General features: G+C 53.8%; 19 protein-coding genes, 2 non-coding genes and 2 pseudogenes across 47 annotated transcripts; 4 read left to right on the forward strand and 19 right to left on the reverse strand.

Annotated features, from left to right (window-relative positions):
• Positions 1 to 16,700: 16,700 nt before the first annotated feature.
• BLOC1S3 (biogenesis of lysosomal organelles complex 1 subunit 3) lies at positions 16,701 to 18,705 on the reverse strand. Its single transcript, XM_039467135.2, has 2 exons — positions 18,245 to 18,705; positions 16,701 to 17,790 (listed from the first exon to the last, which is right to left on the reverse strand). The coding sequence occupies exon 2, from the start codon at positions 17,779 to 17,781 to the stop codon at positions 17,179 to 17,181; it is 603 nt and encodes a 200-aa protein (XP_039323069.1). The 5' UTR covers positions 17,782 to 17,790; positions 18,245 to 18,705; the 3' UTR covers positions 16,701 to 17,178.
• Positions 18,706 to 18,746: 41 nt separating this feature from the next.
• Positions 18,747 to 30,138, forward strand: TRAPPC6A (trafficking protein particle complex subunit 6A). Of its 2 annotated transcripts, XM_003940238.4 has the most exons (6): positions 18,748 to 18,944; positions 27,831 to 27,898; positions 28,055 to 28,172; positions 28,765 to 28,848; positions 28,998 to 29,091; positions 29,818 to 30,138. In XM_003940238.4, the coding sequence occupies exons 1-6, from the start codon at positions 18,861 to 18,863 to the stop codon at positions 29,847 to 29,849; spliced, it is 480 nt and encodes a 159-aa protein (XP_003940287.2). In that variant the 5' UTR covers positions 18,748 to 18,860; the 3' UTR covers positions 29,850 to 30,138. The 2 variants fall into 2 exon arrangements, with proteins under 2 accessions (XP_010349253.3, XP_003940287.2); XM_010350951.3 differs by lacking the exon at positions 27,831 to 27,898 and having other exon boundaries at positions 18,747 to 18,944.
• An 84-nt stretch (positions 30,139 to 30,222) lies between these two features.
• Positions 30,223 to 41,831, forward strand: NKPD1 (NTPase KAP family P-loop domain containing 1). Of its 5 annotated transcripts, none has more exons than XM_039467127.2 (5): positions 30,223 to 30,591; positions 31,755 to 32,898; positions 33,771 to 34,199; positions 37,145 to 37,276; positions 39,301 to 41,831. In XM_039467127.2, the coding sequence occupies exons 2-5, from the start codon at positions 32,808 to 32,810 to the stop codon at positions 41,199 to 41,201; spliced, it is 2,553 nt and encodes an 850-aa protein (XP_039323061.1). In that variant the 5' UTR covers positions 30,223 to 30,591; positions 31,755 to 32,807; the 3' UTR covers positions 41,202 to 41,831. The 5 variants fall into 5 exon arrangements, with proteins under 5 accessions (XP_039323061.1, XP_074242287.1, XP_074242286.1 ...); XM_074386186.1 differs by lacking the exon at positions 30,223 to 30,591 and having other exon boundaries at positions 30,994 to 32,296; positions 32,774 to 32,898; XM_074386185.1 differs by lacking the exon at positions 30,223 to 30,591 and having other exon boundaries at positions 30,994 to 32,041; positions 32,146 to 32,898.
• A 4,167-nt stretch (positions 41,832 to 45,998) lies between these two features.
• Positions 45,999 to 100,630, reverse strand: PPP1R37 (protein phosphatase 1 regulatory subunit 37). The gene is made up of 13 exons (XM_039467126.2): positions 100,027 to 100,630; positions 54,180 to 54,277; positions 52,634 to 52,679; positions 52,309 to 52,409; positions 51,494 to 51,613; positions 50,802 to 50,952; positions 50,536 to 50,691; positions 49,451 to 49,563; positions 48,290 to 48,431; positions 48,027 to 48,193; positions 47,216 to 47,924; positions 46,789 to 46,879; positions 45,999 to 46,701 (listed from the first exon to the last, which is right to left on the reverse strand). Exons 1-12 carry the CDS (start codon positions 100,226 to 100,228, stop codon positions 46,797 to 46,799), a joined length of 2,088 nt encoding a protein of 695 aa, XP_039323060.1. The 5' UTR covers positions 100,229 to 100,630; the 3' UTR covers positions 45,999 to 46,701; positions 46,789 to 46,796.
• LOC101045749 (small ribosomal subunit protein uS13-like) lies at positions 54,287 to 63,316 on the reverse strand (annotated as a pseudogene).
• Positions 100,631 to 102,313: 1,683 nt separating the features above from the next.
• GEMIN7 (gem nuclear organelle associated protein 7) lies at positions 102,314 to 108,528 on the reverse strand. Of its 5 annotated transcripts, none has more exons than XM_039467123.2 (2): positions 108,443 to 108,528; positions 102,314 to 103,130 (listed from the first exon to the last, which is right to left on the reverse strand). In XM_039467123.2, exon 2 carries the CDS (start codon positions 103,120 to 103,122, stop codon positions 102,727 to 102,729), a length of 396 nt encoding a protein of 131 aa, XP_039323057.1. In that variant the 5' UTR covers positions 103,123 to 103,130; positions 108,443 to 108,528; the 3' UTR covers positions 102,314 to 102,726. The 5 variants fall into 5 exon arrangements, with proteins under 5 accessions (XP_039323057.1, XP_039323058.1, XP_074242290.1 ...); XM_039467124.2 differs by lacking the exon at positions 108,443 to 108,528 and adding an exon at positions 108,302 to 108,412; XM_074386189.1 differs by lacking the exon at positions 108,443 to 108,528 and adding an exon at positions 108,275 to 108,412.
• A 49-nt stretch (positions 108,529 to 108,577) lies between these two features.
• On the forward strand, positions 108,578 to 115,612 carry ZNF296 (zinc finger protein 296). The gene is made up of 3 exons (XM_003940236.4): positions 108,578 to 111,572; positions 111,805 to 111,954; positions 114,549 to 115,612. Exons 1-3 carry the CDS (start codon positions 111,275 to 111,277, stop codon positions 115,514 to 115,516), a joined length of 1,416 nt encoding a protein of 471 aa, XP_003940285.1. The 5' UTR covers positions 108,578 to 111,274; the 3' UTR covers positions 115,517 to 115,612.
• Positions 115,613 to 116,153: 541 nt separating this feature from the next.
• Positions 116,154 to 148,470, reverse strand: CLASRP (CLK4 associating serine/arginine rich protein). 4 transcript variants are annotated; one of them, XR_005578540.1, is made up of 21 exons: positions 148,407 to 148,470; positions 147,255 to 147,382; positions 135,328 to 135,425; positions 134,327 to 134,428; positions 134,038 to 134,117; positions 130,109 to 130,193; positions 128,760 to 128,908; positions 127,624 to 127,720; positions 126,494 to 126,572; positions 126,335 to 126,408; positions 124,491 to 124,532; positions 122,553 to 122,768; positions 122,153 to 122,437; positions 119,474 to 119,743; positions 119,011 to 119,054; positions 118,603 to 118,663; positions 117,938 to 117,996; positions 117,813 to 117,859; positions 116,980 to 117,062; positions 116,546 to 116,570; positions 116,154 to 116,308 (listed from the first exon to the last, which is right to left on the reverse strand). XR_005578540.1 is itself a non-coding variant. In XM_039466078.2 (21 exons), exons 2-21 carry the CDS (start codon positions 147,351 to 147,353, stop codon positions 116,266 to 116,268), a joined length of 2,034 nt encoding a protein of 677 aa, XP_039322012.1. In that variant the 5' UTR covers positions 147,354 to 147,382; positions 148,407 to 148,470; the 3' UTR covers positions 116,154 to 116,265. The 4 variants fall into 4 exon arrangements, 3 of the variants coding, with proteins under 3 accessions (XP_039322012.1, XP_039322010.1, XP_074242288.1); XM_039466078.2 differs by having other exon boundaries at positions 119,015 to 119,054; XM_039466076.2 differs by having other exon boundaries at positions 118,603 to 119,054; positions 148,407 to 148,464.
• LOC120362859 (U6 spliceosomal RNA) lies at positions 138,780 to 138,883 on the reverse strand. The gene has a single exon (XR_005578656.1). It is a non-coding gene; the product is annotated as a U6 spliceosomal RNA (small nuclear RNA).
• A 500-nt stretch (positions 148,471 to 148,970) lies between the features above and the next one.
• Positions 148,971 to 190,778, reverse strand: RELB (RELB proto-oncogene, NF-kB subunit). The gene is made up of 11 exons (XM_039467046.2): positions 190,522 to 190,778; positions 189,178 to 189,225; positions 177,255 to 177,595; positions 169,212 to 169,369; positions 167,809 to 167,900; positions 167,510 to 167,641; positions 161,246 to 161,350; positions 157,742 to 157,957; positions 155,778 to 155,846; positions 155,562 to 155,639; positions 148,971 to 149,767 (listed from the first exon to the last, which is right to left on the reverse strand). Exons 1-11 carry the CDS (start codon positions 190,625 to 190,627, stop codon positions 149,382 to 149,384), a joined length of 1,731 nt encoding a protein of 576 aa, XP_039322980.1. The 5' UTR covers positions 190,628 to 190,778; the 3' UTR covers positions 148,971 to 149,381.
• LOC120362839 (U6 spliceosomal RNA) lies at positions 160,275 to 160,381 on the reverse strand. Its single transcript, XR_005578640.1, has one exon. It is a non-coding gene; the product is annotated as a U6 spliceosomal RNA (small nuclear RNA).
• Positions 190,779 to 199,500: 8,722 nt separating the features above from the next.
• CLPTM1 (CLPTM1 regulator of GABA type A receptor forward trafficking) lies at positions 199,501 to 239,873 on the reverse strand. 3 transcript variants are annotated; one of them, XM_074386191.1, is made up of 14 exons: positions 239,857 to 239,873; positions 232,685 to 232,797; positions 221,018 to 221,141; positions 219,670 to 219,828; positions 215,709 to 215,826; positions 207,816 to 207,901; positions 206,497 to 206,617; positions 205,665 to 205,909; positions 204,905 to 204,998; positions 202,208 to 202,398; positions 201,843 to 201,938; positions 201,417 to 201,552; positions 200,419 to 200,586; positions 199,501 to 200,227 (listed from the first exon to the last, which is right to left on the reverse strand). In XM_074386191.1, the coding sequence occupies exons 3-14, from the start codon at positions 221,018 to 221,020 to the stop codon at positions 199,941 to 199,943; spliced, it is 1,704 nt and encodes a 567-aa protein (XP_074242292.1). In that variant the 5' UTR covers positions 221,021 to 221,141; positions 232,685 to 232,797; positions 239,857 to 239,873; the 3' UTR covers positions 199,501 to 199,940. The 3 variants fall into 3 exon arrangements, with proteins under 3 accessions (XP_074242292.1, XP_010349247.2, XP_010349248.1); XM_010350945.3 differs by lacking the exon at positions 239,857 to 239,873 and adding an exon at positions 239,572 to 239,673; XM_010350946.3 differs by lacking the exon at positions 239,857 to 239,873 and adding an exon at positions 239,199 to 239,218.
• A 6,968-nt stretch (positions 239,874 to 246,841) lies between these two features.
• Positions 246,842 to 250,249, reverse strand: APOC2 (apolipoprotein C2). Its single transcript, XM_039465399.2, has 4 exons — positions 250,146 to 250,249; positions 248,051 to 248,118; positions 247,730 to 247,889; positions 246,842 to 247,088 (listed from the first exon to the last, which is right to left on the reverse strand). Exons 1-4 carry the CDS (start codon positions 250,241 to 250,243, stop codon positions 246,998 to 247,000), a joined length of 417 nt encoding a protein of 138 aa, XP_039321333.2. The 5' UTR covers positions 250,244 to 250,249; the 3' UTR covers positions 246,842 to 246,997.
• A 625-nt stretch (positions 250,250 to 250,874) lies between these two features.
• APOC4 (apolipoprotein C4) lies at positions 250,875 to 254,628 on the reverse strand. The gene is made up of 3 exons (XM_039465400.2): positions 254,502 to 254,628; positions 251,457 to 251,598; positions 250,875 to 251,057 (listed from the first exon to the last, which is right to left on the reverse strand). Exons 1-3 carry the CDS (start codon positions 254,575 to 254,577, stop codon positions 250,898 to 250,900), a joined length of 378 nt encoding a protein of 125 aa, XP_039321334.1. The 5' UTR covers positions 254,578 to 254,628; the 3' UTR covers positions 250,875 to 250,897.
• A 13,732-nt stretch (positions 254,629 to 268,360) lies between these two features.
• APOC1 (apolipoprotein C1) lies at positions 268,361 to 271,769 on the reverse strand. The gene is made up of 4 exons (XM_039465541.2): positions 271,645 to 271,769; positions 271,427 to 271,504; positions 270,517 to 270,661; positions 268,361 to 268,533 (listed from the first exon to the last, which is right to left on the reverse strand). Exons 2-4 carry the CDS (start codon positions 271,482 to 271,484, stop codon positions 268,476 to 268,478), a joined length of 261 nt encoding a protein of 86 aa, XP_039321475.1. The 5' UTR covers positions 271,485 to 271,504; positions 271,645 to 271,769; the 3' UTR covers positions 268,361 to 268,475.
• A 6,110-nt stretch (positions 271,770 to 277,879) lies between these two features.
• On the reverse strand, positions 277,880 to 282,707 carry APOE (apolipoprotein E). Its single transcript, XM_010351143.3, has 4 exons — positions 282,604 to 282,707; positions 281,822 to 281,887; positions 279,307 to 279,505; positions 277,880 to 278,743 (listed from the first exon to the last, which is right to left on the reverse strand). Exons 2-4 carry the CDS (start codon positions 281,862 to 281,864, stop codon positions 278,023 to 278,025), a joined length of 963 nt encoding a protein of 320 aa, XP_010349445.2. The 5' UTR covers positions 281,865 to 281,887; positions 282,604 to 282,707; the 3' UTR covers positions 277,880 to 278,022.
• A 184-nt stretch (positions 282,708 to 282,891) lies between these two features.
• Positions 282,892 to 297,194, reverse strand: TOMM40 (translocase of outer mitochondrial membrane 40). Of its 2 annotated transcripts, XR_012513820.1 has the most exons (11): positions 297,090 to 297,194; positions 296,714 to 296,993; positions 295,941 to 296,008; positions 295,473 to 295,565; positions 294,194 to 294,295; positions 294,009 to 294,114; positions 288,673 to 288,795; positions 288,340 to 288,416; positions 288,134 to 288,236; positions 284,725 to 285,630; positions 283,645 to 284,207 (listed from the first exon to the last, which is right to left on the reverse strand). XR_012513820.1 is itself a non-coding variant. In XM_010350943.3 (10 exons), exons 2-10 carry the CDS (start codon positions 296,985 to 296,987, stop codon positions 285,491 to 285,493), a joined length of 1,086 nt encoding a protein of 361 aa, XP_010349245.2. In that variant the 5' UTR covers positions 296,988 to 296,993; positions 297,090 to 297,194; the 3' UTR covers positions 282,892 to 285,490. The 2 variants fall into 2 exon arrangements, 1 of the variants encoding a protein (XP_010349245.2); XM_010350943.3 differs by having other exon boundaries at positions 282,892 to 285,630.
• A 2,284-nt stretch (positions 297,195 to 299,478) lies between these two features.
• Positions 299,479 to 344,184, reverse strand: NECTIN2 (nectin cell adhesion molecule 2). 2 transcript variants are annotated; one of them, XM_010351142.3, is made up of 9 exons: positions 343,814 to 344,184; positions 321,681 to 322,070; positions 317,390 to 317,686; positions 315,755 to 315,872; positions 314,804 to 314,952; positions 305,830 to 305,983; positions 302,074 to 302,137; positions 301,855 to 301,941; positions 299,479 to 300,583 (listed from the first exon to the last, which is right to left on the reverse strand). In XM_010351142.3, exons 1-9 carry the CDS (start codon positions 343,902 to 343,904, stop codon positions 300,314 to 300,316), a joined length of 1,620 nt encoding a protein of 539 aa, XP_010349444.2. In that variant the 5' UTR covers positions 343,905 to 344,184; the 3' UTR covers positions 299,479 to 300,313. The 2 variants fall into 2 exon arrangements, with proteins under 2 accessions (XP_010349444.2, XP_039321474.1); XM_039465540.2 differs by lacking the exons at positions 299,479 to 300,583; positions 301,855 to 301,941; positions 302,074 to 302,137; positions 305,830 to 305,983 and adding an exon at positions 309,822 to 310,534.
• Positions 344,185 to 360,075: 15,891 nt separating this feature from the next.
• BCAM (basal cell adhesion molecule (Lutheran blood group)) lies at positions 360,076 to 374,941 on the reverse strand. Its single transcript, XM_039465539.2, has 15 exons — positions 374,803 to 374,941; positions 372,690 to 372,811; positions 371,274 to 371,508; positions 371,117 to 371,187; positions 370,022 to 370,118; positions 369,756 to 369,938; positions 369,086 to 369,222; positions 368,596 to 368,752; positions 363,237 to 363,352; positions 362,985 to 363,126; positions 362,680 to 362,816; positions 362,382 to 362,526; positions 362,147 to 362,291; positions 360,662 to 360,779; positions 360,076 to 360,567 (listed from the first exon to the last, which is right to left on the reverse strand). Exons 1-15 carry the CDS (start codon positions 374,873 to 374,875, stop codon positions 360,562 to 360,564), a joined length of 1,884 nt encoding a protein of 627 aa, XP_039321473.1. The 5' UTR covers positions 374,876 to 374,941; the 3' UTR covers positions 360,076 to 360,561.
• Positions 374,942 to 380,069: 5,128 nt separating this feature from the next.
• Positions 380,070 to 401,564, reverse strand: CBLC (Cbl proto-oncogene C). 4 transcript variants are annotated; one of them, XR_005578491.2, is made up of 12 exons: positions 399,766 to 401,564; positions 396,640 to 396,786; positions 396,353 to 396,509; positions 394,799 to 394,920; positions 392,901 to 393,038; positions 391,145 to 391,232; positions 387,959 to 388,090; positions 386,294 to 386,440; positions 385,861 to 385,938; positions 381,787 to 381,902; positions 381,617 to 381,684; positions 380,070 to 381,517 (listed from the first exon to the last, which is right to left on the reverse strand). XR_005578491.2 is itself a non-coding variant. In XM_039465537.2 (11 exons), exons 1-10 carry the CDS (start codon positions 400,116 to 400,118, stop codon positions 381,622 to 381,624), a joined length of 1,425 nt encoding a protein of 474 aa, XP_039321471.1. In that variant the 5' UTR covers positions 400,119 to 401,564; the 3' UTR covers positions 380,070 to 381,517; positions 381,617 to 381,621. The 4 variants fall into 4 exon arrangements, 2 of the variants coding, with proteins under 2 accessions (XP_039321471.1, XP_039321470.1); XR_005578492.2 differs by lacking the exon at positions 392,901 to 393,038; XM_039465537.2 differs by lacking the exon at positions 381,787 to 381,902.
• Positions 401,565 to 407,029: 5,465 nt separating this feature from the next.
• LOC104653274 (small ribosomal subunit protein uS5 pseudogene) lies at positions 407,030 to 407,870 on the forward strand (annotated as a pseudogene).
• A 7,306-nt stretch (positions 407,871 to 415,176) lies between these two features.
• BCL3 (BCL3 transcription coactivator) lies at positions 415,177 to 430,914 on the reverse strand. Of its 3 annotated transcripts, none has more exons than XM_010350942.3 (10): positions 430,736 to 430,914; positions 429,917 to 430,263; positions 427,550 to 427,703; positions 420,205 to 420,313; positions 419,578 to 419,782; positions 419,383 to 419,471; positions 418,860 to 418,937; positions 418,156 to 418,323; positions 417,725 to 417,842; positions 415,177 to 416,664 (listed from the first exon to the last, which is right to left on the reverse strand). In XM_010350942.3, exons 1-10 carry the CDS (start codon positions 430,822 to 430,824, stop codon positions 416,477 to 416,479), a joined length of 1,545 nt encoding a protein of 514 aa, XP_010349244.2. In that variant the 5' UTR covers positions 430,825 to 430,914; the 3' UTR covers positions 415,177 to 416,476. The 3 variants fall into 3 exon arrangements, with proteins under 3 accessions (XP_010349244.2, XP_074242293.1, XP_074242294.1); XM_074386192.1 differs by having other exon boundaries at positions 429,917 to 430,268; positions 430,736 to 430,889; XM_074386193.1 differs by lacking the exon at positions 430,736 to 430,914 and having other exon boundaries at positions 429,917 to 430,399.
• A 33,600-nt stretch (positions 430,915 to 464,514) lies between these two features.
• CEACAM16 (CEA cell adhesion molecule 16, tectorial membrane component) lies at positions 464,515 to 481,290 on the reverse strand. 6 transcript variants are annotated; one of them, XM_074386195.1, is made up of 9 exons: positions 479,898 to 481,290; positions 479,691 to 479,805; positions 477,658 to 477,747; positions 475,828 to 475,917; positions 473,040 to 475,623; positions 470,906 to 471,250; positions 470,307 to 470,585; positions 468,769 to 469,047; positions 464,515 to 466,820 (listed from the first exon to the last, which is right to left on the reverse strand). In XM_074386195.1, exons 5-9 carry the CDS (start codon positions 473,074 to 473,076, stop codon positions 466,363 to 466,365), a joined length of 1,398 nt encoding a protein of 465 aa, XP_074242296.1. In that variant the 5' UTR covers positions 473,077 to 475,623; positions 475,828 to 475,917; positions 477,658 to 477,747; positions 479,691 to 479,805; positions 479,898 to 481,290; the 3' UTR covers positions 464,515 to 466,362. The 6 variants fall into 6 exon arrangements, with proteins under 6 accessions (XP_074242296.1, XP_010349243.1, XP_074242295.1 ...); XM_010350941.3 differs by having other exon boundaries at positions 464,515 to 464,731; positions 466,494 to 466,820; positions 473,040 to 475,917; XM_074386194.1 differs by having other exon boundaries at positions 473,040 to 475,917.
• Between the last annotated feature and the right edge of the window lie 4,813 nt (positions 481,291 to 486,103).

Consider the following 486,103-nt stretch of genomic DNA (forward strand, 5'->3'; position numbering starts at 1 on the left):
GCAGGTGGATCACCTGAGGTTGGAAGTTCGAGAGCTGCCTGACCAACATGGGAAAACGCTGTCTCTACTAAAAATACAAAAAATTAGCTGGGTGTGGTGGCACGTGCCTGTAATCCCACCTACTTGGGAGGCTGCGGCAGGAGAATTGCTTGAACCCAGGAGGCAGAGGTTGTGGTGAGCAGAGATCGCACCACTGCACTACAGACTGGGCAACGAGTGAAACTCCGTCTCAAAATGAAAAAAAAGAAAGAAAGAAAAAGGCAAAGTGCGGAATGGTAGGCTTCTCTGTAAATTAAATCCATCTGTGGCTGGGCCTGGTGGCTCATTCCTGTTGTCCCAACACTTTGGGAGGCCAAGGTGGGCAGATCCCTTGAGTCCAGGGGTTCCAGACTAGCCTGGGCAACATGCCAAAACCCCATCTCTACTAAAAACATGAAAATTTGGGGCCGGTTGCAGTGGCTCAAGCCTGTAATCCCAGCACTTTGCGAGGCCAAGGCGGGTGGATCACGAGGTCAAGAGATCGAGACCATCCTGGTCAACATGGTGAAACCCCGTCTCTACTAAAAATACAAAAAGTTAGCTGGGCATGGTGGCGCGTGCCTGTAATCCCAGCTACTCAGGAGGCTGAGGCAGGAGAATTGCCTGAACCCAGGAGGCGGAGGTTGTGGTGAGCCGAGATCACGCCATTGCACTCCAGCCAGCCTGGGTAACAAGAGCGAAACTCCGTCTCAAAAAATATATATATATATGAAAATTTGCCAGCATGGTGGTGTGAACCTGTAGTCCCAGCTACTCAGGTGGCTGAGGTGGGAGGACTGCAGGAGCCCAGAGGTCCAGCCTACAGTTAGCCTGGGTGGAAGAGTGAGGCTCTATCTCAAAAAGAATAAAATATATATATATATATGCATCTGCATGCTTCCATATGTATAGAAAAAAATAATACCTACTACATGTTAAATTGGGGATCACTTTTGGGGAATGAGATTGGAGGGAGAAGGGAGATTTTCACCTTCATTTTATAAATTTCCCCCTCTGGAGTTTAGGATCTATAAATATTTTATAAAAGTATAACGCAAACAGCAAAGTGCACAAATTTTTTTTTTTTTTTTTTGAGATGGAGTCTCACTGTGTCACCCAGGCTGGAGTGCAGTAGTGTGATCTCAGTTCACTGCAAGCTCTGCCTCCCGGGCTCAAGCAATTCTCTGCTTCAGTCTCCTAAGTAGCTGGGATTCTGGGCACCTGCCACCACGCCTGGCTAATTTTTATATTTTTTTAGTAGAGACAGGGTTTCACCATCTTAGCCAGGCTGGTCTCGAACTCCTGACCTTATGATCCACCTGCCTCAGGCTCCTAGAGTGCTGGGATTATAGGCATGAGCCACCGCACCTGGCCCCAGAGTGCACACATCTTTAGTGTGAACATAAATCTGTAATTTCCACCCATATGAAGAAATACAACATCGACAGTGGCCCAGACACAGCCGCTCTTAGAGTCATTATCGCTGCCTCCTTCCCAGTTAACTACTGCCCTGACCTTCAACACCCCCTAGCATAGTTTTCTCTGGTTCTGGCTTGAGATACGTGGGATCATATAGTCTGTGCTCTGGCTCCATTGGCTGAACGTGATGCTTGTGAGCTACATCAATGTTGTGTGCAGCAGATGGTCATTTGTGTTCACTGCTATCAAGTCTGCTGTATGAATATAGCCCACTTTACTTATCCAGTCACCAACGGATTGACGCTTAGATGGTATCTAGTTTGAAGCTACAAACAATTTCTCTAAGAACACTGTGTTTTGGAACGCATACATACTCATCATAAACCAGAGGGCAGCCGGGCACAGTGGCTCACATCTGTAATCCGAGCACTTTGGGAGGCCGAGGCAGGTGGATCACAAGGTCAGGAGTTCGAGTTCACCTGACCAACATGGTGAAACCCTTAAATCTCTACTAAACCCCTAAATCTCTACTTTCAAAAAAATACAAAATTAGCCGGGCATGGTCGCACATGCCTGTAATTCCAGCTACTCGGGAGGCTGAGGCAGGAGAATTGCTTGAACCTGGGAAGTAGAGGTTGTGGTGAGCTGAGACCATGCCATTGCACTCCAGCCTGGGCAACAAGAGCAAAACTCAGTCTCAAAAAACAACAAAAAAAAGAAACTCTGTCTCTACTAAAAATACAAAAATTGGCTGGGGGTTGGTGGTAAGCACCTGTAATCCCAGCTACAAAGGAGGCTGAGGCAGGAGAATGGCTTGAACCCGGGAGGCAGAGGTTGCAGTGAGCTGAGATCATGCCACTGCACTCCCGCCTGTGGGACAGGGCAAGACTGCATCTAAAAAAAATTAAAAGTAAATGGAATAGAAACTTCAGTGACCATGCAGGCAAAGGAATACACATTTTGCAAAAACAGTTTAGAAAAGTCAAACAGACGGCTCTAGCCCTTGACAAGCAAAACCGAGCAATCTCCAAGGAAAGGGAGAATCCAATTTCAATAATTAACATAATACTCCAAAAGTCCAATTTTCAAAAATACTACAAAACATACCAAGAAACAGGCAAGTACGGCTTATTCACAGCAAACAAAAGTTCTTTTGACAGAGACCATCCCTGAGGAAGCCCAGACATGGGAATGACTACTCACAGACATGATCAACCTTCTTAAATGTGCTTTATGAGCTAAAGGAAACCATAGACAAAGAACGAACGGAAACCAGGATAATGATATAGAAACAGCACAGGAAAATCAATAAAGAGATAGTAATTACGAGGAGGCACAGCAAGATGGCTGGCTAGAGGCCTCCAGCAATCATCCCCTGTCGGAGGAACAGCCAATTAAACAACTATCCACACAAAAAAGCACTTCCTAAGAACCAAAATCAGGTGAGCGATCACAGTACCTGGTTTTAACTTCATATCGCTGAAAATGGCAACGAACTGGGTAGCAAAGATCGTCTTTTTTTTTTTTTCCCCGAGACGGAGTTTTGCTCTTGTTGCCCAGGCTGGAGTGCAATGGCGCGATCTCGGCTCACCACGACCTCCGCCTCCCAGGTTCAAGCAATTCTCCTGCCTCAGTCTCCTGAGCAGCTGGGACTACAGACACGTGCCACCACGCCCCGCTAATTTTGTATTTTAGTAGAGTTGATGCTTCACCATGTTGGTTAGACTGGTTCAAACTCCCAACCTCAGGTGATCCACCCGCCTCGGCCTCCCAGCGTGCTGGGATTACAGGCACGAGCCACCGCGCCCTGAGCAAAGATAGTCTTAAATTGCCAACACCATCCCTCCCCATGCCCCCCGGCAGCGGCCGCGTGTCGTGTAGGGAGAGTCTGTATGCTGTGCTTGAGGAGGAGAGAGCACAGTGATTGTGGGACTTTGCACTGGAACTCAGGGCCGCCCTGTCAAGGTAGAGAGCAACACTGGCTGAGATACTCAGCCAGCACCCATGGAGGCTGCATTTGGACCAGCCCTAGCCAGAGGGAAATTGCCCATCTCAGCTGTGGGATCCTGAGTTCCAGCAAGCCTTATACTACGGGCCGAAGTGCTCTGGGGATCTAAACACATTTGAAAAGCAGTCTAGACCACAGAGACTGCAAGTCCTGGTGCTACGCTGGTCTTGGAGCCAGGGGACTTGGTGGGGGGGCATGCGACCTGGTGAGACACCAGCCAGGGTGGCCGAGGTTTGCAACACCCCTCCCCCTACCTCACACAACACAGCTCAAAGTTCCAGGAGAAACGCTTTTTTTTTTTTTTTTTTTGAGATGGAGTTTCACTTTTGTTACCCAGGCTGGAGTGCCATGGTGCGATCTCAGCTCACCGCAACCTCTGCTTCCCAGGTTCACGTGATTCTCCTGCCTTATCCTCCCGAGTAACTGGGATTACAGGTGTGTGCCACCATGCCTGGCTAATTTTGTATTTTTATGTATTGATTTTTGAGACAGAATCTTGCTCTGTCGCCCAGGCAGGAGTGCAGTGGCACAATCTTGGCTCACTGCAGCCTCTGGCCCCTGGGTTCCAGCAGCTCTCCTGCCTCAGCCTCCTGGGTAGCTGGGATTATAGGTGCATGCCACTACGCCTGGCTTATTTTGGTATTTTTTAGTAGAGATGGGGTTTTCTCCATGTTGGCCAGGCTGGTCTTGAACTCCTGACCTCAGATGATCCGCCCTCCTCAGCCTCCCAAATTGCTGGGATTACAGGCGTGAGCCACCGTGCCTGGCCTGAAACGCCTTCTTTACACTGGAAGCGATCAGCCAGCGGGAAGAGTGAGGAGGACTTTGTTTGGCATCTTGGATGTCAGCTGAGCCACGGTAGGATAGAGCACCACGCAGAGTCCTGCGGCCCCGTTCCAGGCGCTAGCTTCAAGATGATTTCTAGAGGCCGGGCGCGGTAGCTCACGCCCGTATTCCCAGCACTTTGGGAGGCCGAGGCAGGTGGAGCACGAGGTCAAGATGATCTCTAGATACACCTGGGCCAGAAAGGCACCTGCTGCCTTGGAAGGCCCCAGTCCGGGCAGGAGTCACTGCCTCTGAATACTCCGCAGCAGAACCAGTCAGTACTTGCTGGGGGCCTTAAGTGAGACTCGGAGACAAACTGGTTTCAAATATGACCCAGCACTTTCCCTGATATGGTGGCTAAGGGAGAGGCTCCTGCTGCTTGAGGGGGGAGGAGGGAAGAGTAAAGGGGACCTTGTTTGCCGGGCGCGGTGGCTCACGCCTGTAATCCCAGCACTTTAGGAGGCTGAGGCAGGCAGATCACAAGGTCAGGAGATCGAGACCATCCTGGCTAATAACACAGTGAAACCCCGTCTCTACTAAAAATACAAAAAATTAGGCCGGGCACGATGGCACATGCCTGTAATCCCAGCACTTTGGGAGGCTGAGGCGGGCAGATCGCAAGGTCAATAGATCGAGACCATCCTGGCCAACATGGTGAAGTCCCATCTCTGCTAAAAGTATAAAAATTAGCCGGGCATAGTGGCACACACCTGGAATCCCAGCTACTCGGGAGGCTGAGGCAGGAGAATCGTTTGAACCCAGGAGACAGAAGTTGCAGTGAGCCGAGATTGCACCACTGCACCCCAGCCTGGGCAACAGAGCAAGACTCCGTCTCAAAAAAAAAAAAAAGGGCAGGGACTTTGTCTTGCAGCTTAGTGACCGGCTCGGCCACGGAGGAGTACAGCGCCAAGGAGTAGGCTCTTGAGGGTCCCCAATTCCAGGCTTGGCTGTTGGATGGCATTTCTGGACCTACGTTGGGCCAGAGGGGAGCCCACTGCCCTGAAGGGAAAAGCCTGGGCCGGCAGCCTTCACAAGCTGACTGACGAGACCTTGGTCATGAAATAGACAATGGCAGTAGCCAACCCGCAGCTGCGTGGTCCTGGGCCAGTGGTGGCCACAGGGGCAGGCTCCTCTGCTGGTGGGAAAGAGAGTGGGAAGGATTTTGTCTTGTGGCTTGGGTGCCAGCTCAGCCACAGCAGAACAGAGTACCAGGTAGATTCCTAAGCTTTCCAACTCCAGGTCCTGGGTTCCAGATGGCATCTCTGGACACACCTGGGATGGGGGCTCACACCACCCTGGAAGGATGAACCCCCGCCTGGCTGGGTTTGCCGCCTGCTGGCTATAGGGCCCTAGGTCCCTGAGTGAACACAGAGGGTAGCCAGGCAGTGCTTCCCACGGGCCTGGGGGAGACCCAGCACAGTCCCAGCAGTGGTGGTCACGGGTGCTTGCAGCTCCAGGCAGCTCAGCACAGAGAGACTCCATTTGTTTGAGAGAAAAGGAAGAAGAATCTCTGCCTGGTAATCCAGAGAATTCTTCCAGATCTTATCCAAGACCAGCAAGGCAGTGTGTCTGCAAGGCTGCAGGGGTCACAGCATTCCTGGGCTTGGGGTGCCCCCTAACGCAGGTGCAGCTGCAGTGACTGAAGACTTAGATCACAGCACACAGGTCTTTTCCAATACCCGGAAAGCCTTCCCGAGAAGGACGAGTACAAACAAGCCCAGACTGTGAAGACTACAGTAAATGCCTAACTCTTCAATACTCAGACATTCATGAACCGCCTCGGGTATCAAACCTATCCAGGAAAACTGGACCTTAATGTAGAAACTAAAGAAAGCACCAGGGACCAATCATGAGAGGCAGAGATATGTAACCTTTCAAACCGATTACTATTATTTATTTATTTATTTATTTAGAGACAGAGTCTCGCTCTGTTGCCCAGGCTGGAGTGCAGTGGCACAATCTTGACTCACTGCAACCTCTGCCTCCTGGGTTCAAGCGATTCTCCTGCCTCAGCCTCCGGAGTAGCTGCAACTACAGACGTGCCTCAACACGCCGGGCTGATTTTTGTATTTTTAGTAGAGACGGGGTTTTGCCATGTTGCCCAGGCTGGCCTCGAACTCCTGACCTCAAGTGATCCACACACCTCGGCCTCCCAAACTGCTGGGATTACAGGCATGAGCCACTGCGCCCGGCCATTCAGACAATTTTGAATAGCTGTTTTGGGGCTGAGTGCAGTGGCTGATGCCTATAATCCCAGCACTTTGGGAGGCTGAGGTGGGCAGCTCACTTACTTGAGCTCACGATTTCAAGACTAGCCTAGGCAATGTGGCAAAACCCCATTGAGACAAAAAATACAAAAATTAGCCAGGCATGGTGGTGTGCACCTGTGGTCCCAGCTATTTGAGACGACAAGGTGAGAGGATGGTTTACACCCGGAAGTAAAGGTTGCAGTGAGCTAAGATTGTGGCACTGCACTCCAGCCTGGGTGATAGAACCAGATCTTGTCTCAACCAACCAACAAACAGGCAAAAACTATATATATACACATATATGGGTGGGGGGGGGGGCTCTGTTTTGTTTTGTTTTGTTTTTTTGTCTTTTTGTTTTTGTTTTTGTTTTCCTTTTTGTGGAGAACGGGGTCTCGCTATATTGCCCAGGCAGGTCTCGAACTCCTGGGCTCAAGCTATCCTCCCGCCTCTGCCTCCCTAAGAGCTGGGATTACAGACATGAGCCACAGCGCCCGGCAAGGAAACTCAACAAAATTCAAGATAATACAGAGGTGGAATTCAGAATCCTATCAAATAATTTAAACAAAGAGATTGAAATAATTAAAAGAATCAAGCAGAAGTTCTGGAGTTGAAAAATTCAAATGATGAACTGAAGAATGCATCAGAGTCTCTCACCAACAGAATTAATCAAGCAGAAAAAAAAAATTAATGGCCGGGCCTGGTGACTCCTACCTGTAATCCCAGGACTCTGGGAGGCCAAGGTGCGGGGTGGGGGGGTCACTGGAGCCCAGGAGTTTGAGACCAGCCTAGGTTACATAGCAAGACTCCCTTCTCTATCTTAAAAAAAGAAGAAAAAGAAAAAAAAAAAAAGAATTAGCTCAAAGAAAGGCTATTTGAAAATACACAGAAGAGACAAAAGAATAAAGCATATCTACAAAATCTATCAAATAGCCTCAAAAGGACAAATCTAAGAATGACTGGCCTTAAAGGGGAGGTACAGAGATAGAGGTAGGTTTATCCAAAGGAATAACAGAGAACTTCCCAAACCTAGAGAAGACTCTCGTATTCAAATATAAGAAGGTTACAAGCTGGGCGCGGTGGCTCAAGCCTGTAATCCCAGCACTTTGGGAGGCTGAGGCGGGTGGATCACGAGGTCGAGAGATCGAGACATCCTGGTCAACATGGTGAAACCCCGTCTCTACTAAAAATACAAAACATTAGCTGGGCACGGTGGCGCGTGCCTGTAATCCCAGGTACTCAGGAGGCTGAGGCAGGAGAATTGCCCGAACCCAGGAGGCGGAGGTTGCGGTGAGCCGAGATGGCGCCATTGCACTCCAGTCTGGGTAACAAGAGTGAAACTCTGTCTCCAAAAAAAAAAAAAAAAAAGAAGGTTACAGACACCAAGCAGATTTAACCCAAACACTACCTCAAGGCCTATAATAATCAAACTCCCAAAGGTCAAGGATAAAAAAAAGAATCCTAAAAGCAGCAAGAGAGAAATAGCAAATAACATTCAATGCTGCTCCGGCCGGGTGCAGTGGCTCACACTTGTAATCCCACCACTTTGGGAGGCCAAAGCGGCAGATCACTTGAGGCCAGGAGTTCAAGACAAGCCTGGCCAAGGTGGTGAAACCTCATCTCTACTAAAAATACAAAACAGCCAGTGAGGTTGAGAGGGTGGCAGAGGAGGGAATGGTTAATGGGTAGAAAGAAAATAATTAGAATAGCTGGGCGTAGTGACTCATGCCTGTAATCCCAGTACTTGGGGAGCCCAAGGCAGGGGATTACCTGAGGTTGAGAGTTCGAGACCAGCCAGGCCAACATGGGGAAACCCTGTGTCTACTAAAAACACAAAAATTAGCTGGGCAGAGGCAGAGGTTGCAGTAAGCAGAGATCACGCCACTGCACTCCAGTCTGGACAACAGAGCAAGACTCTGTCTTAAAGTAATAATAATAGACTGGGGACATTGGCTTATGCCACTAATCCCAGCACTTTGGGAGGCTGAAGCAGGTGGATCACCTCAGATCAAGAGTTCAAGACCAGTGTGACCAACATGGTGAAACCCCATCTCTGTTAAACATGAAAAATTAGCTTGGCATGGTGGCGCATGCCTGTAATCCCAGCTACTTAGGAGGCTGAGGCAGGAGAATCACTTGAACCCAGGAGGTAGAGGTAGCAGTGAGCCAAGAATGCGCCATTGTACTCCAGCCTAGGCGACAAGAGCAAAACTCTATCTCAAAAAATAATAATAAATAATAATTATTAGAAAGAATGAATAAGACCTACTATTTGACAGCACATAAGGGTGACCAGTTGTACATTTTAAAGTAACTAAAAGCCAGGCGCAGTGGCTCATGCCTGTAATCCCAGCACTTTGGGAGGCCGAGGAAGGTGGATCACGAGGTCAAGAGATCAAGACCATCCCGGTCAACATGGTGAAACCCCGTCTCTACTAAAAATACCAAAAAAAATTAGCTGGGCATGGTGGCGCGTGCCTGTAATCCCAGCTACTCAGGAGGCTGAGGCAGGAGAATTGCCTGAACCCAGGAGGCGGAGGTTGCAGTGAGCCGAGATCACGCCATTGCACTCCAGCCTGGGTAACAAGAGCGAAACTCCACCTCTAAATAAATAAATAAATAAATAAATAAATAAATAAATAAAGTAACTAAAAGAGGCTGGGCTTATACCTATAATCCCATCACTTTGGGAGGCTGAGAGGAGGAATTGCTTGAGACCAGGAGTTCTAGACAAGCCTGGTCAACATGGCAGAGACCATCGCTATTAAAAATAAAAAAATAGCCGGGCGCGGTGGCTCAAGCCTGTAATCCCAGCACTTTCGGAGGCCGAGGTGGGTGGATCAAGAGGTCGAGAGTTCGGGACCATCCTGGTCGACATGGTGAAACCCCGTCTCTACTAAAAATACAAAAAATCAGCTGGGCATGGTGGCGTGTGCCTGTAATCCCAGCTACTCAGGAGGCTGAGGCAGGAGAATTGCCTGAACCCAGGAGGCGGAGGTTGCGGTGAGCCGAGATCGCGCCATTGCACTCCAGCCTGGGTAACAAGAGCAAAACTCCGTCTCAAAAAAAAAAAAAAGAAAGAAAAAAATAGATGGGGTGCGGTGGCTCATGCCTGTAATCCCAGCACTTTGGGAGGTCGAGGTGGGTGAATCAGGAGGTCAGGAGTTTGAGACCAGCCTGGCCAACACGGTGAAACCTCGTCTCTACTAAAAATACAAACATTAGCTGGGTATGGTGGCGGGAGCCTGTAATCCCAGCTACTCGGGAGGCTGAGGCAGGAGAAACGCTTGAACCCGGGAGGCGGAGGTTGCAGTGAGCCAAGACAGCAGCATTGCACTCCAGCCTGGGTGACAGAGTGAGACTCTGTCTCAAAAAATAAAAAAAAGTAAAAGTAACAAAAAGGGTATAATTGGCCAGACATGGTGGCTCATGCCTGTAATCCCAGCACTTTGGGAGGCCAAGGCAGGCAGATCACCTGAGGTCCAAAGTTTGAGAGGAGGCTGGCCAACATGGTGAAACCCCAACTTTACTAAAAATGCAAAAATTAGGTAGGCATAGTGGCACATGCCTGTAATTGCAGCTGCTCAGGAGGCTGAGGCGGGAGAATTGCTTGAACCCAGGAGGAGAAAGTTGCAGTAAACCGAGATTGCACCACTGCACTCCAGCCTGGGCAACAGAGTGAGGTTCCATCTCAAAATAAATAAAGCGTAATGAGATTGGTTGTAACATGAAGGGTAAATGTTTGAGGGGGTGGATACCCCATTATTACACATTGCATGCCTGTATCAAAACATCTCATGTACCCAATAAATATATACATCTACTATATACCCATGAAAAATTTAAAAATTAAAATAAAGTGCATGAGAGGTTGTACACAGGTTATGTGCAAACACAGGCCATTTTGTATTAGGGACCGCAGCATCAGCGGGGGTCCTGGGAACGGATCCCCCACCACCGAGTGAGGACTTTACCTTCGTGTATTATGCAGGTTTCCCAACAGAGGGCAGTAAAGAGTTGGAGGAAGAGGGGCCAGGCGAGCTAGGTAGGATTGGGTTTCACTCACTTTGGCCATGTTCTCACAGTCCAGAGGCTTCCTCAAGCATCCCTGCACATACAGAATGGCACATTGTTCACTGGGTGAGAGAGAACAGGCTGTGTCACCCCAACGGTCCCAGGGAGACCAGATGGGGCCAGAGGGAGGGCCACCAGAGAGGGCCCTGGGTCAGTGTGAGATGCCTGCCCCCTGGCGGGGCTGCCCCAAGCAGGCGTGGGGACATACCCAGCACCCCCATCTCTAGGCCCTGCAGCTCTGCCTCAATGGTCCTGAAGATCCCCAAACCTCCAGTGAAGACCACAGTGACTCCTGTGGTCCTGCTGTGAAACCGCTCTGGAAAGAGAGTGCAGGGGAGTCAGGCTCTTAACTGAGATCACCGCCAACTGTGCCCCCTCCTTAGCCCCTGGCCCTGTCCCTTCCCTGGCCCCAGCCCCCATCCCTGCCCCAGTCCTATCCCGGATTCTGCTCTTGGCTGGACATCAGCTCCTGCTGCAGCCCCTGAACCCCGCCCCTGTCCCCGTCCCCATCCTGGAATTCTCCCAGCCTGATCTTCCCAGCTTTGTCTTATCGCCTTTGCCTCCTGCTCCAACTAGCTCAGGTTTTTACTGATGAGGATGATGTTCAGACCCCTCCAGTGGAGCTTCGGGGGAATTCGTTCATTCATTCATTCATTAAGTCAACCGATAGTGACTGCATGCTGACTGCCTGTTGTACAGTGTTGCTACAGGCACTGCCAACACAGAGGTGAATGCAAGGGGAGGACAAAAGCCTGCCCTCGTGGAGCGTCTGAACGTATCCCAGGAGCCAGGAATGCACGTGCAAAGACCCTGTCTGGCAGGTTAGAGGGCAGTTTCTCAGTGAAGTGGCCAGCTGTCCATGAGCTCAGTGCGATGGACCCAGGACCAGATTACAGGGCCTGCAATGTCCCAGTAAAGACTGTGGCGTTGAGGCTGGGTGTGGTGGCTCATGCCTGTAATCCAGTACTTTTTTTGAGACAGAGTCTCACTCTGTCACCCAGGCTGGAGGGCAGCGGTGTGATCTTGGCTCACTGCAACCTCCGCCTCCTGGGTTCAAACAATTCTTCTACCTCAGCCTCCTAAGTAGCTGGGATTACAGAGGCATATGACCACATCCAGCTAATTTTTGTATTTTTAGTAGAGAGAGAGTTTCGCCATGTTGGCCAGGCTGGCTTCGAACTTCTGATCACCTCAGGTGATCTGCCACCATGCCCAGCCTGTAATCCCAGCACTTTGGGAGGCTGAGGCAGGAGGATTGCTTGAGCCCAGGAGTTCAAGAGCAGCCTGAGCAACATGAGACCCCATCCCTAAAATACTATGATTTTTGCTTTTATTCTCAGTGACAACAAAAGTCCAGTAATTCAAGTGTTTGTAACTTCCTTCATTCATCTCTTCATTCAAAATGTGTTTACTGAGCACCTGCTCTCTGCTAATGGTGCTGGGGACACAGAGCGACCAGGACAGACCCAGTCTCGTCCCCTCCCACGCACCCTCAGCAGCCAGAGGTCTATTTCTTTCTCTTTATTTCCTGTTTCCCTCTCTTTTTTTGAAATGGAGTCTCACTCTTCTGCCCAGGCTGGAGTACAGTGGCATGATCTCGGCTCACTGAAACCTCTGCCTCCTGGGTTTAAGCAATTCTCTTGCCTCAGCCTTCCAAGTAGCTGGGATTAGAACGGGATTAAAATGGCTTGAATGCCCTTCCCCTCGAAACGCCTTAGGAGGTATTAGTGGAGTGGGTGTTGGTCGGCATTTCGGTGCGTCTGAGCCTCTCATCCTGCATATCTGAGGGTGATGTGACATGGGACTGAGAGCCATCACCTCTGGAGGGAGGCAGTGCCTGAAGCTCTTGACAGCTCCATGCATCTGAGAGGCTGACGCTGTGACCGTGTGAAGACATTCACTCATCCACTTAACACACACTTTGCCCAGCATCTACTCACTCTGTGGTTGCTCTGGGTTAGCTGGCACTGGCCAAGACACCCTCAGCCCTGTCCTCATGGGACTCACAGTCCAGTGGTGGTGACAGACCAGTTCCCAGGCAGTGATGACCAGAGTGGTCATCACTACCCAGTGGCTTGCAACTAGCCACAAATAGCCTCTCTCACCCCAGCGCTGCCCTTCCCCTTGGGGGCCGTCTCCTCCTCCCTTCTTAGCTACTCCAGGACAATGATCTGGCTTGTCTCCCATCTTTCCCCTGTATCATGACTTCTCCCTCTTCTGAAATATTCCCATCAGCATACAAACCCATGATCCCTCCCATCTTCCCCACCCAAGTTCTCTCCCTCCCTGCTTCTCTGCTCTTTCTTCCTCCCTCCTTCACTCCCTTCCTTCCCTCCCTCCCTTTCTTTTTATTTAGAGACAAGGTCTCACTCCGCTGCGAACAGGTGGCATGGCACAATCATGGCTCACTGCAGCCTCGACCACCTGGGCTCAAGCAGTTCTCCCATCTCAGCCTCACACGTAGCATACACCATCACACTTGGCTACTTTTTATATTTTTTTGTCGAGATGGGGTCTCACTATGTTGTCCAGGCTGGTCTCAAACTCCTGGGCTCGATGGATGCTCTCACCTCAGCCTCCCAAAGTGCTGGGATTACAGGTGTAAGCCGCCATGCCCTGCCTCTTCCCCATTTCTTAACATCCCACCCGTTCGCTCGACATTGCAAAGAGGAAGGTCTTCTCTGGCTCTCCTTCCACACCCTCTTGTACCCTCTCCAGTCAGATTCCCATCCCTGCCACGCCGAGGTAGGAAGATCGATTGTGGCCAAGGGTTCGAGACCTGAGCAAAATGGTGAGACCTCACAGAAAGAAAAGAAAAAAGAAAAGGAAAGAGAAAGAGAAAAAAGGAAGGAAGGAGGGGAGGGAGGGAGAGAGAGAGAGAGGCCAAAAGCCAGGCCTGGCTAGTGTACTGGAGTTTAAGAAGTGAGGGAGACTGTGCTGTGGGTCTGGGACTGGAAGTCCACCACGGGGCCACCAAGCTGCCACTCTCCCAGGCACCTCCGCTCCTTGGGAACTCTCGCTAAACTCACTGAAAAGGGAGGTGCTGGTAGAGCCTCCTCTGAATTGTGATCCACTCACCCTAGGTGAGGAAGGGGAGCCGGAGGGAGTGCTGAGGAGGGAGGAGATGCTAGTTAACTTGCACCTTTTTTTTTTTTTTTTTTTTTTTTGAGACAGAGTCTTACTTTATCACCCAGGCTGGAATGCAGTGGCACGATCTCAGCTCACTGCAACTGCTGCCTCTGAGGTTCATGCGATTCTCCTGCTTCAGCCTCCTGAGTAGCTGCGATTACAGGGGTCTGCCACCATGCCCCATCAATTTCCATATTTTCGGCTGGACATGGTGGCTCACTCCTGTAATCCCAGCACTTTGGGAGGCCAAGGTGAGATCACCTGAGGTCGGGAGTTCAAGACCAGCCTGACCAGCATGGAGAAACCCCATCTCTACTAAAAATACAAAATTAGCTAGGCATGGTGGCACATGACTGTAATCCCAGCTACTTGGGCAGCTGCAGCAGGAGAATCGCTTGAACCCAGGAGGCGGAGGTTGCAGTGAGGTGAGATCACGTCATTGCACTCCAGCCTGGGCAACAAGAGTGAAACTCTGTCTCAAAGAAAAAAAAAAAAAATTAAACTATAAATTATGATTACTAGGCTGCGCTCGGTGGCTCACGCCTGTAATCCCAGCACTTTGGGAGGCCAAGGCAGACGGATCACAAGGTCAGAAGTTCAAGACCAGCCTGACTAACATGATGAAACCCTGTCTCTACTAAAAATACAAAAAACAGCTGGGCATAGTGGCATGCGACTGTAACCCTCGCTACTCAGGAGGCTGAGGCAGGAGAATCGTTTGAACCCAGAAGCTGGAGGTTGTGGTGAGCCGGTATCGCGCCACTGCACTCCAGCCCGGGCAAGAGCAAGACTCCATCTCAAAAAAATATGATTACTACAACTATCTGTGAGAACATCTCATCAGTTTCTCCCACTGGACTGTGGCCCATGTGAGGGCTATACCCCCAGCCTCAGCACAGGCCAGGTACCCAAAATGTGTGTGTTCAATTAATAAAATACAAGTAAATATAGAACCAGGGCAAAAATCGAGGGCCCCCGATTTCCCAACTACAGCTTCAGCTCCCACAGGGCCAGGCATGGAGGCCTTGGGACCCCCCATTCTCACAGAAATCAACCAACGCGCCCCCAGCTTGGTGGGCAGAGACGAGAGGAACTAACCATAAGGGTAAAGGCTCAGAGTTTTAATCAGTCTGCCATGAAAAGCTCCTGCCCATTCCCCATCCTGGGGCCTCAGAACTTGGCTTTGGATTGGGACAAGGGAGAGGGTAACAGGCTGGGAGAGGTGAGTCAGTCTGAACGCGGCTGAAGGACCAGAGCTGGGGCTGGAAGACAGGGCAGGTGCGAAGGAGCAGAAGACGGCTGCTAACCCCAGGTCCTGAGCCAAGTCAGAAATCCAAGGCCTTTTACAGCATCCAGGAGCCAATGTAGTGAAATCCACACGCGTCACATCATTCTTATCTGTAAAGCGCTGTCATCTGGCGCCCAAGGCACCAGGGCAGGACTGAATCGGGCCTAAAGGGTGTCACTTCAGGTCTGGGGCATCAGGAGAGGCCGCCACCTTGGCCTAGAGAGTTGAGAGCAAGCGTCACGTTGGCCTGGAGGGGGCCTGCAGGAAATGCCACCTTGGTCCAGAGTCGGGAGGAAGATCCCCTGCCTTGGATTAGGAGGGGCCGTCATTTTGGGCCTGCAGAAGGAGGGAAACCATAGGGAGTCCCCAGAGCCCAGGATCAGGGAGGTGTAAGCAGGATAGAGACAGCAATAGGAAGCAAAACCTATCCCACGGCACAGCTGGACTCGGGAAACAAAATCAGGCTGAGAGGGTGGAGCTGAGCTCAAGGAGAAGGAGGAGGCAAGAGACCAGAGAGCAAAAACTAGAAGCAGCCCATGGAACAAGGACCCAGCTGGTCGGGCACGGTGGCCCGCGCCTGTAATCCCAGCACTTTGGGAAGTGAGGTGGGCAGATCAGCTGAGGCCAGGAGTTCAAGGCCAGCCTGGCCAACATGGTGAAACCCCATCTCTACTAAAAATAAAAAAACGAGTCAGGCACGGGGGTACCCACCTGTTATCCCAGCTAGTTTTTTTTTTTTTTTTTTTTTTTGAGATGGAGTTTCGCTCTTGTTAACCCAGGCTGGAGTGCAATGGCGCGATCTGGGCTCACCGCAACCTCCGCCTCCTGGGTTCAGGCAATTCTCCTGCCTCAGCCTCCTGAGTAGCTGGGATTACAGGCACGCACCACCATGCCCAGCTAATTTTTTGTATTTTTAGTAGAGACGGGGTTTCACCATGTTGACCAGGCTGGTCTCGATCTCTCGACCTCGTGATCCACCCGCCTCGGCCTCCCAAAGTGCTGGGATTACAGGCTTGAGCCACCGCGCCCGGCTTATCCCAGCTAGTTTTAAGGCTGAGGCAGGAGAATCGCTGGAACCTGGGAGGTGGAGGTTGCAGTGAGCGGAGATCGTGCCGCTGCACTCCAGCCTGGGCAATGGAGACCCTGTCTCTAAACAAAGACCCAGACTAGGAGGAGGGAAGTTCTGGCGGTGGAGCCAGGATGGGAGAAGCAGCCAACAGAGTGAAGGAAGACAGCGGGGAAGCTGTGGCATATCCTGAGTTCCTGTGGGAAGAATGGGAACAAGCCCCCATACCATGAGCAGAAACCAAACTCAGAAAGGCAGAGCGCAGCCCAGTGTGCTGGCTCGCACCTGTAACCCCAGCACCTTGGGAAGCCAAGGTGGGAGGATCTCCTGAGCCCGGGAGTTTTAAGACAAGCCTGAGCAACATAATGAGACCTTCCCTCTTCAAAAGGTCAGAAGAAAAATTAACCAGGCAACTGGGTGTGGTGGCCTAGGTCTGCAGTCCCCAAACTCTGGGAGGCTGCGGTGGGAGGATCACTTGAGCCCGTGGTTGAGGCTGCAGTGAATGCTGACCCTGCCACTGCACTCTCGCCTGGGTGACAGAGACCCTACCTCAAAAAAAAAAAAAAAAAAAAAGGAGAGATAAAAAGAAAAGAAAGGCAGAAGAAAAAATATGACATGGTGAGCCCCTAGAGTGGAAACAGTTTAAGGAGCAACTATTTATCAAAGGCTGGAGCCAAGCCCCAGGGGAAGGCTCAGAACCAGGGAGCAGGGTCAGGATTAGCGGGGAGGAACCACGTCTAAGGGTAGTGGGGCCCTGGTCTCCACAGCAGGGATTGAACTATATCCAGTACAAGGCATTATCCAAGGGGACCGGATTAGCCCCCACCGGTGACACCAAGATGGGGGCGGGATACGGGGGTTGATAAAAGACACAAGGAGCCGGGCACGGTGGCTCACGCCTGTAATCCCAGCACTTTGGGAGGCCGAGGCGGGAGGATCACCTGAGGTCCGGAGTTCGAGACCAGCCTGGCCAACATGGTGAAACCCCGTCTTTAAAATAAAAAAATAAATAAAATAAAAAGGGACACAAGGGACAGAGTCAAGCTCCAGAGGCAGCAAGGCCTACCCCCAAACTGCAGAGCCAGGTAGAGAAGTAGAATCATGGCTAGGCCCGCGGCCCCGGGTCCTGCTCAGGCTCGGTACCCGGCACGCCGCGGATGTCCGGCAGCAGGCGGCAGCCAGCCACGATGTCCAGGCGCTCAGCCAGCGCGGAGAGGTCCCCGCGTGCCAGGCGCACGCTGTGGGCCGCCGCCAGCCCTGCCGCCTGGGCTGCCGCCAGCCTACTAGCCAGGGCGGCCACGTCGCGGCCCGCACGGCGGTACACACCGCTCACGGCGGCCGCCACGTCGTGGTCCAGCCGAGCCTGGCTCTCCGCCAGCCGAAGTTGCAGGAGCGAGCGCGCGGGGGCGGGCGCCGGGGCCTCCTCCGCGCCCCAGGCCTCCTCCGCCGATTCCCGCTGCACCACGAGCGGAGGCAGGTCCCTGGGCGCGGCCGTCGGCTCAGGCTCCGGGTCCGAGTCGGTCTCCGCGGCTTCCCCAGCCACCCGCAGCCCCGTGGGGCGGCCGCGCGTCGGGCCCGAAGGACCCAGGTACAACTCCTCCTCCTCGGACGAGGACGCAGAGGGCTCCGAATCTGTCTCGGTCGCTTCCCCCGGCACCACCGTCTCCAGCCTCCGCGGGTGCCTCCGCCGCCGACTCTGGGACGCCATGGCGCCGAGCTAGGGGAGAAGAGCGACGGGACTGCACGTGAGACGGACGCCGCGGTGGGTAAAAGGCGCAGGACCTGGATTCCCAGCCCCTTCGCTGATTCTCTTGAGGACTTGGGGTCAGCTGCTCCCCCTGTCTGGGCCTCAGTTTCCTCTTCTGTAAACTGGGTGATGATGAGGGTTACTGGACCCCAGGCTCTTCAGTGTACAGATGGGGAAACTGACCAGCTCGATCATGGCTCTGGGGCCCGAGTTCCCGGAGTCCCAAGCTGAGCTCTTTACGAATTTGCCTCTCAGTAGAGGCCACACCCTCCACCTGGTCCACCATGCCAGTCTTAGAGCCGGAAGCACTCGGGCCCGTGAGCTGCTCGGGACCAGTGCCAGAGTCTCAGAAAGGATGACAGCCCGACTCGACTCCGCAGGGGACACTCGTGGGATAGGAAAGCGCTATCGCCAAAGACCATACCCTGCAGCTGACGCTCAGAGCCTGCGGGATCTGCTTCCTAGCCGGAGTGCTGCGTCCTCACCTTGGCAGCTGAAGGGCTGTGATCTCGACCAATAGGGAAGCGGGTTGGGCGGGCAATAGCGGCCAAGTCACGTGAGCTCGCCCAGCTACCAATCAGAAAGCAAGCTCTCAGCATCAGCTTTGAGGGCGTGTGCAGAGGACGCACCTGAATGGAGGAACCGCCAATAGAGAAGCGGCTGGGCCGGCTCTTCCGGGGTTGTGCGGCGAGGAAAGTCTATAGCGGACAAATAGGGGTTTTAAAAGCCGAATATGTCACGTGTAAAACCAGTAATTCGGCCAATAGGAATGCTCGAGAACCCGGAAATAGGGAAGGGACGGAAGTAAGGGCAAAAGATGTCCCGTGTGGCCAATCAGATGCGGAGTAGGCCCGCCCCCTAGTGGCCCAGGCTCACGCGCGCACTACGTGAAGCTGAAGCGAGGAGGCGGGGCTAGCGTAAAACACCAATGGAAGCGGTGGTAGGAGGGCTCGCGCCCTGACGCGGAGGCGGGGCTTACCCAGCCTGGCCAATGAGAGCGGGAAGGGCTGGGCGCTTCTTTAGGCGCGCGAGGAGTGGGCATGGCGGATGCTGTGCTGTTCGAGTTTCTTCACATGGAGATGGTGGCGGAGTTGTGCGCTCACGACCCCGACCCCGGCCCGGGGGTGAGCGCCGAGCCCCGGGGGGAGGAACCGGGGGCCGCCTCGGGGAGCGTGGAGGGCGCGTCAGCTGTCCGGGTTCGAATCCCAGCCTAGCCCCTGCCTTGCAGGGCAACATCTGGCGCTGGCTTCTTCTTCCGGAAAGTTGTTGGGTTCGCGAGGCGGGGTTATTGCTAAATTGAGCGAGATGACTCAGGGTATAAAGCACTTAACTCGAGGCCTGAGTAAGCGGCTGGTAATCGCAGTAATGCTGCTATTGGGCGTGCGCCGAGGACTCGCCTCCGCCACTCACTAGGTGTGCGACCCAGTGACTTAATCTTTTTGTGTCCTAGTTTTCTCTTCCGTAAAGTGACCATCATAACGTACCTAAGCCTCAGAGTGGGACATTTACTCATTCGACACCCACTTAGTGAGCGCCTGTTGTATTCCAGGCACTCTCATACAGAATCCCTGTCCTCCTGAAGCTTACATTTCACTAGGGGAGTCAAATAATTAACAGAAATATGCCGCTGGGCCCGGTGGCTCACGCCTGTGATCCCAGCACTTTGGGAGGCCGAGGTGGGCCGATCACCTGAGGTCCGGAGTTCGACACCAGCCTGGCCAACATGGCGAAACCCCGCCTCTACTAAAAATACAAAAATTAGCCAGGTGTGGTGATGGGCGCCTGTAATCCGAGCTACCCAGAAGGCTGAGGCAGGAGAGTTGCTTGAACCCAGGAGGCGGAGGTCAGGAGTTCAAGACCAGCCTAGCCAATGGTCTTGAGGAAACTTGCAGAGATGGTGAAACCCTATCTCTACAAAAGTTAGCCAGGCATGATGGCAAGTGCCTGTAATTCCAGCTACAGGGGAGGCGGAGACAGAATGGCTTGAACCCAGGAGGCGGAGGTTGCAATGAGCCAAGGTCCCGCCATTGCACTCCTGCCTGGGCAATGGCAGGACCTCGGGACCAAAAAAAGAGATGAGTTTTGCTGTATTGCCCAGGCTGGTCTCGAACCCCTAGGCTCAAGTGATTCTCCCGCCTAAGCCTCTCAAAGTGCTAGGATTATAGGCGTGAACTACTGTGACCGGCCTAGGAGTGTGTGTGTGTATATGTATGTGTATGACAAGGTCCCTCTCTGTCACCCAGGCTGGCTGGAGTCATGGCTCATTGCTGCCTCAACCTCCTGGGCTCAAGTGACCATCCCACTCCTCAGCTTCCCAAGTAGCTGGGACCACAAGCGGGGCTGGCACCACCATGCCTGGCTAATTTTTGCATTTTTAGTAGAAATGGGGTTTTGCCATGTTGGCCAGGCTGGTCTCAGAACTCCCAACCCCAGGTGATCTGCATGCCTTGGCCTCCCAAAGTGCTAGGATTATAGGCGTGAGCTAAGGGGCTGGGCCTTGTTTTGTTTTGTTTTGTTTTTGAGATGGGGGCCTCACTCTCACCCAGGCTGGAATGCAGTGTCGCAGTGTTGGCTCATGGCAGCCTCCACCTTGAAGGCTCAAGCGATCCTCCCCACTCAGCCTCCTGAGTAGTTGGGACTATAGGTATGCTTCATCCCACCTGGCTAATTCTTCCTTTGTTTTTTATTTTTTTGAGTTAGAGTCTCACTCTGTCGCTCAGGCTGAAGTGCAGTGGCGTGATCTCGGCTTACTTCGACGTCTGCCTCCCAGGTTCAAGTGAGTCTCCTGCCTCAGCCTCCCGAGTAGCTGGGACTACAAGCACACGCCACCACACGCAGCTAATTTTTTGTACTTTTAGTAGAGATGGGGTTTCACCATGTTGGCCAGGATGACCTACTTTTTGTAGAGACAGGGTTTTGCCATGCTGACCAGACTGCTCTTGAGCTTCTGGACTCAAGCAATCTGCCTGCCTTGGCTTCCCAAAGTACTGGGATTACAGGCATGAGCTGCTGGGCCTGGCCTATATGTAAGACATTTTTACTGGCTCTGGTTTCCTTCCAGGAAGCCCCAGAGAGGATGTTGCTTGTTACCATCTCAGTGTACAGATGTAAACTATCATAAGTTGGAAACATCATAAATAAACAATACGTTTAGCTAGGTGTGGTGACTTACACATGTAATCCCAGCTACTCAGCAGGCAGAGGTGGGAGAATCACTTGAGGCCCAGCGTTCAAGACTAGCCTGGGCAGCATAGCAAGACCCCACCTCTAAAAGAAATTTTAAAAATTAGCTGGGTGTGATGACACGTGCATATACTACCAGCAACTCGAGAGGCTCAGGTGGGAGGATCGCCTGGGCCCAGGAGTTTAAGGCTGCAGTGAGCCATGATCATGCCACGGCACTCCAGCCTGGGCGATGGAGAGAGACCCCGTGTCTGAGAAAACATGGGGATTACTCATTGAACCATCAAAAATCTTTGCCCTCCTGGAGCTTCCTCATCGTTGGAGGAGACAGACAAGTCAATGAGTAAAGTATCTGGTACATTGTGTAACTGCTATGAGGAAGGCACAGCACGGCCCAGGGAGTGTGCATCAGCCTGGGGGCGGGTAGTCGTGTCTCAACTCTCCATATCCTTACTGGCTTTCAAACCAGAAGCCCCGGAGTCCCGACACCTGCCTTTTCTCCCTCACCTGCAGTCCTCCACCAGGCTCTGGCCAGCTGGCTGTCTAAATACCTTTCCTGTGTGGCCCCTTCTCTGCGCTTGTCCAGCGCTTTCTCCTCTGCTCCTGTAAAAGGAGACTGCTCCCTCCTCCCGGCTCATTCCACCTGTCACATCTTCATCGTGCTAACACCCGTTCCTCCTCCTGATCTCAGCTTAACTCTCCTTCCCCAGGGAAGCGTTCCCTGCTCCCGAGTTTGGATCTCCTTTATACGTTGTCTGGTCTCCCTCTCCCACTTTTTTCTTGGTAGGCTTTATCACACTCAATAAGGATGTATTTGATTTTTTTTTTTTTTTTTTTTTTTTTGAGACGGGGTCTCGCTCTGTTGCCCAGGCTGGAGTGCCGTGGCACGATCTTGGCTCACTGTAACCTCCACCTCGCGGATTCAAGCTATTCCCCTGCCTCAGCCTCCTGAGTAGTTGGGATTACAGGCATGCGTCACTTTGCCCAGCTAATTTTGTATTTTTAGTAGAGATGGGGTTTCTCCATGTTGGTCAGGCTGGTCTTGAACTCCCAACCTCAGGTGATCTGCATGCCTCGGTCTCCCAAAGTGCTGAGATGACAGGCATGAGCCACTGCCCCCGGGCTTGATTTACTCTTGAGAGTCTTGCTGTGTCACCCAAGCTGGAGTGCAGTGGCATGGTTGTAGTTCGCTGTAGCCTCACACTCCTCGGCTCAAGTGATCCTCCCATCTCAGCCTCCCAAGTAGCTAGGAGTGCAGGAGCGCACCACCATGCCCTGCGAATTTTTTATTTTTTGTAGAGATGTGTTCTCACTGTGTTACCCAGGCTGATCTTAAACTCCTTGGCTCAAGGAATCCTCTGGCCTCAGCCTCCCAAAAACTCATACCTGGAATTACAGATGTGAGCCACCACACCCTGCCAGGATGCTTCTGAATTGTGTATCTGTATGACCCTTTGATTCACATTCGTCTCCCCCTGCCACAATGCACTCTGTGTGGGATGGGCCTGGGTTTGTGTTGACCACCACCGTATGCCCTGGCCCGTAGTGGGTCCTCAGCATGGGGGTGTTGAGGAGGTGAATGCACGCCCTGTCCCATGGTGGGTGGGGAAGTGTGGGAGCTGGGGGTCATTTGGTTTATAAGCAGTGTGGCTGTTCCCTCCCTCCCCCAACGTGCGTGCTTCCTGTGCACGCTCATGGCTCTACAGTCTTGATGTTGTTTGATCTTCTGACGACCCGGAGAGGTCGGCATGGTCCTTCCGCTTTATAGATGAGGCGACGGAGGCTTTGATGGATGGAGTTCCCTGCAAGCGGCAGAGTCAGGAATGCGACCAGGCCTCCCACTTCCAAAGCTTGTGCTGTAAACTCTCACTTGCATTTCCCAGTATTTGCTCTGGGAGGGATTTTAATGGGTTTCTGTGGTCAAGTGAGTGTGGGAAACTGGCTTGCTCAGCTCACCGCCGGCCTTTCAGAGTACACGAATGCGCCTGGGACCTGGACAGGGGTTCCCTACCCAGCTGCCACTGAGCCTCAGGCCTCAGAAAGCTCCCAGGTGGCTCTCGGGTGCAGCCAGGGGCAAGAACTGCGTAATTTCCCCACCCTCCTTCCTTCTGGGGAGCCTCGTCTTTCAGGGGGCCTCACGAGAAATGGCTTCACTTCTCCTTTCTCTTCATTGGTCCCAACTCTTCTCTCCATTCCTTCTCTTTGGCCCAAAAGGGTTCCTCTGAGCCAAGCAGGCCTCCCGTTGTCTGCGGACGTCTGTCCAATACTGGCAGCGTTTCCTGGATGGTCATCAGAGCAGCCCTCCCGATCCACAGAGAAGGAACGGCGCGCTTGGGAGGCGAAGGGATTTCCCGAGGCCATGCAGCGAGAATCAAAGGCAGTCAGAACCCAGGCTTCTGGCCCCAGGGCTTCCGGGTAGCACAGGCCTGCCTTTCCCACCAGCTCCAGAGCTCCCTGAGGACAAAGATGGCGGCTCCTTCATGTCTGTCCCCAGCAGCACCGCTCCCGAGCCACAGCCAGCCTGTAGGGCTTTTGTGGCCCCCTGTCTTACAAATACGGTGGTTATTGGTGGCCGTTCTCCTGTGCTGTCACAGGATGTGAAGTGGGGACCGGCCAGAGGCGCTGGGGACCTTTGTTCCCAAAGCAGGAGGAGCCCTTGGAGGAAGCAGCCAGGGCTTTTCTACCTCAGAGGCTTTGAAGACAAGTGAAGCCTTTAGGCAAAGAGAGCATTCCTGAGTCTGGGTAGTGAAGAGCTGAGGCGCCGCCACCCGCTGTCCGAGGCCAGGCCTGAGATGCCCCCGAACAGCCTGCTGGGCCAGGCCTCCATCCACCATGCCCTTGGAGTGCACTTGGACAGCCCTTTAGGAGGGCGTGGGGCAGGCGGAGCGGTCATGGTCCCTGCCCGCAGCCCGGAATGCAACGGTGAGCCTGTGAGGCTGGGAGCCCCATCGAGGCCCTCCTGGGAACTGGGCTCCGTCCCGAAGGCGATGGGAGCCACGGCAGGGTTTAAACTGAGGTGCGTCTGGCTCAGATGTACATTCCAGAAGGGCCTCCCTGGCCACAGGAATGGACTGAATGGAGGGTGGCCTGGGAAGAGCCCCACCGCTGCAGGAGCTTACGGCAGAGGCTGTGGCGGGCTAAACCTGCAGGGCTGGGCGGGGACAGGATGGGACATCTGAGTGGGACGCCTTGCTGGACGAGGGAGGAGAGTTGGGGAGTCACGCCGGCTTCTCGCACCTACCCCTCACTCACCCGTGTGCCAGCACTTCTCTCTGTGCTCTTCTTAAGGCAGGAACCAGGGTTCCCCACCACACCCGGGGTCTCGCAGGCAGGGCCTCTGCAGGTGGAGGTTGAACAGGGTCAGCCTCCGCCCAGGAGCCGGCAGGTGCCTCTAAAACAGCCAAGGGGCAGGGCAGACGAGAGACTGGAAGGAGGCAGCACGTGGCCCCCGGCTCCCCGCCCAGCTTCAGGGCAGAATGTGCTTTTACTAAGCCTTGCTGCTCCTGAGGTCCCAGAGGTAGCTGCTGTTAATGTTACCCTCGTGTGAGCTGGGCGTGGTGGCTCATGCCTGTAGTCCCAGCTACTTGGGAGGCAGAGGTAAGAGGATCACCTGAACCCAGGAGGTGGAGGCTGCAGTGAGCCGAGATCCTGCCATCGCACTCCAGCCCGGGTGGCAGGGTGAGACCCTGTCTCAAACACAAAATGGCCCTCCGTTTACATATGAGGAAACTGAGGCACAGTCAGCCACTGGCCCAGGGCCCACACCCGGTAAGTGCTGGGGCAGATCTGGACCCGGGTGGGTGGCTCTATACCAGTGCTGGTGTGAAGGACCCAAGAGCAGAGGTCTCTTCCCACCCTGTCTCTCACACACCTGCCCATCTCCTGCAGTCATCAGACGCTTCCCTGAGCCCCTGCAGTGTGGCTGGCCCTGCTGTGCCTGAGGACACCAGAGGGAGCGCCAGCACAGCGCAACAGAAAGCTGTGTCGCTGTCACCCATGAGAGCGAGGCCTGCCAAAGGGGCCGGGCAGGGGAAGGGGCAACTTGGCTTGAGATACGGGCGACCTCTGCTCAGGCCTCCCATTCCTGGCAGTCCCCACCTCCGCTAGGCCACTAGCCATGACTGTCACCCCCAACACGCTCCTATCTGGACCTGCTGGGGTGTGAAAGACAGCCCTGTGCTCAGGGTGCCATGGATAGGTTCACAGTTTCCACCAGTGAAATACAGCCTCCTTGTGAGGCTGGAAAGGTGTAACGGCTATAGAAAACGCCTGGCACAGCGCAGCGGCTCACGCCTGTAATCCCAGCACTTAGGCTGAGGCGGTTGAATCACAAGGTCAAGAGTTTGAGACCAGCCTGGCCAACATGGAGAAACGCTGTCTCTACTAAAAATACAAAAAATTAGCCGGTGTGGTGGCGCATACCTGTAATCCCAGCTCCAGAGGCTGAGGCAGGAGAATCGCTGAACCCAGGAGGTGAGGTTGCAGTGAGCTGAGATTGTGCCGTTGGACTCCAGCCTGGGCGACAGAGCAAGATTCCTTCTCAAGAACAACCACAGAAAATGCCTGGCACACAGTACGCCGGTCCTGGAATAACATTTGTGTTGTGACGTTGATGAGAAAAGAATACCGATTCCGGGGGCCGCTGTCTGGCTGGTGTTTGCAGGCTCTCCCTCTGCTGGTGCAGGTTCCTCTGGGCAATCCTTGGGATGTGTCCACTGGGTGAGCTGTGGGGTCTCCGTGGGCCCAGCGTGAGTGTGGGCCTCTGTGCACCCTGTGACAGGACAGCATCCTCTCCAGGATCCGTCCCAGCTTTTGGCCCTGCTGGGATGGGCTTTGGCGGCCCCCCAGGACCCTGAGCTGGTAGAAGTGAGTAAACAATTGGGTTACTTGATTTTTGTTTTATTTTTGGGGACAGGTTCTCATTCTGTTGCCCAGGCTGGAGTGCAGTAGCTCACTGCAGCTGCGACTTCCTGGGCTCGGGCGATCCTCCCACCTCAGCTTCCCAAGTAGCTGGGACATGGGTACCTGCCACCACACCTAGCTAATTTTTGTATTGTTTTTTTGAGACAGAGTCTTGGTGCACTTTGTCTGGTCAGCCTGTCTGTTAAGTCCCACCCATATGGCAAGCCCTGTGTTGGCTGCAGGCCAGATGTGAGTTGGTCAGCCTGGGTCCCCGCCTTCACAGAGCTGCGTCCTCATCCAGTGACAGTGCGCAGTGGGCAGGGCTGGGGACGAAGGCTGGGAGGGAGGGTGGGAGGGAGGGAAGGGAGCCAGTAGAAAGGCCCAGAAGTCGGCTGGGCGCGGTGGCTCACGCCTGTAATCCAAGCACTTTGGAGGCCAAGGCGAGCAGATCACCTGAGGTCGGGAGTTCAAGACCAGCCTGGCCAACCCCTTCTTTAAAAAAAAGAAAAAAAGAAAGGCCCAGAAGTCTGAGCCTTCCTGACCAAGGAAAGCAAGTATTAGGGGACAGCAGAGAGGGTGATGAAGGCATGGAGGCAGCTGGGCGAGCAGCCTTCCTCAGACACCCTCTCCAGGGCTGGAGCCAAGCAGAGAATTCCTGTCCCCATTCAAATGGCTGCGGTGATGGTGCAGCCATTCCCGAGGGAAGGTGGTGGTTGAGGGCAGGAGAGGGAGGGCTGGAGGGCTCAGGCCTGGTGACTGCAGGCTCCTGAGAGCAGCTAGCAGAAGGGTGGGTTTCCTGCAGCTCACCGTTCCCACCTCTCCTCCGTTGCCCAACTTCTGATCTGCTGGGCTTTCTCTGAGAAATCTGGTACCTCATGCCTAAGCCGTCCTGGGGTTTCTGGTGCCCCCAGTCTGGGCCTCCTCCCTTCCTCTGCTTGCAGCAGATCACCTGAGGAAAAAGTAAAAAAAAAAAAAAAAAAAAAAAATCCATGGCCAGGTGCAGTGGCTCTCGCCTGTAATCCCAGCACTTTGGGAGGTCAAGGCGGGCCAATCATTTGAGGCCAGGAATTCAAGACCAGCCTGGCCAACATGGTGAAACCCCATCTCTACCCAAAATATGAAAATTGCTCACATGTGCTGATGCACAAGCCTGTAATCCCAGCTACTTGGGAGACTGAGGCAGGAGAATCGCTTGAACCCAGGAGGCAGAGGTTGCAGTGAGTCAAGATCGTGCCATTGCACTCCAGCCTGGGCAAAAGAACGAGTCAGTGTCTCCAAAAAAGAAAAACCCATGAGCACGTCTCCTCCAGCTGTGCTGTCCACACAGGCACATGGGCAGACAGCACGTGCAGCCCTCCTGCCATGCCTGCTGCCTGGGGCTTGCCTCTGCCAGCACAGTCCCCTCCCGTGTGGACCCTGGCCTGTCCTCCAGACACCATGTGGCCACCACTGCCCTTCCCAAGCACCCAAAGGAAGATCTGCCTGTCCTGAGCTTCCTTCCACGTGTCCCCGCAGGGATCTTGGCCAGTACTGTAAGGCATGACGATCAGGGTTACGTCCCAGAATGTTGTGAGGGTTCACACTCAAAGCACTCGCAGTGCATGACGTGTATTATCAGGAAGAGTTATACAGTGGGGAGGGGTTCTGGGGAAGACCCCCATTGTTCCTGAAGGAAGGAGCATCTGGTCCTTGGAGCCTGACAGTCGGGATCCAGAGAGCCTGCTAGGTCTGCAGAGGAGTGTAAGAGAGCCCTGGCACCCTAAAGGCCTGCCCCTGCCCTGCCAGGCTGTGCTAGAACCCGTCCCTGCTCACCCCTGAATTGACAGGCACCAGCAAGTTGGTCTTCGGGTCCCCTTGCAGGTGTCCCCCTGGGTGGCCCTGCGTTCGAGGTGGCCAACCTGAGCTTCTCTCCCCTGGCCCTCTAGGGACAGAATATGAACCTGTCAGTCCTGGAGAGTATGGGCTTCCGCGTGGGCCAGGCTCTAGGCGAGAGGTGAGAGCGGCCCCTCCTGCTCTCCCCCAGCCTGGCTGGCGGGGTTGGGCAGGCCCCGGGCGGGGAGGATTGCATTGCTCCATGTGGGAGTCAGGCCTGGCTTCCTCCCTCTTCCTGGCCTGGCCCCATGTCCTCAGTCTGGCACTGCCCCACCAGGCTACCCCGAGAGATGCTGGCCTTCAGGGAGGAGCTGGATGTCCTCAAGTTCTTGTGCAAAGACCTGTGGCTGGCCGCATTCCAGAAGCAGATGGACAGCCTGCGCACCAATCACCAGGTGGGAGCACCCAGGCCTGCCAACCCGCCCCACTCCCTCCCGAGGGCGTGGCCAGGAGAGTGGGAGGGGAAGCCCCGGGGCCTGCCCAGAGCTTTCCCACCGGCAGCCCCACAGCTCTTAGTGGGTCTCTGATCCTCTCAGGGAAGCCAGGAGGCTGCACTAGGGTATAGGGGGTGTTTCCAGAACCTCCCCAGCCCCGCCTACCAGGAGTGAGCCACACATGGGCAGAAAGCCCCTGGTGGCTACCTGCCCTCTCCCCAGTGCAATGCCAACTTGTCCCAAGCTGGTCCAGTCCCCCAGTGAACACCCACGCTGTGCTGCCCCTCTGCCACTTCCTGGGCTGGGTCCCCAGCTTTTCTGCACAAACCAGGGAGGTGGGGGCAGGACTCACACTCCCCAGGGCAGGGGTACCCAGCCCAAGTCAGGAAGCCCCATGTACAGAGCACTGGAGACCAAGGCCATGACTCTAGCAGTTCTCACGGAGGGGGCCTTCCCAGCCTCAGCCCAATTTAGGCCCTGGGTTGCCGCTTCCCCTCCCTGCACTTCAGATGTACAGGCCCCGCCCCCACCCATGGCCTCTCCTCTCCCTCAGGGGACCTATGTCCTGCACGACCACAGCTTCCCCCTCCTCCTCCCCATGGCTGCTGGCCTGCAGTATCTTGAGGAAGCGCCCAAGGTATGGGGGGGGCTGGGGCCTGTCCACACCGCCCTTCCTATGTACCCAGCCTCAACCCCATGTCAGGCCTCTCCCCAGGCCTAAGGGGTACCCCAGACCTCGGGTACCAGCCTCCCCTCTTCCCACACTGGTCTGTGTCCCCTTCCCAGTTCCTGGCCTTCACTTGCGGCCTCCTGCGTGGCGCCCTCTGTACCCTGGGCATCGAGAGCGTGGTCACCGCCTCCGTGGCAGCCCTGCCTGGCTGTGAGTCATGGCGGTGGGGGGGCGGGATTCCTCTCATCTCTGGAGTTGCTGGGGGCCTCGGAGCTCTGGCTTGCTCCTATGTTGGTGCCTGGGAGGCGGGCCCAGGCGTTAAGTCACCTGCTTAGCCACACAGCAGGGGCAGGCCCATCTGCGCCCCTGGCCCCATGACTTCCCCAGCGCTGCACAGAGAACTGTCTGGCACAGTTCTGGAACAGAGTCTGGAACACAGCGTCCTCCTGGGGAGCAGGCTGGGGGCTGGAGTGCAGTGTCTGTGGTTTGAACACCTCCCCCCAGCACAGGAGCCCAGGTGGACATAATAGAAGTCACCCTCGCTGATACTTTGGTGGCGGATGGCCAGGCACCTGGGAACTTGCAGCCTGCCTGATGGAGTCTTCTCTGTCAAACAAGCTGGAGCCCCATTCCTGCCTGGGGACAGCCTGCCCAACCACTTCCCCCAGTTATTTTCCCTCTGCCAGTTCCCCAGGCCCACTCATGGGGGGCCCCAGTGGGTAGGACTGAGGAGGCATACCACGGAAGCCCGTGCAGTGCCCTCATATTTCTGGTTACCCACGCAGGGATTCAGGCCACATGGGTGGGGGAAGGAAAAAGCCCCCGCCCAGCCACTGGGCTGTCAGTGTGGGACGGGTGAGCCCTGGAGAGCCATCCAGGTGTCCTCTGCCTCTCCCTCATCCCAGCCTCCAGCCTGAGCCAGTCCTTCTCTTCCAGGTAAGTTCCAGGTGGTGATTCGGAACGCCTGAGCCCCCCCCGAACCTGCTGAGCACACTGCTGCCCCCACCCTCACTGGCCTCAGGAGACGGTGGCTGCCTTGGGCCCTGGGCTGCTGCATTTGGGGGTGGTCTTGGGGCCGGTGCTAGGTATCCCAGGCTCTAGGGGTCACATATACTCAGGAAGTGGGTATCAAAGCGAGGTGGGGTGTCACAGGAGGCAAAGAGGTTCCAGCCGCAATCCGGACGGGGGTGGGACTCCTGCCTCAGCGGCGTCGCTGCCCAGCAGGTGTTCAATAAAGGCTGTGTGTGTGGAATCCGACTCGGAGCAGTGGGAAAGGATCGGCGGGGCGACCGTCACAGCTCCTGCAGGGGAGTGGGCACCCTCTCTGGCCCCCATGCCCTTCAGACCCTCCCCTGCCAGGCCCGCCTCCGCTCCCTCCCTCCCTGAACTCCTGGCAGAGGGATGCTGGCCCCCGGCACAGGCGGCCTTGTTAGCATCTCTGCCGAGTCGACAAGTCTGGGGCTGCCCTCTGCCCAGCAACGTATATGGAACAGAGCGTCTTCCTGGGGAGCAGGGCTGGGGGCCCCTGGAGTGCAGGCAGGGGTGGGCCGGGGGTGGGGGGAGGCAGGCACCCTCATGCACACATGTGGCTCCTACCCACTCCTGATGCCCGTCCTTGGGCAGAGTGGCCCTTACACTGCCCCCTCCTGCCGTGCTCCCATCTCTAGCATCTGGGGATACCTGGGCTTCGCCACCCACCGCCTCACATGGGTAAGTGCCCCGCCTCAGAGCTGCCAACTGAGGCTGGGGGTGAAACCCAAATGCAATGAGAAACGGTCCCCTTGCCGAAGACACTCCCCTGTAGAGTGGGGTCCAGTCACCCCATCAGCCCCTACTTGAGTCACCCCTTCCCAGCCTACCTGGCTGAGCGGGGTCCTGACTTGCATCTGCCACTGCAGTGCGGCCCCTGCCTGGCCTGCTCCCCAAACTCCGGCTCCCCCTAGTGTCTAGCAGCTTCCTGGCCGGGTGTCTCATTGTTACCTTGGGCCAGGCTTCGTGCTGGGGTGGGCAGTTGGGGCTTGACTTGGAAGCCCACCACAGACACCAGCCCCGCCCTCCTGGTGGGCCAGGGGGGACCTTCCCAGAGCAGCCAGTGTGAGGGGTGGGGGAAGAGACAGAGCCGGTCCCATCCCAGGTAGCAGGAAGGGCCCTGGTTCCGGCCATAGGGAGCAGAGTTTGCTCACCCGGGTAGAACCCAGGGCCAGGTGGGTTCCCTTTACCTTGTCCTGGGCACTGTTCCGGGGCTGCCTCCCCCATCCGCATCAGAGCGCCCTGGCTCTCAGGGAAGGGACTGTTGACCCCATCACACCAGCAGCCTCGGAGTCGGCCCCGGAGAGCCAAGGGGTCTCCAGGGCATCTCCTGCCAGGCTCTCTCTGGCCCTCACCTCTCAGAGGGCGTCTGTGGAGAGTCACTGGCCCCAAAGGCAGGAGACAGCTTAGCGAGCCTGGGAGTAGCAGCCACTGCCTGTTTCCAAACCCCCGCTCTGCCTTCGTGTGCCCTGGGCCCAAGGACTTCACTTCTCTGGGCCTCAGTGTCCTCATCTGGGAAGCGGGCATCACAGCTGGCCCCCTAGATGGTGGTGAGGAAGAGGCCTTGGTGTGTGTGCTGCTCCCTTTGTCCTGTGGACGTCGCTTTAGAGCAGCGCCAGGTGAATGGGTCAGCACGGCCCCGGTCAGGCGCACCAGGCCCTGAGCCCGCGACTCCCACCCGGTGCCTCCCTCCAGACAACCATGAGAGGCAGGTACCCACTCAGCAGTGAGGAAGCCGAGGTGCAGAGAGTGAAGTCACGTGCCCAGGGTCACATAGCTGGGCAACAGAGGAGCTGGCCTCTGAGCCGGACTCCGTCCCTATCCCAACTCCTCGTCCCCCGCAGCAGAAGCGCCCGGACCCGTGGCTGCCTTGAGGAGACTCAGCACTGCGGGCTGCATCTCATCCCCGACCAGGGACAGGGGCACAAGACGGAGTCCAGTCCGAGCCCCGTCCTCGAGAGCAGAGAACACTGGGACAGGCGGGCGCTACGGAAGGGGTGGGGACAGGCGGGCAAACCGGTCGGGCGGGCGCTGGGCTGGGGCTTCCCTCTGGATGGGCCTGCGCTGACAGTCCCAGCTGGCAGCAGCTCACGGGGCAGGCAGCTGGGGCCGTGAGGCCGCGGTGCATCAGGTACGAGGGGACCTGGGACGGGGGGTGGGGAGTGGCGAGCAGGTCCCCGACCCTCAGCACCCCAATTTCAACTGCCCCTCAGCCTGTCCCTGTCCCCCACCCAGCATCCTTCCCAGTCCTGCTTTTGGCTCTTCATGTTTGAAACTCCATACACCCATCGCGCTCGAGTTTGCTGAGCCTCTCCCCAAATTGGACCGCTGCAGTTTCACTGCTCCCCGACAATCCCCCCTCCACGGCATCCTTCAGTCCCCACAGGTACCCAGCTCTGTTTTCCTTTACCCTGCTTCTTAGCTGCTCCCCAGCTCACCGCACTTGCTCCGTGTCCCTCCAAAGCGTGCCAGCCTCCCACAGCGCCCTACACCTTAATCACCCCTGTGTCACTCAGCCACCACCCTGGACCCCCTATTTCCCCAGACCACCTCTGCTTAGCCCTCCCCAGTGTCCTGGCCTTAGAAACTCCCAGGGGCTCCCAGACGCGCAGCCTCAAATTAGCCCCTAGCTCCCCGAAGCTGTCCTCTGTCCCCTTCTCTGGCCGTCCTTCCTCATCCTGCCTCTCACTCTACCCTGAAGGCTACCTCTGTCGCCTCCTCTTAAGTGACCTAGGAACCCAGCACCCGGGACCTGGCCTATCCCCTGTCCACGCTGTCAGGCAGGCCAGGGACCCTGCCCTCAGCTCTCTGCTGTTGGTGCCCCAGAGGCTACGCTGAGCTTGGGCGCTCCCTCCTGCCCCAGAAGCAGGCCCCCAGCGCCCAGCTGCCCAGCCGCCATGCACAAGCATTACAAAGTTCACTTCGCCAAGGACGCCCAGACCCCTAGCGGGCACTACTTCTGGGACCCAGAGTTGGGGCACCAAAAAGGTACGGGCTCAGTTTGGGGGTGGGTGATGGCTGGCAGAGGCCTGTGAGGGAGCTGGAGTGGAGGAACAGAAGGGGGGCCACCAGCGCTCCCCCAAGAGGCATCTGCCTAGTGGAGTGGAGGTCAGGACCCAGGAGCGGGATCACAGGGCCTGGGGTCCCAAAGATAGGAGCCCGGGCTGGAGATGGAAGCTGGGGGCCGCTCGGCCTGCCCTTCCCTCCCCAAACCCCCAGGCCTATGTGGGCAGCCCCCAGCCTGGAGGGAGCCCCCACACTGAACCTGTCTGGATGAGGCTGGACCCAGTTTCTGGTGGCGGCCACAGGTGCTCTTGCTCAGGGCGGGGAGGGGGTAGCGCCCTTCCACTGGGGCTGATTCAGCCTCCTCAGGGCCGGAGCTTCCCAGGTCACCACCCTTCCTGCCACCCTGGCCTGAGCTGGGGACAAGGGACACCCCGCTTCCCAATCCCTGGCCTATCGCTCTCCACGGCCTCCACCCATCACCCTGGCCTTCCTGGGTCAGCCAGGCCAGCTCCCAGTGGATCCTCTCAGTTTCCCTGACCCCTGCACTGCGCGCACGCCCCAGGGATCCCGGAATCTGGAGTGGCTGGCACCCGCCTCCACCGAAGCGGAGCCTCAGGCGTCTCTCTGGCCCCTGACTGAAGCCCAAACCTGGCACCTTCCCCGCTCCCACCCATGGGACAGCACAGACCCCGGGCCCCTCCCCTGCCCGTATCTCCCCCTCATATGATCTGACTTTCTGAGGGGTCTCCGGGGCTCCCAAGAATACTCCGGCCCCCGGGTTCTACCTGAAGACTGGATCTGGCTCGTGCCGGTGCCCCCCGGAGGCCCAGTCACCCCCACTTCCTTCCTTCCAGGATGCTGTCATCCGCGGCGCCAGGACTCAGCAGCCCTCCGAGCCCACGGGCCCTGTCGGCCTTCCCCCCAGTCACACTGGCAGCTGGCCTACCACAGCCACCGAGCAGGTGGCAGTGGCTGGCGCCGGGGCCCCCCACCCTCCGTCCAGCAGAAGCAGTGGCAGCCCCAGCCCCCACCTCCCAGCCCCATGCGGCAGCGGCTCTGCCCCATTCACAGAGCCCAGAAGGGGCTGCCTGCAACCTCCACTGTCCCCAGGGGACCAGCCGGCGCCCCCCAGGCGCCCCCCTTAGCCACCACAGCACTCGCCACGGCCAGCAGCGGAACAGCCCTACGCTCCGCGGCCAGCGTCCTCCTGGAGCCCAGCGAGCCCACTGATGCCCGTCCCCTGCCCGCCCCGGCGGCCTGCGGCTCCTTCACCTACAGCTCCGGTGCTCACCCTGGCCTTCCTGGGGGCTCCGTGCCCGCTCCCCTTGCACCTGCCTTCTTCATCCACACCCTGGTCCCTGTCCGGGGGTGGTGCATCCCTGGCCCTGGGGCTCAGGCCGGCTGCCTCTGCTTTGCCTGTCGGGGTCTAAGGCTTCCAGGCCAGGCCTGTCCCGGCGCCTCCATCCTGGGCCAGGCAGCGAAGGCCTCCCTCTCATTCCCCCTCTCCCTCTGCTGACACCCTGGCTGTGCTCTGGTCTCTTCTCAGCCACCTCCTCTGGCCCAGCAGGCTACAGGGGACATGGGGCAGGGATGGCGAGCCCTGGCTTGTTGGCGGCTCTGGGGTGGGGGAGACAGAGCTAGGGAGTGGCCTGGGGAGCAAGAACAAAGGTCAGCAACAGGAGGACCCACTCCCTCATTCACGCCATGACTAGGTATCCAGCACCCTGAGCGTGCCAGGCCATTCTGGGGGCACAGTGGGGAGCAGGATCAACAGACATCTCTGTCTTAATGGGGCTCACATTGTATTGCAGCCGGGAGCGGGTACAGGAAAGATTAAGTTTAAAAGTGTGGCTGGGAGCCCAGGCACGGTGGCTCACGCCTGTAATCCCAGCACTTTGGGAGGACAAAGCAGGTGGATCGCTGGAGGTCAGAGGTTCGAGACCAGCCTGGGCAACATGGTACAACCTGTCCCTACTAAAAGAACAAAAATGGCCGGGCGCGGTGGCTCAAGCCTGTAATCCCAGCACTTTGGGAGGCCGAGGCGGGTGGATCACGAGGTCGAGAGATCGAGACCATCCTGGTCAACATGGTGAAACCCCATCTCTACTAAAAATACAAAAAATTAGCTGGGCATCGTGGCACGTGCCTGTAATCCCAGCTACTCAGGAGGCTGAGGCAGGAGAATTGCTTGAACCCAGGAGGCGGAGGTTGCGGTGAGCCGAGATCGCGCCATTGCACTCCAGCCTGGGTAACAAGAGCGAAACTCCATCTCAAAACAAAAAAAAAAAGAACAAAAATTAGCTGGGCATGGTGGTGGGTGCCTCTAGTCCCAGCTACTTAGGAGGCTGAGGCAGGAGAATCACTTGAACCTGGGAGTGATTCTGGAGGCTGCAGTGAACCAAGATCACACCACTGTACTCCAGCCTGGGCAACAGAGCGAGACTCCATCTCAAAAAAAAAAAAATAAGAAAAAGTGTGGTTGGGTGCACTGGCTGACACCTGTAATCCCAGTAGTTTGGGAGGCTGAGGCTGGAGGATCACTTGAGGCCAGGAGTTCCAGACCAGCCTGGGCAGCATAGTGAGGCCCTATCTCTATAAAAAATAAAATAAAAATTAGCCAGCGTAGTGGTGCATGGCTGTGGTCCCAGCCACATGGGTGGCTGAGGCAGGAGGATCCCTTGAGCCCAGGAGTTCAAGGCTGCAGTCAGCTATAATTGTGCCACTGCACTCCATCCTGGGTGACAGAGCAAGACCTTACCTCTAAAAATATGCCACCCAGTGACAACCACACTAGGAAAAAATAAAGCAAGGGGAGGAGATGGGGGAGGTCAGGTTTGCAGATTAAATAGGGTCGTCAGGGTGAGCCTCATCAAGGCAACGTTTGCGCAGAGGCCCTGGGGAGGCATGTTCCCACCCAGCAAGGAGCCAGCACTTGGGATTTCTCCCTAAAGGAGGCAGGAGCCACAGGAGGCCTTGGAGCTGAGGAGGCACGTGAGCTGATCCCCAGGAGAATGGGCTGGAGGAGGAGGAGATTATGAGAATCCAGGCCAGAGGCGCTGGCGGCCTGGCTGGGGCGGGGGCAGCAGAGATGGAGACACAGCTAGCTGGTTTCTAGGTCTGGCTTGAAAGTGGAGCAGGAGGGACTCAACAGGACTCTAGGTTGGGCAAGGCCTTGTCACCCGAGCCTCAGGGCTGTGATGTCCATTTCACACACAGGGAAACAGAGGCTGGATGAGGTGGGGCCGCCCAGTGATCTGGCAGAGCTGGAATCAGGCCCGCCCAGCACACACCTCAGGAGACCTACCCGAGTCTTCCTCTTGGCCTCCTGGCTCTGCTGCCAGGCGTGGCCCGTTTCCCATGGCCCCTCAGGCCTCTCTGAAAGTGGCCGTGTTGCCCTCACTGTGCACCGCAAGGCGGGCCCCATGTACCTCCCAAAACTGAACCCTATCTTTTTGAGACCCCATTTCCAGGTCTGAGAAGCAATACTCAGTCGGGACAGGGTACCCTCTGCAGAGTGGGTGCTATAGTGCCAGTGCCTGGTTCCCTACTGGAGACCACGGCATTGACCGAGGGCCTGGTGCCAGCCAGACCCCTTAGCATCCCCACTACCCGGCATCTCTGCCGCCCCACTCTTCAGAGGGAACTGAGCCTCTCAGAGGTGGCTCTCCCTGGAGTCTGCAGAAAAAGGCGATGGGGCCGGGACTGGAGCTTCAGTCTGGTCATCTCTCTCCCAAGCCTGGGGTCAGGTGGGATTAGTGTCTTGCGGGCATGGGGTCAGGTACGGGATGGACAGAAGCTGAGAGGAGCCGGCAGTCAGGGCCTCTCCATGCTGGGGCTGGGCCAGCAGAGCAGGCAGGAGTGGCCCGGGGTCCTGCTGACGGTGGAAACTGCTGTCTCAGCATCCCACGGCCTCAGATCCCAAATAAGGGCCTTTGGGGTTTTCTGGGTTGGGGGGTATCATAGGTGGGTGACCAAGCAAGCCTGGTCACCTGGGGCCGGGAAAGCTGACTTCCTGCAGCCTCAGCCTGGTGGGACCCAAAGGGGCATGTCTGGCTCTGGAGGTGGAGGCCGCTGGTGGCCACAGAACCCTCCACTGCAGGGTTTGACCTGAGTCCCCTTAGCATGGGGTGCCAGGGAGAGGCCAATGGTGGTGGCTGTGGAGGGCAGATGGGAGGAGGGTGATGCCTGGCCAGCCGCCTGACTCAGTGTCCCCACCCTCACCCACCAGACATCCTAACAGAGGATGACGTCTACTGCAGCTGCCTGGCCAAGACACTCTGCCACGTGCCCGTCCCTGTGACCGTGGGTTTCTACGCTCCCTTTGGCTGCCGCCTGCACATGATGCTGGACAAGATCACGGGTGAGGAGCTGTGTGTTCACTGTGGGGAGGATGAGAAACGGGGCCTCTGGTGCCCGCCCAGCTCCAGGCTTCTCCCACATCCCCCAATCCCTGTGGCCAGCCTGCCCCAGCCCAGGCCCTCCCCAAGCCCATGCCTGTACCCCAGGCTCTGCTCCCCTGGCCTCCCGACCACCTCCAAGTCTTACCCTTTCCTGCCTCCACCACCAAATCCACTCCAAAAACTCTAGACAGGTCTGGTACTGTCCCTCCTATGCTCAGCGCCTCCCATGCTCCCCAGCACGTGAGAGAGAAAGCCCAGAGTCTTTATTGAGGTCGCAGGCTCCTGCCAAGGCCCTTCCAGCCTCTGTGCCCCCCAGACCCATCTCCTAGGGCCTAGTGGTCACCTGACAGACAGATGCTAATTGAAGACACGAGCTGGAAACTGCAAGGTTCCCCAGCAGCTTTTTTTTTTTTTTTGAGACGGAGTCTCACTCTGTTGCCCAGGCTGGCCTCAGCCTCCTGAGTAGCTGGGATTACAGGCATGTGCCACCATACCTGGCTAATTTTTTTGTGTTTTTAGTAGAGATGCGGTTTCACCATGTCGGTCAGGCTGGTCTTGAACTCATGACCTTGTGATCTTCCCTCCTTGGCCTCCCAAAGTGCTGGGATTACAGGTGTGAGCCACCCAAACCGGACCAGTCTTTTTTTTTTTTTTTTCTTTGAGACAGAGTCTCGCTCTGTCATCCAGGCTGGGGTGCAGTAATGTAACCTTCACTCCCGGGTTCAAGCAATTCTGCCTCAGCCTCCCAAGTAGCTGGAACTACAGGTGCCTGCCACCACGCCTGGCTAATTTTTAGTAGAGATGGGGTTTCACCGTGTTGGGCAGGCTGGTCTTGAACTTCTAACCTCATGTGATCTGCCCACTTCAGCCTCCCCAAAAGTGTTGAGATTACAGGCAAGAACCACTGCACCCAGCCTCCCCAGCAGTTTTGATCTGGATCAGGCCTTGCTGGAGCTCAGACTTCATCCCCATGTGCAGCCAGAGAGGCCGAGTCTGGCGTTCCTCCTCCATGTGCCCAGCCCCGGTGCAGGCCCAACAGCCTTTCATTCCTGTGGTGCCCACTGAGAGCTCACTGTCCTGCCCCCTGTTGTCACAGAGGAACAAACAGGCTCCCAGGAGGAGAAAAGATGAGGCTATAAGGAGCAGAGAGCCAGCATGATGGAGTCCCTACTCCTGCGGGTGCCGCAGACACTCGGGTCCGGTCACTTCCTGACCTCAGATTTCTCAAGATCCATTGTTCAGGCATTCCCCCAGCTGGTGCCCAGGGTACAGAGTGGTGACCAAGACAGGCAGGACCCCACCCTTCCGGCTCACAGCAGCAGGGGAGAGAGACTTATCCTCAGACAGTGATGACCCAGAGTGGGAATGGCTGAGGGCCCCCGACCCAGCCTGGGGACCAGGGAGGGCTTCCTGGAGGAGCATCAGTAAGTCAGGAAGATAAGACCAAGGCTGTATCCTGCTGCCTAGCATAGCTGGTTCTCAGCATCTCATTCATTCATCCCTTAGACCGACCACTTATGCCCTACTTCACTCTCAGAACCTTCCTAGAGCCCTCCACACCCTCGATCCCTTGCCCAGCCCTGCCTCTTCCTCGTGTCCCTTTTTGCGCCCTCCCATCCTCTCTCCTTTGCCTGCTCTACCTCTGCCCATCCGGACCCCCAAGCCAGGCCTTCAAACCGCTTCCGGTCCAGGCCTGGCTCCAGGCCTCTCCACGCACCGCCTTGTGCACCCACTTCTAGCTCTTTAAGGAGTGGCCGCGGCTCCCTTCCTGCCCCTCGCCTCTCCAGGGGCGCCCTGCTCCGCCGGTGCTAGGCCCCTTCCCGGCCCCGCCCACCCCGGCGGGTCTGCGGCTCCCACGCGCTCCCTTCCAGCCCGGACCTCTGCTGGGCCCTCCCAGTCTATCCAGGAGCGCCCCGCCCCGTCTAGGCCCCGCCCGCCCCGGCGGGTCTGTGGCTCACGCTGCTCCCGGGCTCCCTTCCCGCAGCGCTGATGCAGCAGGAGGCGGCGCAACGCGAGAGCGAGGAGCTGCAGCACGTGCAGTGGCGACCGCGCGCCGTGAGCGGCTGGGGCGTCCCGCAGCTGCTGTGGTACCTGGTGTTCCTGCAGCCCATCATCACCGAGGTGCACCTGCGGCGCAGGAACGTGCAGTTCCTCTTCATCCGCTTTAGCGCCTGGCAGTACGCGGGCACCGACAAGCTGTGGGCCGGCCTGGTGACCACACTGTGCGAGGGCATCCGCCACCACTACGGCGCGCTGCCCTTCAGCGTGTACTCGGTGCTGGGCAACAAGCCGGCCACCAGGCAGGGGTGCTGCCACAATGAGTGGCACTGCCGGCGCCGCGTGTGCCTGGGGCTGCTGGTGCTGCTGGCGGCGCTGGGCCTGGGCGTGGGGCTGCTCTACCTGTCCCTGGGCGGCCACGCGCCGGGCCACGGCAGTCCGAGCGGCAGCCTGCTCAAGGTGTTCGGCGGCGCGGCCACCACGCTGTCGGGCTCGGGGCTGCTCATGGCCGTGTACTCGGTGGGCAAGCATCTGTTCGTGAGCCAGCGCAAGAAGATCGAGCGGCTGGTGTCGCGCGAGAAGTTCGGCAGCCAGCTGGGCTTCATGTGCGAGGTGAAGAAGGAGGTGGAGCTGCTCACCGACTTCCTGTCCTTCCTGGAAATCTACCAGCGGCGCCGGCTGCGCGTGGTGCTGGAGGTCACCGGGCTGGACACGTGCTACCCGGAGCGCGTGGTGGGCGTGCTCAACGCCATCAACACGCTGCTGTCCGACAGCCACGCGCCCTTCATCTTCATCCTGGTCGTGGACCCCAGCATCCTGGCCGCGTGCCTGGAGAGCGCGGGCAACATGAAGGGCACCGCCGACAACGGCTACCTCTTCCTCAACCGCACGGTCACGCTGCCCTTCTCCGTGCCCATCATGGGCCGCCGCACCAAGCTGCAGTTCCTGCACGACGCCGTGCAGAGCCGCGACGACCTGCTGTATCGCGAGATCACGCGCAAGCCGGGGGCCGCTGGGGGCGGCGGGGGCGAGAGTGCGCAGCTGCTGGCGGTGCAGACGCAGGTGGGGCCCGAGCGCGGACAGGGCCGCATCGACGCGGAGGCGGCGCGGCGCATCCAGGAGGCGCTCTTCTGCCTGCACGACGAGCGCGACTGCCTCTACGAGTACGTGCCCGACAACGTGGTGTCCATGCGGCGCATCGTCAACACCGTGCCCATCACCGTGCGCCTGCTGCAGCAGCAGCAGCAGCAGGGTGACTTCGGGGGCCCCACGCCGCGCCAGGCGGTGGCGTGGGTGGTGCTCGCCAACCAGTGGCCGTGCCGCCTGAGCTGGGCGCTGCAGTGCCTGGAGGACCGGCAGCAGACCGGGGGCGCGCCAGAAGGTCGCGCGCGCCTCTGGGACGTGTTCCGCGACAACAGCCGCGAGCTGCACACCATGACCAAGGCGTTGCAGAATGTGCTGGACCTGGACGGTGACCCCGAGCTCTTCGAGCGCTTCCTGGGCGCCGACTTCCCCTTCACCGTGGCCGAGGCGCAGAGCCTGCTGCGCTGCACGGTCAACCTGGACCACTCCATCCGCCGGCGCATGGGCCTCATCCGAGCCGTCAGCACGCTCAAGCCGCCCAGCCCGCCCAAATCCCCTGCCCGCGATGCCCCCCACGCTGCCCACCGGGCCAACAGCGCCTCTAGGGCGTCCCCATCGGGCCGTGCCGCAGGGCAAGCCGGCGAAGGCCACCACGCTGGGGACTTGGCCCATGCGGGACAAGCCATGGCCAGTGGCCTGAGCACCCTTCTGTCCAGGGGAGTCCAGGCCAGGTGTGCCCTGAATGGAGGACTTGTCAGGCAGCAGGAGACAAGGGCTTCTCCATCTGCCCAGATAGGGGAATAGGGGGCTGGACTGGGGCCACAGCCCAGGGTCCCAATGAGGCCTGTGAATCTGAGCCAGAGCCGTGGACATAGCTTCCAGGAGCGGGGCTGTGAGCCAGTGTCAGTGTGAGAGCGGGTGCAGAAGGACCAGTGAGGAACTCAGGGTATACGTGCAACAAATAGAGGCGTCGAGAGCCCTGAGTTGGTCGTTACATCCTGATCTGACCAGGGACCAGGCCTGCCCCATCCTGCCACCAGGACCTGCCCTGTCCTGCCAAGCCCACTTCCTCCTCTGAGCCACGCTGGCCGCCTCAGCTGGCATCTCTGTGGCAGGAGGGGCTGCGGGGGCGGTGGGCGAGGCGGGTGAAGCTGCAGAGCTGGGAGATGACAGGTAGATGGGCCGGGTTGACTAAGGCAACATGGAGCGCCCAGGCCTCAGGGAATCCCAGTCCTTGTCCCCATGCCCTAGCCTGCCCCTCTGTGAGCAGGGCAGGAGCTGGCATTTCCAAGGGTGACCTCAGTGAACTCAGCAGGCTGCTCCACCCCCAGGAAGGCTCCACCCTCAATGTAATGGGTTAATTAGATCTTATTGGCACCTCAGTTGACTGGGGTGGGTGGCACTAACCTCCCCCAGATAAATAACTGTCCACAAGATGCCTGCATTACAAGTCACTCCAGGGCCACCCAAGGGCCACTGGTTAGTCCCTGACACTACCGCACCAGCCCCTTGATGAGGATAGGGAAGTTGAGCAGAGATGAGGATACAGGGCCCAAGTCAGCCAGGCAGGAGGGCTTACACTAAGGCTTCCCACCTTCCCTCTGGGTAAAGCCCTGGGCTGGTGGGTGGCTGTCACTCCTCTGGGCAGTTCCTGACTCCTCATTGGTCCAATGTTCAGCCACATGCTCAAGACCTGGGGTGCCTGGCCCAGTCCCATGCATGTGCGGGCAGGGGCCGCAGGGACCAACACTGAACATAGCCCTGGGATGAGGCTGAGACTTCTGAGCCAGGGCCCTGAGGCTGGCAGAGGGAACAGTCCCTGAGGAACTCGAGCTCTGCAAAGGCACCCACCCTCCGGCCATGGGGCTGGGGTCACTGACCTCACAGTTCCTTAGCTCCAAGGCTGGCCACGGCATCCAGGTCTGGCTGCAGCACCGGAGTCCTCTGGGCACAGCAATGGTGTCACCAGTGCATGCAGGTCAGTGGGAGCCCACCGTGATCTTCCCTGGAGCTAAGCGAGCAGAGGTTTCTCATTCCTGGCCTGGCTAAGCTGGTAGGATATGCCTGGACCTCCTGGGAGCTGTTTCCCAGCAGTCAGGGAGCACTGCCCTCAGAGGGAGAGGCATGGGGCCTCGTGACATCGTTGAGTCTGTGTTTCTGTAGATGTGCGATTAGGGTCAATATATCCCTTTAGCCTCCCTTAAGCCAGTTTCTTTGGGATTGTTTCTTACCACCTGGAATCCAGGCTGAAAATAAATTTTCACTCCTGTTACCAGGAGTGGGTGCTGTGAGAGATGCTAATGTGCAGACTTGGGTGGAGGTGAGGACGGGACTGAGGCCCCCCATGACTCAGTAAAAAGCCGCACCAGCCTGGCCAACATGGTGAAACCCCATCACAAGACAATTAGCCGGGGGTGGTGGTGCGCACCTGTAATCCCAGCTACTCATGAGGCTGAGGCGGGAGGATCACTTCAAACCAGGAGGCAGAGGTCGCAGTGAGCAGAGATGGCGCCTGCACTCCAGCGTGGGTGACAGAGACTCTGTCTCAAAAAAACAGAACAAAGCTGCAGCTTCTGTTACGTGGTACCAAGCAGCGGCCAAACTGTTGCCCACAGTATCTTCACGTGGAGCTGCTGTGAGAACTGGAGCCTGCGTGGGCCATGGGAGCGGTTCTCACCAACAGAAAGGGAGCATGGCTTTCTCCGGGCAGTGTTACAGAGCACGCTTCCCTTCACTCCCCTCCCCCATCTGCCCACCTGGTGCTGGGACCCCTGAGGCCCCGAGGAGCGACAGCACCCTGAGCTTGGAAGGGATCTGGGTCCAGGAGTAACTTGGTGAACAGCTGTCTGCCACTCTGAACATCCACGTGTGACGATAGGCATCTCCCGTGTTAGGTCATGGAGATCCTCCATGAAACAGACCCCCTACATCTTCAGCAAAGGCTACCAAAACATGACAAGCTCGGGTGACACTTGGGTGGCTGAAGGGAAAGGGAAGACAAGACGGCAAGGGGGATCCTCTCAGCCTCCAGCCCTTGATCTGGGACCTTTGAGTCAGAAAATCAGGAGCACTGCAGGCTGGTGTGTCCTGATACAGCTGCAGTTCCTACAGCTGCTCTAACGCAGTCTGACAGACCACATGCCTTTGAAGAACAAACTATCATCTCTCGCTTCTGGAGGCTGCAAGTTCCAGATGAAGGGGGTCCCTCTGCCTGCTCCCCGCTCCTGGTGTGCTGCTGGCCATCTCTGCACTCCCTGGCTTGCAAATGCCATCACCCCGTCCTGTCTTCATCCTGTGGCAGTCTCCCTGTGCCCAAATGCCCCTTTTGGTAAGGACACCAGGGGCCGGGTACAGTGGCCGAGGATCACGAGGTCAAGAGATCGAGACCATCCCGGTCAACATGTTGAAACCCCATCTCTACTAAAATACAAAAAAACAAAAAACAAAAACAAACAAACAAACAAAAAAAACCTGCTGGGCATGGCCTGTAGTCCCAGCTACTCAGGAGGCTGAGACAGAATTGCTAGAACCCACAAGGCGGAGGTTGCAGTGAACCAAGATTGTGCCGTTGCACTCTAGCCTGGGCAAGAGTGACTCTATCCCAAGAAATAAAAACAAACAAATAAAAAAATAAAACAAATTAAAAAAAAAAACAAATAAAAAAATAAGGACATCAGGCAGACTGGAGCAGGGCCCACCCAAATGACCTTTTTTTTTTTTTTTGAGACGGAGTTTCGCTCTTGTTACCCAGGCTGGAGTGCAATGGCGCGATCTCGGCTCACCGCAACCTCCGCCTCCTGGGTTCAGGCAATTCTCCTGCCTCAGCCTCCTGAGTAGCTGGGATTACGGGCACGCAACACCATGCCCAGCTAACTTTTTGTATTTTTAGTAAAGACGGGGTTTCACCATGTTGACCGGGATGGTCTCGATCTCTTGACCTCGTGATCCACCTGCCTCGGCCTCCCAAAGTGCTGGGATTACAGGCGTGAGCCACCGCGCCCGGCAAAGACCCTATTTCTAAGTGAGCTCACATTCTGGGGTACTGGAGATAAGGACTTTTAACGTCTTTTTTTGTGGGAGACACAATTCAACCCCCAGCAGTAGGAAAGGCTCAGTTCCTCACTCCCAAGCTCAATTTGGTGAAAGCAAATGCAAGGATCAAGCGACAGGCTGGGAAGAGGACCCCTGTTCCTCCCCTAGCCCACCCCACCTGGAGTGGGAAGGCAGACGGCCAAGGGGCTTGTGAGACCCCAACACAACTGCCTCCATGGAGGCTGAGACCAGGAGCAAAGGCTAATATTGACCAAGGGCCTCCGAAGATCTTTGGGGCACTGTGCTGACCCCAACCAGGCAAAGGACGGCAGTCTCTCAGTACCTTGAAGCAAACACCTCACATGCCCCAGCCTCACCCAGAGGGGCTGGATCCACAGCCAGGAGGGGGCCCCTTCTTCCCCTTCACCTGCAGCCACATGGAACATTAGCAGAGCTGGGGACAGGCTGGCGGTACAGGGACAGAAGGGTGCTGCTGGCTGCTGTTCTGTGTAGCTGCCCTAAGTCCCTCGCCCAAATCAGTCTTGGTCGTAGCTGCCCTGGGGAGCAGTTAGGACACTCACAGCTGCATGGGACCAAACGGCAAACCAGCAACAGCTTCATGAGGTGTTCCGCACTAAGGCCAGGGCGGCTGGGCAGCGGACTCCTTGTGTGCCCAGAAGCTGAATGACACCAGGGTTCCAGCCAGCAATGCTTCCTGTGACCTCACCACATCACCTCATCCATGATAACCTCCCACATAGAAAAGAAGGGGGTGGGTGGCCTCATTTTCTTTTTTTGAGACAGAGTTTCACGCTGTCGCCCAGGCTGGAGTGCAGTCGTGTAATCATAAATCATAGCTCACTGCAGCCTCAACCTCCGGGGTTCAAGTGATCCTCCCAACTTAGCCTCCTGAGTAGCTGGGACTACAGGCGTGTGCCACCATGCCCAGCTAATTTTAGTATTTTCTGTGGAGATGGGGTTTCACCATGTTACCTAGGCTGGTCTCAAATTCCTGAGTTCAAGTGATCCCCCGACCTCGGCCTCCCAAAGTGGTGTTGGGATTACAGGTGTGGGCCACCATGTCCAGCCTGCTCTCTCATTTCCTAAAGGGAGAAAACAGACCTCCCAGAAACGCTCAACAGCCCCCCGTGGCACCCCAGGCCCGTGCTGGTGAAGGACAAGCTGCCCAACAGGCTCCTTGGTGCTGGCCTGGCCCTGGGCACACTCCAGCTGCATGACACCAGGGCGGGCAGGGACGACCTGAAATCTGTTCCCACTGAGGGACAGGTGGCTGGCAGAGCCCCACCATATCCAGCATCCTGCGATCTTGGACCTGAATCTGGGAGGAATTCGGGGCCCATCTCTCCGTGCAGAAGGGATGGGTGTCAACTGGCCTGGCTGTGAGGTGGCTGTATGAGACACCGGAGCATGGACACAGAGAAGAGGGGACTGTGGGGGAAGACACAGCAATGCCTGGTCAGCCTCCTGAGCCCTGCCAGACACTGTGACAGCCTCCACCCAGCCCACTGCAGCAGCCACCCCCAGGATCCCCATGAAGCAGACATCGGGCAAAGTGAACCCAGCCCCAGTTTATTAGAAAAGGTGTGAACAGAGTTGCACCGACGGGAGTAGCCCCAGCCCTCTGCCCACCCTCACCCATACCCATGCCGCCCGCCCCCCATGGGTTGTAGTGCCTCTCAGGGCGCAGCCTCCAGTGGCCTGGACAGCAGGGTCCCGGAGTGCCGGCTGCTCCCGCCCCAGCTCCCTGATAGATTTATTGCACTTGAGAAAAAGAAAGCTCTGATCCTCTGCCCCCATCCCCCCACCCTGCCCAGCCTGCACCATCTGGGGCTGTTCTGCGAATCTCAACCACCACCAGCACGCACCGACCCTCCCACACCAGCCCTGTGCCTGGGGCCACAGGGGACCATCCCACCACCACCCAGGAACCCTGCCCTCCGCAGGGCAAGCCTGGCCCCTCCAGAACAGGCGCCTGATGTCCTTGGAGACCTCCTCCTCCTCCTGCTCCCCCTCCTCCCATTCACCCCCCAGAGTCTTCCAGTGGTGGGCTCATGAATAGAAGTGCTTGAGTCGCATAGGGAGGGCCACTCCCTAGAGCTCCTGCACCCCTTGTAGTGTTGCTGTGGGCGGAGGGGGGCCCCAGAATGGCCCCCACCCCTGGCATCCTGGGCCTCAGGAAGGCTGGGGGGAAGGCGAGCAGATTCTCATGGCTCTGGCCTCAGCTCATCGCAGACCGACTGGAAAAAGGGAACTTGAGGAGAGATTGGGGTAGAGAGTGTCAGAGCCAGGGGTCCTCTCAGCCCCTCCCCAGCGCCCCGGGGCCCAGGCTTGCCCTCACCTAAAGTGTCACAGTGTCTCCTGTCCGGATTCCTGACTGGCTTCCAGAAGCAGCTCCTCGAGCTCCTTCTCGTTCTTGGAGCAGCTCAGCTCTGCGTGGGAGGACGGGCCAGCCCCCGTCAGCCGGGTGGGGCAGATACAACCTGTTCCCACAGCCCAGCCCCAGCCAGACACTTGGGGCCTGTGGAGATCCCGGGGCCCACTGAGCCAATGAGGCTCAAGGCAGCACACCTTACATGCCCACCCAGGGAGAGCGCCCAGGGTCCAAGGGAAGCAGGGTGGAGTCCGGGGACTAAGTCCCACTTGTCCTGGCCCCTGCAAGAACCCTTTGAGAGAGGGAGAAACGGAGGCCCACAACAGGCAGGGGCCTGCCTGGGGTCACACAGCACCCAGGGCCCCCTCGTCATCTGCCCCAGGGCCCCTCTCACCGTGCTCCAGGCCGCAGCTGCCCTGTTTGGCCTCAGGCCCCGGGGGCGGCTCTGGGGGCAGTGCCAGGGCGAACTCGGGCTTCAGTCCGTTGGGCAGCGCTGGCCCTGACTGAGGCGGCTCTGGTGGTGGCTGAGGCTCGGAGGACCCTGTGTTCCAGGTGTCAGTGGCCCCAGCTGGGGGTAGGGCAGGTGAAGTGGGTGGGGAGGGAGGGGGTGAAGGAGGAGGTGGGGGAGAGGGCAGGCCAGGGGACGCAGGGGGCTCTGCCCTCTCAGGTGGGCTCTCCACCCGGGTCACCACAAACACCTTGTGGCCCCGGCCCGGGCTGGACACAGAAATCCGCTGCTCAGTGGGCAGGGAGGGGCTGCCTGGGGGACTCCTGTCCCCAGAGCCCAGGGAGTCCATGGGGGGCACCAGGGCAGGACAGGGGGTCTCGCCCCTCTCCCTGTCCTCTTCCTCCTCATCCTCCCCATCCGAGTCCGAGTCTGAGTCCGAGTCCGGGCTGGGTCCGGGGCTGGGGGCCCCGTTCTGCACCCCGGCAGCGGGCTCGTCGTCAGGCTGGGGCTCGGTGGCGGTGGTCTCGGGCATGGAGGCCGACAGCTGCTGCGGCTGCTCCTTCTCCTCCCGCTCCCGCGCCAGCACCAAGTTGCGCTTGCAGCCGTTTTGGATCTCGGCCAGCAGCGCCTTCTGCGTCTCGATGAAGCTCTTCACCTGTGGTGGGAGCACGTGGCTAGGGATCTCAGGCCGCCCCGCCACCCAGCCTTCCACCCGCCCTCCTGCTCGCGCAGGGCCGCAGGGCAGGCCCCTGCTCACCGCCTCCTTCTTGGGCTCACGGTCGAGGTCCAGGCGCAGCAGTGAGTGGTTCACCTTGAGGGCCAACGACAGTGCCATGAGCCCGCCTGTCTTGATCTCGTTCTCCCGAAGGTCCAGTCTCAGGAGGCGGGGGCTCTCAGCGATGAACTCCGCCACCGCCACGGCGCCTGGGGGGGCACCGCAGGGACTGGCCATGGGCCCCACACCTGGCTGGCCGTCCCCCAAACCCACCAGCCCACACCCGTCCCGGCCCCGTGCCCTACCCTCGCACGTGAGCTTGGTGGAGGCCAGCCCCAGGCGCAGCACGCTGCGGTTGCTGATGAGCCCGTTCTTGAGGTGCCGCACACCCTCGTTCCCAATGGGGTTGTGGCCCAGGTTCAGCGTCTCCAGACTCTGAGTGTGCGGCTGGAGGGAGGGGGTGCAAGGGTGAAGAGGGGGCCTCGATGGCCCAGGAGGCCAAGTCAGGAAAGAGGCCAGGACGAGAGCCAGGCCAGGGCGTTCCTTCTCCTTGTTGCGCCGGCATGGGCAGTAGCACCCTCCTGAAGTCCCTCCTGTGCCTGCAGTCTCCCCAGGGGCCAGTCCCCTGCCCACTCCCAGCCCCCCCCCCAGGCACCCAGTCAGTCCCTATCCCCCCACAGCCTGAGCCCCTGGCCAGGGCCTGGACCTTGAGTGCCCTGAAGCCCCACAGGTGGGCGACTCTTACCAGCGGTTGGGCAGGAGGGCTTGCCTGCGTGGCCTGCTTTAAGCCCCGCACAATTAAAAATTGAAAAGAGCCAGGCATGGCAGCTCACATTCATAATCCCAATACTTTTTGAGGCTGAGGTGGGAGGATCACTTGAGGTCAGGAGTTCAAGACTAGCCTGGCCAGTATGATGAAACCCCATCTTGACTAAAAATACAAAAATTAGCTGGGCATGGTGGCGGGCACCTGTAGTCCAGGTTACTTGTGAGGCTCAGGCACGAGAATCGCTTGAACCCAGGAGGCGGAGGCTGAAGTGGCTGCAGCGAGCCTAGATGGGGTGACTGCACTCCAGCCTGGGTGGCATAGTGAGACTCGGTCTCAAAAAAAAAAAAAAAAAAAATAGGCCAGGCACGGTGGCTCATGCCTGTAATCCCAGTACTTTGGGAGGCTGAGGTGGGCGGATTACGAGGTAAAGAGATGAAGACCATCCTGGCTAACATGGTGAAACGCCATCTCAATTTAAAAAAAAAAAAAAAAAGAAAAAGAGAAAAAAAAAAGGAGACAACTAAAGAAGGGTTCCTCCTCAGGGAAATAGGACACAGAAGCTGAATGAGGAAGCAGGTGGGACTGAGTTTAAACTGGAACCTCCAGGATGGGAAGGACAGAGCTGTCCATTGGCGGGGACTGTGCTGAGAGCTGGGTGGGGACGGAGGCGCCTCCCTCCCCCGCCAGCCGAACTCACCAGTGTCATGCCCAGGAAGGCCATGCCCGTGTGTGTGAGCTGGTTGTTCCACAGCACCAGGGTCACCAGCCCCTTCCTCTGCTCCTTGAGACCCTCGCAGATGTAGGCCAGACCTGGGGGAGGCTGCCAGTCAGAACCCCGTCTGGGGTCTGGGTGCCTCCCCGGGGGTCACTGTGGGGTAGGAGTGGCCCCTCTGCTTAGGACCTCCATGGAGGCCCCACAGGCCCAGGCCCTGCCCTGCAGCCCTGCCTCAGCCTGGCACCCCTGAGCACGTCTGTGACCACTGGGCTTGGGTGCCCGGATGACAGCCTTCCCCAGATGCTTCCCATCTTTGCTCCAATGTGACCACCTCTGGCCCACCTCACCTCGCAGCCAGCTCACTCCCACCCACGGTCACCGCTGTTCAGTGCAGCTCCCACATCTGAGAGGCTAGAGATCTCATTCATCTTGTCTTTGTCTCTCTAGACTGGAGACAAGCTCCTGAGGGCAGAGCCCCATGTCTCCCTCTGGGCCGAGCCCAGAGGCTCACAGCCATGGCCCTCACAGGTGCTACGAAGAGCGGAGTCCGGGCCTGCCGCCTGGGGACACAGCGAACCCCCCATCAAACACCAGCGCTCCTGCCACCTCTGCACGCACTGCTCCTCCGTCTGGACCCTTTCCCAGGCTTCTCACATGGCTGGTTCTACTCCCAGCCTCCGGATGGAAGCCCAGAGGCTCTGCCCCACGGTGGTCTTCCTTCCTCCACCATCTGAAAGCAGCCTCCAGCTGACCCTGTAATCCCAGCAACACTGCCTCCTTTTCAGACTGTAATTATTCACTTCACCTCATCCTGCAGCTGTCCACTGAGCTGTCTCCTCCTCCAGGAAGCCCTCCCTGGCCCCCAGACTGATCAGACCCTGCCTCTGGGCTCCATCAGTCCAGCCCTGCTCACTCCGGGTTGTCACGGTCTAGGGCTTCCCTCTGGGAGCCCCAGCAGGACAGCGTTGTGGTGGTCTTGGCCACATCTGTGTCCCCAGCACCACCTAGCACAGGGCTGGGCAGAGTGGGTGCTGAGTGACGGGTGTGGGGTGGGCCACTGCACCCACCCGAGTCCAGAACGTGGTTGTTCCGGAGGTCCAGGATCTGCAGGGAGCAGTTGAACTTGAGCAGGTTACCCAGCTGGGCCGAGTCCTGCAGGCCATTGAGCTTGTTGTCCGCCAGGTACAGCTCCCGCAGGTTCATGTTCATCTTCAGGGCCGTGGCTGGGGGTGGAGGGGGGCACGGTGACTGGGTAGGCCCTGCCCAGACCCAGTCCACGGCCCCCGCCCTGCACAGGCCGCACGTTTCTCACCCTCCTGTGCCCGGGGCTCACCAAGCAGCATGAGGGGCCGCCCCGACAGGCTGGCATTCTCCAGGTGCAGCACCGCCAGGCTGCTTCGGATGCGCAGGGCACGGGCTACGAAGGGTGCAGAGTGGTCCAGCAGGGGCGTGTTGCGGGCATCCAGGTACTGCAGGCAGCTCGTCTGCAGGGGCGAGGGGGACAGGCGTGAGGCACTGGCTCAGGGACCTGCAGCCCTGCATCAGCAAGCAGTGAGGCCACAGCTGTCGTCTAGCAACGTCGTCCGGTTTTATGATGGGGAAACCGTGGATGGGGAGGGAAGGCTCAGCCTCTGGTCCCGGGGTGAGCAAGGCAGGGTTGGTGGCAGCCACAATCCCCAACTCCTGTGTGTCTGGGAGGTTCCCTGATAGCCCCATCCCCTTCCTGCACCCAGCCTTCGAGCATGAGTGAGGTGAGGGATGGCAACCATGGCCACCTCCAAGGGGATGATATTACAGAGGGATGACATTACAGAAGGGGGAAAGGGGGGGTCATGGAACGCCACACAAGGAGAGAAGGAGCCAGGGGGCCTGGGGGCCAGGACCCCTCTTGGCCCTGTTTTCCTCCTGGCCTGAGAGCCAGGCCCAGCATGTCCACGGCAGCCCACACCCCAAGACCTCATGCAGCCAGCGCCGACATTGCCCTGCGTGAGGCTGTGCCTCTTCCTGGAGGCAGGAGGGGCCCACCTTGCGCATCATGTGGGCGGCCGCCTGCCAGCCCCGGGTGCCGATGTGCTTGTTGAAGGAAATGTTGAGGTGCGTGGCCGACTCGTAGTACTCGATCATGTCGAAGAGGGCCGAGGCACCCTGCAGGTAGAGATTCGGGGCCCAGCCTCAGCTCAGGGCTGCTCTGGGGGAGAGGAGTGGGCCCTGACACCGGGTCCCACTGAGAGACGAGGGGTCCTGGGTCCAGAGAGAGCCTCACGGGAACAGAGGACAAGCACAGACAGGGCACCTTGGGCCACGGGGACAAACCCTTTCCCTTCTCTGCTGAAGCCAGTGTTTTCTGTCACTTGCCCTCCACAGTCCTTGACGGATGTGCTTAGTGACCAGGACAGGCCTGGGTGTTCCTGAGCCTGGGCCTCAGTTCTTCAGGGACCCTGCTTCTGGATCCTGACACCTGGGGAGCCTGGGGACTCCCAAGGCTGGGGAGGTGACGACGACCCTTGGGCCTTGATGGGAGACTGCTCTCAGAATGTTTCCCAAGCCCACCCCATAGAAACTGTTCCCTCCGGCGTGGTTCCTGAAAGGGCTGGGGGCCACACGCCTGCCCCTTCGCCCAACGCTCCAAGGCTCTCCTTGCTTATGAGGGTGCACAGGGGCCCCAGCCACTCTGGTCATACTGGATGTCTTCCTCTTGCCCTGCAAGAAGTCCCGCCCTTGTGCCACCCCTCAGCCTTTGTCTAGGGGAACCCCTCCTCCTGCAGTGTCCTCTCCCCACCCAAACCTCGAAGGGGCCCAGGAGCTCAGGAAGCCGAGTGGGTGGTGGCAGGGCCGCTCACATCTTCGTCCAAGTTTGTCTGCTCCAGGTCCACGACCTTGAACTGCAGCCTCTTGAAGACCTCTTCCAGGGCCTCACAGGTCTTGTAGTCAAGCTTCTCACCTGGGAGGAGACAGCGGCCATGTGTATGTCAGGGACTCGGGGCCAAGGGAGGCTGGAAGGGTCCTCTGCCCCCAACCTCCCACCCCCCACCAGGCCAAGCCCCTACCCTGGCTGAGCTCAGCTCCAGAAGCTGCTGACCCCCAGGCAGGTCCTCAGACCCACCTCTAGGAAGCCCCTGACCTGCCCATGACCCAAGAGCTCCCAGCCTCTGGACAGACACACACCTTTCAGGTCCAGACAGTCGAGGCGGTGCCTGAGGTCTGTGAATTCCTGAGAAAGCAGAGTGGATGGGGGTTAAGGCAGGAAGACACTTGAACCTGGGGGCAGCTGAGGCCCCCAATGGCTATAATGCCTGAGGTCAGGCAGGATTCCGGGGTGGGGTTTGGGTGAAGGCACTGAACAGAGGTTCAGAGGCCATCCACCAGCTGGAACCTGGGGTGCAGGGCCCTTAGACAGCAAGAGAGCTCTGCACCCACATGGCTGAGAACCAGGCAGGCCTGGGCAAAGCCCCTCTGCCCCAGCTGGACTGAGGGAGGGAGTGGGCCCAGCATCTCAAAGAGGGATGTCCCAGCAGAGGGAGAAGTCAGTGCAAAGGCTGTGAGGCAAGAAATGAGCCTGGGAAGCTGGCAGGACTGGGCTCAGGAGGCCTCCTGGTGAAGGCAGAGCCTGGGGCCCAGCGCCTAGTCACAGCCCACCTGCCCCGCGGACGCCAGCTCCAGCACTCTGGGCTTTACACGCATAACCTGTGAGGTGGGTGCTGCTGGTCTGAACCAGGCCGGTGGACTCCAAGGACCCACTCTCTCAGCCACCACACTAAACAGCCACCCTTCCTGGGACCTGGCAAACCCCTCTTCTGGAATCTTCCAAAGAACCGACCCTAACCGCAGTGAACAGTGGTAGACAATGAGCATGGCTGCTCCCAGCACAGGCAACCCTGGAACCCTGGACCAGTGGTGCTTCACTGACTCGACACCAGGCCAGACCCGCAAGAGAGGCACCAACGGGGCGGCAAGTGGAGAGTGACTCGGGGAAATGGAAAACCAGCAGGCACCTCGCAAATGCTGAGAAGGCAGGAAACGCTGAGTGGCCAACAATGGCGGCTCCCGAGGAGGGGCCTTGGGGCAGGAAATAAGAGGTGGATTTGGTTTTTCAGATCTGTAGTATTTTAGTTTTTTTAAAATCTGAGGATATGTATTACTTCTGTAATTCAGACTTTTAAGAATATACCAGGCTTGGTGGCTCACACCTGTAATCCTAGCACTTTAGGAGGCTGAGGTGGGCAAATCATCTGAGGTCAGGAGTTTGAGACCAACCTGGCCAACATGGAGAAACCCCGTCTCCATTAAAAATATTTTAAAAATTAGCTGGTGTGGTGGCTTGTGCCTGTAATCCCAGCTACTTGGGAGGCTGAAGCAGGAGAAAATTGCTTGAACCAGGGAGGCAGAGGTTGCACTGAGCCCAGATTTGAGCCACCACACTCCAGCCTGGGCAATAAAATCGAGACTCCATTTCAAAAAAATAAACAAATAACTAAATTTTGTAATCAGACTTACAGGAATCGTATACATGCCTTTTCCCCAGGGTTTCTTTTGGGGCTGATGGATACCTGAATTTTTTACTTGACGTAATTCTGTGTTCCTCATATTTATGAAGAACCTGATAGCTGTCAAGCTGAGCAGCAGGCTTTCAAAGATGTATTCACACAGGCCCTGGGCTAGGGCACCCCACACCCAGCCCTGACACGCCCCGCCCCGCCCCGCCCCGCCCTACCTGCAGCTGCCTGAGGAGCTTGGGGATCTGCCTGCAGTTGAGCTTCTGGCAGGCCTGCTTGTAGGCGCCGACGACCTCGTCCACAGTCACGTTCTGGGCTGCAGGCACAGGGGACCCAGGCCTGTGACTGTCCACAACCTGAGTCCCTGATGGGGATCCACCCACTCCCACCCCAAGGCCTCTGCCCACAGTGCCCCCTTCAGCCCTCCCCCAACCACAGGCTGCCTGAGCTCTATCCTCCCTTTCAGGCCCCCGCTGGCCCCTGCCCTAGGGAAGGTAGCTGGGGCACCCCCACCCCAAGTCAGCACCGGCCTCCACGCCTCATCTCAGCTACACGCACCTTCCCACAAATACACAGTGGACAGCACACCATCCTATGCATCGGCCGCCTCCCCTACTAGACTGGGAGCCCAGGAGAACAGGATTGGGGCTGTCTTGGTCACCGCCATGTCTCCAGCACTGTCTCGGCGTTTCGTTTTTGAGACAGTGTCTCACTGTCGCTCAGGCTGGAGTGCAGTGGTGAGGGCACAGCTCACTGCAGCCTTGACCTCCCAGGCTCAAGTGATTCTCCCCAGGAGCAGAGACCAAAGGCTTGCACTGTCACACCCAGACAATTTTATTTCCGGTAGAGATGGAGTATCACTGTGTTGCCCAGGCTGATCTCAAACTCCTGGGCGCCAGCAAGCTTTCTGCCGCAGCCTCCCAAAGTGCTGGGGTTACAGGTATAAGCCACTGTACTTGGCCCTTGGTTTTTTTGTGTTTTTGGATGAGAGAACGAATCTTCACTTCAACCCTATGAGGAAACCAAGCTCAGCAAGAGAAACAGCCTTGCCCAGGACCACACAGCTGGTATATATGGGAGCTGGGGTTTGAACTCAGCTCTTTTTTTTTTTTTTTTTTTGAGACGGAGTTTCGCTCTTGTTACCCAGGCTGGAGTGCAATGGCGCGATCTCGGCTCACCGCAACCTCCGCCTCCTGGGCTCAGGCAATTCTCCTGCCTCAGCCTCCTGAGTAGCTGGGATTACAGGCATGCACCACCACGCCCAGCTAGTTTTTTTGTATTTTTAGTAGAGACGGGGTTTCACCATGTTGACCAGGATGGTCTCGATCTTTCGACCTCGTGATCCACCCGCCTCGGCCTCCCAAAGTGCTGGGATTACAGGCTTGAGCCACCGCGCCCGGCCTGAACTCAGCTCTTAATACCACAAGCCTCTCAGAATCCCCACTCCCAAAACACCCTCAATAGCTAAACATCCCGGTAGAGCTGTTCAGGGCCAGGCCCCTTCACCCAGACACAGAAGCAGGAAGAGAAAGGCCTGGTCCCGGGTGTTCCCAGGGTAACAGGCAATGGCTCCCACAATGAATGAAGGGATGCAGCCCAAACCCAACAGCTGCAGCCCCCATCCTTGGGAGGCCCACAGCCACCACCACGCGGCAGGGAGGGCTGGGCTTTCCATCTGCACAGATTTGTCTTTTCTGGACATTTCGTTAAAATGGAACTGAAACTGTGTGGCCTCCTCCAGCTGGCTTCCCACACTGGGCAGAATGATCCCGTTTCAGGCCCTTTACACTGCTGCAGAGTAATTACAGGATGTGCTGAGTTTTGTTTGCCCATTCACCAGCTGACAGGAATTCGTAGTTTCCAGTTTTTGGCTATTAGAGCTTGAGTTTTACCCCAGAGTGACCAGGCGAGCGGGAAGGAAAGGCTGTGAACAGAGGAGGGAAGAGGTCAGGCCCGGCCATCAGAAAGATCTTCTTTGGGCCAGTAGATCTTGGGCATGGAGACGACAGGACGGGCAGAGAAGGGGCCAGGAAGAGGGCTTGCTGGCAGCTTCCTGAGGGCCCTCACCCTGCTGCTGGAGGCAGCAGGAGTCGAGAGAGCTTCCAGTCTAGTAATATATCCATGCGGACTCCTCCTCCTGCCACACTGGTAGGCCAGGGGCTCTGCACCCCTGGTCTCATCAAGCACTGCCCCATTTTCTAGGGGAAGAAACTGAGGTCCAGGTTAGGTATGGTGATTCCCTGGAACCAGGTGGCTGGTCCTGGGCGGAGTCTAACATCAGGCCTTCTCTTGGCCACTGTGCTGGGTGGCAGTGGATTGCTGAACTACAGTGCTGGAGGAAAGAAGCCAACAGAGACCAGCTGCCAGCCTCCCCAGAGGTCAGGCCTGGCCCCGCCTGAGCACTTCCTCCTCCTTGTGGGTGGAGGCCTGGGAGGAGCTGCAGGTAATCAGCACATAGCAAGTGCCCCTCCTGCAGACAGAGAGGGAGCCCACATGCTTGGTGACCCTGGAGCTCTAGGGAACAGGAGCTGGCCCTGCTCAGGAAGGCAGCCCCGAGGACTCCAGCAGCTACCCCATGCCATGGACAAGCCCATGCATGCCCCGATCTTAACCAGCCCCCAAAGGGTCCATGAACTTGAGAGGAGACACTCATCTCTTTATTTTCATGAGCAAATTTGAAATTTAGCATTTCCTTATTAACAGAGGCCAAAAACGAGAGAGAGAAAAGAAAGTGTTTAGCAGACCCTGAGCCTGTCATAAAAGAAAAAAAAAAAGACAGATCTTTTCACATTGCATTCGTTACTGCAGATTCTGAATGCCCAGCACTACTCGGAGCCTTAGCACAGCTGCTGCTACATCCTATCACTTCTCCTGTCAGTGAGGAAGAGCATTTAGCTAATGATATTCCAACTGGCATTCTTTGCAATCCTATTTAACGTTTTGCCTTAAAAATCATTCTGGGCCAGGCTCGGTGGCTCACACCCGTAATCCCAGCACTCTGGGAGGCTGAGGAGGGTGGATCATCTGGGGTCAGGAGTTTGAGACTATACTGGGCAAGATGGCGAAACCCAGCCTCTACTAAAAATACAAAAATCAGCCAGGCATGGTGGCACACTCCTGTAACCTCAGCTACTGGGGAGGCTGAGGCAGGAGAATTGCTTGAACCTGGGAGGTGGAGGCTGCAGTGAGCCGAGATTGCGCCACTGCACTCCAGCCTGGGAGGCAAGTGCCAAACTTCTTTTCAAAAAAAAAAAAAAAAAAAAAAAAAGGAATTGGAGGAACCATGGAAAGTCTAAGAATTTTCATGACACACAGAGCACTGCTGCCATGGACTTCGTGCCAGGTGCTTCATCCAGGAGCACATCGACTCTGTGAAGCAGGGAGCCAGGCCAGGCCAGGCCCACCCTCAGCTGTCCTGTGTGGTGGCCGAAGCCAGGGTTCAGGCCCTAGCCCCTGGCTCTGGAGCTCTGGAGCCACTCTCTCAGCTCCACATTTCAGCTTCCTCAAGCCTTAAATGGGGAAGAGGAGTGGCTGTTTTACAGGGTAGGTGAACTGACGGAACTAAATCATTTGTGGAGAAAGTCCGGCCCCAGGCCCAGCACTGCTAACATGTCACAGCATCGCGAGGGTCCAGGATCAGGCTGGGGGTGGGCCTGGCTGGGGCAAGGAGGTTGGCCCAGAGCTGGCTGTGGCATCAGGCTGGATAACACCGTAATCCCTGACACAATGGGTCTCATGCACATAAAGTGCTTGAGATGGTGCCTGTTTTTTTTTTTTTTTTTTTTGGTATATAATCTATTTATTAACAGACAAGGCCTACAGACTTACTTCTTCTTGGACACACCCACAGTGTGGCCATGGTGGCCAGTGGTCTTGGTGTGCTGGCTTCGGACACGAAGCCCCAGAAGTGGTGCAGCCCTCTATGAGCCCAAATCTTCTTTAGTCACTGCAGGTCTTCACAGGGCTTGTTGTCTAGACCTGGCTATATTTTCCATCCTTTACATCCTTCTGTCTGTTCAAGAACCAGTCTGGGATCCTGTACTGGCGTGGATTCTGCATAATGGTGATCACATGTTCCACCACATCCTCAGTGAATTCTCCCGCCCTCTTGGTGAGGTCAATGTCTGCTTTCCTCAATACCACATGAGCGTATCTTCGGCCCACACCCTTAATGGCAGGGATGGCAAAGGCTATTTTCCAGCGCCCATCAATGTTGGTGTTGAGTACTCACAAAACAGGCTGGAACTTTTCAGGGCACACTAGAGACACGGCGGTAGTACAAGCAGCTGCACGGAGGTCTCCTGTGGAAGAGCTGTTCTTTTTTTGAGACGGAGTCTTGCTCTGTTGCCCAGGCTGTAGTGCAGTGGTGTGATGGCTCACTGCAACCTCCGCCTACAAGTTGAATCAATCCTCCTGCCTCAGCCTCCCAAGCAGCTGGGATTAGAGGTATGTACCACCATATCCAGCTAACTTTTGTATTTTTAGTAGAGACAGGGTTTCACCATGTTGGCCAGGCTGGTCTTGAACTCCTGACCTCGTGATCCGCCTGCCTGGGCCTCCCAAGTGCTGCGATTACAGGTGTCAGCTACCACGCCTGGCCAAGATGGCACCTGTTTTTTTGTTCCAAGAGCCTCCAGGTGAGCTTGAGGCCCAGTTTCTAGGCTGGCAACCTTCACTCCCTACACAGTGATCAGACGGCACCTACAGGATCTGGAACCAGGCCCGGCCTTGCAGGAGTCACGACCAGAGGCAGAGCCTGAGGAAGTCGTATCTGCCCAAGTGCTTACAGAAGGGAGAACTGAGACCAGGGGATGGGAAGATTAGCCATCCCAGAGGAGGTTGGGGAGTGGGGCTCAAGGCCTCAGAGTGACTTGGTGATCCCAGAAACAAGAATGACAATTGCATCTTGTCAATTTCCTCTGAAGCCAAGATGCATCTTCGAGGTAGGAACAGACACAACAAAAGAACAAGAGCAGGGCTCAGGTTTAGTCTTCAGTGTCCCCACAGTGTCATTAGCAAGTTCCAAAGCTTAATTAAGATACACGAGGGAGGTTGGACGCAGTGGCTCACACCTGTAATCTCAGCACTTTGGGAGGCCAAGATGGGCAGATCATTTGAGCCCAGGAGTTCAATACCAGCCTGGCCAACATGGTGAAACCCCATCTCTACTAAAAATGCAAAAATTAGCTAGACATGGTAGTGTAGTTCCACCTACTCGGGAGGATGAGGCACTCTCAAGTAGAATTGCTTGAGCTTGGGAGGAGGGTGCAATGAGCTGAGATGGCAACACTGTACTCCAGCCTGGGTGACAGAGTGACTGTCTCAAAAAAAAAAAAAAAAAAAATTAGCACACCAAAACTAAGAGTTTACAAATACTATTGCTTAGAAATGAGACTACATGTATTCAAATAAAAAAGAAACCAATCTATTAATAGAAAAAAGAGAAAGAGCAGCATGGGCAGATCAAAGAACGCATCTCACTTACACAGCACTCACACCACACCAGGCCCATCCCAAGCACTTCCCATGCAAATACACAGCTACAATTCCCTGAACACTTCCAGGAAGGGAACATTAGTATCCTCCCACTTTAGAGAGGAGACTGGGCGAGGCTGATTCCTGCAATCCCAGCACGTTGTAAAGCCAAGGCAGGAGGACTGCTTGAGGCCAAGAGTTCGAGATCAGCCTTGCCAACAAAGCCAGTCTCTACAAAAAAATTTAAGAAAAAAAAAACGAGAGAGGAGAAATGTAGCAGAGGTGCCATGACTTGTCCAAGGCTGCATGATAAGCAACTGGCTGGCCCCAGCAAGGGCCCCTATACACACCTGCTCATTTTAAATGTTGTGAGGAGGTGGCTGAGAATGAAGAGAGTGGCAGCATGAGATAGTTCATGTGCAGCTGTGGGTCGAAATAACTGACTCTGGTGTACTGAGCACTAACCACATGAGATGCCACCCCAGGCATTTCACACCTCAGTATCTGCACTCAGCACGGACTCAGAAGAGAGGTAATGGGCCCACCAGGTCTGACTACAGGGCCAGCTTGGGAGGAGGGTGCAATGATCCACCAGACTACACCATGTCACAGCCCGTATGACCCCATGAGGGACGTGGAAAAGGTCACGTGATACCCAGCGCCTCATTTAAGAAGGCAGAAAGCAGGTGATCTTTGCCAGTCATGGTTTCTAGGCAAAGTAACTGAAATCTCATAAAGGGGTGGGTCCCCCAGGAACTGGATGGGCACAGCCACAGAACCCCCATTCTGCAGGCAGGCCCAAACAGCCACGGCAGGTCTACAGTTCTTGCAAAGGCTTTGGTGTGGGGCCCAGGCTGGAGCTCAGAGCCAGGTTCCAAAGGGAAGGGCTGTGCAGTGGTTACAGCTGTGGCCTTCAGGGATAGGGCTGGAATCTTTGCTGTCTCTCTTATACACTCAATGACCTTAGATGGGCTTCACAGCATCTCACAGTTCCCACATGAGATATGGGGTCTTGCAACATGGTTAAGAGCACACATTTTGGGGCGAGACTGCCTGGAGTCAAATCCTAGCTCCCAACTCAAACTCTTAAGCAAAACAATGTAACCTCTGGGCCTCAACTGTTTTATCCCTAAGATGGGGATAAGCGTAACTAACTCCCAGGATCATGTGGCAAGTGAGTTAGCAGGGTTCCTCCCTAGAACCAGTGCTTAGCACACACACATAAATGCTCACCTGGTCCAGGGGTGGTGGTTCACACCTGCAATCCCAGCACTTTGGGAAGCCAAGGCAGAGGTTCCTTTGAGCCCAGGAGTTCGAGACCAGCCTGAGCAACATAGGGAGACCTGCCTCTACAAAAAACTAAAAAATCAGTTGGGCATGGTGGTGTGTGCCTGTGAGTCCTAGCTACTTGGGAGGCTGAGGTAAGAAGATCACTTGAGGCCAGGAGTTTGAGACCAGCCTGGGTAAAATGATGATACCGTCTCTGCCAAAAATTTAAAAATTAGCCAGGCATGGTGGCGTATGTCTGTAATCCCAGCTACTCAGGAGGCTGAAGTAAGACGATCACTCAAAGCCAGGAGTTCAAGACCAGTGTAAGCAACAAAGTGAGACCCTGTCTCTACAAAACAAACAAACAAAAATAGAAAAATTAGCGCGTGTCTGTGGTCCCAGTGACTTGGGAGGCTGAGGTGGGTAGGTAGCTTGAGCCTGGGAGTTTGAGGCTGCAGTGAGCTGTGACTGCATCACTGTACTCCAGCCTAGGCAATAGACTGAGACTCTGTCTCTTAAAAAGAAAGAAAGAAAGAAAAATAAAAAATGCATAAGTGCTCCTTAGCTTTTACATTCCTGTTGTGTTTTACCCAGCATGCAGTCAATGCAAGATGATGCACTTGCTCAAGTCCGAGGCTCTAAAGGCCCATTAAGCAGGGGCCAGAATTCAAACGGCTGTCAGAGAGGAGGTGGAGAGGTATGTTCGGAATATGAGTGTTTATATTTTCTAAAAAGCAAGCCTGTGCGGAGGATGGGTCTGTGGAGGGAATGGCTTGGAATAAGAAGACCTGAGTTCCATCCTGGCCTGTTGAGGCTGTGATAAATGATCATAGCAACCCTCTTTCCCTCTCTCAAAGGGACGCCTGTGGGGTCGCAGACACCAAGGGACGTGAGTGCACCCATGAAGTAGGTGGCACCAATGTCACAGTGCTGCCTCAGTCAGCAGGAGAAACAAACAGAGAAAAAGACAATGATGGTGGTGGTGATACTGGCAGCCACTTCCCAGTATCAGAAACTTACTCTGTGGAATGTATAGTTTAAAAAAAAAAAAAAAAAAAAACAGAGTCGAGGTCTTGCTATGTTGCCCAGGCTGGTCTTGAACTCCTAGCCTCCAGCAATCCTCCCGCCTCAGCCTCCCAAAGCCCTGGAATTACAGGCATACGCTGCCTCGCCTACGTTCTAAGTACTTTCCATGCACAATTTCACTTAGCCAGCTCAGCACCCCTACGATGCTGGCATAACCAGATATCCATCTTATCAGGAAAGCAATCTTGGAGAGGGAAAGACACCTACTCAAGTCATGGAGCCAGGAAGGGGCAGCAGGGAACACATCCCAGGCCTGTCCTGCTCTGAAACCAGAGCTCAGCTTCCTTGTCTGGCCTGAGGAGGAGGAAGGGCCAGGGGTGGAGGCAGGGTGTGGGGAGCCCTGGGTGGAATGGTGAAAGGCATGAGCTCCAGGGAGATATGCTGCTGTGCAGCAGCCGGTGGGCAGGGACTTGCTGCTGCAGGGATGGGGCTCTGCTACTCGCCCAGCAGGTGGTGGCCAGCTCCCCAAGGAGAGGATGAAGGCCAAACAGAGCTTGCCTCCCCCGCCTCCCGCTGGGCTGTGGCCCTCACAAAGGGACAGACAGAAACCTGATGCCAGGCATCAGGTGACAGGCAGAGAGATGTTTGTCTGGCATTTGCACACAGGTGCAATGGTACCCACGAGATGCAAGGACAAGTTGGGCACCAGGGGGCGGTGATGACTCACACCATCCGTGCCAGCCTGGAGCAGGGCGGGGGAAACAGACACAGTCATCCAAGTGGGAGTCAAAACACCAGGAAGCAACACTATGTGGGGCAGGGGACATGGTGGGAGGGCGTCAGCTCTCAGAAGACGGATGGGGAGGGAGGATGTCCAGACGAGCCCAAAGGCAGGAATATTTAGGGTTGCTCCCTGACAACCATGCTGACATCTGGCTGGAGATGACCTTTTCGTGCCCAGTGCCCACCACATAAATCAGACATCTGTGAGCTGGGTTCACAGAGCACCAGAGTCAGGAGGTCCCAGCTAGAGCCCAGGAGCCCAGATTTTAACAGGCCCCCATGTGACTGTGATGGCAACCAGGCTCAAACAATCACGCTTTGCAATGCAGGTGTTATTTTGTTATTTTAGAATGAACAGAAATGAGCTGGAAGTAAGCTGGCCTTGAATCCCTTCTCCACAGCCGGACTTCTGCTCTACCTCCTTGCCAAGGTCTCCCTTCGGCAGATGAAGCTTCTCTCACACCTCCCTGCTGTCCTGGAGCAGTGATGGTACCCATCCTGGACGCCAATCAACATCATTCCTTTTGATATACAACATCATTCCTAGTGTATGTCCACTAGGATGTTCACACGACCATGAAATCCCCTACCAACGCAGTTTCTCAGAATGTATTGTCATTAAGTGATATAGGACCGCAGTACTACACAACTCACACATTAAGGTAAGAAAAACCACCACCACCACCATCATTTCACATTATAAGGCAACAGGCGTCATCTTTATATTCTTCCCAGTACAGATGTCAATACCAACCAGGTGGACCTTGGCGCGGCTGTGCTTGCCAGTCTTCAAAGTAGACATCTCGACGATCTTATAGGGCCAGATTTTGAGCACCAGGAAGCCATTGTTACATAATGCTGAGCACTGCATTGGGAAGGAGGTCGAGGCCCCTGCATCTCCTGTCTCAAAGTCCAAATCATCTTCCATTTTAAGAGGCCTAGATTCCAACTCTGGCAAACACACTGACTCAACCCCGTCTGCTTGCTGTGAACCCAACCGGTGCTTCTGAGCCTGCTGCTGCCACTGCTTCTACTGCCACTGCCTCTACCACCCTGTCTTGACTTTAGCAGGCATGGTCAGACTAGGCTCTGCAGCAACAACTCAACTCTGCCTTGTAGCATGAAGAGTAATAGATGGTATATAAACAAATGAGTCTGGACATGTGCAAATAAAACTTTATTTACAAACTCTGTCAAGTGGCCTGGGCTGTGGCTGCTGTGGACTGTTAGCTAAGCTCCATCAAAGATCTTCTGGGCCAGGCGCGGTGGCTCAAGCCTGTAATCCGAGCACTTTGGGAGGCCGAGGCGGGTGGATCACGAGGTCAAGAGATCGAGACCATCCTGGTCAACATGGTGAAACCCCGTCTCTACTAAAAATACTAAAAATTAGCTGGGCATGGTGGCGGGTGCCTGTAATCCCAGCTACTCAGGAGGCTGAGGCAGGAGAATTGCCTGAACCCAGGAGGCGGAGGTTGCGGTGAGCCGAGATCGCGCCATTGCACTCCAGCCTGGGTAACAAGAGCGAAACTCCGTCTCAAAAAAAAAAAAAGATCTTCTGGAAGGACATATAATAAACTAGACGGCTGCTTTCAGGAACAGGAGCTGGCAAAGCTGAAGGATGACAGGGAGGAAAATTTACTTCTCTCCGTATACCTTTTTAAAAATGTTTATTTAATTTTATTGAAAATTATTGTACATATTTATGGGGTACATGTGATATTTTGATAAATGCATACAAACTGAGTTAGGATAATCAGCATATCCATCACCACGAACACTGATCATTTCTTTATGTTGAATCTTTATCCAGCTTTTTGTATCTTTTGAATACTTTGGCATATACAGGTACAGTCATGAGCCACATAAAGACGCTTCAATGATGGACTGCCTATGTAACCAGTGGTCCCGTAAGATTCCCCCACTATATTTTTATTGTCTCTCTCTTTTTTTTTGAGACAGAGTTTTATTCTTGTCGCCCAGCCACAATCTTGGCTCACTGCAACCTTGACCTCCTGGATTCAAGCAATTCTCCTGCCTCAGCCTCCTGAGTAGCTGAAATTACAGGTGCCTGCCACCACACGTGGCTAATTTTTTGTTTTAGTAGACACAGAGTTTCACTATGTTGGCTGGGCTGGTCTAGAACTCCTGACCTCGTGATCTTCCCACCTTGGCCTCCCAAAGTGTTGGGATTAGAGGGATGAGTCACCGGGCCTGGCCCTTACTGTTGTCCCTTTTCTATGTCCATATACACAAACACTTACCACTGTGTTAGAGCTGCGGAGGGTACTCAGCGCAACCACGTGCTGTGAAGGTGTGTAGCCTGGGAGCATGAGGCTATTCCAGGCAGCCCAGGTGTGCAGTAGGCTATGCCACCTAGGTCTGTGTATGTCCACTAGGATGTTCACACGACCATGAAATCCCCTACCAACGCAGTTCTCAGAATGTATCGTCATTAAGTGATACAGGACCACAGTACTACACAACTCACACATTAAGGTAAGAAAAACCAACATCCCCAGCCCCTGTGCAGCCTGGCCCCAGGCCCTGCTCCTGGTGACTGTGCTCAGAAGGCTCCCATTCCTGAGGCTTCTGGTAGATAAAATCAACAGGACTTGGTCACCGCCACATGCACAGGGATGGGCAGGGTTGGGGGAGACGCTGGGAAGCATCTGGCTTCAAGCCTGGGTGACTGGATAGCTGATGGAGTCCCAAGCCAGAAAATACCACAACACATGGAAATGGACAGAGATGTCATCTTCCACTGACAGCATGGAGGCAAATATTATTTACATAATTTCAAAAGAGAGAAGAAACACTCATTGTGGTATTTTCCAGAATTCTCAAGCCGGGGAGGTAAGGCAAGGGTGCAGTAAAGTCACACCAGGAAACCAGGCCTGAGCTCTTATTCACGACAATAAATAACCATCAACATGGTAGAGTCCCATTCCCCCACAGCACGCATTCAGGGGGCTCAAAGCCAGGGGCCTGGGTTCCAATCCCCACTCTGTTGCCTAACAGCACAGAGTGGTGACCACCCTGCGCCCTCTTGCTGCGTCACCAGCACTTCCTCCAGGAGGGTGTGGTGAGGTCACCCAGCCTGGCACTCAGCACTGCAGGGCACACAGGAAGGGCCCCCTGTTCCTGCCCCCCAGAACTGTGTATTACAGTTGCTGCCACCACTCTGTGCCTGCCACATACACCTCTCCCACAAGGGGGCACCATCATCATCGTTCCACCTCACAGGTTTCACAGGCGTCTCAGCTGGAGTCTCATGGCAGGCGGGAGACCGACCCATGCGGGACAGCGTCTCCACGGAGCAGCCTGGAACCTGGTGCTGGGCCTCTCTGCAGGACTCTCCATGCTTGTCTGAACCTCTATGACTTGAGCACCCTCCTGCCCTATCCGGGCGGTTGACCTGCACAACTTCGGGCAAGAGCCTGGGGTGCAGGGGGTCTGGGCCACCTGCCCGGAAGCCCGTGCACCTGCAGCAGCCCGACGGGTAGAGATGTCAGGTCAGGTGAGACACTCATCCTACAGGGAGCTCTGCCTTGGTGTGGGGTCTGTGAAAGGACAAAGGGCCTGAGGCCAGAATGGCCCACTTCTCCTCCTGTCTCCTGCTGGGTGGACCAGCCTTGGTCACCCCATCTCTCTCACCTCAGGACCCTAGGCAGGCCTGTTCACGTTACCTTGACTCCCTGCTGTCCTCCTGAAAGGTTCTAGGAGTAGACAGGTGCCCTGTCCCACAACCTCTGATACACTGACCGGCCAGGGACAGGAAGATTACAGAGCCAGCCACAGCTGGTCCTAAGGCCTGAGACGGAACTCTCTTCCCACTGGGGTGGTTAAGACGGCACGCCATTTCTAAGCTACTGGCAGCCATCCCTGCACCCACCAGGTTGGAGCAGCCTCCCGAGAATGAAGCCCGCTCAGAGGAAAGCCAGGCTCAGAGATTAAAGAGACACTGTTTGAGACCCTGGATCCAGCCAGGCCTGACACCACACTATTCATGACCCTTCAGATCGATCAGACAACACATCTCCTCTTCTTGCTTCAACTGTTCTGTGTCAGGCTTCAACTATAGAAGACTTCCAGCTTAGGTACCATCTTTCCTCTCATCTGGTAAACATTTCCCAAAACCTGTTTTTTTTTGGGGGGAGGGTCCCCGTCTGTCACCCAAGCTGAAGTTCAGTGGCTCAATTATAGCTCACTGCAGCCTTGCACTCCTGGGCTCAAGTGATCCTCCCACCTCAACCTCCAGAGTAACTGGGACCACAGGCATGCCCCACCATGCTTGGCTAGTTTTTTCTTTTAAGTAGAGATGGGGTCTCACTATGTTATACAGATTGGTTTTGAACTCCTGGGCTCAAGTGATCCTCCTGCCCCAGCCTCCCAAAATGTTAGGATTACAGGTGTGAACCACCAAGCCCAGCCCCCAAAACCTACTCATGCCAAGCTCTGTGCTGGCACTGGGGAGACAAGGATGGCTCTGACCTGGTCCCTGCCCTCCAGGGGTTCTTGTCTGCTGTGGAAGGAGCACACAGATGATGTGTGAGAGCGAGGAGGGGCTGTGCATGCACTGGACTCAGTTAAGGCCAGGCAACAGGTACAGTCAGGTCTCAGGGGCCACCTTTCAGCCTTGTCAAAAAATCTGGACCTCTCATGGGAGGATTTCTAGAATCAGTGGGGGGAAAAAAAAAAAGAAACTAAAAGATCTGGACCTCTCCACTCACTGCGCAACCTGCTCTGGTCACACTCCAAATTCTTCCCTTTCCCAGAAGGGCCTGGTGCTTCCCAGCACCTCGCATTCTCCCTCCCCTTTACACATTACATGGTACATGCTCTCATTTCTTACTCCTTCTTCAATTCTCAGCTTAGGGGGGACCTTCTTCAGGAAGCCCTCCATGACCCCCACGGTAGGTCAGGCCCCACCCTGTAGGCTCCCGTCTCAGCCCTATCCCCTCTGAGCTGTCACCATCTGGGGATCTGTTTATCTCCCCCACTGGGGACCAGGCCTGACCTGGTCTCCTTCCTAGGACTATGAGCCCCAGGAAGACAGCATGGGGTGGACTGTGGTCCACACAGTTTCCCCAGCATTGCCCCGCACAGAGCCAGGCACAGAAAAAGGGCCAAGACAGGCACAAAGAAGGTGAATGAGTGGACAGAGGAGCAGCTCACGTCTGGCCACTGCAGTAGGCCCTGAACGTGAATGGGAGCATTCTGAGGAGGGACACAGTCCCCACACTTAGGAAGATTACTGAGGGGACTTGGAGGGAAGGCCCAGTGAACAAGGAAGCCTGCAGGCAGGGGAGAGGGATGCCAGGGCCTTGAAGCTGCACGAAGCTACTCAGGTAGTGAAACTTGCTCTAAAATTCTAAAACATGCCCTCAAGCGCTCCCTGCACAGAATGGCTCAAGCAGCTCTTTATTGAACCCCTTCCCTACCAGGCACTCTGCCAAACACTTGATTACTGCAGTTAATCTTCATCATAATCCTGCAGAGTAGGATTTCCAGCCTCCACCATGCTACAGAGGGGATGGTCTTCTGAGGCCACACCTCCGGGAGGGGCTGAGGGAGGCCTGAACCAGGGCTGTCTCTGCCCTGCATCAGTACGCTGAAGTCCTCCGGCCCCTGGCTTCAAACCAAATAGACAGGTTGTGGGGGCCTAGAAATGCAGCCTTCTCGAACCTCAAGACAGAGAGATTGCCAGAGAGACTTTCTCTGTTGGGTTTCCAGGATGTGGAGAACAGGTCCTGGCCCTCGGCAGGGCTGCCCTCCTAAGTTTCTTCCTGGTGCCTGTAGGAAGAACCAACCTCCAGAGGCCCTTTGCAGGTGCCAGTGCTGGGCGGGAGAGGTGTGGGCGCCTGGCCCAGCCTGGGGTGCACTCACCCCTGGGACAGCCCCCAAATGTCTCTAATAGGCAGTGGTCCCATCCCCCACAAGCTAGCTCTGTCCCAGAGCCTTCTGCACAGTCAGGGAGCCAAATCCAGGGGCAGTGGCAGAACAGCATCAGGTTATGAGAGAAAGAGGGAGGGAGGGGACATGAAGGCAGGGAGGAGGGCCAGGCTGGATGGGCTGCAGAGGGAGGCATCTGAAAAAGTCTCAGAGACGGCAAAGATGCAAAAGGCGTCCCCGGCAGAGGGAACTTTGTGAAGGACGTACAGGTGCAGGAGGCTGCCCGATACATCCAGCAGTGAGCTACGCAGATGGGGACCTGGAGTGTGAGACGAGAGGTGTCGGCGAGGAGGCTGGAGGGGCCAGGGTCCTCCTTAGGAAGCAGGGGAGGCAACATGCACTTGGGAGAGCTGCACAGCCAGACCTCGCCTGCGGGCACTGGGGAGGGGCTGCTTCAGTCACTGAGGTCCTGATTCTTGCCAGTGGCAGAGCCACCTGGACACAGTGCCTCAGGGCCTTGGCACCCCTCTTCCTTACATTCCCACAGCTCCCTCCCTCCCTGTCTGCAGGTCTCTACTCCCAAGTCACCTCCTCAAAGGCTTTCCCTGGTCACCCTCCGAAAAGTCAGCCCCTTTGTCACTATGAATCCCTGTTTCCTTCTCTAGCTGGCATTTCTCATGACCTAGCAGGAAGCATAGTAATCTTGTGCATTTATGCTATGATGAGGGAAGAACTCTTACCCCTTTTCCACAGAAATATCCTCAGAAGGGTCTTTACTGGGCACACAGTAAGTGCTCAATAAATATGTGTTGACTGAATGAACACGAAGGTGGGGCTGGGGTGGGTCTCTGAAGTCAGCACAAGTGCAAGCCCCCAACTCAGACAGGACCAGCTGGGTAAATTCAGGGACGGTCTCTTCTTGTCTATGGCAGGCTGCTGGGTGCCCTGCACTCAGACAGTGAAGGTGTACACATGATGAGGTCACGAATGGGTGTGCTCAACCCAGAGCCAGCCCGGAGCAAATGCCTTCTGCACACCTTCACTGGATGTCCAGTTCCTTCCTGCGCTCCCACAATGTCGTGGCCTGAGTTGGGAAGCAGGAGAGGGATAGTACCACACAAAGCCTCCTGGGGCCTGAAATAGGGAGGAGGAGGCAGAAGAGCACCCACAGAGCTTTCTGGGGGAGCCTCACACACCCGAGGCCTCACTACCTCTGCAGATGCGCTGCTGCATGGTCTCTGTCCCCGCAAAACCACACAGCTACAGCACCCATGTGCAGACTGTCCTCACTCTCACCTCCAAGCCCTTCCCCAGGCTGCTCCACACAGAATCAGAGTCTCATCAGTCACGTGAGGCTCAATGCAGCTGGCTTCCCAAGGCCAGGCATTTCTCATGGGAGTATCTTTACTAAAGGGGGTTCAGGGTAGGCTGATGTGTACTCAAACCCAGATCTCTAAGTCCAGTCCCAGAGCAACTGGAGAATGACACCCACGGAGGCCCCAGCTACGCCAGAGGTCCCTTGAGAGCAGGGCTCACACCAGCCACTCGCCTCTGGACTCCCTGTATACACTCCATGTGGCAGCCTACACACCTCTCAGGTCTTTGCGTGAGGACTCTGTATATTCACTGCATGGCACAGGTCAGGTTTCCTGGGTGGAGAAGGCTCTTCTTGCCTCTAGCCTTCTTCCTGTATTTGGGGAGCTCTCTACCTAGGGAATCCAGTGGCCTCACTCCCGCCCATCTGAGGGCCCAGGTGTCTACCTGCTGGTGACATCCTCCCCACACATTCCCTCGCTACGAACCCTGCAGGGGTCTGTTTCTGGACTTAAAAGCCACTGCTGACACACGCACTGCCTCTCACAGGGGGAGACAGATACCCTGAGGAGGAAAAGTCCCTCATCCCAGAGTGGCAGTGTGAATCCAGGTCTGTGCTTCTGACCCCCTCCTTCCAGCCACTGCCCCGGTATGTCCAAATACTGACCATCCCCACCCTCTCCCGCCACCCCCATAATCCCTGGAGGCACTCAGCAGAGAAGGATGGGGGAAGAGAACACACACTGCTTGGGGCCCTTCTGTGCTTCATCAGTGGAGCTGTAACTTTGCACCTAGTCCCAAGACTAAGTGACTGACACACTTGATCTCGTTTCCAGTTCCTAACAGCCTTGAGAAGTCAAAATTATCTCTGCAACTTTCCAGAGAAGGCTTGGAGATGAAAAAGGACCTGACCAAGGACATGGTTCCCTCGCAAAGCCAATGTGGCAAGACCAGTCAAAAGTACAAATGTGCCAGGCATGGTGGCTCACGTCTGTAATCTCAACACTTTGGGGGGCCGAGGCCGAGGCAGGCGGATTACCTGAGGTCAGGAGTTTGAGACCAGCCTGGTCAACACGGTGAAACCCTGTCTCTACTAAAAATACAAAAATTAGTTGGGTGTGGTGGCGCACACCTGTAATCCCAGCTACTCAGGAGGCTGAGGCAGGAGAACTGCCTGAACCTGGGAGATGGATGTTGTAATGAGATAGAGCCACTGCACTCCAGCCTGGGCAACAGAGTGAGACTCCATCTCAAAAAAAAAAAAAAAAAAAAAAAGCATATATCCTTTGATCCAGCAATTCCACACCTGGAGATTAATCCTACAGGTATACTTACAAAGATGCAAAATCATATACATGTAAAGATAGTCACTGCAGCAGTTTGCAAATGCAGAACTGAAAACGACCCCAATATCCACCAACAGGCACCAGCCAGTAACCCACAGTTCATCCACGCGGTGGAACGCTGCAGCCACAGAGAATGAGTGTGTGCTCTCTGAGCCAAGAGGGAACAGTTTTCCTTAAGACACAAATGAAAAAAGCAAGGTGCACAACAGTACACACCTTGTACACACCTTGTACACACCTCAAGTGTGCTCATGAATGCTACCTTTTATGCAAGAAAGAGGGAAAATAAAAAATCTGCGCTCATCATTTAAAAGCAAATGAACACAGAGATGGAGTAGCCAGTGAAGCAGCCCAGGAACCAGTGAACAAAGAAGGACCCGAGCCCCTTCTCCAGGCCTCTGGGGGACCCCCTGCTAGGGCAGTGGCCTCCTTTAACCAGGATGACTAATCAGGTGCTGGGGGTAGAGCTGGCTCTTCTCTGAGCGCCACACCCAGCAACCCCTCACGGGTTCAGAGCCACAAGAGAGCACAGCCTCTATCCAGCCACTTTCCCAGTGGTCTGATCCTGAGTCTGGGGCAGAAGACAGTGGAGGACAGAGGGTGCTGGCTTGGGCCCGAGTGTTCCCACTGTTTCAGAATGTGTAGGTAAAATGGTAGCTATTTTAGAAGTGCTGCAAAATAATGCGGGTGACAGTGGCATGGGGATAGACAGGGACAGACCAGCCACGTAGTCTCAATTCCGAAGCTGGAAAGTGGGTCGGTCCATCGGGCTCATTATACTTTCTTACGTCTGAAAATGTCCATCAAAAAACAGTTAAATGGGCCAGGCACGGTGGCTCATGCCTGTAATACCAGCACTCTGGGAGGCCGAGGCTGGCAGATCACCTGAGGTCAGGAGTTTGAGACCAGCCCGGCCAACATGGCAAAACCCCATCTCTACTAAAAATACAAAAATTAGCTCGGTGTGGTGACATATGCCTGTAATCCCAGCCACTCAGGAGGCTGAGGGAGGAGAACCTCTTGAACCTGGGAGGCAGAGGCTGCAGTGAGCTGAGATCATGCTACTACTGTACTCCAGCCTGGGTGACAGAGAGCAAGACTCCATCTCAAAAAAAAAAAAAAAAAAAAAATTAGCCGGGCATTGTAGTGTGTGCCTGGAATCCCAGCTACTCAGGAGGCTCAGGCAGGAGAACCGCTTGAACCCAGGAGGTGGAGGCTGCAGTGACCGAGATCATGCCACTGCATTCCAGCCTGAGTGACAGAGAATGAGACTCTGAAAAAACAACAACAAAAAACCAAAAAGTTAAATGAAAAAAAGAAAAGCAGCAGTTACTGCTGCTGGTGGCCCACAAGGAGCCGAGAGGCAGCAGGTGGGCTGGGAGGGAAGTCAGGCTCCAAGGAAAGTCTCTCCTGACAGCATTAGTTATACAGCCCAGCCCGGCCGTGGTGGCAGCCACCTGGGTGGCTCCCTGGGGCCTGGCCAGCAGGTGCTCAGTGAACATGGGCTGAAGGAAGGAAGGAACCCCCATGCCCACACCCTGAGGGACAGGACAGCCAGATGGAGGGTTGGCAAAGGAGAACTCTGAGGCACATGGTGAGGGGTGGCAGGAAGCTGGGGCTCCTGGCACAAGCCCGTAACTATGGTGTCCTAACGTTCAGCAGGAAGCCCACCGACAGCTGCCATTTACTATGCAGTGACCTCAGGCAACCCCCTTATGTGCCCAAGCTCACCAAAACCCTAGGACATCCCTGGGAAGGGGATACGATAGGGACCCACAACCCAAAACAAGGAAAAGGAGGGTCAGAGAGATCACATCCCTGAGTGACCACACAGGTCACACACTGTGAGGATCCTCCTCTTTCACTGCTGAGCCACTACGACCTTCAGAGTCAGCCTCCTAAAGGAGACTCCAAAGTCAGCTCTGTGGCTACTCAACCACCTTCCAAGAGCAACATCTTCAGACGCCCTGTGACACCGGTCACAGGCCCTGGGCTTCCCGCCCACCCTGCACCAGGGAACCCTCTCCCCTGATAGACTGGGAGCTTCCCCGGGCACTCTTGGGGATAGCGGCTGCGTACCAGGAGGCCTGGACACAGAAAGAGGCAGTGACACCAGCCAGCCTGAGGGGAGGGCTGCAGCTGCCTCTGCAGGCAGTCAGAGGCCCACGTGGGGACTTCTGGCCACTGAGCCTGTTTGGAAAAACCTCTGCCTGTGACTCCTTGGGAAAAATGAAGAGACGCCGGTGGTGAGTTCTTCTTCCCAGTGAACAACCATTGGGCAACCTCCACCCCCACCAACCTCTCAGTAACCCAGAGGCCTGCAAAATGCGGATCGCACAGGGGGCTGGAGCTGTAGGGCTGAAGAGCGCACATTCCCCAGCAGCCTCGGGCTCATCATCATCAACAATGCCCAGGACGGGCACTGGCTGACGGAGCCAGGCTCCTGCAGGTGCTGCTCTAGGACCACCTCCACGGCCTCACTCTTGCAGCCCGGTCTACGAGCTGCCCTAAGCCTTTGCTCAGGTGGCACTGGCCTGTCCCTGCCTAGGGCGGGATGGCTGAGACAATTTCTAGGTTGGGTTTCCTACCACCAGTCAGCACTTCAAAACTATATGCTTATGGCGGGCACAGAGGAGACCTGGTGGGGACTAGTATATAGGGAGACTCCCTGAGATCACCCCCTACTGTGGAAGGAAAACCCATGTCCTGTGCAGTTCCTGCCATTCAGATCTGAGAAAGGCACACCATCTGCTTAGGAAATGTGCTGAGGAGTGGGCAGGCTGCTGCCACAGGCTTTTACTCTGCACTGGGGGTAAAGCCTCAACTCCTCAGCCCAGGACAGGGCCCCCTGATCCAGCCCTCTGCCTGGGCTCATCATGGGCTCACGCACGCCTCCCAGCCACTCTGCGGGCTCTGTGGTTTGTTCCTGCCTCTGGGTCTGCAACTGCTCTTCCCTCCCCAGACAGCTTCCCTCCTCTCCTGAAGCTGATTTGTCATTCAGGTCTCAACTCAAAAGTCACCTCATGGCCAGGTGCAGGCGCTCACGCCTTTAGTTCCAGCACTTTGGGAGGCTGAGGCAGGCAGATCACTTGAGGTCAGGAGTTTGAAAACAGCCTGATCAATTTGGTGAAACCCTGTCTCTACTAAAAATAAAAAAATCAGCCAGGTGTGGTGGCAACCACCTGCAGTTCCAGCTACTAGGGAGGCTGAGACAGAAGAATTGCTTGAACCCAGGAGACGGAGGTTGTAGTGAGCCAAGATCATGCCACTGAACTCCAGTCTGGGCAAAAAGAACAAAACTCCAACTCAACTCAAAAGAAAAGAAAAGAAAAAAGTCTCCTCTGAGAAGCCTCTCCTGATCCCTTTCTATAGCAGCACTCCACCCCCATCCCACACGCACCCCCAAGATACACACACGCCCAGGCAACGCTCCACCTGCCCTGTCTCCTCACCAGACACATCCGAATCTCTAAGGATCTATTTGCTCATTCTCTGTCCTAGACCAAGGGCTCCCTGAGTCTAGGGACGTCACGTGGTGTCTGTCACTGTGAGTTTGTGAATGAATGAATGCACTGACTCACTCTGTGAAATGAAGACAACTTCCACCCTTCCCTTCTCCCCAGAAAACCACGGGCTGGAGGGGAGGGAGCTCGCAGTGTGTCCTGGAAAGTTAACCCACTCAGGAGAGGCTGGGACAGCTGGTCCTTCCCTCTCAGACCCCCATGCCCTCCTTAGGCCTGCTGAGGGGCCGTGAGTCCTGCAGCTTCCTGGGTGAGAAGTCCTTCCATGGAGGGAGGCACCACCACTCAGCCAGTGGGTGCCATGGCCACGTGCTGCAGGACGGCCAGCTGCAGGGGGCAGGCTGAGCTTACATAACCGACAAGTAGCCAGGCCTCCAGACCCCAGGCCTCAGGCAGGGACGTGGGCAGGGCCTGCCCACTCCAGTGAAGGGCGCAGATGGCAGGTGCCACAGGCCTGCCTTCCTTCCCCCTCATCCTGACCTTCCCAGCTGCCTGGCCCAGCTGAAGATCCTATTACAGAAACACATGCAGTCAGAACACACCCACGGCTTTCCAAGTCTCCTGTGATGGAAGGAACCAGGCAGATTGGGCACGACTTCCCTCATGCCAGAGTGCCTCACACACAGCAGGGGCGTGGTAAGGCCAGTGGCAGGCTTGGATGAAAGGGGAAGTCAAGGCCTTAATCCCTGGGTCCCCAGCCACACAGAGCGCGCTAAGCACCCAAGATCCCCCTGTGTGACATGCAACCTTTTTTTTTTCTTGGGAGACGGATTTTCACTCTGTTGCCAGGCTGGAGTGCAGTGGCGCAATCTTGGCTCACTGCAACTTCTGCCTCCTGAGTTCAAGCAATTCTCCTGCCTCAGCCTCCTGAGTAGCTGGGACTATAGGCGCGCACCACCACGTCCAGCTAATTTTTGTATTTTTAGTAGAGACAGGGTTTCACCATGTCGGCCAGGATGGTTTCTATCTCATGACCACATGATCCGCCCGGCTTAGCCTCTGAAAGTGCTGGGATTACAGACAGGTGTGAGCCACAGCCGGCCACAACTTTCAATAATAAATTAGTATTAGGAGCAATGCCAAGCACTTACACATATTACCTCATGTACTCTCTTCAACAACCCTAAGAGGTAGGGTTTATTATCACCATTTCAAATGGGGAAACTGAGGAACCTACCTAAGGCCACAGAACCAGTAAAAGTCAGAGCTGGGATTCAGCCTGAGCAGTCTATGGCTCCACAATCCTCATTCTTAGCCAAACACTTGACCTTTCTGTTCATACCACAGTTTGGGGTACAGCTATCCCTCTCCCACACTTTCCAAAGGGAGAAACTGAGGCACACAGAGATGAGCACAGGCCAAAGACACACAGTACAGGCAGGCCTAACTTTAAAGCCCTTTTCATCTGGCTGGGGGACCCCATGCCTCACTGGATAGTTTAGGGTGTCCAATATCCTGACCTAAGCCAGATACTACCCACCAGCCTCGCCACCGTCTCCTCTGTTCCAGCCTTGGTTTATTTCCTTCCAGACCCTTCTCTCAATCTGCAATGGAGCTGTTTGATGGTTGGCCAACTTATCTCCCACACCTCCCTCTCCCTGGACAGGGAGCCTGGAAGGCAGGGCTGGGTTTGTCTTGCCACTGCTGTGTCCTCAGTACAGGACTGGGCACTGAGCTCAATACTGGCTGCATGTGTGCCTAAGCCACTAAGAAAACACACCCAATCCTGTGTTGGAGACTAATGACACCCTCAGAACACAGCGCCCAAGACTGCCCCCTAGCCCAGGGCTTTCTGTTGGGATATGTGTGTGTGTTTGGGGGCAGGGGCACAGTTTGGGGATTCCTTTGTGGCTTCCATGAGCTCCCAGCTGGAGGGAGCCTCCCAAAGGGATGTACACAGCTGAGGACACTGGTGACTTTCTGCCTTGTGATGCAAATTCACCTTTATAAAATTTTATTTATTTTTGGTGGAGACAGGGTCTCATTTGTTGCCCAGGGTGGTCTTGAACTCCTGGCCTCAAGCAATCCCCTTGCCTCAGCCTCCCAAAGAGCTGGAATTTAGGGTGAGCCACTAAGCCCAGTCTGTGAATGCATCTTCTAAAACACATGAAACAGCAGCCTAGCGAGGACAAGGCCTTTGGAGTCAGACTTTGTACTTGGAGCTGTCTCTTTGGGGTGTCTGCAGAACCTCCTTCTCTAAAAACTTCCCCCCACCCCAACAAGGGTGGCTGGCCCTCTAGCACCCATTTGACAGGGAGAATGTGGGGTCCTAGCTAAGCCTGCATGAGCTGCCCGGGTCAGGGTGCTGGCCTGGGTGGTCCCAGGCCACCAGGAGGGCCGGGCTTGTGTGGCCCACAGCTAGCCCAGCGGAAGCAAAAGTTCTGAAGAGAGAAAGAGGAACAAGGAGTGCAGGTGGTCCAGAGAGCAGGTGCCAGACCTGGTTCCTGCCGGCTTTCAGGACCCCTGGGAACAGGCAGAGGCCTGGCCTCCATCCAGTGAACAATCTCATTCACCTCCTGTGGCCCAAAGTGGATTCTGGCCCTGATAACTCAACAGACCCCAAATGTGACAGGCAAAGGCTCTCCACCTTTCATGGCTGAGTCTCCGCATCTGCAAAATGGAGCCGATGAGACTGACAATGACACACAGACTTCTAAAAACAGCCACTGAGCTCCCTTGTGGAAAGGTCTAGCGTGGGGCTGGCGCTTGGCAAACGGAAGCCACTGTCACTGCAGGGCCTGATGCTTCAGCAGCACCCCGGAGAGTGGGTGCTGGATGAGCAAAGAGCAAGCAGAGCCGCCAGCTCAGCCAGGGGCCTGCCAATCACCACCACACCTGCTGCCTCCACCTGCCCCCGGGCTCCGAAACACTGGCCACACCCACTCCTGCCTGCCCTGTGACAAATATTTACCCAGGGCTGGGCACCTGAGGGTACAAAAGTGAAGATCTGGGGATAAATAAGCAGCAAGAGTGGCAAGGGGTGGGAGAGAACAACTCCCTGAGGGAGCTCACGGGTGGGTGTGGAAAGGAGCAGCAACTCAGGGACAAAGGGAGCCATGGCCCAGGGCTGACCCTGCCTCCCCAACTCAAAGGCGCCAATGGGGTCAAGTAACTCTGTTCCTCAGTCTACCCATCTGCAGATTTGCCACAAAGAGTCAAGAGGACAGGAGGCAAAGCACTCTGCATGGACAGCGCCCACAGACAGGCTCTGCTACCATTGTGCAAAGCAAGGGGCTGGGCTCTGGGGTCTGGCTGCCTAGGAGTGAAGTTCAGATTTGCCACTGACTAGCTGGATCTGTCTTTCATTAGTAAAATGGGGCAGCAATTCCATCTACCTCGTAGGATGCGGATCGGATAGAACCAGCTGATGCACAGAGGGCTCCATGCCATGCGTGGTACCTAATGGGAGTTCAGCCAACGCTAGCTATTAAGGATCCTGTTACGGATCTGAGGGCCCACGACGGCCCCCACACAGCCCTGACTGCTCTGGGACTGCATGAGAAGGCTGACCCTTTCCACTGTTTTTTTGCCCTTACCCACTTCAGAAAAGACATGCCAACACTTGAGCTCCAGAAGGCCAGGTGGGCCTCACATTTCTCTGTGAAGACTCTGTAGGTCGCACAGCCCCAGTCCCGCTCACTATGGAAGGGGTGTGTGGTTAGACAATGACTTTTCTCTAAGCTGCTGAGGGCAGGAGCCGTGACCCCTCCCTCTGCCACAGAGCCCAGTACAGGTAAAGGAATCTTCAATACTCACAGACTGGGGAAAGTACAAGGCTTTGGGTTCACATGGCCCTGGGGTCCAGCTCTTACACCAGAAAGTCCTGGATACTGGAATCCATTTCTTCCTCTTGATCCCAACTGCCCCAAGCGCAATAGTACCTGCTTCACCAAGCACCTGCTCTGTGCCCTAGGCAAGGTCATGCTGGAAACAGTGTCCAAGACAATCCTAACCCTGGTCCCTGTCCATACACGGGGCTCCTAGTCTAGTGGAGGAGGCAGACCCATCCCCAGACAGTGACAAGCCAGAGTAGGCAGAGCTGGGGCAAAGGGGACCCCCTAACCTGGTGCAGGGGTCGGGGTCGTCCTGAAAGAGGAACCACTGGAGGACAGGGACTATGAGTCTTGTGCACAGTGCCCAGCAGAACATAACTGCACCAGGCACACAGCAGGCGCTCCCTTAGGTACCTGCTAAAGGAAAGACAGCCAGGAAGGAGACTACTGGAGAATGTGCGGGAGTCAGGAGACCTACTTCAGAAAGACTGGCTTTACCTTGTGAAGCTGAACACACCCATCAACTATGAACAGCAATTCTGCTCCTAATTCCAGACTCTAGAGAAATTCTTGCTCATACCCCAGGTGAAATGTATCAGAAGGTTGCCAGGTGTGCACGTTAGTGATATAAAAACTGGAAACAAGCTGGGCACAGTGGCTCAGGCCTATAATCCCAGCACTTTTGGAGGCTGAGGCAGGCGGATCACTTGAGGTCAGGAGTTCGAGACCAGCCTGACCAACACGGTGAAACCCTATCTCTACTAAAAACACAAAAAAACTACCCAGGTATGGTGGCGGGCACTTGTAATTCCAGCTATTCGGGAGGCTGAGACAGGAGAATCGCTTGAATTCAAGATGCAGAGGTTGCGGTGAAACAAGATCGTGCCACTGCACTCCAGCCTGGGCAACAGAGGGAGACCCTGCCTCAAAAAATAAAAAATAAAAAAGGCAAGACCCAGGAATCTACTCACAACACAATACCACGTTTATGAAACTCAAAAACAGGCAGGCAGAACTAAACACCATGCTTTTCAGCATGCAGATGTGGTTGATCAAACTTGCAAAAGGCTACCTGATAACCCTTTCCCTTTTTATTAAAACTGACACACCTCTTCTACCCCTGAAAAAAATTAAAAACACAGAATGACAATGACAACAATCAGGATAGCAGATGCGAAGCTTTGGGCTCCCTCCACCCACCCAGAGGCAGAGGTGAGCTAATGGCAATGTTTTCACTCTGAAATTGGGAGGAAAGCTCACAGATCTTCAACATACTACACTTCAACAACTTGCATGTACATTACATACATATTCCATATGCCAAGAATAGAAATGGGCCAGGCAAGGTGGCTCATGCCTGTAGTCCCAGGACTTAGGGAGGCTAAAGCAGGTGGATCACCTGAGGACAGGAGTTTGAGACCAGCCTAGCCAACAAGGCAAAACCCAGCCTCTACTAAAAAAATACAAAAGTTAGACAGGCATGGTGGTGCGTGCCTGTAATCCCAGCTATTCAAGAGGCTCAGGCAGGAGAATCACTTGAACCCGGGAGGCGGAGGTTGCAGTGAGCCAAGATTACACAAATGCACTCCAACCTGGGCGACAAAGACTTTGAGACTCTGTCTCAAAAAATAATAATAATAATTAACAATAATTGGAGGCCAAGGTGGGTGGATCACAAGGTCAGGACTTCGAGACCATCCTGGCCAAGATGGTGAAACCCCATCTTTACTAAAAATACAAAAATTGCCAGGCGCGGTGGCTCAAGCCTGTAATCCCAGCACTTTGGGAGGCCGAGGCGGGTGGATCACGAGGTCAAGAGATCGAGACCATCCTGGTCAACATGGTGAAACCCCGTCTCTACTAAAAATACAAAAAATTAGCTGGACATGGTGGTGCGTGCCTGTAATCCCAGCTACTCGGGAGGCTGAGGCAGGAGAATTGCCTGAACCCAGGAGGCGGAGGTTGTGGTGAGCCGAGATCGCGCCATTGCACTCCAGCCTGGGCAACAAGAGCGAAACTCTGTCTCAAAAAAAAAAAAAAAAAAAAAATACAAAAATTAGCCAGGCACAGTGGCGGGTACCTGTAATTACAGCTACTCTGGAGGCTGAGGCAGGAGAATTGCTTGAACCCAAGAGACGGAGGTTGTAGTGAGCTGAGATTGCACCACTGCACTCTAGCCTGGGCGACAGAGCAAGACTCCCTCTCAAAATAATAATAATAATAATAATAATAATAATAATTATGATTAAAAAGCAGAAGGGAGGGAAAAGTGTTGCAACAGACAGAAGAGCACAAGCAAAAGCTCAGAGGAGACAGAGCTCTAGGAGCCTTGGGGAACTAAAGGTCATTGTCAGGGTCAAATGAGGCATACAGGCAAGACAATCCAGCAGAAGATTCAGCAGAGCTGGGGGCACCAAGGTGCTTGACAAAGGTGTGCTAAGTCATTTAGTGGCTCAATGCTTCCTAGCACTGCCACCCACCCAAGTCCTCAGTAGGTGACAGGGCCAGGCTTGGGAAAGGGGGCCTCTGAGGAAAGCCCAGTGCTCATCAGGAGACATTCAGTCCTGCCAGAACCAGGCAGGCTATTTCGGGCCACCTGCCTCAGGCTTCTGGTCACGGGTACCAGATGGCCATCTGAATTCAGAGGCTTTGGGGGTGTTTTAGTTTAGAATTTTAGAAACTATAAGCTGTTTACTGGTCCAGCAAAGGCTCAAGTGATGGAAGCCAAGTGCTTGGAATTTCTTACTGCTCACCCTCACTTTCCTCATCCATAACAAGAGGGTAATGCCACCAACACTCAGAGGTCTGTTTGAGAACTAATGAACACATTCATTCATTCATTCTTTATGCAATAACCTGGGCTAAGCAGACAGCAGTGAACAAAACAGGACTGGTCCCTGCCCTCAAGGACTGATTGTGAGGAACGCAAACAAATCACACAAAAATGTACCAGTTATAAGAAAAAATGTCTATTATAGGGAAAAACAGAGGGGATACAAATTCAGATTTGGAGAAAGAGTTAGGAAAGACCCATACGAGAAAGGAACATTTCAACTGAGACCTAAAAGATGAGTAAAAGTAAGACATTTGGCCAAGTGCGATGGCTCACGGCTATAATCCCAGCACTCTGGGAGGCCAAGGCAGGAGGAGCACTTGAGCCCAGGAATTTGAGACCAGCCTGGGCAACACTGGGAAACCCCATCTTTACAAAAAAAAAAAAAAAAAAAAAAGCCAAAAGTTAGCCAGGTGTAGTGGTATGTGCCCGTGGTCCCAGCTACTCAGAAGGGTGAGGTGGGAGGATCACTTGAGCCCAGGAGACCTAAGGTGCATTGAGCTATAACTGTGCCACTGCACTGCAACCTAGGAGACAGGGCAAGACTGTCTCTCCAAAAAAAAAAAAGACAGAAATCTATGAATTCCTTCAAATATTTATCTAGTGCCTCTTCTATGTCAGGTGCTATTCTAGGTGCCAGGCTACATAGGTGAACAAAACAGCCAGACATCTCATCTCAGGAAGTTTACACTGGAGGGGGCACGACGCCAACAGGAGTCACACAAAAGTCAAGGCCACCCCTGCAGACAGAGGGAAGAGTCAGTTCTGAGGAGCCTCCAACTGGGCAGCGGGGCAGCAGAGCTGAGGCTGCAGATATAGGTGGGTGACAGATTCTCAGGGCAAAGAACAGTATTCCTGAAGGGTCAGGAAGGTATGAGAAGGAAACAACACATGACACACGGGACCCTCATAGAGAGGGTGCTGACCACAGCTGCGGGAGACAAGGGAGTCCCAGCTCCTGCTGAAACCTGAGGCTCCTGGGACCTGCTGAGCCTCCATAGCTGTAGTGGGCTGGATGTGTCCAGGGACCCAGGCAGGGCTGCCCTGGCCTCTGCCATCTTCTGCAAAGGAGTGTGACCTCAGCAAGCGACCAATGACTCCAAGAAGCAGTTTCCTACAAAAATGAGGGACACCGCCCAGTTCACCAGGTCGCTTGGCCTGATGCTCAGCCAACGGGGCTGCAGTTGTGGTTAGAGGGGACCCTCTGTAATCTGTTATCCCTTTTCCCGGGCCAGGCCTCCACTAAAGCACCCTCTCTCCTACAGTGCACGGCCTTCAAGGCCTGGGCTGTCACTGCCTCCTCTGCCTTTTCTGAGGGCCCGAACCCTGTGTTCCTCCAACCCAAGCTGTTCATGCTGAGATGGGGCTTTGCTATGAAGACTTGGTGAAATAGCAAAGAAGACAGTGCTTCTTTTTAGTGTCCTATACCCCACCCCACACCTCTCCTGCAAGACAAATGATAAATGAGGACAAATATATCTGCACAATAAAATTCCATCTATCTTCAACACAGAAGGAGTCCTTACAAAAGGTCTCAAAATAAAAATAGGCAAAGGGCATGAAGAACCAATTCCCAAAACTATGTAACGTGTTCATAAACAGGTTAGGCCGGGCGCAGTGGCTCACACCTATATTCCCAGCACTTTGGGAGGCTGAGGCAGGCAGATCACCTGAGATCAGGAGTTTCAGATCAGCCTGGCCAACAGTGAAACCCCATCTATACTAAAAATATGATTAGCCAGGCATGGTAGCGTGTGCCCATAATCCCAGCTACTCAGGAGGCTGAGGCACCAGAATCGCTTGAACCTGGGAAGTGGAGGTGGTAGTGAGGCGAGATCACACCACTGCACTCCAGCCTGGGCAACAGATTGAGACCCTGTCTCTGGCCATGGTTTAAACCTAAGAAGAAAAAGAAAAAGAGAGACCAGACCTTCTCTCAGAAAAAAAATCTAAACCTACAGTGGTGACTATCACAACAGAACCCTAGCCCTCAAGACTCACTGTCCAATGTGGGCACTGCCAGCATCTAAGACTTCCAAGGTTTCTTCCCTTTGACCTGCTAAAATCACCTTCTAAGAATTTTTTCTGAGAAAGCTACCCATGTGATGAACGTGAAGATTCATGGACAAGGACAAACATCACTGCATTATTTATGCTACTGAAAACTGGAAAGGACCTAAACGCTCAGCAACGCGGAAATGGCTACAATGAATTACAACAGCCCAACGATGTGCTTTAAATCATGTTTTCTAAAAGAATGGGAAAATGAAGTGCAGAGGCAGGATATTCAACTGTATCTACACTATCCTCACAGCTTTATTTTTATCTAGCTGTGGCTGTGAATCTAGCCAGAGAGAAGAGATGGGAAGGAAATGCATTGGCATTACACACTGAAAACATCCCAGGTGGTATGAATCGCTCATCTGATAAGTCCTGTATCCGGAATACATATATATAGATCTCTTACAACTCAATAATAAAGGGACAAGCATTCATTTATTTTGTTTAATTCTTTTTTCTTTTTTTTTTTTTTTTTTGCGACAGTGTCTCACTCTGTCACCCAGGCTGGAGTGCAATGGCATGATCACAGCTCACTGCAGCCTCAACTTCCCAGGCTCAAGCAATCCTCCCACATCAGCCGCCCAGGTAGCTGGGACTACAAGCATGAGCCACTACACTTGGCTCACTTTTTAAAATTTTTTTATAGAGATGGGGTCTCACCATGTTGCCCAAACTGGTCTCAAACTCCTGGGCACAAATGATCTGCCCATCTTAGCCTCCCAGAGTGCTGGGATTACAAGTGTGAGCCACCACGTGTGCCCCCCCACCACTTTTTTAAGAGAGAGAGGGTCTCACTATGTTGCCCAGGTTGGTCTCAAACTCTTCAGCCTCCTAAAATGCTAGGATTGTGGGCATGAATCACTGTGCCTGGCCAGCTCAATTTAAAAATGAGCAAAAGAACTAAAAAGATATTTCTCCAAAGATACACAAATGTTCAGTAAGGACATAAAAAGATGCTGAACATCATCAGCCATAAGGAAATGCAAATCAAAAGTACAATGAAGCCTGCACGACACAGTGCAGCCCTGTCTCTACAAAAAAAGTAGAAACAAGAAAATCAACCAGGCATGGCAGCTTGTGCCTGTGGTTCTAGCTAATCTGGAGGCTGAGGCAAGAAGATCACTTGAGCCTGGGAAGTGGAGGCTGCAGTGAGCTATGATCTCACCACTGCACTCCAGCCTGGGGAACAGAACAAGACCTCAATCTCAAAACAAACAAACAGGCCGGGTGTGGTGGCTCACACCTGTAATCCCAGCACTTGGGGAGGCTAAAGCAAGCCGATCACCTGAGGTTAGGAGTTCAAGACCACCATAGCCAACCTGGCAAAACCCCGTCTCTACTGAAAATTACAAAAATCAGCCACGGGTGCATGTCTGTAATCCCAGCTACTCAGGAGGCTGAGGCAGGAGAATTGCTTGAACCTGGGAGGCAGAGGTTGCAGTGAGCCGAGATCACAATACTGCACCCCAGCCTGGGTGACAAGAGCAAAACTCCATTCCAAAAAACCCACAAACAACAATAACACCCCACCCAACCACAAAGAGATACCACTTCACACTCCCTAGGATAGCTATAATCAAAATAAGGGCATAAACATCGAGGAATGGGGACTCACCATATAACGCTGAAGGGAATGTCAAGTGGGGTGGTCACTCTGAAAAACAGTCTGGCAGTTTATCAAACAGTTAAACAAAGTCATCATATGCCCACCAATTTGATGCCTAGAGAAAGAAAAACACACATCCACACAAACACTGGCAAGTTAATGCCCATGGCAGCATTATTTGTAATAGCCAAAAAGAGAGGACAACCCGAGTGTCCACCACGAATGAACAGACAAAACATGGTCTAGTCCTAACGGAGCATCTCCCAGCAATACAGGGAATGAAGCACTGACACACACTACAACCTGGGTCAACACTGAGAACACAATGCTCAGTGAAAGAAGCTGCTCACAAACGGCCACATATTGCATGATTTTTTTTTTAAGATGGGGTCTTTGGGCATGGTGGCTCACGCCTGTAATCCCAGCACTTTGGGAGGCCGAGGCAGGCAGATCACCTGAGGTCAGGAGTTTGAGACCAGCCTGGCTTACAAGGTGAAACCCTGTCTCTATTTAAAAAATGCAAAAATCAGCCAGGCGTGACATCAGGCGCCTATAATTCCGGCTATTCGGGAGGCTGAGGCAGGAGAAGTGCTTGAACCCAAGAGGCAGAGGTTGCAGTGAGCCGAGATCTCGCCACTGCACTCCAGCCTGGGTTCAAGCCATCCTTCTGCCTTGGCCTCGAGTAGCTGGGATTATAGCAGCCTGAGCCACTGCACCAAGCTAAAATGTTCCGAATTTGCAGACAGAAAAGAAATTAGTGGTTGCTTAGGTATGAGGGAACAGGGATTGATGGCTAAGGGGTGTGTGGTTTCTTTCTGGGGTAACTAAAATATTCTCAAACTGATTGTGGTGATGGGCATGTAACTGTGAAACACAAACCCAATGAGTTGTGTACTTTTTGTTTTTTTAAGACACTCCTGTGTCACCCAGGTTGGAGTGCAATGGTACAATCTCGGCTCACCACAACCTTGACCTCCTGGGTTCAAGTGATTCTCCTTCTTCAGCCTCCCGAGCAGCGGGGACTACAGGCATGTGCCACCACATCAACTAATGTTTTTGTATTTTTAGTAGAGATGGGGTTTCATCATGTTAATCAAGCTGGCATCAAACTCCTAACTTCAAATGATCCCCCACCTCAGCCTCCCAAAGCTTGGGATTAGAGGCGTGAGCCACTGTGCCCAGCCGAGTTGTGCACTTTTTTTTTTTTTTTGAGACGGAGTTTCGCTCTTGTTACCCAGGCTGGAGTGCAATGGCGTAATCTCGGCTCACCGCAACTTCTGCCTCCTGGGTTCAGGCAATTCTCCTGCCTCAGCCTCCTGAGTAGCTGGGATTACAGGCACGCGCCACCATGCCCAGCTGAGTTTTTGTATTTTTAGTAGAGACGGGGTTTCACCATGTTGACGAGGATGGTCTCGATCTCTTGACCTCGTGATCCACCCGCCTCGGCCACCGCGCCCGACGAGTTGTGCACTTTTAATGGGTACGTTATAAGGCATGTGAATTTTATCTCAAAATAAAGCTGTTTTTTCTTTAATTCCAAAAAGTCTTCAAAATGGTCAATTAAAATTTTTCAGATGGCAAGATTAACAAGTGATTTTTATTTTCTTCTGTAGACTTTCCAACTTTCGTTTTTCCTACAATGAGTGGACTTCACCGGTGTGCTGCCAGGGAGCCACTGCCATCCCAGCTTTCAGTGTGGCTGCATACCCCCTCCCCAACCATGAGGGGCAGGAGGAGAAAACGGAGGTTCCTGCAACACAAGGTCACTCGACAATGTGCTGGGGCTGGAAACAGAACTCGAGCCCTCCCAGAGCCCCAGATCCTCACACTGTGAGTCTGAGAGTCGCAGCAGGGGACCCAGGTGTATTACAAGGCAGCTCTCCTCCCCTTCCCTGCCCAAGTACTCCCCTCAAAGCGGAGGAGTAGCTGAAGACAGCAGCAAGAGCCTGAACCCAAGGGCCAGGCCATCCTTGGGTAAGTGCCGCCCCTCTCTGTTACCTCTCCCCTGCCCCGTAAGATAAGAAAGTTGCCAGTGCCAGCCCTGGATTCTTTTGACTGGGCAGGAAGGTAGTTAAGTGCAAGCACCTGGACCTAACAGCGGGTAGCAGGACATTCAGTGAGATGGCCCAGCCTGCCGGTGCCTGCTCCACTCCAGGACCGGACAGGATCAGTCCTCTGTCAGACCTGGGCGCTCTAAGCAGGGCTCCTCAAGGGCGCTGTCCCTGGGTTCGGCCAGCACCAGCCCCAACTCCATTCTCATGGAACAACATTCACTGAACACCTCCTCTGTGTCTAGAGCTGTGCAGGGGACACGGCAGGGACTGAGACAGCCCAGCTGGCCTGCTGGGACTTATAGTATAGTGGGGAACACAGGTCCAGGCACAGCAAGGAAGGGGGTCCTCCAGGCAAATGGTGCACTGACTGGTCATTATGATCAAAGTAGGGAGAACTGGGCCAGGCAGCAAGGATCCCACGCGCAGGGCAGAAGAGGGTTACAGAGCATGGAGTGACAACAGTCATGGAGGCCTGGCTGGATGGCCAGTCGCTTCTGACTCCTGTGACATATGGGTCACAGGGAACGGGGAATTAGGTCACCCACCACAAAGGCAGAAGGCAGATCAGTTACCAGAACCTTGGCTGCCACCCCATGACAGGGAGGAGGTCCTGGGATCCAATCACTCCCCTAAGTGGTGTGGTGTCCTACCTGGAGAGATAGGAAACACTGACGCACAGTGGGAAAGGACCCAGGGCACCATCATGCTGCACAGAGAGGGCAAGTGTCCTGGCCTATGACACCCAGGAAGTCAGCAGCAAAGATGGGCCTGTGTTCCAGTCCTGCACTTCCATTCCCACCAGGCTGGCAGGGGGGACATTAAAGGCAGGCTTGGTACTCCCCTCCCTATAGCTCCTCCTCTGCCCATGTTCTTTTCTGGAGCAGGGGCTATGTGAAGGCAGGGACTGTCTGAGCTGCTTGTGGCAAGAACGAAGACACAACACTGCACGCCACTTCCTTCTCCACCTCCCATATTGTGCTCGTGCCAGAGCCGGGCCCAGTGCCACGTGGTCTGGGCACTGGGGACTACAGTGGCACCAAAATCCAACACGCCACTGCCTGGTGATGCTTACAGTCGGGGCCAAGAGTCTCGGCAGGCCCACAGATAAGCAGATCGCTGGCCACCTGACGGGGAGCCTATCTAGAGGGCCAGGAAGAAAGGGTTTGCTGGCACCTGAAAGATTAGCGAGAGCCAGCTGTGTGACTGGGGCCGGCCTTCCAGCAGAGGATGTGGGGAGCTGCCTGCATGTTCTAGGACTGAAAAGAAGCCATGATGGCTTGAACCTAGCGAGTGCATGGCAAGATGATCTCGATTGTGGCTGGAGATGGTGGCAGGAGAGGTTATACATGGGCTTCCTAACCTGTTGTAGGGACACTGGAATGAGGGAAAAGGCAGCAGGGAGGTCACAAAGCATGATGTGAAACAGGAATAGCAAAGTCTGCTTTTTCAAGAATGCTGTGGCTGCTAGGTGGGGAGCAGGCTGGAGAGGGAGCAGGAGAGCCGTCAGGAGGCCCCTCCACCTAGCACAAGGGGGACAGCAAAGTGGAGGCAAAACCGATGCTGGTTGGCAAGGAATGAAGGGATGAATGCAGGAAAAAATGACTCAGTGAACAAACTCTTCCTTCCCCACACCCCACGTTCCCTGACTGTCCTGAGCCCCAGTGCCTGGGTTACAAGGGCTCCAGGGTGCCTGGCCTGGGTGCTCATTAGCAGCCCCACTTTACCTAGAGTCCCTAAGGTTCCTGGAGGCGTTCAGTGGTTGGACTCCCCCAGGAGCCAGATGGACAGGCTGCAGCCCTCTGCAGCACTGATCTAGGGCAGGGAGGTGGGCCCGAACAAACAACAACAGAGCGAGGAGGCGCCACGGAACCCAAGCGAGGGGAGCAGGGCTTTGTCTAGGGATGAAAAAAGGCCTTACCCAGGAGGCAGTGCGGGAGGGGTAACAGGAGTTCATCAGGAAGGGCAGGGGACTAGCGAGGGGCGTGCTGGGCAGAGGGCACCTGCGTCTAGGGCCCAGAAGGAGGCTGGACGTTCTTTGGGAAAGGCCTCCCACACCAGGCCCAGGGGGGTGGACTTTGTCCTGGAATTACAGTGGAGCCCTGGGGGCTTTCTGAAACAGGACAGAGGATCAGAACCACTCAAGCTGCCAGGCTAGAACACAGCTCCTCCCTACTATCTGTGTGGCCTTGGCACCTCTGTGAGCACCAGTTCCCTTCTCTAAGATTAATGAGTAAATGTGTGTAAAGAGCTTAGCCCTGGAAAGTGCTCCATAAATGGGAGCTGTGAGTACCACCACCACCATGACCCCTGCACAGTCACTTCCCTGCAGTTCATTTGCACCTTCTGGTAGCCCTACTCTCCCAGCCTCCTCCCTGTTGCCCGGGGGAACCAAGCCAGTTCAGCTGTGACAGTGCTTTGCTTTGCAAAAAGGAAGACTGCACAGGACTCGAGCAGTTCTCTACTACATCGCTGACAGCAGCTGGTGACAGCCTCGGAGACCGTGGAGAGAGGGAGGGGTGGGTGTGAAGGTGGCACACGAGTCCGACCCCAGTGGGTCCCAAGCGCCAGCTTGCTAGAGAAGACCGCCCACCTAACCAGGGAACACATCCCAGCTAGAACCCAACCAGCCCTGAGGGGAGCATCCTACTGCAGGGCTCCTGACCCAGGCTTCCGCCAGGAAGGGAGATGAGCGCTGGGCAAGTCACATGAGCCACGCGGCTGTCAGCAGACACTTCCAAACCTCCACCCCCACCGTGAGGCAACCGCTCAGTGCCAGCTGCCTAGAGGAAGGGAAGGGGTGAGAACAACTTCTGAGTGCCTACTGTGTACCTCCATCCACCACCAATTCATCCAGTGTGAGAGCCTGCGGAGGGCCAGGCACCATGGAGGGTACTGCTGGTGTGCTAAGACACAGATGGGTCCTGCCTTCAAGGACCTTCCTACTTAATGCAGCAAACAGCCAAGCATGACAGATCTCTCGAATTCCTTTTGGCACCCAGCCTCTGAACTCCCTTCCTGCAGTTGGGGAAGCCCCTCCACATCTCCCACCTCCTCTAAGCTGAAACACCAGACCCCAGCCTCCTGCGTGGCTCCAGCTCAGGGGCCCAACGTGGGCTCAGCCCCGGAGAAGCTGCAACGGCTTCCTCCAGCTGATCTAACAGGAGCAGCATCAGCTCAGCACTGGATGCAGGGTGCGCTCCTGTTGGCGTGGGCCCCAGGCCTGGTTCTCTGGTCTTCCCAGAGAGTCTAAAAACTTTGAAAGAGACTTCTCTTCTGCCAAAATGGCTTCACAAATAGAGAAAGTGTTCCAGGGAGGTCAAGAGACTTGCCCAAGGCCACACAGTCCAAGTGTGGAAGAGCCGAAATTGCACTCAGGCACATAATCTTACCCCACTGGTCATCTGGCCCCACTTGCCTAACCCTACAGCCCGGGAGGCAGGAACCAGGTCAAGTTCAGGACAGTGACATCACTTCACTCAACTTTCCCATGTCCTCATGAGCACCTGCTACAGCCAGCTACAGTCCTAGCTGCTTTCCAAGTAGAGGCTACTTCTTTGCCTGTGGTCCCATTTGTACAGGGATTGAGGATTAAATTAGCTAGGACTGGCACCCAGGGGCTCCCACGCCACCTCTCAGGTTACTGCCATTTCACAGACACGGAACAAGGCCTGCTGCGGGCTCCAGAGTCTCCTCCCGGAACCCTTGGGCCACACGGGTTTTGGAATCAGAATGTTCTGGGTGTTGTAAGACTGAGAGGATAGCTGTATTGCATTAAGCCACCAGCGGGGTATGGGCTGGTCTGCAGAGCTTTCTGGATCTGGGTCCTGTGAGACCTAAAGAGGATGCGGAGGTGAAGTCACTGGAGAGGTCACCAGACTTCACAGCCCGCACGCCTCCCACAGCCCATGCAGAGGCAGGATGTCCCAGGCAGTCAAGGCTGCGGGAGCATGAGAGAAGGGGCTCAGAAATCCAAGGAGAGGGCCAGGCGCGGTGGCTCAAGCCTGTAATCCCAGCACTTTGGGAGGCCAAGGTGGGTGGATCACGAGGTCAAGAGATCGAGACCATCCTGGTCAACACGGTGAAACCCCGTCTTTACTAAAAATACAAAAAAGTAGCTGGGCATGGTGGCACATGCCTGTAATCCAAGCTACTCAGGAGGCTGAGGCAGGAGAATTGCCTGAACCCAGGAGGCGGAGGTTGCGGTGAGCCGAGATCGCGCCATTGCACTCCAGCCTGGGTAACAAGAGAGAAACTCCGTCTCAAAAAAAAAAAAAAAAAGAAAAGAAAAAAGAAATCCAAGGAGAGAAGGGAAGGGGGAAAACAGTCACCTTGGAGGTGTTACAGCAAACAGTGGCAATGCAAAACTGCTGTTGGCGGGGCTCGGTTTAGAGAAACCTGAGGAAGAAGTCAATGAAGTCAAGTGTCAGCTATTAGCCAATCTGAGACTATGCCAACCAAGCCTCCAGGCTCCTGGCTCATGGCCACCTCCATGGTCTCCCCGCCTCAGTCTCACCCCCTTCAAGTCACCCCCACCCAGGGTTCTGTTAAAAAACACCCATCATGCCCCTTTTTTATTTTTTCTGAGACAGGATCTCACTAGGCTGAAGAGCAGTGGTGTCATCACAGCTCACTAAAGTCTCGACCTCGTGGGCCCAAGTGATCCTCCCACCTTAGCCTCATGAGTAGCTGCAACTATAAGTGCATGCCACTATGCTGGGCTAATTTTCGTATCTTTTGTAGAGACAAGGTCTCACCATGTTGCCCAGGCCAGTCACCAATGGGGAAAGTGGTCCAGGGAAGTCAAGGGACTGGTCTTAAACTCCTGGGCTCAAGTGATCTTCCCACCTGGGCTTCCCAAAGTGCTGGGATGACAGGCTTGAGCACCCAGCCCGGCCCAGGCCCCTTCATAAGCCCACTGGGGCTCCCAGCTAGCACAGCCCATAAGGCCCCACCAGCAGTCTCTCCTGCCTCCTCCAGCCTCACCTCTGACACCTCTGTCTCCACTTCAACTAAGTCTGGCTTTTTTTCTGTTCTTCAGATGTACCAGGCTGGTTCTCTCTGCCTTCCATCCCTGGTGCACACCTCCCGCTGCTCCTCACCTGCCTAATTGCTGGATTTCCTTGTTGACATCCCTTCTAGGAAGCTGCCTCTGCCCTGCCCTCCTGCACACCCGTGAACCCTTCCTAATCTGAGTCCTCGGCACCCTGGCTTGCTGACTATGTCTCGCTCACTTAACTGTGACCCCCACAGAAGCCTGGACTGGGCCTGTCTTCTGCCCTAACTCGTAACACGTGGCACGGCCACACCACACTGAATGTATGACTGGTTACGGGTTCACCAAGTCACTCATGCAGCAAGAATATATTGAGTGCCTACCATGTACCAGACACTGTGTAGCACAGGAAGAACATGCCCCAGAGGCCAAGGGTCAGAGCAGCAGGCAATGCTGAGGACAGAGAAGCAGCACAAACCTCCCGGGACTCGAGCTGTCCACGAATTAGTGAACCCCCTCCAGCATGCCCACCAGGCTGGGCCCTTACCCCACCTGTTTCTGCTTCTCATCCCTGCCACAACCCTGCAAAGCCAGCACTGTCACCTCCATTTTATGGATGGTTCTGGGTTATAGATGAAGAAACTGTACCGGCACGTTGCACCGAATGCAGCCACTGGCCTGCACCCGCTCAGCCGACACACAGGGGTGACTCTGCGGGCTTCGGTGCCAGGCTGGCTGCCGGGGTCTGAATCCCAGCTCAACCACTTACTGGCTGTGTGACCCCGGGAAAATTACTTTACCTCTATGGGCCCCATTTCCTCGTCTACAAATTGGGGCAAATGGTACCTACCTCCCGGGGTGGCTGTGGTATCTAAATGCGATAATACAGGAAAGGCACTTAGACCAGTGCCTGGCACAGGCACATGAAAGGCAATGACTGGTGACGACAAAGGTCAGCCAGAGGGCAGGGATTTAACCTGCCCCGCCCCCATGCTCCACAGCAGCAGGCGGCCTTCCCAGCTTGAATTTCTGCAGTTACCTTAAGGCAGACATTTCTTTCTTTTTTTTTTTTTTTTTTTGAGACAGAGTCTCACTCTGTCACCAGATGCTAGGCTGGAGTGCAGTGGCACAATCTCGGCTCACTGCAACCTCTGCCTCCCGGGTTCAAGCAATTCTCCTGCCTCAGCCTCCCAAGTAGCTGGGACTACAGGCGCACACCACCATACCCAGCTAATTTTTGTATTTTTAGTAGAGACGGGGTTTCACCATGTTGGCCAGGACGGTCTTGATCTCTTGACCTCGTGGTCCGCCCGCCTCGGCCTCCCAAAGTGCTGGGATTACAGGCTTGAGCCACCGCGCCTGGCCCTAAGGCAGACATTTCAATGCTCACCTATTAATTTGCTCCAAAACAGGTCTTTGAGGTCAATGCCAGTCACCCCTGAACTGAGGTCTGAAGGCAGGCTTGGGACTGAGTGATGGATGGCGGAGCAGAGTACACAGACAGCCAAGCGAGGTTGTCGGAACCACCTGGGGAGCTTTTGTAAAAGCAGCTCTCTGGCCTCCATGCCCAGGGACTGATCCAGCTGCAGCCTGGCCAGCACAGGGCATGTGGCCCCACAGTTCTTAATCCTCTTGGAGCTAGATGCCTGCGAAGGTTCCCAGAGCCCAGTACCTCGCTCCCAGAAACAGGCACACACGCACTCCCGCTGATGCGCTCAACGCTGGTTACTGAGTGCCAGCGGGGGCCGGCTTCGGGTGCTCTTTCAGGACTCAGAATGGGCACTAAAGCCTGTCTGTAGGTCCCTGAGGAAGAGCCCTTGTCCTGGCCCCAATTGGATTAACTACCACAGAAAAGTTTCTCGTAAATACCACCATGGGGTGTGTGATCGGAGGAAAACACCCTATTCCTTCAGACATGTGTCCAGTGCCCGAGCCCTCCTGTCTGCTGGACTAGGGTCACAGAAGTGACTCACGCAGTCTTTGCCCTTGAACGGGAAAATATGATGCGAGCACAGATAATCACAGGCACAAAGAATCAGGCAGCCCACCTGCGTGTGCAGGCACTGAGAGTGGCGTGAGTCACAGTGTGCAAAGGGCCTGGGAGGGCAGAAGGCAGATGCCCACACAACAGTACCGCTAATCCAATCGTGCCTCAACAGGGTAGGGGTCGGGGTGGTAGAGCCCCTTCTCCAAAGGAGACGCAGGCTCAGGGAGGAGCTGCAACTCGTCCCAAGTCAGCAGCCTATGTAGGCAGAGGCTGGGACTAACACGTCCAGTGTGGAATCTTGGTGGCCCTGCTGCCTCTCCTGCTAGTGGGCTGAGACATGCTCATTTCACTCAGAGAGGTTGGGGAACTTGTCCATGCTCACATAGCTTGGCACAGACAGAGTCAGGCCTGGAGATCAGGGACTGCTGGAGCACTGAGCCTGGAGAACTGAGCCTCCAAGGAAAAGCAGGGATGCTGACGTGGGAGACCGTAGGGGGAAAAGGGAGTACAAACACACAACACAGGCAGGAAACAGAAACTAAACGTTAGGGCTCTAGATGGGGGCAGAGGAGCGGTGATGACAGGAATAACAAGGCAGGCATTTGCTGAGCATTTACTATGGATCAGGCACGGTGTTATCTCACTTAATCCTCCCAATCACCCTATGAGGACATACTTCTGTCAGCTGCATTTTAGACACAGAAAAATCGAGGCAGAGAGAACAATCACCAAAGTCACATGGCTGTTCAGTGGCAGGGTCTACTTGCCAACTCCAGCAGCAGGAGGTGGAGCTAGGCCCAGATGGAAACCTGAGCAGATGCATCAAAGCACCTCCCTGGGCCCCAATCCCTACTCCCAGCAGCTCCACCACAAACGCCCAAGCAAGCCACTTCCTCTAACCTAGGGCCTCTTTCCACCTCTGACAGGTACGCGTCTACCTGTCCTGCCTGTTTCAAGGACTAAATCTGCAGCACAGGTTTCCATAACAAACGGTGTGGCATTACCATGCCCTTGGATCCCCATTTAAGAACATTCTGCCCCCTCTGCTCCCTCCGCCCTCCAAATCTCAGGCGGCCAGAGACGGCAGCATGCTTGGGCCCCTCACCCTGCCCTGCAGACACCTTCACTTCCTGCAAGGAGCTTCCTGGTGGGCAAGCCCCCAGTGCACACACACTCGAGGACGGATGATCAGGGAGCAGAGAGTGAGTCACCGGCAAGACTGGAGGGAGGGGGAGACGAGTCTCCCAGACTGGCTGGTGTCATGTGCTCTTGATCACAAGTCCCTCTCACAAGCCTATCTTTCCAATCCCACAGAGTTCATCGGGGACTGGGAATATCAGCCAAGCCTCAGGTCATTCCTGCAGTTTGGCCTAAAGGGTTCCTTGTATAAGTCTGGCCTTGGCCTTCAGAAGAGCTGAAGGGTCTGCCACAACATGATGGGGTACAGTGCAGCCAGCTACCCCCGCTCCCCATGGGCAGGCACCCATACACCCAGCCTGGCAGTGCTGAAGCAGCCTCTTTCACTCACGATTCCCAGCCTGCCTCCTCCCGGAGCTTCCCGGCCCATCCATGCACACCTGGCTGTGGCTGCTGTGGGGACCTGTCCCAGCGGATTCACTCTATCCTCTGACACCCTGGTGGTCTGCAGGGCAGGGATCACTGGCCTTACTTTACAGGTGACGAAACACAATGCTCCTCAAGAGCCCATGCTTGCCGGAGGCCACAGGACACAATGCTGCCCGCTGGCTTCCCCACACCAGGCTGCTTGGGCCCCTGACACCACCAGGCCTCATAGGCCACAGGCACTCATTCAACAACTGAGTGTCCTTGAGGAAAGCAGAGAAGAGAATGGACTCAGTCTCTGCTCTCCCATTCCAGCAGGGAGAGAGACCACCACCAAGAAAACAAGCACGCAACAGAACATCAGATGGCCATTTGTGCAATAAGCAAACAGCAGCCCCAGCCTGCGGAACCCCACTGCTGGAGGTGGGGAGCCAGGAAGGTGGAGCCCGTGCAGGCTCAAGACCCTCCCTCACAATCCCCCTCCTCCAGATCACCTCATCTCCAGGAATCCCCATACCCCCAGCCCCTGCAGGGCGTGAGGGAGCTCTTGCCCTCAGACAGACACCCCCCACAGCTCCCAGCTGGGTCACCACTCCAGCCCCAGGGGCGAGGCTCCGCTGAAGGAGAACCCTGTGCTGCGGCACCTCCACTGCTGCTTTCTCCCCGCCTGGGGGCGCTCCTCCACCCCCAGCCTAGGCAGTGTTCCACCTCGAGCATGCCACAACAGCTTCCAGATGACTGAGTCTCCCCAATTCAAACCCGTCAGCTCTTCTGTCACCCCTTGGCCTTGGGGTCACGCCACCCTTCCACTAGGTCCACAGCTCAAATGACACCCCCATCCCTCCCCACAGCTTCCAAGACTGATGCCAATAAATCTCCCACCTCTGTTCTAAGACCAAGCAACTCCTCCCTGCAGTCCCCTAGCCCCAGATCCTCTGGCCTCTCACTTGGGCCACCCCTTAGACCCACTTTCTGTATCACGATTCCTCTTCCACACCCTGGCAAACCCTCCACCTCCCCCACCCCCACGGCCAGTGAACGACTCCGCTGTCCTCCCAAGCACAAGGCCTATCCCCTGCTCTTTGGTATTCCCAGACCCTTGGGTTTTCTGTCCTGCAAATCCCATTGTCCAGACATACCAACTTCACCGATGACCCCCTCCTCTGCCCAGGCCCAAGATCACCAACTCCCTACTGCCAAGCCAACTCCTCAAGCCCTCCCCCCAACCAAGAAGGACCAATTCTTCCAGTCCAGCCCATGTCATCACCTATGCAGCTCAGACCCATGGACTCCCTGGGAGTGTGAGTCCTGACCAGGCCTTACTGCCCCTCTCTAACCACTGTAATGAGAGACTCCCCGAGCCTGGAGAGTGTCACCCCCTCCACCCCTTACCCAGGACAGACCAACTGGCACTCCTCTAACTCCTCCCAGCCAGGCTCCAATTGCCCCTCTTTTCTTGACAGACAGCCTTCCGTGACCTCCAATGCCTTCACTGCCGCTTCAAGACTGCTCGTGAAAACAAACAAAAAATAAATCTGTCTGGATGATGGCTGCTATTTATGTGGCAGAAATCTATGAGGACTACCTTACTTCATCCTCACAACTACCCCATGGTAAAAATTAGCCCCTCCATTTGCAGAGAAAGAAACAGAGGCTTAGAGAGGAAAGTGGCTTACTGAACGAAAGCCAAAGCTTTTCTGGGAACTTGCGGACCAGAAACTTTACCCCCTCCCACCCTCCCCCCGTGCCCAATCTATGCCAAACTCTCTAGCTGCCCTTACCTCCGACCCTTCAGTCCACAAACTGGCCATCTTCCCCCCGCCTGCCCCCCATTCGCTCCAGGCCCACTCACTGCCACCTCCCTCCTCTCCCGGAAGCTCTGAGGCAGCCACATCCAGGCCCCACCCCACGCATGAGCTCCTCTACTCCAGTCCCGAAGATGACCAACACTGCCTTAACGACGACGACCGCCATCAAGAACGCTCACCCTAGCGGATTCCTTCCCATATGTAACTTCATCCAGTCCTCTCTTAAATCCCATGGTGAGAGTATTACCACCTCCTTTACAGATGGGAAGACTGAGGCTCAGGAGCTAGGGAACCAGCCTGAGGTCTCGAGGCTCTGACCTGGAGCCTCTGCTCTTGAACCACCCTGTTCTGACTCGCCAGGTCTTTCCCCTTCCTGCTCTGGACTGGATACCATGCTGTAGCCAGGAGCCATTCTGACTGTGCCCTAGTCCCAAACTAACCACCTATCCCTGGGGTGTAGAGCCCAAGGACTTAGCTGGCTCCCAGTGCCAAAAGTCTCTCTCTCTCTTTTTTTTTTTTTTTTTTTTTCTTGTTTTTAGGCAGGATCTCTGTCACCCAGGCTGGATTTCAGCGGCGCAATCATAGCTCACTGCACCATCAACCTCTTGAACTCAAGTCATCCTCCCTCTTCAGCCTCCCGAGTAGCTGGGACTACAGGCTTATGCCACCACACCCGGCTAATTTTTCTACTTTTTTTAGAGATGTGGTTTCACCTTGTTGCCCATGCTGGTCTTGAACTCCTGGGCACGGGTGATCTGCCCACCTTGGCCTGCCAAAGTGCTGGGGTAACAGGCATGAACCATGGCACCCAGCCCAAAAGTATTAATTTAACCACTGTCTCTTTAAGAATAACTAGCCAGCCAGATGTGATGGCTCACGCCTGTAATCCCAACACTTTGGGAGGCTGAGGCGGGCAGATCACCTGAGGTCAGGAGTTTGAGACTTGCCTAGCCAACATGGTGAAACCCTGTGTCTACTAAAAATACAAACACTTTTAGTTAGGTGTGGTGGCAGGCACTCACAATCCTAGATACTCAGGAGGCTGAGGCAGGAGAATTGCTGGAATCCAGGACGCGGAGGTTGCAGTGAGCTGAGATCATGCCACTGCACTCCAGCCTGGCGACAGAGGGAGACTCCATCTAAAACAATAATAAGAAGTAACCAAACTGTCATTCATGATGAACTCCCTGTGTGTTCAGTTTCCAGTTACTATGATTCCCACCCTCACATCAAAACCACCACTTCCTCCACTGTCCACAGACTGGAAAAGTTTCTCCCCTTACCCTGGGCCGGCAGATCAGCTTCTACAGAACCACAGCCAGTCCAATCCCTGACTTCACGGGCTGCACCCTAGCAGGACTGACAGACTTCTCCAGCACAAAACGGACTCAACACTGCCCTGAATCTCCCAAGCAACTTCCACCTTCCCAGCCCTATGGCTCCAATACACTCCTTTCAGCTCCAACACCGACCTGGCCCTCTCCAGTGGGCTTGCCCGCTCTCCCAACACCTCAAGTGGTCAAACTTCTTCAGTTCTCTCACCGGCTAATAGCCAGCAACTCTAGTTCCTGACTTGATAACATCCCCTCATTCTTCTTTTTCTTCGAGACAGAGTTTTGCTCTTGTCATCCAGGCTGAAGTGCAACGTTGTGATAGCTTACAGCAACCTCTGCCTCCCAGGTTTAAGCCATTCTCCCTGCCTCAGCCTCCCAAGTAGCTGGGATTACAAGGCCCACCATCATGCCCGGGCAATTTTTATATTTTGAGTAGAGACAGGGTTTCCCCATGTTGGCCAGGCTGCTTCCGAACTCCTGACCTCAAGTGATCAACCTGCCTCGGCCTCCCAAAGTGCTAGAATTACGAGCAGGAGCCAATGCGTCCAGCCACCCAATTCTTTCTCAGGAAGGAACAAGAAGACCCTTCCACAGCCATGCCCCAAACATCCTCTGCTCCTGAACGACTGACAGCCTTCCTTCTGCCGCGCTGGCTTTTCTTAACACCACACTGCAGCTGGAGGCAGTGGCTCACGCCTGTAATCTCAACATTCTGGGAGGCCAAGCGGGGAGGCTCGCTTGAATCCAGAAGTTCGAGACCAGCCTGGGCAACATAATGAGATATCGTCACAATAAAAAGAAAAAACGACACTGCCTCTGACTCCCTTACCTAACCGCAAATTGACCACCAGCCCTGCTCCTCTTCTGGGAGCTTACTTTATGACTCCCTTTTTACCAAGTCCTCCACAGCCACAGTCCAGGTTTATATTCTCCCTCTTTCCAGCCAAGAAAGTGACCAACACGATCACTCCTTTCCCCGAGGCTTGCAGACCAGCAGCTTAACCTCTTCGTAGCCTCACAGACCCAGCAAACTCTTACAACTGCCCTTTCAGGGCCAATGTTGACCCGCTCTTCCTCCCTTGGCCGCTCTTTCTCTCCTTTTCTGGTAGAACTACGAACGCAAAGGCTGCCACCCTCCCCATCTGACAAACCACCAAACTTTATTTAATGCTCATCGTTTTAAACCCTAAAACGATCACCTCCTTTGTCTCGGGTGGGTGGGGTGCGGCAGAAACCAGGTACTTTTCACCTTCCCAACTCCATGGCCACCCCCTCTCTAACAGCCTCCGACTCTAAACTGACGACTGTCCCCTTAATTAGCCATTACGTGCAATCTATTGAACGCCACCTCAGCCAGGCCCTGCACCGATCCCTCCCGACTCCCGGGTCCCCCTCGAGCCCGCCCCCGCTTCTCCCGCGGTAGCTACCATGTCTCCAGGGGTCTTTGGGCTCCACTGCTCCAGACACGATATCCTCGTCGGACGGGAACGTGACGCGCTTGGCTGCAGCCTTGAGGCGCCCATCCGCGGGGGGCGAAGCGGGGCTGGGACACCCGGCCTCGGCGGGGGCCTCTTCAACGTCGTCGTCTGCGCCCGGCCCGGGCGGCGCCTCCTGCGGCGGGATCTCCATAGCCGCCGCCGCCTCCTCACGGGGGCCCCGGGGACATGCCCCGGGCCCCGGACTTGTCTCTCCCGGCCCGCCCGCCGTCCTGGGGCATGGGCTCCGCCGCTGCTTCAGGCGCCGCCTCCGTCCGCTCTCCTCGTCGTCGTAGTCTTCGCCGCCGGGAGCCCAAGCGCGCCTCCGCCGAGCCCCGCGCGCGCCTGCCCGTTCGCAGTCACACTTTCGCTCGAGGCTGGAGAGCCCGTCGCTTACTAAAAGACGCAGAAAACCAATTTAAGCGACTTGCAGGTAGAGTTGTCCCGCGGGTGACATGAAGAGGGAAACAAAAGGCAGAAAGGGCCACGGAAAAAAGAAACGTGAGCAGCGAATCTGCAGAGCCGGAACTGCAGACTATGGGGGGCGGGGCGAAGAAGACGCCGTCTCCAAGAGCAGCGCGCAAGCGCGAAGCTGAGCCCACGCCTCCCCGCCTGAGTCCAGATAACGAATATCAGCTCCGGCACATTCGTCAAGAGCCCAGGGAATGGAGTGGAAGAAATGAAAACATCTGACGGTGCGCGGCGGCTCACGCCTATAATCCCGGCACTTTGGGAGGTTTAGGCAGGAGGATCGCTTGAGTCCAGGAGTTCGAGACCAGCCTCGGCAACATAGCGAGGCCCCGTCTACAAAAATATTTTAAAATTTGCAGGGTCTGGTGTTGGGCTCCTGTAGTTCCAGCTGCTTAGGAAGTGGGAGGATCGCTTGAGCCCAGGAAGTTGAGGCTGCACTGAGCTATGATCCCGCCCCTGCACTCCAGCCTGGGAGACAGAGCAAGACCCTGGAAAAGTCTCGCTCAACAAAAGGAAAGAAATAAAAACATGGAGGCTAGACTAACTGATGAAGAGTGGTAACGGCATGAAGAAATCGAAAAAAAAGGCAGATAGGAGCTGCATTCAGTATATAAGTACAGTTGATGGATGCTGACAGACAGGGATCCTCTGGAGACGAAGCCTCGGCCCCTTCGCTAGTCTCCAGTCTTCCATTTGCACACTGCAGTTAACATCAACAGCTCTCTGTGCCTAGACAGAGTTGCATAAAATACAACTTAAATTACAATGCTAAAATAAATATGAGCCCATGAGCAGCATCATAGGCCTGATTTTAAAAAACAAAACCTAGGAGAAGGTAGAAATTCCAAAAGCCAACCCAAATTCTGAGCGACAAGGCTGGTGGGTCACCGAGGCAAGAACGAACTAGGGCGAGCTCAAGCCACACCCTCCGGCTCAGGCCCAACGCTTGACATTCGCCGCCGCACTTTCGCCACGCTTTCCCTAGCTCACCCGGCAACCTGCGGAAGGCGGGGCTGAAACCATAAAAGGGGACCGGGGCGGAGCGAGCCGCGTCGTTGCCAAGGCAACTCGAGAGCTAGGTCCCGGCCTCTGCGGAGCCGGCGTCGCGAACCGACAGACGGCTGCTGAGGCTGCTCCCGGCGCGGTTCATCATCGGCCGCCGCACTTTCGCGACAGAGACGAAACGACCCTAACCTTTACTTAATGGAAGGCTTCGCTTACATCCTGAACTTAAAGTAACTGCAGAAGGGGGCAGAAACGGCTTTCTTTTTAAACAATGCACGGAAAGGTTACCAGTGACAGGGGCGGTTAGCAAAGCGCGTGATGTGAACGGCCACGCTACAAGGCTGGAGAGAAACGGGGAGGGGAAGAAGTTTCACCCCGACCGCGAACCCTCGGCCATTTCTCAGGAGGGCCGCTGCTCGGGGTCCGACCATTTGCCTCCAACGAGGGGACAGCGAATCGTACATTCCATAACAACCACAGCTGGGGCAACAGGAGGGGCGCTTGGGCAGGACCATGTGACCCAGCACGAGCCACCGCTCACCCGAAATGAAATCAAATCGGAATCTCCCAATCCCTGCATTCCGGTCACTCCAGCCTTTCCAGGAGACTTGTGGCTGTGCAGCCCCCACACCTTTATCTGGGCTTCTGTGCTACTTGGCCCAGCTCCACCGGATTCAGCCCTGGGATAATCACCTTACCATCCCCTAAAGATGACTCCATCCCGTGCGTATACTTAATTTAAAAAATAAAAACAGGAGCCGAATTTTCCTGGGGTAACTGGTTCTTTAGCAGGAGGGGAGCACTGGGGAAGAGTATCTTCAGGGTGGCTGAACTTTGCAATCTCTTTAATAAACAACGTCCCCTATGCAGTTTGTCTTCCTTTATCACCCCACCCCGATGCCCGGGTCTTCAGGAAATAGCATCAAGCCCATATTTCTGTAGAGTTCAGAGTTCTGTGAGGTACAGCATTCCTTCTAATGGGATCTTAGAATTCCTAGAGTTGCAGAATTTTACTGATTAGACCCAGGAGGTCTCAGGAGTCCGGACTTGCTTAAACCTTGGTTCAAAATTCCATGGGAACTCATAACTCCATGGGGCCCAGAGTTCCTGGCTCCAGAACATTGGAAGGCCTGGGATGCAGAGGCTTAGCCTCAAGCAGAAAGGTGAACAATGTCTTTATGGCTTAAAGGTATACGAAATAATGTCACTACATCGGAGCAGCGCCTCTGCTTGCACACCTATGGGCGTCTGCAGCTGTGACACGTAGAAGTTGGCCACGTCCAGATCGGTGGCTCCAAAGTGGGCGGCCACATGCACACCCTCGTGCAATGTGAAGCTCACCTGACGACCCACCATGGCCAGCAGGCTTCGGAGGTATCGCTCCCGAAGGGCGGCTCGGGCCCGCTGCTCCTGGGATTCCTGGGATTCTTGAGCTGTGGGGCACTCCTGGATTCGAGGAACCTCTGGCTTCAGGGCAGCTCTCCGTCCATCAGGGGCAAAGCCGCGGCTGAAGCCATCAGGGCCCCGGGGCAGCCGGAGCACAGGCACAGGAATGGTCACTGGAGCCTGCATTGTCTTGACTGTTGAGTGAAGAAAAGGGACAAGAAACTATTGAACGGTAAGCACGGGGCTTGGGGAGGAGGGAGGAGTGGAAGCAGAGGCTGGTCTAACAGGCAGCTCCATTTCACCTGTCCCAAACAGATCCCCCTCCTAAAATCTGTGCCAATGCCCCCCAGTGGCTTGGATCAAAGACAAAGTGCCACCTGCACAAAAACATGAGTCCCATGAAGGCAAGGACTTTTGACTACTTTTATAACAGCTTTATCTCAACTTCCAAGCAATAAATATTTGCCAAAAGATGAACCCAGCCAGGCATGGTGGCTCATGCCTGTAATCCCAACACTTTTGAGAGGCCAAGGCAGGAGGATTACTTGAAACCGGGAGTTTGAGACCAGCCTAGGCAATATAACAAGACCCCCATTTCTACCAAAAAAAAAAAAATTTTTTTTTGAGAAGGACTCTCCCTCTCGCCAGGGTGGAGTGCAGTACCCAATCTCGGCTCACTGCAACCTCCCACTTCTGGTTCAAGCGATTCTCCTGCCTCAGCCTCCAGAATAGCTGGGATTACAGGCACACGCTACCATGCCCAGCTAATTTTTGTATTTTTAGTAGAGATGGAGTTTCACCATGTTGGCCAGGATGGTCTCAATCTCCTGACCTCATGATTCACCTGCCTCAGCCTCCCAAAATTTTGGGATTATAGGCATGAGCCACTGTGCCCAGCCAAAAATGGAATTATTTGAACAATACAATAATGATAGTTACATATTATCACCCACTAGATAAAACAGAAATCCAGAATCCATAATGATAATAAATAAATGAATAAACAAGGAGGAGAAGGAAAACACATTCCTTATTGTAGACCAGCAAGTAAATAAATATAAAAGGAACAGACACAAAAATGTGTGGATAGGGCCGGTGTGGTGGCTCACACCTGTAATCTCAGCACTTTGGGAGGCTGAGGTTGGCCGAATCACTTGAGGTCAGGAGTTTGAGACCAGCCTGGCCAACGTGGCGAATCACTGTCTCCACCAAAAATACAAAAGTTAGCCAGGCATGGTGGCGTGCACCTGTAGTTCCAGCTACTCAGGAGGCTAAGGCAGGAGAATCATTTGAACCCAAAAGGCAAAGGTTGCAGTGAGGGAAGATGGCACTGCAGCCTGCATGACAGAGGGAGACTCTGTCCAAAAAAAAATTTTGTAGATGAGAGTTTGATGAAGTATAAGGTAGCTACATAGGCTCAACAGACTCACAAGATATTCATTCACTGTAAAGTGCAAACAGAAACTTATAGGGGAGAAACCGGATATATACCCGCTAACTTAGTGATTAAAGCCAACAGCTCCAGGAATGGGACACTAAGAAGGATGTACTGTACTGTTTCTTTTTTCTTTTTTTTTTTTAAATTTTAAAGAGATAGGGTCTCAGTTGCTAGGCTGCTCTCAACTCCTGGCCTCAAGTGATCTTCCAGCCTCTGGCTCCCAAAGTGCTGAAATTACAGGCATGAACCACCACGCCCAGCCTTTTGTGGTATTTCTGCCAAAAATAGATTACCTGGATATAATTATGAAGAAACTCAAACTGAAGGACATTCTACCAAACAAGGACAACAGGGATGGGTGTGGTGGCTAACGCCTATAATCCCAGCACTTTGGGAGGCCAAGGCAAGAGGATTCCTTGCATTCAGGTGCTCAAGACCAGCCTGGGCAACACAGTAAGACTTCGTGGTAGGATTACACACCTGTAATCCAAGCACTTTGGAGGCCAAGGCAGGCGGATCACCTGAGGTCGGAAGTTCAAGACCAGCCTAACCAACATGGTGAAACCTCGTCTTTAAAAAAAAAAAAAAAAACGAGAAAAAAGACTTCGTCTCTACTAAACATAAAAAACATTAGGGCTGGGCACGGTGGCTCAGGCCTGTAATCCCAGCACTGTTGCAAGCCAAGGTGGGCAGGTCACCTGAGGTCAAGAGTTTGAGACCAGCCTGGCCAACATGGCGAAACACCATCTCTACTAAAAATACAAAAATTAGCCGGGTATGGTGGGTGGCACCTGTAATCCCAGCTATTTGGGAGGCTGAAACAGGAGAATCACTTGAACCTGGGAGGCAGAGTTTGCAGTGAGCCGAGATCTTGCCATTGCACTCCAGCCTGGGGAACAAGAGTGAAACTCCTTCTCAAAAAAAAAAAAAAAAAAGCCAGGTAAACTGCAGTGAGCTATGATCATGCCACTGTACTCCAGCCTGGGCAAGAGTGACACCTTGTCTTAGGAAAAACAAAACAGGCCAGGCACGGTGGCTCATGCCTGCAATCCTAGCACTTTGGGAGACTGAGGTGGGTGGATCACAAGGCCAAGAGATCGAGACCATCCTGGCCAACATGGTGAAACCCCATCCCTGGCACGTGCCTGTAGTCACAGCTACTCAAGAGGCTGAGGCAGAAGAATCGCTTGAACCCCAGAGGCAGAGGTTGCAGTGAGCCGAGATCTTGCCACTGCACTCCAGCCTGGGCAACAGAGCGAGACTCCATCTCAAAAAGAAAAAAAAAAAAACAAAAACAGCACAACTAACCTGGACTCTTCAAAAATACTAAAGTCATAAAAAAGAAAGGCTGAGAAAAAAAAATTGTATAAGGCCAGGACCAGTGGCTCACACCTGTAATCCCAGCACTTTAGGAGGCAGAAGTGGGCAGATCACTTGAGATCAGGAGTTTGACACTGGCCTAGCCAACATGGTGAAACCCTGTCTCTACTAAAAATGTAAAAATTTGGCCAGGTGTGGTGGCTCACGCCTGTAATCCCAGCACTTTGGGAGGCCAAGGTGGGTAGATCACCTGAGGTCAGGAGTTTGAGACCAGCCTGACTAACAAGGTGAAACCCTGTCTCGAAAAAAGAAGAAAAGAAAAATACAAAAATTAGCCGGGTGTGGTGGCCCATGCCTGTATCCCAGCTACTCAAGGAGGCTGAGACAGGACAAGCTTGAACCTGGGAGCCGGAGGTTGTAGTGAGCCAAGATAGCATCACTGCCCTCCAGCCTGGCGACAGACTGAGACTGTCTCAAAGAAACAAAACAAAGCAAAACAAAATGTGTGTGTGTGTGTGTGTGTGTGTGTGTGTGTGTGTATATATATATATATTTTTTTTTTTTGAGACGGAGTTTCACTCTTGTTACCCAGGCTGGAGTGCAATGGCACGATCTCGGCTCACCGCAACCTCCGCCTCCTGGGTTCAGGCAATTCTCTTGCCTCAGCCTCCTGAGTAGCTGGGATTACAGGCACGCACCACCATGCCCAGCTATTTTTTTTGTATTTTTAGTAGAGACGGGGTTTCACCACGTTGACCAGGATGGTCTCGATCTCTCGACCTTGTGATCCACCCGCCTCGGCCTCCCAAAGTGCTGGGATTACAGGCTTGAGCCACCGCGCCCGGCCTATTTTTTTTTTAATTCACAGCCTCACATTTCTCACCTCCTTCACTGCCAGCATCCTGCTGCAGCCATGGACACTTCCTGTCTGGAGTACTGTAGTCAACTCCTCACTGGGTCCCCCAGCTTCCACCTTCACCCCCAACAGTCTGCAGCCCACACCCTGTTAACGCCTGAGTCAGATCACATCCCACCTCTGCTCAGAGCCCTCTTGTGGCTTCTGTCTTGCTCAGAGACAAAGCCAGAGTCCTCACCACAGCCCTCCTGACCTTGTGAGTTCTGGATCCTGCCAGCACCCTCGTGCTGTACCTCGCTTGCTCCACCCACCCCAGGCGCGATGCCTTCCTGGGCCCTTGCACTTTCGGTTCCCTGTATCTCCTCTCTGTGAGCTTCAAGGTGGCCACGGTGCTTTTCCACTGCTAGATGTCCAGCTCCCAGAACACTGCCTGCCACAGAGACCAATGAGAATTAATGAATGGGCTGGGCATGGTGGCTCATGCCTGTAATCCCAGCACTTTGGGAGGCTGAGGCTGGAGGATCACTTGAGGTCAGGAGTTCGAGACCAGTCTGGCCAACATGGGGAAACCCCATCTCTACTAAAAATATTTTAAAAATTAGCTGGACATGGTGGCCCACGCCTGTAATCTCAGCTACGCAGTAGACTGAAACAGGAGAATCGATTGAACCTGGGAGATGGAGGTTGCAGTGAGATCACGCCACTGCACTCCAGCCTGGATGACAGAGACTCTGTCTCAAATAAAAATAAAAATAAGTAATTTCCCTGGTGCAAGCTGGAGGGTGGAGAAAAGGAGAAAACTCAGGCCCTCACCCCTGCTCCACACAGAAAGACAGACTTTTTTTCCACCAGCCCAGGGAGCCCTTGGAAGTTGTGGCATCAAGGTGTGACCAGATAAGAAACTGGTTTAAGAAAGGTCACACAGGGTGTGCCCGGGAGGGCAAAGGCAGGCATTATCCTTTCTCCCTGGTGACCTGGCCCCAGAAGACTTGATCCTTTCAGTCTCCAAGGCAAGGATTTCTGATGGTTTCAGGAAAAAATTCCCAAGCCCATCCCCCACGGCTTGAGAAACTAGTCTGTTAGATTCAAGACCAACACTTAAAGGATCAATGGCAGAGGCCGGGGTTTCACGGACCTCCCTCCTGGTGGCCTAGGTGCCCCAGAGATGAGATCAGCTCAGTGGACAAACATTGGGCCAATGCTTCACAATTGCCAGAGTGGGGAACCAGCCGAGTTGTCCGGTACACAGAGAAGTCTCCAGACCTAATTACACAGACACACAGACGGGGACAGACAGACAGACAGACAGACACACACACACACACACACACACACACACACACACACACACCCCGTCTGCTGCTACATCTTGATGCAAATTAAATAGGGCCACCCCAGAGGTCAGAACCCCGAGCACAGAATCTCTCCCCTCCCTTTCTTCCCTGGGGCCGGTCAGTTTCCGTTCAATTCCGCCCTGACCACCCATTGCTATCCTTTTATTATACTAACGAGGTCCTCCCGACCCCCAGGCGTCCACTCCCCACTCCGCCCTGGGCGTTCGAACTGGACGTTCTTCCCACCTCCAGACTCAGACCAAGGTAAAGCGGGATGACTGCCACCGACGCTGCTTTATCGTGGCCATTTATTATTTTCCCGAGGGGGAGTTTTCCGCCTTCTCCCTTCTCCTCACCCCACCCGCGTGGGACATTCCCGCTGCCGGTTACCGGGACCAAAGAGTCCCTGATGCGGACCAAAGAACGTCCCTCCTGCCGGAGCTGCAGGCGCGGTCCTGCCTGTTCCCGTCACTCCGGCCGCTGCACCGGGGTGGGCGTCCAGACCTGGGGCCGGGGAAAGGGAACCTGCTGGCGACCCCCGCACCACTCTACACTCACCGAGGTACACCGCTACTGGCGCCCCCACTTCCGCCGGCGCCCCCGCTGCAGAGGCCCGGGCAGGCAGCGAGCCGCGGAGCCTGGGTTCCGCCCGCGCCGCCGTTACCGCCCCACGTGGTCACGGGCTGGCTCGCAGGCTTGGAAGCCAGCACAACTCGGGTCGCCACCCGGCCCGCGGCTTTGCGGGGCACTTTGGTCCGCTCTTCCTGCCTGCGAGTTGGGGGCATCTGGGATGCCCATTTTCGGCAGGAAGAAACTGAGGCTCAAGACAGGGGAAGACTTCCTCCCGGCCGGGTTAAGGGCAGAGCTCTGTCTTTGCATCCTCGTCCCCCTACACATAAGCACTCCTACCCCTCGCCTCCGCCGGGAACCCCCGCTCCTCTACAGGAAACCTGGAGATCATGGTCTCAGATGCCGCATACCAAGAAGGTAGCTGGGCTGGATCAAAGGCGGTCATTTTGTCCTCCAGCTCTCCCCGCAGTCCCATTTTGCAAAGGGGAAACCTGTGGCCTTGAGTGGGAAATATGAACCTCCCTACACCAAGCCCAGTCAGAATTCACTTTCTCCATGCGGGGTCCTACTTACGCAGAGATCCTGTGGGCCTCTGCTTTCCACTAGATCTCCAAGGCCTAGTGCCAGGTACACAATTTGGTAGTCTGCAAATGTCTGTTGAAAGAATACTGTCGGCCAGGCCCTGTGGCTCACGCCTGTAATCCTAGCACTTTGGGAGGCCGAGGTGGGTGGATCACCTGAGGTTGGGAGTTCAAGACCAGCCTGGCCATCATGGGGAAACCCCACCTCTATTTAAAAAAAAAAAAAAAGAAAGAAAGAAAGAATACTGTCAGGCACATAGCAGGTGCTCAATAAATATTTGTTGACTTAACTATGAACGAGCAGGGGCTGTATTTATGAACAAGACAGACTCCCATCCTGCCTCCTAGCACCTATATTCTAGTAGGGTAGAATGGAGAGAATAGGGTAAAACGAGCAAATACGTAAACAAGATCCTTCAGAGTTTGATCAAAGTGATATATAAAGAGTAAAATAGGCCAGGCACGGTGGCTCACGCCTGTAATCCCAGCACTTTGGGAGGTCGAGGCAAATAGATCACCTGAGGTCGGGAGTTTGAGTCCAGTCTGGCCAACATGGTGAAACCATTTCTACTAAAAATACAAAAATTAGCTGAGTGCCTGTCATCCCAGCTACTCTGGAGGCTGAGGGAGGAGAATTATTTGAACCCGGGAGGCAGAGGTGGCAGTGAGCTAAGATCGTGCCATTGCACACAGCCTGGGCAATAAGAGCGAGACTCCATTTCAGGAAAAAAAAAAAAAAAAAAAAAAAAATTAAATTTTTTTTTTAAAAAAAGGGTGATCAGAGGAGGTGGCATTGAAGAAGAAACCACCTCAGATCACCCTCTAGTTCCAACCTGCCCTACCTCCTTTGACAGATGGAGAAAGTGAGATCCAAGAGGGAACTGGGGACAGATGGAGGTCATGGAGTATAATTTGCAAGGCCTTCAGCAGGGTGGGGCTACTTTAGATACTGTTGGTCAGGGCCCTCTGCTCTCAGGAGGACAATGGAGCCCGGACTTGAATAACAATATGCAGAACTCCGAGAGATCAGCATCTGAAATCAGCATCTGGGCTGGGCACAGGTGGGGGAGGACAGATTCTGGCCCTGACCTCAGGGTGCTTGCGCTGGGTGGGGGAGAGGACAGTCCAAGAGCAGTTCCTGAGGTCAGTGCCCGGAAGAAAAGAATACTCATCGGGGACTGAGGGTGGGGCAGGGTGTCAATGCCACTTCAAACAATGAGCCGAGAGAACTGCTTAGGGGCGGGGAGCTCAAGGAGGCGGAGTGGAGGCAGGTGAGCTGCTTGGCTATTTGGTTTTAAGGGTGACTTCTGGTCTAGGGACAGAGTTGGTGTGTATGATTACAATTCTCCTCTGCTCAAAACTCTCCCAAGGCTCCGGTCTCAGGAAAACCAAAAGACTTTAAAGTGATCAAAAGATCACTTGGATCTGCTCCCATTTTTTTTACTGAACTCAATCCCTAGCCCACATTGCTCCTCCCTCCCTTTCCTTTTAATTCCTCAATGCCCAGGTCCAATGGCTGGCTTACTTACTTCCCTCCTGCCTCAGCTCCCCCATGCCCTTTCCCAGCAAAGGGGAGAAGATGGAATTCCTCAATCCCAGCAACCCGGTCCGCCTTTCCAGCTTTCTTTTGCTCCAGGGCACTGGTCATCATGAAGGGCCATCTATATTTTACATAATTATATTTATAGTGTCTTCCCCCCACCGTCTAAATTCCATGCAGGCAAAGATTATCGTCTGTTTTCTGCTGTATCAGTGCTTCATACAGCCTGGCGCACAGGGGGCACTCAGTGAATGCTTGCAAAATGAATTTTTATTGTAATGCATTTAATGAAATAGCCCAGATTACTATTGGGCATCTAATAAGAAACGTGACCGACTATTTTCTCCCTTGAGGGTGTGTGTGGGCATCCCGCCTCAGTTTCACCCGCCCTAAAATGGGATCAGGGATAGCTGTTTCAATGCCTTGTGGGAACTCGGTGTGATTAAATTTGGTCACTAAGCCAAACGCAAGGGGCACTGCCTAGATTGAGTTAGGCCGCGGGCAGGGCGGCTCGGTCCCCTCCCATCAGGCCCGCCCCGGTGGGCGGAGCCACGGGCCGGTCAGCACGTGTAAGAGTTCGCGGCGGGTCGCTGCAGTCACTCACCTGAGCGCGCACGGTCCGCGCGTCCTCCGCTCGTGCGTCCTCCGCCCGCCTGTCTGCCTGCCCGCCGCCCGCCAGCTTGCCCGGCCCCGCGACTCATGTCCCGCCGCAAGGCCGGCAGCGCGCCCCGCCGAGTAGACCCCGCGCCCGCCGCGAACCCAGACGACGAGATGGAAGTGCAGGACCTCGTCATCGAACTGAAGCCCGAGTCGGACGAGCCGCCCCGACAGGCACCAAGGCTGGGGCCCTTCTCCCTGAAGGAGGTGTCCCCGGCGGGGCTGTTCGGGGGCGAACCGCACCACTCCCCTGACCCCAAACCCGTCGGGGCCGCCCTCCTCGCCCTCTGCGCGCGGAACCCGTGGACCCTGCGGACGTCGCTGACCCCGAACCTTCCAGGTGAGGGCCCGGCACCCATGGCCCGGGCTCTGAGCCCAGCCTCCCTTACCTTTGACCCTCAGGTGGGACCCCTGCCTTTGGGCATGGGCCCCCTCGCCCTGCCTTCTCGCCTTCGCCCCGTCCTGTCCCCCAGGCTCCCTTCTGACCTTCGGTTTCCCCTCTTCCTCTGCACCCTCAGCCCCCCCCCCATCCTGGCCCCACCCCAGGCTCACCACTCGCTTCCTCCCTGCAGACCGCCGGCCCTGGACCGACAAACACCCAGATCTGTTGACCTGCGGCCGCTGCCTGCAGACCTTCCCGTTGGAGGCCATCACTGCCTTCATGGACCACAAGAAGCTGGGCTGTCAGCTCTTCAGAGGCCCCAGCCCCGGCCAGGGCTCAGGTGAGTAAAGCCGGGTGCAGTCCCCCTCTCAAGTTCAAGGGCTGGGCTTCCTGCTGGAGAGGGCTGGGCTGGACGGCAGGGCACTGAGCACTACTTCCCCTTTCTCGAGTCCCATCGGGTGCAGCTTAGGCGTGGCCAGGGCCTGCCCGTCGTAGGGCAGGGACTAGTGGTGGTGGGAGGGAGGGTGGGGGAGGCTGGGCAGGGAGGGACGGCAGCCTACAGGGTGTGGCCAGTCCCAGAAGACGAGCCTGGGGATTTGCCCCCCACACACACCCCCAACCTGGTTTCACTTCTCCTTCCCCTTGGCCAGAAATAACTGGCCAGGTGGCTGGACCAGGGTGGCAGTAGGGGGGGACCTCTGGGGAGGGCAGCGGCCGGGAGGGGGAGGGGGAGTGGAGGCCAGCTGGAATGGGGAGGTTGCCACCCCCTTCCGTCTGTCTGTCACTATTGATTGAGATGCTGGTACAGCTAGCTTTTTGGAGCCAGGGAAGGTGCTTCTGATGGAATCTCCCATCCCTGTGGCCTGGGAATCCCCTGGTTTGAGCGAGCTCCCAGGCGCTGGACACCTGGGTTCCTCCTCTTGGAAGGGAATTAAAATCCTTCACGTGGTGCTTGAGCTTTTGGTCAGTGTGGGCTGCAGGGCTTAATTCAAACCTAATTTCCAGCCCCCTGGCCCTTTTCCTCCTGGGACCTTTGAGAAGTGGAATTATTCAGGGTTGGGCCAGGGAGGGTCTTGGTGGTGAGAAAGAGAAGGAGGGGCTTGTATTGATTGAATCAGCTTTAGAGTTGGAGCAGGGAGAGTGGCCTGAAGGGGGAGACGGGCTGTGATGGAATTGCTGGAACAAAACTGCAGGGCTTGGAGAATTGTGGGCACCTTGGTTTCACAGGCGCTGCTGTTTGAGCGCTTATGTGGACTGATGCACTCATCCATTCCCCAAGGGAGGTCACAACCACCCTTGAAAGGGAGGGGACCTCCTAGGGTCCCTGAATTGGAGCAGCTGGGGCTCACAGAGAACTGTCTTGTCCAAGGTCACACAACTAGGGAGCAGAGAAGTCGGAATTTGAACAGAGGCCAGGCCTGTGCTCTTGGCGGAGGACTGGTGCAATCACGCACGTTGCCCCATCCAAGACTCTAGAATTTGAAGAATGGAAAGGCTAGTTTACCTGGGAAGTGTCCACTGATAGTACCCCCCAACCGAAGGTCCAGAGAAAAATCCAAATTCAGGTTTGGGGCTCTCAATTTGAGATCCATGCAGAGGATGGGGGGCCCAGGTCACTCCTACCTCTTAGTGACCGCTAAACCTCCGTAGCTATCTCCATTATTATTAATTTTTTTCTGAGGCAGAGTCGCACTCTGTCACCCAGGCTGGAGTGCTGTGGTGAAATCTCGGCTCGCTGCAACCTCCGCCTCCCAGGTTCAAGCAATTCTCCTGCTTCAGCCTTCCAAGTAGCTGGCATTACAGGCACATGCCACCATGGCCGGATAATTTTTTGCATTTTTGGTAGAGACAGGGTTTCACCATGTTGGCCAGGCTGGTCTCAAACTTCTGACCTGAGGTGATCCGCCTGCCTCCTGAAGTGCTGGGATTATAGGTGTGAGCCACCACACCCAGGCCTAAACCAAAAATCTTATTTGAAAGCCTCTGTTCCCAGCTGGACATGGTGGCTCACGCCTGTAATCCTAGCACTTTGAAGGGCTGAGGTGAAAGGATTACGTGAGGCCAGGAGTTCAAGAATAGCCTGGGCAACATAGCAGGACCCTGTCTCTTCAAAAAATACTAAATACTAAATTAAAAATTTAAAGCTAAAAAAAAAAAAGCAAGCCTCCGTTCTGCCCTCTCCCCCTCTGCCAGGAGTCTGGATTGGAATCACAGCTTTACCCCTTCCAAGCTCTGTGACCTGGGGGAAATGTCTCTCTGTACCTCAGTTTTCCTACCTGGAAAATGGAGATCTTACTTTCCTTTCCTAAGGGAAAGCTGGCCTATGAACCATTGCTCAGCACCTAGCATGTACGAATTGCTCACTCAATTAACATAACTTTGTAAAAGATTTTCAAACACATGGCCCAGTGCAGTGGCTCACACCTGTAATCCCACCACTTCAGGATGGGAGGTCGAGGCGGGTGGATCACTTGAGGCCAGGAGTTCGAGACCTGCCTGACTAACATAGTGAAACCCTGTCTCTGCTAAAAATGCAAAAATCAGCCAGGTGTGGTGGCGGGCTCCTGTAATCCCAGCTACTCAGGAGGCTGAGGCAGGAAAATCTCGAAGTGGGGAGGTGGAGGTCACAGTCAGCCAAGATCATGCCACTGCCCTCCAGGCTGGGCAACAGGGCAAGACTGTCTCAGAAAAGAAATGGTTTTCAAACACAAATCCTCAGGTACTCAGCACCCACTCCGCAGATTTTTCATTTCTGCCATCCTCTGAGCATCAGCTTCCTGGTCCTTCCAGGGTGTGTGTGTCTTGTTACTGCCAAGTCCTTGGCCCCTGCAGGAGTGCCTGTCCCACAGAAGGCGTCCAGCTGGCAGCTGTGAACTGCAACCCCTGTGACTCCTACCCCTTCAGCACTAACACTCTGCCTCTTTTTCTTGCCAGAACGAGAGGAGGTGAAGGCCTTGAGCTGCCTGCGCTGTGGCAGACAGTTCACCATGGCCTGGAAGCTGCTACGCCATGCCCAGTGGGACCACGGACTGTCCATCTACCAAACGGAATCAGAGGCCCCGGAGGCCCCGCTGCTCGGCCTGGCTGAGGTGGCCGCAGCCGTGTCGGCAGTGGTGGGGTCAGCAGCTGAGGCCAAGAGCCCCCGAGCAAGTGGGAACGGGCTCACCCGGCGGAGCCCCACCTGCCCCGTGTGCCAGAAGACCCTCAGCTCCTTCAGCAACCTCAAGGTGCACATGCGCTCACACACAGGCGAGCGGCCCTATGCGTGCGACCAGTGTCCCTACGCCTGCGCCCAGAGCAGCAAGCTCAACCGCCACAAGAAGACCCACCGCCAGGTGACGCCCCAGAGCCCCCTCATGGCCGACACCAACCAGGAGCAGGCCTCTGCGGCCCCTCCGGAGCCGGCTGCCCATGCCGCTGCCCCCGCCAGCACCCTCCCATGCAACAGTGGTGAGGGGGCTGGAGCCGCCGCCACAGCAGGTGTCCAGGAACCCGGGGCTCCCGGCAGTGGGGCTCAAGCCGGCCCCGGTGAAGACACCTGGGGAGCCATCACCACGGAACAGAGAATCAACCCTGCCAACAGCCAGAAGGCATCACCCAAAAAGATGCCCAAGTCAGCGGGCAAGAGCCGTGGGCCCGGAGGCAGCTGCGAGTTCTGCGGGAAGCATTTTACCAACAGCAGCAACCTGACGGTGCACCGGCGCTCACACACTGGGGAGCGCCCCTACACCTGTGAGCTCTGCAACTACGCCTGCGCCCAGAGCAGCAAGCTCAACCGCCACCGCCGCATGCACGGCATGACGCCTGGCAGCACCCGCTTCGAGTGTCCCCACTGCCGTGTGCCCTTCGGCCTGCGAGCCACACTGGACAAACACCTGCGGCAGAAGCACCCTGAGGCCTGAGCCCCGGAAAGCCTCCTACTGCTGTCACTGGTACTGCAGCAAGGTTGCCCTCTTTGTGTCTGCCCCGTCTCCAAGTAAATTTCCCCCTTTTATTTACACACCTTTGGACTCTGGCTTTCTTGGGGTGCCTGAGGTGGGGCGGGAGGCTTCCCCTCCTTGGGGTGGACGGCTGGACAGACCGGTTTGGAGTGAGGGGGTGAGGGAACGGCCAGCCCCCAGTGCCTCGGGCGCAGCAGGACTGGCACAGAAAGCCGCGCTCCCAGTTCCTGGTGTGGGTGAGGCCAGGGCAGGGGCCGAGGCGAGGGCGGGGAGAGGCCCGGACCTGTCGCCAGAGGCCCCGGGCAAAGGGGCCCATGTGGGACATGCTGGGCCGACACCCTGTGTCCACACCTGCGGGCAGGTCTGGGCCCTCTCGCTTGGGACTGTGCCCTGGCCTCCTGAGCAGGCCTCGCTGAGCCATGGCAGGTTCTGATGAACAGGGGCCTGCCACTTAGCCATCAGATGTGGGCAGGATGTCCCACGCAGGCAGCACTGGCACCTGGCCTGTACCCAAGTGCCCTCCCAGCTGGCTCTGCTGGCTGGTGGGCCCTGGCAGGGGAGAGCCCTGCACCAACCACATAGACAACCCTGAGGCAGGTGACGGGAATTAAATAATGTTTGGCTTTATTTCACTAGAGATAAAACCAGCAGCATCACAGCTTGAGCCCCTCACCCCACCCCCTTGTCCTCCCCACCTCCAACTCTTCTGCCTAATGTCGGTAATGGGGGCTTCGGGATCGGGACCTTGAGCGCCTGGAAAGAGAAAGGGAGGGACCGTGAGGATGAGGCATCCACACCAACACACGGAGGCTTCTGTGATCGGGGGACTTGTCTGCAGTGGGAGGGACACTCCCCGAAGGATGGGACCAACCCCTCCAGCTGGAGGTGGGCACAGGGTGAGGCCGGAGGAGTAAGAGCCAGGACCCCAGGCTCTCCCATCAAAGGACAAGTGTACCTTCCCAGGAAGTAGAAGGTCATGGGCGTCCTTACCTTCGAGAAGAGCTATATTCTCGACCTGGAAAGAAAAGAACAGGTGAAGACTGAGCAAACACCCAGCGCCGGAGCCTCTTCCCGGACCTGGGATGAGGCCCTCAAAGCTGAAGGTCAGGTGGTGTCTCCACATGAGGGGACAGCGTTTCCAGAGAGTCCAGTGGCTGCAATCTGTGCCCCTTACCAGCCTATGCTGGAATAAGCATTTCTTCTAATTCTTGCCATCACCTGTGACTGAAGCAATCACTCTGTGTGTGTGTGTGTGTGTGTGTGTGTGTGTGTGTGTGTGTGTGTACACGTGTGCATGTCTGAAGAGCTTTCATTTCTGGGAGGCTAATGTGGAACATGTACTATGTTTTTTTTGTAACCATGTTTGACATTTTGACACTTTTCTTTAAAGCCCCAGAGCCCTCCAGCCTGCTGGGGACACTCACTGTATCGGGGGGAGGGTGAGCGGCTCTGGCGGCTGTACTGGCGCTCCCACTCTTCTCTCTCCTTCTCTCGGCGTTCCCGCTCCCTGCAAAGACAAGGTGTGAGCATCTGGCACGGAACACTGGACACATTGAACTGGGAGGCAGGTGCTTCTGACACCTTACTCCAAGGAAGACAGTAAAACCAACAGGGCTGGTACTGCCACCAATCCTGGCTTGGAAAGGGAGCCCCAGGTTCAGAGGGACCCCAGCTGGCAGAGCCAACTGGAATTGCAGTGCCCCCCACTTCCTAGGAAAGCCTTGCTGAACAGGGGGAGGCTGGGCAGTCCCCTTTTTTTCTGCCTGGGGGAGCACCTGCACACACTGGGTGCCGAAATGGTCTCTGTCACAGTGGCTAGGCTTGGCATCTACCGGGTACCTTCTCTGTGCCTGGCCGTGATCATGTCAAATCCTCCCAACAGCCTGTGGGGGGCACAATGACTCCATCCCCACTTAGGAGATGAACAAACTGAGGCTCGAACAGGAGAAAGACTCATGGTGGCAGGTGGCTAATGGGGTATCGGGAACAGCTTGCCAGGCCAACAGAACAGCAAAGGTGACTGGCACTTGGAGTCTGGAGGAGCTGGGAGGAGGTCGCTGTGGCAGGAGGCAGGCCAAAACAGAGGAAGGAAATGGAGGGAGAGGAGCAAGAGAGGTGGCTGGGCACAGCCCCGAGGGCCAGGCAGGGCTTTGCCTTTCATCCACCCACAGGGGGCTGGGCAGGGCTCCTGGTGGGAAGGCCAGGAAGCCCAGGAGCAGGAGGTGTGGCCACGGGACAGGGAAGGGCATGGACTTACTTCATCCGGATCTTGCGGGCCATGGCTCGAAGCTCGTCTTCCCGCTCCTGCAGCAGACAGGGCCATGAGGGCATGGCCAGGCCCGCACAGGCCCGCCACCCCAGCCCGCCCTTCCCCCGCTTCACCTGCCGCTCGTGCTCCTGCTGGATCATCTTCTCCTGTGCCGCCTTCTTATCCGCCTTGACTGTAGAGAGGAAGAAACATGGTGACTGAGGGGTGCCCTTAAGAGCCCCTCTCTCGGCCGGGCGCAGCGGCTCACGCATATAATCCCAGCATTTTGGGAGGCTGAGACGGGTGGATCACAAGGTCAAGAGATCGAGACCATTCTGGTCAACATGGTGAAACCCCATCTCCAATAAAAATACAAAAACTAGCTGGGCATGGTGGCGCACGCCTGTAGTCCCAGCTACTCAGGAGGCTGAGGCAGGAGAATTGCTTGAACCCAGGAGGCGGAGGTTGCGGTGAGCCAAGATCTTGCCATTGCACTCCAGCCTGGGTAACAAGAGCAAAACTCCGTCTCAAAAAAAAAAAAAAAAAAAAAAAAAAAGAGCTCCTCTCTCTACAATGAGGAAGCTGAGGTCAGACCGGTCAACCTGACTGCAGAGGCCCCAGCATGGCAGCAGCAGAGCCAATGCCAACCCACTCCTTCCCAGAGCACCTGAGCACCTCTGCGCCTGTGCAGCCTCTCTAGGGAAGGTCCAGGCTTCCCGAGGTGGCGCTGGCTCTCCCTGCTCCCACTACCAAGGGGAAGAAGAGCTGGGGAACCCTGGAGGGACGGGGCAGGACATACACTGCCTGTTCAGCGCCTTCTGCATCCTCAGCTTCAGCTTCTCCTGCGGCGTCAGCTTGGGCTGGGGAGTGGGGAGAAGAGGCAGGAGAGGGGGTGGGTGTCCCAGAGCTCCCACAACCCACCTCAGCCAAGAGCCTGGGGCTTTGGGGAGGGGAGGGATAACACGGGGAGGAGGGGCAGGCTGTGGACAGCCCCCAGGCTCCCAGAGGCTCAGCGACAGGTGGAGCCCCAGTGTACAATGAGGAGGGGAGGGGGACATGGTTCTCATGGGGGCAGACCCTTCCCCTCCCCTCCCAGTCCCTGGGGCTGGATCTCCCAGCCCACCCGGGCCCCCCTGCAGGCCCACCGGGCCCAGCTCTCGGGCACTGCTGCTGACGGGAATTAGACGGGTGAGTTCCAAATTCTTACTGACTTTGGCAGCTCCTGTCTCTTTACCAGCGGCAGGTTCGGTCCTGAGTGGGGGCAGGACCAGAGGACACAGTTAGGAAGAGGAAAGAGCAGCTGCCACCTCTGACCCCAGCCTCAGCACTGCCCTCAGACCAGGCGGCCAAGGCATGGGCCTCAGAACCCCCCGGGTACGACCATGTCCCTTTCAGACCTCACGGCATCTGCGAGACAGGGCCCTGTCCCCCTCTGACCCTCACCCAGAAAAAGGTTCCTACTCTGCAGATCCTCCAACATTTGATGTATCCTCTTCAGACCCCCCAGGCCAGGGCTGTGACCCCCTGAAATCCACCCTCTCAGGCCAGGGCCATGCCCCGCCCCCTAGGCCTCCTGGGGTAGGAGTAAGATCCCCTAATAAAGAAAACGGTGACATTCACCCTCCCACCCGAGGTTGGCAGCCCTCTTCCTCCAGACCCGCCCTGCTCACTTTTTCAGCTTCTCGCCCACAGCAGGGGACGCCGCCGGCCTGGTCAGCTTCTCTCTTGCGGGTGATGGCGAGGGGCTCTGGCTGCGGCTCCGGCTGCGGCTGCGGCTTCGGCTCCGGCTCTGGCTGGGGCTGGGGCTGTGGCTGCGGCTGCGGGTCAGGCTGCGACTGCGGGACGGGCTGAGGGACCAGCTGCTGCGGCTGTGGCTACTGCTGTGGTGCCTGAGGCCCCGGCCGCCCCGCCTGTAGCGGTCCCCTGAGTGGGAGCGGCTCCTGCGGATGCAGCAGGGTGGGAGGAGGATGGTGAGACTCCAGGATTTCCAACTGCACTCTACCCTGGCTCCAGATCCAGTCCTCCTGCAAGGTCTGGGGTGACAGGCTTGACTCTCCTCTCCTGCTACTCTCCCTCAGAAAGCCCCAGCGCTGCACTCTGGCCTCCCTCCTGCTACAGAGACGGCGCTCTAGATACAACAGACCTAAGGGCAGTCCTGCCATCATGAGCCGTGCCTGGCGCGTGTCACCTCTCCCTCACCAGACACCCACTTGCCAACTTCCTGGGAGGTGAGCCCTGGGAGAGATGGCTGGCTCCCCTTTATGAGCCGTGTCCAGCTCAGGCACAACGGTGTTTCAGAGTGACCTTACCTACACCCTCACCCACCTCCTCATGCTGCTGGTGTCCAGGGTCTCGAAAGCAGTGGGGACCACCCCTTGTCCTCCACCAGTCTCAGCACAGACCCACAAGTTCCAGCCTGGGGATGTGGAATCCCGTCCCTTCCCTGCTCAGAACCCTGGTGGGACTCTCTAGCCAGCAGCACCCATTCTCAGGCTGGCCTTCAAGATATGCCCAGGCCCCACCGCCCCTCAAACCTTTCTCCTGTCATTGCTCTGGGTGTATTACAAGGAAATGTATGACCTGGAAGCCAATTTTCTGGGCCACACACCTGACTTTGCTTGGGTTCTCTTGAATTTTTTTTTTTTTTTTTTTGAGACGGAGTCTCTCTCTGATGCCCAGGCTGGAGTGCAGTGCAACCTCGGCTCACTGCAACCTCGGCCTCCTGGGTTCAAGCAATTCTCCTGCCTCAGCTTCCCGAGTAGCTGGGATTACAGATGTGCACCACCACACCAGGCTAATTTTTGTATTGTTTTGATTTGTTGTCATTATTAAGAAAACAAGGGCTGGGCGCCGTGGCTCACGCCTATAATCCCAGCACTTTGGGAGGCCAAGGCGGGCAGATCACAAGGTCAGGAGTTTGAGACCAGCCTAGCCAACACAGTAAAACCCCATCTCTACTAAAAATACAAAAATTAGCGAGTTGTGGTGGTGGGTGCCTGTAGTGCCAGCTCCCTGGGAAGCTGAGGCAGGAGAAAAGCTTGAACCTAGGAGGCAGAAGTTAGTTGCAATGAGCCAAGATCATGCCACTGCACTCCAGCCTGGGTGACACAGCAACACTATCTCAAAAAAAAAAAAAAAAAAAAAAAAAAGAGAAGAGAAGAGAAAAGAAAACAAGAGCTATCCTCTAAAAATTCAGACCCTCGACTTCTCTTGATAACTAGAAAGACTGGGTGACCCCACACCTGCTGCGGAGCAGTCACTGCCCCTCTGGAGGGAACACGGGCTTACCGGGTCAGCACGGTCTCTACCTGGCCCCTCGACTTGACCTGCAGAGACCATGCAGCAGCGGACACGGTGATCCCTGCTACCAGAACGCTGGCGATTATGCTGATGACATTAACAGCATTTAGCCAGCACCAGCCCTGTCCTAAGCACTTTACATGGGTTTACCTGTTGACCCTCTAACAGCCCAGAGAAGTGGATGCTATTATTGCAATTTTACAGAAGCAAAGAGACCCAGGGAGTCTACACTCAGGCAGGTGCCTCGGAGTCCATGCTCCCACCAACCTGGCCTTGCTGCTTTTCCCAGACCAGCCCTGACTTGCACAGGCAAGGGGACTGGAAGGGGATGGACTGGCCCGATCTTGGCTCACTGCAACCTCCGCTTCCAGGGTTCACATGATTCTCCTGCCTCAGCCTCCCACGTAGCTGGGAGTACCGGCGCGCACCACCATGCCTGGCTAACTTTTTCTATTTTAGTAGAGATGGGGTTTCACCATGTTGCCCAGGGTGGTCTTGAACCCCTGAGCTCAGGTGATCTGCCCGCCTTGACTTCCAAAGTGCCGGGATTACAGGCGTGAGCCACCTGGACCCGTCAATGAGCTGTCTTTATTTTTCCCACCTGCTTCCCCATCCACTCCTTGCCACACAGGAACGCCTCCCCACAGGGCTGCCTAGCCCTCAAGACCCAGGCCCCCACTGCAAGCTACAGAATAACCTGGAGCATCCATGCACTTCTACTTCCCTCAGGCCCGAACCCCTGACAGCAAAGACAGAATCTCCTCAAGAGAGAAAGGTGCAGTCTCCTCTCCATACCCTGTGCTGGAAAACAGTGCCTGGGCTCCACCTCCACGGCCACCGGGATGCGCATGCACAGAAGAGAACAGGCGCACCCATGCCTCCCTCCTTCCGCCCAAGGGCTTCCTGTAGAGAGCAGTGGCCTGTGCCTGTCCCCTCGGACCGGGTGTTTTCTGAGCTGGGTGGTCAGGTTTTCTTCCTCTGAGCACCTCTCCCCGAGATCGGAGCCTGTAGCCCCAGCCCCTCCCGCCTCCATGCCCAGCTGCACACACCTGCTTCTGCGACGGGGCCCATAACCACCACGCCGGGCGGGCGAGCGGGAGTAGCGGTGTCCATCTCGGGAGCCCCCCCCTGAATGCCGTCGGCCACGGCTGCGGGACCGGGAATAGCGGCGGGACCGGGAGCGGGACCGGGACCAGGAGCGGGACCGGGAGCGGGCGTGGCGGCCTGAACGGTAGTAGCCCCCGCCACGGCGCGAGCGAGAGCTGGAACGAGAGCTGGAGCGGGAGCTGGAGGTCCTCGAGGCGGAAGAGGAGGAGGAGGAGGAGGAGCGGCGGCTGCAGGCAGAGCACCGAGGGCCAGTCAGCGCAGGCCTGAGCCGCGGCCCCCCTCTGCCCCGTGTCCCCCCCATGGTGGCCAGGGCATAGGGCGGGCGGCGTGAGCGTTACCGACCGGGCGTTGGCATTACGTCCCGGGGTAGGGCCGCCAGGCTGGGGGGGTGCGGGGGGCTTCCCTGTGGCGACCCCTGATGCGGCTGCGGCAGCAGCGGCTGCGGCTGCCTCCTCATCGCTGCCCCCAAAACTGGTGATGAACGTGATCTTCTCCTCACGGCCGGGGGTGGGGGAGCGGGAGCGGGAGCGGGACTCCGAGCTGGACTCCGAGGGCGACCTATGGGCAGGGAGGAGGCGGCTGGCTCACCAAGGCTCCCTGAGCCCCTCAGTGAATAGCACGCACAGCAGAGCTACAGCAGCGCCAGCACGGGCCACAGCGACCCGGGAAGCCAAGCAGGCGGATGCAGCCTGAAGGGCAGTGGAGACCGAGCTCCGGACAGGGACTTGACTTACGACCAGGCAGCCTTGGCTAAATAACCAGGAATGACAATGACAGACAACTGTTCTTTTTTTTTTTTTTTTTTTTTTTGAGACGGAGTTTCACTCTTGTTACCCAGGCTGGAGTGCAATGGCGCGATCTCGGCTCACCGCCACCTCCGCCTCCTGGGTTCAGGCAATTCTCCTGCCTCAGCCTCCTGAGGAGCTGGGATTACAGGCACGCGCCACCATGCCCAGCTAATTTTTTGTATTTTTAGTAGAGACGGGGTTTCACCATGTTGACCAGGTTGGTCTCGATCTCTCGACCTTGTGATCCACCCACCTCGGCCTCCCAAAGTGCTGGGATTACAGGCTTGAGCCACCGCGCCCGGCCTGAGACAACTGTTCTTTATGTGGCTATGAAAAACGAATGAGCAGGTCGGGCATGGAGACTCACACCTATAATCCCAGCTCTCTGTGAGGCCAAGGCAGGCCAATAATTTGAGACCAGGAGTTCAAGACCAGCCTGGCCAAAACCCCCGTCTCGTGCCCTCAGAAAGCTGAGGGCACGAGAATTGCTTGAACCCAGGAGGCAGAAGTTGCAGTGAGCCCAGACTGCACCACTGCACTCCAGCCTGGGCAACAGGGCAAGATTCCATCTAAAAAAAAGCAGGTCTCTGTACTAAACACAGAAAAGTTTTATTCAAAAGATATATGGATAGTCTGGGAAGAAAAAGCAAGTTCTAAAATACTAAGTGTGGTACAATTCCATTTCAGTAAAAGAAGAAGAAAGTGGCCAGGCCTGGTGGCTCACGCCTGTAATCCCAGCACTTTGGGAGGAGGCCCAGGTGGGAGGACTGCTTGAGTCCAGGAGTTCAAAACCAACCTGGTCAACATAGTGAGACCCTATCTTAACTTTCTTAAAGAAAAAAAAAGTTTTTAATAAATAATATTTAAAAAATAGAAGGTACCTGATATCCCTGACACTCCCATATATGGAGTACTAACCTACACCTTTTATTTCACCAAAAGCCATTCACACCTTACCTCATCAAACCTCTGCCCACAGCCCCATCAGACAGATCCCACCCCCCACATTCTGAAGCGGGAACTGGGCTTCAGAGAGCTTCGGAGCTTGGATGAGGGGGACTGGGATCAAACGGAGCTTGGTCCCTCTCAAAATCCCTGCTCCAACCACTCGTTCACCCACGAGACAAGTACCTATGCTCAGCGGTGCTACTGAGTACCCGTTATTTCCCACGGGTCACTTCCAGAAATTAATATTAAAGTGATTTGATTTCTCAGTCATCCCATTTTGCCATGTTTGGACATTTTTACCACAAGACTGCATTGTATTTAAATCAGAAAAATAAAATAAGCTTCAACTATAAACAAAATTTTATTTAAAACTGGGAAAACAAGACAATGATCTGGAAAACACAAAAATGATTCAGACCCAGAACACATGCAGTCTGTGACCTTGGGGTAGCCTAGGTGGGTGAACCTCCCACCCTCCTCAGCGCCCCTGTCCCCCACCAGGGGGCTCCCTGGTTGCTACTCCCTGGTCCCCTGGAGGACTTACCGCTTATAGGGGTCATAGGTGGGGCTGTCTCGGCGGGCATAGCTACAGACAGAAGAATGGGGTGGGACAAGTTGGGGCTTAAGATCTCGGCAGGTATTTGGGATAAGCCTCTCAACCTGAAGACCCAATGCTAGGTACCTGGCACAGTGAGGGGGCTGCTGACCAGGTTGGAGGCCTTCCCTTGAGTCCTCCACCCACCCCCACCTCAGATCTGTCCAAAGCATGAACTTAGGCCCCGCCCCACAATGTCCCAGACCCATCATGACTCTGAGGAACTTGGACTTCAGCAGCCCTGGTTCTGTTTGGCCTCCCGACCCTAGAGTGAAAGCATCCCTCCTCCTGTTCCTCGTCTCTGGCTCTCACTGAGTCCGGACTTACTAATGATGATGAAGATGATGGTTAAGACTTAAACAGGCTGGGTACCGTGGCTCACGCCTGTAATCCCAGTACTACGGGAGGCTGAGGTGGGAGGATTACTTGAGCCCAGGAGTTTGAGACCAGCCTGGGCAACATGGCAAGATCCCGTCTCCACAAAGTACTTTTTATTTTAATTAGCTGGGTGTGGTGATGCATGCCAGTAGTCTCGGCTACTCTGGAGACCGAGGTGGGAGGGTCACCTGAGCCCGGGAGTTTGAGGTTGCAGTGAGTCGTGATCACACCACTGCCCTCCAGCTTGGGTTGTCACCCAAACAAAAAGACTATCAGCTGAGGAAACTGAGGCCCAGAGATGTGAAGTCACTTGTCCAGCATCACACAGCTCATAAATGAAGAAACCGGGATCCTAACCCAGGCCCTACAGGTACCCAGCCTGGGCTTTCCTGCCTACCCTATGTGTGCCTCTGTGCCAGCACTGACGGCAGCGACAATCAGTGGTACTCTTTAAGGGATGTTTCCCATGCCAGCCCCTGAACCTACAAGTCGTTTTAGCCTTACAAGAACTCTCAGGGCCGGGCGCGGTGGCTCACGCCTGTAATCCCAGCACTTTGGGGGGCCGAGACGGGTGGATCACGAGGTCAAGAGATCGAGACCATCCTGGTCAACATGGTGAAACCCCGTCTCTACTAAAAATACAAAAAATTAGCTGGGCATGGTGGCACGTGCCTATAATCCCAGCTACTCAGGAGGCTGAGGCAGGAGAATCGCCTGAACCCAGGAGGCGGAGGTTGCGGTGAGCCGGGATCACGCCATTGCACTCCAGCCTGGGTAACAAGAGCGAAACTCCGTCTCAAAAAAAAAAAAGAAAAAAAAGAACTCTCAATCCCTGTCCTTTAAGAGATGTGGCAAAAAGAGGCATGGCTTTGTGTGGGGCCTCTCCTCAAGGACTCCCAACCCAGGCTGGGCTCTCTGCTCCAAGCCAGACGACGTCGACCAAACCTATCCCAAGACCTCCCCATGGGGACTGCCCCAGCTCTCTCTCCTGGTAGGTGATAATGCCTCGTTTTCCAAAGAAAGAAAGTGAAGCTCAGAGTGTTCGGGAAATTACTGGTCCAAACCCCAACCCAGGAAGTGGCCAGGCAGCAGAACTGGTTGAGAGTCCAGGGCAAGGCCTGTGCCCTCTGCACTGCCCTCAGTTCCTCTGCCACCTGGAGATCACCTCATGCTGCCTGTGCATGGGCTCCTGGGAGTCTGGCAAGGGCCCCCAGTCCAGCAGGGTTGGGGGGGGGGCAAAGAAAGGAGTCCACGTGACCCTCCAGGTCGTCCCTACCTCTAAACCTTCACGCAGGCCACGTATCGCTCTGCTGGGAAGACTCCTTCACCTCCGTCCAAAGAGCATTCTCAGGCCCTAAGACCCTGCTCCCCACCCCCAGATGCCAGCAGGGTGGGGGTTGAGGGAGAAGCCCTACCTGGGTGGGCTGATCTTGCGACCCCTCAGCCGCTTCTCCCGAAACTCTCTCCGCTGGCGTCGAGAGCGGCGTCCCTGGAGTAGGGCAGGTGCCAGGCTGGTGGGGAGTGCCCTCCCTGAGACACACCCCTGTCCCCTTCCACTCCAGCCCAGCCCTCACCGAGTACATGGCCTTCTCCTCCTCAAGGGCCTTGGCATGCTTGATGGCCTCTGCCTCCTCTTTGTCTTTCCGGAGCATCCTATGGAGGGGTGAGAATCAGGGTGGAGGAGGGGCAGGCCACAAGGTAAGTACACAGGCTGACTCATCAAAAAAAGTGAGGGACCCAAGTCACCACACGCCAGCCTGAGGTGTCTTTCATTCAGCGCAACTTATCGAGCACCCTCTGGGTGCCAGGTGCTATTTTAGGTATCCAGAAATCAGAAGTGAATCAGCTAAAACTAGGTTCTTGGTACACGAAAAAAAAAAAAAATCAGAACTGAAAAAAAACAAATCCTCACCTGCACAGACTGACACTCTAGGGGGGAAGATCATGAGCAAGGGAATAAAATGCATGGTCCATGAGACGGTAAAGGCAGAGGAAGCTGCACTTTTCAAGAGGGAGCTCAGGGGAGCCACGCCGAACGGGGCATCTGGAGACAGACCTGGGAGAGCAAGCTGAAGACGCCTGAAGCGCACAGCAGCCAGAGTGGCCCAGGGGCCGGCCTGGGCCTCTGCACCTGAGGAGCAAGGAGGCCATGGAGGCTGGGCAGGGGGTTGGGGCGGTGAAGAGGACCAGATGGGTAAGACCTTCCAGCCGTGGTGAGGACACCAGATGCTCCTGAGGGAGGTGGGAGCCGCAAAGGGCTCTGGGCAGAGGGTGCCATGCTCAGGCTCGGTTTCCGGTTCACTGCCCAGTGAGCTGGGACCATCTGTGTGGTCTTGTGAGCTCAGAAAGAGGGCTGTGGCTCAGGGTAGAGGTACGACCAGCAACTGGGGGATGAATGACCAGAAAACAAAGCCTCTCCACTAGAGGTCGCTGTCCCCCAGCCTAGGAATCCCCTGAGCATCAAAGGGTCAGATTCACCCAGGCCCACTAGGTAGGGTAGGCTGGGTGATTTTGGGTGCAGCCTGTTTCTGCAGATGAAGTGGTCCCACGACCACCATAGGCTCATGGACCTGCACGTGTAAAGTCCTGGGCCCAGGGCCAGGCAGACAAGTGCTCACAACGAGTCTGGCTGTCAGTACTGAGGGTAACAGATGCCAGGGTGGGACCTACGAAGTGGGGAAGGGTGTCAGCAGGCAGGCCTCACCTGACGAAGTCGCCGTCAGCCATGCCGTAAGTAGTGGCCTGTTTGTTGAGATCTGCCACCTGCTCCTGGTTCAGTTCATCCACGTCCACCTCCACATCTGCACCAAGAGAAAGGCTGTCAGGAGCCACGGCCAGGCGAGAGGACAGGGGAGAAGGGGCAGCGCCCTGGGAGGTCGGGGTGGATGGGGCGCCTGCCAGACTGTAGGAATCTTCAGGGAGGGATGGCATCGGTTCTGGCTCATCTTGGCATCCCCTAGGCTGGCACAGGGCTTGGCCAGAGGTGAGCACAACACACGGGGGATAGAGGCAGCTGGGGACAGGGCTTGGAAGGGGCAGATGAACGGAGGGAGGGAAAGAGGGAAGCAGAGATGGATGGATGGGTGGAGGGACAGATGGAGGACAGGAGGGATGGGTGAAATGGAGGGAGGGAAGGTGGGAGAGAGGGATGGGTGGACGAAAGGAGGGAGGAATGGATGAGTGAGACGTGTGTGGCAGGGTTGACATGAGAGGGAGGAGTGGACGGGGGCAGACAGATGGCAGCTGAAGATCACCCAGCAGGCAGGGTGCGGGTCGCAGGCGTCTAGGAGCAGGGCACATGATTAGCAGGTGGAAGGAGGGCTGGGCAGAGGTCAATGTGCGGCTCTGCAGAGTGTGAATAAACAGCCGGCTGCTGCAGCAACAGCCAGGATGAGAAAAACTAAGACTGGGGGGTGATTTGATCAATGGGAATCCAGAGGGGAGGTGAGTGGCAGACAGGGTGAGGGATGGGCAAACAGATGCCCAAGGGATGAGGGATGACTCTCTAAGAGGATGACCACTTGTTTTCCAGAGGAGGGAAGAAAGCAGGAAAGAGAGGCAGAGGCCGGCCCAGGCGGAGGTGAACGGAGCCCACACCTAGGAGGGGAAAAAAGATCACAGAGACAGCGCCCTAGAAATGGGATGAGTGAGACAGAGGAAGGTGGGAACAGAGGAGCTCAGGAGTGGAGAGACACAGACGTGGCAGGAGACTGGGTGCCCTGGGGCTGGGGAGGGAGAGACAGGGCTTGTAAGCGCGGGGTGCCCCACAGAGGGTGACGGACGCGACACAAAAACGATGCCCAGGGACTGCAGGTGGGGAGGGCAGAGAGGGGACCCCACCGATGTCGGGGATGACCTCATCTTCGTCCGAGTTGCTCTCCTCCTCGGCCGGCGACTCCTCTTCCTCTGGCTTTTCTGCTGCCTTCTCTACCTCGGCCACCGTGCTGTCCTCGTAGGTGTAACCGATGGAAGCCTTCTTCTCTGCCAGCCTGGAATGGGAGAGCTGCTGAGCCAGGGCCCTGCCCAGCGGAGACGAGGGCCCCAGTCCGGCCCCACGTATGAGCCTCTCGAGTGCCACGGCCCTCTCCTCAGGCTCTCCCTCAGCCTAGGACCCTCTGCTCCTGCCCATACCCAGCTCCTCCCTCTTCCTCCACATCTGAGCTCCAGGGCCCCACCTGCCAAGAAGTCCTGGACTCGTACCCTAGGGTGGATGGGCACCAACCTGAGCTCCCCAGCCTTGCCTTCGTTGGGTCATCTCTGTTGGGGAACATCTGTCTCCCACCTATACCATGAGCCCCACGAGGGCACAGCCCAGAGTCCTCCTGAGCGGACAGGTGCCCCAGCTTTGCTCTGAACAGAGCAGGGCCCAAGAGGCCTGAGCAGGATCCCAAGCTGGGGTCGAGGACAAGGGTCGAAGTCTCTAAGAAGCTCCCAGTCCAGTCCCATGGGACCCCTCCCAGTGGAGGAAGGCAGCCAGTAGTCAGAGGGAAGCAGGAGGGAAGGCGTCACTGAGGGGGCCACCCAGCTCCGAGCAGGGCTCCAGGCTACTGTGCACCGATGCCAACAGCAGCTGGCCTGGAGGAGGGGCGCTAAGCCCCGCAGAGGAACAGTGTGTGTGAGGGCAGGGGGCCTGCACTCATCAGACCGAAGTGGAGGAGAGAGATGAGAGACTCAGAGGCAGCTGCTCCAGGATAAGGCCTGGTCTCCCCAGCCACTCCTTGAGGGACACAGCTTTGAGAAGCCTCTTTCCAGAGTGACATCAGCTAGGGCTGACTGCAAGCTCACTACACCGCTGGGACAGGTACTTCCCAAGCTGCGCCTCCTGCACGCCTCCCAACTCCAGGCAGTGGGGACTCCGGCCCACCCCACTTTACAGGGAAGCACGGCAAGGCTGAGAGGTTTCCACTCGGGGCCTCACAGGCAGGATTCAAATGCAGGACTGTCTCACCACAGGGCCTGCACCTCCCTGACTCCCCAAGCTGAGGATGCAAGGCAGAGCTCTCAGCAAGCCCTGGCCCCCTGGCAGGGCTTCCTCCTCTACACAGTTATTACTTGAGCACTGACTGTGTGCTGAACACCATCCTCGGTTCTGTGGAGACCCTGGTGGACAGGATGCAAGAGGCCAGGCCTGCCTGGGGCTAGCAACCCCACTGCCTCCCCAACCCCCTGCACCCCAGACCCCGACTCACTTCTTCTTCTCATCTTCACTGGGTCTCTGGAGGCCTCCGTACAACTCATCAATGTAGATCTGGTACAGGCACTGCTCCTCTGAGACTGCAGCAAACAAGAGGCCCCGGGTCAGAGTGGGTGGGGGACCCTAGGAATGCAGTGGGGAAACACAAGGGTGCAGTGGGGCAGGAGGACGGGTGAAACCCCCGTGCAGCTGGGGGCAGTCGCCACTTCCAGATCATCCAACTGTGCCTGGTAGGACACACGCAACTACAGCAGAGCCCTGGACACACCACTCACTGGACGCACGATCTTGGTTAAGTGACTGAACACATCTGTGCCTCGGACTCTTTTGAGCCCTGGACACACCACTCACTGGACGCACGATCTTGGTTAAGTGACTGAACACATCTGTGCCTCGGTCTCCTTTAAGCCCTGGACACACCACTCACTGGACACACAACCTTGAACAAGTGACTGAACACATCCGTGCCTCAGTTTCCTTTCTCATAAAATGGAACCACAGGCAGAGTGAGTGCCTGGTATGTGGGCACTCTACCACCATTCTCACCGTTTCTGGAGGCCTTGGGCTGGACCCCTCAGATGGAACCCAGTGCCACATGCCATTCTGACTGCACAGTTCACTCCACTGCGTGCCCCTCTGTGGCTCGGTTTAAGCTGAGTGCGAGCTGGGACGATCTGGGCTCTCCTGCATCCCCCAACACCCAGCCTGAGGGGCTCAACAATGTACCAGAGCCTCCCTGATCTTCCCTGCAGTGAGTCGCATGTCTCGGACTCGCTGCGGGACTCTAGGTGGGTCCCCTTCCTCCCCGCCTTCCTTTTTTTCCTCCCTCCCTCCCTTCCTGGGCCTCAGCTTTTCTATCTGGAACCAGAGGGAGGTAGGCTGGCAGGCCAGAAATGGATGCAGAATGGCCCTTCCTTGCTCTGGCAGACACCTCAATTTCTACTCATCATCTCCAAAGCCCAGGAGAGGCCCTGCTGACCCCGTCTCACACAAGCTCTCTGGCTCTCCCTGCTCTAGCCGCACGGACCTTTTCTCTACCCCTCCAGTGTGCCACAGTCCTGCCCCACACAGGGCTCTGCACAGGCTACTCCTGGCCTGGAATCCTGTGGCCTACCCGCACCTCCCAGGGAGCCACTATTCAGCCTCAGACCAGGACTTCTGTCCTGTTTCTCAGGGAATGGCACACTGTCTGTCACATCCCCTTGGTTTGCAGTCGTCGGCACTGAGAGTGAGTACGGAGTTGCTGCCCTCTCCCCTACCATGCCACTGATCCCAGAGTAGCACCACAGGTGCTCAATTACTGTGTGTGGAAGTGAATGAGTGAGTGAGTGAATGAATGAATGAATGAATGCAGACTGAGAAGAAACTAAGGGGAACCCTGGCTCTACCATTAAGAATCCACATGGCCTGAAATGATGGCAAAAATAGTATCAATAACAAATTCCCCTGATTCTAAGGCCTCCGTGATCGTTAGAATTTTAGCAACCTCTGATTTTAGAAAACAAAACAGCATCTATATCAGAAATAAACACATACTGGACTAGCAAACCGATATGGAGGGCTGTGCCAGGCAAACCCAGCTGTGCCAGGCTAACTGCTGTGATTGTATACACATCACCTCACTCAACTCTCACAACCACCCCTACAACAAAATCATCACCACCCTTTTCAAGGAGGAAACTGAGAGCCGCCAGGTCGTAAAGGACAAACCAAGCAGAGAACTCCATCCTTCCCTTAACTCTACAGGGAACCCCAAGTGAAGGAATCTCAAGTCCTTCTTGGTAGGTGAGTTAGGAGTTCTCCATCAGGAGAGAGCTGTGGTTAAAGGTACGTGGAAAATCCTAGCTCCTTGGAGAGGGTGTTCCCCCTCCATGTCCTTGTCTGTAAAACGGTGTAACAGCTGGGCACAGTGGCTCATGCCTGTAACCCAACACTCTGAGAGGCCGAGGCAGGCAGATCGCGAGCTCAGGAGTTCAAGACCAGCCTGGCCAAGATGATGAAAACCCATCTCTACTAAAACTACCAAAATTAGGCCGGGTGCGGTGGCTCAAGCCTGTAATCCCAGCACTTTGGGAGGCCGAGGCGGGTGGATCACGAGGTCAAGAGATCGAGACCATCCTCGTCAACATGGTGAAACCCCGTCTCTACTAAAAATACTAAAAATTAGCTGGGCATGGTGGTGTGTGCCTCTAATCCCAGCTACTCAGGAGGCTGAGGCAGGAGAATTGCCTGAATCCAGGAGGCAGAGGTTGCGGTGAGCCGAGATCGCGCCATTGCACTCCAGCCTGGGTAACAAGGGCGAAACTCCGTCTCAAAAAAAAAAACAAAAACAAAAAACAAAAAAAACTACCAAAATTAGCCAGGTGAAGTGGCAGGTGCCTGTAATCCCAGCTATTTGGGAGGCTGAGGCAGGAGAATTGCTTGAACCTGGGAGGCAGAGGTTGCAGTGAGCCGAGATTGCTCCACTGCACACTAGCCTGGGTGACAGTGTGAGATTCCATTTCAAAAAAACAAAACAAAACAAAACAAACAAAAATGGAGTATCACCCCCACCTCGATAGGTGGTTGTACAGATGAAATAAACTAATACAGACAAAAAAGCCCAGGTCTGTCGGGGTCCAAACCTCCCTGGGCAAGCCCAGAGCCGAGAGAAGTTTCCCTGAGCACCTGTTTTCTCATTTGGAAACGACAATGGTGATAAAGCTGGGAGAAAATTCCTGGACATACATGAACACTTGACAAATTGTCAAATGCTGTCAAATATTCGTTTAAATCAAGGAGAAATTTCCTCTTCAGAGCTCACGATTTGATCTGTGCAGGCAGAGGAAAATACACAAAGGTAAAAAATGTGTTCTTAGGCTGGGCAGGGTGGTTCAGCCTATAATCCCAGCACCTTGGAAGGCCAAGGCAGGCAGATCATGAGGTCAGGAGATCGAGACCATCCTGGCTAACACGGTGAAACTCCGTTTGTACTAAAAATACGAAAAAAAAATTAGCCAGACATGGTGGCATGTGCCTGTAGTCCCAGCTACTCAGAAGGCTGAAGCAGGAAAACTGCTTAAACCTGGGAGTCGGAGATTGCAATGAGCTGAGATCACACCACTGTACTCCAGCCTGGGCAACAGAGCAAGACTCCGTCTCAAAAAAAAAAAAAAAGAAAAATTGTGTTCTTGGCTGGGGATGGTGGTTCATGTCTATAATACCAGCACTTTTGGTGACCAAGGTGGACGACCACTTGAGCCCAGGAGTTCCAGACCAACCTGGACAATACAGTGAGACCCCATCTATATAAATGTTTTAAAAAATGTATTCTTGGGCCAGGCACGGTGGCTCACGGCTGTAATCCCAGCACTCTGGGAGGCCAAGGTGGGTGGATCACCTGAGGTCGGGAGTTCAAGACCAGCCTGACCAACATGAAGAAACCTCATCTCCACTAAAAAAATACAAAATTAGCTAGGTGTGCTGACAGACGCCTGTAATCTCAGTTACTTGGGAGGCGGAAGCAAGAGAATTGCTTGAACCTGGGAGGCTGAGGTTACAGCGAGCTGAGATCACACCACTGCACTCCACCCTGGGCCACAAAAGTGAAACACTGTCTCAAAAAAAAAAAAAAAAAGTATTCTTGCTATTTTTTTCTATTTTTTAAAGAAAAAAAGACCACAGAGTCAGAAGACATAGTACATGGAAGTGAACCTGCCAGGAACAACCACTTCGGCAGATGTCCCCTACACCAAATCCAGAGATGGAGGCCCCGAAGGGGAAAGAGATGCAGGCAAAGTGAGTCTGTCACAGAGCTGGAGCAGGAACCCAAGGCCCTTTAGCAGAAAGTACATGGATAAAACTTTTCTTCCCAAATTTATCCAGGTCTTCCAGGCTCCGGGGCCCCCAAGCCCCACATCCCATGTCCCCCTGCAGATCACTCACTGCCGGCAAAGTCGTTCTGCACCAGGCCTCGGTAGCGCTCGTAGTTACACTTCCGTTCGTCCGACTCCTGTTCTGGGGAGCTTTGGGGGAGGGCAAGACCTTGAAATCAGAGTGAACAGGTAGATCCCACCCTAAACCAGCAGGAAGGGAAATGAGGTGTCCCCCTCAGGCTGAGGGCGGTACCAAGTAGGAGGGGCTCCTAGGAAGGTGACAGGCAGGCTGGGAAAAGAACAGGGGCTTTTGGGTATGATGTGGTGCCGTGCCTGGCAACCCCCGGGAGGTGGCTTACATGGTGGTGAGCAGCGGCGGGGTGTAGTCGGGGATGTGATCCAGGTGGGCACGGACATCGAAGCGATCGATCATGTTGTTGGTGTCCCCCTGCCAGGGCATCCTGAAGTGGGAGGGGAGCAGGAGAGCAAGAACCTCAGGGTCCACACTGCCCAGGACCCAGGGCTTGCTCCCTGCCAGCTGAGACTTGGAAGCCTGGCCCTTAGCCCACTCTGGTCCCCGTGCCACAGCCCTCGCCTCATCCCCCAGCTCTCAGTCCCTCTGTTGCAAGCTTCCCTGACTCCACATTCAGGCTCTTGGGACCTGAAATAGGCCAGTCATCTGACTGCCCCTGGGGACACCAGGGCTCCATTTCTCAGAACCAACCAATAGTGGGGCACTTGAACCAGGTCCTAGTGGGTATGTGAGGGCCCTAGGCACCCTGAGGCAGCCCCCACTGGCAACCTACTCTCTGCTTCCTCTGGGCCTCTAGCCCTGGCTCCACCCATTTCTTTTTTTTTTTTTTTTTTTTGAGACAGAGTTTCGCTCTTGTTACCCAGGCTGGAGTGCAATGGCGCGATCTCGGCTCACCGCAACCTCCGCCTCCTGGGTTCAGGCAATTCTCTGCCTCAGCCTCCTGAGTAGCTGGGATTACAGGCACGCGCCACCATGCCCAGCTAGTTTTGTGTATTTTTAGCAGAGATGGGGTTTCACCATGTTGACCAGGATGGTCTCGATCTCTTGACCTCGTGATCTACCCGCCTCGGCCTCCCAAAGTGCTGGGATTACAGGCTTGAGCCACCGTGCCCGGCCCGGCTCCACCCACAACTGCTACTCTGGGGCCTCCATTGTTCTTACACCCTGTGACTATCACCTTCACATGCAGGTCACGCCTTCCCTGCCTGAGTCCCCAAACATCTGTCCATACTTCAGACTCTGCTCCAGACTCTACACCACCCCAGGTCCCTTATGACTCCCAACCTTCAGTCACAGACATTCCCCTGCTTCCCGTATCAGTCTTACATGTTAACAGGGCTCTCGGCGGCCAGGGCGACTGCAGAATCCAGGTGCACCTTGCAAGCTCGGCCATGTACCTGCAGGAACTGTGCCGGGTCCTTCTTCTGCAGCAGCAAACAGGACTGAGGTCACCATCCAAGAGCTCCAAACCCCACCCCCTCACACACACCTGAGCTTAGCAGCAAGCTCACTTCTGAGGTCAAGTGGGCCATACCTCCGAGGTGAACCAATCTGCTAACCTTTAGAAATAAGGGAATTAACCAAGCACGGTGGCTCACACCTGTAATCCCAGCACTTTGGGAGGCCAAGGCAGGCGGATCACCTGAGGTCAGGAGTTCGACACCAGCCTGGCCAACATGGCAAAACCCAGGCTCTGCTAAAAATACAAAAAAATAAGCTAGGTTCTGTCACCCAGGCTGGCATGCAGTGGCACAATCTCGGATTATTGTAACCTCCACCTCTCAGATTCAAGCAATTCTCCTGCCTCAGCCTCCCAAGCAGCTAGGACAGCCTGGGTGTCACCGTGTTGGCCAGGCTGATCTCAAAGTCCTTACCTCAAGAGATCCATTTGCTTAGCATCCCAAAGTGCTGGGATTATAGGCATGAGCCACTGTGCCTGGTCAGGGCTTCTTTCTGGGATAATGAAAATGTTCTAACATTTGATTGTGGTGATATCTGTACAATCTATCCTGAAAAGCACTAAATTACACCCTTCAATGAGTGAACTGTGTGAACTGTATCTCAATGAAGCTGTTTTTAAAAACAACAAAAAGGAAAAAAAAATCCAAAAAAAAAGGGCACTAAGTCCCTATCACTTTTATGCATGAACCAAAAAAAAAAAAAAGCTACTAAGACAGGGAAGACTGTCCCGAGTCGATAGCCCTCAGGTTTATGCCTTCATGCAGGGGTCACAAGTCCAAGTCATCATAACAGTGCCATGATAAGAAGAAAATCTGGCAGCTGCAGCTCCCAGCACTGAGCTTCCAGAGAGCTGGGCCCTGGCTGACCTCTTGCTAGGTGCTCCCAGAGGCGCCTACAAGAGCTGTAGGAGCAGCTGCTGTCCTGTCCATGAAATCTTGACCAAGCTCCCAGAGACACATCCCCGGAGTCCAGCCACTTCTCATCCCCACCCTCACGCTGGTCCAGCCAGCATCCCCTCTCACCTGGACCACTGGGCAGCATTGTCCCTCTCCTCCAGGGAATTTACTAAACTTGTCGGGCTGCCCCCCGCCCACCTCAGTCCTCACAGGCACTGGCCTGTCCCTCTCTGACTTCTCCCCTCCCCTCCCCTGCTCCAGGCACACTGGCCTTCACGCCATTCCTTGGGCATTCCAGACATGCCCCGCGCTTCTGCTCAGGAACTCTGCGCTTGCTGCTCCCCTGTTCCTTTCAGATCTCCTCCTAAAAGCCATCCTCAGTGACCCTATAATCAATCAAATAAATAGCTCCCCACTTACCAATCCCAGCTCCTACACTCTGTGGCTTTATTGAGATGTAATTCACATACCACACATTTCACTCACTTAACTTCACTTGTTTTCCTCTGAGCGCCTGCTGCCACCTGCCACTGTCCCTCATATTCATCCACCACCTGTCTCCCACGCTAGAACGTAACTCCCACGAGGCAGGGCTCTGTTTTGTTGGCCGCTGTATCCCTAGGGCCTAGAATTGGACCTGGCCCATGGCAGGAGCTCAGCAACACCCAGTGAAGGAAAGAGAGAAATAATCCTTACTAACAGATGAGGACTCTGAGCCCCTTCAGGAAAAAATATCAGCTCCAAGTTTCCAAGCTCCTGCACCCCCTCACTCTGCCTCCATCTCCCACCCTAGCCCTCGGCCAGCAGATAAGAATGCAGCCTGGGCTGTAAGGAACTGAGTCACTCACCAGGGACCACAGCTGATACCCTGCTAGTTTCAACCCTGCACTCACTACATGCCAGGTGCCAGGCACCCTCATTTCTCACCTTAAGAAACTGAGTCTGGGGAACGCTCAGACCACAGGCCCAGCGAGGTGGAACTGCTGGAGTCCAGCTCCCCCACCCTGCACCTCGCCTGCCTCCTTAGCTGATTCCTCAACTGGAGCCACACAGCTCACTCGGCTCCCCCTGCCCTGGGACAGGCCAGCCAAGTCCAAGGCCAAGATCCCATCATACGTCTGAGGCTGCTCCAGGCCAAATGCCGAGTTCCCACAGCCAGGACTCACGGGACACGGTAGGACAGAATTTGGCAGCTACGGGGAAGCTACTGGCAGGGTCAGCTTCACAGAAAGGAGAAAGCACTGAGCTGGGAGTAAACACCTAGAGTTCAGGGCCTGGCTCTGTTGGGAGTATCTGGAAAAGTCAGTGAACCCTACTAAAGACCAGCCACTGTTTTATGAGCACTCACTCGAACTTCCCAACCATGGGAGAAACGTACTATTTTTTTTTTTTTTTTTTTTTTGAGACAGTCTTGCTCTGTCACCCAGGCTGGAGTGCAATGGTGTGATCTCAGCTCACTGAAACCTCTGCCTCCCAAGTTAAAGTGATTCTCCTGCCTCTGCCTCCGGAGTAGCTGGGATTACAGGCATGAGCCACCATGCCTGGCTAATTTTTGGATTTTTAGTACAGACAGGGTTTTTACCATGTTGGGCAGGCTGGTCTCTAACTCCTGACCTCGTGATCTGCCTGACTCGGCCTCCCAAAGTGCTGGGATTAGAGGTGTGAGCCACTGTGCTCGGCCAAAAACTACCATTCTTATGCCCATGTTACAGATGAGCAAACTGAGGCTCGGAGCTGTGGGGCCCACCTGCCTAACACTAGGAATAAGCAGAAGTAGGATTTGGACCCCATGGGTCTGACTACAAAATCTGTTTCTTTTTAATTTTTACTTATTTATTTTTAATTTAAGAGTAATTTTTTGTTTGTTTGTTTTGAGACAGAGTTTTGCTCTTGTTGCCCAGGCTGGAGAGCAGTGGCATGATCTAGGCTCACTGCAACCTCCCCGTCCTGGGGAGTTCAAGCCTCCGGCCTCAGCCTCCCGAGTAGCCGGGATTACAGGCGTGTGCCACCACACCTGACTAATTTTTTGTATTTTTAGTAGAGACAGGATTTCCCCATGTTGGCCAGGCTGGTCTTAAACTCCTGACCTCAGGTCAGGATCTGAGGCAGGTCAGGATCTGCCTGCCTCAGCCTCCCAAAGTGCTGGGATTATAGGTGTGAGCCACCACACCTGGCCAAGAGTAATATTTTTTAATTGTAGTAAAAACATATTCCATAAAATTGACCATCTTCACATGTTTAAATGGACAGTACCGCAGTAGTAGCAATATACACCCTGAGGTGCAAAAGAGCTCTCGAACTTTTTCAATCTTGCAAAACTGAAACCAAATTGAACTCCCCTTTTCCTCCTCCCCCGGTCCCTGTCAACCACCACTGCATTTACTGAGGGTTTGACTTTTCTTTCAGTTTTTTTTATTTACCAAAAATATGGAAGGCTTTAAGAATTTTCGTGTCATCATTGTGCAGGGGCCGCACTAATCTATGTGTTGTTCCAATTTTAGTTTATGTGCTGCCGACGTGAGCACCTTTTCTTCTTCTTTTTTCTTTTCTTTTCTCTCTTTCCCTCCCTCCCTCCCTCCCTTCCTTTTTTTGAGATGGAGCCTCACTCTGTCACTCAGGTTGGAGTGAAGCAGTGTAATCATAACTCACTGCAGCCTGAAACTCCTGGGCTCAAGGAAGGTTCAATTAATTTATGTACTTGCAAGCGGAATCATACAATACTGTCTTTTTGTGGCTGGCTCATTTCACTTAGCATAGCATCCTGGATGTTATGGGTTCATCAATATTGTAGCATAGGGCAGACTCCCCACCCGCCAGACAGAGTCTTGCCCTGTTGCCCAGGCTGGAGTGCAATGGTGCAATCTTGGCTCACTGCAACCTCTACTTCCTGGGTTCAGGCAATTCTCCTGCCTCAGCCTCCTGAGTAGCTGGGATTACAGGCACCCGCCACCACACCCAGCTAATTTTGTATTCTTAGTAGAGATAGGGTTTCTTCATGTTGGTCAGGCTGTCTTCCAACCTGAGGTGATCCGCCTGCCTCAGCCTCCCAAAGTGTTGGGATTATAGGCATGAGCTACTGCACCCTGCCCAAAACCAATTCTTAACCACTGGATTATCCTGTCTCTAGGATCAGATGGGGTCAGAGGAGTTCATGAAGTTGCTCATTCATTCATTCATTCAACTGTTAAGCAGGCCCTGTGTTAGGGCATACCAGTAACTGAGACAGCCCTGGCCCTGCCCACATGCGGTCACGGTCCAGTGAGACAGACCTGTTTACTTCTCACTTCCATATCAACATGGAATTCTGATGCTGTTTTTTTATCCAAACCACTGTTCTTTTTTTTTTTTTTTTTAAGACGGAGTTTCGCTCTTGTTACCCAGGCTGGAGTGCAATGGCGCGATCTAGGTTCACTGCCACCTCTGCCTCCTGGGTTCAGGCAATTCTCCTGCCTCAGCCTCCTGAGTAGCTGGGATCACAGGCACGCGCCACCATGCCCAGCTAATTTTTTGTATTTTTAGTAGAGACGGGGTTTCACCATGTTGACCAGGATGGTCTCGATCTCTTGACCTTGTGATCCACCCACCTCAGCCTCCCAAAGTGCTGGGATTACAGGCGTGAGCCACCGCGCCCAGCCAAACCACTGTTTAAAAAGGAACGTTGACAAGGAGAGAAGCAATGACAGATGCGGAGTCCACCTGGGACTGAAGACAGGGAGAGGAAGCAGGCCCCAAGGACAAATCAGGAAGAGAGAAACCACCCGCGTCTGAGCCCGCTCACTCAGCCTGCCACAATCTACTGCAGCCTCAGTGACACTCGCCCCACAGCCTCTGCTCTCAGCCCAAGACTGCGATGAGAGCCTTCTCCTCAAAGCAGCCCTCGGCCACGGCCCGGCCATCGTCCACAGCCTGGCAGCCCAATCGGAATGCAGGTCCCGTTCACATACAGGGACAATGGCTGCTTGTACAGGCCTGCACCACAAAGCATCCACAGACACTTGTTCTTTGAGCGCTTCCCCATCATCCAGTGAGAGGGGCTGACTGTCACCACGGTCCTGAGGAGGAATACAATGCAGCAAGCTCCCCTGCTAACAAGGAGGGGGCCTGGAGTCCCAGCTCCCGCCTTTCCTCTGCCACATCCCTCCACCTGGATCCAAACTCCAGCTCTACCAGGAACAATAACGTCAATAACAAGAGCTAATATTTACTGAGCAATAGTGACGCTGGCCAGGCCGTCCTCAGCAGTCCGTGTGTCCAACACTCCTGTAACACTGAGGGGCGTGCTCTAGTCTCCACCACTTGTGGCAAACCATTAACTGGCAACTCACATCTATTTCCTTTCCTACAACAGTAATAGAACTCCAAATATATCTGCTCAGGGCAACCCAAAATAAAGTGTTCACCTCTTAGCCTTTCTCGCAGGTGTTCATGAGACTACTTCCTGGTCAGTAGGGGAGGAGTGGGAATGTCATGGGAAAACATCCGGAAATTTTTCTTTAAAGACAGGTTCTCGCTCTCTGGCTCAGGCTGGAGTGCAGTGGTGCGATCACAGCTCACTGCAGCCTCCACCTCCTGAGCTCAAGCAATCCTCCCACCTCAGGAGGAGCTGGGACCCACAGACGCACACCACCATGGCCACCTATTTTTGTATATTTTGGCATAGGCAGGGTTTCACTATGTTGTCCAGACTGGTCTTGATCTCCTAGGCTCAAGCAATCCTTCTGCTTCGGCCTCCCAAAGTGCTGGGATTACAGGTGTGAACCACTGCACCAGGCCTAGAAACTTTCTCAGCAAATGGCAGGAGCACTTTGCCCCTTTTCCTCCCTTCTTCCTCCCTACTGGGTGGAATGAAAACACGATGGCTAGAGCCTCTCAGACCTTGACACAACACTGGGAAGGGAAGCTGAGCACAGGAGAACCACAAAAAGCAGCAGCTGAGGTCCCCGAGCTGAGCTGGCTACCTCATGGCTTTTCTGTGACGAAGAAATAAACTTCTAGGCCGGGCGCGGTGGCTCAAGCCTGTAATCCCAGCACTTTGGGAGGCCGAGGCGGGTGGATCACGAGGGCAAGAGATCGAGACCATCCTGGTCAACATGGTGAAACCCCGTCTCCACTAAAAATACTAAAAAAATTAGCTGGGCATGGTGGCGTGTGCCTGTAATCCCAGCTACTCAGGAGGCTGAGGCAGGAGAATTGCTTGAACCCAGGAGGCGGAGGTTGCGGTGAGCCGAGAGCACGCCATTGCACTCTAGCCTGGGCAACAAGAGCGAAACTCCGTCTCAAAAAAAGAAATAAACTTCTATCTTGTCAAAGCCACTGATGGATGCTTTAGGTTTGTTACAGCCAAAGCTGATTGTTGATGTGACATCATTTCACATGTGGAAGAGGAGACGGGCTCAGAGAGACAGTTACTTGCCCATGTCACACTGTAGGTAAGCGGGATCACTAGAATTTTAACCCAGAGCCTCATGACTCCAAATTCTTTTTTTTTTTTTTTGTTTTTGTTTTTGTTTTTGAGACGGAGTTTCGCTCTTGTTACCCAGGCTGGAGTGCAATGGCGCAATCTCGGCTCACCGCAACCTCCGCCTCCTGGGTTCAAGCAATTCTCCTGCCTCAGCCTCCTGAGTAGCTGGGATTACAGGCACGTGCCACCACGCCCAGCTAATTTTTTGTATTTTTAGTAGAGACGGGGTTTCACCATGTATGGTCTCGATCTCTCGACCTCGTGATCCACCCGCCTCGGCCTCCCAAAGTGCTGGGATTACAGGCTTGAGCCACCGCGCCCGGCCTCATGACTCCAAATTCTAAGGACTAACCATGATGGTACCTCGCCTCCTGGCTGTGTTGCCTTGGGCAAGTTGCTTCACCTTTCTTGTTTTTTGAGGCAGGGTCTCACTCTGCCACCCAGGTTCCAGTGCAGTGGTACAATCACAGCTCACTGTAGCCCCACCCTCCCAAGCTCAAGAGATCCTCCTGTCTCATCCTGCCTCAGCCTCCCGAATAGCGGTGCCCACAGGTGCATGCCACCACACCTGGCTGATTTTTCTTTTTAACTATTTTTTGCAGAGATGGGGTCTTGCTATATGCCTCACCTTTTTGACCCTCATTTCTGCAGGATAAAGTGCAGGTGAAACGCTTGGAGAGGTTAAGGGTCAGAGACTGAGTTACAGTGCCAGCTCTGCCCGAGTGCTATGGGACTGCACCCATGCGTTTCTGAGCCCCAGTTTGCTCCTCTGTAAAATGGAAATAGTAAGAACCGGCCGGGCACGGTGGTTCACCACTGCAATCCCAGCACTTTGGGAGGCCGAGGTGGGTGGATCACAAGGTGAGATCGAGACCATCCTGGCTAACACGGTGAAACCCCATCTTTACTAAAAATACAAAAAATTAGCCAGGATTGTTGGCACGCACCTGTAGTTCCAGCTACTCAGGAGACTGAGGCAGGAGAATCGTTTGAACCCAGGAGGCGGAGGTTGCAGTGGGCCAAGATTGCGCCACTGCACTTCAGCGTGGGAGACAGAGTGAGATTCCATCTCAGAAAAAAAAGAACTACCTCCCAGTCTGGGGTGTGGTTTTGATGAAGCAGAGACACAGACAAGTAGCTAGTGTACTGGTTACCGGAGGACTGCTCAACACATTAGCTGTTACTGAAGCATCACCTTCAACACAGGCATGATCAGTACCCACCTCACAGGCCTGTGGAAAGGACTACTATGCCAAACTGATGGGCACTGGGTCTGGTACACCATGGGCCCTTAATAAATGGCAGCTATTCATTCCTGAGTGCTGTGCTCCTAGGCCACTGCTGGGGCCTCAACTATGACCAAGAGACCCAGGCCTTATCCTCATGGGTACATTGTTCTGATGCTATCAGAGATGAGCTCTCCCTTTAGCCCCGCGGTTCCGTCCTGGATGGCAGAGGCAAGAGAGAGCTCTTAGAGCAGGCTTCCCCAAACTTTTTACACAGGGGGCCAGTTCACTGTCCCTCAGACCACTGGAGGGCCGCCACATACTGTGCTCCTCTCACTGACCACCAATGAAAGAGGTGCCCCTTCCTGAAGTGCGGCGGGGGGCCGGATAAATGGCCTCAGGGGGCCGCAGGCGTGGGCCGTAGTTTGGGGACGCCTGTCTTAGAGCTTCCTCCTCTCTGCTGAGTGGCGGCGAGAGCCGTCTCTGTCTCATGGGTGACTGCGAGGATTCAAAAAAAATCCTGCATCGCCGGGCGCAGTGGCTCAAGCCTGTAATGCCAGCACTTTGGGAGGCCGAGACGGGTGGATCACAAGGTCAAGAGATTGAGATCGGCTGGGCGCGGTGGCTCAAGCCTGTAATCACAGCACTTTGGGAGGCCGAGGCGGGTGGATCACGAGGTCGAACGATCGAGACCATCCTGGTCAACATGGTGAAACCCCGTCTTTACTAAAATACAAAACAACTAGCTGGGCATGGTGGCGCGTGCCTGTAATCCCAGCTACTCAGGAGGCTGAGGCAGGAGAATTGCCTGAGCCCAGGAGGCGGAGGTTGCGGTGAGCCGAGATCGGGCCATTGCACTCCAGCCTGGGTAACGAGAGCGAAACTCAGTCTCAAAAAAAAAAAAAAAAATCCTGCATCTAAAGCCCTCTCACGTGGCCTGGGGATGCCTGCTAAGGATCAAACAAATGTTTAATTACTATTGTTAATATTGTTTCATTCACCTGCCCTTTCAAGCCATATTTGATGGGCTCAACCCGGATTACAAATATGATCTAAATACACCTAGTCCCCAGTCTCACATATTTATATATAAAATAAACATATGTTATTTATTCATACAAATTTGCATACACTCAGCTCGGCATATATGTCTACATATATATATTATACATATATACACACACAGACATACATACACACACATTAAGTATCCCTTGTCCAAAATGCTTGGGATCAGAAGTGTTTTGGATTTTTTCAGATTTTGGAATATTTGCCTGTTCGTAATGAGGTATCTTAGAGATGGTACCCAAGTCCAAAGACCAAATTCATTTATACTTTATAAGCACAGCCTGAAGGTAATTGTATACAATATTTTAAATAATTTTGTGCATGAAACAAAGTTTGTGTTAAGTACTTATGTGTCAAATTTTCCACTTGTGGAGGAGAATCATGTCAGTATGCAGAAAGTTTCAGATTTTGGAGCTAGCCAGGCATGGTGGCTCACGTCTAATCCCAGCACTTTGAGAGGCTGAGGAAAGCGAATTACCTGAAGTCAGGAATTAGCCTGACCAATATGAAAGAACCCCATCTCTATCAAAAATACAAACAGTCAGGTATAGCGGCACACATCTGCAATCCCAGCTACTCAGGAGGCTGAGTGAGGCAGGAGAATAGCTTGAACCCAGGAGGCGGAGGTTGCAGTGAGCTAAGATGGTGCCACTGCACTCCAGCCTGGGTGACTGAGCGAGATTGTCTCAAAATAGAAAAGATTTCGGATTTTTTAATTAGGGATGTTCAACCTGTGCATGTATGTACATCATCTTCTTTTTTTTTAGATGGAGTCTTGCTCTGTCACCAGGCTGGAGTGCAGTGGCGTGATCTCGGTTCACTGTAACCTCTGCCTCCTAGGTTGAAGTGATTCTCCTGCCTCAGCCTCCCGAGTAGCTGGAATTACAAGCGTCCACCACCACATCCTGCTTATTTTTGTATTTTTAGGAAAGATGAGGTTTCACTATGTTAGCCAGGCTGGTCTCAAACTTTTGACTTGAGGTGATCCACCTGCCTCGACCTCCCAAAAATGCTAGGATTACAGGCGTGAGCCACCGTGCCCGGCCCATGTATGTGTATCTTAAGTCTGTTAAATTCCACAGAGGGGAAGGAAGCAATGATGACGGCATTTTTAAAGGACACTTGACGGAGCCTGGGAAACAAGACTTCCCTGAAAACTGAGATCTGACAGACAGGCGGTAGTGAACCAGGTATGGAAAGAGGTCATACCCAAGTCCTGCGGCCGGGGCGTGCCTGGGTCGGCAGAATAATAGCAAGGAGGCCAAAATGACTTGCACAAATGAACAAGGCAGAGGGTGGGGCGGCGCTGAGTCTAGAGATGGGGCAATGGCCAAGCCATGCAGGGCCCAAATGCCAAAGTGAGGAGCCTGGGCTTTCTCTCAAGGGCACTTAGGAGCCATGGAGGTACTCTGAGCAAGGAAGGGACAAGGTCAGTTTTGTGCTTTTGAAAGGCCTCTCAGACCCTTCTGAGGAGGATAGATTGGAGGGGCCAGAACTGGCGGCCAGCAGAGCAGGGAGGAGACCGGGGCGGTAATCCAGGAGTAAATGGGGAGTGTCTATATAAATGTCATCTAACAGAACTGGAGCTAGTCAACAGTTGTCATTTCAAGCTGGAATACCAAGGATACACTGGAGGCTTTTGTTTGTTTGTCTGCTTGTTTTCTGAGACAGGAGTTTTGCTCTTGTTGCCCAGGCTGGAGTGCAGTGGCACGATCTTGGCTCACTGCAACCTCCACCTTCCGGTTTCAAGTGATTCTCCTGCCTCAGCCTCCTGAATAGGTGGGATTACAGGCGTGTACCACCACGCCCAGAGAAGTTTTTTGTATTTTTAGTAAAGACAGGGTTTCACTATGTTGGCCAGGTTGGTCTTGAACTCCTGACCTTGTGATCCACCTGCCTCAGCCTCCCAAAGTACTGGGATTACAGGCTCGAGCCACTAAGCCCAGCCTAGGATACACAGGAGTTAAACAGGTGAGGAGGGGGCATTTCAGGCCAAAGTCCTGTGGTGGCAGAAACAGAAGGCCAGTGGAGCTGTCCAAGGCTGAAGCTCAGTGGTGAGACCACAAGGGTCTTTTAGGCCAGGGATAGTTTGGCCTTCTCCCCAAAAGCAAGTGAAGCATCAAAGAGGAGAGAGAAGTGGTTAGATTTCACTTTATATTCACTCCTCTTTTTTTTTTGGAGACAATCTGGCTCTGTCACCCAGGCTAGAGTGCAGTGGCACAATCTCTGCACACTGCAGTCTCCTCCTCCCAGGTTCAAGCAATTCTCGTGCCTTAGCCTCCCGAGTAGCTGGGATTACATGCACACACCACCACGTCTGGCTAATTTTTCTATCTTTAGTAGAGATGGGGTTTCACCATTTTGGCCAGGCTGATCTCTAACTTGTGACCTCAGGTGATCCACCCACCTCAGCCTCCCAAAGTACCAGGATTACAGGTGTGAGCCACCACACCCGGCCAACTTAATACTCACTCCTGTTGCGTGCCAAGCCAAACCTCAAGAGTGGCTGAGGCCGGGCATGGTGGCTCAAGCCTGTAATCCCAGCACTTTGGGAGGCCGAGGCAGGTGGATCACGAGGTCAGGAGATCGAGATCATCCTGGTCAACGTGGTGAAACCCCGTCTCTACTAAAAATACAACATTAGCTGAGCATGGTGGCGCGTGCCTGTAATCCCAGCTACTCAAGAGGCTGAGGCAGGAGAATTGCCTGAACCTAGGAGGCGGAGGTTGCGGTGAGCCGAGATCGCGCCATTGCACTCCAGCCTGGGTAACAAGAGCGAAACTCCGTCTCAAAAAAAAAAAGAGTGGCTGAGCTCTTCCAGGCATGGGGGAGCCAGCAATAAGCAAAACAGACAACATTCTGGAGGGGGCCAGTCTAATGTCAGGACTGCTCTGAGCATTACAGAGACTTCCCTTCTTCTTGCTAACACCCGACTGGCACTGACCAAATGACACAGTATGCTACGACACACAGAAGCCCTTGGGATCTTATCAATGATTATGCTCAAGAAACAATTAACAAATATACTGAGGAAATGAAGCTCTTGTCCTGGCATACTTCCAAGCCCAGATTTTATCAGGATGACCAGCTTCGGCCCCCAGCCCATGGTCCTTCACCCCAGATGAAAGGCCAGTTACTCACGATCTTTTCATAATACTCCCGTCTCCGCTCTGCCCGCTTCTTGTAATCGACCATCATGCCTCGAAGCTTCCGCTCATGCTTCCTTGCCTCGTGCCACATTGTGGTGAGGCCAAGCCTGGGGCCTCAACCTGAAGGATGAAGGTACCAGGAGCGTCAGATAGGCTGTGAAAATTATATGGGCAGAATCAAAGTCATCTAACAAGTTGGTGACAGAGTCGACCTCAAACACCACATCTCTTAGGTTCAGGGAGCAGAAGTATGGCTTCAGAACGGTGTGCCAGACGTTCAAGACCATCTCTAACAACCGTCATTTGGCAGCCTGGGCAATCTGAAAAACCCTCAGGTGATTCTGAGGTGAGCATCCCTGGGAAAGGGGTATCCTAGATTCCACGCGCTGGAGTCAGGGATGAAAGGTTTTGAAACATTAGTAGTGTTTAAAGTCAAGTCGGAAGGCAAACCCTGAGCACCTAAGGCTGGATCTCAAGGGAAAGAGAAGAGCTGAAAAGGCTCCCCCATGCTAGATAAGGAGGATAAGGATGAAGGCAGGTGGAGGAAATCGGAGAAAGCCTTTAAGGGAGCAAACGCAGTTGTATGAAGGTGGAGGTCGAGGACAGGTGAAGGGTGTGGTGGAAAAATGAAGATGCTAGAGGGAGTGGGAACATGGGGAGGGGGTGTTGCAAGGAGACCAGAGTGAAGCTGAGGTCTAAAGAGGGGATCTAGATGTTATGGTGGAGAAAGTATCCAAGGAAAAAGAGGGTAGAGCCTGAGAGAGGCGGAGCTGGCTGGCGGGAGGGCGTGGGCTGAGCTTGGGGGCAGGGCTTGCGGGCGAGGGAAGAGACCGAGGGCTTGTGGATCGCGTCGCGGCCGGAGGATTTGGGCTAGGTTTTTTGTTTTATATTTTTTTGACAAGGGGGCGGGGCCTGTGACAGGCTGCTGGGCCGAAAGCCGGGAGAGACGCGGCGACTTCTGGCCCACAGCCGGGGCAAAGGCGCGGCCTTCAGCCCGTCAGGCCGAAGGGGGTGAGGAACAAGCGATCTCGGGGCCGGGACGCAGCAGAGGCCCACAGCAGCATGGGGAGAGCCCGAGGAAAGGAAAAAGCTGGGCTGACGCCTACCCAAAACCCGGAAGGTCGAGCCCGCCGCCTGCACTCACCGGCTGGTTGCAGCCTCCCACCGCTGCGCTAGCGCGCGGCCCGCACCGGAAACGGAAATGGAAGGCTACGGTACGGGGAGGGGGCGGAGTGAGGTGGAACGCCGCGCAGCGCACTTCCGCCGACGTGAGGGGCGGGTCCTAGAGTCGAGAGGGGCGGAGTCCAGAGGAAGAAGTGGGAGACCGAAGGGCAGAGCTCGGGTATTTTCGTTATGTTTTTAATTTTTGTTTATTTTTTGAGACAGGGCCTCGCACTGCCACCCAGGCTGGAGTGCAGTGGTGCGGTCTCGGCTCACTGCAACGTCCACCTCCCGGGCTCCAGCGATGCTCCCACCTCAGCCTCCGGAGTAGCTGGGATCACAGGCGCGCACCACTATGCCCGGCTAATTTTTGTATTTTTTGTTGAGACTGGGTTTCGTCATGTTGCCCAGGCTGGTCACAAGCGATCCTCCCGCTTTGCCTGCGAAAGAGCTGGGATTACAGGCGTGAGCCCCCAGCCTGAAGGCTTTCTTTGCTGCGTAAAGGACTGGGGCGTTTCCCAAGCGCAGAACAGACTTGAGACCCCCCGAGGCTCAAAAACTCATCTTTATTGGGAAGACTCTAGCAACCTACCCCCCACCTTCAAGTCTGGGGAGGGAGGGCCGTGATCTGCCCCCTCCTCTCATATGTACAATCTTTCCCGAAACCGACTGGAGAAGGTGCCCCCACACGTGGGGGCAAAGGCAGCTGTAACAAGCTAGTGCACGGGAGCCATACCCTTTCCTCTCCGGACTCAGTTTCCTCATCTGTAAAATGGGCTCAAGGGGAAACCTGTGCAACGGAGCTTCTCGCCAAGGCTGAATATGTCCGCTTCAGAAGCACGAGGAAGACCAACCCAAGGGTGGGCCAAGGGGATGGGGATGCTGGACATCCTGGTTGGGATTGCACGGCTCCTCCACCTCCCTCCCCACCCAGTGCTCCTCCTCTGGCACCACGGGGCTACGTGGCTTCAGGCCCAGGGGACAGGAGGCCGCCCCCAAAGGCTGCCTCGCGGTACTGATTGGGGAACATGTTGCTGCCCACGAGGCTGGCGGTGCCTCCGTCCCCGGGGCCCGGGCCCTGGTAGGAGTCCAGTGTCAGCGGCTCAGGGCCGGGGGGCTCCCCAACCACGGCCCCAGCACCCCCACTGCACACCACAGCGCTGGCGTGTGGCGGCGCCGGGGGCAGCAGGTCCAGCATGGTCAAGAGTGGGGTGGCCGTGGGGTCGTAGGCAAAGCCATCATCCAGGAGGTCAGGCCCGCCAGGGGGTTCCAGGCCAGGCAAGGACACGGTGCCAGAGAAGAAGTCGGGGTCTGGCAGCAGGGCTGACGGCGGGAGGAACGGCCCTATGAGGATGAAGAGAGAGAAGTACAGTGTGATTTAGGGCGAACTTCTAACCAGGCCCTAACTCAAATGCCCCATCCCTGCAAAATGTGGTATCAAGGTGGCCTCTTTTTTTTTAGATGGACTCTCATTCTGTTGCCAGGCTGGAGTGCAGTGGCATACTCTTGGCTCACTGCAACCTCTGCCTCCCCAGTTCAAGTGATTCCCCTGCCTCAGTCTCCCAAATAGCTGAAACTACAGGCAAGTGCCACGCCCAACTAATTTTTGTCTTTTTAATAGAAGCGGGGTTTCACCATGTTGGCCAGGCTGGCCTCAAACTCCTGACCTCAGGTGATCCACCTGCCTTGGCCTCCCAAAGTACGGGGATTACAGTTGTGAGCCACTGTGCCTGGCCTTAAGGTACCCTCTTAATCTCAAGGAGAATCCACATGGGACTATGACCATTCTCAGAGAATAAGTAAACTGAATGCCAAGCATGGTGGTTCACGCCTGTAATCCCAACACAACACAGCAAGACCCTGTCTCTACAAAAAAATTATGTAAAAGTTAGCTGGGTATGGTGGTGCACACCTGTAGTCCCAGCTACTTGGCAGGATGAGGCAGGAGGATCACCTGAGCCTCATTTGAGGCTGTAGTGAAGTATGATCACACCACTGCACTCCGGCCTGAGCAACAGAGCAAGACCTTATCTCTAAAAGTAGTGACAATAACAAGTAAACTAAGGCACCAAGGGAATGTAAGTGGAAAGCTCACACGGCTGTTGTGGAGCTAGGGTTGAAGCCATCCACCTACACGGCCGTGGACAGTTTTCCCCAAGAGAAAGGAGAAGATGTTCCAAAGCCCCCCAACATAGAGAGACAACCCAAAAAGTGACAGCTCCAGACCATGGGAGACGGAAGTTGGGAAGTCACCAGTCCCAAAATTATCAGAAAAAATAAGTGTCATTCTCAGGCATAATGGGGACTTAAGAAAAAATTAAAATCAAATAAAAAAGTTTCATTATAAGAGGGATTCTTGGGCCAGGCATGGTGGCTCACACCTGTAATCCCAGCACTTTGGGAGGCTAAGGTGGGCAGATCACCTGAGGTCAGGAGGTTTTTTTTTAGTGCAGTGGCGTGATCTTGGCTCACTGCAGTCTCCACCTTCTGGGTTCAAGCAATTCTCCTGCTTCAGCCTCCTGAGTAGCTCAGACTACAGGTGTGTGCCACTATGCCCAGCTAAATTTTTTGTATTTTTAGTAGAGACAGGGTTTCATCAAATTGGCTGGGATGGTCTCGATCTCCTGACCTCATGATCCACCCACCTCGGCCTCCCAAAGCGCTGGGATTACAGGCGTGAGCCACTGCGCCCAGCCAGTATTTTTTTTTTTTTTTTTTTTTTAAGACGGAGTCTTGCTCTGTCACCCAGGCCAGAGTGCAGTGGCACAATCTCGGCTCACTGCAATCTCCGCCTTCCAGGTTCAAGCAATTCTCCTGCCTCGGCCTGCTGAGTAGCTGGGATTACAGGCACCCACCACAACACCCTGCTAATTTTTGTATTTTTAGTAGAGACAGGGCTTCACCATGTTGACCAGACTGGTCTTGAACACCTGACTTCAGGCGATCCACCCACCTTGGCCTCCCAAAGTGCTGGGATTACAGACATGAGTCACCATGCCCAGCCTGTTTTTTGGTTTTTTTTTTTTGAGACTGAGTCTTGCTATGTTGCCCGGGCTGGAGTGCAATGGTGTGATCTCAGGTCGCCGCAAACCCTGCCTCCCAAGTTCAAGCGATTCTCCTGCCTCAGCCTCCTGAGTAGCTGGGACTACAGGCGAGTGCCACTACCCCCAGCTAATTTTTGTATTTTTAGTAGAGATGGGGTTTCACCATGTTGGCCAGGATAGTCTCAATCTCTTGACCTCGTGATCTGCTCACTTCAGCCTCCCAAAGTGTTGGGATTACAGGCATGAGCCACCGTGCCCAGCCTGGGTTGGATTTTTTTGAGAAAGGGTCTCGCTCTGTCACCCAGGCTGAAGTGCAGTGGTGCAATCTTGGTTCACTGAAACTTCCACTTTCTGGGTTCAAGTGATTCTCCTGGCTTAGCATCCCAAGTAGCTGGGACTACAGGTGTGCACCACCACACTTGGCTAATTTTTGTATTTTTAGTAGAAAGCATGTTTTACCATGGTGGCCAGGGTGGTCTCAAACTCCTGGCCTGAAGCAGTCCACCTGTCTTAGCCTCCCAAAGTGCTGAGACTATAGGCACGAGCCACAACACTCAGTCCCTATGGACTATTTATGTGAGACGAGAAATAACGTTCTATCCTGTTGAAGCTCCTGTTATTTTGGGGTTTGTTATAAATACAGTTAAATGAGATCATAGGCTGGATGAGGTGGCTCACGCCTGTAATCCCAACACTTTGGGAGGCCGAGGCAGGTGGATCACGAGGTCAGGAGTTCAGGACCAGCCTAGCCAACATGGTGAAATGCTGTCTCTACTACAAATACAAAAATGAGCCTGCACAGTGGCATGCGCCTGTAATCCCAGCTACTCAGGAGGCTGTGGCAGGAGAATCGCTTGAACTCGGGAGGCGGAGGTTGTGGTAAACTGAGATTGCACCATTGCAGTCCAGCGTGGGCAACAGAGCGAGACTCCGTCTCAAAAAAAAAAAAAAAAAAAAAAACGTGATCATAAAAAATGCAAGTTTCGGCCGGGCGCAGTGGCTCACGCCTGTAATCCCAGCACTTTGGGAGGCCGAGGCAGGTGGATCACGAGGTCAAGAGATCGAGACCATCCTGGTCAACATGGTGAAACGCCGTCTCTACTAAAAAAAATACAAAAAATTAGCTGGGCGTGGTGGCGCGTGCCTGTAATCCCAGCTGCTCAGGAGGCTGAGGCAGGAGAATTGCCTGAACCCAGGAGGTGGAGGTTGCGGTGAGCCGAGATCGCGCCATTGCACTCCAGCCTGGGTAACAAGAGCAGAACTCCGTCTCAAAAACAAAACAAAAAACAAAACAAAACAAAACAAAAATGCAAGTTCCTAATGGAGAAGCACAGACTGACCAGAAAGTCAAAGAAAAAAAGAAAAAGCAAGTTCCCAGTGTCTCCTGGACACTAACTCTGCGCCAACCACCATGATAAATACAACATCATCTCACTAAGTTCCAGAAAGGACCATGAGACAAGATCTCCATCTGACAGATGAGTAAACTACAGCTCACAAAGGTCACACAGCAGCTAAATCATGGGCTCAGAATTCAAACCCAGTCTGATCCCAGAGGCCATACTCCTAAACCATTACACTGCATTGCCACGGCAACATTGCTTCCAAGAGTGAGGGAGGGGTGCTTTAGACCCTGGAAAACTGGGATGCTGGGGAAGATGGATGAATAGGGAACTGGGCTTAGGACACTGGAGATCAAAGGTTGATGATGTGGGCGAGGATTGGTGGTTGCTGGGGGTGGAGCTGTTGGCAGTGGTTACCAGTTGCAGGGGATGGGGAAGACCAGGTGGAACTTCAAACCTCCAGGGTGGGACCAGGTGGAGGGGTCCAAGCTCAGCAGTCTGAGTGGTTGGTAGCTGGCTAGGAGCTGGGTACCCTAGCTTGGGTGTTGGGGGCTATGTTTTTAGAGTTGGTGGTGAATGGGTAGAGAGATTTTTGTCTTTTGAGACAAAGTCTCGCTTTTGTCTCCCAGCTGGAGTGCGATGGTGCAATCTTGGCTCACTGCAACCTCTGCCTCCCGGGTTCAAGCCATTCTCCTGCCTCAGACTCCCGAGTAGCTGGGATTACAGGCATGTGCCACCATGCCCAGCTAATTTTGTATTTTTAGTAGAGACGGGGTTTCTCCACGCTGGTCAGGCTACTCTCAAACTCCCAACCTGAGGTGAGCCACCCGCCTCAGCTTCCCAAAGTGCTGGGATTACAGGTGTGAGCCACCGTGCCCAGCTTCTTTTTTTGCTTGTCTTATTTTGAGACAGAGTCTCACTCTGTCATCCAGGCAGGAATGCAATGGCGCCATCTCGGCTCACTGCAATCTCCACCTCCCAGGTTGAAGCGATTCTCATGCCTCAGCCTCCCAAGTAGCTGGTACTACAGACACCCACCACCACACCCAGATAATTTTTATATTTTTAGTAGAGACGGGTTTCACCATGTCGGCCCGGCTGTTCTCAATCTCCTGACCTCAGGATCCACCCATCTCGGCCTCCCAAAGTGCTGGGATTACAGACGTGAGCCACTGTACCCAGCCATCTTTTCTTTTCTTGTTTCTTTTCCGTTCTCTTCTTTTTCTTTCATCTTTTTGAGACAGAGTCTTGCTCTGTTGCCTAGGCTGGAGTTCAATGGCAGGATCTCCGCTCAGCACAATCTTCGCCTCCTGGGTTCAAGCAATTCTCATGCCTCAGCCTCCTGAGCAGCTGGGACCACAGGCATGGGCCACCACGCCCGGCTAATTTTTGTATCTTTAGTAGAGACAGGGTTTCACCATGATAGCCAGGCTGGTCTCGAACTCCTGGCTGAGAGGTTTTTTCTGATGGCAGCCAGATAGGGTTGGGGGTCATGGGAGTTGGAGGCTGGCATGTGAGTTGAGATGGAGGCAAGGGTAGAACAGGCCAGAGACAGGCTCTGAATCTGAGGCTGGCCGGCTCCAACCACCGCCCCATTCATCCATGGTCAACTCCTTGCTACCTATGGCATATACATCACGACTCATCTACACGGATGCCCAGGGGCCACCTCCCGGCTCCACCAGAGACCTGCTACTGTGTGGCCTCAGGCAAGAGACTTCACCTCTCTGGGCCTCAGTTTCCTCACCCGTAAAACAGGGGAATGACAGCACATACTTCAAAGGTTAAGTGAATAAACTTACAGAAAGCACTTCGGTGCCTGTCATACAGAACCCGTAAGAAGAAATAGGTTAAGAGCCAGGTGTGTCTGGGTGCAGTGGCTCACGCCTGTAATCCCAGCACTTTGAGAAGCTGAGGCGGGCAGGTCACAAGGTCAGGAGTTTGAGACCAGACTGACCAACATGGTGAAACCCCTATCTCTACTAAAAATACAAAAAAAAAAAAAAAAAATCCGGGCCTGGTGGCACACGCCTGTAATCCCAGCTACTCAGGAGGCTGAGGCAGGCAAATCGCTTGAACCCAGGAGGTGGAGGTTGCAGTGAGCTGAGATTGTACCACTGCACTCCAGCCTGGGTGACAGAAAGAGAGACTCTGTCCCAAAAAAAAAAAAAAAAAAAAAGCCAGGCGCTGTGGCTCATGCCTGTAATCCCAGCACTTTGGGAGGCTAAGGTGGGAGGATGGCTTGGGCCCAGGAGTTCAAGACCAACAAAAAATACAAAAATTAGCCGAGCATGGTGATGCATGCCTGTAGTCCCAGCTACTCAGGAGGCTGAGATGGGAGGATCGCTTAAGCCCAGCAGGTCGAAGCTGCAATGAGCCATGAGTGTACCACTATACTCCAGTCTTGTTGACAGAGGAAGACTCAGTATCAAAAAAAAAAAAAAAAGGAAATAGATTAAATTTTAAAACACCACTGAGATAAGTATGTACTGAGCCTTTTCAAAGGAGTCCCTGAGGCTCTGGGAGGTACAGCCACTTAAGGAAGGTCACACAGCAAGGAAACGGCCCGAGGAGATCAGAACTTCCATTCTGTCTCCAGAACCCTTGCTTTCCACTCTCTGTTCCTGGCTAAGTGCTGAGGGACTCACCTTGTGGCTGCTCCTGGAGGGCCTGAAGAGGCCAGAAAAGCAGGGCTGCCACTTACCCTCTGCCCACCCAGGGGACACGGGTTTATGTGTAGCCGAGACCCACCTGAGCCGTGGCTGGGCAGGAAATGGTCCAGGAAGGCCGGCTTTTTCTTCCGCCGTTTGCTCTCGATGCCATGGGGGTCTGAGGGAAGGCAGAGATGAGGAATCCTGGACCCCGACAGCCCTTCCTCCCCAGCCGGGGGTGGGACAGGGCAGTGGGGTCAGCCATCCCCTCCCCAGAACCTGGGGATGCGGGTAGTCAGGGACAGAGGCCACACACCAGAGCTGTTCAGCTCCCCAAGGACGTCGGGCATCCCCCGTTTCCGCTTCTTGTCCACGCCATAGCTGTCTGTTGAGGAGATACCAGGGACACACAAGAAGTAACCCATCAGTAATAATTAATTCCTTTATTTATTTATTTTTTTATTTTAGAGACAGAGTCTTGCTCTGTTGACCAGGCTGGAGTGCAGTGCCACAGTCTGGCTCAATGCAATGTCCCCCTCTCTGGTTCAAGTGATTCTCCTGCCTCAGCTTCCCAAGTAGCTGGGATTATAGGAGTATGCCACCACATCTGGCTAATTTTTTTTTTTTTTTTTTTTTTTGAGACGGAGTTTCGCTCTTGTTACCCAGGCTGGAGTGCAATGGCGCGATCTTGGCTCACCGCAACCTCCGCCTCCTGGGCTCAGGCAATTCTCCTGCCTCAGCCTCCTGAGTAGCTGGGATTACAGGCACGCACCACCATGCCCAGCTAATGTTTTGTATTTTTAGTAGAGACGGGGTTTCACCATGTTGACCAGGATGGTCTCGATCTCTTGACCTCGTGATCCACCTGCCTCGGCCTCCCAAAGTGCTGGGATTACAGGCTTGAGCCACCGCACCCGGCTATCCGGCTAATTTTTGTGTTTTTCTTAGTAGAGATGGGGTTTCACTATATGTCAGCCAGGCTGGCCTTGAACTCCTGACCTCGAGTGATCCACCCACCTTGGCCTCCCAAAGTGCTGGGATTACAGGCGTAAGCCACTGAGCCTGGCCTGTTATTTTTTTAATGGAGTCTTGGCCGGGAGCAGTGGCTCACGCCTGCAATCAGAATGCTTTGGGAGACCAAGGCGGGCAGATCACCTGAGGTCGGGAGTTCGAGACCAGCCTGACCAACATGACAAAACCCGGTCTCTACTAAAAATACAAAAATTAGCTGGGTATGGTGGCAGGCACCCGTCGTCCCAGCTGCTCGGGAGGCTGAGGCAGGAGAATCACTTGAACTTGGGAGGCAGAGGTTGCAGTGAGCCAAGATCGTGCCTGGGTGACAGAATAAGACTCTGTCTCCAAAAAAAAATGGTGGAGTCCTGCCCAGGCTGGAGTGGCAGTGGCGCCATCTTGGCTCACCATAACCTCCACCTCCCGGGTTCAAGTGATTCTCTGTCTCAGCCTCACGACTAGCTGGGATTACTACATGTATGCGCCACCATGCCTGGCTAATTTTTGTAATTTTAGTAGAGCCAGGGTTTTGTCATGTTGGCCAGGCTGGTCTCGAACTTGTGACCTCAAGTAATCTGCCCGCATCGGCCGCCCAAAGTGCTGGGATTACAGGTGTGAGCCACCTCGCCCGGCCTACACACTGGCCTCTCTGTTGTTCCTGGAGCACCCCAGGCACAAACCAGCCTCAGGATCTTTGCACCTGCTGTTCCAGCTGTTTCAAACACTCCCTAAAGAACTTCCCTGCTTAGTCATCCTCCTGCCCTCAGCTCAGCTGTCCCCTCCTCCAGGAAGCCTTCCCTGACCCCCCACCCAGCTAGGTCAGGTGCCGTCTTTGGGCAATGCAAGCCCTTGAGCACTTCATTCCAGTCCTGCCCACTCTGATCACTATTGTGGGGGATCAGGCTGTCCCCCTTCTCAGGACTATACGCCTCATGAGGACACAGCTAGGGGCTGTGTTGGTCACCACTGTGTCTCTAGCACTACCGAGAAAAGGGTCAGGCGTGTGCAGGATGCTGAGAGGGTGAAAGATTAAACACTTTTCAAATGCCAGGGGACAGCTACTATTATTTCCATTTTGCACAGGAGAATGAGGCTTAGAGAGGCCAAGGCCACACAGCCAGTAAGCAGCAGAGCCGGGATCTGAACACTGTCTTTGTAGCTCTGAGCCTGCACTCTAGTTGTGGCCTCCTTCCCATCCCCACTGAGGCCACCCCAAGGCCGAAGACCTAGTCCCCGAGGTGGCGGGTCGCCCTGGGCTGCTGTAGTTACCATGGTCCCGAGGCAGGTACGTGAAAGGCAATGGCTCGCTGCAGACCCCATCGGTGAGCCGCTGCAGGAAGACGTTGACTGTCACTGGCTCGACAATCTCCAGGTCCTCGTAGGGCGGCGTCTTGAACACAATGGCGATCTGGCGGTGCACGTCGGCCTGGGAGAAGTCAGCCCGACCTTCCCAGGAGGCCGTGCTGAACACCACTGATATGTCCTCTGGCAGGAAATGGGGGACACCAGCTAAGCCAGGACATCTGGGCCACTGCGCTCCCAATCTGCCCAGCCTCCCCCAAAATCAAGACAAATGTTCCTTTTTTTTTTTTTTTTTTTGGATACAGAGTTTTGTTCTTGCCCAGGCTGGAGTGCAATGGCACAATCTCGGCTCAAGGAAATATTCACCTCCCAGGTTCAAGCGATTCTCCTGCCTCAGTCTCCAGACTAGCTGGGATTACAGTGCGTGCTATCATGCCTGGATAATTTTTGTTTCTTTAGTAAAGATGGGGTTTCACCATGTTGGCCAGGCTGGTCTCAAACTCCTGACCTCAGGTAATCTGCCCACCTTGGCCTCCAAAAGTACTGGGATTGCAGGTGTGAGCCACTGTGCCCGGCCTTCTTCTTCCTTTTTTTTTTTTTTTTTTTTAGACAAGGTCTCGCTCTGTTACCTAGGCTACAGTGCAATGGCATGATCTTGGCTCACTGCAATCTCTGCCTCTGGGGCTTGAGGTCTTCCTACCTCAGCCTCCCAGGCAGGACTACAGACATTCACCACTGCCGCCGGCTAATTTTTTGTGTGTTTTTTATAAAGACGGGGTTTTGCCATGTTGCCCAGGCTGGAATCAAACCACTGTGGCCTCTCAAAGTGCTGGGATTACAGGCATGAGCCACTGTGCCTGGCCTCTAATATTCCTAAAAATAAAACTAATCACCAGGCACAATGGCTCATGCCTGTAATCCCAGCACTTTGGGAGGCCGAGGCAAGTGGATCACTTGAGATCAGGAGTTTGAGACCAGCCTGACCAACATAGTGAAACCCTATCTCTACTAAAAATACAAAATTAGCTCGCCGTGGTAGCACATGCCTGCAATCCCAGCTACTTGGCAGGCTGAGGCAGGAGAATTGCTTGAACCAGGGAGATGGTGGTTGCAGTGAGCTGAGATCGCACAACTACACTCCAGGCTGGGCGACAAGATCAAAACTTCATCTCAGAAAAGACAAACAACAAAAAACAAAGCATAGTGGCAGCTAACTTTCTATGGAGCACCTATTATATGCGAGTCACTAAGTGTTTTACGTATTTTTATATATATTATTTAATTTAATCCTTATAACAACCTAGAGGTAAATAGAATTAATATCCCCTCACGTCCGGGGATCCTCAAGTTCACTCTCAGGTGTTTCAGTAAGAGGACTCACAGGACAGCATAGAGTCATACTCACAGCTATGATCTGTTACAGCAAAAAGGAACCAGGCACAGTGGCAGAGAAGAAAGGTGCCCAGCCAGGCGTAGTGGGCCACACCTGTAATCCCAGTATTTTGGGAGGCTGAGGCTGGCAGATCACTTGAGGCCAAAAGTTCAAGACCAGCCTGGCCAACACAGCAAGACTTTGTCTCTACAAGAAAATGCAAAAATTAGCTGGGCATGGTGGCACATGCCTGTGGTCACAGCTATTCAGGAGGCTGAGGTGAGAGGATCACTTGGGCCTGGGAAGTCAAGGTTACAGTGAGCCATGATTGCAGCACTTTACTCCAGTCAAAGTGACAGAGTGAAAGCCTGTTTCTAAAAAAAAAAAAAAAAAAAAAAAAAAAGCCAGGGGGAAACTGAGGCTTAAAGCATTGAGAATTCACACAGCTGGTGGCAGAAGAGTCAGGATTCACGATGCTTCTCTCCCTGCTGTTGATTTTCCTTGTCTTACTGCATTGCCTGTCAGCACAGTGACTCCATGTACTGAGGCTTTATATGTGTCAGATCCATACAGATTGCCTCTAAGTCATACAACAACCCTATGAAGAAGGTACCATTAGGTACCCTATTATATAAAGAAGAAAAAGGCACAGAGAGGTGAAGTGCCTTGTCCAAGGTCACACAGCCAGCAAGTGTTAGAGCCAAGATGGGAACCCAGGAAGGCTAGATCTCTTCACTGCTAACTCTGTTATAACTTAAGGAAGTTACTAGGTATCTCTGGAACCAGTTCCTGTATTGTATTGTATTGTATTGTATTTATTTATTTATTTTTTTTTTTGAGACAGAGTTTCACTCTTGTTACCCAGGCCGGAGTGCAATGGCGCAATCTCGGCTCACCGCAACCTCCGTCTCCTGGGTTCAGGCAATTCTCCTGCCTCAGCCTCCTGAGTAGCTGGGACTACAAGCATGCGCCACCATGCCCAGCTAATTTTTTGTATTTTTAGTAGAGACGGGGTTTCACCATGTTGACCAGGATGGTCTCGATCTCTTGACCTCATGATCCACCCACCTCGGCCTCCCAAAGTGCTGGGATTACAGGCTTCAGCCACCGCGCCCGGCTATTTATTTTTAAAATATGGAACGCTTCACAAATTTGTGTGTCATCCTTTCGCAGGGGCCGTGCTAATCTTCTCTGCATTGTTCCAATTTTAGTGTATGTGCTGCCGAAGCAGGCACTACTTTATTTATTTTTTGAGAGGGAGTCTCACTCTGTCACCCAGGCTGGGGTGCAGTGGCTCAATCTCGGCTCACTACAACCTCGGCCTCCCAGGTTCAAGCAATTCTCCTGCTTCAGCCTCTCGAGTAGCTGGGATTACAGACGTGTGCCACCACACCCAGCTAATTTTTGTGTTTTTTAGTAGAAATGAGGTTTTGCCATGTTGGCCAGGCTGGTCTTGAACTCCCAACCTCAGATGATCTGCCTGACTCGGCCTCCCAAAGTGCGGGGGTTACAGGCATGAGCTACTGTGCCTGGCCAATTTTTGTATTTTTAGTAGATACGGTGTTTCACCATGTTGCCCAGACTCAGCTCAAGTGATCTGCCCGCCTCAGCCTCCCAAAGGGCTAGGATTACAGTCATGAGCCACCGCACCTGAGCTGCTTTTAAGGAAGGGACATTTGAACAGATGTGAGTGAGCTGGAGCGGCTTCTCCCGTCCTCTGTTTTCTCCTGTCCTCTGTTCGCTTTACTCATAGCCTTTATCACAAGCATCATAAACCGTTTATTTACGCAATTCCACCCTTAACCTCACAGTCCTCTGGACATGTCGTGAGCTCTGTGATGGCACTGCCTAGCATGCAGCATGGGCCACCACAGACGAACTTCCACCTTCCTACACAGACGGGTGAGCAGGCCACTCAGGGAATGAATGAACCCATCAGCTAGGTCTGTTTGACTGCAAAGACAGAGTTCTGGACCCTTGCTCTCTGGTGCCTTACTTAACCTGCTCTTTCTCATCCTTTCACCCTCCCGGGCTCCCTGGCTACCCCTCCGAGCTGCCAGACCCCACTCTGCCCCAGCTTGCTGCCCCAGGCCCCTCACCTTTCTGCACCTTGTCACACAGCAAGTAGAGCTCCTCGCCACCTGTGCACGGTCCGCTCTCCTTGTTGATTCGGCAAATCCGCAGCTCTGACGTGTTTGTGGATTCTGGGAAGGAGCAAAAGGAAGAGGTGTATAAAAAAACCCTGAGACTGGGCGTGGTGGCTCACACCTGTAATCCCAGTACTTTGGGAGGCTGGAGGCGGATGGATCATAAGGTCAGGAGTTCGAGACCAGCCTCACCAATATGGTGAAACCCTGTCTCTACTGAAAATACAAAAATTAGGCCAGGCATGGTGGCTCATACCTATAATCTAAGCACTTCGGAAAGGCCAAGGCAGGCGTATCACCTGAGGTCAGGAGTTCGAGACCAGCCTGACCAACATGGAGAAACCCTGTCTCTACTAAAAATACAAAATTAGCGGCCGGGTGCGGTGGCTCAAGCCTGTAATCCCAGCACTTTGGGAGGCCGAGGCGGGTGGATCACGAGGTCGAGAGATCGAGACCATCCTGGTCAACATGGTGAAACCCCGTCTCTACTAAAAATACAAAAAAAAAATTAGCTGGGCATGGTGGTGCGTGCCTGTAATCCCAGCTACTCAGGAGGCTGAGGCAGGAGAATTGCCTGAACCCAGGAGGCGGAGGTTGCAGTGAGCCGAGATCGCGCCATTGCACTCCAGCCTGGGTAACAAAAGCGAAACTCCATCTCAAAAAAAAAAAAAAAAATACAAAATTAGCTGGGCATGGTAGTGCATGCCTATAATCCCAGCTACTCGGGAGGCTGAGGCAGGAGAATCACTTGAACCCAGGAGGAGAAGGTTGCGGTGAGCCGAGATTGCACCATTGCACTCTAGCTTGGGCAACAAGAGTGAAACTCCGTCTAAAAAAAAAATTAGCCGGGCATGGTGGCGTGTGCCTGTAATCCCAGCTACTCAGGAGACTGAGGCAGGAGAATTGCTTCACCTGGGAGGCAGAGGTTGCAGTGAGCCAAGATCGCACCACTGCACTCCAGCCTGGGTGACAGAGCAAGACTCCATCCCCAAAAAAAACAAGAATTCAGTCATCACCAAACCCTATCTGGGCACCGAATGGGTACCATCCCAGGGGCCTTAGAGAGGTGGGAAATCCAGAAGGCAGGGCATCTGATCTTCCTGGAACCACGGTCCAGGTGGAGAAAGAAGTTACTCAGACAGGAGGGGTTAACGGACAATTGCCAGCCCTGACACTGACATCCTGTGAGTGTTTGTCCCAGAGGAAAATCCTCTGCCAGGCATGGTGGCTCACACCTGTAATCACAGCACTTTGGGAGGCAGAGGCAGGTGGATCACTTGAGGCCAGGAGTTGGAGACAAGCCTAACGAACATAGTGAAACCCTGTCTCTACTGAAAGTACAAAAATTGGGCCGGGTGCAGTGGCTCATGCCTGTAATCCCAGCACTTTGGGAGGCTGAGGAAGGTGGATCACGAGGTCAAGAGTTCGAGACCAGCCTAGCCAAGATGGTGAAACACCATCTCTACTAAAAATACAAACATTAGCTGGGCGCGGTGGCAGGCGCCTGTAATCCCAGCTACTTGGGAGGCTGAGACAGGAGAATTTTTCGAACTCGGGAGTTTGAGGTTTCAGTGAGCTGTGCCACTGTGTTCTAGCCTGGGCAACAGAGTAAGACTCTGTCTCAAAAAGAAAAAAAAAATTACAAAAGTTAGCCAGTCATGGTCCCAGCTACTCGGAAGGCTGAGGCAGGAAAATGGCTTAAACCCGGGAGGTGGAGGTTGCAGTGAGTTGAGATCACACCACTGCACTCCATTGTGGGCAAGAGAGGAAGACTGTCTCATAAACAAAAAAAAACAAAACAAAAGAAGATCCTTTGCAAGGTGAAGTAGCTAACACCTTTAATCACAGCACTTTGAGGGGCCTAGGCAGGAAGATCACGTGAGGCCAGAAGTTCAAGACCAGCCCGGGCAACACAGCAAGACCCTGTCTCTCTCAAAGTAGCAAAAAAAATTAGCCAGGCCTGGTGGCTCACATTTGTAATGCCAGCACTTAAGAGAATAAGGAGGGAGGATCGTTTGAGCCCAGGAGTTCCAGACCAGCTTGGGCAACATGGTGAGACCCTAGCTCTACAAAAAAAAAATGTGTGTGTATATATATATATATATATATATATATATATATATATATATTTAACATATATATTATATATAATATATTTTAATATATATAATATATATTTTACATATACAAAATATATAATATGTAATATATATCATTTATTATATAATATATATAATATAAATATATATATAATATAAATATATATATATTTGTGTGTGCACGTGTGTGTGTGACAGAGTCTTGATCTGTCACCCTGGCTGGAGTGCAGTACCGGGATCTCAGCTCACTGCAACCTCCACCTCCCAGGTTTGAGCCATTCTCCTGCCTCAGCCTCCCAGCGTGCTGGGGTTACAGGCATGAGCCACTTGGGAGGCTGAACTGGGAGGATCACTTGCACACAGGAGTTCAGGCTGCAAGAGCCATGACTATACCTCTGAATGACTGCCTAGGTAACAGAGTGAGACCCTATCTCTAAAAAAATAATAATAAACAAATTTTTTAAAAAATATTTCAAAAAAATGTTTTTTTAATTTTTTTTTTTTTTTTGAGATGGAGTTTCACTCTTGTCGCCCAGGTTGGAGTGCGATGGCACAATCTCAATTCACCACAACCTCTGCCTCCTGGGTTGAAGCGATTCTCCTGCCTCAGCCACCAGGGTAGCTAGGATTACACTCATGCGCCATCAGGCCTGGCTAATTTTTTATATATTTAGTAGAGAGGGGGTTTCACCATGTTGGTCAGGATGGTCTCAAACGCTTGACCTTGTGATCCGCCCACCTTAATTATCTGTATTTTTAGTAGAGATGGGGTTTCACCATGTTGGTCAGGATGGTCTCGAACTCCTGACCTCATGATCCACCCTCCTTGGCCTCCCAAAGTGCTGGGATTACAGGCATGAGCCACTGTGCCCCTCCTGGAAAAAAATTTTTAAGGGAGACCCTTAGACCTCAGGAAGAGGGTCTTCCTTGAGGAGAAGCTTCCAGAGAAGCTTCCTTGAGGAGAGTTTGATAGACTGTAATCTTGTAGTGGATACCTGTTGGTTTGCCCATCTAGTAATCCTGGCCCCCAAGTTTCCCTCAAGAGACAACCCCTCGTCTTAGTAACTGGCATTGGGCAGGGCAGAGTCCACTACCTTAGCTCAGCAGTAATTGATCACGTGCCCCAGACCTGGCCAATCAGAGCAGTGCATCCCTCTGGCCAAAGCTGCAATTGGTCAGAAAGGAGCAAATGACCAAAACCAGGCCAATGAGAGATAGACCTGATAATTTAACTAAAGGTATTAGGTAAGAGAAGCTAAAAGCAGCTTTGGGAGTTGGGGAGAGGTGCCAGGCAGGTAGGATATAAGCCCGGAGTTATACACGGGCATGAGAGGGACCTGCCAAGGACTCTAAGGTGGAGGAAGAACAGCTGAGAGACAAAGACAGATCCCTAATGACATCACTGAGGTCCTGGATGCAGCCAGATCTGAAGCACTTCTGCAGTTTTCTCCTTAATAGAACAAATTCTTCTTTTCTTCCCACTTAAGCCTGTTTAAGTTGGGATTCTATCACTTGCATGCATGAATGCCCTGACTGAATCAATATCCCATTTGGATGCTTACAGCAGTCGCTACAGGTCGGCTAAAACCTACCAGTTATTCCCAGTCCCCTCCTCTATGCCTGTACCCCTCTACAGAGGTTGAAAAATCTAAGCACGTGCTTTCCCAGACCACCCTGCAACTAGGAGTGGCCATGGGACCAAGCTCTGGCCACTGAGAAGTAAGCAGAAGTCTACCAGGGTGATCTGTGGAACATAATGCATTCTCACAAAAAGGGAGGGAGATTATTACTCATGCTGCCTCTTCCCTTGGGCTGCCTGGTACAGTTGTTTATTCTACAACACTAGAAGATACTATTCGGGTTTGGGAGTTTTTTTCTTTTTTTTGAGATAGAGTCTCACTCTGTCGCACAGGCTGGAGTGCAGTGGTGCGATCTCGCCTCACTGCAACCTCCTCCTCCTGGGCAGCTGGGATGACTGGCGTGTGCCACCATGCCCAACTAATTTTTGCAGAGAGACAAGGTTTCACCATGGTGGCCAGGCTGGTCTCCTGACCTCAAGTGATCCACCTACCTTAGCCTCCTAAAGTGCTGGGATTAAAGTCTCGCTCTGTTGCCCAGGCTGGAGCGCAACAGCATGATCAGCTCATAGCAGCCTCCTCCTCCCAGGCTGTAGCAATCTTCCTACCTCAGCCTCCCAGGCAGCTGGGACTACAGATGCATGCCATTATGCCCAGTTAATTTTTTTTTCTGAGCCGGGCGCGGTGGCTCAAGCCTGTAATCCCAGCACTTTGGGAGGCTGAGGCGGGTGGATCACGAGGTCGAGAGATCGAGACCATCCTGGTCAACATGGTGAAACCCCGTCTCTACTAAAGATACAAAAAATTAGCTGGGCATGGTGGCACGTGCCTGTAATCCCAGCTACTCAGGAGGCTGAGGCAGGAGAATTGCCTGAGCCCAGGAGGCGGAGGTTGCGGTGAGCCGAGATCGCGCCATTGCACTCCAGCCTGGGTAACAAGAGCGAAACTCCGTCTCAAAAAAAAAAAAAAAAAAGAAAAAAAAAAATTTTTTTTCTGTGGGTAACCCGCCATCTGGGCACCAAGGAAGGAGAGCCAAGCAGATCCCCGGCACAATTTGTGCCTGAAAAAATCTTAGTTTACAGTGTCATTACTCAGTTACTTCTCTACATATATAATTATATCTTAGTTCATAGTCGGAGGAATGCCTAGAGCAGACACGGTACAGAACACGAATTAAGGAATAAGCAGCTTATAGTCAGAGGAACATCGAGAGCAGACATGGCGCAGAGCATGATTTAAGGGGAAAAACAGTTATACCAGGACAAGAATTTGCGGCCCAGGAGCAGCATTCAGTATTGTAAAGATACCCTCTGAGGGCCAGGTGTGGTGGCTCAAGCCTGTAATCCCAGCACTTTGGGAGGCCAAGGGGGGCGGATCACGAGGTCAAGAGATCGAGACCATCCTGGTCAACATGGTGAAACCCCGTCTCTACTAAAAATACAAAAAATTAGCTGGGCATGGTGGCGTGTGCCTGTAATCCCAGCTACTCAGGAGGCTGAGGCAGGAGAATTGCCTGAACCCAGGAGGCGGAGGTTGCGGTGAGCCGAGATCGCGCCATTGCACTCCAGCCTGGGTAACGAGAGTAAAACTCCTTCTCAAAAAAAAAAAAAAAAAAGAAAAAAGAAAAGATGACCTCACTCACTACCTAACCTATACACTCACTACCTAACCTTACTCACTATACCCAATAAATACAGACGCTCCTGGATGTTCGGGGCCTTGCCTGTCTGTGCTTATAGGTGGCATGCCCCACCCCCACCCCCGAGCCCAGCTACGCTTTTTTTGTCCTTCTGTGTCCTGTCTCTTTATTTCTCAGATCCTGCACCTCAGCACAGCGATAGGGGACACCCCACAACCCTGTAGAGCTTGACCCTACATTTTTCAAAACGAGTCTAGGCTGGGCATGGTGCCTCACGCCTGTAATCCAAGCACTTTGGAAGCCAAGGAGGGCAGATCACCTGAGGTCGGGAGTTCAAGACCAGCCTGACCAACATGGTGAAACCCCATCTTTAAACAAACAAACAAACAAAAAACGAATTTAACTCTAAGTCTGTTACTCAGGCTGGAGCGCAGTTGCACAATCTCAGCTCACTGCAACCTCCGCCTCCCGGTTCAAGCAATTCTCCTGACTCAGCCTCCTGAGTAGCTAGGATTACAGCCGCCTGCCACGGTGCCCAGCTAATTTTTGTATTTTCAACAGAGACGGGGTTTTGCTATGTTGGCCAGGCTGGTCTCAAACTCCTGACCTCTCAGGTGATCCGCCTGCCTCAGCCTCCCAAAGTGATGGGATTACAGGCATGCGCCACCACACCCAGCCACCCAGTTAATTTTTAAATTTTTTATAGAGAGCAGGGTTTTGCCAAGTTGCCCAGGCTGGTCTTGAACTCCTGGGCTCAAGCAATCCTCCCACCTCAACCTCCCAAAGTGCTGGGATTACAGGCGTGAGCCACCGTGCCTGAGCCGCTCATGCCACCGTAAGCAGGACATTCTCACGCCCGCAGCCAAGGACAATCCTGATGGCCACAGTGCTCTCAACTCACTCTTATCGTAGACTGGCTCGGAAAGCACAGGGTCCATGCGGCACACCTGTCCCTGTTGGTCCCGATATGAGGCCTGGAAGCAGATCCTCACCACATTCATGTCTACTTCCTGATGGTTCTTCAGGGACCCAGCTGTGGGGGGAGATACAGGGAGGCTGAGGGTGGGAGGTGGAGACCCTCTTTGGGGCACAGGGGAATGGGGAAGGGATGGGGCTGGAGCAGACGGTGGGGCCTGGAGTGAGCACAGAAGGCAAGGGGTTTGGGAGGACGGGATGGTCAGGTCATTGTAGGGGTCTCACCATTGTAGGGGTCAATGCCCAGCTGAATCTTCCGTTCAATGGCAGCCTCAATTTCCTTCTTCCTCACACACTGAATGCCCAGGTTGTTAAAACTGAGGGGTGATGGGGGAGGGAGAGGAGTGCTAAGCAGGCAGGTGTGGCCCTAACCTGCAGGAGGGCTCCGGCAGATGCTGCTGTGGGGCTCAGGCTCTCAGGGGCTGACGTCGCAGGCCCAGGGTCCCAGCATTAAAAGGGATCTGGGGTTTAAATCTCTCAGAATGCCGGCGCGGTGGCTCACACCTGTAATCCCAGCACTTTGGGAGGCCGAGGCAGGCAGACGACTTGAGGTCAGGAATTCGAGACCAGCCTGGTCAACAGGGTGAAACTCTGTCTCTACTAAAAATACAAAAACTAGCTGGCACCTGTAATCCCAGCTACTCAGGAGGCTGAGGCAGGAGAATCGCTTGAACCTGGGAGGCAGAGGTTGCAGTGAGCCGAGATCGTGCCACTGCACTCCACCTTGGGCAACAAAAGCAAAACTCCGCCTCAAAAAAAAAAAAAAAAAAAGATAAATTGCAAAGTAAGAGGGGGCCGGGCGCAGTGGCTCACGCCTATAATCCCAGCACTTTGGGAGGCTGAGATGGGTGGATCATAAGGTCAAGAGATCGAGACCATCCTGGTCAACATGGTGAAACCCCGTCTCTACTAAAAATACAAAAATTAGCTGGGCATGGTGGCGCACGCCTGTAGTCCCAGCTACTCAGGAGGCTGAGGCAGGAGAATTGCTTGAACCCAAGAGACGGAGGTTGCGCTGAGCCAAGATCGTGCCATTGCACTCCAGCCTGGGTAACAAGAGCGGAACTCCATCTCAAAAAAAAAAAAAAAAAAAAATTGTAAAGTAAGAGAAAGGGCCAGCCTTGCAGCTAAGTCAGGTCCGGGGTCACGTCCCAGCTCTGCTGAGAGGTTTAAACCCCAGATCCCATCAATTATCTGTGCTCCTTAGCCTCTCTGTGCCTCAGTTTCTTCCTCTACGAAATTGAGATAAGCAGAATGTACGTGAACATGTGTGTGTCAGGGCTCCAGGCCCAGGTGAGGCCGTCCATTGTCCCCAGGCCTGAGTTTCCCCACCTAGGAGAGGCAGTGGGGAGGGTTTACCTAAGCTGCCCTCTGCAGCTAAGGTTTCCCTGGGTGATCTCCAGCTGCTCAGAATCTCCACAATCAAGGATGAGAGGTCACTTTCCATGATCAAGGATGAGAGGTCAGGGGTCAGAATCTCCATGATCAAAGATGAGAGGTCGGGGGTCAGAATCTCCGTGATCAAGGATGAGAGGTCGGGGGTCAGAATCTCCGTGATCAAGGATGAGAGGTCGGGGGTCAGAATCTCTGTGATCAAGGATGAGAGGTGGGGGGTCGGGGGTGGGTACCTGTGCCGGGGGCTGACGTGGGGCCGGAGCCGCACCCTGCAGACGCCATCAGTGCAGTCTTTCCCCACGAGGCTGTGGGGGTGGACTCGGTGTGGCCAGTCCTTCCACACCAGGCAGGCAGTCACCTCCACCTCCCGCAGCCCTCCGCAATCCCGGAGCTGCAGGAAGAGAGGTGCTCTTTGAGGGTCCCATCGCAGACGGCTGCGCCCATCTGAACTCCTCGAGGCCTCACTTGGCAGCTCCCCAACCCTCTCTCCACGGAGGCCTCTGTTGGGAGCTCCCAACCTTCTCCCCTAACCAGGATGATGAAATGTGTCAGCTTAAGACCACTTTGGGCCGGGTGCAGTGGTTCACACCTGTAATCCCAGCATGTTGGAAGGTTGAGGCAGGCAGATCACCTGAGGTCGGGAGTGCCAGACCAGCCTGGCCAACATGGTGAAACCCTGTCTCTACTAAAAGTACAAAAATTAGCTGGGCGTGGTGACATGCACCTGTAATCCCAGCTACTAGGGAAGCTGAGGCAGGAGAATTGCCTGAACCTGAGAGGCGAAGGTTGCAGTAAGCTGAGATCATGCCACTGCACTCCAACTTGGGCGACAGGGTGACTCTGTCTCAAAAAATAAATAAATAGGCCGGGCGCGGTGGCTCAAGCCTGTAATCCCAGCACTTTGGGAGGCCGAGGCGGGTGGATCACGAGGTCAAGAGATCGAGACCATCCTGGTCAATATGGTGAAACCCCGTCTCTACTAAAAATACAAAAAAGTAGCTGGGCATGGTGGCACGTGCCTGTAATCCGAGCTACTCAGGAGGCTGAGGCAGGAGAATTGCCTGAACCCAGGAGGCGGAGGTTGTGGTGAGCCGAGATCACACCATTGCACTCCAGCCTGGGTAACAAGAGCGAAACTCCGTCTCAAAAAAAAAAAGAGTTCAAGACCAGGCTGGCCAAAATGGTGAAACCCTATTTCTACAAAAACACAAAAAAATAGCTGGGTGTGGTGGTGCACGCCTATCATCCCAAGCTACTCAAGAAGCTGAGGCAGGAGGATCGATTGAACTGGATGGCAGAGGTTGCAGTGAGTGGAGATCATGCCACTGTACTCCAGCCTGGGTGACAAAGCAAAACTCCATCTCAAAAAACAAATAAAATATAAAGAGAGAAGGAGAGAGACTAGTGAGCCATGACAACCGAATGCAACATGATCCTTGGTAACGTCCTGGACTGAGGAGGAAGAAACGATTACAAACACATTTTAGGGACAATTGGGAAACTGAAATATAGACTGTATATTACATGACTTTACGGAATTACTAATTTTCCTAGGGGTGACGAATGAGATTGTAGCTACAGGGGAGTTTATTAGTAGGAGGTGCATACTGAAGTATTTAGGGGTGAAGTAGCAGGATGGCTACAATTCATTTGTAAATGATTCATCAAAAAAAAGTGTGGGCTGGGCGTGGTGGCTCACGCCTGTAATCTCAGCACTTTGGGAGGCCGAGGCGGGTAGATCACCCGAGGTCGGGAGTTCAAGACCAGCCTGACCAACATGGTGAAACCCCGTATTTAAAAAAAAAAAAAAAACAAAACTAGACATGCCGGTGCAGTTCAACCCAAAGTCCACGGGCAGATTTGAAGCTTTGCTTGTCATTCAAACAGATGGAGGCAAGAGTATTGCTATTTGACTAATTGGTGAAGCTCTTGGAAAAAACTAACTGGAATACATTTTTGTGTAAAGTAAATTACGTAAGTTGTAATTTGGTAACTTTATCTTTCTACACTACAATTATGCTTTTGTATATATATTTTGTATGATAAATTGGATGTCTATAATTGTAAATTTTTTTGTTTTTACAAGCTAATACTGAAGACTTGACTGAAATATCATGTATCTAGCCTACAGTATTGTGCTTAACTTTTTTTTTTTTTTTTTTTTTGAGACAGAGTTTCGCTCTTGTTACCCAGGCTGGAGTGCAATGGCGCGATCTCGGCTCACCGCAACCTCCGCCTCCTGGGTTCAGGCAATTCTCCTGCCTCCGCCTCCCGAGAAGCTGGGACTACAGGCGTGCGCCACCATGCCCAGCTAATTTTTGTATTTTTAGTAGAGACGGGGTTTCACCATGTTGACCAGGATGGTCTCGATCTCTCGACCTCGTGATCCACCCGCCTCGGCCTCCCGAAGTGCTGGGATTACAGGCTTGAGCCACCGCGCCCGGCCTTGTGCTTAACTTTTACAGATGAGAAGAGAGTTCTGTGTTTGTATTGATTATGATATTCTGAATAAATATGGCATATATTTTTTAAAAAACTAGACAGAATAAAAACTAAAAATTTTTTCCAACTAAAAGATTAGGAAAAACTTGGAGCACACAATTAAAATTGTAAGACATCACATTATTTCAGATTTCCAGATTTCTCTTTTTCTCTTTTTGAGACAGATTCTCACTCTGTGGCCCAGGCTGGAGTGCAATGGTGTGATATGGGCCTCCCAGGCCTCGAACCCCTGACTCAGGTGATCCGCCCACCTTGGCCTCCCTAGATTTCTCTTTTTTAAAAAAGGAAGTTATAGCAACTGAAGCGAGAATTTTTGCTCAGCAGCTCCAGGCAGCGGCAAATAAAAGCCAGCCCCTTTAGACAGGCCCAGACCCACCTGGCATCTCTGGGTCACCGGCTCGGCCCTGCTGGTATCAAAGGCCCTCTGAAGCCTGCTCTAAACTTCCATAAAGCCCAAGCCTATAAAATACCATTAACCAGGCTGGGCGGTGTGGCTCACACCTGTAATCCCAGCACTTTGGGAGGCCAAGGCAGGTGGATCACAAGGTCAGGAGTTCAAGACCAACCTGGCCAACACAGTGAAACCCCATCTCTACTAAAAATACACACAAAAAATTAGCTGGGTGGGGTGGCAGGCACCTATAATCCCAGCTACTTGGGAGGCTGTGGCAGGAGAATCTCTTGAACCTGGGAGGCAGAGGTTGCAGTGAGCCAAGATCATGCCACTGTACTCCAGCCTGGGCGAGAGTGAAACTCCGTCTCAAAAACAAAACAAAACAAAACAAAACCCAAAAATCACTAACCGGGCCGGGCATGGTGGCTCATGCCTGTAATCCCAGGATTTTGGGAGGCCAAGGTGGGTGGATCACGAGGATAAGAGATTGAGACCATCCTGGTCAACATGGTGAAACCCCGTCTCTACTAAAAATACAAAAATTAGCTGTGCATGGTGGCGCGCACCTGTAGTCCCAGCTATTCGGTTGGCTGAGGCAGGAGAATCGCTTGAACTCAGGAGGTGGAGGTTGCAGTGAGCCAAGATTGCAACACTGCACTCCAGCCTGGCCACAGAGCAAGAGGGTCTTTTTTTTTTTTTTTTTTTTTTTTTTTTTTTTTTTGAGACAGAGTTTCGCTCTTGTTACCCAGGCTGGAGTGCAATGGCGCGATCTCGGCTCACCGCAACCTCCGCCTCCTGGGCTCAGGCAATTCTCCTGCCTCAGCTTCCTAAGTAGCTGGGATTACAGGCACGCGCCACCACGCCCAGCTAGTTTTTTGTATTTTTAGTAGAGACGGGGTTTCACCACGTTGACCAGGATGGTCTCGATCTCTCGACCTCGTGATCCACCCGCCTCGGCCTCCCAAAGTGCTGGGATTACAGGCTTGAGTCACCGCGCCCGGCCAGGGTCTTTTTTTTTTTTTTTTTTTTTTTTTGAGACGGAGTTTTCGCTCTTGTTACCCAGGCTGGAGTGCAATGGCGTGATCTCGGCTCACCGCAACCTCCGCGTCCTGGGTTCAGGCAATTCTCCTGCCTCAGCCTCCTGAGTAGCTGGGATTACAGGCACGTGCCACCATGCCCAGCTAATTTTTTGTATTTTTAGTAGAGACGGGGTTTCACCATGTTGACCAGGATGGTCTCGATCTCTCGACCTCGTGATCCACCCGCCTCGGCCTCCCAAAGTGCTGGGATTACAAGCTTGAGCCACCGCGCCCGGCCTTTTTTTTTTTTTTTTTTTTTTAATGAAGATGGGGTTTCACCATGTTGGTCAGGCTGGTCTTGAACTCCCGACCTCAGGTGATCTGCCCGCCTTGGCCTCCAAAGTGCTTGGATTACAGGCATGAGCCACCACGCCTAGCTAAGAGGGTCTTTTTTTTTTTTTTTTTTTTTTTTTTTTTGAGACGGAGTTCCGCTGTTGTTACCCAGACTGGAGTGCAATGACACAATCTCGGCTCACCGCAACCGCAACCTCCTGGGTTCAGGCAATTCTCCTGCCTCAGCCTCCCGAGTAGCTGGGACTACAGGCACGCACCACCATGCCCAGCTAATTTTTGTATTTTTAGTAGAGACGGGGTTTCACCACGTTGACCAGGATGGTCTCGATCTCTTGACCTTGTGATCCACCCGCCTCGGCCTCCCAAAGTGCTGGGATCACAGGTGTGAGCCACTGCGCCTGGCCGAGGGTCTTAAAAACAAAAAATTGGCCGGGCATGGTGGCTCAAGCCTGTAATCCCAGCACTTTGGGAGGCCGAGGCAGGTGGATCACGAGGTCAAGAGATCGAGACCATCCTGGTCAACGTGGTGAAACCCCATCTCTACTAAAAATACAAAAAATTAGCTGGGCATGGTGGCGCGTGCCTGTAGTTCCCAGCTACTCGGGAGGCTGAGGCAGGAGAATTGCCTGAACCCAGGAGGCGGAGGTTGCGGTGAGCCGAGATCGTGCCATTGCACTCCAGCCTGGGTAACAAGAGAGACACTCTGTCTCAAAAAAAAAAAAAAAAAAAAAAAATCATTAACCACTGGTCTCAATCTCAGTGGGGGAGTGCTGCCCCCTAGGGGAAAAATGGGATATTGGGGGTGGTTGGTTGACACTGTGATACAGACCCACCACAGGTAGACAGGACCAGAGAGCAGTTTATAATACCAGGGACAGTCCCACACACGCATACACATCCGGCAAGCCTTCTGAACATCCCGCCAATCATTCGAGTCAATAGTAAACTTGTTTAAAATGATCAGAGCCCAGAAACTTGCTCTGTTGTTGTTGACTGTGGTGTGTTTTGTGGTTTTTTTTTGGTGGGGGGGACAGGATCTCGTCCAGGCTGGAGTGCAGGGTCACGATCTCTGCTCACTGCAACCTCCGCCTCCCAGGCTCGAGCGATCCTGCCACCTCTGTCTCCCAGATTGCTGGGCTTACAGGCATCCATCACCACACCTGGCCCCTTGCCCTGTTTGACACCAATAATATTCTTTCCCATAATTGTTTTTATTTTTTTTTTTCCGAGATGAGGTCTAACTCTGTCACCCAGGCTGGAGTTTCCCATAACTGTAATATCCACTGAATTTTCAAGGACTGCAGCCAGCACATTAATTGTTTAGACCAAGAGTTGTTCGTCACTTGGGAAAATCCCCTCACTAACCGCAACCCTGCACGTGTGACATTTAAGTCACCAAGTCTGCGCAGCTGGGTCAGGCTGCATTTGTGGCCACTGCATGAACAAGAAGCCTATATATAGTCACAGACAACTGCCACCTTCCTCACATAGCCTGTGGGGCATTTATATATTGAAATAAAAGTGATTTTATACGTTGTATTAATTTCCTTTTATTTCTCTTTTATACTACAGTTTGGCATAAAATATGGAGTTCTGGCTGGGCACAGTGACTCATGCCTGTAATCCCAACACTGTGGGAGGCCAAGGCAGGCAGATCACATGAGGTCAGGAGTTCAAGACAACCTGGCCAACATGATGAAACCCCATCTCTACTAAAAATACAAAAATTAGCCAAGTCTGGTGGCAGACACCTGTAATCTCAGCTATTCGAGAGGCTGATGCAGGAGAATCGCTTGAACTCAGGAGGCAGAGGTTGTAGTGAGCTGAAATTATGCCACTGCACTCCAGCCTGGGTGACAGGGTGAGACTCTGTCTCAAAAAATAATAATAATAAATAAAATATGAAGTTTGGGTGTGACCGTGAGTAGAGGTAGGTAATATTGTCTACAAATCTCACTGGGCCAGATAGGGTTAAAACCATTTATTTAACCAGCTCCCCACTGTAATCTTAGGAGATTCTGAAAAGCTTAAAGTCAACAGTCTCAGGACTCACACAGGCTCCAGGGCTGAAAGCTTTTCATCCCTGAGATGTCAGTTGGGACTGTGGAAAAGACATTAGATTGCAGATTTCTTTTTTTTGAGACAACATCTTGCTGTGTCACCCAGGCTGGAGTACAGTGGTGTGATCATGACTCACTGCAGCCTCCACTTCCCTGGCTCAAGCAATCCTCCCCGCTCAGCCTCCCAAATAGCTGAGACCACAGGTGCATGCCACCACATCTGGCTAATTTTTTTTATTTTTGTAGAGATGGGCATCTGGCCATGTCACCTGGGCTGGTCTTGAACTCCTAGCCTCAAGTGATCCTCCTGCCTTAGCCTCCCAAGGTGCTGAGATTACCGGCATAAGCCACCGTGCCTGGTCCATTAGGGTTTAGAATAAGTCAGACCTGGCTGAGACTGCGCCATTGCACTCCAGCCTGGGCAACAAGAGTGAAACTCTGTCTCAAAAAAAAAAAAAAATTGTACCTGTACCTTATTAGTACATTAATACCCTGTCAAAAGTCACCTTTGCTTTTCCTTGTTTTTTTACTTCTAGTGATATATATATATATATGTTTGCATTTTTTTTTCTTTTTCTTTTCTTTTTTTTTTTTTTTTGAGATGGAGTTTTCACTCGTTACCCAGGCTGGAGTGCAATGGCGCGATCTCGGCTCACCGCAACCTCCGCCTCCTGGGCTCAGGCAATTCTCCCGCCTCAGCCTCCTGAGTAGCTGGGATTACAGGCACGTGCCACCATGCCCAGCTGGTTTTTTGTATTTTTAGTAGAGACGGGGTTTCACCATGTTGACCAGGATGGTCTCGATCTCTTGACCTCGTGATCCACCTGCCTCGGCCTCCCAAAGTGCTGGGATTACAGGCTTGAGCCACTGCGCCCGGCCTGTTTTTTTCTTTTAAATTGAGGCAGGGTCTTGCTTCGTTGCCCAGGCTGGAGTGCTGTGGTGCAATCTTGGCTCACTGTAGCCTTGAACTCCTAGGCTCAAGTGATCCTCCCACCTCAGCCTTACCAAGTAGCTAGGACTACAGGCATGTGCCACCACATCCAGCTAATTTTTGTATTTTTTTGTAGAGACAAGGTTTTGCTATCTTGCCCAGGCTTTTCTAGAACTCCTGAGCTCAAGTAATCCGCTTGCCTCAACCTCCCAAAGTGCTGGACTTACAAGCCTGAGCCACAGTGCTGCACCCCACCTTCATTTTCTTTTTGGGACAAGGTCTCACTCTGTCAGACTGCAGTGCAGTGGTGCAATCTCAGCCCACTGCAGCCTGCACCTTCCTGGCTCCCACCTTGGCTTCCTAAGTAGCTGGGATTGTTACAGATGTGTGCCACCACACCTGGCACCATGTTGGCCAGGCTGATCTCAAGGGATATGCCTGCCTCAGCCTCCCAAAGAACTGGGATTACAGGCATGAGTCACTGTGCCCAGCCAAATGCCAAACCCCCGCCCCCAGCTTTTTTGAACCATTTGGATTCCAGCCCAGGTGATAGTATAATTATTATCTTTTTTTTTTTTTTTTTTTTTTGAGACCAAGTTTCACTCTTGTCCCACAAGGTGAAGTGCAATGGCGCCATCTCGGCTCACTGCAACCTCCACCTCCCAGGTTCAAGCAATTCTCCTGCCTCAGCCTCCTGAGTATCTGGGATTACAGGCACGTGCCACCATTCCCGGCTATTTTGTATTTTTAGTATAGTCAGGGTTTCACCTTGTTGGTCAGGCTGGTCTCCAACTCCTGACCTCAAGTGATCCACCCGCCTTGGCCTCCCAAAGTGCTGGGATTACAGGCATGAGCCACCGCGTCAAGCCCAGTAGCATAATTATTAATATCTGGTTCAACAATAGCAACAACAGTAACAATAGCCACTATCAAATAAACGTATAGATGCATGCGGACGGCTTCCGGGTACAGGTGAAGCCCCAGCCCCTCCCGCCGGGTCCGCGCGCCGGACTCACCTCGATGGCAGGCAGCGTCTTGCTGGCCTCGGTGCTGCTCTCCCCGAGGATGCTGCCGGCCGAGCGGCCCTCGCACTCGTAGCGGAAGCGCATGCCGCGCTGCTTGGGCTGCTCCGTGATGACCAGGTGCGGCTGCGGGCCCGGGCCCGGCGCGGGGGGCACCAGCCGGCCCAGGGGGCAGCCCCAGGGGGGCGGCGTGGCTGGGGGCGCCACAGGCCCCAGGGTGACCGTGCTCAGCGAGGCCGCCCCACGAGACACCAGGCGCGGCAGCCCCTCGCCCGGGCCCGGCTGCGCCCGGTCCAGGCCAAAGCCGTTCTCCTTGATGTACTCATCGATGATCTCTGCGGGAGAAGAAGAAACACGTGGTGACGCCTATTCTTTAAAATAAATAAATTAAAAAGGCTTGATTACCCCTAAGACATTTTCCATCCCATTCATTTCAAACACACACACACACACACACACAGGTCAGGAAGACCAGGTGCAGTGGATCTCGCCTGTAATCCCAGCACTTTGGGAGGCCAAGGTGGGTGAATCACTTGAGGTCAGGAGTTCAAGACCAGCCTGGCCAACACAGTGAAACCCCGTCTCTACAAAAATTAGCCTCCACGGTCCCACACGCCTGTAGTCCCAGCTACTCAGGAGGCTGAGGCAGGAAAACCGCTTGAACCTGGGAAGTGGACGTGGCAGTGAGCCAAGATTGCACCACTGCACTCCAGCCTAGATGACAGAGCAAGGCTCCATTTAAAATAATAATAAGAAATAAATATTATTTTATTTTTATTTTTATTTGAGATGGAGTCTCACTCTGTCACCAGGCTGGAGTGCAGTGGCACAATCTCAGCTCACTACAACCTCCAATTCCCTGGTTCAAGTGATTCACCTGTCTCAGCCTCCCAAGTAGCTGGGATTACAGGCACAGGCCACCACTCAGCTTATTTTTGTATTTTTAGTAGAGATGCAGTTTCACTATGTTGGTCAGGATGGTCTCGATTTCCTGACCTCATGATCCACCTGCCTTGGGCAATATTAATATTATTGAGACAGGATCTTGCTCCGTTGCCCAGGCTTGAGTGCAGTGGTTTGATCATAGCTCACAGCCCGGACCTCCCTAGGCTCAGGGGATCCTCCCACCTCAGTCTCTCGAGTAGCTAGGAGGCTACCTTGCCTGGCCTCTTTTCTGTTTCTGGCTCCTACCATATCTGGCCCTCTTCAGGGTCTTGAACTTGCTGCAGGCTGGGCAGTGTGGCTCATGCCTGTAGTTTCAACACTTTGGGAGGCCAAGGCAGGAGGATCACTTGAGCCCAAGAGTTCGAGACCAGCCTGGGCAACATGGTGAGATACCATCTCTACAAAATATTGAAAAAAAAATTAGGCATCATAGTGCCTGTAGTTCCAACTACTAGAAAAGCTGATGCAGGAGGACTGCTTGAGCCCAGGAGTTCAAGGCTGCAGTGAGCCGTGATCATACCACTGCACTCCAGCCTGGGCAACAAAGCAAGATCCTACATTAAAAAATAGGTGGGGTGTGGTGGCTCATGCTTGTAATCCCAGAACTGTGGAAGGCTGAGGCAGGCGGATCATCTGAGGTCAGGAGTTTGAGATCTGCCTAGCCAACATGGTGAAATGCCTTCTCTACTAAAATACAGCCAGGAGTGGGGGCGAATGCCTGTAGTCCCAGCTACTAGGGAGGCTGAGGCAGGAGAATCTCTTGAACCCAGGAAGCGGAGGTTGCAGTGAGCCAAGATTGTGTCATTGCACTCCAGCCTGGGCAACAAGAGCAAAACCCCATCTCAAAATAAATAAATAAATACAAATAATACAAAAATTAGCCAGGCTTGGTCGCATATGCCTGTAGTTCCAGCTACTTGGGAGGCTGAGGCAGGAGACTCACTTGAACCAGGGAGGTGGAGGTTGCAGTGAGCTGCGATAGCGCCACTGCACTCCAGCCTGGGTGACAGAGCGAGACTCTGTCTCTTTTTATTTTTTTTTTATTTTTCTTTTTTAAGATGGAGTTTCACCATGATGACCAGGCTGGTTTTGAACTCCTGACCTCAGGTGATCCACCCACCTAGGCCTCCCAAAGTGCTAGGATTACAGGTGTGAGCCACCACACCCAGCCACACTGTGTCTCAAAAAATAAGTAACTTAAATGAATAAATAAATAAATAAATAAATAAGAAAGAAATTGCTCCTCCAACTGCCTCTTCACACGGTCCCCTATTCAACCCAGGCTGGCTCCTTCTCCTCCTGGTCCAAGCTGAAATGTTATCTCTTCAGAAAGGTCTTAGCTAATGTGTCTTCTCCAGGCCGTCTCTCCCTCGTCCTGTTTATTTCTTTCACAGCTCTTAGCCTACTCTAACATGATCTTACTCATCTATTCATTTTCCTCTGTCTCCCCCACCTGGCTATGAGCTCTGTGAGGGCAGGGTCTTAGTTTTGTTTCTGGCTGAACCCCCAGGGCCTAGAACAGTGTCTGTCTGTACTCACTAGGGGACGAATAACATTCTTTTATTTTAATTGGTTTTCTTTTTCTTTCTTTCTTTTTTTTTTAAAAAAAGGACTAGTTCTGGTCGGGCGCGCTGGCTCACGCCTGTAATCCCAGCACTTTGGGAGGCCGAGGGGGGCGGATCACAAGGTCAAGAGATCGAGACCATCCTGGTCAACATGGTGAAACCCCATCTCTACTAAAAATACAAAAAATTAGCTGGGCATGGTGGTGCGTGCCTGTAATCCCAGCTCCTCAGGAGGTTGAGGCAGGAGAATTGCCTGAACCCAGGAGGCAGAGGTTGCGGTGAGCCGAGATCGCGCCATTGCACTCCAGCCTGGGTACCAAGAGCGAAACTCCGTCTCAAAAAAAAAAAAAAAAAAAAAAAAAAAAGGACTAGTTCTATTTTTTTTTATTTAACAGACTGGGTCTCGCTATGTTGCCCAGGCTGCAGTGCAGAGGCTATTTACAGGCACGATCCCTCTACTGATCAGCAAGGGAGTTTTTACCTGCTTCATTTCCGACCTGGGCTGGTTCACCCCTCCTTAGGCAACCTGGTGGTCCCCGCTCCCCCGAGGTCACTATATTGATGCTGAACTTAGTGCGGACACCTGATTAGCATAGCGCACTACAGCTCAGAACTCCCCGGTTCAAGCGATCCTCCAGCCTCAGCCTTCCAAGTGGCTGGGACTACAGGCACAAACCACTGCGCCTGGCTTAATTGGTTTTCTTTTTGAGACAAGGTCTTGCTCTGCCACCCAGGCTGCAGTGCAGTGTTACAGTCATAGCTCACTGCAGCCTCGACCTCCCAGGCGACCTTCCAGGCTCAGGTGATCCTCCCACTTCAGCCTCCTGAGCAGCTGGGACTACAGGTGCACACCACAATGCTCAGCTAATTATAAAAAATTTTGTGTGGTCAGGTGCGGTGGCTCACACCTGTAATCCCGGCACTTTGGGAGGCCGAGGCAGGCAGACCATGAGGTCAGGAGATGGACACCATCCTGGCTAACGTGGTGAAACCCTGTCTCTACTAAAAATACAAAAATTAGGCCGGGGCCGGGCGCGGTGGCTCAAGCCTGTAATCCCAGCACTTTGGGAGGCCGAGGCGGGTGGATCACAAGGTCGAGAGATCGAGACCATCCTAGTCAACATGGTGAAACCCTGTTCTACTAAAAATACAAAAAATTAGCTGGGCATGGTGGCTCATGCCTGTAATCCCAGCTACTCAGGAGGCTGAGGCAGGAGAATTGCCTGAACCCAGGAGGCGGAGGTTGCGGTGAGCAGAGATCGCACCATTGCACTCCAGCCTGGGTAACAAGAGCAAAACTCCATTTCAAAAAAAAAATACAAAAATTAGCTGGGCATGGTGGCGCGTGCCTGTAATCCCAGTTACTTGGGAGGCTGAGGTAGGAGAATCACTTGAACCCCAGAGGCGGAGGTTGCGGTGAGCTGAGATCGCGCCATTGCATGCCAGCCTGGGTAACAAGAGCAAAAGTCCGTCTCAAAAAAAAAAAAAAAGAAAAGAAAGAGGTGGGTGTGGTGGCTCATGCCCATAACCCCAGCACTTTAGGAGGCTGAGGTGGGGGGGATCACCTGAGGTCAGGAGTTCGAGACCAGCCTGGCCAACATGGTGAAACCCCATCTCTACAAAAACACAAAAATTAGCTGGGCATGATGGCGGGTGTCCTTAATTCCAGCTACTTGGGAGGCTGAGGCAGGAGAATTGCTTGAACCCGGGAGACGGAGGTTGTAGTGAGCTGAGATCAAGCCACTGCACTCTAGCCTGGGCAACAGAGCAAGACTCCATCTCAAAAAAAGAATTTGTGTAGAGATGGGGGTCTCCTTATGTTACCCGGGCTAGTCCTGAACTCCTGGGCTCAAGCAACTCTCCTGCCTCTGCCTCCCAAAGTGCCAGGATTATAAGCATGAGCCCCCACAGCTCCCTGGCCTGCTGAGTGTTTCCAAGTGTCACTCACCGCTAAGTACCTTAGGACCATGACTTTATTCAAATCACTCCACAGACCTGGAAGTCACACAGTGACACCTCTGCCCCACCCCCACTGAACAAGGAAGGCCAAGACCCCCTTCTGCAGGCACTTGGGTCCCTCAGCCTCCCGCCAACCTGCCCTGTGATACTCACCCAATTCATCTGTGGAAGAAAGAGAAAGAGAAAGAGAAAGGTGAGGTCCAGAAAGTGGTCACAACTTTTCATCTTTTAAGACAGATTCCCCAACCCTGTCCCTTCTGTGACCCTGCCGTCTTCCTCCATCCTGGGAAACCCTGGGCTCTCACTTGCCGGGGCACTAAACCTGAAACCTCGTCTTCCCTGTCTGGGTTACCCTCCCTTTAACCTCTAATGCTGGGGTCCCAGCACCAGGGTATCCTCGAACTAAGCTAAACGCCTCCCAAACAACATTTAGACCAGGGATTACGAAGTCCTTTTGGGAACCCATGAGAAAGGGGTCTCTTCTCCAGGAAAAAGTGGATCCCCAAGATTCTAAACAAATTCTGGGTGTTTTCCCTCCCTGAAGTCCACCCCAGGCCCCTGGAGGTCATTGTCTGGTGTTTAAAGATAAAGAAGGTGGCTGGGCCCCGTGGCTCACACCTTGGATTACCCAGCACTTTGGGAGCCTGAGGTGGGCAGATCACTTGAGGTCAGGAGTTCAAGACCAGCCTGGCCAACATGGTGAAACTCTGTCTCTACTAAAAATACAAAAATTAGATGGGCGTGGTGGTGGGTGCCTGTAATCCCAGCTACGTCGGAGTCTAAGGCAGGAGAATCTCTTGAACTCGGGAGGCAGAGGTTGCAGTGAGCCGAGATCGCGCCACTGCACTGCAGCCTGGGTGACGGGGCAAGACGGTCTCAAAAACAAACAACTTCTGAACATGCCATAACAACAACAAAAACAAAAAAAGCAAAGAAGCCGACCTGAACCCCGGCAACCTTTTGCCCTGTACCCCAGCCCTATCCTCCCACAGTGCCCACCTGAAATCCCAGATTCACCCCTGCTTCCTGAGGGAGGAGGTACAGTGATGCCGGGTCCTCAGGGAAGCCCCTTTTCACCTCCCCAGGAAAGCTCAGCCCTTGACAGAAACCAACCTCCCATCACTCCAAAGACAGGACAAGGGGAAGCCCAGAGGCTACCAGCGAGCCTTAGGATCACACAGCAAAGGAAGGCGGCTGCAGCCAGGGGTCCCACCCAGGGCTGTGTGCACTGGGCTCGGGCTGGGGATTTATTGACGCGGACCTGCTCCACTGCCAGATCTGTCCTTCTCCTCTGCTCTCAGGGAGTGGCTCCTGGCAGCCCGACCTTTGCCCCTTGAAAGGCAGTTCTCCTGTACTCCTTATCTCATGAGATCTCTGAAGCCGGTAAGGTGCCAAGGTCTCCCTACTTGGCAGATCGGGACACTGAGGCTGGCAGAGAGGAAGGGTCATTGGCAGGCCAGCCTCAAGTCACTTCAACTGGAAAAATCCTTCTCAGGTATCTGTGCTAGATGAACCTGGGGACCCAAAGACAGAGTTAGCCTTGGACCCTCCAGAGGCTCCCGGCGGTAGGGGAGACTGAGTCCTGGTCAGATGTGGCTAGAGCTCTGGAGTCACCACCTCTGTTCAAATCCTGGCTCTGCAACTTGCTAGCTGTGTGACCTTAAGCCTGTTACTTCACCTGTTTGCTCCTTGGTTTCTTCATCTGTCAAATGGGCACAATAATCATGCCTAACTTGTTGGGCTAAAATCTTTTTTTTTTTTTTTTTTTTTGAGTCAGAGTCTCACTCAGTCGCCCAGGTTGGAGTGCAGTGGCATGCAGTGCATCTCAGCTCACGTCAACCTTCGCCTCCCAGGTTCAAGCAATTCTCCTGCCTCAGCCTCCCGAGTAGCTGGGATTACAGGCGCCCACCTGGCTAATTTTTTAATTTTTGGTAGAGATGGGTTTCGTCGTCTTGGCCAGGCTGGTCTTGAACTCCTGACTTCGTGATCCACCTACCTTGACCTCCCTAAGTGCTGGGATTACAGGCTTGAGCCACTGCACCCAGCCTTAAAGTAATTTTATTTAATATTTTATTTTGAGATGGAGTTTCGCTCTTGTTGCCCAGGCTGGAGTGCAATGGTGCAATCTCGGCTCACCAGAACCTTCACCTCCCGTGTTCAAGGGATTCTCCTGCCTCAGCCTCCTGAGTAGCTGGGATTACAGGCACACGCCACCACTCCCAGCTAATTTTGTATTTTTAGTAGAGACGGGGTTTTCGCCATGTTAGTCAGGTTGGTCTCAAACTCCCGACCTCAGGTGATCTGCCCACCTCGGCCTCCCAAAGTGCTCGGATTACAGGCGTGAGCCACCTCGCCCGGCCTTATTTTTTATTTTTTGAGACAGTCTTGCTCTGTTGCCTGGGCTGGAGTACAGTGGTGCAATCCTGGCTCACTGCAACCTCTGCCTCCCAGGTCAAGCAATTCTTGTGCTTTGGTCTCCGAGTAAAAGGAAGTACAGGCGCCTGCCACCATACCCAGCTAATTTCTTTTTGTTTTTTGTTTCTTTTTTTCTTTTTTTTTTTTTTTTTGAGACAGAGTGTCACTCTTCTTACCCAGGCTGGAGTGCAATGGCGCCATCTCGGCTCACCGCAACCTCCGCCTTCTGGGCTCAGGCAATTCTCCTGCCTCAGCCTCCTGAGTAGCTGGGATTACAGGCATGTGCCACCATGCCCAGCTAGTTTTTTGTATGTTTAGTAGAGACGGGGTTTCACCATGTTGACCAGGATGGTCTCGATCTCTCAACCTCGTGATCCGCCCGCCTCGGCCTCCCAAAGTGCTGGGATTACAGGCTTGAGCCACCGCGCCCGGCTTGTTTTTTGTTTCTTTAGTAGAGATGGGGTTTCACCATGTTGGCCAGGCTGGTCTTGAACTCCTGATCTCAAGTGATTCACCTGCCTTGACCTCTCAAAGTGCTTTAAAAATTAAAGAGCACATAGGAAGCATTTAGAATTGCCACATAGCTGGGCACAGTGGCTCATGCCTGTAATCCCAGCACTTTGGCAGGCCAAAGAGGGAGGATCACCTGAGGTCGGGAGTTCAAGACCAGCCTGACCAACATGGTGAAACCCCATCTCTACTAAAAGAACAAAAATTAGCCGGCGTGGTGGTACACGCCTGTAATCCCAGCTACTTGGGAGGCTGAGGCAGGACAATCTCTTGGACCCAGTTGGCGGAGGTTGTGGTGAGCCAAGAGATCATGCCATTGCACTCCAACCTGGGCAACAAGAGTGAAACTCCATCTCAAAAAAAAAAAAAAAAAAATTTATGAAAGAAAAACTGCCACAAAGTAGCGCTATGTAAATGCTGGCTGCTAGTGGAGATGGTATGGAAGACACTGTTTTATGTATGGACTTCAGTCCTAGAGAATCCTTCTCCTTTCCAGGACCCAGTTTGTCTGTCTGTAACATGGAGAAGTTGGCTAGCATGGTTTTATCTTATTTTACTTTTATTTTTTTTTTTTGAGACAGAGTCTCGCTCTGTTGCCCAGGCTGGAGTGCAATGGCACAATCTCAGCTCATCGCAACCTCCACGGCCCAGGCTCAAGCAATTCTCCTGCCTCACCTCCTGAGTAGCTGAGATTACAGGCATACCCCACCATGCCTGGCTAATTTTGTATTTTTACTTTTTTTTTCTTAATTTTTATTTTATTTTTATTTTTTGAGATGGAGTTTCGCTCTTGTTACCCAGGCTGGAGTGCAATGGCGCGATCTCGGCTCACTGCAACCTCTGCCTCCTGGGGTTCAGGCAATTCTCCTGCCTCAGCCTCCCAAGTAGCTGGGATTACAGGCACCTGCCAACGTGCCCAGCTAATTTTTGTATTTTTAGTAGAGACGGGGTTTCACCATGTTGACCAGGATGGTCTCGATCTCTTGACCTCGTGATCCACCCGTCTTGGCCTCCCAAAGTGCTGGGATTATAGGTGTGAGCCACCGCACCCAGCCTGTTAATTTTGTATTGTTAGTAGAGATGTGGTTTCACCACATTGGTCAGGCTGGTCTTGAACTCCTAATCTCAGGTGATCTGCCTGCCTTGGCCTCCCAAAGAGCTGGGATTACAGGTGTGAGCCACCATGCCTGGCCTAATTTTTGTATTTTTAGTAGAGATGGGTTTTTGCCATGTTAGTCAGGCTGGTCTTGAACTCCTTACCTAAGGTGATCCACCTGCCTTGGCCTCCCAAAGTGCTGGGATTACAGGCATAAGCCACCGCATCTGGCCTGTTTTATCATTCTCCCGGCATTAAGGAGGATGTCACGTGACCTCACATTACACTGTTACCTGTCTTCTCCCACACACTGGGAGCACTGAAGAGTGGGAACAATGTCTGTCTCTCCTCACTGTATCCCCAGGGTCCAGCATGTGTCTGGCCCATCAAAATGAAGGGAATTTTCCAGCGAGGCACAGTGGCTCATGCCTGTAATCTCAGCACTATGAGAGGCCGAGGCGGCTGGGTCAGTTGAGGTCAGGATTTTGAGACCAGCCTGGCCAACATGATGAAACTTGTCTCTCTAAAAGTACAAAAATCAGCTGGTTGTGGTGGCTGGTGCCTGTAATCCCAGCTATTTGAGAGGTTGAGGCAGGAGGATTGCTTGAACCTGGGAGTCGGAGGTTGCAGTAAGCTGAGATCACAAAACCACTCCAGCCTGGGCAACAAAACGAGTCTTTGCCTCCAGAAAAAAAAAAAAAAAAAAAAAAAAAAGAGAGAGAGAAGGGATTTTCCTTCCCATTCTGTCTCTTTTCTTTTTTAATTTTTTTTTTCAAAGATGGGGTTTCACTATGATGGCCAGGCTGGTCTTGAACTCCTGACCTCAGGTGATCCACCCACCTCAGCCTCCCAAAGTGCTAGGATTACAGGCTCGAGCCACCGCGCCCAGCCCCCATTCTGTCTCATTAGTTCTGGTATCCCCACCCTGCTGTTAAATATCACTGACCCCAAGATTTCTTCATAGCCCTTATCACATTTTTTTTTTTTTTTTTTTTTTTTTTTTTTGAGACGGAGTTTCGCTCTTGTTACCCAGGCTGGAGTGCAACGGCGCGATCTTGGCTCACTGCAACCTCCGCCTCCTGGGTTCAGGCAAATCTCCTGCCTCAGCCTCCCAAGTAGCTGGGATTACAGGCACGTGCCACCATGCCCAGCCAATTTTTTGTATTTCTAGTAGAAACGGGGTTTCACCATGTTGACCAGGATGGTCTCGATCTCTTGACCTCGTGATCCACCCGCCTCGGCCTCCCAAAGTGCTGGGATTACAGGCTTGAGCCACCGCGCCCGGCCGCCCTTATCACATTTTATAATCCCATATTTAATTTAATGTTTGTGTGTCTGCCTCCCATCTAGGTAGGGAACCCCAAGGCCAGGGCTGTCGTCAGCACTGCTCAGCACATGGCCAGGTACAGAACAGGTGCACGATAAATATTTATTGAATGGATGACATCAAAAATAACTCTCATTTGAAATCAAAGATCTAGGTCTTGAACCAGAAAAGTCTTGGCTTTGGCTGGGTGTCGTGGCTCGTGCCTGTAATCCCAGCACTTTGGGAGGCCAAGGCAGGCAGATCGCTTCAGGCCAGGAGTTCCAGACCAGGGTTTCCCAAGTTGGTCAGGCTGGTCTCAAACTCCCGACCTCAGGGGATCTGTCCATCTCAGCCTCCCAAAGTGCTGGGATTACAGGCGTGAGCCACCACGCTCGGCCAACATTATGTTTTAACCAGCACTCTCAGTGAGTCTGAGGCACAAGGTTTAAGAACCACTGTCTGGCTAGGTACAGTGGCTCACATCTGTAATTCCAGCACTTGGGGAGGCCAAGGCAGGCAGATTACCTGAGGTCAGGAGTTCAAGACCAGCCTGGCCAACATGGTGAAACCCCATCTCTACTATAAATATAAAAAATTAGTGGGGTGTGGTGGTGGGTACCTGTAATCCCACCTACTCGGGAGTTTGAGGCCAGAGACTAGCTTGAACCTGGGGAGGTGAAGATTGCAGTGAGCCAAAATCACACCACTGCATTCCAGCCTGGGCAATGGGACAAGACTCCATCTCCAAAAAACAAACAAACAAACAAACAAAAAACAGGCCAGGTGTGGTGGCTCACGCCTGTAATCCAAACACTTTGGAGTCCAAAGTGGGTGGATCACCTGAGGTCGGGAGTTCAAGACCAGCCTGACAACATGGTGAAACCCCGTCTTAAAAAAAAGAAAAAAAAAATTAGGCCGGGCGTGGTGGCTCAAGCCTGTAATCCCAGCACTTTGGGAGGCCGAGGCGGGTGGATCACGAGGTCGAGAGATCGAGACCATCCTGGTCAACATGGCGAAACCTCGTCTCTACTAAAAATACAAAAAAAAATTAGCTGGGCATGGTGGCTCGTGCCTGTAATCCCAGCTACTCAGGAGGCTGAGGCAGGAGAATTGCCTGAACCCAGGAGGCGGAGGTTGCAGTGAACCGAGATCACGCCATTGCACTCCAGCCTAGGTAACAAGAGCGAAACTCCATCTCAAAAAAAAAAAAGAAAAAAAAAATTAAAATTAAAAACACCAAAAATGAACCACTGTCATACTGTCATAGCCTATTTAGTAATAATAATAATAATAATAATTATAATACCACTAACAGTTAACACTTATTGAGCCCTTATTGTGTGCCAGATACTGCTTGCAAAGTGTACCTGTATCAGGCCAGGCGTGGTGGCTCAACCCTGTAATCCCAGCACTTTGGGAGGCCGAGGCGGGTGGATCACAAGGTCGAGAGATGGAGACCAACCTGGTCAACATGGTGAAACCCCGTCTCTACTAAAAATACAAAAAATTAGCTGGGCGTGGTGGTGCATGCCTATAGTCCCAGCTACTCAGGAGGCTGAGGCAGGAGAATTGCCTGAACCCAGGAGGCGGAGGTTGTGGTGAGCCGAGATGGCGCCATTGCACTCCAGCCTGGGTAACAAGAGCAAAACTCTGTCTCAAAAAAAAAAAAAAAAAAAAAAGTGTACCTGTATCAATTCATTCAATCCTCCCAATCCCCCTGAAAGAGAGGCACTGTTATTCTGTCCATCTCACAGATGAAGAAAACTGAGGCCTGGACTGGGGAACTGACTTGCAGACACTCACACAGGGAGGGGCGGTGACAACAGCATGTAAACCCCAGCTCCGAAGTCCAGGATGGCAGTGATTACCTTCTACGCCACAGAGAATCTCTAAAGAAGGCTTCCCGCTTGGATGCGTGGTTCGTTTTACCTGCCATGCTCTTAACAGTTCGATAGGTAGGAAAAGCTAGGACGCCCATCTCAACTGGCAGGGAGGGATGCAGGCTGTCAGGGGAAAGCTGAGGTGGACCTCAGTGAACCCCCAAACAGAGACTTCTCCACGGGGTCCTCCCATCCCCATCCTGCACGTGCGGGTGGGCAGGAATGGTGGAGGGCTGCTCACCTGTGGTCCTGGAAACGGCAAGCGAGAGCGAGGAGAGGTCGGGGGACCCTGCAGAGAAGGAGGAAAGTCTCAGGAGGTGATGGAGGGCAGCCAGGGGACCAGAGAATCTCCCAAGCAAGCCCCACCCTTTCCCCTCTTAGTCCCTCCCCTCTGGATCAGACCCCTCCCGCTGATTGCCCACTCGGTCTGGCCAGGCTTCCTGGCTAAATCATGGACAGGTCCTGGCCTTTAGTTTCTGTCGTTCACCTCACCCTCGTCAAACTCAGGGCCTGCTCCTTTTCTCCCTTAAAGTTGGACCTGGAGGGGACCCCTTCTTAATGTCAGTTTAAAAAGCCCCCATCCCGCTGGGGGCAGTGGCTCACACCTGTAATCCCAGCATTTTGGGAGGCCGAGGCGGGAGGATCACTTGAGGTCAGAAGTTCCAGGCCAGCCTGACCAACATGGTGAAACTCTGTCTCTACTAAAAATACAAAAATTAGCCGGGTGTGGTGTCAGGCGCCTGTAATTCTAGCTACTTGAGAGGCTGAGGCAAGAGAATCGCTTGAACCCGGGAGGCAGAGGTTGCAGTTAGCTGAGATTGTGACACTGTACTACAGCCAGGGCAACATAGCGAGACTCTGTCTCAAAACAAAAAACGAAAACATCCTCCTCAATAATAATAAAAATGTAAACAAAAAAAAAAAATAAAGCAAAAAACAGCCTCCTCTCAGGGTCACACCACTTTTTATTTTTTCAACGTCAAGGCCCCGCTTCTCCGTCTGGAGGCAAGCCCCACCCTCTCCTCATTCTCTGTATCAGGCCCCGCCCTGTTTTTTTGGGTAACAGGCCCTTCCCCTCCTCTCGGCCAGAGTCAGGCCCGCCCCTTCCCCTTCTTTCGGCCAACTCAGGCCCCGCCCCCTTCTGGACCTCACGGCCAGGCCCCGCCCCCTTACCCCTCCGAGCTGGGCTCTGCTTCCTTTTTTGAGTCAGGCCCGGCCCTCTTCTCGTAGTCCCGGTGGGATCCCGCCCCTCTTCTTCCCTCTCGGGGCCGCGGCTAGCCCCCATGCCCCCGAAAAGCAGATTTCGCTCCGCCTTCTCTGAGTCAGGCCACGCCCCTTTCTTTGCCTCAGGGTCAGGCCCCGCCCCCTCTCACTCTACAGCGGGACGCCTTGCTCGAACCTCCGGCCGGACTCCCTCATCACCCTCTGCCCCCTTCCTACTCCGTAATACAGTGTCTCCGGAACCCTCTGCCCCCGCGAAACCCCTAGACTCCCGTAGGAACCCCCAGATTACTCCGGGACTACCAGAATCTCCCCATCTCCAGCCCCGGCCCGGACCCCTCTCCTGAACCCCAGCGCCGCTTACCCAAGGCCCCCAGCTCCGACGCAGCGGGCGGTCTGGCGACGCGGCGACTCGGCATGGCCCGGCCAGTGGGGACGGACGGCCCAGAGGCCCGCCCAGACCGAAGCATGCACGCGGGCAGGCCGGGCGGCCGGGAGGCACGGTCCGGTGGACGGTCGCGGGTCGGGCGAGCGGCGCAAGGGCTGGGGCCGCAGGCCGGGCAGGACGCGCGGCGCCCCGGGCTGCGCGGGGCGCGGGGCCGGGCCGGGCGGGCGGCGGGCGGGGGCGGGGCGGCGGAATTCCCCGGCGCTGCCGGCCTGCGCGCTCATTGGTCCGCACCCCGCCGTGACGTCACGGCTGGGGAACGGGAAAACCCCCACGCGTCACGTGGTCGCGGGGGCGGGGCCGGCCGGGAAAGGGAGGCTGGGCGCTCAGGAGGGTTGGGCAGGCGTCGCTGCCCATTGCTCTGGACGAGACAACTGAGGCCTGCTTGGGACCATCACGCCCTACGCATTGAGCAAGCCGGGAAACTGAGCCGCACCCCGCCTTGGTCTCCCAGTGGAACTTGAACCTGCCGTTTTTCAGGCTGGAAGGGGAGCTTCAGGATCGGGAGGTTTGCCAGTCCTCTACAGCTGCCATCCGTAATAATGATATTTCGGAAACCTCCCAGGTCTCGCTACACCTCAGTTTCCTCAACCACAAATTGAGGATAAAGATATTTAAGGAATCTTTAAAGCTTGCGTGTCAGCTTAAGAATATTTCTGTTTTAATTAGCTGGGCATGGTGGCGTGTGCCTGTAATCCCAGCTACTCAGGAGGCTGAGGCAGGAGAATTGCCTGAACCCAGGAGGCGGAGGTTGCGGTGAGCCGAGATCGCACCATTGCACTCCAGCCTGGGTAACAAGAGTGAAACTCCGCCTCAAAAACAAACAAACAAACAAACAAAAAATAAATAAATAAACAAACAAAAAAGAATATTTCTGTTTTGTGCATTGCTGTATCCCCAACGCCTAGACCAGCGCCTGGAACACCCTAGGTGCACAATAAATGTTTATTGTAGGGCGGGCGCGGTGGCTCACACCTGTAATCTCAGTACTTTGGGAGGCCAAGAAGGGCGGATCACGAGGTCAGGAGTTCAAGACCAGTGTGACCAACATGGTGAAACCGCATCTCTACTAAAAATATAAAAATTAGCCAGGCATGGTGGCGCGCGCCTGTAATCCACCGCCTCAGGAGGCTGAGGCAGGAGAATCGCTTGAACCCAGGAAGCAGAACCCACTCCAGCCTGGGCGACAGAGCAAGACTCCCTAAAAGAAGAAAAATGTTTATTGGATGAATGCATGGATGTTTTATTGATTGGTTTGTTCCTCCGCGCAGCCCCTGAAAGTTACCCATAAACAGCCCAGAGCACTTTGAGCTCAAAAGCTCAGTAATGCAGTCTGCAAATGGCAGCAGTGGAGCCTCCGTACACATCCTGAGCTTTGTGCCCAACCCCTGAGCTCATCCCTCGCACCAGTGCCAGAAGCATATGATAGGATTATTGCAGAAGAGATTCAGGCTGAAAGGGGGGCAGCCATTTGGCTAGATCGCATTCCTAAGTCCCCCATAACCCTGAGAACGACTAGGTGATCCCTTAGGTTGTAACTTGAATGCCAGGCACTCTCGGACCACAGAAGCAGGGTTTGGTGTCTTTCCTTTGCATGTATAAAATGTGGGTGTTATAGCTGGGCACGGTGCCTCACCCCTGCAACCCCAATACGTTGGGAGGCCGAGGCAGGATTGCCTGAGCCAGGGAAGTTGAGGCTGCAGTGAGCTGTTACCGTGCTACTGCACTCCAGCGTGAGTGACAGAGTGAGACCTTGTCTCAACAAGAAAAATAAATAACTCTGTAAGTTGAATGTTCACAATAATCCTGTGAAGTATATGCTGTTATTTATCCCCACAGAGCAGATAAGAAAACTGAGACCCAGGGAAATTAATTTGTCCAAGGTCACACAAACCAATATGACACAAATATTTAAAACATAAAATTCTTGCCGGGCGCGGTGGCTCAAGCCTGTAATCCCAGCACTTTGGGAGGCCGAGGCGGGTGGATCACGAGGTCGAGAGATCGAGACCATCCTGGTCAACATGGTGAAACCCCGTCTCTACTAAAAGTGCAAAAAATTAGCTGGGCATGGTGGCACGTGCCTGTAATCCCAGCTACTCAGGAGGCTGAGGCAGGAGAATTGCCTGAGCCCGGGAGGCGGAGGTTGCGGTGAGCCGAGATCTCGCCATTGCACTCCAGCCTGGGTAACAAGGGCAAGGGCAAAACTCCGTCTCAAAAAAAAAAAAAAAAAAAAAAAAAAAAAAAAAAAAAACATAAAATTCTTAGAACAGGACCTGGCACATGTGAGTGCTATATACAAATGTGAATTTTTTTTTCTTTAGACAGGGTGTCACTCTGTCAACCAAGTTGGAGTGCAGTGGCAGGAACACGGCTCACCACAGCCTCAACCTCCTGGACTATGGAGATGATCTCACCTCAGCCTCCAGAGTAGCTGGAACCACAGGCACACAGCATCACATCTGGCTAATCTTTTCTTTTCTTTTTTGAGACAGAGTCTCACTCTGTCGCCCAGGCCGGACTGCAGTGGCATGATCTTGGCTCACTGCAACCTTTGCTTCCCGGGTTCAAGCAATTCTCCTGCCTCAGCTTCCCCAAGTAGCTGGGACTACAGGTGTGAGCCACCATGCACAGTGTTTTCTATTTTTTTGTAGAGAGACGCTCTGTTGCTCAGGCTGAGCTACTGCACCTGGCCAAATGGCAACTATGAACATCACTTTATTTAATCCTCATGACCATCCTATTATTAGACCCACTATACAGATGGGAAACTGAAGCTCAGAGAGATGAAGTCAGTTGCCTGAAGCCACACAGCTGGTGAGCTGAGACCACAGGTGTGCACCACCACGCCTGGCCTAATTTTTTTTGTTTTTTTGCAGAGATGAGGTTTCAACATGTTTCCTAGGCTGGTCTCAAACTCCTGGCCTCAAGCAGTCTGCCCTCTTCAGCCTCCCAAAGCACTGGGACTACAGGCATGAGCCACTGTGCCCGGCTCTTCAATTTATAGAGTCATTACACACAGTGTAACAGTGTCAGGCACTGAGCTAAAAGCTGGGGACATAGCAAGGCACACAGCAGACAAAAAGCCCTTGCCATTGAGGAAATCTAAGTGAGGAGACACATGGAAAACAGATAAGCAATGTGTGATGGTGGTGGTGGTATTACAGAAGAGAGCAGATAAGCAGAATCAGTTTGGAGGACAGCTTGGGTGAGGAAGATGAGGGTCTGAGAAGTGCCATTTGAACAGGGAGCCAGAGGAGGTGAGGGATCCATGTGGATATCTGGGGGAGAGTGTTCAAAGCACAGGAACGAGCACATGCAAAGACCCTGCGGTAGGAACATGCATGGTGAAACCCCATCACTACTAAAAATACAAAAATTAGCTGGGCGCAGTAGCAGGCACCTAGGAGGCTGAGGCAAGAGAATCGCTTGAACCTGAGAGGCGGAGGTTGCAGTGAGCTGAGATTGCACCACTGCACTCTAGCCTGAGCAACAGAGCAAGACTCCATCTCAAAAAAAAAAAGGAACAGCAAGGAGGCTGGTTCGAGTGACTGACAGGAAAGACGTGGAGATGAGGGCAAAGTGATGGACCGGGAAGGTGACGGGGACAGAGAGTAATATTAAACGTCATGGATGAAGCCACCACATGCTGCACTTAGACTAGTGCTTGACTTACGATAAGGGTGACAAATAGCAGCTCCATTGTTGCAGGACTGGAAGCTCTCCTGATTCCTCTCTGCCCCTTGCCAATGCCAGGCCTCAAAAATATTTGTTGAGGCCGGGCGCGGTGGCTCACGCCTGTAATCCCAGCACATTGGGAGGCCGAGGCAGGTGGACCACTTGAGTCAGTAATTCGAGACCACCCTGGCCAAATGGTGAAACTCTGTCTACTAAAAACACCAAACTAGCCAAGCATGGGTGGCATGTGCCTGTAGTCCCAGCTACTAAGGAGGCTGAGGCAGGATAATCGCTTGAACCCAGGAAGCAAAGGCCACGGTGAGCCAAGATTGTATCACTGCACTCCAGTCTGGGTGACACAGTGAGATTATTTTTTATTTTTTAAAATTTATTTATTTATTTTTTTTATTTTTTAAAATTTATTTATTTATTTATTTTATTTTTTGAGACGGAGTTTCGCTCTTGTTACCCAGGCTGGAGTGCAATGGCGCGATCTCGGCTCACCGCAACCTCCGCCTCCCGGGTTCAGGCAATTCTCCCGCCTCAGCCTCCTGAGTAGCTGGGATTACAGGCACGTGCCACCACGCCCGGCTAGTTTTTTGTATTTTTAGTAGAGACGGGGTTTCACCATGTTGACCAGGATGGTCTCGATCTCTCGACCTCGTGATCCACCCGCCTCGGCCTCCCAAAGTGCTGGGATTACAAGCTTGAGCCACCGCGCCCGGCCAAATTTTTTTATTTTTTAAAGATTTAAGGCCAGGCGCGGTGGCTCAAGCCTGTAATCCCAGCACTTTGGGAGGCTGAGGCGGGTGGATCACGAGGTCGAGAGATCGAGACCATCCTGGTCAACATGGTGAAACCCCATCTCTACTAAAAATACAAAAAACTAGCTGGGCATGGTGGCTCGTGCCTGTAGTCCCAGCTACTCAGGAGGCTGAGGCGGGAGAATTGCCTGAACCCGGGAGGCGGAGGTTGCGGTGAGCCGAGATCTCGCCATTGCACTCCAGCCTGGGTACCAAGAGCGAAACTCCGTCTCAAAAAAAAAAAAAAAGATTTAAAAATTTTTTTATTTTTCACCATGTTGGTCAGGCTGGTCTTGAACTCCCAACCTCAGGTGATCCGCCCACCTTGGCCTCCAAAGTGCTTGGATTACAGGTGTGAGCCACCACGCCCAGCCGAGATTCTGTTTTCTTTGTTGGTTATTTTTATTTTTATTTTTTTAAAGATGGGGTTTCACCATGTTGGTCAGGCTGGTCTTGAACTCCTGATCTCAGGTGATCCACCCGCCTTGGCCTCCAAAGTGCTTGGATTACAGGTGTAAGCCACCACGCCCGGCCTGAGATTCTGGTTTAAAAAAAAAAAAAAAAAAAAAAAAAAAAAAGTCTGTAGTGACTAAAAGGACATGTCAGGGCTGGGAGCTGTGGCTCATGTCTGTAATCCCAGCACTTTGGGAGGCTGAGGCAGGCAGATCACCTGAGGTCAGGAATTCAAGACGAGCCTGGCCAACATGGCAAAACCCCGTGACTACTAAAAACACAAAAATTAGCCACGTGTGGTGGTGGGCACCTATAATCCCAGCTACTTGGGAGGCTGAGGCAGAAGACTCTCTTGAACCCGGGAGGCAGAGGTTGCAGTGAGCCGAGATCGTGCCACCGCACTCACTCCAGCTTGGGTGACAGAGACTCTGCCTCAAAAAAATAAAAAATAAAAAAGGAAAAAGGACGAACAGGTGTGGTGGCTGACACCTGTAATCCCAGCACTGTGGGAGGCCAAGACGGGTAGATCACCTGAGGTCAAAAGTTTGAGACCAGCCTGACCAATATGGTGAAACCCTGACTCTACTAAAAATACAAAATAGTCGGGCATGGTGGCACGTGCCTATAATCCCAGATACTCAGCCTCTCCAGGCTGAGGCAGGAGAATTGCTTGAACCCGGGAGGTGGAGGTTGCAGTGAGCTGAGATCGTGCCATGCACTCCAGTCTGGGTGACAAAGTGAGACTCCATGTCAAAAATAAATAAATAAAAAATAAAAAAGGACATGTCAGACATCCTCAGCACTCAGAATTTCCGCTGGGCTGTGAGCCCCATGAGGGCAAGTCTGGGTCTGTCTTGGTCCTGGCTGTATATACAAAAAACACCCCAGCACTCAGCCCCACCCAGGGCAGGGCTCAGGGAACGTTTGTTACATTTGTTGACTGACTGCTTGTCACATCACAGTCTCCAGTGTCTGAATGTGGGCCCCACTGAGGTCCACACTTCTGGGTATGTCCATGTGTCTGGGAAAGCGAATGTTGGATTGTTCAACATGCACTCATTAAACATTCCTGGACTGGCTTCTCTGTGCTTGTCCCTATGCTGGGGACACAGCAGTGGTGAAGACAGGTCTGGCTGTGTCCTCATGGGGCTCCATCCAGTGGAAGAGACCAACCTGTTCTCAGTGATGACTCACAGTGGGCAGAGCTGCCATGAGACCCCAGAGGACTTGGCAGCCAGGGAGGGCTTCCTAGAGGAGGGGGCACTGGGCCAAAACCTGGACACATGGGATAAGGGACAGAGGGGATGAGCCAGCCGTGGTGGCTTAGGCCCGTAACCCCAGCACTTTGAGAGGCCCAGATGGGAGGACTGCTTGAGGCTAGGAGTTTGAAATCAGCTTAGGCAACATCGAGAAACCCCATCTCTACAAAAAATTAAACATTACCCAGGTGTAGTGGCCCTTGACTGTGGTTCTAGCCAGTTTGGAGGCTGCGGCAGGAGGATCACTTGAGGCCAGGAGGTCAAGGCTGCAGAGCTGTGATTGTGCCACCACACTCCAGGCTGGGTGACTTTGTCTCAAAGGAAAAAAAAAAAGTGGACAGGGGTTGTGTGCCTGGGGGCTGGTAGGAGGACCAGGCTGGCTACAGGGGTTAAGTGTCTCTCCCACCAATGTCTCACTCCTCAGTAAGGAGCCTGGGCTTTCTCCTGAAGTCACTGGGCAGCCACGGTAGGTTCTGAGCAAGGGCTGGGCAAGGTCAGCTTTGCGCTTTAGAAGAAACTAGAAGGTCCCTTCTCAGGCACAGTGGCTCATGTTGGTAATCCCAGCACTTTGGGAGGCTAAGGTGGGCAGATTGCTTGAGGTCAGGAGTTGGAGACCAGCTTGGCCAAAATGCTGAAACCCCATCTCTACTAAAAACACAAAAAACATTAGCCAGGCGTGTCCATGTATACCTGTAATCCCAGCTACTGAGGAGGCTGAGGCAGGAGAATCGTTTGAACCCTGGGCAGAGGTTTCAGTGAGCTGAGATTGTACCACTGCACTCCAGCCTGGGCAACAGAGCAAGACTCCATCTCAAACAAAACAAAAAAGTTTCCTCGGCCGGGCGCGGTGGCTCAAGCCTGTAATCCCAGCACTTTGGGAGGCCGAGGCGGGTGGATCACAAGGTCGAGAGATCGAGACCATCCTGGTCAACATGGTGAAACCCCGTCTCTACTAAAAATACAAAAAATTAGCTGGGCATGGTGGCACGTGCCTGTAATCCCAGCTACTCAGGAGGCTGAGGTAGGAGAATTGCCTGAACCCAGGAGGCGGAGGTTGCGGTGAGCCGAGATCGCGCCATTGCACTCCAGCCTGGGTAACAAGAGCGAAACTCCGTCTCAAAAAAAAAAAAAAAAAAAAAAAAAGTTTCCTCCAGCTGCTAGAGTGTGAATGGGATGCAGGGAGGGCAGGATCAGGACAGAGGACCAGAGAGGACACCAGTTAAGAACCCCAGAGGGTAAAGAGGGGCCTGGAGCAGGTAGACCCAGTGAAGAGGTGAGACCCTCAAGGAGTTGTGGGGGTAGCTGATGGGCCTTGTCAAAGGCTGGGGTGTGGAGCTATGGGAGGAGGAATAAACAGGTGATGAGGCCAGGGAGTGGAGGCAGCCAGAGAGCCCCCCAACTCTCGAGGGTCTGCTGAGCCCTGCACCTTCAGGGTTTCTAGGAGCCTATCAGGCCATGGTGCAGAGCCTGGGGTCCAAAGGGCACTGGGGAGCCACAGAGTGGCACAGAGTTGGGGGGCGAGTAATGGCAGCCCATGGCTGCCCTGAGGGATGGGAGACTGCCGCAGCGTTTGTGGGCCTGTGTGGGGCTCCAAGAGCACCGTCTCCCTGGGATCTCACGGAGCCCCTGCCCGGCTCTGCAATGTGGGGTGGCAGCTGGAGCCTGAAGGAACCTGGTGTGGTCCTCAGCACTGAGTCCACTCCCAAAAAAGTACACCTGGGAATGTAGGGTCCCCACCCCTTGGAGCACAGAGGCCTCACTCGACTCCCCTATCCAGTGGGTGAAGGGTCCCAGTACCAGGGGCTGGGCTGGCAAGGCCAACTCGTGCCACCTCTGGAGAGCTTGGCTGGTCCTTGTCACAGGCAGCCCTGGGGATGTGGACTGATACCCCAATATCCACGGAGTGCTACAGATAGGTGCCACTCAGGCCAGCTAAGGCTTCACCCCCATGCCTCCTAACCTTGGGGGTGAGAGGATGTTAACAGAAAAAAGCGAGGGCACACACCAGAGTGCTCTGAGGGCTGCGCTGAGGCCTCACGGTGGTGGGTGCCTCTGCTCACGGTCCACCTGGCTGAGAGCTGTGGCTGGCCCTGCCTGGCGATGCTGGATTAGGAGACATTCAGCGGGCGCACGGGAAGCTCCCGCCTGAGCCCAGCAGAGGCAGCTGGCAGGAAAAGGTACGGGGCAGCAAGCTCCCTACCAGCAGCTTCCCCAGGAATCGGAAAAGGGGCCGGTTAATGAAATCTCAGAGGGCTGGTGGGAGGGCAAGAAGTGAGGAAGAGGCCTGGCTCGGCAAGTATACGTCTTTTTTCTTTTTTTGAGATGGAGTCTTGCTCCACTGCCCAGGCTGAAGTGCAGCGGTGCAATCTCGGCTCACTGCAACCTCCGCCTCCCAGGTTCAAATGATTCTTCTGCCTCAGCCTCTTGAGTAGCTGTGATTATAGGCACCCACCACCACACCCAATTTTTATATTGTTAGTAGACAGGGTTTCACTATGTTGGCCAGGCTGGTCTCAAACTCCTGACCTCAAGTGATCCACCCACCTCGCCAGGTGTGGCTCTTGACACAGGGTTACAATCCCCACCTTTCCACACCCCATACCCTGCAAGTCTCCTTCCCGGACCCAGGAGAGGCACTTCATCCCTGCTTGAAGCTGCTCTCCAAGGCGGCAGAGGAAGGCAGGCACGAGGAGGAGGGGCAGTGCTGAGTTTAAGTTAAACACCCATATGAATTTATTAAATCCAGACTGTGTTAAAGGGTGGCGGTCGGGGGGATGTGGTTGAGGGAGGAGGGACAAGATGATGGACGGCCGTGGGCATCCCGTAGAGGGGCCCGGCCCCAGCCCCACCCCCGCCCACCCCCTCGGCAGCACCACGTCAGCTTCACCATGATTCCCAGTGGTGCTGGGCTGGCAGGGCGAGATGGCTGGAAACACAGAGGGACAGAGGGACAGATGGCGCCTCCACAAACAAGCCCTGGCCTGCCCCGGCCCCTACATCACACGCTGGGCCCTGGCCCGAGGCGGGCCTCCTGCCACCCTGGCCCAATCTGTCCAGGGAAAGGGTGACAGGGAGGGGGAGTGAGGGGGCCGGGGCACAGGGGTGGTGGTCACCAGGAGCCGGAGCAGGCAAGGACCAGTTGTGACTAATCCTTTTTCTTGTCCTCTGCTGGCTTTGGAGGGGCTTCCTGGGGCTCGCTGGCAGAGCTGGCCCCCTGGGTGGGCTTGGTGGGCGGGGACGTGGAGGCCTCCTCCCTGGTGGTGGTGGTCGTGGTGGGTGCAGGTGCGGGCGTGAGGGCCCCTGCTGCTGTAGGAACCTTGGTTGCAGGGGCGGCGGCTGTGGGGTCCTCTCCACTCATGCCAAACTCGTTGACCCGAGTGGGGTCGACGCGGTAGATCCACCGTTGGTAGAGGTAGATGAAGAAAACCACATCTGGAGGGGGTGGGAGGCAGTGAGGTCAGGACCGGCCGGTCCACAGCCAGGTGGGCCTGGGCGGAGAGGGCGTGATGCAAGGGCAGGACCGGGCCCCCTCAGACTAAGCACCCCATCGGGGGCCGTGGCACCCCCTCAGACCTGGGCCCTGAAGCCTGCCTTGGGGCCCCCACCTGCCCGCCGGGCCTCACCATCCCGCAGGCAGCCAATCCGGTACATAACAGGCATCTTGATGACAAAGGCGAACAGGTCGTCGATGAAGGTGTTGAGGGCCTTGTAGGTGAGCATGCGCCACGGCAGGTGGGCCACGGACTTGAGCTTGTAGTTGATGAAGAGCTGGGGCGTCATAGTGATGAAGCCTACAGCGAGGGGCACCGTGAGCAGAGGGACGGCCTCTCCCGCCACTCTCCTGCATGCTCTGTACCAGCCATACCAGCCCCTCGTCACTTCCTACACCCGGGCACATTCTACCGGCGGCCTCTGCGCTGGTGGGGTCCTCGGTCACATCCACACGGCCCCTCCCTGAATATGTGAGGCCTCGGGTTCAATGTCCTCTCCTCAGAGGAGCCCTCTATTAATGTGCGTCCCCCCACCTCACTGCCCTTCACAGTACTCATTACTGGCTGTTATTCACCCGGTTTTTTATTTCTTGAGACATGGTCTCACTCTGTTGCCCAGGCTGAGGTGCAGTGGTGTAATCATGGCTCACTGTGACTTCAGCCTCCTGGGCTCAAGGGATCCTCCCACCTCAGCCTCCCAGGTAGCTGGGACTACAGGCACGCACCACCACTCCCCACTAATGTCTGTGTTTTTTTTGTAGAGATTGGGCCTTGCCACATTGCTCAGGCTGGTCTGAAATTCCTGGACTCAGGTGACCCTCCTGCCTTGGCCTCCCACAGCATTGGGATAACAGGCGTGAGCCACTGCGCCCAGCTCTACTTGCTTACTCGTCCTGTTCCAAAGACGCAAGCTCCCCCGAGGATGGGACTGAAGCATACTGTTCACGTCCTCCCCAAAGCCCTCTCTAACCGCAGACGGAACCACGTGTGCCCTCTGGGATCCCCACCTCCCAGCTCTGCCCACCCTGGGTTGTCCCTATCTGGGGATGGGTCTGTCTGTCTCCCACACTGGGCTGTGAGCCCTGCCCATCACGGGGCCTGCTCTCTCCGGGGGCGGCCCTGCCGCTCACCAAAGGTCAGCAGGAAGCCATAGAGCATGCTGAGCACCCAGGAGTACCAGCCCTTGTGCTCCAGGTACAGAAGGCTGTAGACGGCGTAGCAGCCCAGGAGTGGGAAGAGGATCCAGGACAGGTACCGGAACGCCATCTGTGGGGCCACAGGGTGGGGCTGTTAGCCAGCTTCTCTGCCCCGCCTGGCAGCCCTGCTCCCTGCCCTCACCCATCACACCTGGTCTGGCAGGCTGGGCAGGGGGAATTTCCAGGTAGCCCTGGGACTCTGGACTCCACCAGGAAGCAGTTATGGCAGATGGGGGACACAGAGGATGGGACACAGGCCATAAAGCGTGGGCCCGGCAGGGAGATGGCTGGCCCCTGGTCCTTCAGGGGTGTGTGGGTACTGGGAGGCCACCCCCAGGGGCCCACTGTGCGGACACTCACATCATCATACACTTTGGTCGAGGACTCGATATACGTGGACTTGTCCTTGAATGACAGGCGGGGGAAGATACCTGCCACCCTGTGCTCCCGGTCCAGCTGTGGACAGGGGGGTGGCCGTGGTCAGTTGCCAGGCTGTCTCCCATCCCACAAGCCAGAACCAGCCCCTGCCCTTCCCCACCGTTCCCAGTTCCCCTGCCCCATGTGTGACCCAAGAAATCCCCTGGTGAGAAAATCCCCTGAGTCCTGGGAGTGAGGCACGCGCTGGGAATCCCCCAGGGGCCAGCTCCAGGGTCTGGCTGGGCCACACTACCCCCTCCCAACCCCTGCAGCCCCAGCCCCAGAGACAGCACGGCGCCCAGCCTTACCCGGACATCCATGACCTTGGTGATCTTCCAGAGGTCGATGAGGACCCCGATGAAAACGCTGACCTGGACCACGAAGTTGGTCTCGTTGTCCAGGATGTAGAGGAGGACCACAAATGACTGGAAAACGCCGAAGAAGACGGAGCGCACAGACAGGCCCTCCAGGGACTGCCGGCTGTTCCAGAACTGGATATCTGTGTGCAGGGGGTGGGGGAAACAGGAGGCTGAGGAGCTGCCGAGACCCTCCTTCAGCTCCCTCAGGCCCCCTTGGCCTGCAGCCTCCTCACACCCCGGCGCGGGGGGGCTGGGTCCTCAGGACGGGTGCCAAACAAGACTCTTCTCTGCCAGGGAGGTGCTCCCATTCATCGGGTGGCCCCAGGGCACTACATAGGCAGCACCCCTGGAGTCCTCCCACAGGACGTCAGCACCCAGCACCCCAGGGTGCAGTCCCCCGACTGATGGTGACCGTGACTGCTGCCATGGATGGGGCTCACCATGTGCCAGGTGCTAAAGGCTGGTCAGGAAGGCTGCTTCCCTGAGGCCAAATGGCCTGGCATGGCCGAATCTGGAGGGATGCTGGGTCTGTGCTGTACTGTGGTGCCAGCCCACTTCCCCTGGGCAGGAAATCTGTGCGTGCGCTTCGAGACCACCTCCTCCAGGCCCCCACCCTGACATCGTGAAGGAACTGGCTCAGGAAACAGACAAGGGCTCCAGTCCGGAGCTCCTTGCAGTACTCCACCTGGATGCTCCAGGGATCCACATCCCTGGATCCCTTAGTGAGCTCCTAGCTCTAAGCCCCGGTCTCACCATGGACACCCCTCTCTGACCCTGCCCAGCTGGGCGTCTCACTGCAGTCACAGGACTCCAGGCGGAAGCATGTGTGCTGAGCCACCAAGTCTGTAGCACAGTGGTAGAGCCCGCTCTGTAGGCCTGCAGGATCAAAGCCAGCTCTGCACTCAGGGAGTGAGGGCTGTGAATTCTGGCCCATCTGCACCCTATCCCATCCCTGAGCTCCCCTACATTCCAGAGCTCTGAAACACTCCACAGGCTCACTCTACTCTCCCCACCCTCAGACTGACCCCCGTCCCAACTGAGAATGGGTCTGGAGACCAGGTTCTGGTGGGGACAGGTGGGCGCAAGCCCCTCCTTAGACCAGGGAGGCCACACAGCACTTGTGCCAAGTGACAGCTGCGCCCCCTGCTGCGTGACATTGGGTGAGGAACCAGCCTTCTCGTGCCTCGTTTCTTACTGGACCCCAGGCAAGCCAGCTCCTAGGCAGAAGGGTCTGTCTCCCAGGACAGCTGGTAGATGGCTGGCTGGGGTTAGCACCAGCTCCTGTGCCCATATGACACTGCATTCTTCCAGATGGCAGCTCTCAATAATAGCAAAAAGCAGCCGGGCACGGTGTCTCCCACCTGTAATCCCAGCACTTTCGGAGACCCAGGCAGGCGGATCACGACGTCAAGAGATCAAGACCATCATGGCCAACATGGTGAAACCCCGTCTCTACTAGGAATACAAAAACTAGCTGGGTGTGGTGGCATGCGCCTGTAGTCCCAGCTAATCGGGAGGCTGAGGCAGGAGAATTGCTTGAACCCGGGAGGCAGAGGTTGCAGTGAGCCAAGATTGCACCACTGCACTCCAGCCTGGCACCTGGCGACAGAGCGAGACTCTGTCTTAAAAATAAATGAATAGCAAAGAGTATCCTTTTTTTTGGAATAGGGTCTCATTCTGTTGCCTAGGCTGGAGTTCAGTGGCGTGATCATGGCTCACTTCAGCCTTGACGTCTCAGACCCAAGCTGCCCCAGCAGCTGAGACCACAGGCACACACCACTATGCCCAGGTAATTATTAAAAAGAAATCTGTGCAGAAACAGAATCTCACTTTGTTGCCCAGGGTGATCATCTCCAAATCCTGGGCTCCGGTGATCCTCCCACCAAAGTGCTGGGATTGCAGGCGAGAGCCACCGCCACGCCAACAATAGCATTTTAGTACCAGGAATACGACTACTCGTTCCGCCCGCCACCTCCAGGAGCTGCAGACAGCAGGTCACCCCCTTCAGACTGGGGTGCTCGCGGGAAGGAAGAAGTGGCCTGCAGGGCCGAGAAGATGAGAGCTGGGGCTGGAACCATCTGCCCCTTCAGAACCATGTAACTGGGCAAGTGACATCCCTGAGCCTCTGGCTCCTGGAGGGTTCAAGGAGCTAGCTGGGGAGGTCACGCAGGGCAGTGCCTGGCATGTGGCCGCTCCTCCTCAAACGCTGCCATCGGCATTGTCAGCCTTAGGACCTAGGGACCTTCGGGGCACAGTGGTCCCCCTTCCCACTTGGGCAGGCCCTGTCCACTCAGTCCTGAGCTGCCTCCTGAGGCAGGCAGCCTGCCGGGCAGGGCGGCGGAGCAGCTCCGGGGCTTCCCTGCTCCTGGCTCTGGAGTTCCCCAGCCCCACTTCCTGGCAGTATCAGCCTGTCCTCTGCCCCAGAGGCAGGCCAGCCCCTCCCTCAGCTCCACGCCCGGTAGATGGGATTTTTTGGGCTGGGAGTTTTGGGGCCACTGCCCCTCCCCAACTCACTAGGCCTCTGGAGAGTGGGACTGAGAGACCCCAGGCAGCAGGAGGACATGTGGGTAGGGAGGGGAAGAGGGAGGCGGCAAGCCCTGCCCCCCGCCCTCCACAGCCCCTCCCTGGCCCCGGTCCCGTTCCTACCATTCTTGAAGGCCAGGAACTCGAAGACACTGTGAACGATAGACACGATGATGGTGAGCGCCAGCAGGTAGGGGTTGGTCTCCAGCAGGGCCACCTGCAGGGGACACCTGTGAGCACAGCCTGCCCTTGCCCAAGAGCCCCTTCACTAGCTGGCTCCCTTCGTGTCCCAAGACCTGCCCTGGGGCTGCCTGGAGAGGGTAGGGTGAGGGTGGGCCAGCTGGGAGGAGACTGGGTCAGAGATGGGCAGATCGGGACAGAGAGGAGGGTGACTCACAGAGACAGAAGAGACAGGGAGATGGCACTAGGGGAAGAGGCAGAGACTGAGGGGGCGCTGCAGGGAGAGGATGAAGGGGCACTGGGGGTGAGCAGCAGAGACCCAACAGTGATGACAGTCCAGGAGGCAAAGCTGAGCCTCACGCCACAGACACAGGCCAGCATTTCAGGACCCAGTGAGAGGGCAGAGACACAGAGTCGGAGCCCATGGCCAGGGAGACCGGGTCTGAGACAGAAGGAGGCAGGGACGGGTCTGGACCCAAAGGGCCTGGCCAAGCCATCAGAACGGCCTGGGGAGAGGACCCCCAGTCATCTAGAGCTGGAGGGCCAGAGGCCCACTTCCTTTTCCTGCGAAGAAGGGACTTGGGAGGTTGTGAAACTGTGGGCAGAGGAGTGCCAGGCGGGAGATCCCACAGCCCAGGCCTGGCGCACTTCCCCTTGGCCTGATGCGCCCAGGAAGGTGCCGGAAAGCCCCGCCCACACTCACCTTCACCGAATCCTGCTCCTCATCTGACTGCTCATACAACTCATCACCCAGGAAGTTCCAGGGTGACTTGGTGCTCTGGGCGGCATAGAGCTGCCAGCGCCAGAGCGAGAGTGGGCAGAAGGAGACACGGAGCGGCAGGCTGGCCAGGCTCTCGTTGATGGGGTAGTAGTCCTTCTGCAGGTTCCAGTAGTCATTGAAGTAGATGATGGGGTAATAGTCACCACTCACCGCATCAAACTTCACATCTGCAGCACGTGGGGCAGGGGGGCACCGTTTGTCCCAGGCTGGAGGCCAGGGTACCCACGGGCCTCGGATGTCTGGAGGGACCCAACAGGGCCCCTCTGTTGAGAATGGAGGATAGGGGACATTTCTAGGCCACACTATGAGGAGCTAAAGGGCCCCCTGACCTCAGCAAAGGGGACCACGTGCAAAGGGCAGGCAGCTCCCCACTGAAGGGGGCAGTGGTGGCTCAGCTCCAGCCCATGGCTGCCCCATGGGTGACCATGTAACCCCGTTTTATAAAAGCCAGAAATTGTGGCTTTTAAGTGATACTGCCTCCATTTCCAAAGTTGGCAAGTGATAAAACATTTTTTGAAAACAGTCTGTGGGCTGGATGGGACTCGTGTGTGGACCAATGCTGGTGTGCGGCAGTCAGTCCAGGGGTGGGGCTGTGGGACAGGGAGAGGGCATGAGAAGGGGATAGGACAGGGTGGGGAGGTTGGGAGTGTGGAGCCCTCCTCTGAAGGGGACGGGGCCAGGAGAAGATAAGGAGATGGGCCCCAAGCACCCTCCCAGAGGCCTCTGCAAACAGCCGGCAGGGCTGGGAACTTACACTGATCCAGGGGAGGGGGCACGCTGCCCTTCACCCACGGCGTGTGGTCGTCCACGATGTTGATGGTGATGTTGGGGTGCCAGTGGGAGATCACCTCCACGGGCCCATAGTCCTCAGCCCTCTGAAGTGACATGGAGGGAAGCGCCTCAGAGGCAGGTAAAGTGCCCAGGGACCATCAGCCCCTGCTCACTTCCTCCAAAGGGTTCCCATGACAATCTTAATTTTTGCTTTTTATTTAATTATTTATTTATTTTTTGAGATGGGGTCTCGCCATGTTGTCCAAGCTGGTCGCAAGTTCCTGAGCTCAAGCACGATCCTCCCACCTCGGCCTCCCAAAGTGCTGCGATCACAGGAGTGGGCCACCACAGGCGGCCTTCTTCTTTCCTCCTTTCTTTTCTCTCTCTCTTCTTAGGGAGAGATGGGGTCCCACTATGCTGCCTGGGCTAGTCTTGAACTTCTGGGCACAAGTAATCCTTCTGCTTCAGCCTTTCAGAATGCTGGGATTACAGGCATGAGCCACCTCCCCAACAACCTTGGCAGCAGAATATCAGCCACCACAGCAACTGCTGGCAGAAGGATCTTCTCCCTGGGCTTAGAGCTTCTGCCCCCAGGACCCTTCCGGCCACCAACAGGATCCTCCCACCCCACAGTGCAGAAAACCAAGGCCTGCAGAGGCAGAGGCAGGACCACCCGCGGAGACAGGAAGGCTCTAGTACTCACTGCAGGTGAACCACAGATGAACAGCCCGGCCCCCCACCAGGAGTGGCAGCAACTACTAATCCTACAGTTCCGATTAAAGCCATATTCTTGTGCGCCTGCTTGGTGCCAGGCTGAACTTGGACTCTGGGGCCTGGCTGTGTGGGTGAGAGGCCTGGCCCTGCCACTTCCTGGCTGTCAGACTGAGCAAGTGTCCTCATGGGAAAATGGGACTGTGAAAACGGGATCTTGCTGTGTTGCCCAAGCTGGTCTCAAATTCCGGTACTCAAGCATGATCCTCCCACGTTGGCCTCCCAAAGTGCTGCGATTATAGGAGTTAGCCAGCCCAGGCAGTCTCTTTTCTTTTTTTTCTCTCTCTCTTTTTAGGGAGAGATGGAGTAGGCCCAGGTAACCTTGTCGGGGATCCTCCCTACTCCCTGAGACGCAGCCGCCTCCTGACCCCACTTACCAGTGGAGGAGCCCAGTGCTCAGGGAGGGGAGGTGGCGTCACCGAGCCTGCACAGTGGCTCAGTGGTGGTGACAGATGACGGCCCCAATGGTCTGGTCTGAGCTGTGAATGGCCTGGCTGGTCCCCATAGGCCCTGACAACCCTGCCCATTTACCTTGATCATTTCTGGGTCTGCTTCTGTCTCTCCCGTCAGCAGGTTCTTGGTTTTCTGAAATCGCCTGCGCTTGTATTTGTTGATCACTGTGGGTGACAGGTGGGGAAAGGAGGGGACATGAGATCCGCTGGCATCTGCAGCCTCCGGAGCCTGGACCCCTGGCCACCAGCAGTGACTCATGGTCTCCTGGCATCCACCTTGCAATCACCTGCAGAGATCAACGTGACCTGGAACGCCAGAACAGCCTCCCCAAACCTCAACCAATCCCAGTTCCCCATCGTCATGGGGACACCACCATCACCAAATGCCTCAGGCAGAAACCGGAGCTGAGCAGGGCACTGTAATCCCAGCACTTTGGGAGGCTGAGGCAGGCGGATCACCTGAGATCAGGAGTTCGAGACCAGCCTGGTCAACATGGTGGAACGCTGTCTCCACTAAAAATACAAAAATCAGCCAGGTATGGTGGCACACGCCTGTAATCCCAGCTACTTGGGAGGCTGCAGAAGGAGAATCACTTGAACCCAGGAGGCGGAGATGGCAGTGAGCCGAGATCATGCTGTTGCACTCCAGCCTGGGTGACAAGAGTGACACTCCCTCTCAAAAAAATAAATAAAATAAAAAGTAAAAACAAATACATAAATAAAAACAAGTGACTGATCGTGACATCCTGCAGCTTTGGAACCAGACGGTCACCATAGCCCCTGTGACCTCTGAACCCTCACCACCTTCCACTTCTCCTCAAATATGCCGACCCAGGGCCTTTGGGCATGCTGCCCTGTCTCCCAGGAACGCATGCCCCTACACCATCTTTGTGGCCTGGCCTCTCTGCGGCATTCAAGTCCCTGGTAGAATGTCCTTCTTCCACAGGGCTTCCCTGGCCACCCCACTGACTGAGACTATGCAGTCATTCTCCTGCCAACTTTGTTTACTTCACAACATTTCACCATTCTCCAAAACCACCTACCAGGTGGTTTACCTGCCTGCTGTCTGTCCCTGCAAACCCTGTGCAGGGATGTGGGTAGGTTTTAACACAGATGGAGCGCCTGCACAGGCTCAGTGATGACCAATTGAATACGTGACTATAAACAGGCAGCAGACAGTTCCAGAGAAGGCCTGAAGCCACCGACACGAGAAACCAACATGAGAAACACTCTGGGGCTGTGAATCCCCAACCAGGAGTTGGCCTCACTTCCTCTCGCAGTGGCCAGGTTGGCCACAGGCTCCCTGCTACGTTGTCCGAATGCTGCCAGAGAGGAAGGGGCTTGTGTGTGCCCATGCTCCATCCCTGACCTCTGCCGTGGCCTGGGGACTCTTTTTTTTTTGGACTCTTGCTCTGTCGCCCAGGCTGGAGTGCAGTGGCGTGATCCGCCCACCCTGGCCTCCCAAAGTGCTGGGATTACAGGTGTGAGTCATGCACCTGGCCTAAAAAGAAGTATTTTTCCTTTTTTGAGACAGAGTCTTGCTCTGTCGCCCAAGCTGGAGTGCTGTGACATGATCTCGGCTCACTGCAACCTCCCCCTCCCAGGTTCCAGCTATTCTCCTGCCTCAGTTTCCTGGGTAGCTAGGACTACAGGCATGCACCACCACACCCGCCTAATTTTGTATTTTTAGTAGAGATGGGATTTAACCATGTTGGCCAGGCTGGTAACGATCTCTTGACCTTGTGATCCATCCACCTCAGCCTCCCAAAGTGCTGGGATTACAGGCCTGAGCCACCGCACCCAGGGCCTTTTCAGCTGTTCCTTCTGCTGGGAAGGAAAACTCAGTCTGCCCTCCCTCAACTCTCCATCCTGCCCCTGGGACCAGAGAAAAAGACAGGGAAAGGGGAAAGGGAGCTGGCCAACAACGGGGGCTCTGAGGGCAATCTTGGCTCTGAGTCCTACAAGCTAAGGGACGCTGGTGAGTGATGTCACTTCCTCTTGGCCCAGGGTCTGCTGCTTATCAGCACAATCATCATCCTCTTTTTTTTTTTTTTTTTTTTGAGATAGAGTCTCACCATAACCTCTGAGTCCTGGGTTCAAACAATTCTCCTGCCTCAGCCTCCCGAGTAGCTGGCATTAGAGGCACGTGCCACCATGCCCAACTAATCTTTTATTTTTAGTGAGACAGGGTTTCACCATGTTGGCCAGGCTGGTCTCGAACTCCTGACCTCAAGTGATCCACCTGCCTCAGCCTCCCAGAGTGCTGGAGTTCCAGGGCTGAACCACCGCACCTGGCCCATCCTCATCATCTCTGTGATTACTCGGTCACTGGGAATCTTCCTCCTGTGTCCAGGGCGAGAAGCCAGCACCCAAGGGCTGACTTGGAGAAAATTCCACGGGGACATACTCCACTCCTGTCCACATCTGACAGAGACTGTCCAGGGACGGAAGGGCCCCACAGGGCTGCACTGGCTGGCAGAGGGGGAGGCACAGGGCACAGAGGCTTTGGCTCCGGCAGAGAACACATTCTGGAGCTTAGGGGCATCCAGACCAGATGGACCTGGCTCCCACGGGGAGGCGAAACCCCCCTTTCTGGGAGGAGAATCTCCTAGAGCTGAACCATCCAGTATGGAGGTTGCTGGCCACATGCAGCTACTGAGCACTGCAAATATGGCTGGTCCAAACCGAGAAGTGCTGTGATATAAAACGCACACTAGATCCTTTTTATGTTTTCGACAAGAGTCTCGCTCTGCTGCCCAGACTGGAGTACACTGGTGTGATTTCAGTTCACTGCAACCTCTGCCTTCTGGGTCCCAGTAATTCTCCTGCCTCAGCGGCCCGAGTAGTTGGAACTACAGGTGCTCACTACCATGCTCACCTAGCTTCTGCATTTTTAGTATTTTTTGTCATGTTGGCCAGGCTGGTCTCAACCTCCTGGCCTCAAGTGATCCCCCTGCCTTGACCTCCCCAAGTGTTGAGATTCCAGGCGTGAGCTACTGCACCTCGCCACACACATTAGATTCTGAAAACTGGTGCAAAGGGGAAAAAATGTAAAGGGTCTCACTTTTTATACTGATTATATATGGAAATGAGAATATGTTGACCTCAATAAAACTATTAGGGTAATACTTTTATTACCCTAATAGCTGTAATCTCCTGGTTTCTCTTTATCTTTTTATTTATTTATTTGTGAGACAGGGTCTCCCTCTGTCACTCAGGCTATAGTGTAGTGGTGTGATCACTACAGCCTCGACCTCCTGGGCTCAGGTGATTCCCCACCTCAGGCTCCCAAGTAGCTGGGATTACAGGCTACCATGCCTGGTTAATTTTTGTATTTTTAGTAGAGGGGTTTTGCCATGTTGCCCAGGCTGGTCTCGAACTCCTAGGCTCAAGCAATCCTCTAGCCTTGGCTTCCCAAAGTGCTGGGATTACAGATTACAGGTGTGAGCCATCATGTTCCTGGCCTTACCTTTGGATTATTTTATTTATATTTCTTTTTGAGACAACAGAAGGTCTCACTTTGTTGCTTAGGTTAGAGTACAGTGGACTGATCACAGCTCACTGCAGCCTTGACCTCCTGGGCTCAAGTGATCCTCCTACCTCAGTCTCCTGAGTCAGAGGATACGACCACACCTGGTACCAGCACATCTGGCTAATTAAAAAAAATTTTTTTTGGCCCGAATCCTGCCAAAAAAAAAATTTTTTTTTTTTTTGGCTCACGTCTATAATCCCAACATTTGGGAGGCCGAGGCAGGCAGATCACCTGAGGTCAGGAGTTCGAGACCAGCCTGACCAACATGGAGAAACCCAGTCTCTAGTAAAAACACAAAATTAGCCGGGCATTATGGCGTATGCCTGTAATCCCAGCTACTCAGGAGGCTAAGGCAGGAGAACCGCTTGAACCTGAGAGGCAGAGGTTGCAGTGAGCCTAGGTCGTACCATTGCACTCCAGCCTGGGCAATAACAGCGTAACTCCATCTCAAAAAAAAAATTTTTTTTTTTTCATTTGTAGAGATGAGGTCTCCCTATGCTGCCAGGGCTGGCCTCAAACTCCTGGGCTCAAGCAATCCTCTCACTTTGGCTTCCCAAAGTGCTGGGATTACAGACATGAGCCACTGTGCTTGGCTTCTCTACTTTTAATGCCTTCTCTGACTCATATTCTAGCTCCATCAGATGGAGTTGCTCTAGAATACCGATTATTGGCCTTTTGGGGAAAAAGGGGGTTTTTCTTCTTTTTTTGAAATACAGTCTCACAGCCAGTGTGGTGACTCACACCTGTAATCCCAGCACTTTGGGAGGCCGAGGCGGGCGGATCACGAGGTCAGGAGATCAAGACCATCCTGGGCAACATGGTGAAACCCCATCACTCCTAAAAATACAAAAATTAGCTGGGCACAATGGCAGGCACCTATAATTCCAGCTACTTGGGAGGCTGAGGCAGGAGAACAGCTTGAATCAGGGAGTCAGAGGTTGCAGTGAGCCAAACTGTGTCACTGCACTCCAGCCTGGCGACAGAGCAAGACTCCCTCTCAAAAAGAAAAAAGAAGAGAAGCCGGGCGCGGTGGCTCAAGCCTGTAATCCCAGCACTTTGGGAGGCCGAGGCGGGGGGATCACGAGGTCAAGAGATCGAGACCATCCTGGTCAACATGGTGAAACCCCGTCTCTACGAAAAATACAAAAAATTAGCTGGGCACGGTGGCGTGTGCCTGTAATCCCAGCTACTCAGGAGGCTGAGACAGGAGAATTGCCTGAACCCAGGAGGCGGAGGTTGTGGTGAGCCGAGATCGCGCCATTGCACTCCAGCCTGGGTAACAAGAGTGAAACTCTGTCTCAAAAAAAAAAAAAAAAAAGAAAGAAAGAAAAAAGAAGAGAAATGTCTCACTCTGTCACCCAGGCTGGAGTGGTAGCGGCGCAATCTCAGCTCACTGCAACCTCTGCCTCTGGGGTCCAAGCGATTCTCCCACCTCAGCCTCCTGAGTAGCTGGGATTACAGGCACATGACACCATGCCCAGCTAAGTTTTGTACTTTTAGTAGAGACAGGGTTTTACTATGTTGGCCAGGCTGGTCTTGAACTCCTGACCTCAAGTGATCCATCTGCCTCAGCCTCCCAAAGTACTGGGATTACAGGTGTGAGTCACCTTGGCCAGCCAAAAGGGGACTTCTCTGAACCCATACTCTCCTTCACCTTGGAGTTGGTAGGTGGCTCACTCCCAAGTCCTTCTGTGTCCCTACTCTGAGGGTCCCAGCTCGAAGACTGGGGAGGAAGGCCTGAATGATCCTAGTATCCTTTTCAGGTTCACTGGCTGCAGATTTTGTTTTACAGACCAGACTGAGAGTGAATAATCCTCACCACACAATGACATGGGTCACATTCACCAAAGACAAAACCACAGAAAATACTGCCATTGATTCGGATCAACGGGGTGATCAGGTGACTGTCAAATGGGGGTACAAGAATGTAGTGAAGAGCCACTCAGCTAGGTCACTTTCAGAGCAACCTCTGAAGCATCAGGCTGTTTAACACAGACCCCTGGTGTGTCCCCTGCAGGGAAGCATCTGAGAGGCCATCCCTGTAGGTCACACTCCCTCAAGCCACCTCTGCTTGGTTCTCCAAAGATTTCACCACATGGACGCCAGCTGGGTGGGACACACCAACACAGCACATTCTGCAGACGCACTCACTCACATTAGGGCTCAACTAACTCCACGTGACCTTTGCAAGTCAATTCTGGGGACCCATGGAGAAGTCATCGACTTTTCATTTCATCCAGCATAGGTGATAAAAAAAATTGTCATCCTTTAGGACATTTTTATACTAGAAAAAGTAGGAAAGACCTAACTCATACAAATAGAATTCCGTCTGCTAATGTGCCACCCAAAACCAGCCAGATGGATCTTAACCAAATCCACAGGGAATGTCTGGAATAGTCCTCAATAAAACGAAAGCTGGGTGGAGTACACAGAATTCCTGTCAGGAGAATGAGGGGCTTTCTGAGGAGGCCATTCTTTAGATCCGCCCAAACAGGTACAGCGAGAAGATTTCTACAGCTGACAGTCACGAGAGAGAAGACTCAAGAAAGAAGGTCACAAAGAGACAGGCAAGGCTGGGTGTAGTGGCTCACGCCTGTAATCTCCGCAGTTTGGGAGGCCAAGGCGGACAGATCACTTGAGGTCAGGAGTTTGAGACCACCCTGGCCAACATGGTGAAACCCTGTCTCTACTAAAAATATAAAACTTAGCTGGGCGTGGTGGCATGTGCCTGTAGCCCCAGCTATTTGGGAGGCTAAGGTGAAAGAATCACTTGAACCCGGGAGGTGGAGGCTGTGGTGAGCTGAGATCGTCCACTGTACTCCAGCCTGGGTGACAGGGCAAGATCCCGTCTCAAAAAAAAAAAAGAGCCGGGCATGGTGGCTCAAGCCTGTAATCCCAGCACTTTGGGAGGCCGAGGCGGGTGGATCACGAGGTCGAGAGATCGAGACCATCCCGGTCAACATGGTGAAACCCCGTCTCTACTAAAAATACAAAAAAACTAGCTGGGCGTGGTGGTGCGTGCCTGTAATCCCAGCTACTCAGGAGGCTGAGGCAGGAGAATTGCCTGAGCCCAGGAGTTGGAGGTTGCGGTGAGCCGAGATCGTGCCATTGCACTCCAGCCTGGGTAACAAGAGCGAAACTCCGCCTCAAAAACAAAAAAAAAAAAGAGCCAGGCAAGCAGAAAGATGCCAACAATTATTATCCTCCCGAAAACAGGAGGATGGACAATGCTATGGTTTGAATGTTTGTCCCGTCCAAAACTCATGCTGATTCTCCCACCTCAGCCTCCCAAGTAGCCGCAAGTACTGGTAGTTTTATTTTTTATTACTATTGTCTTTTTTGAGACGTGGACTTGCTGTCACCCAGGCTGGAATGCTGTGGGGCAATCACAGCTCACTGCAGCCTTAAACTCCCAGGCTCAAGTGATCTTCGCATCTCAGCCTCCCATGTAGCTGGAACCACAGGTGCTCACCACCATACCTGGCTATTATTTTTGTTAGAGACAAAGTCTCACTACTTTGGCCAGGCTATTCTTTGAATTTTATCTATCTACCTATCTTTTTTTTTTTTTGGATATAGAGTTTCCCTCTTGTTGCCCAGGCTGGGGTGCAATGGTGTCATCTCAGCTCACTGCAACCTCCCCTTCCTGGGTTCAAGTGATTCTCCTGCCTCAGCCTCCCAAGTAGCTGGGATTACAGGCATGTGCCACCACACCTGGCTAATTCTGTATTTTTAGTAGAGACAGGGTTTTTCCATGTTGGTCAGGCTGGTCTCGAACTCCTGACCTCAGATGATCCACCCGCCTCGGCCTCCCAAAGTGCTGGGATTACAGGCATGAGCCACCACACCTGGCCTCTATCTATCTTTTTGAGACAGGTTCTCGGTCTGTCACCCAGGCTGGCGTACAATAGTGTTATCTCTACTCACTACAACCTTCAGCTCCTGAGCTCAAGCGATCCTCCCACCTCAGCCTCTGAGTAGCTGGGACTACAGGCACAGGCCCAGCTAATTTCTGTATCTTTTTCGGTAGAGACAGGGTTGTGCCATGTTTCCCAGGCTGGTCTCAAACTACTGGGCTCCGGCAATCTGCCCACCTCGTCTCCCAAAGTGCTACGAATTACAGGTGTGAATTATTTTTGAGTGTCTACTTCTATCAGGCCCCTGTGGTGCACAATCCACCCCTGGCCCTTCCTCCAGCTTCGTAAAGTCTGTCTCCAACTGCTCTTTCTGGCCAGTTGCTCTCTGTTCCCCGAGCCCTTCCTCCGTGGGCCTCCCTGTTTAGTGTCCACAGGGCTCTTTAATTCCAATTCCACCCTCTGTGAGCACAGGCTTACCGCCTGCCCTCCTGGACCTGGGATGTACTGTCCACCACACCAGCCTGGAGGCTCGCAGGATGCTGGCCCCCTGGACAGTGGGTCCTGGCTGCAGAAAAGCACTTACTCCGGGACATGTGGACTGTGGCAAGCCGGCGGTACAGGGCCTTCTGCCGGGGGTCTGGGTGGAAACCACTCTTGGTGAAGTAAACGTGGATGTAGATGGAGCCATTCTGCTGAACGCTCTGCAAGAAACAGAAGGTCAGGTAGGCAAGCTGGGCACCTGGGATGAAGGACGCTTGAAAGCCCTGCCTGACACCCGTCCCCAGCAGTTTCCTCCTCCTCAATTCTCTGGCCATTTACTGAGTGCTCAGGGTGGGGCATGTAGCTGGGTGGTTTAGAGTTAAACGCTGGAGTCAGTCACACCCAGACCCCCGCTCTACCTGTCATGGCCATGTGAGCTCAGCTTCTCCCTGAGCCTCAGGGCCCCACATGAATGATGCAAGGTCCCCACAGCGCTGACCCGAGGGCATCACTACAGGGACTACGCAGAGCACTGGCACACAGCTCAGCCAACAAGCTCTCATTAAATCCACTCAGCAGGAGACCGGGTGCAGTGGCTCATGCCTATAATCCCAGCTACTTGGGAGGTTGAGGCAGGAGAACTGCTTGAATCTGGGAGGTGGAGGCTGCAGTGAGCCAAGATCATGCCACTGCACCTCAGCCTGGGCAACAAGAGCAAAACTCCGTCTCAAAAAACAAAAAAAAGTTCACTCAGCAGGAAGCAGCAGCTGACCGACACAGAGCTCCCACAACGGGCCAGACCCTGCCCTGGGCGCTTCGGACAGTAGCTCCCTAATCCACTGAGTCAGCATACATGTAACATTCACTGACCTTATGCAGTGGGTCACATTACCACCCCATTTTGCAGGTGAGGCACACGGGGCTCATGCCAAGGGGTCACATAGTGTATGGCGCGTACACAGATGGAAATCCAGTCTTTGGGATCCTGGCACTACTCCCTGCTACCTCCAGCTGGCCCCTGTCTGCCCAAGCCTTCCTCACTATCTCATCAAGTCTCCTTGCCTCCCAGGGAAGGGGGACTATTCTCACTTGATACAGATGAGGAAACAGGCTTCAAGAAGGGAGACAAAAGGCCGGTCGCGGTGGCTCACGCCTGTAATCCCAGCACTTTGGGAGGCTGAGGCGGGTGGATCACAAGGTCAAGAGATCGAGACCATCCTGGTCAACATGGTGAAACCCCGCCTCTACTAAAAATCCAAAAAATTAGCTGGGCATGGTGGCGCGTGCCTGTCATCCCAGCTACTCGGGAGGCTGAGGCAGGAGAATTGCCTGAACCCGGGAGGCGGAGGTTGCGGTGGGCCGAGATCGCGCCATTGCACTCCAGCCTGGGTAACGAGCGAAACTCCGTCAAAAGAAACAAAAACAAAAACAAAAAAAAAAAAAAAAAAAGAAGGGAGACAAGTTGCCCAGGGGCTGGAGCCAAAGCCCAGAGCTGAATCTCTCTGATCCTTGAGGAGAGCTCATATTCATTTGGCCACACTGTGTTCACCTCACTCTCCTGCCTTTTTTAGAGCGGGGGTCTTGCCGTGTTGTCCAGGCTGGAGCGCACTGGCTATCTGCAGTTGCGATCATGGAGCACCACAGTCCTAACTCCTGGGCTCCAGCCATTCTCAGCCTTCTGAGTAGCTATGCCTACAGGAATATGCCACCGTGCCCAGCTCTCCTGCCTTTTAAGTCCACCCAGACCCCCGAAGCTTGGACTTAGATCGAAGGCCTTGGAAGCAGATCCCCCTGCTGGGCTTGCCACACCCTGGTCCTTCCTTGGATCTTGGAGCAAGGCCTGGGGGCTGGGCTTGAGGTCTCTGTGGGAGCCACGTCTCAGTGCAGGTTAGAAAGTCTGTGTCCAGCCAGGTGGGGTGCCCTCTCTGGGTTCTCACAGCTGCTGGGCTTCCCCAACCCAGCTGACTCATTACAGGCTCATGCCTGTAATCTCAACACTTTGGGAGGCTGAGGTGAGAGGATCGCTTGAGCTCAGGAGTTTAAGACCAGCCTCGGCAACATGTCGAGACCCCATCTCTATGAAAAACATAAAAAATTAGCTGGACATGGTGGTGCACACCTGTTGTCCCAGCTACTTGGGAGGCTGAGGTGAAAGGATCACTTGAGCCCAGGAGGTTGAGGCTGCAGTGAGCTGTAACCGTGCAACTGCACTCCAGCCTAGGCAACAACAATATCCCATCTCAAAAAGAAAAGAATGATGGCAGGGCACAGTGGCTTACACCTGTAATCCCAGCACTTTGGGAGGCTGAAGTAAGCAGACCACTTGAGGTCAGGAGTTCAAGACCAGCCTGGCCAAAATAGTGAAACCCTGTCTCTACTAAAAATACAAAAATTAGGACGGTGGCCATGGAAGTTGAAATCTGCTAAGGAGTGTGTAGCAACTCACCAGCCAAAAAGAAAAAAAATACAAAAATTAGCTGGGTGTGATCATGTGTGCCTGCAGTCCTAGCTACTCAGGAGGCTGACACATGAGAAGTCTGAACCCGGGAGATGGAAGTTGCAGTGAGCCAAGGTCACGCCACTGTATTCCAGCCTGGGTGACAGAGCAAGACTGTTTCAAAAAAAAAGAATGACTGTGTCCACATTCTGCTTCTAGCCATGCAGAAAGAAACAGAACAGAAATGTGCCCTCCACCCCAAGGATGAGGAGAAGGCCTGCTGGGGAGAAAGGAACGAGGGCAGCTCTCTTGAACTCAGCTAAAGAAGGCCCCAAAAATATGTCCCCTTTCCTTGTTCAGTATTTGTTGCTTCTCGGCCCAGTCCCACACTGGGAGGTGCTGGGGACACAGAAGGGCTCTAGGCATCCCCAGCCTTATCATCACAAAGCTCACAGTCCCATAGAGAAGAAAGACCTGTCCCAGGGAGGTCCCAGAGTGGGCTGGGATGGGGAAGCCCAGCAGCTGTGAGAACCCAGAAAGGGCACTTAACCAAGCCTGAGTGCTCTGAGGGTCAGGGAGGGCTTCCTGGAAGAGGCAAGATTTAATCCCGGGGCTGTGAGAGGCCATGGCTGTAGAGCCTGAGTTTGAATCTCTCATGTGCTGTGACCTTGGGTAAGTCACTTTCCCTCCCTATGTCTGTTTCCTCATATGTTTAATGAGAATGATCACAATTCCTATTTCACAGCGTTGCCGGGAGGTTTCCACAGGTCAGCCTAGCTTAGCTTAGTACCCTGCACTTAGTAATTGCTCAAAACTCGTATTTTGAAACAGGGCTGTCTGATAAAACTGGTGATAGGCAAACATCCCCAAGGACAATTACTAATCTTTCACTGGTTTAAAGTCGAGGACTGCACAACCTTAGAGGTAGCTGGGAGGGTCCCCGGCCAATACCACCCCTCGCTACCTTTTTCTTTTTTTTCTTTGAGATAAAGTCTCACTCGCCCAGGCTGGAGTGCTGTGGCATGATCTTGACTCACTGCAACCTAGCCCCCGGGGTCAAGCAATTCTCCTGCCTCAGTCTCCTGAGCGGGGATTACAGAAGCCTGCCACCAAGCCCTGCTAATTCTTGTATCTTTTTATTTTGAGATGGAGATTTTTGCCCTTGACGACCAGGCTGGAGTGCAATGGCGTCATCTCGGCTCATCGCAACCTCTGCCGCCTGGGTTAAAGCGATTCTCCTGCCTCAGCCTACCAAGTAGCTGGGATTACAGGCATGTGCCTCCATGTTTGGCTAATTTTTTATTTTTAGTAGAGATGGGGTTTCTCCATGTTGGTCAGGCTGGTCTCGAACTCCTGACCTCAGGTGATCCACCTGCCTTAGCCTCCCAAAGTGCTGGGATTACAGGCATGAGCCACCGTGCCCAACCTCTACCTTTTTCAGGTAGGGGAAAGTGAAACCCAGAGATGTTAGGGACCTGCCTGTGGTCACAGAGCATGTGAGCCCAGGGAAGGGTCCCAAGCCAAAAGCCAGAATTCCACACGCCTTCAAAAAGGAGTGGACTGGAGGAAAGGTCCTTCAGTGCCAGTCAAGCAGCCATGCGGCCAGAAACCAGAAGCTGCCCCTCACCTGTGGGATGTCAAGCTCAGCAAAGTGCTCGTAGCAGCCGTCTGAGTTCTCCCCGCTAGTCCAATCGCCATACACAAGGTCGTGCTGCTCCCAGAAGAGTGCCGAGGTGGCGTTGAAGTCTGTAAAGTGCTCGTGCTCTGAGATGTACACATGCAGGTTCTGTTGAGAAGGGAAGGGAACAGCGTCAGGCCTGCTCTTCAGCGCCTCTGCAGGCTGGCTAAAGAACAGAGGAAGAGCCATGGCAGCGGTCCGCACACCCAGAGGAGCAGTAATTACAGAGGGCAGGGGAGAGGAGAGAGGAAGAGCAGCAGAGAGAACATATTTTCCCTTTTCTCATTCCACCATGTCTGTCCTGGTCTGAGCCTGTGAAGTCAATAAACAAAGAACACCTGGACCAGTCTGCCAACAAGAATTTAGGGGCAGAAGGGGCAGGAGTGCCCTCAATGATCTCCTGCCGTTGTGGCTGCTGGGCCTTCCTGGTCAGAGCTCTGCAGACTTACGGACAAAGCAGTCTGGAAGTACAAAAGCACCGTGAGCAGCTGGGCGCGGTGCGTCTCGCCTAAAATCCAAGCACTTTAGGAGGCTGAGGTGGATGGATCACTTGAGGTCAGCAGTTTGAGACCAGCCTGGCAAAAAGGTGAAACCCCAGCTCTACTAAAACACAAAAAATTAGTCGGATGTGGTGGCACATGCCTGCAATCCCAGATACTTGGGAGGCTGAGACAGGAGCATCACTTGAGCCCGGGAGGTGGAGGTTGCAGTGAGCCGAGATTATACCACTGCACTCACTCCAGCCTGGGCGACAGAGTGAGACTCTACCTTAAAAAAAAAAAAAAAAAAAAAGCACGGTGAGCCAACAAGAACTTCCTCCTTTCTCAAGACCCTATGGCCATGTTCACTCAGAAAAGTCTAGAGTGACAGGTCTGAACGCTTTTGCTCCGGATGCTCCTGAAGCCCTGCCCATGCCCAAGCCCACTATGGAAGTGCAGGTCTCCTCTCCTGTGCCCACCTCCTGACAGCCTCTGCTGGCTCCCTCCCCTCCCCACCTCTCACACTCTCTCCCTTGCACACCTCCCTCTGCAACCTTTAAAGGCTGAACATACTTTTGAAATATAAAATCCAAAGACCCTGGTTAGATATTTTAACCAAAAGTATTTGCTTTTTCCTTTGGGTGACACAGGTCTCATGTGATGGGGATGGACCCAGAGCTCCTCAACCCTAGACCTGCTTTCCTAGACTCGCCAGTGAGCAGGAACCTGGTCTGTCCGGACTGCTGACATCACTCCTCCACAATCCGCGCCGCCTCGCCCCATCATCTCCCAACTCTGCCCTACTACCCGGCAGTTACCATTAAAGTGTCTTTGGGGAACAGGTTGCGGCTGGCGACGCGTGGGGCTCCTCCAGGGCCCGCCTGGTCCTGAGGGGCTGGCCCTCGGCGAAACCAGCTGCTAATGGCCCAGATGATGAAGATTCTGAGGAGAGAAGCAGCAAGGTGGTGAGTCCCCCTGCCTTGACGCTCCGCCACAGACCCACCTGACTTCCTGTTGACTCAGCACATGCAGCGCCTGACCAGGACCTGGTAACCAAGTCAGGGAGCCCCTGAGAAGACAGTTGCAGGGCTGGCAAGAAGATAAGATGTCCCCAAAGACCACATCTGGGGAGAGAGCCCCGACGCCACTGTTTAGCAGTGTGGGGGTGGCAGCGCCCTGGTCTGCATGCAGACCTGACTCGGTCCTCCGGGAGCTCCTGGTGAGCACACGGCCGCAGGGGCTGACTCTCGAAACCTCAGACTGGGACCTGCTATCCAACCCCCGGAACCCCCCAAGAGGATGCTAAGAATCTGGAACCCCTGGCCGGGCACGGTGGCTCATGCCTGTAATCCCAGCACTTTAGGGAGCGAAGGCAGGTGGATCACAAGGTCAAGAGATCAAGACCATCCTGGCCAACATGGTGAAACCCTGTATCTACTAAAAACACACACACACACACACACACACACACACACACACACACACACACACAAAATTAGCTGAGCGTGGTGGCACACGCCTATAGTCCCAGCTACTCAGGAGGCTGAGGCAGGACAATGAATTGCACCCGGGAGGTGGAGGTTCCAGTGAGCCGAGATCATGCCACTGCACTCTACCCTGGAGACAGAGCGAGACTCTGTCCAAAAAAAACAAAAACAAAAACAAAAAAAATCTGGAACCCCTTCAGTGTGCAGATGAGTGAACTAAAATAAATAAATAAAAAATAATAAATATTAAGATTTTTATTTTTATTTTTATTTTTATTTTTTTTGAGACGGAGTTTCACTCGTTACCCAGGCTGGAGTGCAATGGCGCGATCTCGGCTCACCGCAACCTCCGTCTCCTGGGTTCAGGCAATTCTCCTGCCTCAGCCTCCTGAGTAGCTGGGATTACAGGCACGTGCCACCATGCCCAGCTAATTTTTTGTATTTTTAGTAGAGACGGGGTTTCACCATGTTGACCAGGATGGTCTCGATCTCTCGACCTCGTGATCCACCCGCCTCGGCCTCCCAAAGTGCTGGGATTACAGGCTTGAGCCACCGCGCCCGGCCAATATTAAGATTTTTAAAAGAAAAATCTGGAATCCCAGCACTTCAAAAGCACAGAACTGGGGATTGTTAATGGCTACAAAGAATATAAAGAATGAACGAGATCTAGTATTTGACAGCACAACAGGGCAACTACAGCCAACAGTAGTTTAATTTAATTATATATTTAAAAATAATCTCGCCGGGCGTAGTAACTCACACCTGTAACCCCAGCACTTTGGGAGGCTGAGGCAGTCAGATCACCAGGTTAGGAGTTCGAGATCAGTGTGGCCAATATGGTGAAACCTCATCTCTACTAAAAATACAAAAATTAGCTGGGTGTGGTTGAGGGCACCTGTAGTTCTAGCTACTCAGGAGACTGAAGCAGGAGAATGGCTTGAACCCAGGAGGCGGGGGTTGCAAGTGAGCTGAGACGGCACCAATGCACTCCAGCCTAGGTGACAGAGCAAGACTCTGTCTCAATAAATAAATACATACACAAATAAATTTAAAAGTATAATTGGGTCAGGTGCAGCAGCTCACACTTGTAATGCCAGCACTCTGGGAATCTGAAGCAGGCAGATTGCTTGACCTCCAAAGTTCGAGACCAGCCTGGCCAACATGGTGAAACCCAGTCTCTATTAAAAACACAAAAACTGACAGGCGCGGTGGCTCAAGCCTGTAATCCCAGCACTTTGGGAGGCCGAGGCGGGTGGATCACAAGGTCAAGAGATCGAGACCATCCTGGTCAGCATGGTGAAACCCCGTCTCTACTAAAAATGCAAAACATTAGCTGGGCATGGTGGTGCGTGCCTGTAATCCCAGTTACTCAGGAGGCTGAGGCAGGAGAATTGCCTGAACCCAGGAGGCAGAGGTTGCGGTGAGCCCAGATCGCGCCACTGCACTCCAGCCTGGGTAACAAGAGCAAAACTCCGTCTCAAAAAAACAAATAAACAAACAAACAAACAAAAAACACAAAAATTAGCCAGGCATAATGGCAGACACCTGTAATCCCAGTTACTGGGGAGGTTGAGGCAGGAGAACTGCTTGAACCTGGGTGGAGGAAGTTGCAGTGAGCCAAGATCGTGCCATTGCACTCCAGCCTGGGAGACAAGAACAAAACTGTCTTAAAAAAAAAAAAAAAAAGTAGTAAAGCATCTTGGATTTGCAGGTCTAGGCAAAAAAAAAAAAAAAAAAAAAAGTAAAGGAGCCCTATAAGCTTCTTCATATACCTGAGGACATCTGCTAGGTGTTTTCATAGGTGACAAAAATGCTAGCCTAGGCTGGGCGTGGAGGCTCATGCCTGTAAGCCCAGCAAGTTGGGAGGCCGAGGTACGTGGATTGCTTGAGCCCCAGAGTTTGAGACCTGGGCAACAGACATTGTTTCTACAAAAACTACAAAAATCAGCCAGTTACGGCAGCACATAGCACGCCTATAGTCCCAGCTACTCAGAGGCTAAGGTGGGAGAACCACCTGAGCCCAGGAGGTAGAGGCGGCAGTGACCCATGCTACTGCACTCCAGCCTGAGCGACAAGCAAGACTGTGTTTCCAAAAAAAAAAGAAAGAAAAGAAATGCTAGCCCAGGGCACATATGACATATAAGGTAACCAGAGACCTACCCTACAGGAAACTAAGACCCAGCAAGGCACAAGCCTCCACCCCTGGGAAGGAGGGAACCAGGCGGCCTACCCATTCCCAGGAGTTGTACACCAGGTACACAGGGCCAAGTATACAAAGCCACTCGTGGGACAAGAAGTCACGCTGGGCAGCTTAAGCCCAGAACCTGGTGCAAGGAAACCTAAGACTTGGTAATGTCCCCAGGCAGCTGGCAGAAGCAAAGGCAAACCTCTCTGTAGCAAAATATGCTCATCCTAGCCGTGAAATTCCTATAAATAACTTTTCAAGTGGCCGGGCGCGGTGGCTCAAGCCTGTAATCCCAGCACTTTGGGAGGCCGAGGCGGGTGGATCACGAGATCAAGAGATCGAGATCATCCTGGTCAACATGATGAAACCCCGTCTCTACTAAAAATACAAAAAATTAGCTGGGCATGGTGGCGCGTGCCTGTAATCCCAGCTACTCAGGAGGCTGAGGCAGGAGAATTGCCTGAACCCAGGAGGCGGAGGTTGCGGTGAGCCGAGACTGCGCCATTGCACTCCAGCCTGGGTAACAAGGGCGAAACTCCGTCTCAAAAAAAAAAAAATAATAATAATAACTTTTCAAGTATAATGCTCAGGACACAGACAGAGATAAGCCAGGTGCAAATGAAAACAAGACATTATGAGTGAGGACCAGCAGTAACAACAGATACCAAAGACAAAAGGAGGCCTGGGCGTGGTGGCTCACGCCTGTAATCCCAGAACATTGGGAGGCTGAGGCAGGTAGATCACCTGAGGTCGGGAGTTTGAGACCAGCCTGACCACCATGGAGAAACCTGTTTCCATTAAAAATACAAAAATATTAGCCGGGCGTAGTGGCACATGCCTGTAATCCCAGCTACCTGGGAGGCTGAGGTAGAACTGCTTGAACCCAGGAGGTGAAGGTTGAAGTGAGCTGGGATTGCGCCATTGCACTCCAGCCTGGGCAATGAGAGCGAAATGCCATCTAAAAAAAGAAAAAAGAAAAAAAAAGAGGCCGGTGGCTCTCACCTGCAATCCCAGCACTTTGGGGAGCTGAGGCGGTGTATCACTTGAGGTCAGGAGTTTGAGACCAGCCTAGCCAACATGGTGAAACCCCATCTTTACTAAAAATACAAAAATTAGCCAGGGGTGGTGGCGGACACCTGTAATCCCATCTATTCAAGAGGCAGAGGCGGGAGAATCCCTTGAAACTGGGAGGTGGAGGTTGCAGTGGGCTGAGATCATGTCACTGCACTCCAGTCTGGAGGACAGATTGAGACTTCATCCTAAAAAAAGAAAGTGTCCTTAAAGAGAAGAAATATTCCTTCTTGATTTCTTCTTCCCTCCTGTCACCTGGAATGTGGATGTGATGGCTGGATCTTCAGCAGCTGTCTTGGGCTATGAGGATAAGGGGCAAAACCTAATGATGGTGGAACAACCAGCGGGAAGGAGTCTGGGTCACAGAAGATTTCAGAATCCTCGTCTGCCTCCATCCAGACTGGTGTATAAGAGAGAAATGAACCTCTACTGTGTTAATGGAGGTCTCTTGGTTGCATACGGCCATGTGATTATTAAGTGATACAAGTACTTATTAATTACAGTATTAAAGGACCACATAGCAGAACAGGTTAAGAACCCAGTCTCTAAACTCCACTATCTTTGTCTGAAGCCCAGCTCTGCTACTTACTGTGACCACAGTGGTCAACTTCAATGGCTGAAACAGAGATAATAACAGTGCCTATCTCATAGAGTAGTTTATAAGCATTAAATGCATTACATTATACATATGTATTTTATAGTGTATATATTTATGAAATACACACACGCACATTCCTCAGAATGGAGCCTGGTACATACCCAATAGGTGATTTGGAAGTTTTAGCTATGACTGTTACTTTTTGGCATACCAACAACTTTGGAGTGGAAAAACACTCAGTGAATTCTAGTGTGGGTAGGGTGCCTCCCTGCTGAGCCCTGATCAGGGGCAAGATCAGGCACAGGGACTTGTCTCTGCCTGGAGAAGCCACAAGACCCTGGGGTCCGGGGTCCCAAGGGCCATGGCCCAGCTGAACCATCTGCTACCTCCCCAAGAAGTCCTTGACACGTACTGCTGGGGACGGTCTGGAACTGGCAATCTCTGGTGAGACCGATGCCTCCAACAGAGGCTCCCCTTTTAGTAAATACACCAAGGGAGGGTGTGGAGCAGGCAGCGTGGCCCCTGGCTTAGCGTGTGGCCTGTGGGGGATATACCAAGGGAGAGTTGGGGGGATATACCAAGGGAGAGTGTGAAGCTGGGATGGATGCCCACAGGCAGCTCGGCCCCTGGCTTACTGTGTGGCCTGTGGGGGTCCTAACCCCTCTGGGCTTCCAGGTCCCCATGCATAAAACAAGGCCAGGCCTTTTTGGATTCCAGATCCCCAGTCCCCCAAAGAACATCTGTGTGTATCCACACCCACAGCTCTGTGGACCCTCTCAGAGGGCTCATGGCCGCAGCCCTTCAGCCATGCATCAGGCCTGCAAGAGACTGGGCCTTTCTAATGCTTTCTGACGTACTTGAGTAAGGCAAGAAAACAGACATTAAATCCTCTCTCCCACCCCAAATAGGTATTCGACATTCACAGGTTCAGAAGACTGTTAAATATATGAAAAGACATATAATAAACTCTCCCTCCCACCCCATTCCTTTATATACCCAGTTCCTGCTCCACCTCCTACTCCAGGTAACCACATGTGCTCAAAACCACAGACATCACCCGATATCTAGACAGGCCATTTCCAAACAATCAGCCTCAAGCTACAGGGAGCTCATGGGCCCCTGAAAACAAACCCTGAATTCCATTTTAAGAACTGCAGCAAGATGGTCTCTGAGCTCCCACCCGAGCTGATGTTTGATGCTGCCTAGTTCTAAGAAAGGAAATTAGCCTACAGTGTGACTTGTATTAAAAACATCTCTCTGAAGGAAGCTCCCTTATGCACTGACGTGGCAAGATTTCGAAGATATATTGTTAATGAAAAAAATCAAGGAGCAGAACAGCGTGTAAAACAGGCTACCTCTTATGTAAAAATGAAGCGAAAGATAAAAATAATTTTCATGCAGAGATGCTTGCAGCATGAAAAAAAAAAAAGGTGACACATAAGAAAATCTGAAGTCTTTACGTGGCCGTGGGGAGCGGAGGGGAGGTGGAGACGATGAGGGACAGGGACCCACGACTGAGAAGCCTAGGGCACCTGGCAGGAATTTTTGAGGCACACGTGTCAGCTTTGCAACTCAACAGAGTGGGGAGGTTTCTTTCCCGCACAGCTTCTCAGCGTCCTGTGTGACGCTCTTGGAAGACACCCGGCAGGCGGTTCTGCTCTAGTCTAGGATGGGATCAGTGACTACATCAGGGATCATTAGGCTTTTCTTCTTTTTTTGAGACGGAGTTTCACTCTTGCAGGCCAGCCTGGAGTGCAATGGTGTGATCTCGGCTCACCGCAACCTCCACCTTCCGGGTTCAAGCGAGTCTCCTGCCTCAGCCTCCTGAGTAGCTGGGATTACAGGCAGCCGCCACCATGCCCAGCTAATTCTGTATTTTTACTAGAGATGGGGTTTTCCCATGTTGATCAGGCTGGTCTGGAACTCCAAACCTCAGGTAATATGCCCGACAAAGTGATGGGATTACAGGTGTGAGCCACCATGCCCAGCCTCCTAAGCTTTTTTTTTTTTTTTTTTTAGCTGTTTTGCGATATATTTCCTAAGGTTTTTTTTTTTTTTTTTGAGACGGAGTTTCGCTCTTGTTACCCAGGCTGGAGTGCAATGGCGCGATCTCGGCTCACCGCAACCTCCGCCTCCTGGGTTCAAGCTATTCTCCTGCCTCAGCCTCCTGAGTAGCTGGGATTACAGGCACGTGCCACCATGCCCAGCTAATTTTTTTTTGTATTTTTAGTAGAGACAGGGTTTCACCATGTCGACCACGATGGTCTCGAACTCTCGACCTTGTGATCCACCCGCCTCGGCCTCCCAAAGTGCTGGGATTACAGGCTTGAGCCACCGCGCCCGGCCATCCTAAGGTTTTTGTTTGTTTGAGACACAGTCCCATTCCATTGCCCAGGCTGGAGTGTAGTGGTATGATCATGGTTCACTGCAGCCTTGACCTCCCGGGCTCAAGCAATCCTCCCTCTTCAGCCTCCCTAATAGCTGGGACTCAAGGTGTATGCCATCATACCCAGCTAACTTCTTAGTTTTTTAAAGAGATGGGGTCTTGCTATGTTGCTCAGGCTGATGCTAAGGGCTTTTGTTATCCACACTGAACAACAAAAGGAATCACAGCCAACATGATCTGAGCGTGCGCCAGATCCCGCACCCCTCGGAGGACATGAATCCTCTTGGAATCCTTTCGGTGCCCCTTGAGCTAATTGTCAAGATTCCTGTCCTGTGAGGTGGAAACTGAGCCTCAAGAAGAGTTATCACGTAACCAGGCCCCACAGCTCAGAGGTAGCAGGGCTGAGATGTCAGCATGTCTGTGCTCTTACAGGCTATTTGACACTACCCACCCCAACCTCCAAATTTTATTAGCTAATCCCCGCTCCTAATTTTTCTGTATTTTAATCAACTCTGTCTCAGCATCTGTATATAATCCCATTCAGGGCCAATTACAAAAGTGTGTGCTTGGCCAGGTTTGGTGGTTCAGACCTATAATCCCAGCACTTTGGGAGGCTGAGGAAGGCGGATCACAAGATCAGGAGTTTGAGACTAGCCTGGCCAGCGCAGTGAAACCCTGTCTCTACTAAAAATACAAAAATTAATCGGGCATGGTTGTGCATGCCTATAGTCCCAGCTACTCGGGCGGCTGAGGCAGAATAGCTTGAACCCGGGAGGCGGAGTGGTGAGTGGAGATCACGCCACTGCCGTCCAGCCTGGGCAACAGAGTTAAACTCCGTCTCGGAAAAAAAAAAAAAAGTGTGCGCTTACGGGCTGGGCACCAATACATTACGCTTTTTCATTACCTTTTTCTTTTTTTTTTGAGATGGAGTTTCACTCTTGTTACCCAGGCTGGAGTGCAATGGCGTGATCTTGGCTCACCACAACCTCCGCCTCCTGGGTTCAGGCAATTCTCTTGCTTCAACCTCCTGAGTAGCTGGGATTACAGGCACGCACCACCATGCCCAGCTAATTTTTGTATTTTTAGTAGAGATGGGGTTTCACCATGTTGACCAGGATGGTCTCGATCTCTTGACCTCGTGATCCACCCGCCTCGGCCTCCCAAAGAGCTGAGATTACAGGCTTGAGTTTCATTACTTTTTTCTTTTCACTCTTCTGTGCTGTTTGAATTACTTAACTTTGTAAAATAAACACATACTATTTCTAAGTTAAGGGAAACCAGTAATAAGATTTTGTAGAAGAGATGAGTAGCTGCCCCCAAAAACCACTCTCCTGTTCCTCCTCAGTAACTGAGGCCCTGCTTTCCAGAAGGATGTTCACTTTCCCAGATTAAAGACCACATTTCCCAGCCTCCCGTGCAGCTGCCCATAGCCACATGAAGATGTTCTAGCCAAGGGAATAATTGTTTTATTATTATTTTTTTTGAGACAGACAGAGTCTCGCTCTGTCACTCAGGCTGGAGTGCAGTGGCACGATCTCGGCTCACTGCAACCTCCACCTCCCAGGTTCAAGAGATTCTCCTGCCTCAGCCTCCTGAGTAGCTGAGATTACAGGCGCCTGCCACCACGCCCAGCTAATTTTTGTATTTTTAGTAGAGATGGGGTTTCATCACATTAGCCAGGATGGTCTCGATCTCCTTTTTTTTTTTTTGAGATGGAGTTTCGCTCTCGTTACCCAGGCTGGAGTGCAATGGAGCGATCTCGGCTCACCGCAACCTCCGCCTCCTGGGTTCAGGCAATTCTCCTGCCTCTGCCTCCTGAGTAGCTGGGATTACAGGCACGTGCCACCATGCCTAGCTAATTTTTAGTATTTTTAGTAGAGACGGGGTTTCACCATGTTGACCAGGATGGTCTCGATCTCGTGTGATCCACCTGCCTTGGCCTCCCAAAGTGCTGGGATTACAGGCGTGAGCCACCGCGCCCGGCGGTCTCGATCTCTTGACCTCGTGATCCGCCTGCCTTGTCTTTCCAAAGTGCTGGGATTATAGGCGTGAGCCACCGAGGCCAGAGAGATAATTGTTTTAAACATCTCTGCTGTGCAACTCCTTCTGTCTGATAAGTAGGGGAGCTGATTGGCTAACTGCATGGTCTCTTATTTTGTGAAAATACATCTCCAAAAACAAAGTAATAAATAAAATGAATGTCTGTTTTGCAGAGGAATAAACAAAGGCTCAGAGCAGAAAAGGGGACTGTCACCAGGTCTAGGCAGGCAAGGATAGAACCCAGCGCCAAGCATACTCCTCACTACCACCCAGCATCTCCCCAGGGCCTCAGACAGAAGTTGGGGTTTGAAAACGCAGGCCCTGGGGTCCCACTGCCCAGGAATGGCATGCAAACAGACAGGTGAAAGGGTCACCACCAGGCAGTCACAGAAGAACAACTGCTGTCTGATGCTACATACAGGAGCTAACTAGAGTAGTAAGAAGTCAGAGAGACAAGTAGAAAGGAGGCTGCCAGGTGTTGTGAGGCGGAAGAAATAGGGAGCTGGTGTCTGATGAGCGTGGAATTTCAGTTTGGGAAGAGGAAGTTCTCGGAATGGATAATGGTGATCAGGGCACAACAGTGCAGATGTACTCTGCCACAGGACTATATACTTAAAAATGGTTAAAATGAGCCGAGCCCAGAGGCTCACACCTGTAAACTCAACACTTTGGGAGGCTGAGGCGGGTAGATCACCTGAGGTCAGGAGTTCGAGATCAGCCTGGCCAACATGGTGAAACCTTATCTCTACTAAAAATACAAAAATTAGTTGGGTATGGTGGTGGGCGCCTGTAATCCCAGCTACTCAGGAGGCTGAGCAGGAGAATTGCTTAACCCAGGAGGCAGAGGCTGCAGTGAGCTGAGATTATGCCACTGCACTCCAGCCTGGGTGACAGAGAGAGACAGTCTCAAAAACAAAACAAAACAAAAAGGTTAAAATGTAGGCCGGGTGCGGTGGCTCAAGCCTGTAATCCCAGCACTTTGGGAGGCCAAGGCGGGTGGATCACAAGGTCAACAGATCAAGACCAACCTGGTCAACATGGTGAAACCCCGTCTCTACTAAAAATACAAAAAATTAGCTGGGCATGGTGGCACGTGCCTGTAATCCCAGCTACTCAGAAGGCTGAGGCAGGAGAATTGCTTGAACCCGGGAGACGGAGGTTGCGGTGAGCCGAGATCGCGCCATTGCACTCCAGCCTGGGTAACAAGAGCGAAACTCCGTCTCAAAAAAAAAAAAAAAAAAAAAAGTTAAAATTTAAACATAGGTAAAAATGGTAAATTTGATGTTATGTGCAGATGTGGACTGAACCAGTCTCCCAAAATTCATGTGTTGAAATCTTTTTTTTTTTTTTTTGAGACCAAGTTTCACTCTTGTTTAGTGGAGACCGGGTTTCACTAAGTTGGCCAGGATGGTCTTGATCTCTTGACCTCATGATCCACCCGCTTCAGCCTCCCAAAGTGCTGGGATTACAGGGGTGAGCCACCGTGCCCGGCCTATGTGTTGAAGTGTTAACCTTCAGCACCACAGAAACTGAATTTAAAGAGAGGGTCGCCCCAACATTTTTTTTTTTTTTTGCGATAGGGTCTTGCTCTGTTGCCCAGACTGGAGTGCAGTGGTGTGATCTTGGCTCACTGCAACTTCAACTTCTGAGGCTCTAGTTAGTGATCCTCCCACTTCAGCCTCCTGAGTAGCTGAGACTACAGGTATGCGCCACCATACCTGGCTAATTTTTTTTTTTTTAGATGGAGTCTTGATCTGCCAGGCTGGAGTATAGTGGCGTGATCTTGGCTCACTGCAACCTCCACCTCCAGGGTTCAAGCGATTCTCCTGCCTCAGCCTCCTGAGTAGCTGGGACTACAGGCGCACACCACCATGACCAGCTAATTTTTGTATTTTTAGTAGAGACGGGGTTTCACCATGTTGGCCAGGACGGTCTCAATGTCTTGACCTTGTGATCCGCCTGCCTAGGCCTCCCAAAATGCTGCAATTCCAGGCATGAGCCACTGCACCCTGCCAGATTTTTTTTAATTTTTAGTAGAGACTGGGTCTCGTATGTTGTCCAGGCTGGTCTCAAACTCCTGGGCTCAAGCGATCTTTCCGACGTGGCCTCCCAAGTGCTGGGATTATGGGTGTGAGTCATCATGCCCAGCCCAGATAGGGTCTTTAAAACACTAAGGTCCATGGGGTCATTATGGTGGGCCCTAATCCAGTATGACTAGTGTCCCCATAAGAGAAGCTTAGGACTCAGACACATACAGAGGAAAGAGCACATGAAGACATAGGGAGAGACAGCCTTGGCCTTATGCAAGCCAAGGACAGAAGCCAAAGAAGAAACCACCCCTGCTCACACCTAGATCCTGGACTTCCAGCCTCCAGAACTGCAAGAAAATCCACTTCTGTATTTTTGTTGTTTAAGCTACTTGGTCTGTATTACTTGTCACAAAGGCCCTAGCAAGCCATGTCAGTATTTTTTGCGTTTTTATTTTTTTACAAATCAGGCAGCCCCCACAAACCAGAATAGGCTCAGGGAGACTGCCTATTTCAGACATTTTCCCAGAGCAAAAAAAAAAAAAGGTTTAGAAAACATTCCATCATAAAAAAAAAACCTCTACCAATACAGTCATGATTACCATTCTCAATTGTCAGCTGACTTTTCCTTTCTTCCTTATGCTTTCATTTGAAAGTTTTCAGTGAACGAACCCAAGTCCCATCTGCTCACCTGAACAGCACACCTTTGATGACCTGCCAGGCATTGGGTGCTGGCTGGGGCGGCGCGTTCTGAGGCTGGGTCTCCGCCGGCGCGTCTCTCCCGATGCTGCCATTGCTGGTCACCTGTGGGGGACAGACGCCATGGTAAGGAGGGAGAATGGACACAGACGCTGTCTTAGACACCATCACACACGAAGCTGGGCACAGGCTGAGCAAAGAGTGGGTGCTTATCAATAACTGGAGAATGAATCAGGGAAGTACCTAGGAAGGTGTGGTCCTCTTCTTTTAGGAGGAAAACACTCCCTGAGTACCTCCTCTGTGCTTCAGACCCACTGGTAACCCAGACAGTCCTTTACTGTCCTCCCGGGGTTCGACAGCCCGGCGGGGGAGACAGACTCATCTCCAGACAGTGACTGTCCAGAGTGGGGCTGGAATGCAGGAGCCTCAAGAGGCACCTGGAGTCCAGCAGAGGGGTCGGGGTGACTTCCTGGAGGAGCGAGCGTCGCAGCTGAGACCCAAAACATAAGTTGGTGGCGCAAAGGAGGAAGTATGAGAAGCAGCTGGTGCAGAAACAGAAGATGAGAGACAGTCTGATTCTGATGACTGTTCACTGTTCCCTGGGGCTGGAGCCAGGATGCAAGGAGGTGGCTATTAGGGACAACAACAGAAGGAGTCTCGTGGCAGGTGCCAGGTTCTTCGAGGCTGGGGCTTAGCTGAAAGGGCCTTCCCTGGGCAAACCATTCCTGAGGTCCCTTCTGTGCCCAGCCCTCCCCTCCAAGGGCCCCTGGTCCAGCAGGTGAGACAGACAGAACAATACAACCAGACTATCAGCCGCTACCATTAGCCATGGCCACAGGACGTGCATGTGATGGCACACAGCACACTAACCCTGAGGCCACAATTATGACCAGCTCCAACAGGCTGCTGAGCAAAGTGAGGCCCAGAGAGGTGAAGCCACTTGTCTGGTCACTCAGGAAGGATGAATGCAGAGGCAGAATGACAGAAGAGAAGTGGGGTGGGCGAGGGAGTCAGGCAGGGCTTCCCGGAGGAGGGCTCTTCACTCAGACCCAGAAGCTCACAATCGGAGACTCTCCAAATGTCAGGTTGGGAAGGGGATGTTCTGCTCATCCTTTGTGCACCCTGCTGGCTCCCCAGTGCTGTTCTCATTCACCCCTCCTCGCAACGTCCCCTCAGCCCTCAGCCTTCAAGAGGCAGAAGCAGGGCTGTCATGGTCACAGTTAGCTTGGGAGCACCAGCGGCACAGAGCAGGGGTGTGATAAACACCTATGAAGCCACTGGTGTCTAAAGGGTTTGCCCTGGACACTCAGATCACCCAAACCCAGATGCCACTGAGGCTCCAGGATCCAGCCTTCCCCTCCACAGCCCCCAGCCCATGCCTCTGCAATGTTTTCACTGTTCACCTCACCCACCAGATAGCAAATGCCCCAGGAGCATGGTCAGAGGGGCCACATTTGTTAAATGTTTCACTCGTCACCTCCTGTCCCCTTCCCCAGCAAGAGCTCTTTCCTGTAATCTCCCAAAGCACAGGATGGCATGATAGGGGCTCCAAGGGCAAACGGACCTGAGCTATTGTCCTAGTCCCACCGTTCTTGGCTGTGACACCTTGAGCACATCACTTCAACCCTCTGACCTGTAGACCAGGCTGTGAAAATACTGGCACATTTTAGACAGAAATTTGGGCCCTGTTTGCCCAGAGCTGGGGATCTAGAGGGAAACACACCAGAACAGTAAACAAGGTAATTAAAAATGGTATACAGAAAACAAGCAGGTGGAAGTTACAGCAACTGGGTTGGGGACAGGGACCCACTTTAGAGTGGGTGGTCAGAGAAGTCTCCCTAAAGAGCTCCATTTGATGTCCGGGTTGTCTGGGTGAGACCCTCGGGCTGAGACAGAGGCAGCCATATTCCAGTGAGGAGATATATGGGGTGGGGGCTCCCTCCTCAAGGCCAGCCTAGCTCCTAGGAGATTTACGGGTCCAAGTAAGGCCTTCAATGGGTCTGAGCTGATTTGGGGTCAGGAATGAACACTTGGCACCAGGTCAGGATTTGAAGCCACATCTGGCTGACTCACAGGTCTCTTCTCTTACCCGTTAGTGACGGGCGATCTAGCAGGGAACCTTCCCATGGAAAGCCAAGTTAAAACCACAATGGGATGTCACTTCACAAGCATTAGGATGACTAGCATCAGAGAGACGGATAATCACAAGTGCTGTGGATGTGGAGAAACAGGAACCCTCATACACTGCTATGGGGCAGGTAAAAGTGCAGCCACTTCGGAAAATATAGCAGTTACTTAACGAGTCATATGTGCACCTACTACACAATCCAACAAACCCATCCTGGATGGCTGCCCAGGAGGCAGAAAACATGCAGCAGGCCGGGCGCAGTGGCTCACACCTGTAATCCCGGCACTTCTGGAGGTCAAGACAGGGAAGATCACTTGAGCCCTGGAGTTCAAGACCAGCCTGAGCAACAGAGCAAGACCTCATCTCTATTAAAAAAAATGTAAAAATTAGCCAGATATGGTGGCACATGCCTGTGGTCCCAGCTACTCAGGAGGCTGAGGTGGGAGGATTGACTGAGCCTTGGAGGATGAGGCTGCAGTGAGCCAGGATCACCCCACTGCACTCCAGCCTAGGCGACAGAGGTGACTCTGTCAAAAACAACAACAACAACAACAACAAGCCAAGCGCGGTGGCTCATGCCTGTAATCCCAGCACTTTGCGAGGCTGAGGCAGGCGGATTATGAGGTCAGGGGTTCCAGATCAGCCTGACCAACAAGGTGAAACACAGTCTCTAGCAAAAATACAAACATTAGCTGGGCATGGTGGTGCACACCTATAATCCCAGTTACTTGGGAGGCTGAGGCTGGAGAATCGCTTGAACCTGGGAGGCGGAGCGCACCACTGCACTCTGGCCTGGGCGACAGAGGGAGACTGCATCTCAAAACAAAACAAAACAAAAACAAACAAACAAACAATGGTGGCTCATGCGTGTAATCCTAGCACTTTGGGAGGCCAAGGCAGGAGGATCCCTTGAGCTGAGGAGTTCGAGACCAGCCTGGGCAACATAGGGAGACCCTGATTCTATTACTCAAAAAAAAAAAGGAGCAAAACACAGCCACACAAAAGCCTGTATGGGAATGTTCATAGCAACATTCCTGGTAACAGCCAAAAACTACAAACAACCCAAATATCCTCTGAGGAGTGAACGAATAAACGGTGCCATGTCTGTGGACTACTACTCAGCAGTGAAAAGGAACGACTGGGAACATGTACTTTAGGATTTCCCCGAAGGCCAAATATCCCTGATCCTAGGTTGTAAAAAATAAAAAGGAACAATCGCAGACCTATGCAACACTGTAAACCTCAAACCCATTTTGAGTCTCTGCTGCCTAGGGCTGGGAGCAGCAGAGACAGCAAAAGGGAACTTTTTGAGGGGACAGAAGCTTTCTCAGACCAGACCTTGGTGATGGCCACACCACAGAACTGCATAAACGGACCAGAAGCCACTGAACTCTATCCTGACAACAGGTGAACGTTATAGCATCTGAATTATACTCCAATAAAGAGTCATTCTCAGCCAAGTGTGGTGGCTCATGCCAGTAATCCTAGCACTGTGGGAGGCCCAGGTGGGCTGATCGCTTTAGGTCTGGAGTTCAAAACCTGTCTCTCTTAAAAACACAAAAATTAGCCAGAAATCGCTTGAACCCAGGAAGCAGAGGTTGCAGTGAGCCGAGATCACGCCACTGCACTCTAGCCTGAGTGACAGAGCAAAACTCCATTTCAAAAAAAAAAAAAAAAGAAAGAAAGAAAAGTCAGGCCGGGCGTGGTGGCTCACGCCTGTAATCCGCTTTGGAGGCCAAGGCAGGCGGATCACCTGAGGTCGGGAGTTCAAGACCAGCCTGACCAACATGGTGAAACCCCCTCTTTTAAAGGAAAAAAAAAAAAAAAAAAAGACACTCTCCCCAACTCCTATTTCCCTCAGAGGAAAGGCCACGTCCTCTCCATGGCCTCCAAAGCTTGGCATAATCTGCGTCTGACCCCACCCACCTCTCTCCTCTCACTCACGGGCTCCAGCCTCCTCGACATCTCTTCATCACGCCAGGCACCTCCCACCTCAAGGCCTTCGCATCCGCTAATCCTTTGCCTGAAAGGCTTTTCCTTGGGTATCTTTGGGACTCCCTCTCTCACTTCCTTCAGGTCTCTTTGTTCGAGCATCATCTCCTCAGAGAAGCCTTCCTAGACTACCCTATTTAATTGCAACTCTTCTATCCCCATCCCAGTTTTATTTCTGTCCATGGCACGCACAGCCATCTGAACTGCTGTTTTTCTTATTTATCTTGTTCACTGTGTGTCCCCATCTGCGCTTCCCCTAAATCCAGCTCTAACTAGAACATAAGGGCAAGGGCCTTCAAGAGGGCAGCATCTATTTTGTTCACAGCTGTATCCCCAGCATCAGCACAAGGCCTAGTAGCTGATTCAATATGCATTTGCTGAAGGAATGAATGCAAAACGGTGGGTTCTGTGTCTGAGTTTCTGGCCATACCAGCAGGCTGGCTAAGGCAGGAGACAGGGCCGAGGGTCTGCCCGCTGTGCACTAGGCTCCAGCCGTGGGAGGAGCAGTGGCTGTGGACACATCAGTGACGAAGACATAGTTCCTGCTCCTGGATCTGCACGTCCACGCACACGCAATCCCCAGCATCTGCTAAGGGACCCAGGAAGTAGCTGAGACCACCAGCGCTAGGCAAGAGCAGGAGGAAGCTAGGTTTTGCCGCATGTCTTCACTGGATTACCTGGATCCACCATGGGCATCAGGAATTCCACCTCAGCCCAGCCTCTGTTTCAAGATCCGCTCATTCCACAAACACTGAGAACCTCCCCTGTGTCCGGCCCCGTGCTGAGCAGCGCTAAGGAAGCAGTGGTGACCACGACAGTCCTGGCTCTGCCCTCCTGGGGTTCCCAGTCCAGTGGAGGAGCCCAGTCCCCAGACAGTGAAGCCCAGTGGAGGCAGCGCTGGGACAGGGGAGCCCAGACAATCAAAGAGGGCTTTCTGCAGGAGGGAACATCTGAGATCCGTAGGACACACATCAACCAGCTAACGAGGGGAGAGACCTGTGCATTTACTATGAGGAAAGGGACTGAGAGGCAATAAAAGAGGTTTAGAAATAAAATAGGTTCAGAGCAGTGGATCCTCCCTAGGGCAGTGGCTCTCACAAGGAAGCCTTTGCCTCCCTGCTCCTGGAACATCTGTCAATGTCTGCAGACATTTTTGGTTGTCACAACTGGGGAGGGGTGTCCATGCTACTGATATCTGGCATGTAGAGGCCAGGGATGCTGCTAAACATCCTAAAATGCACAGGGCAGCCTTTGAAACAAAGCATTATCCAATTCAAAAATGTCAGTAGTCCCGAGCTCGAGAAATCCTAGTCTAGACTGAAGAAACGAGAGGGATCATGCAAGGCTGAGATTTATTAAAGAATTTGTACTTTACCCTAAAGGCAAAGGAGTAAGTCTTGATTGTTTTCACGCAGAGTTGGTACAAGAGAAGATCAGAGTGCCATCTGGAAGCTCCGGGCAATCAGATCAACCTGGGCCCTGGTCTCTCAAACCACCCCCAACCCAATAATCAACAGAAACTAAGAAGGGAAACGACCCCCTTTCAGCAAGACTAGGAAACCCCTGAAGAAAGGAGCTGAACCTTCATTCCGGCACTAACTCAACAAACATTTCCTGAGCTGTCCCTGAGGCCAGGCCCCGGTTGAGAATGCTGAAACGATTCAGAGCAGATATAGTAGGCTCTATTACACAAATTTCATCCAGGTGTCCTCCCCGGGAATTACGACTTGATCCTTCTCTGGGCTCCCCCAGACCCTGACACAGACTTTTGTCACCAACCTAATGATTCAGGATTATAACTCTTTGTTTACATGTCAGTCTCCACTCCCCCCGCCCCCCACCCTCGGAGAGCAGGGACGTGGCTGGCCCTCCTGTCCAACCTCTGCATTTGACACGGGAGAAATAAAGGCCTAGAGAGAAAGGAACTCACCCAAGGTCATACAGAGAGTCAGCTTCATTCTCCCCTCTCAACCCGCACTCCTCTCCCCTGAGCTGCCTCCCACATGTCAGTGACATCCCAGTGGGTGGGTCGACAGCACCTTGATGTCTCCATCTATTTCCCAAATGCCTGAACGGCAGCTGCCTGAAATGGTATGTTCTGCAGTGTGTTTAATTAAGGCAGCGGGGGGTGGGGGGGGGGTCAGAAGTCATCTGCACCTGGACTAATTAACCCACAGGACTAGTTTACGTTAAAAGCACATCATACCAGTCCCTGTGTCAGCAATGTCTTGTTAAGAAGTTACAAATCTAACCCGGATGACCTTCTGGAAGCGCCTTAGTCTCACTGTTCCTTGGATTCCTGTCTGTAAAATGGGTCTGTCGGCCGTGCTCTGATAATCCCGACTTCTCCAGAGCTAGAAAACTCCCAATTAATCACTGCGCACACCTCAAGCACTACAACGAGACTCTGAACGCCAGACGACTGTAGAACCGGCCTTGGAGGCTGGAATCCCGGAGTCGAGAACCCAGCGCGCCAAGATACAAGCCAGCATTCCTCCGAGGCACTGTCTCCCCGGCTCGAGCGACGAGCCCGGTGGCTGCCCGGCGCGAGCGTGCAGGAGACCCGACACGCAACAGGGCCCCGTTCCCGGCACCGTCCGGCCTCTCGGGCTGTCCGGCCCCGCCTGGGCCGGGTATTCAAGGTCCCTCTGGGCAAGGAGCCCCCAGTGCATGGGATTCTGCGACAAAGACTAGGACACGCCCTGTGGGAGGCCCCCGGCTGGGGAAGAATCCCCTCAGTCCCCTCTCGGCCTCCGTACCTGACCGGAGCCGCCTCCCCCGGCCGCCACCACGGCGCTGCGGGCCCCGTCCGCCTCCTGCGCCGCCGCCATCTTCCCGCTCCGGGTCCCCGCCCCCGCCGCCAGCCCCGCCCCGTCCCCGACGGCGCAGCGCAATCGCGCGAGATTTCACGCTTTCCTAGCCCTGCCGGGCCACCGTATCCTGCACGAGCGCCTTAGCCACGCCTCTCGGGAGGGCCACTTCCGGTTACGAAAGGACCGACCAGGCCACCGTACTCCTCTTCCCCGCAGCCCATTTGTTTTCACCTAACAAGAAACGGTGTATGCTCCGAAATCCAGCACTTTCTCGGCCGGCATGCGCCTCCCACAAGTTCTGTGCTTTCCGCCCCGTCTCATTAACTCGACTTTTAAAGAGTTTTACGAGCCTTCCGGGTCATCCTGTCCGCTTCTCCCTGCCGATTCTTCGAGTCCTTTCGTTCCACGTTTCTTGAGGTTTACCGGCCACAGGACAGGCTTCAAAACACGCCCTGTGTCGTCATAGGAACTTTTCTGGCCACCGTATTCGGATTGGAAGAGCAGCGTTTTACCCAGTACCCTCGTCTTGTTACTCTTCTTCCTAACACAGCTGCGTCCAAATCTCCTGAGCTCATAGTCTTTTCAGTGTATTTAGAGTTCCAATTCCAGGGAACTTAACGGCCAACACACCTCCGATGAGACCCCCCAAGCTTTCGGGCAGCCCTGCTTAGCATGCATGCGTGTTCCCTTAGTGGTCCAAACCTCGCATCCCTGAACTCGGCTTCACGGACTCTGAGAATTCCACAATTTTTCGTTAGCTGTGTGTCTTCCTGCAGTTCTAATCCTGGACATGTGCTGAGAGACCCCTGGCTTGGAGAAGGTGTTACGGAGGCCCAGAGAGGACAAGATTTTCAGAGGCTGTTAACCCTTCACCCATGAACTGGGGTGAAGGTCTGGCCTGGGTTCAAACCCTTGTCCTGCTACTGACCGGTTAAGAGATCCTGGACAAGGGCCGGGTGCGGTGGCTCAAGCCTGTAATCCCAGCACTTTGGGAGGCCGAGGCGGGTGGATCACGAGGTCGAGAGATCGAGACCATCCTGGTCAACAAGGTGAAACCCCGTCTCTACTAAAAATACAAAAAATTAGCTGGGCATGGTGGCGCGTGCCTGTAATCCCAGCTACTCAGGAGGCTGAGGCAGGAGAATTGCTTGAACCCAGGAGGCGGAGGTTGCGGTGAGCCGAGATCGCGCCATTGCACTCCAGCCTGGGTAACAAGAGCGAAACTCCGTCTCCAAAAAAAAAAAAAAAAGAGATCCTGGACAAGTGACATTTTTTTTTTTTTTTTTTGGGGGGGGGCAGAGTCTCGCTCTGTCGCCCAGGCTAGAGTGCAATGGCGCGATCTCGGCTCACTGCAACTTCTGCCTCCCGAGTTTAAGTAATTCTCTTGCCTCAGCCTCACGAGTAACTGGAATTACAGGAGTGCGCCGCCACGCCTCTTTTTTTTTTTTTTTTTTTTTTTTTTTGCGTTACGGGGTTTCGCCATGTTGGCCAAGCTGGTGACGAGTGACATCTCTGAGCCTCAGTTTCTCCCCCTTTTATAAACTAGGGATTATAATCATACTTGTTATTCATCTTTCCGTTTTGCCCTCTTGTGTTATTTGGGAAGACGCAGTTAGCTAGCGAATGTAAAACATGAGGTCCTGGGCCTCATGCATAAAGTGGTCAATATTCGAGGTGCTGTGATTTTGAACTTTATATATTACCTGAAGGGAGTGCAAGCTTTGCATTGGGATATTCTAAATATTTGTCATTTTATTGTCTGTTTCTTCCACTTTTCTCTAGGTCTCAGCTCTTAGTAACAGTATCTCTCGCTCTAGGAAGCTCTCCCTGAGCCCATTTCCCGTTCTTCCTGGCCCCCTCAGCTCCTCCATCCCACCCCTGATCACTTTGTGTCATCACTGTCAGGGATGGGTGTGTCTCCCCAACTGGGCAGGCTGACCTGGAACTGTTGTGGTCACTGCTGTATCTCCAGCACTGCCCTGGGGATGATTCCAGAAAGAAAGTATGAGGCTCTCAGCCGGGTGTGGTAGCTCACGCCTGTAATCCCAGCACTTTGGGAGGCTGAGGCGGGCGAATCACGAGGTCAGGAATTGGAGACCAGCGTGACCAACATGGTGAAACCTTGTTTCTACTAAAAATACAAAAATTAGCCGGGTGTGGTGGCCCGCGCCTGTAATCCCAGCTATTCGAGAGGATGAGGCAGGAGAATCTCTTGAACCCGAGAGGCGGAGGTTACAGTGAGCCGAGATCGTGCCATTGCACTTTAGCCTGGGCCACAGAGTAAGACTTCACCTCAAAAAAAAAAAAAAAAAAAAAAAAAGCCGAGGGCAGTGGCTCAAGCCTGTAATCCCAGCACTTAGGGAGGCCAAGGCGGGTGGATCACGAGGTCAAGAGATCAAGACCATCTGGCCAACATGGTTAAACCCCGTCTCTATTAAAAATACAAAAATTAGGCCGGGTGCGGTGGCTCAAGCCTGTAATCCCAGCACTTTGGGAGGCCGAGGCGGGTGGATCACGAGGTCAAGAGATCGAGACCATCCTGGCCAACATGGTGAAACCCTGTCTCTACTGAAAATACAAAAATTAGCTGGGCATGGTGGCACGTGCCTGTAATCCCAGCTACTCAGGAGGCTGAGGCAGGAGAATTGCCTGAACCCAGGAGGCGGAGGTTGCGGTGAGCCGAGATCGTGCCATTGCACTCCAGCCTGGGTAACAAGAGCGAAACTCCTCCTCAAAAAAAAAAAAAAAAAAAAAAAAAAATAGCCGGGCGTGGTGGCGCGCTCCTGTAATCCCAGCTACTCAGTAAGCTGAGCCATGAGAATCGCTTGAACCTGGGAGGTGGAGGTTGCTGTGAGCCAATATCGCGCCGCTGCACTCCAGCCTGGGCGACGGAGTAAGATTCTGTCTCAAAAAAAAAAAAAAAATTAAAACTAGCTCACTGCAACCTCTGTGGTGGCATGCACCTGTGGTCCAGCTACTCTAAGGCTGAGGTGGGAGGGACGCCGGTGCCCAGGAATTCGAGGTGGCAGTGAGCTGTGATCACACTACTGCACTCCAGCCTGTCTAAAAAAAAAAAAAAAAAAAAAAAGATAAGTAAAAACTTCTGCCATCCCTACTGTAAGTCACAGGACAGACTCACTCTTCTCTCCACTAGGGGGCGCAAAATACTGATCGGGGCTGTGATTTCGGGTTCTGAGGGAGAAGGGGGCTGGGGATCCAAACTTTAGGACCCGAGGAAAAGGGATTGTGGGATCCCAGACTCTTGAGTTCTGGGGAAAGAAGAATCTAGGGGCCTGGACTCTGGGGGCCCTGAGGGGAATGGGGTTCTGAGAAAGGAAGGAGGAGTCTGGGGCGAGCACCAGGATTGGTTGGAAGCAGAACTGGTCCGGGCAGTGCTTTAGTTTGGCTCCAGTCCGTGGGAACCAAGCGCACAGAGCGGGGATTGTTCCTACAGGATCTACCCCTCCCCACCACCTCCTGCGCTTGGCAGCCTCAGTTCTTCCCAGGCCCCGGGTACTCTGGGGCATTACCCGCAGTCCCTCCCCAGGGCGCCTGTTTTCTACTGGACTCAGCTGTCCAGCCTCCGGACCTGGGAAAGCTGCCCCAAGAGTGTTGAAACCCTGACTGGAAGTTAATGGAGAAATACAAGCTGTGGATCCCCAGAGACCAATAGCCCCACCCATGGGACTTGGGAAGCAGGACCACCCTGGACCCCTTCATGATACAGGCATCTCGGCCCCCAGCCCTCTTCATTCTCGGTCCCAGCACTGGCCTCCTTCAGACCACAGAGCCTCTGCTTATTTGTACCTTCTGCCTCCTGTGCTTTTTGCTTGCAATTTTCTTTTTTCTTGTTTTTTGAGACAGAGTCTTGCTCTGTTGCCCAGGCTGGAGTGCAGTGGTGCTATCGGCTCACTGCAATCTCTGCCTCCGGGGTACAAGCAGCCTCCAGGTAACCGGGACTACAGGCGTGTGTCACCACACTTGGCTAATTTTTGTATTTTTATTTTTATTTATTTATTTATTGAGACCGAGTTTTGCTCTTTTTGCCCAGGCTGGAGTACAATGGCATGATCTCGGCTCACTGCAACCTCCGCCTCCCGGGTTCAAGCCATTCTCCTGCCTCAGCCTCCCAGGTAGCTGGGATTACAAGCATGTGCCACCATACCCAGCTAATTTTTTTGTAATTTTAGTAGAGACAGGGTGTCTTCGTGTTGGTCAGGCAGGTCTCAAACTCCGAACTTTAGGTGATCCGCCCACCTCAGCCTCCCAAAGTGCTGGGATTACAGGCATGAGCCACCACGCCCGGCCATTTTTAGTAGAGATGGGGTTTCACCACGTTGGCCAGCCTGGTCTCAAACTCCTTAACCTCAAATAATCCACCCACCTTGGTCTCCCGAAGTGCTGCGATTACAGGTGTGAGCCACCACCCCCAGCCCTTTTTTTTGTTGTTTTTGTTTGAGTCAGGGTCTCCTCCCTTGCCCAGGCTGGAGGGCAGTAGTGCCATCTCAGCTCACTGCAGCCTCGACCTCCTGGGCTCAAGCAATTCTCCTGCCTCAGTCTCCCGAGCAGCTGGGATTACAGGCACTCACCACCATGCCCAGCTAATTTTTGTATTTTTAGTAGAGACGGGGTTTCACCATGTTGACCAGGATGGTCTCGATCTCTTGACCTCGTGATCCACCCGCCTCAGCCTCCCAAAGTGCTGGGATTATAGGCATGAGCCACCGCGCCCGGCAATTTTTGTATTTTAAGTAGAAATGGGTTTCACTGTGTTGGTCAGGATGGTCTCGGGATCTCTTGACCTCGTGATCTGCCCGCCTTGGCCTCCCACAGTTCTGGGATTGCAGGCATGATCCACCACACCCAGCCTGTACTGTTTTTTTTGAGACAGTCTCTCGCTCTGTAGCCCAAGGTGGAGTGCTCTGTCTAAGGTTGGCCACACCCAAGGCTTTGGTGTCCAGCTTCCCTACTCTTCCTTGCCTGTAGTGGTGTCTGAAACTAACTTCTCCCTTTGTCTTTTTGTTCCCTGAGGGCTAGGGTCTCTCCATTTGTGGCCTCAGGATGGAGTAGAGCTCCTGGCTGTGAGTAATAGTCATGTTATTTCTATTACTGATAAGGAGAAAACAGTTAAGAAAACATATTACAGGCTGGGCACAGTGGCTCAAGCCTGTAATCCCAGCAGTTTGGGAGGCCGAGGCGGGTGTATCACTTGAGCTCAGGAGTTCAAGATCAGCTTGGCCAATATGGTGAAACCCCATCTCTACTAAAAATACAAAAATGTTGCCAGGCTTGGTGGCTCATGCCTGTAATCCCAGCACTTTGGGAGGCTGAGGCGGGGAGACCACCTGAGATCCGGAGTTTGAGACCAGCCTGGCTAATATGGTGAAACGCCATTTCTACTAAAAACACAAAAAATTAGCTGGGCATGGTGGTGCCTGCCTGTAATCCCAGCTACTCAGGAGGCTGAGACAGGAGAATCAATTGAACTTGGGAGTCGGAGGTTGCAGTGAACAGAGATGGCGCCAATGCGCTACAGCCTGGAACAGAGCAGACTGTCTCAAAACAAAAGAATAATAAAATAAAATAAAATAAAAATACAAACATAAGCCCGGCATGGTGGCACATGCCTGTAATCCTAACTACTCAGGAGGTTGAGGCAGGAGAATCTCTTGAGCCCAGGAGGCAGAGGCTGCAGTGTGCTGAGATTGCGCCATCGCACTCCAGACTGGGCCACAGAGGGAGACTCTGCCAAAAAAAAAAAAAAAGAAAAAAAAAAAGAAAACATACTACAAAGCTATAATCATGAAAACCATTTGCCATGGACCCACAGATTTTTGCGGGGGCACATGAGGAGGGCAGGACTGTCTTTTCCTCACCACGTCCCCAGAGCTAGGTAGGGTCTCAGTAATGCATGTGGGATGATTGCATGAGGTTTGTCAATGAGCACAGGCTCTAGAGGGCTTTTTTTTTTTTTTTTTTTTTTTTTTTGGACAGAGTCTTGCTGGGTCACCCAGGCTGGAGTGCAATGGCATGATCTCAGCTCACTGCACCCTCTGCCTCCTGGGTTCAAGTGATTCTTCCACCTCAGCCTCCGAAGTAGCTGGGATTACAGGCACCCACTATCATGCCTGGCAATTTTTTGTATTTTTGTACAGATGGGGTTTCACCATGTTGGCCAGGCTAGTCTTGAACTCCTGATCTCAGATGATCTGCTCACCTCGGCCTTCCCAAGTGCTGGGATTACAGATGTGGGCCACTGCACCAGGCCTAGAGGTATGTCTTCTTGGGGCCCAGCCAATGCAGCAGTGACTTGGGCACCATTCTCCCCTCTGCCACGGGATCGTTATACACTAACTGCATTGGCACATTTAAAGTGTCAGCACAGGCCTGGTGCAGTGGTTCACCCCTGTGATCCCAGCACTTTGGGAGGCCAAAATGGGCAGATTGCTTGAGCCCAGGAACTGGAGACTGTTAAATGTGTGCTCTGAATGAAGAGACCCTCCCCCCACAAACAGGCTTTGTGTGAGCACCATGGCTATTTATTCACCCAGGTGTGGGCAGGCTGAACCCAAAAAGAGAGTCAGCAGAGGGTGGTGGGGTAGGAGTTGGTTTTATAGGTTTGGGGTAGGCAGTGGGAAGTTACAGAAGTTACAGTTCAGGGAGGTTTTGCAAGCTGGGAGAGGGTTGTAGGGTCTGCAGTCATGAGGTTGACTAAGGTCGGTTACAAAGTCCAGTTGCCAGGGCCGGGCGCGGTGGCTCAAGCCTGTAATCGCAGCACTTTGGGAGGCCGAGGCGGGTGGATCACGAGGTCAAGAGATCGAGACCATCCTGGTGAACATGGTGAAACCCCGTCTCTACTAAAAATACAAAAAAGTAGCTGGGCATGGTGGCATGTGCCTGTAATCCAAGCTACTCAGGAGGCTGAGGCAGGAGAATTGCCTGAACCCAGGAGGCGGAGGTTGCAGTGAGCCGAGATCGCGCCATTGCACTCCAGCCTGGGTAACAAGAGCGAAACTCCGTCTCAAAAAAAAAAAACAAAAAAACCAAAACAAACAAACAAACAAACAAACAAATATATTGTTAATATTCCCTCCTTTATTCCCATGGACCAGGTTAGGGCTCCATACATACAGTAGGTACTCATTAAATGCTGGCTAGACTGAGTCAGCCCCTCCATCCTGGCCCCTGAGTCCTCAGAAAAGCAGTGAAATCCATGAAAAGGAACTTGAATTGTTTTTTTTTATTGAGAAGAATTCAGGCTAGAGGTGGGAGCACGATGCAAGAGCTACTCGGAAGGGGGAGCTCAGTCTGAACATGAGGAACCGGGAGAGCGGGGGACTCTCCCCTTACCCACAGACTGGGGATATGGCCGTCACTCCTCTCCCCTCAGCATAGAAAGAACCTGGTCCGTGAAAATGCCCGCGTAAGTGCTCACGGCGGCTGTGCTTTTGCTGTACATGTCCCTGGGGAGAAAGGACAGAGGGTTAGAGAAGGAGGGATTGAAGCCTGGACCCCTGGGTGTGAGGGAGGAGGGGCGGGCGGCCTGGGTCTGAGGGAGGAGGGCCTGAGGCCTGGACCCCTGGGTCTGAGGGAGGAGGGCCTGAGGCCTGGACCCCTGGGTCTGAGGGAGGAGGGGCGGGAGGCCTGGGTCTGAGGGAGGAGGGCCTGAGGCCTGGACCCCTGGGTCTGAGGGAGGAGGGGCGGGAGGCCTGGGTCTGAGGGAGGAGGGCCTGAGGCCTGGACCCCTGGGTGTGAGGGAGGAGGGGTGGGAGGCCTGGGTCTGAGGGAGGAGGGATTGAGGCCTGGACCCCTGCTTGGGTGTGGCAAGGGGCCCTGGGTCTGAGGGAGGAGGGCCTGAGGCCTGAACTCCCCGATCTAAAGGAGGAGGAGGGGCTGGGGGCCTGGACCCCTGCCTGGGTGTGAGGGAGGCTGGGCAAGGGGCCCTGGGTCTGAGGGAGGAGGGCCTGAGGCCTAGATCCCTGGGTGTGAGGGAGGAGGGGCAGGGGCCTGGGTCTGAGGGAGGAAGGGCTGGGGCGGGCCCCCTGGCTCCTGGATGCAGTAGGTGGTATGTGCCAGACCGCAGTTCTGCAGGCACGGGTACTACCTGAGTTTCTCGTCTACGGCGGGCAGGTATGTCTTCTGGTACAGGCTGGAGGCAGCAGCCTTTGCTGAGTCCCAGTACCCGGAGAGTGATTCCCGCATCTGGGTAAGCAGGGCGGGGCCTGCCGACTCTTCTTGCTGGGGCAGAGGGGCCCCCTGGACCTCTGCAGGGGGAGAGTGTGTCAGGGGAGTACTCGGGGCTACAGCAGGGGAAAAGGAGGTAGGAAGGAGAGGGGAGGGCAGAGGCACGGGTAGGAAGCGCCTGGGTTGGGAAGACGCTTGGCATTCACTCCCCGAACCTCCCTCCACTGAAGCCCACACTCACCGAATCCCAGTACCAGGAGGACAAGAAACAGAGCCAGGAGGAATCGTGTGCCCATGGTGTCAGGAGACCTGCCACATGGAGGGGGTGTCATACGGCAGGCCGACTGGGCCCAGGCTAGTCTGGAAGTCCTGGGCTCGAGCAATTCTCCATCTCAGCCTCCCCAAAGTGCTGAGAGTGTAAGTGTGAGCCACTGAGGCCAGCCTAGAAGCCTTTCTTGAGCACCTCAACAGTTCTGGGCCCAGCAGGGAACACAGCAAAGGCCCTCCCTGTTGGTAAGGCTGAGTGGGTGCAGCGAGGTGCTCTGCACACACCATTAAGGACTCACACTAGATCAGACACGTTTCCTTTGGGCTCTGCCCTACGTCAGACCTCATCTCCCTGCACCTGCTCATTGAGTCCTCACCCACCCACTCTTGGTGATGGCAAACATCCGCATGGCGCAATATCGTCATCCACACATAGGAGATGAGGAAGCTGCAGCAGAAAGAGGTTGAGTCCTGAGCCCCAGAGAACAAGCAAATGCTCTACAATTTTTTTCCAGCCTGTCACCCAGGCTGGAGTGCAGTGGTGCGATTTTGGCTCACCGCAACCTCTATCTCCCGGTTTCAAGCAATTCTCCTGCTTCAGCCTCCTGCATAGCTGGGATTACAAGCATGAGCCACCATGCCTGGCTAATGTTTGTATTTTTAGTAGGGACGGGGTTTCTTCACGTTGGCTAGGCTGATCTCAAACTCCTGACCTCAAGTGATCCGTCCGCCTCGGCCTCCCAAAGTGTTCGGATTATAGGCTTGAGCCACCGTACCCGGCCTACAACTCTTTCTAGTTTTTGAAAAAAAATTTTTTTTTTTTTTTTTTTTTTTTTTTTTTGAGACGGAGTTTCGCTCTTGTTACCCAGGCTGGAGTGCAATGGCGCGATCTCGGCTCACCGCAACCTCCGCCTCCTGGGTTCAGGCAATTCTCCTGCCTCAGCCTCCTGGGTAGCTGGGATGACAGGCACGCGCCACCATGCCCAACTAATTTTTTGTATTTTTAGTAAAGACGGGGTTTCACCATGTTGACCAGGTTGGTCTCGATCTCTCAACCTTGTGATCCACCCGCCTCGGCCTCCCAAAGTGCTGGGATTACAGGCTTGAGCCACCGCGCCCGGCCAAAAAAATTTTTTTTTTTGAGGCGGAGTTTCGCTCTTGTTACCCAGGCTGGAGTGCAATGGCGCGATCTCGGCTCACCGCAACCTCCGCCTCCTGGGTTTAGGCAATTCTCCTGCCTCAGCCTCCTGAGTAGCTGGATTACAGGCACGTGCCACCATGCCCAGATAATTTTTTGTATTTTTGGTAGAGATGGGGTTTCACCATGTTGACCAGGATGGTCTCGATCTCTTGACCTCGTGATCCACCTGCCTCGGCCTCCCAACGTGCTGGGATTACAGGCTTGAGCCACCGAGCCCGGCTTTTTATTTTATTTTTTTGAGACAGTCTTGCTCTGTCACCCAGGCTGGAGTGTAGTGGTGCGATCTGGGCTCAATGCAACCTCCACCTCCTGCGTTCAAGCAATTATTCTGCCTCAGCCTCCCGAGTAGCTGGGAGTACAGACGTAAGCCACTGAATCTCACCCTTTTTCTCTTTTAGAAACGGGGTTTCTCCATCACCCAGGCTGGAACACGGTAGCGAGATCACAGCTCACTGCAGCCTCGAACTTCTGGGCTCAAGGGATCTTCTCCACCTCAGCTACCCCAACTCCAGGCACAAGCTCAAATAGGCTACGATTCTAAATTCTGTGATTTGCAGGGTGTCGTGGTGCACCGTAGTCTCAGCTAATGGGGAGGCTGAGGCAGAAGGACTGCTTGAGCCCTGGAGTTTGAGTCTAGCCTAGGCAACATAGCAAGACTCCTTCAGTCTCTCTCTCTCTCTCTCTCTCTCTCTCTCTCTCTCTCTCTCTCTCTCTCACACACACACACACACACACACACACACACACACAAATCATGGTTCCAACACAGGCTTCTGACATTGTGCCTCTTACAATTCCTGCTTTATTGATCTTTACCCCCTCCCTGCTGACGCCCTCCCTGCCCCCACACCCCAGGTCCCTCTCTTACCAGACTGGCAGGCTGTCCTCACCGGCTCTGAATGGGCACAGAGAGGCTTTATAGCTGTTGAGACCCACCTCCGCTCCATAGCCACCACCCCCATCCATGGTCTAGGCCAAAGTCCTGGCCAACGGAACCACCGAGGGGGTGGAAAGGGGCGGAAAGGGGCGGAAAGGGCAATGACATCTCCCAAGGTCAAGCCACAAGGAACCTTCACTGGAGCAACAGGGAACCCTCACACTAAGAATTCACCCCTGACAGAGGTTGGGCTGGTGGCCGTGGAGGGGTTTGAGGTGCTGGGAGTCAGATCTTGTGGGAGACAAAGGCAAAGCTCTCAGTGACAGCCATTGTGGAAATCTGCTAAACCCGCCCTCACTCTCCTGAAACTGACTCGCCTCCAAGTTCCCCACCCTCCGCAAGCCCACAACGGGGTGTTATCCCTTGACACCCTTCCCTACCCTCCAAATCTCCCTCCCACGTCAGGTGTCATCTCTTCTACTCATTAATTCCTGCGAGGCTGTGGGGTAGGGTTATTACTGGCCACACTGGGGAAGGAGCCAGACAGGGGCACAGGTGAGACCGTATTTATTGGAGAAGTATGAACTTAATTTTTTCTTTTTTCCTCCCAAGAGATCTTGCTGTGTTGCCCAGGCTGGTCTTGAGCGCCTGGGCTCAAGCCATCCTCCTGCCTAAGCCTCCTGAGGAGCTGGGACTACAGGCACACACCACAACCACACCTGGCTTTTATGGACATTTTAATCCTACTTCTTGTCCGCACAGAGAAGCCTGGGGCACAGGCTGTAGGTCTTGTTCAAGAGGCTATCTTTGGATTCCAGGAGCCAGGTCTTGGTGCGAGGACCCAGGTCCCTCAGGTGGTCGTCATAGTAGGTCTGCATGAAGCCCCGGAGGGCGCTGAGGCTCCTGTGGCAGAGGGGACATCACAGTGCAGACCCCAGCGATTCCCAGCTGGTCTGTGCCCCATCGATCCGACTCTCTCTCTGATCCAGGAGTTCCTGCTCTCACATCTAACCCTCCACTCCTCCCGGACCAAGGGTTCAAAGCCCCACTCCTACTCTTTCCCCCTCCCTCAGCCCCAGGGGTTTAAACCCCAGGCCCGTCCTTCCTCAGACCCAGGGATCCAGGCCCCAGCCCCCTCCTCCCTCAGACCCGGGGATCCAGGCCCCAGCCCCCTCCTCCCTCAGACCCAGAGGTATAGGCCCCCAGCCCCCTCTTCCCTCAGACCCGGGGATCCAGGCCCCAGCCCCCTCCTCCCTCAGACCCAGTAGTCCCCTCCTGCAGTCCAGCCCAGCACACACTCACCAGAGCCACTGCCACCTGTCTCTGGTCCTGGTCACCGCTGGCTCCAGGAACTCCTTCATCCTGCTCTGCACCAGGTTCCAGTGACTTTTCTTTTGCTCTGGTGGAGGGCTTGGGGTGCCTTCATAGGCTTCTGACTGGCATGCTAGGTTGGAACCAGGAGACAACTGGGGTGGGCTAGGACCCTAGAATCCCCCCTCTTCCCTTTCCCTCCATGCTCATCTGTCACTCCTGGTGGCACAGGGGCAGCCCCCGGCCAGTCCTCTCGCCTCCTGCCTTTACCCTTATATGTCCCCCGACCTCCTAACTTCCTATTCTTCTTTAACCATCAGCCATCTCTCTTTTTTTTTTTTTTTTTTTTTTTTGAGACGGAGTCTCTGGCTCCCTTGTCCAGGGTCAAGGGCAGGGGCTTGATCTCGGCTCACTGCAACCTCCACCTCCCGGATTCAAGCAATTTTCCTGCCTCAGCCTCCTGAGTAGCTGAAATTACCGGTACCTGCCATCATGCCCGGCTAATTTTGGTATTTTTAGTAGCGATGGGGTTTCACTATGTTAGCCAAGCTGGTCTTGAACTCCTGATCTCAAGTGATCTGCCCACCTTGGCCTCCCAACGTGCTGGGATTACAGGCATGAGTCACCATGCCCAGCAGGGACATCTCTTTGCCGTGTGTCAGCAGCCCCTCTTGTCACCGTCTGCCTGTGCTTTCCCTCTAATCCCCACTCTAACTGCCATCCTCTGATGCCTCCCTTCACCACCTGATCTTGGTGCCCAGGAACACCTCCTTCCCCCTTAGTTCTACTGTGACCCCCACCCTGTCTAAGCTACCTCTATGGACAGTGGAGGGAGAGCAGGCGGTGACTTTCTTCCCCAGGGCTTAGCCTTGCTGTCAGTTCCTCTTTTCAGGCCAGACCTTCTACCCATGCATCTGGACAAAGCCTGGCCTACAGGGACCAGCCGTCACACGGAGGTCACCTGTGACCGGCTGTGTGCCTCAGCCAGTGACTTAACCTCTCTCTCCATGACTCAGTTTCCCCTTCTGTAGAATGGGATAATAGTACCTACCTCAAGGTTATTGTGAGATTTGAGAGTTAATACATACGATGCACACAGAATGGTGCCTTGTACATCGTAGACGCTATATACGTGTTAAAAATTTAAATGCCAGCCGGTTGTGGTGGCTCACGCCTGTAACACCAGTACTGTACTTTGGGAGGCCAAGGCGAGCGGATCACCTGAGGTCTGGAGTTCAAGACCAGCCTGGGCAACATGGCAAAACCCCATCTCTACCAAAAATATAAAAAATTAGCAGGTGAGCCGGGCGCGGTGGCTCAAGCCTATAATCCCAGCACTTTGGGAGGCCAAGGCGGGTGGATCACGAGGTCAAGAGATCGAGACCATCCTGTTCAACATGGTGAAACCCCATCTTTACTAAAAATACAAAAAATTAGCTGGGCGTGCCTGTAATCCCAGCTACTCAGGAGGCTGAGGCAGGAGAATTGCCTGAACCCAGGAGGCGGAGGTTGCGGTGAGCCGAGATTGCGCCATTGCACTCCAGCCTGGGTAACAAGAGCGAAACTCCATCTCAAAAAAAAAAAATGAGCAGGTGTGGTTGCGTGCGCCTGTAGTCCTAGGTACTCTGAAGGCTGGGGCAGGAGAATTGCTTGAACCCAGGAGGTCAATGGTGCAGTGAGCCGAGATCGTGCCACTGCCCTCCAGCCAGGGAAACAGACTGAGACTCTATCTCAAAAAAAAAAAAAAAAAAAAAAAAAAAAAAAAAAAAAGGGCCGGGCACGGTGGCTCAAGCCTGTAATCCCAGCACTTTGGGAGGCCAAGGCGGGTGGATCACGAGGTCAAGAGATCAAGACCATCCTGGTCAACATGGTGAAACCCCGTCTCTACTAAAAATACAAAACATTAGCTGGGCATGGTGGTGTGTGCCTGTAATCCCAGCTACTCAGGAGGCTGAGGCAGGAGAACTGCCTGAACCCAGGAGGCGGAGGTTGCGGTGAGCCGAGATCACGCCATTGCACTCCAGCCTGGGTAACAAGAGCGAAACTCCATCTCAAAAACAAACAAACAAACAAAAAACAAGCCAGTGCAGTGGCTCACACACTTTGGGAGGCCAAGGCAGGTGGATCACCTGAGGCTGGGAGTTCAAGACCAGTCTAACCAACTGTAGAGAAACCCAGTCTCTACTAAAAATACAAAATTAGCCCGGCGTGGTGGCACATGTCTGTGATCCCAGCTACTTGGGAGGCTGAGGAAGGAGAATTGCTTGAACCTGGGAGGTGAAGGCTGCAATGAACCGAGATTGTGCCATTGTACTCCAGCCTGGGCAACAAGAGTAAAACTCAGTCCCCCAAAAAAAATGCATATGCAAAACACAGACATACACACCAGCACACACTCACAGACCCCTCAAATGCATCCACACACTCAATATTTTGCACACACATACCCCACAGAGAAGTTCACACAAACACATGCACGCACAATCACAGACATGCACATTTTTTTTGAGATGGAGTCCTTCTCTGTTGCCCAGGCTGGAGTGCCGTGGCTGGGTCTCAGCTCACTGCAACCTCCACCTCCCAGGTTCAGACAATTCTCCTGCCTCAGCTTCCCCAGTAGCTGCAATTACAGTTGCCTGCCACCATGCCTGGCTAAGTTTTGTATTTTTAGTAGAGATAGGGTTTCACCAGGTTGGCTAGGCTGGTCTCAAACTCCTGACCTTGTGATCCACCCGCCTCGGCCTCCCAAAGTGCTGGGATTACAGGTGTGAGCCACTTTGCCGGCCAGACATGCACTTTTGCCATGGCTGCATACTCCCACTTGCATGCACACAGGTGATCCGTGTGTACCAATGCTGCATTCACATTTCATGCTCAGCCACTGACACACTCCCCGACATACATATGCATACGCATGCCATGAAACATACATGCTGGGCACTCATGTCTCATGTAGCTACGAAGCCACAGGACACACAGCCACACTCATACCCACCAGGATGTGGGCCCCACATCCCTCCACCCTCTTCTTCTCACCCCCAATGCAGGCCAGGACCAACACGCAGAGGCACAGCAAGGGCAGGGCCTGGAGACTGTGTCTGAGGAGGGACATTTCTAGGGGTTCCGTCCCTCTGTCCCTCTGCTCAGCTCTGTGGGCGGGGGGAGGAAAGCATGCCTGGAGCAGGGCCCTCCCCCGGCCATCTCCCCACGCCCCTTGGCAGGGACTTTAGAGAGCGGGGCCCAGGTGACAGCGGCAATCAGAGGTCATGCTTCTGTGGGCCTCCCTTCTGTCCACACCACATCATGCTGAGAGAAGACAGATGACTCTTTTTTTTTTTTTTTTTTTGAGGCGGAGTTTCGCTCTTGTTACCCAGGCTGGAGTGCAATGGCGCAATCTCGGCTCACCGCAACCTCCGCCTCCCGGGTTCAGGCAATTCTCCTGCCTCAGCCTCCTGAGTAGCTGGGATTACAGGCACGTGCCACCATGCCCAGCTAATTTTTTGTATTTTTAGTAGAGACGGAGTTTCACCATGTTGACCAGGATGGTCTCGATCTCTTGACCTCGTGATCCACCCGCCTCGGCCTCCCAAAGTGCTGGGATTACAGGCTTGAGCCACCGCGCCCGGCCGACAGATGACTCTTGAGCCTCCTGCGCTGAGGCAAGTTCAAATTCACCTCCATGACAGCCTTATTGGCTGGACTCAGTTTCCTCCTTCATAAACTGGGAGGCGCAGTCCATATTTCAGGACATTAACTGAGTAGCATAAATAGAAAGGCCAGGCGCCACAGCTCACACCTGTAATCCCAGCACTTTGGGAGGCTGAGGAGGGCGGATCATATGAAGCCAGGAGTTTGAGACCAACCTGGCCAACACGGTGAAACCTCCTCTCTACCAAAAATATAAAAATTAGCCAGGCTGGCCGGGCGTGGTGGCTCAAGCCTGTAATCCCAGCACTTTGGGAGGCCGAGGCGGGTGGATCACGAGGTCAAGAGATCGAGACCATCCTGGTCAACATGGTGAAACCCCGTCTCTACTAAAAATACAAAAATTAGCTGGGCATGGTGGTACATGCCTGTAATCCCAGCCACTCAGGAGGCTGAGGCAGGAGAATTGCCTGAACCCAGGAGGCGGAGGTTGCGGTGAGCCAAGATTGCGCCATTACACTCCAGCCTGGGTAACAAGAGCGAAACTCTGTCTCAAAAAAAAAAAAAAAAAAAATTAGCCAGGCTTAGTGACATGCACCTGTAATCCCAGCTACTCAGGAGGCTGGGACAGGAGAATCACTTGAACCTGGGAGGTGGAGGTTGCAGTGAGCCAAGATCTCTCCACTGCACTCCAGCCTGGACAACAGAGCAAGACTGTCTCAAAAAGCACACAAAGGCGGCCGGGAGTGGTGGCTCAAACGCCTGTAATCCAAGCAGTTTGGAGGCCAAGGCGGGTGGATCACCTGAGGTCAGGAGTTAAAGAGCAGCCTAGCCAACATGGTGAAACTCTGTCTCTACAAAAATACAAAAATTAGCCGGGCATGATGGTGGGTGCCTGTAATCCGAGCTACAAGGGAGGCTGAGGCAGGAGAATCGCTTGAACCCAGGAGTCGAAGGCTACAGTGACCACGGTTGTGTCACTGCACTGCAGCCTGGGCGACAGAGCAAGACTCCAAGGACTGTCTATTAAAAGGAAAAAAAACCTTGAAAAAAAATCAAAGGAAGCTCTTACCGTGGAGCCTAGCAGTGTAGGTGCTCAAAGATCATTGCCGTTATTATTTTGTGTCTAATTTCCCCCAGCTCCTGGGCTGCAGGGCCAGGCACGTGGTAGGGCCTCAGCAGGGCCCAAGGGGTGATGTCAGGAAACAGCAACACAGTCACATATCTCCAGCCTCTGTTTCCTCCGGGGTGCGCTGGGGCCCAGTCACCTCCAAGCATCCCCGGACTTCTCAATTCCAGCTCTTTCTCCTCTGGGTGACTCTGGCTTCTGACGGACCTGGGCTTCAAATCCCGACTCCTTCACCCCGTGAGCTGGACAAATACGTTCTCTCTTCTGGGGCTCGTATTTTTCAACTGTAACACGGGTTGATAGGAAGCACCTGCCTCCCAGCATCCTCGTGCAGGAGGGTTGAGGCTGCTGCAGAAAAGCTGCAGGTGCACATGGTAGAAGGTGATCAACATCAGCTCCAGGGCCAGGCGGATGGCTCCCACCTGTAATCCCAGCGCTTTGGGAGGCTGAGGCAGGCAGACCGCTTGAGCCCAGGAGTTTGAGACCAGCCTAAGCAACAAGCTGAAACCTTGTCTCTTTTTCTTATTATTTATCGTTTATTAAAAAAATTTTTTGGCCGGGTGCGGTGGTTCAAGCCTGTAATCCCAGCACTTTGGGAGGCTGAGGCAGGTGGATTACGAGGTCAAGAGATCGAGACCATTCTGGTCAACATGGTGAAACCCCATCTCTACTAAAAATACAAAACATTAGCTGGGCATGGTGGCACATGCCTATAATCCCAGCTACTCAGGAGGCTGAGGCAGGAGAATTGCCTGAACCCAGGAGGCGGAGGTTGCGGTGAGCCGAGATCGCGCCATTGCACTCCAGCCTGGGTAACAAGAGGGAAACTCCGTCTCAAAAAAAAAAAAAAAAAAAAAAAAAAATTTTTTTTTTAATATGCCGCCACCTCCAGCCCTCCAGGTCAGCTGATGGCAGGAGGGAGTGGCTGAAACCCCATCTTTACAAAAAATACAAAATTGGCTGGGCACGGTGGCTCATACCTGTAATCCCAGCACTTTGGGAGGCCGAGGCAGGCAGATCAGTTGAGGTCAAGAGTTCAAGACCAGCCTGACCAACATGGTGAAACCCTGTCTCTACTAAAAATAGAAAAATTGTCCAGGTGTGGTGGTGTGCACCTGTAATCTCAGCTACTCCGGAGGGGTGACAGAGAGAGACCCTGTCTCAAAAACAAAACAGCAACAATAACCAACAACCCCCCCACCCACATCAGAACAGTTCCAGCGCCAGAAATAAAAGAGCATTTTTCTCCTGAAGGACCCAGCTGCACCCCAGAGCACATGGCTCAGTCAGGGGACCATGGGCTGGATTCTTTTGTCTATGTTTGTCAGACAAAACAGAGAAGGCTCAGCCGGGCACGGTGGCTCATGCCTGTAATCCCAGCACTTTGGGAGGCCAAGGTGGGCGGACCACGAGGTCAAGAGATTGAGACCATCCTGGCCAACATGGTGAAATCCGTCTCTACTAAAAACAGAAAAGTTAGTTGGGCATTGTGGCGCACGCCTGTAGTCCCAGCTACTTGGTAGGCTGAGGCAGGAGAATCGCTTCACCCAGGACACGGAGGTTGCAGTGAGCCAAGATGATGCCACTGCATTCCAGCCTGGGTGACAAAGTGAGACTCTGTTTAAAAAAAAAAAAATTATATATATATATATATATATATATATATATATATGGAGAAGGCCTAATTACATTTGAATTTCAAATCAACAATGCATGATATTTTAGTATAAATATGTCCCATGTGAGGCAGCACACACTGGGGTCTGTTGGGGGGGACTAGGGGAGGGACAGCGGGGTATAGGGAGTTGGGGAGGGATAACATGGGGAGAAATGCCAGATATAGGTGACGAGGATGGAGGCAGCAAACCACATTGCCATGTATGTACCTATGCAACAATCCTGCGTGTTCTGCACATGTACCCCAGAACCTAAAGTGCAATAGAATATATATACATATATAATATATGTCCCATGCAGTATTTGGGAATTACACCAAAATTTTTTTTTGCTATTAATCTGAAATTCCAATGTAACTGAGCATCCTGCATTTTATATGGCAAATCTGCAAACCCAACCTTGGCCACAACCTGAACTGTGCAGGACTGTCCTGACCCAGATGTCAGCCTCGGCAGAATCCTGTCAATCCCTGAGGCCCCAGCTGAGCACAGTAGGTGAGCAACAAATGTCCCCTGGAGTTCTTAGGTAGCAATCGTCAGCAGATTGAAAACACCCAGAGTTTCTGTCTGGGATGACGAAGATATCCTGGAAATAGTGGGGATGGTTACACAACAGTGTGAACGTTCTTGATGCCACTGAACTGTACACCTAAAAATGGCTTCAGTGGTAACTTTGTTTTTTATGTTTTTCTTTTCTTTTTTTTTTTTTTTATTTTGAGGCGGAGTCTTGCTCTGTCGCCCAGGCTAGAGTGCAGTGGTGCGATCTCGGCTCACTGCAACCTCTGCCTCCTGGGTTCAAGTGATTCTCCTGCCTCAGCCTCCCAAGTAGCTGGGATTACAGACACCTGCCACCAAGCCTGGCTAATTTTTTTTTTTTTTTTTTTTTTTTGAGACGGAGTTTCACTCTTGTTACCCAGGCTGCAGTGCAATGGCGTGATCTTGGCTCACCGCAACCTCCGCCTCTTGGGTTCAAGCAATTCTCCTGCTTCAGCCTCCCAAGTAGCTGGGACTACAGGCGTGCGCCACCATGCCCAGCTAATTTATATATATATATATATATATATATATATTTTTTTTTTTTTTTTTTTAAGATGGAGTTTTGCCCTTGTTACCCAGGCTGGAGTGCAATGGCGCGATCTCGGCTCACCACAACCTCCACCTCCTGGGTTCAGGCAATTCTCCTGCCTCAGCCTCCTGAGTACCTGGGATTACAGGCACGTGCCACCATGCCCAGCTAATTTTTTGTAGTTTTATTAGAGACGGGGTTTCACCATGTTGACCAGGATGGTCTCGATCTCTTGACCTCGTGATCCACCCGCCTCGGCCTCCCAAAGTGCTGGGATTACAGGTGTGAGCCACCGGGCCCGGCCCTAATTTTTATATTTTTAATAGAGACGGGGTTTCACCATATTGACCAGGATGGTCTTGATCTCTTGACCTCGTGATTCACCCGTCTTGGCCTCCCAAAGTGCTGGGATTTATATAGGCGTGAGCCACCGCACCCGGCATGTTTTGTATTTTTAGTAGAGACGGGGTTTCACCATGTTGACTAGGACGGTCTCGATCTCTTGACCTCATGATCCACCCGCCTTGGCCTCCCAAAGTGCTGGGATTACAGGCATAAACCACCGCGCCCAGCTCCTGGCTAATTTTTTGTATTTTTATAGAGATGGGGGTTTCACCATGTTGGCCAGGCTGGTCTCAAACTCCTGACCTCTCAGATGATCTGCCCACCTCAGGCTTCCAAAGTGCTGGGATTACAGGCATGAGCCACTGTGCCTGGCCGCCCAGCTAATTTTTAAATTTTTTGTAGAGACACTTTTGCCAAGTTACCTAGGCTGGACTTGAACTCCTGGGCTCAAGCAATCCTCCCACCTTGACCTCCCAAAGTGCTGTGATTACAGCACTTTGAGCCACCACCCCGGCCATGTTATTTGTATTTTTTTTTTTTTTTTTTTTTTTGAGATGGAGTTTCGCTCTTGTTACCCAGGCTGGAGTGCAATGGCGCGATCTCGGCTCACCACAACCTCCGCCTCCTGGGTTCAGGCAATTCTCCTGCCTCAGCCTCCTGAGTAGCTCGGATTACAGGCACGCGCCACCATGCCCAGCTACTTTTTTTTTTTTGCATTTTTAGTAGAGACGGGGTTTCACCATATTGACCAGGATGGTCTCGATCTCTTGACCTCGTGATCCACCCGCCTCGGCCTCCCAAAGTGCTGGGATTACAGGCGTGAGCCACCGTGCCCGGCCTGTTATTTGTATTTTTACCACAGTTATAAAAAACAGTAACAGCCAGGTACTGTGGCAGGGAGGTACTTGTAACCCTAGTTACTCAGGAAGCTGTGGTGGGAGGGTCCCTTGAGCCTGGGAGTTTGAGAGTCCAGCTTGAGCAACACAGTAAGACCCCGTCTCTTTTTTTTTTTTTTTTTTTTTTTGAGACAGAGTTTTGCTCTTGTTACCCAGGCTGGAGTGCAATGGCACAGTCTTGGCTCACCGCAACCTCTACCTCCTAGGTTCAGGCAATTCTCCTGCCTCAGCCTCCTGAGTAGCTGGGATTACAGGCACGCAACACCATGCCCAGCTGATTTTTTGTATTTTTAGTAGAGACGGGGTTTCACCATGTTGACCAGGATGGTCTCGATCTCTTGACCTCGTGATCCACCCGCCTCGGCCTCCCAAAGTGCTGGGATTACAGGCTTGAGCCACTGCTCCCGGCCGACCCCGTCTCTTAAAAAAACAAAACAAAACAAGGGGCTCATGCCCATAATCCCTGGTGTGAGGATCACCGGAGCCCAGGAGTTACACACGAGCCTGGGCAACATGGGGATACCTGGTCTCTACTAAAAATAAAAGAAGTTAGCCAGGTGTAGCGGCATGCACCTGTCGTTTCAGCTACTTAGGAGGCGGAGGCGGGACGATTACTTGAGCCCAGGAGTTCAGTGCTACAGTGAGCTATGATTGTGCCATTGCATTACAGCCTGGGTGACCCTGTCTCCAAAACAAACAAACAGAAACCCAACATAAAAAAAACAAAAACAAACTCACCACGTATTGTGTTATGAAAACCAGTTTGGTGTGGGGTTCAGAGCCTGACTCTATCTCTTTTTTTTTTTTTAAAGACAAGGTCTCACCATGTTACAGATGTGAGTCACCTCGCCGAGCCCTCTTTTCTTTTCTTTTTTTTCTTTTTTCTTTTTTTTTTTGAGACGGAGTTTCGCTCTTGTTACCCAGGCTGGAGTGCAATGGCGCGATCTCGGCTCACCGCAACCTCCGCCTCCTGGGTTCAGGCAATTCTTCTGCCTCAGCCTCCTGAGCAGCTGGGATTACAGGCATGTGCCACCATGCCCAGCTAATTTTTTGTATTTTTAGTAGAGACGAGGTTTCACCTTGTTGACCAGGATGGTCTCGATCTCTTGACCTCGTGATCCACCCGCCTCAGCCTCCCAAAGTGCTGGGATTACAGGCTTGAGCCACCGCGCCTGGCCTCTTTTCTTTTTTTTGAGATAAAGTCTTACTGTGTCCCCCAGGCTGGAGTGCAATGGCGTGATCTCGGTTCACTGAAACCTCTGCCTCCCGGGTTCCAGTGATTCACCTGCCTCAGCCTCCGGAGTAGCTGGGACTACAGGTGCCTGCCACTATGCCGAGCTAATTTTTGGTATTCTTTTTTTTAAGACGGGGTTTCACCATGTTGGACAGGCTGGTTTCAAACTCCTGACCTCGTGATCCACCCGCCTCAGCCTCCCAAAGTGTTGGGATTATAGGCGTGAGCCACCATGCCTGGCTTTTTTTTTTTTTTTTTTTTTTTGAGATGCAGTCTCACTCTGTCACCCAGGCTGGAGTGCAGTGGCATCATCTCGGTTCACTGCAACCTCCGCCTTCTGGGTTCAAGCAATTCTCTTGCCTCAGCCTCCAGAGTAGTTGGGACTACAGGCATGTGACACCACGCCCAGCTAATTTTTTGTATTTTTAGTAGAGACAGCGTTTCACCATGTTGACCAGGATGGTCTTGAACTTCTGACCTCAGGTGATCCACCCGCCTCGGCCTCTCAAAATGCTGAGATCACACTCGTGAGCCAGCACACCTGGCAGGTGGCACCTTTATCAATTCGGGGGAAGCAACTTTGGTGTGGGGGCGTAGCCACTTACCGATGACTCCCCAACCAGCAAGTGGTGGTTTTGAACCGGGACCCTCTCACGCCAGCTAACCAGGCCAGAACAACCTCTGCCCCTCTCCACCAAAATCCAAGAGGTCAAGAGCATGTTGGAGGTGGCGTGGGCCCGGGAGGTCTCTGACCTCTGCCCCAGCGCCCAGGTCAGCACACAGGGAGGGCTGCGTGTTTGCTGTTTGCTTCTTGCTTGCAATGTTTGCCCATCTCAGGGACAGGAACAGGCTGAAGGTCGTTCAGGGTGGACTTCAGAGGCAGCACGCAAACAGCTGCTGGAGGATGGGGACTGAGAGGCCAGAACGGGGAGGGGCCAGCCCTGAATGACCTGTGTGCCTCCGAGCAACTCTGTCCTCAAGTCACTAAGCCCCCAAACCACTCTCATCTCTTTCCACACCTGGGGCCTGGCCCTGGTCTGAATCCCACCCCCCATCCCCTTCATCCTTCTCATCCCTGCCTTCACCTCTCTGCTAATCTGGTGTCTCTAGCCATTCCGACTGGATACTCTGGATGATGGCGGGGAGGATGGGGTGAAGAAGAATTTCAAATGTCCCTTCTAATACATGTTGAAAAATTGATATGGCCCGGCGCAGTGGCTCACGCCTGTAATCCCAGCACTTTGGGAGGCCGAGGCCAGCACTTCACCTGAGGTCGGAGGTTTGAGACCAGCCTGAACAACAGGGAGAAACCCTGTCTCTACTAAAAATACAAAAATGAGCCGGACGTGGTGGCACATGCCCGTAATCCCAGCTACTCGGGAGGCTGAGGCAGGAGAATCACTTGTACCCGGGAGGCGGAGGTTGCGGTGAGCCGAGATCGTGCCATTGCTCTCCAGCCTGAGCAACAAGAGCGAAACTCTATCCTCACAGAAAAACAAAAAAAGAAAAGAAACATTGAGTTATAATTCACATTCCACAAAATTTACTTTTTTTTTCTTTTTTGAGATGGAGTTTTGCTCTTGTTGCCCAGGCTAGAATGCAATGGTGAGATCTCAGCTCACGGCAACCTCCGCCTCTTGGATTCAAGCAATTCTCCTGCTTCAGCCTCCCGAGTCGCTGGGATTACAGGCATGTGCCACCATGCCCAGCTAGTTTTGTATTTTTACTAATAGAGACAGGGTTTCTCCATATTGCTCAGGCTGGTCTGGAACTCCCAACCTCAGGTCTCCTGCCCACCTCGGCCTGCCAAAGTGCTGGGATTACAGGCATGAGCCATCCTGCCCAGCCTACTTTTTTTTTTTTTTTTTGAGATGGAGTCTCATTCTGTTGCCCAGGCTGGAGCGCAGTGGGGCAATCTCGTCTCACTGTAGCCTCCATCTCCCAGGTTCAAGAAATTCTGGTGCCTCAGCCTCCCTAATAGCTGGATTACAGGCACACAGCACCACACCCAGCTACTTTTTGTATTTTTAGTAGAGGCAGGGTTTCACCATGTTGGCCAGACTGGTCTCCAATTCCTGGGCTCAAGCAATCCTTCTGCCTCTGCCTCCTCCCAAAGTTCTGGGATTACAGAGGCGTGAGCCACATGCCCGGCTAAATTTACCCTTTGAAAGTATACAGTTCAATGGTTTTTCCTACATTGGCAAGGTTGCACAATCATCACCACTGTCTAATTCAGAACATGGCTCACTGCAGCCTCAACCTCCCTGATTCAAAGTGATCCTCCTACCTCAGCCTCCCAAGTGGCTGGAGTCACAGCTGAGCACCATCATGCCCAGCTAATTTTTATTTTTATTTTTAGGAGGGATGGAGTCTTATTATGTTGCTCAGGCTAGTCTTGAACTCCTGAGCTGAAGCAATTCTCCCACCTTGGCCTCTCAAAGTGTTAGGATTATAGGCATGTCCCACCACGTCCGGCAGGTGATGATTTTGGAAGAGAACTGGAGAAAGTGAGGATGAGGAGGCAGCCAGGCAGAGCTCTGGACCCCTGGGGGAAGATCATTCCAGGCACGAGGAACAGTAACTCCAAGGGCCCTGAGGTGGGAGCCTGCCCAGTACACTGGAGATTGGAGGAGTAGTGAGCAGTTGCTTCTGAGTGATGGAGAGACAGGGATGAGGTGATCGTGGGCAGGGAGGCGTCCATTTGTAGGCCTTGATAAGTTCTTTTGGTTTACTCTGAGAGAGTCAGGAGAATTCTGAGCAGAGAAAGAGCATAATCTGACTTGGGGTTGGGCTCTGTGGCTCAGGCCTGTAATCCCAGCACTTTGGGAGACAGAGAAGTGCTGATTGCTAGAGCTCAGCAGTTCACGACCAGCCTGGGCAACATATCAAAACCGCATCTCTACTGAAAATACAAAAACTAGCTGAACGTGGTGACAGACGCCTGAAGTCCCAGCTACTCGGGAGGCTGAGCAGGATAATCGATTAAACCCAGGGGGCAGAAGTTGCAATGAGCTGAGATGGTGCCACTGCACTCCAGCCTGGATGACAGAGTGAGACTCTACTTAAAAAAAAAAAAAATCTGACTTGAGTTCTAACAGGCTGCTGAGTGAGAAGAAAGGAGAGTATTGGAGCTTGGAGGGTTGATTATGGGGGAAAAGGGGATGCATTAAGCCAAGAGAGTAATTTTTTTTTTTTTTTTTTTTGAGATGGAGTTTCGCTCTTGTTGCCCAGGCTGGAGTGCAATGGCGCGATCTCGGCTCACCGCAACCTCCACCTCCTGAGTTCAGGCAATTCTCCTGCCTCAGCCTCCTGAGTAGCTGGGATTACAGGCACGCGTCACCATGCCCAGCTAATTTTTGTATTTTTAGTAGAGACGAGGTTTCACCATGTTGACCAGAATGTTCTCGATCTCTTGACCTCGTGATTCACCCGCCTTGGCCTCCCAAAGTGCTGGGATTACAGGCGTGAGCCACCGCGCCCGGCCTTTGAGAGTAATATTTATACATTTGATACATTTGGTGGGGGGAAGTGGCTCACACCTGTAATCCCAGCACTTTGGGAGACGGATGCAGGCGGATCATGAGGTCAGGAGTTTAAGACCAGCCTGGCCAACATAGTGAAACTCCGTCTCTACTAAAAAAAAAAAAAAAATTAGCTGGGCATGGTGGCGTGTGCCTGTATTCCCAGCTACCCGGGAGGCTGAGGCAAGAGAACTGCTTGAACCCGGGAGGTGGAGGTTGCAGGGAGCCGAGACTGGGCCAATGCACTTCAGCTTGGGCAACAGAGTGAGACTTCGTCTCAAAAAAAAAAAAAAAGATACATTTATTTATTTTCTTTCTTCTTTTTTTTTTTTGGTAGAGACAGTGTTTTACCGTGTTACCCAGGCTGGTTTTAAACTCCTGGACTCCAGTGATTCTCCTACCTCAGCCTTCCAAAGTGCTGGGATTATAGGCACAGGCCACTGTGCCCAGTCTCAGGATTTCCTTTTATGTTTTTTTGTTTTTGTTTTTGTTTTTTTTTGAGACAGAGTTTTGCTCTTATTACCCAGGCTGGAGTGCAATGGTGCGATCTCGGCTCACTGCAACCTCCGCCTCCTGGGCTCAGGCAATTCTCCTGCCTCAGCCTCCTGTGTAGCTGGGATTACAGGCACGCACCGCCATGCCCAGCTAATTTTTTGTATTTTTTTTTAGTAGAGACGGGGTTTCACCATGTTGACCAGGATGGTCTCGATCTCTTGACCTCGTGATCCACCCGCCTCGGCCTCCCAAAGTGCTGGGATTACAGGCTTGAGCCACCGTGCCCGGCTCCTTTTATGTTTTGAGGTGAAGTCTTACTCTGACGCCCAGGCTGGAGTGCAGTGGCTTGATCTCGGCTCACTGCAGCTTCCACCTCCTGGGCTGAAGCGATTCTCCCGCCTCAGCCTCCTGAGTAGCTGGGACTACAGGCATGTGCCACCGAGCCCCGAGTGATTTCAATTCTTTAGAATAAGTACACAGGAGTGGGATTTCGGAATCATCCGATAGTTCTATTTTTAATGTGTTGAGGAACCTGCATACCGCTTTCCACAGTGGCTGCAGTGTTTGATGTTTCTACTAGAATTGTAGGAGTCCCTTATATATTTTGAATATTAATCCCTTATTAGATATGTGGTTTACAAATATTTTTCTTATGAAATCTTAAGCTGGGTGCAGTGGCTCACACCTGTAATCCCAGCACTTTGGGAGGCCGAGGTGGGTGGATCACTCAAAGTCAGGAGTTCCAGACCAGCCTGGTAAACATGGTGAAACTCTGTCTCTACTAAAAATACAAAAACAGCTGGGCGCGGTGGCTCAAGCTTGTAATCCCAGCACTTTGGGAGGCCGAGGGGGGTGAATCACGAGGTTGAGAGATTGAGACCATCCTGGTCAACATGGTGAAACCCCGTCTCTACTAAAAATACAAAAAATTAGCTGGGCATGGTGGCACGTGCCTGTAATCCCAGCTACTCAGGAGGCCGAGGCAGGAGAATTGCCTGAACCCAGGAGGCGGAGGTTGCGGTGAGCCGAGATCGCGCCATTGCACTCCAGCCTGGGTAACAAGAGCGAAACTCTGTCTCAAAAAAAAAAAAAAAAAATACAAAAACAAATAGGCCGGGCGTGATGGCACATGCCTGTAATCTTAGTTACTCAGGAGGCTTAAGCAGGAGAATCATTTGAATTAGGGAAGCGGAGGGTGTAGTGAGTGGAGATCATGCCACTGTACGCCAGCCTGGGTTACAAAGCCAGACTCCATCAAAAAAAAAAAAAAAAAAAAAGGAAAAAGAAATCTTAATTACATAGGGTTGTATCACATGTTTATGTGGTTTAATTTTACATGAGAGCCGGGCATGTGGCTCATGCCTGTAATCCCAACACTTTGAGAGGAGGTCGAGGCAGGAGGATTGCTTGAGCCCAGGAGTTGGAGACCAGCCTGGCCAACATGGTGAAACCCTGTCTCTACTAAAAATACAAAAAGTAGCCAGGTGTGGTGCCGTGTGCCTGTAATCCAGCTACTAGGGAGGCTGAGGCAGGAGAATCCCTTGAACCCAGGAGGTGGAGGTTGGAGTGAGCCAAGATCGTGCCACTGTACTCCAGCCTGGGGGACAGAGTCTCGTCTCACTCTGTCTCAAAAAACAAACAAACAAAACCAAAAAACAGTCCTGGCATGGTGGCTCATGCCTGTAATCCCAGCACTTTGGGAGGCCGAGGTAGGTGGATCACATGGTCAGGAGTTCAAGACCAACCTGGCCAAGATGGTGAAACCCTGTCTCTATTAAAAATATAAAAAATGGCGGCCGGGCGCGGTGGCTCAAGCCTGTAATCCCAGTACTTTGGGAGGCCGAGGCGGGTGGATCACGAGGTCGAGAGATCGAGACCATTCTGGTCAACATGGTGAAACCCCGTCTCTACTAAAAATACAAAAAACTAGCTGGGCATGGCGGTGCGTGCCTGTAATCCCAGCTACTTAGGAGGCTGAGGCAGGAGAATTGCCTGAGCCCAGGAGGCGGAGGTTGTGGTGAGCCGAGATCGTGCCATTGCACTCCAGCCTGGGCAACAAGAGTGAAACTCCGTCTCAAAAAAAAAAAAAAAAAAAAAATATATATATATATATATATATATACACACACATATATATATATATATATATATATATATATATATATATATATATATATAAAATGGCTGGGCGCAGTGGCTCACACCTGTAATCCTAGCACACTGGGAGGCCGAGGTGGATGGATCACCTGAGATCAGGAGTTCAAGACCAGCCTGGCCACCATGGTGAAACCCCATCTTTAAAAAAAAAATAAAATAAAAAAAAAAAAAATAAATATATATATATATATATATATATACACACATACATACACATATAATTAGCTGGGCGTTGTGGTGAGTGCCTGTAATCCCATCTGCTTGGGAGACTGAGGCAGAGAATTGCTTAAACCTGGGAGGTGGAGGTTGCAGTGAACCGAGATCTTGTCACTGCACTCCAGCCTGGGCAATAGAGCGAGACTCCATCTCAAAAACAACCCCCACAAAACAAAAAAACCCTCAGCCCCTCATCTCAGGTAGATCACACCAGGACAGTGTAACATAGTGATATTGCCGGGCTGAGGGTTCAATCCAGTTCCAGTTCTCCATTTCCTGGCTGTGTGACCTTACACAAGTAAATTCACCTCTCTGGATCTCAATGCCCTGCTGGGATTAATAAGGCCCAATTTGCAAGGTTCTTAGGAAGACTCTTTTGAGACTATGAACTTAAAACATCCTCAGCACAGGGCAAACAGATGGAGCATTGGAGGGCTTCTGAGGAGTCCCTAAGATGCTTCCGCTACCCTCTCCCGCCGCCCCTACCCCTATCCACAGTGAGGAAGCACTCAGAATTTTCTGTAGGATTTTTATTGAGGGCACCTGGAGTCACATGGAGGGAGTCCTCAGCACAGGCACTGGGGTGTGGGAAATTTCAGAGCCCTTCCTGGGGTATCATCCTTCAGGTGCTCATGATTCAATCCTGAGTTTCTCCTTCACTTTCTGCAGTGTCTCTGAAAACCAGTTCCTGTGGGGAGGAATAAGGAAGGGGTCACTTTGTGCAGCTACCTTCTGGGCTGCCCAGTTTCTACCTGCTACCTGACTCCCAGTCTTCTCCTTGCTGAATCTCCATCCTCATTGTCTGTGGGATGAGGAGGACCGCTGGGCTGCGTGGGCCGGCTTCTGTGCCTCAGTTTCCCAGATGGACCAACACACATCTAAACCCTTTACCCTTGCTTGGGCATGGCTCACGCCTGTAATCCCAGCACTTTGGGAAGCCGAGGCAGGCAAATCACTTGAGGTCAGGAGTTCGAGACCAACCTGGCCAACATGGTGAAACCCCATCTCTACTAAAAATACAAAAATTAGTGAGGCGTGGTGGCCCACACCTGCAGTCCCAACTACTTACAAGGCTGAGGCAGGAGAATTGCTTGAAACTGGGAGGTGGAGGTTGCAGTGAGCCAAGATCAGGCCACTGTACTCCAGCCTGGGAGACAGATTGAGACTCTGTCTCGGAAAAAAAAAAACAAAAAAAAAAACCCAGAAGGAATCATTAGCCAGGTGTGGTGGCCAGCGCCTATAATCCCAGCTACTCAGGAGGCTGAGGCAGAAGAATTGCTTGAACCCAGGAGGCAGAGGTTGCAGTGAGCTGAGATCGCACCACTGCACTCCAGCCTGGGCAACAAGAGTGAAACTCCATCTCAAAAAAAAAAAAAAAAAAAAAAGACACACTTCACCACTTCACCCTGGCCTGGATTTCAATGCCTGCCATCTCTTGCTACCAACCCTTTCTTCAAGCCTGCCCTTGCCCGAGCTGTTCCCCTACTCATTCAAAGGTACTTTCCAGCCTCACTGCCTATGGCCAGACTGTTCCCTGCCTGAATTAACACCCTCTCTTTTTTTAATTTTAATTTTAATTTTTATTTTTTGGAGACGGAGTTTTGCTCTTGTTACCCAGGCTGGAGTGCAATGGCGTGATCTCGGCTCACCGCAACCTCCGTCTCCTGGGTTCAGGCAATTCTCCTGCCTCAGCCTCCTGAGTAGCTGGGATTACAGGCACACGCCACCATGCCCAGCTAATTTTTAGTATTTTTAGTAGAGACGGGGTTTCACCATGTTGACCAGGATGGTCTCGATCTCTTGACCTCATGATCCACCCGCCTCGGCCTCCCAAAGTGCTGGGATTACAGGCTTGAGCCACCGTGCCCGGCCAACACCCTCTCTTGATTACCTATCAGCCTTTTTGCCTTAGGACCTTTGGGTCTCCCTCCAAACAATCTTTCTGTTTTTTGAGATGGAGTTTTGCTCTTGTTGCCCAGGCTGGGGTGCAGTGGTGCCATCTTGGCTCATCATAACCTCTACCTCATAGGTTCAAGCATTCTCCTGCCTCAGTCTCCGAAGTAGCTGGGATTACAGGCATGCGCTACCAAATCTGGTTAATTTTTTGTATTTTTTTTTTTTTAGAAGAGACTGGGTTTCTCCGTGTTGGTTAGGCTGGTCTCGAACTCCCGACCTCAGGTAATCCACCCACCTCAGCCTCCCAAAGTACTGAGATTATAGGCGTGAGCCACCGCGTCGAGCCTAATTTTGTATTTTTAGTAGAGAAGAGGTTTCTCCATGTTGGTTAAGCTGGTTTCGAACTCCCAACCTCAGGTGATCCACCTGCCTCGGCCTCCCAAAGTGCTGGGATTACAGGCGTGAGCCACTGTGACCAGCCTCCAAACAATCTTTCTAAGTTTAGGCCTGACTAGATGTATCTTTCCTTCCTTCTTCCTTTCTCCCCCCCTCCATCCCTTCCCTTCCCTCCTTCTTCATTTCCTTTCTTTCTTTCTGGATAGGAGTTGAGGAAACTGTGCCTGAAGTCTGAGCACCTTGATTGAGATCTAGCTGTGTGAGCAGAGGGAAGGTGTCATCCTCTCTGGGACTTATTTTTTTTCAATCTGTTCGTCTTGGCCCGTCCTCCAGGGCGCCACCCAAACACACCCAGCCCTCCAGTGGGAAGGGTTCTAACCGAGTCTTAGCAGGAATGTCACTCTCTTTGATGCGTTTGAAGAATTCCCGAACCTTGTCCTCCAGGTTATTTCCAAACTCCTTCAGCTTATCCAAGCCGCTGGAGGCCTCCACGCTCTCCGGGGCCCCCTGGGCTGGGCCTGGGCCTGCCAGGAACATGGGTAGGGGTACAAATTCTTTTTTTTTTTTTTTTTTTTTGAGACGGAGTTTCGCTCTCGTTACCCAGGCTGGAGTGCAATGGCGCGATCTCGGCTCACCGCCACCTCCGCCTCCTGGGTTCAAGCAGTTCTGCTGCCTCAGCCTCCTGAGTAGCTGGGATTACAGGTGTGCACCAGCACGCCGGACTAATTGTTTTGTATTTTAGTAGAGACGGGGTTTCACCATGTTGGCCAGGCTGATTTCGAACTCTTGACCTCAAGTGGTCTGCCCACCTCGGCCTACCAAAGTGTTGGGATTACAGGCGTGAGCCACCGAGCCTGGCCAAACATTTGTTATTGGAATCCCTTTAGGATAGGATCCCGGGAGATTCTTGGGGATCATGTTGTTAGAATGGAGAGGATACTGGAGTGACCGGGTGGGGCTCAAGCTGCTGGCAATTGCCTTATTCAGCCCTGACCCCCCTCCTACAGCCCCCAGTCCCGCTCACCCACTTTCAAGGCTACAGAAGCAGGACAGCCAATCCCAGAGGGGCAGGCGTCAATACGCCATCGGTTGCTAGGGCTCTCCTGGGCAGATTTGGAGCCTGCAGGACTGAGCCTGGGAGAACCTGCAGATCTACCCGACCACGACCGGGCAACCGCGACCCAGAAGGGGCCCCAGAGCGCTCAGAGGTCCCCTAAGCCAGGGCGCCAGGCCTGTAGCCACCATCACTCTTGCACATCTCCAACACCCCAATTCTATTACACTTTTACCTTCCAAGATCATCAGCAGAACCACCACCAGGACCGGGAGCGACAGGAAGAGCCTCATGGCGGGGCCGGAGGGGCGCTCTGGAGGCAGAGGCAGGGGTGCAGGCGATCAGCGGCACCCTTCCCTCTCCCTCCCTCCCTCCCTCCAAGATTCCCTGGTCTCCTCTTTTGAGTTCTTGCGGCGGGGAGGCGGGCGTCCCTCCCGGGCAGCCAGCACCAACCTGAATCCTTGCTGGAGGGCTCGGGTGGGAGGTCCCGGCGCCCGCAGGACCTTTATCAGGCTGGGGAGGGGGCGGGGCAGGTTGATGCTGATCTCCCTCCTCCTGCGCCTTCCCCTGGCTGCCTGCCTCCCTCTGCCCACCCACGTTTTTCTCCTCTGCCCCTGGCCCGTGGGCGTTGGGGTCAGGTGAGGTCCCAGGCGCTTCCTTTAGCCCCAAAGCCTCTTACCGTTCAGCACCCTCACCTCCCAATCTTCCTGACTCTGGGGCATCCTCAGACTGCCATTGCCCGCTTTCCCACTCAGAGGGCACCCTGGTTCTGTCCCTGTGGCCATCTTCCTTCAGGGGGCTCCCAGTAATAACCCTGTGAGCTCATGCACGCCTCATTCACACTGTGTCCCTAGACCACCTCTTCTTCCCTCCACTTCCCCTCTCTTAGCAAGTCTCCTCAGCCCCAACTTTTCTTTATGTTGCCGGGGTCTCCGGGTTGGCCCCACACTCCTACTCTGAGTGCCACTTCCCATCTCTTTCAGACCAGCCCTTAAAGTCCCCAGACCACCCTCATATTCTCTGGGCTTTTTTTTTTTGGAGACTGAGTTTTGCTTTTGTTGCCTGGGCTGGAGTGCAATGGCATGATCTTGGCTCACTGCAACCTCAGCCTCCTGGGTTCAAGCAGTTCTCCTGCCTCAGCCTCCCAAGTAGCTGCAATGACAGGCATGTGCTACCAGGCCTGGCTAATTTTGTTTTTTTTTTTTAGTAGAGATGGGGTTTCTCTTTATTTTTTTCTTCTTTTTTCCTTTCTCTTTAATCAAGTAGATGAACTGAGAGACGGGGTTTCTCCATGTTGGTCAGACTGGTCTCGAACTCCTGACCTCAGGTCATCCACCCACCTTGGCCTCACAAAGTGCTGGGGTTACAGGTATGAGCCACTGCCCCTGGCCTGCTTTTGGCTCTTAACTTTATAATTCTCAGTCTCCCTTTTTTGTGAGGGGAAGGGGTTGCCTTAGCTGGATGGCACCGCAAAAACCTCACCTGCATTGGCCGGGGGTGGTTTAAAGGGGCCGGCTCATCCCTTTAATCCCAGTGGTTTGGGAAGCCGAGGTGGGAGGATCGCTTGAGCCTAGGAGTTCAAGACCAGCCTGAGCAACATAGAGAGACCTCATCTCTACAAAAAAATTTAAAAATTAGTCAGGTGTGGTGGCGCATGCTTGTAGTCCCAGCTACTCAAGAGGCTGAGGTGGGGGGATTGCTTGAGCCCAGGTGTTCGAGGCTACAGTGAGCCATGATTTTGCTGCTGCACTCCAGCCTAGTGGACAGAGTGAGGCTCATCTCCAAAAATTAAAACCCTCAGCTGCAAAGCTTAAATGTATGCCCCTTCTTCCTTCCACCAGGCCTCACCCCCTTTGCCTGGCCACCTCCCTGCAACACTCTATCTACTGTTATTCACCCTCTGAGGCCCCTCCTGGCACCAAGCCCGCTTCCCCCCATCACCACATCCGTCCCCCTGGGCTGGAGTCCAATGCCTTCCCCACCAGCTGCCTTTGACCGCCAGTGACCCTGGCAGCTAGTGGGGAGGGTGGCCTTGGCCCAGCCTCAAACTCTAGGTTGGCTGGCCTTGTGCCCCCACAACCACGTGTCAGCCTGGCGGTAGGGGGATGGTTGTGAAAGGGACGCATAGACAAGACCCTGGCAGAATTGCAACATCTCTCTGGCCAGCTCAGAGCTTCCAGTCCCTGTCAGCCCCAGAGGGCCCCCTACTTCCCCAACTGAGCCCAGCAGTCCCCAGACATCCACCCAGATGTCTGCTTCCCTGACCCCACAAGAATAGAATAGCAGTGCTCCTGCTGCTCCACCTCCTGACCCCACAAGAATAGAACTGCGAAGCTCCTGCCTTTCATCCTCCCACCCTCTGCTATAGGGGTTTCTGTTTTACACATGAGGAAACTGACGCACAATGAAGAACATTCAGTAGGGCTCAGCAAGGGACAAAGAGGGAGCTGTTGGCCGGGCGCGGTGGCTCACCTCTGTAATCCCACAACTTCGGGAGGCCGAGGTGGGCGGATCACTTGAGGTCAGGAGTTTGAAACCAGCGTGGCCAACATGGTGAAACTTCGTCTCTACCAAAAAAATTCAAAAATTAGCTGGGCATGGTGGCACAAGACTGTAGTCCCAGATACTCGGGAGGCTGAGGCAGGAGAATCGCTTGAATTTGGGAGGTGGAGGTTGCGGGGAGCCGAGATTGCGCCACTGCACTCCAGCCTGGGTGACAGAGTGAGACTCAGTCTCAAAAAAATAAATAAAATAGCCGGGCGCGGTGGCTCAAGCCTGTAATCCCAGCACTTTGGGAGGCCGAGGCGGGTGGATCACGAGGTCAAGAGATCGAGACCACCTGGTCAACATGGTGAAACCCCGTCTCTACTAAAAATACAGAACATTAGCTGGGCATGGTGGCGCGTGCCTGTAATCCCAGCTACTCAGGAGGCTGAGGCAGGAGAATTGCCTGAACCCAGGAGGCGGAGGTTGCGGTGAGCCGAGATCGCGCCATTGCACTCCAGCCTGGGTAACAACAGCGAAACTCCGTCTCAAAAAAATAAATAAATAAATAAAATAAAATAAAATAAAATAAAGAAATATAAAGAGGGAGCTCTTTGTCTGTCTCCTTCCAGGATCCAGGATATCTCTCAGGACCGTTTCTGGGGTCAGCTCCTGTCCCATGGGACTCCCTGCCGGCCTTTGTTCTGGAACCTCCTTCCCATCCTTGTCCCACCTCTAGATCTGACCACAGCTGTGGTGACATAGGGCGCTCTGTCTGCTTAGAAGTCTTCATAGGTCAGCTGGGTGCAATGGCTCACACCTGTAATCCCACCACTTTGGGAAGCGGAGGCAAGAGGATCTGCTTGATCCCAGGAGTTTGAAATCAGCCTGGGCAACTTAGTAAGACCCATCTCTACAAAAAATTTTAAAATGTGGCTGGGTGCAGTGGCTCACGCCTGTAATCCCGGCACTTTGGGAGGTCGAGGTGGGTGGATCGGGAATTGACCAGGCTGACCAACATGGTGAAACCCCCTCTCTGCTAAAAATACAAAAAATCAGCCAGCCGGGCATGGTGGCACATGCCTGTAATTCCAGCTACTTGGGAAGCTGAGGCAGGAGAATCTGTTGAATCCAGGAAGTGGAGGTTACAGTCAGGTGAGATTGTGCCATTACACCTTAGCCTGGGAAATGAGTGAAACTCCGTCTCAAAAAAAAAAAAAAAATTAGCCAGCATAGTGGTGGGTGCTTGTGGTCTCAGCTACTCGGGAGGTTGAGGCAGGAGGGTCACTTGAGTTGGAGGCTGCACCGATCTGTGAGCACCCTACTGCACTACAGCCTGGGCGACAGATTAAGGCACTGTCTCAAAAAGAATTATTTATACGTGAGAATTCAAGGGTCAACTCTTCAAATGGGAGATGTGGCTGACGCTGCTCCCCTCGTTGACATCTGGGGAAACGGAGGCTCTGAGAGAGTGCTGCCCCAGCCCCTGGACATACCCTGAATCAGCAGCAGGCCCAGGGGACCAGGCCCCCTGCCTGTGAGCACACTGACCCTTCTCCTCCTCACTCAGCCCTGGTGAGTCATTTCTGGGGGAGGGGAGCTGCCTCCACGTGGGTGATCGGAGCAGCGCCAGGGAAAGCACTGAGTCTGGGGTGTGCAAGACGGGCAGAGGAACATGCAGATGTTGCAGCTGGCCCACGAGATACAGCCTCAAGTCCTGGCCTGTCCCCCGCTGGTAGAAACCCTGCTCCCCATCTCTGAGAACTGAGGGGGTGGGAGGGAAGGATAGTGCCGGCGGCTCCTAGGCTTTCATCCAAGCTTCCCCTCTCTGAGCACCAACTCTCTCTCTTTTTTTTTTTTTGAGACGGAGTTTCGCTCTTGTTACCCAGGCTGGAGTGCAATGGCGCGATCTCGGCTCACCGCAACCTCCACCTCGTGGCTTCAGGCAATTCTCCTGCCTCAGCCTCCTGAGTAGCTGGGATTACAGGCACGCGCCACCATGCCCAGCTAATTTTTTGTATTTTTAGTAGAGATGGGGTTTCACCATGTTGGCCAGGATGGTCTTGATCTCTTGACCTTGTGATCCACCCGCGTCGGCCTCCCAAAATGCTGGGATTACAGGCTTGAGCCACCGCGCCCGGCTTTTTTTTTTTTTTTTTTTTTTTTGAGACAAAGTTTCGCTCCTGTCCCCCAGGCTGGAGTGCAGTGGCGTGATCTCGGCTCACTGCAACCTCTGCCTCCTGTGTTCAAGTGATTCTCCTGCCAAAGCCTCCTGAGTCGCTGGGATTACAGGCACTCACCACCATGCCCGGCTAATTTTTGTATTTTTGGTAGAGACAGGGTTTCACCATGTTGATCAGACTGGTCTCCAACTCCTGACCTCAGGTGATCTGCTCTGAGCGGATCTCATCACAGCATGAGACCTGGTGCAGCCTTCCATAGAAGGAGCCGCTCCCTTCTCTTCCCAGCCTGGGCTCAGCACCCAGTAGGCTTGTTGGGAAACACGAAGGGTGGCCATCACAGCTGGAAGAAAGGATGGAGAATGAGGGATAGGCTGGGTGCAGTGGCACATGCCTGTGATCCCAGCACTTTGGGAGGCTGAGGCAGGCAGATCACGTGGGATCAGGAGGTTGAGACTTGCCCGGTCAACTTGTTGAAACCCCATTTCTACCAAAAATACAAAAACTAGCCGGGTGTGGTGGTGCATGCCTGAAATCCCAGCTACTCTGGAGGCCGAAGGAGGAGAATCGCCTGAATTTGGGAAGAGGAGGTTGCAGTGAGCCAAAATTGCACCACTGCACTCCAGGCTGGGCAACAGAGTGAGACTCTGTTAAAAAAAAGGAAAGAAAATGAGGGTTGGGGCAGGGAAGCCCAGTTCCCAGTGGGTGAAGGGACAGCTAGCTAGAAGGGAACTGGAGAAGCAAGGGGCTCAAACAAAACTGAGTGGCGGAGGAACAGACCCAGATGCAGAAGGCGGGGGTGGGGGGGGCGGTGGGGGGGTGGAGGGAGGGAGAAAGCAGGCCTGGGAGAGAGAAACTGTAGGAGGGAGAGATAAAAGATAGAGGTGGAGGAAAACAGGAAGCCAGAAAGTGACATCTCCTAAGGAGAGCATGGAGAGACAGTGAGGGAGGGGGAGGGGGAGGAGATGGGGGGCCGGGGGGGGGGAGGACGGGTGGGGGGGAGGGGGGAGGACGGGCGGGGGGGAGGGGGGAGGACGGGCCGGGGAAGGAGGCAGAAATCAGGTAAGACTGGAGGAGAGAAGGAGGGAGAATAAAGACAGCAGAAAAAAGTAAAAATGGCTTCAGAATAAAGGCACCAGTCTCAGCTCATTCGGGGTTGCAACTCGGAGGAGCCAGTGTTATTAAGATGGGCAGGCTGGGCACAGCAACTCACTCCTGGAATCCCAGCACTTGGGAGGCCGATGGGGGAGGATTGGTTGAGCCCAGGAGTTGGAGACCAGCCTGAGCAACACAGTGAGACCTCTCATCTCTACAAAGAGTAAAAGTCAATAAGCGGGTGTGGTGGTGCTAGCCAGTAGTCCCAGCTCCTCAGGAGGCCAAGGTGGGAGGAACGTTTAAGCCCAGGAGTTCCACAGGAGCCTGGGCAACAAAGCCAGACCCCATCTACACCCACACATACACACCACACAAATTAATCCTGGTGGTGGGCGCCTGTCCTCTCGGCTACTGGAGAGGCTGAGGCAGGAGGAGCACTTGAGTCCAGGAGGTGGAGGCTGCAGTGAGCTGTGATCTAGGGTAATAGAGTGAGACCTTGTTTCCGGAAAAAGGAAAAAGGGTGGCGGGGGGGAAGAGGGGCAGAGGCCGGGCAAGATGTCCATGTAATCCCAGCATGTTGGGAGACTGAGGTCGGTTCAAGACTAGCTCGGCCAACATGGTGAAACCTCGTCTCTACTAAAAGCACAAAAATCAGCCAGGTATGTTGGCACCAGCCTGTAATCCTAACTACTGAGGCATGAGAGTTGCTTGAACCCAAGGTGAGGCAAGGGAATCGTCTGAACCCAAGAAGCAGAGATGGCAGTGAGCTGAGACGGAACCACTCACTGCACTTAAGCCTGGGTGACAGAGCCAGACGCCGTCTAAGACACAGAGAGGGAGGACGGGCTGAGAACTGTGTGGCCAGTGTGCGGACAGAAAGAGAAATTGAGGCTGGCGCTTAAAGAAAATCACACAGGGAGGCCAGCAGCTGCGGTGAAACTTGGTGAGTCTTTATTAAACGGGGGCCCACCAGGAGGACGGCTGGGTCGGGGGCAGGGTCTCCCGCTGCATGCTGAGCGGAGGCAGGAGGCACGGGGTGCAGTGGGGTCCCCCTGGCTGCAGGCCTGGGCGCTTAGTGATTGTCGCTGGGCACAGGGGTGGCGCTGGCGCCCACGGCGGCCTGCACCTTCTCCACCAGCCCGGCCCACTGGCGCTGCATGTCTTCCACCAGGGGCTCGAACCAGCTCTTGAGGCGGGCCTGGAAGGCCTCGGCCTGCAGGCGCATCTGCTGGGCCTGCTCCTCCAGCTTGGCGCGCACCTCCTCCACCTGCTCCTTCACCTCGTCCAGGCGGTCGCGGGTCCGGCTGCCCACCTCCTCCATCCGCGCGCGCAGCCGCTCGCCCCAGGCCTGGGCCCGCTCCTGCAGCGGCTGGCTGGCCAGGGAGGAGCCCACGGTGGCGGCCCGCGCGCGGCCCTGCTCCACCAGGGGCCCCAGGCGCTCGCGGATGGCGCTGACGCCGCGCTCGGCGCCCTCGCGGGCCCCGGCCTGGTACACGGCCAGACGCTTCTGCAGGTCATCGACGTCGCGGAGGAGCCGCTTGCGCAGCTTGCGCAGGTGGGAGGCGAGGCGCGCCCGCAGCTCGTCGGTGCTCTGGCCCAGCATGGCCTGCACCTCGCTGCGGTACTGCGCCAGGCGGCTGCGCACGTCCTCCATGTCCGCGCCCAGCCGGGCCTGTGCCGCCTGCAGCTCCTTGGACAGCCGGGCTCGCGTCTCCTCCGCCACCGGGCTCAGCTGTTCCTCCAGCTCGGACTTGTAGGCCTTCAACTCCTTCATGGTCTCGTCCATCAGCGCCCTGCGCCGAGAGTGGGTGTGTGCACAGGGGAAGGCGGGGAGAAGGGCTGCGCGAGGGCAGGCGAGATGGGGATGAGCCGGAAAGACCCGAAGAAGGAGACAGGGGCAACGCGGCCGAGGCCACGAGATGGAGACAGAGACAGGCAGATGCAGAGAGCAGAGGCAGAGACCAAGAAGGGGCGCGCAGACCGGGCGAGGTGGCTCCCGTCTCTAATCCCAGAACTTCTGAGGCCGAGGCGGGAGGATCGCTTGAGCCCAGGAGTTCAAGACCAGCCTGGGCGACACAGTGAGACCCCATCTCTGTCTCTCTCTTACCATACACACACATACAAAAGAGCTAGGGAAGGACAGTGTGAGAGATTGCGTCTGAAGGGAGGAGGGACAGAGCTGAGAGAGAGAATCCCGGAGAGCTAAAGCCGGGAGTCAGACATGGGAAGAGGAAGCTGGAACCTGCAGAGGCCCGGACGCCCAGGCATTAATGACAGGACAGACTTAATGAAACCTGACCCTGGGGAGGTGCAGCCGTCCACCAGGAGGGTCAAGGGCCGGGACAGGGACACTCACGTCAGTTCCTGGGTGACCTGGGAGCTGAGCAGCTCCTCCTGCACCTGCTCGGACAGTGTCTGCACCCAGCGCAGGTAGTCCCAGAAGCGACCCAGCGCCAGCTCCCAGGGCTGGCCGCTCTGCCAGTCGGCCTGCGGGTGCAGCTCCGGCTCCGGCCCCAGCTCCGGCTCCACCACTTGCTCCACCTTGCCCTGGCATCCTGTGTGGAACGATCTCAAGGTGGGTCAGGGTCCTTCTGCCCCCAGCCAGGCACCCAGGTGCTCCACAAAGGCTTCTTTGGAGCCATGGTGAGCAGGGTGAGGGTGGAGTCTGCTTAATCGCTTGAAAAGCGAGATTTATTTATTTATTTTGAGGCGGAGTCTCACTCTGTCGCCCAGGCTGGAGTGCAGAGGACTGAGCTCGGCTCACTGCAATCTCCGCCTCCTGGGTTCAAGCGATTCTCCTGCCTCAGCATCCTGAGTAGCTGGGACTACAGGCGCACACCACCATGCCTGGCTAATTTTTTGTACTTTTTTTTTTTTTTTTTTTTTTTTTTTTTGAGACGGAGTTTCGCTCTTGTTACCCAGGCTGGAGTGCAATGGCACGATCTCGGCTCACCGCAACCTCCGCCTCCTGGGTTCAGGCAATTCTCCTGCCTCAGCCTCCTGAGTAGCTGGGATTATAGGCACGCGCCACCATGCCCAGCTAATTTTTGTATTTTTAGTAGAGACGGGGTTTCACTATGTTGACCAGGACAGTCTCGATCTCTTGACCTCGTGATCCACCCGCCTCAGCCTCCCAAAGTGCTGGGATTACAGGCTTGAGCCACCGCGCCCGGCTAATTTTTTGTACTTTTAGTAGAGACGGGGTTTCACCATATTGGCCAGGATGGTCTCGATCTCCTGACCTTGTGATCCACCTGCCCCAGACTCCCAAAGTGCTGGGATTACAGGCGTGAACCACCGCCCCTGGCGAAAAGCATTATTTGTTTATTTATAGACAGGGTTTTGCTCTGTCGGCCAGCTGGAGTGCAGCAGCCTGAACATGGTTGACTGAAGCCTTGACTTTCTGGACTCAGGCGATCCTCCTGCCTCAGCCTCTTGAGTAGCTGGGACCACGGGTGTGGGGCACCACACCTGGCTTTCTTTTTTTTTTTTTGTTTTTTTGAGACGGAGTTTCGCTCTTGCTACCCAGGCTGGAGTGTAATGGTGCGATCTCGGCTCACCGCAACCTCCGCCTCCTGGGCTCAGGCAATTCTCCTGCCTCAGCCTCCTGAGTAGCTGGGATTACAGGCACGCGCCACCACGCCCAGCTAGTTTTTTTTGTATTTTTAGTAGAGACGGGGTTTCACCATGTTGACCAGGATGGTCTTGATCTCTCGACCTCGTGATCCACCCGCCTCGGCCTCCCAAAGTGCTGGGATTACAGGCTTGAGCCACTGCGCCTGGCCTTTTTTTGAGACGGTGTTTCGTTCTTTCGCCCGAGCTGGAGTGCAATGGCATGATCTCAGCTCACTGCAACCTCTGCCTTTTGGATTCAAGTGATTCTCCTGCCTCAGCCTCCCAAAAAGCTGGGACTATAGGTGCCTGCCACCACGCCTGGCTAATTTTTTTTTGTATTTTTGGTAGAGACGAGGTTTCACTATGTTCGCTAGGATGGTCTCAATCTCCTGACCTTGTGATCCACCCGACTCAGCCTCCCAAAGTGCTGGGATTGCAGGGGTGAGCCAGCACGTCCTGCCTACTTTTTGTATTTTTAGTAGAGACAGGGTCTTACTACATTTCCCAGGCTGGTGTTGAACTCCTGCGCTCAAGTGATCCGCCTATCTTGGCCTCCCAAAGTGCTGGGATTACAGGGGTGAGCCGGCAAGCCCAATGGAAAAGCATGTATTGAGTGTCCTTGTGCGCCCCACGCAGGGCTGTGAGGGGTGATGGGGAATAAAGATCAGTTGATCCATCATAGGTATTCACTACCTACCTGACAACACATTAGAAACCTCTGACTCCCAGCTAGGCACGGTGGATCATGCCTGTAATCCCAGCACTTTGGGAGGTAGAAGCGGGCACATCACCTGAGGTCAGGAGTTCGAGACCCGCCTGGCCACCATGGTGAAACCCCATCTCTATTAAAAATACAAAAGTTACTTGGACATTGTGGCGTGTGCCTGTAATCTCAGCTACTGGGGAGGCTGAGGCAGGAGGATAGCTTAAACCCGGGAGGAGGTGGAGGTTGCAGCAGTGAGCCAATATCGTGCCACTGCACTCCATCCAGCTTGGGTGACAGAGTTAGGCTGCCCCCCCCCCCACCGTCCCCCTTCCCCCACCAAAAAGATAAAAAACACTTCTAACTTTCATCTCAAGGATTGGGGAAACAGGCCCAGAGAGTGTCAATTGCTATTCAGAAGCTTCAGACCTGAGCTTTCCCTTCAAGGAGAAGACAGACCAGCTGAAGAGGGGACCCAGGGCCTGCCTGAATGGGGCCAGGAGGTTGGTTGGGGGGGAGAAGCGGGGAAGTCGAGCAAGCCCCACCCCTGTACCTGCCAGGAATGCGACCAGGAACGCAGCCCACAGAACCTTCATCTTCCCGCCTGTGATTGGCCAGTCTGGGGGGGGAGAAGTCAATCAAGCCCCAGTGAGAACTCCCACCCCCAACCCGGCCCCACCCCAGCCTAGCCTTCAAAGCCTTGCTCTATTATCGGCAAAGGCCTAATCTCGACACAGACATTCACCAGGCCGTCCCCCACCCAGTGCCTATTCAACTGCCTTCTGGGCTTCTTTCATTTCCCCATCCCCCAGGTCGGCCTCCATAGTTAAAATTCCATCTTCCTCTCCCAGGGTTCAAATTTCACCCCTGCCCCCTCCCCACCACCCGTTCCATCTCAGTCCCAACGTCGCATTCCTCATTGTCCCCTCACATTCTAAGCCCCAGCCTCACATCTGAGCGCTGTTTTCCGTTTTGATAGTTTAGTCTTCATTTTAAAGTTGTCCAGTCGGCGCCCAGCTACGCTGTCGCTGCCTCTGGCTCCCCAAGTAGGGAGGGCAGAAGACAATGGGGACACCCAGTAGGTGCTCAATAAATGACAGTGACTACTTGTGGGGTCCTGCTTTGGCTTAGCTCCGAGTCCAGCTGCTCCCCCCACCCGACCTAGCGGGTCAGGTCACCTCTGCGGCCCCGGTCCACTCCCCTGCCGCTGGCCTCACCCCCAACTCCTCCTCTCCCGCAGCCCGACCCCAAGCAGTTCTCCTGAGACTTCTTTCCCGGAGGCCAGGGCTTCCCGAGGCCCCTGAGCTGAGCTGTGCCCTCCACTGTGCCTCTCACCAGCTCCCGAGGAACGCGTCCTTCACCTCCGCTGGGGCTGAGTAGGACTGGAGGCTCCCAGACCCGTCCAATTATAGGGCTCCCCCTGTCCCGCCCCCTCTCCCAGGGATAGGGCGGGCTGGGCCAGCCCCCTATCACGAGGCGGGCTGTTCTCCCCCTGCCCCTGGCGCAGCAGGGCAGAGGGAGGAGGGGGGGCATAGAGGCCTTTTGACCACCCCCGACTGTCCCCAGGAAGGGAGGACACCCCCCCCCCCCAGTAATCCAGACACCCTCCTCCATTCTGGGGGCCAACCATGGAAGGGGAACCCGCAGGCTGCCGCCCAGAGTTCTTCCCTGATGCCATCCTTCCCTGTGCCAGGAAGAATGCACTCTGGAGAAGGGGCTGGGACCTGGACGTCTGAATCCCAGAAAGAAAGTGGGGCTAGGGGACCGGACAGAAGTCGGATGGGAGGAGCCGGGCGTGGTGGCTCACGCCTGTAATCCCAGTACTTTGGGAGGCTGAGGTGGGCAGCTCACTCACAGGATTGAATCCAGCCTGGCCGACGTGGTGGAAACCCAGCTCTACTCAAAATACAAAGATTAGCCACACGTGGTGGCAGGCACCTGTAATCCCAGCTACTTGGGAGGCTGTCAGGAGAATCACTTTAACCTGGGAGGCAGAGGTTGCAATGAGGTGAGATCTCACCCCTGCAATCCAGCCTGACTCTTCGGGAAAAAAAAAAGTCGGGGGCAGGCCAGGCTTGGTGGCTCACACCTGTAATCCCAGCACTCTGGGAGGGCAAGGCGGGTGGATCACCTGAGGTCAGCAGTTCTCAACCAGCCTGGCCAATATGGCAAAACCCCATCTCTACTAAAAAAAATACAAAAGTTAGCTGGGCATGGTGTCGGTTGCCTGTCATCCCAGCTACTCGGGAGGCTGAGGCAGGAGAATCGCTTGAACCTGGGAGGCGGAGGTTGCAGTGAGCCGAGATTGTGCCACTGTACTCCAACCTGGGCACGAGTTAGACTCCATCTCAAAAAAAAGAAAGAAAAGAAAAAAAAAAAATCGGGGGATGGGGGCTGAACAGAGTGGGATGGGAGGGGTGGGAACAGGGAACAATGTAATGCATATGCTAAGTCCGGGCTTTGAGAGTGGGATCTGGTTTTAATCATAGCTTCCTGTTTGGTGGTGAACTTGGAGCACAGGGGAGCCCCCTCCCCACATGTAAAATGAGATTCCAGCACCTCCCCAGCCTGGCACAGGCATTTTGGTTTCCAGGGGCTTAAAGCTGTGCTTCTGGGTCAGGGTTAGGATTCTGGAGCCAAACTGCCAGGGCTTGAATCCTGGCTCTGCCAGTTGCCAGCTGTGTGACCGATACATTTGGTGACAACAAGCTAGCATGTATGCCCAGCACGGAGGACAGCCCTGGCACACAGCAGTCTTATGTTAGGGCCAGCGATGGACAGGCCACAGTGCACGCTCAGTTGCTGTCACTTTCCTAACAGCCCTGTTATAAACTCCAGATGTTTCAGAGAAACCGGCGGTGCAGCAGTGAGGTCAGCATGGAGGTCAACGGCAAGGCCACACAGCGAGAACCAGAGGGGTTGGGATTCATTCCTGGCTCCTGCAGGGGGTGGGATCAGAGGATTCTGCACATCTGGTCCTGGAAAGGAGGCCTCAGTGCAGGGGTGGGCCTGCTTGCTTTGGCTGGCAGGGGGTTGGCTCTACTCAGCAGCCCTCCCTCCCCAGACCTTGGGGGCAGAGGGTTTCAGTTCCCATTTGGAGGCTGGGGGATGATGGTGGTCGGTGTCAGCTGACCCCAGCCCTAGGTTGGCAAAATCCAGACAGCACCACATTCTCAGACACGTGTGACCCAGCCCCCAAGGCTCCATTAGGAGCCTAGTCTGGCCTCCAGCCCCCTTCTCCCAGGCCTGTGAGTTCTGGAGCCCCTTTTTCCCAACACAGCAGTTCCTAGAACCCTAGTTATTCTGCAGCCGTTCCTAGTAGCTTGAACCCGCACCTAGCTCCCTGCCCCCATCTCTGCTTTCAGTGTCATCTGCACCGTTTTAGTTTGCAGGGACAAAGTCCTCCGTAGCCACTCCAGCCAGGTCAAGCTGGGGTGAGTGACGTTGAGAACCTACCCTCGGGCAACGGAAGGCCGCTGGTGTTTCCCTGCAGGGTGGATGTTCCGGCCGGGGAGACTACGACCCCGGCCCACGCTGCACCCCTGTTGAGCCGCGCTCAATGCAGCATCAAGCCAGGCGTGTGGCTCCGCAGCTTTCCGTGCTTCAGCCCTCTGGCGCCCCCTGCGGGCGGCGGGGGAAAGATGAGGGCCGGACTCCGGATGAAATGCTCAAAACAAGGCCAGCCAGGCTTGGGAATCAACGGAGGCCTCCCATCGGTTTTTTTTTTTTTTTTTTCCACGTATATTTTTTGTTGGTTTTTGTTATTTTTTTCTGTAAAATGTCCCGGTTCTTCCATAACTTATAAACATGATTTATACCGAGTAGATGGGAGAGTGGACGGGGCAGGGCGGACTGACCGGGGATGGGGAAGCTCCTCTCGCGGCCCCCTCGGGGCGGGCCCAGGCCCTTTGGAGGACGGGGCCGCCAGGACACTCCTCCCTGAGGCTGTCTGGCCGCCTCTGCCCCTGGTGCTCGGAATCCTGCACGCCCTGCAATCCCGGAATCCCTCCCGGGACCCGAGGCCCCCTGAGCACGCTGCCCGTGGTACTCAGAATCCCGAAGCGCCATTCGGTTCCAGAATCCCCTCCTCGGCTGCTGGGGTGGCGGGGTCCCTCCTTTCCGCTGTCCCCCCCCGCCCGACCCCTGAGGAGGAAGGGAAGGGAGGGGAGGTGGAGGTGGAGTCTGAAGGAGGAAGGGCGTGGAAGGCGGGGGCCAGGAGGGCTCAGCCGATGGTGAGGCCAAAGCCACACTGGAACTTGTTCTTGCGGTGATTGAGGAAGGCCCCAAGGGCCAGTGTCAGGGGCAGGGGCGGGAGCTTCTTCTCCAGCGTGGCGCCCACGATCCAGTTGCTGTCCACAGAGCCTGCAGGGAGGAGCTGGGGTGAAAGGCGTGCCAGCTTCCCACCCTGTGTACACGTGGAGTTCCTGGCCACCTCGAGTACCAGCCACCGGCCCACAGCTGCCAGACCTCCAACCACACTGCTCCCGCCACCCAGAAACCCCATCACACCCCCAGCAATTTCATGCTGCAGCAAATGGCTCACTCCTCTGCTCTCCGCTCAGTGAACCCTGCCCCCTGGAAAGCCCTCCATATGCCTGGGTTCCCCCAACCTAATCCTGCCCACTCTGGGGATGCTCTGTTCCTCCCACTGAGCCTTGTGAAGACACAGCTGGTCACCACTGTGTCCCCAGCCCTGCTAAGCAGGAGGCTCAAACACCCAATATCTGTGAGCCACAGACAGCCAAGAAGACTTAAGAATGGACATTGAGGGGCCGTGCCCGGTGGCTCGTGCCTGTAATCCCAGCTACTTGGGAGGCTGAGGCAGGAGAATCGCTTCAACCCAGGAGGCAGAGGTTGTGGTGAGCCAAGATTGCACCATTGCACTCCAGCCTGGGCAACAAGAGCGAGACTGTCTCAAAAGAAAGACTGGACATTGAAACGGCAGCCAGTGAGCCTGACATGAGGGTCTGGATTTGGCTGTGACCTTGAAACCTCTGTATGCCTGTTTCTACTAATGTAAGATGAATGGGGCAGGCTGGATGCTTCCAAGGTGCCTTCTACCCTGGCCGGGGGTGGTGGCTCACATCTGTAATTCCAGCACTTTGGGAAGCCAAGGCTTGAGTTCAAGACCAGCCTGGGTGACACGGCAAAACGCTGTCTCTATCAAAAAATTTCGAAAAACATTAGCCGGGTGTGGTGGTGTACACCTGTGGTCCCAGCTATTCAGGAGGCTGAGGTGGGAAGGCTGCTTGAGCCGGGAGGTGGAGGCTGTAGTGAGCTGCAATCGCACCACTGCACTCTAGCCTGGGTGAGAGTGAGACCAGTCTCAGAAAAGTAAGAGGGTAAGTGCAGGGAGTGGGAGAGGGCTCGCTGGCTGGGTCAGGAGGGGACGTGCAAAGCTCCAGCTCAGCCCAAACACCGATTGGATGATCCACCTAATTTTTTTTTTTTTTTTTGCGACGGAGTTTCACTCTTGTTACCCAGGCTGGAGTGCAATGGCACGATCTCAGCTCACCGCAACCTCCGCCTCCTGGGTTCAGGCAATTCTCCTGCCTCAGCCTCCTGAGTAGCTGGGATTACAGGTACGCACCACCATGCCCAGCTAATTTTTTGTATTTTTAGTAGAGACGGGGTTTCACCATGTTGACCAGGATGGTCTCGATCTCTTGACCTCGTGATCCACCCGCCTCGGCCTCCCAAAGTGCTGGGATTACAGGCTTGAGCCACTGCGCCCGGCAGTTTTCTAAAAAACATCTATTTATTTATTTATTTCTGAATGAGACGGAGTTTCGCTCTTGTTACCCGGGCTGGAGTGCAATGGCGTGATCTCAGCTCACCGCAACCTCCGCCTCCTGGGTTCAGGCAATTCTCCTGCCTCAGCCTTCCAAGTAGCTGGGATTACAGGCACGCACCACCATGCCCAGCTAATTTTTTGTATTTTTAGTAGAGACGGGCTTTCACCATGTTGACCAGGATGGTCTCGATCTCCTGACCTCGTGATCCACCCGCCTTGGCCTCCCAAAGTGCTGGGATTACAGGCTTGAGCCACCGCACCCGGCCTCATTTTATTTATTTTTTTTTAGAGATGGACACTCAGTCTCACCCAGGCTGGAGAGCAGTGGTGCAATCTCAGCTCACTGCAACTTCTGCCTCCCGGGTTCAAGCAATTCTTGTGACTCAGCCTCATGAGTAGCTGGGATTACAGTTGCACGTCACCACGCCTGGCTGATTTTTGTACTTTTAGTAGAGACAGGGTTTCACCATGTTGACCAGGCTGGTCTCGAACTCGTGACCTCAAGTGATCCACCTGCCTCGGCCTACCAATCTGCTGGGATTACAGGCGTGGGCCACTGTACCTGGCTGCTCCACCTGCTTTTTTTCAAGCGTAAAACACAGCAGAGGGTTATCGACCTACTTTTTTTTTTTTTTTTTTTTTGGTTTTGAGACCGAGTTTCGCTCTCGTTACCCAGGCTGGAGTGCAATGGCGTGATCTCGGCTCACCGCAACCTCCGCCTCCTGCGTTCAGGCAATTCTCCTGCCTCAGTCTCCTGAGTAGCTGGGATTACAGGCACGTGCCACCGTGCCCAGCTAATTTTTTTGTATTTTGAGTAGAGACGGGGTTTCACCACGTTGACCAGGATGGTCTCGATCTCCTGACCTCGTGATCCACCCGCCTCGGCCTCCCAAAGTGCTGGGATTACAGGCTTGAGCCACCGCGCCCGGCCTTCTATCCACCTACTTTTTAACAAGCGTTCCCTGGTAATTTGGAGGCCCACAGGTCCCCAGCACCTGTGGTAACCTATAAACCCACGCAGAGTTGAGTCACCTCTCGCTTGCTTCCCGAATAGGGAAACCGAGCCTTTACCTTTGAAGAGGAGGTTGGCCTTGGGCAGGTCCAGCTGGTATCCAAAGGAGACACTGGTGTCCTGCATCCGTGTGCTGGCCTCAAACTCCACACCCACCTGCAGCTGGAGGGGCCGGGGCAACACATGAGAGTTAGCGAGTGGCCCTACCTGGACTTCCAGGCCCAGCAGCTCCCAGCAGCACCAGCCAGTCCCTGGACCCACTCACCTGGTCACTGGCTTTGTGGTAGTATGTTGCATGCATGCCCGCCTGGCCCAACGTTACCGTTGCCAACCAGTTGTTCACTGTCAGAGAGCGGGGTGGGGGTGGGGGCTCATTACCAAGGGGATTTAGGCATCTGGGAACCCAGCCCCCCACCCTCAGTCCCAAGAGTTCAGGGTCCTGCCCTTCACCCTCAGACCCAGGAGTCCTGGCCCCCAGCCCTCCACCCTCTGACCCAGGAGTTCTGGGCCCCAGCCCTCCACCCTCCACCCTCAGACCCAGGAGTCCTGGCCCCCAGCCCTCCACCCTCTGACCCAGGAGTCCTGGCCCCAGGCTCACATGTGTATTTCCCAGCTAGAGACATGACGGTGCCTTCCTCCCCAGGCCGCCGGTGGTAGACCAGCTCTCCACCCAGGGCCAAGCAAGGTGTGATGCTCTGGAGGTAGTGGGCTACGAGGATTCCTGTGGGCAAAATGATGGTCAGTTTTCACCCACCCTGGGTGCCAGCCCAGGAAGCCTTCTAGGGTCATCCCTGCTGGAGGCCTGTGCTTGCTCTGAGGCCTCCCACAGGAGCTCCTTTCTCCCAACGCATCGCCCAGCAGTTCATGCCGCTGAGGTCAGCGTCCCGGGCCCTGCCATGACTGGGTTACCCAAAGGATCTCATCTGGTCGACACAAGCCCAGGTGGTCAGTATTCTTCTACCATCACTTACAGAACTCACCAGCACGTAACAGAAGCTGAGAGGGTAAGTTACTCACTCACGCTCACGAAATGTGTCAGGGGCGGAATCCAAGCCTCCACACCTCCCAAACCCAGGCTCGGAGCCACTCTGCAGCTGAGAGGCAGTTGAGTAGAGTGCATGGCCTGGGGTCGAATGCCAGCCCTGCCACAGGCTGGCTGGTGATCATGGACACCGGCATCGTCTCTCTGTGACCCTGGCTGCCTCTTGGGGTTGTGAGGAATTGAGGAGCACTCAGCTGTCACTCAGACTCGCTGTCACTTGGGACTGAGTGAGGTCCAAGTCTACGTCCCTCTATTCCTCTGGCAGGCGGTGCTTGCTGCACAGGAGGACCGCTCCCTCTGGGCTGCCTTCTCAAGCCTCAGCATACAGACAGATTCGCTTTGGTGTCTTTGGAGCCTAGCAGGGTACACGCCACAAATATGATTTTATAGGGGCAGAAGACATGGGGAGGAAGAGAGAAAGAAAACAAGCCTGGTGTGGTGGCACAGGCCTGTAATCCCCGCTATTTAGGAGGCTGAGGAGGGTGGATTAATCGCTTGAACCTAGGTGGTCAAAGCCAGCCTGGGCAACGTGGTGAGACCCCATCTCAAAAGAAAGGAAGAAAAAAAAAGCCAGAGGCAGTGGTGGCTCATGCCAGTAATCCCAAATGCTTTGGGAGGCTGGGGCAAGAGGGTTTATTTGAGGCCAGGAGTTGGAGACCAGCCTAGGTAACATGGTGAGACCCAATTTCCACAAAAAATTTTAAAATTTCATGAAACTAGAGATTATCATTAAAAAAAAGGGCCAGGCACAGTGGCTCATGCTTGTGGTAACCCCAGCAATTCAGAAGGACACAGTGGGAGGCTCATTTGTACCGGGAATTCAAAACCAGCCTGGGCAACATGGCGAATACAAAAATTAGCTGGGGGTGCTGGTGCGGACCTACAGTCCCAGGTACTAACGGGGCGGGGTGGGGAGGCTGGAGGATGGCTTGAGCCCAGGAGGTGGAGGCTGCGGTGAGCCATGAGAGTGCCACTGCACTCCAGCCTGAGTGACAGAGCGAGAATCTGTCTCAATAAACAACCAACCAACAAATAAATACATTCAAAAATTTAGCCAGGCATGGTGGCACATGCTTGTGGTCCCAGCTACTTGGGAGGCCAAGGTGGAAGGACTGCTTGAGCCCAGAAGGTCAAGGTTACAGTGAGCTGTGATCACGCTACTGTGCTCCAACCTGGGCAACAGAGATCCTGTCTCAAAAATAAGAAATTTAAAAATACGTAAAAGAAAAAAAGCAACGACCTATCTGCAGAGTCAGGAAGCACACTCGGAAAGGAAGAGGGAAGAGGGACTGAAGAAATCAGTCCACAGTTGAGAAATCCACCACAGCCGAGCAGACAGGGTCCCAGGCTGCAGCCTGCGTTTAAGAGGAAGCCCCGTGGATAAGGGAAGTGGGGGTGGGGGGCCACAAGAGTGAGGGCACGCAGAGAAGCTGAGACAGCACAGAGCAAGTCAGGTGCAAAGATGTTTCCCAGACAAGGACAACCAGAGGGGCGGACATGGGGCCCCACCGTGGGTGTGGGCTGGCCTGCTAGCCCGGAGCCAGCCGGGAGCCCTCTCTTTGGAGCTGCAGAAATAGAGGCCTTCCACACCTGCAGGCACAGCTGGGTGGAGCTCTAGAGTGGCTGAGTGTTGGTGGCATCCCCCAACATGAGCCTGGTGGGTGTGAAGGCGGCCATGAGTTCATGGCCAGTGCCCTGGTGGCATCTTTTAGAGAGGCTGAGCTCAGAAGTGGGCTGGAGCCGGTCCCTATGGGCTCGGGCAAGCCACTGTGTGAATCTCCTTCCTCGACAAGATGACACAAATGAACCCCTGACCCAGATCACTGGTTGTTAAATCACCACCACACTGGTGGGGCGCAGTAGCTCACCCCTGTAAACCTAGCACTTTTGGGAGGCTGAGGCAGGAAGGCTGCTTAAGGGGGGTCTCAGACCAGCTGGGGCAACATGGCGAGACCCACATCACTACAAAAAGTACGAAAAACTAGCTGGGTGGGGTGATGCACACCTGTAGTCCCAGCTGCTCAGGAGGCTGAGCTGGGAGGATCGTCTGAGCCTGGGGAGGTTGAGGGTGCAATGAGCCATGATTGTGCTACTGTGCTCCAGCCTGGGAGACAGAGTGACACCCTGACTTAAAAAGAAAAATCATGGCGGGCCCGGTGGCTTAAGCCTGTAATCCCAGCACTCTGAAGCAGGCGGATCACCTGAGGTCAGGAGTGCGAGACCAGCCTGGCCACGCGACGAAACCCCGTCTCTACTAAAAATATAAAAATTACCCGGGTGTGGTGGTGAGCACCTGTGATCCCAGCTACTTGGGAGGCTGAGGCAGTAGAATCACTTGAACTCAGAAGGCGGGTTACAGTGAACTGAGATCGTGCCACTGCACTCTAGCCTGGGCGACAGAGACTCTGTCTTGAGGGGAAAAAAAGGAAAAAAAAATCACTATCATTAGCATTCTGGTCAGTATGATCCCCCCATTCCGTGGACGGGGAAACCAAAGCCCACAGAGGGAAAAGCTGCCATCTAGAGTGAGTGACTTAGACTCTGGCCTGAGCTCCAGGAACTCTTGAAACTGAGGCCATGAGACCCTCAAGTATGTATGTATGTATGTATTTATTTTGAAACAGAGCCTCACTTTGTCATCCAGGCTGGAGTGCACTAATGCAGTCTCGGCTCACTACAACCTCCGCTTCCTGGGTTCAAGCAATTCTCAGCCTCAGCCTCCTGAGTAGCTGGGATTACAGGCGCCTGCCACCACACCCGGCTAATGTTTTTCTATTGTTAGTAGAGACGGGGTTTCACCATCTTGGCCAGACTGGTCTTGAACTCCTGACCTAGTGATCCACCCGCCCTGGCCTCCCAAAGTGCTGGGATGACAGGTGTGAGCCACCTCGCCCAGCCCGAGACCCTCAAGTACCTCTCTAACCATTCTTCGCATCTGTGGCCCACACCCCCACCCCATTTCTCTACCCACAGCCTCCTCTCCAGTCTTGTGGCCCAACTACAAGTGACCTCACAAACAGCAGACAGAGGGATCATGTTAAAGCACAAACCTGACCGTGCTGAGCCCCTGCCCAGAACCTGCCATGGTTCCCCCATGCCCTGAGAAGATGTGGGCTCCCCACAGCACAGCTGCAAGGCCTTGGACGGCTTGGCCTCAGCTCCAGAACAGAACCACCTCCCCTTCCCATGCTCCCAAGTAGCTGGGACTATAGGTGTGTGCCCCACCAGCTCAGCTTCCCGAGGAGCTGGGACTACATGCCCGATTTCTGATTTTTTGGCTATGTTGCCCAGGCTGGGCTTGAACTCCTGACCTCAAGCAATCCACCTATTTCAGCTTCCCAAAGTGCTGGGACTATAGGTATGAGCCACTGTGCCTGACCTGGGACGCCCAGGAGGGCAGGAATGGGCTAGAAAGGTTTCTTTTCTTTTTTCCTTTCCCCCCCGAAGATAGTCGTGCTCTGTTGCCCAGGCTGGAGTGCGGTGGCGTGTCTTGGCTCACTGCAACCTCCACCTCCCGGGTTCAAGCAGTTCTCCTGCCTCGGCCTCCCAAAGTGCTGGGATTACAGGCATAAGCCACGCTGCCCGGCTGGAAAGGCTGCTTCCTCACTGGGCCCTGCAGATCAGCCTCACTTGGGAGGCCTCTCTGTACCTGCTGCTGTCTCCAGGTTCCCTGTTTCCTGGGTTTTCCGCCACGGCCCTTCCCTTCGCTGCTCCCTGCATGGAATGCTCTTGCTCCTGTGCCCCAGCTGGAGTAGCTCTTTCCCCTCCTCTGGCAGCTCAGAGGTGATCACGCCTCTGAGAAGTCTCCCTGGGCTCCTGCAGGGAGAAGCAGTGACTCTCCCTGGGCACTCCCAGGGCTCTGAAGCCAACCCTGGCGCCCCAACTGTACAAGCCAATCACTCAGGACTCAGTGCTCAAAAGCCTGCTCTCCACGACACGGCGGATGGCTGTGCAAAGACACAAAGCCAGGAACCATCCTTCGGTTCCAGCCACAAAGTACGCAGTCACTGCCCCCAGCCGATCGCAGTAAATCCAGCAGCTCGGCCTTCAAACAACATCCAGACTCCAGCCTCCTCTCCCGGCTCCACTCCCTCCCAGGGGTACCCTTTGGAGTCTGCTCTCTATGCTCTCTATGCGGGGTCCTGTGAGAAGCTCTGCCCAGACTCACTCAGAGCGAAGGACAAAGCTCTGCAAAGCCTTATGGTGTCAGGTGACCATCCTCTCTGAGGTCCCTTTTAAGAGTCCTGACTGCACTGCCCACAGGCTGAAAAGCTCTTTACCTGGCCAGCTGAGGTGGCTCACGCCTGTAATCCCGGCACTTTGGGAGGCCAAGGTGGGAGGACTGCTTGAGGCCAGGAGTTCCCAGACCAGCCTGGCCAACACAGCAAGACCCCATCTTAAAATTTTTTTTTGAGCTGGAGTCTCGCTCTGTTGCGCAGGCTGGAGTGCAATGGCACAATCTCGGCCCACTGCAACTTCCACTTCCCAGATTCAAGCAATTCTCCTGCCTCAGCCTCCAGAGTAGCTGAGATTACTGGAGTCCGCCACCATGCCCAACCAATTTTTTTTGTATTTTCAGTAGAGATGGGTTTTCACTGTGTTAACCAGGATGGTCTCGATCTCCTGACCTCGTGATCTGCCCGCCTTTGCTTCCCAAAGTGCTGGGATCACAGGCGTGAGTCACCGTGCACGGCCAGTTTTTTAAAATACAAAATAAAATCTCAGCGAAGATTGCACTGTGGCCCTGAACCATCTCACCCACTGTACTAAGTTGCCTGATGTTTCAAACCACTTCTCTGATGGCAGAAAAGGAGGTGCACAAAAGGGGTGAGTCTGCCGGGAAAGCCAGAACTGCGGTTCTGTGCCCACCCTCCAAGCCCTCTGCCTCTTACCTGAACCCACGAGGACGTCTGGGTTCCCCAGGGTGACGGCCGCCGTGAAGTCAGAGCCCCGGTACTCCCCATCCACCTGCCAGTTCACAAACTTCGACTGCTGTGTCTGTTGGGAGGAGGCGGGTGTGAGGGCAGCTCCTCGCCCATGGCGGCCGGAAGGGCAGCCGCGGCCGTACCCCACTCACCTGGATGGCCATCTTGGACCTGAGGCCGGGCCCCAGCTGGTGAATGACCTGAGCGTTGAGGCTGCCGCTGTTGTCCATGTCACCCACCAGTACAGGGAACGCCTGTGAGGCAGAGGGAAGGGCAGGCGTCAGAGGCCCCACACTGTGTATGTACATGAGGTGGGCTGGGGCAAGAAGCCTAGGTCGGAAAGCCTTGGATGGGGGTCACCTCCTCCACGAAGCCCTCTTTGACCACCTAGGCTGAGTTAGGCTCCCCTCCTTTTGGGTTCCCCCATGTCAGCCCTGCCCATCCCAGCTTGCTACTCTCTGGGAACACATCTGTCCCCTGACCCTCTGGTGAGTCCCATGGCTGTTTCGTCACTGCTGTGTGCCCAGCACAGGGCTGGGCACAGAATATGTTGTGCAATGAAGGTTTGTGGAATAACCACATTTACTGAAGGGAAACAATAGAAGCAGGGACCTGAGTCCCCCCAACTCTGTCTAGGCCTCCAGTTTTGCCCCTTCCCCTGATAACCAGCCCTCACATGGCAGCCCCAAAGATGCTTCTAAGGAGGTATTTCCGGCCGGATGAAATGGCTCACGCTTGTAATCCCAGCACTGTAGGAGGCTGAGGCGGGCAGATCTTGAGGTCAGGAGTTCGAGACCAGCCTGGCCAACACAGTGAAATCCCATCCCCACTAAAAATACAAAAATTAGCTGGACGTGGTGGCGGGCGCCTGTAATTCCAACTACTTGGGAGGCTGAGGCAGGAGAATCAGTTGAACCTGGGAGGCGGAGGTTGCAGTGAGCCGAGATCGTGCCACTGCACTCCAGCCTGGGTGATAGAGCAAGACTCTATTTCAAAAAAAGGGAAAAAACCCAAAAACCAAAAAACAATTTCTACAGCGTGAACCTGTGGACCACGTCTTTCCCTTGACCAAACTGTGCCACATGACTCTCCACTACCCCCTAGAGAAAGTCCAAAGCCAAGTTCGTCATTCAAAGGTCTGCATGATCTCCAGCCCGGCCCTTTCTACCTGGCTCACAACTGTCTGGTGACAGGGGTATTGTGGTCACTCCCCCAGCACTGCTCAGCATGGGGACAAGCAGAGAGCAGGGGTTCAGGGGATGTTTGCTGAATGAAGGAATCACTCCTGTCCCAATGCACCAGAGATGTAGGCCCCCTCCCCGAGCCCTCCACAGCCATGACCTTTTCCTGATGAGGCCTTCTTAGCTTGGCTTTTGGCTACATATTTGTTACTAGAAAGATACGATGAATGGATGACAAAAGGAAGCTCACCTCTGTGGGACTCAGCTGCTTCGTCCCCACATATGTGACCCCGAAATGGTAGTTGGACTCCCCGATTGTGCTGAGGGCCACTGTGTGGTTCACCTGGGAGAAGAGCGAGGACTGTGAGGATCCTGGACAGATGCGCTTGCCCATCGAAGGGGCAGGGACAAGGTCCCAGGGCTGGGCAGGGCATGAACACTGGGACGCACGGCCTGACTACATGAGAGACTCAGAGAAAGGAGGTGCTACTGGTAGGCGCACGTACCTGTTCCTTCACTCAGCCCAGTTGCTATGGGGAGACAGAACCCTCTGGACTCTAGGTCCCTAAACTGAGTAGTTAGTCTGGCACTGCATCTCCGAGTCTTTTCAAGTACCAAGGAGCCCGGCTCTTGTGCGAGTAAGGGGGCTGCGTGTGCAGATGCAGGGGGCTGGTGGGGATGACCTCTCGTGGGTAACCAGGACACCAGGAAGGCTCACCTGGAAATGGTTACTCAACCCTTTGTTGACTGTTAGCTTGACACCCTCCATCTGAATGGGAAACAGCTCTGGAGAAGAGAAACACCGTCACACTCCACCCCAACCCCACACCAACTCTCATCTCCTCCTTCCCCGACACCCCCAGCTCTCTCCAGAGATCCACAGCAGAGCATCTCACAAAGGATCCCTCCCTGTAAAGAGGCAGTACAGCCTAGTTAGACAGGGCCAGGGCCTTTGCCTGCCCAAACCTCACTACCACCACCTACTAGCTGAGCGACTTTAGGCAAGTGACTTTAGTCATGGGACCCTCACCACACAGAACTGTCCCAAGGAGCTAAAGTTAACATATAATGACAACAGAACGGAGTTCCATAAACCTCTATCACTATGACTACTCTAATTGATCCAGGCTGGGATCCAGAGGCTTTGGGTTTCGCCCCCACAGAACGTTGCTGACACCTTGCTGACACTGTGACCTTGGGCCTCAGTTCCCTTCCCGATCACAAGACAAGTCTGGCTTGGCTGATCCCGGGGTGCCTGAGGTCCCTAAGGCTTTTCTCTACTGCCGTGGCATTCCACCCCGTTTCCACCACTGGATCCCATCATTCTAAGCCCCAAGTCCAACGTTCCAACATCCGATCCCAACGTCACCTCCTAGTGCTGTTAAATGATTCCAATGGTGCGCGCCAAATCCCAAAGTCCCCAGTGTCCTCCCCCTTCCCTCGAGATCCGGGCCATCGCAGCCCCGGGGGGGGGGGGGCCTCGCCCCTCACCCTTGCACTTCCGGTGGCACTCCTCGAATGTGCCCGGGTTGGGCAGGCAGACGCAGGCCCCATCCTCAGCGGCCCCTGCGGCGCTGGCGGTTGCAGTCCCAGGGGTCCGTTCCGAACCTCGACCCGCACTGGTGCCGGCGCCCAGGCCGCCTCCCAGCGGCGGCAACGTGAAGCCCGGCGGCGAGGGCGGAGGTGGCGGCAGCCCCACGAGGGCCGGCGCTGGCGGCGGCGGCGGCCCTGCGGGCGGCGAGCTGGCGGCCAACACGTTCCCCATGGTCGTCTGCGAGGGGAGAGGTCAGAGGGCGAAGGTCAGGTCCCGCGCGCCCCAGACTCAGCCCCAGCAAACCCCCGCCTGGTTCCGGGTCCCGGTTCTCACTGGCGGCGGCGCCCGCTCCCGGCCTGGGCTCCGCTCCCACCCCGTGCGCTACGCGCAACCGAACACGCTGCCGCCGCCGCCACCACCGTTGCCCCGCCCCGCCTAGCCCATTGGTTCAGTGTGCTCTGAGGCCAGCCCACCAGTGTCAAGGATCGGGCTTTCCATTGGGCTTATGAATAAAGTCCCGCCCACGTTTCCTCAAATGTCCTTTTGTATTGGTTCCGACTCGCAGGCAGGTCTCAGCGCACCTCCTGCCCTTCCCATTGGCTCGCCGCACCTACGCCTATTGGCTAGCGTCGCCGCGGGTTCCGGTGCTATCCCGCCATTGGTCTGTGCTGACCATTTTGCCACGCCCACTGAGGCGTCGCCCCGCCTCTCTCCTGGAGGAGACCCTCTTTTGATTCCGCCCCGCGGCGAAGTTGCTGAGATAATTGGTCGGCTTTGACCCTTGCAGCATTTTGATTGGCTCCAGAGTGTACGGGGCCAACCTTGATGGCGTATTAGCTTGGTGCTCTCATTGGCTAACGTGCCAGGGTCGAAGGACAGTTAAAGGTGGGTTGCGCGGCAGAGGCGGCTAGAGAGCAAGGTCAGGCCTCGCGTCCCACCAGGCACCGCGGCAGCGGGGCACCCATCCCACCTCTGGTCCCCAGTAGCTGACCTAAAACCGGAAGTGCTGGCCCTTCCCAGAGTGCCTCGGGAGAATTCTAATCTCTTCTGCGAACCCTGCGAGGCTCCTCGTTACCCATAATGCCCTCATCACCTCTTACCGAAAAGTTGCCTTAGACCCACCCCTTTTATTACCCATCATGCCTCTTGTTCCTCGCGTCACTGCTGCTTCTATCTTTGGCTCATTCATTCCTCTCCCATTACCCATCATGCCTTCTCCCCATTCATTTGAGCTTCATTGCCCGGACTGCTTTTAGCCGTAGCCTGCTCGTTCACTTTCGTCCTTCTTCCGGCTCTTCTGTAATTAACCACGTTTGGATCCGTGAACTCCTGTCCATTACCTCCCTTGCCCCATGTCCCTACTTTTTTTTTTTTTTTGAGACGGAGTTTCGCTCTTGTTACCCAGGCTGGAGTGCAATGGCGCGATCTCGGCTCACCGCAACCTCCGCCTCCTGGGTTCAGGCAATTCTCCTGCCACAGCTTCCCGAGTAACTGAGACTACAGGCACGCGCCACCATGCCCAGCTAATTTTTGTATTTTTAGTAGAGACGAGGTTTCACCTTGATTGCCAGGCTGGTCTTGAACTCCTGACCTCAGGTGATCCACCCGCCTCAGCCTACAAAAGTGCTGGGATTACAGGTGTGAGCCATTGCGCCCGGCCCCCAGTCCCTATTTTTTCATTATTCATCACTGCCTCTGGCTCATTCATTCAGGTTTATTACCCGCCATACTCTGAGATCCTATTACAACATTATTCATGATTTTCCCTTTGGCCTATTTTTACTTGCCGTTTATTCCTTAAACTTGACCCTCTCATACTTGCGGTACTACTACGTATTTTAATTTTTATGTTTTTAGAGACAGGGCTGGACTCTTGTTACCCAGGCTGGAGTGCAGTGGCGCCATCATAGCTCACTGCAGTCGTTGAACTTGTGGCCTCAATCGATCCTCCCACCTCAGCCTCCAGAGTGGCTGAGATTACAGGTGCGTGCCACCACACCCAGCTAATTTTGTAGGGACGGGGTCTCACTGTGTTTCCCAGACTGGTCTCTTAACTCCTGGGCTCAAGCAATCTTCCCACCTCAGTCTTCCAAAGTGCTGGGATTACATGAGCCACTGCACCTCGCCCATTCCCTTTTTTTTTTTTTGAGACGGAGTTTCGCTCTTGTTACCCAGGCTGGAGTGCAATGGCGTGATCTCGGCTCACCGCAACCTCCGCCTCCTGGGTTCAGGCAATTCTCCTGCCTCAGCCTCCTGAGTAGCTGGAATTACAGGCACGCGCCACCATGCCCAGCTATTTTTTGAATTTTTAGTAGAGACGGGGTTTCACCATGTTGACCAGGATGGTCTCGATCTCTTGACCTCGTGATCCACCCGCCTCGGCCTCCCAGAGTGCTGGGATTACAGGCTTGAGCCACTGCGTCCGGCGCCCATTCCCATTTTTATTTTTGTTCCATTCCTCAGACTGCTGTTGCAATTATTCATGTTCCTTAAACACCATGCCCTGGTCCCCTCCCCATCTCCTTCCATTACTCAACATTTTGTTTTTGATTGATACATTCTTGCTCATGACTCTCAATTCTTTTGTATCTTTGGTCTATTGTTTTTGTCTTTAACTCTCTTGACCCCCAGTTCAATGATTCTCTCAAGCCCTTAGACTCCTTCATTCCCCTTTATGTCTCACCCCATCCCCTTCATATCCCACAGAAAAAACAAGACCTGGTCAAAGTATAAATTCCTATTTTGTAGGAAATGTAGTATATAAAACAATATCAATCCCTACCCCCAATCCAGGTGACCCACTTTCCCCTGAAGGGGGATGTTTAGGGCCTATTCCATTGGGCAGGGGTAAAATGATTCAGTAGTCTTCAAGTTAATAGTAAATTCTTCTCCCAAGGCTGGGGCAGTCAAGGCAACAGTCTGCATGGGCCTCACCCCATCTGGCCCTAGGCTGGGGCTGTTGCTCAGTAGGCAGGAACTGGGGTGGGTGAGGAGCTCAGGGAAGGGTCTGGATCCCCGAGGCTTCTGCTTGCAAGGGAAAACTCTGCCTTGGGCTGGGGAATCCCCCCTCCCCTGCGTTTGGAGAACAGGGTGGGGAGGGGTAAGTGGGGCCCTGCTGCCTGGAGGGCTCAGGTCTGAGCAGCAGGGAGATCTTGGAACACACTCCAGCACTCCTATTGGGAATTTACTGCCTGAAGATGAATTATGGGTCTAGGGTCTTCTCTGTGATTTGGGGGAGTCAAAGGCATTGGTGGGAAGTGAGAGGTACGGTGTAAGGTCTCAGTCTGAGAGAGGAGTCCTTAGGGTCAGGTGATTCGGAGAAGCACCTTCCCCATCTCCGGCCTCATGAGATAAGGTTACCAGGATTCCATTATCATGGTGAGATTCTCTGGGATCATGGGTTCGGGCTCATAGTGGAGCCATCAAAGTAGAAGTCACAAATGAGATGGATGTGTGTTATCTGACAGTGGCCTGGCCAGAGGTCAGGGGCACTAGATCCTTGGCAAGAAAGCTAAGGAATCAACAGGTGAGACTCGAGAAGCCAGGCCCCTGGCAGCTCACACATACATGGCCCGGGACATGACAAAGCCTTTGTCCTGATAGGAATCAGAGGGGCTGTCGTAGGACAGGGCATCATAGACGGGGTTCATCTTGTCTAGATAGTCTTCCTCCTCCTCCCCCTCCTCGTCCTCTAGATCCAGGGAAATGGCTTCCACAGCAGGTGGCCCTGGGGGCACCAGGATGGGGGACCCCAGGCTTGTGGCTCCAGGGTGCAAAGGTCCTGACCGCTCTTCCAACGTGGGCAGCTCATGGTATCGAGGCATTTCCTGGAGGTGGAGAGGGGACGGGAACTCAAGATCACTTCCTGTGCATGATACGGATTCCCAATCTGCCCTTGACACCAAAATCCTGACCACCCTCTCTTCATGCTAACAAGATGCCACCTCACTCCTTAGCCCCTGGGGCCATAGTGCACTGGGACATTCATTCGGTCCATCCCTAATCCAAAGCCCAGCTATGCACCTCACCCTGCGGATCCTGGGACTCACCTTTGTCCCTTGATTTCTGTAAATCTTTCCCCATGAACCATTCACCTCAGTCTATATCTCAAGTACTTAACCTTGAGCCATAAACAACCCCTTGAGCCTTGAACTCAACCTCAGTATCTGAGTCCTGACCTCAGTAGACCCCTGAGGGGAGTGACTTGATTTGTCTTGTCCCAGCTTCAGGTACAGTACCCAGCAAATGGAGATAATCAATTTTCTTTCTTCTTCTTTTTTTTTTTTCTGAGACGGAGTTTCGCTCTTGTGACCCAGGCTGGAGTGCAATGGCGGGATCTCAGCTCACCGCAACCTCCGCCTCCTGGGTTCGGGCAATTCTCCTCCTGCCTCAGCCTCCTGAGTAGCTGGGATTACAGGCACGCGCCACCATGCCCAGCTAATTTTTTGTATTTTTAGTAGAGACGGGGTTTCACCATGTTGACCAGGATGGTCTTGATCTCTCGACCTCGTGATCCACCCGCCTCGGCCTCCCAAAGTGCTGGGATTACAGGCTTGAGCCACCGCGCCCGGCCCCCCCCCTTTTTTTTTTTTTTTTTTTTTGAGACAGAGTTTCCATCTTGTTTCCCAGGCTGGAGCGTAATGGCACAGTGTCAGCTTATTGCAACTTCTGCCTCCTGGGTTCAAGCAATTCTCCTGCCTCAGCCTCCCGAGTAGCTGGGATTACTGGAGCCCGCTACCATGCCTGGCTAATTTTTGTACAGACAGGGTTTCACCATGTTGGCCAGGCTGGTCTCGAACTCTTAACCCCAAGTAATCTTCATACCTCAGCCTCCCAAAGTGCTGGGTTTACAGGTGTGAACCACCATGCCCAGACCCCAGGTGACTTTAAATTCTAACCTTGTATCCTGTGCTTTCCTACCCCTGACCTCCCCCCAGGGCATCCTGAACACATCTCAGTGCATTAAGCACCAACCAGGGACACACCCTTGACCTTGAGCTATGACCTTTAGTCTTTGACCTGTTCTACCAGGCCTGACTCCTGGCCCTTCAACCCAGACCCCCAACCCTCCTTTGTCTTCCCACGAGCTCCTTCCTACCTGTTCAGTGCATGAGACGCCAGCATCAAAGTAGGGGGTCTTGAGTGGGCTGTGCTCCGAGGCCCCCAGAGTGAAGAGCTGGGAGGGCTGCCGCAGGAGAGGGGAGGGGAGGTCAGAAACTGCCCCCACCACCCAGCCAGCCTCTCCCTGCCAGGCTCCTCCCAGCCCTGGGATGGGTGTGGAGGTGGGGATAGCTTGGGCTGCAGGGAATATGCTCACCATCTCCTGCTCCTCCAGCTTCGCTTTTGGGGTTGGTGGCTTGTAGGAGGGAGGTCCCTCCAGGCTGTGGGGCAGGAAGCAGGTTAAGTGGAGGCTAAGACCAGCACAACCCTCCCACTCCAGGGTTACAACACATGCTGTTCCCTCTGCCTGGGTCTCCCTTTCCTCTGCCCACTTTCCTTGTCTGGAGTAAGAGTTTTTATTCATTCCACGAATTCTTCTTTTTCCAGGAAGCCTTCCAGTTTCCCCGGGGCGGATCAGGAATTCCTGTTACGTGGTCCTACCTAGCCCTACTTCTCCCTCACAGCACTTACTGAGTTTGTATGTGAAATGTTATTCATAATTACCATGGCCCACTTTGAGCTCTGGGAGGGAAAGAAAGAACGGTGTTGGGCCGGGCGCGGTGGCTGACGCCTGTAATGCCAGCACTTTGGGAGGGCCAGGTGGGCGGATCACCTGAGGCCAGGAGTTTGAGACCAGTTTGGCCAACATAGTGAAATGCCATCTTCACAAAAAATACAAAAATTAGCTGGGCACGGTGGTGCCCATCTGTAATCCCAGCTACTTGGGAGGCCAAGGCAGGAGAATCACTTGAACTTGAGAGGCAGAGGTTGTTGTGAGCTGAGATCATTCCACTCCAGCCTAGGCGATAGAGTGAGACTCCCTCTCAAAAACAAAAAACAAAAAACAAAAAAAAAAAAGAAAAGAAAAGAAAAAGAGAGATTGTCAGGGTGCAGTGGCTCATGCCTATAATCCCAGTACTTTGAGAGGCCGAGGCGGCAAATCACCTGAGGTTGGGAGTTCGAGACCAGCCTGGCCAACATGGAGAAACCCCATCTCTACTAAGAATACAAAATTAGCCAGCATGGTGGTGCATGCCTGTAATCCCAGCTACTTGGGAGGCTGAGGCAGGAGAATCACTTGAACCCAGGAGGCAGAGGTTGTGGTAAGCTAAGACCTCGCCACTACACTACAGCCTGGGCGACAGAGCAAGACTCCGTCTCAAAAAGAAAAGCATATTCCTGGGCCCCCTACATCATGGGTAATCACCAAGTTGCCCAGGCTGGTCTCCAACTCCTGGGCTCAAGTGATCCACCCGCCTCTGCCTTCAAAAGTGCTGGGATTACAGCGTGAGCCACCATGCCTGGTCCAGAATGTGCTTTTTTTTTTTTTTGAGATGCAGCCTCACTCTGTCACCCAGGCTGGAGTGCAGTGGCGCAATCTCGGCTCACTACAACCTCTGCCTCCCTGGTTCAAGCAATTCTCCTTCCTCAGCCTCCCAAGTAGCTGGGACTACAGGCGCACACCACCATGCCCAGCTAATTTTTGTATTTTTAGTAGAGACGGGGTTTCACTGTGTTGGTCAAGTTGGTCTCAAAGTCCTGACCTCAGGTGATCCGCCTGCCTCGGCCTCCCAAAGTGCTGGGATTCCAGGCGTGAGCCACCATACCCGGCCTGTGGGGACACTTTTATGTGTTTGTTTCATCAGTGTGTCCCAAACCGCTAGGGCCTGGCCCTGTGTGGTGACTTTCTGAATCAATGAATGAATGTGGGGTTTTTCAGGGGTCACATGTACAAAATCTGAGAAGAGAAAAACAGGCCAGCTGCAGTGATTCATGCCTGTAATCCCAGCATTTTGGGAGGCCGAGGCAGGCTGACTGCCTGAGGTCAGGAGTTCAAGATCAATTTGGGCAATCTAGACCCCTGTCTCTACAAAAACTACAAAAATTAGCTGGCTATAGTGGCTTGCACCTGTAGTCCCAGCTATGTGGGAGGCTGAAATGGGTGGGGTGGGGGTAGAGGCTGCAGTGAGCTGTGATTGAACTCCAGCCTGGCCGACACAGTGAGAACCTGTCTCAAAAAAAATAATAAAAGAGGGTCAGGCACTGTGGCTCATGCCTATAATCCCAGCACTTTAGAAGGCCTAGGCGGGTGAATCACAAGGTCAGGAGTTTGAGAACAGCCTGGCCAAGAGACCAGCCTGGCCAAGAAGGTGAAACCCCGTCTTTACTAAAAATACAACAATTAGGCGGCATAGTGGTGGGCACCTATAATCTCGGCTACTTGGGAGGCTGAGGCAGGAGAACTGCTTGAACCCAGGAGGCGGAGGTTGCAGTGCGCCGAGATCGCGCCATTGCACTCCAGCCTGGGTGACAGAGTGAGACTCCGGCTGAAAACCAAAATAAAACAAAACCCAAAAAAGAAAAATAGCTCAGAGCAGTCTGAGGTAGGAGAGGTATGCAAAATGTTGTTTTCTTGAGACAGGGTCTCACTCTGTCGCACAGGCTGGAGCGCAGTGGTACAATCTGAGCTCACTACAACCTTTGCCTCCAGGGCTCAACCAATCTTCCCATCTCAGCCTTCCAAGTAAATGGGACCACAAGCACGTACCACCAGTCCTAGCTGGTTTTTCTATTTTTGGTAGAGACAGGGTTTTACCATGTTGCCGGGACTGGTCTAAAACTCCTGGCCTCTGGCAATCCACCCGCATCAATCTCCCAAAGTGCTGGGATTACAGGTGTGAGCCACCACACCTGCTGGGTTTTCAAAATTTATCAGGCCCACACAGACAGGAGTATGGGACGTGCCCGGGGGACAACTTTTTTTGTTTTTCTTCGAGACAGAGTCTTGCTTTATCGCCAGGCGCTAGGCTGGAGTACAGTGGTGCGATCTCGGCTCATTGCAACTTCCATCTCCCAGGTTCAAGCAATTCTCCTGCCTCAGCCTCCCAAGTAGCTGCGACTACAGGCGTGTGCCGCCACGCCCAGCTAATTTTTCTATTTTTTAGTAGAGACGGGGTTTCACCACATTGGCCAGGATGGTCTCGATCTCTTGACCTCGTGATCTGCCCTCCTTGGCCTCCCAAAGTGTTGGGATTACAGGCGTGAGCCACCGTGCCTGGCTTTTTTTTTTTTTTTTTTTTTTTTTTTTTTTTTTTTGGTGACAGAGCCTAACTCAGGCTGGAGTGTGGTGACTTAATCTCATCTCACTGCAACCTCTGCCTCCTGGGTTCAAGTGATTCTCCTGCCTCAGCCTCCTGAGTAGCTGGGACTACAGGCATGTGCCACCACACCTGGCTAATTTTTGTATTTTTAGTAGAGATGGGGTTTCACCGTGTTGGCCAGGCTGGTCTCAAACCCCTGACCTCATGATTCTCCCGCCTAGGCCTCCCACAGTGCTGGGATTGCAGGTGTGAGCCACCGTGCCCGGCCAGGGCAATTCGTTGTTTTGTTCCTTATTAGTTACTTCACTTTTCTCTCTCTCTTTTTGTATTTTGGACAGGGCCTCACTTGGTTGGCCAGACTGGAGTACAACGGTGAGATCATAGCTCACTGTGGCCTCCAGTGCTCCCACCCCTACCTCAGCCACCCAAGTAGCTGGGACTACTAGCACGGGTCACCAGGTCTCAAACTCCTGGCCTCATGATCCACCCGCCTCGGCCTCCCGAAGTGCTGAGGTGACAATCGTGAGCCACTGGGCCCGGCCTATCACGTGTAGAATTTGATGGAAGAGCGTAGGAGCCACAGTGTAGCAGGAGCCTGGACTGTGATGAGTCTTCACAGATCGGAGCAGTCATACCCGTACTTTATGGCAGAGAGAAACGCACACCTCCCCATTCCACGTGGGTCCCAGTTCCTTCCGGTCTGTCTGTTTCACACAGTGATTCTGGAGAATTTTCTCCCACCCTCGCCGCTACGCCATACTCCCCAGTTCTTCAACCCCTCTCCCAGTCTGGTCTGAGGGCCCGTCACTTACTCTTCTTCCTCTTCTGCCCCCTGCAGCGTCTGCTCCTTCCGCTGCTGCCGGCAGATAAGGATGCCCGTGGCGGCCACAGCAGTAGCGATAATGGCAGCGATGATGCCCCCAATGATGCCGCCCGTGGCTCCTGCGCCCGCTGTGTTGGGGGTCTCTGCAAGGAGAGGGACAGTGTGAGGGGGTCTCCAGGAGGAAGCCACGGCTCCTTACTCCGGGCTACCAACCCCCGTCATCGCCTGCCTGCCTGCCTATGTCCTCTCCCGAGGGAAGGGGACTTTGTTTCATTCGGCTCAACCTACTGAGCATGAAGAAGGGGCATCCGTGTGTGCCCCGCATGGGAGGTGAGTGGAGAACGCAACATACGGTCTTTACCTCTACGGAACTTGGATTCTGGCTGGGCAGGAAGGCCAGCGGTAAGCAAAGCAGCACCAGAGCTCACATGCTAGACGGGAGTAAGTCATGGGAAATACACAGATAGAGAGTGTCGAAGTGACAGGAGCTGCAACGTGGGGTCCCCAAAGGTAGAGGGAGGGCCTGTGCCTTACTGTCAGGTGACAGCTGAGCAGGGACCTGAAAGAGACACTGGGGATGAGACAGGAGAGTGTCTGGGGGCGTCCTAGGCAGCGCAAACAGCCAGAGGCCCTGCCGGAGGCTTGTGAGGTTTTATGGAGTTTTTTTTTTTTTTTGAGACGGCCTCACTTTGTCACCCAGGCTAGAGTGCACTGGTGTGATCACTGCTAACTGTAACCTCCATCTCTCAGGCTCAAGCGATCCTCCCACTTCGCCCTCTGGAGTAGCTGGAACTACAGGCGTGTGCCACCACACAAGCTTATTTTTATTTTTAAAAATTGTTTGTAGAGATGGGGTTTTGCCATGTTGCCCAGGCTGGCACCGAACTCCTGGGCTCAAGTGAACTTCCCGCCTCGGCCTCCCTAAGTGCTGGGATTACACTGCACTCGGCTTGCCTTGTGTTGTATTTTTTTAAAGAAATGTACTTGGTCACATGATCTGAGCTGTCCGTGCAGCAGAGAGCTGCATACTTGGGAGTTCTGGACAATTTGAGGGGATCCTACACTCCAGGGCTGAACCCTGGGAATGGGGCACATTCAGGGGGTCCCACACTCAGGTCCCATCTCACTCACAGCCTTGTGTTTTTAAAGAACAGCAAGCCGGGTGCGGTGGCACGTGCCTGTAGTCCCAGCTACTCGAGGGCTGAGGTGGGAAGATCGCTTGAGCCCAGGAGTTCTGGGCTGTCGGGTGTCTGCACTAAGTTCAGAGTCAACATAGTGACCTCCTGGGAGTGGGGGACCAGCAGGTTGCCTAAGGAGGGGTGAACCGGCCCATGTCAGAAACAGAGCAGGTCAAAACTCCCGTGCTGATCAGTAGTGGGATTGTGCCTGTGAACAGCCACTGCACTCCAGCCTGGGCAACATAGCGAGACCCCATCTCTTAAAAACAACAACAACAAGAAGGAGGCCATGTAGCTGGGGCAGAATGAGGCTGGGGAGAGTGGGGAGATGAGAGGAGAGGAGACAGGAGCAGAAGAGGCTAGAAGGCAGAGAATGTGGGGGCAGAATTCTGGGATCAAGAATCTCCTCTGGGGACTGGAATCTCCTCCCACTTATCAGGAAAGGGGTTAGGGCCCAGGGCAGTGACGGCCTTTGGGAGGCCGAGGCAGGAGGATTGCTTAAGACCAGCCAGAGCAATGAGCACAAGACCTCATCTCTAGAAGAAGTTGAAAAATTAGCTGGGGCCAGGCACAGTGGCTCACACCTGTCATCCCAGCACTTCTGGAGGCTGAAGTGGGAGGATGGCTTGAGCCCGGGAGTTTGAGACCAGTCTGGGTAACACAGACCATTCCCATTCTACAAAAGAAAAAAAAAAGGCTGTGCGCGGTGGCTCACACCTGTAATCCTGTGATCCCAGCACTTTGGGAGGCTGAGACAGGTGGATCAGGGGTGAGGAGATGGAGACCATCCTGGCCAACGTGATGAAACCCCATCTCTACTAAAAATACAAAAACCAGCCAGGCATGGTGGTGCATATCTATAATCCCAGCTACTCGGGAAGCTGAGGCAGGAGAATCACTTGAACCCAGGAGGCGGAGGTTGCAGTGAGCCAAGATCACGCCAAGAGACAGAGCACAACTCCATCTCAAAAAAAAAAAAAAAAAAAAAACAAAAAAAAAACCACCACCACCACAAGACAGAAAAAGGGGTGGAGGAGCCCATCTGCTCCTTGGCCTCTCTTCCTAGCACCTCCCATCTCCAGGTCTCCTAATGGAAGAGTTTTTTTTTTTTGAGACGGAGTTTCACTCTCGTTACCCAGGCTGGAGTGCAATGGCGCAATCTCAGCTCACCGCAACCTCCGCCTCCTGGGTTCAGGCAATTCTCCTACCTCAGCCTCCTGAGTAGCTGGGATCACAGGCACGCGCCACCATGCCCAGCTAATTTTTTGTATTTTTAGTAGAGACGGGGGTTTCACCATGTTGACCAGGATGGTCTCGATCTCTTGACCTCGTGATCCACCTGCCTCGGCCTCCCAAAGTGCTGGGATTACAGGCTTGAGCCACCGCACCCGGCCTCCATGGAAGAGTTTTTGAAGTGGTTACCTGTTTACTTGCCAATTTCCACACTGGACCGTGCACCTGAGGTCCGGCACACAGTAGGTGTTCGGTGTGTGTGTTGGAAGGACCCAGCATGGCACTGAAGGACCCACTGTGTGTCAGGCGGTCACAATTCCCTGCCCCTACCCCGCTGTTGCACGGGTAGGCTGGGTGGGCGAGTAGACAATAAAGAACCAAGTGACAAGTAAGGAAAAGCCCACAGGGTCACTCGAGCATCAGCCTCACTCTCCAGATGGGGAGGAAGCTTCCAGGGGATGCTGGACTGCTGGCTCTCCACTGCTCCTGTTCCACAGCCTGGCATCCTCTGGAGGCCTTCAGAGGGTGGGGGAGTGATGGAGAAAGTACCCCTTGCTCCACACACACATCTTTATCCTAAACATGCAGCTGCTTTTCCTGTGGTCATTACGGCCGAGCGCACCGGGCGGGCGGGACTGGGTCCCTGCAGGTCACCGAGGCAGCCCCAGCACTGCCTGGCACAGGGCTTGGTGGGGTCTGTGGAGGTCGACGAGGCTGCATGAGGGCATCATGGGTGCGTCCTGACTGGGTCCTGCTACGGCCTCGTGAGGCTGACGTGAACACCGGCCCTGTGTTACAGAGGAGGCAGGGAGGCTCGGGAGGGCAGTGATGACCCAGGTAAAAACCCGCTCCTCCCTGAGCCTGGGAAGTCAAGGACCCCCTCCGTCTTTGCTTTTCCGGTTGAGAGGGGCTGAAGGAAGCTGCTGCCACTCCCAGGGAGCCACTGAAAAGTCCCTTGGGGGACCGATGGGGGCAAGGGTGGAGGCGGCGGTCAGGGAAGCCACCGTGGGGGTGGCCTAAGGCAGGACTTCCCCAGCACCCTGCCTCCCCATGCCCTGAGGGCCCCTGAGAATGGGAGTGGGGAGCAGCCCTCCCCTCCAGAGACCCTCAGCAGCACGGTGGAGGTGAGGGCTGAGGCTGAGGCACGGCTGGCTCCCAGCCCCCCGCCCTTCATTCTCCCAGGACGCAGAGAACCTGGCTGCCCTCACCCCCACCTCGAGGCCCAGAAGTTCAGAAAACTCGGGCCTCCGAGCCGTCTGGCCACAGGATCCAGAAAGGCAGCCTCTGTCTCGGGACCCAGAAGTCCACGTGCCCCCGCCTCTGAGCCCGCAGTTCAGGACCTGAATCCTAGTGCCACAAGCCTCGTGATTCTCAGCTGTCCAATGCGTCTCTCCAGCATCCAAGGAGCACGGGCCTGCAGCCTTCCCCCCGTCTCACCCCTGCCAGGCTCCCATTCCCCGGGGACCTGGTTTGGCTCCTCCCAGCCCCTGGGGCCGAGGAGTCCCTGTCCCAACCCCTCTTTCCCCACGACCCAAGGAGGGGTCTGATGTATTACAAGACACCCCCGATGTTTTCCTCCAAGGCATTTATTAACTCCTGAGTGTCACGGGGCCAGAGGCAGGCTGGAGCCCAAACCAAGTCTCTGGGGGTGGGGTCCCCTCTGGGTCCCCATGGCTGAGCTCGCAGGGCTCCCCATGCAGCCCTAGAGACGGGAGGCGTCCAGTGTGCTGTTCCAGCTCCCTCCAAGTCCCAGGGAAGTGGGAGGCAGCGTTCCACTCCCGTGTCCTCCAGACGAACAGGTCCGACCGGTCTGGAACCATAGGCTGGCGTGGCCCAGCTGGGGCTGAGCCTGGCTCTGTCTGTGTCCGGGTCACACATAAACTGCGCGCCGTGAGATGAGGGAACCATCCAGCTGGGACTCCATGTCATCTTCAAGGGCTGGGGCTGGAGGCAACATGAGGCCTTTCTCTGCCTTCTCTTCCTCCTCTTCCTCCTCTTCCTCCTTGCCATCTGGTTCCATGGGACCAGGGACTACTGGCGTCCAGAAGACGGGGTCCCCATTCCCCAACACCTGAGTTTTCGCATCGAAGAAGCCCCCGTCGCCGCTGGCTCCTGCACCTCCTGCTCCGGCTCCTCCTCCTTCGGGGCTCTTCCTCTTCCTCCTCCCCCTCAGCAGGATGAAGGCCAAGGCCCCCCCAGCCAGAAGCAGCAGCACCAGCAGTGTCCCCCCCACGGCCCCCCACACCAGCTGGCCCATGTCTCGGGGCGAGGCCCTGGGGGTTTCTGAGGAGAGAGAGGAGGGGTGAGAGAGAGAGAGAGAGAGGGAGACACCAGGTCACCAGGACAGCTCTGGGGAGTGAGGAGGCAGGGGAGACGCAGGACGGGGGGCAGTGACCAAAGTTAGGGGGTGTCTAGGCAGAAGAATGGAGGAGGAGGAAGTGGGGGAAGGGAAGTCCCTCGCCCTTCACCACAGCCTGAGCACTTTGTACCAGGAAGGGAGACCCCAGTGGTCCCCAGGTGTCTGTGTTTTGCAAACTTTAAATAGCTAGCGGACCTTTCAAAAACCAGGCGATTTCACCTCAAAATCCAGGTTTCTCTTATGGGGGGAAAATCAGATCTGAGAACGCCAAATTCCCATCACCAAACTCCCATCTCTGGCGATTGCTGTAGCTGAGTGGAAGCTGGCAATTCGGACGAAATGGAACTGGCCACTCAGTCCCGGTCCCAGAGGCACCTGGATTTGCAGCCTTCCCTGAGTGTGCTGTGGGGTCCTTGCACAGATGCGAGCTCAGGGGCACACCCCCTCGGTGGAGGACAGCTGGGTTTCAGTGGGAGGCTGTCTGATCCCAAAGCTCTTTGCAGAGGGCCACAGAATCCTGATAATTCTGCCCTCTAGAGTGACTGGGAGCACTCATTCCCAGAGCCCTGGCTGCCTCCTCACCAGCATCTAAAATGGGGTTCTTGGCTGGGCACTGTGACTCACACCTGTTATCCCAGCACTTTGGGAGGCTGAGGCAGGCAAATCACAAGGTCAGGGGATCGAGACCATCCTGGCCAACATGGTGAAACCCTGTCTCTATAGCCAGACGTGGTGCATTGCGCCTGTAATCCCGGCTCCTGGGGAGGCTGAGGCAAGGGAATCGCTTGAACCCAGGAGGCAGAGGTTGCAGTGAGCCAGGATCGCGCCACTACATTCCAGTTTGGTGTCAGAGCAAGACTCCATCTCAAAAAAAAAAAAAAAAAAAAAAAAAAAAAAAAAATGTTGGGCGGTTCTCACAGACTGGAACAGTGGGACTTAGTGCTCTCGTGGGAGCTGAGCAGGTGCAGATGGGGGCATGGGAGGTAGGGGGAGGTGGAGAGAGGAAACCATGGAATGCTGAGGAGGGAAGGGTGAGCAGAGACGGATGGGGCTCCTGGGCCCCATGCCAGGGACAGAAATCATTGTAACCAGAACCTACCCGCCCCCGCATGCAAGGCCTAACTGGGACAGAGGTGGGCGGAGGGCTCACCTACACCTGACCCCCCCCTCCACACCTCTACACATAGGACGGGCTGAGACCCAGGAAGGACATCTGTTTCTGTTGTTTTCAAATAGAGGGTCATGACCCAGCGGGCTGTCAGATCAGCTTAGTGACTCACAAATAGCATTAAAAAAAAAAAAAAAAAAAAGGATAAAATCTTTTTGGCGGGGTGGGGAATTAGGGTGGTATATTCATCTCTATACGCTGCGCTGAGGAGCGAAACAGATTCTTCTCCTTATTGGGAGTTCCGGTCACTAACTGGACTAGGCTGAGCCTGTCTTGGAGGCTTGTCTCTGTTTCTGGAGGTGGCACTGGTGTTTTGGAACTCAAGGCTGAATCCGTTCATGTGTCTGGGGGTCAAAGTTCTGAGTCAGGCTGGGTGTGGCGGCTCATGCCTGTAATCCCAGCACTTTGGGAGGCGGAGGCAGGAGGATTGCTTTGAGGCCAGGAGTTCAAGACCAACCTGGCCAACATAGCAAGACCTTGTCTCTATTAAAAAAAAAAAGTTTCCCTGAGTCTGTAAAGATAAATGTGTCCCGTGGTGTGGCGCGTGCACCTCGGTTCGTGCTGCTGTGGACTCCACACTGTGTCTGTGACGAGTCTGTGTGTGCCTGGATGTGGGTTCGTGGCTCAGAGACCCTCTGAGAGAGACCCCAGCAGCCTTGAGTGTGTCTCCTCTGGCTGTGGCTGTTGGGACACTCACTGCCTGTGACGGGGTTTCTAGGATGCTTGGAGCTTGCGTGTTTCCTCAGGCATCCGTAGGTCTTAGTACTGATGTTGCTGGCTGTGGGTGGCTCTGAGTCTTTCTCTACTGCGTCTGTGTTCTGCAGGCCCCGACCTTGGAGCCACCTGCTGGGTGCGTGGGCAGGGGATCAGCTCGGGTGTATCTGGGGTAGAGGTCATGGGTATAATTCCAGTTTGGTGTCTATCTGGGTGGGTGTAGCTGACCCTCCCCTGGGTGTGCTGCTGAGGGCAGGGACTATGTGTGGCTCACTTACCATTGTATCCCCAACCTCAGCAAGAGTGCCTGGCAAACAGGAAGCACATATTTGTTGAATGAGAATGTCCCTAACGGAGTTTCTGGAGAGTTTCGGGGAGTTTCGGGAGAGTTCCAGGGACAAGCTCCTTCCTGAATGGCTTTGAGTTTCAGCCCGAGTATCTGTGTGTGAGGGGTGACATTCCTCCGAGGGTGGCTGTTGCTGTCCGGGGTTAGTTTTGCCCTCAGCGTGTCTGTGTGGTGCCTCCCTCCAGGGGCCTGTGTGTGTCCCAGTGAGTCAGGTGAGCCCAAAGCGGGACAGCTGTCTCTCTGGGTTTGTGGTCTTCGACAGTGTTTCCCATAGGCGTGTCCTGTCTCCCTGGCTGGATCTGGATTCCTGAGGAGGTATCTGTTTTCCCTTGGGTGTCCCTGCAAGTGTGTGTTCCTTCTAATGTTATGGCTCAGGAAGGGGGTCTGTTTCTCTCTCCGAGGCTAGGCTGTCTGCATGACAGGGACAGCCTCTGTCTGGAAGTTTGTCCCTACACCTTCAGTCACGTTTCTGGGGGTCATGCACATTGCATGTCTGCACAGGTGTGCTACATAAACCGTCGCCCTGGGGTGTTTCTAAGAATGCCTGTTTCCAGCCAGGTTCATGGCTCACACCTGTAATCCCAGCACTGCAGTAGGCTGAGGCAGGTGGATCACCTGAGGTCAGGAGTTTGAGACCAGCCTGACCAATATGGTGAAACCCGTTTCTATTAAAAATACAAAAATTAAGGCCGGGCGCGGTGGCTCAAGCCTGTAATCCCAGCACTTTGGGAGGCCGAGGCGGGTGGATCACGAGGTCGAGAGATCGAGACCATCCTGGTCAACATGGTGAAACCCCGTCTCTACTAAAAATACAAAAAATTAGCTGGGCATGGTGGCGCGTGCCTGTAATCCCAGCTACTCAGGAGGCTGAGGTAGGAGAATTGCCTGAACCCAGGAGGCGGAGGTTGCGGTGAGCCGAGATCGCGCCATTGCACTCCAGCCTGGGTAACAAGAGCGAAACTCCATCTCAAAAAAAAAAAAAAAAAAAAAAAACAAAAATTAGCTGGGTGTGGTGGTGGACACCTGTAGTCCTAGTTACTCTAGAGGCTGACACAGGATAATTGCTTGAACCTGGGAGGTGGAGGTTGCAGTGAGTCGAGATCACACCCCTGCACTCCAGCCTCAGTGACAAAGCAAGACTCTGTCTAAAAAAACAGAAAAAAGTTCAATCCCAGCTACTTGGAAAAGAAAAAAGAAAAAAAAATGCTCTTTCCAGATGTCATGTGGCTTCGCTGGTGCCACTGTCCTCCTGGGTGTGTGTCTTGGTGACACTGGGTTTGCAGGGCTACCGTCTCAGCACGTGTCTGGATTCTGATGCATCTCTGCGACAGAACTTCCCAGCACAGGGGGTGTCTGTGGCTGTGGTCCCACCAGCTGTGGCGCTGACAGGAGGGGTCTCTGGCCCCAGCTCTGGGGCCCATGGGTCTCTCTGTCCCAGGAAGCACGGCTCTGTGACAGTCCTGGCCTCTCTCTAGCTGTGGGCTCCGCAGCTGTGAGTCCAACCCGGGTTCCGTCACTGGCTGACGGTCTGGCTTCGCGCTGCTTCTCTCCGGCTCTGAGCCTCGGGTCGGATTGTGTTTCTAGGGGTGGGAGCTCCTGGTTTCTGTCTGAGGTTTGCGTGCCTGACTCTGGGTGTGCGTCTTTTTCACAAGCTGGAGCCCGGGACAGCTTCCCCAGATCTCTCCATGAAATTAGACGCTTCCCAGGCCTCTATTTTCTAAGAACCCTGAGCAAAGCCATCAATCCCCCATCTCTGCTGCCGTCACCTACCCTGGCACCCCAAATCCAGACCCCAACCTGAGGCCACAAGAGGAAAACCAACCCTCCCCTCCCCTCAGCCAGGCGGGTCCACATGCCTCCCAGGCCGGCGCGCAGCCTCCCCACCTGCAGCCCCCAAACCCCGAAGGGTGGAACTCCGGGGGAACGCACCCGGGTCTCCACATACGGCCCCCAAGACACACTCACCTCGGACAAAGATGACCTGCTCAGCTCGGCCCGTGCCCACGGCATTGGTGACCGTGCAGATGAAGGTGGTGTTGAACAGGCTGTCCACCGCGTGGATGACCAGCTGGGGGCCCTGGGCTACTGCGGAGGTCGGGAAGGTGCCTGAGGTCCTGGAGGGTGTGGGGTCAGGTGAGGGGAATTCCAAGGTTAGAGGGGCGCACAGGCCTCATCCCTGAAGATACACCCACCAAGGGACAAGCTCCAAGGGCCTAACTCCCCCTGGAGACCCCAAATTGCCGAAATGCAAGCTCCCTCCATCCTGGAAGACTTAGGAGTTAGGCCCAGCCCCTCCTCCCTCAGACCCAGGAGTCCAGGCCCCAGCTCCTCCTCCCTCAGACCCAGGAGTCCAGGCCCCAGCTCCTCCTCCCTCAGACCCAGGAGTCCAGGCCCCAGCCCCTCCTCCCTCAGACCCAGGAATCCAGGCCCCAGCTCCTCCTCCCTCAGACCCAGGAATCCAGGCCCCAGCCCCTCCTCCCTCAGACCCAGGAATCCAGGCCCCAGCCCCTCCTCCCTCAGACCCAGGGGTCCAGGCCCCCAGCCCCTCCTCCCTCAGACCCAGGAGTCCAGGCCCCCCAGCCCCTCCTCCCTCAGACCCAGGAGTCCAGGCCACCAGCTCCTCCTCCCTCAGACCCAGGAGTCCAGGCCCCAGCCCCTCCTCCCTCAGACCCAGGGGTCCAGGCCCCAGCCCCTCCTCCCTCAGACCCAGGGGTCCAGGCCCCCAACCCCTCCTCCCTCAGACCCAGGAATCCAGGCCCCAGCCCCTCCTCCCTCAGACCCAGGGGTCCAGGCCCCCAGCCCCTCCTCCCTCAGACCCAGGGGTCCAGGCCACCAGCTCCTCCTCCCTCAGACCCAGGAGTCCAGACCCCCAGCCCCTCTCCCTCTGCCTCAAGGGTCCAAGATCACTTGACTCACGTGCTCCAGTCATAGCCCGTGGGCTCTGGGTTGCTGCGGACATCGCAGCTCAGGGTGGCATCAGTGCGCCCGAGGTACCAGTTGTCATCGTAGCCAGAGATGGACACTTCAGGAGGGTCTGGGGAAATGGGGGGATTGGTTCAGCAAGGAGGAGAATCCCAGAGCGGGTGGGCAGGGTAGCAGATGGACAAGCAACGGGGCGTGTGGCAGGAGGCACAGCCATTGAAACTGTCTGGGGTGAATCTCTCCAGGCTGTGTATGCTGATGTCAGTGTAGACACTGTTCAGGGAAACCACTGTGAATAATTTGTGGGAGTGTGTTGTTGTTGTTGTTGTTTGAGACACCGTCTTGCAGGGTCACCCGGGCTGGGGTGCAATGGCACAATCTCGGCTCACTGCAACCTCTGCCTCCGGGGTTTTTGTGATTCTCCTGCCTCAGCCTCCCGAATAGCTGGGATTATAGGCACACACCACGCCTGGCTAATTTTATATATTTTTAGTAGAGATGGGGTTTCACTATGTTGTCCAGACTGGTCTCGAACCTCTGACCTCGTAATCCGCCTGCCTTGGCCTCCCAAAGTGCTGGGATTACAGGCATGAGCCACTGTGCCCGGCCTGTGTGTATGTTTTTGACATGGATGGAGAATGTCCAAACAGGGTTTGGGCAACCAGTGCAGGTCCCGGGAGGAAACTGGCATAGATGAGGCTCAGAAGAGCTCGTGTGGGTGCAAGTGATGCGTGTTGCCTGAGGGAGCTGGTGTAGACTTGGCTTAGGGAATCCGTGTGAGCGGAGGCACTGCCTGGGGAGCCAGTGTACGCAGCAGTGAGGTGGGGTATGTGGTCATTTTGGACAGTGGTGGAAGAGGTGGTTAAGCCGGTATTTGAGGGATTCCGTGTGAAGAGAGCCAGGGTGGCCTCTGTGGGTGATGTAACGGGGCGTCTGTGTAGGCAGTTTCTGGAAGATCTAGCAAAAAACCCAGTGGGAGGGGTCAAGATCAACAGGGCCCAGGGAGGCCGATGTAAATACCAGGGGTCCGTGTAGAGACTCCGGGAGACTCAGTATAGACAGTGCCCAGGGAAGTCAAGGCAGAATCGTGGGAAGGCCTGGAGACGATGTTAGGTTGGGCAGTGTAGATGTGTAGACCTGGCCCAGTGGGATTGATCTGGACAGTTGAGGGACAGTGTCAGCCGGGGTCCATGGGACACAGAAAAGACACTGTTGGGGGTAGCTTTTTGCTGGTAAATTGACTTTCTGGGGAATCAAAGAAGCCCTCATTTCTAGGGTTTCCCAATTTATTTGGTGTAAATGTTCCCAAGGCTGATTTCAAGCTACTGAGAAGACTTTGCTGGATGTGGAATTGGAAAGAAATGAATCCAACTGGCTCTTGCAAACCCATCCCAGCTTACCACGGACCGTGAGTGGCATGGCAGGAACCCGGTAAAGCCCGTGTAGACAAGGGAAGGGAAGTATGTAGATTTGCCCATGGGAGCCAGTGTAGACAATGGCCAGAAGGTAGTACAGAATTTGGCTTCAGGGAACCCACGAAGACAACATTAAGAGACAATGTAGACACTGCTCCAGAGAAGCCAGTGTAGACAGTATTGATGAGGGAGGGGTCATCCCTGATCCACTCACAGCGTACAGAGAGGGTCACAGGTATCAGGGCTGGCTCCTCCAAGCTCTCATGCTCCACTTTGCAGGTGACCGTAATGCCATCTGCTCGGCCCAAGGGCACCAAGATGAAGCGGCTGGTGACAGTGACAGTGCCAGCCAGGGTTCCTGGCACCTGGGTCTCTTTCACTTCCCCTTCCAGGGAGGAGAGCCAGGAGATCCGGGCAGGTGGGCGGCCCTCTTTGGAGGTGCAGCGGGCCACTGGCGCAGGGTCCTGGCTCAGTGTGACCTCCTGGGCTTCCGCGTGGTTCTGGGGCGTGGCTGGGAAGAGGAAGAGAGGGGTGCGTCACTCCTTGCGGGAGGTCATTCAACAAATACCTCAGCAGAGGAGCAGAGCAGTTAGGCCCCACCTCTGGGATTCCAATCCCAGCTCTGCCGGCTTATCTGCAGCAGCCTGGCTTGGGGAAAGTGATTTTGCAACTCTGTAGCAGTTTCTTATTTTGGTAAAATAGTGATAATAAAAGCACCTCCCCCTAAGATTGCTGTGTGACTGAAATACATTGATATGTAAATGATTAGAGTAGTGTTCAGTCTGCACGGCCCTATCCAAGGGTTGGCAATTTTTTTTTTTTTTTTTTTTTTTTTTGAGACGGAGTTTCACTCTTGTTACCCAGGCTGGAGTGCAATGGCACGATCTCGGCTCACCGCAACCTCCGCCTCCTGGGTTCAGGCAATTCTCCTGCCTCAGCCTCCTGAGTAGCTGGGATTACAGGCACACGCCACCATGCCCAGCTAATTTTTTGTATTTTTAGTAGAGACGGGGTTTCACCATGTTGACCAGGATGGTCTCGATCTCTTGACCTCGTGATCCACCCGCCTCGGCCTCCCAAAGTGCTGGGATTACAGGCTTGAGCCACCGCGCCCGGCCATTTTATTTATTTTTTGGAGACAAGGACTTGCTCAGTCACCTGATCTCCAGAGCAGCGTTGTGATCATCGCTTGCTGCAGCCTCCACCTCTTAGGCTCAAGTGATCCTCCCGCCTTGGCCTTAGTCTCCAGAGTAGCTACGACCACAGGCATGTACCACCACACCCGGCTTTTTTTTTTTTTTTTGAGATGGAGTCTTGCTCTGTCCACAGGCTGGAGTGCAGTGGCGCAATCTTGGCTCACTGCAACCTCTGCCTCCTGGGTTCTCCTGCGTCAGCCTCCCACACCCAGCTAATTTTTAAAATTTTTTTGTAGAGATGATTTCTTGCTATGGTGCTCAGGCTGATCTCAAACTCCTGAGCACAAGCCATCTTCCCACCTCAGCCTCTCAAAGCTCTGAGGTTACAGGTACCTGGTCTAGCCATTGTGGTGTACTGTCTCTTTGGCCTGCCAGAGATGCAGAGACAGGGTCCGAAAGCCTGGAGGAGGCTGAGATTTAAAACAAGCAAGCCAGTCTGGCACAGCGGTTCACACCTGCAATCCCAGCACTTTGGGAGGCCGTGGCAGGTGGATCACTTGAGGCCAGGAGTTTGAGACCAGCCTGGCCAACATGGTGAAAACCCATCTCTACTAAAAATATAAAAATTCGCCAGGCCTGGTGGTGCGCACCTGTAATCCCATGTACTCCAGAGGCGGAAGGAGGAGAACTGCTTGAACCCAGGAGGCGGAGGTTGCAGTGAGCTGAGATCCGGCCACTGCACTCCAGCCTGAGCGACAGAGCCAAACTCTGTCTTAAAAAAAAAAAAAAAAAAAAAGCCAGGGCCGAATAATATGGTTCAAAGGTCCAGCTGAAAGGCCTCCTGTTCCTTTTCCTGTAATCATCATTAGATGATTGTATGACCGGAAGAGTGATAAAGGCAGAAGATTCTCAAAGCTGGTTTTTTTTTGTTTTTTTTGTTTTTTTTTTTTTTTTTTCCCTTTCCACCTCATCCTCCTGAAAAACATGGAAAAAAAAAAATCACAAAAACAAACCTCCAGGAAGAATAGCAGCTCACGCTCACTGATGTGTATCCGCCCCCAGACCCGTATCTTTCCATGCTTTCTGGACCTGGGTTTCTGCCTCTGAACTTCTCAACCGCTCTGACTCTCCTTCTCCTCCCAGCTCTCCCTTCCCACCGCCTTCTGCCCCGAGCACCGACCACCGTGGAGCACCCAACAAGCCTCCGAGGACCTCCTGGCTGCCCTCCAAGCTGCTAGAATAGTGATCCAGGGCCCAAGCCCCCGGCTTCCCCATGGGCACCTCCCCTGGCTGCTCCAGGTGCTCCCCACCCATGCCCTCCGAAGTCTCTGCTCCCACCCACTTTGGGGCATTGGTTGGTGATCCTGTGCCTGGACTGCTCTGGCCTCCTCCTCCAGACCCCACTCCAAGCCCCACTTCCTCAAGGGCACTTTCCCGACTGCCAGCTCTGGCCAGCCTGCCTCTAGTGGCTCAGGCATCATGACGACAGTGGCTGTTTTGTTCCTTGCTTCCACCCCAGTGCCTATATAGTAGCTCTTGAAGTTTTCTCTCTCTTTTTTTTTTTTTTGAGACGGAGTTTCGCTCTTGTTACCCAGGCTGGAGTGCAATGGCACGATCTCGGCTCACTGCAACCTCCGCCTCCTGGGTTCAGGCAATTCTCCTGCCTCAGCCTCCTGAGTAGCTGGGATTACAGGCACGCGCCACCATGCCCAGCTAATTTTTTGTATTTTTAGTAGAGACGGGGTTTCACCATGTTGACCAGGATGGTCTCGATCTCTTGACCTTGTGATCCACCCGCCTCGGCCTCCCAAAGTGCTGGGATTACAAGCTTGAGCCACCGCGCCCGGCCATCTCTTTTTTTTTTTTTAATTAAATTTGAGATGCAGTCTCGCTGTGTCGCCCAGGCTGGAGTGCACTGGTGCAGTTTCAGCTCACTGCAACCTCCCCCTCCTGGTTTCAGCAATTCACCCACCCTTGCCTCCCAAGTGGCTAGGATTACAGGTGTGCACCACCATTCCCGGCTATTTTTTTTTTTTTTTTTTTTTTTTGAGAAAGAGTCTTGATCTGTCACTCAGGCTGACGTGCGGTGGTGTGATCTCGGCTCACTGCAACCTCCACCTCCCTGATTCAAGTGATTTTCCTGCCTCAGCCTCCCGAGTCGCTGGGATTACAGGCATGCACCACAACGCTGGTTTTTGTATTTTTTATAGGGATGGGGCCTCTCCATGTTGCCCCGAACTGGTCTCAAACTCCAGACCTCAAAGCGATCTGCCCACCTCAGCCTCCCAAAGTGCTGGGATTACAGGTGTGAGCCACTGCGCCGGGGACTCCTCTCTGATCCTGCTTCCCCTTCAATCCATGGGCAAGCCCAGCACCTACTATCTCCTAAAAACTCCTCTACATGCCGCCCGGTTCCCTCTACCCACACTGCCTCATCTGTATTCCCAGCAATGCTTCCTCTCGCCTGGAATCCCAGCCCCTTTCTACCTCTGTCCCCTCCTCCAATGGCTTCTCACACAGCTGCCTGTCATTTGTTGTAACCCCAAACATCTGACCAGGTCTCTCCTGTGGCTTCACACCTCCCATGGCTCTTAATGGTACGGAGGGTGAAGTCCAGCCTCGACCCCTCTGCCTGTGAAGCCCACGTAATCTGGTCCCGCTGAGGGCCGCTCAAGCCCCTACCTCTCCTCACCGCCCCCTTTCCATTCCTGGAACGTGCCCAGCTTGTGTCCATCCCCCAGCTTTTTGTGCCAGTGTCCCTCTGCTGTGACCGTGGGTGGCTCCTTTTCAGACTCCAGGACTTGATTAAGACGCCCTCCGTGCACATCCTATCTCAATGAGGCCACCGTGTTCCCTTCTTCCTTTTTTTTTTTTCCCCATGATGGAGTCTCGCTGTGTCACCCAGGCTGGAGAGCAGGGCCACAATCTCGGCTCACGGCAACCTCTGCCTCCCGGTTCAAGCGATTCTCCTGCTTCAGCCTCCCACGTAGTTGGGATTATAGGCATGTGCCACCCCATCTGGCTAATTTTTGTATTTCTAGTACAGACAGGGTTTCACCATGTTGGCCAGGCTGGTCTCGAACTCCTGACCTCAGGTGATCTGCCTGCCTCGGCCACCCAAAGTGCTGGGATTATAGGGATGAGCCACCGTGCCCAGCCAACCCTTAGTTTTTTTTTAAAGAATGCCTGGTTGCCTGATGCATCCTTAGCACACAGAAAAGCGTCTGGCCCACAGTAGGAGCCTAATGAACATTTGCTGAGAAGGTGAACCTCACAGCTGAACCCGAGAGAGAAAAAAGGGGACGCTTTAACACCGAGGCCCTCCCACCTGCCCGCCTCCCGCCCGCCTCCCGCCCTTGCCCTGCTCACCTATGACTCTGAGCGAAGTCAAGCCCCGGACGGGGCCCTTGGGGAAGGTGGCAAACTCGCAAGTGTAGTTGCCCTCGTCCTCCACCGTGAGCCCTTGGAGGGCCAGCGTGGCGTCCTGGAGATCCGCTTCTGTGTCTTGCCCAGTGCTCTGCTTGGCAGAGACAAACGACAGCCGCTCGCTGCCGGGCTCTGGGCTGGGGAAGCTGGCACCCAACTTAGGGTGGAAGGCGGCCACATTCTGTTGTTTCACAGGTACGTCTGAGCGCTCCCAGGTCACCAGGGAGACGAACAGTCCAGGCAGAGGCGACAGCAGGTGGCACGGGAGCTCCACGGCGCCCCCGAGCTGGCCACGCACCTCAGGAAGCACTTGAACTCGCACATCCTGGGCTCCTGGGCAGAGAGGACAGAGAGTGAAGTAGTCAGGTTGGGGAGGGACCCAGAAACCTCCAGGCGGGGCCATCATGAAGGGAGACCCACAAGAAATGCAGGCTCCAAATGCAATATCGGCACCTTCACAGCCAAAGAAGCTACCTGGAAAAGACATTTTAGGGAAGACTAAAATGACTAGTCTATTAATATTACTACAACATGCCGGGCGTGGTGGCTCAAGCCTGTAATCCCAGCACTTTGGGAGGCCGAGGCGGGTGGATCACGAGGTCAAGAGATCGAGGATCGAGACCATCCTGGTCAACATGGTGAAACCCTGTCTCTACTAAAAATACAAAAAATTAGCTGGGCATGGTGGCTCGTGCCTGTAATCCCAGCTACTCAGGAGGCTGAGGCAGGAGAATTGCCTGAACCCGGGAGGCGGAGGTTGCGGTGAGCCGAGATCGTGCCATTGCACTCCAGCCTGGGTAACAAGAGCGAAACTCCGTCTCAAAAAAAAAAAAAAAAAAAAAAAAAATTACTACAACATGTAATATGAGTCCATATTACATATGATTTTGGAATTGCTGTTAATATTCCTAGGTGTGATAATTAAATTGATGTCAGGAGTTTGAGACCAGCCTGACCAACATGGAGAAACCCCATCTCTACTAAAAATACAAAATTAGCTGGGCGTGATGGCGCATCCCTGTAATCTAAGGTACTTGGGAGGCTGAGGCAGGAGAATCGCTTGAACCTGGGAGGCAAAGGCTGCAATGAGCCGAGATCGTGCCATTGCACTCCAGCCTGGGTAACAAGAGCGAAACTCTGTCTCAAAAAAAAAAAAAGAAAAAAAAGTTAACATGATGGCCAGGGTCGTGGCTCAAGCCTGTAACCGCAGCACTTTGGGAGGCCAAGGTGGGAGAATTGCTTGAGCCCAGGAGTTCAAGACCAGCCTGGGCAACAGAGTGAGACCCTGCCTTTATAATTAAAAACCAAAATAAATAAATACAAGTTTTCTTTTCTTTAAGTTAAACTACATTTTTCCCCCGACAGGGCCTCACTTTCACCCAACCTAGAGTGCAGTGGGGCGACACAGCTCACTGGAGCTTCGACCTCTCAGGTCGAAGCAACCTCTCACCTCAGCCTCCCAAGTAGCTGGGACTACAGGTGTGCACGACCACACCTGGCTAATTTGTAATTTTTAAAATATTTATTGTAGGGAGGATGTCTCACCATGGTGCCCAGGCTGGTCTTGAACTCCTGGAATCAAACGATCCTCCCACCTCGGCCTCCCATAGTGCTGAGATTATAGGTGTGAGCCACCACACCCCGCCCACCAAAATTGTCCTAAGATGTTTCCTGGCGGGGTGGGGGGGGAATTCTCTGAAAATAAATCCATAAAAATATATGTAAATCTCTTATAAAATACATTTGGAAACATTGAAAGGCTGAGGATAGTTCAGTCCCCCTTATTAATATACTTTCTCTCACCTTCCTATGAAACCTATAGCCCCCTCCCTACATAGTATTTTTTCTCCAAGTTTTTTTTTTTTTTTTTTTTTTTTTTTGAGACTGAGTCTCACTCTGTTGCCCAGGATGGAGTGCAGTGGCGCCATCTTGGCTGACTGCAAACTCTGCCTACCAGTTCAAGTGATTCTTGTGCCTTAGCCTCCTGAGTTGCTGGGATTACAGGCGGGCGCCACCATGCTTGGCAAAATTTTCTATTTTTAGTAGAGACGGGGTTTCACCATGTTGGCCAGGCTGGTCTCGAACTCCTGACCTCAGGTGATCCGCCCCCTCCTTGCCCTCCCAAAGTGCGGGGATTACAGGCGTGAGCCACCTCGGCCGGCACCTATCCTTTTTTATGGCTGTGTAGTATTCCATAGTAGACATATACCACATTTTCTTTCTTTTGTTTTTTACTCTAAGTTCCAGGTTACATATGCAGGATGTATAGGTTTGTTACATAAGTAAACAGGTATCATGGCGGTTTGCTGCACCTGTCAACCCATCACCCAGGTAGTAAGCAGAGCACACATTTGCTATTTTTCCTAATGGTCTCCCTTTCCCCACACCATCCACCCACAGACCCAATGTCTGTTGTTTGCCGCCCTGTGTGCATGTGTTCTCACTGTGCAGCTCCTACTTGTAAGTGAGAACATGTAGTGTTTGGTTTTCCGTTCCTGTGTTAGTTTGCTGAGGATAATGGCTTCCGGTGCCATCCATGTTCCTGCAAAGGACATAATCTTGTTCCTCTTAATGGCTGCATTGTATTCCATGGCATATATGTACCACATTTTCTTTATCCAGTCTATCCGTGATGGGCATTTGGGTTGAGTCCATGTCTTTGCAATTGTGAAGTCCTGCAATGAACATTCACATGCATGTATCTTTGTAATAGGATGATTTATATCCCTTTATATACCCAGTAATGGCATTGCTGGGTCAAATGGTATTTCTGGTTCTTTGGCATTGCTGGGTCAAATGGTATTTTCTGGTTCATCTTCACAATGGTTCAGCTAATTTACATTCCCACTAACAATGTAAAAGCGTTTCTATTTCTCCACAACTGTGCCTGCATCTGTTGTTTCTTGACTTTCTTTTTTTTTTTTAAGATGGAGTTTCACCATGATGGCCAGGCTGATCTTGAACTCCTGACCTCAGATGATCCACCCACCTTGGCCTCCCAAAGTGCTAGGATTACAGGCGTGAGCCACCACACCCGGCCTTGTTTCTTGACTTTCTAAAGATGGCCATTCTTGACTTTTTTTTTTTTGAGACGGAGTTTTGCTCTTGTTACCCAGGCTGGAGTGCAATGGCGCGATCTTGGCTCACCGCAACCGCCGCCTCCTGGGTTCAGGCAATTCTCCTGCCTCGGCCTCCTGAGTAGCTGGGATTACAGGCACGCGCCACCATGCCCAGCTAATTTGTATTTTTAGTAGAGGCGGGGTTTCACCATGTTGACCAGGATGGTCTCAATCTCTTGACCTAGTGATCCACCCGCCTCGGCCTCCCAAAGTGCTGGGATTACAGGCTTGAGCCACAGCGCCCGGCCCCATTCTTGACTTTCTAAAGATGGCCATTCTGCCTGGTGTTAGATGGTATCTTGTCGTGGTTTTGATTTGCATTTCTCTAATGATCAGCGATGTTGAGCTTTTTTTTTTTCATGTTTGTTGGCCGAATGTATGTCTTTTTTTTGAGAAGCAGTTTCACTCTTGTTGCCCAGGCTATAGTGCAATGGTACAATCTCGGCTCACCATAACCTCCGCCTCCTGTGTTCAAGCAAGTCTCCTGCCTCAGCCTCCTGAGTAGCTGGGATTACAGGCATGTGTCACCATGCCCGGCTAATTTTTGTATTTTTAGTAGAGATGGGGTTTCTTCATGTTGGTCAGGCTGGTCTTTAACTCCCAACCTCAGGTGATCTGCCCATCTCAGACTTCCAAAGTGCTGGGATTACAGGTGTGAGCCACTGTGCATGGCCATGTAATGTCTTCTTTTGAGAAGTGTTTGTTCGTGTCCTTTGCCCACTTTTTAAGGGTTTTTTTTTTTCTTGTAAATTTGTTTAAGTTCCTTGTAGGTTCTGGATGTTAGACCTTTGTCAGATGGATAGATTGCAAAAATTTTCTCCTACTCTGTAGGTTGTCTATTTTTTTTTTTTTTTTTTTTTGATACAGAGTTTCGCTGGTTACCGAGGCTGGAGTGCAATGGCGCAATCTCGGCTCACCGTAACCTCCGCCTCCTGGGTTCAGGCAATTCTCCTGCCTCAGCCTCCTGAGTAGCTGGGATTACAGGCACGTGCCACCATGCCCAGCTAATTTTTTGTATTTTTAGTAGAGACAGGGTTTCACCATGTTGACCAGGATGGTCTAGATCTCTTGACCTCGTGATCCACCCGCCTCAGCCTCCCAAAGGGCCGGGATTACAGGCTTGAGCCACTGCGCCCGGCTTAGGGTGTCTGTTGGCTCTGATGATAGTTTCTGTTGCTGTGCAGAAGCTCTTTAGTTTAATCAGATCCCATTTGTCAATGTTTGCATTTGCAGCAATTGCTTTTGGCAATTTTGTCATGAAATTTTTTCCTGGTAGATATAGACCACATTTTCTTTATTCGATCCTCCACTCATCGATGGACACTTAGGTGGATTCCTTATCTTTGCTATTGTGAACAGTGCCACAATAAACATAAAAGCACAGGGGTCTTCTTTTTGATATAATTATTTCTTTTCCTTTGGGAGGACACCCGGTAGTGGAATCCTGGACCGAATGGTAGTTCTACTTTGAGTTTTTTGAGAAATCTCTGCTGTTTTCCATAGGAGGCTGTACTAATTTACAATAGTGCAGAAGGGGATCCTCGCCAGCATCTGTTGTGCTGAGACTTTTTAGTAACAGGCATTCTGACTGGGGAGAGACGGCACCTCGCTGTGGTTTAAATTTGAATTTCTCTGATCATTAGTGATGTTGAGCATTTTTTCAGATGTTTGTTGGCTGCTTGTATATCTTCTTTAGAAAAATGTCGGCCGGGCCGGGCGCGGTGGCTCAAGCCTGTAATCCCAGTACTTTGGGAGGCCGAGGCGGGTGGATCACGAGGTCAAGAGATCGAGACCATCCTGGTCAACATGGTGAAACCCCGTCTCTACTAAAAATACAAAAAATTAGCTGGACATGGTGGTGCGTGCCTGTAATCCCAGCTACTCAGGAGGCTGAGGCAGGAGAATTGCCTGAACCCAGGAGGCGGAGGTTGCGGTGAGCCGAGATCGCGCCATTGCACTCCAGCCTGGGTAACAAGAGCGAAACTCCGTCTCAAAAAAAAAAAAAAAGAAAAATGTCGGCCGGGCGTGGTGGCTCATGCCTGTAATCCAAGCACTTTGGAGGCCAAGGCGGGTGGATCACCTGAGGTCGGGAGTTCAAGACCAGCCTGACCAGCATGGTGAAACCCCATCTTTAAAAAAATAAAAATAAAAAAATAAAAATAAATTAAAAAAAAGAAAGAAAGAAAGAAAAATGTCTCCTTGGGCTCATTTAACAGTTTTCTTGAGTTATAAATTCTTATACTACACAATTCACCCATTTAAGGTATATAATTGGGGCTGGGTGCAGTGGCTCACGCCTGTAACCCCAGCACTTTGGGAGACCAAGGCAGGTGGACCACTTGAGGTCAGGAGTTCAAGACCAGCCTGGACAACATAATGAAACCCCATCTCTACTAAAAATACAAAAATTAGCCAGACTTGTTCACTTGAACCCAGGAGGCAGAGGTGGCAGTGAGCCGAGATCATGCCACTGCATTCCAGCTTGGGTGACAAAGTGAGACTCTGTCTCAAAGAAAAAAATACACACACACACACACAAGCTTTTTTTGTAATATATTTTTCTATAAAAAAGAAAAGTAAAAAAATAAAAATTCAGTGGCTTTCAGTATATTTGGAGTTTTACATCTGTTGCTATAATCAGTTTTAGGGCTTTTATTTATTTATTTTTTGAGAGGGAATCTTGCTCTGTCACCCAGGCTATAGTGCAGTGGTGCAATCTTGGCTCACTGCAACCTTCGCCTCCCGGGTTCAAGTGATTCTTCTGCCTCACCCTCCGCGTGTGACATCATGACTGGCTAATTTTTTTAAATTTTTATTTTTAGTAGAGACAGGGTTTCCCCATATTGGACAGGCTGGTCTTGAACTCCTGACCTTGTGATACACCTGGCTCAGCCTCCCAAAGTGCTAGGATTACAGGTGTGAGCCACGCTGCTTGGATTAGGGCATTTTTTTTTTTTTTTGACAGGCTATCATTCTGTCCATGCTAGAGTACAAAGGCACAATTTCTGCTCACTGCAACCTCTGCCTCTGGGGCTGAAGTGATCTTCCCACCTCAGCTCCCCAAGTAGTTTAGACTACAGGTGCGAGCCACGAAGCCCGGCTAAATTTTGTATTTTTTGTAGAGATGGGGATTCAGCATGTTGCCTTGGCTGGTCTTGAACTCCTGAGCTCAAGCGATCCACCTGCCTTGGCCTCCCAATGTGTTAGAATGATGATCGTGAGCCACTGTGCCCAGCCTGGGTATTTTTACAATAACCATAAGTAACTTCCTTACCCATTAAGCAGTCACTTCCCATTACCCCAGCCACGAATAGACTTTTTGTGTCTGCAGATGTGCCTGTCCTGGACGTTTCATGTAACAGACCACGCAGCCTTTGTGTCTGGCTTCTTTCACTTCCTGCTTTCCAGGTTCACCCATTTGTAGCATGTGTCAGAACTTCAGACTCCTCTTTAAGGCTCAGTAATATTCCACTGCGCGATGGACCACATTTTGTTCACGCATTCAGCCACTGATGGGCATCTGCATTGTTTCAACTTTTTGGCTCTGATGAATAAAGCTGCTGGGAACACGTGAGTTCAGGTTTTTATGTGGATGAATGTTTGCAATTCTCAGCCAACCTGTGTTTTCTCACTTTATTTATTTTTTGAGACGAGTCTCGCTCTGTCACCCCAGCTGGAGTGCAGCCGTACGATCTTGTGCACGTCACTTAACCTCTCTGTGCCTTCTACCGGGGACCGCTCATTAGGCTCACTGCAACCTCTGCCTCCCAGGTTCAAGAGATTCTCCTGCTTCAGCCTCCTGAGTAGCTGGGATTACAGGCACTTGCCACCACACCTGGCTAATTTTTGTATATTTAGTAGAGATGGGGTTTCACCATGTTGGTCGGGCTGGTCCAGAACTGCTGACCTCATGATCCACCTGCCTCAGCCTCCCAAAGTGCTGGGATTACAGGCGTGAACCACTGGGCTCGGCCTTTTATTTTTTTTTTGAGTTAGAGTTTTTTTGGTCTTGTTGCCCAGGCTGGAGTGCAATGGCACAATATCAGCTCACTGCAACCTCTGCCTCCCTGGTTCAAGCAATTCTTCTGCCTCAGCCTCCCGAGTAGTTGGGATAATAGTCCGCTACCATGCCCAGCTAGGTTTTTTTTTTTTTTTTTTTTTTTTAGACAGAGTCTTGTTCTGTCACCAGGCACCAGGCTGGAGTACAGTGGCGCGATCTTGGCTAGCTGCAACCTCCGCCTCCTGGGTTCAAGCAATTCTGCCTCAGCCTCCCAAGTAGCTGGGACTACAGGCAAGTGCCACCACTCCCAGCTAATTTTTGTATTTTTAGTAGAGACAGGGTTTCACCATGTCAGTCAGGCTGGTCTGGAGCTCCTGACCTCAGGTGATCCACCTGCCTCGGCCTCTCAAAGTGCTGGGATTACAGGCGTGAGCCACCTCGCCCGGCCGTGTTTTCTCACTTTTAATATAAACAAGAGCAAGAACAGCTGCATGGCGGTACAGCATGGTGACAGAGTGGCCCAGACTTCGTGGGTTTGAATCCCGGTTCTGCGACCTTGTGCACATCACTGAACCTCTGTACCTCAGTTTCCCCAGCTGTAAAATGAGGTTAATAACAGTGCCTAACGTCCCAAGGGCTGTTACAAGGATTAAAGAATATCTGTGGAACACGTAGCATAGGGCCTCAGGAAATGAGAGGTCAGTGCTTGCTCAGTCAACAGGGAGCTCAGTATAATTACAGGCGGCCTTGGCACTCAGCCTCCAGGCCAGGAAAGGCCCGGGGCACAGGCCTCCTCTCGAGGGCCTATGCCACTGCCCAGCTCTGTCTGATGGCGATGGGCCATGGAGGCGGTGCACCCCTGGCCTCACACACACGGAAACCCAGGGATTACCACCCTAATCAGTAACCCTAATGAGGGGTCCCCGGCAGAAGGCAGTCCCCTTGGGTGGGGACAGGCCCAGGATCTTTGGGTAAGAAGCCATCAGTGGATCACAGCAACACAGGAACAGAAATTTAAAATAAAATAAGGCCAGATGCGGTGGCTCACATCTGTAATCCCAGCACTTTGGGATCCAAGGCGGGAGGCTCACTGGAGGCCAGGGGTTTGAGACCAGCCTGGCCAGCATGGCGAAACCCCATCTCTACTAAAAATACAAAAATTACTGGGTGTAGTGCTGAGACCCTGTAATCTGGGCTACTCGGGAGGCTGCGGCAGGGGAATCGCCTGAACCCAGAGACCTTGTCACTGCACTCTAGCCTCGGCGAGAATGAGACCCTGCCTATCTTAAAAAAAAAAAAAAAAAATTACTGGTGACAACCCAAATTAAAAACAAAAACAATTAAAAGCCACCTGCCAAGAATGAAGTGTGACATAAATATATCATCTCCACACAAGTCCTACAACCCAAACTCAGGTGTGTCACCTGGGGGACAAATGAGGCTTTTTCTGTCCAGAAGAGCCACTCCCAGCCCCCTTGAGAAATGAAAATTAGCTCAGATCAGTCTGAGCTACGGAAATGGCCCAGAGAGACTTCGTCACATGCCTCCTCCACCCATGCCCTGGGCAGTGGTTCCTGCCCAGCTGCCCTTCCCATTATCTTCTTGTTCCTGGAATCTGTGATACAATAAACAGTGCATAGCCAGTAGATGCCTTTCTGTTATTATTATTATTTTTTTCAGATCCAGACCTTGCTTTTTTTTTTTTGAGACAGAGTTTCGCTCTTGTTACCCAGGCTGGAGTGCAATGGCGCGATCTCGGCTCACCGCAACCTCCGCCTCCTGGGTTCGGGCAATTCTCCTGCCTCAGCCTCCTGAGTAGCTGGGATTACAGACACACGCCACCATGCCCAGCTAATTTTTTGTATTTTTAGTAGAGACGGGGTTTCACTATGTTGACCGGGAGCTAATTTTTTGTATTTTTAGTAGAGACGGGGTTTCACTATGTTGACCGGGATGGTCTCGATCTCTTGACCTCGTGATCCACCCGCCTCGGCCTCCCAAAGTGCTGGGATTACAGGCTTGAGCCACCCCGCCCGGCCCAGACCTTGCTATTTTAACGTAAATTATTGGTAACAATTTAGGAACTGTCTCTTCTTTGTTCCTTAAAAATCCGCTTGTAGGCTGGGCGTGGTGGCTCATGCCTGTAAACCAAGCACTTTGGAGGCCAAGGGGGGCAGATCACCAGAGGTCGGGAGTTCAAGACCAGCCTGACCAACATTGTGAAACCCTGTCTTAAAAAAAAAAAAAAAAAAAAAAAAAAAAAAAAAAAGGCCGGGCGCGGTGGCTCAAGCCTGTAATCCCAGCACTTTGGGAGGCTGAGGCGGGTGGATCACGAGGTCAAGAGATCAAGACCATCCTGGTCAACATGGTGAAACCCCGTCTCTACTAAAAATACAAAAAATTTGCTGGGCATGGTGGCGCGTGCCTGTAATCCCAGCTACTCAGGAGGCTGAGGCAGGAGAATTGCCTGAACCCAGGAGGCAGAGGTTGCGGTGAGCCGAGATCGTGCCATTGCACTCCAGCCTGGGTAACAAGAGCGAAACTCCGTCTCAGAAAAAAAAAAAAAAAAAAAAATCCACTTGTAGGCTGGGTGTGGTAGTCCCAGCACTTTAGGAGGCCGAGGTAGGCAGAGAATCACTTGAGACCAGGAGTTTGAGACCAGCCTGGGCAATAGAGTGAGACCCTATCTTTTTTCTTTTTTGAGCTGGAGTTTCGCTCTTGTTGCCCAGGCTGGAGTGCAATGGCTCGATCTCTGCTCACCACAACCTCTGCCTCCAGGTATCAAGTGATTCTCCTACCTCAGCCTCCCAAGTAGCTGGAATTACAGGCATGCGCCACCACATCCGGCTAATTTTGCATTTTTAGTAGAGACGGGGTTTCTCCACGTTGGTCAGGCTGGTCTGGAACTCCTAACCTCAGGTGATCCACTGGCCTCGGCCTCCCAAAGTGCTGGGATTACAGGCATGAACCACCACGCCCCGCCTTTTTGGTTTGCTTTTTTTTTGAGATGAGGTCTTGGCCAGGTGTGTTGTGTGATCATGAGCGACAGAATGAGACCCTGTCTCAAAAAAAAAAAAAAAAAGTCCACTTGTAATCACAGCTACTCAAAGGGTTTATTCGGGGCAGCTTGAATCCACACTCCTGGGTGGCTATCCTCAAGCTTTAGGCTTGAATAAATTCTATATGTAATCATATTTTCTGAATCTCGTTACTCGAGGCCGACACCCTTTCCAGCTGGTGACCTTGTTTCCGAGCCCAGCCTCCTCCATCTGTAAAATGGGGATGTTTCCACCACCCTGCAGGGTCCCTCCTTGTGACAGTTCCACTGAAGGACTTGCTCATGGCGATCTTCCCCAGCATGGCCCAGGTAAGTAGAGCAGCAGGGGTCAGCGCGGGCTGCCGGCCAGATCTGGCTGTGGTGTGTGTTTGCCTTGGCCCCTGGAGTGTTACTTCAAATGGAAAGTAGCAGCCCACACAGAAGGGCTGGGGACTGCAGTCTAAAGCTCCAGACAGAAGTCCGGATATATGGCTCCTGGGGACAACGGCTGGGTGGGGCTGAGGAAGGATACCTCCCTCCCGCAGGGCACTCCCTGCCGGCTCCTCCAGATCCCCCCAGGTGGTGGCACTTACCACCCACGTGGCCCCCAAAGGCACTAAGGTTGGGATAAGGGTGGTCAAGGGCTCTGGCCCCTTCCTAGCTCGGCAACTCAGTGAGGCCCCTCAGTGAGGGTCAAGGAAAGCCATTCAGGCCCCTGTGAACTGCAGGGAGAGCGAAGTAGGCTGGGGCTAAGGAAGTTAAGTTTCCTTTTTGCGGCCGGGGGTGGCCTGGTGGCTCACGCCTGTAATCCAAGCACTTTGGAGGCCAAGGCGGGTGGATCACCTGAGGTCGGGAGTTCAAGACCAGCCTGACCAACATGGTGAAACCCTGTCTTTATTTAAAAAAAAAAAAAAAAGAGGTGGGGGAAGTTTCCTTTTTGTGGTAAGTGGGAACCATCGAGAGTTCTCCAATTGGAGAATGACTGAACTTCACCCAAGGAGGCCTGAGGGGAAATGGTGAGCTGGGGGAAACAGATGACATCAGACAGCAAAATGACACAAAAAGGTGGCAAAAGAACAAGAGGTTGAGACTGAGACTGAGTGTTGGGAAGGAGGCTAACAGGACTTAGGGTTTTCTTTTTCTGAGACAGTCTCACTCTGTCACCCAGGCCAGAGTGCAGTGGCACTATCTTGGCTTGATGCAACCTCTGCCTCCCAGATTCAAGCAAGCAATTCTCCTGCCTCAACCTCCCAAGAACCTGGGATTACAGGCGTGTGCCACCACACCTGGCTAATTTTTGTATTTTGAGTAGAGATGGGGTTTCACCGTCTTGGCCAGCCTGGCCTCGAACTCCCGACCTCAGGTGATCCACCCACCTCCGCCTCCCAAAGTGCTGAGATTACAGATGTGAGCCTCTGTGCCCTTCGAGGATTACACATTTTAAAATGGAAGGGATTTGGTAGTAGAGAGAGAGGCAGGGATCAAGAAAAGGCAGAATCTGGAAGAAACTTTCATTTCATTCTTTCACATAGTATAGGTCAAATCCAAAAAACAAATAGTTACTCAACAAACAGGTCCTGGGTGCTAGAGGGTCCGCCCGCTCCAGCCCCGAGGTTTGTCTGTCTTATTTCCCTACAGTATCCCCAGTACCTCCAACAGGGCCTGGCACATAGTAGGTACTCAATAAACACTGCCAAGTGAATGAATGTTGCTGAGTGCAGATGCCCCAGAATCGAGAGGACAAATCAGGTGCTTGTCCTCCAGGGTGGACATCCAGATTTCAGGGGGTACAAATATTGCCCAAATAATTATCACCAAGAATGCCTGGAAGACGGAGGAAGGGTGGGGGGAGGAACCCGGAGCGGAGGCCTGACCCATCTGAAGGAGGGAGGGACAACGAACGAAGGGCTTCCTGGAGGAGGAGACCTGAAAAGCCGAGTCCCAGGTCCCTGGAGCCCTTCACCCTTCTGCAAGTCTCTGAAACTTAGAATTCTTTTTGCTTGTTTGTTTTTGAGATGGAGTCTCACTCTGTGGCCCGGGCTGGAGCGCAGTGATGCGATCTCGGCTCACTACAGCCTCCACTTCCCCAGCTCAGGCGATTCTCCTGTCTCAGCTTCCCAAGTAGCTGGGATTACAGGCATGTGCCACCACATCCAGCTGATTTTTATATTTTTAGTAGAGATGGAGTTTCGCCATGTCAGCCAGGCTGGTCTCGAACTCCTGACCTCAAGTGATTCACCCAGCTTAGCCTTCCAACGTGTTGGAATTATAGGCATGAGCCACTCTGCTTGGCCAGACTCAGTTCTTGACCTAAGGAGCAGTCCTGTGGCTCTGAAGGGTCCAGATCTCCCTTCTAAGGGAGGATCCCCCCCCAATTCTCCATTTAGGATGATGGCATCTGACCACTACTGACTTTGGAGGATTAAAAAAACCTGACTTTAGGTGGGAGGCAGTGGCTCACGCCTGTAATCCCAGAAGTTTGGGAAGCCAAGGTGGGCAGATCACTTGAGGTAGGGAGTTCGAGACCAGGCTGGCTGACATGGTGAAACCCTGTCTCTAATAAAAACACAAAAATTAGTTGGGCATGGGAGACTGAGCCAGGAGAATCACTTGAACCTGAGAGACAGAGGTTTCAGTGAGCTGAGATTGTGGCACTGCACTCCAGCCTGGGCGACTAGAGTAAGACTCCGTCTCAAAAAAAAAACTCCGGGCCAGGCACGGTGGCTCACGCCTGTAATCCCAGCACTTTGGGAGGCCGAGGCGGGTGGATCACTAGGTCAAGAGATCGAGACCATCCTGGTCAACATGGTGAAACCCCGTCCCTACTAAAAATACAAAAAATTAGCTGGGCATAGTGGCACGTGCCTGTAATCCCAGCTACTCAGGAGGCTGAGGCAGGAGAATTGCCCGAACCCAGGAGGCGGAGGTTGCAGTGAGCCGAGACTGTGCCATTGCACTCCAGCCTGGGTAACAAGAGCGAAACTCCACCTCAAAAAAAAAAAAAAAATCCTATTGCTGTAAGTTTCCCATTCTGAGTTTCTAATTCCAAATGAATGAACAGGATAGTTCAGCCCCTGTGGGGTTAACAGTGCTTTTTTATTTTTGAGATATGATCTCACTCCATTGCCCAGGCTGGGGAGCATTGGTGCGATCCCAGCTCACTGCAGCCTCAACCTCCTGGACTCAAGCGATCCTCCCACCTCACCCTTCTGCGTAGCTGGGTCTACAGGTGGGCATCACCATACTTGACTAATTAAAACAATTTTCATTTTTGGTAGAGAGGGGGTCTTGCTGCTTGTTGCCCAGGCTGTTCTCAAACTCCTGGACTCAAGTGATTCTCTTGCCTTGGCCTTCCAAAGTGCTTGGATTACAGGTGAGAGCCACCGAGCCCGGCCTGCAGTCCATTGTTAAGGCATTTTCACCTCTTTCTCTCACCCCACAAGCAACCCTGTCACCTCCTTTGAAATGTATCTAGCCGGGCGCGGTGGCTCAAGCCTGTAATCCCAGCACTTTGGGAGGCCGAGGCGGGTGGATCACAAGGTCAAGAGATCGAGACCATCCTGGTCAACATGGTGAAACCCCGTCTCTACTAAAAATACAAAAAATTAGCTGGGCATGGTGGCGCGTGCCTGTAATCCCAGCTACTCAGGAGGCTGAGGCAGGAGAATTGCCTGAACCCAGGAGGCGGAGGTTGCGGTGAGCCGAGATCGCGCCATTGCACTCCAGCCTGGGTAACAGGAGTGAAACTCCGTCTCAAAAAAAAAAAAAAAAAAAAAGAAATGTATCTAGTTAGAACACATCTGACTCCTCCCTGGTCTAATCCACCGCCACATCCTGCCTGGAGGACTGCAGTTGTCCTTGCGGTCTGTTCCCACGCATGGCTAGAGGGATCCCACTAGAAACTGCAGCCGGACACACCCTCCTCTGCACACAGCCCTCAGGAAACAAGCTCAAGGCTTTTCTGGTTTTTTTTTTTTTTTTTTGAATTAGTCTCGCTGGACTCCCACCTCAGCCTCCTGAGTAGCTGGGATTACAGGCGAGGGTCACCACACCTTGCTAATTTTTTTTTTTTTTTTGAGACAGAGTTGTGCTCTTGTTGTCCAGGCTGGAGTGCAATGGCGAAATCTTGGCTCACTGCAACCTCCGCCTCCCAGGTGCAAGCGATTCTCCTGCCTCAGCCTCCCGAGAAACTGGGATTACAGGCTTGTGCCACCACACCCAGCTAATTTTTGTTTTGTATCTTTAGTAGAGATGGGGTTTCACCATGTTGGTCAGGCAGGTCTCGAACTCCTGACCTCGTGATCCACTCGCCTCGGCCTCCCAAAGTGCTGGGATTACAGGCATGAGCCACCGCGCCCGGCCCTATATATATATATGTATATATATATATATTTCTTTTTTTTTTTTTTTTTTTTTAGTAGAGATGGGGTTTCACCATGCTGGCCAGGCTGGTCTGGAATTCCTTACCTCAAGGGATCCTCCCGTCTCGGCCTCCCAAAGTGCTGGGATTACAGGTGATTATAGCCTGGCTGCGATTACAGCCACCTCACCTGCCCGGCCATCAAATCTTCAGACTGCCCACAATGCCCTGCATGTTCCCCGTCGGTCCCCTCCCTGACCTCATCTCCCATCAGTTCCCTCAGCTCCCTTTGCTCCAGCCGCACTGGCCTTCCCACTGCTCCTCCAAATGCCACCAAGCATGTCCCGCCACAAGATCCTTGTGCTCGCTGTTCTCACATCCTGGACTGCTCTTCCCTGCCACGTCCCCATGGCTCCCTCCCCCGCCTCCCTTAGGTCTTTGTGGAATGAGGCATTCTCTGACCACCCTTCTGTGGATATTAACAAGGACTCCCTTGACTCCGCTCCGATTTTCCACACAGAAGCTGTTTCCACCTGTTGTTTATCACCCTCATCTCCCCTGCTAGAACATCTGCCCAGCTCGCTCACGGCTGGGTCACCAGAGCCTAGAACAGGGCCAGGCCCGCCAATGTGTTAAATGCGTGTACTGGGTCACACAGGCTGAGCTGAGTTAGGGGCTAGGCTCTTCCCTGAGGGCACTGGGGAGCCTTGGAGCGTTAGGAGCAGGAGGGAGGAACCCAGTGAGGTGTGTGCTTCAGAAAAAGCCCTCACAGGCCGGGTGCAGTGGCTCATGCCTGTAATCCCAGCACTTTGGGAGGCTGAGGTGGGTGGATCACCTGAGCTCAGGAGACCAGCCTGGGCAACCTGGTGAAAGCCCACCTCTACTAAAATTAGAAAAATTAGCCAGGCATGGTGGCAGCCACTTTGTAGCCCCAGCTACTTGAGAGGCTGAGGCAGGAGAATCACTTGAACCCAGGAGGTGGAGGCTGTAGTGAGCCGAGATCACAACACTGTACCAGCTTGGCCAACAGTGTGAGAGAGTGAGACACTGTTGACAGCTTGGGCGACAGAGTGAGACTCCTGTCTCAAAAAAAAAAAAAAAAAAAAAAAAAAAAAGCCGGGCGCGGTGGCTCAAGCCTGTAATCCCAGCACTTTGGGAGGCCAAGGCGGGTGGATCACGAGGTCGAGAGATCGAGACCATCCTGGTCAACATGGTGAAACCCCGTCTCTACTAAAAATACAAAAAATTAGCTGGGCATGGTGGCACGTGCCTGTAATCCCAGCTACTCAGGAGGCTGAGGCAGGAGAATTGCCTGAACCCAGGAGGCAGAGGTTGCAGTGAGCCGAGATGGTGCCATTGCACTCCAGCCTGGGTAACAAGAGCGAAACTCCGTCTCAAAACAAACAAACAAACAAACAAAAAACACCTCTCAGGATGAAGTGGGGCAGGGGCCTGGGGGAAGAGGCACCAGGGTCAGGATAGGCGCGGTGGGATGGAGGAGGGCTGGATTGGAAACACACTCAGAACTTGGAATGGGAGAGCAGGACCAGCGGCAGGGGTGACGGGGAGAAGGTGGGATGCTTGGGACTTGGAGGCCGACAGGCTGCGGAGGGAAGGGGGACAGAGATGAGGGCCGCTGCCCAGACGCTCTGCATGCCAGGTGGAGGCAGGGGAGATACAGCCAGGGTGTCCAGCCTGGAGTGGCCCCACCATCCAGCACACTACTAGGCAAGGGCTGTGCCGTGAACTTGGCCAGGACATGGCCAGCACCACAGCTGGGGGACTGTGGCCATGGCAACACCAGCCTCCCTCAGTGTCCCTGGGCAAGCCAGACTGGTGACAGCTTCCTGAGGTGTCAGCAGAGTCCCCAGACACACTTCCTCTCCCTGTGGACTGCACCTGCAGGCTTCCCGTGGGGACAGAGCCCATAGGAGAAGTGCAGGGACAGAGACGCACAGCTGGAGACCTAAGATCCAGGGCTGGGAGGCCAAGGCAGCAAGGAGGGTGCAGAGTGACTCATGGAACCCTGGAGGAGAGGCTGGGGGCTTGGATTCCTGGGTCTGAGGGAGGAGGGGGCTTGGTTCCTGGACTCCTGCCTGGCTGGCTCCCCAGGTCTTGGCTTCCCCCCGCCACCCCACACATCTATAAAACACAGCGACCCACCCTCCCATGATGAGGTGTGGCGGGACTCAAGCTTGCCCTTAAAGGCCAGAGGCTTTGAGTACTGGCCTCAGCTGCTGCCTGAGCCACCTTGTTAGTTAATTAATTGCATTAATCACAGTGCCCACCCCCACAGTGGAAATCTGGGAGCTAGTTTGGGGGGTGAGCAGGGACAGCGACAGCCAGGCTGTAGGGCAGTCTGCCTATGTCTGGACTTCTGCACCTGCCCCCTGACCTCCTCTAATCAGTGTGTTTTGTTCCGTTTTTAGAGATAGCATCTTGTTTTGTTGCCCCGGCTGGGGAACTGGGATGCAATCTCAGCTCAACGCAGCCTCGACCTCCCTGGCTCATGCGATCCTCCCACTTCATCCTAACAAGTAGCTGGGACCATAGGCGCACAGCACCACATTTGGCTTTTTTTTTTTTTTTGAGACGGTGTTTCGCTCTTGTTGCCCAGGCTGGAGTGCAATGGCGCGATCTCGGCTCACCGCAACCTCCGCCTCCTGGGTTCAGGCAATTCTCCTGCCTCAGCCTCCTGAGTAGCTGGGATTACAGGCACGCGCCACCATGCCCAGCTAATTTTTTTGTATTTTTAGTAGAGACGGGGTTTCACCATGTTGATCAGGATGGTCTCGATCTCTCGACCTTGTGATCCACCCGCCTCGGCCTCCCAAAGTGCTGGGATTACAGGCGTGGGCCACCGCGCCCGGCAAGAGAACGTCTTTTAATGGTCTTCTGCTGTCTCTTAGTATCTTATCTCTGTCTTCCAGGATCTCTTCTAATGCTCTCTCTCTCTGAGTAGTTATTAGGGTCCCTGACCCTCTGGGTCTCCAATTCCCAGGCTCTCTCGGGGTCTCTGTTACCCTTTGCTCTGTGGCCCAGGCTGGAGTGCAGTAGTGCAATCAGGGCTTACTGCTGCCCTGAACTGGGTTCAAGTGATTCTCCTGTGTCAGACTCCCAAAGTGCTGGGATTACAGGTGTAAATGAGCCACTGTGCCTGGCCTCTGTCATTCTCATCTGTGTCTCCCAGAGTCTCTGGTCTCTGCTCTGTGCCTCTCTTATTCTCTCTCTCTCCATGATGGCTTTATTGAGACATAATTCCCACACCATACAATCTACCCATTTAAAGTGTACATACAGTTCAGCGGCTTTTAGTATATTCACAGAGTTGACCATCCATCACCCGAGCAATTATAGAACATTTTCATCAGTCCGAGAAGGTACCCTGTCCCCGTTAGCCACTCTCTTTCCCCTGTATGTCTGACATCTCCGGTCCCTCCGTCTGGGTCTCCCAATCTCTGGAACCTGGCTTTCTGCCTCAGTTCCTGGGGCTCTCATCTCCCAAGCCTCTGGTGTGCGTCTCTAAGGGTGTCTGTTTCTGTCTCTGACCGTGAGGTTTCCCTGCCTCCAGGGTCTCCAGTGCCGTGTCTCCCCAGACCTTTGCCACAGCTTCTCAGAGCCTGGCCCATCTTGCCGGGTCCCTTCCTCTCCTCCCCCTCCTGCTCCATTTGTCAGCATTGCTGGGACATTAAAAATGTAACAGCATCCCAGGCAGGGGCGGGGGAGCTGGCCCACGTGCCCGGCTCCCTGTCCCTCCTCTGTTCATCACTCCTTGTGGCCCCCACATGTCGCTGGCCTGGAGGTCCCCTGTTCCCTGACCTCCATGGATCACGGCATCTCCTCTCTCCCACAGCTGCGGTCTTTGCCTGTCACCACATCCCTTTCCTTTGGCTGCCCCTGCCTTCATCTGGTATCTACGTCTAGCTCCCTTCCCCCACCCTCCTCCGTCCCATCCCAGTGTCTTTCGGCCTCATCCCCGTGCTGGTATTTCACTGCCCCCACCCTGCGCTGGCATTTCACTTCCCTCCATCCTCTGGGTCCATGCGTCTCTCTGACCCCGTTCCTGAATCTGTTGCTGACCGATTCCCTCTGTTGGCCTCTGTCCCCATCTTGGTAGCTCCAGCCTCTCTATACCTCCCCCTCCCACTTCTGCTCTGCCCAGTCCCCCTTCCCTAATGAGAGGAGACAGCCAGGCAGCAGCCCCTTTGCCGCCCTCCTCCTCCACTGCATGGGGCTGCCTGGCGGACACGGACACACGGATGGGCAGGGAAGAAGGACGGGGAGCAGTGGGGAGGGGAGGTGGCCCAGCTGGGGGCCCAGGTGGTGCGCTGACATTCCCTGAGGAGGCCCAGCTGGGGAGGCAGTGGAGCTAGACAGGTACACAGAGAAGAATGGAGAGGAGGGAGAGAGATGGGGAGAGGGAAAGAGAGAAAGAGCAAGAAGAGAGTTGGAGAGAGGGCGAGAACGAAGAGAGATAAAGAGGGGGAAAGAAAGTGAGGGAAGGAGGGAAATAGGGATGGGGGAGAGAGAGACACACAGAAAGACAGAGAGAGAGACACACACACACACAGACACACACACAGAAAGACAGAGAGAGACACACACACACAGACACACACACACAGAAAGACAGAGAGAGAGACACACACACAGACACACACACACAGAAAGACAGAGACACACACACAGACACACACACACAGACACACAGAGACACACACACACAGACATACACACACAGACACACACACACAGAAAGACAGAGAGACATACACACACAGAGACACACACAAAGAGAGACACACACACACACAGACACACACACACACAGAAAGACAGAGAGAGACACACACAAAGACAGAGAGAGACACACACACAGAAAGACAGAGAGAGAGACACACACACAGACACACACACACACAGAGACACAGAGACACACACACAGACATACACACACACAGAAAGAGAGACACACACACAGAAAGACAGAGAGACACACACACACAGAAAGAGAGACACACACACACACAGACACACACACACACACCGAGGCACACAGAGACACACACACACAGACACACAGAGACAGAGAGAGACACACACACACAGAAAGACAGAGACACACACACAAAGACAGAGAGACACACACACAGAAAGAGACACACACACAGACACACACACACAGAAAGACAGAGACACACACACACAGAGACACACACACACAGAGACACACAGACACACAGAGAGAGACACACACACACACAGAGACACAGAGAGAGACACACACACACAGAGACAGAGACACACAGAGACACACACACAAAGAGACACACAGAGACACACAGAGAGACACACACAGAGACACACACACAGAGACACAGAGAGAGACACACACAGAGACACACACAGACACAGAGACACACACACAGAGAGACACACACAGAGACACACACACACACACACACACAGAGACACACACACACAGAGACACACACAGAGACACACACACACACACACAGACACAGAGAGACACACACACGCAGAGAGAGAGAGAGAGAGAGAGAGAGAGAGAGAGCGCGCGCACGTGCCAGCCAGCCGACAGAGGCGAAGGATAGGGGGCTCAGGAAAGGGCCAACAGCTCGTTCCCCAGGTGCTAAGAGCTTTCACAGGGGATCAGGGGGACCTCGGAGCCTTCTGGATGGTCTGCAGGGAAAGGATGATTTCAGCTTTTATTACAAGGAGGAAATGGAAATTCAGAAAGCACTTCCTGGAACCCACCCAGTGGGGGGCTCTGAAGAGCTGGAGCCTGGCTTTCCGGGGAGCTGCAGTGAGACCTTGAGAACCGAGGCTTTGCCTTTGCGGAGCCTGATTCCTCATCTGCAAGACGGAAACAGAAACAGCACCCGTTTCCCAGGGCAAGCTGGAGCCTTCTGAAAGATCACCCACCAAGCCAACAGCAGGTTCAGGGTCTGGTGGGTTGGGAGAATTCACCCAGAGGTGCCAGCTCTCATCTCATCTCCCTATTTCTGCCTGAAAGGAGAGGCAGGGGATGGATGGAAGGGGAGTCCCCACTCTAGGTCAAAGCTGGAAGGCCACTGAGAGCCATCCTGGAGAAAATGAAGCCAGAGAGGTGACCAGGGTTCCCCCAAGATCCCCCCTGAGCTCTTTGCTGTGCAAACCCTCGGGAAACTCCAGCATTCCAGAGTTTGTCCCTGGGAATCCACCTGCAAGGGGCGGGGCCAGCGCCTCTATCAAGGGTTCCCTCCCAGCCCCGCCCTCCCCAAGAGGGCCGCTCTCCTCCCCAAGAGGGATACGTGGAAAGATGTCAGGGGGTCCAAGGCAGAGCAACGGGAGGGACGGCGGATTAGGGCGGCGGCTCCACCCATCCACCTTCTGCTGCTGCTCTGAGGACAAAGGCGCGACCAGAGGATAGATAAGGTCCCCGAAACCCGGGAGTCCGAAACCGGGAGCCAGGAGCGCCCGCCCCGCCCGTCCCGGGCTCGGCGAGAGTAAAACCAGAAAAACTTCCCCGGGGACGTCTCCGCCGCCACCGACCGTTCACGGCGAAAGGGAGGGGGCTCCCAGCCTCTGGACTCGGCCTCCCGTTCTATCCGGGACAGTCTCAAGACAGAGCCTCCCACCTTTGATCATATCTGGAGCCCAAGAGACGGGGCCCCCTGCTCCCACTTTGTATCTGGATCTGAGAAGACGTTCACTCTGCCCACAAGTAAATCTGAAGCCCACAAGATCGAGCCTCCTGCCCCCCACCCCGCGGTTCTGCCTGGAACCCAGAAGACGGAACCTCCTGCCCACAATTAAATCCAGAACCTACAAGTTAGATCCTCTCTCGCCCCCACTTTTACCTAGATCCCAGTTAGACGTAGCGCTTAGCCTCCATCCTACCAGGGACTCAGGAGGCAGAGCCCCCGGCCCCTAATTTTTCTGGAGTCCACAGAGCCAGAGCCCTCAACTTCCTGAGGTTCCGGGTTGGAACTCCGAGCTCAGGCCCTTCTCCCTAAGTCGCCAGAACTCTCATCCTTTGCCCTCCGGGGGACCCGAATCAGGTCCCCTTGTCCTCAGTTCTCTCCCGGCCTCAGACGCCCACGCCGCGAAGAAGGGAAAATGGGGGAAGGGGGTGGTCTCGCCTCCTCCTCGCGACCCTACTGCGAAGGGTGGGGGGAACATTCCCCGCATTCCTGAGAGGGGTATAGGAGACGGAGACCCAGATCGGGGTAAACTGCTCGGCGCGGGCTGGGGAGGGGGCGCCAGGCCTTCCTGGGCTTTAACCCTTTCGGCGCGGGAATCCGAGAAAGGGGTGGGGGACAGAGAAGCCAGCGTGGGGCGGGCAGGTGGATTCCGAAGGATGGGCCAGGGTGGGGGGCGGTGAGAGGGAGGCAGAGAGGAGGAGTCGGAGACTCCGCGAGAAAATCGGAGTCGGTGGGGCCAGCCGGGAAGCCGGCGCGCGCGCGAGGGGGCTCTGGGAGCCGGGGGTGGGCGGGGAAGGTGCTCGGGGGAGAAAGGGGGTCCGCGCTGGGACAGGGGGCCGTCCGCTCCTCTCACCGGTTTCCCGGAGCAGCGGCAGCAGCAGCAGCGGCCACAGCAGCGGCGTCGGCGGCGATCTCGACGGCAGAAGGGCTGCGGCCCGGGCCATGGAGGGCCCGGGGGGGGACTGGGCCCGGCCGGGGGCCCGCGGGCCACTCTGTGCGGGCCGATCGGCCAGGCGGGCCAGCAGGTGCCTGGGGGGCTCCGGCTCTGGCTCCGGGCAGGTTCCCGCCGCGCTTTGGCCTCCCGGTTCTGCTCTCCGGCCCGGCTCTCCCCGCCCGGCTCGCCCGGCTCGCCCGGCTCGGCACCCCGGGCCCCTCGCTCAGCTCGGGCGGTTCGGACTCGCTGACGTCACAGGATCCACCGGCTCCTCCCCCAGCCGAGCCGACCCCGGCTCCGGCCCCGCCCCCTCCTGGCGTTCTGACCCCGCCCCCCGGATTCCACGCCTTTTCCTCCCCGAGATCCCATTCTCGCTCCTCCCCAGGATTCTGAGGTCGCCCCTGCCCCAGAATTCTGTCTCCGTCGGCTCCGGGCGTTAAGTGACGCCCGAGACAGGGTCTAGCCACGCCCCCTCGGGCCCGAGCAGGTCCCGCGCCCCGCCCCCTGTCCACCGGCCGCCCCGCCCAGGTCCTGCCACGCCCCCTTCGGCGCTGCCAGCCGACTCCGCCCCCACGAAGCCCCGCCCCCCGCCCTCGCCGGAGTTCGCCCGGTCTCAGCTCTGCCTTGGCTTCAGTCCCGCCCACAGTTCGAATCCTCCCCATTCCTGCGACCCCGGGTCCTCTAGTGACACCTGCCTGACGCACGCGGGGTCCTGCCCCCAGCACGTCCCGGTTGTGCGACCTCCCCTCTGGTCGCGCCCCTGGTCCTGAGCCCGTCTCTCGTACCCTCGTGCGTTTCTAATCTCTGCCCCGGACTCTAGGTGTCGCTGCACTCGTTTCTTTCTGGATTTCTCGGTCTCAGGTGGCTTTGTGTCTCTCTCACCCTCTTTGGGTCTCCCTCTCTGTCCCGTGATTTCTGCCTCTCTGGGTCTTTTCGGCCCTCATGCTCCGGTATCGCTCTCTTTCTGGTCTCCCTTTGTCTGTCATTGTTCTTTTTTCTTTCTTTCTTCCTTTTTTTAAATAAAAGAGATAGGGCCAGGGGGCAGCGGGTGGGTCTCACTATGTTGCTGAGGCTGGCCTCAAGCGATCCTCCCTTCTCGGCCTCCCAAGGTGCTGGGATTACAGGCATGAGCCACCGCGCCCGGCCTGTCTGTCACGGTTTCTTGGTCACCTGGTGCCCATGTCTCTTTCCATCCTTTGACTCTCTCTCTCTGTCTCTATCTCTGTGACTGTCTCTGTGTGTCTCTCTCTGTGCCTCTGTCTCCGTTTCTCTGTCTCTGTGCGTCTTTCTGTCTCTGTGCCTCTTTGTCTCTGTCTCTGTGTGTCTCTGTCTGGGTCTCTCTAAATCTATCTGTCTCTCTGTCTCTGTAACTCTCTGTCTCTGTGTCCCGCTCTGGCTCTGTGTGTCCCTCTGTCTCTGTGTCTCTGTCCCTATCTCTGTGCTTCTCTGTCGCTGTATCTGTCTCTATCTCTGTGTCTCTCTGTCTCTGTCTCTGTGTGTCTCTGTCTCTATCTCTGTGTCTCTCTATCTCTGTCTCTCTGCCTCTGTCTCTGTGCTTCTCTGTCCCTGTGCGTCTCTCTCTGTCTCTGTGTCTCCCTGTCTCTGTCTCTTCGTCTCCCTCGCGGCGTCTCTTGTCTCTGCGCGCGAGTCTGTCCGTCCCTGCTCAGTTCTCTGCGTCCCTCCCTCCCGGTCTCCCTGCGCGCCCCGGTCTTCCCCTCCCACACCTGCCCCGCGCCGCCTCCTCAGCCGCCCGCCAGGGGGCAGCACAGACCGACCCCCCGCGCGGCGCTGGCCTGGCCGGCCCGGGCTGGGTGGAGCTGGGCTCGAGTCCGGCCTCCGGACCGGGTCCCTCCCCGCGTCCTTGTCCCACTTCCCCTGTCTCCCCAGCCTCCTCGCGTCTTCGTGTCTCTCGCTTAGACTCGGGCCCTTTGTCTCCCCCGGCGGCTCGCCCTCCTCCCTGCCCCCACTTACCTCTTCGCATTCCTTGGGCTGCCGTGGGGGAGCTGCGGAGGCCGCAGGGCGGGGTGAGGGCGGGAAGCGCGGGGCTGCGGGAGGGGGTGCCGCAGAGCCAGGCTGGGCTCAAGTTCCTCCAGGGCCAGGGGGCGCCGAGCTGCTCAGCTGGGGGCAGGTGCTTCGGGGCTTCTTGCCCTAGCACGAGGACCACCGAGGCTCGCCCTCCGTTCCACCTGCCACACACCTGGGCTTTCCTCCCCACAAAGACTAGGTTTCGAGTAGCAGAGGCTGTTATCGCTCTGCAATCAAGACTTAATTATGTTACTATTAATACATATAGGCAGCGCTTACCAGGTGCCGGGCATTGATCAAAGTGCACTGCGAATCTTGTCTCATATAACCCATGCAGCACCTTGGGCGATGGGGAAACTGAGGCAGACAGAGAGCCGAAGTGACTCAGTTACAAAATGGCAGAGCCAGGGCGGGGCACGCTGGCTGACGCCTGTAATCCTAAAACTTTGGTAGGCTGGGGCAGGTGGATCGCTCGAGTTCAGGAGTTCAAGACCAGCCTGGCCAACATGGTGCAACCTCTTCTCTACTCGGGAGGCTGAGGCAGAAGAATCGCTTGAACCTGGCAGGTGGAGGTTGCAGTGAGCCAAGATCACACCACTGCACTCCAGCACGGGCCACAGAGTGAGACTTGTCTCAAAAATCAATAATATATAAAAATAAACAAAATGGGCTGGGCTCGGTGGCTCACACCTGTAATCCCAGCACTTTGGGAGACTGAGGTGGGCGGATCACGAGGTCAAGAGATTGAGACCATCCTGGCCAACATGGTGAAACCTTGTCTCTGCTAAAAAAATACAAAAATTAGCTGGGCATGGTAGCACGTGCCTGTAATCCCAGCTACTCGGGAGGCTGAGGCAAGAGAATTGCTTGAACCTGGGAGGTGGAGGCTGTAGTAAGCCGAGATCGCGCCATTGCACTCCAGCCTGCCACCTGGCGACAGAGCAAAACTGTCTCTAAATAAATAAATAAATAAATAAATGAACAAAATGGTAGAGTCAGAGCTGTTTTAAGCACCTTATTTGTCTTAGTTAAATTCTCACAGGGATTCCATGAAGGGGACACTATGGTGATCCCCATTTCACTGAAAAGTAAACTGAGGCACAGGGTGGTTATTTACCCCAAGCCACCCAGCAAAGACACATAGCAGGCCGGGTGCTTCTTTTGAACCTGGATAGTCCGTGGTCTTAACCTCCATGCCACGTGACCTCCAGGTGGCACGTGTCTCAGGCTTGGCAGAAGCCTGGTGAGGCTGACTGGACAAACAGGTGCACACATGATAAATGTGTACCAGCTACTCCTACTCTGAAGGCTGAGGCAGGAGGATCACCTGAGCCCAGGGAGGTTGAGGATGCAGTGAGCTGTGATTGCGCCACTGCACTCCAGCCTCGGATACAGAGAGAGACTTTGTCTCTAAAATAAGTAAGTGCACAAATAGGCCTGGGGCAATGGCTCATGTCTGCAATCCCAGCACTTTGGGAGGCCAAGGCTGGCAGATCACTTGAGCTTAGGTGTTTGAGACCAGCCTGGCAACAACATGGCAAAACCCCATCTCTAATATATATATATATATATATATATATATATATATATATATGTAAAATAAGTACATGCTCTTTATTTATTTATGTATTTAATTTTGAGACAGGGTTGTGCTCTGTCACCCATGTTGGATGGAGTGCAGTGGTGCGGTCTTGGCTCCCTGTTACCTCAAACTCCCAAGCTCAAGGGATCCTCTGCCTCAGCCTCCTGAGTAGCTGGGACTACAGACGTTTGTCCTCATGCTCGGCGCATTTTTAAATGTTGTGTAGAATTTGGTTCTCGCTTTGTTGCCCGGCTGGTCTCGAACTCCTGCCCTCAAGTGATCCTCTCACCTTAGCCTCCCAAAGTGCTGGGATTACAGGCGTGAGCTACTGCGCTTGGCAATAAATGTGCTTTAGATCTCTCTGACCTTCTTTTCCCAATCTGAGGCCAGGCTCGTGGGCCAGGACTTCTGGGTTTTAGTGCCAGACTTGCTACTAATTTCCTTTGCAAAATCCTGGGACCCCCGTTTCTCCATTGAACAAAATAACCGGTCCCAGGAAGTCTTCTTCCAGGAAGGCCCTCTAGCCCTCTTCTCCTGGCCTACCAGTGAGAGGGCTCAGCTCTCCTCTGGCTGTGCTCTGTGAGCAGGGGTGAGGCCAGAAAGAAAGTCCCCGGAGGCTGGCTGGGCACGATGGCTCAAGCCTGTAATCCCAGCACTTTGGGAGGTTGAGGCAGATGGATCACTTGAGGTCAGGAGTTCGAGACCAGCTTAGCCAACACGGTGAAACCCTGTCTCTACTAAAAACACAAAAATTAGCGGATGTGGTGGCCCGTGCCTATAATGCCATCTACTTAGGAGTATGAAGCTAGAGAATCACTTGAACCTGGGAGGCAGAGGTTGCAATGAGCCGAGATTGCACCACTGCACTCCAGCCTGAGCAACAGAGCAAGGCTTTGTGGGTGGTGGGGCAGGGGGGTAGAAAGCCACAGGAGAGTGGGCTAGAGTTTCACAGCCTTGGGTCACAAGCATGAGACTGAGCACCAAGTTTGTTGACAAATGACTGGGTGGGTCCCACGCTGGCCTGGGGAGTTGACGTTTAATGTCAAGGAGTTCCAGAGGTAGCACTTCACTGAAGAGGCAGAAGCAGGGGCAATAGCTTCCTGACAGAGCTGAGCTGATGCCAAGTATTTTACCTGCCTTGCAACCTCTCCTTTCTTTTTCTTTTTTCTTTTTTTGAGATGGAGTCTTGCTATGTTGCCCAGGCTAGTGTGGTGCGGTCTCAGCTCACTGTGACCTCTGCCTCCCAGGTTCAATCGATTTCCCGGCTCAGCCTCCCGAGTAGCTGAGATTACAGGTACCTGCCACCATGCCCCACTAATTTGTTGTATTTTTAGTAGAGACAGGGTTACCATGTTGGCCAGACTGGTCTTGAACTCCTGACCTTGTGATCTGCCCGCCTCAGCCTCCCAAAGTGCTGGGATTACAGGTGTGAGCCACCGCACCCAGCCCAACCTGTCCTTTCTTTTAGCAGCAGCAGCCCCACCAGCTACTTCCTCCCGTCAAGCTTTTTTTTTTTTTTTGTGGAGATGGAGTTTTGCTCTTGTTGCCCAGGCTGAAGTGCAATGGCACGATCTCCACTTACCGCAACCTCCGCCTCCCAGGTTCAAGCGATATTCCTGCCTCAGCCTCCTGTGTAGCTGGGATTGCAGGTGTGTGCCACCACGCCCTGCTAATTTTGTATTTTTAGTAGAGACAGGGTTTCACCACGTTTGAGGCTGGCCTCAAACTCCCGACCTCAGGTGGTCTGCCCACCTCAGCCTCCCAAAGTGCTGGGATTACAGTCGTGAGCCACTTTTCTTTTTCTTTTTTTTTTTTTTTGAGGCGGAGTTTCACTCTTGTTACCCAGGCTGGAATGCAATGGCGCAATCTTGGCTCACCGCAACCTCCGCCTCCTGGGTTCAGGCAATTCTCCTGCCTCAGCCTCCTGAGTAGCTGGGATTACAGGCACGCGCCACCATGCCCAGCTAATTTTTTGTATTTTTAGTAGAGACGGGGTTTCACCATGTTGACCAGGATGGTCTCGATCTCTTGACCTCGTGATCCACCCACCTCGGCCTCCCAAAGTGCTGGGATTACAGGCGTGAGCCACCGCGCCCAGCCCAGAATAATCTTAAAAAAAAATTTTTTTTTTGAGATGGAGTCTTGCTCTGTCGCCTAGGCTGGAGTGCAGTGGCATGATCTCGGCTCACTGCAGCCTCTACCTCCCAGATTCAGGCAATTCTCCTGCCTCAGCCTCCTGAGTAGCTGGGATTACAGGCGTGCACCACCATGCCCAGCTAATTTTTGTATTTTTCTAGTAGAAACGGAGTTTCACCATGTTGATCGGGCTGGTCTCGAACTCCTGACCTTGTGATTCCACCGCCTCAGCCTTCCAAAGTTCTGGGATTATAGGCATGAGCCACGGTGCCTGGCCCTTTCTTTTCTTTCTTTCTTTTTTTTTTTTTTTGAGACGGAGTTTCACTCTTGTTACCCAGGCTGGAGTGCAATGGCGCGATCTCGGCTCACCGCAACCTCCACCTCCTGGGTTCAGGCAATTCTCCTGCCTCAGCCTCCTGAGTAGCTGGGATTACAGGCACGCGCCGCCATGCCCAGCTAATGTTTCGTATTTTTAGTAGAGACGGGGTTTCACCATGTTGACCAGGATGGTCTCGATCTCTTGACCTTGTGATCCACCCGCCTCGGCCTCCCAAAGTGCTGGGATTACAGGCTTGAGCCACCGCGCCCGGCCTTTTTTTTTTGAGACAGAGTGTTGGTCTGTCACCCAGACTGGAATGTAGTGGTGTGATTTCGCCTCACTGCAACCTCTGCCTCTGGGTTCAACTGATTCTCCTGCCTCTGCCTCCAGAGTAGCTGGGACTACAGGCATGGGCTACGACACCTGGCTATTCATACATTTTTAGTAGAGACAGGATTTTACCGTGTTGGCCATGCTGGTCTTGAACTCCTGACATCAAGTGATCTCCTCGCGTCAGCCTCCCCAAGGGGCTGGGATTACCGGAATAAGTCACCACGCCTGGTCTACCAGACTAATCTCTAGATTTCTTTGTAGAGACAGGGTCACACTCTATTGCTAGGCCGGTCTTGAACTCCTAGGCTCAAGCAATCTTCCTGCCTTCATCTCCCAAAGTGCTGGGCTTACAAGCATGAGCCACGACTCCTGGCCTGTATGTATCTATATACTTTTGTCAATTGCAATCAAACATAACCTTACTAGTAAAGTCTACACCCGCCAAATCTACACCAGTCTGGGAGTTGCACGGACTCTGGTGAATTTCCAGGGAAAGGAGGGGCTGGCGGTGATAGCTTTCAGAATTCTTCAGGACGCCCAGGCTTTGAAGAATAGACAAGCTTTGTCACAGTGCGGGATATGAGGAAGGGCATTCCAGGTAGGATGGTGGTGAGAGAGGGGCAGGGATACATGTGAGGGGCAGTATCTTAGAAGGTCCTGAATGCCAGCTGAAGGGCGGCTCCTGCTCCAGGAACCATAAAAGGTTAAAGAGTGAGGGTAATTTACTGCAGGGTTGGGGGAGATCCCATAAGGGCCGAGGCAGGAGCAAAAGGCCTCAGCCTATTTCCATATACATAATGAAAAAGAAAGTAACTAGAACCGTAGTAGTTATTAGTTATTCATTAGCGATGTTAGTTCTTCTACTAATGCCTCTCAGGTCGGAAGTGCGAACCTGGGGCGACGCTGTGAAATGAATGACCCTAAGGCAAGATGCTCTAAGCCCTCTGTCCCGCCCACATAAGGGCTGCTGGAGGGCGCCTCGGCTGGGCGGCAGCGCCACTGCTGGGAAAGCGCCCGCGGTTTTGCCAGGTAGGGAAGGAGGCGTCCAAAATGGCTGAGACATCGCCTCCCCCGGAGGAGTTAGGAGAAAACTCCGCTCCTCCAAGCTCTTGCGGTAGGCCTGACGCTGTCGGGGAGGCCCGCAGACATCCGGGGCTCGTCTCTACGCGATGCTGTGCTTCGGTGGTCACGTTCCCTGTCCATGCTCATGTTCCGCTTCTGCATCTGGTTCCTTTTTTCTTGGAAGAAATAATCAGTAAAAGTAATGTAAATCTTTTTTTTTTTTTTTTTTTTTTTTTTGAGACGGAGTTTCGCTCTTGTTACCCAGGCTGGAGTGCAATGGCGCGATCTCGGCTCACCACAACCTCCGCCTCCTGGGCTCAGGCAATTCTCCTGCCTCAGCCTCCTGAGTAGCTGGGATTACAGGCACGTGCCACCATGTCCAGCTAATTTTTTTGTATTTTTAGTAGAGACGGGGTTTCACCATGTTGACCAGGATGGTCTCGATCTCTCTTGTGATCCACCCGCTTCGGCCTCCCAAAGTGCTGGGATTACAGGCTTAAGCCACCGCGCCTGGCCAAAGTAATGTAAATCTTAATGTCTTTGTTCTAGTATGGAACAAGTGCTCACGCACAATTCTCCTTACCTCATCTCAGCTACCTGAAAGTCTTGGCCACGCCCTACCTACCCTGCCCAGATTCGCAGCTCAATGAAAGTCAGAGCGTCCAGGCAATCGGGGCCACTGCTGGTCTCTGCGTTTTGGCTGGCAGTGGACCCCTGGTCCCAAACTCTCTTTTCTCTGTCTCTGTGTCTTGTGTCTTTCATTTCTATAATTTCTCGTCTCCATACCAGCAGAGAGGGGCTCACAGAACCCTGTAGGGCTGGACCCTCCATCCCCTGGCCTCCCATATTCAATAAACCTTTTAACTCTATGCCCTGCTACGTTGCATAGAGCTGCGGCTAGCTCTTTGTACAAATAGTTTCATGGCCATCCGTCAAAACATACATCTTCTTTCACCTGGATCAATGCACTTAAAAAAGCAAATGCTCAGCAGCAATCTTTGATGGCTCTAATACTTATATCAATTAAAAATTTAAACATTACCTTTCAGCCATTCTTCCCATTCTTTTAAAAGTGGAATTTCTTGCTGGGCGAAGTGGCTCACACCTGTAATCCCAGCACTTCTGGAGGCGGAGGTTGAGTGAGCCAAGATCACGTCATTGCACTCCAGTCTGGGCGACAAGAGGGAAACGCTGTCTCAAAAAATAAATAAATAAAGTGGAATTTCTTTTTTTTTTTTTTTTTTTTTTTGAGACGGAGTTTCACTCTTGTTACCCAGGGTGGAGTGCAATGGCGCGATCTCGGCTCACCGCAACCTCCGCCTCCTGGGTTCAGGCGATTCTTCTGCCTCAGCCTCCTGAGTAGCTGGGATTACAGGCATGCGCCGCCATGCCCAGCTAATTTTTTTTGTATTTTTAGTAGAGACGGGGTTTCACCATGCTGACCAGGATGGTCTCGATCTCTTGACCTCGTGATCCACCCGCCTCGGCCTCCCAAAGTGTTGGGATTACAGGCTTGAGCCACCGCGCCCGGCCTACAAATTTCTTAACATACAATCCAGCAACTCCCCTTCTGGATATATATCAAAAAGAATTGGGCCAGGCATGGTGGCTCATGCTTGTAATTCTAGCACTTTGGGAGGCTGAGGCAGGAGGATCACTTGAGGTCGGGAGTTGGAGACCAGCCTGGCCAACATGGTGAAACCCCATCTCTACTAAAAATACAAAAATTAGCCGGGTGTGGTGGCGTACACCTGTAATCCCAGCTACCGGAGAGGCTGAGGCAGGAGAATCACTTGAACCCAGAAGGCGGAGGTTGCAGTGAGTCAAGCTTGTGCCGTTGCACTCCAGCCTGGAAGACAGAGTGACGCTCTGTCTCAAAGAGAAAAAGAAGAAAGAAAAGAAAGAAAACAGAGGGAGGGAGAGAGGAAGGAAAAGAAAAAGGAACAGTGATAAACAGGGACCAGAAACACAGTGGTCTTTCTCACCATAGTGTAGTTCCAACATCCAGGGTGGAGGGTGAGCAAAAGTGTTCGGCACGAGGAAGGGGCCCAGGGCTGTGCAGGGGCCAGTGTCCCAGCCCTGACTGTAGCTGGCCGATCACCTGCTTGGCAGCCACGGCTTTTACCTGTATGTCTTGGGCTCAGGACTTGTGGAGCCGAGTGGTGCCGCCCACAGGACTCCTGGATGCGCGGAGCTCACTGGATCCCTGCATGCCTCCCATCTGTGTTCCGCTCACATGCTTCGTATGTCTAACAGGTCTCGCGAGTTGCTTCTTAATATCCATCCTTCATTTCGTCTGTCTGTCCTTATTTCTAGGGCTCTTGTTCCCTACATAGCAAAACTGAAAATTCCCTTTAAAAAAATACAGGAAACACACAGAGAATCAGAGGACGGAGGGGAGAATTTGATGAGATAACCATGGAAGTATTTGGTACAAAGCCTGGCACAGAGTCCCTGTGCAGTACATGTTAATTATTATGATTAAGGAAAAATACAAAGTCGTAGAGAAAAGCAAAAAGCTTCCCTTAGGCCAGGCGCAGTGGCTCACACTTGTAATCCCAGCGCTTCGGGAGGCCGAGTAGGGCAGATCACTTGAGGTCAGGAGTTCGAGACCAGCCCAACCAACATGGCGAAACCCCGTCTCTACGAAAAAAAAAATACAACAATTAGCTGGTCGTGGTTGTGGGGGGCGCCTGTAATCCCAGCTACTCTGGAGGCTGAGGTACAAGGATTGCTTGAACCCGGGAGGCAGAGGTTGCAGTGAGCCGAGATCACGCCACTGTACTCCCGCCTGGGTGACAGGGCAAGACTCTGTCTCACAATAATAAAATAAAATAAAATAAAAACGTTCCCTTAGTCCAGGGCAGGGACCAGATGCAGAGGTACCACTCTCAGGGAAGACGTGGGTGCCTGGGTTTGGGGAGTTGGAGGGGGAGTGAACAGATGGCTAGCGGGAAGGGAAAGAGAGGAGGAAGGAGTTCTCCATCCAGCACCTGGTCCCCAAGTTAATGAGGGGAGGGTCCCAGCCTGCCCCACCAGGAGGGCATACATTTGCATAAGGTCCCTCATCTGCATATCCCAGAGAATCTGCATGGAGAAGGCAGCCTGGGCCCACCTCAATATGACCCCTCCTCCAGAGGGTTTAACTCCAGCCTAAACTCCCCCTGCATTACAAGGGCCTAGGGCAATAGGAAAGTAGGAGGGGTGAACTAAGATCTGGGGCTCCAGGAAGTAAAGATAAGTTTCTAGTAAACTGTAGGGTCCAGCCGGGCGCGGTGGCTCAAGCCTGTAATCCTAGCACTTTGGGAGGCCAAGGCGGGTGGATCACGAGGTCAATAGATCGAGACCATCCTGGTCAATATGGTGAAACCCCGTCTCTACTAAAAATACAAAAATTAGCTGGGCATGGTGGCGCGTGCCTGTAATCCTAGTTACTCAGGAGGCTGAAGCAGAAGAATTGCCTGAACCCAGGAGGCGGAGGGTGCGGTGAGCCGAGATCGCGCCATTGCACTCCAGCCTGGGTAACAAGAGCGAAACTCCGTCTCAAAAAAAAAAAACTGTAGGGTCCAGCCCCACATGGTTCTGTGAGCCACTCGCAGCTGGTGCAGAGACGAGAAATTGTAGAAATAAAAGATACAAGATGGCCAGGCGCGGTGGCTCATGCCTGTAATCCTAGCACTTTGGGAGGCCGAGGTGGGTGAATCACCTGAGGTCAGGAGTTCAAGACCAGCCTGGTCATCATGGTGAAACCCCATCTTAAAAATAAATAAATAAATAAAAAGAAAGGCGAAAAAAAGACACAAGACACCGAGATCGAGAAAAGAGTTTGGGCCCGGGGAGTTCACTGCTACCCAAATCTTGGAGACCAGAAGTGGCCCCGAATGCCGGGACCCTCTCGCTTTTGTTGAGTTGCAAATCTGGAGGCAGAGTAGGTAGGGTGTGGTCTTGGTGGTCCGGGAGTAAAATAGGGAGTGGCTTACAGGTGGTGGCTCAGGAATTTCTGGCACCCAAAGTGAGGTAAGGAGCATAATGCATCAGCACTTCTTCCATACTTATCAAGAAAGAACTAAAACATTAAGATTTCTATTACTAGGCCGGGCGTGGTGGCTCCTGCCTGTAATCCAAGCACTTTGGAGGCCAAGGCGGGCAGATCACCTGAGGTCGGGAGTTCAAGACCAGCCTGACCAGCATGGTGAAAACCCATCTTTACCAAAAAAAAAAAAAAATTTTTTTAAAAGATTTGTATTACTATTACTGATTGTCTTTTCCAAGAAAAAAGGAACCCTATATGTCTGTCTCTCTCTCTCTATATATATAAAGAAAAAAGGAACCAGATGCAGAAGCGGAACATGAGCATGGACAGGGAACGTGACCACCGAAGCACAGCATCGCGTAGAGACGAGCCCCGGATGTCTGTGGGCCTCCCCGACAGCGTCAGGCCTACCGCAAGAGCTTGGAGGAGCGGAGTTTTCTCCTAACTCCTCCGGGGGAGGCGATGTCTCAGCCATTTTGGACGCCTCCTTCCCTACCTGGCAAAACCGCGGGCGCTTTCCCAGCAGTGGCGCTGCCGCCCAGCCGAGGCGCCCTCCAGCAGCCCTTATGCGGGCGGGACAGAGGGCTTAGAGCATCTTGCCTTAGGGTCATTCATTTCACAGCGTCGCCCCAGGTTCGCACTTCCGACCTGAGAGGCATTAGTAGAAGAACTAAGATCGCTAATGAATAACTAAGATTACATATGAATAACTAATAACTACTTTGGTTATAGGTTATATTTCTAGTTACTTTCTTCATTATTTGTATGGATATAGGCTGAGGCTTTTGGCTCCTGTTGGCACTTACGGGATGTCTCCCCTGTAGGGGAGATGTGGTCAGGAAAGAGCTGTTTGTGAGGTGGGACCCATGGGATGTCCCGTTGGGGTCTGTGAGTGGGAGGCAAGGAAATGGGGGAATCGGGATAAATTCTAAGTTTTTGGCTCACCCAGCTAGAGGGCAGGGATACCATTTATGCAGCAGAAAGACCGAGGCCAATTTGGGACGTAATAGGTTTGAGATATTCATGTGGCTATCTATCTATCATCTACCTAAAGACAGGGTTAGCCGGGATCTATTTATCATCTATCTATCTATCTATCTATCTATCTATCTATCTATCTACAGACAGGATTAGCCGGGTGCCATGGCTCACGCCTGTAATCCCAGCACTTTGGGAGGCCGAGGTGGGTGGATCATTAGGTCAGGAGCTTGATACCAGCCTGGCCAATATGGTGAAACTCCATCTCTACCAAAAATTAGCCGGTGTGGTGGTGGGCACCTGTAATCCTAGTACTTGGGAGGCTGAGGCAGGAGAACCGCCTGAACGCAGGAGGTGGAGGTTGCAGTTAGTCGAGATTGTGCCAACAAGGGGTGCAGTGGCACAATCATGGCCTACTGCAGCCTCGAACTCCTGGGCTCAATCAATCCTGCTGTCTCAACCTCCTGAGTAGCTGGAATTACAGGCGTGTGCTACCATGCCTGGATAATTTTTTGTATTTTTAGTAGAGACAGGGTTTCACTATGTTCAAAACCAGCCTGGGCAACATGGTGAAACCCTGTCTGTACAAAAAAATACAAAAATTAGCCAGGTGTTGGTGGCTCCCACCTGTAGACCCAGCTACTTAGGAGGCTGAGGCTAGAGAATCGCTTGAGCCTGGGAAGTAGAGGTTGCCGTGAGCTGAGATACCACTGCACTCCAGCCTGGGTGACAGAGTGAGACCCTGTCTCAAAAAAATTAATTTTTTTTCTAGGCTGGGTATGGTGGCTCACTCCTGTAATCCTAACACTTTGTGCAGGAGGATTGCTTGAGGCTAGGAGTTTGAGACCTATCTCTACCAAAAAGAAAAATAACAATTTAGCTGAGCGTGACGGCACGTACCTGTAATCCTAGCTGCAGAGGAAGCTGAGGCAGGAGGATCACTTGAGCCCAGGAGTTTGAGGCAGTGAGCTCAGATTTTGCCACTTCACTCCATCTTGGGTAACAGAGCGAGACCATCTCTCCAAAAAAAAAAAAAAAAAAAGAAAAAGTAAAGCAAAGCCCAATTTTTGGACAATCAGTGAGAGACGGCTGCCATAGTGGTGGTGGGTTAAATCACAGAGGGAGTGATTACCATGGTGAGACCAACAGGAGCGCTTCCCATCACACGGTTGAAAAACAAACAATAACCTCGTGTTTGTTTTAAACAGCTTCAATAAACCATGGGATAGGAGCGCCTTAACGTGGCCCATGATCTCTTTTGCTTGGGCAGGCTTCTTGGCTGCTTACCAGGAAGGAGGGTTCTGTAGCATCCCAACAATTTCCCATGGCGACAGATGCCACTCCGTCCACTCTGTGGCTGATTTGACTGACAGCAGAGAGCGGAGCTGGATGCCTGAGATTTGAGGAGGCAATGCTAGGAGGCCCTGGGCGGGGTGTGAGTGCAGTGCACCCCATCACCCCACGTGGCTCTAAGATCACACTGATACCTCACAGCAGCCCCTGTAGCTAGAGTGCAGTTGATCCCCATTCAATGCACAAGAAAGGCTCAGGGAGGTGAGATTCCCGGCCAGTTACCCATGCTGACCTCCCGCTACCCTGCTCTGTGCTTCTAGGCTGCTAGCTGCATTTTCTTTTTTCCTTTCAGACTGTACTAATCTCTCTGAACCCCATTTCTTCTTTCTCTGTATTTCTCTCTTTTTGTGTGTGTGTGTGGTGGTGGTGACCGCCACCACCCCCAGCTAGTTTTTTTTGTATTTTTAGTTGAGATGGGGTTTCACTATGTTGGCCAGGCTGGTCTTGAACTCCCGACCTCCCGATTCGCCTGCCTTGGCCTCCCAAAGTGCTAGGATTACAGGCATGAGCTGCCGCACCTGGCCCTGTGTATTTCTCTTAAAAAACTTAAGTAGAGAGCGGGCTTGGTGGCTCATGACTGTAATCCCAGCACTTTGGGAGGCTGAGGTGGGCGGATCACCTAAGGTTGGGAGTTTGAGAACAGCCTGACCAACATGGAGAACCCCTTCTCTACTAAAAATGCAAAATTAGGCGGGTGTGATGGTGGATGCCTGTAATTCCAGCTACTTGGGAGGCTGAGGCAGGAGAATCACTTGAACCCGGGAGGCAGAGGTTGCCATGAGCTGAGATGATGATATTGCACTCCAGCCTGGGCAACAAGAGCAAAACACCGTCTCCAAAAGGAAAAAAAAAAAGAAATTATGTAGAGATGGGGGTCCCACTATGTTGCCCAGGCTGGTCTTGAACTGCTGGCCTCAAGTGAACCTCCTGCCTTGGTCACCCAAAGTGCTGGGACTGCAGTCGTGTACCAACATGCTTGGCTTTTTTATTTTTTATCAAGATGGGGTTTTGCTATGTTGCCCAGGCTGGTCTCAAACTCCTGGCTTCAAGAGATCCTCCTGCCACAACCTCCCGAAGTGCTGGGATTACAGGTGTGAGCCACTGCCCCGGCCCACTTCTCTTTTTGTCTGTCTCCCTCTCTCCCCCAATCTCATTTTGTCTCTTATTCTAGGGCTCTCTCAGAGCTTCCCAGCCCATCCCTCCTGCCTCCCCGTAAATCTTTCCATCCCTCTCTCACGTCCTCTTCCTTGGCCTTGTAACGTCTCCCTGTCCTCTCTGCCCCAGGCTCCCTTTTGTCTGCATTCCTCCCAGCTCCCCACTCTTTCCCCAGGGACTCCTCCCCAGAAGAGGTGGCTCCATCCCTAATTCCATGGAGTTTACAGCTAAGAGGGAGCTTTTCCTCGCCCAGCTTTAATTCCCTCTGGGGCTCTGGCAAGACAGACTGGGAACTTTTATTTAAGGAGACAGCACCCCCACCTCCAGGCAGGCGCTGGTCCTTGGAGGGCCAAGATCAGTGCCCTCGGGACCCGGCATCTCTCCCCCCACCCTCGGCCAGCTAAGTCGCTCTCTGTGTGCTCACCGGCTCTCATCCCGTCATTTCTTTTTCTTTTCTTTTCACAGCGTCTTGCTCTGTGTCCCAGGCTGGAGGGCAGAGGCGTGATCTCGGCTCACTGCAACCTCTACTTCCTGGGTTCAAGTGATTCTCCTGCCTCAGCTTCCCAAGTAGCTGGGATTACAGGCATGGGCCACCATGGCTGGCTAATTTTTGTATTAAAGACGAGGTTTCACCATGTTGGCCAGACTGGTCTCAAATTCCTGACCTCAAGTGATCCGCCTGCCTCGGCTTCCCAAAGTGCTGGGATTACAGGTGTGAGCCTCCAAGCTTGGCCTTTTTCTTCTTCTTTTTTTTTTAGAGATGAAGTCTCGCTTTGTCGCCTAGGCTGGAGTGCAGTGGGGTGATGGTAGCTCACTGCAGCCTCCTCTTCCTGGGCTCAAGGAATCCTTCCACCTTAGCCTCCTGAATAGCTGGGACTATAGGCACACCTAGCTAATTTTTGTATTATTATTTGTAGCAATGGAGTCTTGATATGTTGCCCAGGCTGGTCTTGAACTCCTGGCCTCAAGCCACCCTCCCGCTTCAGCCTCTCAAAGTGCTGGGATTATAGGTGTGAGCCACCACCACTGGGATTACAAGAATGATCCACGGCGCCCAGCCCCGGTCTCATTTCTTTCTCCATGACATCAGGCTTCTCCCGTCCTCTTGCAAGAGGGCGGACGGGGAGGGGCAGCTGAGGGGGAGAATCACCTGCATAGCCCTTCCCCTCCCTCCTCCCAGAGGAAGCTCTGGCCACCGGCTAGTGTCGATGTGACAAACAGCATTTATTCCAGACTCCAGTGTCCACAGATGACGGGGTGGGGCAGAGGTAGGGCGGGGCAGGAGCGGGAGCAGGGGCAGGGGCGGGGATCCAGTGTCAGACTCTGCAGCAGGACGTCAGCGTCAGGTGGGGGGACCGGCAAGGGAGGTGGGAGGTAAAAATAGCCCAGGCCAGCCGACCCTCGGAGCCTTGTCCCAGGCCGGGCCCTGGGCTTGGGTCCAGGAGCTATTCTTGGGCCTGGGAGAGTCACATTCTCTGGAGGAAGGCCCCCTCCCACCCACCCACCCTCCCTCTCCTTCCCTCCCAGAGGCAGGCAGTCACTGTGGGTCCCCGCCTGGCCAGCAGAGGAAGGAAGGGAGGGCTGGGCAGGGAGAGGAAAGAAGGCAGGCGGGGGCGGGGGCGGCGTGAGCACGGCTGGTTCTCTGATGCCTGCAGCTCCAGGTCCAGGGACGCCTCTCGGAGGTCCTTGGCTCAGCACTGGGGAGCGGACGGAGAGGTCAGCCTCTGCCCACAGGTGCCGCACCACTGCCCGGCAGGTCCCTCTCACCAGGGGGCCCGGGCCCTCACCCACCTCATCTCTGAAGCCCCCGCTGCCACCCCGGGCTCCTCCAGAGGCACCTCCCATGAGAAGGCCGGTCTGCTCAGGCCGCTCCGACCCTGAGTGGCTCAGCTCTGGCTCCCCTGGCGGCCTGCGGGGAGGAGGCATCAGGGGGAAGTGTTGGGTTGGAGGTGCACCAGGCAAGGGGAGGAGCTGAAGATGGGGGTAGGTGGGGCTAGGAGGCGGCTGGGGGTGGAGGTAAGGAGGGGGGTGTGCTAGGTGGGAATGGCATGGGAATGGGGGAGGGGGTCAGGGCTGGGCGTGGGGATGCAGATGCTATTGGGGTTGGAGATGGGACTGGAGCTGGAGCTGGCTTTGGGATAGATCTGGGATGGTCTTGGATGGTTACGGATTGGAGATGAGGAGAGCCGTGTGGTGAGGAGCAGCTGGGAGAGGCTCAGCGGTTGGGGTTGGGCTTGGGGTCGAGAATGGGGAATGGGGACATGGGTGACGTTGGCTTGGGGCTGGTGGGAGTCTAGGGCTGGGAAGTGGCTAGATGAGGGCTGAATGGTGAGAGATGGGACTGGAGAAGTTGGAGTTAAGAGTGAGCTCAGGGGCATGATGGCAGCTGGGGCTGGAGGTCAGGGCAGGACGGGGATGTGGCCTGGGCTGGAGAGGAGCTCAGATGGGGATGGTTTGAAGGGGGTTATGGATTGGAGTTGAGGGCAGGTCGGGGGTCGGGTTGGGGTGGGAGACAGGAATGGAGTTAGGGATGAGGCTGAGCTGGGGAAAGGAGAGGAGATTGGGGAGGGGGATGGTATTGAGTTTGGCTTGGGGACAGGTTTGGGAATGGCTCTGGGCAGGGTTTAGGGCTGGAGCTGGGGATGAGGATGGAGTTGGGGATGTGTGAGTTGGATTTGGGGCTGCAGTTGGGGATGAGGATGGGCTGGGGATGGGGGTGGGCATGGGGGTGGGAATGAGGATGGGGTGTGGATGAGGATGGGGTGGGGATGGGGGTGGGGATGAGGATGGGCTGGGGTTGGGGATGGGGATGAGGATGGGTGGGGAGGGGTGGGGATGGGGTGGGGATGGGGGTGAGGATGAGGATGGGGTGGGAATGGGGGTGGGGATGAGGATGGGGTGGGGATGAGGATGGGGTGGGGATGGGGTGGGGATGAGGATGGGGTGGGAATCAGGATGGGGTGGGGATGGGGTGGGGATGAGGATGGGGTGGGGATGAGGATGGGCTGGGGATGGGGGTGGGGATGAGGATGGGGTGGGAATCAGGATGGGGTGGGGATGGGGTGGGGATGAGGATGGGGTGGGAATGGGGGTGGGGATGAGGGTGAGGTGGGGATGAGGGTGAGGTGGGGATGAGGATGGGTTTCGGGTGGGGGTGGATGTGGTGGACTCCAGGGTAGAGGATAGATGTGGTTGAGGTGGGTTATGAGTTGAGCTTGGGGTTGAGGGTGGGAATGGGTTAGGCTATGTGGTCACTGCAGACAGCAGGCCACTCACGGAGCTCCCTTCTCTCGCCGGCAGCGGCAGCCAGGGCCCCCTTTGCGTCTCATGCAGTAGAAGACAGCAACGACGAGGAGCAGGAGGCCCACGCTGACGGCCACGGCCATGACGGCCACTCCAGCCTGGGAGGTCTGGGGGCTCACTGCAGGGGCAGGGTGGAGAGAGGCAGGGGTCAGGCAGGGGGCTCTGTCTGCCCCATGCCCGGCTCCTCCGCCACCACTCAGTCACTCACCAGTGCCAAAGTGGAAGACGTGGCGAGCGTTCCCGTGGGGGTTGGAGGCCTCACAGGAGATGCCGTCACGGCTCAGGGCACTGGTCACTTTCAGGGTCAGAGAGCTGCTCACCCAGCCCTGCCTTCCGGGGACCCGCTCTGCGGGCTGTGGAGGCTCCAATCAGGCCCCAGACCGTGGGGTCAAGGGCTGGGGGTGAGGGCAGAGGTGACTTCCAGTCTCCCGGAAGTGGAGAGGAGGATGTGATGTGTGGGTGACTGAGGGGAGGTTCAGGGTCTGAGGGAGAGGAAGGTCCCTTACGCTGCCCCCAAGCTGGCTCCAGGTGAGTTTGGGCTCTGGATGGCCGCGGGCGGAGCAGATGAGCGTGACCTCGTCTCCTTCCCTCCAGCTGCCGTCTGCCTTGGGCTCTGTATCCGCTGCCTTTAGCTCTGGTGAGCCTGTGGTTGGTGGGATGGATAGAAAGTGAAGGGAGAGGAGGGAGAGAGGAGAGGAATTGAGCAGAAGCCAGAGGCCCCGGCCAGGGGCACAGGGATGTGTCCTGTTTGTCCAGATCCCACGTCCCTCACTGTCCCCATCCAAGCCCATCCCCTCCCTGCCCCCTGAACCTTGGACCAGCAGCGTGAAGTTCCGGGTGCGGCTGAGGACCGGGACTGTGGGCAGGGAGGCCTCACATACGTAGGTGCCATTGGAATCGAAGGTGATGGAACTGAGTGACAGCATGGGGCCACTGCTCACGGGAACGGAGTCCTGGGGAGGGCAGAGGAGGGGGAGGATGTGGTGAGAGGCCCAGGATCGAGGCTCGAGGAGAGAGGGGAGGGTGCGGGTGCAGGGCCCGAGGGGGCTCCTTTCCCTCTCACCTTGGTCCACCGTAGGGCAGGGGTGGGCAGGCCTTGCACGGAGCAGTTCACGGTGGCACTGCTGTTCAGGGGTAGGGCAAGTTCCTTCCCCTCGCTGAGCTCCAGGGGATCCAGGTCTGCAGTGGGGGACAGACAATCTGTCACTCTTCCCACCGGCTGAGTTAGGGGCTCTGCAGGGGCCATCGGGGGTGCAAACACGAGTGGACAGTTGGAAGCAGAGAACAGCAAGCATGCCTCCTGGTTTCGTCATCTCCATGAAATCTCCATCCTCCCAGCCAGGCCCTCCAACCCCAAACCTAGCAGTCTAAACTGAGCAGTTGGGGTCCATGTATTTGGATCCCAAAATACATATCCCAGTCAATTACTTTTCTTCAGAGCTGACATCTGAGCCCAAGGTTAGTGTATAACCTGAGTGGAGGGAGGTGTTCCTTTTGTGACTTCAGCACACAAACCTTTTGCTCAAACCCCAACCCTTGGGATAACCTCCCTGATACCCCAAACATCCTATCTGCAAAGCTTTGTTTAAATTAATTAACTCCAGGCTGGAGTGCAATGGCATGATCTTGGCTCACTACAACCTCTGCCTCCCGGGTTCAAGCTATTCTCTTGCCTCAGCCTCCTGAGTAGCTGGGACTTATAGGCGTGCACCATCATGCCCGGCTAAATTTTTGTATTTTTAGTAAAGATGGGGTTTGGCCGGGCGCGGTGGCTCATGCCTGTAATCCTAGCACTTTGAGAGGCTGAGGCGAGCGGATCACCTGAGGTCAGGAGTTCAAGACCAGCCTGGCCATCATAGTGAAACCCCATCTTAAAAAAAAAAAAAAAGACGGGGTTTCACCATGTTGGCCAGGCTGGTCTTGAACTCCTGACCTCAGGTGATTCGCATGCCTCGGCCTCCCAAAATGCTGGGATTAGAGGCGTGAGCCACTGGGCCCGGCTTTTTTTTTTTTTTTTTTTTTCAAATAAAGACGGCCAGGTATGGTGGCTCTCGCCTGTAATTCAAGCACTTTGGAGGCCAAGGCAGGCGGATCATCTGAGGTCGAGAGTTCAAGACCGGCCTGACCAACATGGTGAAACCCCGTCTTTTAAAAAAATAAATAAATAAATAAAAATAAATAAAGACAAGGGGCCAGCGCAGTGGCTCATGCCTGTAAATCTAGTACTTTGGGAGGCCAAGGCCAGAGGATCACGAAATCAGGAGTTCAAGACCAGCCTGGCCAATATGGCAAAGCCCCATCTCTACTTAAAAAAAAAAAAAAAAAAAAAAAAAAAAAAAAAACTGGCCGGGCGCGGTGGCTCACGCCTGTAATCCCAGCACTTTGGGAGGCCGAGGCGGGTGGATCACGAGGTCAAGAGATCGAGACCACCCTGGTCAACATGGTGAAACCCCGTCTCTACTAAAAATACAAAAAATTAGCTGGGCATGGTGGCGCATGCCTGTAATCCCAGCTACTCAGGAGGCTGAGGCAGGAGAATTGCCTGAGCCCAGGAGGCGGAGGTTGCGGTGAGCCGAGATCGCGCCATTGCACTCCAGCCTGGGTAACAAGAGCGAAACTCTGTCTCAAAAAACAACAAAAAAAAATTAGCCAGGCATGGTGGCATGCACCTGTAGTCCCAGCTACTTTGGAGGCTGAGGCAGAAGAATTGCTTGGATCCAGGAGGCAGAGGTTGTCATGAGCTGAAATCGCCCCACTGCACTCCAGCCTGGGCAACAGCAAGACTTCGTCTCAGAAAAAAACAAAACAAAACAAAACAGAGAAGTTCTTACTATGTTGGCCAGGCTGGTCTCAAACTCCTGGCCTCAAGTGATCCTCTTGCCTTGACCTCCCAAAGCTCTGGGATCACAGGCGTGAACCACTGCTCCTGGCCTCAGCAAGTCTTTATTTGGTCTGTTTCCAGGGCAGATCCTCTCACTTTCTTCCATTTCTGGCCCCAGGTTTGACTATCCCAACCACCTCTTCACTAGGCTGCTGCTCCCTCTATCCATCCTCCACCGAACAGCCAGAGGGATCTCTTTGAAACACGTCAGCCGTCCCCTCTGCGTCAAACCCTGCAGTGGCTCCCCAGTACTCCTGGCATCCGGGCCATACTTCTCCAGGGTGCCTACGGCATGCTGCCTGGTCTGGCCCTGACCCACCTCTTGAAGCATCTCCTACTCTGCAGCATTCTCCCTGTGCTCCAGCTACCTTGTTCTCTTGCTGTTTTTCTTGAGTAGGCCAACTTGGACCTGCCTCAGGGCCTTTGCACTTGCTTGCTCAGTCTGCCTACACTGCTCTTCTTATAGCTCTCTGCATTTCTTTTCTTTCTTTTTTGGGGGACTGAGTCTCGTTCTGTTGCCCAGGCTGGAGTGTAATGGCGTGATCTCAGCTCACTGCAACCTCTGCCTCCCAAGATCAAGAAATTTTCCTGCCTCACATGCCTGGGTAGCTAGGATTACAGGCGCCCACCACCACACCTGGCTAATTTTTGTATTTTTGTATTTTTTTTTTTTTTTTGAGACAGAGTGTCGCTCTTGTTACCCAGGCCGGAGTGCAATGGCACGATCTCGGCTCACCACAACCTCCGCCTCCTGGGTTCAGGCAATTCTCCTGCCTCAGCCTCCTGAGTAGCTGGGATTACAGGCACGCGCCACCATGCCCAGCTAATTTTTGTATTTTTAGGAGAGACGGGGTTTCACCACGTTGACCAGGATGGTCTCGATCTCTCGACCTCGTGATCCACCTGCCTCGGCCTCCCAAAGTGCTGGGATTACAGGCTTGAGCCACCGCGCCCGGCCTGTATTTTTTTTTTTTTTTTTTTTTGAGACGGAGTTTCACTCTTGTTACCCAGGCTGGAGTGCAATGGCGCGATCTCGGCTCACCGCAACCTCTGCCTCCTGGGTTCAGGCAATTCTCCTGCCTCAGCCTCTTGAGTAGCTGGGATTACAGGCATGCGCCACCATGCCCAGCTAATTTTTTGTATTTTTAGTAGAGATGGAGTTTCATCATGTTGACCAGGATGGTTTCGATTTCTTGACCTCGTGATCCACCCACCTCAGCCTCCCAAAGTGCTGGGATTACAGGCTTGAGCCACTGCGCCCGGCCTAATTTTTGTATTTTTAGTAGAGACGGGGTTTCACTATGTTGGGCAGGCTGGTCTTGAACTCCTGACCTCAGGTGATCCATCTGCCTTGGGGTCCCAAAGTGCTGGGATGACAGGTGTGAGCCAGCTCGCCTGGCCACTCTCTGTGCTTCTGAGTCCACTGTGTTTTCTCACTCAAATGTCTCTTCTCAGAGGCTTCCCCCACCTCCCCTATTGTGGACACCCGTATCTTTCCTACAGCACAGGACTTATTCCGCCAGCTGCTGAGAAAGATGACAGCTGTCAGCCTGCAGCTGTCAGCGCTCTCTGGGAACTGCCTCAGCTGCTGAGAGCCTCTTGCCTAAGGCCAGCACACCTCTGAGGAGTGGCGGATGTACGGGTATTAAGGCCCAGCCCCCTCACCCCAGCTGGGGACAACTCTGAAGGGCCATCCTGGATTCCAAGTGCCTGTGGGGCTGACCGAGGCCTTCTTTATTTATTTTATTATTATTTTTTTGAGATGGAGTCTCACCCTTGTTGCCCAGGCTGGAGTGCAATGGCACAATCTTGGCTCACTGCAACCTCCATCTCCCGGGTTTAAGCAATTCTCTTGCCTCAGGCTCTCAAGTAGCTGGGATTACAGGCACCCGCTACCATGCCTAGCTATTTATTTATTTATTTATTTATTTTAGTAGAGACAAGGTTTCACCATGTTGGGCAGGTTGGTCTTGAACTCCTGACCTCAGGTGATCTGCCCACCTCGGCCCCCCAAAGTGTTGGGATTACAGACCTGAGCCACTGTGCCCGACCCTGAGACGGGGTCTTTCTCTGTTACTCAGGCTGGAGTGCAGGGGTACAATCTAGGCGCACTGTAGTCTCAACCTTCCAGACTCCAGCAATCCTCCCACCCGGACCTCTTGGTAGCTGGGACTGCAGGTGTGCGCCACTATGCCTGGCTAAGTTTTAATTTTTTTTCAGCTTCCTCAGGTTGAATACTTAAAAAATTTTTTTTGTGCTGGGCGCGGTGGCTCACGCCTGTAATCCCAGCACTTTGGGAGGCCGAGGCGGGTGGATCATGAGGTCAAGAGATTGAGACCATTCTGGTCAACATGGTGAAACCCCGTCTCTACTAAAAATACAAAAAATTAGCTGGGCATGGTGGCGCGTGCCTGTAATCCCAGCTACTCAGGAGGCTGAGGCAGGAGAATTGCCTGAACCCAGGAGGCGGAGGTTGCGGTGAGCCGAGATCGCGCCATTGCACTCCAGCCTGGGTAACAAGAGCGAAACTCCATCTCAAAAAAAAAATTTTTTTTTTTTGTACAAACGGAGTCTCCTTATGCTGCCCAGGCCGGCCTCGAACTCCTGGGCCTAAGCAGTCCTTCTGCCTTGTCCTCCCAAAGTACTGGGATTATAGGCATGAGCCACTGTGCCCTGCCCAAGGCCTTCTTTAAACTTCAGTCCAACCTCTCCTCCTGCCAAATCTGCTTCCTTTACTTCCCTAGACCTAAGAGGTGTGGATCTTGGGGTACTTCCCGTAAACCTCCTGCCTGAAAACATCCAAGTCAGAATCTGCTTCCCAGGAAAGCCGACTGCAACACCCAACACCAGCAATAATCCCGTCCCCCTCTCTCTTATTGGCAATCTCACCTGTGGATACACCATCGTTACTGAAAGGGCTCAGTTAGCATTTACCGTCTTGTCTCCCCCACTGAAGTGCAGGGGCTGGCCTGTCCTGGTCACCGTGTGTCCCCAGTATCTGGTGCAGGGTCTGCCCCAGGAAGGGACAGGCAAGGAGTGTGAAGGGAGCATCCAGCCTTTTCCCACAGCTTGGATCCAAGTGAACTGAAAAGCGCTCTTAGAAGCTGGGAGTCAGCCGGGCGCGGTGGCTCACGCCTGTAATCCCAACACTTTGGGAGGCCGAGGCGGGTGGATCACGAGGTCGAGAGATCGAGACCATCCTGATCAACATGGTGAAACCCCGTCTCTACTAAAAATACAAAAAATTAGCTGGGCATGGTGGCGCGTGCCTGTAATCCCAGCTACTCAGGAGGCTGAGGCAGGAGAATTGCCTGAACCCAGGAGGCCGAGGTTGCGGTGAGCCGAGATCGCGCCATTGCACTCCAGCCTGGGTGACAAGAGCGAAACTCCGTCTTAAAAAAAAAACCCAAAAAGAAATGCAGTGAAAGGGTTGAAGGCAGAGTGTGCGGGATGACAGGGCAATTTCAGGGCTGTGGACGGGAGGGCGCAGAGGCCCTGATGGCAGGACTCCTGGTGCCCTCCTCTCCCCCAGGGCTCTCACAGGCCACGCGCAGTTCCAGCGTCTTGGAGAGCTGCACGTCCTCCGCGGCATCGTAGTCCTCCACTCTGCAGCCGTAGGTCCCGCTCTGGCCCCGGGTCACCCCCTCCAGTGTCAAGTTTCCCTCAAGGTTCACATTCAGCACTTCCTCCTGCTTGTCCTGGGAGACCGGAGACAAGGAACCTGGCTCAGAAGCCACCCTGGTTCAGCAGGGTTATGCTAGGTCAGAAGCCACCAGGTTAGGGTCATGCTAAGCCAGACCCTAACAGGGGTCAGGGGTCATCAGGTCAGGTTGCATGCTAAATCCTGACTCTCTCAAATCAGCAGGCGGTCAGAGGTCTCAAATCAAGGGTCAGAGGTTGTGGGCCACCAGATCAGGTGGCTGCCTAACCCAGGGGCCTCCCAGGTCCCACATTAGAAGTTACGCAGGTTAGTACGTCACAGAGGTCAGGGGCTGGGGGGTGGATCCCAGAGGGACCCTTGGGTGGGTCACCTGAAGGCGGAAAAGCGTGTACTCCGGGCTGGGGCTGCCGTCACCCCGGCAGAGCAGCTGGACAGTGTCACCCTCGCGCACCCAGCCCGCTGGGGTGGACGGGCTGCCCACCCAGAACTGCACGTGCTCCGTGGGATCTAAGGGAAGGGCAGGGACATGGGAATCATCATCAGGGGAAGGGTCAAAGTCAGAGTACAGGCGAGGGGTCAACCCTGCATCCCAGGAGAGGGCTATGGCAGGTTAAGGGTTAGGGTCATAGGTTTCAAGTCTCAGGGTCATACTTATTCAGAGCTGAAGTGCCAGAGTTCAGAGGTTGAAATAAACGGGGAGTCTAGGTCCAGGGTCAGAGGTCTGTGTGGGCGACAGGCCAGTGTGAGACGTGGGGCCAGATGTCACAGGGGGCCCAGTTCAGGGTGAGAGGGTAGAAAGCACCGTTTAGTCATAAACTCCATGGGGGCCAGGGTGCTCAGTGGAGGTTAGAGGTCAGAGGTCAGAGGTCAGGATGGGGCTTGTAGAGGCCAGAGGTCAGTGGCCAGCACTAGCACATTTGTTTTAGCATGAAGTAGGAAGGTGGAGGGCCAGAGGGGAGTGTGAGGCCACCGGCTGGAGGGTCAGGCCTCAATGAGGTGTGCAGCCTGAGATCAGAGGTCACAGGCCAGCACAGACTCACAGTGTAAGGTGAGCTGGAAGGTGCGGCTGTCCAGGCGGCCGTGGTGGCCCTCGGGCAGGCTGTAGTGAGCGGCGCAGTGGAAGCTGGCGTCTCGGTCGGCCTTGCGGAGCCGCAGGTAGAGGGTGCTCATGAGGGACAGCAGGCCCGAGGCCTCCTTGACGGTGCGGCTGGTCATGTAACCCTCTGGGACAGACGGGGAGGTGTCAGTCAGCCAGGCCCCGCCGCCCACCCCAGCCCGCGTCCCGCCGAGCTCCCGAGCCGCTCACCTGGGTTCATCTCCACGGGCACTGCCAGGGGTTGCCCGTTGCGATACCACGTGATCTTGGGGGCTGGGTTCCCGTTCCTGCTATGGCAGGTGGCGATCTGAGGCAGACACAGGCATGGCCCTGGGCTCGGAGCTGGGGCTCTGAAGTCGGGGCTCCTGCTCCCTCAGGAGTTCTCCCTACTCAGACTCAGGAGCTGTGCTCCTCACTCCCGACTCTCCCAGGATCCCAGAGCCTGAATTCCTAGTCCCCGACTCCTCAGACTGAAGAGTCGAGGCCTCCAGCCCCATCCTCCAGGGACCAAGGATTCTGGGTCCCCCAGCTCTCTCCTTCCCAGGACACAGGCGTCTTCCCCCTTTGCCCCTCCTTTCTTTTTTTTTTTGGAGGGGACAGAGTCTCGCTCTGTGGCCCAGGCTGGAGTGCAGTGGCATGATCTCAGCTCACTGCAGCCTCTGCCTCCCAGGTTCATGTGATTCTCATGCCTCAGCCTCCAGAGTAGCTGGGATTATAGTTGTGCACCACCACATCTGGCTAATTTTCTTTCTTTTCTTTTTTTTTTTTTTTGAGACGGAGTTTCACTCTTGTTACCCAGGCTGGAGTGCAATGGCGCGATCTCAGCTCACTGCAACCTCTGCCTCCTGGGTTCAGGCAATTCTCCTGCCTCAGCCTCCTGAGTAGCTGGGATTACAGGCACGCGCCACCATGCCCAGCTAATTTTTTGTATTTTTAGTAGAGACGGGGTTTCACCATGTTGACCAGGATGGTCTCGATCTCTTGACCTCATGATCCACCTGCCTCGGCCTCCCAAAGTGCTGGGATTACAGGCTTGAGCCACCGCACCCGGCTTAATTTTCTTATCTTTAGTAGAGACTGGTTTCATTATGTTGGCCAGGCTGGTCCAGAACTCCTGACGTCAGGCAATCCTCTGAGGCCCTCCTCTGTCTCCCAAGATGCTGGGATTACAGGGGTGAGCCACCACACCGGGCCTTGCCCCTCCTCCTTTATTACCCAGGAGTCCCCAGCCCCTTCTCCCTCAGGCCCAGGAGTCCAGGCCCTTGTCCCCTCCTCCTCCAGAATCCTGTAACCAAGGTCCCGTACCTCCTGGGCAGAGTCTTCCATCACAGACAGCGTCCCTCTGTTGGGGGAGACCTCTGTGGCCTCTGGCTTTGCTGTGAAAAAGACATTCGTGTCAGGAGCCCCTGCCCGGTGCCCTTCCCTGCCTCCCTCCCTTTTGGGGATGCCCGAGGACACTCACCAAACACGCTGAGCCGCGCGGTGGCCTCGGCAGTGCCCGCGGCCCCTGCCCTCACCACGCACATGTAGTCTCGCTCGTCGCTGACCTGGGCCTCAGCCAGCACCAGGCGCCCCCAGGGGTCCAGCTGGTACGGGGGACTGCGGCCCCGGCTGTCGTGCACTGTGACCTGGAGCTCCGAGCCTCGGCCCTGCATCTCCGCGGAGGCCAGGCGGGGGCGAGCCCCTGAGCGGTCGGTCTGCGGGCGCGCACGCGAGGAGCGGTTCTCAGCTCGGGCTGTCCACACGCCCTTCAGCTTCTCTCTCGCTGTGGCTCCTGGCTCTGCCTCTTGTCCTCTCATTATGGCTCTCTCTGGTCCCCCTGTCCCTCCCCACCTCCTCCTGCCCCGGCCTCCTATTCTCCATCTCATTTTCTTTTCTTTTCTTTTTTTTTGTTTTGAGACGGAGTTTCGCTCTTGTTACCCAGGCTGGAGCGCAATGGCGCGATCTCGGCTCACCGCAACCTCCGCCTCCTGGGTTCAGGCAATTCTCCTGCCGCAGCCTCCTGAGTAGCTGGGATTACAGGCACGTGCCACCATGCCCAGCTAATTTTTTTTTGTGTTTTTTTTTTTTTTAGTAGAGGCGGGGTTTCACCATGTTGACCAGGATGGTCTCGATCTCTTGACCTCGTGATCCACCTGCCTCGGCCTCCCAAAGTGCTGGGATTACAGGCTTGAGCCACCGTGCCCGGCCCTCCATCTCATTTTCTCCATCTCAGCTGGCCCATCCCTCCTCCTCTCTGTCTCTCCCTCTCCCACCGGTCTCTCATTTTCTCTCTTTAGTCCTCCCTGACCCCCCCTAGGCTCCTGCTTTTTATCTTTTGAGATGGAGTCGCTCTCTTGCCCAGGCTGGAGCGCAGTGGCTCAATCTCGGCTCACTGCAACCTCCACCTCCCGGGTTCAAGTGATTTTCCTGCCTCAGCCTCCCAAGTAGCTGGGATTACAGGCATCCACCACCACACCCCGCTAATTTTTGTATTTTTATAGAGACAGTGTTTCATCATATTGGTCAGGCTGGTCTTGAACTCCCGACCTCAGGTGATCTGCCTGCCTGGACCTCCCAAAGTGCTGGGATTACAGGCAGGAGCCACCACGCCCAGCCTCTCCTGCTTTCTTGGTGTCTGTCTCTGATTGTTCTCTCTCTCAGGAGCCCTCAGTCCACAGCAGGACCGCGTCATTCTAGGCTCAGCTGTGCCCAATCACGGGGCATCCTGCAGATTCCTTCCCCTTGGTGGGACTCAGCAACCCCACCTGCAACACAGAGTGTGGCATGGTGGATGTCTACAGGCCATAGGCACTGATGAGAGAATGACCCTGCTCGCCCTGCTGTGCCCTGACTCCAGCCCCCTTCCCCTCCCCCGACCCCAGCCCCAAGCACTCACAAGGAACCATTCCAGCACATAATGGTCATGGGTTCCCGTAGGGGTGCAGTCCAGGGTGACGGGCTCTCCTCTCATCACCTCCACCAACGGAGGCACAGACAGGTGCACCTCCGCCTGGGCATCTGCAAGGGGGCAACTGAGCTATCGTCCCCCACAGCAAGAGGAGGAGCCCTCCAGACAGGGTCCCCTCTACCCTGGGACCCAGGTGTCCAGGCCCCAGCCCCTCCTCCCTCAGACCCAGGGGTCCAGGCCCCCAGCCCCTCCTCCCTCAGACCCAGGGGTCCAGGCCCCCAGCCCCTCCTCCCTCAGACCCAGGAGTCCAGGCCCCCAGCCCCTCCTCCCTCAGACCCAGGAGTCCAGGCCCCCAGCCCCGCCTCCCTCAGATCCAGGAGTCCGGGTCCCCAGTCCCTCATTCCTGAGACCCAGGAGTTCAGGCCCCAAGCCCCTCATTCCTGAGGTCATCTGGCCTGCATCCCTTCTCCTGCATCTCTGGTGTCAGACGCATCTCTCTCTGCACTTACAGAGCCCAGGGCTCCTCCTGGGCTGCACAGGCCTTGCAGCCTCCGAGGAACACTGGTGGGGTAATCCTGCACCTGTCCTTGCTGCCCCCCCAGAGCACACACCCCTCCCCAGGGCAGGACCAGGCCTGGCACAGCCATCCGCCTCCAGCACCCCGTGCAGGGCCATCTCCATGATGCTGGATAAATGTCTCTCTCCATCCTGGTCTCCACCTCTGCATGTGTCTCTCCTTTTGGGTCTCTGTCTCTGTCCCTGTCTCTGCCTCTCTCTGCACCTGCACCTCTCAGCTCCTGGGTTTCTTCCACTCTCTCATGAGTGAGGGGCTGGGGTGTGGGCTGCAGCTGGGCCTGGAGCTAAGGCGGGATGAGTGCGTGGGGGTGGTGAGGGGGGACAGGGCTGGGCAGGTTTCAGGAATGTGGGAGGGACAGGCTGGCTGAGACCTGCCCGGCCCGGAGCCAGAGCCCCCCACCGCCTCTTGGCCCCTCCTCCATTTGATACAACAGCAAATGGGGTAAGGTGAGTCATCTTGCAACAGAATAATGTTGAGGCCCAGGATCTTGGGAAGCGGGTTGCCTGGACTCCTAGGAGCAGGGGGAGAGGAGGCTGGGGCCTGGTGGAGTCGTTCTTGTAGAAAAACCCCACCCTCCCTCACCCTCTGGGCTGGCATCCTGGCATCAGTTCTCAGTTCTTAGAACCTCCCTTCCCTTCCCCGCTCAGTCTGGCCCAGCCCTACCCCTGGGGACCCACTGTTGACCGCGAATGTGCCAGGGTCCTGGATTCCCAGGCACTCACCTCTGGCCCCAGCTAGTCCCCAGGGAGGGGCGAAGGGGGCCCGGCGGGAGCCTAGGGCTGAGTCTGAGGCGCAGACAGCAAGTGCAGGCAAAGATTTCTTCTCTCTTTCCCAGCCTGTCATCTCTCTGTCCCTCTGTCCCTGGCCCCCCACCAGGGCTTCCCCTCTGTCTGTCCCCATGCAGGTGTGTGAATAGCTGAGGCCCCAGGAAGGGGGCCTGTCACTTGGAAACATTTTGTTCCACTGTCACTGCCTGGGGCTGGTGCTCCAGCCCCTTCCTGAGGGAGGCGGGTTCTTTATACTGGACTCTGGGAATTCCTAAGTATGTATGGATCGCTGGTGCTGGGACACGTGGTCCTCGATTCTCTAAGGGGTCCCAGGCCCTCTCAAAACTTGAGGACCTTTAAGGGAGGAAGGCCTGGGGTTTTGATTCTCTGTGCCCTGCGGGAAGCCATTCTAGCCACTGGAGGCCTGGACTCCTGGGTCTGAGGAAAGAGGGCCTGGGGGCCCAGATTCCAGGGCCTGAGGGAGGAGGCAGGTGGGACCCGGATTCCAGGGTGCCGAGTGGGAAGGGGGCTGGCTTCTCTGGTTGTCTCTGACCCACCGCCTGGGTATTCCCAGCTCTCCCGCCTGGCTGTCCCCAGCTCTCACTGGAAGGCGAACCTTCCAACACTCCCGTACCCCTCCTCCTTGCGGTCCCCACATTTAGCTTCCTGGAGTCAGCGTAAAGCCCTTTCTCCTTGCTTTCCTGGGGTCTCCAGGGGCCTCCCCCGAGTCCCACCTTGCTCTCAGCCTGAACCATACCTGGGTGCGCCGCCAGCAGGACTGCGAGCAACAGCGCCCCGCACGCCCAGGCCGGTGCGTCCGGGGGCTCCATGTTCACGGCGGCGGCGGCGACTGAGTCCGGGCTGCGGCTCGGCCGCTGAGGGGCTCGGAGCCAGAGGCCCCGCCCCCCGGCAGCCCCGCCCCGCCCCGCCCCGCCCTCCAGGCCCCCCTCGTCCCCCCGTGCCCGGGCGCGGGGCCAGGACCTCCCACTGCCCGGAGCGGACCTCCTAGTGCACGGGGCTAGGCTCGGGGCTCCCTCCGCCCCCAAGCCCAGGGCTGTCTCGGGTAACTGACCAGCGCCCGCAGCGGGGGTCCTGATCGACCAGTGTAGCCAGTGACCCGGGCTAGGGTCTCCCCAGGCAATCGCAGACCCTCTTCCCGTTAGTCTGACTTAGGGACTCGTCCCCACTGGGACCAGCAGCCTAGGCTGGCATTGTCTATTTTAACCAGCAGACCCCACTGCAACCGGTGGCCTGTACTGGCCTCCCCCAGTCTAACCAGTGGCCCCCAGCAGCTGCTCCCAGTATGTTTTCCCCTGTGGTCAGTGCTCTGGGCGGCTTTCCTCGTCTGCCCAGTCGCCTGGAATCAACCCGTTTAACCTCTTATCTCCAACGGTCTTCAAATCCAGTTCCTCCTAGGCCACTTTGATGATGGGGCTGGGGGTGGGGTGCGGGGTGCTCTCTCGCTTGCTCACCCATGGAAGGCCCTCCCACTCGTCCCCCAATCCAGAGAATCCCAGGAATGCCACCCTCCCTTTCTCCTTCCCGCTCTCGGCTCGATTCCCTCGCAACCTCGTGGAGAGGGGAGGAGTCGGGCTGGCGGGAGCAGGTGAGGAGGATACGGAGGCGGCCAGGGCACCTGCGGGAAGGGGGAGGAGTCCAGCCGCGACAGGGAAGGGTGGGGTCACGGGTCTGACCGCAAGAGGCCCCTACAGGCCAGGTCAGACTCGGACAAAATCCCCCACTAGATGTCACTAGTTACGTGGGAGAAGCTAGCCAGCGACAGTGGTCAGAAGGGGCGATGGGGGGGCTTTGCCTGTTCAGAAACACAAAGAAGTCTTGGATTACAGGTGAGCCTGGGAGTCACTAGACTGGTCAAGTTTGCTTTATCCATTGGCCACACGGGAGAGCAATGCTTTTGTTTTTTGTTTTTAGAGAGGGTCTTGCTCTGTCACCCAGGCTGGGGTGCAGTGGCGCAATCATAGCTCACTGAAACCTCACTTGAGCCCTCCTGGGCTCAAACAATCCTTCCTCTTCAGCCTCCTAAGTAGCTGGGACTACAGGTGTGTGCTACCACACCCAGCTAATTTTTGTAGTTTTTTGGTAATTGTAACAGTATTACTATATTGCTTAGGCTGGTCTCCAACTCTTGGGCTCAAGCGATCCTCTCGCCTTCCGAAGTGTTGGGATTACAGGCATGAGCCACTGAGTCCATCCGAGAGAGCAACTGTTACACTGGAAAAGATGACTGTTTAGGATTAGCTGTACCATCCCCTCCTCCAGGAAGCCCCATCTGCCTTCCCTGGCTGGGTCAGTTTCCCCCTCTGAGCTCCCCCACCTCAGCCCTGCACGCTGTTGGCGGGGTCCCTGGCTGGGGATGGGTTGTCTCCCTCAGTGGACTGTGAGCCTATGAGGGCAGGGCCAGCCAGGGATGTCTTGATCACTGTGGTGAGCTAAGGGCTCCTCCCCTGGGCACCCCGCCCAGCACAAGACCAGACGCAGTGCCGGTGCTCAGGGAAGGTTTGCAAGGCACACAAGCTCACGTGCAGATTCCACACAAACTGGAGCATCCCAGGATACACAACACAAACGAACTCATGGGTATTTTGTTCCCATTTTACAAAACAGACAACTAAAACCTAAGAGAAGGATTAAGTACCATGCCCAAAGTCACACAACTGAAATGTGGACCCAGATACTGGATAGTTTAGTTTGGAAATGATGCTATTAATACCATCGACTGAGACCAGGTGCTGCGGTGGCTCACACCTGTAATCCCAGCACTTTGGGAGGCCAAGGCAGAGGGATCATTTGAGTTTAGGAGTTCGAGACCAGCCTGACCAACACGGTGAAACTGTGTCTCTAGTAAAAATACAAAATTAGCCGGGCATGGTGGCACATGCCTGTAGTCCCAGCTACTCAGGAGGCTGAGGCAGGAGGATCACTTGAACCCGGGAGGTGGAGGTTGCAGTGAGCTGAGATCGTGCCATTCATTGCACTCCAGCCTAGGCAATGAGAGTAAAACTCCGTCTCAAACAAACGAACGAACAAACAAAAACAAAACAAAACAAAACAAAGAACCTAGCCAGCCGAGGTTCTAGGTGACAAAGGACAACTCTATGGCTCATGTATGAAGGAGAAAAGTCAGAAACATCAAAACAGCAGCCGTGGCCCCTTGCAGACTCGCAGAAACCAGTCCCGTAACATCATCTGCCTTTGTTCCCTGTAATTTAGTCTCACAAAACAGCCCGAGGGATCCCGTTAAATGTGAGTCAACTCATGTCACTCTTCTGCTCCAGGGTCCTCCCATGACTTCTGTCTCACTCAGGGTAAAAGCTGAGGATCATGTGAGCTTAGGAGTTTGAGACCAGCCTGGACAACATAGCAGAATGCTGTCTCTACAAATAATACGAAAATTAACTGGGTGTGGTGGTGTATGACTGTAGTCCCAGCTAAATGGGAGGCTGAGGCGTGAGGATCCATCACTGGAGCCTGGAAGGTCGGGGGTGCAGTGAGCCGTGATCCCACCATTGCACTCCAGCCTAGGTGAAAATGTAAAACCCTGTCTCAAACAAAATCAAATCAAATCAAATAGCAACTCCTTTTATCCCAGCCACTCATTTCTCTTAGCTTGCATTTTCCTTGATAGCATCTATTGCTGCCAGCTAAATTATGTTTGGTTATTTTTTTTGTTTACCTTGTCCAGAATTTGCAAAAGGACAGGAACTTCCTTTTGTCCACCACTGCATCTCCAGTGTCTAGAACAGTGCTTGGCATGAGGAGGGGATGAGTAAATACTTGTGGACTGGGCCGGGTGCGGTGGCTCACGCCTGTAATCCCAGCACTTTGGGAGGCCAAGGCGGGTGGATCATGAGGTCAAGAGATCGAGACCATCCCGGTCAACATGGTGAAACCTTGTCTCTACTAAAAATACAAAAAATTAGCTGGGCATGGTGGTGTGTGCCTATAATCCCAGCTACTCAGGAGGCTGAGGCAGGAGAATTGCCTGAACCCAGCAGGAGGCGGAGGTTGTGGTGAGCCGAGATCGCGCCATTGCACTCCAGCCTGGGTAACAAGAGCAAAACTCCGTCTCAAAAACAAAACAAAACAAAACAAAACAAAACAAAACAAAACAACAAAAAACAAACTTGTGGACTGAATTTAGTAACATTCTCATTCCATCAATGCTGTTGCTGTGTGTGTGTATCTGTGTGTATTTTGTTGTTGTTGAGATGGAGTCTTGCTCTGTTGCCCAGGCTGGAGTACAATGGCATGATCTTAGCTCACTGCAACCTCCACCTCCCAGGTTCAAGTGATTCTCTTGCCTCAGCCTCCCAAGTAGCTGGGATTACAGGCACGTGCTACCGCGCTTGGCTAATTTTTTGTATTTTTAGTAGAGATGGGGTTTCACTGTGTTAGTCAGGATGGTCTGGTCTTGATCGCTTGACCTCGTGATAGGCCCACTTTGGCCTCCTAAAAGTGCTGGGATTACAGGCATAAGCCACCACGGGCCTGGCCATCCTCATATATTTTAACTTGTAAGACTTTCTTTTCTGAAACTGGGCTCAAGTGATCCTCCTGCCTCGGCCTCCCAAAGTGCTGGGATTACAGGTGTGAGCCACCACGCTTGGCCAGACTTACCTTTTCATTTTTCCTGAGACAAGAGTTTCACTTTTGTTGCCCAGGCTGGACTGCAATGGCATGATCTTGGTTCACTGCAACCTCGGCCTTCCAAGTTCAAGCAATTCTCCTGCCTCAGCCTCCCAAGTAGCTGGGGTTACAGGTATGTACCACCACGCCCAACTAATTTTGTATTTTTAGTAGACACGGGTTTTTCCATGTTGGCCAGGCTGGTTTCAAACCCCTGACCTCAAGTGATCCACCCGCCTCAGCCTCCCACAGTGCTGGGATTACAGGCATTAGCCACTTCACCCAGCCCCTTCCACACTTTTGAATACTGCAAAAGAATCAGGAATTGGCCATCTGTTTCAGCCATGCATGGCAACTGGGACAGATTCTATTTTCCAAAGATGGCTACAACAATCTTTTTTTTCTTTTTGAGACAGGGTCTTGGTCTGTCACCTAGGTTGGAGTGCAATAGCATGATCATGGTTCACTGAAGCCTCGTCCTCCAGGACTCAAGTGATCCTCTCACCTCAGCCTCCTGAGTAGCTGTGAGTACAGGTGTGTGCCATCACTCCTAGTTTTTTTTTATTTTTGGTAGGAATGGGGTTTCACCACGTTGCAACAATCTCTTTCATCCTACATGTGTTTCTACAATCAGAGCCTGATGCGCTTTCCCAACAAGAGGTGGGGTCTATGGCACCCTTCTCTCAAATCTGTGCGGTTTGGTGACTTGCTTGTAACCAACAGAATTCAGCTGAAGAGAAGTTGTGCAATCCCCAAAACGAGCTAGAAAAGGCCAAGCAGCTTCTGTCTGGGTCTTCAGCAGCCATATAAATAGTCTGATGACCTTGAGGCAGCCATGTTCTGGGGAAGCCCAAGCCGACCAGTGCAGAGACCACATGGTGGGGGAGGCCCTGAGACCACCAAGAGACGCCCACCTGTCCAGCATCTGCAGCCGCCCTGCTTCAAGCATCACTGATTGCACCATTTGCATCCTGAGCCAGAAAAAACCAGCCATGCCTTTCTCCAAATCCCGGCTCACAGCAACCATAAGACCTAATGCAATGATGGCTGTTGTTTGCGGCTAAGTTGTTAAGTGATTTGTTACCGGCCACAGCTAATGAGAAAAGCAGCCACATCCTGTTTCTGGGGCAGCAGAGGCGGCAAGACAACTACAATGTCCAGTGGTCACCACTAGCATGACCCCATCAGACAGGTTCTGGGTGTGACTGGGGCTGCGGCACCATTACTGGCCAGCAGCCAGGATTCTTCCTGCTCACCTCCCCATCCTGATTCCCCAGTTCACTCCTGGGATTTTGCGAGCGATCCCAGATCCTCTCCATAAATTCCCCTTCTGCCCCTGAGGTGGCGTCCGTTGCTCGGAACTAAATCTGTGACACATTCTTTCAAGCCTTTTGTCTGTTGGAGTATTTTTCATCATTCAAAAAATTTTCTTTTCCTTTTTGAGACAGGGTCTTGCTCTGTGGCCCAGGCTGGAGTGCAGTGGTATAATCTCAGCTCACTGTAGCCTCGACCTCCTGGGCTCAAGCCATCCTCCCACCTCAGCCTCCTGAGTAGCTAGGACTTAAAGAGATATGTGCCACCATGCCTGGCTAATTTTTCCAAAGTTTTTTGTGGAGGTGGAGTTTCATCATGCTGCTCAGGCTGGTCTCCAACTTCTGAGCTCAAGCAACCCGCCTGTTTCAACCTTCCAAAGTGGTGCTGGGATTACAGCCATGAGCCACCATGTCTGACTTCATCATCTTTGAAGTCTCACTCAGATACTGCCTCTTCCTGGAAGCACTCCCTGACCTCCCAGGCTGAGTCAGGTGCCCCCTCAGGGTTCCTGCAACCCCCTGGGATTCCCTACCCCAGTCGTACCCACTCTGGGCCATCGCTATCTAGGTACAGGTCTCTTTTCTCTACTGGAAGGTGAGCCCTAGTGGGGCAGTGATCGAGGCTTCCTGACCAGCATTTTAAATAAGGTGGAGGGAGGCTTCGGTCACTCCGAGATGAGTCATGAGGTGGTATCTCTTCTTCCTCAGCAAGAGTTAGACTGGAAATTGCCAGTTATTCTGGGAGAAAGATGTCAGAGGAATGAAGGACAGAGAGAGGGCTAAGAGCAGAGCGTGGCAGGGCAGCGTGGATGGCCATCAGGAAAACGTGTGGTCATTTTCACCAGAGACTTAAGCTGGATGTCTGGGGCTGGGTCTAGGGATGTTTTTTTTTCTCATGATGGAGGAGGAAGGTTGGATGCCTGATTCTCTGAGAACTTGGGATTCTGGATTCCTAAATCCTGAGAGCAGGACTCCTGGGTATCACAGAGAAGGCTGGGGGCCCCGTTTCCTTTTTCTCCTCTTTTTTCTTTAAAGACAGGGTCTCGGCCTGTCGCCCGGCTGGAGTGCTGTGGCGCCATCACAGCTCCATGCAACCTTGGCTTCCCAGGCTCGATCTTTCCCTTTTGGCCTCCCAAAGCCTTGGAATCATGTGTGAGCGCTGTGCCGGATCCCAGATTCCATTAGAAGATCGGAGGGTGGAGGGGGCTGGGGCCTGGACTCCTGGGTCTGAGGGAGGAGGGGCTGGGGGCCTGGACTCCTGGGTCTGAGGGTGGAGGGGCTGGGGGCCTGGACTCCTGGGTCTGAGGGAGGAGGGGCTGGGTTCTGGACTCCTGTGGGTCAGGTGGGGACCAGGCCCCGGACTGCCCTTTCCCAGTGCCCGCTGCCCTGTGCTACCCCCTGCTGGCCACTGCACTCTTTGCACCCTGGAGGACAGAGCAGGCTTGGCAGTTTATTTCCTATTCACCACCCCTCCAGACCTTGGGGCTCCTGTTAGCAGCACATCTCGGGGCCCTGCAGGCGGAGAGAGGAGTGGGTTAGATTAGGGCACCTGCAGGTGGAGAAGGTGGAGGGGTTGGAGTGGGCCAGGGAGGGTTAGGAGAGGGGACTCACCTGCCTCAGGCCGGGGTAGGGTCCTGGGCTCCCAGGGCAGCTGGAGGGAAGTTCCCCTTTAGAAATCTCTGCAACGGAGAGAGTTTGAGAGGGTGGTTGAGTCTCGGCATCCAGCCTTTCCCGCTTCTCCTCTTCCCTGTCCCGAGTACCCTTCCAGGCCCTCCACTTACTCTGTAGCCCCCTCCCTGGCCTGGGGGCTGGAGGTGGCTTCCGGTGGGGCTGAGGCCACAGTCTTAATTCTTGGCAAGGGAAGAGGGGCCCGAAGTCTGGGGAAGGCCACAGGTGCCTGGGGGGGTGGGGGGTGGAGATGAAGAAATGTCCCGATAGCTGCAGCCTGGGGCCTGGGGACGTCATTTTAGAGGTCCTGGACGGGGGGGACACATGACCGGACCCCCAGCCTTGTCCCCAGCCCATGCTGCCTTTTCCCTCTTGCCTCTAACTTGTGTAGGAAGTTTTAGTTGGTCTGTTCATCTGTCCATCCATGTGTCCATCCCTTCTGCTCACTCCTGCGCCCCACACACGCCCCGAGCCTCTCCAATAGGGCGGGCCTTCCCTCCCTTTCCCCTTCCCTGTCTCCTTCCTTCTTTTCCTTTTTCTTTCCTCTTTTTCATTCTTTTTTTCTCTCTCCCTCTCTCTATTCCTCTTTCTCTTCTTTCCTTCTTTTTTTTTTTTTTTTTTTGAGACTGAGTTTCGCCCTTGTTACCCAGGCTGGAGTGCAATGGCGCGATCTCGGCTCACCGCAACCTCCGCCTCCTGGGTTCAGGCAATTCTCCTGCCTCAGCCTCCAGAGTAGCTGGGATTACAGGCACGCACAACCATGCCCAGCTAATTTTTCGCACTTTTAGTAGAGACGGGGTTTCACCATGTTGACCAGGATGGTCTCGATCTCTCGACCTCGTGATCCACCCGCCTCGGCCTACCAAAGTGCTGGGATTACAGGCAGGAGCCACCGCTCCAGGCCAAGGCCCTGTCCTCAGCTCTGAGAAGGCAGCCGTGAAGAAGACGAGAAACTATCTTCGTCCTGGCGGAGCTGATGCTCTACTGGGCCTGAGCCTTGCAGTGACTGATCAGCTCCTTAAGAAGGCAGTGTCTCAGAGCGTGTTCCACGTCCTTCAGAGCGCCTGGGAGAGAGGAAGATGCGGGGAAGCCTCCTGGAGATGGGATGACCCAGCTGATGCCTTGAGTGCAAGAAGGATCTGGAGGCTCCCAGCAGGTGGGGCCTGCTGACTAGCTGGAAGTGCAGCAAGCGTCCAGTGCTGCTGGAAAGGAGGTGGAGTGGGGAGGTCGAGGTAGGGAAGGAGGTCACATCCCCAGCCCCAGGTCTTCAGGGAGTCAGGAGGACTCTGGCTTGAGTTCTTGGAGCCCTGGGGAGGCGGTAGGAATTTCCTTCTTTCTTTTTTTTTGCGATGGAGTTTTTGCTGTGTCACCCAGCCTGAGTGCAGTGGCACTATCTTTGCTCACTGCAACTTCCACCTCCTGGGTTCAAGCGATTCTCCTGCCTCAGTCGCCCGAGTAGCTGGGATTACAGGCGCTCGCCACCACACCCCGCTAATTTTCGTATTTTTTTAGTAGAAATGGGGTTTCACTATGTTGGCCCTGGTCTTGAACTCCTGACCTCAAGCGATCCGCCCACCCTCGACCTCCCAAAGTGCTGAGATTACAGGTGTGAGCCACCGTGCCCGGCTGTCAGTGGGGATTTCTAAGACATGAGGGAGGGGATATGACCCAGGTTCCAGAGGACTGATCTCGCTGGCCTCATCAAAACTCATGGAGAAGGTAGACGAAGTGGCTAATGCCAGTAATCCCAGCACTCTGCAGGAGGATCACATGGGCCCAGGAGTTAGAGACCAACTTGGGCAACACAGTGAATCTCTGTCTCTAATTAAATCAAAAACTTTAAAAAGGTCGGGCTGGTTCGCTCACACCTGTAATCCCAGTGCTTTGGGAGACTGAGGTGGGCAGATCAGAGGTCAAGAGATCGAGACCACCCTGGCCAACATGGTGAAAACCCATCCCTACTAAAAATACAAAAATTAGCTGGGTGTGGGGGGCCTGCGCCTGTAGTCCCAGCTACTCGTGAGGCTGAGGCAGGAGAACTGCTTGAACCCGGGAGTCAGAGGCTGCTGTGAGCCGAGATTGTGCCATTGCACCCCAGCCTGGCGACAGAGCAAGACTCTGTCTCAAAAAAAAAACAACACAAAAAACCAGCCCTTGGGGCTTGTGCCAGGCTGGTCCCCGTTATCCCCATGGATACCCCGAGGGCCAGAGAGATCCCCAGTGGTCAGTGGGGTGAAGAGATCCAGCTCAATGGCAGTGTTGAATCCTAAAGGTAGGTTTCTCAGATGGAGAAAGCAGTGTGCAGAGAGCAACCCCAGGGGACACAGCAGCATACACAGATCACAACCACAGTGACACTGACCACTGACGCAGTCCCACCACATCCAGTGTCCACAGCAGCTCCACCCCCATCACTGAAAAACAATTTAAAAATGAGCCAGGTGTGGTGACGTGCACCTGTGGTCCCAGCTACTCTGCGGGCTAAGATGGGAGGAGATTGAGGCCATAATGAGCTGTGACTACACCACTGCACTCCAGCCTGGGTGACGGAGGCCCCATTTTAAGAAAAAGAAAAAAGCAGTGCCTGGTACATAGCAAAAGTTATGACAGGCCGGGCACGGTGGCTCACACCTGTAATCCCAGCACTTTGGGAGGCCAAGGTGGGCGGAGCACCTGAGGTCAGGAGTTTGAGACCATCCTGGCCAACATGGTGAAACCCCGTCTCTACTAAAAATACAAAAATTAGCCGGGTGTGGTGGTGGGTACCTGTCGTCCCAGCTACTTGGGAGGCTGAGGCGCGAGAATCGCTTGAACCCGGGAGGAGGAGGTTGCAGTGAGCCGAGATCATGTTACTACTGTGCACTCCAGCCTGGGCGACAAGAGCAAAACTCCGACTCAAAAAAGAAAAAAAAAAGTGATGACAGTTGCCTTGCTGAGAAGCAGCAAACCCAAGGCTGTCTCTTCCGTGGTATGTTCTGAAGAATGGAAGGGTAGGTAGGAGCGGACTGGAATTTTAATCAGGCAAGGTTTGGGGAGAGGAGGAAGGACGGGTGAAGCGGAGGATACGGCCTGGCAAAGCTGCGACCGTCCGGCCCAAGGTGCCTGCCTGCCTGCTGTCCTGGCTGTTCCCCTGTCACTGTCCTCAGGGAGCCGGCTGAGTGCCTCCTAATGTTTCCATTTGCTTCTGGCTGCAGGTTGGATCTGTTTTTAGCTTTCCTGGCTGGCTGCCCCCCCGCCCCCTGCTTCCTGCTGGCTCTCTTGTTTGCTGTGGTCGAATAATGTTCCCGGACTTCCTGAGCTGTTTGTTTGAAGACAGCTGAGTATTGATCGAAGCCTGTGTGTACTCAGCCGGAGATGCTAGCAGAGATCTGCCCCTCCCCAGCAATCAGGGTCCCCAAAATCCTGGGGTGGCGGCATGGGGAGAAAAGAAAGCCAGGGCAGGGCTCATTGAAAAATAAGTAGGTCAAACGCAGTGGCTCACATCTGTAACCCAAGCACTTTGGGAGGCCCAGGCGGGCAGATCACCTGAGGTTGGGAGTTACTGACCAGCCTGACCAATATAGTGAAACCCCATCTCTATTAAAACATACAAAATTAGCCGGATGTGGTGGTACATGCCTGTAATCCCAGCTGCTTGGGAGGCTGAGGCAGGAGAATCATTTGAACACAGAGGCAGAAGTTGCAGTGAGCTGAGATTGCACCATTGCACTCCAGCCTGGGCAACGAGAGCAAAACTCCATCTTAAAACAAAACAAAAAATAAGGGCCCGGTGCGGTGGCTCACCCCTGTAATCCCAGAACTTTGGGAGGCCAAGGCAGGCAAATCACAAGGTTAGGCGTTGGAGACCAGCCTGGCCAACACAGTGAAACCCCTTCTCTACTAAAAATACAAAATTAGCTGGGTGTGGTGGCACATGCCTGTAATCCCAGCTACTCGGGAGACTGAGGCATGAGAATTGCTTGAACCTGGGAGGCGAAGGTTGCAGTGAGCCGAGACAGCACCACTGCACTCCAGCAAGATCTGTCTCGAAAAGAAAGAACAAAAGAAAAGAAAACAAGGGAAGAGGTCACAGAGGGGATGGGTGCCAAGGAGGAGTCTCTGCCCTGGCATCTGACTGCCCAGGTGGACCAGGGACCCCGGAGGTGAGTGCGACCCCAGCCCCAACCTCAGACCAGCGCCTGACTCACCACCTTTGGCTGGGCATTTTTGGCTTTCCTCGGGGGCAGTTCTGACCGTGGGGGCAGTGGTGGAGCCGAAAGGGGCACCTGGAGGAAACAGACGGTGGAGAGGGGGCATTCGAGCCGCCATTTTCTTCTCACCTTCACGTCCTGCCTGGGCCCCAGTATTCAGGCGCTGTTCTAGACTCAGGATGTAACCGAGACCCAGAAAAGTGCGAACACTGAGGAGGGTTACAAGCAGGGAAAGCCCCAGTCCCAGCCTTTGGGGCAGCGAAAGACCAGGCCCCTAGGACCTGAGAATCTTGTTATCAGCCCCTGCTCTCTTAGAACCCAGGAGTGTAGGTCCCAGCCCCTCCTCCCTCAGACCCAGGAGTCCAGGCCGCAGCCCCTCCTCCCTCTGATGCAAGAATCTGGATTCCATCTCCTGCCTGGCGCTGCTCACCTGCCCCAGCTCCAGCTCCCTGCCTTCCTGGTGACTGCCGTCTCCTGAGTCCTCAGCAGTAGCCTGGCCATGGAATTGGTAGATACTCACGGCCTCCCGGCCCTTGATCTCGCAGCGGCAGAAGGGGCAGGTCTGGCTGTCTGAGTGCTGGGGGGGTCGGGAGGGAAAGGGTTAACGCACCTGCCCTCCTCTTGGGCCAACGAGGAGCTCCCTGCCCAAAAGACTGATGTGGGGACGGACAGAGGAAGGGAGATGAAGGACAGAAGAGGAGTCCTGGGGAGAAGGGGAATGTGGAGGAAAACGCTCGGAGGGAAGGGGAGCAGAGCCAGAGCCCAGGTCAGGAGGGGCCGGCACAGGCTGGGGTCCCTGTGGAGCAGTGGCCACAGCTTCTGGATCAGGCTTTTCCAGGCTCAGACTGCCCTGGCCCTAGTTTTTTTTTTTTTTTTTCAGGCTGGAGTGTAGTGGCACGATCTCAGCACACTGCAACCTCTGCCTCCTGGGTTCCAGCGATTCTTCTGCCTCAGCCTCCCAGGTAGCTGGGATTATAGGCGCCCGCCACCATGCCTGGCTAATTTTTTGTATTTTTAGTAGAGACAGGGTTTCACCATCTTGGCCAGGCTGGTCTTGAACTCCTGATCTCATGATCCACCCGCCTTGGACTCTCAAACTGATGAGATTACAAGTATGAGCCACTGTGCCTGGCTGACTCCTTTTTGTTTGTTTTGAGGCAAGAGTCTCCCTGGGCCGGGCGCGGTGGCTCATACCTGTAATCCCAGCACTTTGGGAGGCCGAGGTGTGTGGATCACGAGGTCAAGAGATCGAGACCATCCTGGTCAACATGGTGAAACCCCATCTCTACTAAAAATACTAAAAATTAGCTGGGCATGGTGGTGCGTGCCTGTAGTCCCAGCTACTCAGGAGGCTGAGGCAGGAGAATTGCCTGAACCAGGAGGCAGAGGTTGTGGTGAGCCGAGATCACGTCATTGCACTCCAGCCTGGGTAACAAGAGTGAAACTCCGTCTCAAAAAAAAAAAAAAAAGAGTCTCCCTGTCACCCAGGCTGGAGTGTAGTGGTGTGATCTCTGCTCACTGCAACCTCCACCTCCTGGGTTCAGGCGATTCTCTTGCCTCAGCCTCCTGAGCAGCTGGGATTGTGGGCACCCACCACCACACTTGGCTAATTTTTGTCTTTTTAGTAGAGATGGGGTTTCATCATGTTGGCCAGGATGGTCTCAAACTCCTGAGCTCAAGTGATCCACTGGCCTCGGCCTCCCAAAGTGCTGGGATTACAGGTGTGAGCCACCGCACCTGGCCTCACTGTGGCCCTTGGGAGATCACTATCCTCAGCCCCATTCTCCAGGAGATGAGGCCAAGGCTCAGAGAGGTGAAGCCATTGGCTCGGGATCACCCAGCAGGGCAGGAAGGAAAGCTTTCCACTTACAACATAGCCAGAGAGGGCGAAACAGAGGCAGCGCGTGCAGAGTGGGATGGAAGCAGAGGCCTGGGGAAAGACAGCCAGGCTCCTGAGAGGTCCCTAGCCGCTCTTGGCCATCTTTGGACTTCGGTTTCCCCATATGATCAACGAGGCATAGAGGAGATCCTCTCAGGGCTTTCCCTGGAGAGAGGGAGAGACCAGCCGGGAAGGCGGCACAGGGGTCAGGTGCACCTGCCAGGCAGCCAGGCAGCGGCTACAGAGCAGATGTCCACATGGCTCGATCTTCACATCCTTGTTGCTCTCAGCACAGATCTTGCAGAGCTCAAATGTGGAGTCCATGGCCCAGTACAGCTGCAGCTGCTCCTGGCAGGTGAGAGGATAGAGGAGTCGGGAGGGGCATGCGTCAGCCGTGGGGACACAACTCGGGCCACAGGAAGAAAATCCCAAACCTCGGCCAGGTGCGGTGGCTCATCCCTGTAATCCCAGCACTTTGGGAGGCAGAGGTGGGCGGATCACCTGAGATCAGGAGTTCGAGACCAACCTGGCCAGCATGTTGAAACCCTGTCTCTACTAAAAATACAAAATTTAGCTGGGAGTGGTGGCTAATTGTAGTCCCAGCTACTTGGGAGGCTGAGGCAGGAGAATCGCTTGAACCCTGGAGGTGGAGTGAGCCGAGATCGCCACTGGACTCCAGCCTGGGCGACTCCATCTCAAAAAAATAAAAAAGAAAAAAGAAAATCCCAAACCTCTGTCTTGGCGCCTGTAATTCCAGAGCTTCTGGTGGTCTAGGCGGGTAGATTGCTTGAGCCCAGGAGTTCTGGACCGCCCTGGGCAGCATAGCAAGAGCACGTCTCTATTTAAAAATAATAACAAACCAAGCCTCCATGCCAGACCTGAACCCTCTCCTAAGTTCAAGGTGAGCATGTCCAACTGCCTCCTACATGTCTTTACTCATTGTGTGTGTGTGTGTGTGTGTGTGTGTGTGTGTGTGTGTGTTTGAGATGGAGTTTCGCTCTTGTTGCCCAGGCTGGAGTGCAATGGCACGATCTCAGCTCACTGCAAGCTCCGTCTCTGGGTTCAAGTGATTCTCCTGCCTCAGCCTCCTTAGTAGCTGGGACTACAGGTATGTGCCACCACGCCTGGCTAATTTTTATATTTTTAGTAGAGATGGGGTTTTGTCATGTTGGCCAGGCTAGTCTTGAACTCCTGACCTCTAGTGATCTGCCTCCTTTGTCCTTCCAAAGTGCTGGGATTACAGGTGGGAGCCACCACGTCCGGTCACATCTTCACTCCTTGTTATGAGACTTCTCCCAGTTGCCTACACCCACTGGTATCAGATTTAGCAAATAAAAATACTGGATGCTGCTAAATTTGAATTCATTCCTTTCCTTCCTTCCTTCCTTCCTTCCTTCCTCCCTCCCTCCCTCCCTCCCTTCCCTCCCTTCCCTCTTCTTTTTCTCTTTCCTTTTTTTTTTTGAGACGAGATTCGCTTTTGTTACCCAGGCTGGAGTGCAATGGCGCGATCTCGGCTCACCGCAACCTCTGCCTCCTGGGTTCAGGCAATTCTCCTGCCGCAGCCTCCTGAGTAGCTGGGGTTACAGGCACGCGCCACCATGCCCAGCTAATTTTTTGTATTTTTAGCAGAGACGGGGTTTCACCATGTTGACCAGGATGGTCTCGATCTCTCGACCTCGTGATCCACCCGCCTCGGCCTCCCAAAGTGCTGGGATTACAGGCTTGAGCCACCGCGCCCGGCCTTCTCTCTCTTTCTTTCCCTCCCTGCCTTCCTTCCCTCCCTCCCTCCCGCCCTCCCTCTCTTTTTCTTTCTTCTGTTACCTAGGTTGAGGGTCGCAATCTCAGCTCACCGAAACCTCCAACTCCCAGGCTCAAGTGATCCTCCCACCTCAGCCTCCCAAGTAGGTGGGCTAATTTTTTGCATTTTTGGTAGAGATGGGGTTTCACCATGTTGCCCAGGCCCTTCTTGAACTCCTGAGCTCAGGCGATCCACCCGCCTTGGCCTCCCAAACCTCTCAAAGTGCTGAGATTACAGGCATGAACCATCGCACCTAACCTAAATGTGAATTTCTTTTTTCTTCTTTTCGAAATGGAGTCTCACTGTCTTGCCCAGGCTGGAGTGCAGCGGAGCAATCTCAGTTCAAGGGGTTCTTGTGCCTCAGCCGCCCAACTCTCATGCCTCAGCTTGGATTACAGGTGTGAGCACCATGCCTGGGAAATTTTTGTAATTTTAGTAGAGATGGGGCTTTAATATGTTGGCCAGGTTGGTCTCGAACTCCTGATCTCAAGGGATCTGCCTGCCTTGGCCTCCCAGAGTACTGGGATTACAGGTGTGAGCCACCACACCTGGCCTCTAAATTTGAATTTCATATAAACAGTGAATACAATTTGAAGTGTAAAAATGTTCCAAATATTGCATGGGATATATTTATACTAAAAAAATTTAGGGCCAGGTACAGTGGCTCATGCCTGTAATCCCAGCACTTTGGGAGGCGGACGGGGGAGGATCACTTGAACTCAGGAGTTCAAAACCAGCTTGGGCAACATAGTGAAAACCCATCTTTACAGAGAAATACAAAAATTAGCTAGGTGCACTGGCTCACACCTGTAGTCCCAGCTGCTCGGGAGGCTGAGGTGGGAAGATCGCTTGAGCCTGGGAGGTCAAGGCTGCAGTGAGCCATGATCGCACCACTGTGCTCCAGTTTGGGTGACAGAAGAGACCCTATCTCTAAAAATAAAAATAAAAATAAATTATTTAGCCGGGCATAGTGGCTCAAGCCTGTAATCCCAGCACTTTGGGAGGCGGAGGCGGGTGGATCACCTGAGGTCAGGAGTTCAAGACCAGCCTGACCAACATGGCGAAACCTCATCTCTACTAAAAATACAAAAATAGCTGGGTGTGGAGGCATATGCCTGTAATCCCAGCTACTCTGGAGGCTGAGGCAGGAGAATTGCTTGAACCCAGGAGACGGAGGTTGGGGTAAGCCGAGATCGTGCCGTCACACTCCAGCCTGGGCAAGAAGAGCGGAATTCTGTCTCAGTAAATAAATAAGTAAAAATAAAAATAAAAATAAGTTATTTGTTGTTTCTCTCTCACTCATGGGGTGGCTATGAAGATTAGGAGCTGGCACGGGGCTATCGCTGGCTAATGCTCAAATGCATTAGCTGTCCTGATGATCTCAGCAGCGTCAGTTCCTTATTTAATCCCTGTGATCACCCCTGGGAGTGAGGCAGGAGGAGCTGTATTTTCTGGAAGAATAACTGAGCCTCAGAGAGGTCAAGTGATTTACCCAAGGTCACACAGCCACCAAGCCAGCATTCCACCCCAGGCCTCTGAACCCAGGCAGCGTGGGTGTGGCAGGGTCCGGGAACAGGGACGGCGGGTACAGGCTCCTGTCTCACCTCTGACACGTGGATGCGCTGCTGGGGTTCCGCCTGGCAGAGCTCAGTCAGGTCTGGGTTGTGGTTCTTTCCATCTGGGTAGAGGTAGCTGGGGGAAGGGAAGAGAGGGTGACTGGGGGGCCATCCAGGATCTCCCACCCCAGGATGAACAAGGATCTTTCCCCCTACAGGGCCCCACATTTCCCTGAGAGGAGGATCTGCCCCAAATCCATTGCTGGCCTGGAGTTCTCTTCTCTCTGCCCTCCTCTAATTGGGACTGTGTCTTCTCAAACACCCCAGGGCAGGGCTGTGTACACGCAGACCCCCAAAGAAGGGGACACAAAACCTCAGTGACTCAAGCTCTGGAAACAAGGATGAGATAGAATAAGAACCAGAAAACAGGATGAAAATTTCTGGCTTGGCCGGGCGTAGTGGCTCATGCCTGTAATCCAAGCACTTTGGAGGCCAAGGCGGGCGGATCACCTGAGGTCGGGAGTTCAAGACCAGCCTGACCAACATGGTGAAACCTCGTATATAAAAAAAAAAAAAAAAAGAAAGAAAGAAAGAAAATTTCTGGCTTAGATCAGACACAGTGGCTCATGCCTGTCTCAAAAAAAATAAATGCCGGGCAAGCAGGCTCAGTTCCGTTCAGGAGTAAATCCTATGTAAAGCCTTCTTAAAAAGAAAGTTCTGGGCCGGGCGCGGTGGCTCAAGCCTGTAATCTCAGCACTTTGGGAGGCCGAGGCGGGTGGATCACGAGGTCAAGAGATTAAGACCATCCTGGTCAACATGGTGAAACCCCGTCTCTACTAAAAATACTAAAAATTAGCTGGGCACGGTGGTGTGTGCCTGTAATCCCAGCTACTCGGGAGGCTGAGGCAGGAGAATTGCCTGAACCCAGGAGGCGGAGGTCGCGGTGGGCCGAGATCGCGCCATTGCACTCCAGCCTGGGTAACAAGAGCGAAACTCCGTCTCAAAAAAAAAAAAAAAAAAAAAAAAAAGAAGAAAGTTCTGGCTGAAGGTGAAACTGAAAAGAAACCTGCCTTCTTGGCCAGGCATGGTGGCTCATGGTAGTAATCTCAGCACTTTGGGAGACCGAGGAGGAAAAATCACTGGAGGTCAGGAGTTGGAGACCAGCCTGGCCAACATGGAGAAACCCCATCTCTACTAAAAATACAAAAATTAGTTGGGCATGGTGGCAGGTGCCTGTAATTCCAGCTACTTGGGAGGCTGAGGCAGGAGAATCGCTTGAACTGGGAAGACGGAGGTTGCAGTGAGCTGAAATTGTGCCACTGCACTCCAGCCTGGGTGACAGAGTGAGACTCCATCTCAAAAAAAATAAATAAATAAAAAAGGAAAAGAAACCTGCTTGGCTCCCTGCAACCTCCGCCTCCCGGGTTCAAGTGATTCTCTTGCCTCAAGTGATTCTCTCGGCCTCCCAAAGTGCTGGCATTACAGGCATGAGTCACCATGCCTGGCCTAATTTTTGTGTTTTTAGTAGAGACAGGGTTTCCCCATGTTGGCCAGGCTGGTCTTGAACTCCTGACCTCATGATCCGTTTGGGCCCTATCTATATACACTTGGTGCAAACCTCAGGTGCCCCTTCCTCAAGGCCTTTGACTGCCACCTGCTGGAATCCTGTAGTACTGCAGATTTGAGATGCCTGCTTTTGAGTGGTTGCAGCTTCAAACGTGGTGGCTACCGGCAGGGCTTAACATGCAAGCTTTTTTGAACCATATTTTGCTGACACCCTCCTCCTGCCAGAATGGAGACTCACAAGCCGTCTTTTTGTCCCTTCAGGAGCACCTGGGACAGGGGTTTGTTGGCAGGGATGGTCTGCAGGATGCTGCCATCTGAGCTCACGTAGCCGATGGCCCACTGCCCCAAGCGAGTACAGCTGGGCCGGAAGATGTAGCTGGAGGGAGAGGGAGGTAGGAAGTGGTGAGGGAGTGGTCACCACCGTCCCTTCTGCGAACTCCAGTCCCCCGACCTGCTGGGAATCCAGGCGTCTAAGTCCTCGCCCCAGCTTCCCATCCTTTAAGCGACGGTGTGTGCTAGGACCCTGCCTGCCTCTACCGGGATATCTGCTGTTTTTGCCTGCTTGGGTCTTTTACAGTAAAAACAGTTCGGTTTCCATTTGGAGAGCTCTTCCCGCTTCATTGCAGTTTAAACAAGGCTGGGTTGGCCAATCAGTGCATCTCAGGACCCCTGAGCGTAGTGATGGAAGCCCTTTCTGGGACTTTTGTTGCAAGCATCAGAACAAGGTGCCCTCTTTCTTACAGAGGCTGCTAAGAAGACGGGGTACACAGCTGGAACTTCTAGAAGTCATTTGTCACCACGAGGAGAAACCATGTTTGAGAATGAAGCCAACACAGAGGAAAGCAGAGGAGGGATGAACAGGAACTGATCCCTGACAATAGCTACCGAGCACCTGGATGTAGCTGTGCTCGAAACCCACAACCTGGCCTTCTTTTCTTTCTTCTCTTTTCTTCCTTTTTATTTTTGAGACAGAGTCTCATTCTGTTGCCCAGGCTGGAGTGCAATGGTGCAATTTCGGCTCACTGCAATCTCTGCCTCTCAGGTTCAAGCTATTCTTGTGTCTCAACCTCCTAAGTAGCTGGACTACAGGCCAAGCACCACCATGCCTGGCTACTTTTTGTATTTTTAGTAGAGATGGGGTTCCACCATGTTGGCCAGGCTGGTCTCAAACTCCCAACGTCACGTGATATGCCCACCTTGGCCTCCCAAACTACTGGGATTAAAGGTGTGAGCCACCACACCTGGCCTTTTCTTTTCTTTTGAGACAGAGTCTTGTCCTGTCACTCAGGCTGGAGTGCAATGGCGTGATCTCGGCTCACTGCAACCTCCGCCTCCCAGGTTCAAGTGATTCTCCTGCCTCAGCCTTCCAAACAGCTGGGACTACAGGCATGTGTCATCACACCCAGCTGATTTTTTTGTCTCTTTAGTAGAGATGGGGTTTCACCATGTTGGCCAGGCTGGTCTCGAACTCCTAACATTGTGATCCACACGCCTTGGCCTCCCAAAGTGCTGAGATTACAGGTGTGAGCCACCACGCCCAGCCTGGCCTTTTCAATTACAAGAATTTATTCTTTTCTTTTTCTTTTCGCTTAAGTCAGTTGAAGCCTAACTGGCAGAGTGCTCATGCCCTCACCTTCCTACCCCTGCACTCAGCCCTGCAGAGATGCACAAACCTGACCTCCTGTTCTCTTGGTATTCTAGACAGCTCAATTCTCAGGGGGGACCCAACAGTGTAAAACTCTTGGCTTTAAAGAATTTAAGGACTCACATGTCTAGTTTCTCGGTCTCCTATGCCAATAGGCAGGAAAGTCATACTCAAAATATTGAACAGATGGTACCACACGGCTCTGACCTAGCAGAAATGGACCTTACCCTGAAGCAGGGTTTTTGGGCTACTTGTAGACCAGGGACTGTCCCTTAGCTGCAGGATTACGGGACAGTATGGGAGGTCTTGAGAGAAGAGGCAGGCTGGCAGGGGCGCTCAGTATCCTGCCTCTCCTCTGAGCTATCAACTCTCTGGGGTCCCGGGTACCTCCGTTCCCACTCTTGGAAGGACATCTGGGCTCCATGCTGCACCAGCCCAGAGCCCAGACCCCGGAGCCCTCCGCCTGGTTCCCCTGAGTCCTGGACCTTTACCTGCCTGGCTTGTCCGTGTAGGCCTGCAGACGCTCCTGGACCTCATCATAGGTGAGGAAGGCCATGTAGCCTGGGTGGTTGACTGCCAGGAGCTGCCAGTTCTTGAGGAGTGTTGGCCATGGCTGTGGAGAGGCAGGGCTTGGGTCACGGAGAGACCAGGGAAGCAGCTCACGTCCCTAAGCAGTCTGCAGGACCCGACAATCCAGCCACCTCCTTTACACCCACGGGGCCTCAAGCATATCTCTTTTACAAGACCCCAAGCCCTTCTTTCTCCAGGATTCAGGAGTTTGTGACCTTAGCCCCCTCCTCCCTCAGACCCAGGAGTCCAGATCCCAGCCCCTCCTCCCTCAGACCCAGGGGTCCAGGTCCCAGCCCCTCCTCCCTCAGACCCAGGGGTCCAGATCCCAGCCCCTCCTCCCTCAGACCCAGGGGTCCAGGTCCCAGCCCCTCCTCCCTCAGACCCAGGGGTCCAGGCCCCAGCCCCTCCTCCCTCAGACCCAGGGGTCCAGGCCCCCAGCCCCTCCTCCCTCAGACCCGGGAGTCCAGGCCCCCAGCCCCTCCTCCCTCAGACCCAGGGGTCCAGGTCCCAGCCCCTCCTCCCTCATACCCAGGGGTCCAGGTCCCAGCCCCTCCTCCCTCAGACCCGGGAGTCCAGGCCCCCAGCCCCTCCTCCCTCAGACCCAGGAGTCCAGGCCCCTAGTCCCCTCCTCCCTCAGACCCAGGGGTCCAGGCCCCCAGCCCCTCCTCCTTCAGACCCAGGAGTCCAGGCCCCTAGTCCCCTCCTCCCTCAGACCCAGGGGTCCAGGGCCCAGCCCCTCCTCCCTCAGACCCAGGGGTCCAGGCCCCAGCCCCTCCTCCCTCAGACCCAGGGGTCCAGGTCCCAGCCCCTCCTCCCTCAGACCCGGGAGTCCAGGCCCCCAGCCCCTCCTCCCTCAGACCCAGGAGTCCAGGCCCCTAGTCCCCTCCTCCCTCAGACCCAGGGGTCCAGGCCCCCAGCCCCTCCTCCTTCAGACCCAGGAGTCCAGGCCCCTAGTCCCCTCCTCCCTCAGACCCAGGGGTCCAGGGCCCAGCCCCTCCTCCCTCAGACCCAGGGGTCCAGGCCCCAGCCCCTCCTCCCTCAGACCCAGGGGTCCAGGCCCCAGCCCCTCCTCCCTCAGACCCAGGGGTCCAGGTCCCAGCCCCTCCTCCCTCAGACCCAGGAGTCCAGGTCCCCAGCCCCTCCTCCCTCAGACCCAGGAGTCCAGGCCCCCAGCCCCTCCTCCCTCAGACCCAGGGGTCCAGGTCCCAGCCCCTCCTCCCTCAGACCCAGGGGTCCAGGCCCCCAGCCCCTCCTCCCTCAGACCCAGGAGTCCAGGCCCCCAGCCCCTCCTCCCTCAGACCCAGGGGTCCAGGTCCCAGCCCCTCCTCCCTCAGACCCAGGAGTCCAGGCCCCCAGCCCCTCCTCCCTCAGACCCAGGGGTCCAGGCCCCTAGTCCCCTCCTCCCTCAGACCCAGGCTCCAGCCCTCTTTTTCCTCCAGGACCTGAGCCTGGCTCCCAGCCTTGGCCATCCTGACCTGGAAGAGCCTGGTGAAGACGTCGAACTCGAAGATGGACACGTGTCCGCTGCAGGTGAGGTCGATGGTGGTGCGCAGGGCCAGGGCCATGCAGCCTGGCTCCACCGGGTGGCAGGTGCCCAGGAGCGACTCAAACTCAGCCCAGGGCAGCACACACCTGGGTGGGAGGGGTGGGGAGACACCGCTGAGGCCTCCGGGAGCCGATGACGGGAGGGAAGCAGCAGTGGCCTGGCCAGGGCAGGACGGGCTCCAGGAGGCGAGGGTCCCTGAGGACAGGGCTTACTCACCGGGCTCCGCAGCGCTCCCTCCAGAAGACGTGGGCTGGGGCCTTGGTGAGCTGGTACACATGTCCGCAGTACCTTCCCCCGGGGAAAAGCGCTTGCAGCTCTGCGTGCATGTGGCTGAAGATGACGGCCAGCTTGGCCAGCTGGCGCCTGTGCGGAGGGGCAAGGACTCCAGCTGTTCTTGGGGCTCCCACCGACACCCTCTTCCTCCCCGAAAGGGGAACGCCTGCAGGGACAAGGCTCCGGAACCTCTCTCAACAGTGTGAGGTAAGAGTCCACTCCTGAGGCCGGGCGCGGTGGCTCAAGCCTGTAATCCCAGCACTTTGGGAGGCTGAGGCGGGTGGATCACAAGGTCAAGAGATCGAGACCATCCTGGTCAACATGGTGAAACCCCGTCTCTACTAAAAATACAAAAAAAATTAGCTGGGCATGGTGGTGCGTGCCTGTAATCCCAGCTACTCAGGAGGCTGAGGCAGGAGAATTGCCTGAACCCAGGAGGTGGAGGTTGCGGTGAGCCGAGATCGTACCATTGCACTCCAGCCTGGGTGACAAGAGCGAAACTCCGTCTCAAAAAAAAAAAAAAAAAAGAGTCCACTCCTGCAGGGCACGGTGGCTCACGCCTGTAATCCCAGCACTTTGGGAGGCTGAGGCTGGCCAACATGGTGAAACCCCGTCTCTACTAAAAATACAAAAATCAGCCCGGTGTGGTGGCGGGCACCTGTAATCCCAGCTACTTGGGAGGCTGAGGCAGGAGAATTGCTTGAACCCGGGTTGACGTGAGCTCATATTGGGCCACTGCACTTCAGTCTGGGTGACAGAGCAAGAGTCCATCTCAAGAAAACTCAAAAAACAAACAAACAAAAAAAAAAAAAAAGAGAAAAGAAAATTAAAAACTATATACATGGATTTTACTAGATTTTGGCCAGGCGCAGTGGCTCACGCCTGTAATCCCAGCACTTTGGGAGGCCGAGGCGGGTGGATCACTTGAGGTCAGGAGTTCGAGAACAGCCTGGCCAACACATGGTGAGACTCTGTCTCTAATAAAAACTACAAATATTATCCCTGCGTGGTGGCAGGTGCCTGTAATCCCAGCTACTTGGGAGGCTGAGGCAGGAGAATCGTTTGAATCCGAAGGTGGAGACTGCAGTGAGTCAATACTGTGCCACTGCACTGCAGCCTGGGCAACAGAGTAAGATCCCCGACTCAAAAAAAATGATGGTGAATTTTGCAGAAATCCAGCTCTCCTATACATGAAGGGAAGACTATTTGATTCTGTATCATGGTGGCTCTACCTACAGGTACGAGTGTCTGACTAGTCAATTCTGCCTTCCAGAATAATTATGCCTTGGCATTTTCTTCTGCCTTCCAGAATAATTATGCCTTGGCATTTTCATTCAAAACATAGATAATATGTTAGGAAAAAACATTCATCTTATGACTCTCTTATAATTTGGGCATTACAATGATTAAAAAACTATGAGTCGGTAGGTTGTCAAAACTCTGAATGTCATTTCAGAATGAATTAAGGAAACACTGGGCCAGGCATGGTGGCTCTTGCCTGCAATCTCAGCACTTTGGGAGGCTGAGGTGGGAAGACAGCTTGAGGCCAGGAGTTGGAGATCAGCCCAGCCAACAGAGCAAGACCTCTCTACCAAAAAATAAGATTGCTCTGGCATGTGGTGCACCTGTGGTCCCAGCTACTTGGGAGGCTGAGGTGGGAGGATCACTTGAGCCCAGGAGTTTGAGGCTGCAGTGAGTTATGATGGTGCCACTGCCCTCCAGCCTGGGCAACAGAGCAAGACACTGTCAAAAAAAAAAAAAAAAAAAAAAAGGCTCCCACAGCCATGTGAGCCTTGAGGTGGCTCATGCCTGTAATCCCAGCACTTTGGGAGGCTGAGGCAGGTGGATCACCTGAGGTCAGGAGTTCGAGACCAGCATGACCAACATGGAGAAACCCCATCTCTACTAATAATACACAATTAGCTGGGCGTGGTGGTGCATGCCTGTAATCCCAGTTACTTGGGAGGCTGAGGCGGGAGAATTGCTTAAACCGGGGAGGTGGAGGTTGCAGTGAATCAAGATTGTACCATTGCACTCCAGCCTGGGTGACAAGAGCGAAACTCCGTCTCAAAAAAAAAAAAAAAAAAAGGAAACCCTACAAAATATCTGACATAATGAAGCGGCATGGGGTCACTGAGCTAGACCTTGTTCTGGGCCCCAAACCTTGCCTTCCCTGTCACTCTGAGTGTCACCCTGAGGTTCCTTCCTCAGTGCAGAACAGAAGCGGGCTGGTCTCCAGGCTAGGTTGGGTCTGGAGCCACCTGTTCCCCGGGAACTGAAGACCAAGTGGGTGGTCCAGGCAGAGTCCATGATGGGGGCCTAAGAATCAGTTTCTTTGGCTGTGTCCATCTACCTCTCCTCAACCTAGGAGCCCATGGGCTCCCCACATGCTGAGGCCAGATCCTCCCAGCTTGGCCTCCCAAAGAGCTGGGATTACAGGTTCGAGCCACCGTACTGGGCCAGACCAGGCCAAGTTCTGATCACAAATGTGCACACATCTGGAGAACTTCGAATCAGAGATTAATGGTAATAGCTAACTTTTATTTTATCCTCAAAGTAGGCAGCCCCAAGAGGGTCCTGAATTCTGAGATAGTGGGATAGTGGGAACCAGAATAGGGCTGCTGGGGGACCAAGGAAAAGGCAAAATGGGGGCCGGGGGCATGGGCCCAAGGAAGGAGAAAACTGGGTGGCTCATTTTCCAGGATCCCTCAGGAAGGAGGGGCTGGGGTCTGGATTCCTGGGTCTGAGGGAGGAGGGGCTGGGGGCCCGGACTCCTGGGTCGAGGGAGGAGGGGCTGGGGGCCCGGACTCCTGGGTCGAGGGAGGAGGGGCTGGGGGCCCGGACTCCTGGGTCGAGGGAGGAGGGGCTGGGGGCCCGGACTCCTGGGTCTGAGGGAGGAGGGGCTGGGGGCCCGGACTCCTGGGTCGAGGGAGGAGGGGCTGGGGGCCCGGACTCCTGGGTCTGAGGGAGGAGGGGCTGGAGTCTGGACTCCTGGGTCTGAGGGAGGAGAGCTGGGAGCGAGAGACACGGGCCTCACCCCTGCGGACTCTGTTCTGGGCGAAGGCTGACCTGAGTCTGGATCCCTCCCGGAAGAGTTCGTCGTTGGCGCTCCTTCGGCCCCGGGGCGGCAGCAGCTCAGCCACCTGTCTGCTCTTGGCCTCCAGATTGGCCAGGTAGATGACTAGAAAGTTCCCGGAGCCTCCGGGATCCCCGGGGTCGCCTCTGCCCCCAGCCCGACGAGCTTGAGCCACCTCTTGAAGCAGCTGCGCTGTGCGGGGCAGCAGGTCCCGAAGCGAAGGGGGACTCATGGACAGCCGGGGGTCGCGGCATTGCTCTTCCAGGCGCTGCAGCAGCTTCACCGCCCGCTCAAAGGCGCGGGCCTCTTCCCACTGTCGCCCCCGCGGGGCCAACGCCACAGCCATGAGAGACTCCCGTGTGCCGCCGGGACCGCTGCGGCCGGGATAGGCGCGGCCTCGCCCGGAGTGAAGGGAGAGGGCGGGGCCTAGGGAACGGGGCGGGGCCTGCAGGTGCTGGTGTCTCCAAAGGGGGCGGGGCGGGAGGATCTGGCACGTGGGTGTTCAAGAGGTGGGATTTGGAGGCCGGAAGCGGCGGCTCAGACTTGTAATCCCAGAACTTTGCGTGGCCGAGGTGGGAGGATCACGTGAACCAGGAGTTCAAGACCAGCCTGGACAACACAGGGAGGCCCCACCTCTAAAAATATCTTTTAAGAATAAAATAAAATTTGGCCAGGCGCTGTGGCTCACACGTGTAATCTCAGCTCTTTGGGAGGCCGAGGTGGGAGATTCACCTGAGGTCGGGAGTTCGAGAGCAGCCTGGCCAACATGGTGAAACCCTGTCTCTTCTAAAAATACAAAAAAAAAAAAAAAAAAAAAAGTAGTTGGTGCGGTTTGAGTTTGATTCTCAAAAAGGAGCAGGATGGGGTGGCTTAGGTGGGTAGCGATAGGAGGGGGCTTCTCAGTGGGTGGGTGGGAAGTGCAGGTAGCATATCTGGGTCCCTTCAGAGAAGGGCAAGGGGTCACGGGGTCACGGGAGGCCTGGGATTTTTTTTTTTTTTTTTTTTTTTGAGACGGAGTTTCGCTCTTGTTACCCAGGCTGGAGTGCAATGGCGCGATCTCGGCTCACCGCAACCTCCGCCTCGTGGGTTCAAGCAATTCTCCTGCCTCAGCCTCCTGCGTAGCTGGGATTACAGGCACGTGCCACCATGCCCAGCTAATTTTTTGTATTTTTAGTAGAGACAGGATTTCACCATGTTGACCAGGATGGTCCCGATCTCTTGACCTCGTGATCCACCCGCCTCAGCCTCCCAAATTGCTGGGATTACAGGCGTGAGCCACCGTGCCCGGCCCTTTTTTTTTTTTTTTTTTTTTTTGAGACTGAGTCTTGCTCTGTCACCCAGGCTGGAGTGCAATGGCACAGTCTCAGCTCACTGCAACCTCCACCTCCTGGATTCAAGTGATTCCCCTGCCTCAGCCTCCCGAGTAGCTGGGATTACAGGCGCTTGCCATCATGCCCAGCTAATATTTGTTATTTTTAGTAGAGACAGAGTTTCACCCCATATTGGCCAGGCTGGTCTCAAACTCCTGACTTCGTGATCCGTACACCTCAGTCTCTCAAAGTGCTGGAATTACAGGCCTGAGCCACCGTGTCCGGCTTTTTTTTTTTTTTTTTTTTTTTTTGGCAGGGTCTTGCTCTGTCTCCCAGGCTGGAGTGCAGTGGTGAGATCTTAGCTCACTGCAACCTCTGCCTCTCAGGCTCAAGTGATCCTCCCACTTCTGCCTCCCGAGTAGCTGGGAACTCAGGCACGCATCACCAGTCCCGGCTATTTTATTTTATTTCTGTATTTTTTTTTTTTTTTTTTTTTTTTTTTTTGAGATGGAGTTTCGCTCTTGTTACCCAGGCTGGAGTGCAATGGCGCGGTCTCGGCTCACCGCAACCTCCGCCTCCTGGGTTCAAGCAATTCTCCTGCCTCAGCCTCCTGAGTAGCTGGGACTACAGGCACCTGCCACCATGCCCAGCTAATTTTTTTTGTGTTTTTAGTAGAGACGGGGTTTCACCATGTTGACCAGGATGGTCTCGATCTCTCGACCTCGTGATCCACCCGCCTCGGCCTCCCAAAGTGCTGGGATTACAGGCTTGAGCCACCGCGCCCGGCCTTTATTTCTGTATTTTTAACAGAGACGGGGGTCTCACCATGTTGCCCAGGCTGGTCTTGAACTTCTGAGCTCAAGAGATCCGCCCGCCTCAGCCTCCTAAAAGTGCTGGGCTTACAGGCGTGAGCCAGCGCACCCTGCCGGGGAACTCCTGTTGGACAGGGGAGGGAGACGTCTGGGAGCTACTGGGGAGGTGGGACTTTGGACACAGCCCTCCTGAGTCGTGGCGGAGGTCTGGGTCTTTGGTCGTGGCACGGGGTTAAAAGTCAGAGAGCTGAGATTTCACGGAGGAACAGGTCAGGGAGGCATTGCTATCTCTTTGTCCTCGAGGAAGGAGGTACAGAGCCACCAGGCCTCTGGGTCCCCTTTTAGAAGGGTTGGAAAGTAGGTGTCTGAGGGGGCAGGAATTTGGCAACAAGATTCCTGGGTCCCCACGACGGTGTGGCCCGCGAGAAATCAGGCCTGAGTTAAGTAAGATACCTCTGAGTCCCGAAGAAGCCAGGCGGGAAGATGGGGTTCAAGACTGTGGTGGCGGAGAGCGACTCGTCTGCGCAGGGGCGGCCGGGCGCGGCTTTCACTCAACCTGTGGAACCTGTAATATCAGCCTGGTTGCACGCTGGGCAACCACACGGGGTGCTGTCGGCCGCGCCTTCCCTCCGCCCCTAATACATTCCAGCCACGCCCCACCCCAGGCCAAGCCGTTTTTTTTCTTTTTCTTCTGTGATGCAGGATCTTGCTCGGTCTTGCTCTGTCACTCAGGCTGGAGTGCAGTGGCCCGATCACAGCTCACTGCAGCCTGGATCTCCTGGGCTCAATCAATCCCCCCCTGCTCGGCCTCCCAAAGAGCTGGGATTATAGGCTTGAGCCCCCATGCCTGGTCAGACCAGGCCAAATTCTGATTTCAAATGTGCACCTATCTAGAGAGCTTCGAATCAGTAAATAGTAATAACTCACTTTTATTTTGTTTTATTTTTTTGAGACAGGGTCTTGCTCTGTCTCCTAGGCTGGAGTGCAGTGGTGTGATCACTGCTAATTACAGCCTTGACCTCCGGGGCTCAAGTGATCCTGTCTCAGCCTCCCTAGTAACTAGGACTACAGGCCTGGGCCACCACATCAGCTGTTTTTTGTTTGTTTGTTTGTTGAATTTTTAGTATAGACAGTGTCTCACTATTTTGCACAGGCTGGTCTTGAACTCCTGAGCTTAGGCAATCCTCCAGCCTGGGCCTCCCGCAATGCTGGGAATGCAGTGATGAGAGCCACCATACCCGGCCATAGCTAGCATTTATTGAATGCGGGCTGCCTACCAGGCCCTGTGTGTGATGCTTTGCAAACATTTACACACTGAATTCTCAAAAGCCCTTTGAGCTTGTAGCGTAGGGAGCTCAGGATGGGAGCTCAAGCTCCCAATGCATCCCCAGGCCCTCCTCAGCCCCACCCACATCTTGTAGGAATTGAAAATCTTAAAATTTTCCTTTAAATTAAAAAAACAACCAAAAAAGATCAGTCTGGGTGCAGTGGCTCACGCTTGTAATCCCAGCACTTCGGGAGGCCAAGGCGGGCAGATCACTTGAGCTCAGGAGTTTGAGACCAGCCTGGTCAACGTGGTGAAACCTCATCTCTACTAAAAATACAAAAATTAGGCCAGGCGCAGTGGCTCACGCCTGTAATCCCAGCACTTTGGGAGGCCGAGGCGGGTGGATCACTTGAGGTCAGGTGTTTGAGATCAGCCTGGCCAACATGGCGAAACTCCATCTCTATTAAAATACAAAAATTACCTGGGTGTGGTGGCAGGTGCATGTAATCCCAGCTACTTGGGAGGCTGAGTCAGGAGAATTGCTTGAACCTGGGAGGTGGAGGTTGCAGTAAACCAGGATCGTACCACTACACTCTAGCCTGGGTGACAGAGCAAGACTCCATCTCAGTAAATAAATAAATACAAAAATTAGCTGGGCATGGTGGTGTGCCTCTAATCCCAGTTTCTCGGAGGCTGAGGCAGAAGAATTGCTTAAACCCAGGAGGCGGAGGTTGCAGTGAGCCAAGATCACACTACTGTACTCCAGCCTGGGCGACAGAGTGAGACTCTGTCTCAAAAACAGCAACGACAAAAAACAAAAAGAGAAAAAACAAAAAACCGCAATGAAAACCCATTAGCCTGACAAAAGTTCAGAGTGTTGACTATTCAAGTGTTGGCAAGGAGCTGGTGTGAGTGCAAATGGACAAACTACATTGGAGAGCAATTTAGCAGCATCCACAAGACCTTTGGACAAATGGACAGGGCAGATCCATGTCTGGCTGCCTCTCTCAGAGCTGTGGCTTGTAAACACATCAGGACAGCCGTACCCCTGAAGCGAGAGTTTCACAGGAGAGCTCTCACTACAACTATGAGCCTGGACTCTAATGTCTTCTATGTAATTCCATTTTATTAAGGGAAACGTGGTTTATAACCCACTAAATTGATTTTGCAACCCACTAATGGGTTGTTCGGCCGTTTGAAAAATACGGCCCTAAGAAACTCCAAGAGACATGCTCAGGGATGTTAATTGCATTCTTGTCGGAAGTGGAGGAGAGTGGAAAGGAGGTGGGCGGGTGTTCACCACCATCAGCCCGACATAAACCGTGGCATGCTCTCACAATAAAACTCTTGTGCAGCAATTAAGGTGAGTGAACTGGACACAAATACCAACCGTGTGTGTCATGAACACATAATGATGAGTGGCCTGGGTTGAATCGTTCCCCTCCCCGCCAAATTCATGTCTGCTGGAACTTATGAATGTGGCCATACTTGGAAATAGGGTCTTTGGTTATGTAATCAGGTTAGGATGAGGTCGTATTGGATTGGGGTGGGTCCTAAATCTGACTGATGTCCTTATGAAAAGGAAATTTGGATACAGTTACAGCTGTGCGTGTGTGCACACGGACACACATACACACACAGACACACACACACACACACACACACACACAAAACATATGATGATGGCAGCAGAGACATTGGAGTGAAGCATCTATAAGCTAACGAATACCAAAGATGATCAGCGAACACCAGAAGCTGGAAGAGGGTGGCGCTCACGCCTGGAATCCTAGCACTCTGGGAGGCCGACGTGGGAGGATTGGTTGAAGCTAGGAGTTTGCGATCAACTTGGCAACATAGCAAGGCCCTATCTCTGCAAAAAAATAAAAATAAAAACAAAAGACTGGGCGTAGTGGCATGCTGCCTGTGGTCCCAGCTACTCGGGAGGCTGAGGTGGGAGGATTGCTTGAACCCGGGAAGCAGAGGTTGCAGTGAGCCAAGATCACGCCATTGCACCCCACTCCTGGGCAACAAAAGAGAGAAAACTTTGTCTCAAAAAAAGAAAGAAAGAAAGAAAGAAAGAAAGAAAGAAAAGTCTGCAGCTATATGAACTCTTTTCCCAGATTTGATCCAGGTTTTTTAAAAAAAAATTTTTTTAATTTAATTTTTTTTTTTTTTTAAATAGAGACAGGGTTTCACCATGTTGGTCAGGATGGTTTCAATCTTTTGACCTCGTGATCTGCCTGCCTCGGCGTCCCAAAGTGCTGGGATTACAGGCGTGAGCCACTGCGCCTGGCCAATCCAGGTTTTTTGTATCTGCTTTGCAACGATATGAACTCTATTTCCAGATTTGAACCAAAGTGGATACAAACGAAGTGAATGACATGAAAGGATGCTCCACAATATGATCTGTTAAGGAAATGAACATGAAAATCACAGTGAATGCCGCTTCACACCCACTAGGACGACTGTCATAAACGAGACAATCACAAGTGTTGGCAAGGATGTGGAGAAATTGGAACCCTCTACACTGCTGGCAAGAATATAAAATGGTGCAGCTGCTTTGGAAAATAGTTTGGCAGCTCCCAAAATGTTAAACATAGGGCTACAGCATTCCTACGTGTATATATATATATTCCAGAGAATTGAAAGCACATATCTACCCAGACTTGTGGAAACAACCTAACGTCCATCAACTGAAGAATGGATGAACAAAATGTGGTCTACTCATACAACAGAAAATTGTTTGGCCATTAATAGGAATGAAAGCGGCCAGGTGTGGTGGCTAATGCCTGTAATCCCAGCACTTTGGAAGGCTGAGGCTGGTGGGTCACCTGAGGTCAGGAGTTCAAGACCAGTTTGGACACCATGATGAAACCCCGTCTCTACTAAAAATACAAAATTAGCCGGGCATGGTGGTGCGTGCCTGTAATCCCAGCACTTTGGGAGGCCAAGGCAGGCAGATCACCTGAGGTCAGGGGTTCAAGACCAGTTTGGACAACATGATGAAACCCCGTCTCTACTAAAATGCAAAAATTAGCCGGGTGTGGTGGTGGGCACCTATAATTCCAGCTACTTGGGAGGCTGAGGCAGGAGAATCTCTTGAACCCGGGAGGTGGAGGTTGCAGTGAGCTGAGATAGTGCCATTGCACTCCAACTTGGGCGACAGAGCAAGACTCCATCTCAAAAAAAAAAAAAAAAAAAAAAGCCAGATGAGAATAATTGTGATGTTCTAAACAAAGAAAAGGTAAATGAGGTGTTGGATATCACAGTTACCCTGATTTCATCATTGCACGTTGTATACATGCATCAAAACATCACATGTACCCCTATAATATGTACGACTATGTTATATCAAAAACATACAAAAAAGAGAAAGTATGTTAGGGTTGTCTGGAGCTGGAAGGGTGTTGAGGGGCAATAGAGAGTGGCTACTAATGGGTATGGGGCCTTTTTAGGGGGTGAACAAATGTTTTGAAATAGAGTCTGGTGGGTGGGACGTGGTGGCTCTCACCTGTAATCCCAGCATTTTGGGAGGCTGAGGTGGGTGGATTGCCTGAGCTCAGGAGTTTGAGATTAGCCTGAGCAACACTGTGAAACCCCGTCTCTACTAAAGTACAAAAAGTTAGCCGGGCGTGGTGGCGTGCACCTGTAATCCCAGCTACTCAGGAGGCTGCGGCAGGAGAGTCGCTTGAACCCAGGAGGCAGAGGTTGCAGTGAGCCGAGATCGGGCCATTGCACTCCAGCCTGGGGGACAGCAAGACTCCGTCTCAAAAAAAAAAAAAAAAGAAAAAGAAAAAAAAAAAAGAAAAGAAAAGAAAAGAAAAGAAAAAGGTAAATTGTCTGATACACTTCTCTGAGAAAACATCGAATGGTAGATGACGCCGGTGCAGCGGGGACCCCGGAGGCCCCAGGTGTCCTGGGATGGGGAACCGCGGTGGCTTCTGCGGAGGCTTCCACAGTGGCATCTGGGGCGGGGGGTAAGGAGTGGATGCCGGTCACCAAGCTGGGCCGCCTGGTCAACGTCATGAAGATCAAGTCCCTGGAGGAGATCTGTCTCTTCTCCCTGTCCATCAAGGAATCTGAGATCACTGACTTTTTCCTGGGGGTCTCTTACAAAGATGAGGTTTTGAAGATTCTGCTGGTGCAGAAGCAGACGGGAGCCGGCCAGGGCACCAGATTCAAGGCTTTTGTTGCCACTGGGTACTACAATGGCCATGTCGGTCTGGGGGTTAAGTGCTCCAAGGAGGTGGCCATTGCCACCCGCGGGGCCATCATCCTGGCCAAGCTCTCCATTGTCCCGGTCCGCACAGGCTGCTGGGGGAACAAAATCGGCAAGCCCCACACCGTCCCTTGCAAGGTGACAGGCCGCTGCAGCTCTGTGCTGGTGCGCCTCATCCCCGCGCCCAGGGGCACTGGCATTGTCTGGCGCCCCAAGACGCTGCTCATGGTGGCTGGTGTCGATGACTGCTACGGCTCAGTCGGGCTGCACTGCCACCCTGGGCAACTTCCTCAAGGCCACCTCTGATGCCATCTCTAAGACCTACAGCAGCCTGACTCCCCACCTTTGGAAGGAGATGGTATTCACCAAGTCTCTGTATTGGGAATTCACTGACCGCCTTGTCAAGGCCCGTGGCAGAGTCTCTGTGCAGAGGACCCAGGCTCCAGCTGTGGCTACAACACAGAGTTTTTATACAAGAAAAATAAAGTGAATTAACTCTGAAAAACAAACAAAAATGATATACGCATTATATCTCAATAAAACGGTTAGGCCGGATCAGAAAGCTAAATACCGTGCATTCTCACTTGTAAGTGGGAGCTAAACGTTGAGTATTTAGGGACGTAAAGATGGCAACAATAGAAACTAGGTATTTCTGAAGGGGGGAGGGAAGGAAAGAGGGAACAAGGTTGAAAAACTGTTGGGTACTATGCTCAGTACCTGGATGACAGGCTCAGTCGTACCCCAAACCTCAGCATCATGCAATATACCCATGTAACAAACCTGCACATGTACCCGCTAAATCTAAAATGAATATCGAAAAAAATAAAAGGAAATAAAGCTATTAAATAAAAAGTGGAGACCTGGGGATAGCCACAAGAGGGCGCACTGAGCACAGGCTTACCGCCTCCCTTGGGAACTGAGTTTCTTGGCCACGCCCCAAACTATGGCCACACCTTCGAGGCCCTGGCCACGCCTCCAGGACTCTGGTCACACCCCCAAGGCTCTAGCACTGCACCTAAGGTCCTAGACTTTAATCACAGGCTAAGGTACTCGTCCAACCCTCAAAGCAGTGTCTGAAGCAGCTCATTCAGGTTGCCAACTCCCCAGACTCTGACCACAAATGCATACACAGACTTAGCGATCCTTGGAAACACAGAACCTTAAAACCATGGACTTTTCTTTCCTTTTTTTTTTTTTTTTTTTTGAGATGGAGTCTGGCTCTGTTGCCCAGGCTGGAATGCAGTGGCGCCATCTCAGCTCACTGCAACCTCTGATTCCCGGATTCAAGCGATTCTCCTGCCTCAGCCTCCAGAGACAAAGACATTACAAGCACGTGCCACCATGCCCAGCTAAGTTTTGTATTTTTAGTAGAGACGGGGTTTCACCATGTTGATCAGGCTGGTCTCGATCTCCTGACCTTGTGATCCACCGCCCGCCTCGGTCTCCCAAAATGTTGGAATTACAGGCGTGAGCCATCGCTCCTGGTCAACCATAGGCTTTTCTTTCTTTCTTTCTTTTCTTCTTTTTGTTTTTTTTGAGACAGAGTTTCTCTCTGTTGCCCAGGCTGGAGTGCAGCAGCATGATCTCGGCTCACTGCAACCTCTGCCTCCCTGGTTCAAGCAATTCTTGTGCCTCAGCCTCCTGAGTAGCTGGGACTATAGGTGCATCTTGCCACACCTGGCTAACTTTTTGTATTTTTAGTAGAGAGGGAGTTTACCATGTTGGCCAGGCCGGTCTTGAACTCTAACCTCAAGTGATCTGCCCACCTTGGCCTTCCAAAGTGCTGGGATTACAGGCGAGAGTCACTGTGCCTGGCCAAAGCCATAGACTTTTAAATCATGACTTTTACTTTGAAATCTTTTTTTTTCTTTTGAAATCATTTTAAACTTACAGAGAAGTTGCAAGACTAGTTTCAGACATTATGTCCCTTTGCCTCTAAATGCTTCAGTTGTATTTCCAAGTATAGCAGAGCAGTGTACATTTCTCAGTGATGCTAGTATCAACAGTGCACTACAGCCTGTATTCAAATTGCCAGCTGTCCCCAAACTATCTTTAATGGCAAAATATTTTCATCTCTTCAGTTTCCTTCAGTCCGGTACAGTTCCTTAGCTTTTCTCTGTTTTTCATATAATTGACAGTTGTGAAGATTACAGTCCAGTTATTGTGGGGAAGGTCTCTTTGATTTGGGTTTGTGTGAGATTTCCTTGCAATTAGATTCTGGTGGCAGAGTGTTACAGAAGTGATTATCAATGTGTGCATTCACCTTACAGAGTTCAACTGATGTGTGTATGCAGCAGTTCAAAAACCCTTTCTTTGGAGAATCTAGAAAGTGATATTTCCAGCCTATACAGGCATATAAGAATTAGCAGTAAGACTGCATCTAAAACACAGAGAAAACGTATCTTTCAAACTGCTCTGCCGTGTGTTCGTTCACCTTAGGAAGTTGCATCTGCGTTTAGATTCAGTGAGTTAGAAACACATTTCTTCTAGGAGCTGCGTTTGGACATTCCAGAGTGAATGAGAGTATAGGCTGTAATGAGAAATATCTGGCTCTAAAAAAAAAAAAAAAAAAAAAAACGGAGCTACCTAGTAGAATGGTTTTCAATGTGTGCATTCACCTTACAGAGTTCAACTGGTGTGTGTATGCGGCAGTTCAAAAACCCTTTCTTTGGAGAATCTAGAAAGTGATATTTCCAGCCATATACAGGCATATAAGAATTAGCAGTAAGACTGCATCTAAAACACAGAGAAGGGGGGAGGGTCCTGCTTGGAGTCTCCAGCCCCCAGCCTTCACAGAATTCAGCACTTACAGCCTGGCCAACATGGTGAAACCCCATCTCTACTAAAAATACAAAAATTGGCAAGGTATGCTGGCACACATCCGTAATCCCAGCTACTAGGGAGGCTGAGGTGGGAGGATCGCTGGCTGATGTGTCCTTCTCTGTACATCATATCAAGAGGCACACGATGCTGGTTGTCCCAGTAGTGCTGATGAATTTGGCCACTTGGTTATTGTGAATCATGAAATCCCAGACCCATTGATTCACCGAGTCAGTCTCTTCCCTTCCTGGACCCTTCAGTTTCCCTGTCTGTAAAATAAAACTTTGGCTTACACAAAGGTCTGCAAACACACTTAAAGTGCAGGCGTGTTCTGTTTACCTCTCACGCTCTTTTTTTTTTTTTTTTTTTTTTTGAGACAGAGTCTCCCTCTGTGGCCCAGGCTGGAGTGCAGTGGCATATGATCTTGGCTCACTGCAACCTCTGCCTCCCAGGTTCAAGCGATCCTCCTACCTCAGCCTCCCTAGTAGCTGGGATTACAGATGTGTGCCACCAAACCTTGCCAATTTTTGTATTTTTAGTAGCGATGGGGTTTCACCATGTTGGCCAGGCTGTAAGCGCTGAATTCTGTGAAGGCTGGGGGGCTGGAGACTCCAAGCAGGACCCTCCCCCCATCTTCGAAGTCTGTGTTTCTCCAGCAGAAGGGGAAGAGTGGAAGGACACGTGCCCAGTCCCAAGGTCTAGGAGGCAGAGAGGGGATTTCCATGGGTACAGAGGCCAGATCCCTTGTTTTAGAGAAGTTACTTACGAAGTTCAGTGCTGGGTTCAGCTGCCAGGCTCAGGGACAGTTTCTCATTCACAAAGAACCACATCACCCACAGCCTAGACCCACAGGCACAAGATGACTTCCGACACATGCCAGGCTGGTGATGGGCCTGGTCCTGTGCTAAGTGCCTGACACCCAGACTCTCATTAAACGCTCAACCACCCATCAACCCTGAGGGGTAGAGGGGATTCCCATTTTGCAGGTGAGGAAACTGAGGCTTCTTCTTCTTTTTTTTTTTTGAGGCGGAGTTTCGCTCTTGTTGCCAAGGCTGCAGAGAAATGGCGCGATCTTGGCTCAACGCAACCTCTGCCTCTTGGGTTCAAGCAATTCTCATGCCTCAGCCTCCTGAGTAGCTTGGATTATAGGCATGTGTCACCATGCCCCGCTAGTTTTTGTATTTTTAGTAGAGACAGAGTTTCTCCATGTTGGTCAGGCTGGTCTCGAACTCCCGACCTCCAGTGATCCGTCGCCTGCCTTGGCCTCCTAAAGTGCTGGGATTACAGGCGTGAGCCACCGCGCCCAGCCGAACTGAGGCTTATTAAATGCTCAACAGTGTGGTGCAGTCACTTCACCTTGAGTCATTTAGTCATTTGGTGGCAGAGCCCTGGTTGTGACAGATACAGTTGCGGTCCCTCAGTAACCATTCTCTCCTCTTCCCTTTTGTTTTGTTTCGTTTTTTTGAGATAGAGTCTTGTTCTGTCTTGCCCAAGCTTGAGGGCAGTGGCTCCATTTCAGCTCACTGTGGCCTCCACCTCCCGGGTTCAAGCAATTCTCCTGTCTCAGCCTCCCGAGAAGCTGGGACAACAGGCATAAGCCACCATGCCCAGCTAATTTTGTATTTTTAGTAGAGACAGGGTTTTACCATGTTGGTCAGGCTGGTCTTGAACTCCTGACCTCAGGTGATCCACCTGCCTGTCCCCGAAAGTGCTGGGATTACAGGTGTGAGCCACCAATGCCCGGCCTTTCCTCTTCGTTTCGTAACAGAACCCCTGAATTTTGGCTGAATGGGTACATGCCGCCCAGATAAAACCGACTTTCCCAGCCTCTGTTGTCATAGATGTGGCCATGTGACCCAATTTTGGGCCAATAGAATGCCATGTGTATGACTTCTGGGTTGTAGCTTTAAAGGGTAGGGGCATACAGTTGGCTTTTGTTACTTCTTCCCAGTGGTTGGAATGTGGATGTGTTGGTGGGAGCTGGAGCAGCTGTTCTGGACCACACAATGTAGGTGTGAGGTGAGGGCAGCAGAACAACCAGGTAGAAGGAGCCTCAATCTTTGACATTTTTGGCTACTATTCTAGACTATTCACTGGGCCTTTACATGAGAGAAAAATAGACTTTCATCTTATTTAAGCTACTATAGGCTGGGCATGGTAGCTCATGCCGTAATCCCAGCACTTTAGGAGGCTGAGGTGGGTGGATCACCTGAGGTTGAGAGTTCAAGATCAACCTGGCCAACATGGTGAAACCTCGTCTCTACTAAAAATACAAAAATTGGCCAGGCGCGGTGGCTCACACCTGTAATTCCAGCACTTTGGGAGGCCAAGGCGGGTGGATCACGAGGTCAAGAGATCGAGACCATCCTGGTCAACATGGTGAAACCCTGTCTCTAGCAAAAATACAAAAAATTAGCTGGGCATGGTGGTGCGTGCCTGTAATCCCAGCTACTTAGGAGGCTGAGGCAGGAGAATTGCCTGAACCCGGGAGGCGGAGGTTGCGGTGAGCCGAGATCGCGCCACTGCACTCCAGCCTGGGTAACAAGAGCGAAACTCCATCTCAAAAAAAACCAAAAAACAAAAAACAAAAATTGGTCAGGCGTGGTGGCACACACCTGTAATCCCAGCTACTTGGGCGGCTGAGGAAGGAGAATCGCTTAAACCTGGAAGGTGAAGGTGGCAGTGATCTGAGATTGCGCCACTGTACTCCAGCCTGGGTGACACAGCAAGACTCTGTCTCAAAAAAACAAAACACAACAAAAAACAAAAACGGTACTATATTTCTTCTTTTACTTATTATATTTTTTGAGACAGGGTCTCACTCTGTCACCCAGGCTGGAGTGCAGTGGTGCAATCGTAGGTCAGTGAAGCCCTAGCCTCTGTCAAGTGGTCCTCCCACTTCAGCCTCCTGAGCAGCTGGGACTGTAGATGCACGCTACCATGGCTGGCTAATTTTTGTGTGTGGGTTTTTTTTTTTTTTTGTAGAGACAGGGTCTTGCCATGTTACCCAGGCTTTGCCATGTTACTCAGGCTGTTGTTTTATTTTTTTTTTTTAAAGATAGGGTCTCTCTCTGTAGGCTGGAGTGTGGTGGCGTGATTTTAGCTTATCACAGCTTCAAACTCCTCTCAGCCTTTGAATATTTTGGACCACAGGCACCTATTTTTTTTTTTTTTTTTTTTGAGACGGAGTTTCGCTCTTGTTACCCAGGCTGGAGTGCAATGGCGCGATCTCGGCTCACCGCAACCTCCGCCTCCTGGGCTCAGGCAATTCTCCTGCCTCAGCCTCCTGAGCAGCTGGGATTACAGGCACACGCCACCATGCCCAGCTGATTTTTTGTATTTTTAGTAGAGATGGGGTTTCACCATGTCGACCAGGATGGTCTCGAACTCTCGACCTCGTGATCCACCCGCCTCGGCCTCCCAAAGTGCTGGGATTACAGGCTTGAGCCACCGTGCCCGGCTTTTTTTTTTTTTTTTTTTTTTAAGAGACAGGGTCATCCCAGCTACTCAGGAGGCTGAGGCCGGAGAATTGCTTGAACCCAGGAGGCGGAGGTTGCGGGGTGAGCCGAGATTGTGCCATTGCACTCCAGCCTGGGTAACAAGAGTGAAACTCCATCTCAAAAAAAAAAAAAAAAAAAAAGACAGGGTCTTGGTATGTTGCTCTCCAGCCTGGTGACAGATCAACATTCCGTCTCAAAAAAAAAAAAAAAAATCAGCTGGGCGTGGTGACGCACACCTGTAATCCCCAATACTCGGGAGACTGAGGCAGAATTGCTTAAACCAGGGAGGTGGAAGTTGCAGCGAGCTGAGATCATGCTACTGTACTCCAGCCTGGCTGACAGAGTGAAACTCTGTCCAAAAGAACAAACAAACATGAACATCAGTCAAACAATAATCGATTAATCGTGCACGGTGTATGCTATTGTTGTGCCTTCGCTTTTATGGGTGGGAAAACTGGAGCTTAGGACCATGAAGTCACTTGATCAAGGTCACATCACATAGCCAGGAAGTGGAAGTGTGTGACTTGAACTCAGTTCTGACTCCAGGGTCTGTGCTCTGAATGGCAGATATTCCTTTTTTTTTTTTTTTTTTTTTTTTTTTTGAGATGGAGTCTTGCTCTTTCGCCCAGGCTGGAGTGCAATGGTGTGATCTCGGCTCACTGCAACTCCCGCTTCCCAGGTTCAAGCGATTCTCCTGCCTCAGCCTCCCAAGTAGCTGGGATTACAGGTGTGTACCACCACACCTGGCTAATTTTTGTATTTTTAGTAGAAACAGGGTTTCACCATGTTGGCTGGTCTCGAACTCCTGACCTCAAGTGATCTTCCTGCCTCGACCTCTCAAAGTGCTGGGATTGCAGGCATGAGCCATCCGGACTGGCCAGCAAGAGGGCATTAATATATTCTTTAAGCCTGGCAGCTTCAGAGAAAGGGTCTGGGTCTGAAACACTGACACATGGTTGCAAACAGAAAGACCCATGAGCGTCCCAGTCAGGTGGGCTGGAAGACACACAGGCCACCCAGTCAGCGCCCACACAGGCCATCCATCCCAAAGTCCGTGTCCATGAGTGTTTGTGTGCACACACACAGCCATTCACAGACCCCAGTGACATCATGCAGGAAGTCATTAAGACAGTTGGCTCCAGGGCCGGGCACGGTGGCTCACGCCTATAATCCCAGCACTTTGGGAGGTCGAGGCGGGTGGATCACGAGGTCAAGAGATCAAGACCATCCTGGTCAACATGATGAAACCCCGTCTCTACTAAAAATACAAAAAAAAATTAGCTGGGCATGGTGGCGCGTGCCTGTAATCCCAGCTACTCAGGAGGCTGAGGCAGGAGAATTGCCTGAACCCAGGAGGTGGAGGTTGCGGTGAGCCGAGATTGTGCCATTGCACTCCAGCCCAGGTAACAAGAGCGAAACTCCATCTCCAAAAAAAAAAAGACAGTTGGCTCCATAGATGGCAACGACATTGTAGAGTGATGGTGATTAATGTTCACTATTAGCAATTCACAAGAAGACCCACAGAAGCCCCCACAGATGAAAAACAAAAAATAAAACACCTCAGTGCTGTGGTTTGAATATTTTTTCCTTCAAAACCTCATGTTGAAATCTGATCTGCACCCCCGTCTGGGTGATAGAGTGATACTGTGTCAAAAAAAATGAAGAGATTTGGGGCTGGGCGCGGTGGCTCGCGCCTGTAATCCCAGCACTTTGGGAGGCTGAGGAGGCAGATCACAAGGTCAGGAGTTTGAAACCAGCCTGGCCAATATGGTAAAACACATTTCTACTAAAAATACAAAAATTAGTCAGGCGTGGTGGCACGCGCCTGTAGTCCCAGCTACTGGGGAGGCTGAGGCAGGAGAATCACTTGAACCTGGGAGGCGGAGATTGCAGGGAGTGGAGATTGCACCACTTCACTGGGCAACAGAGCCAGACTGTGTCTCAAAAAAAAAAAAAAAAGAAAAAGAAATTTGGGCCTGGCGTGGTAGCTCACACCTGTAATCCCAGTACTGTGGGAGGCCGAGGAGGGTGGATCACTTGAGGTCAGGAGTTCGAGACCAGCCTAGCCAATATAGTGCACCTTCATCTTGGGAAAAAAAAAAAAAAAAAAAAAAAGGTATCACACCACGTCCTCCTTAGAAACGATGGCACAGTGGCAATGATGGCAGCATTCACAACCAAACACACCAGGAGTCCTGGAGTGACACACAGGAGATTGATTAGACAAGCTCCTGTCTGAGTCTCACAGCATCGCTCTGGGAGTCAGCTGGATTCGGTGCGCGGGTGTGCACACACACGAATGCACTTCCTCCAGGTCCATCTCATGAAAGAGCCCCAGGCACCCAAGGGATATGGTACAAAAATAGTTTATTACAAAAGAAATCAAACCAAAATGCTTAATAATTTACATCATGATCTGTGCCTGTGACGGCCCACCTCCCCGCTCCTCAGTGATCTGGTAGAGAGTGGAGGGGAGTGGCTGTTCCCTGGGTCCACCAGCTCTGGGAGAGGACAAGGAAATGGAAGATGTGGGTGGAATTCCGGACAGGGACTGGTGCCTGAGAGTACTGGGGTCAGAGTCCTGGGCAGGGGGCGAGATGCAGGAACATCTGTGCTCAGAAGAGGGGTATATGGGTAGGTGCATGTGCTTCTGTGCAAATCCTGGTCCCAAAGATGGGGGGGGGGCAGAGTGAGATCTTCACAGTTTCCAGAAGGGTTGACCCCACAGAGCAGGGGGCACCTCCTCATGAGTCCAAGATCTGCCCCCCCATCCCTCTCAGCTGCCTCCTGGAGCTGGGGAGGGGGGCACTGGCCGGCCAGGGCCTCGGAGGACCCCAGCAAAGGGCAGGAAGGCAGGTGGAGATTGGGAAGGAAGGAAGAAATTGGGAGGAGCCATGGGGAATCCAGGGGGGTCTTTGGGGGGAGACTGGGAGGGTGAGGAGGATGGTGATGCAGAGAGAAGACCTGTGGAAGGAAGAGAGACAGAAGGGGGAGGGTGGTGAGAAGCTAGACCAGGCGTCCCCCGACTTTTTACACGGGGCCAGTTCACTGTCCCTCAGACCGATGGAGGGCCACCACATACTGTGCTCCTCTCACTGACCACCAATAAAAGAGGTGCCCCTTCCTGAAGTGCAGTGGGGGGCCGGGTAAATGGCCTCAGGGGGCCTCATGCGGCCTGCAGGCCGTAGTTTGGGGACGCCTGGGCTAGACCCAAAGACCAGGGGTTGGGGCCATCTGGGTCTGAAGGAGGAGGGCCTGGTGGTCTGAGGCAGGAGGGGCTGGGATCTGGACTCCTGGGTCTGAGGGAGGAGGGGCTGGGGGTCTGAGGGAGGAGGGGCTGGGATCTGGACTCCTGGGTCTGAGGGAGGAGGGGCTGGGGGTCTGAGGGAGGAGGGGCTGGGATCTGGACTCCTGGGTCTGAGGGAGGAGGGGCTGGGGGTCTGAGGGAGGAGGGGCTGGGATCTGGACTCCTGGGTCTGAGGGAGGAGGGGCTGGGGGTCTGAGGGAGGAGGGGCTGGGATCTGGACTCCTGGGTCTGAGGGAGGAGGGCCTGGTGGTCTGAGGGAGGAGGGGCTGGGATCTGGACTCCTGGGTCTGAGGGAGGAGGGGCTGGGGGTCTGAGGGAGGAGGGGTGTGGCCTAGGCCATTCAGGGGGCAGGGGAGGAATGGGACAGGTTTGAAGCCGGGGGTGTGGACTCCAAGGGGATGAGAGTACGAGGCCTTAAAGGAAGGGTCAGAGCTGGACACAGCAGGAGTGGTAGCCACGACTGGAAGGGGAGGTCAGCACTAGGGGCTGGGGTCAGAGGATGGGGTGGGTAGGAGGCTGGAGGTCTGAGGAAAGAGGGGTCTGGGAGCTTAGACTCCTGGATCTGAGAAAGGAGAGGCTGTGGGTTGGGATTCCTGGGTCTGAGGGAGGAGGTTGGGGGCCTGGACTCCTGGGTCTGAGGGAGGAGGGGCCGTGGGTTGGGATTCCCGGGTCTGAGGGAGGAGGCGTCAGGGCTGGAGGTTGGGAGCCATTTCTCACCGTTGGAGCTGAGGCGGCTGCTGCTCTCTGGGGAGGTGTTGGTGCTCCGGTCAGGGGAGGGGTCCGGCTGGGAGGTGGAAGCAGGCCGGGTGGCCTTCCCCCTTAGGATGTCGATGACCTGTAGGCAGATGGGCGTCACCACAGAGCACCCCTGCCTCACAGCCCTCCCTCCCAGCCCTCCTAGCTCGCTGGATCTCGGTGGGGGCCTCTCCATTCTCCATTTCTCAGTAGGAAAAGATAGGCAAGGCACTTCCTTTCTTGGTGCCAGTCTCTCCTGTCTGGAACTCACATCCGCGCTCTCAGAGGCTCACCCACTCCCCTCCACGCAACGGCACAGGCACACTCACACCTCTGTGCCCTGGCACACTCGCCTGCCACCTGCCCGCGGACACAGGTGTGCAAGGCGCATGCCCCCAGCCGCACCGGCTCACCCTGCGGCTGCGCGCCACCATGAGCGGCGTGTCGTTGTGGCAGTTCTTGAGGCTGCTGTCAGCGCCGCTGCGGACCAGCGTGCGCACCAGCGGGAGGAGCCCGCGGCCAGACGCCGAGTGCAGCGCGGAGCTGCCCGAGTACATCTGCGCGTTCACGTTGGCGCCGTGCTGCGGGACGGGAGGGCCGGGTCAGGGGGCCGCGCGGGCCGCCGAGGGTAGGGGAACAGAGGCTGGGGGCCCGGGTGGGTGGCCGGCACGTGGGGCAGCACCGGATCGGGGTGGGGTCACAGGAAGGTGGGAGCGAGAGCCAAGGGCGGGCCTAGCCGGACTGCGCTGGCGGCGCTGAATGAACCGGAGCTGGACGCCGAGGCCTGCGCCCCAAGGAGTCGGGGGTAGTGGGGAGAACTGACGGGGTAAAGGACAGTGCGGGGACAGGGCCTAGCTGGAAGGCGGGGTCGGCCAGGCCATCGCAGGGTAGGGCCTAGGCCGTTGAGGGGGCGGGGGAGGAACGGGACATGTTCGCAGCCACGGGCGTGGAGTCCGAGGGCTGACAGAGCGGGGGCCTTAAAGGAAGGGTCAGAGCTGGACGCGGAGCTGGAGCCGGAGCCAGACTGGAAGGCGGGGTCAGCGCTAGGGGCTGGGGCCTGGGCCGGCTGGGGGTCAGAGGACGGCGTGGGCGCGAGGCTCGGGGAGGCCGTACGCACCTGCAGCAGCAGCTGCACCATGTTAAGGCTGTTGTTTTCCACGGCGTGGATGAGCGGGGAGCGGCCGCTCTTAATGTCCTGCGGCGGGGAGGGAAGGTCTTTGAGTCTCTCGAAGGCCCAGGCGTCCCCAAACTTATTACACAGGGGGCCAGTTCACTGTCCCTCAGACCGCTGGAGGGCCGTCACATACTGTGCTCCTCTCACTGACCACCAGTGAGAGAGTTGCCCCTTCCTGAAGTGCGGCGAGGGGGCCGGATAAATGGCCTCAGGGGGCCGCATGCGGCCCGCGGGCCGTAGTCTGGGGACGCCTGCTCCAAGCTCTGCTCCAGCAGCCCGTGGCCCGCATCCCGTTCGCATCCCATTCGCGCGGTCCAGGCCTCTCTCCTGGGTCCGATATTCCAAGCCCCGCCCCACCCGGGCGCTCTCCCACGCCAACCCCACTGACCACGCCCCCTCAGGCCCCGCCCCCGCACAGGACCCCACCCGGCGAAGGCCCCGCCCCTCACGCTCTAGTGCGCCTCACCACTGCGTCGATGTCGGCGCCGCGCTCCAGCAGGAGCTGCACGGTTTCTTGGCACTCGGTGTTCACTGCCACGTGCAGGGCGGTGAGCCCTGAGGGAGGGGAAGGCTCGGTGAAACCTAGGCCTGGGGCTCTGCGGCCGCAGACGGACTTCAGGTCCGCTGGACAGCCCAGCCATGCCCCGCGGTAGATGCTTACCGTCGTAATTGCGGGCCTCCAGGTCCAACGTGCCCGGAGCTGCGCTGTCCAGCAGGGCTCGCAGACAGGTCGGGCTGCGGTGCTCGCACGCCAGGTGGGCGGCCGTCTGGCCATGGCGGTCCAGCGCCATGGGGCTGGCACCAGCCGTCACCAGGAGCCGGACCACAGACGGTAATGTGGTGATCACAGCCAGGTGGAGCGGTGTCTGCGGAACGGTGACGGTGATGAACCTGTGTCCAGCCCTGCTCTCCAGTCCTGCCTCCCTCAGGTTTTCTGAACCCTGACTCCTCATCAATCCCTGCAGTCTCACCCAGGAACAGAAACCTGAGACGCCTCTCCGTGCTTCTCCTTCCCCAGGACCCAGAAGACGGGGACTCCAACCTCCTCTTTCCCTAGTACATGGATTCTGGGTCCCCACCTTCTTTCCCAGGAACCAGGAGCCTGGAGCACCTGGCTACTTAGAGTCCAGACTCCAGCCCCTCCTCCCTCAGACCCAGGAGTCCAGACCCCAGCCCCTCCTCCCTCAGACCCAGAAGTCCAAGCCCTAACCCCTCCTCCCTCAGATCTAGGAGCCCCAGCCCCCAGCCCCTCCTCCCTCAGACCCAGGAGTCCAGCCCCCAGCCTCACCTGCCGTAGGTTGTTGTAGGTGTCGAGCTCCCGGCCCCCCTGCTGGAAGAGGTTGACCAACCGGTGCACGACTTGCAGGTTACCCTGCACCACAGCAATATGGAGAGGCCTGGGTGCGGGGAGGGGTGAAGGAATCACAGACTGCTCACCTCTCGCCCCCATGCTTTTGGCAGTGCTAATTCCAATGTGTTGAATACTTTGGAAATGTTCCCAGTGTCCAACCACTTCTCCCCACCCCACTCCCTCCATCCTGATTCAGCCACCACTGGCTTCCTGCTGGGCTAGCACAGTTTCCTTCTAATGGCCTCCCTGCTTCCACCTGTGCTCTACTGTCTGCCCCCGCCCCCCACGCAGCAGCCAGAGGGACTATATTTTATTTGTTTGAGGTGGAGTCTTGCTCTGTCGCCCAGTCTGGAGTGCAGTGATGCTATCTTGGCTCACTGCAATCTCTGCCTCCCAGGTTCAAGCTATCATCCAACCTCAGCCTCCTGAGTAGATGCATGCACCACCATGCCCAGCTAATTTTTGTATTTTTAGTACAGATGGGGTTTCACCATGTTGGCCAGGCTGGTGTTGAACTCCCAACCTCAAGTGATCGGACTGCCTCAGCTTCCCAAAGTGCTGGGATTATAGGTGTGAGCCACCACACCTGGCCCAGAGGGGCCCTTTTAGAACCTGAGTCAGATCATGCATCCCCCAGTCCTTACTGTGGTCCGTAGGCCCTATGTGATCTTGTCTCATCCTCCTCAATCCCCTCTGGCCCCATGTCCTTCCTCTCCCGGACCAGACTAGCCTCCTTGCTGTGTTTCTCCCATGTACAAAGCACGCTTGCCTCCCAGGGTCTTTGCACTGGCTGTTCCCTCTGCCTGGAACAGTGTTCCCCAGATGTCTGCAGGGTTCCTCCCGCTCATTTGGGCCTCTGTTAAGATGTTATAGCAGCTGCTCCCTCTCCCTCCCCCTGCTTCTTCTCCTCCGGTCATCAGCTGACACATTGTACAGTGTGTTTTCTGTCTGAATCTCCCCCATAGAATGGCAGCTCCTTCAGGGCAGGGCATTTTTTTGGTTTTTTTTTTTGTTTGTTTTTTTAAGACTCAGTCTCGCTCTTGCCTGCCAGGCTGGAGTGCAAGGCTGCGATCTCGGCTCACTGCAACCTCCACTTCCCAGGTTTAAACGATTCTCCTGCCTCAGCCTCCTGAGTAGCTGGGATTACAGGCGCCTGCCACCATGCTTTGCTGATTTTTAAAATTTTTAGTTGAGATAGGGATTCACTATGTTGGCCAGGTTGGTCTTGAATTCCCGCCTTGGCCTCCCAAAATGCTGGGATTATAGGTGTGTTTTGCCTGCATCATGCCCTTGGCAGTGCCTGGAATGGTGCCTAAGGCCGGGAAGATGCTCCGCAAACGTGCTCTGAATTAATGAATCCATCTTAGTGATCACCTGGGCCATCTGTGAAGCTGGTAACCAAGTTCCGATCCCTTTCCAGGCCATAGTTTTCTCATCTGTGAAATGAATGGGGATGAACTAGATGCTACGAAGGTCTCTGCTAGTTGTGACTATGTATCAGCGTCCAACCTAAGAGACACAAGGGCTGCCTATGAGGAAAAAAACCTTTTTCTTTTTTTCAGAGGGGGTCTTGCTCTGTTGCCCAAGTTGAACACAGTGTCACAATCATGGCTCCCTGCAGGCTTGACCTCCCAAGCCCAAGATCCTCCCACCTCCTCAGCCTCCTGAGTAGCTGGGACTATAGGCATGCACTGCCAAGCCTGGCTTATTTTTGATTTTTTGTAGAAAGAGGGTCTCACTATGTTGCCCAGGCTGGTCTCTAACTGCTGGGTTCACGTGATCCCTCCTGCCTCAGCCTCCCAAAGTGCTGGATTATAGGCATGAGCCACCATGCCCAGCCTGGAACAAAAGTTTTGACTAAAAGGGAGGTGGCTGGGGTGGCTCGTGCCTGTAATCCCAGCACTTTGGGAGGCTGAAGCTGGCAGATCGCCTGAGGTCAGGAGTTCAAGACCAGCCTGGCTAACATGGTGAAACCCTATCTCTACTAAAAATAAAAAATTAGCCAGATGCAGTGGCACACACTTGTAGTCCCAGCTACTCGGGAGGCTGAGGCAGAAGAATCACTTGAACCTGGGAGGGAAGAGGTTGCAGTGAGCCAAGATTGTGCCACTGCACTCCAGCCTGGGCGACAGAGTGAGACTCCACCTTAAAAAAAAAAAAAAAAAGGCTGGGCGCTGTGGCTCACACCTCTAATTCCAGCACTTTGGAAGGCTGAGGTAGGGGGATCATGAGGTCAGGAGTTTGAGACCAGCCTGGCCAACATGGTGAAACCCCGTGTCTACTAAAAATACAAAAATTAGCCGGGTATGGTGGCTTGGGCCAGTAGTCCCAGCTACTCAGGAGGCTGAGGCAGGAGAATCGCTTGAACCCAGGAGGCAGAGGTTGAAATGAGCCAAGATCATGTCACTGCACTCCTGCTTGGGCAACAGAGCAAGACTTCATCTCAAAAAAATAAATAAAAATAAAAATAGGGAGGTGAGGACAAACGGGGATGGCGAGGCAGGCTGTACAGCCCAGAATCCCCTTCCAGACTGAAGGACTCACTCCCTCAGCTTCTGGGAAGATCGTCAGCTTTCAGACAATTTGGGAATTGCCCTCAGCTGAAGAGAGCTGCTCACCCAAGGTCGTGCCCCGTGTGGATCAAGGGCGGCTGCCCTCCAATGGGATCCAGTCACTGGTTAATGTCAGCAAAGGAGGCCTTGCCTCCTGGCCCCAATGCTGAAGGCCACTCCAGCTTCAGTATTCTCTGTGGGACGGCTGAGGCCGTGTGGAGACGACACAGCAGCTCACCACCTCCCTCTGCCCAGATGGGCTTCCTTCATCCCATAGGTGTTGACGGAGAGCATTTCCAATGAAATTCCTGCTCAGTTTCCAAAGACTCCAACCTGGAACAACTATTTGGAGACTCGTGTGTGTGCGTGTGTGTGCGTGTGTGTGTGTGTGTGCACCCATTCCTGTATGTATTTGCAGGGGCTGAGGGACAGAGTGGAGGGCCAGAGGTGGGCTGCATGGACACAGTGGGCTGCACGATCTTTTTTTTTGAGATAGAGCCTGGCAGTGTCGCCAGGCTGGACCGCAGTGGCGTGATCTCGGCTCACTGCAACCTCCACCTCCCGGGTTCAAGCGATGTTCCTGCCTCAGCCTCCTGGGCAGCTGGGGTCACAGGCGCCCACCACCACACCCAGCTAATTTTTGTATTTTTTGTGGAGATGGGGTTTCACCATGTTGGCCAGCATGGTCTCAATCTCTTGACCTTGCGATCCACCTGCCTCGGCCTCCCAAAGTGCTGGGATTACAGGCCTACGCCACTTCGCCGGCCCTGCCCGTTCTTTATTTAAAGTCTGTTTACTAAGTAAATCCTTTCTCACCACCGCCTCTCTTGTGAAATGTGTCTCTCGAATCCAGTTTAAACCAGCCTCCCAGGTGATTCGGACGGAAGTGCAGAAATCCTGGGGCCAGAGTTGCAGATTGGGCCGCAACCCCTCCTAGCCTCCCTGCGTGCTAGGGCGAAGCCATGGGGGCCTTTCAAGCCTCAGTTTTCTCTTATGTGAAGTACAGCGCCCACAAGCCAGGATGAGATCGCGCAGGTGAACTGCTGAACCCCGCTCCTAATCCGTGAAAGCCAAATGTAAAAAGAAAATGTTGCTAGAGGAGCGGGACCTGGGCCGGGGTCCCTGAGAAGGGTCCTCGCTTCTCTGCTTTTCCCAGGACGCCTGGCCTGGGTCCCTCTCGGGGTGGCCGGGGTTAAGTGAGGGCAGAAAGAGCGAATGATTTCAGAGAAACCGTCCAGGCCTGAGTTCCCATAAACGTGCGCGGGCCGCAGGGGGTGGGGCGGGGCTGGAGGAAGTGGGGACGGGAGGGGCGACCCAGCCCTCGGACTTCCAGTAACAGGTCTGCTGGGCGGGGCTCCGCTTCCTGCTCCCGGGGGAGGGAAGCCTGTCTCGCCGGGGATCTACCCTGGCCACCCCCGGCACCCCAACTTCCATCCTCGAATGGGGCGGGGAAAGGGGGAACCCAGCCCAAGAAGACCTAGCTCCCTTGAGTTGTGTGTGCATGTGTCGAGGGGGCGCATAATCCCGAGTCCTCCAGCCTGGGGGCCCCTCTAGAACTCCACCCCTCAGGGTTCAGACTCCAGCTGGCTGCAAGTCCCCCTTATCCCGGCATCCCCTCCCAACACCTCTTGGGAGCCAGAAATAGCCCTAACTCGTCTTGAAGCGAATAAGGACTTCCCCAGTCCTTCGGAGCTCCAGGATCCCAAACTACCTTGCCTGTCCTTGTCCCCTCGGAGACTCAGAAATACAGCGCCCCAATCCCCGTCCCTTTGGGGATACAGACTTTCAGGCCCCTTGGCGCGGTCAGTTTCACCAGTCCAGGGCTTAGGATGTCCTGCTGCCGCTGTCTTGAAATTCTTAAGTTTTGAACCAGGGACCCTGCACATTTCTGTATCTGGTCCTGCCCCTAAGGCCCCTCTGAGTGCCAGGTCCCCAAGCTGCCAAGCTGCCCCTCATCCCCTCGGAGATTAAGGAATACAGTCCGCCAACTTCTGCCCTCTGAGAATCAGAACGTCTGCCGTCACCCCGCCCCCTCCCCAGGTTTCTAGCTGCCCGGTCCCTGACCTCTTGGAGTCCAAATGCCCCAAGGCTGGTACTCCCCTGTGAGATGGAAGTCCAGCCTCCCAACCTTTTGGCTTCTGCGGGGACCCAGATTTAGCGTCACCCGCCCTCCTCGCCCCCACTGCCCTCCCCTGCGAGTGTCAAGTGGGGCCGGTGGCGCAGGCTGGGGCCGGGCCGCTGCCCGTTCCGGTAAAGTCTCAGCCCCAGCGGAAGGGGTTAAGGTTGGAGGAAGAGCCAGGACGGGGGAGGCTGCGAGTGAGTGACGGGTGCTGACGTGGGGGTGGCAGAGCAGCTGGGTTGCGGTCAGGTTCTGCGGGAAGGGATTTCCCCCAGCAGGCAGCTGAGGGAGAAGTGTTTGCCTAGGGGGAGAGTCGGAGAGTCGCGGAGGGAGGGTGGGGGGAGGGCCCGGGGCTGGAGACTGGTGGACCGGGTGGCCTGTAGCTCGCACCCTGCTTTTCAGCGACGTGGACAGCTCACCCCTGCAGACTAATTAAGCTCGTTTCGTAGAGCACCCCCCAGAGATACCCAGAACTAGGGAGGGAACTAGGTTTTATTAGCTCTTTATAATCTCGGGCACTTTCTCCAGCTTGGGCTCTCAGGAGGACCTGCAGCCAACCACCCTGGGAGCTCTGCTCAAACACGACCCATTTCCATGCACTGAGCGTTTAGTGTTTGCCCAGCCCTGCTCTGTGCACTGTAGGAATAAATGCGTACAAGATCTCACTGAATCCTAATTGTAATAGGTGCCAAGATGAGACCCAGTTTCCAAATCGGGAAACAGGCTCAGGAACGTGAAGTCGCTCAGTGGCCCAGTGGCAGGGCAGCCCCCTGCTCTTTCTCTGTTCATCTCTGCCTGTGGTTTCCAGTCCCCAAACGAATTCTCACATAAGCGCTTTGTATAAATTACGTATGTCATTTCTTGCCCCCTGCCCCAGACCCTCACACATGATGGTTCCTGTTTTTGCAAAGAGGGAAACTGAGGCACAGAGGGAGGAGAAAGTGGCCACGCTGAGATGCAAACCCAGGTCAACAGAATAATAAGAATCACGATGATCAGTTGTAGCGAATGCTTACTATGTGCTAGGCACAGACTAAACCCTCCCATGAGGGATTTCTCAGCAGCCTCACAAACGTGTTCTTCAAACTGCAGGTGATAAACCATGGGGGTTGTGAAATCGATTTAAGGGGTTGTCAAATTAATGTAGAGGGCTGTGACCATGAAACAGTGAAGTCGACTAGAATAGAAAATGGCAAAGTAAAGCTGGAAAGCCGGGCTCGGTGGCTCACATCTGTAATCCCTGGACTCTGGGAGGCTGAGGTGGGAGGATCACTTGAGCCCAGGAGTTTGAGACTAGTCTGGGCAACATAGCAAGACCCCCATGTTTCTACAAAAAAAAAAAAAAAAAAAATGCCAGGTGTAAGGGGAGTGCCTGTGGTCCCAGTTACTCAGGAGGCTGAGGCAGGAGGATTGCTTGAGCACAAGTGGTCGAGGTGAGCTATGATTGCACCACTGTGCTCCAGTGACAGATTGAGACCCTGTCTCAGAAAAAAAAAAAAAGAAAAAGAAAAAGAAAAAAGAAAATGTCAAAGTAGATTCTGCATAGTAAGGCTGAGTATTGTTTCATTTTGTGTATTTTTTTTTTTTTTTTGAGACAGAGTCTCACTCTGTTGCCCAGGCTGGAATGCAGTGGTGAGATCTTGGCTCACTGCAGACTCTGCCTGCTGGATTCCAGCGATTCTCCTGCCTCAGCCTCCAGGTAGCTGGGACTGACTACAGGCATGTGCCACCATGCCTGGCTAAGTTTTATATTTTTAGTAGAGACTGGGTTTCACCATGTTGGCCAGGCTGGACTCAAACTCCTGATCTCAAGTGATTAGGCAGATCACTTGAGGCTCAGCCTCCCAAAGTGCTAGGATTACAGGTGCACCCAGCCCATTTTGTGCAATTTTAATTTCAAGTGTATCAAGCGTGTGTGCTGGGTTTGAGATAAAGTAATAATAATATTAACAAACACTCAACATTTATGCCAGGTCCAGTGACAGGAGCTTTGCATGTATAATTTATACAGTAAGTTAATCAATGAACTGTCTTTCTTGTTTTTAGATTGTGATAAAAAATCTGAAGACCATTGTTCCAAAAATAGTGTTCTAGGGGTGGGCTCAGTGGCTCTCGCCTGTAATCCCAGCACTTTGGGAGGCTGAGGCGAGTGGATCACTTGAGGTCAGGAGTTCGAGACCAGCCTGGCCAACATGGTGAAACCCCATCTCTGCCAAAAAATACAAAAATTAGTCAGGCTTGGTGGCGGGTGCCTGTAGTCTCAGCTACTCAGGAGGCTGAGGCACAAGACTCGCTTAAACACGGGAGGTGGAGGTTGCAGTGAGCCAAGATTGTGCCACTGCACTCCAGCCTGGGCGACAGAATGAGACCTGTTTCAAACAAAAAACAAAACAAAACCACCCAAACAAAAATAATGTCCTAGGAGGTAAGTGCTCTCAAGGTGCCCATTCTCCAGAGGAAGAAACTGAGGCTCAGAGAGGGGAAGGGCCTTATTCGAGGTCACACAGCCTGTGGTGGAGACTGAGTTCTGACTCAGGAGCTGAGTGGCCCTGTGTTATGGAGGGCCGGCCTCCCCAACCTCCGCTCCCCATAATAGGGGGCTGTCACTCACGTGTCTCCATCCTCATCTGCACGGGTAGCCATGGCGATGTCAGCAGAAAGGGGATGTTCCATGGAGCACATCATGGGGTACAGGGGTGTAGGCAGGTTCACCAGAGGAAACGGGGAGCCCATGGTCGGGGCAGGGTACAGGGGCAGTAAAGCTCCTGGACAATGGGGGACAGAGAAGGGACATGAGTGAGGCCACACCCGCAGACCCTCAACCCCATCCCCACTTCCAGGTCTTTGCTCCTGCGGCATCATCTGCCCTTTCTCCGGGGTCCCTTTTTCATCCCATATGGGGTCCTCAGGGCCTAGAACAAACTCCCTTCTGCATCCTTCCCCTGGGCTCCGGCAGCTTCCTCTCCCTCCAGGGCTGGTCACCTTCATTGTCACTTATCTTCTGACCCCAGTCTGCAACCAGACAAAGGGATCTTCTGAGCCCAGTCTCCAACCAGACAAAGGGTCCCTTAAGAACAGAGAGAGCACCCATCCTCACCTAGCCGGGGAGCCCAGGGCCTGCCTGTGGAGTAATTTTGTGGCTGAGGGTGGTGAGGGACAGAAGAGCTGGGGACAGGGTGTGGGATGCATGGAGAGTGGATTTGGGAGAGTGGAGGGAGAGAAGAGGTGGCACCACAAGCCTGTTCAAACTGTTTTTTTTTTTTTTTTTTTTTTTGAGACGGAGTCTTGCTCTGTCACCCAGGCTGGAGTGCAGTGGCGAGATCTTGCCTCCCTACAACCTCTGCCTCCCACGTTCAAGCGATTCTCTTGCTTCAGCCTCCTGAATAGCTGGGATTACAGATGCCCATCACCATGCACGGCTAATTTTAGATCAGACTATGAAAACGGGCCACAGCAAGCCAGGCGTGGTGGCTCACGCCTGTAATCCCGCACTTTGGGAGGCCGAGGCGGGTTGATCACCTGAGATCAGGAGACCAGCCTGGGCAACATGGCGAAACCTGGTCTCTACTAAAAATACAAAAATTAGGCAGGCGTGGTGGTGCACACCTGTAATCCCAGCTACTCAGAGGCGGAGGCACGACAATCACTTGACCCCAGGAGGCGGAGGTTGCAGTGAGCCGAGATCACACCAATGCACTCCAGCCTGAGTCAGGGAGCAAAACTCTGCCTCAAAAAAAAAAAAAAAAAAAAAAGGGTCGGGGGGACCATGCATGGCAGCAGGCAAATCCATACCAACCCATCACACAGACGGGGAAAACTGAGGCCTGTGTTCTCACTCTGGGAATGGGAAAAGCTGGGAGGCCGTGGCAGAACTGACACAGCTTGAGGCTCTCCAGCTGTTGTGCTGATGGGGTGGAAGGTGCAGAAACTGCGTAAAGTTCTGGGGCTCTGGAGAAGAGCTCTCTGCAGCTTTGGGGGTCAATTGGGGATGGTGACGTGGCTACAGCTGTGATTAGGGGACGCCCCTCCCTTGAGCTCAGGGATGGAGAGAAGACTGGGTGGCCTTCTCTGTCATCTGCTGATCCTTGTGTGCCCTCTGTTCCTGAACTCCCAAGTTTCCAGGTCCCGGTATCTCCAATACCAGGCCTTGGGGCCCTGTGGCTTTCTGTCTGGAGACCCCTGAATCTTTCATCCTGGTCCTAAATTATCGAGTCTGAGAATTACCCAGTCTTAGGCTCCTCAGTCCCCTGATCCCCTCAGGGCCACCTGACCTTGATCCCCAAATAGGATCCTAATCACTTGTAGCCCCACAGACCTGAGTACCCAGAACCCCGGTCTCTGTTCCCCTGGCTCCCCAAGACCCCCTGGTATGTGGGTCCCTGGAGGTCTGGTTCATTTCCTTGGATCCTGTGATCCCAGATATTGGGGTGATCAGAACCCTGTCTCTGTTCTCATAATGCCCATGTCTCCAAATACGTTCGTTCCTGAGATTGTGACATCCTGAGATCCCTCAGTATGTCTCCTTAGAACCCCAATCTGTTACCCTTTGATTCTAATATCAGGATACCAGGAACTCCACTTTCTCCAGCCCAGCTCAGTTTCTTCATAACCCTACATATCTGGCTTAAGAGCTTGTAAATTTTTGTCCCTAGAACACCAGGCCGTGTCCTTTGATTCCCTGACACCCCCATATCTGTACTACTGGGCACTGTCCCTGCCACCCCCCATGTCACTCAGCCCCTGGGCTCTGTCCCCCAGGGTCCCCAAATCCCAGATCCCTGGGACCCTCATATCTGTGTCCCAAGGCACAGCTTCCTGATGATCTCCTATATGTCTCCCTGAGACCTGGGGTTATATTCTCTTGTCCTTCAAGTCCCCCGAGAGACACCGGTTGGTGTCCCGAGCTCTGTCTCCTGGCTCTGGTGACCCTATGCTCTGTGTGGCCCCCACCCAGCCCGGACCCTCGGGGACCACTCACCCGGGTAATAAAGGGCCTCTGGCCGGGCCAGGCCGTGGAGGGGCCCGGGGACCGCGGGCAGGTCGCAGCCGCCGCGCAGAGGGTCCAGGGGGACGGCAGGGCCCGCAGCGCCGCGGGGAGCAGCAGGATCCGGGGAGGGCTCGCGCAACGGACGCTTGCGGAGCGGCAGCGCCGCGCCTGGGAGTCCGGCGGCCTTGGGCCGGGTGCGCAGGTCCACGGGCCCCTCGTCCATGGCCCCCGCGGGGCATCGGGGCATGGGGCCGCCGGGGACGGCGGCCGGAGCGCGGCTCGGCTCTGCTGCACCGGAGGGTGGTTTCGCCGGGCGCCGGGACTTCCCCTGCAGCCGGCTGAACTGAAGGGACTTTTGTCGGCCGGGGCGGTGCCGGCCGCCCGCCTCCCCGCCCCCGGCCCCCCCGGGCCACCCGTACGCCCCAGGGGTTTCCTGGACCCGCCGCTGCTCCCGCCGTCCTGCGCTGCAGCCCTCCGTGCGCCCCGCCCGCGCCGCGCCCCGCTCGCCCCCTCCCGGCCAGCGGCGTCCCCGGCAGCCAGGCCTCGGCGCGGGAGGGGGAGGAAAGGGAGGGTGGGGGAGAGGAGGCGGGGTCGGGGGTCGGGGGTTGGGGTCCCCACCGCTGCTGCTTAGGGCAGCGCTCAGTCTCTCTGCCTCTGCTTTTGCCTTTCTGGCCCTATCTCTCAGTCTCTCTGTCTCTGAGTCTGCGATTGTCTCTCTGGTTCTCCTGTCTGAGGAGGTGTTTGTCTCTGCACCTCCGCGTTTGTCTCTGCGTGCTCTGTCTCTGTCTTTTGTCTCTGTGTGTCTCTCACCGTCTCTCTGTCTCTCGGTTGCTGTCTGCTTCTCTGCCTCTCAGGAGGCCTTGGCATCTCTGGGACGCGGGTTCGAATCCCGATTTCATTGGTTCCACTTCCTCGCTGGGTAACCTTGGTCAAACACTTCCCCTCTCTGGGCCGTTTCCTCTTTAGTGGGAGTGAAGAGACACACCCGGGGCAGGGACTGGCCCTCGGCAGGCGCCCAGGAGCGATTCCTCTCCTTCCCCTCTTCCATCTCTGCTACTCCACGTGCCTCATCAGCTGTGGGTCTAACGTCGCTGGGGGTGGGGTGGGGGTGGGGAGCGCTCCACTGATTGTGTCTCTGCCCGCGGTGGGGCCCTGCACCCAGCGGGGGCCCGAGGGGCACAGGGGTGCTCGGAAAATCCTAGCTGCACAGAAAGAAAGAGATCTGGAGATAGACGCAGAGATCTTGAGAGAGAGATAGCAAGAGACGCAGACTCCAGGCCAGAGTCAGAGCGACCGAGGCCTGGGGCTGCTGGAGCCGAGGGGGGCAGTTTGACTCCCCCCTACCTCCTCCCACCTCGAGGGGGGTTGGTGGGTGGGGAACAGGCCGGGCGGGTTGGGGGCATGACTCAGGCTGGAGCTGGGAGGGAAGGAGGGGGGAGGCGGGCTTCTTCCCGGTCTCCTCCCCTCCCCTCCTCTCCCTCTCCCCGCCCCGGGGTGGGGCCCCGAAGGTCCGGGGCTTTCCCGGATTTCCCTAGGGGCGGGGCAGCCGCTGGGGTTGAGTCCGGGTCACTGAGTCACAGGAGGCGGAAAGGGAGGCTTTGGGGATACAGAGGGCGGGGTATGGGGGCTGCACCCCGGACCTGCCCACAGGGCACGCAGTGTTACCCCGGTTCTCTGCCTGGGTCTCCTTCTGTCTTTGAAACTCACCTGGCCTCCCCCGGTTGCCTCCCGCCCCGCCCTCTGTCTCTGTCTCCCCATCTCTGACGCTGCCTCTATGGCCCCTGGGACCTTGAAAATAGGTGTTGGGGCCCCGGGAAGGGACTTTGGCCCGACTCAGGCCCCACCTGAGTGGATCGTTAACCCAGGATGTGAGAAGTGGCTGCAGGGAGAGGCCTCACCCCTTCCCTCCGTGATCCTTTCTGCTTCTCTCTGGATCTCCCTTATACCCCTCATGGTGAAACATCCCGAGCACAGACCTGCGTTCAAATCCCACCTCCACCCCGTGCTTCTGGTGGGACCTCAGACAAGCCATCCCCTGTCTTGAGACTCAGTTTGTTCTTCTGAAAAACGGGACCAACGGCAACCCCTGCCTGCTGGTGTTGTGCGGGCCGCAGCAAGGGAAGAGGGGGAGGAATTGGGTTGGACAGGCTGGGCGCTGTGTTCCCTGCCCACCCAACCCCGCCTCTGGGGACCCTCAGACACAGGAGAGGGGTGTGGGCACTACTCCACTGCAGAAAGGAAAGCTGAGGGGCGGGGGGTGAGGCTCAGGGTGGGGACCCTCAGAGGTCGGGTTGGAAGGACACCCAAGCCTGCACCACTCCTGGCCTGCACCACTCCTGGCATCCTCAGGGCAGGTGGGGCAGTGGTTCCAACCTAGCAAGACTGAAGAGGGACGAAGACGTGCTGGGTCCGGTGGGGGCTTCAAAGGGCTGGGAGAGAGGGTGCGGATGGTTCTCTGAGGTTGGATGAGCGATAAAGGGTCTGAAGGAGGAGGATCTGAAGAAGGAAGACAGGCCTGAGAGAGAAGTAGATGATTTAGTGGGAGGAGGGGAGAGAGTCTGAAGGAGGAGGACAGGGCCGGATGGAGGAGGTGAAGGTCTGAAGGAGGAGGTAAGGGTCTGAAGATGGAGGTGACGTTCGGAGGGAGGAGGTGAGGGTCTGAGGACAAGGTGAGGGTCTGATGGAGGAGGCGAGGGTCTGAGGGAGGAGGTGAGGGTCTGAGGGAGGAGGTGAGGGTCTGAGGGAGGAGGTGAGGGTCTGAGGACAAGGTGAGGGTCTGATGGAGGAGGTGAGGCCTAGGGGAGAGGAGAGTATCTGAGGGAGAGGGCACAGTCTGAAGCAGTCTGGGAAGCACTAAGTGAGGAGACAGCTCTGAGGGAGGAGGAGAGAGTTGGAGGGAAAGAGGGGTCTGAGGGAAGAAGATTTGGAGAGAGTCTTAGAGGCCAGATCTGAGGGAGGAGAAAGAGGTCTGGGGGCAGAGATATGAGGGTCTGAGGGTGGAGGGCAGGGTCGAGGGGAGGAGGAGCTAGTGGGGTGGAGGGGAAGAGAGGCGGCGGAGGCCAAGGGAAGGGGAGGGAGGGAGTCCGGGAGGCAGCCCCGCCCTGCAGCTGTCTCTAATTTCCCAGAATCTTCTGCTTTCAGGAAAGTCCCAGCTCCCACAGCGGCCTCCCTCCAGTGTCGGGAATGGAGGATGCGGAACCAGGATGGCCCCCCCACCCTCCCCATGGCTCCTTGCTCCCCAGGTGGAAAGGACTAGAGTCTCCCCTCTCTGAGCCTTGCGCTCTGGAGGGCCCCCACCTGCGGGGGCAGCCCCTGGATGGGTCTCAGCAACTTCCCAGAGGAGGCCCGGAAGTTCTGCTTGGTGTCTAACCACTTTCCCCTCACGCAGGCTGCCCTTTGTACCTGTTCAGATCTCCCCACTGCTGCTTCTTTCCCCCCCCCCCCCCCGCCCATCCTGGGGGAGGAAAGGCCGGGAATTTACCTGCAAGGTCCTGAGAGGGAAATGAAATTCCATCTGGAAGTCTGTAGGCTCGAGGCAGCTTTCTTGCTCTCAGGGGTCTCAATTTCTCTTTCGAAGAGGAGAGAGTAGGGCTGGGCAGGCCCTAAGTTCCCATCTGGCTCAATTATTGGGTCTAGTCCTGCTTTTTTTTGAGACAAGATCTGGCTCTGTCTCCCAGGCTGAAGTGCAATGGTGGGATCATAGCTCACTGTAGCCTTGAACTCCTGGGCTCAAGTGATCCTTCTGCCTCAACCTCCCAAGTAGCTGGGACTACAGGCATGTGCCATGACACCTAATTAAAAAAAAAAGTTATAGAGAGGGGACTGTGTTGTCCACGCTGGTCTTGTACTTCAGGGCCAAGCGGCACCCCCCTTGGCCTCCCAAAGTGCTGGGATTACAGGTGTGAGCCACCACATCGGGACTCCTTGTCCTATTTTGCTTTGAACTGAGGCCTGGGTGCAAATCCTGTCTCCTGCTCATTAGCTTTGTGACTTCTGGGCAATTACTGACCCTCATGGAGCCTCAGTCCTGATCTGTAGAGTGAACCACATCAAGAAAATATGACTCTGTCCTATGGGGCCTGATGTATAGCAATCTCTCAGTGCAATTTAATTGCTATTAGTTTTATTACAATAATAATAATATAACATTATAGACTGGGCGAAGTGGCTCACGCCTGTAATCCCAGCATTTTGGGAGGCGGAGGTGGGCAGATCATGAGGTCAAGAGTTCAAGACCAGCCTGACCAACATGGTGAAACCCCATCTCTACTAAAAATACAAATATTAGCTGGGTGTGGTGGCGTGCGCCTGTGGTCCCAGATACTCAGGAGGCCGAGGCAGGAGAATCGCTTGAACCCGGGAGGCAGAGGTTGCGGTGAGCCGAGATCGTTGATGTCACTGCACTCCAGCCTGGGCGACAGAGTGAGACTCCTTCTCAAAATAAATAAATAAATAAAATAACGTTATATGTTATTATTGTCATCATCAAACATCCTATGTTTTTAATAGCAGGACCTGCTTCGTTGGGGAAAAGAGGAGTCAGCATGCTGAGCCCCGGCTCTTCCATGTGCTGGCTGTGTGACCTTAGGCAGGTGACGTTCCCTCTCCGTGCCTTCCTTGTGACTTTATTTTTATGATTTTTGTATAAAAACTCCCTGGTTCGGCCGGGCGCGGTGGCTCAAGCCTGTAATCCCAGCACTTTGGGAGGCCGAGGCGGGTGGATCATGAGGTCGAGAGATCGAGACCATCCTGGTCAACATGGTGAAACCCCGTCTCTACTAAAAATACAAAAAATTAGCTGGGCATGGTGGCGCTTGCCTGTAGTCCCAGCTACTCAGGAGGCTGAGGCAGGAGAATTGCCTGAACCCCGGAGGCGGAGGTTGCGGTGAGCCGAGATCGCGCCATTGCACTCCAGCCTGGGTCACAAGAGCGAAACTCCATCTCAAAAAAAAAAAAACAAAAAAAACAAAAAACTCCCTGGTTCAAGCGTTTCTCCTGCCTCAGCCTCCCGAGTAGCTGAGACTGCAGACGTGCGCCACCACACCCAGCTAAGTATTGTGTGTGTAGTGAAGACTGGGTTTCACCAGTTTGGCCAACAAACTGGTCTGGACCTCCTGTCCTCAAGTGATCCACCTGCCTTGGTCTCCCAAAGTGCTGAGATTATAGGCATGAGCCACTGTGCCTGGCCCTTTGTGACTTTAATAATGGGGAATGGGGCCAGGCATGGGGTGTGTTCCTGTAGTCACAGCACTTGGGAGGCCAAGGCAGAAGAAGGGAGTCCTCGACACCAGGAGTTCAAGAACAGTTTGGGCCACAGGGTGAATCCCTGTCTCTACAAAAATTTTTAAGAATTAGCGGGGCACGGGCCGGGCGCAGTGGCTCAAGCCTGTAATCCCAGCACTTTGGGAGGCCGAGGCGGGTGGATCACGAGGTCAAGAGATCGAGACCATCCTGGTCAATATGGTGAAACCCCGTCTCTACTAAAAATACAAAAATTAGCTGGGCATGGTGGCGCGTGCCTGTAATCCCAGCTACTCAGGAGGCTGAGGCAGGAGAATTGCCTGAACTCGGGAGGCGGAGGTTGCGGTGAGCCGAGATCGCGCCATTGCACTCCAGCCTGGGTAACCAGAGCGAAACTCCATCTCAAAAAAAAAAAAAAAAAAAAAAGAAAAAAGAAAAAAGAATTAGCTGGGCTCAGGGAGCATCTGTAGTTCTAGCTTCTCGGGAGGCTGAGGTGGGAGGATGGCTTGAACCCAGGAGTGTGAGGCTGCAGTGAGCTATGATCATGTTACTGAACTCCAGGCTGGGCGACAGAGTGAGACTCAGTCTCAAAATATCAGTGATGATAATAACAGCATGAGAACAGATTCTGTTTCACAGGCTTACTGAGCAGGTTAAATAAAATTCTGTGGAATAAATGAACGAATAAAGTTTATGTCTGTCTCCACGGCTGGCCTTCACCCTAACCCCATCCAGGAGGCCAGGGCCTCCTCCTCACCTTTTCTGCTTGCAGAGGAGCTGAGCTCCAACTAATAATTGGCCCACTTAATCCTCTCAACACCTTGTAAGGAAATTACTGGTGCTGAAATCCCCATTTTCTAGAGGAGGAAACAGGCACAGAGAAGTGAACTCACTGCCTGGGTCACACGGTGAGGAACTGGGGAGAGCTGAGATTTCAAGGCAGGTCCCTGTGACCCCAGCACTCTTCTGACCTGGGAAAAGCAGTCATAAATCTCGGAGACTGCAGGCACACCCTTCCAGCTCCAGCTTGATTCTAGACCCCTTCTCCCCAGGCGGTTTTGGTTTAGATGGGGAAACTGAGGCACGGAGAGCGGAAAGTCATGTGCCTTTCCCGTGGAGATCCAAACCCTGGAGCTCTTCTCTGCTGCCTCTCTGTGGTTGGAGAGACGATGGCATTGCAGCAGGAGGGAATAGAGTTAGACTTAAGGGGCTGGGCATGCTGGCTCATGCCTGTAATCCCAACGCTTTGAGAGGCCGAGGCGGGTGGATCACCTGAGGTCAGGAGTTCGAGACCAGCCTGGCCAACATGGAGAAACCCCATCCCTACTAAAAGTACAAAACTTAGCTGGATGTGGTGGCAGGCCCCTTGTAATCCCAGCTACTCGGGAGGCTGAGGAAGGAGAATCGCTTGAACTCGGGAGACAGAGGTTGCAGTGAGCCGAGATCGTGCCACTGCGCTCCAGCCTGGGCAACAGAGTGAGACACTGTCTGAAACAAAAAAGAAAAAAAATAGAGTTAGGCTTAAGGGTTCCTTGAGGAGGAATTACCACTAGAACCTCCCAGGAGGCTCAGGGAGAGCAAGTTAATTCCACAGACAGAGGGAAGCAGAGACTCTGGTCTGGATGGGGAGGGCTGTGCCCAAGGTCAGGATGTCTCCAGTCTGGACCCTGGGCTGGAAGTCCACATGGCTCCGCTCCCTGAGGCTGCTCTGCCCCACCCCCGGGGTGAATGCGGGCCAGCTTCCTGGAGCATGGCCTGCACCTCCTGGTTCCTCCCCACCCCGGAGCCTTGGCAGCTGCAGGAGCTCCTGGCATTGAGCAGAATCAGCCTATCTGGGGCCTAAGCCAAGACTTAATCTTCCCCTTTCTGCCTCTTGCTGGGTCTGCACGCACGACGCTGAGTCAGAGGATTGCGACATCCTCTCTTGGCAGGCCAGGGAGACTGGACACCCTTGCCACACCCCCCCACCCCGCTGCCCCTACCAGCTGCCTTGATCAGACAGGGGTGATTCGGTGGGGGGAGTGTGGAGATCAGCATCTGCCCTGGGTGGGTGGATGGGGGTCTGGGAAGGTGGGGTGTAGGAAGGAAGGTCACAGGGTGCCAGTGAGGTGACAGTCGACAGTCAGGTAGTAGTGGGCTAGTGTCCTCATCTGTAAATGGGGCCCTAATTGTCTCGGTTTGAATCCCAGTTCGGCCACTTACCAGCTGTGTGACTCTGGGCAAGTGACTTACCCTCTCTGAATCCCAGTTTTCTCCCCTTTAAAATGAGGGTAAAAACAAGTGCAGGCCTTATGGGGTTGTTGTGAGAGCAAATGAATTCACACACATCACTGTGGGCCTGGCACAGAGGAAGGTCTCAGTAAATGGAAGATATGATTTCAAAAGGATTGTTATTATTCATATAGGTATGGGAGTGGCGGCCACAGAGACAGGCAGCTCACATCCCCCTTCAAGAAGAAACCTGTTGCCTGGGTGTGGCGGCACGTCCCTCTAATCCCAGTGCTTTGGGAGGCCAGGGTAGGAGAGTCACTTGGGCCCAGGAGTTTGAGACCAGCCTGGGCAACAGAGCAAGACTCTGTTTCTACAAGAAAATACTTTTTTTTTTTTTTTAAACAGAGTCTTGTTCTATCGCCCAGGCTGGAGTGCAGTGGTGCAATCTCAGCTCACTGCAGCCTCCGCTTCTCAGGTTCAAGCAATTCTCCTGCCTCAGCCTCCCAAGTAGCTGAGACTACAGGTAGACATCACCATGCCCAGCTAAGCATTTTTTTTTTTTTTTGAGATGGAGTTTCACTTTGTTACTCAGCCTGGAATGCAGTGGCATGATCTCGGCTCACTGCAACCTCTGCCTCCTGGGTTCAAGTGATTCTCCTGCCTCAGCCTCCCGAGTAGCTGGGACTACAGGCATGCACTACCAATCCCAGCTAATTTTTGTATTTTTAGTAGAGACGGGGTTTCACCATGTTGGCCAGGTTGGTCTCAAACTCCTGACCTCAAGTGGTCCCCCAAAAAGCTGGTATTAAAGGTGTAAGCCACTGCACCTGGCCTCTGCCAAAAAATACAAAAATTAGTCCGGCATGGTGGTGGTGTGCCTGTGGTCCCAGCTACTTGGGAGGCTGAGGGGGGAGGATTGCCTGAGCCCGGGGAGGTCGAGGCTGCTGTGAGCTGTGATCGTGCTGCTACACTCCACCCTGGGTAACAGAGCGAGACCCTGTCTCCCAAGTTTAAAAAAAAAGGCCGGGTGCGGTGGCTCACTCCTGTAATCTCAGCACTTTAGGAGGACGAGGCAGGTGGATCACGAGATCAGGAGATTGAGACCAGCCTGGCCAACAAAGTGAAACCATGGTCTCTATTAAAAACACACAAAATTAGCCAGGTGTGGTGGCGCGTGCCTGTAGTACCAGTTTCTCAGGGGGCTGAGGCAGGGGAATAGCTTGAACCCGGGAGGCGGAGGTTGCAGTGAGCTCAGATTGTGCCACTGTACTCCAGCCTGGAGACAGAGTGAGACTTCATCTCAGAAAATTAAAAAAAAAAAAAAAAGACTTTTGGTCCTGCTGCCAGGCATTCGGAGAGAGCCGACAGTCTCTGACAGTTGGCAGTTGGTTCCTTTGAGGTCCACTTCAGCTTACCAGCCAGGACACGATCTCCTAGGTAGGCTCCAGCCAGTGACAGCTGGGGTTCAGAGGCAGTAGCCATTTCTGAGCAGAGTGGGACTTCTCAAATGCAAAAGCCTTCCTGTGGGGCTGGCATTACAGCTTGACGATCCCCCTGCTCACTCCTCCTGCTTCCCCCTTTCCTTTCTGAGGTGCTGTGCCCTCAGAATGTGTGTGTGTGTGTGTGTGTGTGTGTGTGTGTGTGTGTGTGTGTATATATATATATATATATATATATATATATATATATATATATTAAGAGAGAGGGGCCGGGCGCAGTGGCTCACGCCTGTAATCCCAGCACTTTGGGAGGCTGAGGCAGGTGGATCACCTGAGGTCAGAAGTTCGAGACCAGCCTGGCCAACATGGTGAAACCTTGTCTCTAAAAAAAAAAAGGGAAAGGGAGGGAAAGGGTCTCATTCTGTTGCCCAGGCTAAAGTGCAGTGGTGCAATCATAGCTTACAGCAGCCTTAAGCTCCTGGGCTTGAGCGATTCTCCTGCCTCACTCTCCCGAGTAGCTGGGACTACAAGTATGTGTCATCATGCCTGTCTAATGTCTAAAATTTCTGCAGAAATGGGATCTTGCTATGTTGCCCAGGCTAGTTCATACATCTTTCGCATGCCCCGTTCCGTATACACGTCCGCCTTCTCGAGGAGAGCTGGCTGGAGTCTAGATGCAGAACAGGGGCGTCTGAGCTATGCAGGGGGTCTGAGCTCAGCCTAGGCGGCCTCACAAGGCCTGGCCCCACCTACAACCTGGGCTCCAGCTTTGGCTCTGGTGCGGGCTCCAGCTCCTTCAGCTGCACCAGCTCCACCAGGGCCATGGTTGTGAGGAAGATGGAGACCCTCGATGGAAAGCTGGTGGCCAAGTCCTCTGATGTTCTGGCCAAGTGAACAGCTGTGGCAGCCCCTCTCAGCCAGGCCCTTTTGCGGCGGCCTCAGAGCCCGGGAGGGAGGCGGCTGTGCAGGGAGCACTGGGAACCAGAGACCCACCTGAGGCTCAGCCCTAGCCCTCAGTCCACCGTGGGGGACTTTACTGCCTGGGGACCCCCCTTGCCCATGCCTCCAGCAACAAAACAATTGCTTTTTTTTTTTTTTTTTTTTTTTTTGAGATGGAGTCTTGCTCTCTCACCCAGGAGGCTGGAGTGAGGTGGCATGATCTCGGCTCACTGCAACCTTCACCTCCCGGGTTCAAGCGATTCTCCTTCCTCAGCCTCCCCAGTAGCTGGGACTATAGGCGTGTGCCACCATGCCCAGCTAATTTTGTATTTTTAGTAGAGACGGAGTTTCACCATGTTGGCCAGGATGGTCTCGATCTCTTGACTTTGTGATCTGCCTGTCTTGGTCTCCCAAAGTGCTGGGACTACAGGTGTGAGTCATCACGCCCTGTCAACTGTTTTTTTTTTTTTTTTTTTTTTTTGTCCAAAATAAAACCTTAGCTAGCTCTTAAAAAAAAAAGTCTGCCTTCTTGGGAAACTGACCTGTGACAATGGCACTGGAATCAGATAACCTCATTGTGAGTATCGGCTCTGCTGCATACTCATCTAATCTCTTTGGGCCTCAGTTTCCCTGTCTGAGTCACAGAATAATGACACTGAGAGTAATAACACCACGGCTGAGAAGACCTAGTGAGTCAGCAACACAGCCCCTGGCCGGGTTGCCTGGCAGAAAGTGAGGGCTGCGTACCTACATCATCCTCGTCCTCATCCCTAAAGAGCTGGGGCTCTGGAGTCAGACCCACTTGGGTCTGTTTCCTACTCTGCCAGTTTCTGGCTGTGTGGCTTCCGGCAAGTGCTGTGCCCTCTGAGCTTTGTTTGTAAAGAGGGGACACACTCCTCCTTCTCAGGGTAGGGCACTGGCGAGATTAGGCATGGAAAGCCCCTGTGGAACCTGGCATGCTATGGACAGGTGGTGTCATGGGGGCTGGGGACAGGTGAGCCGAGATCTGCAGGGCAGGCATGTCTGGCCCCCCAGTGAGGCCCTGGGCTTGGGCTGATGGATAAAGGGAAGTCCCAGGGCTGGGGAACCATGGTGTCCTCCTGCAGAAGTTCCCTGATTGTAGGATTCACCAGGGACATGGGGAGGGGAAGCCCCCTGCTCTGCTCATTCAGGCTGCCAGAGGGCAGGGAGAAGGTACGGGAAGGAAGGCGCTGACATGGTGAGGGGAGTGCCTCCCCCCTTGGAACAGAGCTTCCCAAGGCTGGGAGGAAGGCCTCTGCCATCAGACTTGGAGGCCCCCAAGGTGGGGACATGTTTCCCGTCAGTGTAAAAGTTCCATGGCTGGGCGCGGTGGCTCACGCCTGCAATCCCAACACTTTGGGAGGCCGAGGCGGGTGGATCACCTGAGGTCAGGAGTTGAGACCAGCTGGCCAACACGATGAAACTCCGTCTCTACTAAAAATACAAAAAAATATTAGCTGGGCGTGGTGGCAGGCGTCTGTAATCCCAGCTACTCCGGAGGGTGAGGCAGGAGAACTGCTTGAACTCAGGAGGCGGAGGTTGTGCCAGGATTGTGCTGCAGCATTCCGGCCTGGGCAACAAGAGCAAGACTACGTCTCAAAAAAAAAAAAAAAAAAAAAAAAAAAAAAAGAGTTCCTTGAGGGTTCGAATTGCATTATTCCTCCTCCATCAGATCAGAATCTCCCTGAGAATGAGAGTGTGACTTCTTCAAAGACTAGATATCTCAGAAAGTGGGTTTTGCTCCTCCTACCAATTCCCTGAAGATGCATGGGGCATCTGGGTTCGGGACTAGTTCAATTTTTTTTTTTTTAAGAGATGGGGTCTCGCAATGTTGCCCAGGCTGGAGTGCAGTGGCTATTCACAGGTGCGATCCCACTACTGATCTGATCAGCACGGGAGTTTTGACCTGCTGCATTTCCGACCTGGGCCGGTTCACCCCTCCTTAGGCAACCTGGTGGTTCCCCACTCCCAAGCGGTCACCATATTGATGCTGAACTTAGTGCGGACACCCGCTCAGCATAGCGCACGACAGCCCAGAGCTCCTGGGCTCAAGTGATCTTCCCACCTCAGCCTCCTGAGTAGCTGGGACTACCGTGCTTGGCTCAGGACTAGCTCTTTAAAAAAAAAAAAAAAAAAACCAGGGCAGCATGCCTCCCTCCTCTGTCTAGATTCTCAACTGAGGGTAGCAATTTGCCCCTCCTCCCCAGAGGACATTTGGATGAGTGTCAGACTGGACTAGAGCTTCCTGAAGATAATGGCCATGACTCCACCTTCATATAAAACATCCCTGAGGGTGAGTTTGGGTCCTGCCTCCTCCATCAGACTAGAGCTCACTACGCTGTAAAGCTTGAATCCTTCCTGGGATTAGGAGTGCTGTGAGAGTAAAATTAAGTTTTGTCCCTCAAATTAGACTAGGAACTATAAATTTCTCCAGGAGGGAGCTGGTTTATCTGCCTCCTCCATCAGATTAGTAGTTCCTTCTTGACTTGAGCTGGGGGAAATCATGCCTCCCCTATCAACCTAGCCACTTCCTGAGTAGGGGTAAGTCCTCCCATTGAATTAGAAGCCCCTCTTCTCAAGCCCACCCTGGCAGCGTGGAGCATGGTGCCCACCCTGGAGGAAGGGACAGTACCTTTCCTGAAACTCCAGCCTTTTCCCTGGAAGTAGGTGCCTCCCCTACCCGAGGCCACAACCTGCCCTGTGGCCACCAGGGTTTAAAAATACAGATACAAAAGTCCCTCAGGCTCCTGGGAAAGCCGAGGTCACAGTGGGCCCTTCCTCATTTGAGCCAGGGACATAGCACACTCACATTCCTTGTCCCCAAGTGCCATCCCAGTGTCCCAGTAGTGGCCATTCCTGTCCTCCAACACATTCCCAGGATACCGAGGACAGGGCGGGCCTGTCTCTACTGCCTCATCCCTGTGGAGTCAGGTGGTCACAAGCCAGGAGTGAATCACCACATGCAGACTCTCAGCCTAGCGACCCTGGGCAGGCTCAATTTCCACATCCAAAAAGAACAAGACTGGCCCAGGATGGTTGAGGTTGTACTTCCTCCCAGGGAGAGCTTGCTGGTGGGAAGAGAAATGGATGAGCACTCTCACTGGCGTCACGCTCTGCAGGAGGTCGGGTGGGGGTGGAGGCGCTGGCTTGTGGTCTCTACTTTGAACATTACCTACCACTGAACTTGCCACTTCAGCCCCCTGTGGTCACACAGAGTCACAGCACCTCTGCTCACTTCTGGGAAAATCAAATTGTATTTGGTGTTTCAGATCCCAAATTCTCCTGTGGGTTCCTGGTGCACGCTCGGGTCTCCGTGCCAGGGCTCAGAACTTTTGCCCACTGCTCCCTGGAGAGCCACGTCATTTGAGGAACAGAGATTTGGAATCGTGGGATTAAAAAAAAAAAAAATCCCTGAAAATTATATAATGTGGGGAGGATTGTATACAGTTAAAATAGAACGTTCTGTTTCAGGGACGTTTGTAAAGCAAACAGGTTAAGAAATAGTGTTGCTGGGCTGGGCATGGTGGCTCATGCTTGTAATCCCAGCACTTTGGGAGGCTGAGATGGGCAGATCACCTGAGGTTAGGAGTTCGAGAGCAGCCTGGGCAACATGGAAAACCCCATCTCTACTAAAAATACAGAAATTAGCCGGGCGTGCTGGTAGTGTGCCTGTGGTCCCAGCTACATGGGAGGCTGAGGCAGAAGAATCGCTTGGACCTGAGAGGTGGAGGTTACAGTGAGTTAAGATTGGGCCACTGAACTCCAGCCTGGGCAACAGAGCAAGACTCTGTCTAAATAAAGAAAGAAAGAAATTTTTTTTTTTTTTTTTTTTTTGAGACGGAGTTTCACTCTTGTTACCCAGGCTGGAGTGCAATGGCGCAATCTCGGCTCACCGCAACCTCCGCCTCCTGGGTTCAGGCAATTCTCCTGCCTCAGCCTCCTGAGTAGCTGGGATTACAGGCACGCGCCACCATACCCAGCTAATTTTTTGTATTTTTAGTAGAGATGGGGTTTCACCATGTTGACCAGGCTGGTCTCGATCTCTCGACCTCGTGATCCACCCACCTCGGCCTCCCAAAGTGCTGGGATTACAGGCTTGAGCCACCGCGCCCGGCCCGAAAATATTTTTTTAAAAGATGGGGTCTCACTTTGCTGTCCAGGCTGGAATGCAGTCGGTGTGGTCATAGCTCACTGCAGCCTCAAACTCCTGGCCTCGATCAGTCTTCCCACCTCAGCCTCCCAGGTGGCTGGGACCCCAGGTACATGCCACCATGCTTGGCTAATTTTTTAATAAAATTTTTTATAGAGATGGATTCTTGCTAGTTGCCACGTCTGGTCTCTAATTCCTGGCCTCAAGCGCTCCTCCTGCCTTGGCCTCCCAAAGTGCTGGGATTATAGGTGTGAACCAACATGTCAGGCCAATAAAGGGAAGCTTTTTTTAGATATGGAGTTCTGCTCTTGCTGCCCAGGCTGGAGTGCAATGGTGCAATCTCAGCTCACTGCAACCTCTGCCTCTGGGGTTCAAGTGATTCTCCTGCCTCAGCCTCCCGAGTAGCTGGGACTACAGGCATGTACCACCACGCCTGGCTAATTTTGTATTTTTTGTAGAGATGGGTTTTTTCCATCTATGATTTGTTGATGGGCAGAAGGTTGATTTCCACTTTCTGTTTTGGCTAGTACTGCGTTCCTCTCTTGATGCTCATGAGCGTGCATTTTTCTGCATTCTCCAGAACTGTCAGGCCACAGGGTGTCCCCTGTAGAAGATACGGCCGGACGGTTTTCCCACGTAGTTATGCCAATTCTCACTCCCATCTCCAATGCCTGCTGTGAGTTCTACTTGCCGCATATTTTCGTCAGTACTGGATTTACCAGATTTAAAAGTATGAGTCATCCTGGTGTGTGTATGTGTGTGTTGGATTCTCATGGTGGTTCCAATTTGCACTTCCTGGATCAATAATGAGATTCAGCACCTTTTCCTACATCTGCTGTTCACTTGAATCCAAGCACAAGAGAATCTTAAGGACAAAGAATTCTAGACCCCTACAATCTTCGGTGCAAAGAATTCTAGACCAGCCACAGTGGCTCATGCCTGCAATCCCAGCACCTTGGGAGGCTGAAGCAGGGGGATCACTTGAGCCCAGGAGTTGGGACCAGTCTGGGCAAAAAAGTGAGAACCTGTCTCTACAAAATGTAAAAAAGAATTAGCTGGGTGTGGTGGCATTTGCTTGTGGTCCCGGGTACTTAGGAGGCTGAGGCGGAATCTCTTGAGCTTGGGAGACTGAGGCTGTAGTGAGCTATGATCATGCCACTACACTCCAGCCTGGGCAGCAGAGCGAGACTCTCAAAAAGAAGAGGAAGGAGGAGGAAGAGGGGGAGGAAGAGGAAGAATTATTCCAGAATTGTAGACTCTTAGACCTTCAGGAACAAGGGATTCCAGAACTCTAGGCCTGTTTCCTCGTTTGGATAATGGGATAACAGAAGTCTCTAGCTCGTCGTGTAGGTAATGTTACACGTGTATACCTGGCATGGAACTTGGCTCACAATAAGTGCTCAGTAAATGTGATTTCTCTGATGGCAGGAATTTTATACATTCTGTTCTCCCTTGTATCCTTGGGATCTAGGGCAGAATAGAGGCCCAGTAAGTAGTTACTGACTGAACGAATCTTAGAATCAAAGGATCAAATAAACCTGCAATTACAGAACTTGAGGAGCAAAAATGGATAGAATTTAAGAAATGAAGAATGATCAGTCTTGGATAAAGAAAATGTGGTACGTATACACCATGGAATACTATGTAGCCATAAAAAGGAATGAGATCATGTCCTTTGTAGGGACACGGATGGAATTGGAAGCCATTTATCTTTAGCAAACTAAGGCAGAAACAGAAAACCAAACACCATGTGTGCTCACTTATAAGTGGGACCTGAATGATGAGAACACTCAGACACAGGGAGGGGAACAACACACACAGGGGCCTGTTGGGACGGGGAGGGGCGCAGAGGGAGGGAGAGCACCGGGAAGAGTGGCTAGTGCATGCTGGGCTTCATACCTTGGTGACGGGTGGACAGATGCAGCAAACCACCACGGCACAGCCTTACCCATGTAACAAACCTCCACGTCCTAGAACTTAAAAAAGAAAAAGAAAAAGAATGATTAAGGCTGGATGTGGTGGCTCACGCCCGTAATCCAAGCAGTTTGGAGGCCAAGGTGGGCGGATCACCTGAGGTTGGGAGTTCAAGAGCAGCCTGACCAACATGGTGAAACCTGGTCCTAAAAAAAAAAAAAAAAAAAGAAAGAAAAAGAATGATTAGAGACAGTCTCACTCTGTCACCCAGACTGGGGTGCAGTGGTGTGATCTTGGCTCACTACAACCTCTGCCTCCCCAGTTCAAACAATTCTCCTGCCTCAGCCTCCCAAGTAGCTGGGACTACAAATGCATGCCACCACGCCTGGCTAATTCTTGTATTTTCAGTAGAGACGGGTTTTGACCACGTTGGTCAGGCTGTTCTTGAACTCCTGACCTCGTGATCCACTGGACTTGGCCTCCCAAAGTGCTGGGATTACAGGCATGAGCCACTGCACCTGGCCTGATTAGAGTCTTAAGAACTAAAGAATGATAAAATGCATCCTTGGCAAACTTCCGATTCACTGTGTTTTTATTTCTATTTTTTTTTGAGACGGAATTGTTTCTCTTCTGGTGCCCAGGCTGAAGTGCAATGGCGTGACCTCGGTTCACCGCAACCTCCGCCTCCCAAGTTCAAGCAAATCTCCTGCCTCAGCCTCCTGAGTAGCTGGGATTACAGGCATGCACCACCACACCAAGCATTTTTAGTAGAGATGGAGTTTCACCATGTTGGTCAGGCTGGTCTCAAACTCCTGACCTGAGGTGATCTGCCTGCCTTGGCCTCCCAAAGCCCTGGGACTATAGGCATGCACCATTGTGCCTGGCCTCTATCTTCAACTTTTTTTTTTTTTTTTTAGATGGAGTTTCGCTCTTGTTACCCAGGCTGGAGTGCAATGGCACAATCTCGGCTCACTGCAACCTCCGCCTCCCGGGTTCAGGCAATTCTCCTGCCTCAGCCTCCTGAGTAGCTGGGATTACAGGCACACGCCACCATGCACAGCTAATTTTTATATTTTTAGTAGAGACGGGGTTTCACCATGTTGACCAGGATGGTCTCGATCTCTTGACCTCGTGATCCACCCGCCTCGGCCTCCCAAACTGCTGGGATTATAGGTGTGAGCCACCGCGCCCGGCCTTCTTAAACTTTTAGAAAGAAGGAAGCTAAGGCCGGGCATGGTGGCTCACACCTGTAATCCCAGTAGTAGGCTGAGGCAGGCGGATCACCTGAGGTCGGGAGTTTGAGACCAACCTGGCCAACAGGGCGAAACCCTGTCTCTAATAAAGATAAAAAAAATTAGCTGGACGTGGCAGCAGGTGACGGTAATCCCAGCTACTCGAGAGGCTGAGGCAGAAGAATTGTTTGAACCTGGGAGGCGGAGGGCGCGGTGAGCCGAGAGGGCGCCATTGTACTCCAGCCTGGGTGACAGTGCAACTACACCTAAAAAAAAAAAAAAAAAAAAAAGAAACAAGGAAGCTGCCTGGCCAACGCTGTGTAGCTCAGAGTGAGAACAGAGAAGAGAAAGGAGTGGGGGCCTAGGTCTTTGCACCCTCCTGTGTCCCCTCCCAGGTGGGTCTTGTAGCCACTTCTCATTTCCACGGCCCTTCCTCGGCCTCCTCACCTCCTCCTGCCTGGTTCTTCTCCCTTTGCTCAAGGCTCGAACCTGAGGAAGTTCCTCCCTCCTGAGCCCCATCAGCAGGAGAAAGTCCAGGATCCTGCCACAGAGGCCCCACACCTGCTACCACCTCCCTTCGGCCTTATCTCCCTGGCTCTGTCCCACCCACACCCCTTTCTGCCTCTTAGCCAACGCTTCTCCCCCGCCACCTTCTTTCCAATCATGCCCCCTTCTCTTCAAACCTCAAAACGATGCCTCTTTCTTGGCAGTACAAACTAGGTCACACAGCAAGTGCTCCATAAACACATCAGGCCCCAGCTGCGACAGCCCGCCCTCCCTCCAGGAAGCCCTCCCTGATTTCTCTTTCTAGTCTGAGTCAGAAGCCCCCTCTGGGCCCTCTCACTGTGCCGGTCCCAACATTGTGGGATGCCACTGTCTGGGGACAGGCCAGTCTTCCCCATGGGTGAGCCTGTAGGACAGGCCTGGGGTTGTCACTGCTGTGTGTATCCTGCACTGCTCCAAACAGCAGAGACCTCTGGGCACAGGGCTGTCAAGCCCATCTGACTACTCACAAGACTTGCTTACAATGCTCTTAATTGTGTGTCCTCAATGCCATTCCTCTGGGACCACGGGGATGGCTCTACTCACTTTTCCAGGTCAGCAAAGGAGTGACCGATGGTTCAAAGGGACGTAGGTGAGGCCCTGACCATGCTCAGCCCACCGCCTGCCCTCCGGAGACACAGGAGCCATTGTCAGCTGCTCAGGCCTCTGTCTCCAGTTCCACCTGAAAGCTCATAAAGCCCCTCTGTTTCACCTGTAAGCATCTCTTGCATCAATCCACAGCGAGATTTGAGACCTCAGCACCTACCCTTGGTGATCATTCGCTCCTCCCCAACGGCCTCATCCTTTACCCAAGGCACAGAGAAGTTAGGAGCTTTGTCTAAGGTCACACAGCCAGTAAGGGGGAAGAGGAGCTAAGTGGTTTTCTTTCTTTTTTTGAGCTCTGTCACCCAGGCTGGAATGCGGTGGCGTGATCTCGGCTCACTGCAACCTCTGCCTCGTGGGTTCAAACAATTCTCCTGCCTCAGCCTTTCGAGTAGCTGGGATTACAGGTGTGCACCACCACGCCTGGCTAATTTTTTTTTTTTTGTATTTTTTCGGTATTTTTAGTTTCACCATGTTCGTCAGGCTGGTCTCAAATTCCTGACCTCATGATCTGCCCGCCTCAGCCTCCCAAAGTGCTGGGATTATGATCCTGAGTCACCACACCTGGCCTGGAGTTAAGATTTTAAAAATCCACTGTATTGAGGTATAATTTACACACAATAAAACACACCTGTTTCAAGTGTGTGTGTTCGGCTGGGTGCAGTGGCTCCCACCCGTAATCCCAGCACTTTGGGAGGCCAAGGCAGGTGGATCACTTGAGCCCAGGAGTTTGAGACCAACCTGGTCAACATGGCGAGACCCCATCTCTACAAAAAATGCAAAAATGAGTCACGCATGGCAGGGCAGGCTGTAATCCCAGGTACTTGGGAGGCTGAGGCACGAGAATCACTTGAAGCCCAGAAGTGGAGATTGTAGTGAGCTGTGATCTTACCACTGCACTCCAGCCTGGGTGACAGAGTAAGACTCTAAAAAATGAATCAATTAAATTAAAATAAAAAAGGGGTATGTTAGATGAGTTCTGATAAACATGTATAGTCATTTAATCATGACCCGATCAAGATGTAGAACATTTCTGGTACCTGGAAAAGGTCACCTGTGCTCTTCCTGCAGTGACCCCCTGCTTGTCTCCAGACCCTGATCTTCGGCCACTAATCTGCTTTTTCTTTTCTTTTTCTTTCTGAGGCGGAGTTTTTAATCTGTCACCCAGGCTGGAGTGCAGGGGTGCGATCTCGGCTCACTGCAGCCTCTGCCTCCTGGGTTCAAGCAATTCTCCTGCCTCAGCCTCCCCAGTAGCTGGGATTACAGGCACCCATCACCATGTCTGGCTAATTTTTGTATTTTTAGTAGAGACGGGATTTCACCATGTTAGTCAAGACGGTCTCGATCTCTTGACCTCGTGATCCACCTGCCTCGGCCTCCCAAAGTTCTGGGATTACAGGCATGAGCCACCGCGCCCGGCCCCATTTGGTATTTTTTGAATTTCGGAACTTTTGAACGCCTTACCTTTCCAAAACGAACACGTAGAATCCATTCACGCTGCTAACAGGTTTTTCAGGCCTTGCCCTGGTGTCGAACAAAAAGATTCCTTACCGTGGGGAGTCACAGACTCATCCATCCATGCGGGACAGTCAACAGGACAAGGGAAATACAGGCAGTGGCGGGTGTTTGCTGTGGAGAAAAATAAGGCTGGTGAGGGAAAGACGGAGGTGACAGGTGACGGAGGTGAAAGGGAGGACGCGGAAGCTGTTACATCCGGTGGCCAAGGGAGGCCCTGCGAGGAACGATGTTTGGGACCAAGTCTTGAGTGAGTGGCGGGCATGAGCCATGTGGACATCTGAGGGAAAAGTGCTCTAGGCAGAGGGAACAGCACGAACAGAGGCTCAGAGGTGGGTGGGTTCAAACACCTGTTCGAGGCCAGTGTAGCTGGAGCAGAATGAGATGGGGGCGAGTGGAAGGGAGGATGGGGAGACGGGAGGGTGGCCAGCAGGCGGCTCAGGATCTTATGAGCCAGTGTAGGGCTGTAGGCTTTTCCTCAGAGGGAGACAGGAGCCATGGAGGGTTCTGGGCAGGGGAAGGATTATCTGCCGTTTTTTTTTTTTTTGTTTGTTTGTTTTTTTTTTTTTTGAGCTGAAGTCTCGCTCTGTCACCCAGGCTGGAGTGCAGTGACGCCATCTCGGCTCACTGCAACTTCTGCTTCCTGAGTTCCAGCAATTCTCCTACCTTAGCCTCCTGAGTAGCTGGAATTACAGGCATGTGCCAGCATGCCGGATAATTTTTATATTTTTAAAGTAGAGATAGGGTTTCGCCATGTTGGCCAGGTACTATGCTGGCCAACTCCTGACCTCAGGTGATTCACCTGACAGCCTCCCAAAGTCCTGGAATTACAGGCAGAAGTCACCGCGCCCAGCCCAGGTTTTAATTTAATCTAATTTATTACTATTATTATTATTATTTAGAGACAGGTCTTGCTTCGTTGCCCAGGCTGGAGTACAGTGGTGCCATCCTGGCTCACTGCAGCCTCGACCTTCTGGGCTCAAGTGATCCTCCCGCCTCAGCCTCCCTATGATTTGTTTGTTAACAGGATCCCTGTGGCTGCATGTGGAAGAGAGACAGGTCCTTGGGGTGCAGCAAGGACCCAGGCGAGGAGCCCCGTGAGGAGGGGACTGCACGGTCCAGGCCTTCAGTGATGGTGGCTGGACCATAGTGTGGACTTTTTTTTTTTTTTTTTTTTTTTTTGAGACACAGTCGGCCGGACGTGGTGGCTCATGCCTGTAATCCAAGCACTTTGGAGGCCGAGGCGGGTGGATCACCTGAGGTCGGGAGTTTAAGACCAGCCTGACTAACATGGTGAAACCTGTCTTTAAAATAAATAAATAAATAAATAAATAAATAAATAAATAAATAAAAAGACTGAAAAAAGAGAAAGAGACAGACTCTGACTCTGTTGCCCAGGCTGGAGTGCAGTGGCATAATCTCAGTTCACTGCAACCTCCATATCCCGAGTTCAAGCGATTCTCATGCCTCAGCCTCCTGAGTAGCCAGGATTACAGGCCTGTGCCACCATGCCCCGCTAATTTTTGTATTTTTTATAGAGACGCATTTTCACCATGTTGCTCATGCTGGTCTCGAACTCCTGGGCTCAAGTGATCTGCTGGCCTTGGCCTCCCAGAGTGCTGGGATTACAGGTGTGAGCCACCACACTTGACCTAATTTATTTATTTATTTATTGAGACGGCATCTTGCTCCGTCACACAGGCTGGGGTGCATTGGTGAGATCTTGGCTTACAGCAACCTCCGCCTCCTGGGTTCAAGTGATTCTCCTGCCTCAGCCTCCCGAATAGCTGGATTACAGGTGTAGGCCACCACACCCACCTAATTTTGTATTTTTTAGTAGAGACGGGGTTTTGCCATGTTGACCAGGCTGGTCTCAAACTCCTGACCTCAGGTGATCCGCCCACCTTGGCCTCCCAGAGTGCTGGGATTATAGGTGTGAGCCATTGTGCCTGGCCTTTTTTTTTCTTTGTGGTAAACTCTATCTGCTTCTGGGGTTCAATCAATTGTCATGACCTCAGGAGATCCACCTGCCTCAGCCTCCCAGTGTGCTGGGAATTACAGGTGTGAGCCATAACACCTGCCCTACGTCTTTAATTCTTTTGGTGGTGGGGGCTTTTGAATAGGTACAGGGAGCTGGGAGAGGGAGGACGGAGAGGACCCAGAGGACCGGGCTTGGCCTGTGTGAGCTGAGACCTGAAGGGCCTGGGGAAGTGTTTGGAGGAGGTGCACAAAAGGTTTTAGTAGAAAACCAGAAAAAAGGCTGGGCACAGTGGTCCATACCTGTAGTCCTAGCATTTTGGGAGGCTGAGGCAGGAGGATCGCTTGAGCCCAGGAGTTCAAGACCAGCCTGGGCAATGAATGAGATCCAGTCTCTACAAAAAAAAAAAAAAAATTAAAAATGTACCCAGGCGTGGTGGCATGTGCTTGTAGTCTCAGCTACTCAGGAGACTGAGGTGGGAGGATCGCCTAAACCCAGGAGGTCGAGGCTTCACTGAGCTGTGATGGCGCCACTGCACTCCAGCCTGGGGCCAGAGCAAGACCGTGTCTTAAAAAAAAAAAAAAAAAAAAAAGAAAAGAAAGAAAATAGAAGCAGTGAGTGGTCAGGCTGTGGCTCTGGCGCAGCACATGGCTTTCTCCCGGGGCACTGGGGAGCTATGGCAGATTCTGAACGGGGGTCAGGGTTGCGTTTTGAAAGACCCCCCTGGCTGTGGTGTGGGCAGGGAGACCAGCTGTGCAGCAAGACACCAGGTGGCCTGTGTTAGGTGGTGGGTCCCAGAGGGAGGAGTGAAGGCCACCAGTCGTAGATTTAGGAGGCAGTCTTCTGGGAAGGGAAGGGCGGGGTGCATGCTGACTCGCTGGCGCCACTGTGGGCCGCTGTCCCAAGGCTTTCTTGTGTGTGAACACACGGAGCCTTCACCACCACCCAGTGGGTATCCTCACTGCACAGCTGGGGAAACTGAGGCTGAGAGAGACACAGTCGCGGGCCCCAGATCTCACACAGCAGGTCATAGGAGCCAGCATTCAAACTCCTGGCGTCTGACTACAGAGCTTTGATGTTTTCACGCCCCCTGCTCCTTAAAGCTGAAGAAGTTGAGGCTCCCAGTGGGGGTGAAGTTCCAGGTTCAAGGCCACACAGCCGGAAACTGGAAAAGCGGGACTGAACCCACACCTTACCGGGGGACATGGCCCTGCCCATCCCTTCACCTTTCAGCAGCATGAGGGCTTGACCTCCGGGGAGTCCCCGTGGTGGGTTGGTTGTCACTCCTCCCTCCCTATCCGCTTTGAGCCCCGAGCTCCCTCCGGACTTTAACCCTGGGCCGCCACCGGTGGCTGGCGATGCTGCCGATAAGGGGAGGTGGTTGGTGCAGAGGCCAGCAGGGCAAAATTCCCCTACTCCCGGTGCCAGGGGAGTTACCCAGGGCAGGGGTGGGGGCGGGGAAGTCAGGGGCAGAGGAGCGGGAGGAGGGGGAGATGGGCATCTGCAACAAGACAGAGACGTGGTACTTTGCTTTTCCGTGCCTCGGTTTCCCTCTTGGTAAAACAGGCATGGTTTTTCCCATGGATGTAAGAAGGACCCAGAAGCCGGGCGCGGTGGCTCAAGCCTGTAATCCCAGCACTTTGGGAGGCCAAGGCGGGTGGATCACGAGGTCGAGAGATCGAGACCATCCCGGTCAACAAGGTGAAACCCCGTCTCTACTAAAAATACAAAAAATAAGCTGGGCATGGTGGTGTGTGCCTGTAATCCCAGCTACTCAGGAGACTGAGGGAGGAGAATTGCCTGAACCCAGGAGGCGGAGGTTGCGGTGAGCCGAGATCGCGCCATTGCACTCCAGCCTGGGCAACAAGAGTGAAACTCTGTCTCAAAAAAAAAAAAAAAAAAAAAAAAAGAAGGACCCAGAAACCTTTGAAAGGGTGGAGGAGTCTGCCCCTCTGGTCTGACTGGGCGACAAGGAGTTTCCCAGTCTGATAGTGCGGGACAAGGTTGCCCAGCACAGAGGGAAATATAAAAAAACTAAGGAGCTGTCACCAAATCCGATGAGGGAGACAGGATTCCCAAATGCAATGAAGAAGATGAGCCCCAGCCCCGAGCAGCAAGAATGAGCGTCCAGTCTGTACTTCTGGTGTGTTGGGGGAAGTAAGGAGCAATGTTCTGATGTGTGAGACAATGCATTTATTTACTTACTTTTGAGTCAGAGTCTTGCTCCGTTGCCCAGGCTGGAGTGCAGCAGTGCAATCTCGGCTCGCTGCAACTTGCACCTCCTGGGTTCAAGCAATTCTACTGCTTCAGCCTCCTGAGTAGCTGGGATTACAGGTGCCCACTGCCATGCCCGGCTAATTTTTGTATTTTTAGTAGAGATGGGGTTTCACCATATTGGCCAGGCTGGTCTTGAACTCCTGACCTTAGGCGATCTGCCTGCCTCGGCCTCCCAAAGTGCTGGGATTACAGGCGTGAGCCACCGCACCTGGCCAAGAGTGATACTCTGATGGGTGAAACAATACATTTCTAACCTGATGGGGGAGATAGATAGTCCCGGGTTCCATCCCCATCCTGATGGGGGTGTTGAAGGGCTCCCATACCTTCTGGGAGAGCTGATGAACTTCCAAATGAATGATAGAAATGGGGAGCTCCTCAAACTGGTGGGGAGACAGCCTGCTAGTCTGATGAGGGAGGTAAGAATCTCTGTCTGAAGAGGGAGCCAAGGTACCCCAGTGTGAGATTCCAGGGTGAGAAAAGAGACAAAGAACGTCCTCCTTCAGTTCAGCCAGCTCCTTCCTGAGCCCGGGAGTCAAATGGCCCCAGGATGCCTGGCCAGGGAGCCAGGATCGAAAGACCAAGAGGGATTTGCTCTGTGACCCAGGGGCAATTCTGCCCAGCTCTCGGCCTGATCTCCTTTTGGCAAACAAAGACCCAGCGGGTGGTGTATGGGCACCACCTAGCGGTTGCCATGGGCCACGCCTTCCATCCGGAGCTTGGGGAGAGCACAGCCCTGGAAGACCAGAGAAGGGCTCCTCGGGCTCTGTCCCGGGGAGCCGGGTCCAAGTCCCAAACGATCCCTGACACTGGGTTCTGTGCATCCAGTTCACCAGTTCTCCATTCACCCTGCGTGTGGCAGCGGGGGAGTCTTTCGGAAGTACAAGCCTACCCCTGCCTCTCCCTTGCTCCTGACCCTCCGGCAGCTCCCCAGTGCCCTGGGAGGAAGTCCACGACCCTGCGCTTCAGCCCCGCAATGAGTAGTTTCTCAAAGGTGTCATATGCACAAGATACCTTCATGCCTTTGCACGGGCTGTTCCCTCTGCCAGGAACACCATTCCCTGCCTCTTCCCCAGCATTGCTCCTACTCCTCCTTCAGGTCTTAGATGTCTCCTCTTTCATGAGCCCTCGGTCAGCATCATGGTCCCGGGGGGCTGTCGTGGTCACTGCTATGTTCCCATGGGGCCTGACACTGACGATGCATTCCAGGGAATGTTTACTGAATGAATGGGTGAAGGAATAAATGAATGTATGCCAAGCTGAAGAGTTTGCTAGGGCAACTGTAACAGAGTTTAATCAGGGCCAGGACATGGTCAGATTTAGAAGCCCCTAGGATCCCTCTTTTTTTTCTTTTTTTGTTTTTAGATGGCGTCTTGCTCTGTCACCCAGGCTGGAGTGCAGTGGCGTGGCTCACTGCAACCTCTGCCTCCCAGGTTCAAGCGATTCGCCTGCCTCAGCCTCCCGAGTAGCTGGGACTACAGGTGCGACACCACACCCAGCTAATTTTTGTATTTTTAGTAGAGACGGGTTTCATCATGTTGGCCAGGATGGTTTTGATCTTTTGACCTTGTGATCTGCCTGCCTCGGCCTCCCAAAGTGCTGGGACTGTAGGCACAAGCCACCGCGCCTGGCCCTCTTTTTTTTTTTTTTTTTTTTTTTTTTTTTTTTTTTTGAGAGAGACGGAGCCTTACTTTGTCGCCCAGGCTGGAGTGCAGTGGCGCAGTCTCGGCTCACTGCAGCCTCCACCTCTCGAGTTCAGGCAATTCTTGTGCCTCAGCCTCCCGAAGAGCTGGGATTATGAATGCATGCCACCATATCTGCCTAATTTTTGTGTTTTAATAGAGATGGGGTTTCTCCATGTTGCCCAAGCTGGTCTCGAACTCCTGCCCTCGGGTGATCTGCCCGCCTCGGCCTCCCAAAGTGCTGGGATTACAGACGTGAGCCGCTGCGCCTTGCTGGAAGCCCCTCGGTTCCCTCTCAACCCTGGGCTTTTGGACGTGCTCTTCCCTCTCTCTGCAGCATTTGCACCTAGTAACCCCCACTCATCTTCTAGATATCGGGTGAGCTGTCCTCTCCTCCAGGAAGCCTCCTTGACCCCGGGCTGGGTCGGGTACCTGCTCTGAGCTCCTGCAGCCTCCTGGGCTCCTCTGTCCCAGGCTCTTACCGCTGCTGGGCCATTATTACCTGGGGCCAAGTCCGCCTCCACACTGGATCTGGGAGGGCAGGCCTGAGTTCTGTTCTCCCTCTCTGCCTTCTCCTCTGAGCTTACAGCATCTGCCAGGACCCGGGTTCAAATCCAGACGCCCCCATCTTTGGAGTGTCTTAGGCGAGTGTGGGCCTCTCTAGGAGCCCCGGTTTTCTCGTGTGAAATGTGGGGAGAATGAGAGACAGACATGGAGAGCCTCCCTGGGCTGTGGTGGGTGGTGAAGAGAAGAGACCCTGAAGTGCTGAGCTGACCACGGGCCGGGTGACCGCGGGTGACCCACTTCCCCTTTTGGGGTTCATCTGGCTGGATGCACGGTAGCAGCAGCCCCATCCTGCCGGGACATTCTGGGAGGTTCGCTCGGGGCTTCCCGGGGTGGGAGGGTCAGGGACCGGCGGAGGAAGAGGTGTCTGCTGGGTTAGGGGAAAACCAGCCTTCCCCATTATGAAACGGATGATGGGAGGGAGACAAACAAAGCTGGCTCCACCGGGGCGTGAGGGGAAGTTGGGGGAGAGGATGAGGGGCCCCATGAGGCGGGTGAAAACCACAGTCCGCGACTTGTCGCCAGCTTCCCGCCTGGAGCCTGTGTGCCTAGGGTGAGGCTCCGAGCTCATTGGCCTCAAACAAGACAGGTCTTCATTCCAACCTCCCACCCAGCCCTGCCTGCAGCCTTCTGGCCTCAGACATGGCAGCTTCATCCTTGCGGAGGCTCACACAGCTTGGGGACCCCTGACTCTGCCTGTCCCTTGCAGCACAATTCTGCCCCCAGTAGTCTCTTTCCACCCGGTGGCCAGAGGAATCCTGTTAGAACCTGAATCAGGGCTGGGTATGATGGCTCACACCTGTAATCTCAGCACTTTGGGAGGCCGATGCCGGTTGATCACCTGAGGTCATGAGTTCGAGACCAAATTGGCCAACATGGCAAAACCCCGTCTCTACTAAAAATACAAAATTAGCTGGGTGTGGTGGCGTGTACCTGTAATCCCAGCTACTCAGGAGGCTGAGGCAGGAGAATCACTTGAGTCTGGGAGGCAGAGATTACAGTGACCTGAGATGGCGCCTTTGCACTCTAGCCTGGGTGACGAGCGAAACCGTGTTTCAAAAAATAAAACACAACAAACAACAAAAAAATTAGTCAGGTGTGGTGGCACATGCCTGGAATTCCAGTTACTCGGGAGGCTGAGGCTGCAGAATCTCTTGAACCCAGGAGGGGGAAGTTGCAGTGAGCAGAGATTTTGCCACTGCACTCCAGCCTGGGCAAGAGAACTGACTCCATCTCAGAAAAAGAAAAGGAAAAAAAAAAAAAAAAAAAAAAAAATATATATATATATATATATATATATATATATAATTAGCAAATTAGCAGGTCATGATGGTGAGCACTTGTAGTCCCAGCTACTCAGGAGACTGAGGCAGGAGGATTGCTTGAGCCCGGGAGTTGGAGGCTGCAGTGAGCTCTGATTGTGCCACTGTACTCCAGCTGGGGCAACAGAGCAAGACTCTGTCTCAAAAAAAAAAAAAAAAAGAAAAAAATATAAAATGTAAAGTTGGGTAAGTTGTGTAAGCGCTAAACGCTGTGAAGAATAAAGTCAGACAACTTTGGGTGTGCTGGAGACCCCTCTGAGGAGGTGACATTTGGGCAGAGACCTGGCTGGCCTGAGGCAGGTGCCTGAGGGAGGCCGTCCTGGCAGCGGGAGCAGCTGGTGCAAAGGCCCCGAGGAAGGAGTTGCTTGATCTGTTCGAACAGTAGCCAGGAGGCCAGGCTGGCTGCAGTGCGTGAAGGAGAGGAGGGGACACAGGAATGAAGGCGGGCAGGCCTTAGGCCTTTGCAAGGACCCTGGACTCTGATCCAAAGCGGTGGGGGGGGGGATGCTCCAGAAGTTGTGACTTTACCTCTGGGCACTCAGTCTCCTCTTCTGAGAAATGTCCCAGATGACACTGGCGTCTGACGGTCACTGTGGGGACTCAGGGAGCTCCTGCTTCCACAGGCAGGAGCAGCCAGCCGCACAGGTGAGGCCCTTGTGCTGCACTGGTCCTGTGCAACCTTGCAGACTTGGGTGCCCTCTCTGGACTCCGCATTCCCTGTACGGTGTGTCAGGACGGGCTGAAGCTAACAGGCCTCACTCGGTTCCCAGAGTCTGACCTTGACGCCCCCTCCCCCGCCCTCCTCTTCCTCCCCCGTCCCTCCTCCTCCTTTACCTCCCTCTTCCCCCTTCTTTCCCTGCGCCCCTTTCCTCCCCCCTCCCCCCTCCTTCTACTCCCTTCTCTTTCCTCCTTTTTTTCTCTTTCTCTCCCTCCTCCCCCTTCCCTCCTCCCTGCTCTCCATCCTGAATCAACATTCCAGTCCATGGAAAAAAACAGGGCAGGCTTCCTTCCTGTCGCTGGCGCTGGCGCTGGCGGGGCTCCAGAGAGGGACTGGGCCATTGTGTATTCTGGCCCCAAGGTCACCCCCACTCTCTGCCCTCCCCAGCGTGGTCATTGGAGCAAAGGCAGCTTGGCTGAGGGGGAAGGGGATGGAGGCTGAGAGGGGCGCGGTCTGCCTCCCCACTCGTGGCTGGTGGAATCTGAGAGCCCCCAGTGCCACCAGAGCCTCGAGGGGGAGGCGAGGAGCCGCTGCGGACCTGCTGGGGACGGCGGAGGGCCCCAGTCTCAGCCCTCAACTGAAACCCGCTGTGTGACCCTGGACTAGTTCCTGCTCCTCTCTGGGCCAAATCCTGGCCCTGCTCCTTTCTTTCTGGCTGAGTAACTCCGGACAAGTCACCTCCTCTTCTTTTGTCTCACTTTCCTTTTTTTTTTTTTTTTTTTTTTTTCTGGTCAAACAGTCTCTGCCTGCATCTGAGTCCCGCAGCTTCCCAGCTGACAAAAATCCCCGAAACTCTTCCGCGGGAGTAGCTGGGATTATAGACGCACGCCGCCACACCCGGCTAAGTTTTTGTGTTTTTAGTAGAGACGGGGTTTCAGGGTGTTGGCTAGGACGGTCTCGATCTCCTAACCTCATGATCTACCCGCCTTGGCCTCCCAAAGTGCTGGGCTTACAGGTGTGAGCCAGTGTGCCTCGCCTGGACTCTTTGTTAAAAAGTCTGCTTTCCGGGCTTGGTGGTGTGCGCCTTAATCCCAGCTACTCAGGAGGCGGAGGCATGAGAATAGCTTGAACCTGGGAGGTGGAGGTTGAAGTGAGCTGAGATCGTGCCACTGCACTCCAGCCTGGACAGCAGGGCAAGACTCCATCTCAAAAAAAAAAAAAAAAAAAAAAAAAAAAAAAAAAATCTGCTTTCAAGTTCCCACCCTTGAGAGAGAGGTTTTTCTGGGCCCAGGCAGGAACCTGGGATATATATATGATTTTATTTTTTTGAGACAGGGTCTTGTTCTGTCTCATAGGCTGGAGTGCATGACACCATCACAGCTCACTGCAGCCTCAAACTCCCAGGTTCAAGCAATCCTTCCATCTCAGCCTTCCAGGTAGCTGGGACGACAGACACATGCTACCATGCCCGGCTAATTCTGTTTTGTTTTGTAGAGACAGGGTCTTGCAATGTTGCCCAGGCTGGTCTTGAACTGCTGACCTCAAGTGATCCTCCTGCCTCAGCTTCCCAAAGTGCTGGATTACAGGCATTAGCTAGTGCTCCTGGCAGGGATGTATATTTTAATACACAGCTAGGAGATTTGGGAAATGTATTCATAGTTCCATTTCAAAGGGAAGCTTTGAGGAGCAAGTCAGACAATCTGTGCTGCGAGTACGTTACCCTGGAACCTGTGATGATGAGTATCATGTTTCTAAAACCTCATAAACACTTATTATTATTACTTTTTTTTTTTTTTTTGAGATGGAGTCTCACTCTGTTGCCCAGGCTGGAGTGCAATGGCGTGATCTCTGCTCACAGCAACCTCTGCCTCCCGGGTTCAAGTGATTCTCATGCCTCGGCCTACCAAGTAGCTGGGACTACAGGCATGCACCATGACACCTGGCAATGTTTTGTATTTTTAGTAGAGATGAGGTTTCAGCATGTTGACTAGGCTGGTCTCGAACTCCTGACCTCAGGTGATCTGCCTGCCTCAGCCTCTCAAAGTGCTGGGATTAGCCACTGCGCCTGGCCTATTATTGCTTTTTGTAAGCAATTCTCAGTAATTGCGATTTAAAGAGCATCATCTATTACATAAATTGAGGCAAACCTGCTTAGTAGGATTAAGTTTGCCAGGACAAATGTTACCTTTGAGGCTGAGTGCGGTGGTTTATGCCTGTAATCCCAGCACTTTGGGAGGCTGAGGTGAGAGGATTGCTTGAACCCAGGAGTTTGAGACCAGCCTGGCAATACAGCAAAGACCCTGACTCTACAAAAAATTTTAAAATTGCCAGGCATGGTGGCTCATGCCTGTAGTCCCAGCTGCTTGGGAGGCTGCAGTGAGCCATGATTTTGTCACTGTAATCCAGCCTGGATAATGGTAAAACCCTGTGTGTTGAAAAAGAAAAAAGTCACCTTTGCTTTCTCCATCTGCCTGTTGCTAAAAGCTAACATCTTAGTCTGGATCATATGTGTTTACTGAGCATGCATGTGCCCGACTCTTTACTTGTATTAACTTAATATAATCTTTCCAATAATTGTGGGAGGCAGGGGCAGTATCATCCTCTCCGTTTTACAAGGAGGAAAAGCAAACAACGTACCCAAGTTCCCACAGCTAAAAGAGGCCAGTTCAGTTCTGTCTGACCTCGGAGCTGTGCCCTGAAACCCCCTGCCCTGCTGAAGAATGGAAAGGACTCCCCAGCCAGCATCTCCATCCAGGAGCCGTGGGTGCTGTGGGACCTGGAGCAAGGTTTTCAAGTCTTTGCCTCAGTTTCCTCACCTATAAATTAGGGGAATGATAATAACTTCTCTTAAGAGCTGCTGTGGAAATTCATTGAGCTCTTGAATGAAAAAGGACCGAACCAACTGATAGGGTTTAGCTCTGTGTCCCCACACAAATCTCATGATCCTGAGTTATTATCCTCAGTATCAAGCAGGCGTCCCCAAACTATGGCCCACGGGCCGCATGCGGCCCCCTGAGGCCATTTATCCGCCCCCCCGCTGCACTTCAGGAAGGGGCACCTCTTTCACTGGTGGTCAGTGAGAGGAGCACAGTATGTGGCGGCCCTCCAACCGTCTGAGGGACAGTGAACTGGTCCCCTGTGTAAAAAGTTTGGGGACGCCTGGTGTAGAAGGAGGGGCCTCGTGGGAAGTGATTGGATCATGTGGACGGTTTTAAGCGTTTTAGTACCATCCCGCTAGTACTGCTTGTTTAAAAGTGTGTAGTACCCCGCCTTCCTCTCCTGCTGGCCATGTGAAGACATGCTCGCTTCCCTTTCACCTTTTGCCATGACTGTAAGTTTCCCGAGGTCTCCCCAGAAGGAGAAGCCTGCATAGCCCACAGAATCATGAGCCGATTAAACCTCTTTTCTTTACAAATTACTCAGTCTCAGGTATGTCTTTTTTTTTTTTTTTTTTTTCAATAGAGATGGGGTGTCACCATGTTGGCCAGGCTGGTTTCGAACTCCTGACCTCAGGTGATCCACCCATCTCGGCCTTCCAAAGTGCTGAGATTACAGGTGTGAACTACCGTGCCCAGCCTTCAGGTATGTCTTTATAGCAATGTGAGAATGGACTAATATACTGATGCTCAAGATATAGGAGTGATTATTTTGTGGTTATTGTTATTATTCTGTCCTAGACTCTTAAAGAAGGGGATTATACTATGTGGGAGGATTCAGCAAAAGAGCACAGAGATGCCCAGAGGGACAGAGGACCTGGTCTGTGAGCCTCCACCACACCCTGAGGCTATGGGATCTGGCTCGACCTAGAAACCTGAGCTGCTTCTCCTTCCCTCCCTCTGCCCCTCCTGCTGGCCTCATTCCGCATCAGCTGCACACAATGGCAGCTCGGACCAGCAGCTCCCGTATTTCCCAACCCCCTGCTGCTGGGGCTGTGACTCTTACTCCTTGGGCTCAGGTGAGAAAGGCCATTTTGCCTAGCTGAGGAGGTAGAAGTTCCAAGGCTTGGAGTGGCCAGCTGCCCAGCAGAGATCCATTCTCTCTGCCTTTCTTAAGACAAGAACCTTGATGTTGATTGGGCCAGCAACATATCCAAGGCAAGGGCTGCAATTCCCCGCCTCCTTTGCAGCTACGGTGGCCATGTGACTCTTGGGCCAATCTAAACAGGAGTTGTTGGATGGTCCTTAGATAAAGTTCCCTTATAAGGCGCACAGTCCGTAAACTGGCAAGGGGGATTTTTGTTGTTGTCGCTCTTGCCTTTTGTCTCCTTCTTTCTGCCTCTTTCCTGGAACCTGGATAAGGCAGCTGTAAGTAACATCAGCAGCCATGAGGTGACGGAGAGGACGGAAGCCCCAAGCTAAGGCAGATGGGACAGAAAAATAGAAAGAGCTGTGTCCCTGATGACATTGCAGGGCCTCCACTCCTGCTCTGAACGATCTGCTTCGGGAGATTTTTTATGCGTGAGAAAAATAATCTTCTATCCGTTTAAGCTCCTCTCTGCACATCGAGCTGGAGTGCAGGAAGGAGTGTGATCACAGCTCACCGCAGCCTCCATCTCCCGGCTCCTGAGCTCAAGTGATCTATAGGTACACGCCACCACACCTGGCTAATCCCAGTGTTATTTAAATTTAAGGAATTTTTTTTTTTTTCAAGTCTGGGGGAGACGAGTATAGCTATTGAATTGGTATCTATATTTGGTTTTATTTATTTGTTTGTTTTTAAAAATAGAGATGGAGTTTTGCCATGTTGCTCGGGCTGATCTCAAACTTTTGGGCTCAAGCGATTCTCTCACCTTAGCCTCCTAAAGTGTTGGGATTACAGGCGTGGGCCACAGTGCTGGGCCTGTATTTGTTGCATTGCTATTTTAAATATTAATAATAAACTGACCTGCCGTGTAAACCTGCATTTGAAGAAAGGGCTCTGTGGCTTTTAAAAATGGTTTGGAAAAGTCTGGTCTATCTCAAGTCCACACCTTTTTACTGATGGGCAAACTGAGGCTCTAGTGAATCCATGGCAAACGCAGGATTATGATCCAGATTCTTTTTTTTTTTTGAGACAGGGTTTCACGCTTGTGCCCAGGCTGGAGTGCGGTGGTGCGATCTCGGCTCACTGCAACCTCCGCCTCCCGGGTTCAAGAGATTCTCCTGCCTCAGCCTGGAAGTAGCTGGAATTAAAGGCACCCGCCACCACGACCAGCTAGTTTTTGTATTTTTAGTAGAGATGGGGTTTCACCATGTTGATCAGGCTGGTCTTGACCTCCTGTCCTTAGGCAATCCACCTGGCTCAGCCTCCCAAAGTGTTGAGATTACAGGCAGGAGCCACCGTGCCCGGCCTATGATCTGGATTTTATAACCCCCATTCTGGAGGTCTTTGACAACCAGTCACCCCAACTCAACACAATCATCCCCAAAAGGCCCTTTCTCTTCCTTGCCCTAGCTTGTCTTTCTGTTCTAAGCCTGGTCTCTGCCATCACTACTCCAGGCCAATGCCAACAGCCTCTCTCCAGTGGGGCATTGTGGCTGGGTGGGGCCCGTGGCTCCCACTAACAAGAAGCGTTAGAAAACATCCTCATTCCGGCCGCCACTTCCCAGCTCTGTGCTCCTCGGCTCGAACCTTGCCCTGCTTGCATTCATCCATCCACAGGGCCTTTTCTGTGGCTAGAGACAGATGGAGATATTTTCAGGGTTGTGAAGGTAATGATTAAATGGGTGAGGACTGCCAGAAGGTGATGGAAGTCTTCTTGAGAAATACGGTCATTTCCCGAGCACAGGCAGCCCTGTTTTGGGGTCCAGGTGACAAAATGAGGTGCAGTGTAGTCCCACAGAGGTCCATGTCCCACAGAATGCTAGTGCCCCAAAAGGGGAAGTCCTTGGCCAGCTGGGAGCAGGACTCTCACATATAACCTGAGACACTGTGGGTGGGGCCTAACCTGGGGCACTGTGGGAGGGGCCTAACCTGGGGCACTGTGGGAGGGGCCTAACCTGGGGCACTGTGGGAGGAGCCTAACCTGGGGCACTGTGGGAGGGGCCTAACCTGGGGCGCTGTGGGAGGGGCCTAACCTGGGGCGCTGTGGGAGGGGCCTAACCTGGGGCACTGTGGGAGGGGCCTAACCTGGGGTACTGTGGGAGGGGCCCAAGGCCCTGCCATCTAGCAGTAGGGTGTGGAGCACGGTGATCTGGGCTCATCCTCCTGCACCTGCACACCCAGACTGAGAAAAGTCTTGAGCAGGAAAGGAAGTGAGTGTGGCAACCGGGAAATGGCGGGGGGTAGCAGTGGTGGAAGGAGAGGCTGACACACGTGTGCATTAACCAGGACGTTTATGGACTTGGTGGCTCCCCAAAAGCACAGCGAGGGAGTGGGGCCCTGTGGCTCTAGCTCTAGGGTGGAAGCAGGAGAACAGCAGGACCACCACCCGGCATCCTCACTGGCGGGGAGGGGTCCCCACTCAGGGGGCGAGGACGAGCGGATGACGTGAAGAGCTCTTCTCTCCGGACATCTCCAGGGTCACGCTGCTACCCCAGGGCTGTGGGGGCAGATGGGGAGAGGGGGCAAAGGAGGCCATCAGGGAGGTGGAGGACCAGGTCCCCAGTGCCCCCACCCCTTCTGCTCCCCTGCCCAGGCCGGGCCACCCAGTGGCCGGTTCCGCCCCACGCTCAGCCTGTGCCAGGTTCAGGATCAGGAAGGTAGCGTTGGTCCTTGTGCGAGGGAGGGAGGTTGACTGTGAGAAGAGAGAATGGGTGAAAAGGAATCCCAGGCTTTGTTGGGGTGGCCTGCTGCCACTGAACAGCATTCTCCCCTAACACTGACCCAGAAAACCAGGGTTTCGTCAGTGAATGGATGAAAGTGGGGGTCTGGCAGTGGTTGAGTCCTTGATCCTGGAAGTTTCCAGTGGTAGAAGAGGCACCATCTGGGACTCGGACTTGGCTTCTGAGAGTGCTCAGTCTGATGCCAGACTTGGGGAATGATCTCATCCCCAAGTGTCTGAGAGCTAGTGGGGGAAACCTGGCTCTGCTGTAGAAACATGGACTCACAAATCCCCGGGGATGCTCAGTCTGATGGAGGAGACATGGACCCTGAGTCTGGGAGCTCCCATTCTGACGGAGGAGACATGGTCCCTGACTCTGGGAGCTCCCGATCTGATGGAGGAGACATAGTCCCTGAGTCTGGGAGTTCCCGGTCTGATGGAGGAGACATGGTCCCTGAATCTGGGAGCTCCCAGTCTGATGGAGGAGACATGGTCCCTGAGTCTGGGAGCTCCCAGTCTGATGGAGGAGACATGGTCCCTGACTCTGGGAGCTCCCAGTCTGATGGAGGAGACATGGTTTCTGACTCTGGGAGCTCCCAGGCTGATGGAAGAGACAGGGACCCTGACTCAGAGCTCCCAGTCTGATGGAGGAGACATGGTTTCTGATTCTGGGAGCTCCCAGTCTGATGGAGGAGACATGGTTTCTGACTCTGGGAGCTTCCAGTCTGATGGAGGAGACATGGACCCTGACTCAGAGCTCCCAGTCTGATGGAGGAGACATGGTCCCTGATTCTAGGAGCTCCCAGTCTGATGGAGGAGACATGGTCCCTGATTCTAGGAGCTCCCAGTCTGATGGGGAGACATGGTCCCCAACATCTGGGAACTCCCAATCTGATGGAGGAGACACAACTTCCACACCTAGAAGCCTCCATCCTAATGGAGCAGACCATCCTTATTTCAGTTGGAAAGAGAAACTCCACCATCTGATGGTAGGAACTTTGCCCTCGCAATAATACAAAGGAGGGGACGTGATCCCTTGGCACAGCATCTCCCAGTCTGAATAGGGCGGTCTGATTCATCCTTACTGTATGCCTGCAGTCTGATAGGAGAGGTAACCTTCCTTCATTAACCCATTTCCCCAATATGGTGAAAGAAGTAATATCTCCTATGTTTTAGGGTCCACCTGACTGCAGGAAAAAGGAGGCTCTGCCATCAGACTATGCCTTCTCTTTTAAAACCTTCAGTCTGCTGTACCTCTTATTCGAGAGAGAAGGCATGGGGGTCCCCTTTGGCAACCCCCAGTCTGATGGAGGAGGCCTGTCTACCCACAGTGTAGGTCATTAGTTTGATAGAAGAAGCAGAGCCCTATTTGGGGACCCCCAAGTCAGATGGAGGAGCCAAGGCTTCCTTCAGTCTGATGGGGGAGGCATATCCATCTTTGGTCTATGTCCCCTAGCCTGATGGAGGAAGCAAAGACTCCTTTTGGAACCCCCGCCCCCATCTAACAAGGGGCACGCCTTTCCCCTTCCTGCATACTCACGGGTCACCTGCAGCTCCACGTCCAGTGTCTCAGTCTTGCCCTGCAGCGTGACAGTCTTGAGTGTGTAGCGGCCAGTGTCCGTGAGGTTCAGCTTCTGCACCAACAGCGAGCAGTTGGGGAAGCCCACCTCCCGGCCAGTGTGCGCGGGGCCTGCAATCCAGGTCCCTGAAGGCAGCTGGCTGAGCAGCCGGTTGGGCTCAGAGGCAGGCCCGCGGTACCAGGCGTAGACCAGCAGGTCCTTGGGGTAGCCCTGCACGGTCAGCGTCACGTCCTGGCCCTCCATCGGCTTGGTGGGCACGGGCACGATCATCATGGCAACTGCTGCAGCTGGGGAAAGAGTGAGGGGGGTGGGTCAGCTTGGCCTGCATCTAGCATGGTGTCCCCCTCCCATCCCTGGCTGGCTTCCCCCCAGCTGGCTGGCACTCCCCACGTGGGGTGCTGGGAAGGAGACTGAGGAAGGAGGTGACTTGTGTGGTGGTGGGGGTGGATTCTGGGTCCGAATAGCGTCTTCTAGGGGTCTGTGTCTCCCCTATCAGACTACAAATTCCCAGCCTTTGAGAGGTGTCTTCCCATTAAACTGGAAGACCCTGGAGGGTTGGGTCATGTCTCCTCCATCAGATTGGAAATTCCCAAAATATAGGGGCCATGTCTCCCCTATCAGAGTGGAAATTCCAGAAAATGGGGACCATGTCTTCCCCATGAGATGGTTGGGATTTGTGTCTGTCTCACCGAGAGATCCCACAATGTGTAAGCTATAGCTCCTCCATCAGATGGAAAGATTCTAGAAGGTGGGAGGCCATGTCTCCTCCATCAGATTGGACATTCCTATGAAGTGGCAGCCCTGTGTCTTCCATCAGATTGAGAAATTCTAAATTGTTGCTGAGTTTTTCCAATCAAGTTGGGGACCCTAAAAGTTAGAGGGAAAGGCCTATTCCATCAGACTGGAAATTCCTAGAAAGTGGGGGCCTGTACTCCTCCATCAGATTAGGAGTACCCAAAAGGTGGGTACCCCATCAGACTAGGAATGCTCAAAAAACAGGGCCATGTCTCCTGGAGACCTAGTCTCTCCATCAGAAGGAAAGTTCTCCTCAAGTGCAGACTGTGTCTCCTCCATCTGACTAGGAGCTCACTGAGGGTGGGTTGCCATCTCTCATCATTACTGATCGGCAGCTCATGGAGGACGAGGCATTGCCTCTTCTCTTTGACCCGGAATTCCTTGAATAAGGGAGCCATGCTTCCCTGTCCCAGGACCAGCTCTCCAAGGACAGAGGCCATGTCTCCTCCATCAGATTAGTCTCCCAAGGTGGAGGGAGGGTGGTGTCTCCCTTTCTTCTGTCTCTCTCCCAGCACCTACCACCGAGTTGCTGACAGTACTAGAAGCCCTGGGGGCACTGTATCCATTCCCTGCACATACCTGCATACCTTGGACACCCCCCATGTTGGCCTGCACAGGCAGGGCCTGGGGTAGCGCCTGAGGTCATCTGGTCCATCCCCCCGTCTCCTGTCAGGACCAGCTGCCACAGCCCCAGGTGAGTGGGGCGGGAGGCACACTTACCTCTGGGGATGCCATTTCTGCTTTGGGTGAAAATCCACCCCTTGGATGAGACCCAGCCTGTTAGTGGGAGGGAGGGCAGGACCATTCCCCACTGTCCCCCGGGGATGATGGCCACTTGGGAAGGAACTGAGGTGGAATTAATGAGGCCCACCATCCCCTGACGATGAGAAAATGTCGCCTGAGGATCCCAATGGCTCTGAAATGCCAGCTGCCTGCACTGCCCCAGCCCTCGGGTCATTTTAGGACAGAAGCCAGGTGACAATGCCTCCCCAGCTGTTTCTCCATTGCCAGCAACTGGCTGCGATTCTCCAATTGTGTGTGTGTGTGCCCATCATCTGGGTCAGATCACTGGGCAGTCTCGTTGGCCACACAGAATTTCAGCTGTCTGTGTGGCATGGGGGTGGGTCAAGGCCCTGAGCGGCTGGTGACTGAATTTAGAACAGTGGCACCCACCTGAAGTGACCTCTGAGTGGTTTTGCACTCTGTCAACCCACAGGGCTTTGCCATTTGTTCTCCAGGTCAACAGGACATGGGCTGGATGGTCTCCCTTCAGACCCAGATGCCAAGGGATCCGCCCGCTATGCCAATCTGTCCCAGCTCAAGAATCAACTGTGAATCTACCATGTGCCAGTTCTCTGCTGGGCAAATGGTGGCCTAACCTTCACAGCCTGATGAGGCCTCTGTGGGGACTGCAGGGTGGCCAGGCTGGGGGTGACTCACCGGAGAGCTTGACCACCACTGAGGCAGATCCGGAGAGCAGGGTCTTGGTGTTCTTCACGATACACGTGTACGTCCCCTCCTGGGCGGCGGTCATGCTGCTGATATTGAGGTGGTCCTGGCCGTTCCTTAGGGCCTGCCCGTTGAAGGCCCACACATACTCGGGCTCTGGGCAGGACCTGGACACGCACCACAGGGTGAGGGACGTGTTAAAGTCCACTTTGATGGTGCAGCCTGTGCGGGTGGTGGAATCCTGGAGGATGGCCACACGTTCTGGGCCGACTGCGGGGGTAGGAGGGAGAGACACGGGGCAGTAGAAGGAAAGAGGAGTAGCGGCGGGTACCCCTGGCTTGCTTTCCACCAGGCTAGGTCCCTGGGACTATCTTGACCTAGAGGAGGGTAAAAAAAAGCTCTGGCCTTAACTCCTGGCCTTAACTCTAACTTCCTCTAGGATCTCGAGAATCACTCCCTCTCAGAGGAGCTCAGCGTTCTCTTCTGTAAAAAAAAAAAAATGTGTTGGGCCAGATAACATTTCAAGATATTTCTGCAATCTATGGCTCCATTAACAAATTGTAAAAAGCCTAAATGATTTTCTTTTTCTGACAAAGCCATTCTGGGTGTAGAATTTTAGGGCTTCGAGAATTGGTGTTTCTAGGTTCTAAGGTGCTAAGATTCTAGAAATCTATGTTTCTAAGATTCTAGACTCTAAGATTTCCTGACTAGATTCTAAGATTCTAAGAATCTCTGCATCTAGAGGTTCTAGGGTTCTCAGAGTCTGGAATTCAGTGCTTCTGAAGTCCAGAATTCTCTGGTTGTAGGAGTCTACGATTCCAGGCACTAAGTTTTTCTATATCATGGGTCCTCATCCCAGGATTCCAGACTGCACGCTGCTGCCCCCGGCATGACACCGCATGCTTTGGTTCTATGTTTACGTTTCGTGTTCCCTCCCATTACACTATTCCCTCCCTTGCTCCTTTTTCAAACCAACTGGTCCTGTTTTGTTTCTCTGCAGGTCTTGCTTCTAACTGAAGGATTATTCAATAGCAAAGGTGGTCTGTAGAAGTCCTTTAGGATACAGGGCAAGTGTATTATTATTATTTTGAAATAGCATCTCGCTCTGTTGTCCAGGCTGGAGTGCGGTGGTGCAATCATAGCTCACTGCACCTGCAGCCTCAACCTCCCAGGCTCAAAGAATCCTCCCATCTCAGCCTCCTGAGTGGCTGTGACTACAGGCATGCACCACCGTTCCTGGCTAATTTTTATATTTTTGGAAGAGATGAAGTCTTGCTATGTTGCCCTGGGTGGTCTCAAACTTCTGGGTTCAAGTGATCCTCCTGCCTTGGCTGCCCAGAGGGCTGGAATTTACAGGCGTGAGCCACTGCACCTGGCCAGGGCCAGTGCACTTTAAGAGGGACCCCTGGTCCCCAACCCCAGCTTTCCTGCCGACTCGCTGTGTGCCCTTGGGCCCCTGCTCCTGGCCTCGGTTTCCCCATGATGGGGTTTGGACACTGGGTATCTCTGGTGGGGCCAGGGGGACTCACAGTACACGGTCAGGTTGACGGGCTTGCTGCGGCTGACACTGACCGGGTTCCACACCTCACACTGATAGGCGCCTGCCTCCTCCCGGCGGATGCCATGCCTGCTTATCGTCCTCCCATCGGGGGACAGTCCCAGGCGGAGAGCGACGGGCAGGGCTCCACCGTTGAAGAACCAGCGGACCTCGGCGGTGGGGCTAGGGCTGCTGCATGTCAAACGCAGGGTGTCTCGACGCTCCACCAGTGCTGTGCTGTTGGCCAAGACTGTGGGCTGGGCCAGGATCTCTGTGGGAGCGAGAGACAGAGGGGGAGGGGGGCCGGGCACCGCCTGCTCCAAGGGTCTTCCCTTCCCTAGACAAGGGGCATAGCCGGGTTGTGGCCGTGCCCCTATACCCTCAGTTGGAGGGACAAAGAATGGTTTAGGAGGCAGGTCTAATCCTGGAGGCCTTCCTGAAGGAGGTGAGCATTTTGATGTTATTTTATAACCCCTTTCCCTGATGGTTTAAACAGTTTTTGGATTTTTTTTTTTTTTTTTTTTAAAGAAGGATCGAGAAGGAGGTGGGAAGGCCTGGCTGGGCAGAGGGGTGCTTTCGGGGGTGTCTCACCATAGACCTGCACGTGTCCGTAGCCCACCTCGGTCTGAAACTGCCTGTTGAAGGTCTGCAGGATGTAGGTGCCTGAGTGCCCAGGCAGGATGCCCTGGATGTCCAGGCTGCCGTCGGGGCGCACAGCCTCCCGCCCCGTGTAGACGGGGCCAGGTGTCTCGTCGCCTGTGCTCACGATGTAGCTGGCCAGCAGGTACGACACGCTGAGCGTGGGCCCCGCGTACCAGTTGTAGGCGAGCAGTTCCCCTGAAAGCCCGTGGACGAGCAGCGTGACGTTGTCCCCTTCGGTCGGCTGGGCAGGCTCCAGGGTGATAGAGATCTCAGCCCCCACATTCAGGAATGTGGCTGAGGAAGAGAAGTCAGAGGGGTTGGATGACACAGGTTTGATCAGAAGAGACTCAGGCTCAGGGCACGTCCCCAGCTCAATGTCCTCTGTGTAAATGAGGACAGGCACAGCCAGGATTTGAACGCGTCACTCTCTGACGCTCCACATCTTAGCCACCTAATCTGTCTGGGAGTTTATCTGCATGGCTTTGAGTACACTGCCTTTCTCTGTGTCTCTGTTCTTTCAACTCATACGTGGGGATGATGGGTCTACCTGCCTCGTAAGGTTGTAAAGACTCTACACATAACACGTTTAGAATGCCTGCCTGGCATACAGTAAGTGCCCAATACATGTTAGTTAGGGCTCAGTCCCCGGGAGGGGTGTGTGGTGAGGACTGGGTTTGATGAACTGTGCAAGGATCTAGCATCTCATCTTGTGTACAGCACGTGCCAAGCCAGTGCTCAGTCCATAGGACTTGAAGCCGGACCCAAGGGGTTTTCCCATCGTGACAGTCACCAAACCAAGTCTCACGAGATCTGGCTGCATATCCAGCCCAGATGATTGCATGGCCCCATGTAGGACGTCAGGGCCTGTCCCTGAATCCTGACTCCCAGTCTGGGGCTCTTCCTCGGCCTCTCCAAGCTCGCCTGTGGCAGAAGCAAGGGTAAGATGAAAACACCCCACGCCTTTCCTTCTCAACCAAGCAGATCAGCCCCAAGCCCGATGAGCTGATCAGGCTGCTTGGGTGTGAATGGCGTGCAGTTCCCTGGAACCGGTGGCTGTGGGCAGTGCTCACATGCCTGGCCAGCTTTCCGGTACTTTCCAGGCTGTTAGAGCATGGCTAGGAGCGAGGGACTCTGGGTCTAGCCCTCAGTCCTGCCACTTTCTGGCTGTGTGACAGCGGCCAGTGATTTCACCTTTCTGAGCCTCATTTTCTCCCTGGGAAGTGGGGTTCATGTGTGGTCCTCCCTCAGAGGTGGCTTTTTGTTCTTGTTTTTGTTTTTTTTCGAGATGGATTCTTTCTCTGTTGCCCAGGCTAGATTGCAGTGATGCAATCTTGGCTCACTGCAACCCCCACCTCCTGGGTTTGATAAATTCTCCTGCCTCAGCCTCCCAAGTAGCTGGGACTACAAGGCTTCTGCCACCACACCCGGCTAATTTTTGTATTTTAGCAGAGATGGGGTTCCACCATGTTGGCTAGGCTGGTCTTGAACTTCTGAGCTCAGGTGATCCGCCTGCCTCAGCCTCCTGAAGTGCTGGGACTACTGGCATGAGCCACCATGCCCGGCCCCTCATAGGTGGTTTTAAACATATGAGAAGCTCTCAGAACAGCTCTAGGCACACAGCCAATATGGGAACCAGTGCTGCGGATAGTGACCTTCACACGACCCTGTCAGTGAGGCCCATTTCGTAGATAGGTACATGGAGGCTAAGGGAAAAACAACTGCCCCAAGCTACATCTTGGGGGAGAAATAGCTGCTGGGAAGAGTTCAGCCTCGTCAAGACTTCCATAGCTGATAAAACACAGAAACCCGCAGGAATGGAGGGGCAACAGCGGCTCCCTTGTCCTGACTCATGCCCTGGGCTTAGAAATCTCCAAAGCTCACCCTAAAAACCTCTTTGGGTGGCTGTCCCCAGCCTGCCCCATGCAGGTGCCTCTTGGAGGGGTGAATGTGCCAGTGTGAAGCAGGGCTGCCCTCCCTCCCTAGCATGCTGGGGCTCACACCTTCCCTCTCTCGGACTGGGGATCCCCTCCCCTCCCTGGGGTCCTTGGGGGGTTGAGGTGCTGGGGGTGCCATTCTCGCTCACCACTGAGGAGTAGCCAGCTGTACCCACTCGGCGCCATCTGTCACCCCAAAACAAGTCCTGGAGATGGTGGCGTTGAAGTCCCAGGGCTCAGACTCCCTTCCTGGTTGGGGCTCGACTCCGTCTGCCGCTGGACCTGGGAGGGTTTGGTGATTTGGAGCCAGGGGAGATCACCTGAATTTGGAGGGATCGAGTCACCAAGGATCTGGGGCCCAGTTTGGGTACCAGGGTGGGTGTGGCAGGCACCAGGCAGAGGCCGTGACCTGGCCAGGCCTCCTGGGGCAGCCGCCTAACCCTCTTTGTGCTGAAGGCCGGGATTTGGTACTGGGAGAAGAACCAGGTCGCCGAGGAGAAGGGAGGAGAAGCGGAGGAGGAGTTTTGGGTAGTTCTTACCGACCACCCAGGCCCATGGCCTCTTGGGAGAGTTTGGGAGTCTCCAAAGAATAAAAGCAGTAAAAAGTGACTGCGCCTTTTCCGGCCCCAGCCCTGCAGGGGACCTACAGGTGTTATCCCCATGGATGGCAAAACAAACAACCCTGGAACGTGGGCATCTTTAGGACTCTCCTTTGCAGATGGAGAAACCGACGTCCCCGGTGGGGGCTCCTGCTTGTCCAGTTTCCTGCAGAGAGAGGGGATTTGAGCCCTGCTCTGTGTGCAAACCCAGATAGAAGGGCAGGAAGCTGTATAGCCACGTGCTTTCTTCAGGGCTCTGCTTCTTGTCGGCTTCCTGCAAAGTGGTCGGAAATTCACATTTTCTTTCTCCCTTGCTGGGGGCCTTGTTTTCCCCATCTGTCAAATGGGTGTATTCGGAGGCTTTGGGGCCAAAGAGAGCTGAGTTTTGACAGTGGTTCTACACTTACCCAAAGCGGGGCTGGGGAGACCCCCTTGTTGAGTCCCCATTTATGATTCTGAAAAATAGAGATGGTGGCCGGGTGTGGTGCTCACACCTGTCACCCCAGCACTTTGGGAGGCCGAGGCGGGCAGATCATTCGGGGTCAGGAGTTCAAGACCAGCCTGGCTAACATGTCAAAACCGTCTCCACTACAAATAAAATTTAAAAAGTTAGGCATGGTGGCGGGTGCCTTTAGTGAGGCCAAGAGAGGCAGATAACCTGAGGTGATGAGTTTGCAACCAGCCTGACCAACATGGAGAAAGCCCGTCTCTATTAAAAATACAAAAATGTGCCGGTCATGGTGGCCCACGCCTGTAATCCCAGCTCCTAGGGAGGCTGAGGCAGGAGAATCTCTTGAATTCAGGAGATGGAGGTTGTAGTGACCAGAGACCACGCCACTGCACCCCAGCCTGGGCGACAGAGGGAGACTCTTGTCTTAAAAACAAACAAACAAAAAATAGAGATGATATGGACCCTACTTCAGGGCTGCTGACAGCAGTTAGGGAGATGCCACAGTCAGGAATTGAAGCCAGGGCCTGGCGGACGTGACCCTGAACATGAGGTCTGATTGGTGTGGCTGCTATAAAAAGTATAGGTTCTGGGCTGGGCGCGGTGGCTTCCGCCTGCAATCTCAGCGCTTTGGGAGGCCGAGGCGGGTTGGATCATTTGAGGTCAGGAGTTCGAGAGCAGCCTGGCTAACATGGTGAAACCCCACTTCTACTAAAAATACAAAAAATTAGCTATGTATGGTGGCAAGCAGCTGTAGCACCTGTAATCTCAGCTACTCGGGAGGCTGAGGCAGGAGAATTGCTTGAACCCAGGAGACGGAGGTTGCAGTGAGCCAAGTTCGTACCACTGCACTCCAGCTTGGGCAAGAAGAATGAGACTCTGTCTCAGAGGAGTAAGCATAGGCTCTGGACATAGTTCCACTGTTTTCTACCTCCAGGACCCTGGGCAATTTGTGGAATCGGCCAGGCCTGAGTTTCCTTATTTGTAAAATGGGAAAAACATGGTACTCATATTACAGGGCTGTTGCAAGGATTAAGTAGACACACGTGTGAAGTACAGCGCTTACGGAGATGACCGGCACAGAGCAAACGCTCGGTCAATCACTCATCCATTTATTGGACAAATATTGAATGCTATTGTTTGCCAGGCACTGTTCTAGGCGCTGAGGATGCATTAGTGCACAAGATAGATGAAATCCCTGCCCTCGGGAGGCTGACGTTTGCAGAATAAACCAAGGAAAGGTCAATATCTGACACGTCAGACTGAAAAATAAAGTCAGAAAGGGGATAGGCCATTTTATTTTTTGTAGAGAGAGAGTCTCGCTATGTTGCCCTGGCTGGTCTCAAACTCTTGGCCTCAAAGTGATCTTCCCACCTTGGCCCCCCAAAGTGCTGGGATTGCAGGCGTGAGCCACTGTCCCTGGCCCGGTTTGCCACTTTAAATTGGGGTGCAGGGAGGGTACCAAGGAAGGTGTCTCTGAGACGCTGCTGAGGGGGAACCGTGGGGGCTGCGGCGCCAGAGTTGCGGGTAGCTGTGTTCTTACCACCCACATCCTGATGGCTTCTGGGTCCTGGTTCCTCTGAGGCCTCAGCAGCCTGCTTCCGGGCAGGGGGCCACACCTGTGCTCACCTGTCCTGATTTGCTCCTCCAGCACCGTGTCCTGGGCTGACCTCGCTGGGCAGGGCTCTAACAAGCGGGGGTGGAGGGAAGGCCCGGAGGAGGCGAGGGTGAGGCCAGGTGAGAGGCTCGAAGGATGTCCTGGCGCCTCCTGCTCCCCCTCCCCACCTGCGACCTCACCTCACCCTTCTCCTTCCTGGCCCAGAGCCCTGGGACCTCGTCCCAGTATCAGTCAGGATGCCTCCCCCATGTCCCTGGGCACCTCTCACTCACCTTGTCCCAAACTGACCTTGGCGTCTTCCCCCAGAAGTCTTTCTTCCCCTGGTCCCCTTATCAGGGAAGGCGCGACTGCCCACCTCACCACTGGGAAGAGAGGCCCGGGGCTTCATTCCTGATGCTTCCGACTTCCCGAGGACGCCACTCCCTCTGGCAACTGACTCTAAGTCTATCTTCTCTGCCTGCCTGCAGCCCCCGACCTGATCCAGGTGACTACCCACCAGCCCGCCTTGCCTGGGTCTCCCGTCTCCCCACCAACCTCCTCTCTAGTCTCTGGCTCTGGTTTCACCCCTTCCCACTGCCCCTCCACATGGCAGACAGAGATTCTTTCTAAAACAGAAACCTGCCCCTGCCCCTCCCTGCACAGAACCTGCTGTGGCTCCCCAGTGCCCTCGGGAGGAAGTCCAGGTTCCTCGCTGTGGCCCAGGAGGCCCTGCCCAGCCTGAACCCTGCCCACCTGACCAGCTATATAGAACACCCCTGGCTTTCGAGAACCCTCTGCCTCAGTTCTTCTGTCTCACTTGCAGTCTACCCAGAATATCCCTGCTTTCCTCTGCTCTATTCCACTGCCTTCCCCAAACCCCCTCCTTTAGGAAGCCCTCCTGGACTCCAAGGCTGGGTCACGTACCCCCTGGATCCCCTGTCCTAGCCCTGACCGCCCTGGGTTCTTGCTGTTTGGGGCTGGGTCTTTTTCCCCGACTGGCCTGGGAGCCTCAGCTGGGCAGGGCTGGGCTGTCACCACTATGTCCCCAGCACTGCCCAGCACAGCGCCTGGCACGGAGCAGGGGCTCAGAGCATGTTTGTGGAACTGGACACCAGGTGTGGATGACACAGAGAGAGGAGTCTTCAGAGAGGCTCAGGTTCCTGGTGATCCGCTATCTGCCTGCAGAGTGTGGCCAGGCTGGGTTCTAGAGGCCCCGAAGCGTCACCCCCACTCTTCCCAGCCTGCTCCCATCCTCCACCTCCCTGGCCCCTCCTCTGGTGCTCCCGGCTATGAGCCCAGATCCTTGGTTCAGTCAAGAGCTGCGGGCTCTTTAGCAGACGGGGCCCTCGTGGACAGGGGCTTTTGCCTGTTCGTGCAGTGGGTGTGGGCGGTCATGTCACTGGCTTCCCTGGAACTCTTCTGAGGATCAAAATAGGTACATGGGGATGGGCGCGGTGGCTGAAGCCTGTAATCCCAGTACTTTGGGAGGCCGAGGCGGGTGGATCATGAGGTCAGGAGTTCAAGACCAGCCTGGCCAAATGGTGAAACCCTGTCTGTACTGAAAATACAAAAATTAGCTGGACGCAGTGGTGGGCACCTGTAAGCCCAGCTACTCAGGAGGCTGAGGCAGGAGAATCGCTTGAACCCAGGAACCAGAGGTTGTAGTGAGCTGAGATCATGGCATTGCACTCCAGCCTGGGCGACAGAGTAAAACTCAGTCTCAAAACAAAACCCAAAAAACAGAAAAACAAAATAGGCACACGAAGCGCTCAGTGCTGGGCCTGCGTCAGAGCACGCACTGGGTGCACAGTGGCTGCTGTTCCTCCGCCATTTGACAAACGTTTATGGACCACCTACTATGTGCCAGGGACTGTGCTAGGTGCGGTGGGGTTACCACGAATAAGATAGACATAGAGCTGACCTATTGATTGGGGAGACAGTGAATAGACAAATACAAACATGTGCAGTATTAGAACAGGTGGTGATAAGGCTGTGGAGAAAAATAAAGCAGGGGAGGGACGGAGGGGGCCGGGCCCTGGTTTATGCAGGGCAGCAAGGCGACACCATCAGAGCGACATTGGAGCAGAGGTTCAATAAGGGGAGCTAGGCCCAGTGGCTCGCACCTGTAATACCAGCACTTTGGGAGGCTGAGGTGGGAGGGTGGCTTGAGTCCAGGAGTTCGAGACCAGCCTAGGCAACACAGCAAGTCGTCTCTACAAAAAATTTAAAAATTAGCCAGGAGTGGCGTTGCATGCCTGTGGCCCCCGCTATTTGGCAGGCTGAGGTAGGAGGACCGCTTGAGCCCATGAGGTTGAGGCAGCAGTGAGCTGTGCTCACACCACTGCCCTCCAGCCTCGGTGGCAGGGCAAGACTTTGTCCAAAAAAAAAAAAAAAAAAAAAAAAAACAAAGGACACACATACAGTAATGTAAAACAGATTGTGATTTTTTATATTGATTCCGTACTGGAATGACATGTTGCATATGTTGTATTTCACCTTTCTTTTTTTTTGAGACAGAGTCTCGCTCGGTTTCCCAGGCTGGAGTGCCATGGTGCGATCTCAGCTCACTGCAATCTCCGACTCCCAGGTTCAAGCAATTCTCCTGCCTCGGTCTCCTGAGTAGCTGGGATTACCAGCACACCTGGCTCATTTTTGTATTTTCAGTAGAGATGGGGTTTTGCAATGTTAGTCAGGCTGGTCTTGAACTCCCGACTTTGTGATCCTCCTGCCTCGGCCTCCAAAGTGCTGGGATTACAAGCATGAGCCACCTCGTCTGGCCCGTGATTCTTTTTGACAGCGTCAGCTTTTCCTGTTATCTCATCCAGCTCCCCGCCATCCACCAGCAAGAAAACTCGTTTTGCAGTCAAGTAAACCGAAGCCTTGGGCCACTGCCTCATGAGGTTGGAGCAGGTGAGTCTTACTCTTAGCACAGCCATCTGGGGACACAGTCTATGACCTTGTTTGGTCAGGGTCACCCCTTGCCTGCCCAGCCCTCTTATCTCACCAGTCACTTTAGTTCCCTGGGGAGTGGGAGGAGGCTGGGACTCCTTTATCTCCTCATCAAGACCCCGCCCACTATTGAGTCATTAATATGTATTAGATGAAACGGTGGACTTGGGTCTCTGTGGTAGAATCCTTTCCCACCCTCCCTGGGCAGGGATGGAGAGGCCTCCATACTGAGGCGTGGCTGGAGCTAATCTCTTGGGCAGAAGCAGACTTCTGGACCCCTTTCAGCCTCTCCTTATCTTGGGTGGGGCAGAGGGGTCTGTAATATTTGCTCAGGGATCTGACCTCAGGGTGTGGCTTCCTGTGCCAGCCTGGCAAGGCCTGGAGCTGACTCAGGCTGGTCCTGGGGAGGTTGTTCTTGGGGAGAAACGACCAAACGTCCCCTTCATTCCTGACCCTAGAAAGAGCACCCAGGCAGCCAGGCATGGTGGCTTACACCTGTAATCTCAGCACTTTGGGAGGCTGAGGTGGGTGGATCATGAGGTCAGGAGTTCAAGACCAGCCTGGCCAAGATGGTGAAACCCTGTCTCAACTAAAAATACAGGAAAAAAAAATTAGCTGAGTGTGGTGGCAGATGCCTGTAATCCCAGCAACTTCAGGAGCCTAAGGCAGGAGAATCACCATGTTGCCCAGACTGGTCTTGAACTCCTGACCTCAAGTGATCTGCCTGCCTTGGCCTCCCAAAGTGCTGGGATTACAGGCGTGAGCCACCACACCAGGCTAATGGTTAAAAAAATTTAAAAACCACTTTGTGTTTTGGGAAATGTCACATATCCATCAAAAGCAGAGAGAAGAATGGTGGTACTCAGGCTGGGCACGGTGGCTCAAACCTGTAATCCCTGCACTTCGGGAGGCTGAGGCGGGTGGATCACGAGGTCAGGAGATCGAGATCAGCCTGACCAACATGGTGAAACTCCATCACTACTAAAAATACAAAAATTAGCTGGATGTGGTGGTGCACGCCTGTACCCAGCTACTCAGGAGGCTGAGGCAGGAGAATGGCTTCAATCCGGGAGGCGGAGGTTGCAGTGAGCTGCGATCATGCCATTACACTCCAGCCTGGCGATAGAGGAAGACTCCATTTCACACACACACACACACACACACACACACACACACACACAATGGTGTCTCCCTTGAAACCACATACCTATCACTCAGCTGATGGCCAATCTGGTTTCCTCTCCTCACCCACGGCCCCTGTGTTATTTGAAAGCAAATCCCAGCCATCAGACCATTTCAGTCAGAGCCATTTCCGCCTGTATCTTTAAAAGATAAAGACTCATTTAAAAAACATATTCACAATGCCACTGTTTCACCTAAACAGTGAAAATAAAAATGAACAGTTCCTTAATACCTTCAAATGCTCCATGTTCCAGTTTTCAGTTTTTTCGGCAAAGCCGTGATTTCTTTAATAGTATCATAATTCCTTTTGTGCAGCCCTCACTCAAGTCTAATTTTAGAACACTTTTATCACTCCAGGAAAACTCCCTTCTGCCAGGATCTAAAAGCGGTTCAATAATTTGAAATTTCTGCCCAAGCAGTGAAGGGCTTTCTTCTGATGGAAGCTTACCTGGAATCCCAGTGTGTTTACCGAATAAACACCACCACAACCCACACCTGTCCACACCTCCCCCAGGCACAGATCCCCTTCCAGGACTGCAGACCGACCCAGGGGGTGGGGGAGCTGGCAGACGGATGGTGAGGGGCTGTCTAGACCCCTAGCAATCTACATCCATCCATTGACCCTGCGATCCTAGGAAGCCCCACAAAGCCTTTTGCGCAGAGTCTAACGGGGAGGGTTTTCCCCATGAATCATGATGACCCTCGGTCATGGCCCAGCCCACTTCCTTCCCTGCCACCGACGTACTCATTTGTAAAAGGAGGAGCCACAGCCCTGAGAATCGTGGCGAGAGGATGAGGGAGCCGGGAGAGGGAGGCAGTGAACTCCGGTGGGCAGAGCTTGGGTGGAGAGAGCCTGGGAGCCAGGGGTGCTGGTGGGGTTGGGGGGGGCTCTTAATTTCAGTCAGGGACACTGGGCTTATCCTAATTAGGCCAGACGTAAACACAGTGCCTGAAATTGTACCGTCAGCGAGACCTCCTTTGGGTGAAGCCTCACTCTCTTCTCTGTGGCCTTTGTAGAGGGCAGAGACCTCTGCTCGGACACACAGAGCCCACTCAAGTGGGCGTGGGTTGCGTCTTCGTTCACCTTCCTTTCAGGCTGGAATGAGCAGATGACAAAGTTCGGGCGTTTGGTTTCGTTCTCAGCTCGTGCCCTGATACCCTTCGTGACCTCACCTTTTTCTGTTGTTGCTGTTTTGAGACAGGGTCTCGCTCTGTCGCCCAGGCTGGAGTGTGGTGGCACAGTCACGGCTCACCGCAGCCTTGACCTCTGGGATTAAGTAATCCTTCCGCCTCAGTCTGCCAAGTAGCTGGGACCACAGGCAGGCACCAGCACGCCTGGCTAATTTTTAAATTTTTTTGGCCCGGTCTGGTGGTTCATGCCTGTAATCCCAGCACTTTGAGAGGCCGAGGTGGGTGGATCACTTGAGGTCAGGAATTCCATGGAGACCAGCCTGGCCAACATGGTGAAACCCCATCCTCTACTAAAAATACAAAAATAATCAGGAAATCGCTTGAACCCGGGAGGCAGAGGTTTCAGTGAGCCAAGATCGTGCCACTGCTCTTCAGCCTGGGTGACAGAGCGAGACTCCATCTCTAAATAAATAGATCAATAAAAGCAAATAAACACATTTGTTTTTGTGCAGACCAGGTCTTGCTATGTTACCCAGGCTCATCTTGGACTCCTGAGCTCAAGCAGTCCTTCTGCCTCTGCCTCCCAAAGTTCTCGGACTAAAGGCACGAACCTCTGTGCCCGGCCAGCTTCATTTACTTAACCTCATTTTCCTTAGCTGTAAAATGGGGATAATCACAGTACTAGTTTGGTGCAAAAGTAATTGCGGTTTTTGCCATTACTTTTCATGGCTAAACTTCCCTCACAGAACTGTTGTGAGGAGATCAGTGAATACATATAAAGCCCTTAGCACAGGGCATGGTGTATAGTAAGTGCTCAATAATGTTTAGTATTATTATTATTATTTTGAGACGGAGTCTCGCTCCCTCACCAGGCTGGAGTGCAGTGGCACAATCTCGGCTCACTGCAACCTCTGCCTCCTGGGTTCAAGCAATTCTCCTGCCTCAGCCTCTGGAGTAGCTGGGATTACAGGTGCCCACTACCATGCCCAGCTAATTTTTTTTTTTTTTTTTGTATTTTTAGTAGAGACGGGTTTCCCTATATTGGCCAGGCTGGTCTCGAACTCCTGACCTCATGATCTGCCCACCTCGGCCTCCCAAAGTGCTGGGATGAGAGGCCTGAGCCACCGTGCCGAGCCAATTATTATTACATTGAGTTCCAGGTCATCTCCCCTAACAGACCTCAAGCTCCCTGAGCATAGGAGCTGGGCTGGTTTATCTTCCCCTCTCTCATGCCGGTCAAGTTCATGTAACAGAGTTTGGTGATAGTAGTTGCTCAATAAACATTTGTCAATGAATGATTGGGGACTGCTAGGCTGGGAAAGGGAAGGATGTGTATAATGAGCATCCACACTCTGTGGGCTCTTGCCCTGTGCTGGTCAGTGCTGGAGCCCTCAGTGATGGAGACAGCACTGTGCTTATTGGGCTCATAGTCCAGAGGGAGACAGACCTGTCCCCAGACAGTGATGGCCCAGAGTGGGCAGGTCTGGGGTGGGTGAGCTCACAGGAGGTCAAGGAGGGCTTCCTGGAGGTGGAGGTGTATGAGCTGAGATTTGGAAGGTGAATGGAGTGGGCAGGAAGAGTGGAGCTGTGTGCCTGGGGGTGTGCAAGGGCCTGGAAGTGAGATGGAACACAGTTCGTAGGGGAACAGAAAGAAGTTAAATCCCAGTGGACCATAGACCAGGGCCAGGGGTGAGAGGGCAGTGGGTGCTGAGAGGTGAGACTGAGAGTCCCCTGGAGTTTGCAGGCGTCGGAGGCTGTGGTGAAGAGCTTGGACTCTGGGGAGCCAAGGATGGTTCTGAGCGGGAAGGGTCTGGGTTGAGTCTGGGCTGCTTTGTGGTGGGAGAATGGGAGGAGGCAGGAGTCCAGGAGGGAGGCCGGGGCAGGGAGGGGACAGAAGCTGCCTGGCCTGGGGCTGGGCTGCAGGGATGGGGGAAGGCCGAGTTCCAGAGGCCTGGAGGGCGGGCCCAGAGTGGGGCGGGCAGCGTCCAGGTTTCGGCTTGGGCAGCTGGATAGATGCTCCGTGTTCCCAGAGGGGTAAAGAAAGGGGCAGAGACCGGGTGGGTGCACGGGGGCTCCAGGTAGCCGCGGCCCTTGTGCGCGGCTCTGTGCGGTCCTCTGCTGCCCCCTGCTGGCTCAGGGCTGACCCTGTCTCACAAGAAGTCTGGCAATAGTGACGACCCAGTAAACACAAACCCCAGTGAAAGGAGGTGACATTTCTGGAGTGACAATGAGTCAGGCGCTACAAGGCACACTCATGTTTACTGTCCCCACTCCCACACCCTGACTCCGGTCTCCAGCTGCCCCCTCCTGCTGACTCAGGGCCGACCTGTCAAACCCGCCAGTTTCTCTCTCCACTCCCTCCCTCCCCATCTTTCTCTTTTTTCATTCTCTTTCTTTTCTTTCTCCACCTCCTTTCCCCTCAACTCCTCCTCCCTCCACCACGCCATTTCTCTTTCTTTTCCTTTTTAAAAATATTTTGCGAATGGTGGGCGCGGTGGCTCACGCCTGTAATCCTAGCACTTTGGGAGGCCAAGGTGGGTGGATCACCTGAGGTCAGGAGTTCAAGACCAGCCTGGCCATCATGGTGAAACCCCATCTTTAAATATATATGTTGCGGCCGGGCGCGGTGGCTCAAGCCTGTAATCCCAGCACTTTGGGAGGCCGAGGCGGGTGGATCACGAGGTCGAGAGATCAAGACCATCCTGGTCAACATGGTGAAACCCCGTCTCTACTAAAAATACAAAAAAAAATTAGCTGGGCATGGTGGCACGTGCCTGTAATCCCAGCTACTCAGGAGGCTGAGGCAGGAAAATTGCCTGAACCCAGGAGGCGGAGGTTGCAGTGAGCCGAGATCGCGCCATTGCACTCCAGCCTGGGTAACAAGAGCGAAACACCGTCTCAAAAAAAAAAAAAAAAAAAAAAAAAAAATACATATGTTGCGATGTTGCGAATCTGGCAGCCCCCGAACCAGAAGAATAGGTTCAGAAAGTCTCCACTCTTTCTTTTTTAAACAGATTTGAGGTATAATTCACATGCCACACAATTCATTCATGTAAAGTGTACAATTCGGGCTGGGTGCCATGGTTTACACCTGTAAGTCCGGCACTTTGGGAGGCCAGGGTGGGAGGAACACTTGAGTCAGGGGGTCGAGGCTGCAGTGAGCCGACACTGCAACCACTGCACTCCAGCGCCAGCGAGAGAGCAAGACCGTGTCTCTCTTTCTTTTTTTTTGAGACAGAGTCTCATTCTATTTCCCAGGGTGGCGTGCAGTGGCGCTATCTCATTTCATTGCAGCCTCAAGCAATTCTCCCGCCTCAGCCTCCCGAGTAGCTGGAACTACAGGTATGCACCACCATGCCCAGCTAATTTTTGTATTTTTAGTAGAGACGGGCTTTCACCATGTTGTCCAGGCTGGTCTCGAACTCCTGACCTTGTGATCCGTCCACCTCAGCCTCCCAAAGTGCTAGAATTACAAGCTTGAGCCACTGTGCCTGGCAACCCTGTCTCTTAAAATGAAAACAAAACCAAAACAAAGTGTACAGTTCAATAGCTTTTAGTATATTCACAGAGTTGTGCAGCCATCATTAAAATCAATTTGAGAATATGGCTGGATGCAGTGGCTCATGCCTGTAATCCCAGCACTTTAGGAGGTTGGGGTGGGCGGGTCACCAGCACTCAGGAGTGTGAGATCAGCCTGGCCAACATGGTGAAACCCCGTCTCTACTAAAAAATTCAAAAATTACCTGGGCGTGGTGGTGTGCACCTGTAATACCAGCTACTTGGGAGGCTGAGGCAGGAGAATATACTTGAACCTGAGGGGCTGGGGTTGCAGTGAGCTGAGATCATGCCACTGTGCTCCAGCCTGGGCAGCAGAGCAAGACTCCATCTCAAAACAAAAAAGCCCCCAAAAACCGTAATCATTCATTTGCTGATGGGCATTTGGATTGTTCCTGCGTTTTGGCTATTGTGAATAGTGCTGCTGTGGACATTCTCATAGAAAGCTTTGTGTGGCCATGTCTTTTTTTTTTTTTTTTTTTTGAGATGGAGTCTTGCTCTGTCACCCAGGCTGGAGTGCAGTGGCACGATCTCGGCTCACTACAACCTCCGTCTCTCGGGTTCAAGCGATTCTCCTTCCTCAGCCTCCCGAGTAGCTGGGACTATAGGCATGCACCACCATAATTTTTGTATTTTAATAGAAATGGGATTTCACCATGTTGGCCAGGCTGGTCTTGAACTCCTAACCTCAAATGATCCGCCTGCTTCAGCCTCCCAAAGTGCTGGGATTACAGGCATGAGCCCCCGCACCCAAGCAGTCATGTCTTTTTCTCTTGCAGACCTGGCCCTGTTGCAGTGTGCATAACATGCCTGCTCCCTACCCTCCCACTGCTGGAAGCAGTCACCCGGGAGATGACCCTTTCCGGCACCTCTTTAGCATGTGAGTTCCAGCAGGTTCTCCGCACCTGCTCCATTCCTTCCCAGCATCATCACCCCTGACATTATGTTCTGTGCCCTGTGTGTGTGTCTGTGGTCTTTCTCCTACCAGGAGGTCAGCTTTCCAAAAGCAGGCATTGCTGTCTCATTCATGGCTGTCTCCCCAGAGCCCAGAATAGGGTTCTCCATTTGCTGAGCAGATGCTCAATAAATGTTCACTGAACTGATGAACAAACCAATTATTGGCACACTCTTCTCTCTAATCCCCTGTATCCAAACCAGAACTAAATTCTGTCAATGTTTTGTTCTAGAGTTGCCCTGTCGCCCACATTGGAGTGCAGTGATGTGATCTCAGCTCAGTGCAACCTCTGCTTCCCTGATTCAAGCGATTCTCCTGTCTCAGCCTCCCAAAGTGTTGGGACTACAGGCATGCACCACCATGCCCGGCTAATTTTTGTATTTTTCGTAGAGGAAGTATTTCAGCGTGTTGGCCAGGCTGGCCTCGAATCCCTGACCTCAAGTAATCCGCCTGCCTTGGTCTCTCAAAATGCTGGGATTAGAGGTGCCTGCCACCATGGATTACAGCCCTTCTGCCTGCCAAGCCAGGAGTTTGAGACCAGCCTGGCCAGCATGGTGGAACTCATCTCTACTGAAAAAAAAAAAAAAAAAAAAAAAAAAAAAAGAAGTAGCTGGGTGAAGTGGTGTGCACCTGTGGTCCCGATACTTGGGAGGCCAAGGCAGGAGAATTGCTTGAGCCTGGGAGGCATAGGTTCCAGTGAGGTGAGATCACACCACTGCACTCCAGTCTGGGTTGTCACCCAGAGCAAGAGTCTGTCTGAAAAGAAAAAAAAAAGAGAGAGAGAGAGAAAAGATGGA

The sequence above is a fragment of the Saimiri boliviensis genome, chromosome 14 (genome assembly GCF_048565385.1).
Source record: "Saimiri boliviensis isolate mSaiBol1 chromosome 14, mSaiBol1.pri, whole genome shotgun sequence".
Classification (NCBI taxonomy): domain Eukaryota; kingdom Metazoa; phylum Chordata; class Mammalia; order Primates; family Cebidae; genus Saimiri; species Saimiri boliviensis.

What these genes read in the sequence shown, in the direction of transcription:
- BLOC1S3 (XM_039467135.2), bottom strand. Translation starts at nt 17,781, where the DNA reads ATGGCGTCCCAGAGTCGGCGGCGGAGGCACCCGCGGAGGCTGGAGACG.
- TRAPPC6A (XM_003940238.4), top strand. Translation starts at nt 18,861, where the DNA reads ATGGCGGATGCTGTGCTGTTCGAGTTTCTTCACATGGAGATGGTGGCG. An exon ending in ACCCCGACCCCGGCCCGGGG is followed by an intron (nt 18,945 to 27,830) that starts GTGAGCGCCGAG and finishes CTGGCCCTCTAG; the next exon opens with GGACAGAATATGAACCTGTC. An exon ending in GCCTGCGCACCAATCACCAG is followed by an intron (nt 28,173 to 28,764) that starts GTGGGAGCACCC and finishes CCTCTCCCTCAG; the next exon opens with GGGACCTATGTCCTGCACGA.
- NKPD1 (XM_039467127.2), top strand. Translation starts at nt 32,808, where the DNA reads ATGCACAAGCATTACAAAGTTCACTTCGCCAAGGACGCCCAGACCCCT. An exon ending in CTCCTTCACCTACAGCTCCG is followed by an intron (nt 34,200 to 37,144) that starts GTGCTCACCCTG and finishes CTCACCCACCAG; the next exon opens with ACATCCTAACAGAGGATGAC. An exon ending in GATGCTGGACAAGATCACGG is followed by an intron (nt 37,277 to 39,300) that starts GTGAGGAGCTGT and finishes CCCTTCCCGCAG; the next exon opens with CGCTGATGCAGCAGGAGGCG.
- PPP1R37 (XM_039467126.2), bottom strand. Translation starts at nt 100,228, where the DNA reads ATGGAGATCCCGCCGCAGGAGGCGCCGCCCGGGCCGGGCGCAGACGAC. An exon ending in GCGGCCCCTCATGCTGCTTG is followed by an intron (nt 50,692 to 50,801) that starts GTGAGCCCCGGG and finishes CTCCACCCCCAG; the next exon opens with CCACGGCCCTGAAGATGAAC. An exon ending in GTGAGCCCAAGAAGGAGGCG is followed by an intron (nt 47,925 to 48,026) that starts GTGAGCAGGGGC and finishes CTCCCACCACAG; the next exon opens with GTGAAGAGCTTCATCGAGAC.
- GEMIN7 (XM_039467123.2), bottom strand. Translation starts at nt 103,122, where the DNA reads ATGCAGGCTCCAGTGACCATTCCTGTGCCTGTGCTCCGGCTGCCCCGG.
- ZNF296 (XM_003940236.4), top strand. Translation starts at nt 111,275, where the DNA reads ATGTCCCGCCGCAAGGCCGGCAGCGCGCCCCGCCGAGTAGACCCCGCG. An exon ending in GCTGACCCCGAACCTTCCAG is followed by an intron (nt 111,573 to 111,804) that starts GTGAGGGCCCGG and finishes TCCTCCCTGCAG; the next exon opens with ACCGCCGGCCCTGGACCGAC. An exon ending in CAGCCCCGGCCAGGGCTCAG is followed by an intron (nt 111,955 to 114,548) that starts GTGAGTAAAGCC and finishes TTTTCTTGCCAG; the next exon opens with AACGAGAGGAGGTGAAGGCC.
- CLASRP (XM_039466076.2), bottom strand. Translation starts at nt 147,353, where the DNA reads ATGTGGCACGAGGCAAGGAAGCATGAGCGGAAGCTTCGAGGCATGATG. An exon ending in GGGAGTATTATGAAAAGATC is followed by an intron (nt 135,426 to 147,254) that starts GTGAGTAACTGG and finishes TTGCTGCTGCAG; the next exon opens with AAGAAGGACCCGGCACAGTT. An exon ending in CGCAAGATCAGCCCACCCAG is followed by an intron (nt 124,533 to 126,334) that starts GTAGGGCTTCTC and finishes TTCTGTCTGTAG; the next exon opens with CTATGCCCGCCGAGACAGCC.
- RELB (XM_039467046.2), bottom strand. Translation starts at nt 190,627, where the DNA reads ATGCTTCGGTCTGGGCGGGCCTCTGGGCCGTCCGTCCCCACTGGCCGG. An exon ending in GGGCATTGACCCCTACAATG is followed by an intron (nt 167,642 to 167,808) that starts GTGAGACCCCTA and finishes CTCCCCCCACAG; the next exon opens with CTGGGTCCCTGAAGAACCAT. An exon ending in GTACCTGCCTCGGGACCATG is followed by an intron (nt 155,847 to 157,741) that starts GTAACTACAGCA and finishes TCTCCTCAACAG; the next exon opens with ACAGCTATGGCGTGGACAAG.
- CLPTM1 (XM_010350945.3), bottom strand. Translation starts at nt 239,643, where the DNA reads ATGGCGGCGGCGCAGGAGGCGGACGGGGCCCGCAGCGCCGTGGTGGCG. An exon ending in TGGCTTCCTGCTGACCTTTG is followed by an intron (nt 200,587 to 201,416) that starts GTGAGCGGCAGG and finishes CCCTCGCTGTAG; the next exon opens with GCTTCATCACTATGACGCCC. An exon ending in GATTGGCTGCCTGCGGGATG is followed by an intron (nt 200,228 to 200,418) that starts GTGAGGCCCGGC and finishes CACCCCCTCCAG; the next exon opens with ATGTGGTTTTCTTCATCTAC.
- APOC2 (XM_039465399.2), bottom strand. Translation starts at nt 250,243, where the DNA reads ATGGATGGGGGTGGTGGCTATGGAGCGGAGGTGGGTCTCAACAGCTAT. An exon ending in GAGGACAGCCTGCCAGTCTG is followed by an intron (nt 248,119 to 250,145) that starts GTAAGAGAGGGA and finishes TCCATGTGGCAG; the next exon opens with GTCTCCTGACACCATGGGCA. An exon ending in CCTCCTGGTACTGGGATTCG is followed by an intron (nt 247,890 to 248,050) that starts GTGAGTGTGGGC and finishes CTCCCCCTGCAG; the next exon opens with AGGTCCAGGGGGCCCCTCTG.
- APOC4 (XM_039465400.2), bottom strand. Translation starts at nt 254,577, where the DNA reads ATGTCCCTCCTCAGACACAGTCTCCAGGCCCTGCCCTTGCTGTGCCTC. An exon ending in GGTCCTGGCCTGCATTGGGG is followed by an intron (nt 251,599 to 254,501) that starts GTGAGAAGAAGA and finishes GTTCCAACCTAG; the next exon opens with CATGCCAGTCAGAAGCCTAT. An exon ending in GACAGGTGGCAGTGGCTCTG is followed by an intron (nt 251,058 to 251,456) that starts GTGAGTGTGTGC and finishes CCTCTGCCACAG; the next exon opens with GAGCCTCAGCGCCCTCCGGG.
- APOC1 (XM_039465541.2), bottom strand. Translation starts at nt 271,484, where the DNA reads ATGAGGCTCTTCCTGTCGCTCCCGGTCCTGGTGGTGGTTCTGCTGATG. An exon ending in TCTGCTGATGATCTTGGAAG is followed by an intron (nt 270,662 to 271,426) that starts GTAAAAGTGTAA and finishes TGTTCCTGGCAG; the next exon opens with GCCCAGGCCCAGCCCAGGGG. An exon ending in GACATTCCTGCTAAGACTCG is followed by an intron (nt 268,534 to 270,516) that starts GTTAGAACCCTT and finishes TCCTCCCCACAG; the next exon opens with GAACTGGTTTTCAGAGACAC.
- APOE (XM_010351143.3), bottom strand. Translation starts at nt 281,864, where the DNA reads ATGAAGGTTCTGTGGGCTGCGTTCCTGGTCGCATTCCTGGCAG. An exon ending in CCTGGTCGCATTCCTGGCAG is followed by an intron (nt 279,506 to 281,821) that starts GTACAGGGGTGG and finishes CGTTCCACACAG; the next exon opens with GATGCCAGGGCAAGGTGGAG. An exon ending in CAGGTCACCCAGGAACTGAC is followed by an intron (nt 278,744 to 279,306) that starts GTGAGTGTCCCT and finishes CTCTCGGCGCAG; the next exon opens with GGCGCTGATGGACGAGACCA.
- TOMM40 (XM_010350943.3), bottom strand. Translation starts at nt 296,987, where the DNA reads ATGGGGAACGTGTTGGCCGCCAGCTCGCCGCCCGCAGGGCCGCCGCCG. An exon ending in AGACGTCCTCGTGGGTTCAG is followed by an intron (nt 288,796 to 294,008) that starts GTAAGAGGCAGA and finishes TTTTGCCCACAG; the next exon opens with GAATCCTCGTAGCCCACTAC. An exon ending in TCTAGCTGGGAAATACACAT is followed by an intron (nt 288,417 to 288,672) that starts GTGAGCCTGGGG and finishes GCTCTCTGACAG; the next exon opens with TGAACAACTGGTTGGCAACG.
- NECTIN2 (XM_010351142.3), bottom strand. Translation starts at nt 343,904, where the DNA reads ATGGCCCGGGCCGCAGCCCTTCTGCCGTCGAGATCGCCGCCGACGCCG. An exon ending in AGCTGGAGGAGCAGGAGATG is followed by an intron (nt 301,942 to 302,073) that starts GTGAGCATATTC and finishes CTCCTGCGGCAG; the next exon opens with CCCTCCCAGCTCTTCACTCT. An exon ending in GCGTCTCATGCACTGAACAG is followed by an intron (nt 300,584 to 301,854) that starts GTAGGAAGGAGC and finishes CTCCACCTCCAG; the next exon opens with GAAATGCCTCGATACCATGA.
- BCAM (XM_039465539.2), bottom strand. Translation starts at nt 374,875, where the DNA reads ATGGAGCCCCCGGACGCACCGGCCTGGGCGTGCGGGGCGCTGTTGCTC. An exon ending in GCCCGTGGAGATGAACCCAG is followed by an intron (nt 369,939 to 370,021) that starts GTGAGCGGCTCG and finishes CGTCTGTCCCAG; the next exon opens with AGGGTTACATGACCAGCCGC. An exon ending in ACACGCTTTTCCGCCTTCAG is followed by an intron (nt 368,753 to 369,085) that starts GTGACCCACCCA and finishes CCGGTCTCCCAG; the next exon opens with GACAAGCAGGAGGAAGTGCT.
- CBLC (XM_039465537.2), bottom strand. Translation starts at nt 400,118, where the DNA reads ATGGCTGTGGCGTTGGCCCCGCGGGGGCGACAGTGGGAAGAGGCCCGC. An exon ending in TACACGGACAAGCCAGGCAG is followed by an intron (nt 393,039 to 394,798) that starts GTAAAGGTCCAG and finishes CTCTCCCTCCAG; the next exon opens with CTACATCTTCCGGCCCAGCT. An exon ending in GCTGCCTGGCTGCCTGGCAG is followed by an intron (nt 386,441 to 387,958) that starts GTGCACCTGACC and finishes CGACCCCCCCAG; the next exon opens with CACTCAGACAGCCAGACCTG.
- BCL3 (XM_010350942.3), bottom strand. Translation starts at nt 430,824, where the DNA reads ATGAAATCGGGATTCGAACCCGCGTCCCAGAGATGCCAAGGCCTCCTG. An exon ending in GCAGATGAGGATGGAGACAC is followed by an intron (nt 420,314 to 427,549) that starts GTGAGTGACAGC and finishes CCCCGCACCCAG; the next exon opens with GCCTCTCCATATTGCTGTGG. An exon ending in GCGCCGACATCGACGCAGTG is followed by an intron (nt 418,938 to 419,382) that starts GTGAGGCGCACT and finishes TCCCCGCCGCAG; the next exon opens with GACATTAAGAGCGGCCGCTC.
- CEACAM16 (XM_074386195.1), bottom strand. Translation starts at nt 473,076, where the DNA reads ATGGCGCCGAGTGGGTACAGCTGGCTACTCCTCAGTG. An exon ending in CAGCTGGCTACTCCTCAGTG is followed by an intron (nt 471,251 to 473,039) that starts GTGAGCGAGAAT and finishes TCTCTTCCTCAG; the next exon opens with CCACATTCCTGAATGTGGGG. An exon ending in CGTCAACCTGACCGTGTACT is followed by an intron (nt 469,048 to 470,306) that starts GTGAGTCCCCCT and finishes CTACCCCCGCAG; the next exon opens with TCGGCCCAGAACGTGTGGCC.